The sequence below is a fragment of the Leptodactylus fuscus genome, chromosome 9 (genome assembly GCF_031893055.1).
Source record: "Leptodactylus fuscus isolate aLepFus1 chromosome 9, aLepFus1.hap2, whole genome shotgun sequence".
Lineage (NCBI taxonomy): Eukaryota > Metazoa > Chordata > Amphibia > Anura > Leptodactylidae > Leptodactylus > Leptodactylus fuscus.
In genome coordinates, this window is record NC_134273.1 from 21,897,861 (window position 1) to 22,474,576 (window position 576,716).

The following is a 576,716-nucleotide window of genomic DNA, read 5'->3' on the forward strand; positions in this document are numbered from 1 at the left end:
GGTTCCTAGGAGCCCCGACAGTGTTCTACACTATGTTTTATAGATAGGTTCCTAGGAGCCCTGACAGTGTCCTACACTATGTTTTATAGATAGGTTCCTAGGAGCCCTGACCGTGTTCTACACTATGTTTTATAGATAGGTTCCTAGGAGCCCTGACAGTGTTCTACACTATGTTTTATAGATGGGTTCCTAGGAGCCCTGACAGTGTTCTACACTATGGTTTATAGATAGGTTCCTAGGAGCCCTGACCGTGTTCTACACTATGTTTTATAGATAGGTTCCTAGGAGCCCTGACAGTTTTCTACACTATGTTTTATAGATGGGTTCCTAGGAGCTCTGACAGTGTTCTACACTATGTTTTATAGATAGGTTCCTAGGAGCCCTGACAGTGTTCTACACTATGTTTTATAGATAGATTCCTAGGAGCCCTGACCGTGTTCTACACTATGTCTTATAGATAGGTTCCTAGGAGTCCTTATAGTGTTCTACACTATGTTTTATTGATAGGTTCCTACAAGCACTGACAGTGTTCTATGCTGTTTTATAGATAGGTTCCTACAAGCACTGATAGTCTTCTACACTATGTTTTATAGATAGTTTCCTAGGAGCCCTGACAGTGTTCTACACTATGTTTTATAGATAGGTTCCTAGGAGCCCTGACAGTGTTATATACTATGTTTTATAGATAGGTTCCTAGGAGCCCTGACAGTGTTATACACTATGTTTTATAGATAGGTTCCTAGGAGCCCTGACAGTGTTCTACACTATGTTTTATAGATAGGTTCCTAGGAGCCCTGACAGTGTTCTACACTATGTTTTATAGATAGGTTCCTAGGAGTCCTGACACTGTTGTACACTATGTTTTATAGATAGGTTCCTAGGAGCCCTGACAGTGTTCTACACTATGTTTTATAGATAGTTTCCTAGGAGCCCTGACAGTGCTCTACACTATGTTTTATAGATAGGTTCCTAGGAGTCCTGACACTGTTGTACACTATGTTTTATAGATAGGTTCCTAGGAGTCCTGACAGTGTTTTACACTATGTTTTATAGATAGGTTCCTAGGAGTCCTGACACTGTTGTACACTATGTTTTATAGATAGGTTCCTAGGAGTCCTGACAGTGTTTTACACTATGTTTTATAGATAGGTTCCTAGGAGCCCTGACAGTGTTCTACACTATTTTTTATAGATAGTTTCCTAGGAGCCCTGACAGTGCTCTACACTATGTTTTATAGATAGGTTCCTAGGAGTCCTGACACTGTTGTACACTATGTTTTATAGATAGGTTCCTAGGAGCCCTGACAGTGTTCTACACTATTTTTTATAGATAGGCACCAGGAAACCTGACAGTGTTTTACACTATGTTGTATAAATAGGTTCCATGAAGCCCCAAGAGTATTCTATGCTATATTTTATAGATAGGTTCCTAGGAGCCGTGACAGTGTTCTACACTATGTTTCTAGATGGGTTCCTAGGAGCCTTGTATTTAGCTAATTAATGGTGTCGGTCATACTGAACTTGCTCAATCTGAAACACATCCTGGACCTGAGCCATCCAATCCGGAATGATTCTTTAGTGGTTTGCCTATCTCTAATCCAGACATGTGTAGCACAAGATGACCAGGCCTGAAAAAACATGATTTTGAGAAATTCTGTTGTAGAGATGTTTATGCAATATTTGTCTTTCTGTGTTCTTCCAGTGGTTGAAGATTTGAATACCATCCTGTTATGTGTATAGCTAGAAAGTCTCGGTAACGTATTGAGTATGTACAGTGACAAATTAAAGTCCTTAATAAAATTAAGGAATATTAAGGACAAGCACATCCATAGCTTGGGTAAAATATTCTCTAGGTCTCTAGATCAAAGCCAAAATCATTATCGGATTGACAAATATGTTGAAGCTACAGATGGGTGGGTGTGATAATTCTTTTCAATATTTTATGCATTACTTCAAGTTTTTTACTTGGTGTTCTCTCTTCCTTTCCTATAGGAATTTGGAGAATCATAGGCTCATGAAGATATTGAGATTGGAGAAAAGTGTGAGACAACACAACTTTCTGCCAAGCAGCCACCCTATGGTCAACACTACTGGTGTCTTTCGTTTAGTACTACACAATAAGACCACACATCTGTCAAACATTCATATGCAAGATCCCTATGCAAAATCTATCTGTACTCTATGTTAGCCGCCATCTTTCTTACATCGATCTTTTGCATTGATACTTTAATGCTATTGGCTATGTGTACCATGCAACATACCTGCTAGTGGTTACATTGTCCACTTTATGTTATATAACAATTTTAGGTAAAGATTTTATCGACTATTTCCCACTAGTATTTATTGCAACATTATAATATTCCTCACCTTTATTGCTACTGTGAATTGTGTCCTAGCTGCTTACATTGCTCCAGATGTTGCTTGCTTCACGTTCCCCTTAGGCCAATAGCGTTCGCTTCTCTTTTTTGCCACACACACTGAAGAGAGGAACACAACAATTTTTGAAATACATGGATGCGAAGTAGCGGAAGGCAAATTTTGCTAGAGATCTTCATGTGAAGTTTGAAAGGTGGAAAAATATGGATGTGGACAGCATGTGTTAAACATATGCTACACATGTGTCCGCTCAACATCTGGCCCAGGAACACATGTTAGGAATCCACCGGGGGTTGTAACATCACATCTACATCAGGCAAAAATTTTCATCCCATAGCTTCTGCACTACGCGAAAAAGCTACTGGAGCTGGAAAATGAACAGAAAAGGGAGCAAGTAGCATGAAATGAAGGATGACCATTGACAGTCACCAACAAATTTAGAATGAAACCAAGGCATGAATGTCCAGTAGAACAGGGTAACCAAGAGCAGATCCTGCAACATGGAGAACAGTCATACTTTTATTGATACAGACAAAGAAAAGCACCACAAGATATTGAAACATCCAGACAGTGTATAAAGATATATGTTTAGATTTACTTATTGAAGTTCCTGTGGTCATTGTGTGTTACTCCATTGTACTAGCGGTGTTTGGGTGGTGAGGACCAAGATGCGATGCTTGCAGATACCTTTCTTGACCTTTTTTGTCATGACTTGCTGGGGAAGACCCCATAGAGAAGACTCCATTCTTCAATACAAGCAAGAACTGGTTTTGAGAGCAGAACGATTGAAGTTACTATCAATGAAAGACTCTTGTAGACTTGGTCAAGAAAGAAGAACCTTGGTGAATTTCCAGCTCCACCCTCGTGAAATCTACCCAAAACAAGTGACTTGGTTCAGGACAGTAGACAAGAGTGTCGAGTGCCTATCCAAGGATGGAGCAGAGGACTGTAGTTTAAAAATGCAAAACCAAGCTAAGGGCACAGATACAATCGAAGACACATTAGAGGCTCCCAATGACTGGAACGTGATCCACAAACATAGACAGTCCCTCAGGAGAAGCACTAAAACAGAGCAGGAACATTTTGCTCCACTGAAAAGAAACAAAAGACACCCCAGAGATGCAGAGTTAAGTAATATGCAAAGGATATTATCAAATTACTTTGTACCCTTTTCAGTACAAAGGAACAGTTCTGTTGAAGGCTCCATTTACTTCTCTGGAGCACACAGCCGATTGGTGTTAAATCCGGAAGCCGAGCAGCAAATACCTCGAGAAACTTTCACTGTAGAACTATGGGTGAAGCCAGAAGGAGGCCAAAATGGTCCAGCGGTCATAGCAAGTAAGACTTAACCCTTTCATCTGTATTTTGTCTTTACATATTGCATATGTTGATCATCCAGAAATATTTGATTAAAGTCAGATATATAAGCATGACTTCCTATATCAACTTACATATAGAGATGGCTACTAGGAAATACATGATGAATGTGGTAACATGTGGGAATATTTCCTCCATAGTAGTTTACACCTCATTCACATCTGCGTTTGATAATCTGTACAGCGAGTCCGCATGGGGACCCCCCAACGGACTAACGAACGCATTTGCAAGCGGTGTGCAGTGAAAGTACACGGACCCCATAGACTATAATGGGGTCCGTGTGCTTGCCGCGAAATCTCCGCACAAGTCACGCGGACAGAAAAGTAGATTGTGAAGTACTTTCCTGTCCGCATGTTTCCTGCGGAGATCTCGTGGAAAGCACACGGACTCCCCCGAACGGATTACCGACGCAGATGTGAACGAGGCCTTAGTGAGAAATCAGTAACTGATATTATTACTAACTAATTTTGAGCTAAACTGCAATACCAGATTTGACCAAGTGTAGTTCTGTTTCTATTCTATATGCCTGTAATAGCTATTGGGAAGGGGGGGGGGAGTAACTATAAACAGCCAGAGTTCCATTTAGCCTGAGACTGCACGTTGCAGAAACACAGCTTTTTTTTGTTGCAAATTTTGCTGCAGATGTTTGAGCCAAAGCCAAGAAGGGCTACAATAAGAGTAGGAAATATATTGGAAGTTCTTATGCTTCTTTCTTCTGCTCAATCCATTCCTGACTTTGGCTCAAAAAACCGAAGCAAAATCTGCAACAAAAAAGCTACATTTCTGCAACGTGGGGCCTTAGCCCTAACGGAAATGTACCATCACATGAAATATAGGTTCTTGAGTGGGTGGGATGGGGACTTGGGGTATTAGTGAACATATTTTTTGTGTGAAATACAAAATTGCTGCTCAGAAAATGAAATTTAAGGTAGATGCACATTAGCTGTTTGGCGCACTTGGAGCGTGACTGTGCCATCTACTGCACCAATTTTTGTTTTGGTCACCATTCAGCACCTCCTCTTAGCACAAAAATTGATAGGTAAACAGCCAGAGGTCAAACCATGGGCCATCAGAGTAATAGAAGAAAAACACATCTTTACAGGAACTAGAAAGCTAGGAACCTTATTGCTCATGCACCTTCCAGTGGGTGAATGATCCTAGTCTACATGTGCAGAAGATTTAACAACATAATAGATTTAACAACTTCTTAAAGGGACGGACTGTTACAGTGTGAGTAAAGTGCTTTGGTTGTGATAGACAGTTTCTATTCAGTTCCAGCATCAGTCAAAGTCCAGGTTTTCTTATGTGCTGCATTATCTGCTCATTCTTCCATCCCACTCTCCCACTCTCAGTAGACTTCTATAGACATGGGCCATTTGAGTCATATGACCTGTAAACACTCTCCAGATTGATAAATAAGTTATTCTCCGTGTTAAGGCTAAGGCTCCACGGGCCGTAATCGCAGCGCTGAAGCGCTGCGGAAAGAACCGCGGCGTGAACGCATTGCGGTTCTTTCTGCAGCGCTTTTAAGAGAAAGTTCATAGAGTTTTCCTCTGCGGACTTTCTCTTAACATTATATATATGGGAAAGCCGCCGGTGTTTCCATAGATATAATTGACATGCTGCAAATCGCAGCGTGTCTGCTCTGCGATCTTTTCCGCAAAGTGGGCATGGGATTCTCTGCTGCGAGCAAATCGCGACATTTACATCCCGTGGCCTAAAGCTGTTTAACAGAGTAAGGACGGACTTCATACAAAGTTCTTTACAATGGCAGTGCCTACATTTATGTCAGTCTGATAAAAATGACCTATAATTTAACTGTTGTCTGTTGTGCAATAGAGCAGTTTCATCTGTATGCAAAGTGTTTAAGCATAATTTTAACCGACAGTCACTACTGCTATTGAAACATTTTTTGTTAAGGATTTTGTGGGGCAAGAGTTTAATTTTTTTGTTAAATACATATAAACTGCTGTTCTAACACCAAAGTGCTGATTCTGCCTTTACTGTCTGTTATGTAAGAGTTTTTGTTCTGGTTCACCTAATACACAGTCAAACAGTCTGCAATAATTAGAAAGGAAACCCTGTTATTTATTGAGTGTTGGTGGAGGTAGTAGTGTAAGGGGCTATGTTACTGATAGTTATACCAGTAGGGGAAATCTGTTAAGAATTGTGAGATCTTTTTTTTTTTTTTTAATGTAGATTGTGAGCTCCACATAGAGCTCACAATGTAGATTTTTTTCCCTATCAGTATGTCTTTGGAATATGGGAGGAAATCCATGCAAACATGGGGAAATCCTACAAACTCCTTGCAGATGTTTTATCCTTCGCAGGATTCAAACCCAGGACTCCAGCGCTGCAAGGCTACAGTGTTAACCACTGAGCCACCATGTTGCCCCAAGAATTGTGAGATCTTTGAGGGATCCTGCAGCCCCAACAAAAGACCTAGCTCAAGTGGTGGTGGCATTGGCAGACACTCTGACTGCAGGGCAAGCACAGTCTTAATACCAGATGGGACCCCTCTGTCTCCTCTAGTTCCTCTACACTAGACCATTTCCTACCCCCAACTTCACCAGGGCAAGCCATTGCCTCCCTCATTTCATGGTTGTAATATAAAGTGCACATCGAATGGCACTGTTGAATACTGCCTGACGCAAACCACAAACCACATACACAATGGAGTGGATAACATCACAAGTTCTGTTCTCATGGTCAAAGAATCCGTATCAGAGTATATTCCATCTTTTTCGGGCCAGGCACGCTACTAGTGTGTCACATTGTTTTTTCAAATTTTACAATTGTCACTAATTGTTGCTTGATCTAAAGGGATCCGTTTTGGTGGCTTTTTATGAAGTTATTCCTCTTCACTTTTCAAGTGACAAGCATTTTTTTGACCTGTGACAACTACCAAATGTCCATTTACAGAGTAGTGGTTACAGTTTTTCCTCTATCACTATAATCACTCCATACGGACATGACATTATCTTCAATATAGTTATTTATAAATGTTAATAGATATAAATAGGAATATATTTATAAAAATGAATTTGTAAGAAATGACCTCCTGTGATTCACATTATTTCTTTTACACAGTAAGTAATAAAACTCTATCTGCCAGCACTAGGGGGAGCTCACTGCGTATAAATGTATACAGATACTATAGAGCTCAATTAGAGCAATACAATCTCTATATGGTGAGTTCTCCTAAGGTGGCTACAGAAAAAGCCTTTGAGTGTCCGGAACCATCTGAATTAGTTTACAGTCAGGCCCCCTTCACTGTGGGTCCCATAAAAGTCATGTGGTCAGCCTCTATGGAGAGTACATCACTGACGTCAGATAAGTGTTGGATAATCTATCGGCTGTTTGTACGATATGAGGTCTTCCAACTAGATTTTACAATGTTTTCAAGGGAGAGGTCCTGCGGTTATGAAGGTGTCCGGCGCTGATGTACTACCCTTTTCCTTTCTACTTTTTTTGAGCGGGGGAGCAGGACTCACAGGCTTCCTCTATATGTGGGTAAGTGGGGCAGAACTCATAGGCTTCCTCTATATGTGGGTAAGTGGGGCAACTCATAGGCTTCCTCTATATGTGGGTAAGGGGGCAGAACTCATAGGCTTCCTCTATATGTGGGTAAGGGGGGCAGAACTCATAGGCTTCCTCTATATGTGGGTAAGGGGGGCAGAACTCATAGGCTTCCTCTATATGTGGGTAAGGGGGCAGAACTCATAGGCTTCCTCTATATGTGGGTAAGGGGGGCAGAACTCATAGGCTTCCTCTATATGTGGGTAAGGGGGGCAGAACTCATAGGCTTCCTCTATATGTGGGTAAGAGGGGCAGGACTCATAGTCGTTATGTATGTGTTGGTAAGGGGGCAGAACTCATAGGCTTCCTCTATATGTGGGTAAGGGGGGCAGAACTCATAGGCTTCCTCTATATGTGGGTAAGGGGGGCAGGACTCACAGGCTTCCTCTATATGTGGGTAAGGGGGGCAGAACTCATAGGCTTCCTCTATATGTGGGTAAGGGGGGCAGAACTCATAGGCTTCCTCTATATGTGGGTAAGGGGGGAAGAACTCATAGGCTTCCTCTATATGTGGGTAAGGGGGGCAGAACTCATAGGCTTCCTCTATATGTGGGTAAGGGGGGCAGAACTCATAGGCTTCCTCTATATGTGGGTAAGGGGGGCAGAACTCATAGGCTTCCTTTATATGTGGGTAAGGGGAGCAGGACTCACAGGCTTCCTCTATATGTGGGTAAGGGGAGCAGGACTCACAGGCTTCCTCTATATGTGGGTAAGGGGGGCAACTCATAGGCTTCCTCTTTATGTGGGTAAGGGGGGCAGAACTCATAGGCTTCCTCTATATGTGGGTAAGGGGGGCAACTCATAGGCTTCCTCTTTATGTGGGTAAGGGGGGCAGAACTCATAGGCTTCCTCTATATGTGGGTAAGGGGGGCAACTCATAGGCTTCCTCTATATGTGGGTAAGGGGAGCAGGACTCACAGGCTTCCTCTATATGTGGGTAAGGGGGGCAACTCATAGGCTTCCTCTTTATGTGGGTAAGGGGGGCAGAACTCATAGGCTTCCTCTATATGTGGGTAAGAGGGGCAGGACTCATAGTCGTTATGTATGTGTTGGTAAGGGGGCAGAACTCATAGGCTTCCTCTATATGTGGGTAAGGGGGGCAGAACTCATAGGCTTCCTCTATATGTGGGTAAGTGGGGCAACTCATAGGCTTCCTCTATATGTGGGTAAGGGGGCAGAACTCATAGGCTTCCTCTATATGTGGGTAAGGGGGGCAGAACTCATAGGCTTCCTCTATATGTGGGTAAGGGGGGCAGAACTCATAGGCTTCCTCTATATGTGGGTAAGGGGGCAGAACTCATAGGCTTCCTCTATATGTGGGTAAGGGGGACAGAACTCATAGGCTTCCTCTATATGTGGGTAAGGGGGGCAGAACTCATAGGCTTCCTCTATATGTGGGTAAGAGGGGCAGGACTCATAGTCGTTATGTATGTGTTGGTAAGGGGGCAGAACTCATAGGCTTCCTCTATATGTGGGTAAGGGGGGCAGAACTCATTGGCTTCCTCTATATGTGGGTAAGGGGGGCAGAACTCATAGGCTTCCTCTATATGTGGGTAAGGGGGGCAGGACTCATAGGCTTCCTCTATATGTGGGTAAGGGGAGCAGGACTCACAGGCTTCCTCTATATGTGGGTAAGGGGGGCAGAACTCATAGGCTTCCTCTATATGTGGGTAAGGGGGGCAGAACTCATAGGCTTCCTCTATATGTGGGTAAGGGGGGCAGAACTCATAGGCTTCCTCTATATGTGGGTAAGGGGGGCAGAACTCATAGGCTTCCTCTATATGTGGGTAAGGGGGGCAGAACTCATAGGCTTCCTCTATATGTGGGTAAGGGGGGCAGAACTCATAGGCTTCCTCTATATGTGGGTAAGAGGGGCAGGACTCATAGTCGTTATGTATGTGTTGGTAAGGGGGCAGAACTCATAGGCTTCCTCTATATGTGGGTAAGGGGGGCAGAACTCATAGGCTTCCTCTATATGTGGGTAAGGGGAGCAGGACTCACAGGCTTCCTCTATATGTGGGTAAGGGGGGCAACTCATAGGCTTCCTCTTTATGTGGGTAAGGGGGGCAGAACTCATAGGCTTTCTCTATATGTGGGTAAGGGGGGCAACTCATAGGCTTCCTCTTTATGTGGGTAAGGGGGGCAGAACTCATAGGCTTCCTCTATATGTGGGTAAGGGGGGCAACTCATAGGCTTCCTCTATATGTGGGTAAGGGGAGCAGGACTCACAGGCTTCCTCTATATGTGGGTAAGGGGGGCAACTCATAGGCTTCCTCTTTATGTGGGTAAGGGGGGCAGAACTCATAGGCTTCCTCTATATGTGGGTAAAGGGGCAGAACTCATAGTCGTTATCTATGTGTTGGTAAGGGGGTCAGGACTCTCAGGCTTCCTCTATGTGTGGGTAAGGGGGTCAGGGTTCACAGACGTCCTTTATGTTTGTGTGTGGGGGGGGGGGGTAGAGCTCATAGACTTACTCCATGTGTGGGTAAGTGGAATAGGACTCACTGGCTCCCTCTATGTGTAGGTAAGTGAAGAATGGCACAAAGGATTCCTCTATGTGTGGGTAACTGGAGCAGGACTCACTGGCTTCCTTTACATGTGGGTAAGGGGAGCAGGATGCCCAGGGTTTCTCATAGTAGTAAAACAGATTTTTAATAATTTCACATAGTATAAGGCAAATACTGCAAGTCTGTGACATAAATAATATGTCTATCAGGGACACCTCAGCATTGTGCATTTTCACAGATTAGCTCAATTTACTTGAAATTTAATGTTTCACATGTTCTTGATGGTTGCAAAATCAAGTCCAGTTGGACCCATAGGCTTTAAATATACAAAATCATATTGGGAAATCTTAGCCATGCGCTTTAATAGGTCATCCCATGAATACGTTTTATACCGCAGGTCTTCACAGACTGTTTTACAGTAATTTGCAGTGTTTCTAACATAAGATATCCTTTTCAGCACTTTTTTGTTTCAAAGTGTGCTGTTCTCCGAAAAAGGAGCCTTCTCAGCAATAATGCCATGAACCTGCAGAGAAGGGCCGGGACAAGATGATATCCTAGGTAGGTAAGGAAGATTGAGTACAGAGCCCTGAATAAATACAAAAGAGATGAATAGATCTCCAAATAACTTTCACTCTCTAACCCCTTTAATGAAAATAGATCTCAGATGCCCTAAATACTAATAAATACTAATAAATACCAATAAATACCGATAAACATCAGATACCTAAATCGCTAAACAAATGCAGAGCCCTTAAATAAATAAAGCCACCCCGAAGAAAAACAGATCCATTAAAGACGCGTTCTATGTGCCAATCTTCATTAATAAGCCCCATTGACTTGAGAACCTGCCAAAATGTGGACAATAGTAACAGGTCCTGCACACATTTTGGTAAGTTGCACATGACAGTGTTACATTGTGCATTAAATCCCTAATACTTGTGGTGGTGCCATAGCTGGTCACCCGGTCTAGTTCACCTCTTGTCCTGTCCTTTGTATGGACTGCTTGGTAGTGAACAGAGGATAACTATGCAGATACCTGGCTGCTCGAAGAGTGATTGAGCATATGTATCTACCAATACTCAGCTCATTAGATGGACATGCACCTCCCGGTACACCTTGCAAACCAGGTGGCGCTATTCTATCTAAGTAAGTATCAGAAACTTCCAACATTTTTAACAACATGCACAGTAAGAAGGAAATATTGTAAACTTTTATTTGTGGATAAATACAGAATCATCTAAACAAGGGGATAGGAACAGTAAAGTGTTTGTCTGCTTGGGCAATTGCTAGAAGGTTCTCTTGATAATAAAAAGGTCACAATGTCCCTATACTTACCAGGATCCCCATCAATAACTGTGGAGAAACCTGGCAATTTTCTCATATCGCCACCACTGGGGGAAACTAAGCATTGCACAATGTCCATATAAATTTGTGGGTTTGATTATGTTATAGAGGACAGGACAAGTCCTACAGAGTGAGGGATACTCTTTGGCAAAGAGATATGGATCTTAAACATTGGACCACTAGTGATGCTTAAACCTCTTGAGATTCATTTCACAACTATTCGCCATGTGTGCCAACCTGTTCCGTTTTTGGTATGAACAAGAAGTGCTTTTATTATATTCTGCTGCATATATTATGCTCTCTTCAGACACAACGTGGAGGGCCAAGTGGAGGCCAAGTGGGGGGTCAAGTGAAGGGCCAAGTGGAGGCCAAGTGGAGGGTCAAGTGGAGGCCAAGTGGAGGGTCAAGTGGAGGCCAAGTGGAAGGCCAAGTGGAGGCCAAGTGGAGGGCCAAGTGGAGGTCAAGTGGAGGCCAAGTGGAGGGTCAAGTGGAGGCCAAGTGGAGGGTCAAGTGGAGGGTCAAGTGGAGGCCAAGTGGAGGGCCAAGTGGAGGCCAAGAGGAGGGTCAAGTGGAGGGCCAAGTGGAGGCCAAGTGGAGGGTCAAGTGGAGGGCCAAGTGGAGGCCAAGTGGAAGGCCAAGTGGAGGGCCAAGTGGAGGCCAAGTGGAGGGCCAAGTGGAGGGTCAAGTGGAGGGCCAAGTGGAGGTCAAGTGGAGGGTCAAATGGAGGCCAAGTGGAGGGTCAAGTGGAGGCCAAGTGGAGGGTCAAGTGGAGGCCAAGTGGAGGGTCAAGTGGAGGCCAAGAGGAGGGTCAAGTGGAGGTCAAGGGGAGGGCCGAGTGGAGGCTAAGTGGAGGCCAAGTGGAGGGCGAAGTGGAGGCAAAGTGGAGGGCCAAGTGTAGGGCCAAGTGGAGGCATGCCACACCTGAGATGTTTGGTTGATTCGTAACGACTTTGCTTTGTTATGGACTGGTCTGCTCATCTCTATGGACCGCCCTCTATTAACTCATAATTTCCTCTTAAGGTGTATGGAAATGGGTTTTCTATACTGGATGACCCCATCAAATCTAGGATTAGTTTACATACATGGACATACATGGGAGGTTCCTTTACTTCAATGCTATATTAGTAGTGAATACTGATGGCGCCCTTGTATAATATATGCATTGTATGGCCACGGCTCCAGCATTGTTAAGCAGAGATGGATGATTCATGTAAATGACCTGTTTCTCTCTATTATGGAAATTGTTGATTGGTAAAATACAAGTTAAATGTGTAAGGAATGGATTCTTGATTTTCAGATGCGACGTGTTAAAAGGTGAGGCCGCCATGGCTATCATCAGTCTCATCTGAGATCACACAAATGAGTTCCTTGGTACATCATTTTAATTCCAATTAGCTCTTTTACCTATTCTATGCATCATGTGGGCTTATAATTTATTTTTTAGGACTTCTGCTGATTAAAACAAGGACATATCCATTGCTCCACCATGAATAATTCAGCGGCTATTGATCAAACTGCAAATGTTTCTGAGAAATTTAATTCATAGGCTGATGGACCTTCCTGCATAAAAGATCCAGAGCAACAGAATACAGCGCGTCACATAGACTGGACCATGGTACTGCATACATGCAATATTTATTCATCCCTTTATTTAAAGGTACAGACATACGGGCGTACATAGTAAAGGAGGAAAGTGCATCTCTGTATAGGGAATTTATGAGCAAATTGCTGCCGTCGATGCTTTGCCTGCTCCGGCATTTTGACAGCTCTCAAGCTGTCCTGCTGCTGAACTTGTTCCTCGTGCCGTGCCTGTGATTGTTCCGGCATCTCAGCAGCTCACTGGGACGCCATATAATGAGCCTGTTGTCGTCAACAATGATCCGACTGCTGTGGCATTTTGGCAGCTCTCAAGCTGGTCTGGTGCTGAACTTGTTCTTCGCACTGTGCCTGTGATGGTTCCGGCATATATGTCACGTGCTATCCAGAATTATATCTAAAGCTGATATAGCTGCATGAATCAAAATGGTCCAGTTATACTATATGTCTATTTATATCTGCGGTAGTATAGGGGATAGGTTGCTTATCGGTGGAGTTCTTACTGCTGGACATCCCACCACCACTCTTAAGAATATGGAATTTTACTCCCGGTTCTAAAGGGATCTGTGGCTGGACAAGTATGCTCTAGCTCCACTTCTTTCAATGGGATGCCAGAGATAGCCGACGTTCCACCACTCTATTCAGTACAGAGAGTAACATTGCCCTGATTTTTGATCACTGGAGCCCTAGTGTTTGGATCTCCACCTACCTTCAACCGATTTTCCATCCTGTCGATAAGGGACAAGTTCCTAATATGAGAAAACCCTTTCAATGCCCTAGGTGCTGAGTAGAGATGAGCGAGTAGTACTCGATAGAGTAGGTATTCAATCAAATACTACGGTATTCAAAATACTCGTACTCGATCGAGTACCACTCGCTATTCGAATGGAAAAGTTTGATGCAGAACCAGCATTGATTGGCCGAATGCTATACAGTCGGCCAATCAACGCTGGTTCTTCTCCTACCTTTAGAAGTCTTCTCCGTGCAGCTTCCCCGCGGCGTCTTCCGGTTCTGAATTCACTCTGCCAGGCATCGGGCCTGGGCAGAGCCGACTGCGCATGCCCGCTTGTAGTGCATCATTGCATTCTCTCTCCATCTTGGCCTCCACTCTAAGCTCCTCATGTTTGACACCTGATTTCTACTCAGTTGGTTTCCTCCCCAACATGGGTACTCTGTGAGTCTTAATTCCCTGTGTGCCAACTGAACTGTGCACACCAACAACCAAGATTTCAGTCTTAGCGCTCCACCCACCTCACGTTCTTGCACTTGACAGTCCACATCAATAAGATAAGAGCTCCCTGGCACTCCAGAGGTTGGTTATGCTCCACTGGTCTTGAAGAAATTGACAAGTTGGTCCAGATTTTCTCTTATGTGTATGGGGGCCTTTAGAAACCACCAAACATCTCTGGATGATATACAGCAAAATGGGTGACCTGGCGCCCGTCTCCATTATCCTGGACTCCATAGGATTCCACCAGTTCCGGTTGCAGCTCTTACCCGGACGCCATCTCACAAAGTGGGTGGTGGCGCAAAATGTAAAGACAGTAGGGAAAAAACGGGAAATGGTAGAGCGCTACTGGTAAAATGTACTCCAATTATAAATGGTCGTAGGAGACGATGTGATAAAGTAAATTATACAATTTATATGTGTCTTCATCAGGCCACCATATAAATATACTAATACACACAGACAACGAGGATTGTCTCTTATGTGTATGGAGCCCTTTAGAAACCATCAAACATCTCTGGATAATGTTACGTTCCGAAAATTGGGACGGCTTGCCGTGCAAATTGGTGCTCGACACTCTTTGTTTTTCCGAACATTTGGTTTAGCTAAGGACAGCTTATGCTTGGCAGTAAATATCAATGCTATAGTTTCCCGGTAACTTGGTTATGATTACAATCTGCAATTTGGAAGCAGGCTCTTTATTTGTATGCACTTTCTGCAAATTCCAAACCATAAAATAAGGACCACATAGCGCTAAATGATACTTGTGTTTTTCGTAACACAGAACATTCCACTGCGTTCCGCATACTTACGAAAATATGTTAAAAACAAGGTTATACTATACCATTGTTATTAGGCTGATTATCTGCTCGGTCCTGGCAATTTCCAGGCCAGGCTGCTGAGTAATAGGGGCTGTGGGCTGCGGTAAACACATCGCTGTTGTGTTAAGTTGTGGAACTCGCAAACATTAAAAACCCACATCCCATGGCCCGGAGGCAGGTGCTAATTGACTTCGGAGATTGGTCAAACTGATCAGACGGCGAAATTGTACAAGTTCAGCTATTTGTTTTCGGCTTCAGTCATTTGTATTCAGACGGATCGGGTTGTATCCTAATGATTTTTAATCTGTGTCTGTGCACAAAGACGTTCTAATATATAAGCCAGGGTTGGCAGGTCACAGGTTTTTAATGTTAAACTCACATAAAATGTGTGATATTGTGATAATGTCATTCGCCTCCATGTATAACCACTATAGAGAAATGACATGGGGTTATATGACATATATTATAAGAAATATTTGTGTAGCTAGAAAAATCAGATTCTGGTGATCAGAGCACATCAGTATAGGGATGAAATCCAGTTCAATAGCACTAGGTGGGGGTTACTTTAGGTGACCCTTATGTGTAATGGTATATGCAGAGAAGCTGAGCTGTGTGATATATAGGGTTATAGGTTAGAGAAGAGAAGCTGAGCTCTGTGATATATAGGTTATATGATAGAGAAGAGAAGCTGAGCTCTGTGATATATAGGGTTATATGATAGAGGAGAGAAGCTGAGCTCTGTGATATATAGGGTTATATGATAGAGGAGAGAAGCTGAGCTCTGTGATATATAGGGTTATATGATAGAGGAGAGAAGCTGAGCTCTGTGATATATAGGGTTATATGATAGAGGAGAGAAGCTGAGCTCTGTGATATATAGGGTTATATGATAGAGGAGAGAAGCTGTGCTCTGTGATGTATAGGGTTATATGATAGAGGAGAGAAGCTGAGCTCTGTGATATATAGGGTTATATGATAGAGGAGAGAAGCTGAGCTCTGTGATATATATAGGATTATATGATAGAGGAGAGAAGCTGAGCTCTGTGATATATAGGGTTATGTGATAGAGGAGAGAAGCTGAGCTGTGTGATATATAGGGTTATATGATAGAGGAGAGAAGCTGAGCTCTGTGATATATAGGGTTATATGCTAGAGGAGAGAAGCTGAGCTCTGTGATATATAGGGTTATATGATAGAGGAGAGAAGCTGAGCACTGTGATATATAGGGTTATATGATAGAGGAGAGAAGCTGAGCTCTGTGATATATAGGGTTATATGCTAGAGGAGAGAAGCTGAGCTCTGTGATATATAGGTTATATGATAGAGGAGAGAAGCTGAGGATATTTTATTTACATGCAATCCAGACAAAATCATGTGACGTTTCGGTCTTATATGAATCCTCATCAGACCATCGGATAGTCAGAAGTTAAGTACAGTCCTATGAAAAAGTTTGGGCACCCCTATTAATCTTAATCATTTTTAGTTCTAAATATTTTGGTGTTTATAACAGCCATTTCAGTTTGATATATCTAATAACTGATGGACACAGTAATATTTCAGGATTGAAATGAGGTTTATTGTAATAACAGAAAATGTGCAATATGCATTAAACCAAAATTTGACCGGTGCAAAAGTATGGGCACCTCAACAGAAAAGTGACATTAATATTTAGTAGATCCTCCTTTTGCAAAGATAACAGCCTCTAGTCGCTTCCTGTAGCTTTTAATCAGTTCCTGGATCCTGGATAAAGGTATTTTGGACAAACAATTCAAGTTCAGTTAAGTTAGATGGTCGCCGAGCATGGACAGCCCGCTTCAAATCATCCCACAGATGTTCAATGATATTCAGGTCTGGGGACTGGGATGGCCATTCCAGAACATTGTAATTGTTCCTCTTCATGAATGCCTGAGGATTTGGAGCAGTGTTTTGGATCATTGTCTTACTGAAATATCCATCCCCGGCGTAACTTCAACTTCGTCACTGATTCTTGAACATTATTCTCAAGAATCTGCTGATACTGAGTGGAATCCATGCGACTCTCAACTTTAACAAGATTCCCGGTGCCGGCATTGGCCACACAGCCCCAAAGCATGATGGAACCTCCACCAAATTTTACAGTGGGTAGCATGTGTTTTTCTTGGAATGCTGTTTCTTTTTGGACGCCATGCATAACGCCTTTTTTTATAACCAAACAACTCAATTTTTGTTTCCAAAATGAAGCTGCCTTGTCCAAATGTGCTTTTTCATACCTCAGGCAACTCTATTTGTGGCGTACGTGCAGAAACGGCTTCTTTCTCATCACTCTCCCATACAGCTTCTCCTTGTGCAAAGTGCGCTGTATAGTTGACCGATGCACAGTGACACCATCTGCAGCAAGATGATGCTGCAGCTCTTTGGAGGTGGTCTGTGGATTGTCCTTGACTGTTCTCTCCATTCTTCTTCTCTGCCTTTCTGATATTTTTCTTGGCCTGCCACTTCTGGGCTTAACAAGAATTGTCCCTGTGGTCTTCCATTTCCTTACTATGTTCCTCACAGTGGAAACTGACAGGTTAAATCTCTGAGACAACATTTTGTATCCTTCCCCTGAACAACTATGTTGAACAATCTTTGTTTTCAGATCATTTGAGAGCGGGCTGTCCATGTTCGGCGACCATCAAACTTAACTGAACTTGAATTGTTTTGTAGAAAGAAATGGTCCAAAATCCCTTCATCCAGGATCCAGGAACTGATTAAAAGCTACAGGAAGCGACTAGAGGCTGTTATCTTTGCAAAAGGAGGATCTACTAAATATTAATGTCACTTTTCTGTTGAGGTGCCCATATTTTTGCACCGGTCAAATTTTGGTTTAATGCATATTGCGCATTTTCTGTTAGTACAATAAACCTCATTTCAATCCTGAAATATTACTGTGTCCATCAGTTATTAGATATATCAAACTGAAATGGCTGTTGCAAACACCAAAATATTTAGAACTAAAAATGATTAAGATTAATAGGGGTGCCCAAACTTTTTCATAGGACTGTAACTAGTGTAGGAACAATGGCCGTCCTGCCACCCAACGGAAGCTGCTCACAGGACAGCCATTCATCCTACGTGAGTTACATAACTTCTGAATATCCGATTGACGAAGATCTATATAGAATCGAAACGTTATCTGTTTTTGTCCGGATTGCATGCTAATAAAACATCCTAAGGACAAATCCTATTTATCGACACGAGGAATCTTCCCGCATTATAAAGGGGATCGTAAACGTTATCATACACATTTCATTATTACTTTTGTTTCTATGGACGTGTTATTAAACATTGTAAGGAAGCCGTTCTTCGCTTTTTGCAGCTCGTGTGAACTGCAGATTTATTTGTTTGCTTTTTTTTCATCTCAGGAAAGCCTTTGGCTGGCTCCGTATCTCCAGTCAGCACAAACAGTCTCAGTACAGCTCTAAATATATAAAAGGCTTTTCTGCTCAATAGCACATAACACGCTAATAGCAGCTGAGCAGTCTCCAGTTAGCGGTATCAAGTGTTCGTGTGTCACAAAGTGGCTGCAGTTTGTCATTAACTCATTGAGCTATGAGGAAACCGCTTATCCCAATTCCCACTATCACACAGTGACGTCTATGGAGACGGCAAAACACACATTTCATCAATTATTACTTATTATTTTAGAATTAGGAAGCCTGAGCGGTGATCAAGGGACAACTTTTATGCAGGATGGTTTCTTGTTCTCTGTCCATATTTGCCCTGATTGCTTCCGACATGTATCATATTCTTTAAGGGTCGGTTAAAGTTTTCAAACCGTGTGCGATTTCTTCTAAACAGCGCCACCCCTGTCCAAGGTGATTTTGTGTATTGCAACTTGGTTCCGTTGAAAACAAATATGACTTGCTTATTGTGGTTGACCATTTTTATTTGGATCGTAGAATAGGGAGGACGTCCTTAGAATGAGTAAATGAATATCAAGCATAGGTCTACACATATCATAGGAGCTGTGCTCGGCATTGCAGCTCAGCCCCATTCTCTTGAATGGGACTGAGTTGCTGCTGTACCATGTGACCATTGAACATGATGTCATTAGCACAGGGAAGAGGCTGCAACACTTGTGAGCAACACAACCCATTCAGACTGCTTAGTGGTGAGGTCCAGAAAACCCCTTTAAATAGCAACTAGCTTTTCAGGCAACTTAGTCTCATTTAATAGAGCATGTGATTCTGGACCAATAATGCCTTTAATTTTTAAAAAAATTGTTGCTGTTTTCTTCTTTTAAAGCCTCTCTAAATTTCCTGCCACTAGGTGCCTCCCTTCTATCCCTGCTGTTCTTGTCCTGTCACTAGGGAAGTCCCGTACTTAGTAACTGCAAACTGAGACAGATTCACAGTGAGTAAAAGGCAGAGGGACTGGTCTCTTCATTTAGTGAATGGAGAGGGGAGGGTCTGTTTTCCTTAAAGCCGCCACACATCTGCTTTCTCTGCACACTGGACTGAGAGCATTCTGCAATATTTGACAACATACAATGTTGGCTCTCCAAGAAAAGCCGATCAAAAATGAAGGGGTATACTTCTCATGTGAGTGCTTCTTTCCCTTCTTTTAGTGATTGTTTGAGGTCTTGGATGATCACTGCACCACTCTCATCTTGGAAAGTTGTATATGGATCTATTGGTCGAGAGTTGATCAAGACTGAAGAGGCATAGTGCTGGGATAAATGACTCTACATAAGCATTGTGCCCCTTTGGTTTGTTATTGTTATGTATGACCCCTATACTTTATATGGATTTATACATTACATACTCTGGGAGGAGACTTTGCACCTATGAATAGGCAACTGGCACCCTTTATCTTAGGATTCCCATTGGTTGAACTTCCACCACCATGTATGGCATATCCATTTGCATCAATTACGATGGGACCAACTAAGCATTGAACGTCTATGGTGGTATCCAACCTTCCTCCAATGGCAAATGGAGTATAGAGAAATTGGTTTGATCACTTTCAATATGCCCAAAGGAGAACAGACCCTCTCTGTCCAACCCCATCATGTGTAGGACTAAAGTTCTGCAATGTGTATGGCCAGCCCAACTAGGGTTAGTGAGAGACCATCTTCTGCTAGACTTGTCTCCATTGCAAGTAACCAAGTCAAACTACAAAGTTCTCTACGTAATGTGTATGGCAGTAAGAATTTACACAATTGACATGAACACTAAAAAATTCCACTGTTTTTGGATATCTCTGCTAGACCTCTACTCTCCCCAGAAGGTTGTCCTAACTTGACCTAGCCGAGCTTGCATTACAAAATCCTGCAGGCCATGGATCTATTGCCAAGTGGTCCATAAGACACCTTAGCACTGACTAATATGAGTATACCCAAGATTTGCCAATTTCTAGAACTAGGCCAGCCAAGAGAACTAAAAATGGCAACAAGTTTAGATTTTATGAGCCCATATGCCCTAAACCTAAAAACATTCTGTTGGCTCTGACATTTGAGTGGCACCTGAATGTTGTGTTTTTTTTTCGTGTGTGTACCCAATCTGTAGCATCAATTCTCATAAATGAGGCGTGCTGTGGGTTGGCAACGAGTGAACGTCGACTGAACTGATCTGTGACTTTTACACAAAATTCTAATTTTACTTTACAACAGAAACTTTTGGAGCAGAAGCACAATATTTGTCTAGTAATATTGCACGTCTGTTGACTCGGCTGGATTTTGCCAAAATTACATGAAGAAGTTGGATGACTTTTCAGTATTCTTGGACAGATGAATATGGAAACAGAGAATGTTGACAGCAGTGGTGATCCTATAATAAGACGGAGCGAGGTGCTTGTCTCAGGTAGCAGTAAATTGTAGGAAATTAACTTTAAAAAGGAGTTTTTCTTGTTTCTATTGTTTGGGTTAGTGTGCTCTTCTTGGGAAATGAGTAACCGATGGGGCGAGGAGAAAATGGTTTCCTAGAATGTAATAGCGAGAAGCGATACTCGGACGAGGAACCGCTATGGTTTATAAACACAAGCCTACCCATTTATAGAGCTAGAGAGGAAAACTTAAAGGGGTTTTCCAGGACAAATGTTTTCCTTTTAAACAGTCACCTAAGGCAACGCTTTCATTACTGTGGTGTTGCTATATCCAGCCACCTCACCCCGCGTTCCGTACGTTTGACCTGGTCGGAATCTAACCTTTAATATATTTGCCATCACTAATGATGGGATAGACATAGCTCGGCAGGGGGGCTGCGTCTCCACAGTGCACTCATGGCTTATAGAGGAAGGGAATGCCCAAAATGATACTATATAGGATGTAGGGCACGGGGTCATAACAACATTGCCTGGGTCTGGGCACAAATATTTGTGGGCGTTGTAGTTTAGAGTCCAGAAAATGGACGTGCCAGAAGAAATGAAGGGTCTAGTAGTGAGTAGAAGAGGTGGATCATAATATAAAGAACTATGATGGGTCCCTGTTGCGTAAATGATACGATTTGGCCACTATGGAAATGCCATGGCAAAAATCGCAACATTTTACAGTACCTGCAAAGTGGATGGAAGTGGTTAAAGAAACATTAGAGATGTAACATATCCGATACTGAGCTCCACTTCCTCTTCTCAGGAAGTGACATCACGTTACCATACTGAAGCTCAGTCCTGTTCAAGTGAATACAGCAATGCCATGGCCATAGGAAGTTCAGCTCAGTATAATGCGAAGTTCACCCGGGGAGCGTAAGCGAGGATTTTGACACAGATAGTGACGTGGGGAGCCGCGTCACTCTCCGGTCAAAACCTGCCTGCCACGACTGTTGCGGCTTCCGACAGTCGCGTCTTCCGACATTCGCGGCTTCCCCCTCCGGAGTCGGCTCAAATGAATGGGCCGAGTCAGGAGGTTGCTGCCACCAGGCGGACGCTGCGGCTCAATGAGCCGTGGAATCCGCCTGAAGAAAGGGCAGCCGCTTCTTTTTTCCATCAGTGGCGACACGCCGCTCACGGAAAAAAGTAGCCTAGCCTCTCCATAGACCACCATTGTGAGGGGGCGGATTATGACGTGGATTACGCGCCATAATCTGCCCCCTCTATGCCCATGTGAACAGGCCCTAAGAGATAAGGGATAATCCCTTTAACTACATTTTTGTGTAGTTAGATACAATCTGGTTCCCTGATATCATCCATTATACACTAAGGAGAGGGTGACTGTCCACAAACCCCCCCAAATCCCAGCTCCCGACTTTATCTCACCGATCTCCAGTCCCGAGAACCTCCAGGAACATTTACATCCAGTTTATTTTTTCTAAGCTTTGCATCTCAGTTTTACTATTTAACCCTTCCTTTTATAGCAATACCCAACTTTAACCACTAGAGGGAATTATTGCTTTACACATTTCAGTCTGTGATATTAATATTTGCAGAAATGAGATTTTTTTTTTTAATGAAAGGCGTCTCGTATAGGCAGTAATGAAGCACGGCCACTATTCTGGGACACTCATATCTATTGCTTTGCAATGACCTTTTCACCACTTCTAATTATGCATGAAAATTGACACAAGTCCCCGGCTTGTTAAGACATCACATTAGTGCAAGTGCCAGCCGGGTCCTGTGGGTTTCCTGCATTGTGGAAGTGGACATTTGGGGGAAGCTCTTGCGGATTCTGACATATTGCGACTTTCATTGTGCAGGCAATAATATTTGTCATTGTCTAAGCTGTTCCAAGCTCATCAATAGGTGATGCTGCTATTTACAGGATGACCTCCAGGGGGCAGTAGGACTATTCTCTTATTTTTCTGTATTCCTTATATTCAGGGTTTCTACTATTGCACATTCGTTTTAGAGAAATGGTGACTTATGTCTAATAGGTATTAGGGCTCACGATTTTCAATCAGGTCTGTAAGATATACAATTTGTATTGTGGCCATATGTGGTGCGGCCGATGGACACGAAAAGGGATTTCCAAAGTAAATCAGCAGTTTGGGCCATATTAATGGAAAGTGCAATGTACAAACTCCATGCAGATGTTGTCTTTGGCAGGATTTGAACCCAGGACGCCTGGGACATCTATCTATCTATCTATCTATCTATCTATCTATCTATCTATCTATCTATCTATTTATCATCTATCTACCTCATGTCTATCCATCTATCTTATATATATACCTATTATTATCTGTCTATCACCTATTGATTTACATATGTAACAAAAAATAAAATGTATCTATAGAACAGCTCTATGTAAATGAATAGTATAGGAGAATATAAGAAACTTTGTAATACATCTTATTAAAGAATTCAGTCTCCTTATGCACTTATTAGGCTGCTCTCCTCCTCCTTATCTTCCATAGCACTCCATCTCCATATTCACCTCACACACAGACATCTATGGGGAGGCCGGTAATTAATTTATAGATAGATTGTAGATATTTATGCAGTGGTAGAGTCTTATCTTGAAACACGGCATTAAAAGAGCCCCCTCCTCCCCCTCCCCTCTCTATAGACTTATATGGAGGAAGTAAACCAGCCTTATAAATGGAGAGGGAAATAGATTTATTTACTAAGATAAATTACAAAATTTCTTATTACATCATGGAAGATAGACTTGCACATTCTCAGTCAGAGCCCTCTATTGATGTGCATACTTGAGGCAATGACATCCTAATTACATCATGGAAGTCAGATTTGCATATTCTTCCCATGTTCCCTTGCACAGTGGAGCGCTCATGGCTTAATAAGACTCCACACACCTATATGGTGGTTCTCTCCTTATGGAGTGACAATATCCCCTCAAAATTTCTTATAGTCACATATACTATTCTTTTACAAAAAGTAGTTTTTTTTTTTTTTTTTTTATTGGAGGTATGATCTAAAGTGAGTGTCGGTGGCTTTGTTTTAAGTTATAGCAATACAGCAAATTATATCATCAAGACTTCTTTCTTTTTCTATCTATTGCCTATTTAATTAATTCTATCTATGTATCTATCATCTATCTATCTATCTATCTATCTGTCTGTCTGTCTGTCTGTCTGTCTGTCTATCTTTCTATCTATCTATCAATCAATCAATCAATCATCTATCTATTATCTATCTATCTATCTATCTATCTATTATCTATCTATCTATCTATCTATCTATCTATCTATCTATCTATCAATCATCTATCTATCTATCTATCTATCTATCTATCATCTATCTATCTATCTATCTATCTATTATCTATCTATCTATCTATCTATCTATCTATCAATCAATCAATCATCTATCTATCTATCTATCTATCTATCTATCTATTTCTTTTGCTTTCTCAGATATCGTATACAGTAAAACTTCTTTGAGACAAGCATCCAAAATTACATTGAAGTAATCTTCTGGGGGGTGTGGGGTCTTCTCTAAGAGATCTATCTATCTATCTATCTATCTATCTATCTATTATCTATCTATCTATCTATCTATCTATCTATCTATCTATCTATCATCTATCTATCTATCTATCTATCTATCTATCTATCATCTATCTATCTATCTATCTATCTATCTCTCATATACAATATAAGTTATCTTTTTATCTATCTACAGTACATTCAAAATCCTTCCATCCACTTGTTTCTGTCACTGTAGGATGACAACCAATATGAGTGCCCAGTCCGGCTCCCATGAGTTGTCAGCCAGCTTTCCCAGACTCCTAAATGGCAAATCTACATTGATGTGTCCTCTGTTGTTCCGAGTGTATTGTGCTACATTGAATTGAGAATTGCACATTGTTTCACCTCAAGCATTTTACATAGTGTAAATATCATCCATAATAGATTAATAGGTTGGCTGGGATGAGGAATTTATTGGGCAGCTGACACAGAATAAATTCTAAGACCCAAATATTTAATTTATATTTCTAAGCTGATGGCATTTGCAGTTGCCAGAGGTGGTTTTTTTTCCGCATGGCAGATACATTTTTTATCTTCAACTAGGAGGATAAATAGCCTGCATCCCATTACTGCAACCCTCATAGGATAGCTGTTATTTACTGGGATATCTGATCCCCATGTTCTAGTTATTTTGTCCACCTCTCTTTGGTCACCCAGTGGTTTTGTTGAGCATTACAGCCTTGCAAGTGAATGGAGAGATCCTGGTCCTTTATTTCTACCTTGCTGTGGTCACATAAAGTGAACTTTTCACCATATTCACCTATTGTGGTTCTTAGTATCTAGTAATAGTCGCTGATTCCAGCACAGTTAGAATTTTCTCTCTAGCCCCGACTGTTACTGAGCAACTAGTGCAGTTAGTTTTGGAGCCTGATGTGCTGTTTAGGCTCTGTAATGTCAGAAGGCGGTGTCAGGCAGGGAGGCGTGGCTCAAAGCACCAATCAGAAGCAGCCAGTGTCAGAGCTCAGAGTCACACCCCTTGTCTTCTCCCTCCTGACAGTACAGAGCCTAAACAGCATATCAGGCACCAAAACTAACAGCATTGATTGCTCAGGAATAGTGGGGGCTAGAGAAAAAATTAAACTGTGCTGGAATCAGTGGAGCAGTGACTATTAAAGTGTAAAGAGCTGGACTTGTTGGAAGCCTTCTTTAACCAGGCAATATGAGGATTGCAAAACACCTCATTTTGACTTACATATAGAATTTCAGACCACTATCTCATTAGCACTGATACAATACCAAGGAGCAGCAACAATCGGCAATCTTCCCTGCTACCTCCACAATGGGCTAGCCACGTTATTCCTGTGTAGGCATCAGGGACGATTACCAATTCCTGACAATGTTACATATCAGTGCTAAAGGGACAGCAATCGCTGTCATGATGCACAAGACAAAGAGTCAGGGGTCCGGAGAGCTGACAGCCATGGTCTGGGTCCAGACAGCTGGCAGCCACGATGTGGGTGCAAAGAGCTGGCAGCAATGGTATGTGTTCGGAGAGCTGGCAGCCACGGCCTGGGTCCAGAGAGTTGGACGCCACGGTCTTGGTCTGGAGAGCTGGCAGCCATGGTCTGGGTTTGGAGAGCTGGCAGCAACGGTCTGGGTCCGGAGAGCTGGAAGCCATGGTCTGGGTCCGGAGAGCTGGTAGCCACGGTCTAGGTCCGGAGAACTAGCAGCCACGGTCTGGGTCTGGAACGCTGGCAGCCACGATCTGGTTCCAGAGAGCTGGCAGCCAAGGTCTGGGTCCGGAGAGTTGGCAGCCATGGTCTGGGTCCGGAGAGCTGGCAGCCACAGTCTGCGTTCGGATAGCTGGCAGCTACAGTCTGGGTCCGGAGAGTTGGCAGCCATGGTCTGCGTTCGGATAGCTGGCAGCCATGGTCTAGGTCCAGAGAGCTGGCAGCCACGGTCTGGGTCCGGAGAGCTGGCAGCCATGGTCTAGGTCTGGAGAGCTGGCAGCCACAGTCTGGGTCCGGAGAGCTGGCAGCCACGGTCTGGGTCCGGAGAGCTGGCAGCCATGGTCTAGGTCCAGAGAGCTGGCAGCCACGGTCTGGGTCCGGAGAGCTGGCAGCCACAGTCTGGGTCCGGACTGCGGTCTGCCAGTTGCGTTCTCTTGCTATACTTATTATCCAGACAAGTTTAATGTTATACCTAATTGGTTTACCATGTCAGCCCCATGCCCCTTAGACTGGCAGTAGGTTGTGTGCATTGCCAATCGTCTTCCCATTTGCAGCACCTTGCACATTAAAGAGTCAGCGGGAATAGCTTGTACTGTACTTAAGGGAAAAAAACAAGTAATTAATGGAAAGGTGATGTTCTTTTACTCAGCTACAAAATGTATCATCCTCAAATTAGCTTTATTAGTTTTAATAATTTCTCTGCCTTGATAGGGTTTTAGCCGTTCATGTCTTTAAAGATTAGTAGAAAACCCTGCCGCTTTCCATGAACGTCTGTAAAAAATGCAAATATTCTCCTATAATTACAGAGGACTTAGAGCCGGGGTAGAACAGATTGTTTTGTAACCCACAGAAGACACATTTACATTCATTCATTAATCCCATATTCTACTGCAGGAATTTAATGTAGAAATATGACATCATGTTCACTAATCACATGATCTTGCTACGGCTCAGTCCCATTCAATTGAGCTACAATACCAAGCATAGCCACTATACAATGGATGGCGATGTTCTTGGTAAGTTGCCTTTTGCAAACACTGGAGACTCTTAAAACAGGTGATCAGCGGAGGATCCAGAATAAGGTTCTCAGTAACATAGTTTAAGAAAGCCCCTTTAAGTAAGAGGAACTTATTTAGCTTTATTTACTTTCAGGCAGGGTGATCAACAATAAATAATGGGGTCATTCACTAATAGTCTGTTTTCAAGAATATTCGCAATTAGGGTATGTAGAAAATTTCCTAGCTGAAAAATTCAACTATCTCTCTATCTATCTATCTATCTATCTATCTATCTATCTATCTATCTATCTATCATCTATCAATCATCTATCTATTATCTATCTATCTGCAGTATCTATCTATCTATCTATCTATCTATCTATCTATCTATCTATCCATCCATCCATCCATCTATAGTCAACCTGTCTGTTGTCTTTGTCACTGTCTATCTATCTATCTATCTATCTATCTATCTATCTATCTATCTATCTATCTATCTCCTATCTATCTATCTATCTATCTATCTATCTATCTATCTATCCATCCATCCATCCATCCATCTATCTATAGTCAACCTGTCTGTTGTCTTTGTCACTGTCTATCTATCTATCTCCTATCTATCTATCTATCTATCTATCTATCTATCTATCTATCTGTCTGTCTGTCTGTCTGTCTGTCTGTCTGTCTGTCTGTCTATCTCCTATCTATCTATCTATCTATCTATCTATCTATCTATCTCCTATCTATTATCTATCTATCTATCTATCTATCTATCTATCTCTTTATTATCTATCTATCTATCTATCTATCTCTTTATTATCTATCTATCTATCTATCTATCTATCTATCTATCTATCTATAGACTACCTGTCTATTGTCTATAAAACTGTCTATCTATCTATCTATCTATCTATCTATCTATCTATCTATCTATCTATCTATCTATCTATCTATCCATCCATCCATCCATCCATCCATCCATCCATCCATCCATCTATCTATTGTCTATGTCCCTGTATCTCTAGCTGTCTTACATTGGTCGAAAAGGAGTTTTATTAGACATCATAAGCACGTAAGTGGATATTAAAATATGCAATAGTCTTTAAGGTAGCAAGCAGCGGTGTTAGAATCGCTAATCTTATAATACATCATCCTCTACAAGCAGATAAATATTTCAGATAACGCTTAAGGATCTTCCCTTATAACAGGCCATCTCTGTTTATCTGATATTTTCTTTTTTTTTCCCACTTAATTTGTGACTTGCACTTGTCTGTCTATCCCGAGGTCGTGAAATCTCGTGCCTTCATTATAACGGAGAGGTGGTGGAGAATTGTAATTCCGCTTTTAGGGAGTCGATTGTCATGCTGTTTTGACTTGCTAGAAAATGTTTATCAAAAATCAGCAGATTGAAAAAGCTTTTTTTTTCTTACCTGTTAATCGGGAAATGCACTTTTTACAATGTGTTGATTGGGTCCTTGAGAAACTAATGATAGCGCGAATTCTGGAGACTACCTGCAAGTCTGCGATAATTGCAATTCCCAGGATGGAGAGATCTTGTTCTGCAGTCATTGGGACAAAATCATATTGTCTTTATTACCCTGCCATCTGTGACCGGCTCTCACTGGTTATAGGTCAAGGTGATTTTATTTCATCATGGCCAGTAATGGTTCTAAAGCTTAAAGGAAATGGACTGAAAGAAAATAACCTATCATATATACAGTATATATATATATATATATATATATATATATATATATATATATGTATGTTTTTTTGCAATTTTCTATTTAACTGGCCTCTGAGCCTCGCAATAGTTGTATACTTCCTGCTCTGTGGAGATCACTTCTTAGCAATCATCTTGGATTTCAATGACATGTATCACCTCTTTATAGGTAATGTATGGGGTTGAGCCGATCTTGAGATTTCAGGATCGATTTTAAAATCTGATTTCCGATCATTTTTCAGCCGATCCCGATTGCGATCATGAAATTTGCTCGATCGCAGATCGGAATCTGATCTTTCCAATCCTGATCGTTCAACCCTAGTAATATATCATCCAGCTTTTACTATAGGTGATGGACATAACTAACCTCATCTCCTTCATGCATAGCAACTAGAGATGAGCGAACACTATTCGAAACAACCGTTTCGAATAGCACGCTCCCATAGAAATGAATGGAAGTGGCCGGCACGCAGACTTTGCCGCTTAACCCCCCCCCCCCCCCCCCCCGCGTGCTGGCTGCGTCCATTCATTTGAATTGGAGTGTGCTATTCAAAACGGCTGTTTCAAATAGTGTTCGCTCATCTCTAATAGTAACCTCTGTACAGGTCAAAGTTCATGTCCACAAAACTACAGGCTTGTATGTTAACATGGTTGCTGTAAATCCATACTTACCAACATTTTGGGTTTGGTTTCTGGGGGGCCGGCACATTTAGGCCACGCTATTCCCCGTTTGGTATGGCCACAACCACCATTTGGAGATGACGTCCTGATTTTTGCACATGCAACATTTCTGACGTGGGCCTATGCCTCTTCTTCAGGACAGGATCGGCACAGTAAATGGCCACACGACAGATAGAATAACACAGAGTCTGATGGATGTGAGAGCATTCTACTGGGCTCAGGAGGTTTGTCCACTTTTTTGGGACTTTGCGAGGTCACCCCTCTTTTCTGAAGCCTTCGGGACATTCTTAGAGAGTTGGCATGTATGTGTCAAGCAAATCTAAGAACAAAATAGAGACACAGCACAGACAAGATGGCCGATCTTATGATTATGTACCAAACAGAAAAAGAAAACAGAGTAGGAGAAAAGAATATCCGTCCCTCTTACTAAAAACTATGGGTGAAACATTCTCTGTAACATATTTTGTAAGCACCAAATTTCTCTTTGTTTTCCTCTTCCAGGCATGTTCGATAATTGTTCGCACGTGGCCAGTGACCGTGGCTGGTCTATTGGGATTCGCCCAGCTGTCGCCGATGCAAAGAGAGATGCACGTATCTACTTCTCACTCCGAACTGACCGCTCTCAGACCGCCACGGTCTTGATGTCTCCACATCGCTACAAGCCTGGTATCTGGACTCATCTTGCTGCCATTTACGATGGACAACAAATTTTGCTCTACATTGATGGAGCTCAGGTTGCAAGGGCCAAAGGTCAATTGGGTCCCCTCCACAGTTCCTTTATTTCCTTATGTAGATCCCTTATGCTTGGAGGGGATAACTCAGAAACTGGTAACTACTATCGGGGTCATCTTTTCTCCTTACGCCTGTGGTCAGAAGTTAGGACTCAACACCAATTAAGATCAGAAACCTTTAGAAGAACCTCTCAAACTTTACCACTAATGCCAAGTCACTCAATTCTTTCCAATGATATATGGAGTCTATACAAAGATGGAGTTTATCCAGATGTTATACCAGGACTTACGCCAGCCAAAGAGATCATCTCCACTATTACACTCCCTCCTTGTGGTAGAACACTTTGTGATTTCCCTGATGTGGCTAGCGGGTATAGCAGGACAGAAGTAAAATGGGAAAAAGTGGTCCATTACCGGGTGGTAAATGTGTGTGAAGATGATGGATCCAGACCATTGGTAAGCACTGAACAGATTGAGAGACAGCATGAGGCCTTGTCCAATGCTTACAGTCCACATGGCATCCATTGGCAACTTAATGTAGTAGAGATTCGTAATTCCAGCTTACGGAATCGAGTAGTATTGCCTGGATGTGAACCAGGCAGAGTTGGCAATGATCGGTGTGACCCTGAATGTAAACACCCCCTTACTGGCTATGACGGTGGAGACTGTGGTTTCTTCAGGCCTTGTAGTTCCAGTAAGAAGGGTGATGGGGTGTGCCATCTTGAATGCAACACAGCAAGGGATGACTATGATGACGGAGACTGTTGCCCAAGCAAAGAATCTGGAAATAGTACAAAGACATGCTTTGATCCTGATGCAAAGGGAAGGTAAGGAATAATTATGAGCTGTTACTTGATCGGTAGGTTTATGTTCACATAATATTCCAAAAATGTTGAGAATATAAAAATCTGATTCTTCAATCAAGGTAAGACAATGAAGATCACCACCTTTTCACCAGATTGTTACTTAAGGGGTTCTTCAAGACCAACTGGATTTCCCATGGGCTAAAATAAAAGAAGTGATACTCACCTATTCCTGGTTCTCTGTTTCTGCGTCTCGTTCCATGTTCTTTTCTTTGCCGCCACTGCCTGGACTAGAAGTTAAGCAGCTCCGATCACGTATTAGCAGTGATGTCACTGATCCAACATGTGACCCAGGCAGTGACGGCACAAAATGGCACAGGGGACCAGGGGTAGGTGACATTGCTTCTTATTTATGTTAACCAATCCCCGACCCCCTTGAGATTTCTAGTTTGCCTGGGAACCCCTTAAAACATAATGTTTGTTGGATTTCTATAGATATTTCAATGTTAGTCATTTATGGACTATGCAGGATATGCCATTAGTATCTGATAGATGAGGGTCCCACTTCAGGGTTGCACAGCTATCTCCAACATGTGGGTCTCCCAATCTCCATTGAACTTGATGAGGTGGCCGCCCACCCGCCATTATATTCAGGATAGGATTGAATGGAGAGTTGTCTTCAGATGTGTGTATAGTCAAGGTGGCAAGTAGACCCCATAGAAGTTAATGCCGAGAGTCTCACACTTGCCATCTACTTTGCCTTGGTGCAATGGCCAGCCGCAACTATACCAGGTTGAGTGGAATTCTGCGGTCCCATTTTCTGGAAATAGATGGAGGTCCCAGAGTTGGTAGCCATATCTATCAGTCATTTATATCCTGCAGATATGCCGTCAATGTGTAAGTTGTAAAAACCTCTTTACGTCTTCAGGGTTGTAATCGATATAATTATAATTTGTTGTGCTAGTGTTCTATATTTTTCATTAGTGTTTCTGATGACAATCATTGGAATTCTATTATTGCATGAAAAATACTGTTACCCTCATGGAAACCTAATGGTCCCCCTAAAAGTCAATGGAAGAAGTCAGGATTTCCATTTGAGAACAGACATACTGTACATGACTCCATTAACAATGAACGCCAGGATGAAAGTGATATATAGCTCCTATACATCAAGTTACTTGTATTTAAAGATGTTTCTACTTTGGAGGAATGGTCAATAGTGTACTAATAGTCATATAACTACTCATAAAGCCAACTAATCACATACTATATGATTCACTAACTGTATATGTAACAGGGCGTGTTTAAGGTGTTGAGGCTCTTTCACGCCTTTACGGCTTTTCTGGCCCATACTATATGTCAATGGGATCCACCAACCCCCCCTCCTCCCGTCAGAGGTCGAGAGATTGTCCTTTTAGCTTCCACCTGGCCGGTATACGCTGAGTCTTCTATTTTTGCTGTTTGTAATAATGCAAGAAACTAGGAAGCTATTTTATACTCAGGACAAAAAGATATATATACTGTGTGATAAACAAATATATATACAGTATATAAAAATGCATGCACCCAACAGCTTCAGAGAGGTCACTCTGAGACATTGTCTTGTAGATCATTTCTTAAGAAAATGTTTATTTTAACATTCCCTCGAGGTATAAAGTCTGAAAAGTAGAAGTTCTATTTCGATGGACAAAAGGAGCAATATAAAATACAGCCTTAACTTCAGGCAAAAACCCTGCTCGTCTGAGCACTAACTACACAATAAGTACTAACTGTACAGGTGGCTTACTACCAGCCACACAAATCAACAAAAAAGGTCAATACAATCTCAGCAGTCTCACAGTGTCGGGACAGACCCAGACGCCTCCCCTCCTCCCAGGATTTGCCCTGACGTGCAGGCTCTGCAGCCTTTTATGCCCCAGGAACCGAGACCAGGACCCACACCTGGGGCTGAGGCCTATTCAACACCTGCCCTGGACCACACATATTTAAGAAATTTGGCACTGATATAGCGGGACTCCAGCACCCTGCCTGTTACCTTCAAACCATATATGTATATATGTTACTTAATTGGTTGATTTCTTGGTTAACCATTTTTGTACCCTGGAATGTTACAATTGTTTGTAAGACTAAACAGTGATTAGTAGGCAAACCTAGAACATTCATTGCTGCAATGTACGCAACATTTATCACCATAGAACACAAGTATCAAAGTCTCCACTGAGAATAGGTTTGTTCTCGAGATTTATGGGCAGACCATCAAGACCATCAAGACCATCAAGTCAGGATGAGGTTCCATTGACTTTTATAATGGGGTACTGTCGTATAAATTAAAACATTCACTTATTTTTGCAGTTATAGAGGTTGGTGAGAATTTTTGCCCATTTCTAGATGACATATGCGTAAACTTCAAGCAACCAATGGGAATACTGAACCCATAAATACACTATAAGCTGAGTATAATAGTAATGTACAACCATACCATAACAATATTACACAGTAGGATTTGAGCGGATTAAAAGCTCTACTCACTTGCCCCCTCTACAGTCCAGATAACAAATCTCCGCATGTCTTCCCATATCAGATACCGAGTGTAACTTCCGCGTCTCGATACGTTGCATTAGTAACACCGTCCGTTCATTGTTCCTGCCATACAAATAAAGATAAACATATATACATAAAAAAGAGATCTAAACCAACACTCTGAATTGTTAATTTACACGGATTTTAACCGAATCTCAATCTTGCATGAAATGAATATACACTATATGACAAATCTGCTGACGGTTTGTTTTTTTCTCTTTGCCGGATGCTATTTCACTGACTTTTCCCATTTATTAAATTTAAGGCATTTATTAATTCAGCTGAACCAAGAAATAAATTAATCAAGTCAGCGATAGATTTCTAGCCAATCGCAGAGAATTCAACAAGTTTGGAATAACAATGAGCCCACCGGCTAGGGATGCGTTTAGGCAACCTAGTGACTGGCAAGTCATCGATTTCTATAATAGCAGATACGTAGATCAACGCTTCCGGAATTTAATCCTAATGGGGCTTACTAGGAAGAAATACATATTTTCGGAAAATTATAAAAAGTCGAATAACAGTCTCATATAATCGTTGCGTTTCTTTTTCATATAAACAAGGGGTAATTAGATCCCTATGGACAAAGTAGAGTAATCCCTTCACCTACACCACAACCAGTTCAGATCTTGGCATCCCTATTTGTTGACCACACATCCTACCTACAAATATGTCAACCTTTGACATGGCTTGAACTTTTTTGAAGACCCCCCACTTCACTGAATGCAAAATTGATATGTTCTTGCACCACCCAATAAGAAAATGTATACAATAAATGGTTATTTTATCATGGGAGCCTAGGGGCAATGAATGGCAATGAATAATTCCATGTTAGAGCCCTCAACACAGTATCATGCTCCTTATTGCCCCCACACAGTATAATGCCATGTTAATACTCCACTCACAATATAATGCTCCTTACTGTCCTTACACACAGTGGCGTAACTAGGAATAGCGGGGCCACGTGGCGAACTTTTGACATGGCCCCTCTCCCCGACCGACACCAACGATCTCGACCGACCCCCTCCTACGCATTCCTGTGCGTTTTATTATCCCTCATAGTGGCCCCTGCACACAGTATTATGTCCCAAAGTGGCCCCTGCACACAGTATTATGTCCCATAGTGGCCCCTGCACACAGTATTATGCCCCATAGTGGCCTCTGAACACAGTATTATGTCCCATAGTGGCCCCTGCACACAGTATTATGTCCCCATAGTGGCCCCTGCACACAGTATTATCCCCCATAGTGGCCCCTGCACACAGTATTATGTCCCCATAGTGGCCCCTACACACAGTATTATCCCCCATAGTGGCCCCTGCACACAGTATTATGCCCTATAGTGGTCCCTGCACACAGTATCATGCCCCATGGTGTCCCCTGGACAAAGTATTATCCCCCATAGTGGCCCCTGCACACAGTATTATGCCCCATAGTGGCCCCTGCACCCAGTATTATGTCCCATGGACACCCATAAACAATTATTATACTCTGGGGTCTTTTCAGACCCCAGAGTATAATAATCGGAAACCTGGCAGAATAAAAACGTAAAAAACTGTTGTTTCTTACCTGTCCCCCGTCTCCTACACTGTCGGCCTCCGCTGCCGTCCTTCTGCAATGACGTCGGACGTCACATGACCCGGGAAGCAGGCTGGGTTCATGTGATGTCAGAGACGTCAGACAACAAGGAAGGAGGGCTGGCAGGATCATGGAGAGGTAAGTAACAGAGTTTTTTATGTTTTTTACCTCTCCCGGTCCGCCAATCATTATACTCGGGGGTCCGAAAATACCCCCAAGTATAATGATAGCAGCGTTAGTGGCTGTCGCCGGGCCCCTAATGTCCCGGGCCCTGTGGCAGCTGCCTCCGCTGCTATGGCCCGGGACAGTTACACCACTGCTTACACAGTATAATGCTATGTTAGTATACCACACACAGTATAATGTCCTTAGTGTCCCACACAGTATAATGCCACACTGGTGCCCCACACAGAATACTATAATGCTCCACATAGAATAATTCTGCTTCATATTCTGTGAAGGTTTCAATGGGACACTATACCATGTGTAGGACATTAGTGGGGCTCTGTAGTACCCCCATCATCTTCCCTCCCATACCTTCTAGTGACATTTACCTCTCTATTCTACTTGATCACCAAGGAAGGTCGAATTAATACAAAATATTTTTTCCTAATTTTTATTGCCTAAACCTTATAGTCAGATACATCCCATTGTCCAAAGAAAATCTGGTACTTGGTATCTACCTTAAGATGGTACTAGAGAGACAGTAGTTTTCTTCCTTTTGGAGGAGAGCCAATTTGCATCCATTGAAATCATTAAAAGTCATTGGAAATGACATGAATCTATGCAGCGACTATCACTGAACGGTTAAACTCAGATCTTCCTCTTTTACATTTATACAATCTGCTGAAAAAGAACTTCCAATATTTTATGGATATAATTAAAAATAAGACTCTTTCCTACAGACATGAATTAATAATATTCTAGCGATAGAGCAGAGGCGGAATCCATGTAACTAAAGTACTCCGAGCTGAATTGATTTAAAGAACAGCTATGCTAATCTGAAATGTTTCTTTTGTTTGAAATCTCATCGACGTCTTAGAATTCTTGTCCAAAATCCCGGTAACGTCACAACTATGCATCTGGTACTCCGTTCGCCAGGCTGGCAAAGGTGGCTCCGAGAAGTCTGCTCTATGGTCCACAGGGTTGCGGTAGGATTAGGGTTTGGGTTGGGGCCCAGTGATCTTTCTTACAATTCCCTGGAAGGAGCAAAAACCAGCATCTGAAGGAATTTTGTAAAATAAAAAGAGTAATGAAAATCTGACCAAATTCTAATACCACTATCGTTCTCGTGACCCTCAAATCCACAGCAGACCTCCTGGAGCCACCTCACCTGGCATAAGTCTTCACATACAACCAAGTACTACAAAATCTTAGGCTTTAAAAGAAATTAGGTGCCCCCAACCCAACATTAAGAGAAAATCCATTGTAATGTGTAATATATTATTATTTTCTAACAAAAATATGGAGAAATATTTGGAATGGGCTACAATAAAATCCTACAAACTGAATTCCGTCCACAAGAAGAAGAAGAAAAAAAATCCCATCTGTAAAACTATTGCTGACGAATCAAATCCGGAATTTCTAGGTCTAAAATTCTGGAAGGAAAAATTATTTTCAAGAAATGAAAAATTGGAAATTGGAACAATTTTCTAAAGATATTTTCAGTGGAAATTTCCCACATTGGACATCTCGCCTATTCTTTGCTACAGTAGAATTTTGATAACGTGGGGCCAAAAAAACCATCGCCATGTTTAGAGTGTGAATGTCAAAGATTTTATGGGTTGTATTTGATAAAAAAGGGGTGAGGAAATTAAAGAATTGTCTCAGAAAATTGAAGGTTTGAACAAATACAGTGACAAAATTTGAACCTAGCGGTTTGAGTTACGTTCTATATTCTACCCCAGAGCTGCATTCACAATTCTGCAACCTAAAATCTCACAGTATTCCTTGAGGATGATCATTCAATGATGTTTCTTTTCCACATTTGGCACATAGTACAGTACAGACAAGCCTACAGTGATGTGCAAAAGTTTTAGGCAAGTGTGGACAAAATACTTCTGCAGACCGGTTAGCGTAGGAAGTCTACTGCTCCAGCCAGTTGTCTTACAACCAGGCACCACAGGAGTAGAGGGCCATAACTAGCTGAGCTCCTAGCACAAACATAGAAAAAATTTTATATCTATGTCCCAGTTTTAATTGTAATGTGAGGCAAACTAAGAAAGAAGAAGAATATTAAGAGAATATGGTAAGTTATTGGATTGGCTTTGTTTAGTGTCTCTTTAAAGGGAGTCTGTCACCAGAACCCAGAATATCATCCTAGCCCTGGAGATAGGTTAGGGTCATGTACATAAAACAGTGTTTTCCCATCGTGTACCTCCATTGCTGAGACTACTCTATTGTTGTCAATATGCAAATCAGTATTTGGAGCAATGGCAACACCTTTGCTCCAAAGAGCTCATTTGCATAACTACAAAAACCTCTATGTCTTGGCAATGAAGGCTTTACAAGGGTAAAACACGGTTTGATTCAGTTATCCTTAACTATCAATCTGCTGGGCTGGGGTGATATACTGGGTCTGGTGACAGTAACCTATCTATCTGCAGGGCTGGGGTGATATACTGGGTCTGGTGACAGTAACCTATCTATCTGCAGGGCTGGGGTGATATGCTGGGTTTGGTGACACTAACCTATCTATCTGCAGGGCTGGGGTGATATGCTGGGTCTGATGACACTAACCTATCTATCTGCAGGGCTGGGTGATATACTGGGGTCTGGTGACACTAACCTATCTATCTTCAGGGCTGGGTTGATATGCTGGTTCTGGTGACTGTAACCTATCTATCTGTAGGGCTGGGGTGATATGCTGGGTCTGGTGACCCTAACCTTTCTATCTGCAGGGCTGGGGTGATATACTGGGGTCTGGTGACACTAACCTATCTATCTGCAGGGCTGGGTGATATACTGGGGTCTGGTGACACTAACCTATCTATCTTCAGGGCTGGGTTGATATGCTGGTTCTGGTGACTGTAACCTATCTATCTGCAGGGCTGGGGTGATATGCTGGGTCTGGTGACCCTAACCTTTCTATCTGCAGGGCTGGGTTGATGTGCTGGTTCTGGTAGCTCTAACCTATCTATCTGCAAGGATTTGTTGATATTCTTAGTCCTGGTGACTGATTCTCTTTAAGGACATGAGAGAAGAGTTTTCTCACAAGAAAACTGTACATCATACTTATGTTCATCATCATACTTATGACTGTATGCACTTGATAAAGGGAGTTTGATCCCGAAACGCGTAGTGCTCCTTGTTTTCGATTGTCTCCATACGTACGAAGTGAGATTTTATTGTCTACCGAAGTGCGTGGCCTTCCCTGTCACAGTTGTGAGTGATCCACCCAATTCTGCTCCCACTGTTTGACGTTCCCACGCAACGTAAGAACAGGAACGCCTCCACCCAAAATTGGGTCTCACTTGTGCTTATTGGTTGTTGTGACTACTTACAACTATTGAAGATAAGAGGCCATTTTGACTCTCCTACTTTACACTTCCGAAACTGTGTCACAATATTGTGCCGCTCGGCGTTTCTTTGTGTTTGTGAGCATCCCTTTAAGGACATCCCAACATATTGATGACTATTTCCAATGACAACCAGCAGAATTATGAATGCAGCTCTAGACTGTAACTCAATCTCATTATAAAATCACTTTAAATAAGAAAAAGCAATGTCCACTAGTAACCATGTTGTATAATTTGTATGTATAGTATATGTATATTGTAACATTCTGTCGGTTTATTAGCCGTTGATTTATTAACCCTTCCTAAGAACATGTTTATAGTTCTCAGTAATAACTGTTGATTGGTTTCTGCCATAAAACTGTCCGTGTCCATTGTGGTCTGCAGGACAAAAGGAGGTCTTTAGGATTTTATGGGCATGCACTTGAGTGATTTCCAATAACCTTATATTAGAAAATTCCTGTCCAATCTGCTCAGTAGCTCCAAAGGTGGACCCTCACATTAACCGAGCCACCGATGCGGAAATTCTAAACCTAACGACAAATGGCTTCATTCCGTTTTTTCGGGTTCTGCCCCTCGACGGGTGCTAAAATTTGGAACATGGGATGTAAATGAGCTTTTTGATTAAATAAGCCTTTTTCCAATGCGTGCTCAGTGGTGAACAGATCTTCATTCCGGCACTCAGCCTCCCGTTCCCTGGGTGGTTGTATATGTCCTAATTGCATTGCTTTTTGCATCACTTCACTGCATTCCTTTTGCTCTAATGCTTCCTTTTTAGCATATTTATTATTGAAAAATGACACCATATTGACTGTTCTGCTAGCTGACGTTGTTATCGCAATGACTTGATTTCTTATGAGAGATTGTCACTGGATCCGGTGATACTAATAAACCAGTTTCTTAATTGCAGACTAAATAAAAGTGTTCTATAGAGACAAGTTTTGTTTAATGATAATTTGCTTCATCTTCTCTTTTGCATCCTAATAGGGCATATATGAGTGTAAAGGAACTGAGAGATGCCTTGCAGTTGAACAGCACTTTGTTCCTGAATATTTTCTTTGCTGGTTCTGCAGGGGAGGAGTTAGCTGGAGCTGCAACTTGGCCATGGGACAAGGACGCCCTTGGTGTTCAAGGTAAGTGGTAGATATAATATATAGTTACATAGTAGATGAGGTTGGATGAAGACATCAGTCCATCAAGTCCAACCTATAACCCTACAATCCCTACAGTGTTGATCCAGGGGAAGGTAAAAAAAACCCCATGAGGCTCATGCCAATTGCCTCATTTCAGGGTCAAAATATTCCTTCCCGACTCCAATCTGGCAATCAGTATAAAAACCCTGGATCAATGTGTCCTTAAAATCTAGAATTGATAGTGCGTAATATTGTTCTCTTCAAGAAAGGCATCCAGTCCCTCTTTGATCTTGTTCAATGAATCCACTTTGACTTGCATTGTTCCACACGAGTGTATTTCCACTTTTGTTGCACGCAATGTACATATTATCTACAATGTCACTTAGATTATTTGTGAATAACCCTATAAGAAATAGACCCCAGGGGGAAAGGGATTTTCATTGCTAGTGTAACACCACCAATGTTCCTTGTCGTAGGAGCACCCATTGGTGCACCAATAGGAAGTCCTACCAGGAGGAACAAGACTCTGGTGGCATTACACTAGCAAAGAAAATCCCTTCCCCCTAGGGTCTACTTCTTATAGGGTAATACTCTGCTGTGCTCTTGTGGTCTGGCTCCCCTCCACTCTCCTCTGGCATCCTCCTCTTCCTCCAACTCTGCCAGTGTTGCCCATAGAGCGTGATGCCAATACTGTTGACTTCTTAAGGGGCCAGTGAGTGCACCCGTCATTTGGTACCCAGCCAAAACCAGACAAAGGATGGGGACCCCAGTTGGCAGAAAAATCACAGCAAAACTCTTCTGTTTTACAGCCCTGGCAAAGTGAATCCCATCCACACATTGCGTAAAAATACACGCAGCGGACACACTGCCATTTCCAAAATCCTTTCGGTTTTGGAAATCGCAGCATGTTAGTTACACCTATGGAAATGCGGGTGGTTTCTCTATAGGTATAATGGAAGCAGTAAGTCTCTAAAGCCATCCGTATCTATTTGGTAGGGATTTTGTACCCTGACCCCGCACTGATCTGCTGATCCCGGTGCCATCAAACAAAGCTATCATTGCGGATGGGCACCAGAAGAAGCACTGCTGCTATTCAAGTCATACTGCAGTACTGCTATAGGGTGAACATTAGAGATGAGCGAGTAGTACTCAATCAAGTAGGTATTCGATCGAATACTACGGTATTCAAAATACTCGTACTCGATTGAGTACCACTCGCTATTCGAATGGAAAAGTTCGATGTAGAACCAGCATTGATTGGCCGAATGCTATACAGTCAGCCAATCAACACTGGTTCTTCTCCTACCTTTAGAAGTCTTCTCCATGCAGCTTCCCCATGGCGTGTTCCGGCTCTGAATTCACTCTGCCAGGCATCGGGCCTGGGCAGAGCCGACGGCACATGTCCGCTTGTAGTGTGGGCATGTGCAGTCGGCTCTGCCCAGGCCCGATGCCTTGCAGAGTGAATTCAGAGCCGGAAGATGCCACAGGGACGCTGCATGGAGAAGACTTCTCAGAGGATCCAGCCCGACCCTCACTCGTGGACTTGGTAAGTATAATTTGATCGAACGTTGCCTACCCCTGAAACGAGCATTTTCCCCCCATAGACTATAATTGGGTTCGATATTCGATTAGAGTAGTCGAATATTGAGGGGCTACTCGAAACGAATATCGAACCTCGAACATTTTACTGTTCGCTCATCTCTAGTGAACATCTTTTAGCCTATTACTTGCTCCGGGCTTCATCCACCGCAATAGTTTGTGGCGCCAGGAGGCAGCTGGATCAGCCGATCGTTGTAGGATCTGGGTGACGGACCCCCACTAATAGCTTATTTTATGGATAGGTCACCAGTTACAAAAGTGTTTGGGGCTGGAACATGCCTTTAATTTACAAAGTCACATGGGCTTGTTTTCCTGTTGTATATTCCGATCCACTCCCCGGCTGGGCTCTCACAGCATGGTTTTTAATATTAAATAAAATGACAATTTAATCATAGTGTACAAAGGCTATTTTGGTCTATTTTCGTTTGCACAAACAGAGCATCCATTGTCCATAGTTACCAGTTATATATATTTGTTTGCTTTAAATCATGGTTTCGCCGGCTCCATCTCGGTGTATATATCAGTTTGCTAGTCTGGTGTGCATTACCAAGCCTTTCATCAGATGTTCATTTCGCCGGGCTCCTTCTTGGAAGTGCCAGACATATTAATTACATAGCAATCGCTTGATGCAACTTTGTTCCCTCTTATTTTAAATAAAAAGTAACAGAAACTTCTTGGCAGGCGAGATAACAGCCAAAACAAAACACTGTTGCTTTAAGTAATGGGTAAATTTCATCCTATAATAAGTAATGGTTTTCTAAGTGGCGGCTGATTTATTTCTTTGTATTATTCAGTCTTCTTTTGGAAATGTCCCTATTTAAATTATAGACACGCTATTTAATTTCACACTTCTAAAAAAACACTGACTCTTCTGTAATTACAGCTGGAAGGGAAGTTACTGGAATATGACCAGATCAGTGGACAATGTAGAGCCAATTTAATTACATCAAGAGGGATGGATGCTCGAGACATTAAGCATTTCATTGTGGTTAAAAGTCGCTTTGTATTGCACTAAATGACCATCAGGATGCTTCAGGTTTAAAGCACATGAAGCTTCAATGTCATATGTAGTGTCCCTATCTATATTTATTAGAAGACCGGCCAGATCTGGCTGGCTCGGCAATTTGTGCCCGTACTGTCAATGGGAAGACGTTTCATGCTGATTTTATTGCAGAACTTTGCTCCGTTCTTTTCCTTTTCCTTATTTCTAGTCTTCAGGGCTTCAAAAGTCTTTAGCAAGCTGTTTGACTATAAACACAGACGGTTATTTGGGTGGTTGATAGAATCTACTAGAGATGGGCAAATCTCAAGAGGTTCATCTGCCTGTCTTGGTTCTGGTAAGAAGTGCTGTTATTATACTCTGGGGTCTGTTCAGAACCTAAAGTATAATAAGAAGAGGCCCAGGAGAGGTGTAGAGAGATAATAAACACGTATACTCACCTTGCTTCACCTCTCCTGTGCTTCCTCGTGGTGTTCAATGGTCCCTTGGTGCCTTCTTCTGACCTCTTGCCTCCCAGGGTTATCTGAGGTGCACAATTGGGTCCTACCAGTCACCTCAAGGTCTGTGATGTGGACGCAAAATGATCACTGAATGCAACAAGGTAACCCAGGAGAGTTGAGACAAGGTGAATTTGTTATGTTTCCACATCTCACTTGGGTCTCCATAAGCCAGTAGAGACCCTAGAGTAATATAGTGGTTCTAGGGTTGACAACCTCTGACATTTCAGACAACTTTTGGAAAATTCGAGACAAATCTGGTTTGTTCCAAAATGGTCTAGAATCTACTCATGTTCAGTTTTAGAAGATCAGTACTGATATGGATCATTGGTCCACCAAAGCACTAGAGCTCGGGCTCTGATATAGCAATGGTCCACCAAAGTCTAGCGTAAGAGAACAACATTTAGAAGTGACTTTGGAGCCAATTGCTTTCCACTAAGGTGTTTCTTATGTTATGGATTATGAGTTATACATGTTATTAAGACTGCCGTGTGTAATATCAAGGCTAAGATACAATGTATTTATAAGTGGATGGGTAGAGGCTCTTCATATTTGTGGTAGGCTTGTGGTTCAGGCTAGAGGTGAGGCGTGAGAGTAGATCCACACTACCATTGTGGATGGCTGATGCTCTCATAGGTCAAATGGACATTAAAAGACAGATCCAGACAGAGCCCCCTCCATCTGGTGTCTGTCTGCCTTTACCCCAGTGTTATATTCACCATCATTTAGATAAAATGTATTATTAGCGGGTGACAAAATTTGCCTTCAAAATTTCTTACTGGCATGCACCAATTTTATGGAGTAAAATCTGGTGTGCTTTATACCAACCAAGGGGTGTCCTAAGGAAGAAATTTTTTTTACATGCACCAAAGGAAGTGCACTATGGTGATGGACTTTGTACTATTAAAGGATTATTTTATCTCATCTTATCTTCTGACCTCTTCATGATGTGCAGGAACAAGACTAATCCCTTTCAATCATTCTCTTTCTACGAAATTAGATATTAAGAGCTCTACCACCATGATGGAGATGGCCTATAGTGGACATCCATCGACATCAACCCCCGGAAACCCATTTTGTAGCATTTTATTTTATTTATACAGGTTCCAAGTGCTAAATATCTTATTGCACATCTATTAATGTCCTTGTGTTCGTCCATATATCAGGAACTTGAAGTCATATTATTCTTTTTTTTCCAGGGGGCATAGTCTTAAACCCATCATATTACGGAATGCCAGGCCACACCAACACAATGATTCACGAGGTGGGTCATGCCCTAGGACTTTATCATGTCTTTAAAGGAGTCAGTGAACGGGAATCTTGTGACGACCCCTGCAGTGAAACCGAACCTTCCATGGAAACTGGAGACCTATGTGCAGACACCGCACCCACACCCAAAAACAAGCTTTGCCGAGATCCTGACCCAACAAATGACACCTGCGGACCCATGTTTTACACTGGAACTCCTTATAACAACTACATGAGCTACACGGGTGAGGCTACAAGCAACATTTTCTAGTTCTTTTTGGATATTTTGTGTTACGCATGAACTTTAGATGGATAAATTACACATTTTTTTTTAACAATTTTCACAAAACCAACATTTAGTGGTTTTTCTAAATCTCATAGGAAATAACAAAAATCTCATGTGCGAGTCCAGCGATTGGGGCGGCTACACATTAGTTACATGGAGACAGTTTTTATCTGATCCCTTGTGACTCTGATAATGAGCTGCAGTTTTATGGCAGCCTGTAGAATATGGATAACCTATTGTACAGCACCAGCCTATGTTCTGTTGACAGATGTGCTTAAAACTTATGGGGGATTTGAGAAATCCTGAGGGTACAATTTAAGTAATAATGTTATATAAAGAAATAAAAAAGTGTCTCCAATGTGGAGTTTTATTTTAATAAGCATTGATGCAATTGACGATAACGTCTGTTCATATGCCATACTGAGGTTTATGAATATTATATCTACAGATGTGTCCTTTCTTACTCGTCCTTGTCTATCCAGTCCAGATATGTGATGATCAGCTTTTCAATATTGTTTTTTGATATTCTGTCACAAAGAGATAAGCTACTGTATATATGTCTGTGTTGCCACCCAGTGGTTGTGTTCGGTATTTTATACTATCACAGACTGAGAGTATGTTGTTTTATTGGATTTAATAGGTTTAATGAGAAATCGGAGTCCTTAAAGAAGTTGTTCCATTATGGACACTTATTTCCTATCCACAGGACTGGAGCTAAGTGTCTGATCTCCCAATGATCAGGAGGTCGGGAGAACAAAAGTCCTCCTAAGGCCTTTGTTATATATTTCACTTTTGTAGATTTGGAGAAAAGATGTGTTATCAAATGAGGTAGTTTGTGCACTAGGGGCGGACCTTCAGCCCTGGGAGCACTACTCTTACCAGATCATCTCCAGCTTGCTCGACCCTGTACAGTGTGATCGATCCTATCACTGTATGCCATCACCTATCCTAGTGCAGTGCTCTCAGGACTTTTGGCCGCCCCCAGTGCACAAACTGCCTCATTTACATAGCACTGCAAAGTATTTTTGTTCCAAATCTACAAAAGTGATCTACATAACAGAGGTAGGTTGTTTATGACTGTAATGTGGTGGTGGCCAGTGAATATGTTTGGGTTGGTGGTAGACTCCATTTAAAGGGATCCTATCATTAAAACTTAATTTTTTTCTTACTACCATGTAGGAACAGCCTTAAGAAAGGCTATTTTTCCCCTACCTTTAGATGTCTTCTCCGCACCACCGTTTGGTATATAATCCAGTTTTTGTCGGTATGTAAATGAGTTCTGACTCAGCACTAAGGGCGGGCCCCGGTGCTCAAACAGCACTGGAGGCATCCCCAATGCTGCCAGAGAACTCTCCAGCGCTGCCTCCATCTTCTTCAGGAACGGATCTTCATCACGTCTTCTTCTGGCCATGGCTTTAAACTTCTAGGCAGCCGACTGCGCATACCTGCCGGCCACTAGAAAATGGCCGCTTACGATACTGTGTAAGCGGCCATCTTCTTGTGGCCAGCAGTCATGCGCGGTCGGCTTTACCCTAGGCCTGAGGCCTAGAAGTTTGAAGCCACTGCAGGAAGAATACACAAAGACTGGTTCCTGAAGAAGATGGAGGAAGAGCTGGAAAGTTCTCTCGTAGCATTGGGGATGCTCCAGTGCTGTTTGAGCGCTAGGGGCCACTCCCAGTGCTGCGAGAGAACTCATTTACATACCAACGAAAACTGGATTATATACCGAACGGTGGCGCGGAGAAGACATCTAAAGGTAGGAGACGAATAGCCTTTCTTAAGGCTATTCCTACGTGAGAGTGAGAAAAAAAAAAAAAAAAAGTTTTAATGATAGAATCCCTTTAACCAAATGTGAGCAAAGTTAAAGGTAGACATACTTGTACTTATTAGACACCTATTAAAAATATACAAAACAACTTTGTAAAGAGGTAGAGGCATAACTCCAATGCTACATTTGGGGCCCCACCTATTATATGCCATTAATAAAACTGGTATCTTCTTATGTATCATTGGATTTTATGGCACTGCCTGGAATGCAAATGTTACCACAACCACAGCCCTTATAGCCACACCTCTGGTATTCCATGGCCACTTATTCACAGACCTTACAGACATTGGTTAACCCTTTAATGCTTCCTTAAAACATGAAACGCTCAACTTTTTCCAAGGTCACAGCTTCAGTATATTTACCGTTAAACCAAATCCATAGGCGAAAACATCCAAAGATGAATCCAACGGTTAAAGGGAATAAAGCTGACACTTTTATATACTATATCATTGAACTATATGACACTTTCATAGATTCGGTGACACATTATGCAATAAAAATGCTTTCATTACAGATTCCCATTAGTGATACACAACAAGCAATAATAGTTTTCATTACCTCGCTGCGCTATTTTAATTTGCCATGCTGTGTTATTTGGATATTACTGAATCCAGGCTTTCTGCCACCCTAGTTTCTCTGCCCCTTAGTCTTATTTTTTGGGACAGAAGAGAGGCCCCGCTGGGTTTTAGAATTGTATTTTGTGTAGATGTATTAAATCAGGGCTGTCGCTATATGATGGAGGCCTTATACATGAAATATGTTAACGTTATGGTCGTGGGGTGAGGGCTATAAAAAATGAAGCCATGAAATATAGATTTGGGTGAGTTGCACAGAAAAAAGCCTTGGGTTCCACATATGGCGTGCAGACCACCAACCGTTCCTCCATGTCATATCATAATTCTTATCATCTACCTGCATGGTTGGTGGAAATGAGCGCAGCACATGGAAATATTTCATGTGTAGTCTGACCTAGTTATTGTGACTAAATATGCTATAGGACTTTATGTCTTTCACATGCTCGAGGTCTTCCATTATTTAAAGAGTTCTTAGACTTGGTAATACGCTTCTCATGCCAATTCGACTTCTTGAGCCAAGAGTCTTCTCTGTATGTGTGCTTGCTTAGACATACATCTCTATACTGTGAAGTCATGGAGCCAAGATCCTGGCGCCAGAAGTGAATTGACTACAAAGTTAAGGCCAAGGTTGGCCAAAACAACTTAGCCCACCAGTTGACTATCTTCATGTGTCCCGACTCTTCACTGACAGGTGATATCAGGGGAAGGACCGGACATATTGAATTTCCATGTCTAAGCCTTTTGTTCTCAAGAGGGATAGGTTGCAGTCCTACGTATCTGACAGCAGTTTAATCCCTTCTTCCCATTGACAACACATGCATACTTACTTGAGGTCTAGCTTGATCCACCAAATGTTTGGCTTATACAGGTTTGTCTACCCTTGACCTTTGTGCAAGTGACTTCAATTGCTTATCAATCTGATTTAATACAATATTTTGAAATAAGAGCACTACCCTTAAAGGCTATAACCCATAGTATAGATATCTTGTGACAGAATATGGCAACAGCATATTATTTTGAAAAGATGATCATCTTATGCTCAACCAAGAACACATCTAAGGAAGGACATTTCTGCACATACTGTATTGATAACAGATAAAACTGAATTCTACAATGTACGGTTTCTTGAATTTGGACTTAATACTGACTGTCTAACCTTATTATCGCTTCCATTTTCATTGTCAGATGATGACTGTGCCAACAGCTTCACTCCAAACCAGGTTGCTCGGATGCACTGTTACCTTGATCTCAAGTATCAAGGATGGACTAGGTCACCCAAGCCTTCACCTGTTCCTTTGGCCCCGATCGTGATTAAACAGAGTCCAGACTTTCTCACAATTCAATGGATGCCTCCTATCAGTGGAGAATTGTATGAAAGGTAATAGAAATTCTTTGTAAGCCACCATTATGTTTTGTGGAACGGACTTCATTGTTCTGTAATGAGGCTTGTGACCTACAAGTTGGAATCTGGTTGGGCCTATTTCAGAGATGGTTTGGGGCTCTTCCTTTCCCCAGTTCTGTGATACGGCTGCATTTTTAACAATTGGATCACCAAAACTGAGTAGAACTGGATGCCCCCACCCCTGCCTGAAGGCCATAGATGACAGTCTGAGGGGCCTCATTTGGTCTGCAGGACCTGGTCTGGTCTTTCTTCTTTCACTCGGGTCCTTTCATAAGCCTTAAATTATACTTTGCTTCTTTTGTTATAGGGATTCAGGATATAGTTGCGAGTCTTGCACCGATGATGGCTCTTTCTTACAATACGCACATCAGGCCTCCTCACCCCGTGCCTGTGACAATTCTGGCTACTGGGCTCCAGAAGAAGCAGTGGGTAAGTATTTCACACTCCAACACCAGTTATTGAAGTTGGGGTTTAACAACCACAAAAAACATTGGTCTGCTTCATTTATTTGGTCATCCAAATATCTTGTTTGATTGTTGCGTCTATTAATTTTTAAAGGTGTTTTTCCGAGTGTTCAACATTGATGACCTCTCCTTGGGTACTTGATACTTTGGCTCATACCCGTTCACTTCAATAGGACTAAGCTGAGTAAAGACCATGTGACAAAGGAACATAACATCACTGGCCCGTGAATTGGAAGTGGGGCTGATCTGTGGGAGTCCTGTGTAGCCAAAGAAGAGATCAACAATATTTAACTCTCGGCAAACCATTTCGATATCATGCATTGGTCAGGTCCAAACAATATATAATAGCAAAAGGGCCTTCTCAGTTTTTGCTTGGACTTGGTTTTCCTTTATTAAAGACGCTATAATGTTTTTAATGTCTTATCCCAAGAAACTAGCACTAGAGGATCCGGCGTACTTAGAAATTTTACGTATCTACTTATATATCTTTGCGGTATCGTATAAAAGCCATTGGATTATAGCTCCAGGTCGCCAACTGGAACCGTGTCTGTGAGGCCTAAAAGCTTGCAGCGTCCAGCACTATAATAAAAGTAATTACAAGTGCTAAGGGAAAGTTATTGAGATTAATTTAACAAGTTCGATTTCCAGGAAACCTGACTCATTGGGTGGAATGCAGACCAGTGTACTTGCTTTCCAATAAAATTTCCATGAAATGTCATATTTGTAATTGTTCTGGCATTTCGTGCTGTTTTGCTTCTCTGGTGATCCACTATTGTGGTTCATTTACAAGATGATTGTTTTGCTTAGTTTAATGGTAGTGAGACGGGGTCAAAATAGGGAAAGCGGCTGACCGAACGCCAATATGATAGACACAAAGGGGTAAGAAGAACCAGGCGACGTAGGGCCCCTGGGCAAAAATAGCGTGTGGGTCCCCTTCCACCAAAATACTCACTTGCATCTCTTGTGCTGACTGTAAAAAATATGATGGTATCTGGAAAATGGCCAGTAAAGGAATTAATGAGAACATCCCCGGTGGGCTAAACGTGGCCATGTGCATCAGATAACTACTAGGCTAATGTTTGGGGTCCCGCATACAAATGTGGTCTTGGCTTGATCGGGAATGTTTGCTGAATGGGGTTAGGATAGTTAGCCTCTACCAAGCTGGTGTCCAACACCATGGTGATGACTTATCTATGTAAGAACAAAAGGATTGAACATGTTGAAATCCAGCAGCCCCATCATTCATCCCCAAACAAATGTTGGGCGAAAACTGGAATGCTGCCATAAACATTCATCTAATATAGGTTAATAGCATAGAGATTAATAACATCCCTGGTGGTCTAGGGCAATGAAGAAGTTGACGATTATATACCTGGTTGTCTAAGGAAGCCTAGTGAAGGACTCTACCTCCTATATACTATCCAGGGGTGAACCGACCTTTTCTGCCACCCGAGGCAGACGACAGAAAGCGGAGCGGCGCGAAGGGGGCGGGGCAGAGCAAAGGGGGCGTGGTGGAGCGGCGTTAGCAGGCAGAGAGCAGGCAGGGAGAGGACCTGCTCTCTGCCTGAGCGTGAGGGGAGGCCGCTGGAGCAGCGCTGCATCCATGGGGCCTCCCCAATCCACCTCTCGGTGACGGTGACGCTAAGCCAGTCCAGGACAGCTTGTCCTGGACTGGCTTAGGTAAGCAAAAAATGCCCGGGGCCCTGGCATAGCACCACCTGAAGCGGTCGCTTCAGGTCGCCTCATGGGAGGTGCGGCGCTGATACTATCTGATAGCCTATGGAAAACAAGAAGTTACTGATAGCACCCTTGGTGGTCTAGGGTGGTATAGTACCCCCCTAGCCTGTAGATTGTAGGACTCTTCACTCTTGCTATTCCATTGGTAACTCTACATTTCTTTGATACATTGATACTGAATCATTAGTTATCAATCTATCAGAAAGAAACTTAGACAATTCTAGAGATTCTCTGATTGATTTACTGACTGGGATGATGCAATGTGTGACCAATGTTGATCTTGGATGGAGGGAGGGGATGAGAAACGCATGTGGCTTATATGTTCACTTTCCTCTATATCTTCAACCCTAATAGGAAGAACATGCCTATGTCTTTTAGCAGCTTAGTTACAGCTTTGACAATTTTCTCTCCGTGTCGTGCAAAGTTAGTCATTCGCTAAGATTTCCGGTGTTATGTTGACCCTTTTCAGCGCTTACCTTCATCGATAAAACCATAAAAGACAATTAACGATTTTCACTCTTCACACTCTTCCACGCGCTTTCCGCTCAGGTAACATACCACAGCCTTGTTTGCATTTTTGAGCTGTCTCCAAGTGACACCCGACCAAACCAGATAATTGGTTGGGAGAGAAATAAATGTGAAATAAATCCTATTATCCTAGTGTATTGGGTTTAGTAGACATATGTGTCCCAGGTTTCAAGTAATTCCAAATATCAGCTTGGATCAGCTAAAAATTTCCAATGTTCATACTGTCTGTATAAGTGAGAGTCTACGATGTGTAAAGAGGGGGCTTGTGTTCACAGACTTCTGTATTTTTATCCAGGCCCTCCTGATGTGGACCAGCCTTGCCAGACAAGCTTACAGGCATGGAGTCCCGAGATTCACTTGCTTACCAATATGTCTGTCCCCTGTACTGAGCCTCATGGATGTATGCTGGAGCTCCATTTCTTAAAACCTGTTCGACCTCAGGCCCTCACCATATGGATAACATACCTGTCCCCTAACGTAACTAACCCGCTCTCAGATATCGAGTTAGTTACAGAACATAATGAATCTTTACACCTGGGAAGTATGGAAGCCTTTTGTGATATTCCATTGACCATTAGACTCACCACTGAACACAAAGTATCGAGAGTCCGTGTATATACGTTTGATGCGAGCATGGAGATAGATGCCGTCCTCCTTGTGTCCGTGCCTCATGATCCTCTTTGCTCATCCTGCAGACCTGTGAAATACAAAATAGTCAGGAACCCTCCATTCCTAAGAGATTCCCAAGTCCCAAAGACCCAAACCCAGCGCACTTTCACCGACACGTGAGTAGAACCTGCCTCTAAAACATGGATGTAAGAAAGAATATTTTAGGTGCTTATATACTAAGAAGAAGAGTCTATTGGCTTCAGTCATGTCCGTATGGAATAAAGCAACTACAGTTAATAATATTATTTATGATGCTCGTTTTTTACCTACAGCGTACAGATGGAGCAGAGCTAAGGGCACATTGCCATAGACTTAGAATCAACACATGCAACATAATGTATTTGTCAGGAACAGATGCCAAATGTAGCCATAGGTCCGCTTTATTGGCCAGAAGACAAAAGAGAAGCCTCTTGGCCTTCGCAAGGATGACGCCGTCGTTGTATTTTTTACTATCTCGGAGAGTTCAGAAGACTGGTGTTTCCTATACAATGGGCCACCTCAAAAACATACAGCATGTGTGTATTCATTAGTTCACATTCTACCACAAATGTATCCCCCTTGGTCCTAGTGCTAATCTATGCTGTTAGCAGAGAGCTCTGGGCTAAATCAGTCTCCTTCCCCTTCTGGCAGCAGACAATATCACTCCTTTTTAGGTCTGGTTCACATCTGCGTTTGGTATTCGTTCGGGAAGTCCACTTGGGAACCTTCCGAACGAAATAACGAATTCATTAAAAACCAGTGAGCAGTGAAAACACATGGACCCCATAGACTATAATGGGGTCCGTGTGTTTTCCGTGCAGTGTCCGCACGAGTCATGCAGAGAGAAAAGTACTTCAAGAACTACTTTCCTCTTCGCATGACTTGTGCGGACACCGCGCAGAAAACACATGGACCCCATTATAGTCTATAGGGTCCGTGTGCTTTTATCACTCACCAGATTTTAATGCATTAGATATTTCATTGAGGGGGTCCCCAAGCAGACTCCCTGAATGGAATACCGAATGCAGATGTGAACCAGGCCTAAAAAGGAGTGATATTGTCTGCTGACAGAAGGGGAAGGAGACTGATTTAGCCCAGAGCTCTTGGCCAACAGCATAGATTAGCAATTGGACTAAGGGGAGTATCTTTGGGGTAATGCGTTTGGTATTCCATTTGGGGGTGTCCCCAAGTGGAATCACCGAACGCAGATGTGAACCAGGCCTTACTGCCCCTGCATCATAGCAGGGCAAAACATAGATCCTGCCTGTGGGGGTAGTGATTGAGCATGTGCGTCCACCAGAATACAGCTCAGTAGGTGGACACGCATTGTGAACAGCAGGTGGTGCTATACCAGATAAGTAAATGTCATTACCCTTGAATAGATCATTTTTTAATAGGACATAAAGGGCAAACATTGACGTTGAATATGAAATTTAAAGGTGGGATAACCCCTTTAATGCACAGATAGGTAAGGGTTATCTGGTGGTTTAGATAAAATAATCTGTACTGTTCCTTTTTCTGCTCTAGCTTTCTAATATCCAGTACATCCAGATGTGAACAGGTACAAAGGATGGATACGTAAGGGGTCTGACCATAGTCATTCCAGGCACAGAGGGTTAGCACATCAGACTTGTACGAAATGTAGAACATACGACAGAGATGAATGCCAGCCCATTATTAGACTGATGTGAATGACTAATGCGTCTGTGTGTGAGGAATAGTGTAGGACACAGTGGGTGGGGATCTGTGATGAAGATAATAAGTCATTATCCTTGAAACTAATGAACCATACTGAATGTGGGTGGTATATTTTTTATAATAAATTCTGAGATTAATTTCACTTTAAACGAGTAATTGCATTTTTCCTAAATAATGTGCTCGGAACTGCAGACTGACAATTGTATCTGCTGAAACGTGAGCTCCATCAGATACCTTTTAGCAGGTAATGAGAATATACCTTGGTGGGAAGACATTTCACCGAGCTGAAAGTTAAAGTTCACTTGAGGTGAACCTAAAGGAATACATTAAGGAGTTGGATAAAAACCAAGTCCCTAATGTAACATTAAAGGGGTTATATTCTTAGAATAGGTCATGAATAGGAGATCAATGGAGGTCTGACCAGTGGAGTGACTGAAGTCTTGTGGTCCCGGGGGCAAACTTTTGTCCGGAGCCCCCTACACCCTTCCTAGAGCGAATTCTTGATAGTGGCAGCTGCGGGTTCTGAAGGGATATCTCAGATACTTGAAAGGGATAAAGCTTTAGCACCCACAACTGCAGTTATCAGGAATATGGTGAGTGAGCAGCGCAACGTCCAGCATGTAAACAATACTGGGACAGATTATATGCTCCGCAGTGGACCCCACACAGTATTATGTGCTCCATAGCAGCCTCCAAACAGTATTATGTGCTCCATAGTAGTCTCAAACATTATTACATGGGCCACAGTGTCCCTCTAACAGTATTACATGCTTCACTGTGGCCCCCACACAGTATTATGTGCTCACCAAAGGCCCCCACACAGTATTATATGCTTCACAGTGAACCCCACACAGTATTATGTGCTCACCAAAGGCCCCCACACAGTATTATATGCTCCACAGTGAACCCCACACAGTATTATGTGTTCACCAAAGGCCCCACACAGTATTATATGCTCCACAGTGAACCTCACACAGTATTATCTGCTCACCAAAGGCCCCCACACAGTATTATATGCTCACAGTGGCCCCGACACAGACTACGGTCAGTCTAAATGTGCAATGGGGGAAAAGGACCCTCCATTCTTGGGATCATGGGGGTCTTTGCAGTCAGACCTCACTGATCAGGTATTTATCCTCTATCTTATGGATAGAGGATAAATACTTTTTGTGGCCTAAACCATTTAAGAGAAATTTCCTTTGGTGCCTTTCTAGTGGTAACCTATGGGTGACATATTCCATTGTATGACTATATAGTAGACCACACCCGAGGCATCAGGATATACCTCCAATGTATACCTCTAAAGGTTGCATTATTAGATTAATGACATTTAATCACGGTTTTAGCTTTAACCTGTGCGTTCTTTCCATCTACAGGGAAGTAAAACTGGGTCATAAATATCAATACCAGGTCCATGTGGTTGGTGGGACTTCAATTGGAGAACTTTCTCCTGCACTGATTCACGTCCACGGGGCTCCATTCTGTGGAGATGGAGAAGTCAATGAGTAAGTCATTATATTTAAAGGGTTAAAATAACCTCACTTTCTTTTACGTTTCACCAGAGATAAGGAGAACCATAGGCCAAATATTGGGAATGCAGAGGTTGTGAACTTATTGGGGCCCAACTCATGATAGTAATAGGCTGGTAGTAAGACTGTCTTTCTTGCCACATCAACGAATCACAGCTCAGCTTTTTTTTTTCCAAAACATTTTAAGGTTGACTGGTTGTTTCCCAATGGATTCCCAATTACATGGTTACTGGTTAGCATAATTTGGTAATAGATTTTAGGAATGGGGAACAGTGGGTGTGGCTCCTGAAAATTGTAAGATAGGACCAGACAAGGTGGTGCACCTTGAGCTCTGAAACTGACTGTCTCTCATTGGACAGGTTCAGATAGCTTACACTTACACCTACCAGTCACTCTGGGTTGAAACCCCCTTCTTGACAATAGAGACCCCAATTATCACATCAGTCTCCAAAACTACCTACACTGATTCCTCGGGAATGGTGAGAATTGGAGAAAAAATTACAGTTGCATTAGAATTCCCCACTGATTTCACCTCAGTTGGAATTTATTCTCTGGATATGTCTGATATTCTAATTAGGCTCTCAAGTGGATGGCGTTAGGTATGTGTTGAACAGACAAGGGGGTGTGGTTCTGAGCCCTTAAACTGTCACCTCTGATTGGACAGTATCAGATAGCTTAAATTCGTGACCCCTAGTCTACTCTGGGCCAAGACTTCTCACTTGGCAATAGAGACCCCAATTATCATATCAGGCTACAAAACTATTCACACTGATTGCTCAGGAATGGTGGGAATTAGAGGAAAAATGCAGGCGGAGATGGTAAAAGATCCTCTTTAATTTATGGCATGGCCGTCCAAAATGACGACCATGGACTTTTTGATCTTGGAAACTTTTTTTAACCCTTTCACCCAGTTCTTAGTGTAACGGAGAGATCCTACCCGCAGCCACTGGTGTTCTTAGTCTTCGTACAATGACTACATTCATCATGTACGTTTCACGGTATAAAATATACTGAGTGTTTTTGCATGGTCTTATATCATATCTACATTAGTATTTGAAGCGAGCAATTAATAAAAAGGTTTTTAGCAGATTCATTGCAGCAGGGCTTCACACCTATCCATAGTTGTCAAATTCTCCTGCAAAACATTTACCTCTTGGTGTTGAAGAGCGGCCAAAAATTCCAAGTCCCTTCGACTATCAGGCCGCACTAAAACGTAGCCTTCCGATACAGGACAGAACCTGATTTCATTGCGGTTTTTGCTGCCTTGCTGGTTCTTTGCATTGATTTTTATGCTCCTAAATTGTTCAATAAACATATAGATCATAAGTCATATACGCAGTGGAAGATACATGACGCTACATTTATGGGGTCTCTATGGGGCTAGCACAGTTGTCTAATAGATCTATTCCTGTCCATATTATGACTTCAGGGAGCTCGGAGAAGAATGCGATGATGGCGCTCTGCAAAATGGCGATGGCTGTTCTCAAAAGTGTCAGCTGGAAGAAAATTATATTTGCCGAGGTGAGCACTGTGCGCGGTACTTACAGACAAATATGTCATAAGATCTTCTGGAGACTGCTCAAGCTCCTTTTTTATATCATATTTTGTATTGACAGGAAAGCCAAGTTTTTGTTATATTCCCAGTGAAGACAGTGATTTTCTTGATGATGGCGTAGAAATGTCCGCTGACAGTGATGAGGTCACATCCCAGGGATACAAAGATCAGTGGGCTACTCATGCGGCTACTTCACATGAAGACCTACAGAACTGTCCAGTTTCTGCAGTGATTGGAGAACCCATCCAAAAGGTGATACATAAAATGAACATAATCAATGATCTAATAGTCAAGAGTCCCCAATTCTCTAAAATAGTCCTAGAATCACTTTAACGCCACATGTGCCCGGCCCAAGTTATAGATCTTGCTTTTACGACTCTATAAGTTTGTTCTGTACAGTACTAGTGCAGACTAATTGTAGGGATTACTGAATACATGAGTCAATAAAATATGGCACATTTTACTGCATGCAATATCATAGGGGAACCAAACTGTAGCACATGGTGCCTATGGAATAATAATAATAATAATAATTAATAATGTGAAAGAGTGGTAACTGCAGGGAAGGGGGATTGGGGAGGGGTTCAGACACCATACTATCCCAGGCACAATTAAGGACATGAAGGGGAGCTCTAGATGTGAATTTTTAGATATTCTCGTGTCTATACTACAGTAAGTTACAACAGCCAGATCTTCTTGCCAGCTGTTGTAACTAGATCTAAGCAGCTCTAATAGGTGTTGTTGTGGTACTATCTATAGTATGTGTGTGGTTTAACAGTATGTATGTTACATTACAATTTATAGGGACACATCTAGTCACATTCTAGGTGTTTAATTGTTTGCCCCAGTTAAAGAAATGCCTTGCTAAAGTTCTGACATGTCAAAGTAATGTTGATGGGCTATTAAAGGGATTCTATCATTAGAATCCCTTTTCTCAGTACTATAACTACTCAGTACTACTTCCCCTAACTTTAGAATTGTTCTCCATGCCGCCAACTCAGAGATATTCCCATTTTTTTTGTATACAAATAAGTCTCCAGACAGCACAGGGGGCGGTCCCCCTATGCTCGAACAGAACAGGGGCATCCCATGTGCTGCCTGAAGACTCTCCAGCGACGCCCTTCCACAGCTACGTGCATCCTCCTGCATCTTTTTCTGTGTAAGTGATGCCAGTACAGAGCTACTGAGCATGCATGCGCAGTACGTTCATGTAGCTGCCACAGAAAAATGGCCGACAAGACATGCGCAGATAGCAGAGCCAACTGCGCATGTATTGTTGGCCATTTTTCTGTGGCCGCTACACGAGTGAACAAAGTCTCGCCGGAAGAACTCACATGACTGTAGAAGAAGAAGGGCATCACTGGAAAGACTTCAGGCAGCCCAAAAATAAAGATATCCATTGGCCTTCATTGACTTTGGTTACCTAACCAATGAATCCGTGGAATCTGTTTGAATGTTAAAAATTCTGAGAATTTGCAAAATGGACAAATTAGTGCAACACCTAATATACAGTAAATGTAACATGCAATGAATAATAAAAGAAGATGACAAATATCACATCAGTCCCGCCAAACACGCAAAACAAACAATGTAACGGCTGAAGAGACGAATTGAGAAGTAAAATCAGCATATCAGTGTGTAGGATTTATTTTATTATAATATTTATCTATAAAGTTATACAACTTCCACGGAAAATATTTTCAAGCTGTCGCAGATGTAAAATCTTTCATCTTGTCACAAAACTTGAGGTATTGGAATTGAACGCGTTTCAACATTCTGGTTCATTTGTGTAGGTTACCCACGGTGATGTTACTACTGCGATCTATAACATCTTTCATCAAATTACAGTTAAGACATTGGCGCCCAGCTGGGAACTTCGAATACTTTCATGTGTCCGCCAAACTTACTTCATAGTCTGTATTTTGTGACACAATTGATTTAATAGAACCATATTTGCTGCATACGGTATAGTGACCTCCAGGAGAAATTCTCGACAGCCGTGGGTGAATGCGGCAATAATACCACTGATCATGGAAACCTAAAGTGAAATAAATGAGTAGCACTGTGTAGATGCTGATTCTTAAAATCTAGACGTGCGGGTTTGTTCTTTATTAGTTTGACTGGTTTACTTTCCAGCTGTGTGTATGCTAACAATTTATTTAGTGGCGAAACAGCGTTTTTGTCACTTGTATGTTTCAAGGACAAACAAAGTAATTATATTTTTCTTTCTACTGTAAATAATATTACATGTCGTAGCGATTGATGAAGCGGGGACTTAGCCATAGGGGATGCAGAAATTGTAGTTGTGTCCAGTGCCTGGTGCCTAAGGGGGTCCAAAGGCCTCTCTGCCACATACCAGTATATTAATATGGAACGTGATAGATAGGGGATCTTGATTCTTGATTTCACTTGATTTTTGGTTAAAAAAGTTAGATGAGATAGAGCTACAGTACCATTCACAGTCACTCCACAACATATGGAGCTGTACCTGTTCTACAACAACACATCTAGAGATGGGTATACCTCTCAGTGACTTGGACCTAAGGGTCCATTCACACGGAGTAACGCCAGGCGTTTTTTGTGTGTAATTTGTGTGTATTTTTACAGATGTAAAAAGCAGTCTCCATTGAGTTCTATAGTAAAATACGCCTGTATTTTTACGTCCGTAATTTTATGGATGTAAAATTACGGATGTAAAATTACGGACGTAAAAAAACGCCAGCATTTTACTATAGAACTCAATGAAGACTGCTTTTTACAGCTGTAAAAATACACACAAATTACACAAAAAAAACGCCTGGCGTTACTCCGTGTGAATGGACCCTAAGACTTGTTTTGGCTTAAATAAGGTTGTTACAAACCACATCTTAAATTAGCTTAAAGTATAGAAACCTCCTAGAAACCTGTCTATAAAACATAGTGTAGAACACTGTCAGGGCTCCTAGGAACCTATCTATAAAACATAGTGTATGGCACTGTCAGGGCTCCTAGGAACCTATCTATAAAACATAGTGTATAACACTGTCATGGCTCCTAGGACTCTATCTATAAAACATAGTGTATGGCACTGTCAGGGCTCCTAGGAACCTATCTATAAAACATAGTGTAGAACACTGTCAGGGCTCCTAGGATCCTATCTATAAAACATAGTGTAGAACACTGTCAGGGCTCCTAGGAACCTATCTATAAAACATAGTGTATAACACTGTCAGGGCTCCTAGGAACCTATTTATAAAACATAGTGTAGAATACTGTCAAGGCTCCTAGGAACCTATCTATAAAACATAGTGTAGAACACTGTCAGGGCTCCTAGGAACCTATCTATGAAACATAGTGTAGAACACTATAAGGGCTCCTAGGAACCAATCTATAAAACATAGTGTAGAATACTGTCAGGGCTCCTAGGAACCTATGTATAAAACATAGTGTATGGCACTGTCAGGGCTCCTAGGAACCTATCTATAAAACATAGTGTAGAATACTGTCAGGGCTCCTAGAACCTATCTATAAAACATAGTGTAGAACACTGTCAGGGCTCCTAGGAACCTATCTATGAAACATAGTGTAGAACACTATAAGGGCTCCTAGGAACCTATCTATAAAACATAGTGTAGAATACTGTCAGGGCTCCTAGGAACCTATCTATAAAACATAGTGTAGAACACTGTCAGGGCTCCTAGGAACCTATCTATGAAACATAGTGTAGAACACTATAAGGGCTCCTAGGAACCTATCTATAAAACATAGTGTAGAATACTGTCAGGACTCCTAGGAACCTATGTATAAAACATAGTGTATGGCACTGTCAGGGCTCCTAGGAACCTATCTATAAAACATAGTGTAGAATACTGTCAGGGCTCCTAGAACCTATCTATAAAACATAGTGTAGAACACTGTCAGGGCTCCTAGAACCTATCTATAAAACATAGTGTAGAACACTGTCAGGGCTCCTAGGAACCTATGTATAAAACATAGTGTATGGCACTGTCAGGGCTCCTAGGAACCTATCTATAAAACATAGTGTAGAATACTGTCAGGGCTCCTAGAACCTATCCATAAAACATAGTGTAGAACACTGTCAGGACTCCTAGGAACCTATCTATAAAACATAGTGTATGGCACTGTCAGGGCTCCTAGGAAACTATCTATAAAACATAGTGTATAACACTGTCAGGGCTCCTAGGAACCTATCTATAAAACATAGTGTAGAACACTGTCAGGACTCCTAGGAATCTATCTATAAAACATAGTGTATGGCACTGTCAGGGCTCCTAGGAACCTATCTATAAAACATAGTGTAGAATACTGTCAGGGCTCCTAGGAACCTATCTATAAAACATAGTGTAGAACACTGTCAGGGCTCCTAGGAACCTATCTATAAAACATAGTGTATAACACTGTCAGGGCTCCTAGGAACCTATCTATGAAACACAGTGTAGAACACTATAAGGGCTCCTAGGAACCTATCTATAAAAATACTGTCAGGGCTCCTAGGAACCTATCTATAAAATATAGTGTAGGAAACTGTCAGGGCTCCTAGGAATCTATCTATAAAACATAGTGTATAACACTGTCAGGGCTCCTAGGAACCTATCTATAAAACATAGTATATAACACTGTCAGGGCTCCTAGGAACCTATCTATAAAACATAGTGTAGAACACTGTCAGGGCTCCTAGGAACCTATCTATGAAACATAGTGTAGAACACTGTCATGGCTCCTAGGAACCTATCTATAAAACATAGTGTAGAATACTGTCAGGGCTCCTAGGAACCTATCTATAAAACATAGTGTAGAATACTGTCAGGACACCTAGGAACCTATCTATAAAACATAGTGTAGAACACTGTCAGGGCTCCTAGGAACTTATCTATAAAACATAGTGTAGAACACTGTCAGGGCTTCTAGGAACCTGTCTATAAAATATAGTGTAGAACACTGTCAGGGCTCCTAGAACCTATCTATAAAACATAGTGTATGGCACTGTCAGGACTCCTAGGAACCTATCTATAAAACATAGTGTATAACACTGTCAGGGCTCCTAGGAACCTATCTATAAAACATAGTGTAGAACACTGTCAGGGCTCCTAGGAACCTATCTATAAAGCATAGTGTATGGCACTGTCAGGGCTCCTAGGAACCTATCTATAAAACATAGTGTAGAATACTGTCAGGGCTCCTAGAACCTATCTATAAAACATAGTGTAGAACACTGTCAGGACTCCTAGGAACCTATCTATAAAACATAGTGTATGGCACTGTCAGGGCTCCTAGGAACCTATGTATAAAACATAGTGTAGAACACTGTCAGGGCTCCTAGGAACCTATCTATAAAGCATAGTGTATGGCACTGTCAGGGCTCCTAGGAACCTATCTATAAAACATAGTGTAGAATACTGTCAGGGCTCCTAGAACCTATCTATAAAACATAGTGTAGAACACTGTCAGGACTCCTAGGAACCTATCTATAAAACATAGTGTATGGCACTGTCAGGGCTCCTAGGAACCTATGTATAAAACATAGTGTATGGCACTGTCAGGGCTCCTAGGAACCTATCTATAAAACATAGTGTAGAATACTGTCAGGGCTCCTAGAACCTATCCATAAAACATAGTGTAGAACACTGTCAGGACTCCTAGGAACCTATCTATAAAACATAGTGTATGGCACTGTCAGGGCTCCTAGGAAACTATCTATAAAACATAGTGTATAACACTGTCAGGGCTCCTAGGAACCTATCTATAAAACATAGTGTAGAACACTGTCAGGACTCCTAGGAATCTATCTATAAAACATAGTGTATGGCACTGTCAGGGCTCCTAGGAACCTATCTATAAAACATAGTGTAGAATACTGTCAGGGCTCCTAGGAACCTATCTATAAAACATAGTGTAGAACACTGTCAGGGCTCCTAGGAACCTATCTATGAAACATAGTGTAGAACACTGTCATGGCTCCTAGGAACCTATCTATAAAACATAGTGTAGAATACTGTCAGGGCTCCTAGGAACCTATCTATAAAACATAGTGTAGAATACTGTCAGGACACCTAGGAACCTATCTATAAAACATAGTGTAGAACACTGTCAGGGCTCCTAGGAACTTATCTATAAAACATAGTGTAGAACACTGTCAGGGCTTCTAGGAACCTGTCTATAAAATATAGTGTAGAACACTGTCAGGGCTCCTAGAACCTATCTATAAAACATAGTGTAGAACACTGTCAGGACTCCTAGGAACCTATCTATAAAACATAGTGTATGGCACTGTCAGGACTCCTAGGAACCTATCTATAAAACATAGTGTATAACACTGTCAGGGCTCCTAGGAACCTATCTATAAAACATAGTGTAGAACACTGTCAGGGCTCCTAGGAACCTATCTATAAAGCATAGTGTATGGCACTGTCAGGGCTCCTAGGAACCTATCTATAAAACATAGTGTAGAATACTGTCAGGGCTCCTAGAACCTATCTATAAAACATAGTGTAGAACACTGTCAGGACTCCTAGGAACCTATCTATAAAACATAGTGTATGGCACTGTCAGGGCTCCTAGGAACCTATCTATAAAACATAGTGTAGAATACTGTCAGGGCTCCTAGGAACCTATCTATAAAACATAGTGTAGAACACTGTCAGGGCTCCTAGGAACCTATCTATAAAACATAGTGTAGAATACTGTCAGGGCTCCTAGGAACCTATCTATGAAACATAGTGTAGAACACTATAAGGGCTCCTAGAAACCTATCTATAAAAATACTGTCAGGGCTCCTAGGAACCTATCTATAAAACATAGTGTATGACACTGTCAGGACACCTAGGAACCTATCTATAAAACATAGTGTAGAACACTGTCAGGGCTCCTAGGAACCTATCTATAAAATATAGTGTAGGAAACTGTCAGGGCTCCTAGGAATCTATCTATAAAACATAGTGTATAACACTGTCAGGGCTCCTAGGAACCTATCTATAAAACATAGTGTAGAACACTGTCAGGACTCCTAGGAATCTATGTATAATACATAGTGTATAACACTGTCAGGGTTCCTAGGAACTTATCTATAAAACATAGTGTATGGCACTGTCAGGGCTCCTAGGAACCTATCTATAAAACATAGTGTAGAATACTGTCAGGGCTCCTAGGAACCTATCTATAAAACATAGTGTAGAACACTGTCAGGGCTCCTAGGAACCTATCTATAAAACATAGTGTAGAATACTGTCAGGGCTCCTAGGAACCTATCTATGAAACATAGTGTAGAACACTATAAGGGCTCCTAGGAACCTATCTATAAAAATACTGTCAGGGCTCCTAGGAACCTATCTATAAAACATAGTGTATGACACTGTCAGGACACCTAGGAACCTATCTATAAAACATAGTGTAGAACACTGTCAGGGCTCCTAGGAACCTATCTATAAAATATAGTGTAGAACACTGTCAGGGCTCCTAGGAACCTATCTATAAAATATAGTGTAGGAAACTGTCAGGGCTCCTAGGAATCTATCTATAAAACATAGTGTATAACACTGTCAGGGCTCCTAGGAACCTATCTATAAAACATAGTGTAGAACACTGTCAGGACTCCTAGGAATCTATGTATAATACATAGTGTATAACACTGTCAGGGTTCCTAGGAACCTATCTATAAAACATAGTGTAGAATACTGTCAGGGCTCCTAGGAACCTATCTATAAAACATAGTGTAGAACACTGTCAGGGCTCCTAGGAAACTATCTATAAAACATAGCGTATAACACTGTCAGGGCTCATAGGAACCTATCTATAAAACATAGTGTAGAACACTGTCAGGGCTCCTAGGAACCTATCTATAAAACATAGTGTAGAACACTGTCAGGACTCCTAGGAACCTGTCTATAAAACATAGTGTAGAACACTGTCAGGACTCCTAGGAACCTATCTATAAAACATAGTGTATGGCACTGTCAGGACTCCTAGGAACCTATCTATAAAACATAGTGTATAACACTGTCAGGGCTCCTAGGAACCTATCTATAAAACATAGTGTAGAACACTGTCAGGACTCCTAGGAACCTATCTATAAAACATAGTGTAGAACACTGTCAGGACTCCTAGGAACCTATCTATAAAACATAGTGTATGACACTGTCAGGACACCTAGGAACCTATCTATAAAACATAGTGTAGAACACTGTCAGGACTCCTAGGAATCTATGTATAATACATAGTGTATAACACTGTCAGGGTTCCTAGGAACCTATCTATAAAACATAGTGTATGGCACTGTCAGGGCTCCTAGGAACCTATCTATAAAACATAGTGTAGAATACTGTCAGGGCTCCTAGGAACCTATCTATAAAACATAGTGTAGAACACTGTCAGGGCTCCTAGGAACCTATCTATAAAACATAGTGTAGAATACTGTCAGGGCTCCTAGGAACCTATCTATGAAACATAGTGTAGAACACTATAAGGGCTCCTAGGAACCTATCTATAAAAATACTGTCAGGGCTCCTAGGAACCTATCTATAAAACATAGTGTATGACACTGTCAGGACACCTAGGAACCTATCTATAAAACATAGTGTAGAACACTGTCAGGGCTCCTAGGAACCTATCTATAAAACATAGTGTAGAACACTGTCAGGACTCCTAGGAACCTATCTATAAAACATAGTGTATGGCACTGTCAGGACTCCTAGGAACCTATCTATAAAACATAGTGTATAACACTGTCAGGGCTCCTAGGAACCTATCTATAAAACATAGTGTAGAACACTGTCAGGACTCCTAGGAACCTATCTATAAAACATAGTGTAGAACACTGTCAGGACTCCTAGGAACCTATCTATAAAACATAGTGTATGACACTGTCAGGACACCTAGGAACCTATCTATAAAACATAGTGTAGAACACTGTCAGGGCTCCTAGGAACCTATCTATAAAATATAGTGTAGGAAACTGTCAGGGCTCCTAGAAATCTATCTATAAAACATAGTGTATAACACTGTCAGGGCTCCTAGGAACCTATCTATAAAACATAGTGTAGAACACTGTCAGGACTCCTAGGAATCTATGTATAATACATAGTGTATAACACTGTCAGGGTTCCTAGGAACCTATCTATAAAACATAGTGTATGGCACTGTCAGGGCTCCTAGGAACCTATCTATAAAACATAGTGTAGAATACTGTCAGGGCTCCTAGGAACCTATCTATAAAATATAGTGTAGAACACTGTCAGGGCTCCTAGGAACCTATCTATAAAACATAGTGTAGAATACTGTCAGGGCTCCTAGGAACCTATCTATGAAACATAGTGTAGAACACTATAAGGGCTCCTAGGAACCTATCTATAAAAATACTGTCAGGGCTCCTAGGAACCTATCTATGAAACATAGTGTATGACACTGTCAGGACACCTAGGAACCTATCTATAAAACATAGTGTAGAACACTGTCACGGCTCCTAGGAACCTATCTATAAAATATAGTGTAGAACACTGTCAGGGCTCCTAGGAATCTATGTATAATACATAGTGTATAACACTGTCAGGGTTCCTAGGAACCTATCTATAAAACATAGTGTAGAATACTGTCAGGGCTCCTAGGAACCTATCTATAAAACATAGTGTAGAACACTGTCAGGGCTCCTAGGAAACTATCTATAAAACATAGCGTATAACACTGTCAGGGCTCATAGGAACCTATCTATAAAACATAGTGTAGAACACTGTCAGGGCTCCTAGGAACCTATCTATAAAACATAGTGTAGAACACTGTCAGGACTCCTAGGAACCTGTCTATAAAACATAGTGTAGAACACTGTCAGGACTCCTAGGAACCTATCTATAAAACATAGTGTATGGCACTGTCAGGACTCCTAGGAACCTATCTATAAAACATAGTGTATAACACTGTCAGGGCTCCTAGGAACCTATCTATAAAACATAGTGTAGAACACTGTCAGGACTCCTAGGAACCTATCTATAAAACATAGTGTAGAACACTGTCAGGACTCCTAGGAACCTATCTATAAAACATAGTGTATGACACTGTCAGGACACCTAGGAACCTATCTATAAAACATAGTGTAGAACACTGTCAGGGCTCCTAGGAACCTATCTATAAAATATAGTGTAGGAAACTGTCAGGGCTCCTAGGAATCTATCTATAAAACATAGTGTATAACACTGTCAGGGCTCCTAGGAACCTATCTATAAAACATAGTGTAGAACACTGTCAGGACTCCTAGGAATCTATGTATAATACATAGTGTATAACACTGTCAGGGTTCCTAGGAACCTATCTATAAAACATAGTGTATGGCACTGTCAGGGCTCCTAGGAACCTATCTATAAAACATAGTGTAGAATACTGTCAGGGCTCCTAGGAACCTATCTATAAAACATAGTGTAGAACACTGTCAGGGCTTCTAGGAACCTATCTATAAAACATAGTGTAGAATACTGTCAGGGCTCCTAGGAACCTATCTATGAAACATAGTGTAGAACACTATAAGGGCTCCTAGGAACCTATCTATAAAAATACTGTCAGGGCTCCTAGGAACCTATCTATAAAACATAGTGTATGACACTGTCAGGACACCTAGGAACCTATCTATAAAACATAGTGTAGAACACTGTCAGGGCTCCTAGGAACCTATCTATAAAACATAGTGTAGAACACTGTCAGGACTCCTAGGAACCTATCTATAAAACATAGTGTATGGCACTGTCAGGACTCCTAGGAACCTATCTATAAAACATAGTGTATAACACTGTCAGGGCTCCTAGGAACCTATCTATAAAACATAGTGTAGAACACTTTCAGGACTCCTAGGAACCTATCTATAAAACATAGTGTAGAACACTGTCAGGACTCCTAGGAACCTATCTATAAAACATAGTGTATGACACTGTCAGGACACCTAGGAACCTATCTATAAAACATAGTGTAGAACACTGTCAGGGCTCCTAGGAACCTATCTATGAAATATAGTGTAGGAAACTGTCAGGGCTCCTAGAAATCTATCTATAAAACATAGTGTATAACACTGTCAGGGCTCCTAGGAACCTATCTATAAAACATAGTGTAGAACACTGTCAGGACTCCTAGGAATCTATGTATAATACATAGTGTATAACACTGTCAGGGTTCCTAGGAACCTATCTATAAAACATAGTGTATGGCACTGTCAGGGCTCCTAGGAACCTATCTATAAAACATAGTGTAGAATACTGTCAGGGCTCCTAGGAACCTATCTATAAAATATAGTGTAGAACACTGTCAGGGCTCCTAGGAACCTATCTATAAAACATAGTGTAGAATACTGTCAGGGCTCCTAGGAACCTATCTATAAAGCATAGTGTATGGCACTGTCAGGGCTCCTAGGAACCTATCTATAAAACATAGTGTAGAATACTGTCAGGGCTCCTAGAACCTATCTATAAAACATAGTGTAGAACACTGTCAGGACTCCTAGGAACCTATCTATAAAACATAGTGTATGGCACTGTCAGGGCTCCTAGGAACCTATGTATAAAACATAGTGTATGGCACTGTCAGGGCTCCTAGGAACCTATCTATAAAACATAGTGTAGAATACTGTCAGGGCTCCTAGAACCTATCCATAAAACATAGTGTAGAACACTGTCAGGACTCCTAGGAACCTATCTATAAAACATAGTGTATGGCACTGTCAGGGCTCCTAGGAAACTATCTATAAAACATAGTGTATAACACTGTCAGGGCTCCTAGGAACCTATCTATAAAACATAGTGTAGAACACTGTCAGGACTCCTAGGAATCTATCTATAAAACATAGTGTATGGCACTGTCAGGGCTCCTAGGAACCTATCTATAAAACATAGTGTAGAATACTGTCAGGGCTCCTAGGAACCTATCTATAAAACATAGTGTAGAACACTGTCAGGGCTCCTAGGAACCTATCTATAAAACATAGTGTATAACACTGTCAGGGCTCCTAGGAACCTATCTATGAAACACAGTGTAGAACACTATAAGGGCTCCTAGGAACCTATCTATAAAAATACTGTCAGGGCTCCTAGGAACCTATCTATAAAATATAGTGTAGGAAACTGTCAGGGCTCCTAGGAATCTATCTATAAAACATAGTGTATAACTCTGTCAGGGCTCCTAGGAACCTATCTATAAAACATAGTATATAACACTGTCAGGGCTCCTAGGAACCTATCTATAAAACATAGTGTAGAACACTGTCAGGGCTCCTAGGAACCTATCTATGAAACATAGTGTAGAACACTGTCATGGCTCCTAGGAACCTATCTATAAAACATAGTGTAGAATACTGTCAGGGCTCCTAGGAACCTATCTATAAAACATAGTGTAGAATACTGTCAGGACACCTAGGAACCTATCTATAAAACATAGTGTAGAACACTGTCAGGGCTCCTAGGAACTTATCTATAAAACTTAGTGTAGAACACTGTCAGGGCTTCTAGGAACCTGTCTATAAAATATAGTGTAGAACACTGTCAGGGCTCCTAGAACCTATCTATAAAACATAGTGTAGAACACTGTCAGGACTCCTAGGAACCTATCTATAAAACATAGTGTATGGCACTGTCAGGACTCCTAGGAACCTATCTATAAAACATAGTGTATAACACTGTCAGGGCTCCTAGGAACCTATCTATAAAACATAGTGTAGAACACTGTCAGGGCTCCTAGGAACCTATCTATAAAGCATAGTGTATGGCACTGTCAGGGCTCCTAGGAACCTATCTATAAAACATAGTGTAGAATACTGTCAGGGCTCCTAGAACCTATCTATAAAACATAGTGTAGAACACTGTCAGGACTCCTAGGAACCTATCTATAAAACATAGTGTATGGCACTGTCAGGGCTCCTAGGAACCTATCTATAAAACATAGTGTAGAATACTGTCAGGGCTCCTAGGAACCTATCTATAAAACATAGTGTAGAACACTGTCAGGGCTCCTAGGAACCTATCTATAAAACATAGTGTAGAATACTGTCAGGGCTCCTAGGAACCTATCTATGAAACATAGTGTAGAACACTATAAGGGCTCCTAGAAACCTATCTATAAAAATACTGTCAGGGCTCCTAGGAACCTATCTATAAAACATAGTGTATGACACTGTCAGGACACCTAGGAACCTATCTATAAAACATAGTGTAGAACACTGTCAGGGCTCCTAGGAACCTATCTATAAAATATAGTGTAGGAAACTGTCAGGGCTCCTAGGAATCTATCTATAAAACATAGTGTATAACACTGTCAGGGCTCCTAGGAACCTATCTATAAAACATAGTGTAGAACACTGTCAGGACTCCTAGGAATCTATGTATAATACATAGTGTATAACACTGTCAGGGTTCCTAGGAACTTATCTATAAAACATAGTGTATGGCACTGTCAGGGCTCCTAGGAACCTATCTATAAAACATAGTGTAGAATACTGTCAGGGCTCCTAGGAACCTATCTATAAAACATAGTGTAGAACACTGTCAGGGCTCCTAGGAACCTATCTATAAAACATAGTGTAGAATACTGTCAGGGCTCCTAGGAACCTATCTATGAAACATAGTGTAGAACACTATAAGGGCTCCTAGGAACCTATCTATAAAAATACTGTCAGGGCTCCTAGGAACCTATCTATAAAACATAGTGTATGACACTGTCAGGACACCTAGGAACCTATCTATAAAACATAGTGTAGAACACTGTCAGGGCTCCTAGGAACCTATCTATAAAATATAGTGTAGAACACTGTCAGGGCTCCTAGGAACCTATCTATAAAATATAGTGTAGGAAACTGTCAGGGCTCCTAGGAATCTATCTATAAAACATAGTGTATAACACTGTCAGGGCTCCTAGGAACCTATCTATAAAACATAGTGTAGAACACTGTCAGGACTCCTAGGAATCTATGTATAATACATAGTGTATAACACTGTCAGGGTTCCTAGGAACCTATCTATAAAACATAGTGTAGAATACTGTCAGGGCTCCTAGGAACCTATCTATAAAACATAGTGTAGAACACTGTCAGGGCTCCTAGGAAACTATCTATAAAACATAGCGTATAACACTGTCAGGGCTCATAGGAACCTATCTATAAAACATAGTGTAGAACACTGTCAGGGCTCCTAGGAACCTATCTATAAAACATAGTGTAGAACACTGTCAGGACTCCTAGGAACCTGTCTATAAAACATAGTGTAGAACACTGTCAGGACTCCTAGGAACCTATCTATAAAACATAGTGTATGGCACTGTCAGGACTCCTAGGAACCTATCTATAAAACATAGTGTATAACACTGTCAGGGCTCCTAGGAACCTATCTATAAAACATAGTGTAGAACACTGTCAGGACTCCTAGGAACCTATCTATAAAACATAGTGTAGAACACTGTCAGGACTCCTAGGAACCTATCTATAAAACATAGTGTATGACACTGTCAGGACACCTAGGAACCTATCTATAAAACATAGTGTAGAACACTGTCAGGACTCCTAGGAATCTATGTATAATACATAGTGTATAACACTGTCAGGGTTCCTAGGAACCTATCTATAAAACATAGTGTATGGCACTGTCAGGGCTCCTAGGAACCTATCTATAAAACATAGTGTAGAATACTGTCAGGGCTCCTAGGAACCTATCTATAAAACATAGTGTAGAACACTGTCAGGGCTCCTAGGAACCTATCTATAAAACATAGTGTAGAATACTGTCAGGGCTCCTAGGAACCTATCTATGAAACATAGTGTAGAACACTATAAGGGCTCCTAGGAACCTATCTATAAAAATACTGTCAGGGCTCCTAGGAACCTATCTATAAAACATAGTGTATGACACTGTCAGGACACCTAGGAACCTATCTATAAAACATAGTGTAGAACACTGTCAGGGCTCCTAGGAACCTATCTATAAAACATAGTGTAGAACACTGTCAGGACTCCTAGGAACCTATCTATAAAACATAGTGTATGGCACTGTCAGGACTCCTAGGAACCTATCTATAAAACATAGTGTATAACACTGTCAGGGCTCCTAGGAACCTATCTATAAAACATAGTGTAGAACACTGTCAGGACTCCTAGGAACCTATCTATAAAACATAGTGTAGAACACTGTCAGGACTCCTAGGAACCTATCTATAAAACATAGTGTATGACACTGTCAGGACACCTAGGAACCTATCTATAAAACATAGTGTAGAACACTGTCAGGGCTCCTAGGAACCTATCTATAAAATATAGTGTAGGAAACTGTCAGGGCTCCTAGAAATCTATCTATAAAACATAGTGTATAACACTGTCAGGGCTCCTAGGAACCTATCTATAAAACATAGTGTAGAACACTGTCAGGACTCCTAGGAATCTATGTATAATACATAGTGTATAACACTGTCAGGGTTCCTAGGAACCTATCTATAAAACATAGTGTATGGCACTGTCAGGGCTCCTAGGAACCTATCTATAAAACATAGTGTAGAATACTGTCAGGGCTCCTAGGAACCTATCTATAAAATATAGTGTAGAACACTGTCAGGGCTCCTAGGAACCTATCTATAAAACATAGTGTAGAATACTGTCAGGGCTCCTAGGAACCTATCTATGAAACATAGTGTAGAACACTATAAGGGCTCCTAGGAACCTATCTATAAAAATACTGTCAGGGCTCCTAGGAACCTATCTATGAAACATAGTGTATGACACTGTCAGGACACCTAGGAACCTATCTATAAAACATAGTGTAGAACACTGTCACGGCTCCTAGGAACCTATCTATAAAATATAGTGTAGAACACTGTCAGGGCTCCTAGGAATCTATGTATAATACATAGTGTATAACACTGTCAGGGTTCCTAGGAACCTATCTATAAAACATAGTGTAGAATACTGTCAGGGCTCCTAGGAACCTATCTATAAAACATAGTGTAGAACACTGTCAGGGCTCCTAGGAAACTATCTATAAAACATAGCGTATAACACTGTCAGGGCTCATAGGAACCTATCTATAAAACATAGTGTAGAACACTGTCAGGGCTCCTAGGAACCTATCTATAAAACATAGTGTAGAACACTGTCAGGACTCCTAGGAACCTGTCTATAAAACATAGTGTAGAACACTGTCAGGACTCCTAGGAACCTATCTATAAAACATAGTGTATGGCACTGTCAGGACTCCTAGGAACCTATCTATAAAACATAGTGTATAACACTGTCAGGGCTCCTAGGAACCTATCTATAAAACATAGTGTAGAACACTGTCAGGACTCCTAGGAACCTATCTATAAAACATAGTGTAGAACACTGTCAGGACTCCTAGGAACCTATCTATAAAACATAGTGTATGACACTGTCAGGACACCTAGGAACCTATCTATAAAACATAGTGTAGAACACTGTCAGGGCTCCTAGGAACCTATCTATAAAATATAGTGTAGGAAACTGTCAGGGCTCCTAGGAATCTATCTATAAAACATAGTGTATAACACTGTCAGGGCTCCTAGGAACCTATCTATAAAACATAGTGTAGAACACTGTCAGGACTCCTAGGAATCTATGTATAATACATAGTGTATAACACTGTCAGGGTTCCTAGGAACCTATCTATAAAACATAGTGTATGGCACTGTCAGGGCTCCTAGGAACCTATCTATAAAACATAGTGTAGAATACTGTCAGGGCTCCTAGGAACCTATCTATAAAACATAGTGTAGAACACTGTCAGGGCTTCTAGGAACCTATCTATAAAACATAGTGTAGAATACTGTCAGGGCTCCTAGGAACCTATCTATGAAACATAGTGTAGAACACTATAAGGGCTCCTAGGAACCTATCTATAAAAATACTGTCAGGGCTCCTAGGAACCTATCTATAAAACATAGTGTATGACACTGTCAGGACACCTAGGAACCTATCTATAAAACATAGTGTAGAACACTGTCAGGGCTCCTAGGAACCTATCTATAAAACATAGTGTAGAACACTGTCAGGACTCCTAGGAACCTATCTATAAAACATAGTGTATGGCACTGTCAGGACTCCTAGGAACCTATCTATAAAACATAGTGTATAACACTGTCAGGGCTCCTAGGAACCTATCTATAAAACATAGTGTAGAACACTTTCAGGACTCCTAGGAACCTATCTATAAAACATAGTGTAGAACACTGTCAGGACTCCTAGGAACCTATCTATAAAACATAGTGTATGACACTGTCAGGACACCTAGGAACCTATCTATAAAACATAGTGTAGAACACTGTCAGGGCTCCTAGGAACCTATCTATAAAATATAGTGTAGGAAACTGTCAGGGCTCCTAGAAATCTATCTATAAAACATAGTGTATAACACTGTCAGGGCTCCTAGGAACCTATCTATAAAACATAGTGTAGAACACTGTCAGGACTCCTAGGAATCTATGTATAATACATAGTGTATAACACTGTCAGGGTTCCTAGGAACCTATCTATAAAACATAGTGTATGGCACTGTCAGGGCTCCTAGGAACCTATCTATAAAACATAGTGTAGAATACTGTCAGGGCTCCTAGGAACCTATCTATAAAATATAGTGTAGAACACTGTCAGGGCTCCTAGGAACCTATCTATAAAACATAGTGTAGAATACTGTCAGGGCTCCTAGGAACCTATCTATAAAACATAGTGTATGACACTGTCAGGACACCTAGGAACCTATCTATAAAACATAGTGTAGAACACTGTCAGGGCTCCTAGGAACCTATCTATAAAATATAGTGTAGAACACTGTCAGGGCTCCTAGGAACCTATCTATAAAATATAGTGTAGGAAACTGTCAGGGCTCCTAGGAATCTATCTATAAAACATAGTGTATAACACTGTCAGGGCTCCTAGGAACCTATCTATAAAACATAGTGTAGAACACTGTCAGGACTCCTAGGAATCTATGTATAATACATAGTGTATAACACTGTCAGGGTTCCTAGGAACCTATCTATAAAACATAGTGTAGAATACTGTCAGGGCTCCTAGGAACCTATCTATAAAACATAGTGTAGAACACTGTCAGGGCTCCTAGGAAACTATCTATAAAACATAGCGTATAACACTGTCAGGGCTCATAGGAACCTATCTATAAAACATAGTGTAGAACACTGTCAGGGCTCCTAGGAACCTATCTATAAAACATAGTGTAGAACACTGTCAGGACTCCTAGGAACCTGTCTATAAAACATAGTGTAGAACACTGTCAGGACTCCTAGGAACCTATCTATAAAACATAGTGTATGGCACTGTCAGGACTCCTAGGAACCTATCTATAAAACATAGTGTATAACACTGTCAGGGCTCCTAGGAACCTATCTATAAAACATAGTGTAGAACACTGTCAGGACTCCTAGGAACCTATCTATAAAACATAGTGTAGAACACTGTCAGGACTCCTAGGAACCTATCTATAAAACATAGTGTATGACACTGTCAGGACACCTAGGAACCTATCTATAAAACATAGTGTAGAACACTGTCAGGACTCCTAGGAATCTATGTATAAAACATAGTGTATGGCACTGTCAGGGCTCCTAGGAACCTATCTATAAAACATAGTGTAGAATACTGTCAGGGCTCCTAGGAACCTATCTATAAAACATAGTGTAGAACACTGTCAGGGCTCCTAGGAACCTATCTATAAAACATAGTGTAGAATACTGTCAGGGCTCCTAGGAACCTATCTATGAAACATAGTGTAGAACACTATAAGGGCTCCTAGGAACCTATCTATAAAAATACTGTCAGGGCTCCTAGGAACCTATCTATAAAACATAGTGTATGACACTGTCAGGACACCTAGGAACCTATCTATAAAACATAGTGTAGAACACTGTCAGGGCTCCTAGGAACCTATCTATAAAACATAGTGTAGAACACTGTCAGGACTCCTAGGAACCTATCTATAAAACATAGTGTATGACACTGTCAGGACACCTAGGAACCTATCTATAAAACATAGTGTAGAACACTGTCAGGGCTCCTAGGAACCTATCTATAAAATATAGTGTAGGAAACTGTCAGGGCTCCTAGAAATCTATCTATAAAACATAGTGTATAACACTGTCAGGGCTCCTAGGAACCTATCTATAAAACATAGTGTAGAACACTGTCAGGACTCCTAGGAATCTATGTATAATACATAGTGTATAACACTGTCAGGGTTCCTAGGAACCTATCTATAAAACATAGTGTATGGCACTGTCAGGGCTCCTAGGAACCTATCTATAAAACATAGTGTAGAATACTGTCAGGGCTCCTAGGAACCTATCTATAAAATATAGTGTAGAACACTGTCAGGGCTCCTAGGAACCTATCTATAAAACATAGTGTAGAATACTGTCAGGGCTCCTAGGAACCTATCTATAAAACATAGTGTATGACACTGTCAGGACACCTAGGAACCTATCTATAAAACATAGTGTAGAACACTGTCAGGGCTCCTAGGAACCTATCTATAAAATATAGTGTAGAACACTGTCAGGGCTCCTAGGAACCTATCTATAAAATATAGTGTAGGAAACTGTCAGGGCTCCTAGGAATCTATCTATAAAACATAGTGTATAACACTGTCAGGGCTCCTAGGAACCTATCTATAAAACATAGTGTAGAACACTGTCAGGACTCCTAGGAATCTATGTATAATACATAGTGTATAACACTGTCAGGGTTCCTAGGAACCTATCTATAAAACATAGTGTAGAATACTGTCAGGGCTCCTAGGAACCTATCTATAAAACATAGTGTAGAACACTGTCAGGGCTCCTAGGAAACTATCTATAAAACATAGCGTATAACACTGTCAGGGCTCATAGGAACCTATCTATAAAACATAGTGTAGAACACTGTCAGGGCTCCTAGGAACCTATCTATAAAACATAGTGTAGAACACTGTCAGGACTCCTAGGAACCTGTCTATAAAACATAGTGTAGAACACTGTCAGGACTCCTAGGAACCTATCTATAAAACATAGTGTATGGCACTGTCAGGACTCCTAGGAACCTATCTATAAAACATAGTGTATAACACTGTCAGGGCTCCTAGGAACCTATCTATAAAACATAGTGTAGAACACTGTCAGGACTCCTAGGAACCTATCTATAAAACATAGTGTAGAACACTGTCAGGACTCCTAGGAACCTATCTATAAAACATAGTGTATGACACTGTCAGGACACCTAGGAACCTATCTATAAAACATAGTGTAGAACACTGTCAGGACTCCTAGGAATCTATGTATAAAACATAGTGTATGGCACTGTCAGGGCTCCTAGGAACCTATCTATAAAACATAGTGTAGAATACTGTCAGGGCTCCTAGGAACCTATCTATAAAACATAGTGTAGAACACTGTCAGGGCTCCTAGGAACCTATCTATAAAACATAGTGTAGAATACTGTCAGGGCTCCTAGGAACCTATCTATGAAACATAGTGTAGAACACTATAAGGGCTCCTAGGAACCTATCTATAAAAATACTGTCAGGGCTCCTAGGAACCTATCTATAAAACATAGTGTATGACACTGTCAGGACACCTAGGAACCTATCTATAAAACATAGTGTAGAACACTGTCAGGGCTCCTAGGAACCTATCTATAAAACATAGTGTAGAACACTGTCAGGACTCCTAGGAACCTATCTATAAAACATAGTGTATGGCACTGTCAGGACTCCTAGGAACCTATCTATAAAACATAGTGTATAACACTGTCAGGGCTCCTAGGAACCTATCTATAAAACATAGTGTAGAACACTGTCAGGACTCCTAGGAACCTATCTATAAAACATAGTGTAGAACACTGTCAGGACTCCTAGGAACCTATCTATAAAACATAGTGTATGACACTGTCAGGACACCTAGGAACCTATCTATAAAACATAGTGTAGAACACTGTCAGGGCTCCTAGGAACCTATCTATAAAATATAGTGTAGGAAACTGTCAGGGCTCCTAGAAATCTATCTATAAAACATAGTGTATAACACTGTCAGGGCTCCTAGGAACCTATCTATAAAACATAGTGTAGAACACTGTCAGGACTCCTAGGAATCTATGTATAATACATAGTGTATAACACTGTCAGGGTTCCTAGGAACCTATCTATAAAACATAGTGTATGGCACTGTCAGGGCTCCTAGGAACCTATCTATAAAACATAGTGTAGAATACTGTCAGGGCTCCTAGGAACCTATCTATAAAATATAGTGTAGAACACTGTCAGGGCTCCTAGGAACCTATCTATAAAACATAGTGTAGAATACTGTCAGGGCTCCTAGGAACCTATCTATGAAACATAGTGTAGAACACTATAAGGGCTCCTAGGAACCTATCTATAAAAATACTGTCAGGGCTCCTAGGAACCTATCTATGAAACATAGTGTATGACACTGTCAGGACACCTAGGAACCTATCTATAAAACATAGTGTAGAACACTGTCACGGCTCCTAGGAACCTATCTATAAAATATAGTGTAGAACACTGTCAGGGCTCCTAGGAATCTATGTATAATACATAGTGTATAACACTGTCAGGGTTCCTAGGAACCTATCTATAAAACATAGTGTAGAATACTGTCAGGGCTCCTAGGAACCTATCTATAAAACATAGTGTAGAACACTGTCAGGGCTCCTAGGAAACTATCTATAAAACATAGCGTATAACACTGTCAGGGCTCATAGGAACCTATCTATAAAACATAGTGTAGAACACTGTCAGGGCTCCTAGGAACCTATCTATAAAACATAGTGTAGAACACTGTCAGGACTCCTAGGAACCTGTCTATAAAACATAGTGTAGAACACTGTCAGGACTCCTAGGAACCTATCTATAAAACATAGTGTATGGCACTGTCAGGACTCCTAGGAACCTATCTATAAAACATAGTGTATAACACTGTCAGGGCTCCTAGGAACCTATCTATAAAACATAGTGTAGAACACTGTCAGGACTCCTAGGAACCTATCTATAAAACATAGTGTAGAACACTGTCAGGACTCCTAGGAACCTATCTATAAAACATAGTGTATGACACTGTCAGGACACCTAGGAACCTATCTATAAAACATAGTGTAGAACACTGTCAGGGCTCCTAGGAACCTATCTATAAAATATAGTGTAGGAAACTGTCAGGGCTCCTAGGAATCTATCTATAAAACATAGTGTATAACACTGTCAGGGCTCCTAGGAACCTATCTATAAAACATAGTGTAGAACACTGTCAGGACTCCTAGGAATCTATGTATAATACATAGTGTATAACACTGTCAGGGTTCCTAGGAACCTATCTATAAAACATAGTGTATGGCACTGTCAGGGCTCCTAGGAACCTATCTATAAAACATAGTGTAGAATACTGTCAGGGCTCCTAGGAACCTATCTATAAAACATAGTGTAGAACACTGTCAGGGCTTCTAGGAACCTATCTATAAAACATAGTGTAGAATACTGTCAGGGCTCCTAGGAACCTATCTATGAAACATAGTGTAGAACACTATAAGGGCTCCTAGGAACCTATCTATAAAAATACTGTCAGGGCTCCTAGGAACCTATCTATAAAACATAGTGTATGACACTGTCAGGACACCTAGGAACCTATCTATAAAACATAGTGTAGAACACTGTCAGGGCTCCTAGGAACCTATCTATAAAACATAGTGTAGAACACTGTCAGGACTCCTAGGAACCTATCTATAAAACATAGTGTATGGCACTGTCAGGACTCCTAGGAACCTATCTATAAAACATAGTGTATAACACTGTCAGGGCTCCTAGGAACCTATCTATAAAACATAGTGTAGAACACTTTCAGGACTCCTAGGAACCTATCTATAAAACATAGTGTAGAACACTGTCAGGACTCCTAGGAACCTATCTATAAAACATAGTGTATGACACTGTCAGGACACCTAGGAACCTATCTATAAAACATAGTGTAGAACACTGTCAGGGCTCCTAGGAACCTATCTATAAAATATAGTGTAGGAAACTGTCAGGGCTCCTAGAAATCTATCTATAAAACATAGTGTATAACACTGTCAGGGCTCCTAGGAACCTATCTATAAAACATAGTGTAGAACACTGTCAGGACTCCTAGGAATCTATGTATAATACATAGTGTATAACACTGTCAGGGTTCCTAGGAACCTATCTATAAAACATAGTGTATGGCACTGTCAGGGCTCCTAGGAACCTATCTATAAAACATAGTGTAGAATACTGTCAGGGCTCCTAGGAACCTATCTATAAAATATAGTGTAGAACACTGTCAGGGCTCCTAGGAACCTATCTATAAAACATAGTGTAGAATACTGTCAGGGCTCCTAGGAACCTATCTATGAAACTTAGTGTAGAACACTATAAGGGCTCCTAGGAACCTATCTATAAAAATACTGTCAGGGCTCCTAGGAACCTATCTATAAAACATAGTGTATGACACTTTCAGGACACCTAGGAACCTATCTATAAAACATAGTGTAGAACACTGTCAGGGCTCCTAGGAACCTATCTATAAAATATAGTGTAGAACACTGTCAGGGCTCCTAGGAACCTATCTATAAAATATAGTGTAGGAAACTGTCAGGGCTCCTAGGAATCTATCTATAAAACATAGTGTATAACACTGTCAGGGCTCCTAGGAACCTATCTATAAAACATAGTGTAGAACACTGTCAGGACTCCTAGGAATCTATGTATAATACATAGTGTATAACACTGTCAGGGTTCCTAGGAACCTATCTATAAAACATAGTGTAGAATACTGTCAGGGCTCCTAGGAACCTATCTATAAAACATAGTGTAGAACACTGTCAGGACTCCTAGGAATCTATGTATAATACATAGTGTATAACACTGTCAGGGTTCCTAGGAACCTATCTATAAAACATAGTGTAGAACACTGTCAGGACTCCTAGGAACCTGTCTATAAAACATAGTGTAGAACACTGTCAGGACTCCTAGGAACCTATCTATAAAACATAGTGTATGGCACTGTCAGGACTCCTAGGAACCTATCTATAAAACATAGTGTATAACACTGTCAGGGCTCCTAGGAACCTATCTATAAAACATAGTGTAGAACACTGTCAGGACTCCTAGGAACCTATCTATAAAACATAGTGTAGAACACTGTCAGGACTCCTAGGAACCTATCTATAAAACATAGTGTATGACACTGTCAGGACACCTAGGAACCTATCTATAAAACATAGTGTAGAACACTGTCAGGGCTCCTAGGAACCTATCTATAAAACATAGTGTATGGCACTGTCAGGGCTCCTAGGAACCTATCTATAAAACATAGTGTAGAATACTGTCAGGGCTCCTAGGAACCTATCTATAAAATATAGTGTAGAACACTGTCAGGGCTCCTAGGAACCTATCTATAAAACATAGTGTAGAATACTGTCAGGGCTCCTAGGAACCTATCTATGAAACATAGTGTAGAACACTATAAGGGCTCCTAGGAACCTATCTATAAAAATACTGTCAGGGCTCCTAGGAACCTATCTATAAAACATAGTGTATGACACTGTCAGGACACCTAGGAACCTATCTATAAAACATAGTGTAGAACACTGTCAGGGCTCCTAGGAACCTATCTATAAAATATAGTGTAGAACACTGTCAGGGCTCCTAGGAACCTATCTATAAAATATAGTGTAGGAAACTGTCAGGGCTCCTAGGAATCTATCTATAAAACATAGTGTATAACACTGTCAGGGCTCCTAGAAACCTATCTATAAAACATAGTGTAGAACACTGTCAGGACTCCTAGGAATCTATGTATAATACATAGTGTATAACACTGTCAGGGTTCCTAGGAACCTATCTATAAAACATAGTGTAGAATACTGTCAGGGCTCCTAGGAACCTATCTATAAAACATAGTGTAGAACACTGTCAGGACTCCTAGGAATCTATGTATAATACATAGTGTATAACACTGTCAGGGTTCCTAGGAACCTATCTATAAAACATAGTGTAGAACACTGTCAGGACTCCTAGGAACCTGTCTATAAAACATAGTGTAGAACACTGTCAGGACTCCTAGGAACCTATCTATAAAACATAGTGTATGGCACTGTCAGGACTCCTAGGAACCTATCTATAAAACATAGTGTATAACACTGTCAGGGCTCCTAGGAACCTATCTATAAAACATAGTGTAGAACACTGTCAGGACTCCTAGGAACCTATCTATAAAACATAGTGTAGAACACTGTCAGGACTCCTAGGAACCTATCTATAAAACATAGTGTATGACACTGTCAGGACACCTAGGAACCTATCTATAAAACATAGTGTAGAACACTGTCAGGGCTCCTAGGAACCTATCTATAAAATATAGTGTAGGAAACTGTCAGGGCTCCTAGGAATCTATCTATAAAACATAGTGTATAACACTGTCAGGGCTCCTAGGAACCTATCTATAAAACATAGTGTAGAACACTGTCAGGACTCCTAGGAATCTATGTATAATACATAGTGTATAACACTGTCAGGGTTCCTAGGAACCTATCTATAAAACATAGTGTATGGCACTGTCAGGGCTCCTAGGAACCTATCTATAAAACATAGTGTAGAATACTGTCAGGGCTCCTAGGAACCTATCTATAAAACATAGTTTAGAACACTGTCAGGGCTCCTAGGAACCTATCTATAAAACATAGTGTAGAATACTGTCAGGGCTCCTAGGAACCTATCTATGAAACATAGTGTAGAACACTATAAGGGCTCCTAGGAACCTATCTATAAAAATACTGTCAGGGCTCCTAGGAACCTATCTATAAAACATAGTGTATGACACTGTCAGGACACCTAGGAACCTATCTATAAAACATAGTGTATGACACTGTCAGGACTCCTAGGAACCTATCTATAAAACATAGTGTATGGCACTGTCAGGACTCCTAGGAACCTATCTATAAAACATAGTGTATAACACTGTCAGGGCTCCTAGGAACCTATCTATAAAACATAGTGTAGAACACTGTCAGGACTCCTAGGAACCTATCTATAAAACATAGTGTAGAACACTGTCAGGACTCCTAGGAACCTATCTATAAAACATAGTGTATGACACTGTCAGGACACCTAGGAACCTATCTATAAAACATAGTGTAGAACACTGTCAGGGCTCCTAGGAACCTATCTATAAAATATAGTGTAGGAAACTGTCAGGGCTCCTAGGAATCTATCTATAAAACATAGTGTATAACACTGTCAGGGCTCCTAGGAACCTATCTATAAAACATAGTGTAGAACACTGTCAGGACTCCTAGGAATCTATGTATAATACATAGTGTATAACACTGTCAGGGTTCCTAGGAACCTATCTATAAAACATAGTGTATGGCACTGTCAGGGCTCCTAGGAACCTATCTATAAAACATAGTGTAGAATACTGTCAGGGCTCCTAGGAACCTATCTATAAAACATAGTGTAGAACACTGTCAGGGCTCCTAGGAACCTATCTATAAAACATAGTGTAGAATACTGTCAGGGCTCCTAGGAACCTATCTATAAAATATAGTGTAGGAAACTGTCAGGGCTCCTAGGAATCTATCTATAAAACATAGTGTATAACACTGTCAGGGCTCCTAGGAACCTATCTATAAAACATAGTGTATGGCACTGTCAGGACTCCTAGGAATCTATGTATAATACATAGTGTATAACACTGTCAGGGTTCCTAGGAACCTATCTATAAAACATAGTGTAGAATACTGTCAGGGCTCCTAGGAACCTATCTATAAAACATAGTGTAGAACACTGTCAGGGCTCCTAGGAAACTATCTATAAAACATAGCGTATAACACTGTCAGGGCTCATAGGAACCTATCTATAAAACATAGTGTAGAACACTGTCAGGGCTCCTAGGAACCTATCTATAAAACATAGTGTAGAACACTGTCAGGACTCCTAGGAACCTATCTATATAACATAGTGTATAACACTGTCAGGGCTCCTAGGAACCTATCTATAAAACATAGTGTAGAACACTGTCAGGGCTCCCAGGGGAAGTGTAAACAAAATAACAAAAACATTCAGACCAACCTTCCCTTCCTTATTTTGGGCCTCCTAGTGGCATCTGGCCCTCTCCCCGTCTCCTTGGTGAAATCATGTGGCCAGGGTCACCGTCAAGGCCTGTTGTTGGACCTCACTGGTCACGTGGCCATGATGACATGATGCTCAGAGTGGCCATGTGACCACAGGTGACTCTATCATAGGCTTTAGTAGTAACCCCTGACATGAAGTCTCCAGGAGAGCATGATCACTGCGAAAAGGAGGTAAGGAAAGGTACATATGATTTATTTTTTTTTTTTTTTTTTACACCTCCTGAAGGTAACCGCTATTTAATGCATATAGGTTTCCGCATGGGGGGGGGTGTCCCCAAGTGGACTCCCTGAATGGAAACCTGAACGCGGATGTGAACTGGGCCTAAGCTGTGTTAGTAAATGGAGCTAATGAGGACAGGAGAATCTTGGACACAGAGATCCCTTATCCATTATGTATTACTTGGAGGGACTCCAAGGGATTGGAAGGAGTCTGGGAATAGGAACAGGTTGCAAACTGCAGGGGTTTGAAAATGAATGAAAGTGGAAAGATTGCAGCTTGAAATCTGTTGCAATTTTTTAACCCTTTCTTCACATGTTTAAAAAACATTTCACCCCTGGACAAGCCTTAAAATCAATTTTTACACTCTTGTGATACGTTTGTTTCGTTGGAATCCACATGTAAGTCATTTAGAAACCCAACTTAAAACTACAAATAAAACCCCCTCCCCAGATAAAGTGTAACAAGCGCTTATCACCCGCTTCTTGTATATGTGACAGCTCATAGTTTCTGTCACAAGTTTTTCTATGTTTGTATCACTTCTCCACGCTACATTTTAATGGGATTTCACAGTACATTGATTGAGTTCTTCCCAGGCAATCCACAGCTCACAACATTCTGTACGCCACCTTAGACTCCTAGGGTGACTTCTGACTTCTTAGGTCATTAATTGCTATATTTTCACAGACTTCCAGGACCCCTGCGGAGAAATAATGTTGTGGTCCCTATATTATGCATTTTTACTTCCCTAATTATTTTAATTGCATGCATATAGTTCTTGTTTAAGTACTAATTCAGACTCATTGTAACTTGGAAACAAAGCCCAACTGTGCAATTTATGATTAAAACTTTATGAACACTGCGGTGGGTCAGTGAATAATAGGTAATTATACTCAATGCCGAATCTTACCCAAAACAATGTACTCTCACATATGTAATATACATAATTAACAATAAGAAGGGAGCGTGATATGTTAAGTTGTATCGAACCTGCTTTCCAGATAATGGACAGGGTAGAGGATGCATCATAGGGTTGGTCCACTGTATAACGGTAATGACTAAATCAGTCTTCATCCAACTTTTTGGAAAATACAAAGTTTAGGCTAAAGTCAAAAAAATGCTTTCAGAAATAGAAGGGTTAATAGTTTATTTTTGTCCATTAACAAAATGTAGCGAATGAACAAAAGAGAAATCTAAATCCTATTCATTTTTGGTGTGGCCGCTCTTTGGAGGAGGAGCCTTGGAAGCGATGATCCGGCCCCTGCAGAGCCCTGATCTCAACATCATCCAGTCTGTCTGGGATGATATGAAGAGGCAGATGGATTGGAGCAAGCCTACATCCATAGAAGATCTGTGCTTAGTTCTCCATGCCAATATGGTATTGATGAACTATCTTTAGGATAGGCCATCACTATTTTTACCATGGAATAGTCCTTTAAGTCAATCTATGAACATAGACATAGAGGGAAAGAGGTTTTTGCCCTGGTGTCATTCCTCTTGCAATGAGGTGGTGCCAACCTCACTGAGAAGAACTGCATTGTAAGCAAGCATGGGATTGAGGAATTAGCCCAACTAGAAGTCTGTACTGGTAGTAAATGGGGTCACCAATCTGTTATGAGCCCCCTCTATTTTATGTTCACCTTTGACTTCAGCACCCCCTTGTTCAAGTGCATGAAAAGGACTATGTTAATACTTCCATGGCTGATCACCATTTGCGGACTGTGGTTTATCAGAGATCAGGGTGCACCAGTAATAGATTTACTACACAAATACATTTTGAGGATAAGTCCCTTATTCTTGACATTGGGGCAAATGCAGGGATTCTCCGGCCATGATTCTGCATACAAAAATCCTAACCCTCCTGATTTTCAGCATGAACATCCCCAGGTTGTCCAGACTCCGTTCTAGAAGTGTTGCAGAATCTAATTTTTCGAATACACGCTGATGGCATTTCTATTATTCTAATAATTTGGGTTTCGGAAATGAATATTTATTCAACGGGATAATTTAAAATGCAAAGTGAGTCTGGTTGGTAAACATGTTTTGATGGATAGTTTAGCACACCATGGTCCATCACTAGATAATACAACTCATTATGTGCTTGGATGCTTTTGTACAGTATTGAAGTGTCCCTGGAAAAAAAATCTAAACTATTGGCAATTGAGGTGGAAACAAGAAAGATTATTTTCCTAGACGTGTCTTGTATTTTGTTTGTAGAGTTGCCTGCCGTTCAATGCGGTACCTGAAAATAAGATGCTTTCCTGGATTCCCTGCAACATGCCCCCTGGACAGTCTGTATGGTTAAAGGTAATATAAGTCTTCTAAACTGTGGTCAGACTTATGAAACTTTTTAAAAAGTATCTGAGACCAGAACCCTGCATGTCAAACCAACCCTGAAGATAGATAGGTTAGGATCACCAGAACCCTGCATGTCAAACCAACCCTGCAGATAGATAAGTTAGGGTCACCAGAACCCTGCATGTCAAACCAACCCTGCAGATAGATAAGTTAGGGTCACCAGAACCCTGAATGTCAAACCAACCCTGAAGACAGATAGGATAGGGTCACCAGAACCCTGCATATCAAACCAACCCTGCAGATAGATAGGTTAGGGTCACCAGAACCCTACATAGCAAACCAACCCTGCAGATAGATAGGTTAGGGTCACCAGAACCCTGCATGTCAAACCAAAGCTGAAGATAGATAGGTTAGGGTCACCAGAACCCTGCATGTCAAACCAACCCTGCAGATAGATAGGATAGGGTCACCAGAACCCTGCATGTCAAACCAAAGCTGAAGATAGATAGGTTAGGGTCACCAGAACCCTGCATGTCAAACCAACCCTGAAGATAGATAGGTTAGGGTCACCAGAATCCTGCATGTCAAACAAACCCCGCAGATAGATAGGTTAGGCTTACCAGAACCCTGCATATCAAACCAACCCTGCAGATAGGTTAGGGTCACCTGAATCAAATGATGGTTACCCTTGTTACCCCGGGGCTTCTCTTGCTGTGATCCTGTCATTTTTTGTCAATAGGTAACCGATCTCTTTGGAGCAGTAAGGGCATTGCTACCACTTACCTCTCTGGAGCAATGACAAAGTACATGGAATGGAGGGATCTATTCACAATAGGAATAGGGTGTGCGCTTAACCTATCTATCTGCAGGGCTGGATTGAGTTTTGGTGGCAGACTACCTTTAAAAATGGACTTGATGTAGTCCAGTAGGAAGTGCTTATGCCGTATTAGCAGGAAATTTCTCTCCCTATGTTTGGGAGTGCAGTAGGAGGTCTCATTCAACAAATAAAGGTTATCTCTATATACACACTGATACGATCATTCAGCAGGACAAGGTGGATGGGTTGAGCTTTTAATGTCTATTGTTTAATATTTATTATTTATTTTTAAAACATTCTTAAAACACTTTTTAATAAATAACTTTACAGGTCCACTGAGTGACTTGATCATGCGATCAATATACAATATATTGCAATACTTCTGTATTGCAGTATATTGCACATGCCGGCAGATTCCTATTAGACCTTGATAGCCTGCAGGCCGAGATGCCATGACAACTCCTCTGAACCCTACTATTTGGTTGCGGAAGATGATCCCCCCCCCACTCTAAGCACTTAAAGGGAGTCTGTCACCAGAACCCACCTGCAGATAGATAGGTTAAGTCCAATTGAATCGACTGTTGTTTTCCTCTTGGGTAAAACACTGTTGGGTTTAGGGAACCCTAACCTATTTGTCTGCAGGCCTAGGTTGATATGCTGGGTTTTGGAGACAGACTCCCTTTAAATGGTACCGCGTCTAAGGGGTAAAATTGCCGGTATCTTTGTTATCTCAAACTTTGGCAGTGAGAGCTGGGTGCAAGCTATGAAACACCATAGGCACCTGGCAGGGATGTAGCGGGGTCCTGTGCCATATTATAAAGGTATGGTCCTATGAAGGTGCTAAGAAATGAATCAGTACAGAATAATGGACCTAAAATCTGGAGATTCAGTTAATGGTGACCTCTAGCACTGTGCAGAGGAATAAGTAATGATCCTTCCACTTTAATACATGTGTTATACAGTAAGGCTTTCATTCCCTTGTAGATTAACAATTCCCCTCGCTGTATGACAGACGCCTCTTTGCATTGTCAGCCTAGTATATGAGCAGATTGTGATTTTACATGTGTTAACTATTACCTTCTCACTGTTAATCCGTCCTCGCTCAGGTTAGCTTTGATAACCCCGGTCTTGCAGATTCATTCCTCGTTTACCTGTCTTCTGATGGCAACCTTCCTAAGAGCGCCCTGAAGGCCACAGTCACTGCTCATCTGACGGATGTGACAGGACAGAACCGTTCGCTTGGTAAGTAAAGTGGATAGAAGGAATGATTTTTTTTACGCCATGGCAATGTGAAGGAGAAAGATAGACTGTAAAGTGCAGTAATCTAAGGATGGGATTAAAGGCGCACCTCCTATAGAGGATGCCTGTACAGCTTCTATGGGGTGAATGGAGATGGATAGACCCAACCTGGCTGACCCCTTCCCTTTGGTACTGTGTGACTACCCTTATCCAGAGGAACTACCATAAAAAGGGAAAAATTCTGGCCCAGGGGTCATGGAGGAGGGAACAAACAATACTCCCTTCTGTCCTAGGTGGCAAAATCCAGCAATGGAGGACCCAGTTGGACCTTGCTAAGGGGTTCCCTTTCTTTTATGTACGCCAATAGAGTAAATCATTAAAGAGGCTGGTTGTTTAGGCAATAATGAAATGTGATGTGAACTACACGTCAGCTTATGTACATGGAGTTGGTCACCAGAACCCAGCATATCCACCCAGAGAGATAGGTTAGGGTCAACTGAATGAAACAGTGTTTCCACCTTGTGAATCGCCGCCTCCATTTCTGAGATATTATAGTTTTGCCATTATGAAAATAAGCTCTTTGGAGCAGTGAGGGTGTTGCCATTTAACTTGTTGGACCAATGGCAATGACCCTTGTTGTTCCAAAGAGCTAATTTGCATATTGACGACAAAAACAACGATTTCTGAGCAATGGAGGCAGTGATTCACAAGGGGAAAACACTGTTTCATTCTGGTGACACTAACCTATCTATCTGCGGGGCTGGGTTGATATTCTGAGTCTGGTGACAGTAACCTATCTATTAAGCAGGGCTGGATTGATATCCTGGGTCTGGTGACAGTAACCTATCTAAGTGCAGGGCTGGGTGATATGCTGGGTCTGGTGACCCTAACCTATCTATCTGCAGGGCTGGGGTGATATGCTGGGTCTGGTGACAGTAACCTATCTATTAAGCAGGGCTGGATTGATATCCTGGGTCTGGTGACAGTAACCTATCTAAGTGCAGGGCTGGGTGATATGCTGGGTCTGGTGACACTAACCTATCTATCTGCAGGGCTGGATTGATATCCTGGGTCTGGTGACAGTAACATATCTATCTGCAGGGCTGGATTGATATCCTGGGTCTGGCGACAGTAACCTATCTAAGTGCAGGGCTGGGTGATATGCTGAGTCTGGTGACAGTAACCTATCTAAGTGCAGGGCTGAGTGATATGCTGAGTCTGGTGACAGTAACCTATCTATCTGCAGGGTTGGGGTGATATGCTGGGTCTGGTGACAGTAACCTATCTATCTGCAGGGCTGGATTGATATCCTGGGTCTGGTGACAGTAACCTATCTAAGTGCAGGGCTGGGGTGATATGCTGGGTCTGGTGACCCTAACCTATCTAAGTGCAGGGCTGGGGTGATATGCTGGGTCTGGTGACAGTAACCTATCTATCTGCAGGGCTGGGGTGATATGCTGGGTCTGGTGACACTAACCTATCTATCTGCAGGGCTGGGTTGATATACTGGGTCTGCTGACACTAACCTATATATCTGCAGGGCTGGATTGATATCCTGGGTCTGGTGACACTAACCTATCTATCTGCAGGGCTGGATTGATATCCTGGGTCTGGTGACACTAACCTATCTATCTGCAGGGCTGGATTGATATCCTGGGTCTGGTGACAGTAACATATCTATCTGCAGGGCTGGATTGATATCCTGGGTCTGGCGACAGTAACCTATCTAAGTGCAGGGCTGGGTGATATGCTGAGTCTGGTGACAGTAACCTATCTAAGTGCAGGGCTGAGTGATATGCTGAGTCTGGTGACAGTAACCTATCTATCTGCAGGGCTGGGGTGATATGCTGGGTCTGGTGACAGTAACCTATCTATCTGCAGGGCTGGATTGATATCCTGGGTCTGGTGACAGTAACCTATCTAAGTGCAGGGCTGGGGTGATATGCTGGGTCTGGTGACCCTAACCTATCTAAGTGCAGGGCTGGGGTGATATGCTGGGTCTGGTGACAGTAACCTATCTATCTGCAGGGCTGGGGTGATATGCTGGGTCTGGTGACACTAACCTATCTATCTGCAGGGCTGGGTTGATATACTGGGTCTGCTGACACTAACCTATATATCTGCAGGGCTGGATTGATATCCTGGGTCTGGTGACACTAACCTATCTATCTGCAGGGCTGGATTGATATCCTGGGTCTGGTGACACTAACCTAACTATCTGCAGGGCCGGGGTGATATCCTGGGTCTGGTGACAGACTCCCTTTAATAATATGCTGTTATTAGCTGGCACATACTAGGCTCTGAGATATTCACCCCTTTTTTGCCGGAGCCTTCATTTCCGAGATGTTGGCTCTTATGATATGATTACTCCCTATGAACTCCTGGCTGCTTCCTCTGTGTATACAACTTCCGTTTTGCTCCTTATTATAAACTGGACTCCATATGTTGTTATGTGCTGTAAAAAATGGTCCCTTTGCAACACAGCGCCTCCTCTGACCCTGTCCTGACTACACTTGACTACTATAAGCCTCTCCGCTCTTTCATATAGCCCATCGTGTATGAGCGCAGAGGGAATGGCAGGCATAGAGCATTGCAACGATGAGAGAAGCGAGGGCCTAAGTTAAAGACAGAAGCCATTTAGTATGGACCCCTGGCCAGAAACAGTCTGGGACAAGGGCTAGGATTAAAAGATGTGTATCAATGCAGTATTAAAAGGGTTGTCCAGGTCTATGATATTGAGTGCTTTGGTCTCTTGCCAAGTAGAGTGCCATGCATTTAATAGTGGTTGTGCTTGGTATTGCAGTGACACCCCATTCATTTGAATGGGACTGAGCATCATGAGCATATGACCAAACGATGTGAAACTCCATATCACTGTCCTTTAACAATTGCAAGTAGCAGAACTAAGTTGACTGTCTAGTCCGACATCGCTTCGATAAATTAGTTCCTATACATATATGTTATGCTAAGTTCACACTAGTGTTTGGTGACTTTGTCCCCCATTCTGCTTAAAATAGAGGGAGAGCAAAGCTTTCTCCCCACTGATTTCAGTATAACATCATCGGAAACCATGCGGAAACCCGGAAGACCCCATTAAAGTCTATGGAGTCTGCTAGTTTCTGAAGTTAACCACTTTTTAAGTGGATAGGGTTTCCCAAGCGAACCCGAAGGACAGAAACACGAAGTTTAGTGTGAACCAAGTGCAAACTCCTTTCATTTAATCTGAGACAGGCAAGAAAAGTACAAGTCGTTCCTTTATAATTCCTTAAAAAAAAATCTGTAACAAAATTGCAACTTTTCCACGATGTGTGATCTGAGGCTATAATGGAATTCATGTCATATTGTATCATTTTACAAACAGCAGATGCAACAAGCAAATCTACATTTCCCCATAGAACATATAAAAACGGTCCCAATTCTAGGTTTGTAAATGGGGCATCAGGTGATATCTTCAGACTTAGCACCCAGAAGTAGACATTGCTGTGTAGCGACCTCCCAGGCTCTGCACGTTTGGCATGTCATAGGTGCTATCATCCCATCTCGGCGGTATTTTTAATGATTCAGTCATGCCATCTGCTGGAGTGATTTTGGCTTCATTAGTGTCACGTTAGTTATTACTTAACAACTCGTGAAGGTGTTTATAGATATAAAAGCAATAACAAGGCATCGTGTCATTGTCACTGAATCGCTAACATGGGGACATCTGTTCCTTGGATCCAGCCTCCAGTCCAGCAACTTGTTTACAATCACATTGAGAACATTTGGGCAAACTTTTTTTTTATGTCATTGCCCTATTAAGCTTTATAGGCACATATGGAGAAGTAAATGCCTTACCATTTATACTAGTGAGACCCCGGTATAAGGAAAGTGTCATAGATCTGACACTCTGCAAACACGCTTAATATAAAATGATATCCCGACTGGTTGGTATGAACAAAACCTCTGCTTCATGTTTGTATGGTACATAGCTACTAGGTTACAGGATAAAGGGAATTAAAGGGAGTCTGTCAACAGACCCCAGCGTATCACCCAGCCCTGCAGATAGATAGGTTAGGGTAACCAGAACCCAATATATCAACCCAGCCCTGCAGATAGATAGGTTAGGGTCACCAGAACCCAATATATCAACCCAGCCCTGCAGATAGATAGGTTAGGGTCACCAGAACCGAATATATCACCCCAGCCCCGCAGATAGATAAGTTAGTGTCACCAGAACCCAATATATCACCCCAGCCCTACAGATAGATAGGTGAGGGTCACCAGATTCCAGCATATCACCCCAGCCCCGCAGATAGATAGGTTAGGTGTCAGCAGAACCCAATATATCACCCCAGCCCTACAGATAGATAGGTTAGTGTCACCAGAACCGAATATATCACCCCAGCCCCGCAGATAGATAAGTTAGTGTCACCAGAACCCAATATATCACCCCAGCCCTACAGATAGATAGGTGAGGGTCACCAGATTCCAGCATATCATTCCAGCCTTGAAGATAGATAGGTTAGGGTCACCAGAACCCAATATATCATCCCAACCTTGCAGATAGATAGGTGAGGGTCACCAGATTTCAGCATATCATTCCAGTCTTGAAGATAGATAGATTAGGGTCACCGGAACCCAATATATCACCCCAACCTTGCAGATAGATAGGTTAGGCTCCCCTAAATTAAACTGGGGTCTCCTCTTGCCAAAATATCTCCGTTTGTGTCAGATGACCCTAACCCATGTACCTGAGTGGCTGAGATGCTATTCTGGGTTCTGGTGACTCCACTTATAGTGGAGATTCGGAGAATCTTCTCTCTGCATTGTGCCATTCCTCTGCTATTCCCCCTATCAATTTTTAAATAAATTGACAACTGCGTGTCATCATCATGGTTGCAAGTGGTAAGACCACGACTGGGCAAACCCAAGGAGTGAGACCCACCGCTCCGGCATCTAAGCTATCATCTAATTTCCAACAACATGCACAGAACTATGGTGGGCTGCAGTACAGCACCATGCATGCTATATAGGGAAGCAAGCCCATATGGAGGAGGGGTATGTGAACCATCAGACTCAGTATTGGGTGCTGATACAAGTTACAGGTTTATTACAGAATCAGCAATACACTTAAAACTTGCATTGGGGTCAGGGCATGGTGATGCACTATATTATTAAACATCCATGCCTATTCTATACCCTAGAATCTTCATTCGGGTACCTTATAATAGACTGGCACTTGCCAATTCTTTGCAGCAGTTACTTTATTTACATCACAGCCAAGATTGCAATAGAAGATCACACCTCCATATAATAACACCACTGAGCCATCATTGCGTCCAGTCCTGACAATAGATGATGTCATGTCCATAATGCACAAAGTAAGTCTAGAAAACCTTCCAGTAGACCTCAATGAGTCGGCTCCATACGATTGCTGCCTATAGCCATGACTGTGTTGTAAAGCATATTACTAAATGCTGTTAACAGAGGGAAGAGAAGCTCGGGCAAGATGGCCACCCCCCTTTTAAACAGCGCTATTGCTGGAGTTCCCCTTTAAGTAATTCCCGGTATATAGTATACGGTCAGAGTTACCCTAAACTGTAATTCAAAACAGGACAATGAACTCATTTTCTCATTCCTTTCCAAAGTGATCTGTATATTGGCTTGGAGATGGAAATGTCCAAGTGCAGCGAAATTCTTGACCTTACATGGGATGGCTAGTATCGTGGTATGTTACAATACAAAGCATTCTCCTTGCTGAGATAAATCATTCACGTTCTTCCACTGGCAGCGGCCTGTTCTTAATGTATTCTGAAGATGGTTATATAACACACAGGGAAGATTGCAGAATTTTCCGAAATGGTTGATTTGTGAGTATGAAGATAATGTGGAAGCTGAAAGCGCGTTGTAGCGACTACTGCCAATATAATAAAGGGATGATTTGTGTCATAAGAGGTTCGCGTGTGTGCCAATAAAGATAGAGAAGTGGTCACAGAAAGCCCTCAGTGTTGTAAAAGTTGAGGAAAAGGTGCTTAAAGGGGACATGTCACATGGAAAATGCAACCCAATCTATTGACAGGATGTTATAGAGCAGGAGGAGCTGAACAGATTAATGTATAGATATGTAGGAAAAGATTCAGTATAACCTGTCACTTATCCGCAGAAATCTCTGCTCATTCTATACTGAGACATCAAGGAGGCGGAGCTATCAGTGATTTGCAGATCTCTGTGATAGAGGGCAGGCTGACATCACTGATAGCTCCGCCTCCTAGACTTCTGAACATAGAAAGAGCAGAGATTTCCGTGGCTAAATGACAGCTTATACTGGATCTTTCCCTACACACCTGTATATCAATCTACTCAGCTCCTCCTGCTCTATAATATATGCATATTATATAATATACTGCCTGCATATTGTTGAATTTTTCACGGAACAGGTTCCCTTTAAATTGCTAGTTTATAGAGTGGTTGCAGATCCGATCAAAGGGTTTGTCCCAGGAAAGACACTCATTCCTTAGTCTCAGCATACTGGGCAAGTATCAGATAATTGGGGGTCCTAGCAGTCAGCCCCCCACCAAGCAGACGTATTGGGTCAGATAAACAAATAAATATGTGCCAGATGCATAATTTGCACCAAAAAATTGGTGCACATGCTCAATACCTCATTTCTATGTGTTGTAGACATTTTCTAAAATTCCTTAAGTCCCAATAATTTTTCTTTAGTGAGAATGACTGCAAATACAGTGGTACAGAGAGGACCTCAAAGAAGACCTTTCCTGTCCTCTGTAGGGTTGAGCGATTGGGATTGGAAAAGATCGGAGCAAATTTCACGATCGCGATCGGCTGGAAAATGATCGGAAATCGGATTTTGAAATCTCAAGATCGTCTCAACCCTAAAAGTGACTTTTCCCATAGAGAAGCTTTGACTAGGGTTGTGCAATCGGGATCGGAAAAGATCGGATTCCGATCTGCAATTCAGCAAATTTCACGATCGGGATCGGCTGGAAAATGATTGGAAATCGGATTTTAAAATCTATCCTGAAATCTCAAGATCGGCTCAACCCTAGTCCTCTGACATTGGCGGTCTTATTTTCTGTCATCTTTGCTGGTATGAGCCCCGATCGCAGATATATTGGTGATGTTGGTGTAGACATTACAAGTCTATGTAACAGTACCATTGGGGTAGGAGTATTCCTTACAGTCCTGGGATGACACTGTGTTGTAAGGCCAGCTCTTCTGACAGTGGAGGGATATCGGTGCTGAAATTAATGGCACCAATATCTCCACAATGGGGCATATACTGGTAAGCCTGACAGCTTTTTAGTGGTATATAACATCACCAATATCAGAGGGACATGAACGGTCCTCTTTAAAGGGCTTTTGCCACCAAAGCAAGCTATGGCCTATCCACATGATAGGTTGGTAACCGATCATGAATCGACCACTGGGATCACCACAAACCAAAGAACAGGATCCCCTATGAATTGAGAGTGAATTCCGCTCTATTCATTGTCTATGTGACTGCCAGATATCACCGAGTACATAACACATCCCCATTCTGTGTTTTCCAAGCTTGTCTTCAAGGAAACCCAACAGGCAATGTTTTGAGGATTTCCTTAATGTTGCACAGGAGATTTAATTAATTGGACTTAATTACTAATTAGCACATGTGCTTTCTCTATAGGAAATCCTGAAGCTATGGCCTGTCGGGGGTTCCCTGAGGACAGGGTTGGAAAACACTATCCTAAACAGATAGTTGTACTGAATGTTATTATAGCTGGTGATGCGACTTACTTATGAGACATGACGTATCTACCATAGATCTTGCAGAGGCATAACTTTAAGTGCAAAATCTGTATTGGAGCCCCTACCTGTGCTATTTGCAGTAGTAGATGGACAATTGGGGCCCCCTCTAGGTCAAGGGTCCTCTAGCTACCTCTGCACCCCCATAGCTATACCCCTGAAATCCTACTACACCCTTGGAGTACTTGTATTACTCCGTCCTGGGTACGACTCCTACAGCTTCCCTTGACAGTATATCTTTATATATGTATACCCCTGCCATACAACGAAGTGGCTCCTTTCGCACTGGTGACGCAGTGCTAAATATGACATTGTTCTTTACATAAGGATGTTCTATACAGCGCGCCTTGGTAACAAGAGGTTATTGGCTCCAGTGCAGTTGAATGGCTTTCCTGATAACATTTCTAGATGATCAGAGTCCCTCCATCCTGTTATTCTCGTACCTGTCACATACAGTCCTCGCTGACTGCTGCATGTGAGTCATTATTTATCATTTTTGCCTCTTGATGTCGCACTGTCTTACATTACGGAAATGAAATCAATATCATGAGATAATACAATAAATCATTCCGTATCAGCATTCACTGAGCGGATGACATAACTTTATCGTGCACGTGATTTACCAAAATACTCAGATCTGCGCTCCAAAAGATCATTGCTGGAAAGGCAGGACAAAGTGAATTGTAGATGAGGGTGGAGGAGGGGGATTGTGAGGTGCTGTGGCATAAACAAGTTATTTAACTCCTTGTGGGGGATGCTTAAGACTAAGACTCCACGTACGGGGCCGCAGTAAGAAAGCACGTCGCGGAAACGCATTGCAGCGCATAAAGTAAGCAGGGTTTTCCAATGTGGATATTCTGCTTCAGTTATACCGCCAGCACTTCCGTAAGTGTAATTGACATGCTGCAATTTCCAAAAACGCAACGGCAACATTTCTGCTGCGCGTATTGTTCTGCAATGTGTGAATGGGATTTGCTAGAATCCCGTCCGATTTGCAGGGACTGTAAAACATGGCGGCCAAATTGTGGCGTGTACACTACATGGAGCCTTGGCCTTACAGATGGGCTGTATTCACACATCAGTAATTTATGTACACGGACATTATACGTATCCATTTGTGTCAATGTATTTATTCAGACATCCATTTTTTTTGCAGACTATGGGTATGAGAAAAAAAAAAGGAAGCGTGTAGTTTTTTTTTTTGTACTGATACTAATTCATCACATTACTGCAAGTCTATAAGGTCTGTGAAAAACAAATGGATGGCTTCCATGTCATCCGTTTTTCACAGACTTAGGCCGGGTTCAGACAGAGTTTTTTGGACTGGATTTTGATGTGGAATACGCATCAGAATCCTGCTCAAAAAAAACGTCTCCCATTGAAATCAATGGGTTCCTTTTAATGCGTTTGTTCCCGCTCGCAGAAAAAAGAAGCGACATGGCTAATTCAGCAGCGGACGTCCACCTCGCGACACTCCCTCCTGACTAGGCCCATTCATTTGGGCCTAATCTGGAGCAGAATCCCGCGACTGGATGCCATGTATGCACTGCATCGACATCCAGTCATGGATAGTAGAGATGAGCGAGTAGTATTCGATTGAGTAGGTATTCGATCGAATACTACTGTATTTGAAATGCTTGTACTCAATCGAGTACCACTCACTATTCGAATGGAAAAATTCGATGCAGAACCAGCATTGATTGGCCGAATGCTATACAGTTGGCCAATCAACGCTGGTTCTTCTCCTACTTTTAGAAGTCTTCTCCGTGCAGCGTCCCCGTGGCGTCTTCCGACTCTGAATTCGCTCTGTCAGGCATCGGGCCTGGGCAGAGCCAACTGCGCATACCCGTGCTACAAGAAAATGGCCGCTTTGACTGTAAGCAGCCATTTTCTTGTAGTGCGGGCATGCGCAGTCGGCTCTGCCCAGGCCCGATGCCTGGCAGAGTGAATTCAGAGCCGGAAGATGCTGCGGGGAAGCTGCACGGAGAAGACTTCTCAGAGAATCCAGCCCGACCCTCACTCATGGACTTGGTAAGTGTAATTTGATCGAATGTTGCCTATCCCTGAAACGAGCATTTTCCCCCCATAGACTATAATAGGGTTCGATATTCGATTCGAGTAGTCGAATATTGAGGGGATACTCGAAACAAATATCGAATATCGAATATTTCACTGTTCGCTCATCTCTAATGGATAGCCATTTTTTGGAACAGATTCCGAGGCAGCCTCCGCCCCAAAATCCGGTCCAAAAAACTCAGAATGAAGTTACCCTTAGAGACATTGAACAGTGTAAGAAATATTCCAAAAATTAAGGGTGGTCTGCTTTTCATAGATGTGACAAATGGATCACCGTAGACAGCACACCTCTCAAAAATAAGCAGAGCGGAGCCGCTTCCGTGATGATCACATGTCAGTGCGGCCTAAACTTAAGGTTTTCCACAGGGATTTGATGAGGGTTGTGGGGAGGGGGATCGTTCTGATAAGCAGATTATCACGAGGATCAAATATCCTATAAAGCTGGTTCTGACATCTGTAGCCCTATTGTACTGGATTGAAGATCAAACGAGGGGAAAACAGGTAAAAATGTGACCGATCAAAAGGTGTTTCTGAAGCCACAGCAGCGAGGTATTATCTTCATTATATATATTAAAAATGATCACTCAAAGCATTTGCAAAACACTTCCCAAAGGTGGAGAATGGGAGGGAACGCACGGCAGGTATGGAAAAGTGCTCGTCTGGCGTCATCAGAACAAAGGCGTACGCTCTGCGTGGTGGCCTTATTTCTGCTGCGCTAAAATGACCCTTCAGATTTAGGTCACCTGCAAAAGAAAATAACAGACGCCTGCCACAAAATTTGCTTTCTACATCAAAAATAATAACTTGCAAGGCGACGCTTCAATTATATGTCACCTGTTTTTGAAGCTTTTTATGGTTTCCCACTGGTGAAAACATTAATCTCAACACTATAGATCCCAAACCTTCCTCTATTCAGATGGAGACCCCAGCATGTATATTCCGACACTTTGGTATAGAACAACCAGCTAACGCCATTGTTATGTCTGTTTTCCTAGGTATTCACCGACTTTCATGTAAGAATAACCCTGTGGTCTTGAGAGGTCCAAAATACCCCATGTACACAGCGGCGTCACTCACATTGAAGTTCTCCTCCCCATTCATTGGGGTTCATGGAGTGGCCCTTAGATCCCCAGCTAGTAGCAGCGACTCACCGGTGGGGAAAAATCACCAACCTAATGGAGAGAATTTCAGGTAATTCATGGAACGGTATCACATGGATATAGGGCTGTGTTCACATTAGCATCATGGCTTCTTAGAGGAGTCTATTGACTCTGGAAGTAATAGATTTCATGTTGTGTCATGTCATGGTGTCCTTTTCATTCCCCAGCTTATGCCCTGCTCTGCATGTGTCACATGGGACTACCCAATGTTCCACAGATCTGAATGGAGAGACCATGTGTTCAGTGACATGTGACGAGGGCTACGTCCTCCATACAGTCAGCAAGACCGGACATAAAATCGTACAGGTAAGAGAGATGCTTCAGTATGAATAATGCCCAAAAGATCTCCGAGCATCTGTCCCCATAATAACACTTCCGTTCCATGTGTTATGGCAGCTCAGTGTTATCATAGCAGCCAATTGAAGAGGACCTTTCACCACCTCCAACAACTCCAGCTCATTCCATCATTCAATAGGCACTGCTCCACTGATTCTAGCACAGTTGGAATTTTTCCTCTAGCCCCCACCATTCCTGAGCAGTCTCTTCTGTTACTTTGACCACATTTGTACTCTCTACTATCAGGGGGGCAGTCCTTGACTGGAGCAGAGCATCTGTGCCCGCCCACCTGATAGCAGAGTTCACAATTGTGCTAAAATCTACTGAAATGATTGCTCTGGAATGGTGAGGGTTAGAGAAAAAATTCCAACTGTGCCAGAATCTGTGGAAAGACACCTATGGAAGGATATAAAGAGATGGAATTGGTGGAGGCGTTGAGAGGTCCCCTTTAAGACTGAAATTGATCAGAAACCAAATCCAATGTCCCTAATGTGGTCTATTCTTCAAGATATTCTTTATTCTTGCTTATTGGATGACTATGTAATAGCTGACCTCTAGAGTGGGAGAGGCTATCTCTTGTGAGTATCTTCTCTGGCTAATGGGATTTTGAGCAAAGGATCCCATTGTCTACGAGATTTATAACACGGCATACGAAAGGGGCTGTGGAGGCGAGAGAACACATATATAGAATATCTTCAATCATAAAAATGATAGGGGAGATTTACTAGTACACTACTACTACTACTACTAAGGCCTGGTTGACATCTGCGTTCGGTATTCCTTTTGGGGAGTCCGCTTGGGAATGCAGTTAAAAAGCGGTTAGCTAGGAAACCACACGGACCCCATAGACTATAATGGGGTCCGTGTGTCGTCCACATGGTGAAACATGCGGAGAGAGAAGAGTGTGTTATATACACTGCCCTGGTTTATTAACCAGTATACGGTACACTCCTAGGATCCACGTAGTCTCCGCTTCAGGGAAGGAATGTGGAGGTCGGAAACATGAAAATTAATCTTTGACCACTATAACGATACATTTAGAAATGAATAAAGGTATAAAGTGGAAGTTTATTGGGTGGATATTTTATGGCAACTCAGTGGTATCTATCACATTTCCTGTTCTGGAGGAGGATTCTCTATTCCATATATTCCACCAATAGAAAACCATAAAAAAAACCATGTAGGGGCTTTGTTCTCCTATTACGTGTTCCATTGTATAATTGCATCCACTGCAGTAAAATAGAGATAACCATTAACACAGTATATAGTATCAAGTGTACCATGTTTCGGTCAGTTATACCTGCCCAAAACATCGTATACTGCTGTGTTAATGGTTACTTCTATTTTACTGCATTGGATGCAACATACCATGGAACATGTAATATGAGAATAAAGCCGCTATATACAGCACCTTCCCTGATATGACATCTGAACTCAATTGTTACACCGCTATACCGCGCACCTTCTGTGATGTGACATATGAACCCAACTGCTATGCTTTGTGTCTTCTGATACACCGGCAATTTCTTCTGTCCAAGAGTATATCTATGATGAATGAAGCACCTTCATGTAGTGTGTGTCATGGTGTTCTAAAAGGCGGACATTGACTTCAGAATACAATATTTAGACTTCGAATACTGGGTTGTGTGACTACTCGTGTGTCCTCTATCGAATGTTATATTTTACTTAAAGGGGTTGTCCATGAATTACAGAAAACATAGGAATGGCAAGAGTGAGTGTAAAACAATAAAGAGGTATACTCACCTATCCCGATCCGCTTCCTCTCATGTGCCGGGGCTAATCAGTGACCTCGGCAGTCTCTGTGTGTATGTGAGTGACCTCACCGGTCCCTTTCCAGCGACCACTGAGGCCACTGATTGGTGTCAGAAGTCGTGTCTACCTCCCCGATTCAAGCTCAATGGCCATCTCACCGACCAGGAGGACTATCTCAGACGACCTCAGGTGCCCTGTATACACTAGGGAATGTTACTATAGTGTGTACACCAGAAAACTGGTTGGTGAGTTGTAGCTGAAATCTACATGAAACACTTAACTTATGTGCTGTCTTATTTCAATCCCCTATATCAGGACGCTTCCTTAAAGTGTATGGGTGGAAACTGGAACCTAAGTGTCACATGCAACTTTTTGGATTGTGGACCTCCTCCATCATCACTGGTATTCCATGCTAGTTTCTTCTGTCCAGATGGAACAGGTCTAGGAAGCCGATGCTTCTTCACGTGCCTTCCTCCTGCCAAATTCCAAGGTACATACATATCTACTGCTTCCATGACATTTTTGTCCTAATGAGTTGGTCTACCCAGATAATTTTTTCCTTATATTAAATAATACTTTGCTTTTTCCCTTGATGTCATTTAAGTTAAATATGCAAAAATATTCCTGATACAAGTGGAAAAAAAAAATCAGTTAAGTATTAAAATGATGGATTTAGTTATAGATATAGTTAAAGGGTTGTTCTTTTTTATTGAATAGGCAACATTTTAATGAAATATTACTGGCCCTTTAAATAAAATTGCGCCCCTTGCGCAGAATCTGCTGCTGTGGCTTCTATGCAGTGATCTATGTAAGAGCAGGGACTACAGCTTCCTGCTCTGCCATAGATGTCCACATTTGTAACTTGGGATCCCTTGATCCGGATCATCAGTCCACCTCTCCTGGGCCTCATGTTATTATACTCTGGGGTCTGTAGGGAGTGTAATAATAGAACCTCTGGTTTAGATGGAATAGAAACTTGCAGTGGAAGGTTTTGAACATTCGTGAAGAAGGTTTGCCCATTGCTGTTAATGATCATAGTATCATCAATTTGTCAATGATAGCTACAGCTCACGTATAACGATGCATTACAACTATGTTACATTTATTGTTTCACTTTGGAGTCACTCTTAAGAGAACATGGAGCTTGGCTTCTAAGCGTCTTGTTGGGCTTGTACATCTTCTTTGGCTCCTCCAGGCCGGTGTGCAGAATAATGTTCCTATAAGCTATGGTACAGGGCCCATGGGATGTCATTTGGAGCGCAGGTTGCAGCACCATTTTGCAGCCTGTAGATGGTACTTTTGCTATTAGTGTGTACAAATATCTGATTGCTTTTGGAAGAATCTCTCCAGTGACAGTAATGGAATTCGGCGGCTCCTATATGTTATGACAGGGCGCTGCATTTAATCAGTGACATTTCTGCAAAACAATGGCAATTTATTTTACGACTTTCAAAACAAGCATTTTCAGCCCCGGAGTTCTTGCCTTGTAATGATCACAAAGATCACCTTAACACAAGTGACATTATCTTTAAGAATAATTTCCAGTAGCCTCCAGGATCACTAAATGTTGTTATACTTATTTTAATGCAACTCACACATAAAATATAATTATGAGCTTCTTCTTCTAGAATTGTGCAGGATGTTTTAGAAAAGAGGTATCCAAGACACTGATGCTGCTACCTGGTGCATATTAAGATAATCCTTTAGTAGTTCCACTGTGGGGAAATTTCAGAAGTTTTAAGGCTATTCCACACTTTGGTGACCCTTCCTTCCCCCATCTGTAGTTCCATCTTACGCCTGTAGTTGACTTTCCCCTCTCTGATCAGCCGTCTCATCTGTTTTTGCACCTCCTCAGGCCATTTTTGTCACCAGGTCTCTCTTTTTTCTCCTTGAGATTAGGGAGGGGACAAAGTCTTCTGTAGACCTTCAATGCTGGATACAGCACTACAGCTCCTAATACTTACTAACCTCAGGGGCTGCCTGGCAATAATTTTTGTCTCCTAGTCTGCTTGTTAATGACCATCACTAAAAAAGTTCCATTGCAGGGGAAACTCAGTGGTTAGCACTTCAGCTTTGCAGCACTGAAGTCCTGGGTTGGAATCCCGCCAGGACTACCAGAGGGTCCTCCATTGGGCAAGGAGTTTGCACGGATTTTCTCCCATTCTACATAGACATAATGGTAGGAAAAAAAGTACATTGTGATCCCTATATGGGGGCTCACAATCTACAAAAAAAAAAGTTCCATTGTCAACTCCTTGCCCTGGTGAGGCTTCTTTTGCCATGGTCTCCAACTATATTATATTTATCTAGGAGAGCATCCCTTGGAGACCTACTTTGCACAAAGTCCTAGGAATCCAGCAGAATTCCTGGACCCAACCCATAACAGTTGGGGCAGGGAGTCCTGTAAGCAAATTGTGTGGTCTTGTAGGTAGAGATGAGCGAGTAGTACTCAATCGAGTAGGTATTCGATCGAATACTACGGTATTCGAAATACTCGTACTCGATCGAGTACCACTCGCTGCTCGAATGTAAAAGTTCGACGCAGAACCAGCATTGATTGGCCGAATGCTATACAGTCGGCCAATCAACGCTGGTTCTTCTCCTACCTTTAGGAGTCTTCTCCATGCAGCTTCCCCGCGGCGTCTTCCGGCTCTTCATTCACTCTGCCAGGCATCGGGCTTGTAGTGCGGGCATGTGCAGTCGGCTCTGCCCAGGCCCGATGCCTGGCAGAGTGAATGAAGAGTCAGAAGACGCCGCAGGGACGCTGCACGGAGAAGACTTCTCGGAGGATCCAGCCCGACCTTCACTCGTGGACTTGGTAAGTATAATTTGATCGAACGTTGCCTACCCCTGAGACGAGCATTTTCCCCCCATAGAGTATAATAGGATTCGATATTCAATTCGAGTAGTCGAATATTGAGGGACTACTCGAAACGAATATCGAACCTCGAACATTTTACTGTTCGCTCATCTCTACTTGTAGGCTTCTTTTTTTGAACAACATCAGTACTAATCATAGCATAGACTAAAGGCCCTTGTTTGCAGTTTCTTCACCCTTAGGTCAGATAGGACATGGAGATACCCTTAGGGTATGTTCACACGACAGACAATGAAAAGGAAATTTCTCTTCATTTTCTGCCGTCAGCATCAGCATTCTGTCGCGGCATCCTGATTAGGCCTGGATGAATGGGTCTAATCAGGAGGGTGTCTCAAGCTGTGGACCCCGCGGTTGAATAAGCCGCGGAATGCGAGGCAAGATCGAACAGGACACTTCTTTTTTCTGCATCCTGGTGCGATCTCTGCCTCCCATTGAATACAATAGGAGATGGATTCCAGGAGGAATCTGCTCCAGATTTAGGGGCGGAATCTTCCCCCAAATTCGCAGCAAATTCCTCTGTGTGAACTGACCCTTATATTGCTGGAAAAATAGTAGGGTGCACTGTCAGACTGGACCACCAGAGTCCATTGGGCACTGACTCTAGCACAATAACGGTGCAAAGGAAGACTCCCAAATTTAAATGGTGCTATACTCTATTATCTATGGGTTGTTGGAGGGTGGGCCTCCAGAATCATTTTATTTGGTGGGCCCAAGGAACCTGAGTCTGACACTGGACAGGTGCACAATGTAATGCCAATAAACAGAGTATCAATGAATGGATGTATCTATAGTCTACGATAAGGAGGATACAGTCACAAAGTTTGAGAAAATAATCCAGTTGGTCTTACCATAGCAATGAAGGACTCCTGATCTTTTTGGGGTGTTTAGGGTCTTTTTGCAGATTTTCCTTGAGCCTTCGGTTGACCGGCGAAGTTTTCGTTTCATGATTACATAGTTTTATGGTCTAACGGGTATCCATAAATAAAGAAATATCTGAAGAAATTGAAAATAAACTGTTATACGATGATGAATGTTGAAAAGGTCAGCGAAACGCGTGAATTGAGACTTGCATAATTAAAACTTAATGATATTTCTATTTTTACCTGTTATATAATCCCTACAATATTTATACCTTTACCTGCGATTATGAAATCTGAGTTCTTAAACATACTGGAGATAATATTACAGATATAAACAGATATATCTGCATTTATAAAGACTAATTGCCAAACATGTTGTTTTGTTGCTTTCTACTACTGAAAAAAAACATAACGTATTCTCATTATTACCTTCATTAGATGTTGGCATGGTGGCCAACAGCTTAGTATTTTGGGTACTCAAGTAACATCTGCCAAGGCAACATTTTCACACAGTCTAAATATACTTGTATATACTTGTATACTTGTATATTTGTATGTTGTTCCTGCTTAGTCCAGAATTTTGGTGTTTTGTTTATGACATACATCATTGGACAGGTACTGTCACCCTGAGCATTTTGGTGTTTTGTTCATGACCTGTATCATCTGATCGGCGCTGTCACCCTGAGCATTTTGGTGTTTTGTTTATCCAAATCTGTTCAGCCATTCCAAAGATATAAGCCTTGTTAATGCTGATTATGGGCGATACAACCAGGGTAGCCATAGCAGCGGCTGACGCAGTGCCCGGGACACAGCGGATTTTTTTAATAGTCCATTACCTGTTGGAGTAATGGCCCTATTTACGTACCATTCCTGGTTCCTGCTCACGGCTGCTGGTGCTTTCCCTTCTGCGGAGGCGGCCATGAGCAGGAGCCGTGAGGCCGTGGGCCATGAACCTCACAAATATTAGCATTATACTCAGAGATTTTTTTCAGACCCCCCGTGTTATAATGATTGGAGGGCTAGGAGAGGTGAGGGAACATACAAAACACTGTATACTTACCTCTCCTGGCTCCAGAAGGCTTTAGGGCCTACTTGGTGACGTCACAGATATCATATGGGCCAGGGCCTTCCTCCTTATGTGTCGCGACACAAGCCCTGGCACAAGTGACATCTCTTTCATAATTGAAGATTGTTGACATCAGCACCAGAGTCCAGGAGAGGTAAGTAACAGTGTTTTTTATGTTTGTATCTCCTCCTGGGTCTCCAATTATTATACTCTGCGGTCTAAAAAGACCCCAGAGTATAATAATTGTTCATGGGTGGTCCACTATGGGGCATAATACTGTGTGTAGGGGACATTATGGGGCATCATACTGTGTGCAGGGGATACTATGGGGCATGATACTGTGCAGGGGACACTATGGGGCATCACACTCTTTGCAGGGACACTATGGGGCATCATACTGTGTGCAGGGGTCACTTTGGGGCATAATACTGTGTGCAGGGGACACTATGGGGCATCATACTCTTTGCAGGGACACTATGGGGCATCATACTGTGTGCAGGGGTCACTATGGGCCATCATACTGTGCGCAGGGGCCACTATGGGGCATGATACTGTGTGCAGGGGACACTATGGGGCATCATACTGTGTGCAGGGGACACTATGGGGCATCATACTGTTTGCAGTGGACACTATGGGGCATCATACTGTGTGCAGGGGCCACTATAGGGTATAATACTGAATGCAGGGGACACTATGGGGCATAATACTGTGTGCAGGGGACACTATGGGGCATAATACTGTGTGCAGGGGCCAATATGGGGCATCATACTGTGTGCAGGGGACACTATGTGGTATAATACTGTGTGCAGGGGACACTATGGGGTATAATACTGTGTGCAGGAGACACTATGGGGTATAATACTGTGTGCAGGGGACACTATGGGGTATAATATTGTGTGCAGAGGACACTATGGGGCATCATACTGTGTGCATGGGACACTATGGGGCATAATACTATGTGCAGGGGACACTATGGGCCATCATACTGTGTGCAAAAATATGCCACAGGGCCCCACCATTCCTAGTCATGCCACTGGTGTTGATGTAAATTAGAATGGTCACACTGTGGTTTCTCTGGGGGCGGGATCTCTGTGTCCTCTATGTCATGCTGTTACCGCCCACTTGGCTATTAGAATCTAATTTGAATAATTACTAACAGGACTTATATCTTTGGAATGGCTGAATGGATTTGGATAAACAAAACACCAAAATGCTCAGATCTGAGGTCATTGGACTTTTCTGACTTATTGTCGAATCCTCTTTAAAGGATCTATACAGGAGTCACATACTAAATATCAGCACAGGATAACACTCTGCACTTAGAACGGGTTTGACACAATGAACCAGCTATAGGATATATGGGACAGCAACTCCATGCAACCTTGGTCGGTTACATCACCACTATATAAAATATACTCTTGTACAGTACGTTTTACAACACATATGACAAAGAGTTAATCGCAAATCTCTGCATTGTAGGCATGAGCCAATGGGTGACATGTATGTCGGATGGCCATTGGTCTCTTCCTGAAGGCTACTGCAAGATTGAATGTGACTCTCCGCCAGCCATAGCCAATGCCAGACTCCTCACACCACGCTGCCACCAGGGTAACCATGATGTGGGCTCGACGTGTAGGTATCGATGTAAGCTGGGCTTCCACGTAGCAGAAGTTTCAGAGAGACGGCCTCGGAGGTGGGTGATGAAACCTGTCATTTCTATCCTATGTAATTCTTGATATCTGTTATATTAGAAAATATAATATGCCTATTACTGTAACAATTAGAAAATCATATTATTATGCTAAACGCTTCTCACCTTCCGCTATCGCGTCTTCACTCGTCATAAAAGTAACAGTTCCCAGTTTCTTCTTTCCTTATCGCCAACTGTTAGAACTCACGTCTGAGAACACATTAACACGTACAGGATGAATATTTCTAAATCAGAAAGTTTTTACCCACTCCCCTCCATATACTGATGCAAATAATTCATCGCACCACCCACCTCTCAAACCTACGTAAGATAAGAATATATCATAAGAATATAACTTTCTGCTAACAGATAAAGGATGGAACTTAAAGGGATTGTCCAAGGTAATTAATTTTACTTACCTCCTGTAAGGGAATTGCTAAGACAGCAATTCCCAGAACTGTTAAACCCTGGGAGGGGCACAAGAGACAGTGAGCCCTAAGCTGAAGCCCCCCACTTGCCCTTCCTATTGCCAGGCCCTATCCTAGGTAATAGGCGACAACCACGAGGACAGTCCCTCCCTGAATATGTGAAACACAAAACGCAGACAAGACGAACAACAACAAAGGGAGGTCAGCTAGCCAGGGTTCGGTAACAGGAGAGTGATGCAGTGCCAAATCGGAGTCAAGAGAATAGTCAATGAGGAAAGCCAAAGGTCAAGTATAATAGAATAAGCAAACAGGGACAGTAAGAGCAGGTATGCACACGGCAATAACAAGCACTGGTGTGAATGGGAACCAAGGCTAAATAGGGAGGAAGAACCCGCCCATGGAGTTCACAGAAAGGCAGCTGTCAATCACAGGGCAAGGCCAGATTAACCACTTAATGGACAGAGGCAACCTAGGCAGAAGACGGGTGTGGTTCAAATGCAATCACAGAACTAGAGCTGAGTTCACACAGTGCGACCAAAAACTTTAAGCAGATTATCAAACTGCACCCGCCTCCTGCGCCGCAGCACACGAGCAGAGGGTGGCGCAGAGGCCCGAACAGGCAGAGATGTTACACCTCCTCTGTGGATTTATTCAAGATGGGCCAGGCTGGTTGTGACCCCGAGTCAAGTGATCGGAACCAGTACCCACACCATGGGTTGCTTCATCTACTCCTTGCTCTCCCGTTGTCATACGTAGTTATCTGTGCTATAGGGTCTGGTTTTATTATAGTCTGACACCCCCCATAGAGGAAGGATGAGGCAGAGCAACCTGGGGGTTAGGTGGTGGTTCCGATCTTGTAATTTTACATAGACTGAACCTTTAAGAGGTAGAGCCAGCAAGCACACATGTCCAAAAAACAGAGTGGCACATCACTGGAGCAGATTGGAGAAGGATGTCACCAGGGTGAAGACCAGGAAGAGGAGGAAGGTAGGACTAGGAGGAACAGAAAGATAACCAAGAGCAGCAGCGGCTCTAGTTATAGTATTTGCTGATTCTCAACTAGGTTGGTAAGACCAACACAGACAATAAGTATATAAAATTTGTGCTTTACTACTGCTTTAGTCATTACTACAGATGAGCGAGTAGTACTCGATCGAGTAGGTATTCGATCGAATACTACGGTATTCGAAATACTCGTACTCGATTGAGTACCACTCGCTATTTGAATGTAAAAGTTCGATGCAGAACCAGCATTGATTGGCCGAATGCTATACAGTCGGCCAATCAACGCTGGTTCTTCTCCTACCTTTAGAAGTCTTCTCCATGCAGCTTCCCCGCGGCGTTTTCCGGCTCTTCATTCACTCTGCCAGGCATCGGGCCTGGGCAGAGCCAACTGTAGTGCTTGTAGTGCGGACATGCGCAGTCAGCTCTGCCCAGGCCCGATGCCTGGCAGAGTGAGTGAAGAGCCGGAAGATGCCACGGGGACGCTGCATGGAGAAGACTGCACGGAGGATCCAGCCCGACCCTCACTCGTGGACTTGGTAAGTATAATTTGATCGAACGTTGCCTATCCCTGAAACGAGCATTTTCCCCCCATAGACTATAATAGGGTTCAATATTCGATTCGAGTAGTCGAATATTGAGGGGCTACTCGAAACGAATATCGAACTTCGAACATTTTACTGTTCGCTCATCTCTAGTCATTACCTCTGTATACATATGTGAGGTTCTTGGCACTTTATATGATCAATTTACAACCCATTTGCCCTGTCAAAGCCACCAGTACAGTATACAGAACTACTTTTTTTGGTTCTGTATTTGGACCTACAAAGGAAACTCAGGGGCATAGCTATAGGGGTGCAGAGGTAGCAATTGTTGCCAGATCCTGGAGCCTATGGGGGCCCAAAGGTCTACAAAGTAAGAAGACACCAGTATTATAGATAGCACATGATAAATGGGGGCCCCATAAGAAATGTTGCATTGGGACCCAGTAACTTGAAGATACTCTATTGCAATGCAAACAGTCTTAGGCAGCTGTACGGAATAGTGAATAGTTAGAAGTATATGCCCCCCTTACATTTTCAGAACAGGATACAGCTGTTGCCCCCCCCCCCCATTATGTAGTGTACTACGTACATCTACTTATTATCTAGGTAACCAAGTCCTTCTTGCAGTAAAGCTTCCCTTGCCACCTTCCATATATAAACACCCTTTGTATTATAAGAACCACAATCCTTCCACTAATGAATATAATAAAACATGTTATTCGTCCAACCACAATATAAAAGGTAAAAATCCATAGTGAGTAGAGTCTTGGGAGCGACTTTCCACATTTTGGATCTTTAAGTGTTGTATTGTGGCCGGATGAAGCATATCTGTATTTATTATTGGACAGTGTGTGATGCCGATCCTTACATTGTATTTTATGATGTTAGTATTAGCACACTGACTGCCTTATTGTAGATTTGGCTCGGTAACTTGACTTGGAGACAGTTTCCTGCGATAAACTTCAAAGTCAAGTCTTGGTGAGAAATATACAAATAAGATTTTATCGGTGAAAAAGAGTAATTTGTTCCTAGCGCCACCTTTTGGAAGGTAGATCCTTATAGATTAATACTTGGCTAAGGGCATAGTCTGGGTGTAATGGCCAAGCCAGAATAACTGCAAGAGGTTCCCATCCAGTCCCATGTCAAGACCTCTCACACAGCCAACCAGTATCACAATACAGTTGTCTGGGGATGGGAACCTCTTCTTTTTGAAAGATTTATTCTGGTTTGGCTATTTTTGGAAGCCGGATAATCCCTTTAACATCTTACATACCTGATGTACATAGAAATCTGCTTTGAAGTCTACATGGTGGCAACACTGTATTGAGTTGTCATCTAGACACCTATTCATTAGGAATGTCTTGCTACAGAATGACATATTGCTTAATTCATTTTTTTATGATTTTATGATTGTTTAAAATTTTTCATATTATAACTAGAGATGAGCGAGTACTATTCGAAACTCCAGTTTGGAATAGCACGCACCCATAGGAATCAATGGACATAGCCAGCACGCAGGGGGTTAAGTCGCCGCTTAAGGGCCAGCCACTTCCATTCATTCCTATGGATGCGTGCTATTCCAAACGGCCGTTTCGAATAGTACTCGCTCATCCCTAATTATAACCTACATTTTAAAGAAATTCCAACTCTTGTCACTAAGCCTAAAATACGCTGCCACTCCCTTTCTACTGAAGATGGACCATGGGCTATAAACACAATGACTTGGACCAGACCTTATTGACTACTATGGGAAAGTATTCTTGGCATTACTTTGTAACTGGTGGAGAGGTCATTGTGCAGAGCGGGGAGTAGACAGGCTGTGGCATCACCTATAGTGACTGGTGGACTTTTACGTCTTACCTACATATACACAATAGCTATGATCATCAGTGTCATAATAAGAGAGGCGGCTTCTGCAAAAAAATGTTCTACAGAAAATTGGAAGTCTCAGCCTATTATTTGGCTTAGTGATCAGAGTCCGAATTGCAGGATTTTTAGAATTTTTTACTATAGATAAAATGGAAAACGTTTAAAAACAACTCACTAAAATTTCTTAAAAATAAGTTTAACACAAAATTTGTTTTAAAAAATGGGTCATTTTCTGATGATCTATCCCCTTTAACTAGAGATATCTATATACATGTGGACAGGAACAGAAAATTGGGCAGGAACAGTCAGCTAGCTATCTTATGTATGGCAGTATGCTGACTGTGAAGGCAGATGTTGAGGAGAGGTGTAATTGGGCATGTTGAATTTTGACATGTCTGATCCTTCCTAACGTTGACTTCCGATATATGATGTTACATCACGACACAGTTTAACTACTTTAATATCTGTTTTGCAGAAAGTTCCTGAAAATCCACTGTCTGCAGACAGGACTGTGGGCGACGGGCCGATGTATTCCTATCACATGTGAACCATTGCCCCTCATCCTCCGGGGAATGTATAACTGCACCCGTGGCGTGGAGGTGGACAGCAAGTGCACCCTATACTGCAGATCTTACACAGTACGAGTCTCTTCTTATCACTACACAATGTGTTCCTCCTTTAGGTGCCAGCGATGCAAATGTTCTGTTGTAGTGCATTAACATTTCAGCAAAATGAATGATTTGCATATGATAACTAATAATTCATTTAGCATGGTACTGATTTAATAAGCTTCTATCATTTGCAAGTTGCATATGCTAATATTGTATGATTATATTCACAGCCTCTGTGCCACCGATCTAAGCAGAACATAGATACACCCACATGGCAGCTCATTGGCATAAAGATACACTCACAACAAAGTGGCTGAAAATTCAGGTTCAAGCCTGAATACACATATAATACCATCAGGGAGCGAAACTGTAACCATGCATATACTCGAGTACCTGTCATCTGCAATAGGTGGCACTAGAGAGTCAGTGGGGCATATTCATCATCATCATTATTATTACACACTGTACGGTATATTACATGGGCAGTATGTGGCAGCATAATGTTGTATTTCAGTCCTTTATTAGGGATTGCTGTCTGTACTTACTTTGGTGCATTCTGTGATATTTGTTACTTCTGCACCATTCACACATCAAAAGTAAGTGTAAAATTTAGCAATTTCTACCTTAGAATTAGTTTTTCTGCACTCTGTCGGAACTGTACTCTATAGGCGACCGAACAGCCTTGTTCTGACTGCGCAAAAATCCTTTGCTGAGCAAAATAAGAACCTAAAATGTTGCAAATTAGTTTATACATTCAGAATCACTGACCCGACGTGATCCACGTGTCGCACAGTCATCTATTATTGGGCAGCAACCACACATGCCGTTTTTGATACGATTCTTGATGCAGTTTTTCAAAATCCAAAGTTAGAAGTTGATCCAAATAGAAGGAAAAACATAATAAAAGACTTCTAGTTCTCTGTTTCGTATCTATTGCTGTATTTGCCTCGTAAAACAACATTAAAAACTGCATCAAAAACTTTATGTGTGACTGCAGCTATGAAAGGAATCTGAGGCCCGGTTTGTTTGTATTTTCCGCTTGGGGACCCCCCTCGGAGTGGAAACCTGTACGCATTAAAAAGCGGTTACCTAAAGAAACCACATGGACCCATAGACTGAAATGGGGTCCGTGTGGTTTCCACACGAAACATGCGGAGAGAAAAGTGCTGCTTGCAATTGTTACCAACTAGAGATGAGTGAACCGTAAAATGTTCGAGGTTCGATATTCGTTTCGAGTAGCCCCTCAATATTCGACTATACAAATCGAATATCGAACCCTATTATACTCTATGGGGGGAAAATGCTCGTTTCAGGGGTAGGCAACATTCGATCAAATTATACTTACCAAGTCCACGAGTGAGGGTCGGGCTGGATCCTCCGAGAAGTCTTCTCCGTGCAGCGTCCCCGCGGCGTCTTCCGGCTCTGAATTCACTCTGCCATGCATCGGGGCTGGGCAGAGCCGACTGCGCATGCCCACACTACAAGCAGACATGCGCAGTCGGCTCTGCCCAGGCCCGATGCCTGGCAGAGTGAATTCAGAGCTGGAAGACGCCGCGGGGAAGCTGCACGGAGAAGACTTCTAAAGGTAGGAGAAGAACCAGCGTTGATTGGGCGACTGTATAGCATTCGGCCAATTAATGCTGGTTCTGCATCGAACGTTTACATTCGAATACCGTAGTATTCGATCGAATACCTACTCGATCGAGTACTACTCGCTCATCTCTATTACCAACGCCTTGGTTAGCTGACCTCCCTTTTGTTGTTGTTTGTCTTGTCTGCGTTCTGTGTCATCACCTATATCTAGGTAGGGTTTGCCGCCCAGTTGTCGTCTGTCGCCTAGGACAGTTCAGGCAAGTAGGAATACCGAATGCAACTGCAAGCTGTATGCCAGTGAAAGCACACGGACCCCGCCTATAATGGGGTCCATGTGCTTGCCGCCAGATCTCCGCAGAAATTATGCGGACAGAAAAGTAGTTCACAACCTGGTGATTTGTGCGGGCAGCGCGCGTCAAGCACACGGACCCCATTATAGTCTATGGGGTCTGTGTGCTTTCACTGCACAGCGCTTGCAGTTCCGTTCGGGTGAACCAAGCATCACCTTGAAGCTCAGTGTCAGGTGTGTTCAGTCCAGCTCATCTATAATGTTATCCTTTTGCTGAGAAAACAGCTTAGGTCTAATACATTGACACTATAACCCCGACCACGCGGCTAACTTAATATTCCCTGCTCTCTCTTGAGCGCTTTACCTTAAATAGGGATGAGTTCTATGGCCCCTGGGTTTTGCAATTCTGCAGGTGCGGAAAACAGAATAATACAAAACGTGTTATTTTCCCAAATTGCTCATCCAGCACAAAATTTGAGCTTTTTTTTCCTTACTTGGAGAAGGCGACTTAGACGGAGTCTTCTACGTACAGCATAATTTAAAAATAGCGGTGGCAAAAATGCAAGAGCGATATTTTGGCGCGGGGGGTAATAGAAGTAATTTTGATTGTGTGCAGATATAGTCACATTTCATTTTAACAGTGAAACATAATTAACACCTAATTAAGTTGATTATCTGTGACAGTGATGAGAGCGCCGGAATAAATTTGTTTTTCACACCTTTGCTAGAAGTGCTTAGTTCACAATGTGCCGAACGAGATTTTTAATTGAACTTTGTGTCCCTTGTCTGTTTTAAAGCGATCAGTCATTTAACTCTCTTAAATTGGATTACAAGAGGTACAGACTCACAAAGGGAAGTCTAGCACACCATTCAGCAGATGGACCCTGATTTTTTTTTTTTTTTTACTATTAAACTTGCAAAAGCGCTTTGACTTCAGATCTTCTTCCCTTTATTCTGCCATCAAAGTACAGACCACCTTGCAATGACCTTCATATATTGGCTACACCAGCACAACTTCAGCTAAATACATTATATTGCTGTTTTCCTTCACTGTTTGATCAGACCTGTCAACAATCTTGGCATCTCTGACAGCTCGTATGTCCTATGATATAAAGATATGTCCTCTCTTAGGTCCAGTTCACATCTGCATTAGCAATCCGTTTGGGTAGTCCGCATGGGGAAAGGACTACCGAACGTATTGGCAAGCGCTGTGCAATGAAAGCGCACGGACACCATAGACTATAATGGGGTCCGTGTGCTTTCCGCACGGTGTCCGCACACGTAATGCGGACAGGAAAGTAGATCGTGAAGTACTTTTCTGTTTGCATGTTCCTTGTGGAGACCGTGTGGAAAACAGAAGGACCCCATTATAGTCTAAGGGGTCCTTGTGCTTTCACTGCACACCGCATTTCAATGCGTTCGATAGTCCGTTTGCAGCGCCGCACCTCCCATGAGGCGACCTGAAGTGACCGCCTCAGGCGGCGCTATGCGGGCCCCGGGGGTGGCGGCATTTTTGCTGACCTAAGCCAGTCCAGGACAAGCTGTCCTGGACTGGCTTAGCATCACCGTCTCGGCAGCCCGGCACGGGAAGCGAGTGGTGGATTGGGGAGGCCCAGTGGACGCAGTGCTGCTCCACCGGCCTTCCCTGATGCTCAGGCAGAGAGAAGGTCCTCTCCCTACCTGCTCTCTGCCTGCTAACGCCGCCCCATCTGCTCCGCCCCCTCGCTCTGCCCCGTCCCTGCTATGCCCCACCCCCTCCGCTCCGCCCCCTCCTCCCGTCGTCCACCTCAGGCGGCATAAAAGCTAGGTTCACCCCTGTCCGTTTGGAAGAGTCCCCATGCGGAGTCCTCTGAACAGATTACCGACGCAGATGTGAACCAAGCCTATTGACTGGACATGTCCAGATACGTAGACTATAAGTTAAACAACTTTTCTAAAAACATCATCATTTTGTGGTATGTTGTCACAAAGTGATATGCTAACTATACTATGTGTAGATACCCAGTGGGAAAGGGTTACATTGAAGATAGTAAAGGGCTTTGCTAGAGTATCTATAGTACAGTAGTTTTCACAGATATAAATCACAATCTTCTGCACCAAAATTTGCTACATTAACGGGATTCTATCATTAGAATCTCTCTGTGACTTACCACCACGTCGGAATAACCTTAAGAAAGGCCATTCTTCGCCTACCTTTAGAATTCTTCTCCACGACGCAGTTTCATTGATATTCACAGTTTCTGACGTAGGTACATGAGTCTCCAGACAGTATAAGAGGCGTCCCCTGTGCAGTCTGAAGACTCTTCAGCGACACCCTCCATCTTCTTCTCGAGACCACCCCTTCGCCGCGTCTTCAGCCTAAAGCGCTGACTGTGCTTGTCCGTCGGCCATTTTCTTGTGGCTTCTTATATGATTGTCTGTTCGGCCACAGGAAAATGGTCGACGAACCAATGCAGTCGGCGCTTTCAGATGAATACGTGGCGATTTGGCGGTCTCAAGAAGTAGATGGAGGGCATCGCTGGAGAGTCTTAAGCAGCACAAGGGACACCTCAATTGCATATGTCGGAAAACGGGAATATCAATGGAATGGCGGCATGGAGAAGAATTCTAAAGGTAGAGGAAGAATAGCCTTTCTTAAGGCCTTTCTTAAGGCTATTCCGACATGGTGGTGAGTCAAAAAGAGATTCTCATGATAGAATCCCTTTAAGGGTTTCCCCTTATACTCCACATCCTATAAAGTAGGCACCCTAATATATTAGCCTCATCTCCATTCTAGTATTCCTAAATTTATTGGTTACCCTAAATATGTATTACATGTGTATTTGGGGGTAATTGGTACAGAACTAGTAATATGCCAATGACTTATGGAGAAGTCTTACACTTTCCTGAAAAACGGGCACCCTAATAAATTAGCTGTATTACATCCCTTAGGCCTGGTTCACATCTGTGTTCGGTATTCCGTTTGGGGAGTCCGCTTGGAGACCCCCGAATGGAATACCGAACGCATTGACAAACGGTGAGCTTATGATAGCACATGGACCCCATAGACTATAATGGGGTCCTTGTGTTTTCCAGATAGTGTCCGCACGAGTCATGTAGAGAGGAAAGTAATTATTGAAGTACGGTTCTGACAAGTGTATGGGTCCTTACTGCTGTTTTTTATAGTATGACCCCAAAAAGCCCTAAATTATTAATATACAACCGGTCTAGTAATTTTTTTTTTATACTATTTCTTTGGTTTTTATTATCGCTTCCTTCTAACAAGCGGTGTCTTTATTCTTACCTTACTTTTCTTTCACCCTCTGCCCTGAAACTAATTAGATTTATTACATTATTTTAGCCAAACTTGACAATGCGAAGTGCTCTCTACATTAGGTGCGATCCTGGCTATTACACTAACATAATTACATCCAGGCTCCTGACACTGACTACAAGCTCTAGGTATAATATTCTAAGCTACTAGAAAGTAGATTCCTGTAATGGTTTAAACTATTAATTCATTAAAGTATTGGCCTAATAGTCGCCCTCGCTCGTATTTACCAAGACTGCTCTGTTATACACTTGGCACAGTCTTGGTATCTCTAGGTCATGTCCTATGACTCCTAATACCTCTAGTATTACTGCAGATTCTGTACTTTATCAATCTATACGTGCACTTGAACAAGTTGTACATGGATTAGGCAATGAGGACAAGCACACCTATCTTAAAGGGAATGTGCCTTCAGAAACTGGCCTTCTGTTTAAAGGGAGTCTGTCTGTAGACCCGAGCATATCAACTCAGCCTCACAGATAGGTTAGTGCCACCAAAACCAGAGTATCACCCCAGCCCTGCAGATAGATAGGTTAGTGTCACCAGACCCAGCATATCACCCCAGCCCTGCAGATAGATAGGTTAGTGTCACCAGACCCAGCATATCACCCCAGCCCTGCAGATAGATAGGTTAGGATCACCAAAACCAGAGTATCACCCCAGCCCTGCAGATAGATAGGTTAGTGTCACCAGACCCAGCATATCACCCCAGCCCTGCAGATAGATAGGTTAGTGTCACCAGTACCCATTGTTGGGGACATTAAAGTGTCCTCATAAGAGTATGTTGCAGAGTTCCAAATTAGATAATTAATTAACAGGCCTAGATGGACTGCAGCCATTTTCTTTAAGCCTGGAGAACTGATTAAAGACACAAGATGGTAGTGTATCAAAAGAGTTCTGATTTTATTATAAAAAAAGGTAGTTTAAATACATTACAGACAAAGAGCTGGCTTGGCTATTCTAATTAGTATACCATGATTGGTCATAGAGATATAAGATAAGCCTGGCACATGACTATTGGCTGAGGCCTGATATGATCTGCATCTCATTACAACTTTCCACACTGGGATGGACTTTCCCATGAAACAAAGAAGGATTCAAAATACTTATGTGAGCTAACATCCCAGACTATGTCTATATGTATATATCATGGCAAAAGAGATAAGATGATATGTTCCATAGACCCTGTGTCTATACACTCTAAGTGACCTTCATATACCATAAAATATGACAGAGTGCCCAGATACCATAAGATTAATACTTTTGTTGGTTATTTGTCCATACATCATGTAAAGGAGATAAGAGATATACAAAGTCAGCTGCATCTTCTCAAAATGAGGCCCTTGAGAGATAATGATTAGCAACCTATGTATTAACGTTCATTATCACATTCCTTAAAGTCTAACAAAGGGCCTCCTTGACTTAAGCAGAAAAATACATACTTATACAGTTTATATGTGAAAGATTACAAGATGGCTGCCAAAATACAAAGATGGAGGACTTAACTCTAACACCAGCATATCACCCCAGCCCTGCAGATAGATAGGTTAGGGTCACCAGTACCAGCATATCACTCCAGCCCTGCAAATAGATAGGTTAGGGTCACCTGAATTAGGTGCTTTCCTCTCTTGAATTGCTGCCACCGTTCCTGAGATATCATTGTTTTTGTCAATATGCAGATGAGCTCTATGGAGCAATGAAGGCATTGCCATTGCTCCAGAGAGGTAAACAGCAACATTGTCATTGCTCCAAAGAGATCATTTGCATATTGATGAAAATGGTAATATCTTACCAAATGAGGTAGTGATCCACCAGGGGAAACCACTATTTGATTCAGGTGACCCTAACCTATCAGGGATAGGTTGATATGCTGGGTTCTGCTGTGTGGGGGTTGATATGCTGGTTCTGGTGACACTAACCTATCTATCTGTAGAGCTGGGGTGATATATTGGGTTCTGGTGACACTAACCTATCAATCTGTAGGGCTGGGGTAATATGCTGGTTCTAGTGACCATAACCTATCTATCTGCAGGGCTGGGGTGATATGCTGGTTCTGGTGACACTAACCTATCTATCTGCAGGGCTGGGGTGATATGCTGGTTCTGGTGACACTAACCTATCTATCTGCAGGGCTGGGGTGATATGCTGGTTCTGGTGATACTAACCTATCTATCTGTAGAGCTGGGGTGATATACTGGGTTCTGGTGACATTAACCTATCTATCTGCAGGGCTGGTTGATGTATTGGGTTCTGGTGACACTAACCTATCTACGGTGAAATAACTAGTAATGGTGGAGCCTCGTGACGAACTTTTACATTCAGAATACAGAGTCTTATAGTTCTTGTGGCTGTTTCTAAATGCTGCTAATGGCACCTTGGGAAAAAGGTTGCCCCATAATCATATTTAAAATAGAAGAAAATAAACATCTAATAAGATAATAAAACATATTTAATAGTATCTGGGTTTAATCACTGGATTGGTAAAAAAAAATAATAATAATAATTAGGCAATGCATCCCCTTTAAGGTAGGACCCTGGAAGGGCTTCCATTCATTTCCATTAAGGCAGCTTCCAGCTATGATAATAAGATAAAAAGTGGAATTTTAACTACAATGCCTATATTGTTGTAATGGAGCACCCCCAGGCACAATGCTATGAAAAGTTTAGGAAATAAATGGAGATTTGCTTTAAGTACTCCATGATGTAAAGATGTCCTTGGGTACGGCGAGTACCTCCAGAATGTTAACTACTCGTAACCCCAGAATCCGCCGAAACCACTGTTGTCTCTGCGCAAATAGGCAGCTAATACAAGAAATTATAATGGGACCAATTAAAGACGAGACACAAGCGAACAGATTTCATCTCTCAGTCTGTGTATCCCTCTGGCAGGGTATTGATTCCCGGCTACGTGTTTGGAATCCAATAGGGATGCATTTAACGGCGTTCTCTCTTATGTATTTACATCTCCATTCGGAGGTGGAAGAAAATAACGCTGCGCTGGGTAAGCCATTAGATCATCCCAGCTATGCCGGTAAAATCCATAGAATATTGATGAGCGACAGATCGTGGAGGAGTCGTGTGGACTTTACACATCGCTATGTGCAGGAAGTGAAATTGCTTCCTGTTGTGAAAGTGTTTTTAATAAAACTTTCAAGCTGCCGGGAAGCGTGTCTCCCTCGTATGGCTTATCATGCCATATTGATATTTGGCAGCTGCGTTGTGGATTATACTGAACGCCGCTGCTAGGCTCAGTCATCTCACTAAACGCTCCGCTCTGCCAGTTCTTGTAAGGCCTATAGGTGATTAATACCCTCAGTACATGCGCTTGACTTTGTGGACCTGGGGCTTTAATATGGGATTTAAAGGGAGTCTATCTCCTCGAAAATCTCTCCTGGCGTAGGATCTGATAGTGATATAATGCACATACCTTGTTGTGTCAACGCACCATCCACTTTTAACTTGTGTGTAATGAATGTGTTTGGTGCACCAAGAGCATAATGTTATATTCCCCAGTGCCCATTTTTGGTTTTGGTCTTCCTACATTGGGATCTGTCAATCTTTATGTTAAGAGACAGCACAGGTGCAACTATAGTTATGTCCACCATATCACTATTCGTCCCGACAGCAGTATTGAAAGAGGTTAGTCCAAAATTAGTCTAACGTGGTCCAAGATATACAGTTTTGAGCAAGGGGACTAGGGAAGGTATAACCCCCCCATACTCACCTGAGCTATCGGAATCGGGAAAGATCGGATCCCAATCGGCGATCAAGGAAATCTCACAATTGGGATCGGCTGGAAAATTATCAAAAATCAGATTTTAAGAGCGGTCCTGAAATCTCAAGATCGGATAAACCCTACACCATAAACCTAACTAGGGTTGAGTGATCGGGATCGGGAACGAACGGATAGTGATCGGCGATCGAGCAAATTTCACGATCATGATTGGGATTGACTGGAAAATGATCAAAAATCGGATTTTAAAAACGGTCCTGAAATCTCAAGATCGGCTCAACCCTACTGTCCCTGGTGCTCCGATGTCTTCCACTCCACTTCTTCAACTGGAACTCCTTGCATCCTGCAACCACTGACGTCAATCAGAGGCCTAAGGAGAGGACATGGTGATGTATATGAATGATGTCCCAGTTCCTTTTCTTAGGTCGCTGATTGGTTTCTGTGGTCATATGAAGCGAAGACTTCCATCGGAGGAAGCAACGGGGCGCCAAGGCAATTCCCATAACACTTGTGTTTTTCATTGCTTTTCCTATGCCTTTTGCATTTTAGCTTCTCCAAAGACATTGCGTTTCTGCAACATGGGTCCTCAGCCCAAACACTGGACTCAGCCTAATGCTGGACACCAACTATCTTGTGTATAGCAGAGTGCTTACTCTCCCCTGACATATTATGATGACACAGGGAAGATGGCTGCCATGTTGGATTTCAATATGTTTGATCATTTGCTCTTCCCGGAGAAAAGCCACCACTTTGTTGTTGTCCAAATTGAACTTCCATGTGTAAGTGCGGTTAAGAGGAATGGCTGTCAAGCAAATGAGAGTTCGACCTTGAGCTACTGAAGATGTTTTCCCACCTTAAATGGGTTTTACGGGAAAATGATATTGATAACCTTTACTTTGGACTGGTCATCAATATCATATAAGTGGGAGTTTGACATCTGCAATCAGCTGTTCTCTGTATCCACTGTATGCCAAAGAGAGGCTGAAGCAGCAGATAGCGCTGTTCTCCATGTAGTGGCTGTGCGGAGTTACTGCAGCTCAACTTTTCAACTTGTATAGACACTAGCCTGCAGTTACTCCACTTAGCCACTATATGGAGGACGGAGCTATGTGCTTCCAGCTCTGAAAATAGCCAATCAGTGGTCACTCTGTCAGACTGTCACTGATTTGAGGTTGATGACCTAAGCTAAGGAGAGGTCATCAATATGACTTAGATGGAAATCTCCTTAAAGGGGGCATCCCAGTATCATGCTCTGCCCCCTGCCACTAGGTATAACACAATGGGGTCAATTTATCATGCCTTAGAGGCCAGTTTTATGTCATGAGAGACATGAAGGATCATTATTTTTGTCTCATATGTCTCATGTGTTTTTGGGTACTTTTCCTATTTAATATCCACTCACTACTTAAAAAATTAGGCCAAATGGGGTGGGAATCTTGTTAGACCAGCGCAGAGACACTCGGCCCTTCAGATTTATCATACCACCGACTATGCCTGACTGGTAGAGATTTAATTTCTCTCTGTGGTGCGTCAACATTATTAAAAGCCTATAAAATAATTCTACGCCATCTTGCGCCAATGCACAAATAGACTGTGACACCAAACCCCAGACATGATACATTGGCCACATTGTATGTATTTTGCACAGAGTGTTGCAACATTTACATTTGCTCATGCACTAGATACCCCAAAACACAACCTATAGACAACCTACCTACAATTGCAAATAGACTGTGATACCGAGCACCAATCATAATACAGCGTATCCTTTTTGCCCATGCACTAGCGACCCCAATACACGATCTATAGACAACCTACCTACAAGTACAAATAGATTGTGACACCGAGCCCCGGACATGATATATTGGCCACATTGTATGCATTTTGCACAGAGTGTTGCAACAGTTCACATTTGCTCATGCACTAGCTACTAGAGATGAGCGAACAGTAAAAAGTTCGAGGTTCGATATTCGTTTCGAGTAGCCCCTCAATATTCGACTACTCGAATCGAATATCGAACCCTATTATAGTCTATGGGGGGAAAATGCTCGTTTCAGGGGTAGGCAACGTTCGATCAAATTATACTTACCAAGTCCACAAGTGAGGGTCGGGCTGGATCCTCCGAGCAGAAGACTTTTAAAGGTAGGAGAAGAACCAGCGTTGATTGGCCGACTGTATAGCATTCGGCCAATCAATGCTGGTTCTGCATCGAACTTTTACATTCGAACAGCGAGTGGTACTCGATCGGGTACGAGTATTTCGAATACCGTAGTATTCGATCGAATACCTACTCGATCGAGTACTACTCGCTCATCTCTAGTAGCTACCCCTAAATACAACCTATAGACAACCTACCTACAATTGCAAATAGACTGAGATACCGCGCACCAGTCATAATACATTGGCTACAGTGTATCCATTTTGCCCATGCACTAGCGACCCCCAATACACGATCTATAGGCAACCTACCTACAATTGCAAATAGACTGTCACGCCAAGAACTATTCATAATAAATTGGCCGCAGTGTATCCGTTTTGTCCATGCACTAGTGATCCCCAATACACAATCTATAGACAACCTACCTACAATTACAAATAGACTGTCATGCCAAGCCCTGGTCATAAACCATTGGCTACAGTGTATGTATTTTGCACAGAATGTTGCAGTTCACATTTGCCCATGCACTAGTGACCCCCCAATACCCGATCTATAGACAACCTACCTACAAGTACAAATCGACTGTGACACCGAGCCCTTGTCATAAACCATTGGCCACAGTGTATCCATTTTGCCCATGCACTAGCGACCCCCAATACCCGATCTATAGACAACCTACTTACAGTTGCAATGTACAGAAAACAATTATCAACTTATGGGCATGTTAGAAACTATTCGCTCGGAAGCCAAAAAGATATCCAATTTAGGTATATTTTGCTGAAATAACAATGACACACTTCCTAAATGAGGACGACCTGCTAATTGGAAGCTAATTTTTCTGAAGATTGCTTTTGATCTTCTCATGACAGGAAAGCAGTGGGTGGTTTCTGCAAGTGTAATAGCTTCAGATCACACTTCATTCAAGGAGCCATTAGAAAAAACCTTCACCGTGGCAGTTTTAATCTTAAGATACAAATTATAAATACACATTATTGATATAAAATGTTTCTAATGGAAATATAAACAGACATATTGGCCGAGCAATGAAGGTCAGCAGGAGACTGGTGTATGCAGCGGAGCACAGAGATCTGCATCTCTCCGCTGTCTGACTGTCACATCAAGTGATGGCGCGTCTCTGACATGGACCACTTAATAACAGCGGGAGGGAGGTGTTCTAAAGGATATGATTTTAATATAACAGTTTTAGCACTCAAGTGTCACCACTGCTTGACATATCTGAACTGTGGGATAATTTAGTGCTGTTTTATCATCCTGTCAACAAAAGGAAGAGGAGAGTTATATGAAACGATATTGATGTGTATACAGTTCAGGGTCTGGCTTTCTGCTTCATAAATGATATTATGGAATAGACAACATGGCAGCGGCGTGGTTTACTGCTATTTGTAATCATTTTTTCGGAGAAATATGAGCCAAATGTATAATTAAATGTTGAGATTGAGTTAAGATGGAAGGAACGATAAATAATGCTGCCACGTAGTGACTAAATAGTATCGCAACATACAAAGCGAACCAAACACGGTCATACAGTGCTGAAATTAAATAGTGACCCAAAGAATAGGGCATGGAGTACCCGTGTCAATAGTGGCTACAGTATGACAAATAAATAGTGCTACAACTAATAGTACCAAAATAAATAGTAGTGGTGGTGGTGGTGGGGAGTTTATGGTACAGTTTCCTTGAGTAGATACATGTAATTGTAGCACATCTTTGGCACATGGCCCTTTTTTGTCCATCCCATTGCTCCTATTTTCGTTTTTGTAAAAGTGGGTGGAGCAAGGAGGAGAGGAAGGGGACAATAATGTATTATAACCCAAGCCAGAAAACTGGAGTGACTTATATACAGGGCCGGCCATAAGTATGGATACACCCAGGTGGGCCATAAATATGGATACACCCAGATACGGATACACCCAAGGTCTCCGGATCTCACTCCCTTAAATTTCTATCTGGTGCCATTTGTGGGCTATGGTGTAATCCTTGAAGATCCAGAATTTGGGGCACATGAAACAACAGATACAGGATACAACAATAATGAATTATTTTTCTTGTGCAATTCTCCATGTGCTTGATGTAACACATGACCCCCTTCCCATTGAAAAAAGTAAAGTTGAATCCAAAATGGAAGCTTTGCAGATGGCCACCATGGGCATCACCCGGCCTCAAATGTTTCCTCCCTCCCATTTACTAAAATGCCACAAACGGTAAGGTGATATCAGCAACCACTTCCATTTTATCATACGCATGGCCCACCCTGTATATCAAGTGTTCCCCAGTTCTTGGCTGGCATAAGTTCCTCCAGTATCTACAATATGCAAATAGTGCCATGTAGTCCCACCCATGCTGACTTGGCTTCTTATCTTGGCCCCTGATATAACCTACAACGGAGGACCCGAAGATCAATGGTGGACAACAACGAAGGTCATGGAGGACCCAATTTTTGGGCATAGTGGAGAGCAATTACAAATTATGTGTCTCACTCTGGAGAACCTGTCTCATCCTTTACAGCCCATTGATTTAAAGGGACCCTTTGCAATACTTGATTCCTCCATTTACATCACTGCGGTGAAATAGAACACTTTACTGTCACGTTTTCCCATAGATTACAGCTGATCATTTGGGATCTCACATTTTGTGTTCAGCCTATTGTCAAGGGTCCCTTTCTAACAAGTAGAAAACAGAAAAAAATACTGCAAATGAGTGTACCATATGTATTAAAAAATGCCTCTGATAAAAATTCTACCCACTCAACCCCAAGATACAATGGCACATGTCCATCCCTTGGCTTACTGCTCGCACCAATGCATGGCTAATCACCCTTCTAAATCTGGAGGAAATTGACCTTCTCGTATTTTGGTCACCATGTATGTACTGCTGTTTTTAGGTTCCAATGACTTGCCTTGACTTGGTTTGCACACTTTTTCTTGCAATAATTTTTTTACATTTTTAAAAAAAATATTCTTTAGGTATCTACAGTGTGCAGTAAAGATGGCACCTGGACAGAAAAACTGAGCCTCTGCAAGGATCTAACAGGGACGTGTCCCCCACCACCAGAAGTCAATGGTATCCAATACATATGTGACCATGGACATGCAATAGGTGAGGACGTCCATACTGGAGACACAAGAGATTTACAGAATCTCTTCATAACAAGCTTGTGTTGACACATCATTTTTAAAAAGTTGACTCATCTGTAGTATCTGACTCTTACATCTTTCTTGTAACGCGGTGAATGTGCGTCAGACTGACTTCTGTTGCCAGACCTTAAAGCAAAGAACAACACGCCTTTGCAGACATGAATCACTGCTTGCTTCTTCCCTGTCCTTTTCATTATCAGCTTTATTTAATACAAATTAAAAAAAAATAAATTGTTTTCATCTTCCTACAGGAGCGAACTGCACGGCCTATTGTAACTATCCACCAAATGACCCAGTAATTCTACCCAAGACCATGACAGCAGATTCTGTAGAACACTGGATGAACCCTACCAAGGTGCAGGTACGATGTGGATGGATGTCTGCAACGTCTTTCTAAGGTTTGGCCATTGGTAGTCCAGAAGTTCCTTACCCAAATGATAAGACACCAGTATTATAAATGTTGCATAAGAGATGAGAGGCTCTTCCAAGGATTCCACCTCTGAAACACCGTCTACATGGTTTATTTTAACTATTAAAGAGGAAAGTCATGGGGCAGACTTCTTTTAAAGGGTTGTCCATGATTATAAATGGCTTCCTTCTCTTTCACGGCGAGATCACGGGAGCTGTTCTCTTTCCTTGACATTCGGAAGCCTTATGAATACGCCCAGATCAGTCATAGTGATATACAATGTCTATCAATAAGTATTTGGACACCTGTGGTCCAAGCGGCACGAGCAGCAATTACAGCCTCAACCCTCTGGGGCTTTCCACAAGTCCGTGTAAGATGGCTAGTGGTATTTTATTCCATTCAGCTTGGAGAAGACAGGTAAGTCCTTTCACCGATTTTGGACAGCTGCTGCACCCCTTAGTTTGGCAATCCAACTCGTCCCAGAGGTGCTCGATAGGGTTCAAGTCTGGGCTCTGGGCAGGCCAGTCCGGTCGGTTACACTGATTGTCACTGTACCAAGCCATGGTAGACCTCACTACATGACAGCTGGCGTTGTCATCCTGGAAGTAACATTGGTCCGACCCATAGAACCGCCATAATGTAGGAAGCACACTGTCATCTAACATAGTGCAATAGGTGTCAGCATTGAGTTTACCATGGACTGGGAACAAGGGTCCCTGTCCATACCAGGATAAACACCCCCAGACCATAACTCCACCTCCGCAGAACTTTACTGGGTGTCCAAATACTTATTGGTAGACAATATAGTCATAGATCAACCTCAATAGTTATGCTATGTCGTGAATTTACCAAATTGCTATTTTTTTTACTGTTTTGCTTCCCATAAAAATTTGAATAAAAAATGAGCAAAACATCAGACATTCCCCAAAATGATATAACGAAAAAGTACATCTAGCACCACAAAAAAAAGACACCTTATACATCCCCATACACAGAAATATATAAAACGTACGTACGTCACAATATAACAACTCCAAGAAAAAAAATTTCTTTCAAAATTTGTATTTTTTTAAGGTGGTTAATATGCAAAAATAACACTATAAAAACTTGGTAACCCCAGAATCATACCGACCCGTAGAATACAGATGACATGTCATTTTGACTGCACCGTGAACAGCGTAAAAACAAGAGGGGGCCACACGGTGGCTCAGTGGTTAGCACTGCAGCCTTGCAGCGCTGAGCTCTGGTGTTCAAATCCCACCAAGGGCAAAAAACCATCTGCAAGGAGTTTGTATGTTCTCCCCATGTTTGCATGGATTTCCATCCCATATTCCAAAAAAAAAAGACATACTGATAGGGAAAAATGTACATTGTGAGCTCTATGTGGGGCTCACAATCTACATTTAAAAAAAAAAAAACAAAAAAAAAAAAAACAAAGCCTATAAGAAAGTCACATTGATGCCCCTTTTCTCCAATTCTATACCATTCTGAATTTTTTTTCCAGGTTCCCATTACGTTGTATGGAATATTAAATGATACCATTACAAAATAGAATTTGTCCCACAAACATTAAGTCCTCATATGGCTCTGTGAACAGAAAAAAGTTATGGAGTTTGGAGGGTGGGGGTCAAAATCGAAAATCGGGAAAGAGTTAACAAAATGAAGTGAATGAAGAAACGAGAAATCTAAATGCCAACAATATTTGGTGTGATCAGTCCTCGCGTTTCATCACTTCTACTCGGTACATTTGAAGGAACTCGGCAGGGAGGTTGTTCCCTCCATCTTGGAGAGCTATGCAAAGATCTTCTATGGATGTAGATTGCTCCAATCCAATCTGTCTCTTCATGTCATCCCAGACAGACTGGATGATGTTGAGTTCAGGGCTCAATGGGGATTATGTGACAACTTCCAGGACTTCTCTACAGGGGCATTTACAATGTAATAGATAGGGTTTAGTGTCCCAAATCGAGCTGACAGGTTGCCTTTAAGAATAATTCGTTTTAGTGTTTCGATATAAAATTTAACTCTAAATATAACTATTTATCTTTTTTGTCAGAATATTATGTGTACAGGAACTCTTCAGTGGTACCCAGACCCTTCTACTTTGCACTGTATTCCATCCTGTGAGGTAAGACAGCCATGGATGCAACGCCGCACCGCTATTGTGTTAAATCCAATGTTCCTCTTTTATTGTCAATGCATAACCTTACCTTTTTTAACCAGATCATTGCTACTACATATGCTAATAGAGTACTTAGGGCAGGTTCACATCTGCGCCCGGACTCCTCTTTAGCCAATCCGGACGGGTTCTGTCTTCTGCCCCACGAAACTGAACAGGAGACGGAAACCCGGTGGTCAGCTTTCAAACCCATTCACTTGAATGGACACAAAGTCCTTGTCCGGCTAAAAAATGGTTTCCCCGCAAACAGGCAGAAGATGCACACGGCGGTCTCCTCTGCAAACCCATTTAAGTGAATGGGTTTGAAAGCTGACCGCCGGGGTTTCTGTCTCCTGTCCAGTTTCGTGGGGTAGTAGATGGAAACTGGCCGGATTGGCTAAAGCAGAGACTGGGTGCAGATGTGAACCTGCCCTAAGTAGAAGTTTTGATGTCACTGTTAGGCTTGGTTGAAATGGTGGAATATAAGGGATTCTCCTTAAAGGTCTCCTGGCCATGAGGAAGATATGTCCAACTGAGGTGGTCCTTTAATACTAAATGTTCCATATTTCTGGCCATGAGGGGGGTATGTCCAGCTGAGGTGGTCCTTTAATATTAACTGTTCCATATTTCTGGGCATCTATAAGTAGCTCATAGACATATAACGTGTAATCTTCACATATGATATGTAGGCAATGGATGAGTCTGGAGTAAATTAAGTTATGATTTAAGGTGGAAAAACACAATGGATATTCAGTAGGGAGTCTGACAATATGCTTTAATATATTCCATTACTATTCATATATTCCATTGCTGATAGTAATGGTATATTGTAATAAATCACATGTATCACAACTGTGTGACAAGTACACTTCAAGGAGCTTCGAGCTACCTACACCATTACAAGAGATGTATCATCAGAAAACGATACATTATTTAAATGATGTTTTATTCTAAACATATTTCACAGTTTTGGTGGTGTTTTTCAGTTTACTATATGAGTATGTAAAATACAGAAATATTGCAGTTTTCATAATGTTCAACAGAGCACACAAAATAGACTCATAGGTTATGCTTTGCTGTGTAGATTGGGACAAGGGTCAGCAGAGCCATTTCATCATTAGAAGTCAGGCTTAGCAGAGCCATATCATCATTAGAAGACAGGCTTAGCAGAGTCTTCTCATTAGGGGACAGGGTTATAATCACAGATAATAGCTTTCTTGTACTAATGGAGGATTAGGTAAGGCAGAATATTAAGACTTAACATACAAATAAGACATCTACCCTACTCTGCCATTCCCTGATCTCTGTGGTCAAGGCATGACAGATTCCCTTTCTATAAGGCCCTATTCACAACTGCATTCGGTTTTCTGTTTGGGGAATCCACTTGGGGACCCCCTGAATGGAAACCTATACGCATTAAAAAGCGGTTACCTAAGGAAACCCACAGACCTCATAGACTATGATGGGGTCCATTGTGGTTTCCTCACAAAACAGGTGGAGATACTTTTCTTTCTGCATGATTTGTGTGGAAACCAAGTGGAAACCACATGGACCCTATTCAGTCTATGGGGTCCAAGGGTTTCCTAGGTAAGAGCTTTTTAATGCATATAGGTTTCCGTTCAGGGGGCTGAATTGCACTAAAGCCGTAGACACTTTTCTGTTGTTACCTTCCATACATTGCAGCTATCATAAAGCATAAACACTCTGCTATACTGTCTATAATGATAATACAAGATGGAGCTGTGCACCTTAAAGAGGATCTCATCACCAACTTCTACTCTTTGCATTCCTCAACAAGTTTCAACCCATTGATTCAGGTGCAAAATGAATTTTTTCTTTAACCCCAGCCACTCCTGAGCAATTGGTGGTTAGTTTAAGAACTTAATATGCTAATTAGGCTTTCTCCTGTCATAGTAACATAATAGATAAGATTGGATAAAGACAGAAGTCTTACAGGTCCAACCCATAAACTTACCAAGTTGATCAAGGCGAAGGCAAAAAAAACCCACAAGACCAATTTTCCCATCTGACGATTCCTTCCCAGCTCCAAATATGGCAAATATGGTCAACATCCAATCTAAAAAATTTCTAGTTCCTATAACTTATGATGCTGTTACTCTCAAGAAAGAAATCCAGGCCCATTTCAGGTGGGAAGCCCTAGAAAAGGCCAGGCTACTTGGGACCACCCATTTACAATATAGAGTTTAGTTAGCATATTGGGCGTTGAAGTTAACATAAATTATTTTTGAGGAACAGTAGGGGTTACAGAAAAAATTCCAATTGTGGATGAGTTGAGTTGAGACTATTGGAAGTAGTAAAAGGTCCTTTTTAAAGATGGCCGCCACCATTTTATAAATATAAAAATCGGCTAATATATTTCAAATATGTTTTTTAAAAAATTCACAATTTTTCTTCTACATCCACGAATCTAATTAATGAGACAAATGTTAAGACAGAAGACATCACCTTGAACAAATAATTAGAGGAAGAACCAATTTTCAAAATTTTTATTCTCATTTTTAGATCTATGTGTTTACACAAAACGATAACAGTCCTGGCTGAGATAAGCTGCTGCCAAGAGCTGTTTAATATAGTATGTGAACATAAATTCATAACAGTCGTGAAGCCATGTCATTTACCAGGATAAAAAGTAGCTGCCAAGAGCTGTTTAATATAGTATGTGAACATAAATTCATAACAGTCGTGAAGACATGTCATTTACCGGGATAAAAAGTAGCTGCCTAGAGCTGTTTAATATAGTATGTGAACATAAATTCATAACAGTCGTGAAGCCATGTCATTTACTATGATAAAAAGTAGACTATGTTTTAATTGAGGTTACAATCTATCTATGTGCTAAATTTCATTCAAATCCATTCAGACATTTTGGCGTGAAAGAGTAACAAACATCCAAACTTTCACATTTCTAATAGTAGGATAGGATGTCTTCCCTAAAAGACATTCGCGCCCAGATACAATGGAATTATCTTCATCTCTGCCAAAAATAATCTACTGCGCTGTGGACTATTTACTGGCAGCATAGAGAAAAATTACTTTTTTTTTTTCCAAAAATCATCTGCAGTTTTCTCTCGAACAATCCCCTCTAAGCCGACACATGCTCCGTCTGGTTCATTTGCATTAAATTTCTTTTTAATATTTTCGTGTAGGATTTATGTTGAGTTAATTCGGGCAAAATGAGATCACCACAAAGTCTTTTGTTTTTGTGCTCTTGAAGCTGCTGAACTCCAAAAAAAAAAAAAAAAAATCCTCTGTGCTGACAAAGATGAGACTTTCTGGCAGTAATACAGCTTTGAAAGTACGGAGCCATATGTCAGCAGAACTGACGGGTTTATAAGCACATGTTCTGGGATTTACTAAGTGTCAATGACTTCAGTGGCAATTTATTTCCAAATCAGGGTGTGATATCTCTCATTAGTGCCTGGTGAATCTGCTCCGCCGAGAGTGATTTACTCCTGCAAAGAGATCGAATGATCTTTGAAAAGGAAATTAAACACGACCATCTTTTTTAAGTAAAATCTTCCAACATTTCCCGAGAATATAAATTCCTGGGTAATAGAGAACATTAGGTAGGATTTTGATTTGGGGATCATTTGATTTTGACTCGAGCCATATATAATGTTTTTATATTGAATTTTATGCAAGAGTAGGGGATAGATTAAAATGTCTCAAATCATAATTTGGAATTTTATGGCGGGCTCATCGGTAACTTATTTCTTTTCTAAATGTCAGTCAGCCATCATCCTGGACGAGGTTGTCAAGTGGGACGTGAGTTGCAGACGCCTGTCTAGGTCATATTGTTATTGATGTTGAATGGTCAGATGGCCAGGAATGAAATAAGCAATAGCATTTATATAAGGTGCAAACGCGAAGGGAGATGGTCGGCAAGTCAGTGATAATATCAGGGCTAGTGACTAAGGCCTGGTTCACATCTGCACCCCAGGAATGGAAACCTAATCCGAAAAAAAAGCAGTTACCTAAGGAAACCCATGGGCCCCATAGACTATAATGGGGTCCATGTGGATTTATGCATGGTTTCCGCACAAAAAATGTGGAGAGAAAGCACTGCTTGCAGGACTTTTCTCTCTACCCCTTTCAAGGGGAACAAAATGGCCCGAGTGTAGATGTGAACTGGGCCTGAGACCACAATGTGACTACTAGGTAAGACTACATTCACAAGTCAAAGTCTACATTTGGAGCCTCCAACACAGAGGTCATCTACAATCACAGATGAAAAAGTTCCCTAATTACAAGTTTTAATTCCTGGACAGAGCAGTTCAGTACAAATTTCCAAAAATTTCAAGCTCAGCAGAACCCAGAATTTTTGTGGTTGTCAACCCATGAATCACTATTACTTTTTAAAACTTAACAGTCATTCTCAACCTCTTCTGGGCTTCAATATCAGTGTGGGTCACCATCCTTCTTGGCCTCTTCTGGCCTCTTGTGTGATGTCAGTAGTTCCTGGGGGCTGCTAAGATTTCAGATTGGTCCTTAGTGGTCATTGGGTTGAGCTTATGTCATGATACTTGCATTTAACACCTGGAACTCCGCTTATTATACACTAGGGTCTCAAACAATCCCAGAGTATAATAATAGCGGATCTGGTTTGGACTAAACAAGATCGGTCTGAAACTAAACTGGCTGGAAAAACTCAGGAATCTCATGACGTTTGCCCAACACAAGTATGAAAAGTACTCAAAGGTAGCCATTGCCTTATTGTTAAAAATAATAATCTATTAGCCCATTGGGCTTCTTTGGCAATTCATCATGGCATAACATAGATTCCTCTTGGTCTAGAAGTCCTCTTAGGGCCCCTTCACACGGCGTAAGCACTCGGCTCATTCCGAGCCGTACACGCGAGCGCTTCTAAACACTTCCCATTCACTTCAATGGGAGCACTCGTAAAGCCGAATGAGCTGAGCGCTTACGCCATGTGAAGGGGCCCTTAAAGAAATTTTCATCCATGTGACAATATAGCTTCAAGCTGTTGCGACCAGTTAGAACTAGGTACTGATGCACTCTGAGGTAGTATGGTATTTTCAGCAATTTTGTTGTTCTTCAGACTGATTCTTGACATCTTTTGTAGTTATTTACTTTCACATGTTCCCCTTTCACTGGATGTCCTTCCTCGCTTACACCATTCTTGATATGCTATTGACACTATTGTATAAAAAAAAACACTCCACAAGGTTGGCAATTTCTGAAACAATGGTCCACCAGCCATGATACCAATTCGAATTGTTCATAACTTTATCAGACCTGATTTACCAGCATTATCCATATAGGTTGTGGGGAATCGCTCAGGTAGATACTTGTAGCAATGCAGGAAAAAGGGACACAGACACTGGATTGCACACAAGTTCAGGCTTTATTCACTTGTAGTGCATTAACTGCCTTTGCAAAGCTACAAATAACCAAAACAAAACCCTTCTCGGCTGAGAACTAACTTAAACATAAGGAAACTTTTCCCTGACTATACAGGAGACTGGCTACCAGTCTCCCACCTTGGCAACAACATTGGGTGGCACAGTACCTGCTTTGGAGGATCGGTCTGGACAGGTCAGCTCTGTCAGTGTGGTGCCACACTGCTAGTCCTACACACAGACTGTTATCAGGCCTTGATTAGTCAGCTGACCTCCCTGGTGTGGGCCTTTACCAAACATCCTTTAGCTGCCTGGCTGGGACATACCTGTCTTCCCAGACCACACCCTTCACAAGGTAGAGCCCTTACTCAGAAATTTACAGCATTTCCCATGGGTATACTATGTGTCTAAAGAAGGAAACCTCCTTTAAAGAGGACCTTTCACCACCAACCCCAGCTCCAACTCTTAGCATAGTTCAACAGATGCCTCTGCATTGATTCTGAGATAGATGGAATTTCTCTCTAGCCCCCACCATTCCTGAGCAATTGATGGTATTATTTTCTGCACACTATTATTCCTTTTACTGTCAGGTGGGTGATCCCAAACTCTACAAGACAGTCCGTGACCACCTATTGTATGGTATAACGGTATAATGGAGATCAAAACTGACAGCACCAATTGCTCAGGAATGGTGGGGGCTAGACAAAAAATTCCAACTGTGTCGGAATCGGCCGATCTGCATTTATTGAAGTTGGTTACGGTGGTGAAAGGTCGTCTTTAATGTGGGTCTATAGTTATTGTCGTATAGTAGCCAACCATCATTTCATTTTCCATATTGTGTAAGTTTTAGTTCTTTTTAAACCGCTGAAAGTTCTAGATGTTCTCGCGGAATATTTTATGCATGAGCCACCGGTGTGCGAGCCATAACTCTCCTTTACTATTCCACTAATCCCAGTAAACAAGTTTAATTGTAGACCTGGTGATAAAAGAATTTTTGTTTGGGAACCACTGGTGTTCTTGCTGGTACAACCATATTTTTTTTGCATCTGTAGCCTGAAGCAGAATCAACTTGTTCCATTGCAAATGATCTTGTGTGAGCTGCATACAGATGTGAAATATTTACTTCATTAATGTGTTTTCTATTCAGATCAGTCCCTTCTAGTTTCGCATCTTTAATATCGGGATCTTTTGTGTGTTGAACGCTATCTCTCAGTATTGTACATTTATAGATATTTACTGTATCTGCCGTTCAATAAACAACTGAACTACATGGCCGTGTTAATAGTTTATGAAGCTTTTATTGGCATTATTATTTTATGACGGTATATGTGCACTTTTCAAGTACTTTGGCTGAAATATCAGGAAATTACACAATGTAAATCTTTCAGATATATTATAATTAGCCCAATCCCTCCTGCTACAAACACAATGACCCTAACAGTGAGCCAGGCGGAGAATTCTAATGGTTTATATGCAGTCAGTCGACTGGCTTTAGGCTGTGATGTGGTAGTCTATAGCCAAAAGGCAAATTACAGAGGAGGTGTATAGTTTGTTTCAGGGGCGCTCATGGCTTCCTGGCAGAAGCAATTCAGCTAATAGAGAAGTGCACCAAAAGGGGTTGTATAACGGGAGGAAAAGGTGCCCCCCATAAACAGTGGCAATTTTATTTATAGACTGTGTCTGGTATTGCAGCTCAACTCTTAGATTATTAAAAATAAGCTCTGTGATATATAGGGTTATATGATAGAGGAGAGAAGCTGAGCTCTGTGATATATAGGGTTATATGATAGAGGAGAGAAGCTGAGCTCTGTGGTATATAGGGTTATATGATAGAGGAGAGAAGCCGAGCTCTGTTATATATAGGGTTATATGATAGAGGAGAGAAGCTGAGCTCTGTGATATATAGGTTATATGATAGAGGAGAGAAGCTGAGCTCTGTGATATATAGGGTTATATGATAGAGGAGAGAAGCTGAGCTCTGTGATATATAGGGTTATATGATAGAGGAGAGAAGCTGAGCTCTGTGGTATATAGGTTATAGGATAGAGGAGAGAAGCTAAGCTCTGTGATATATAGGGTTATATGATAGAGGAGAGAAGCTGAGCTCTTTGATATATAAGGTTATATGATAGAGGAGAGAAGCTGAGCTCTGTGATATATAGGGTTATATGATAGAGCAGCAGTGGCGTAACTAGGAATGGCGGGGCCCCGTGGCGAACTTTTGACATGGGGCCCCCCCCCATCCCAACTGACGCCGAAGACCTCGACCGACCCCCTCCTCCGCACTCTATTATGTCCCTTACTTGCCCCTGCACACAGTATTAACCCCAATAGTGTCCCCTGCACACACAGTATTAACCCCAATAGTGTCCCCTGCACACAGTATTAACCCCAATAGTGTCCCCTGTACACACAGTATTAACCCCAATAGTGTCCCTTGCACACAGTATTAACCCCAATAGTGTCCCCTGTACACAGTATTATGTTCCTCTGTGGACACCCATAAACAATTATTATACTCTGGGGTCTTTTCAGACCCCAGAGTATAATAATCGGAGACCCGGGAAATAAAAACATAAAAAAAAAAACACTGTTACTTCTTACCTGTTCCCCGGCTCCTGTGCTGTGCTGTCCTCCTCTCGCGTCCTTCGTTAATGACGTCGGACGTCACATGACCCGGGAAGCATGCCGGGTTCATGTGACGTCAGAGACGTCAGACAGCAGTAGGACGGAGGCCTGGCAGGATCGCGGAGAGGTAAGTAACAGTTTTTTATGTTCCCTTACCTCTCCGGTCCGCCGGTCATTATACTCGGGGGTCTGCAAAGACCCCCGAGTATAATGATAGCCCTTGTGGGGCCCGCGGTGTCACTTGCCGATCCCGGCCCAGCCAGGATCGGCAAGTGAATAGGGCCCGTAACTGCCTATTGAAAAAAAAAAAAGCAGCGGTAGCGGCTGTCACCGGGCCCCGTAATGGCCCGGGCCCTGTGGCAGCTGCTACTGCTGCTACCACGGTAGTTACGCCACTGTAGAGGAGAGAAGCTGAGCTCTGTGGTATATAGGTTATAGGATAGAGGAGAGAAGCTAAGCTCTGTGATATATAGGGTTATATGATAGAGGAGAGAAGCTGAGCTCTGTGATATATAGGGTTATATGATAGAGGAGAGAAGCTGAGCTCTTTGATATATAAGGTTATATGATAGAGGAGAGAAGCTGCACTCTGTGATATATAGGGTTATATGATAGAGGAGAGAAGCTGAGCTCTGTGGTATATAGGTTATAGGATAGAGGAGAGAAGCTGAGCTGTGTGATATATAGGGTTATATGATAGAGGAGAGAAGCTGCACTCTGTGATATATAGGGTTATATGATAGAGGAGAGAAGCTGAGCTCTTTGATATATAAGGTTATATGATAGAGGAGAGAAGCTGCACTCTGTGATATATAGGGTTATATGATAGAGGAGAGAAGCTGAGCTCTGTGATATATAGGTTATATGATAGAGGGAGAGAAGCTGAGCTCTGTGATATATAGGATTATATGATAGAGGAGAGAAGCTGAGCTCTGTGATATATAGGTTATATGATAGAGGAGAGAAGCTGAGCTCTGTGATATATAGGGTTATATGATAGAGGAGAGAAGCTGAGCACTGTGATATATAAGGTTATATGATAGAGGAGAGAAGCTGAGCTCTGTGATATATAGGATTATATGATAGAGGAGAGAAGCTGAGCTGTGTGATATACAGGATTATATGATAGAGGAGAGAAGCTGAGCTGTGTGATATACAGGATTATATGATAGAGGAGAGAAGCTGAGCGCTGTGATATATAGGGTTATATGATAGAGGGAGAGAAGCTGAGCGCTGTGATATATAGGGTTATATAATAGAGAAGAGAAGATGAGCTCTGTTATATATTGGTTAATATATTAGTGGGAGGTGACATATATTCATATATAAATAACAAAAAGAATGACAATACATTCCCTTTAAGGGTATGTTCACGTGGCAGAAACCTTTCCTGCTGTGTGACTTTTCTGCGTGACTAGCCACAACGTGATGCTTACGCAGTGCCTTGGCATCCCATCGTGGCGTCTTGCTTCTGATTAGACCTCAATGAATGGGCCTAATCAAGAGTGAGTCTCGAGCTACGGTATCCGCAGGAAGATAGGACATGTTGCTTCTTTTTCCCGCTACCTGAAAAAAATCACTAGCAGGAGAAAAAAAATGAGGGACTCCCGTTGAAATGAATGCGAGCGGATTTTGAGGTGGATTCTGCGTCAAAATCCGCCTGCAAACAGCTCTGTGTAAACATACTCTAACACATCAAAACATTATGTGGACCTCAAAATGATTCCATATAAAACCCCAACTCATCCCGTACATAATAAGCCCTCGCATAGTTATTTGAATAGAAAAATAAAAAAGTTATGACTATTGGAAGACGGGAAAGGAACACATAATAAAAGTCGCCGAGCATTAACGTCCAAACTACCCTGCGTCCTTAAGGGGTTAAGAAAACCAGTACAATGTGGGTTTTATTGGTAAAGCACTGTCTCTTCTTGGGACCAAGGACCTTTGTGAAGTCTCTGGAATACAATGCATCGCCCGCTTCTTGTGTAGACCAATGTTTTCCTGCTGCAAAGTCTCCTGTTATCTCTATAAAAACAGATTGCGCTTTGCAGAGCGTTGGGTCTCACCACATCCAGCATTTTACCTTCCCTTTGACAAGCAATTTGGATTTTCCTATTGTTTGCGCGCTATGTAAATGGCTGCGTTCGGTTCAGCATTTTCTTCTCTTATAGAAGGCGACATAACAGAGGCGGCAGCTCTTAGTCTGCTAACAGTATCCCCCGTTTATCCACCTACACATCAGGAATGTATCTAACAGACAAAGCATTTCATCTCGACAATTTTCTGCCAGCGATGAAAAAAAAAAAAAAAATATTGTTCTCTCTCTAGCCTCGGAGTCAAAGCTGTAAAGGTTACGTACTTGCTATTGATTTCCTTGGTGTATTGTGGTGACTGACTCTGTGTTCCTGTGTAGCCCTTTCAAGCAGATGGCTGGTGTGACACAATTAATAACCGAGCGTATTGTCAGTATGACGGAGGGGACTGCTGTGCCTCTACTTTGTCCTCGCACAAGGTAAGGAAACAATTCAACTAGCAGGTCATATCCCATTCCACAATATATCCTTTCTGTATGCACACAATTGCATCATTGTGGCGCAACCGCCATTCGCCGGTGGAAAATGAGAATCACTTTTTTTTTGTGTTGGAGATATGTGGAAGTGGGATTTCTGCCTCTCGTATTCTCCATATCAACAGTGTTAGAGTCACCGTTGTATAGAGTGATTCTACCGTTTTTTTGGGGGGTTGGGATGGTATTTCGTGATATGGGGATTGAATGAGGCATTGACACGCCCTTTATAATGCTAATAAAGTTTTCAGTGTATAAATAAGTCATCCGGACGTTATTTTGTGCAGCGAATTAACTGGAGAGGGAATTTTCGCAGCTGTTCTGTGATGTGCCGGCCTCATTGCACAAATAATATTAAAGGCAAATAGGCACATATAGTAGCATATTAGCCGCAATCAGGGATAAGGTAGTAAATAGCCAGGGAAGGGGTTAATATCTGCATCCCTGGTGGCCTAGGGTGGTAGACTTGGTACTGTAGGGCAGTGAGATGTTTAATTCCAGCATACTTGATGTTTAAGGCAATAAAAGAGTATAACTGTGAGGATGCACAGGACAGTGATTATTCCCCTCTCCAGGCTTCAGTGTGGTCCTTTATCCAATGGTAGGAGAAACGTTGATGGTTCAGGCTCCTATTTCTCCCTATACTGATTACATAGATGAGTTCAGAAAGGAGATACAAAGAACTATGTAGCAGTAACTGATGACTGCACAGTTCTCTTTAAGATCAGACAGAATACATAAAGAGAAGGATACATAAAAAGTCTGCAAATGTTCCCTGAGTGGGGATGAGTTCTAAGTTGCATGGTATTACTGATTTAGGAACAGAGGTTGTGGTCAAAGAGGTTGCCACATACGTACAACAAAGACACCTAGTAATCAGCTATTTGTCCGGCCATTCTAGACCCCAAAGATCAGTTGTTACTGTCAGTGGAAGGCTGTGCACAGGGGCATAGCAATAGGAGGTGGAGGTATAGCCGTCACTACTGGGCCCTGGACACTCAGGGGACCCCAAAGATCCCTCTGCCACATTAAGCATACCTCTATTCAATATACCACAATGTAACTTATGCCTCTGACCATGCACTCACTCTTCTGCAGCCTTTAAAGGGAATTGCCTGTAGCGTCTTGTGCAATGGTATAGCTGTAATAGCAGTTCAGGGCTTGCACTTTGTGCGGCTGGTGTATGGTGTGCCAACCTCATCTCACAAATAGTATTAAAGGAAAATAGGCAAGTAGTATTTTAGCAGCACCAAGGGCTATAACAAAGGGGTAGTGAAGGTGTTAATGTCGTCATCTCTAGAGTTCTAGGACAGTAAAAACATTAATGTAATACATTACTACATAACATTACATAGGGATATATGGAAATGAGGGATTTGTTTCCAGTACCCTTTTGGTCTGGGGTAATGAAGGAGCCACTCTGAGGATCCTTCATGGTCAAGGGCAGTAGTGGGGTTCAGTGATTCACCCTCAAGTTATCAGTGTTGTCCTGGCTGTAACAGAAGTAGTAACATTGATAGTTCAGATGCCTTTTCCTCCTTGCACTGATCATAATGATGAGTACAGGGAGGAGATAGAGAGGACTATGTTGCTGCAATGATATCGCTGCATAGTTCTCCTTTGATCAGGCAGAGTGATTCAGAAGTGCCTTGTCCAATCAGTAAGGGGAGAACACAGGGAATCTGCACAATAACAAACATTTCTAAACCATGAATAGCTTCTCAGCTGTAGGGACACTGTTTTACATCATACAGGGGACAGGAGCTGTGGTCAAAGAGGTTGTTGCATTTGGGTTCGGCCTCTCTAGACCCTGAATATCAACTCTTATTGTCAGTGGTAGGACTGTACAGTGACCTTTACAAGGAAAAAAGTAGTATTAGTAGTAGTAGTAGTAGTAGTAGTAGTAGTAGTAGTTATTTTTGACTGTGGGAAACTATAATAATATCGACATACAATAACAGTAGTGATGCCGTAGTACAGTACGTATAACGGTATCTTTACTATTATGCTGTATTAATATGTACTGTATTCAGTCCTATTGTTTTATTGTTCCATACTGCAGGGTCAAGTTATTCCATTCGGGGCTGAGTGCGAGAAGGATGAGTGTACATGTCGCGACCCAGAAGCCGAGGAGAACCGGTCTCAAAGATCTAACTGGCCGGCGCTCCCTCTACCAGATACCGGGGAGACAGTGCGTGCCCCGCCAACATGAGAGACCTCCATAAAAAGAACGGTCAACAGAAGGATCAGTTTCATCCATGATTCCTAGCAACACACAGGATCTTCGCTACTGAATTTTTCAAGCAGATTATGAATCCAGATGACCTGGATAGGATATGGAAGTGGAAGTTTAGAACATGTATTTTCAGCATTATGGTTGAGACGTACGCACAGAAACTTTATGTTATCCTTACCTCCATCTGTTATTTACCAAATGTAGACTGATATTCCAGAGCACTTTTATTCATTGCATTCCGTCATCTGCCCACACAGTATAGACTAAGACGTAGTAACCAATGGCAGATATACCGTACATGTCTCCGTGTTTTGTCCCATCATTTGCATGACCACAGTATGTTGTGTATATTGGATTTGTATTGGATTAGCAATCGTCAGTATTCCTGCAGTCCAAGGTATTTTATAAGATTATAATATATGAATAAATACAAGGGTATTAACATAGATTTCATGTTGGTTATTTTTGATGATTTATCTGCTCATACTTGGTTATTGGAAATTCCCTGTGGTCGGTTCCTAAGCTATGATCACATGTTCTTTTAACCACTTAATCTCCGGTCAATTTTCCCTGGTCCGCGGCGCAAGACTCCTTCCCAATTAGTTCCATTCATTGGAGAATGCTGCAACGGGATGCTGGTGATCTGCATCGGCATTCCCTCACGACTAGCCACGCGGTATAGTGACATGTGGAACCCATTTTCCGCCGTGTGAACATACCCTAAGAGATCTAGAAAATTGTTTAGAATAAATATACTAAATATATTGTAACATTGTATAACTTTTCATTATACAAACAATGGCACTTCTTTGCCTAAACTGGACAACCCCTTTAAGGCTGTACCAGCAACCTTATGTCAAATAACAGGGGCAGTACTAAGGATGCTGACAATCAGGGGCATAACTAAAGTCTTGTGGGCCCTGGTGCGATCTTTTGTCCGGGCCAACTACCTCATCACTACTGTGAATTCTTGATAGTGATGGTTACGGGTGCTAAGGAGTTTATCCACCTAAGGCACCGTTCCCACGGAGTAACGCGCCGCTCATTCTGACACGTAAACATGTCAGAGTGAGGCACTTCAAAACAGATCCCATTGACTTCAATGGGTGCCGGCTTACGCGTGCTACACATTGAAATCAATGGGTTAAAAAGCCTTCCATTGATTTCAATGTGTAGCGTGCATAAGCTGGAACCCATTGAAGTCAATGGGATCTGTTTTGAAGTGCCTCACTCTGACACATGTTTACGTGTCAGAATGAGCGGCGCGTTACTCCGTGGGAACGGGGCCTTAGTGTGGTTAGGTAAATCTGTGGGTCTCCTTGGCTTATGGCCAGATGAAAGCTGCAACCTCAATACTGATGCCAGTGCTTATGGGCCCCCTAAGACTCCTGGGCCCTGCTGACAATACTATACATCACAGGTTTGAACAGTTACCTTCGTTAATGAAACCTAATGAAGGCACAGAATCGGTGCGTTAGGCTCTGTTCACATTAGGAGACTCGATCATAGAGGTTGTCTAAAATCGTGGATGTAGAACATTTTAATCCGGTGTAATGACAGAGAACATAACAGATACTTAGCAGACACTATTATAGTCAATGGGGGGGGTCTTATGATTTGTTGGCGTCCATTGTTAGATGGTAATTTTTGTTACTATAAAGGAAACAAAGAATGGACTGATCCAACACGTAGGATATTTCCAACAAAGTTTTTTCTTGTCATGATCCTGCTGTCTAATGCTTACCTGCTGCACATTGGCCTAATCCTTCTAGCAACAGTATGATACCCATTCAGCACAAAAAAATCAGAAGAGCGGCCTTCCTATCCTCACCATGTTTTCATCTAATCTATATAGGAGTACCTAGTTATTGTTATTTTATTTTTATTGTTCTACCTTTGTGCGGGCAATCTGTTCGATGCCAAAAACAGAAGAAATATTACGACTGGATATCACTTTGTTTTCTTTGCTATCTTTTAAGCGGATCACGTCTGTGCTTCTATTTTGACATGTTACGATGGAAAGCGCATCTTCGGTTGTATCTTATCGTACTTCCAATAATAAACATACATTATAAATATCTTCAGAAATGAATAGTATATGTCAATATAAGAAACTTTGTAATATATCTTATTAACAAAATCCATTCCCTTCTCCACTTATTAGGCTGCTCTCCTCCTCCTTAGTTTCACTCCGTCTGTTTGTTTATATGGAGTCTGCATCCTTATCCAGCTCACACACAGAACTCTTGGAGAGGGGAGGGGGAGGAAGAAGATGATCATTGCTTTATAGTGTCATGCTATGCAGTGGTAGGCCTTTATTTCGAAACATATATGTCTCTCATTCTGTATAGTAGAGTGTAGCAGCTGTAGTTATTAGTATGGTTTTGCCAGCATCCTCTTCCCCTTTCCCCTTTTGATAGAATAATATCCACAGGTAACTCAGTCTGATGCAACTGGAAAAGGAAACATGTTTTGTAAATAAGATGTATTACAAAGTTTTATATATTCACTGGTACTATTCATTCATTCATGAAGTTGTTTTGTTATTAGAGGTGCACTTTAAAGAGACTGGTCTAATAGAATCAATCCATCATCTGTCCACAGGATAGGTAATATGTAGAGATGAGCGAGCAGTGAAATATTCCAGATTCAATATTCGTTTCGAGTAGAGCCTCAATATTCGACTACTCGATCGAATATCGAATCCCATTATAGTCTATGGGAAAAAATGCTCGTTTCAGGCGAAACCACTATTCGACTAAAGGAGAGTCACCAAGTCCACGAATAGCAGGAGGAGAGTGTTTAGGAGGAGCGCTGTGCAGTTAAAGCGCACAGACCCCATTATAGTCTATAATTCTTACTAAAACAAATTTCAGAAGATTCTCTCATCTCTATGCAAGACCATAGAAAGTTCCTACAATCATGGCCATATCGATTAGCAACCTATCAAGATAAAAGATGGTCACCACTGATGGTTAGGAAAAAATCTTCAAAAATTGAATGACTTATATTTCCAAAAAAGAGGACCTTTCATGTCTTTGGATAGGGGCGGTTTTATATACCGCTAGAAAGCTGACAATGCGTTGCGTTCAGTTCACTGCCCCCAGGGCTGGAGATATCGGTGCCGTTATTTTCCGCACCAATTTCCCTTCAACATCAGAAGGACAGACCTTACAGCCTAGCGTCACTGCTGGGCTATGGTGAATGACCCCCAACAGTGCAAAGCTATGGAAGGTTATGCCCATCTCCGAGGACATGACAGGTCCTCAAATTTTACTTTTCTATAAATTTATGTTCATGGGATATCCCTTAAATATAGGACAGTAGGTGCTCTCTGAAATGACCCTATTAAGGTAAGTAAAGCTTTAGGGTTCTATGTTACCGGATAATAGCTGAGCTTTCATATCTGCCCAATAAAAGTTTACTTTATTGAATTTCTTATACAGCTCTTGTTCTATATAGCGATTTTTCTCTTTGGCTTACTTGTGTTATTTTTTGTGCCTCATAATTATATCATCAAAGAAAGTTACTTATTTTAGCCCTTGAAGACGAGACCTCGACTTCTGTAAGTTTTACACTTTGCTGTAAGCGCTTTTTTATAAATCCAGTTTTCATTGATTCTCATGATATACAATAAGGGTGATAAATAATAGCATACAAGTTACAACACACATTGGTGATAGATTGGGACAGATTTGCTAATCCTGTCCAATTTTGAGACAGTGAAAACTTAGACTAGGCAGTCTGATGATGTGGCCCATTTATCACAAGTGGTAATGCTGGATGATACATGCGATATAGCTTCAGGTTGTCTCGTCTACGGTTACACCAGTCCAGAAAATTGTGCCAGAATTGTAACGTTACATCTTAAACCCCAATCCTTTTCAAGTAAGCCCCACCATTAATTCTAAGTCTTACCGTTGTTGGAGGAGGCAAAAAAGTTTTTAAGAATATTTATACAAATTCAAGAATTTTCATACAAGTTAAGCTGGAATTCTGTCTCTTCTGTGCCATTTTGCTCACACTCCCTTCGAGAGTCTCCGCCATATTTGTAAGGAAGAATGGAGAAAACTACAACACCGTTCTTCATATCTAAAAGGAATTGTCAGTGTTGTCCATTGCCCATTAGAGATGAGCGAGTAGTATTTGATCGAGTAGGTATTCGATCGAATACTACCATATTCGAAATACTCGTACTCGATCAAGTACCACTCGCTGTTCGAATGTAAAAGTTCGATGCAGAACCAGCATTGATTGGCCGAATGCTATACAGTCGGCCAATCAACGCTGGTTCTTCTCTTACCTTTAGAAGTCTTCTCCGTGCAGCTTCCCCGCGGCGTCTTCCGGCTCTTCATTCACTCTGCCAGGCATCGGGCCTGGGCAGAGCCGACTGCGCATGTCCGCTTATAGTTCAGGCATGTGCAGTTGGCTCTGCCCAGGCCCAATGCCTGGCAGAGTGAATGAAGAGCCGGAAGATGCCGCGGGGACGCTGCAAGGAGAAGACTTCTCGGAGGATCCAGCCCGACCCTCACTCATGGACTTGGTAAGTATAATTTGATTGAATGTTGCCTACCCCTGAAATGAGCATCCCCCCCCCCCCATAGACTATAATAGGGTTCGATATTCGATTTGAGTAGTCGAATATTGAGGGGCTACTAGAAACAAATATCAAACCTCAAACATTTTACTGTTCGCTCATCTCTATTGCCCATGGCTGATGTTCTTTATATTTCGGCAACCCAGTGAAGGAGTGTAATAAGGATGGAAATAGTAGTGGGTCATGGTTAGGCTCACAGTGGCTATACTCAGATTTACTAAAACGCTGGTACTTCTAAAGAGCTCGAGCAATGGTGATGAAGCAGTATGGTTGTCGGTGGTAATAGTTTCCTGCAGGGCACAGCCTGACTGATGGTGGTTGAGATGCTCTTGAGGGTAATGCAGGATTCAGAAGACAATGGAGGATGGTGCAAACATCTCAACAAGGCAGTTGAACAGTCGATACAATAATCTTCAACAAAAATGAAGGCATAGCCAAGACACCACTGGGCTAGAGCAGAGGATTTAAGATGGATCAACTTGTTTCTAGGTCTGAAGGTCATGGGTTCTAGTTGTAGCTATGAATCCAATTAGAAATTACTCGGACGGTGTTTGTCATGCATCTCATCTATATTTTGCTTTCGAAATAACACTAACTCTCATTTGTAACCAACAGGTTTAGGTCAATCTAACATACACACTCCATCTAAAAGTCTCCTTTCCCTAAGAGGGAGAAAATTAAACTCTCCTCTACCTCACTAGAATGATCTGAAGTTGTACAAATGCGCCATCTACCTTTCTTCAGGTCTAGTCCACGTAAAGTCATATCAAGCTCAATACAGTAACCAGCCAATACCTTACGAAAAAGTACAAAAATACACTTGGACACTGGTTAAGTTTTTTAGCAATGGTCCCACTGGGACACTACAATATGATGGATTCAACATGTGGGTATTTTTTTTTCTACTTCTACAACAGAATGGAAAAATTGAAGCTTATTTGACATGGTTATATCTTTTCGACCCGTTGCAAAATGTATATAAGACCCTCCACCTACCATTGGAACTCATTGCCCCTGGAAGTGGTGATGGTGGATTCATTGATCCAGCCCAGGATGCTTTCTCGAACAGAACAATATGACGGGTTCTAGATTTTTTTTAAGGACACGTTGATCCAGGGTTTATACTGATTGCTAGATTGGAGTCGGGAAGGAATATTTTCCCCTGAAATGGGGCAATTGGCATCATGTTTTAAGGTTTTTGTTTTTGCCTTTCCCTGGATCAACACTGTAGGGTTATAGGTTGCACTAGATGGACTGGTGTCTTCATCCAACCTCATCTACTATGTAACTATGTAAAAGTATATTGCACCATTTAGAATATTGGTGGCTTTTAGAGGTGGGTAATCCTTGTGAATTTCATTTTTGCAAATATTTGCAAGGTTTGGCTGCCAGTTTAATTTCAAACCAAGCTGATTTGAGCCTGGAAATGCCATCATTATATTCTGGAATCACTTTAGTTATCTATTTGGATATATAAGTTCCAGAAGAGGTGCGGCGAAACATTAAAAACTCATAACTACTAGAGATGAGCAAACACTAAAATGTCCGAGGTTCGAAATCCGATTCGAACAGCCGCACACTGTTCGACTGTTCAAACGGATTTTGAACCCCATTATAGTCTAAGGGGGAAGTGCTCGTTTCAGGGGTACGCAAAATTCGATAAAATTATACTTACCAAGTCCACGAGTGACGGTCGGGCTGGATTCTCCTTGAAGTCTTCTCCCGGCGCAGCGTCCCCGCATCTTCTTCCGGCTGGAATTCACTCTGCCTAGGCATCAGGGCCTAGGCAGAGCCGACTGTGCATGCGCGGACATGCGAAGTCAGCTCTGCCCGGCCCGACGTCTGAGCAGAGCCGACTGCCCATGCGAGGGCATGCCTGCGCATGCGCAGTCGGCTCTGCCTAGGCCAGATGCCTAAGCAGAGTGAATTCCAGCCGGAAGACGCCACGGGGACGCTGCACGGAGAAGACTTCTAAAGGTAAGAGAAGAACCAGTGTTGATTGGCAGAATGTATAGCATTCTGCCAATCAACGCTGCTTCTGCATCGAACCTTAAACTTTGAACAGCAAGTAGTGTTCGATCGAGTACGAGTATTTCGAATACCGTAGTATTCGATCAAACACCTACTCGATCGAACACTACTCGCTCATCTCTAATAACTACTCACCTCTCCTGGGTCCCCTCACAGTGATCGTTCCTAGGCATCTCATGGCCTCGTGGGTGACGTCATAATTTTTTTTCACCTCCTCTGGACCTCTACCTATTATTATCTTGGGTCTGAAAACACCACGGAGTATAATAATTTAATAATTTATAAATAATAATTTACAATAATTTATTTCATCTGACACATATGTCAATTTTTTTCGGACCAATTTGGCATATTCCAATCAAACCCGGCTGGTGCCATAGCTGTTCATCCATCTCTAAGTATAATCATATTAAAACAATAAAACCAGCACAAAGATAAAGTATTCACATTAAGTAAACCGGTGAAATAAAGTCTCCAAGACATAACTTCAGATCCTCTAATTATACGGAAAATCCTTGCAAAGAAATTGAAGAACTCACAACACTGATGAAACTGGACATTTTTATTCCATGGGCCTATCGTAAAGAACATGTTAATAAGATTTTGCATCTTTTCCACCAAAATCTGACATTATAGTTCATCATTTCACATAGTTGATCTACATCAAAGCAAAGCAGCCATCAGCCTTATCAATTAAAGATGAAAAATGCGTGCGCTCAATATCTCGCTCGGCTAATGGAGCCGCCATGTTTTCTGATGGATCAGCATTATGTCCGATAATTATCACTTTATGAGAAATACAAGCCCAAGTCACAGGTAAAGCTATCTCAGATAGAAAGCATAATCATTACCTGAATGGTGCCGAATGGGAGCCGAAGGAAGACATTAAAAGAAGCGGAACACGTCTAGCATATAAATCGCTACTTACATTCTATGAAGCGTCTGTTTCCAAAATACTCACTTTCTATGTTTTTTTTTACAATTTCTGTTTGAACATTATAAATATATTCTGTGTATCTTTTATAATGGCCATCCATAAATATTCATTATCAGTTCCTCCCTTTAGAGTATTTAATATCTGTACAAGATGGCAGCTGATTGGCCAACCATGGGACTTCCAAGGCACGTCTGTTCAACAATGGACATGATTGGTCAAATCCTAGGGATTCTACCATTAAAAGCTTTTTTTTTCTAGTTGACATGACGGACTTAAGGCATACCGCCTTAAGAAAGGCTATTCTTCTCCTAACTTTAGATGTCTTCTTCGCCCCACCGTTCGGTTAAAATTCAGTTTTCCGTCGGTATGCAAATGAGTTCTCTCCAGCGCCGCATCCATCTTCTTCAGGAACGTCGTCTTCATGCGTCTTCTTCCGGTGCAGGCGGGGAAACTTGTAGGCCTCGGGCAGAGCCGACTGCGCATGCCCATGCACAGTAAGTAAGTGGACATTTTCTTGTGGCCTGTGGGCTTGCGCAGTTGGCTCTGCCCGAGGCCCTAGGCCTACAAGTTTCACCGCCTGCGCCAGAAGAAGACGCATGAAAACGACGTTCCTGAAGAAGATGGAGGTGGCGCTGGAAAGTTCTCTCGCTGCATTGGGGACACCCCTAGTGCTGTTTGAGTGCTGGGGACCACCCCCAGTGCTGCAAGAGTACTCATTTGCATACCGACAGAAAACTGAATTTTAACTGAGGAAGACAACTAAAGGTAGGAGAAGAATAGCCTTTCTTAAGGCTATTCCTTCGTGTCAACTAGAAAAAACAAACAAAACGTTTTTAATGGTAGAATCCTTTTAAGTTGTAGCTTACACCTTCAATAGTTATTGTCCAAACTGTCATTTGGATTTTAGCTTTCCCCTCGACTTCCCCAGAGAAATGACTGTTTGCTTGGCCAAGTGTGCATGTGTTTTCAATAGGAAGAAAAGAGTATGCCAGTGTAAAAATTAAAAAAATCTGGCATATAAAATTCAGCATGCTTAATCTTTCCTTCCTTCATCGATTGGTCTATGGAGAGTCAGGTAGCCTCTATAAACATAAGACACCCTATAAGAGACCTCTGTATTGTCCATCAAGTTGGTCTCCTGCACCGATCATTTCAGGATATGTTAAGCCAAGAGGAAAGCTAGGGGAAGGCATGTCTGTATTCAGTTGAGAATAACCCTAGCTGAATCTACCAATGGATTCTCAGTGAAGAATAACCCTTTCTGAACCTACCAATGGACCATGGTGATTTCCAGTCATTTGGGCCAATGATGATATGGCCTTGGGCTGGCAAGACCCTCAATGCTTAGAAAGAAAAAGTATTACAACCATAAGTGAAGAAGATTTTTTTCTATGAAAATCTCTGCTATTAGATAGTTATAATCCCTGGCAGAATCTCCAGACTGTGCAGTATAATGGATCTACAGCCTTTATGCTATGTAGCTGACAGCAGCCTTGGATGTAATAGTCAAACAATGACAACTCACTAGAAGAACATGCCATTTTTTTTTCCTGCTCCAGCTACAGTTTAAGATTTCAGAATACTGGGTTTGACAGGCTGCCATGGAAAGCATCAAGCCCTCGCAAAGATCCATGCCACGTGACGGGACATAAAAGCTTCCTCTCCGTGGGTATGACGATCATGGGGGATAGCACAATAAACTTTGACAAGCTTTCCAATTTCCTTCTTTGTATTATGATCAGGTAACTAGGAGATGGTGGATAATCCTATATATACTGATGGGTTTTAAAGTCATTTTGCAGAATTAGAATAAGGTCTATTTTTTTCTTTTTAGAAATATCGTCACTCTCGTTCCTGTCTGTGCCTGGTACTGGAGCACAGTCCTAGTCCAATGAATGATGGACAAATGTGGCGTTGTTTGGACAATCCTGGACAATCCTTTTAAGGTCCCGACTAAAAATGTGTTGAGACTTTGCTGCGTTTCTTTTCCCCTATTAAATCTATAAGATTCTGCAGCTAAGCACCTAGGCTAAGGACCCACGATGCGGAAACACAGCTTTTTTGTTGCAAATTTTGCTGCAATTTTTTGAGCCAAATCCAGGATTGGATTGAACAGAAGGGAGAAGTATAAGAACTTCTCTTATATTTTCCATTCTGTTTGTAGCCATTTTTGGCTTTGGCTCAAAAAACGCAGCAAAATCTGCAACAAAAAAAGCTGCGTTTCTGCCAAGTTGGGCCTTAGCCTCAAGGAGTTTTCCAGGCTTAATAGTTGGTGACTAGTGTTGAGCGAATAGTATTTGAATCCTAGATACGAATACCTCGCTCCATAGGAATGAATGGGAGCGGCCGATCGTGAAGGGGTTAAGCGCCGGCCGCTCCCATTCATTCCTATGTAGCGAGGTATTCGCAACCTATCTTTGGGATCTATATGTGATTGTGAGGTCTGAGCGCTGCGGCCTCTTCACTACTTCATGCAGTACGATTCTATAGCATCTGTGCTCAGCTCTTCACTTGAACAGGACTGAGCAGCGAACAGGCCATGTGGTCTATAGAAATGGACAAGTCAGTCTGTAACAAACCAGATTTCACCCAAATATTCCATTTAGTTTGCTTTTTGGGGTTTTGGATTTGTCTTGGATGAACTAAAATGGCCACCAGGGGAGGTGACAAAAATATACATATATATTTTTATAATGTAGATTGTATAGGGCTCACAACATACATTTTTCCTTATCAGTATTTCTTTGGATTATGGGAGGAAATCCACACAAATACAAGGAGAACATACAAACTCCTTGCAAATGTTGCCCTTGACAGGATTCGAACCCAAGACTCTGCAAGACTGCAGTGCTAATCACTGAGCCACTGTGTTGCCTAAAGTTAAAAAACATGTATACTTACCTTTCATTACCTCTTTTGTCTGGCGCACTGTGTCTGCCTCCTCAAAATGTCCAATTCTCTTCTGTGACGCCCTGGGTTACCGCTGAGTGAGGACATGTCATGATATCATGAGTAGAATTTTTTAAAAATTTTATTATATCCCCTGGGCCTCCCCCTATTATACCCCAAAGTATAATAATTTCACTTCCGGTCCTATCCATACAAGTTCGGACTGAAACAAACCGGAGGATTGCTTTGCCCCGACAGGCAACGAAACAAATCCTTAGAGGTTTGTTCATCTTTAGTGGTTGATGAACATGATGCAGTGGTGTAACTGGGGTAATGGCTGCCACAGGGCCCGGGACAATAGGAGTCAGGTGTCCTGGGTCATGTGACATCCCAGGAAGATGGCCGACACCACCGAGGACTGCAGCGGAACGGCAGATAGGTAAGTTACAGTGTTTTTATGTTTGGACCCCCTGCAATCTCCGATTATTATACTCTGGGGTCTGAAAAGACCCCAGAGTATAATATTTGTTCATAGGTGTCCACAGTGGTACATAATAGTGTGTATATGTGCCACTATGGGGATAATACTGTGTGCAGGGGCCACTATGGGGCATAATACTGTGTGCAGGGGCCACTATGGGGCATAATACTGTGTGCAGGGGCCACTATGGGGCATAATACTGTGTGCAGGGGCCACTATGGGGATAATACTGTGTGCAGGGGCCACTATGGGGCATAATAGTGTGTGTATGTGCCACTATGTGGCATAATACTGTGTTCAGGAGCCACTATGGGGCATAATACTGTGTGCAGGGGCCACTATGGGGATAATACTGTGTGCAGGGGCCACTATGGGGCATAATGGTGTGTGTATGTGCCACTATGTGGCATAATACTGTGTTCAGGAGCCACTATGGGGCATAATACTGTGTGCAGGGGCCACTGAGGGACATAATACTGTGTGCAGGGGCCACTATGTGGCATAATACTGTGTTCAGGAGCCATTATGGGGCATAATACTGTGTGCAGGGGCCACTATGGGGTATAATACTGTGTGTAGAGGCCACTATGGGTGATAATAGTGTGTGCAGGGGCCACTATGGGGAATAATAGTGTGTGCAGGGGCCACTATGGGGCATAATACTGTGTGCAGGGGCCACTATGTGGCATAATAGAGAGAGCAGGAATACGAGGGGGGGGTCAGTTGGGGTCTTCGGGGGGCGTCGGTCGGGGAGAGGCCCATGTCAAAAGTTCGCCAGGGGGCCCCGCTGTTCCTAGTTATGCCACTGACATGATGTCACATAATTTGCTAAGTGGTGCTTAGGGAGCTGATCAGTGGGGGTGCCAGGTTTCCGTCCGATCTCCAATTGATGATCTCTCCTAAGGATAGGTTGTCCATGATTAAGTCCTAGATTGCCCCATTATTTGACGCCGGGGTGAGGCTTTAATGAATTTCCCAGGCCGTTTACCATTCGATATTGTTTCCAATGTGTATTGTCGGCGTTTTCTATCCTTCCCACCACCTGATTGTTTTATGTCTATGCTATAAATGTGTAGGATACTCGCTGTATATTTCTTAAACTGTAAATAAATATCAGAACACTTCCTGCTCTTTTGGATATTTAAAATGATGAAGTAGTGAAATCTCTGGTGGATTTTCATGTTCGGAAGCAATAAGCGGCATCTCTCTTTATGACTGTTTACTGAAAATTTAAGACGTCGGGGCCCTGGAGTCGGATAATGAAACAAAGGAGGAAATATCTTAATGAAGGCTGTATGACAGAATGGCCAATTGTGGGTTGTTATGTACTAACTCACGTCCTAAAAAGATTACAAGACACATTAAAATATACTCATACTCTCATTACTCCTCCCACTCTCTTCATCCCCAGTTACATTCGCCATCTTGGCGGTTTATAGATTAAATTTAATTTTCTTTGTCACGTGGCTCATTTGAAGATTTTCAGTTGTGGCCAATTACGCCCAATGTGTACAAACTGGTCCCCAACGTGGAAGCGTTGCTAAAATCACTACAAAGAAATCTATGGAAATTCAGGCCAGGACGATGGAAGAGGAACAAGAATTACCCCGTTAAAAAATTTGAATGAGCCTTTTTGTTTTTCAAAAACAGCGACCCTCGTTTCCAGTGGCTTTCCTTGGTATTGCACTCAGCTCAAGGAGATGATACCAAGATGCGATACCAAGTTCAGACCATAGAATGGAGGGAATTTTCTGGAAGGAATACAGACAGATTTCTGTTTCTACTGTCTAATAGAGATGAGCAAGTAGTGTTCAATCGAGTAGGTGTTCGATCGAATACTATGGTATTCGAAATACTCGTACTCGATCGAACACTACTAGCTGTTCGAAGTTTAAGGTTCGATGCAGAACTAGCGTTGATTGGCAGAATGCTATATATTCTGCCAATCAACGCTGGTTCTTCTCTTACCTTTAGAAGTCTTCTCTGTGCAGCGTCCCCGCGGCGTTTTCCAGCTTGTAATTCACTCTGCCAGGCATCCGGCCTAGGCAGAGCCGACTGCGCATGCGCGGGCATGCCCCCACATGCGCAGTCAGCTCTGCTCAGGCGTCGGGCCGGGCAGAGCCAACCGCGCATGCGCAGTCAGCTCTGCCTAGGCCCCGATGCCTAGGCAAAGTGAATTCCAGTCAGAGCTCTGGGAGAAGACTTCAAGGAGAATCCAGCCCGACCGTCACTCATGGACTTGGTAAGTATAATTTTATTGAATTTTGCGTACCCCTGAAACGAGCATTTCCCACCATAGACTATAATGGGGTTCGAAATCCGTTCGAACAGTGTGCGGCTGTTCAAATCGGATTTCGAACCTCGGACATTTTAATGTTTGCTCATCTCTACTGTCTAACAATCCACTTAAAGGGATCGTGTCACACTGAAAACGCAAACTGGGCTGACGGACACCAACAGATATCAAAAAATCCCATTATCCATAATAATACAGTGTAGGTAAAAAGGAGGCAGAAAGCGCGCAGGTCCAACCATAGATTCTTTTATTAACAAAACACGTTTCGAGACAAGTCCCTATGCACACTTATCCCGAAACGTGTTGTGCTAATAAATTAATCTACCATTTGAACTACGATTCCAGCATACAACATTTTACCTGGTTGAAAAAGTCCTGCATGCAGGACCTTTCCATCAGTAATTTCGTCAACCTATTCTGTGGACATCTAATGAACTCGTCCTTGATCTAAACCTCCACTCATTCTGTACTAAGGAGTCCAGTGGGCGGTCCTACTCAGTCAACCGACAGTCTTTCCTGTATGAGTGCACATGCAAAAATAAATGTTAATCGGTGATTAGGATGAGTAACTCCGCCCCCTGGACTCCTAACCCCAGAAGATTTAGATCAAGAAATGAAAAGTCATACTGAAGCCTTTCCTACAACACCATAGATCATTCTTCTCAGCTCCTCCTGATCTACAACATGCCACTTACACATTAGACTGCATGTTTCATAGTCCAAGGCTCCCTTTAAGGAGGAGAATGCCTTATAAGTAACTACATAAACCATACGCATATGGTCCCATGGTGGGAAAGGTTTACTGTACGAAAGGAAGTCAAAGTGTCATCACTGACCCATGTATGAACCAGAAGATCAAAATACATGAACATTTTTCAGATGGATGACAGCCCATGAAGACCCGATATAACACGTTTGGTGTGTCATTCATCAAAAATGACAACAGAGTTAATGATATTTATTCTGTCTCGCCATGCATTGGTGATTTCGTAAAGCTTCTTGTGGACGGAGGTTTCCAATTTAACATATGCAAACATGTAATGGGTTAAATTAGGTGAAGATATTCTGAGAGTCAACTATGTAGGTGTATGGCAATAGTAAAGGCCATTACATTGTAGGTAGGTCAGAAGATGAGGATGTGTATTGGTCTACGATAATTCTCTTCTGCCATTATATCCACCTGCATGGTGAATACAGTAGGTATGGCTGACTTCCTAGGGCTACATATGAGGACTAGGGTTGAGCCGATCTTGAGATTTCAGGATCAATTTTAAAATCCGATTTCCAATCATTTTCCAGCCGATTGCGATTGTGAAATTTGCTCAATCGCCAATCGGGATCTGATCTTTCCCGATCCCTATCGCTTAACCCAAATTGTATATTATATATACAGTGGGGTTGAGCCGATCTTGAGATTTCAAAATCCGATTTTCAATCATTTTCCGGCCGAGCCCGATCCTGAAATTTGCTCAATCGCCTATCGGGATCTGATCTTTCCCGATCCAGATCCCTCAACCCTAATGAGGACATTAACATAACAAAAGGGTACCCACCTCACCGGGATCTCCCACTGCTCCAGATGCTGCCTGGGTCCCCACCATGTCTCCCTACACACAGGAAATACATGAATATGCTCTCTTTAGTCAGTCATTGGCCGGAACGTTGTCCAATCGCAACCAATGATTGGATTTCCCAATATTCCCTATGTGTCTGTTAACGGGGTGCAGCAAGGATCTGGTCAACTGCTGGAATGGAGCAGATTTTCTGATTCCAGATCAAATTCTCAGCTGCCGTTTCATGATCTGATGGGTAGAGACCGTGTGCTATGATGTCTACCATAACCAACACATGGATAAAATAAGAGACTTTGTTCCTCTATCTACAAAATGAAAGATCAGCTGCTCCATATCGCCAATTACAGAGAAGTACTGACCAGTATAGATGTGAATCCAGAAGCTATGTTATCGTTTGCATCTGTAGGACATCTGTTACCTTGTCTTTGCTTTTCACTCTTAGCTCCTTCTTAAAGAAAACCTTTCATATCCTCGGGCACATGTGGTTTTATATATCACTAGAAAGCCATCAGTGTGCCGAATTCTGTGCACTGTCGGCTTTCCCGTGTGCCCCAGGGCAAGAGCTATTGGTGTCATTACTGATATCCCTTCACTGTCAGAAGGGTGTTCCTGACAGGCTGGCTGGGCTGTGAGACACACCCCTCATGACAGTACTCGTCCATAGTCCTGTACTGTCAGAGGGGATGTTCCTTAGCACCCAGCTAGACGAGGAGGAACGTGAGGAACGCTTTCCCCCCTCCTTACAGTACTCATCTATAGACGAGGTGCACCCATGGCTGGGCAGTAAAGAACAACCCCTCTGACAGTACAGTGCTACGGATATTACTGCCAGGAGGGGCGTTCCTCACAGCCCAGCTAGACTGTCAGGAATGCCCTTCTGACAGTGAAGAGATACTGGTAACGACACCGATATCTCTTGCCCGGGGGCACATAAAGAGAAAGCCAACAGTGTGCTGAATGCTATGCACTGTTGGCTTTCTAAAACCACATGCGCCCAAGGACATAAAAGGTCCTATTTAAAGGAAAGCTGTAATCAGACAAGAAAGGCTTCAGCAGAGATTTTAGAGTGAATGTCAGTATAGAAGGGAACACAAAATAGCATGATAAGTGGAAAGAAGCATTTTTCTCTGATATATTACAAAGTTTATAGTCTTGGTCTGAATTATTGAATTATACAAAGTTTGATAACTTGTAAGTAAACCCTCCCACTCTTCAAAAATGGTAATATGGGAGAAAATTTTGAAACAATTCAGAAGTGTGTAAGGAGTCAAATGCCTAGTCTGTGAGCGTGGCAGGGAACGGTGCCTGTGTAAGCAGGAGGGATATCCCATAAGAGCTGATATTTTCTCCATAAACCTTAGACTTGTAATATATACTGTGTATACAGTAAAGTTACTTCTGCAATATCACGACCTATGAAATTGCTTGCTCTCTTTAGAAGACATCAGCTACACACGGGTTTTACTAAACAGTTTTGCTAAGTCAGATGAATAATTCTCTGTTATCACGAAAATATTCCCCTTTGCACAAGTTGTACATGGATAACTTTGCATTTCATCAAAATGAATTGTTAATTTGCAGAAAAAGTCATTGACTTAAATACCTGTAGAGCGAGAGGTCTGCAGTGCAGCGTTACTTATAACCTCCAGGGACCGCCATTCATCCACCATGATTCACGCAAGTCTGGTTTTACCGTACCCTCCACCTTGCCGTGTTTAGGTTCCAGTGCTAAAAAAATCATACCTAATAAACCTTACACCATAGGTGCATGTACCCAGTTATGGTCACTGGTGTAATATCTTGTAGCTTGCGGTATTCATATCACACTTGAAGAAAGTTAAGGATCATTTGTCAGCATATCGATCAATATTATATTACAATATATTCTCATTGGAACGTTCAATCAAGTGATGTTACTCAATAGCCCTTTTTAGCTTCCTGTTGCGTTCCTAAGGAAATTTTACCTAAATACAAATGAGGATTTCATGTATCTGGAGGAGAAAGTCGGAGGGGGAGTTAGTGTAAGTCATAGTGAAGAGCAATGTATCATGGTAGTTGTAGGATAAAAGAACAGGAAGCCACACCATGTAAACAAATGCAGAGGATACCTGTAACATCTCTGCCTGTTCGGGTCTCTGTGCCACCCTCTGCTCACACACTGTGGTGCAGGAGGCAAGTTCAGTGAACACTGTTCTATCTCTGTAATTGAATTTCCACCACACCCATCTCCTGCACCTTGTGTCCTCTGTTCATCAAATGGTTAATTCTAGTCTGGCCTGTGTGACTAACAGCCTGTCTTCCAATCAAGCCTAGGGTGGGTCTTGGGCTTCCTATATACTGGAGATCAGCCTTCGTAGACTTAATGGCTATTGGGACTTTGTCCCTGCTAAGCTCCTCTTCTGCTACTATTTTATTGCTGACCTCTGGCTCACTCTTGTAACTACTCTCTTGGATTTTGATTCTGTACCATTTTGCTCGACTGTTACGGAATCCTTTGCTAACTGACCTCCCTTTGTTGTTGTTTTGTCTTTTTACTGTGTTGTCACTTATATAGGAAGTGCCCGCCAACCATTTGCCATCTATTGCTTAGGATAGGACAGTGGGGGGGATTCAGCTTAGGGCTCACTGTTTATTGTGCTCTCCCCTTAGGATTCACCAGCAGCTACTGTGGAGTTGCTCCTATTGCAATTCCCTTACAATACCAGAAGCTCCCAGAAAAACCCAGAAATCACTCAAAACACAGCTAAAGTATTTGGTTGCACTTATTAACCTATTAATAGCACTAAAAGACCTTTTTTAAAAGAAGATTTTTTTGCTGGAAACCCCCTTGTTAATGTCTACCTGCACTTGTTAATAGTGTAGGGTTCCCCCCTCTGCTAGTTTTATATTCCCTTCATGACTCACCTGTGGTGGCACCCAGTATCCTACTCCCAGTATCCGCTTTGCACATTGGCTGCGGGTTGCACACATCCACCAGCTTAAGTTTGATTGAGCGACCTCTATGTACCAATTGTACCTGATTTCAACCAGTGCCCAAGTGGGCACACCCTGGTTTAACCCATGCTACAACTGTTAGTGACTGAGAAGGTTTTCATCTTCACTTGGCCTTGTTACAACTTGAGGTCATTAGTAGGGTTTAGATGATCTTGAGATTTCAGGATCGTTTTTAAAATCCGATTTTCGATCATTTTCCAGCCGATCCTGATCGTGAAATTTGCTCGAACGCCGATTGGGATCTGATCTTTCCCAACCCTAGTCCTTAGACAACCACTTTTAACGTTTATGTTGCGAAAAGATCTGGAGTCTTTTTAAGATATCACTTGTGGTAGAAAGCAAATTGGGCAGTGGAAGGATGTCTTTGGGAGAGTGAGGTATCAAAAGCAATCCAACTCAAACTAGACAGTCATTTCATTTGTCAAAATCCCATTGAATGCCTTGCTAGAAATTCCAGTCCGCTATTTTCAGCCGTTTATGGTTCAGCTCTTCTTATCAGCTATGATTACTGTGATAACTTTCCTGCATCCATTCACTTCTAAGTCTTCCATCTAAGCGCCCGCACTCGTTCGCGGCCAGTATTGTAATTGCTATCATTCTGCTACATGGAATCTAATTGGCCGTTATTCCATTTTAATTTAGGGGATGAAATGTTTACGGCAAATTTTTCAAAACAAATTTCTGCTCGTTTTTTTTTTCCATTTGTTTTTTTCCAAAAAAGTTTGGACTTTGTTCAAGATTCTGAAAATGTTTGTTTCTGCTGAAGGACTGAAGTGAATATTTAATGGCATCTACATAGAGGAAAAATAGGATTGCAAAGGAATAATCTTGCAAATTTCAGGCTTCTCCTAGCATGGACAAATGACTAAACACTGCCTGCTTTATTTTCTGCCAACATATGAAAGCTTTGTAATCTTTACAAATGCTCCTGAAAGCGTCTTTTATGACGAATGAGCTGCCATTGCATGGTATATGGCGCAATTTACACCTTGCTAATGTGTATAATCAGAGGTATACATCGAATTTGATTAGTGGTACTGAAATGTTCCATTAGAGATACATGAATAGATGCTTTATACTCTTCAGGCATTATTTAGGATATCTATGGTCCTTTCCATGCCCATCTTCCCTTATTTACCGTTAGTCCTATAGACTTTGTCTATACCCAGTTAAACTGCACTGGCAGTCATGTGGCACAGTACTCAATGTGAACAAGCTGCAACAACACCCTGCTAGTTAACCTCACTGGACAGGTGCACAGTACAGCTGAAACAGCAAGGCTGCCAAGGGTTAACCATCACCCCTGGTCAGCGACAAAACATGCTCCTGCAACAGCTAGGAGTACAAAGGAAGTTTGACAGTTTAAAGAGGCTAACTCAGAGACCACACCTGCTGTCTACGCCTCAGGCTGGAACAGAGCCCACTGATATTTGAGGGGTTGTGGTCCTCAAGAGCTTTACTGACTATAACTCTTTGCCCCAACTAGTAGAGGAGAATTACCACCAGTAACTTACCAGGACATAAGACTACATTATAAAAGATAAGCAACTTGGTCGTTGTCTCATTATACCAGCGTGATACACATGTATGTGAGAGCCAAAAGAACATGTTAACATAAGTATTTATTGCACATGCAATTTTCTTTTTTTTTTCATCTAGTAAATAATTACAAGTCAAATAAATTCAGGTCATTTAAAAATACACATTATTATTATACATCGTGATTGATCGAAAATGGTGATCAAAGATTTATTTGTAGTGAAAGTCAAAAACATCAAGATCTTTTTTATTCTACTGATAACTATAATGCAAATTAGAGGTTTTCGAGAAAAGAATAGTTGCAAAAAAATTAAAATCCCCCAATTTTTTATATACTTACTTCAGAGGTCCATTGAAGAACAATTGTCAATTGGGGATCCCTCCTGCGTGTTGTGATATGGTTTATGTATGATATGGATGGCAAATAACCACTGTGGATAGGTGAGGTGCGGTGTAGGCAAAACTTTATCCCGTACAAAGTGCATTCAGGTTAGTGGAGGTGCTAAAACAGAGACAAACCTCTGGAGTAGGTATATTGAAAATTTGGGGAATTTTTTTTTTCATTTAATGCCTATAGATATTCATTTTTATTCTCCATTGAACAAGTAGTTGTCTACTTTCTAAGGAAATTTTCAGAAATAAAATACCCCGATGTGGTAAGACATGAAATACTCACACTGTGTGCCTATAGATAACACTTGCAAATAAACAGCAACATCCATTGGTTCCCAAGATGGGGTTGGCCATATCATCTTCCGTGAAGGTGCCAAAGGCCGGGGCAGATACAACATGTGGTGGTAACTAAGAATCTTAATTCATGTAGTCTTACTCATGGGCACTATTGGGACTCTACAGTGTGAGCTAAGGTAGGCCCCGAAGCATTTAACCATATAGCATGCCATTACATGACGGCGTATACCATTTATAAAATTTCTCGGCAAAGTGGCCAACCTTTTATAAATTATCATGTGACTTTCCCTGACCATGTGACCACTAATAGGCAGTTCCTTTATCACAGTGTAGTTCTCCTATGTAAGAACAGAACTTCCAATAAGAAACACTCCTTTGGATCGCCAACACAAAACAGTGGATATAAAACAAGAAATATAAAAATGACCTTTGTAAAACAATTGGCAAATTAAAATTTGGGGTTCTTAACCTGGCAGTTCTTAGCAAAATTTTGTCTCAAAAAAGTAACTGAGACATTGGGGATAGGCTAGAATTGTAAAATTTACAAGTAACAAATATCTGTAATTTGGATAAATCTTCAGAAAGATAGTCTTGTCGTTACTGTTGAGTGAAGTCCTTCAAGTCTTCTATTTTAGATGCTACTGAAGACAAGGGATTCCTTCACAGGGCATCACATCCCCAATTAGGACCCTTTACCAATTTGGATGGACTATTAATAAGAATAATCTTCATTATCACGTAAACTATCAAATCGAGATTACAATATTTATGACCGGGTTTCAAAGATGGATGGTCTAACCGAAAATCGGCTATTTTCTACACACTGTTTCATTGGTAGATTTCCATAAGGAGTGTTATAGACAGCAACCAATCACAATACAAAGTTTGTACAGTTTATACAATAACTAACATCTAATTGGTTGCTTTTGACAAACAGCTATCACATTTTCTCCGAAATGTCTATCACCATGCTATAGTTTAACCGAATATTATGCAAAATAATGTGTTCACAAACAGAAGTATTTGAGGAAGAAGCTATGATGGTTGGTTGTTTAGTTAGCTGGTTGACTGCTGGTTACTTTTTGAGTATGACCTTCATAAGCTGAACTGTGCTAAACAATATGTCCCCATCATGGCTTCCTTTACTGATGAAACCATGACAGTTATAACTGTTTTATTGGTGCCCAAGGCAGGCATTTGAGATTCATTTTCCACCGAGATCATAATCCTACGCTCATTAGCGATCATGAATTCTGTGGATAGTAGATTAATGTCAATTTTGGGGCAACTGCTTTAATAGAATAGGGTGTCAGTTTATGCTTTCCTAGTCATGTAAAAGCAATGGATACCCTACAGAACAGACTATGATGGTAGGATAAACAAAGCCAAATGATAGTATAGTTAAAGGAGTTTTCCAGGCTAAAAATCATTTTACAAGAAAGGTCTGTTAGCGCTATTAATGGGTTAATAAATGTTACCACATAGCTTTATTAGTGTTTTGAGTGATTTCTGGGGTTCTCAGTAAGCTCATTGCATCCTCTGCATTTGTTTACATCCATAACTTCCTCTTATGTGTTTCCTACAAGTTCCTGGATGCCTCACTTCTCCTTCTCTTACTGACTGACCCCTCCCTTTCTTCCACATTCCCCCCTCACTGTTTCCTTAGCTAGCCCACCCACTACACCCTCAGCAGCCATCAGCAGGAAGGAAAGGTAAGTATGCCCGGTCGGATGTAGTGAGGGGAGGGGACAGGAAGAGAAAGGATGGGAGGGGAGGGTTGAGGATGGGAGGAGTGCAGCGAGGGGAGGGGAAGTGAAGTGAAATGAAGGGACAGGAGGGGAGGGCTGGGGACGGGAGAAGTGTAGTGAAGGGAAGGGATTGGATGGGAAATGAAGAGATGGGAGGGGAGGGCTTGGGATGGGAGGAGTGTAGTGAAGAGAGGAGATTGGATGGGCAGTGAAGAGATGGGAGGGGAGGGCTTGGGATGGGAGGAGTGCAGTGAAAAGAGGAGATTGGATGGAAAGTGAAGAGACGGGAGGGGAGTGCTTGGGACAGGAGGAGTGTATTGAGAGGAGGGGATGAGAAGTAAGAGGGTGAAGGCTGGGGATGGTAGGAAAGAAAGGGGAGATCTGGTATATGACCCCCATCTCCAGAAGCAGTGAGACGGAGAGTCACGGGATACTATGAAGATAGTCAAAATTCACTTTTTCTAACAAAATTAATTTATAAAGGAGATGGGGGGGGGGTTAGTTTAATCTAGAAATGTTTTTTTTTTTCCTGGACAACCCCCTTAATAGTCGGAAACCAAATTTTCTAATTTAGGGGTCTTAGTCACTTGCAGATTGCATCATTTCTTACATTGCAGGTAGTGACCTGTCTTCAGAGTTAGTAACTCAATCTTCTAATACATTCAAAAACAAAACAAAAATCTTCGTGTAAATAAGTCAGTGAAAAGCAAAAAAAAAAAAGATATCATTTGTTCATCCCAATTGATAGACCAAAACATTGATTGTCAACTCTGCTGCGAAGGTGACATGTGTCATTGAGAACAGGGGATCTTCCTAACACAGGACAATATACAATATTTTTCACTGAGGTTCCTTTTTCATTTGCTATTAACAGTCATGCATTGTATTTGCAAAGGGTTAAACAATTTACAAATTTATAATAAAACGTGATTTATGAACCAAGGTGTAAATAAGTGTTACAGCAGATGAGAATAAAGGATGTTGCACCCCTCACCTCCTTACCAATTAATTCAAGGCTACGAAATCTGTGTTTCCTGGGAACAATACTCCGAGACTCGGCACTGCTCTTATTTGCTACAAAATAGTACAAAATAAAATGACTACTTTTAGATGTTTTTGGCAACATGACCCAGTCTCCAAACAACTTCATCTTCTGATAAATTGTATTTCTTACTTGACATCTATCGACAAGCAAAGGCTGATCCCGCGTTTGGTTCAGCTTATGATAACTCAGCTCTTCACATTAATGGCCCCAGGAAAGGGCTCTTCACATTTTATGGGCTATACAGCTGTAGATTTTCTCTATAAAACCGATATACAACCTGATGTTTGAACCCAAAAGACCAGGAGTTAAAGTGAATGTCTACATCACAAACATACCATACAGGAAAAGAGCGTAACATGTAAAGGACTAGTCCAATGGGAAAATTTCAAAATTTTAGAAAAGTGTCAGAATGGGTTAAAAAATAATCACTTGTAATCTCACAAATCCCTCACTGCTTCCTTTCCAATCCCTTCAGGGTCCTTACTGCTTTCTAGGTGTTGGCCCCCCTCATCGTGCAGAAAATGACCACACGGCCCATCACTGGCCACAATGGTGACTTGCCTCAAACAGTGGTTGTTTGATTGGTATTTGTTATGTACTAGAGAGCAGTAGGGATGAGAAAATTACCAGAACCACATTGACGGGTATTGATGAAGTGAATACTGCTTTTATTTTTTTTCTGAAGGTGTAATCCCGACAGACCTTTAACTTTTGATTTCTAAAAAAAATTCTAAAAAAAACCCCTCTCCATGACCGAAATGTCAATTTTAAAAATTTAGGAAATAAAAATTATTTACCTTAATTTTCAAAAAATTATCCTTACTGAATTAAAAGAAATAAAATATTACTTTATACATATGCTAAATATTTGTTCTGTTTTGTTAAAGGAATCCTATCATAAAAACCCTTTTTTTTATGAGCAACACGTCAGAATAGCCTTAAGAAAAGCTATTCTTCTCCTACCTTTCGTTGTCTTCTCCAGGCTGCCGTTCTGTCGGAATCCCGATTCTTGTCGGTATGCAAATGAGTTATCTCGCAGCACTGGGGGCGGTCCCCAGTGCTCAAACAGCACTGGGGGCGTCCACAATGCTACGAGAGAACTCTCTCCAGCGCCACCCCCATCTTCGTCAGCAGCGTCTTCTTCATCCTCTTCTTCTGGTGCAGATTTCTGACTTATAGGCCTTGGGCAGAGCAGACTGCGCATACCCACAGGCCACGAGAAAATGGACGCTTGCACAGTATTGTAAGCGGCTATTATCTCATGAACTGTAGGCATATGCAGTCTGCTCTGCCCAAGGCCCGAGGCCTAGAAGTTGGAAACCTGCACCGAAAGAAGAGAATGAAGAAGACGATGCTGATAAAGATGGAGGCGGTGCTGGAGAGAGCTCTCTGGCAGTATTGGGGACGCCCCCAGTGCTGTTTGAGCGCTGGGGCCCGCCCCCAGTGCTACACGATAACTCATTTGCATACCGACAAGAACCTGGATTGCTCCGGAACGGCGGCGCAGAGAAGACAATGAAAGGTAGGAGATCAATAGCCTTGCTTAAGGCTATTTCGACGTGTTACTCATAAAAAAAGGGTTTCTATGATAGGATCCCTTTAAAGGTGTCTTATAGAAGCTATACATGTTCTAAATTCTTTGTATAGTAAATTCTGTTTCCTTCTGCATTTTTTTGCATTGTGTATGTAAATGATATAAAGACATTGGTAAAATCAACGAAATGAAGAGGAAAAACTAACAATCAATTTTTGGACTTGTTTCTGGAATGCACTGACATGCCAAAGAATCTTTCATCTTGATGTGAACGCTTTTGGAAAAATTGTTTGATGTCGGCTTATTCTTTGAAGAAAACGATTAGTAATCTTCATTGTTTCTTACATGTCTATAAATGGGTAATACTGTAAGGGGATGGATTTCTTTGAGGTTAAGGACTGTCAGGTTTTGTTGGTACGGTTTTTGGATTTCTAAAAATGAAGAAGTATCATCTCCCCTTTGTATTCGCCAACCATTTATGATCCATACTTGGTTTTGGCTTGAAAACTTCATAAACAAAACCTGAATGTGCGTTTTTTTTCCTAAAACTTAAAAAAGTTGAAATCTCAAGACCATTACAGTCAAACATTTGGAGCCATGGAACAAATGGACATGAGTACACGACGACTGGTGAGGAGGAAGAGAAGTATAGACATTGAGTTGCTCTATTTTGTAATGGACTGATACATGGAAATGTATTCACATTAATGTTGAAGGAAACCTTGGTTTGAAATGATGGTAAATGTTAAAAAAATTTTGGGGGTTGAAGGCATCTGACATTGTCTTGCCTGAATATGGATTTGATAGAAGACCCAGTACAAAGGCAATGACGGAGTCCTTCATAGTTGGGACAATCCATTTTGGATATTTTTGAGAGGACTTATTCATTAAGATAAAACAAGATGTATCCATCCTTACCGTTTCATAAATTTTGTAAGGAATCCAACAAATTTGATGCAGACATATAATGGATAAATAACGCCTTGTAGAGTAACACAATACCTGGGCATCTCATGAGTCGAAAGGAAAGGTAAGGAAGGACACATCTATGGTAGAAAGGTGTTGAGATGGAGATCTACTGACGTGGGATCATGTTCCTCTAACACTCTGACTCAGCTTGAGCGTACTTCACATCGGCCAAGCATACATAGACTACTTAATAACGTAACTCATCTTGGCTTTAAGGTCCTGGTCTATTAAGGTCAATAAAAATAGCTATCAACTTATTTTGATAGAAAAAATAGTAAACGGTAAAAAAAGGCCTTTCTGGCTCATGTCAAATTGTTAAATGGAAAAGGGACCTGGATCTTCTTCCTGGGGAAAGCTGCTACTGAACCAGTTGTACAGCTGGAAGACACCGATCAATAGACCAAACCTGGCGAGAATCAGGCACTGTGTGATCCGCTCTGTGGCCTCTCGACTCTTTATGACCAAGAGTAGAAAGAAATCAGAGCTCTGACGGTTACTGTGAACTCTCTACGTGGAATTATCTTTTGTTATCACTTGTAGGTTTAGAAAAAAAGGGTCTTTTTATATTTCTTAGATGGACATTCTTAACCAAGGCAGAACACTGACTCGTACTACCGATAGACCATAGAAAAAACATTGTATAATTTCCATTATTACATTGCACAGACCTCATGGCATAATGGGGTAAACATCTTCATGACATAGAGCCTGAGTTACATCATCGTTGCAACCATTTAAGTATTTATGTCCATAATAGTGGATGCAATACTGTAGGATATTACATGATATACATCTGGGGGTTCGGGGCTCCGGTATTACCTTGGTTTATGTTTAGTGCACCATGACTGAGGAGGTCACGACATCTCTTGCCATGCTCATACATCCAGAAACTAACAAGTGGCAGTCATATATGTTGTCCAGTTTAATTTCTGTTGTAAGATCAGAACTCGACACAGGGCTAGTTCATCGACAAGTCTTTTTGTACAGTTACAAATTCAGCTTGCTTTTATATGAAGCACAATCTCTTCCTGAGTCCTGGTACTGGGCGAGGCACCAGTGACTTTCAGTTGTCTTTGCTGTCTCCATAATCATTGCTCAGGACTATAAGTATTTGTTCCTCACAGTTCTTCCTCAGATCTCTACTGAGTTCAGTCCAGTTCATTGCGCTGGGTTTGGGTTCACTGTAGCGGCAGGCAAGGTAGCGCAGGGAAGAGCGCCGTAGACTGATTCTTGGCTCGCCCAGGAGATAGCTGCATCGTGGACTCAAGGTTTCTAGCTGAGATAATACCAAGCCAGCTTTCCTGTAAAAGGGGGCATGAAATTAGATATTTATTTCTTTGTACAGTATGTACCGGTTATAACTCTAGGCCAGTGGTTCTTAACCAGGGTTAGATCGAACCCTAGGCCATATGCACGGTTCATTTTGTGTACCAGTAAAAAAAAAAAACATACCTATGTCTTGAATTTGGAAAAAAAATCATATTTGATTTATCACTAAAGAAGGGTTCGGTGAATGTACATATGAGACTGGTGGGTTCGGTACCTCAAACAAGGTTAAGAACCACTGCTCTAGAGTATGTCATATATTACAATCACTTGGGATTCCGCCATTGGGTGCATTAACAGTTGGACTTCTGGATAATGCATAAAACATGACTACATGTTTTTACATTGATCTCCCCACTGCTTGTATAGCTTCCGAGGGGTCAAAACTCATGAACTGCGATGACTAGAAATGTGCTGTTTGCAGAGTCCCTATTCCGCCAATAGGTGAAATTATTATTATTTTTTTTTCTATCAAAGACAACCTACTGGAGTTGTCCAGGGTAAAAAATTTTTACAAGGAGGTCAGGGAAGGTGAAAAAAAAAAAGGTCAGGTGCTGCCACCAAAATAAGACCAGGAACAGACCATGGTGGGAGACACCGGAGCACCCAGGACAGGTGAGTATGGATTTTTTTTTAACCTTCCCAGCCTCCTTGCAAGTAGTTAAGACTACTGAAAGATTTGTTTCACAAAGATTAGTCAGGTCTGTGAAGAAGTCTGGACTCACTCCACGCTTCAGAGTATCACAAATGCATGAAAGAAACAAAAACTATTGGCTCTTCTATCGGGTCTTCTTTCATGAGTATCTTCTGTCATGACACTTTGCAGATACTGCATACGTCAAAGAATCATGATGTCAGTGCCCCTTTGCATGGGACCACTTAGGCCCGATGACAGGACTCAGTGGTAATATGGAGCCAATGATGTCAGGGAGACAACTGGAAGACATCTATGGCTAGATGACATATTGGAGCCCAGGTAAGGTAAGTAGAAGTGTTTTTTTAATTATACAAATCTTCTTTTACCCAAAAAGACCCAAAAACATAATAATCAATCTTCGTAGATTCATGGGTGGTGAAATGTTTTGGAAAATTTATCTCAGCACTTTACAAACTGGCTCCCTCCATTGTCTATTTAAGACAGTAAAGGTTAAACTAGGAATCTGGACTTCTTTGGCATACTAGGAAGTTTAACATACTAAGACTATTATATCTTCCAGCCCATACTATACACATAGACTCACCACGAAAGTCCATATCATACTAGGAAATAGATACTAACCAACAAAATGAACCCCCCCCCCCCGACGTCATTTCCTGCTCTGATGCTATTGGTTGAAGATGCAATAAGCAAACTTCCTGCCTTGCGTAGCCAATAATTGATCTCTGTACATAATAACGCTAATAGTGGGAACTGTCTGCTTCCTGATAGAGTAGGGCACTAGAGATGAGCGAACACTGTTCGGATCAGCCGTTCCCATAGAAATGAATGGAAGCACCTGGCACGTACACTTTGCCGTGCCAGGTGCTTCCATTCATTTCTATGGGAGCGTGCTGTTCGGAACGGCTGATCCGAACAGTGTTCGCTCATCTCTATAGGGCACGCTAACAATTAAGAGAATACCTGGGTCCCAGTTCATCCTCACAACGCCAGGTGAACTCCCCAAAACTCTGGAAGTGCTGGTTGTAGTGGAATCGTACACGGTGTAGACTAGGGGACCCCAGTTCCAGCAAGGTGTTGTATGCCGTCTGCTGCTCCTTTCCGCTGGTGTAACCATTAAAGAGGTTGTAGATTTTATCAGCCACCTCTGCGTTGGAGTAAACAATGAGCAATAAAAGAAAAAGTCAGTAAAATTTACCCAACTTCATTTAACGTTGCGTTTTTGAGAAGCCATCGTCACTGTAATGACCACGCAGCAGACTACATTGAATCAGATTAGCCTTTAATTCTCACATTTTTTTCCCCAAACTCATTATTTCCTTAATGGCAGAACTTGAAAATACAAGACAGAATATTCAGGAGAAGCGCTGAGACAAAACAATAACCCATTTTAACTGTTCTCTGTCATCTTTAACAGTTTATTAACTTCAGTCTTAATTATATTTAATTGGTTTTCCGAGGAAGCTAAACTGCAGGAACCGCCGTAGCAAATATCACTGAATATACAAAATATAACAGCTGAGGTCATGGATCTCAACAAAGAACTTTCTGGCAATTTATTACATTTAATTAATTACAATTGCCAAGAAATTTGATCTCGGTTTCTGAAATGTTTTTTTTTAGCACTTGGAGATTTTATGACCCAGAACTAGTTCTGGTTTAGATATTCTGTATTTCAAGCTTGCTTCTTACTTTTAATGCCAATGTTGTGATATCGGAGATCTGAAAGCAACAGAATTACTCAAGAGCTTGATGGAATTTCAGCGTTAGCGGAGCCAATTGTTGTACGTGTTAAAGAGCTCAAGACAAAAACAAGATTGCTTTCCTTCCACAACTAGAGATGGGAGAAACAATTCCGTGCCGGGTTTGGCCCAAATATTCCAAATTGTTCGGTTTTCTAAGAAACCAAACAATTGAGGATTTGTCCTAGACAAATTAAAATGGCCAGTGGCATTGGGTAAGTTATTATACTTTGGGGTGCCTTTAGACCTCAGAGTATAATAGGTGGAGGCCAAATGGAGGTGTATAGAGATGAGCGAGTAGTATTCGATTGAGTAGGTATTCGATCGAATACTACGGTATTCAAAATACTTGTACTCGATCGAGTACCACTCGCTATTCGAATGGAAAAATTTGATGCAGAACTAGCGTTGATTGGCCAAATGCTATACAGTCGGCCAATCAACGCTGGTTCTTCTCCTACCTTTAGAAGTCTTCTTCATGCAGCGTCCCTGCGGCGTCTTCCGGCTCTGAATTCACTCTGCCAGGCATCGGGCCTGGGCAAAGCCGACTGCGCATGCCCGCGCTACAAAAAAATGGCCGCTTTGACTGTAAGCGGCCATTTTCTTGTAGTGCGGGCATGCGCAATCGGCTCTGCCCAGGCCCGATGCCTGGCAGAGTGAATTCAGAGCCGGAAGATGCAGCGGGGATGCTGCATGGAGAAGACTTCTCGGAGAATCCAGCCCGATTCGATATTTGATTCGAGTTGTCGAATATTGAGGGGCTACTCGAAACGAATATCGAATATTTAACTACTCGCTCATCTCTAGAGGTGTAAAAAAAAAAAATACATACTCATCTTCTGTTACCTCTTTTGGACATCTTTGTGGCAACTGGTGCCCTCCTAGTGAGGTCATGCACCTAGGTCACGCCTGAGGCCTGTGATTGGGTCACAGCCGTTATAAGGGCATTATGATGGCATGATGATTGGTGCACCCATGTGACCAAAGAACCCCAAACACACACCTCAGTAGTGACCAGGGCGCATGAGATCACTGAGAAGGCCAAAAGAGTGAAGGACGTCATAAGACGGCCCAAAATATGTGAGGGAATGTGAGTATAAAAATTTTTTACACCTCCCCTATTATTCTCTGGGATCTGAAAAAAGTCCAGTGTATAATAATTTCACTTCAAGTTCGTACTAAACTTGTTTGACCAAAAACTAATCTGGGACTTGTGCCACTTGAGACCAAAATGAATCTTGAGAGGTTCACCCATCTCTATCCAAAACAGTGCCACTATTGTTCTCAGGTCAGTTGTGGTATTTCAGCTCAGCCCCATCCACGCCTGCAGATTGAACAGCATTTTCCATGTGATAAGGTCCAAGATGACAAAATAAGCTATTCTGACCCTGGGAGATTTATCTGGTCTTCTTAGAGCTCGCGGACCCGCGGCCTTACTTACCCATCCTGGCTCCTGCTCACGGCTGCCTCTGCAGAAGGGAAAGCCCAGCGGCCATGAGCAGGAGCCGGTCTCGGTAAGTAAATCGGAACCATTATCGGCTGGAGTAATGGCTTACTAATAAAAATCCACAGTAGTAGTGGCTGTCACCGGGCCCCCTAATATACCAGGCCCTGTGGGGCCCGGTGGCAGCCGATACCGCTGCTACCCCGGTAGTTATGCCCCTGATCACACCATCAATCTGTTTCATGGTCAACTAGAGTAAGAAAGTACTTATAAACTAACAAAAAGAGTCAGACAAGGTTACAGTTACTTGCATGGTGATCGCTAAATCCTACCCGCAATTTGATAATTCCATGAAGAAAACAGGAATATGCACTTCCCAAAATCCATAGGGACAGAGCACAATTGAATAAGTTAATACTTAAAAGTCTCGGAGAGAATATTCCATACCAATTCTAAAAAGCCTTGCGTGGACCATAAAAAAACATTCTACTTGGTGTTACATGAATATTTGACTACTTTATGTAATTCTGATCTCCCTGTTACCGAGACAGAACAGAGGGGGGAGGTATGGACTATAAAATGACTCCTGGATACCAAAGTTAATCTCAGTACAACACATCAAACAGCTTTTTACTTCTCGGGATCATCTTTTATTTTGCGATTGTGATGCATTTTATATGTTTTTTATCTTTTAACATTGTCTATCTATTAATTTATTTACAGCGCAGAACATCTCGCAATGAAATATGCACAAGATGGTCGGAAGCTTCTAATACTTCTAAGAAAGTATCTTCATGTCTGCTCTATCTTAGTACAAGGAAGACAAACATAAAAAAAGTGTTAAGCTTAGCGTAATCCAATGCATAAGTATACTGAGATCGGAGCCAATCCTCTAGGTGTCAATCTGGCTTTATATCTTACAAGAAATCACACTGTATCATAATATACAGGCAGAAAAGTACGTAAACAATGCCTTTAAGGGGTTCCGAATGAACATAACCATGATTAGATTTGTAGACAATTAATAATTAAACATTGTTGCAATTGGAGAATTTTGGAGAATTTTAAAGATTATCTCTAACCATTAGAGATGAGCGAACACTGTTAGGATCAGCTGATCCGAACAGCATGCTCCCATAGAAATGAATGGAAGCACCTGTGATGCCGGCCGGCCGCCAGCAAAGTCATCGTCACAGGTGCTTCCATTCATTTCTATGGGAGCGTGCTGTCCGGATCGGCTGATCCAAACAGTGTTCTACTCATCTCTTAGCAGTGAGAGTCTATGGTCCTGATCAGTTGCCAACGGATATGAGTGTAAATTAAAGGGTTTCTCCAGTGACGCCTCCATCTTCTTCGACCAATGCCTCTCCGCCATGCCATCCTCATCGTCATCTTCCGGTGAGTCTGCATTTGGGATTGAAACCCTAGCCTGCCAGTTGGCTCTACCATCGGGCTTTGGGCAGAGCATGTCTGTTCAGCCATTTTACTGTGGCCACTTACACAAAGCCAACTGAACATGCACTTCGATATTGAGCAAAGACTTGCCGGAAGGTGACAACGAGGATGACGCAGTGGAGAGGCATTGGCCGAATTAGATGGAGGAGTCACTGGAGAGTCTTCAGGGAGTACAGGGGATGCCCCCTGTGCTTTCTGACTGCAGGGGAAATGGCCCCCCATGCTTTCTGAAGACTCATTTGCATACAGACGAAAAATGAGATTACACCGAAACGGAGGCATGGATCAGAATAATAAAGGTAGGAGAAGAATAGCCTTTCTAAAGGCTATTCTGATGTGGTATTTGTTCAAAAAGGGATTCTAATGGCAGAATCCCTTTAAGGACCTTTCTGCATTTGGCCCAATAGCCAAATGAGTCGTGGATTGTTCAAGGTGAATAAAAACAGACTGTGCTCAATGGCCATCACTGGTTGGGGGATTTAATATAATATTTTTTTTATTATATTTGTTAGAGCATCTTCTACATCTATTTTAATTTCTTAAAGGAGATGTTGAGCCAATGTAGAGGAAAATTTTAAAAAAATACTTTAAAATAATAATATTAGAGATAATACTTACTGATCCCTCATGGTAAGTTATCTGGGTTCCTTGCCAGTCTCTGTTCTTCCAACTTGAGTGACAACATGATGACATGGACAAGTCTCTTTGCAGCCAATCGCTGGCTATAGCAGGGAGGTATCAACACCCCTGAGGTTACCACTATAGGCAGTGATTGGTTGCAGGGGGTCACATGTCAATGTCAACAGGTCATCATAGGAGCAGAACAGAAGAGACCAATAGGGAGCTTAGGAAACGTAAGAATTTACAACTCCCTTTAATACCCCCTTTACCTTGTGACTTCACGTCATCCACCTCTGGACAGGGCATTCTCACAGTCACGTGACTCGGCTCCGAACGTCTGCCTGTGTTATCAACTCCCCATAACGTAAACCTAAATCCAGGAGACAACACCATTTTATTTAGATCGATGTACAAGTCGTGCAGCAAGATGTCTTAAGTCCAGGACTAATAGGGGTTAAGCTACAAACCCTGTCTATGATGAAGACAGCAAATTATTATTACCGATTTCAAGAGCGGAACCCTGCGGCGCGGTGCAAAGCTTATCATACCTTGGCCAAAGTAAGACCTCAACTTCAATAGATATTACCAAAGATGATTAAACGGGAGTAATATGAAAAGATTAATTTACCAAACCGGGGTTATTAACAGGCCCAGAAGTCCTAAGGCAACAGCATGTCACCTGTTAAATAATACGGGGACTATTAATAGCAAAATCTATTAACCTTTTTTTCCCACAATGCTCCATAATAATTCACTTGACTGATTCACTTTACTAATGTTAAAGATGGTCAATTTAAATGAAAATAGAAGCCGAGCACTTTATCCGGCAGAGTCTGACTCCGTTATATCCCTGATAATCAAATAACAGTATGGAGCGGCGGAGGATAGCGCTCACGTGTACGAAGTGTCAGACTCCAGGCAGCGCACCACGATCGATATAGCCGAGGAATGTTTGTCAGGTACTTGGGCCGGCATCACACAGGGAGATTTGGCTCCGGAGATTATATCCTCCACGAAGCTTAGCACCGTCTCTGATAAATCAAAATAATAGGGGCGAGATAAAAGAAATGGGAAATGGTTGGAACAGTAATAAAGTAGCGTAGACATGATGTATATACATTGTATACTATGCACTAATATAAAATAATAATAATATTTCAAATGATTGTATCCCACATAGGACTCACAATCTATATTCCCTATCAGTATGTCTTTGGAGTGTGCAGGAAACTCACACCAACACTGGGAGAACATACAATCTCCTTGTAGATGTTGTCATGGCCGGATTCGAACCCAGGACTCCAGCGATGCAAGGTCACGGTACTAACCACTGAGATACCTTAAAATGTCACATTATGATCAAAGGGGTTTTCCAGAATTGGAACAGGTGCAGATCTGACACGACGCTCTCAGTGATAACCCCTCGTTCACATCTGCGTTGGTATTCCACATGAGGACCCCCCTGAACGGAATACCAAACGCAATTGCAAACACTGTGCTGTAAAAGCACATGGACCCTATAGACTATACTGGGGTCGATGTGCTTGCCGAGCGCTGCCCGCATGAATCATGCGGACAGGAAAGTAGATTGTGAACTACTTTCCTATCCGCATGGACCCTGCGGAGATCTGGCGGCAAGCACACGGACCCCATTATAGTCTATAGCTTTCACTGCACACCCCTTGCAATTGCGTTTGATATTCCTTTCTGTCTGCGGACTCCCCCAGACAGAATTCTAACGCAGATGTGAACCAACCCTTAGGTGTTTTAGGGGCTGCACCCCTTTTTATAATTTACACAGGATTATACATCTGTACGCCATCTACAGTATTGTGCACAAATTTTAGGAAATTGCTGCCAAGTAAGAACACTTTCAGAAATAAAATAAAATTTTAAATTAATTTCATTTAATAATAATCAAATTGAAGCGAATAAAGAAAAGAGAATTCTAAATCCTGTCTATATGTGGTGTGACCTTTGCCCTTTTCGTTCCATAAATTCTTCTTGATACATATGCAGAGTATTTGAAGGAACTCAGCAGGGAGGTTGTTCCCGCCATCTTGGAGAACTAAGCACACATCTTGGCTTGTCCAATCCGTCTGTCTCTTCATGTCATCCCACACAGACTGGATGATGTTGAGATCACAATACGATTTACAAAATTTGACCTCAAAAACTGATCACACTGCTAGAAAATATTATTTTGTAAAAAAAAAAAAAAAATAAAAAAATAAAAAATCTCTTCTCACCATCATTGTTACCTGCTTCCACTTTGGAATGGTCCAGCTTGTCAGTAACCTTCTCCTGGCTGATGAGATAGTCAACTATTCGTGCTCCGATGGGGGATTCATAATGCATCCATTCGAGCACCAGGAGGGAACTGCTCGGCTCCTGCAGCATAGACAGATGCAACCTGTGAGGACATGAAAGAGGGTCTTGAAAGCTGATAATGGAAAAAAAGTAAATTGAGAACTAATGAAAACATTAAATGGTTATTTCAATGCTATAAAGTGAAGGCATATTAGCAGGGTACTCATTTATGTTTGGGGTATTCATTTATGGGTATTCATTTACTGTATGTTTGGGGTATTCATTTATAGGTATTCATTTATGTTTGGGGTATTCATTTATAGGTATTCATTTATGTTTGGCAGGGCTCCAACTATGAGGATCTCACCAATCCTGAAAATGAAGTGGTTCCACAACTTATTTTGGGTTTCCTTTACAGTTTCTCTCTATACAGTTTCTGCTTTGGACACCTACTATGTAGGTCACCCTTTAAGTGCTATATGGGGTGTCATGCCCATACACACATTCATTACATTGCTTGTATTTGGATGAACTTCCCTGACATAACATTTGCAGAAAACAGATTGCTTCGTCCCCGTTCACATATCGAAGAGTCCTTGAAGTTCCATATTTTATTGACTTACCATATCTTTAATGATGTGATCTTATGAATCAGTGACACAACCCTATAGATCAGATTAAAGAGCTTTATAGCACATGAAACATACAGAGGGTAGAGGCGCTGCACACGGCTTACAAAATTGGTTTAGCAAGCCGCGATCCATAACTTAATAAAAAGAAAATTATTACTCGTATCCCACAAAGCTCAGAGATGTGTGAAACAGAACATGAGACTGGGAACTGTGGAAACATAATTATCAATAAAATATGTTTTATTGCATCATATAAAAGATGAGACAGCTACAAACAATATCCTGTTAGGGAGACGAGAGCTGAGACTCGCCAACACCGAATGCAGGTACTGAGGATGACAGTGATCTGTGAAAGGTGATGGTGGAGGATAAATAGGGAAGAGTTCACTTTCCAGATTTAAAGGGTATCCCTGTCATGGTAAACCTGGTATCTGATGGGCAGGCGTCATGTTATAGAGCAGGAGGAGCAGAGAAGAATGGTGTATAATTTTATGGGAATAACTAGTATTGGAGTCTATATACTGTCTATGCATAGGAGTCTACACAATGATGGACAACCCTTACATTTACTAAGAAGGACCGCCCACTGGACTCCTAAGCATACGAAGGGGGTCAGAGGTTGAAATCTCATCTTCACTTTGGAGCCTTAGGCCTATGCACATAACTGAGTGTGCAACCAATGGGGCTGAGTGGAGTGCACATCTGAGTATTGTATACATGCTGCACTCACATGTCTAAGAGCTTCTGATCTATTCTGTTTAAGTGAAGAAGGAAAGAGACAATAGACATGTATGAAAAAATCACATGCAGATTAATGTCTGTAATCTTGAACCTTACACAGGTTGTGGCAGAGGGGCGCATGTCGGGAGTCCATCTACACCGAATGCTGTGGAGTCACATCGACACCAGTCTTCAATCACGTCCCCACGACCTGAGCACCAAAGAGAGCTGAGCACGGCTTCCTGCAGCAACTGAGAGACAGAAAGACAGACAGCTGAGCACTGAATCCTATAGTAACCGAGAGACAGACAGACAGCTGAGCACTGAATCCTGTAATAACTGAGAGACAGACAGACAGCTGAGCACTGAATCCTATAGTAACTGAGAGACAGACAGACAGCTGAGCACTGAATCCTATAGTAACTGAGAGACAGACAGCTGAGCACTGAATCCTATAGTAACTGAGAGACAGACAGACAGCTGAGCACTGAATCCTATAGTAAGTGAGAGACAGACAGACAGCTGAGCACTGAATCCTATAGTAACTGAGAGACAGACAGACAGCTGAGCACTGAATCCTATAGTAACTGAGAGACAGACAGACAGCTGAGCACTGAATCCTATAGTAACTGAGAGACAGACAGACAGCTGAGCACTGAATCCTATAGTAACTGAGAGACAGACAGCTGAGCACTGAATCCTATAGTAACTGAGAGACAGACAGACAGCTGAGCACTGAATCCTATAGTAAGTGAGAGACAGACAGACAGCTGAGCACTGAATCCTATAGTAAGTGAGAGACAGACAGACAGCTGAGCACTGAATCCTATAGTAACTGAGAGACAGACAGACAGCTGAGCACTGAATTGTGCATTAACTGAGAGACAGACAGATAGACATACAACTGAGCTCTGAGGCTTGCACTAAGGGAGAGACAGACAGCTGAGCACTGAATCCTATAGTAAGTGAGAGACAGACAGACAGCTGAGCACTGAATCCTATAGTAACTGAGAGACAGACAGCTGAGCACTGAATCCTATAGTAACTGAGAGACAGACAGACAGCTGAGCACTGAATCCTATAGTAACTGAGAGACAGACAGACAGCTGAACACTGAATCCTATAGTAACTGAGAGACAGACAGACAGCTGAACACTGAATCCTATAGTAACTGAGAGACAGACAGACAGCTGAGCACTGAATCCTATAGTAACTGAGAGACAGACAGACAGCTGAACACTGAATCCTATAGTAACTGAGAGACAGACAGCTGAGCACTGAATCCTATAGTAACTGAGAGACAGACAGACAGCTGAGCACTGAATCCTATAGTAAGTGAGAGACAGACAGACAGCTGAGCACTGAATCCTATAGTAACTGAGAGACAGACAGACAGCTGAGCACTGAATCCTATAGTAACTGAGAGACAGACAGACAGCTGAGCACTGAATCCTATAGTAACTGAGAGACAGACAGACAGCTGAGCACTGAATCCTATAGTAACTGAGAGACAGACAGCTGAGCACTGAATCCTATAGTAACTGAGAGACAGACAGACAGCTGAGCACTGAATCCTATAGTAAGTGAGAGACAGACAGACAGCTGAGCACTGAATCCTATAGTAACTGAGAGACAGACAGACAGCTGAGCACTGAATCCTATAGTAACTGAGAGACAGACAGACAGCTGAGCACTGAATCCTATAGTAACTGAGAGACAGACAGACAGCTGAGCACTGAATCCTATAGTAACTGAGAGACAGACAGACAGCTGAGCACTGAATTGTGCATTAACTGAGAGACAGACAGATAGACATACAACTGAGCTCTGAGGCTTGCACTAAGGGAGAGACAGACAGCTGAGCACTGAATCCTATAGTAACTGAGAGACAGACAGACAGCTGAGCACTGAATCCTATAGTAACTGAGAGACAGACAGCTGAGCACTGAATCCTATAGTAACTGAGAGACAGACAGACAGCTGAGCACTGAATCCTATAGTAACTGAGAGACAGACAGACAGCTGAACACTGAATCCTATAGTAACTGAGAGACAGACAGACAGCTGAACACTGAATCCTATAGTAACTGAGAGACAGACAGACAGCTGAGCACTGAATCCTATAGTAACTGAGAGACAGACAGACAGCTGAACACTGAATCCTATAGTAACTGAGAGACAGACAGCTGAGCACTGAATCCTATAGTAACTGAGAGACAGACAGACAGCTGAGCACTGAATCCTATAGTAAGTGAGAGACAGACAGACAGCTGAGCACTGAATCCTATAGTAACTGAGAGACAGACAGACAGCTGAGCACTGAATCCTATAGTAACTGAGAGACAGACAGACAGCTGAGCACTGAATCCTATAGTAACTGAGAGACAGACAGACAGCTGAGCACTGAATCCTATAGTAACTGAGAGACAGACAGCTGAGCACTGAATCCTATAGTAACTGAGAGACAGACAGACAGCTGAGCACTGAATCCTATAGTAAGTGAGAGACAGACAGACAGCTGAGCACTGAATCCTATAGTAACTGAGAGACAGACAGACAGCTGAGCACTGAATCCTATAGTAACTGAGAGACAGACAGACAGCTGAGCGCTGAATCCTATAATAACTGAGAGACAGACAGACAGCTGAGCACTGAATTGTGCATTAACTGAGAGACAGACAGATAGACATACAACTGAGCTCTGAGGCTTGCACTAAGGGAGAGACAGACAGCTGAGCACTGAATCCTATAGTAAGTGAGAGACAGACAGACAGCTGAGCACTGAATCCTATAGTAACTGAGAGACAGACAGACAGCTGAGCACTGAATCCTATAGTAACTGAGAGACAGACAGCTGAGCACTGAATCCTATAGTAACTGAGAGACAGACAGACAGCTGAGCACTGAATCCTATAGTAACTGAGAGACAGACAGACAGCTGAACACTGAATCCTATAGTAACTGAGAGACAGACAGACAGCTGAACACTGAATCCTATAGTAACTGAGAGACAGACAGACAGCTGAGCACTGAATCCTATAGTAACTGAGAGACAGACAGACAGCTGAACACTGAATCCTATAGTAACTGAGAGACAGACAGACAGCTGAGCACTGAATCCTATAGTAACTGAGAGACAGACAGACAGCTGAGCACTGAATCCTATAGTAACTGAGAGACAGACAGACAGCTGAGCACTGAATCCTATAGTAAGTGAGAGACAGACAGACAGCTGAGCACTGAATCCTATAGTAACTGAGAGACAGTCAGACAGCTGAGCACTGAATCCTATAGTAAGTGAGAGACAGACAGACAGCTGAGCACTGAATCCTATAGTAACTGAGAGACAGACAGCTGAGCGCTGAATCCTATAGTAAGTGAGAGACAGACAGCTGAGCGCTGAATCCTATAGTAACTGAGAGACAGACAGACAGCTGAGCACTGAATCCTATAGTAACTGAGAGACAGACAGACAGCTGAGCACTGAATCCTGTAATAACTGAGAGACAGACAGACAGCTGAGCACTGAATCCTATAGTAAGTGAGAGACAGACAGACAGCTGAGCGCTGAATCCTATAGTAAGTGAGAGACAGACAGCTGAGCACTGAATCCTATAGTAACTGAGAGACAGCCAGACAGCTGAGCGCTGAATCCTATAGTAACTGAGAGACAGACAGACAGCTGAGCCCTGATCCTGGACACACAACAATAGGCTTATAGTTTTTACTGCTGCACAGCTCCATAAATCCTGCATAGACATAAATCTGAATTATACCCCTCTGGTTACCAGCAGCCCCCGCTAGTGGGGACTTAGGGGGTCATGTCCACTGGGGTCACAGTGTGGTGTCCCGATCCATGCCATCTTGTAAGGCGCATGGACATGACTTGCTAGTACAACCTCTTTCATAACTAAAGAAAAATTATAATGTGAAACCTTATTCACAGTTTGCCTTTAAGGTTCCTACAGGTCGTCCTATACTTGTCAGACATGTCTTGTGTGACTTAATAACCCTATTATTTGATTTGCTCGGTACATAATAATTTATTACTGTTGCGTGCAGGAATATGAGTTAATATGCCATAATATATGTTCTTTGAGTGACATCTGTCACATTATTGGAGTATTTTTCTTAGTTTTCGCACATTACCTGTTCTTACCAGTTCATTAAATGATATACATTAAAGAATAGCGACCCTACTGTGCAGAGTAAGCAGACCAAGATGTCTAGTGCTTGCATAAAAGCACCAAGCTGAACTCCGGGTACATGGGGCGTAAATTATTCTTTATTATAAATAAGAAGTTGGTTTCGAGAAATTAAACATTCAGTATATTCCAGGTTGTAATAAGGTCAGGAATAAGACGCAGCCAAGAACATTACTAAAACAAGACTGGCTGGTTTTTCTTACTTTTCCATATACAAATTCTTGGTCTCTAGATTTTTTTGGATTAAATTAGCATTAAAATATTTATTAAGGGGAAATATCTTGGCACGACATGAAAGTCTTCCTAAGTCTAGTGATAAATACACCTCGCAGAAGATAAGACCGGACCTCGTCACTGTGATGGACAAGAGGGGGAAGCACTAAACATATAGGAACATATAAGGTAACTATATACATTGCATTTCCAGAAAGGGGTTTTCTAGGATTTATAAATTCATGAATTATGTATAGACCATCATCAATATCTGAGTGGTGGGGGTCCGACAACCGGCACACCCACAGTCAGATGTTGAAAGGACCTTGGTGTTTGGATGGGCACTGTGGCCTCTTCACTGAATATTAAGCAGAGTGCAGTACGTTTCATAGGGCAGTACTTGAAACTATAGCTCTGCCCCATTCACTTTAATGGGTCTAACATGCATCAAAGCCACATGATGAATGAATGTGACATCACTGTCCTATGAAGCAATAGCAGGTATCAGATCTCCACCCATTAGATAATGATGATTAGAGATGAGCGAGTAGTATTCGATCGAGTAGGTATTCAATCAAATACTACGGTATTCTAAATACTCGTACTCGATCGAGTACTACTCGCTATTTGAATGGAAAAGTTTGATGCAGAACCAGCATTGATTGGCTGAATGCTGTACAGTCGACCAATCAACGCTGGTTCTTCTCTTACCTTTAGAAGTCTTCTCCATGCAACTTCCCCGCGGCATCTTCCAGCTCTGAATTCACTCTGCCAGACATCGGGCCTGAGCAGAGCCAACTGCACATGGCCGCTTGTAGTGTGGGCATGCGCAGTCGGCTCTGCCCAAGTGAATTCAGAGCTGGAAGACGCCGTGGGGGCGCTGCATGGAGAAGACTTCTCGGAGGATCCAGCCCGACCCTCACTCGTGGACTTGGTAAGTATAATTTGATCGAATGTTGCCTACCCCTGAAACAAGCATTTCCCCCCCATAGAGTATAATAGGGTTCGATATTCGATTTGAGAAGTCGAATATTGAGGGGCTACTCGAAACGACTATCGAATCTCGAACATTTTACTGTTTGCTCATCTCTAATGATGATCTATTCTGAGGATCAGTCAACAATAGGTGAACGTTGGACAAACTCCTTACAAGGGTTAACCCACTATCAAAACTAAAGCCTAATGCACGTGACTGAGTATTTAGGTTAACATTCTTCCGAGGAGGAGTCTAATGGTCCGTCCCATTCCAATGAACATAGAGCTGGTCCTATCTTTCTCTATATCATCGGAACAAAACCATTGGAAGCCTCCATAAAAGCAAGTACATCATGGAAAGAACTCAGACATTACGCCAACTGCTTTCCATTGAAAACTTGGTCCCTCATGGGACAGAACACTCAGTTGTGTGCATGGGGCCTTAATCTCTATCTAAAGGATATCAGATAAGTGTCTGATTATTGGGGTAAGACCATTGGGTGAATGCTTGACCGCTGCTTCATTCCTTTTGACTAACGGCAATAGCCATGCACAGCACCCTGTCAATTGCACAAAAATGGAAGCAGTGGACATGCTTCCATACTATTTCTCCATTTACACAAAGGGCTCGAGCATCCCGGTTGTTGTGATTGCTGGGGACCAAACAGATAAGGTGTTTATCTCCTATCCTGTTGTTAGTTGGAAAGCCACTTAAAGATGATGCTTCTGTAAGGGGTGCACTGCCTTGATAAAATGCTATGACCTGCAGGGTCAGAAGAACCCTAAAATTCCCTTTGCATTAAGAACACCTCCTTTCCTATGGGCCACCATATATAATGTTCCCATTAAAGGTCCTTACCTGCTGAGTCACATTGTTGTTTGTGACCAGCTCATATATCGGAACTGCCTTTGTGACTTCTAGAAGAACAGGTTCAGGTGGAGCATCTGGGCTAGAAGTAACATGGCACAGCTGGCAATAAGAAGAGCATCGTCCACGGCTTTGACACTCCATGCGCAAACCTTGTATCAGTCTCCTGGTGCCGGTATCTAGAAGACTGTTGATGTACTCAGGGAAGGTCAGCACTTTTGGTTCTCTCTCTCTTTCCTCAGACTCATCCGATGGTGTATTTCCTTTGAAAGGAGAGCAAAACATTTGAATGAAGAACAAGTCAAGTCTCAGAGACCCAAATCTCCTTTCTTGGAATTTGCAAGCGTTAGAAACCAACTCATATGACCTTTATGGTATAGCTGATTTTTATTTCATGAAGTCAGGTCATACACAATGGGATCTTGTGTCAGCCTCTCCTTAAAGGGGTTTTCCCGCAAAAATAACCATATTTAAATTTGTAGACAACTAAAAGTTAAATATTTTTGCAAATATAAATCATTAAAAATTGGGTAGAGTTTTCTCTATTTATTTAACCCTATGTTCACATCTGCACTTAAATCTTTGTTGGAGACCATCACAGTGTCCACTTGAAAATTAGCACAGGAAAAAGTCCTGAATGGAGGACTCTTTCCTCCACTGGTTTCAGTTTTCAAATGATGGACATCTGGTGGACCTCAATATGGTCAATGGGGGTCTATCGGACTCTGTATGTTGATGCTATTTTAATGTTTTGCCTCTCCATTATTTTGGTCCTCCAATGGACCTGAACAGTGGAGAGGCAACACAAGTGTGAACCCAGCGTTAGTGGTGACTTTTTTTCCCTTAGCTGGTTACCAACAAATACGACCATGAACGCTGGAATTTTCTATGCTCTGTGACTTTTCAGAAAACCTGCCATGAATTCCTTATGGTGGACAGGAGATCATGCAGGAGAAGATAACCTGCCCATGGTAAAGAAATCATGGCTGAGTTTGTGACATGACCTAGACCATAGAAAGTTCCTGCATTCGTGGTCCTATTCATTGACAACCGGTCAAGACAAAATCCTGATAGTTAACGAAAACTCATAAAACTGCAACATTTTTAATGAGTTATATTTGCAAAATTGTTTAACTACCAATCAAAATGGTTTTGTTTATGGGAAATCTCCTTTAAGAAACCATACAAATTCCTTACTGGGTCACTCAACGGTGGCCTAATAAATGTCTCGAGACTAATATAATCATCTTCTTTAGGTATACAAGAAACATAATATAACACAGTACAACTCAAGCCAAATTCTAATGGGGTGAACAGCAGAACATCATTAAAATCTGAAGGCACATTGTTTGTGGTGCTCATAACACATCTAAGGAGAGACTAGTCACACATGCAAATAATCTGCTGATGCTATAGTCACAAATGAGCCCGAGACAGATGCACAATATGGGAGCTTGTATTTTAAGCTCTGTCTGTGTTGGAAACTGTAAGACGTGAGAGCTCTCACGGTTGGATGCTAGGATTGAGGCAGATATTACACCTTAGCAGTGCTGAGGCTAAATAACCACAAGCCTTTAGAAAGCAACACTTCCCATCTTGTTAAAGATTACACAGCTTGCGCTGTACTTTGTTGTTTTTCTGTCTTTTTATGTCTGGAGATGTAAAGTGTGAAGAGTAGATATTCTGGAATTCGATCTGAAGAGAGTCTGTAAAGGAATTGTGTGATAACCGTATTGTATGCTGTATATTGATCATCTAAGTGTTGCTAATATGCATTTATATACAGTAGGTCACTTGGTTGGAGATCATTCTGGTTATGGATCTCAACGTCTTTCCTCGACGTAAGTGCACAAAGGCCGCAAGGGTTAAAGGTGCCCGTAGACCTTCAATAGATGTTGGCCAAAAGTTTGTTCAGCTGACAGTTCTTCTCCTGATTCTCACATACACATACGGGGTTGGCTCAGTCAAAGTTATCTTTTCAGATACAATAAAAAATTCAAGACGGCCATGCTCCTTAGAATTGAACTGGTAGATGTTCGGTTGGAGAGCAACCTATACAAGAGTAGATTGCAGGCTTCTTGTAGCGAAGACGCTTAAAGGTCCAAGTGTGGAAAATTCAAGACAGCTGCGCTCCTTAGAACTGAACCAAAAGATGTTCAGTGGGAAAACAACCAATCCGAGAGTAGGTAGCAGGCTTCTTGTGGAGAAGACACTTAAAGGTCCAAGTATGGACCACTGGCTAACATCTACCAGAATAATCTGGAGTCATGCGGAATTAAAGAGGATAGGAAAATAGTTCCTAAAATTGCCAGCATGCATCCTCTCTCTCAGCAAAGTAGAACACAAAACGCTTCTGGTACAACGTAGAACTTTATTGGAAAAGATCCATACGAATAAAGTTCTACGTTGTAGCATGAACGTTTCATGTTCTACTTTCCTGAGAGAGAGCGTGCATGCTGAAAGTTATGTTTGCAATGCCGTAAGTCACTTTCCAGTACCTTTGGTAGTGACATATCTCTATGCAGAACAAATGGATCGGGCGCTGAAATTCAGCAGGTCTGATCCTTCTCGCGCTCAACATCATCTGTTGGGTGGCAGTCGGTGAGTTCTTCTATATATTAATCATTGACTCAACAAACTCGGCAGGTTTGGCTGACTTTTTTTGAGTTTTTCTTAGAATAACACTAGATGTCAGTGCATGCAGGCATAGGGAAAGCCTACAGAGGATAGCTTTGGGGAAGTACGGTGTAGGGTTGTCAACCATTCAGCAAATACTAGACAGTCTATTGAATTGAAGAGGTTTTTTCTTGTGTTTGTCAAAGTAGAAATTGATTTATCCATTACATTTTTCAGGTTGTTGGTACTTCAGTAGATCATTGTACTTTTATTTTTAGATTGTCAACATCTTGACAAAATCTATGGGTCCAGGTAACTCTTCTCATACGTCTATAGGGTTTTTTTTTAAATTAAGAATCAAGATAGGTATGAGTGCATGTAGGCAAGGTGAAAGACCTGCAGAAGATAGATTTATGGAGGTCCAGTAGTAGGGTTGTCTTCTCCCCTACTGGAATCCCCAATGGTTCTCTCAAAGGGGTTGGTAAAGAATTTTTTTTAAAGGTGGCACTTATTTGGGACTATTTTCAACACCCGTACTATACACTGCACAGAGATGGAAGCAGACAGCTCTATAGTGTTCTATTACATTACATACAGCAGAGCATATTTGGTACTTCTCAGTCAATTTATTTGAAGTTATTTTTGCCTTCAAATTTGCGTAAATTTTAACAGAACCCCCAATTTACCCCAATTGACCCCGGTTCTGTCCGTCCCTGTTTAGATCGTTCAATACCTTGGCATCCTTATGAAGGAAAACCTGAGCACACGTGTGATCAGAGCCCTACAGAGAAGGCATCAAGAAGTTGTTTAATATTGATAAGTAGCTGCCGTTTGGGCCAAAATTTCTAAGCGTAGATTGATGGTTTTTGGCAGTATACTGAAGAATTTGGGCGCAATGCTCCACCTCCACAACGACTACCCTGGAGGGTATGCAGATTCCATATTTCATTTTTTTTTTTCAGCGCAATTTAGAAAGTAAAAGCTGAACCCAGATTAGTTGCTTTGGGCAATGAGGTCTCCTTGTCTACGATGGTTTGATAAATGAGATCCAGTATTTGCAAATCACCACCTAGAATCTATAATTGAGTCTTGCGCTGCAGACTGTATTTTACTATCATGTCATTTGCTTCGTCATATTTCTCAGCCATCTATTCTGCTTATGGGAAAGTTCCTGCAATAAATGTGTGTAGTTGACTTTGTCAGTATCGCTAAATCAGATCAGTTACATATTTGGAGAGAATTTACTGCCAAAGCTAATAAGGAGCAGATCCATCTCTTAGACATCTCTTTAGTATGCACGAGGAGCTGTCTTCTACTCATACGTATAATAAGAATAGCATTGTACACATTGTACCCATAGAGCTTTATCCATAGGACTGTTTACAATAGTCACAGACAGAGCTTTGTCAATGGTGCCACATCATCTGATATCAGGATTAATGAGACAGGACATCTTAGATACAGCTAAGTACAGACAATCCCAGAGTGACAGTGCATTCAGAATTACTGGCTCTTATACCGAAGCTCTGAGATTTATCAAGGGCGCCACTCCGCAGCTTCACATATTCCAAGGTGGAACATGTCCTTAAAATTAGATGAACATAGAAGATGCAATGCTAAAACACACATAGTCTGTACTTATACAAAAGCTGAAATGAGACACAATGGGACTCCTTAGCCCTTATAAGACCAAACCAACGTCTCAGGATTTTTGTATTGATGGCTTACCAATGTCCCTCTCCTATTCATTTTAATAGGCAGCAGCTGCAGTACCGATTTAGGCCACTGCACAGTGTTATTTATGACTCACCCCTTTAAGGAGTCTTCCCACGAAGATAACAATGTTTAAGTTTGTAGAGAATTAAAAGATAAACATTTTTACAAATATAAGTAATTAATAGGGTTGAGCCGATCTTGACTTTTCAGGATCGATTTTGAAATCCGATTTCCGATCATTTTTCATTCGAACCCGATCTCAATCCCAATTCCGATCCCAATGCAAGTCAATGGGATTTTTTTTACTAATCGGAGATCGGATTTTAAAAGCAATCCTATTCACTATACAGCATGAAATCTAACAATTGAATGCTTTAATTGTTAGAATCCACGCTGTGTAGTGAATTTATTTAATCACTAAGTAGCCAGAGGATTTTTTTTTAATCCTCTGGCTACTTAGTCCCCCCTAGTGTCCACTTACCTGAAGAGATGGCTTGTCCGGTGCTCGGTGTTCTCGGTCTTCTTTGCCTCGCTGCCCCCGCCTCCCAGGTTAGTGTTTAAAGAGCTAGGAAGGCGGGGCTTGTGGCTTAGGAGAGTGTGGGCGGGAACAGGATGGGGAGCCGTGACATCTCCCCTCCCAGTACCCGCCCACACTCTCCTAACCCGCCCACACTCGCCTAACCTGGGAGGCAGACCGGGCACCGGACCAGCCATCTCTTCAGGTAAGTAGCTACTAGAGATGTTAGCTAGTCTCCCATTAGAATGAATCGGAGACTAGCTAGCAAAGCATTGTGGGAAATGATCACCGATCACCTAAAAAGATCGTGTTCGGGATTCCGATCGCGATCATGAATTTTTCTCGATCGCCGATCAGAATCCGATTTTTTCCGAACATGATCGCTCAACCCTAGTAATTAAACATTCTTTAGCATTTTAAAGATTTCCTCTAGATATCTTGTGATCACAAGCTATTCAAGACAACATATTATTGCCACTAAGATAATTGGAGAAAAACTTTAAAACGCTGCAGAATTTTTAATTACTTACATTTGCAAAAATGTTTAACTTTTAATTATCTACAAATATAGATATGATTATGTTCATGGGAATACCCCTTTAAGTCAGTGGATTAATCAGATCCATAGGTCATCAACACAAAAAACGTGGGAAAGTCCTTTAAAGACCACATTAATTTTTTTATGTTATTGCTATAACATATTATATTTGTATGTCTACACCGCAGATAAGGATCTCAAACAAAATTTAGATTTTTGATAACTATCTTGGAGAACATGTAAGTGGAAGTTGCAAGTAAATACAACTAGCGTGTGGCACAATGCTTTGTCACGAGCTGGCTTCGACCCGAATATCCCTGAAACAAATTAGAGACCCAAGCCACCCAAATCCAAAAACGAAACGATTTTTGGGATTTTTGTCCTTTACTCGTTACTAATTGTTTTTATATCATAGACTGCAACAGGAGTCGAAAGTGAATGTAACTACCGTCTGACATGTTTGGGACGTCACTGATCTATATCACATCTCTAAAACATTGCAGGACAGAAATTTGCAAACAATTTGCACCTTTTTGTAATGTGATACCTGTAGCCTTAGCCTAGTTGCAGGCGTATTCGTCAGGGTGTATCCTTAGCCTGGTTGCAGGCGTTTTCTTCAGGATGCAGCTTTAGTGTAGTTGCAGGCGTCGTTCTCTTCAGGGTGTAGCCTTAGCCTAGTTGCAGGCATTCTCTTCAGGGTGTAGCCTTAGCCTAGTTGCAGGCGTTTTAATCAGGATGAAGCCTTAGTCTAGTTACAGGCGCTTTATTCAGGATGAAGCCTTAGCCTAGATGCAGGCATATTCTTCAAGGTGTAGCCTTAGCCTAGTTTCAGGTGTTTTATTCAGGGTGTAGCCTTGGCCTAGATGCAGGCATTCTCTTCAGGCTGTAGCCTTAGCCTAGTTGCAGGTGTATTCTTCAGGATGAAGCCTTAGCCTAGTGGCAGGCGTTTTCTTCAGGGTGTAACCTTAGCCTAGTGGCAGGCATATTCTTCAGGGTGTAGCCTTAGCCTAGTGGCAGGCATATTCTTCAGGGTGTAGCCTTAGCCTAGTGGCAGGCATATTCTTCAGGATGAAGCCTTAGCCTAGTGGCAGGCGTTTTCTTCAGGGTGTAACCTTAGCCTAGTGGCAGGCATATTCTTCAGGGTGTAGCCTTAGCTTAGTGGCAGGCATATTCTTCAGGGTGTAGCCTTAGCCTGGTGGCAGGCATATTCTTCATAGTGTAGCCTTAGCCTAGTTGCAGGTATATTCTTCAGGATGAAGCCTTAGCCTAGTGGCAGGCGTTTTCTTCAGGGTGTAACCTTAGCCTAGTGGCAGGCATATTCTTCAGGGTGTAGCCTTAGCCTAGTGGCAGGCATATTCTTCAGGGTGTAGCCTTAGCCTGGTGGCAGGCATATTCTTCATAGTGTAGCCTTAGCCTAGTTGCAGGTATATTCTTCAGGGTGTAGGCTAGTTGCAGGTGTATTCTTCAGGGTGTAGCCTTAGCCTAGTTGCAGGTATATTCTTCAGGGTGTAGGCTTAGCCTAGTTGCAGGTATATTCTTCAGGGTGTAGGCTTAGCCTAGTTGCAGGTGTATTCTTCAGGGTGTAGCCTTAGCCTAGTTGCAGGTGTATTCTTCAGGGTGTAGCCTTAGCCTAGTGGCAGGCATATTCTTCAGGGTGAAGCCTTAGCCTAGTGGCAGGCATATTCTTCAGGGTGTAGCCTTAGCCTAGTTGAAGGTGTTTTCTTCAGGGTGTAGCCTTAGCCTAGTTGAAGGTGTTTTCTTCAGGGTGTAGCCTTAGCCTAGTTGCAGGTGTTTTCTTCAGGGTGTAGCCTTAGCCTAGTGGCAGGCATATTCTTCAGGGTGTAGCATTATCCTAGTTGAAGGTGTTTTCTTCAGGGTGTAGCCTTAGCCTAGTTGAAGGTGTTTTCTTCAGGGTGTAGCCTTAGCCTAGTTGCAGGTGTTTTCTTCAGGGTGTAGCCTTAGCCTAGTGGCAGGCATATTCTTCAGGGTGTAGCATTATCCTAGATGCAGGCATTCTCTTCAGGGTGTAGCCTTAGCCTAGTGGCAGGCATTTTCTTCAGGGTGCATACACTTCTGACTATACACTATGTTCCTGTTCCCTCTCTAAATGTTCCATGACTGTGTGACTATACCCCCTCGCTCCATACTGGCACTGTTCAATCAGATATAGACTGTAATATTAATGTAACCTTTTAGTATTCAGCGCCAGCGTTATTAGGCCACATTGTATTCGCTCACATCTCAGTTGAAGCTTTCAATTCAATTTCCCTACAAGCACCTGCTACTAAGGCCAAGTTTCTGGGAAGTCAATTAACCTACCAGTGTAAAGCGCAGTTATGTGGCAAATATAATGTGTACTGCAAATCACTTGGGTTTTGTACATGGAGCCTCAATGGTCTGTCCAGTGCGTGACAATCAGCATGTAAAACTCATCTATGGTACTCAGAAATGCCTCCTTAAAGGTGAAGTATGTGCAGAACAAAAAATAGATTTTATTGGTTTGATAACATTTTGGTCTAAGCCATTGCCTGGCAGTCCGGTGACAAAACTTTCCTGTTCCTCCCACCTGTCTCTGGTTACCTCTGACAATGACTAGTTGCTGCTTTTGACTTCCCTACCGATTGCATAAGATTTACTGCTGAAATCTTATGCACACAGCTGCTATGGGTCCCTAGGGGAAGGGGGCCTGTGCTGATCTTCTTATCCTGGTATTGGACCCATTCACTGCATTTTCCTGCAGCCACCACTAGGGGGAGCACTTAGTAAGGAGATTTTACAGTGTTCATTGAGTTCAGTGGTAACTGTATTCTTATACTCTGAGCTCCCCCTAGTGGTGGCGCAAGGCAGCAAGTTTTATCAGCTACTGCAGTAAAAGGGAGATTTATCAATATATTTATATCAGTTGACTGATGGAAGTGCATTGAAAAATATGATGGCTGATTCATACAAGCATGTCAGAAGGAACAATTGTTAGCACGTCACTATACATTTGTAACTTCCTCCTTTTTGCATCATGCTTATCACTTTTCTTAAAAGTAGGCTGAAATCAACCATCAAAAATCATCAGTACATGTTCATGTGGGCGGCCGTCTTGCCTGATCTTATTCTTTGCCCCGTTAACAGCATTTAGTGATATGCTTTACGGCACGGTCATGGCCATAAACAGCAATAGGCTGCAGGTGATTCATTGATGTCTATGTGAGAGTTTTCTAGGCATACCCTGTGCAGGGAGAGGAGTAGATAAGCCGCGACATCATCTATTGTTAGCAGTGGATACAATTATGGCTCACAATAGGTGTTATCTGCGGAGGTGTGAAGTTCTATTGTGATCCTGTCAGTCTTGTTCCTGATGTAAATGGGGTCACTGCTGAAATGAAAACTCTCACGGATTAGCAAGTTTAAGGCTGGGATCAGGCTTTAGTGGACTGAGTGAAAATGTAAAATTGTATCTTTTTTATTATTAAATCCTAGCAGAGGACCCGGCTTCGCACGGGTATATTTCATATTTTGTTTGTGTAGTGACCCCATAACAATTGTCCAGTTTTGAATTGGTGTATTTTGTATATTGTATGTGTGTGTGTCCATAAGCATCATGTGATCATGTGTATCTCATTTCGGATATTAGTGACAAAGCAGGGTTCGGATGTTATAGAGATCTGGAGTGAAGCTATACTGCACGTATCTAATTGTTTGGCATGTGGAACTGTGTGCAGACATGCATGTTTAATCCTGTGGCATGTGGAATTGTGTGTAGATGCATGTATCTAATCCTGCAGCGTGTGTAACTGTGTGCATTAGCATGTATCCAATCCTCCGGCGTGTGGTATTGTGTGCAGTGGCGCGTATGTAATCCTGCGGCGTGTGGAACTGTGTGCAGATGTGCGTTCCTAATCCTCTGGCGTGTGGTATTGTGTTAAGACATGTGTATGTAATCCTCCGGCTTGTGGTACTATGTGCAGACATGCATATGTAATTCTCCGGCGTGTGGTACTGTGTGATGACGTGTGTATCTAATCCTCTGGCGTGTGGTACTTTGCGCAAATGCGCGTATCTAATCCTCTGGCATGTGGAACGGTGTGCAGATGTGCGTATCTAATCCTTTGGCATGTGGAACTGTGTGTAGATGCATGTATTTAATCCTCTGGCGATCCTATTCACTACATAGTGTGGAGTCCAAAAATTGAAGCCTTCAATTTTTGGACTCCACACTGTGTAGTGAATAGGATCGTTTTTAAAATCCGATTTTCGATCATTAAAAAAAATCCCATTGACTTGCATTAGGATCGGAATTGGGATCAGGATCGGGTTTGGATGGAAAACGATCGGAAATTGAATTTTAAAAATGATCCTGAAATCTCAAGATCGGCTCAACCCTAAATTTGAGGTTTCATCAATCTTTTACCAGGTCGAAGCTGGTATACTCTATACACGTGCACCAAATCTGCCCCAATCTCTGTATGTTATTTGCAGCTCAGGAGGTGAACACGAGAAGGTTTCGCATCCTTGGCCTCATAGGTCTCTTTTCCCCTGGTTGATCTTGACTAATATCTTCAGAGTCCAACCACTGTCAAAATTGCAATTACTACTGTCCCCCTTGCTGTTTTTCATTATAGATAAGGAATCCGCAGAACAAATAGATTTGTATCTTCAGAAGGCGTCAAGAACAAAAGAAACAATTAATCCTTCAGTAAAACCCAAAATTTGATATCTCTGTTAAATAAATCAGTTCACACAGCAAGGACAAAGATGATATTATATGGTTGGAAATAGAGTTGTGTTTTATTCATAATCCTGTAACATGGACAACCTACATTGTTTCAGCCGATGCGTCTTGCAAGTTTTGGCTCTTCTGCCATAAATAATTGCTCTTCGCATAATATAACAATTCATTGTGGGTCACTTACATTTATATTGAAGACATGAAAAGTATGAAAGAATACACAAGGAATTCAACAGTAAACGCTAAAGGGTTAAACAAACCATAATATGTTTTAGATCTGAACCTTGTTTTCTTTGATGCCACACTTTCACAATTCCCTCAGCTTCATGAGGTAGTCACCTGGAATGGTTCTCTAACAGTCTTGAAGGAGTTCCCTGAGGTGAGTAATTGTTGGCTGCTTTTCTTTCACTCCACAGTCCAACTCATCTCAAACTATCTCAATTGGGTTTAGATCAGATGATTGTGGAGGCCATATCATCCGATGCAGCACCCCTCCGCTCTCTGTCTCTGTCAAATAGCACTTACATAGCCTGGAGGTTTGTTTGGGGGTCTCTGTCCTGTTAAAAAACAAATGATGGCCCCACTAGGCATAAACCAGATGGGATAGCACATCTCTGCCGAATGCTGGTCAAATGTGCCTTGAATTTTGTATAAATCACCAAAGAACTGTCACTCTTCCACCTTGGTGGGATCCACACGGGTAGAAACCATGCACTCAACTTAAAAAGATGTGGCAGATGGAAATAAAATGTCATATATTGATTCATCCGGCCAAAGTACAGTTTTTCACTGGTCTCATGTCCATTCCTTGTGTGTCTTGGCCTAAACAATTCTCTTTTTCTTCTTGTTCCTCACAAGACTTCTTTGAAACAATTCTACCATAAAAGCCTGGTGCTTGAAGTCTTCTCTGAATAGTTGATGTTGAGATGTATCTGGTATTGGATCTCTTTGAAGCATTTATGTGGGCTCTGATCTGAGGCATTGTTAAATCTATGAACTCAACCTCTACAGCAGCGGTAACATTTGGCCTTCCTTTCCCGTGGCGGTCCTCATGAAAGCCAGTTTCACCATAGGGTTGGATGGTTTTTATGACTGCACTTGAGGATATTTTTCAAATTCTTGAAATTTTCTGGACTGACTGATCTTCATATCTTAAAGTAATGATGGACTGTCATTTCTCCATATCCCGTGCAATGGGTCTTGTCATCATTACAACAATATGTGAATGTAACAATCTTATTTCTACATAACACAACTGATGGTCTCAAACAGATTACGAAGGCACGAACTCCTGACAAGGCAAACCTGCTAATTGTAAATCATTCCAGGTGACTACCTCAGTAAGCTGAGTAAGAAAATGCCAAAACTGTGTGAAGCTGTGAATAAAGCAAAAGAATCTAAAATATAAAACATGTTCAAGTTTTTCAATACTTTTTTGTTCAATACTTTTTTTGTTTCTACTTAATTCCCCTTGTGTTGCATGTCTTCAAAATGAATCTACATGGTAAAGAACAGTGATTGCAGCATCTAAGGGAGAGGGCTCTTAACTGGGGGAACCGGCACCCGTAATTGAGATTGCTTGGGTCCGAAGCCTTTACATAGAAAGGAAAGCCCCCAGGGCTGTCTAGGCATAATCCTATAGGCATGGTGTAATAGAATCCTTGCCAGTAAATGGCAGGTAATATAAGATAAGATGAGATAATCCTTTAATAGTTCCACATTGGGGAAATTTCAGATAATGCATTGCATGACATAGGTAGTGCAATGTATTATAAAAGTGATCAAAAAATCCAAATTAAAGTTCCCTAAGTGGATGAAAAAGAGTATGAAAAAACTAACGTACAAAAAAAATCTAAAAATTATTCCAAAATTGCAGGTTTTTTTGTCTGTCGCCACCAAAAAAGCATTATAAAAAGTGATCAAAAAAACAATATGTTCCTAAATACGGAATCAATAAAAAAGTGAGGTCTTATCGCAAAAAATAAACTGTCCAACAATTTCGTTAACTAAAAACAAATTAAGTTAAGAGTCTTGGAAAGCGGTATATCGACCCCAAAATAGTGTCATTACATACTACCACTTTTCCTGCAAAAAATAAACCCCTTATACAGTCAAATGGAAGGGAATATAAAAAAAAAGCTATAGGGCTTGGAATGTGATAACAGAAAAACATAAAAAATGGTTTGGTCATCGAAGCCTAAAACAGTCCGGTCAATAAAGGGTGTCGCCAAGTCTTTTGTATGGCGGTCGTCCTATGTAATGCATAAATAAAGCGTATTGATGATGTGTCCTGCGGGATAGTTTACTATGCTATTAAAATGTGCTTGCCCATGATCTGCATACATTGACATTGCACCCAATGAATAATTTCCTTAGATGGGCCCAAGGGACCCCAGTACCCTACTAGAAGTACCCAATAAATAAACATATAACATGTCAGCCATACTTATATAGGAGCCTTTACCTAAGTGTAATAAACGATCCAATATATTTTGGACCATATAAAAATAACCAAGTGTTCAATAGACAATCTAATTAACAACTGGAGCAATATCCCGCACCCCGGACTGTGCATTGAAAATCCATAACCAGTGTATTAACTGGACCGTCAATCCATTCCTATATGAACGGTCAGATGGCTATAACACAAGGCAAGGTTACACAATTACAATCAATGACCAACAACTCATTTCCGGCAAATCCAATAAAATTGCAGCCAGTCCTTGCTTTGGGATTCATTGTATCCAAATGTTTGGGAGACGAAATAGAACAATTCTCAGTATGTGGGCTAATGATTGATGGTAATGACTCCTGCCAGTTATGGCAAGACTTTTTCCATGCCATCTTGTTTGCCCTGCAGTCAAATCCTGGTATTATGCAGCAATGTGAAGTGGTGCCAAGATTCGGAAGAAAACATATACTGTCTTCCTGTGTTCCAAAAATAAGAATATGCACTCAGCGTAAACTTGTGCAGATTACATTGTATCTACGGGCTTGGGGTGAATACTATTTTTTAAAAGGGAAGGATAACTATGGGCAGCATGCTAAAGGCCAGGAGAAGCTGAACAAAATGATATATATATATATATATATATATATATATATATATATATATATGCACAGTAACTAGCAATGTATTCTCGTAAGCCTCTGCTGAATCTAGGATTGGGGGTCTACCAGGTGGTCCTATTGAAGTTTTCCTTAAAAGAGCCACTGCAAGAGGACTGTACAGTTACATGTATGCAATGTATTTGCACTGTTATATATTGTTTGTGATTGGCTATCTGCACTTGCCAGCTTTATACTGGACACTAAAGTGTTAATCTAAATAGTAATGCTGAGTGTTATGACCTCATGGGTCACCACCAATTATACTCTGGTGTCTAAAGAGACTCCTGAGTATAATAATGTCACTTTCACATTGACATAACTTTGGCTGTGTTTGCCTTAGAGAACTAGAAATGAGATAAGTTCCTAGGAGCCCTGACAGTATCATACACTAAGTTTTATAGATAGGTTCCTAGGAACCCTAACAACATGTGTTGTTTTAAGCAAACTTAACTTGTTTGACCCAAACCAAATCAGGGATCTGAGCCACCATACCTGAACACTAAATAAATTTTGGGAGGTTTGTCCATCTTTAGGTGGGAGGTGTTTAGTGGAGCCCTCTGCCCTACGCCAGTGAATTACTTCTTGTTGAGCTCTAACCTAAGCTAGCCATTAGGGTTGAGTGATCGGGATCGGAAAAGATCGGATTCCGATCAGTGATCGAGTAAATTTCACGATCGCGATCGGAATTCCGACTAGATCTTTTCCAGCGGGATCGAGATTGGAGGTTATCTCAAGATCAGCTCAACCCTAAAAGTGACTTTTCCTATAGAAAAGCATTGACTAGCGTTGAGAATCTAGATCGGAAAAGATTGGATTCCTATCGGTGATCGAGCAAATTTCATGATAGAGATCAGGATCGAGATCGGCTGGAAATGATCGGAAATCGGATTTTAAAATCGATCTTGAAATCCCAAGATCGGCTCAACCCTACTAGCCATAGATCAAGGAGATAGGTTACTGCACATCAGCTTCAGCTCTTCAAGCTAGTTAGTGACTTATAAGGTTAATAGGTAGTCTTAAGTCACCAGATCTTGTGCTTGAGAACTAAGACCTTCTGAACCTGTTGATTACTGAACATTTACACTGGTAAATCAGTGCAGAAATGTAGGTGTCCATGGCTCAAACACATTCTGCATTTTCCCAAGAGTGGTGAGAAAGGAGGGCTTGGTCCGAGGGGTCGGACCAGAATGCAACCGTAAAAGGGGTCACAGAAAGTGCGGAAGAGCAATAAACACTCCTGGTTATGTGTGTACAGTAACATAAAAGTGAAATCTGCTACTGTAAGTGAATTCTGTCTCCATGTATAATACTGTGAAAAAATAAACTGAACTACGTGCTATGCCTATTTCAACTGCTAACCTGTCTCCTGTGTCTTATGATAAGCATCCATTTTGTGGAGCACCATGACTAGAAATGGCTAAAACTCTCAGTATTCGGATCACTTTAGGTTCAGGTAGCTCAGGTCCCACATTTGTTTCGGGTTGAACAAGTTCGGATAGAACTGAAAGTGAAATGCTCTAGAACTGAACACCACAAGGAGAGCAAAAAGAGGTGATGGAAAGGGAGTATAAATCCCTTTTTTCACCTCCCCTGGACCTCCATCTATTATACTATGAGGTCTGAAGAGACCACAGAGTAGAGTAATTTACCACAATATATGTCGCAGCCATTATGCAATTATGCTGCTTTCTTAAAAATCGAACAATTTGGAATATTTGGGTTGAACAAATCGTTTCGACCACCTTGACTCATGACATGACTTGATATACTGGATTTAAAAAATATATATATATATATATATATATATATATATATATATATATATATTATTAAAGGTTCTATTTAGACCTTTAAATTTTTTTTTACCAAAATCTTACAACACTATAAAACAACAAACTCATTACCAATTAGCAGCCATTCCTGTGCTGCTACTTCCCACCAGTCTCTGCCCACCAGACTCTAATGGTCACTGGCAGTAGACACCACTAAGGTCACTGATGACTGCATCAGAGGCTACATGTTAGTGTAAAAATGTCATTGCTGGAGGCCGCAATATAGAGTTGCACGGCACTAGGGAATGGGCACGGGGTATGGTGGCGTGGGGTATGGTGGAGGATTTTTAAGATGAGCATGACTCAGTTTGTTATTTTACAGCATTATACGATTTTTAGGTTGATTTTGAAAGATCAGAAGGTGGGAGAGTGTTGGAGTACTGATAATGGTGGGATGCATGGAAGGTACAATGTGAGGAGCAGATAAGTGGAGCATAGAGAAGTCCTCACGAGGACCAGAGATTACATGTGACCTTGGAAAATCAGGGTAGAGGAACTGGTTATGAAAAGCTTTGTTAGACAGTTGCAAAAGGGTTAAACAGAAGGCTACAACCTCTTACCTTTGCTTATATCCTCAAATTCAAGCCACAGTTGTCTCTGAACTTGTCGGTTGGGATACCAAATAGAACAAGTTTCCTCAAATCCATACACGGCTTCCTGAATGTAATGGTTTCCAAACTGTTCTAAAAATGGCATAAATTCGAGTCTGGAGGTAGCTCCATCAAGAGCATGAAGGGCATGGGTGAAGGCTGGGGGAAAAAGAACAAAGTTTAAAAGCATTAAAATAAAAATCATAAAAGGTATAATAAAGTACAGGAAAAGATCACTTAAAATGTATGTAAGTGGCACGAAATGTCTCCATGTTGCAGAACCTCTCCACCATATTATTACAACTACTTTGCCAATAGTCGCTAACATCTTTCTGAGTGTTTGGCATTTGGAAATCCAGCGCAGTTGGTAATAAATTGCTATACTTAGGGCTAGCATAATCTCAGAGTACTAGATTTGTCCTAGTCAGACCTTTTCAATGTCTGCTCACAATGCAGAAAAATAAGTCACTTGGGAGGTCTAATGTACATAGGTCAGCCGGTCTCTGACTAATTCCAATCTTAGAGTCATTCATAACGCAAGAGCGGACCATAGAACATGTTGTATTGACCTGAGTAATAAGATAGTCCGACTTCGAAAAGTGGAGTCTGTTTTGTTACAAAATAAAATCCTGCCAGATTTAAGATTTTTTTTTTTCAAGTGGTTGATGTCTCTTATTTTTTAGGAGGGCCAAATGGCAATAAATAAGTTACAAAGTATCCCCCTGTTGGTTCCTGACTAATCGGCTGTTATCGGCTGAAACCTGGCATCAAGCATTGAATTTCCCTATGGTGCCCCTGCAGAGGGAATTATGCATTAAACCCATCAAAAATAATGGGTTGCCCATGTCCTGCTGGATAGGACAGGCCCTCTAGAGTATGAGACACTCTTTGCATCCACTCTCTACTTTGACCAAGATGTAAAGATCCTGAGCAGAACTTTGAAGAAGGTGGAACTTTTCAGTCCTTCTCGGTCATCTGACTCCTAACATTGATCCATCGAGATTGATTCTACGCACACCAGATGGCACTAGAGCAGCAGCCAACTGGTTTTGGTACTCTATATAGAGACTTATTAAGTCCTGTACACCAGATTTGCCATCAGAAAGTTAGAAAATAGGGTTTTGTAAATTATTGGACTTTTTCACGCAAAATTCTTACAAAATTAAGCATTTGAAAAGTGGGTGGTTTGGAAAATGTGACTCAAAAATTAACAAAGTCTCAGTCCAGTATGGTAGTGGCATGCAAAGGTGGAATAACATCTCAGGAAAGAAGTCTTAAATCTAAGGACATATTCATTTTATAAAGATGTGCAAATTTGGTGCAAGACTTCACCAAAATTGACTTTAAAAATCAGCTTCATTATAAATTTCCCAAAAGTACAATATCTGCAAGATAGATAGATAGATAGATAGATAGATAGATAGATAGATAGATAAGATTCACTGCTACATATATGCTTTGGTTACCAGGTTTACCTTATGGTAGCCATTACACATTTCAGAACTCAAGATTTTACCAAAATTTGTTCTCTAAAAATAGCAGAATTGTAATGAGATTGGAAATGTTCTGGAAACCTGAGGGACCTATGAGATTTCCTTTCTGGTTTCCAGAAGCTTTGCAGTACATCTCATTTTCTATCTTTTCTGCCCATGGGATCTGCCAGTCCTTAATGATGCCGATCAGATGGTTCGGATGGAATTTGTATTACTTGCTCTGCACATTTGCAGTATGTAAAGATGATACAAGTGACCTTTTCCAACAACATTTTGACACTTTGAAAAAAAGGCAAACAAGGAACGGTTTGACATCAAGTAAAATTCTACTGTCTAATCTGATATGTAAGTTATTTCTGGAGCTGAATCCAATAACTCGGAGATCTAAATGTGATGTGTAATCTGTGTGCCTGGAGATCAGATGTTCACAATAGACGGCAGATAAAGCCCAGAACAGATAAATACTCTAACATGAAATTCTGATCTTTTTTCAAAAATTTACTATAATTTAACAAAAAACTTGATAGTCTTTAGTAGTTGATACCTTTTTAATGGCTAACTAATAATGATGACAGATTACAACGTTTCGGAACTCCAGGCTCCTTTCTCAAGTAAAGAAGCCCAGAGTTCCGAAACGTTGTAATCTGTCATCATTATTAGTTAGCCATTAAAAAGGTATTAACTACTGAAGACTATCAAGTTTTTTGGAGGGTTTTTAGACTTCCTACCCACTGGCTAATAAAGTAACAAAGCAGGAAGTGTCAGAGTCACCTATATATAGGCAGTCCAATCAGGGTTAACTCAGGGCAGGTTCTAAAGAGTAGAAACAGATGATGATCCTCAGGAGTAGGTTCAACACAATAGTCCAGCAGACAACTATTCAACCAGCTGAATAGCTTACCAAGCAAGGATACAGACTCCGGGACACAGGTTCAGATCTTGACAACGGTATATTGTACCCAGGTCCCACACTGTATAATGTCACCAACTCCCTCATAGTATAATGCCCCCTTAGTGTCCCAAAAACAGTATATCATCCACAGGTCCCACACTGTATAATGTCGCCAACTCCCCTTAGCATCGCCAAAACAGTATATTGTACCCAGGTCCCGAATTGTAAAATGTCGCCAACTTCCATATAGTATAATGCCCCCTTAGTGTCGCCAACACAGTATATTGTCCCCGGGTCCCACACTATATAATGTCACCAACTCCCACATAGTACAGTGTCCCCAACACAGTATATTGTCCCCCGGTCCCAAACTGTATAATGTCACCAACTCCCATATAGTATAATGCCCGCTTAGTGTCTCCAACACAGTATATTGTCCCCGGGTCCCACACTATATAATGTCACCAACTCCCACATAGTACAGTGTCCCCAACACAGTATATTGTCCCCAGGTCTCACACTGTATAATGTCACCAACTCCCACATAGTATAATGCCTCCTTAGTGTCCCCAACACAGTATATTGTCCCCAGGTCTCACACTGTATAATGTCACCAACTTCCACATAGTATAATGCACCCTTAGTGTCCCCAACATAATATATTGTTCCAAGGTCCCTGACTGTATAATGTCGCCAACTTCACATAGTATAATGCCCCTTTAGTGTTCCCAACACAGTATATTGTACGGGGTCCCTGACTGTATAATGTCACCAACTTCACATAGTATAATGCTCCTTTAGTGTCCTCAACACAGTATATTGTATTCAGGTCCCACACTGTATAATGTCACCAACTCCCACATAGTATAATGCCCCCTTAGTGTCCCGAACACAGTATATTGTATCCAGGTCCCTGACTGTATAATGTCGCCAACTTCACATAGTATAATGCCCCTTTAGTGTCCCCAACACAGTATATTGTACCCAGGTCCCACATTGTATAATGTCACCAACTCCCACATAATATGATGCCCAAATTCCACATAATATGGGGTCCATGGAGTGAGCAGTGAATATAATCTCCATGCTCACTGCTTTTTGGACTCCCCACTCCTAGCACCCCACTTTGAGCCTAGCACCTATGCCTACAGAGAGTTTGTGCGCTGAGACCCCCAGCTCACATCTGTTCACCTCTACATTCAATACATTGCTTGTTCCACTTGCCAACAAGAGGCAATTAGAGCCGTATCCAAAATTCAAAGAAGCACAGTGTGCAGCTGAATGTTTTTGTTCCTTAGTTATAGGAAACGTTGGGGGTCCACTCAAGGACCCCCATTATTCACTGTCACTTTTTAAAGCGATAGGTACCCTATTATACTAAAGTATTCCTTTATATGAAAGTGTATACAATATAATTACATCTATTCTATACCATTAAACATATTGTTTTCTGAAAACTTCTTTGGCACAAAAAAGGCAACACAGAATTCTTTTAAGAATTGACACGTATTTCTCTTTATTTTGGTACAAACAACTCATTAAGCTTCCCGGGAAAGTTGTATCCGTATAAAAATAAAGATAACATGTTTTTGCCTCTTATAAATATGTTACAATTGATCGGCCCTTTTCTTAGTGATATTTTTCTTTTCCCGCATCCAAGAACACAAGGTCAATTTTAATGAGTGGGATTATTGCATCAAATAACTCACGTCCTCATCAAGAAGCCTTAGCGGGCCAGGTTACATGACATCCGCAGGCAGGGCTGAACCAATTAGCGGCTTTGACATTTTCACTCACTGATTGTGGTTTTCGGATTACTCTATAAAGAATGCATTATTTTTATATCTCCTAAAATAATATTCACATCGGTCAAGGTATGGTGAACCTGCACCACTCTCCGAGGCTCGGCTCTGGCAGGTCAGCTGCGGTCACAGCAGAGGTATCATTAAAGTCCGAGCAATCACTCTGTTCTTATGGACTTATTGACAATGACTCAGAACAGTGCCGAGTAAGCTCCGCACCTTATCGTAAAGATCCTATGCTAATGTCCCACTGTAGGAGAACGGGCTTATTGTCGTAAGGACACTCGTGAGACAGCGGTACTCTATCAGTCTCTCAATATAGGTGGAGGCTGCTGCTTTGACGGATGTGTCCACACTTAACTGATCTCCAGTTGGTTAACCAATTGGTTAACCTCGAAAGGCTGGAATGCAAAAAACCTATCTACACAAAATAGCCACATATAGACACAAATGGAATAGTTAGCCAACTCCTTAGTGTTAACGTATCACAAGACCATATTACTTTGGGAAAAGTTGCTTAGCTTGTGACACACATATCTGGTGTGATGTCCAGTCAAGAGGCCAAGTAAGGGAGGTTACATGTATATCTGATGGACAACAACAATGAGGCAAATTGTAGATTGATGGGAAACAACCAATGGATGGATGATTTTCTCCAATGAACATAACCATATTTACATTTGTACACATAAATTAACATTTTTGTATATTTCAATAATTAAAATTTAGCAATTCTAAAGATTTTCTCCAACCATCTTAATGGTGACATCTTTTGTCTTGATCAATTGCCAAGGGGTACGACCATGAAGGCAGGAACTTTTTATGGTCTGTGACTTGTCAAAAATCTAACCATGATTTCCTTATTGTGGACAGGTTGTCAGAAAGGGAAACTACTGGGGACATAACTTGAGGGGGTGCAGAGGGGCCCAAGAGCCTTAGGGGGCCGATAAGCACTGGCATCAGTATTGAGATTGCAGCTTCCATCTGGCCCATAATCCAAGGAGATCCACAGATTACCCTAACCACACTAAGGCGGATTAAACTCCTTACCACCCATAACCATCACTATCAAGAATTAACTATAGGGATGAGGTAGGGGGCCACAGAGAAAAGATTGCACAGGGGCCCGCAAGACTTTAGTTACACCATTGGACACAACATGGAGGAAAACTTAACCACAATAAGGAAATTGCTGCTGTGACAAGTGTCAGATCATAGAAAGTTCCTCCGTTCATGGTTGTAACTATTTGCAACCTATCAAGACAAAATACTATCACCACTAAGATGTTTAGAGAAAATCTTGAAAACATTACAAAATTTGGTGGTTATGTGATGGGAAAACCCATTTAAGGATTGTTTCTCAACCCCAACCTTACACTTTTTAACCCATGTTTTCCATTAGAATTTAGAATAACCATAGAGATGTACAGGAAGGAAACATGAGCGCCCCTGGTGGACAGGCCCAATAGCAACAACAACAGAAAGAAAAACCCTTGCACAGAATCTTTACCTATTTTGTATTCTCAGTCAAAATCTGGTTAGAACATTCAGTATCATTTATTAAACGGACACTGAAATGTGCAGACTTGAACATATTGTTGTATAGATAGAATGAATACACAGAGTTATGTGATGATGGGAGATGGCGGCCATGAGGAAGGCTTTACCTTGGGAAACAGTTGGTTGGTTGAGCCGAACATGGTACATAACAGATCGAACAGTCCAGTGCTGAACTAGAGGATAACCAGTGACCTCACTGAAGTTGACCATGCCTGAAAGGAAGAAAAACTTTTTATTATTTTTTAAATATGGAAGTTTTTGTTTTCTTACAGTACCATATGGGGGGACTACTTTAATATTACACATATTGTTGGTTGATCACAGTATCCACTCAAATCACAAGCCTATATTTTTCATCTATCTATCTATCTATCTATCTATCTATCTATCTATCATCTACTCTATCTATCTATCTATCTATCTATCTATCTATCTATCTATCATCTATCTATCTATCATCTATCATCTACTCTATCTATCTATCTATCTATCTATCTATCTATCTATCTATCTATCTCCTATCTATCTATCTATCTATCTATCTATCTATCTATCTATCTATCTCCTATCTATCTATCTATCTATCTATCCTATCGCTGTCAAAACTTTTTCCTAAGTAAATGAAATGAATTCTAACACTTCCCATCTTATACATGTTCTATGTTTCCCCGTGTATAAGATATGCTTATATAAGAATTCCAAATCCCTGCATTCTTGCTTTCTTTACATTTTACATATCATCCTAAGTTTTTGGATGTGGGATTGTTTCTTATAGTTACCTATCTAAACAAAAAATAAGGTCAGCACTTTAAACGAATGCTGACCTATTTTTTTTATTTTTTTTATCTGAGTGCACCACGCTATTTATTGACCAGTGCTACTCCTTATACTTACTAGGGAGCAAAGCCTTAAGAAAAAAGTCTAATTTAAAGAATAAAAAGCTGCTTGTGTTTTAATCAGATAACTTTTATAAATGAAGTACTGAATTAACACAGTTTCTAGAAAATAGATAGATAGATAGATAGATAGATAGATAGATAGATAGATAGACAATGAGATGGATAGATAGATAGATAGATAGATATGGATGGATAGATAGATAGATAGATGATATATAGATAGATAGATAGATAGATAGATAGATAGATAGATAGATAGATAGATAGATAAATAATTTTTTGGAATTGTGTGATTTGAGTGACAGAAATGGAATCAGAAAGACAGAATGATCGGCTGCCGGAGATACATTTGGAGGAACAGTATCTGTCTGTAGAACACTTTATGCATGACAATGGATGTGTGCCAGTCTACTGTCAGCCCCTGGATCATGGAAATAAGCAAATAAATCAGAGACCTTGACGTGAAGACTTGGATAATGTTCACTATCAAATAACAGGAGAAGAAACAATGTTTAATTTAGAAATTGCAAGTCACTGTACATAAAATTGACTGCAACAAAATGAACTGTCTAAAATCCAGAGAGGTGATGGATGAAGGCTCCGATAATATTTATATACCTGCTCCGAAAAGTTGTGGATTTCATAGACCTTAATCTGTATTTATCATCATCACATGTGTAAAGATTGACAGGCTGATGCAGCAAGAATAACAAGTGCTGAATATAAAGAAGAAGACTTCTATGAAGTGTCCTCACCGGCAGTCTATCCATGGAAGGTGTGTATATAGAGCAGCCCCAAATACACTTTGAGGAAAGCAACAAACATTAAGTACTTTGATGCATCTTCAAATGAGGATCTTGTGAGTCTAAAGGTCAATTCACACAAGCCATATTCACTGTGGATTATTTCTGCAATGTACCTTGTCCTGCAATGAACTGTGAATATATTTTTAGGAATTTTGCTGCAGATTTGGTGGTATGCCTTCTGCATTGCTGGGCAATGTTCTCGAGGAACACTTTGGCTGAAAATGGACAAGACTTTTCTTTTAAACAAAAATCATCCACTTGCCAAGTATTGTAAATTACTATAAATGTTACTTAAACAAATCTGCTGTAATTCTGTTCCACAGCATCCGCCTCGCGACACCACCCTGTGAACTAGGCCAATTCATTTGGACTTAATCCGGAGTGGAAAGCCGCAATGCAATGTGTTCACACAGAGCCCCATGTGAACTAGGCTTTACACCTAGGTGAACGGAACAGTCCTGTTGAAATTGGAGAATTTGGTGGTTTTTGATCCTAAAAATTCATATTGTACTACACTTCATCACAATATTTTTTACTGTACTCAAAATTATTCAGCTTCCACAAATTTCCACCTAAATTCTACAAGATTCGCCCATCACTACTGAATAGAGATGAGCGAACAGTAAAATGTTCGAGGTATGATATTCGTTTCCAGTAGCCCCTCAATATTTAACTACTCAAATCGAATATCGAACCCTATTATAGCCTATGGGGGGAAAATGCTCGTTTCAGGGGTAGGCAACATTCGATCAAATTATACTTACCAAGTCCACGAGTGAGGGTCGGGCTGGATCCTCCGAGAAGTCTTCTCCTTGCAGCGTCCCCGCGGCATCTTCCGGCTCTTCATTCACTCTGCCAGGCATCGGGCCTGGGCAGAGCCGACTGCGCATGTCCACACTACAAGCGGACAGGCTCTGCCCAGGCCCGATGCCTGGCAGAGTGAATGAAGAGCTGGAAGACGCCGCGGGGAAGCTGCATGGAGAAGACTTCTAAAGGTAGGAGAAGAACCAGCGTTGATTGGCCGACTGTATAGCATTCGGCCAATCAATGCTGGTTTTGCATCAAACTTTTACATTCGAATAGTGAGTGGTACTCAATCGAGTACGAGTATTTCGAATACCGTAGTATTCAATCGAATACCTACTCGATCGAGTACTACTCGCTCATCTCTACTAGTGAACCTTTGCCCAGGGTGAAGAAAAGTCTTCTCTTCTAAACCTACTCACAGTGATTCAGAAAACCAAGATGTAAGAAGATGTTTGGTGGTGTCGGCTATCGCTGTCCCTTGCAGTGACACAGATAGAACAATTTGGTCTTTTAGGACTTCCTCTTCCTGACAGATAAGGACTTTAAGGTTCAATTAATTTATATTTAATTTAATAATTTTTTAAAAAAGTACATTTTTATGATGAACTTGTGTTTTTCAACGAAAAGAACCAACCAAACAACCCAACCAAACCTCAGCTTCCTAAACCCTTGAGAGTGTGCCAGAAGGAAGGGAGATATTGCTGGTGAAGGGTTTATATAGAACTGGACGTTCTTCCATAAAAAACACCAGTCTTGTCTTATGGCTGTGTCTGGTATTGCAATTCATCTCCATTCAAGCCAATAACAGATACGAATTACAAGAGTTGTAAATTAAGATTATTAATAATAAAAGCCTAATTTTAATGTTTACATTTCTGTTGAGGAGCTTTTCGAGTTCATGAACTTGCCTGAATTCCCTTCCCATCTGTTCGGAGGTTATCATGAAACATCCCGGATTCCTCTGGTGGAAACTGATGATTTCACTTAAATGTTTTTTTAATGGCAGCAGCGACGTTGCTTCGGGCACAGCCGGGCCCTGGAACCTGAGGGGGCCCCACTGCCACACAAGAGCCTACCAGTATTATAAATAGCACATAGTAGGTAAGCAGGGAGTCTTGTGATTTTGCCCAAGAGCTTCTACTCGGCAACAAGAAATTTTATCTACTCTAACTTTTTATGTAAAGAAGAAATGTTGTGTAAGGAAGGAATTTGCTTTCCATGATGGAAATATCCATTTGCTTTAATGGATCAAAGGATATATAGAAGCATTAACTGATCTAGCTAAGGCGCCATAAAGAAGACCCTTCACCATCACGACCTACGGCTCTTTGCATCCACTGATCCACTAATTCTGGTGCAGTTTTCCTCTAGCCCCTATTATTTTCTTATGGCCCCATACACAGGTTCATGTAAGGTGCCGTGAGCCCTGGGGCAAAACTCTGGACAGGTCCTATCCCTATCCATTTTGCCATTTTGCACCCTGGAATCACTAATGAAAAGAATGGGTTCGTGGTGGGCTGTCTTCTCGTGGACCTGTACATAGTCCCGTACGTGTAGCCTAAGGTGTGTTTTTGAGGCATCCAACCTCAACAACAAAAACTCTTTCTACTCCCTTCCTTCTTTATTTGTCCTTACCTTGCCGCATACATTGCCAGCTATAAGCTACACCGAAACATAAAACGATAATAAATTATATATGATTTATAGTCCGCCCTGACAAACAGACATAAGATTTATTCGCTACGTGATAACTGGTGTCAGACACAAAGACCAGTAGGAGATGATTGTCAACTTTATGATAATCATTGTGAGGATAAATGCAAAGAGCTGTGAAATTACCCCTTGGAGCACAAATAAGATTAGGAACTTCTATCCATTAATTTAGGTCTTAATTGATCAAAATCATCAAATGAGCCACTCTGCAAAGTTGCGATATCACATAATCCATCTGAAAACCGGTATGTGTCAAATGGCACTAGAATTATGATTAGCACAGTACATAATCCGATTTAGGTAATGCTGTCCCAGATCGCATCAATATAATATCATATTCCTCTTGAAACAATGTATTATTTAGAGGTAAGGGAACGAATATAATAACCACCCAAAAAAAGAACCTTCATTTATCTACACCCCCCACAAACACACAGGAGATTATTGATACATAAATCATATTGGAAGTTCTAGCTATATATAGGAGAAAGGGAAGAGAAAAATGTAACATCTACCAATATGTAAGAAAGATTGCCTAAAAATAAGCTTATCATTGGGGGTCTCCATTATGGCGATTCCCACTGATCAGATCTCATCTCTGGAAAGCGAATAGTCAATCCACATGCATTGCTGCCAAAGGGGAAATATGGTGCTGGTTGACATCCATGCATGGATGTTTTGGGCTGTCCTGAAAAAGGTTTTTTAATAGAGGTCCCAAACGAGGGTCTCCCTCGTTTTCCAAGCCGATCAACCCATTTAAACTAAAACATGCCCAAACGCCCCCATATTTATCAGAGAAAATATAGCAGAGCCTCTTGATTTCGACAGGGCAGGAAGAGTTTGAGAACACCCAAACCTTAGGAAAGATAAATCACTGCCGAAGTGTCTGACAACACTCATCTGATTGGTCTTGATCTTGGAGGAACTGATCATGCATATTTATGGGGGACTTTGAAGAAAAAGGGGACAACAGAAGCAATTGAGGTGCCTACAGAAATTGTCCTCTACTGGAAAATAAGCTTAAAGATAGGAACAACCAGTTTGACCAAAGGATATGGTTGGATGAACTACGTAGATCTACAAGGTCTATACTTTCCAATAATGATTGTGTGAGACAAAAGGAGAAAGACACCAAGCCCACTAAGTGTAATACTTAACCATATAGGTATAGAATATTGTGGATGATGATCTCAGACCAGTTGAGATACCTAAGCAGAAGGGGGATACAGCAGGAGAAGGACCTATAGGAGAGTTGGAAGGACCAGGAGTGAGGAAGGTCACTCTTTGGCAATCCCTCTTGGACAAGAAGGATGTCAGGGAAGGAGGGTCCTTGTCAGTCAGTGAGGAGCAGATAGGGATGTGGAGGAGGTGAGTCCAGGAAAAACAGGGGTCTGGAAGAGTAGAGGAACCCAAACTAGGAAGGAGGCTGAAAGACATTTTTGGTGAAGGAGAAGTGCCTGGAGATATTGTAGTGGGAAAAGCTTGACATGTATAAATGGTACCCCTGGTGAGATTTCTAAGAACTGGGGAAGTATTACCGGTATAATGAGAAGACCAGAGGAACCATTGGTAGGGAATGGGTAATAAGTACCATTCCAGGGAAATATGGATGAGGAGAGCATCAGTGGAGACTAATTCAAGCCATCTTGCAAGGTGGACAACTTTTTTGTAGGATTATATGTCAGGAAGTGCAAAGCCACCTTGCATTTTGTCCCGGGTTAGAAGAGAATAGACTAGGCATGGGTGAGAGTTCTTTCAGAGGAATGAGATGAAGAGACTACGGAGAGTCTTGAAGAAAGAATTAGGGACTAGGATGGGGGCTGTTTGCAATACGTAAAGTATCTTAGGGAGGATATACACCTTGAGAATGTTTTTCCTGCCCGTCATGATGGATTATTGAAGAGTGGATCTTAAAGAACAACTGATAGGATCAGAGCTTTTTCGAACACATTGGGATGTGGTAAGGTTTGGAAAGGGCATGGCATCCACTATGTATAAGGCACAGTCAGCAAACCTTGCAGAGCCAAAACATCCCTGCTATCCTTTTATCATATTAATAGAAGGTCAACCTCATCTGTTTAAGTCATGTTACCAATTTACATAAAAGGAAGATAATGTATGTGTGCATAAGGTTACAGCGCGAGCTAAAGAGAAGAATGCAGACAGCTCTAGTAATAGGTGAGTGGAGAGTAATGACAGATCCCGTTTATCTATGAAAGCTGCTAATTAGACAGGGTTCATACAATATCGGAGCGCAGGCTACGCGGCATATGTTAGAGTGGGATAAGAAGGTGTCTAAGAAAAGCGTAATGGTTCGATAATGTCACCGTGCTGATTAGTAATGACTTCAACTGGAATCGTCTGCCTGTGAAATTCTGAGACTCAACATTTTGACTTTAACTGTTTGTTACCAAAACTTTGCAGCTGTCACGAGGAAATAATGGTGTAAATACTGTAAACGGGAGCGTAAAAGAGTGGATACTAATAAAGTCTAAGGCTTTGGGTGTAGCGACACATGGGTCAAGATTTTAAATGCCTCAGAATTAAAGTATTATAGTATTGTGTACCTTGAGCTATAGTCACCTGTCTGAACTGACGTAAGAGATGAAACTGTAGGATACAGTTGATGAGGCGACCATATGGCATCCATTTGGCTAGTATTGTGCACAGGTTCTTTTAGTAGGAATTGGAACAATGCAAAATATGGGAGCTTGATCAGACTACCGAAGGTGAGTTTGTTGTCTGGAAACACAGATATTTGCATAAGAGTAGCATAGTGGCTCAATGGGTAGCACTGTTGCCTTGCAGAACTTGACTCCTAGGTTCGAATCCAACTGAGGACAACATCTGCAGAGAGTTTGTATGTTCGTCCCATGTTGTGTGGGTTTTCTGCTATACTCTGAAAACATACTGATTGTGAGCAGGGGTGTAACTTGAGGGGGTGCAGTCACACCAGGGTCTAGGAGCCTTGGGGGACCCATAAGCACTGGCATCAGTATTGAGATTGCAGCTTCCATCTGGCCCATAAGACAAGCAGACCCACAGATTCCCCTACCCACTCTAAGGTGGATTAAACTCCTTAGCATCTGTAACCATCACTATCAAGAATTCACTGTAGGGATGAGGTAGGGGGCCCCGGAAAAAAGATTGCCTGCAACCCTGTGAACCCTATATGGGACAGTGTTGACAATATCTGTAAAGTGTTGTGGAATACAATGGTGCTACATAAATACGCAACATAAACAAATCAGAGCAAAAGACACAAATTACAAGTCTAGAGATGTCTTTATATCAACAAAATAAAAGGGTGAAAACATTGATATACAGATGTAGCATTGTATAACATTCTGTACCGTGAGATCTTATCACTGAAAACCAAGAAGTCATTGAAACCCACTGAAAGAGTCAAGTTATTGCTCTTCATACTGAATCACATGATCTTTGCCAGCCCATATTGCGTTTATGATTTCCCATTTGCAAGTTCGGATGGTCAGGTGAATGGGAGAAATGCATTAGTTAATCCCACAATGATAACTTATCACCTATGCACAAGATGGGTCCGATAGCTGGGACTCCACTGATCATAGGAATGGGAGTCCTTGCCAGTTCTATAGACCATGACCTTCGGCACTCCAGCACCTGTGAAAACGCAACTCCCAACATGCTCCATTCACTTCCATAGAAGTTCCAAGCATGAGCAAATATGCATGATGGGAGTTGTAGTTTTACAACAACTGGAGTGCCGAAGGTTGCCTACCTCTTCCATAGACTATAGGCATTGTGAACAAGCATGCGCATCGCTCCCCCATTTAAGCAGCAGATATAGGGTCTTCATTTTTTCTCATCTGATATAAATATTTCCCTACATTTGCAAATATGTCAAGATTAGATTTCCTTCTGTATAACTCACAACACCCCGGTGTCAGATGCATCACAATATAAAAAACAGGTAATATCTTGTCACCAAATTGTCTACAGCATGAATACCTGGTGGTGAGACTTCATCGATCTCTACGGGATGTGTTATCATCTGATATTATCACCTTTTCATGGCTTTCTATGCACAAATAGCATTAATGGGTGAGAGTGCCATGTGATAACACATTACGGGGTGATAATATAGCTTTAACACAGCCTATAAACAATGTTCTTCCTTGTGTCAGCTAATAACGCTAAAATAAGCATAAAATACACTTCGCCACAGCAAGTGGCGACAACCTGACATTCGAAGCACCTGGAAATCTATTAGATATCTCTTCATCTATTATTCTACAAAGAGGAGGAGGAAAATCAATGGGATTACTGACCTGTCAGAAAATCAGGGTCAGGAACCGGCTCGGAAATCTCTTCATGGCATTGGGTTTCTGAGGGTATGGTGGATACAATGAGACCATCCGGTAGCTGATGCTCCAGTCCACGGGCAAAATTATTCTGTCTACAATAGAGACATGAATATATTCTTATATCATTTTTCAGCATCTACATCCAATTTATCCATAGGCTGTAGGACCTGTGAAGAGCTCCCTCAGTCTATAAATGCTTCCACCTTCTCTTCCACAAGGACCACCACCAATTACACAGTACTTGGCATTGCAGTTTTCACTTGAATGGGACTTAGCTGCAAGCCAATGACACATGACGGATCAATGTGACATCACTGACGCGGAAAAAGTGGAAAAGGTGCTCACCCAAGAGCCACTACACTTTTGAGCAGTTGATGTGTTGGGGTCCCAGGTGTCGTGATGGCAAAACTTGCAACATTCATTTAACTAATATTTGTAAAATTTGCCCACAATTTTGGTTTGGTAATCAATTCTCCTTTCTCACCTCTCCTGATCATCCAGCTTTCTTTCCTGGATACTGGTCTTCCAGTATTTTCTCTGATGCCATATGTCTGGTGACACCCCTAAGACCAGATATTGGACACTCTGACATCATGATACTTGGGTTGGAGAAGATGCCACATGAGCAGATGCCCATAGAGGTGAGAAACGCTAAGTATCAGTGTTTCTTTTAATTTTGTCTGCACCTCCATTGGGCCTCCATTTAGTATACCTTGGGGAAACCCAGAGCATTATAATGGTACATGGGTGGTGAATCCCAAAAATTTGGCCAAACCTCAAATTTTTGGAAAATTTGTAGCTAACCCATCTGGTTATGAATTGCTTCAGTCATCTCTAGCCAGTTATTAGATCTCTGCTGATCATCTTTTCATGTTGATCTATCCTAATGATACGTCATCCATATTTAACTCTTGGTAATATATTTTATTATTCTACAGGGATGTTAAATTTGCATCTTGCAAAATTTGCATACCAATTATTAAGGAACTTTCCGGGGTGGCATCCCTTTTGGGAATGTGTGTAATTGTATTGTCCTAGGAACTGACAAGACTGATGTCGTACAATTATCTTAGTGTGACCCATCATCATACAATAGATATGCACATGAGTGTACAATACTGAATTATACAGATTAATAAACTCATTATTATTCACCTAAATGATCCCTTTAGGAGCTGGCCTGGTGAAATTTCCTTGGTCTGGTTGTTGTAACCATAAAAGATCTCCCCAAACAGTGTCTGGTTCATCGGCACCTCTGGACTTTCCCCACAGTGAGCTCCACCGGGACATGATTCTGTGACCAGATGACATGACAACCCATCTGGACCTAGTTTATAATCTTCAATACAGCTGTAGGAAAACCACAAAATTGGTCAAATCAATAATAAATCCCATACTCCGAACTGGAGACTAAGTCATGTCTTGCGTCAGCAGATCTGTCTCCTCTTTGTTTCATTAGGATTAGTGACCTGCAATGCAGTAAAGCAACTCTATAATTGCTGGGCGCCTTCCATAAGGCGGTGCAGGAGCACAGGCCTGACCCTAATGCCAATTAAAACAGAATACAGTCAAATATAATCCATAACCTAAATAAAAGCAAATGGCATTCACATATAATAAGGTGCAAACACTGTTACTGTAACATCAGTGAAGGCAACTGTTTACTGACTAATGAGGATATAGTTCTGCTAGTTATATTCTACTTTCATGTCTCTATTAGGAAATTGATCTTTTCTTAACTTTTTCAAGGAAGATCTCTTGAAGACATTTCGTAAGTAACTTAAATTAACATCTTATATAAGCCTTTAGACCAGGTGACATGCCCCAGGAGGTACGCTCTGCAGCTGAGAACTTCACTATCCTTGGTGGATGCCCATGCACATCCAGGGACGGCATCCTTAATTTAGAAGTGCGATGAGTGAATCCGTCAGTACGAGGAGCTCAATGGAGGAGCTCATTGCTGTTACGGGCACCCTAGGGAGTAAGTGCTGAACTGCATTTATTGCTCACCCCTCGGCTCCCCATTGTCTCTTTGCTCCGGGAACCAATTGCTAATCTCACATCAAGCTCAGGAGCAGAGAAGAAACATAGAACAGGTCTCCACTAGGTGCTTAGACATTACTAGTTGCCCACCCCATTTCAGTTCTTGCTGGTGGGGTAAGGGACCTTTCGTGCTTTTATTATTTTATGGCAACTGGCATGGAGTGGATACTGGAATGTGGTTATTATATGGGAGTTTTGAGCTCATTGGAGGTATGACAACTTTAGGGTTATTCTATGGTCAGTGGTGTCCCCAATTGTTGTCTGCCCAGGAGTCAATGCAAAAGACAATGGGGAGGGTAATACTTTCAATAGATTTGTCCCTTTACAAATAAGACCAGTGCGACTGGGGACAAGTCTAATACAGCCTCAAATGTTGCCTTATGTACCCTAACAATGTTATATTTTGTATATCTTTATACAAAAGTCTGGCCATACTTTTCATTGTCAAGCTCCAGGGCCCCAATGCAAACCCTATAATGGTGCTCCTCAGGGGCGTAACTTGAGGGGGTGCAGAGGGTGCAGGGGCCCAACAGCCTTAGGGAGCCCATAAGCACTGGCATCAGTATTGAGATTGCAGCTTCCATCTTTAACATAAGCCAAGGAGACCCACGGATTACCCTAACCACACTACGGTGGATTAAACTCCTTAGCACCCGCAACCATCACTATCAAGAATTCACTGTAGGGTGAGGTAGGGGGCCTGGACAAAAGATTCCACCGGGGCCCACAAGAATTCTCCCTAACTTGTGCCATTTAGAAAAATGGTATATACCTTCGGGGCCCCCAGAAGGTCCAGAGCCTGGAAGCAACTGCTACCTCTGCCCCCTCCCTATAATTACACCCTTGGCATTGGTGGGGAACATGTCTAGGACATAGTCTGTTAGGTATTCCAAAACCGACCTTTCCTATATCCTAGTCTAGTATTTGCATGATTCCAAATTTAGCTCCTATTTATTCTGCAGTGTATGCTTCAAAGCAAAAAAAATAAAAAATCTGCGTTCTCATCTGAATCTCTCCATACCGGTACAATATAGACAAAGGTGAATTTTCATCAGCCGAAATGCCTTTGGTTTACAAGACAATTAAAAGTGCCACTCAACAGATAATTTTTGCTGTGATAGAAAAACACAGAGGATTTGGCACAGCAGAAATTATTAAAGGTTACTGATATTAATAGCATTACCCAATTATCTAATTTCAGTAATTATGTTACATTGATACTTGCTGTGTACACAATAGCCGTATTTACCGCAACTAGAGCAGAGGACAAACACAGCAACCACTTATTTTCTGAACTGCAGTTGGAAACAGAACGCGATATGAATGGCGACAAAGCCGTATTATAGTCATATAATTGCTTTATTTTTAGTTGTTTTCTGACATATTCCTGTGATATATGATTGCAATGAGCACCATGTAGTTCTCCTTTTCACCTGCAGGGGCACTGCAGGGAAATGAAACACTTGCTGACCAGTTTATCCATAGAGATCGGCTTTTTGTTGTGATCAAGTTATTGCCTTTAGCTTTTTCTGCCATAAAGGTATTGTCTATATTAGAAAAATCCTTTAAAACCTCACTGAGGCCAAGTATATTACATCTGTAGTACAGGACATGCTAATGTAAAATGAATTATACACGCAGTTTTTTCAGTCTCCAATCAGTTTCCCTGACTGGTCATGTGATTGGTAGACTGTAGAGATGAGCGAGTAGTATTCGATCGAGTAGGTATTCGATCGAATATTACGGTATTCGAAATACTCGTACTCGATCGAGTACCACTCGCTATTTGAATGGAAAAGTGCGATGCAGAACCAGCATTGATTGGCTGAATGCTATACAGTCGGCCAATCAACGCTGGTTCTTCTCCTAACTTTATAAGTCTTCTCCGCGCAGCTTCCCCGCGGCGTCTTCCGGCTCTGTATTCACTCTGCCAGGCATCGGGCCTGGGCAGAGCTGACTGCGCATGCCCGCACTACATTTTCTTGTAGTGAGGGCATGCGCAGTCGGCTCTGCCGAGTCCCGATGCCTGGCAGAGTGAATTCAGAGCCGGAAGATGCCGCGGGGGCTCGTCTGGAGGCTGGATGACATGAATGATGCACTTAGGGAGTGAATGTAGCATTCACTTTACATTAGTAGCTCTGTACTACAGATCTAAGAGTAATACATACAGTGGGGCAAAAAAGTATTTAGTCAGTCACCAATAGTGCAAGTTCCACCACTTAAAAAGATGAGAGGCGTCTGTAATTTACATCATAGGTAGTCCTCAACTATGAGAGACAAAATGAGAAAACAAATCCAGAAAATTACATTGTCTGATTTTGTAAGAATTTTTTTTGCAAATTATGGTGGAAAATAAGTATTTGGTCACCTACAAGCAATCAAGATTTCTGGCTCTCACAGACCTGTAACTTCTTCTTTACGAGTCTCCTCTTTCCTCCACTCATTACCTGTAGTAATGGCACCTGTTTAAACTTGTTATCAGTATAAAAAGACACCTGTGCACACCCTCAAACAGTCAGACTCCAAACTCCACTATGGTGAAGACCAAAGAGCTGTCAAAGGACAACAGAAACAAAATTGAACACCATCAAACACCATACCTACTGTAAAGCGTGGGGGTGGAAACATCATGCTTTGGGGCTGTTTCTCTGCAAAGGGGCCAGGACGACTGATCCGGGTACATGAAAGAATGAATGGGGCCATGTATCATGAGATTTTGAGTGCAAACCTCCTTCCATCAGCAAGGGCATTGAAGATGAAACGTGGCTGGGTCTTTCAACATGACAATGATCCAAAGCACACCGCCAGGGCAACGAAGGAGTGGCTTTGTAAGAAGCATTTCAAGGTCCTGGAGTGGCCTAGCCAGTCTCCAGATCTCAACCCTATAGAAAACCTTTGGAGGGAGTTGAAAGTCCGTGTTGCCAAGCGACATCCCCAAAACATCACTGCTCTAGAGGAGATCTGCATGGAGGAATGGGCCAACATACCAACAACAGTGTGTGCCAACCTTGTGAAGACTTACAGAAAACGTTTGACCTCTGTCATTGCCAACAAAGGATATATAGCAAAGTATTGAGATGAAATTTTGTTACTGACCAAATACTTATTTTCCACCATAATTTGCAAATAAATTCTTACAAAATCAGACAATGTGATTTTCTGGATTTGTTTTCTCATTTTGTCTCTCATAGTTGAGGTCTACCTATGATGTAAATTACAAACGTCTCTCATCTTTTTAAGTGGTGGAACTTGCACTATTGGTGACTGACTAAATACTTTTTTGCCCCACTGTATGGAAATAGTTGGACTTTATATGGCTTATGCCATGAAGCGTATTTATCTTCTAACTAAGGAGAATTGCTGGAGGTCTGAATGCTGAGACCCCCACAGATCCAGGTAACAGGGGGTGCCCCCCATTGTGTATTCAGCCTGACCACAGCCAGGCTGAAGGTAGACATCCCCATGTTGGACAGGATGTTTCAGCTCTCTCGTTCACTTCAATGAGATTGCCAAAGATAGACGAAGTACATCACTCAGCTACCGCCAGAGCTTCCCCTGAAGAATAGGAGTTCTCTAGCAAGAGCTGCCATGCCTTGAGGGCGATAGTTCACTCCCTAAATTGATTGAAAAGATATGCATTTGCTCAAGAAATAGCGTTATACTGGGGGTGTTGGGAGAAATAGCTATTGGCTGAAGTCTCCAATGGAGGTTCCAAACACTGGTGTGAATACAACTTATAGGGGTTGTCCAGGAGTTGCAGCTTTTTGCCAGGAGGGGAAGGTGAAAAATAAAAAAAATAAAGCATATTCACCTATCCTTGGCTTTCTGGTGTCCCTTGCCAATGTCAGATCCAGCAGCACCCAGAGGCTTGTTCTGGTGGAAGTCCTCACCACACATGACTGATTGGCGTCAGCGGCCTACATAAAGGAACCAGGTCATCACAGGTAACATATGTGATTGACACCCTGGGTTCTTTCCTTAGGCCGCTAACTGGCCACAGTGGTCATGTGTGGAAAGGGCTTCCAGTGGCGGGTAACGCACTAGAGAGCCGGAACAAATGAGTATTTTTTTTACTCATTTTTCATGGCCTCCTACCAAAAAATTATAGTTCCTGGACATCCCCTTTGTTAAATCCCTAGAGAATAGCCAGTATGGAGGTCGCTGTGTCTTTGGTCGGACACTGGTCTACATTGGTTGAGGTCTGTCTGTTGCATCATTTACGGGAATTTCAGGCGAACTTGGATTTTTCTTATACATTACGGAAGGCTAGACAACAACTGAAACTTTTGCAATACAATAGCATAAACAGTCAAGGAAAAAAATCCATATGACTCTTACCCACAAACCATTAAAATGTTATACATCTCTGGGTCATCTGGAAAGGGGACTTCTTTCTGTAGACACAGTTGTTCACAGCCTCCATTAAATCCATCCGAGCAGTCAACTCCGACCTGCCGATTGTAACACCCAGACATGTCTTTCATAGGACTTAGTCCTGGCGGGCACTGTAGAGACAAAAGATTAATGCGTCAGACCTTCATTGTCATAACCACCATTTTATACTTGTCCTTGAATCTGATTTATCCTGCATATGATGTTCTACATCCATTTATTCCAAAGCTTTTCGATTCCTTTCTACATTTTCGAGAGTGCATTATAAAAAATGAAGTGTTTATTATTTATTTGCGTGTCGCTCTGCCAAATCTAAAACATTTTAATCAAGTGTCTGACAATTGATCTGCCTTGCTGGAGAACTTCGCATCTTTTCTCTTCATTCTTAAGGGTTCAGTTTACGGAATACAAACCACTTTTTAGTAGAAGCGGTGACACCGCGGCTCGGGAAGATGAGGTTGCTAAGCAATAACCGAGAGAGTGAACATAACTTCAAAAACAAGTTTGGCTACTTGCAATCTAAAATACTCAGATCTTGCAGTAAACACGCTGAACCCGAGCCAACGATCAAATAGGAAAAAAATCTAAAACAAAACCAAAAAAACTCAGGTCTGACAGATCGGTGTCATCGTTTGTTTGAACTAGGTGGGTGATAAATCATAAGAGCTTGGTGGGAGCCATTAGGATCGCTGGAATGAATATAAAATAATGGGTTAGCACCGAGGGAAAGGTTCTGGATGCCTAAAAGCTTCTGTTCATGTTGTATAATGTATCATCGGATATTATGGGGAATGGGTTTATTGCATTCATCTATATTCTAGCTGGGCTAGGGAAGCCTACATGCCTGGCGTAAAACCAAGATGATAAAACACTGCAAGTATGAGTTTTGCACCATGTAAGGAATAATACATTGGATACCGACCCCATTATATTAAACTGAGTCCCTTGGGATCCATTGTTGTCCATCATAGAACAGATCCATATTTATTGTTTAATCCATTTTTCTGTTCCCATGATGGAACGCTAGTGTGAAAGTATATTAATAATAATATAAATTATTCATAGTAATATTTTTGGCATCAACCCTGTAGGGGATTGTAGGGTTATAGGTTGGACTTGATGTAGGGGACTGTAGGGTTATAGGTTGGACTTGATGTAGGGCTTAACTGGCAAGGTTTAGTTTCAGCTTGTTCACATTGAGTACCGCGCCACATAACTGCCAGTGCAGTTTAACTGGTAGCACGCTGTTCAGACTTACAGCCGTCCATCTGGGCCTGTGGACCTCGCTGCAGTGTCTTGCAGACTAGAGGTTCTGTTGTTTAAAAAATATTATTTATATATATACACAGAACCGTAACAGTGCATCATCGCAAAGAGTCCTTATGGGTCCTATTGATGGACCTGCAGGCACGCTGCATGACTTTGTTGGAAGGCATGGCTTCCAGGGAAAAGGTTATCCCCCAATTGTGGGAAATTATGGTACAAAAGGTGCCAGGTGATGTAAAGCTGGACAAAGATGTCTAAGGCTGAGGTCCCACGATGCAGAAACCTAACTTTTTTGTTGCAGATTTTGTTGCATTTTTGTTGAGCCAAAGCCAAGAATGGCTACAAAATGAATCGGAAATACATGAAAATTCTTACACTTCTGCCTTCGGCTCAATCCACTCCTGGGTTTGGCTCAAAAAGTGCAACCAAAAAAAGCTGCATTTCCACAACATGGGGATTTAGCCTAAATATTTTCTAAATTTACCATCTGGGATCAGTCATATTGATAAAATTCACACATCTTTAGACCATCTGGATTAAATATTAGACAGGATTAGTAAATCAGCCCCAAGGTTTACTACCAAAGACCGTCCCTTCTGGAGTTGTACTTCATCTTGGTTACTGAATAGGAATATTGTGTTGGCTATGAATGAGCCCAATGCTTGTATGGTCGGCCTCAGAAATAAGGACAGGTCAATTCACCAAGTTACATTGATTTTGTGAATGTCTCCTAATACCAAGGGGATTGTAAACTAAGATAGAAATTGCCAAAATTTTATATTGGATGATGCATCTCTATCAAGGACATCGCTGATAAATAAGGAATATTAATACCTTCAGTGATTTCCAATCTGAATTTTGGTTTAGAAGCATGGACACAATGGCCCAGATTTACTATTGTGGTGACGACTAGAACTGACTTAAAAATGGTATATCAATGGGGAACATCTTGGCGCATAGAGTTTTTGCAAATTTTTTTTGACTTACTGGACGTGTGGGTGTGGCATCTCTGCAAAAAAACAGGACTGGCTTAAAACGTGCCAAAATAAAAGTTATCCGGCTCAACGTAAGAAAACTAGAAGGTGGTATAAACGTAGACTAGACGGTGTAAGAATACACCAGATTTATCATCCAACATCTGCCCCAGACTGTCTATCTAACAGTTTGCACCAACTATGAGTAAATCCAGGACAAAAGTGCATTTTAGACCAAATAATTGAAGATTTGGGCCAATTCTTCTGTCGTAGAAGTAAAACAGATACAAAGCACAGTCTATAGCTTTCCATGTGATGTGCTACCATGTATATGAGCCAAGTGAGCAGAAACTAGCACAATGCTTTCACAGATTGTTATCACATATCATGGTTTACCCAGGTTATATCACTGCATACATAATGTATACGCTCCTTCTATAGCTCTCTTCGGGGTAAACCAAGCATTAAATGACCATTTAGTAATATCTAATGACCAGTGAACACAATTTGCTGATGTTGCCATAGAACAGCATTAAGCTCCGGCACTTTCACATCCAGTTCTCACCTCCATTTCATTATTTATATCAGCCTTGTGTCTTGAAGATCTCTACCTCTTATCTTGGCCTATATAGTCATACAATGGTATGTTAAAGGAATGCTAAACATAGAAAATGCACAAAAAAATCCCAGTTTTTCTTCCCCTAATCTCCTGCTGTCCTTCGATCCTATTTTATTGGATTGCACAGTTAGAGTTCACGGAACAAACTGGATCCATCCAAAATTTTCCCAAATTTTTAGGTTTGGCCGAAGCCAAAATGTAAGGGGTGTGTCAACTATGACCCATTATTATGCTCTGGGGTCTCTTTAGAGGAGGCCCAGGGGAAGCGAGGAAGCATAGCAAACACTGATACTCATCTTACCTGGGCTCCTCTTGGTGTCTGGTGGACTATCTATGTCTTCTTCTAGACTCTTATGGCCTCCTAGATGACATCACAACCCACGAGGAACCACTGAGACATGGAACTGGGCTTGTGTTAAAGCATGGTCCATGCAACGAGGCCAAGGACCGATTAGATGTTGCAAGGGATCCCAAGAGAGGTGAGTCATGGTGAGTATAAGTATACAGTCCTATGAAAAAGTTTGGGCACCCCTAATATTCTTAATCATTTTTAGTTCTAAACATTTTGGTGTTTGCAACAGCCATTTCAGTTTGATATATCTAATAACTGATGGACACAGTAATATTTCAGGATTGAAATGAGGTTTATTGTACTAACAGAAAATGTGCAATATGCATTAAACCAAAATTTGACCAGTGCAAAAGTATGGGCACCTCAACAGAAAAGTGACATTAATATTTATTAGATCCTCCTTTTGCAAAGATAACAGCCTCTAGTCGCTTCCTGTAGCTTTTAATCAGTTCCTGGATCTTGGATGAAGGTATTTTGGACCATTACTCTTTATAAAACAATTCAAGTTCAGTTAAGTTAGATGGTCGCCAAGCATGGACAGCCCGCTTCAAATCATCCCACAGATATTCAATGATATTCAGGTCTGTGGACTGGGATGGCCATTCCAGAACATTGTATTTGTTCCTCTGCATGAATGCCTGAGTCGATTTGGAGCAGTGTTTTGGATCATTGTCTTGCTGAAATATCCATCCCCGGCGTAACTTCAACTTCTTCACTGATTCTTGAACATTATTCTCAAGAATCTGCTGATACTGAGTGGAATCCATGCGACTCTCAACTTTAACAAGATTCCCGGTGCCGGCATTGGCCACACAGCCCCAAAGCATGATGGAACCTCCACCAAATTTTACAGTGGGTAGCAAGTGTTTTTCTTGGAATGCTGTTTTTTTGGACGCCATGCATAACGCCTTTTTGTATAACCAAACAACTCAATCTTTGTTTCATCAGTCCACAGGACCTTCTTCCAAAATGAAGCTGGCTTGTCCAAATGTGCTTTTGCATACCTCAGGCAACTCTATTTGTGGCGTACGTGCAGAAACGGCTTCTTTCTCATCACTCTCCCATACAGCTTCTATTTGTGCAAAGTGCGCTGTATTGTTGACCGATGCACAGTGACACCATCTGCAGCAAGATGATGCTGCAGCTCTTTGGAGGTGATCTGTGGATTGTCCTTGACTGTTCTCACCATTCTTCTTCTCTGCCTTTCTGATATTTTTCTTGGCCTGCCACTTCTGGGCTTAACAAGAACTGTCCCTGTGGTCTTCCATTTCCTTACTATGTTCCTCACAGTGGAAACTGACAGGTTCAATCTCTGAGACAACTTTTTGTATCCTTCCCCATAACAACTATGTTGAACAATTTTTGTTTTCAGATAATTTGAGAGCGGGCTGTCCATGTTCGGCGACCATCAAACTTAACTGAACTTGAATTGTTTTGTAAAGAGGAATGGTCCAAAATACCTTTATCCAGGATCCAGGAACTGATTAAAAGCTACAGGAAGCGACTAGAGGCTGTTATCTTTGCAAAAGGAGGATCTTCTAAATATTAATGTCACTTTTCTGTTGAGGTGCCCATACTTTTGCACTGGTCAAATTTTGGTTTAATGCATATTGCACATTTTCTGTTAGTACAATAAACCTCATTTCAATCCTGAAATATTACTGTGTCCATCAGTTATTAGATATATCAAACTGAAATGGCTGTTGCAAACACCAAAATATTTAGAACTAAAAATGATTAAGATTAATAGGGGTGCCCAAACTTTTTCATAGGACTGTATATTATGTTTCTGTCAGTATTATCAATTCTAGTTTGGACCTACCTGGAACAAAACAGGCAACCTTCTGCATGAGTCTCATGAGCCTACTCCTACTCCAGCCCCGTCTTGCATGTGATTATAAGACAACGTCCACAGCAGCAACTTCCGATGCCTGGACACGACCAGAACAGCTGATCTGTATGAGGTCTGGGCATTAGATCCCCACTGATCAGATACAATGACCTATGTTATGGATAGGTCACCAGTATTAAACATACATTAGGGACTGAAAACCCCTTTAAATAACTATGAAGCAGAGCCGTCATTATTCTCTTACCCTTTACAAACAATTCTTCGACAGGCTATTACTCACAACCTTTCCTTACTGTTCGGCGCTGCTAACCTGGGCATGCCAACAATGGCCGCAGTATAGCACCATGCTGTAAATAGGGACGCTTTGGCGCTTTGACCACTTTGTTTCAGCATGGTTTTGTGATCCTTATTATGTTAAATTGTTAGCTAGGTGAGATCTAGGTAAAAGAGAAAAAAAGCAGAACACATACTTCCTATGACGCCAAGTCTACAATGCCTATTGATTGATATGTCCCGGCTATATAAAAGCTGAATACATATGTTTCATAGCTCTAAACGTGTGAATGTTGCTTTTCTTTCTCTCTGCACCTGACTTTTATTTCGCTTGCATTTTTTTTTTTTTGCCATCATTTGAGAGTTGCACGCTGAGCTCTTTTCTATTTGCCTGCCACGCAATCCTCCATTTCTAAATATACTCTTCTCCGCTCTCCTGGCATCTTTCTTACAATACTCATTCTCACCTCCCTTCCCCTGTTATCCTGTTCTCTGTTTCACAATCACAGTCTGCTTGTGATTCAATTTCTCTTGTTAACAGATCTGGTCCCCTCAGAGGGGAACAAAATACCACTGACACTTTCTCTTTCTGCATTTGCCTGTCTTTGATGGAGCAGGTGCACAGAGGTGTTACATGCTAAATAAGGGGATGTGTGATCACGAGTCCTCCCTCCCCCCCACTCGCCAGGGTTAACAGAGAACGCCAGGTGCAACATGATACCTGGTGCAAGATGATACCGCGTGTCCTTACTTCTGGAGACAAGCATATGTCGCACCCATCATTTGTACCAAAAGGTTATTAGGAATTGGATGTAAAGTTTGCTTTGGTGTTTCTGTTACTTTGTTTCTGTAAGACACAATTTTGCAAATAGGAGTTTGCAGTACAAGGCTTGGTTCACATCTGCGTTCAGTATTTGATATTAAAAAGTGGTGAGCAATGAAAGCACAAGGACCCCACAGACTATAATGGGGTCCGTGTGTTTTCCGCACGGTTTCCGCACGAATCATACAGAGAGAAGTGTTGTTTGAAGTACTTTCCTCTCTGCATGATTTGTGCAGACATTGCTCGGAAAACACATGGACCTCATTACAATTTATGGGGTCCGTGTGCTTTCATTGCTCACCATTTGTTAATGCATTTGTCCCCGAATAGCATACCGAACGCAGATATGAACCAGGCCTAAGGCCAGGGCCCCACAATGCGTAAACACGATGGCGTTTTACAATCCCTGCAAAATGGATAGGATTCGCTAGCCACACAATGCAAAAAAAAAAAAAAAATTAATGGCGGAAATTCTACGATTCCCAAAGCCATTGTGTCAATTGTGCCCACAGAAATACCGGTAGATTCCCTATGAGTATGAAGGAAGCAGAAGGTCCGCAGAGGAAACCTCTGAAGACTTTCTGTGAAAACTGCGATGCGCTTCTGCCACGATTTTTCCCGCAGCGCTTTTTGGCTGCACCACGTAACATGGGAATTGGCCTAAGAGTATGTTCACATGTAAGAATTGCAGCAGTTTTGGGGGCAGATTCCTCCAGAATCTGCCTCCCATTGATTTCAATTGCAGCAGGATGCTAAAAAAAATATACGGGTTCCACGGCTCAAGATTCCTTCCTGTGTCCCTAGTGCCACCTATTGGAAGGTAGGTAGTGGCCTACATCCAAGAAGCCTTATGACATGACTTTGGATATAAGCCAAGTCGTAAGTCATGCTACTAAGTCATCAGATTAGAATGGATCCAAAGTCCCCACAGATGTTGAGTGTCATTCGACTGCATTCTGGTGCAAACTCACATCTGCTGCCCTACATCATGCATGGTCGTGTATATGGGGACTTCATCATTACTAAGAATTTTGGACACATTTTAATAACAAAAAATGTATTAAACATGTGTTGCCTTTCATGGCAGGACTTCTATCTGTCGTTTTCAGCAGTATAGTGCTCGCCCACATATAGCAATGGTTTCCCAGTTCTGTCTCCACTAGATTGCAATACTTCCTTGGCATGCCAGATCACCAGCAATTGGGGGTTCATGGAACCAACTAGGACACCAACCTACATGTATGCAAGATCTCCAGGCCCAGTTACAACATCTGTGAGCAAATATGCTGCAGGATACCATAAGGAACTTGTATATAAGAGCCTCCTTTCAATTGTATACCTTCTCCTTTTCTTCTACATGAATATAGGAACTTTCTATAATCTGGGACTTGTCAGAAACCTAACCTTATGGTGGACAGGTTATCATATAGGGATACTACATATATAAGAGGAAATTATGGTTGGGTTTCTGACAAGTCCCAGACCATAAAAAGTTCATGGTCAGATCCATTGGCAATTGATCAAGACAACAGACGTCACCACTAAGATGGTTAGAGAAAATTTTTAAAAATCTTCAAAATTGGTAAATTTTTAAATTTGCAAAAATATTTAGCTTTTAATTGTCTACAAGATTAAACATGGTTAAGTTAATGGGAAAAAATAAGATCGTAAATAATAGAGAAATATTGATAGAATATTTTGGGCCTTTATCATTACTGGTATATAATTTTCTCCAGCTGACATTTTCTTTTCACAATTTTCTCACATACTACTTAAGACATAAAGCTTTAAGCAAAGTAAAGTGTCACTTTTAATTAAGATATATTCTCTCATGGTTAGGTAAAAAAAATTAATTTAATACAAGAAGTACCTCAGAAAATGAAAACACCCAATTAAATAGTTGAAATATGAAATTTCTGTTTAAGGTAAGGCATCAACTGAAAATGAAATATTTTTAGAGATGAGCTAATCGATTCCAATGAATTCTGAATTTTTAGGATTCGTTTCTGGCTAAAGTAGTTATATGGCCGCCCACCATTTAACTCTATGTCATTGACCTAGTTTCGATGACTGAATGTAAACCAGCCAATGAACAAAGTAGGGCAATGACCATGAGTAATCCTACTGAGCAGACATGTAGCTTGCAGTTCCTGGGCCCCAATGTTACTATATGCTATCTATAGTACCAAGTGCCTTCTTATGTTGTAGGGAGGTCTTTGGGCGGGGACGTGACTTGAGGGGGTGCAGAGGGTGCACCGAGGCCCTGGAGCCTTAGGGAGCCTATAAGAACTGGCATCAGTATTGAGATTGTAGCTTCCATCTGGCCCATAAGCCAAGGAGACCCACAGATTATCCCTAACCACACTAAGGTGGATTAAACTTCTTAGCACCCATAACCATCACTATCCAGAATTTGCTGTAGGGATGAGGTAGGAGCCCCGGATGAAAGATTGTAACGGGGCCCACAAGTGTTTAGTTACACCAATGTTTGTATGAAAACGAATTGGCGGATTGATTTGTCTGAACCTGACATGAAACAAATTTAGAAAGTTTCGCCCATCTCTATTGTCTACACTTTGTTTCTAGACCAGTAAAAGTGGCAAGTTTTATTTCCTATCTTAGGCCCGGTTCACATCTACGTTCGGTGTACAGTTCAGGGAGTCCACTTGGGGACCCCCCGAATGATATATGGAATGCATTGACAAGCAGTGAGCAATGAAAACACATGGACCCCATAGGCTATAATGAGGTCCTTGTGTTTTCCGTGTGGTCTTCGCACATGTCATGCGGAGAGGAAAGTAGTTCATAAAGTACTTTTCTCTCCACATGACTTGTGCAGACACCACATGGCAAACACATGGACCCCATTATGGTCTATGGGGTCCGTGTGCTTTGAGTGCCCACTGCTTGTCAATGCATTTGATATTCCCCATGTGGACTCCCCGAACCGAATACCAAACGCAGATGTGAACCAAGCTCTAAACTTTTATGATAAATCCAAAGGATAGGCATTGGTTCCATCTCTGGGATGCTCACCTCTTGGGAGAATGAGGGTCAATAGCAGCTACCTCTCTATTGAAGTATTTGGAAATTGTGTAATTTTGCAATTGCCATTGAAATTTTGTGCAATTATGCAATTGACAAACCAGGGTCACGGTTATCTGGTTTACGTGACAATGGTGACCTATCAATTGAATTTTCCATAAATGTCAAGAGTTAATAACTCATATTTTTGTGCAATAACAAAAACTACACATTTTTTGGAGTTCGGTCAAAAACATTTCAAACAAAAAGTTGTGCTTTTCTATGGACAAAAGAAAGAAAACAAACAAGTAGAGGAACATATTTTAGAAGGAAGAGGAATGTGAGCTATTTCATATAATCCATTAGGCAATTCTAAAATGGTCTGACATTTCAGCCCTTGAAGAGGCCACTTACATAGTCAGACAGATTTATCGGGGACATGAGGTTATCTCAGTTCACCTTCAGTCATGAAAAAAAGTTGCGTTTTTTTTTCCCCACTCCAGCAGTTGGAGAGATCTGGTGATTATGATTCATCTAGGAACCACTACAGAGGTGGTCTGGATGTTTAATGTCTATTAAATCGTGTAATATCTACCATTGTACCCGATTACTCCCGGTGCATGCCTTATGACCCAGTTAACTGAACCAGATGACTGTGATGTATTAAAGCCATTAGAAACCACATATTGTGAAAGAGTTTGCAAATCTCCGAGTTCCTCGCCCCTCCAATGTCACACGGACGGCAGGAAATTGCTCAGACGTGGATTCCATGACCTCCTCCTGCGGAAACGAAGGGGTTAAAATGGCGACTTCTTAGGGCCGGAGCGAGGTCTATTATATTCCGACTGACTGGACCAATTCCCAGGATGCTTAGAGACAAGACTTTTAAATGTTATCATGACACATTTTTTTTCCGACTTCATTCAATTCAGAAGTACAGAAATGATTGTATACTGCCCTGCAATTACATTTGTGCTGTCCTTTTGCGCACTTTTATGCCTGCTACATGGCTCGAAACGTTACAGTTAACCGATCACTGCTAGCGAGAAGAAAGGAAATTATTTTGTAGCCGCTGTAGCTTGTAAAAAATACATTTCATTACATTGTTAAATTTTTTTGGCTGGAACATGCAGTGGCATGGTTCACTTATTTATACTGTTTTTCATCTTCATCCTGATCCCCATAGCTCAGAGCTCTTGCGGCAGTGGGGTCCTGGTTCCAAGTCAACCATGGGTAAAAAAGTGCAGGGTGCTTATAGGTTCTTCTTGTGTTTGCGTGACTTTATCCGATGCTACAAAATTGATGGTTAATTGATGGGCTGTGAAATCGGCCATAGTGTAGGTCTAAGGTAGGGACATAGATAGTGAGCCTGTGGGGAATGGGACTGATGGAAATGTGGTAATATAAGCAATAGAAAAAATATATATTCCTAAACTTTCTGGAAGGCACCTCCATCAAAATCCAAGTAGAAGATGAAGTTTTTGTTGTTTTCCCACCAGTCTCTGTTTCCGTTCAGGGATTCTGTCCCCCATTCTACTTGCAACCAGAATTTTTGTCTCCGCAAAACACCCATGCACCCATGGACCCCCATGCAAATGAAGATATCTGCAATCATGATGTATGTCCCGCCTTCCGCCGTTAAACAGGAAACAGCATTGGCATTAGTCGGATGTAAGATGCCACGAAGTGCAGAGTTGTTTCTAGAAAGGGGTAATTGTGGGGTACCACAGAAATGATCCATCCTTAAGGAACATGGAAAGCGAACTGAATTACCCAAAATTGACAGTGGCCTTTGTGATTACGAAGTGGAAGGTGATCGGTGATTGTCGGAATGTGCCCCGAGTCGGCAGACCCCCGAAGCTGGAAGATAGAGACCAACAAGTGCTGGCCAGAGAGACCGCACCCAACCAATGGCTCACATACACCAGGAATGTCACCAGGCATCCGGGAGTATTGTGTCCATCAATACCATCCGTAAGGAAGCATCTGATGGAGTCTACCAACTATTGAATAGGAATAAATGTAGTTTTTCTATTCTACCGCACGTGTCCAAATACATATTGGTAGACAGTGTATTACAAGGATAGGCAAGTTTTCGATCTTGGTACTCTATTTATCACAGAGAAGTCAATAGTCTGAATATGGATCTCTAGTTCAGATTTTTTTATACAAGAAAAAATGTAATCTGTAATAAACCCACTTGTTAAAAAGACGTCCATGAAGCGAGCTTTCTCTGATCTCTATTGAGCCGTTTGTTAAGACCTAAGGCAAGGACGTCAATCCACTCATGTTTTCAGCACTTCAGATGTATTAACTCACAACTGATATCTATATTCCAAACCCATATATACTACTCTCTGATGGCTGCGCCTCCGCCTTTGGACACCCTTTTATTGCTGGCTTACTAACATTAACCCACGTGAAAAGATAATCTACTCTCTAAATCAGAGCTTTGTGCCACCCGAATTTGCCATTACTCATTGGTTGGTGAGGCGTAGGTCCCTGTCTCTGACGGGCATCGGCAGAGACTGCAGTGATGCTGCAAACCCTGTAACATGTAGGTGTTATGCATATGTTTGATTGCTGGTGTGCCCCAAGCATTGCTAGGGATTGACAGCTAAGGCCTCAGTAGGAAAATTCGAGAAGCCCTTATTTAGGGTTGTCATCACCACCCGATGCAACGATTGGGTTTGCTCACCGAGCATCCAACATTCACATCCATCAATACAGAGGCCTTAACAAGAGCCCGGGGAGCAAGCGATGAGTACAATGTTCTTTATTACTGTTATTATACCTCTGGGCTCCTTTCTTTGCTCCAGTGCTGGCTGATCCTGGAGCAGAGAGAAGGAGCAAAATTTGGGGAGTTAAGAGAAGTGAATGAAGTCCAAACCTGCTGCCTTCTCCAACATTATAAAGCGGACCATTATATTGCAATGGGAGATTTTTCTTTCTTTCATGTTACTCAGTCCACAAAGAAACTATTTTATTTAGTTACCCTTAAAATGCAAGTACCCTTTCCAAATATAGCACCTATATAGTAACTGGTTTTCACCAATGATGAGATCTGAAGACATTGCAGGGCTGCAACATACTTCCTATCTCAACAATATGGTTGTTGATTCACAATTCTGGTCTATCCACATGCTCCTTGCAGGGAATGGGAATCCTGCAGACTCCTATTACCCTTTAAGTTTACCTATGGATTGAGAAGTGCGAGAACACGAAAACAACATCCATATGGGTATTAAAGTAGAAGTCCAAGATTAAAAGCAATGTTCAGTTATTCTTTTTCAGAGACAGTGGTCCAAAGGGTCAAGCAAAGAAGGAGGCAGGAGGTGCACTGGTCCAAGTCAATTTCTTTTATTCAACACACAACGTGTTTCTGGTTAACGACACCCTTTATCAAGTGTGTACAAGTGTGGTGTTTAACACGAAATGCGTTGTGTGTTGAATAAAAGAAATTGACTTGGACCAGCGCGTCTCCTGCCTCCTTCTTTGCTTGCCCTTTGGATGTTCCAGATGTCAGTACTGGTTATTTGGCGTTACAGAGGTTTGGATGCTGCTACTGGGGTCCATCCCCTCTGATAGGTCCCTCACTCACTTTGAAGGTCCTCCACTACATGTTTACATAGTGGTTGTGAGCTATTGTCACAACCACAGAAGGTGAGCCTTTAATTTACTCCAGCACTCATATGTTTTTATCCATCACAGTATCACATTATTAGTAGAGATGAGTGAGTAGTATTCGATCGAGTAGGTATCCGATCGAATACTACGGTATTCGAAATACTCGTACTCAATCGAGTACCACTCGCTATTCGAATGGAAACGTTCGATGCAGAATCAGCATTGATTGGCCGAATGCTATACAGTCGGCCAATCAATGCTGGTTCTTCTCCTACCTTTAGAAGTCTTCTCCACGCAGCTTCCCCGCGGCGTCTTCCGGCTCTGAATTCACTCTGCCAGGCATCGGGCCTGGGCAGAGCCGACTGCGCATGTCTGCTTGTAGTGTGGACATGTGCAGTCAGCTCTGCCCAGGCCCGATGCCTGGCAGAGTGAATTCAGAGCTGGAAGATGCAGCAAGGGATGCTGCACGTAGAAGACTTCTCGGAGGATCCAGCCCGACCCTCACTCGTGGACTTGGTAAGTATAATTTGATCGAACGTTGCCTACCCCTGAAACAAGCATTTTCCCCCCATAGACTATAATAGGGTTTGATATTCGATTCGAGTAGTCGAATATTGAGGGGCTACTCGAAACGAATATCGAATCTCAAACATTTTACTGTTCGTTCATCTCTAATTATTAGCACTTGGCGCTGTGCACTATTTTCTCTTCTTGGTATATACTAAAGGTAGTGTCCTATAACCATGACTTATTACCTATCTATAGTGTCTGGAACCACACCACCGATCATTAGAATTGGAGGATATGTCCCCATTTGAATGGAGTGTAGAATATGCATAATATCCATCCATTTAAGATCTAAGGGACAGACAAAGAATCTTAACTTCATTCACTCTGTTCTCATCATCGGTGGGGGTCACAGACAATTCAGAAAGGTGAAGAAGGTAATTGCTGAACAAACACTTCAAAAACTACAGAAACTTTTGGGGCTACTTTCAACAAAAGTCTACTTTATGAGTGTACTTATAGTTCTCTGCTGGCTTTTACAATGAAGACGTTTGAGCAGCCTGCAATGTAGGAGAATTAATAAAAGCTGAAGAATCCCTTCTTCTTAAAGGTGTCCATTACTTTCAAGCGAACAACATGTTACTTGCCCAGAACATTAAAATTCAATAGACTTTAGGTTAATGCATCCTAAAAGCAACCAAACTCACCACACAGCCACTGGAATCCAACTTGCGGTCAGAAACACATCGGAAGTTCTTGCTACAGCCTCCATTCCCTTTGGAGCAATCCCGAACTGGTCCAAAGGAGTCTAGCAGAATCTCAAGGTTATCAAATGAGGAGGAGGTCATAAGCTCCTCTCTGTGGGCAAAGCAAACAATAGGAAAGGAGGCAGGGAGTAGGATGATAGATAGGAAGAGACAGGGAGGAAATCCATCAAATCAAGGAAAGCTAGAAAAAAAGGCTGCATATCAGTGCAAAGGGGCAAGAGGGAGGTCAGGGCAAGGGGGAAATAGATTAAGAAAAAAAGGGAAGGATTGAGACAGAGGCAAAAAAGTGAGAGATGTGTTGGTGAGAACATACAAATCATCGGGCACATAGGCTGCCGCTGTAAGATTGTAACTGTTCATGAGAGCGAGCTGTAAGGCATGCATTCATATATCTAATCATTACTTCCCAGCACAGCATGTCCCTGATACAAGCGGGCACATTAATCAGAGCGCAGGGCGAGGGGCTGCGCAGTGACACTACCGCTCCCCTGTGTACCCCCGCGCACTCACCTGACCTCAACAGCATCCTCCATAACACTCATGTCTGTTTTACACTTGGCTGATGGATTAATGGCCAGTTCAGCAGGGGGTATGACAAAGCTCTTGCTGAGCGGAAGCCACATACCTTCTCCCAGGGTATAAGTAAATCTGGGTTAAGAAAAACGTGAATCTGGGTTAAAAATGCATACCGGTAGAGCAGACTTTATGGTAGCATGTGACACCATTAACTATTTCGCAACAGTTTATATAGAAATAACCATTGAACTATTAATATGTGATTGGTGAGGATCAGCAGCAGCGACACTCGGGCGAGCAGCACCTCCACCTCATAGGTCAGCGACATCATTTGTCCAAGAGCATTCACTTTATCTGCAATATTCACCTATAAAAGCAGCAATGATTCTTTCCACATAGGAATCGGTGAGACAAAAGCCTCTATAAAATTCACGGTATATAGAGGTATAGTATGAGCCTATCATTTTATGGATACCTATAATACAGACTTGTACTATGGCGGTGTAGATTATTTAGTACCTACATAAAAAGATGCATCTTAAAAGAACCTTTCGCGTCCTCTACAATGTTGTGACATATTATATACTGCTGCAAAGCTGACGGTGAACGGAAGTCAGAGCACTATTGGTTTTGCAAGTGTGTGCCCGGTGCCAGAGATATTGAAATGGTTATGGCTACCATGTTTGGGGATATAAGGTATTGCCAGAGCTGTCTGTCTCTCCATGTTCAGTATGCAGACTTTGCTTGGCTGAGAGTGCATGTGTATGAGGGTGTCAGGCAAAATACAATGATTTGGCTAAAGCGTATGGTTTGGGGATAGGCCAAAATTATCATAATGGTGGGGGGCTGACAGCTGACCCCTGTATAGATCAGCTGTTCAGGGCCACTTCCAATGAATTAATCACACCAGCAGTTGACTCCATGCCCTGTGTAGTGGCCAGGTGCCATCATTGCAGCTGAGCTCCCATTGACTTCATTGAGAACAGAGCTGTAATATGGCACCCAGCCATTATACATAGACTGGCCATACAACTATACAACTGCTTCAGGCTTCGGGCTGTGCATAGTCCAAGTGTATCAGAAGTGGCCCCGAACAACTGTCTAGCTATTGCCCCCCACTAATCATATCTATGTAGCCTGTCCTAAGAATAGACCATAAGTAAATAAAAAAACTCTTTAGGCCAAGGCCCCATGGGACATCCACAGCTAAAAACCGCTTTAAACAGAAAGTACGCACAGTTTTCCTCCACTGACTTTCTGTTACAATTATATCTATGGGGAAACTGCCGGCATTTCCGTAGATATAATGATGCAATTTCCAAAACTGCGCTAATTTTGGAAACCGCGATGTGCCCGTACCGCGGTTTTTATACCAAAGTGGGCATGGGATTCGTTAGAATCCCATTCACTTTGCTCTTACTGTAAAACGCCACAATTTTTCCACCGTGGGCAAATCGCAGCGTTTCCGTCCCGTGGGGCCCCGGCCTTAAGTAGCAAAATGAAAAAGCAAACATTCAGAGAACGAAACGTGAAATACACATTGCCGTTCTTCACATACTGTATAGGATTTTATAAAACTGTATGAAAAATTGACCGCAAATCAATCTCAGAAAAAAATCCCCTAGAACAAGCACAAACAATAGAGTATAATCCTCAGAAATTGTGCAATATGTTGTGACATGATAAGATTTATTGAGGAGAACCCTGGACCTTGAGGTCACGACTGTTATGCTAGTCCTTGGTGTCTGTCAGACTGTGAGACATTACAAATGAAGATGATGGAGGATATGACGGTGAGAGACGCTCCTCAGTCACTTGATAGAAGATGCTGGAAGCTGTCAAGGTCATAGGCTGAGTCTACAACGATAACGCCAACTGGTGTAACATCGGCAGATACCGTATATAGGATATGTATATGCATACGTATATGCACGATACAGTAAAGGAGAGGCGCTGCCCCTAGCCCCTATTAATAATTCAGTAATCTTCTACACAAAATCCAGAATATAAGAAGTGATTGGACCCCAAGGGCCATAATACCTATGGCTGTTTACTTTTGCATTATTTTTCATAGATATCCTGGCAAATGATCTTTAGTTTACTTAAAGGGAATTTTCACATTGACATAGTGTATGATCTGTAGGCAGTGTGTTATAGATCAGAAGCAAATGAGCAGATCGGGATACAATGTAACATATTTTATTCTCAAAAATCTCTGCTCTTGCTATTCTTAGGAGTCCAGTGGGCAGTGGTCCTTGTAGGACCGCCCACTGGACTCCAAACTATAGAAAGTGCAGATATTTAAGGAATTAAAATACATATTATACTTAATTTTTCCCCTCTAAAGTATATATCAATCTGCTCCGCTCCTCCCACTGTAGCGTACTGCCTACAGATAGGGCTGCATGTACAAAATGACAGGATACCACTAAATATCTTACATACCTGAATATCTTGTCTGCTGGCTGCTCCCCTAAAACCAGATCGAAACCTCTTTGGAACATGGTGTAGGGCCAAGGGCTGCATGAAAAGTCAATGAAAATACACTTTAAGCAAAAATAACAGTCAAATGATTGTATGGGAGTTGGAAAACATGGCCGCTTTCGTTAAAATTGTTGTCCATTGGCTGGTATTCTATGTCCATTCTATGTATATCCAGACTCTTTCCTAGCACTGTCCTAGTTCATACAGACATAGAAATACCCCAATCAGATTAATATCACAATCTCATCAGAAAATAGAACAGAGGAAACACATCAAAGAAATTTAAAAATGGCAGGAATTTTGGATTTTGGTACGTACCCTTGGTTAGTTCCCCACTCATTCCGTATACACAGGTGCTTGTGTACTGGATCCCTCATATAACCTTCATGACACAAACACTCCCCTAGAAGCAGAAACAAGAAGCTTGGTCTCATATACTCATCATGATCTCTAATGTGCTAAGTTTCTTGAGACTATGGGAAGAATATGCAAATCTGTCTTCCATGATGTAATTAGGAAGTCAGGTGCCTCAGTGTTGTAAACCAATAGAGGGCGCTCACTGGAATGTGCAAGCCTGTCTTCCGTTATGTAATTAGGAAGTCAGAATCTCAGTGAAAATAGCCCAATAAAGGCTGCTCCCTTTAACATCATGCCTAATCATTCCTAATTACATCAGGGAAGACAGGCTCGCACATTCCAGTGAGCGCGCTCTATTGGTTTGCAACACTGAGGCACCTGACTTCCTAATTATATCATGGAAGACAGATTTGCATATTCTTCCCATAGTCCCTTGCAAAGTGGAGTGCTAAAGGCTTAATAAGTCTCCACACACCTATATGGTGGTCTCTCCCAAGGAGTGACGATACCCCCCTTACTAAGTTTCAAGAATGATTACAAAAATTGTAGGTCACTAAAATTTTTTCTAAAATTTTACAACAATCCCTACAAATGGCAAGCCAAAGATATATTACCTGTCTCTGGGTCACATAAATGCTCACAAGGGTCCAAAATTCTTTTCGCACAAAGGTCTAGGGCCCAGGGACCACTGGAGTTCATTTGGGAGAAAAGGACGACCTGTGCTGGGTTCAGCCAATCGCTGGCGTCTAACTGGCTGCCCTCCAGGAGGATGAAGCGGCTTCCTAGATGTAAGGGAATAGCATATCAGTATATTGTATTACACAAGACTCACAATTATCATATATAACCATAGTGGGGGAGATTTAGGAAGATTGGCATTGTTGGTGTCCTTGTTGGTGTCATTGGTGTCCTTGCTGGTGTCATTGTTGGTGTCCTCGCCATATTCCTTTTTAGGAAAGTAGTGAGGATAGTCTAAAAGGTATGATACATCTTCTCCTATGCGTATACAGTATGTCATGTAACTTAATTTACATCAACAATTTCCCAACCAAAGGGACTCACACAACAGCTTGGAAATGTACCGTATGTATGGGAGGAAACCAAAGTAACCTAAGGGAAACCCATGCAATCATAGGGCGAGCACACAAACTATATGCACATGTGGTCCTCAGTCAGATTCAACACCAGGAACCTAGAACTTCAAGGAAATAGGCACTATTGGCACAACCACTGGACCGCCATTTTGTTCCTATACGAATGATGGGTATAGATCTCACAGCTAGTATTATAATTATGGCTAGGATCAATTATCCAAGAATCCTTTAGACATTTGAAATTGCGAAAAATGTCAACAATTTTACAAAATTTCTCTAATAGTGCATTATAAATGTAATACGATTTACAAGACACATTATCAGTATGTTCTATAAAGGGGTTTTCCAGCTCAAAATTGAACTTTGCAAGAATAGCTTTTCCTTGGTGCATATCCTTACCATCAGCAATAAGGTGCTCTGGTACATGGAGCGTGATCCTCACTATCAAAGGGCAGCTGATATGGGATGAACATACCAAGCCGACAATACAGCTGGTGATACCTAGAAGGGTCAGAGTCATCTTGTTGACTGGACTGCGGGGTGATCCAACTGCTGAAATAAGAGGAAATATAATGTTAATATGGACAACGACCCAACAGCTCAAAGAAGGTGGACTATGTATATGTATATACAGTGCACTCTAGATATACAAGATGATTCCACCAGGATGAGTTCCCATATGGGATCTACTTTTTACAATGTATGAAATAGGTGATCACTAGATGAATAAGAGCTACATGGGGCTCAAAGAAGTTTTTTTCATGACAGTTTATTAAATTCTCTGCTTCCACCATAACAATGGACCCTCACCCAGTTACAACTTAGACCCCAAGACTCTTAAATAGGCACTTAAAGGGAGTCTGTCATCAGACCCAACATATCAACCCAGCCCTGGATATAGATAGGTGAAGGTCACCTGAGCCCACCCATCTTTACAACCAATCATTGGGGTAGATGAATTACACCAGACACGATGCAGAAATGCAGCTAAAACACTCGTGGGAGGAAAACACATTTGTAAATGCATTTTTTCCAATACAATTTTTCTATTTTTCACAGCACTTCTGCAGTAAAATCTCATTTACTTTGCTAGAACAGTAAAACATCACTTTTTTTCTCGTGCTGCAATGCTGCGAAGAGCAGAAACACTGAGTTTCCGCAACGGGTGGTCCTAGCCTAGTTTTCCATATAACATGAACATCATGGAGGAGACCTACAGCTCCAACAACAGATGAAAAACAATTCTGACTTTATTATTGAAAAAATGCAAATAACACAGAGAGCATAAAAGCACCGAACCTGGCAATTCACCAGTAAATATGTGTCTATTATTTTTCTTGGTAAATTGCTGTATTTGCTGTTTTTAATTGTTTTTATGTTCTCTGTATTATTGTATTTGCAGCGTCCCCGCGGCATCTTCTGGCTCTGAATTCACTCTGCCAGGCATCGGGCCTGGGCAGAGCCGACTGCGCATGCCCGCACTACAAGCGGACATGCGCAGTCGGCTCGGCTCTGCCCAGCCAGATGCCTGGCAGAGTGAATGAAGAGCCAGAAGACGCCGCGGGGAAGCTGCACGGAGAAGACTTCTAAAAGTAGGAGAAGAACCAGCGTTGATTGGCCGACTGTATAGCATTCAGCCAATCAATGCTGGTTCTGCATCGAACTTTTACATTCGAACAGCGAGTGGTAATCGATCGAGTACGAGTATTTCGAATACCGTAGTATTCGAACGAATACCTACTCGATCGAGTACTACTCACTCATCTGTACTCTCTATTATGCAGATATATTTCTGCTTTCAGGAACTCTTCTCTATCTCCATCTCTCCTCTCCATTGACTTCTCCATTGACAGTACTGATCAAAGGTACTGATCAAAGGCAGGAGAAGGCAAATGAATGAAGAAACGGGCACAGCATACTACAAAGTTTATCTTACTTATACTTTAAATTTTAAGGTTTTACTAAAAGTATCAAGATTGAGATGGAACAGACGATAACCATGCACAGCTGTGTGTCTATATATAAGATCTCAGGTCTTCCAGGGATCAATACTTATGTGACGGTATAATTATAGAGGATGCAGAGGATACTGTTCCACTTAGTCCGTAGTGTCTAAAAGGGTCCAAAAGATCATTGCATAGAATCCATAGCGTAATGTCACTGACCTCGGCTCCGTCTCCGGCTGCGAGAAGGGTCTGTATAGAAGGTTAGCTGCGTTTCACTATCCATCTCCCCTCCACAGTCTCCTTCGGGGTTCAGAAAGGCTGAGCCTGCTGTAAGATATAAGTCAGCGTCTTTTGATAAGTAAAATTAAAATAGGACAGCACAGGGAGGGAGAGCGTAGGATCAATGAAATAATCTGATGAAATATAAATAAACTCTCACAAACATATTCCACCGCTCGAGGGGCCAGCAACAAATTGCAAAACGACATACTTCCAAAGCCGCTGGCAGTCAAGAGATTAAAAGGAGCACAAAAGAATATGTCAAGAAATCTTAAGGAGCCGGTAGCATTTGTCTCTTCATTTCCTGTCCGGTACTGCATCTGATTTACCGTTTGGGGTCACTCTCGGATGGTGACCCGCAGGCGATTGGACAATAGCCATTGGCTACCTGTTGAAATGTTACGGTAGAAATCGCTTTTATTAACACTTCCAGATTTTCCATCTTAATTATTCACAACTCAAGGGCACCAGAAGGACAACGCACCGCCGCCGTCGCAATCACTGGACTCAATTGCTGTTGCCTTGAAACTACAAAGAACCTCTTAATCTAGGATAAATTGCCGAGTAATTTAGCTAAACATGTATTGTTCCAGCAGAAAGGAACATATCGCTAATTTCAGAGAGTGGCAAATTATAGTCATAATAACAAACAGATCAAGGAGCCATTTACAGTATTTTCTAGCCCAGGGTAATACAGAGAGTCAACATTGACAGTCGTGAACGGAGGCGAGATTTGAACTCATAGGCCTGGTGAAAGCTACTGTAGGGTCTGTCCGATTGTATTGGCTTGCAATAACAATGTATACTTATCTAAATATTTTAAAATTAAGACAACCCTTTAAAAATAGCCGTCATTATGTCTGGCTTTACAAACCCGAAACAAACCCGATTTGTCATTATTATACTCCTTACAGTGAGTGTGGTGAGGCAACAATATAAAATATTCACAATTTTCAATTCATTTGCCATAAAAAGGTCATATGTCCCAGGATCGTCCCAATGGGACCAACCCATTTAGAAAGACTAATATTCAGTCTTTCTTAACATAGCCCCGTTAACGGGGTTGTCTAATGTTAGATATTGTTTGTATGATGGAAAGGTCTACATTTTCCAATACAATACTGAAGGTATATTGTAGAAATTTTCATTATACAAACATCCTCGCATCCCACATGGAGCTTTCAAACCAAATCCATGGAACATAGAAAACTGTAGGACTGGAACCTCAAGAGTTTCGTGGTACTACCAATAAATTTACTGTATTGAAAAGCCATAAAGTGGAGATCAAATATTCATGGAAACTCAGACTTCGCGTTTGTGGTATCTTAAGTGTTTCAAGTCTGAACGACCCTTGGGGTATGTTCACATGGAGTTTTTTGGAGTAGAATTAAGGCGGAATCCGGTTCAAAATCTGCTGCCAAAAACATCTCCCATTGACTTTAATGGAAGCCACTCACTTCTTTTTTTTCACTAGCTAGTAGCAGAAAAAAGAAGCGAGCTTCCCTATCTTGCCACAGATTCTGCAGCTGACTCAGCTATGGTGTCCATGGTGCAACGTTCCCTCCCGATTCATTCGGGCCTAATTCGGAGCCGAATGCCGTGACGGGATGCCTATGCATTGCAAATTCCACCATGTGAACATACCCTTAGATGTAGATGGAATTCAGACCCGCTTAAGATACCATGAACGCCCAATCTCAGGACTAGGGTTGAGTGATCGGGTCGGGAAAGACTGGATCCCGATCGAGCAAATTTCACGATCACGATCGGGATCGGCTGGAAAATTATTGAAAATCTGGTTTTAAAAACGATCCTGAAATCTCAAGATCGGCTCAACCCTACTCCATAAACATTAAGCAACTAGGGTTGAGCGATCGAAATCGGGAAAGATTGGGTTCAGCTGGAAATTGATTGAAATTAGATTTAAAAAACAATCTTGAAATCTCAAGATCGGCTCAACCCCACTCAGGACTTGTTTGGGGATTCCGTCCATAAATCCGCTTGAAAAATGCAGAGAGAAAAGTCATTCTGGAAACCCTGGAGACCCCATTATAGCCTATGGGGTCTGCAGATTTCCGCGGGTTACCGTTTTTTAAGCAGATTGTGTTTCCATTTTTTAGAATGAATATTTGGTCCAATTTTATGGGTTTTTCTATTTGCATCCACTAAAGAAGATTTATTTACAGTGCCACTTAATTCTTGAGTGCCAGTCCATCAGCTTTTCCTATGTACCATGGATCTTTTCCGGAACAGATCCCAAGCAAATCCTGATGGATCCTATTGACTTGTCATGGGCTCTGTCAAGGCTCCATTGTGATGACAGCAAACTATATAACTCTGAACTAAGTATAAAAAGTACCAGAACGGGACATAAATACCACTAATCTGAACAGAGCCTTAAATGACCAATTACTGTCCAGGGGACTCAGATGATTGATTGAAAAGAAAAGGTTAAGTAAAAGTAAAGCCGAGAATATTGCATTAATGTAAGCACAAAATTATGCGCGGGATATAGGGGCGAAGTGATTTAGTAATGGTACAGGTTGAGCAGGGTTTTTTTCAGCAGGACATGAGAAGATTTAATTAGATTTTTAATATGTCCACTAATATGCCAGAACATCGGCATTGAACAGTGGGGGGATGGAGACATTGTGGTGTGGTCAATGGCTATAGAAAATCTGCAAAGGAAGATGGCGGGAAAATGATTAATTCAGTTTGGGCGAGATTTAATTTGAGATAATTGGAAGACTTCCAGGAAGAGATGGATTTAAGGCAATTTGCAATAAAATAAGAAGATATGATGCAAGTGGAAATATACATTAATGTATCATCAGCATATAGATGGTGATTTAAACGGTAGGACTTGATTAGTTTGCCTAGGGAGTATATAGAGAGCAGGAGGGGGCCAAGGACATAACTTAGATATCATCTGAATGATAGATGGAGGAGGCAGAGACATTTTATACTCCATACAAAAAAAGTAAAGGCAATATAGGAAGTAGTGTAATGTCAAAGAGACTAGAAAAAGTCAAAAAAAGTCAACATACTAGTGAGCAAAAGTTCAGCTTAGCTTTGGTTCACATCTGCGTCGGTAATCTGTTCAGGGGGAATCCACATGGGGAACGCATTGGCAAGCGGTTAGCAGTGAAAGCACACGGACCCCTTAGACTATAATGATGAATATGAAGCATTAATACTGTATATTGAGCAATCCTATGGGACACTATATATCTATAGGAAATAACTGAAGCCTGTCCTGACCTTTGCAACCTGAAAACTGAGCAATGACGGCATGAGCCATACCTGTACCAGGCAACACAGGTAGTATTTTAATGACCACCTGCCATGATTTTGGCTTATGCCAGCAGTGCCCATGAACAGCTTTTCAGATTGATAGCATTCAAAAAATTTGAGGGAATATTGAATTTTTCAGTGTTTGCATGGAGTGACACCTGAAATATCCACAGCGATGACTGTAATAGAACCGATCTATAGATAAAATCTAATTATTTATGAGGTTCTTCACCTCTGATCATCCTTAAAGGAATTGGCCCACAAATAACATCATGATAAATTCATGATCTCTGGAGTTCTGACCACTGGGACCTTCACTGATCACAAGAATAGGAGTCTCGTTCAAAGAAGACCTCTCACCACCTCCACCAACTCCAGCTCTTTTCAGCCTTCAATAATCCACTAATTCTGGCATTGTTTTTCTAGACTGTAACACTTCTGGGAAATAATTTAGTTAGTTTTAATATCCAAAACAGTAATTAGGGTCTTTACTGTCCTGTGGGTGGTCCTAAACTGGAGACGATGCCTCAGGACCGCCCACCTGACAGTATAGAGCCTAATTAGCATATTGGGTGCTGAACTTAATAGCAGCAATTGCTCAGGAATGGTAAGGGCTGGAGAAAATATTCCAACGATGCTAGAATCAGTGCAAAGAGTTGGAGTTAGTGAAAGTGGAGAAAGGTTCTTGTTAAATGGAGTCGTTGTCACACATGGGCACTGCCACCCCATTCAAAGTCTATGGGAATCCCAGACATAATCGAGTGCAATACTCAGCATGCAATTGTGACAGTGCCCCTATTTAACCAGGACAGGAACCCCTATGGGAACCCCTATGGGAACCCCAATGTTTATCCATTTATTACCTACTTTATGCCTCGTTGCCAAATGTTGTTCATGACCAAACTCTTTAATGTTTTGTTAATAATAATCAATCCAATAATCTCTTTCTACCTTGGACTTCTGGAGTAACTGATCCAATTTACTACTTCTTTGTTAAGAACAGTACTAGTCTACCAATAAACATAAAAGCGAACAAAACACAAAGTCCTAGATTCAAAGTCCAGACTACAAAGACTTGTATATAGATTCCACCCAAGGTTCATAGCAAATCCGTACGGACGCAACCATTTGATCAACACGCGAAGAACTTCAAATAAAGGTTTTAAAAAAACATATATTGGATAGACTGAGTGTATTACCCCGTAGGGCTCATGTGCATGGCCATACTAAGGATTCATGTTATATGGATCGGTAAGATGGCGCCGAATGACTGGGGGCTCATACAATGGATTTTCACATGAAATACATGATAATGATACGTTCTATGTTCCAATTACTTTACGGTGTAGCGGCATAAAGAGATATAACTCTATATACCTACCGAGAACAGCTGATTGCTAGTGATACCAAGTGTTAGAGCCAGTGGTGTAAGTAAAGTCTTGTGGGCCCCAGTGCAATATTTTGTCTGGGGTCCACCACATCATCTTGATAGTGAAGGTTACAGGTGCTAAGGAGTTTAATCCACCTTAGTGTGGTTAGGGTAATCTGTGGGTCTCCTTGGCTTATGGGTCACATGGAAGCTGCAATCTCAATACTGATGCCAGTGCTTATGGGCCCCATTGCGGCTACACCTTCTGCACCCTCTCAAGTTACTCCTCTGGTTGGACCCCCACCAATTTGATATTGATGACCTATGTTTAGAGAAGCTCCACGACTTAGGACTATTACTTTGGACCCTGGCATGGATTTTACGTTGGGACCCTTGACTACACTTTATACTTCTGAAGAAGTTGGTTTGCCGAAATACCACACCATTGATCCCACAAAAATGCCCAACTTAAACTCCCTATGAGGAACACAATATTGTAGCAATCCCACACTAAGTAACATGTAACGGCAGAAACCTTGCATGTATTAATCCACATTGCAGTGATTGGAACAAGCAAGTTATACAGCAAGATCACCTAAGAGCGCCAGCTTCACCTATGCAATGACCGTCTTTATGAGTCATAAACTTGGAGACCACTTTGGACAACGTGCATATGATTCTCGCCCTTATTAGTATCTGGATCAGAGGCTGTACGAATTACGGTAGGTGTTATCTATGTTTCAGAGAGACTGATAACATAATAATGTGATAATGATATAATGGTGTAAAGAATAGTTCCTGCAATTATTACACTCCTAATTTAACTCAAGGTGCCAAAACTTCACTACGGAACATCTCAAAGCTATTACAACTAATAAGAAAAAAATTATTCCCTTATCCTCTAATAGCGTTTTACTGTACCTACTTATTCTTTTATTACCTTTGCATTTTCTACATTTAAGAAGCGGATTATCTTTGTGGATAGTTTTGTACGACCCCCCTACGACTTTTACTTACTCCTTTTAATCCTTTTCATTGTTTTTATCATTTTTTTATTTCTTTATAGAGTAATGTACAGTCATGCAGAAAAATTTGGAGCAGAATATTTGGCAGAAATCAGATTTCTGACCTAAATGTAGTTTGACCTGCCACTAGGGTTGAGCCGATCTCGAGATTTCAGGATCGTTTTTAAAATACAATTTTCGATCATTTTCCAGCCAATCCTGATCATGAAATTTGCTCGATCGCCAATCGGAATCCGATCTTTTCAGATCCTGATCGCTCAACCCTATTGGCCAGTAGCCAAGCATTGTGGGAAATAACGTGAGACCTCAATCCCACCAAAAAAGGAATTCCGATCGCGATCGTGAAATTTACTCGATCGCCGATCGGAATCCGATCTTTTCCGATCCCGATTGCTCAACCCTACCTGCCACAAATTTTATAGACTGTTACAATCTGTTTGTGGCCACCGACTACAATTTTTACGTAAATTTTATTTTGCACAGTTTTTATACAAATTTTGCACAAATATTGGTGGAGAATAGGATAGAGAATCTTATGAAATTTGCACAGAGTAAGCATTAATGGCAAATTTGATCTTTAAAGGGGTTGTTCACAATTTTATGATGAGCTATCCTTAAAATTGGCCATTAATATCAGATCTCCAGGGGTCCAACTTTTGCCACCTACTGCCGACCAGGGCCACATTGTAACAAAATTATACAGCTTTGTACATTGGGTAGTAAGGCGCTGAAAGCTCAGTCCTATTCTCTTGACAATGTATCAGTAGATACAATACTGGAGTCTAACCATTTTAGCTCAGGAAAAAGTTGCCTATATTGGACGCAATTGTGGGAATCTTTATGATTGAAAGGTATTAAAGTGGAGTCCAGTCTTGAGCTCCAAACAAGATGGAAGCCCTTACCTATAGGTGATGTTTACCTATTTATTTTTTAGGATTTGATTTTAGATTGCTCTGTGATCTGTGACTTCATCATAGCTACACTGCCAGTGGTAGTCTGGGGTAGTCTAAGACCCCCCCCCCTTTCTTATCATTGGTGCACTGTCCCTTCCTTTATATCTCCGCCTTCTCAGTTTGCCTACGATGCATATACATGAGTCTCAAAAGCTCACTAGAAAGACAATGTAGGGAGAACGGCTTGCCGCCCAGACGAGTGGGACATCACCCAAAATGTGGGACTGTCCCCTCAATCTGAGGGGGCCTTGTAACCATAGGGCTTGGTACCGTTGCACCTATGGTTAAAGTGGCCCTGTGAGTGAGCTTAAGTAAGAGGAAACCTGACAAGTCCCTTGGAGTATATGCCGATATTGCAGTTCAATTTTTTAATGGAATTTTTGCAAAATGCAGCGAATGAAGACCAATCAACATCGCAACTCGGGTTACTTTCAGTAACTATGATTGTCTCGTATATACATTTGTCCCAATGCCATTGCCCAGCGATTAGATTCCAATTGCCGTCCATAGATAGAAAATGCACAATTGAAACTCCTTAAGTAGAATTTTCATTTGCTGTAAAACTACGTGAAATGTGAGGACTAGTTCCAAAATCGCCCGGGCCCAATGCTGAGAACAGCAATGTTTAACTCATCAATTACAGCACTTAGATATAAGTGTTTGGTGACAGAAGGTTAATAACCCTTTTATAATAAGATATAGCTGTGGCATCGGGATAATTCTACCCCTCCACAATTCGTTCATTTACATTTAGAAAGCTAATGATGCTGCTTATTGCCAATTGATAGATGAGGCATGTAAAGGGGCAAGCAAACTATATACTACTAAAAGTATCAGGACACTAATAATGGAGACTCTCAGCACTCGCAGGTCAGTGACCTTCATGGGAAGTCAGTGGTAGAGGCCATGACTAGGGTCAAGGACTTGGTACTTGGATCCAATGACCTTTATCTTAACTTTCCAAAACATGAAGCATGACTATTTAAGGCTTAAAGGGGAACTCCATAGTTCCCCGCCTGCAATCTAGGTTCCTGATATCAGTACTGAGAATTCCTAGGCTCTTGCCTTAGGAGGTTTGCAAACCCCAACGGGGCTTTTTATACTAATAACCCATCCACAAGATCAATATCTGATCAGACATCCGTAAACCACACCGATCAGCTGTTTTGGCTGCCTTTGGGCACTGAACACTATTGCTTTGGATAGGTCCGGCTCTTATTCTAGTAATAGATTCATAGCTACCGTACCCTAATGCCACCACTTTAGGGTTAAAAGGGCTCTGCGCCTACTTAAATATAAGCAGATCTGCTTCCAGCCCCATTCACCACAGTAGATCCTAGTACCTAGAGGCAACCGGATGTGCTGATCAGTGCAGGGTCCAGGCGTCAGAACCCCACAGATCTAATACTGATAACCTAAAAAGAGATCAGTCCTCTACACAAATCTCCTTAGGCACTTCATATACCACCAAGAGCATCTCCTTAACTGTGTAATACTTCATTTTGTATAAGAAGGAATTGATCACTTGCTGCTGGATTACATTACAGATTACAGCTGATCAGTTGAGGATCCTGTTTACCCTTCCAACAACAACAAAATGTCCAAAACCTAGATGTGTTCCTCTCTTACTCAAATTTTGGTAAAGACTCAAATTTCCCATGATACAAATTTAACAGTATGTTGCAACATGCTAGCAAAACTCTGGGCTGCAATTCATGTGACAACCACTGGGTGGCCACAGAGAGACAAATATAGTATCGACATCTCCAGACAGAGTATCACAAAATATATATTTTTTAGAGCCACCACCACACATCTCAGGATATGTTGAACCAAGGGAACAGATAAGGAAGGACAGATCTGTTCTCATTAAAGTATTGCAGGTATGGATTGTATACCACTAGTGCCTTTAATATGTTAAAGAAGTTCTCCAATCTATCATGTTTACCACCTATGGAGTACATAGATATTCAGTTCTAAATTGGTGGGAGGCCCACGACTGGGATCTACAGAATGGGGGGCCCAAATCCCTTGTTCCCCAATGGAAGGTGATAAATGCTTCAGTCTGAAATATTACTTAAATCGAAGTATTAATATCCAGCCTTAAAAAACTTCAAGCCGCAAAACCCATTTACAGTATGTATACAATCTATACGATCTAGTAAATAGCAAATCTCTAGGCAGAATATTTACTCTACGTTCCAAAAAAATTGGTGCTATTCTTCTGATTTTAATCTCGGTGAAGAAAAAGATAGTGACATCTGCACTCCCTCTAAATTCAATAAAAGAAAGTTAAAAACATGGAGACCGCCCAGTGCATAGATACTCCCTGCTGAGACCAGACAGACAAAAGCAAAGTCCTCAGGCTCGACTTGTAGAATTCATAGTAAATTGAGCCTTAGGATTCTGCTCTAGTTTCCAGCTCTGTCTCAAATGGTATGTTACTATTCAGAGGAATACATCCCGCTAACTCTAGCCTGTTTTGTTAGGATTTCCATGCGCTGTTTTCTAATGTCCAAATAAAATATTTAAGTACATTGGACTCAAGTCAAAGCTGGCATTTATTACCTGTGCTGACCTCCCTGCTTGCCTGTGGATACTGGATTACAATACATATAGAGCTAGAAGCTGCTGGAATCTTTACAGTATGGCAGGAGATCGCTTCTCTGGCTTTGGAGGAGGTGGTGACCGCTCTACTGGTGGAATTATTTCATTATGGCCAAGCAAAGCTTTAGCGAAGACAATAGTATAGAATGGGACCCTCCCTCATCCACCACCACTTATAACAGAACCAGACATCTTAGGCTTCATCGGGCTCTCTGTAGAAGGACTTTACTCTATGTTGGTTTTAATATAAAGATGACGCAAACCTGGTGGACGCCATTCTAGTCTAAGGGGTCCACGGGTGACCTCATCTAACTGCTGTTTTAGTTGACAGATTCTCTGTCGTTTGGGTCGCCCACGGACCCAAACGATGAAGAACACTAGCCTTAACCAGTTTGGGACTGAAATATCGATGACCTATCCTTATATTACGTCATTGGGGTCCGACAAAAAGGATACCCACAGATGATATGATTGAATGAGTTTCCAAGAACATGCACTCTGGTGGCCTATCCTTAGGATAGACTGTTAAAAGTTGATTGGTTGGGGTCTAACGTGCAAGACACCCAGAACCTGCATTGCTCAGTTAGTCAAGGAGTGCTGTGATCTCTTCATTGAATGCCAAGCTTTACGCCGTACATACAGCACTGTACTTACAGCTCATCCCCATACACTTGAATGGGACCGAGGCGCTATCTTCCCATTTGACTGATGAATGTCTTGTCTTTGATACAGGGATGAAACTCGTAAGTGCCGTAGTGAGTGCTGGGGTCGGGCTCCTTGATCACACATAGATCATCAATATGTTTTCCAGAAAACCCCTTTAACACAATTTATAAGGTGTCTATTAGCAGACTAGTATCATCCATGGGCTGTGAGGAACGTCCCCCTGACAGTACAAGGCTATGGAATAGTGGACGTTCCTCCCAGCCCAACCCAGTGATGACGCTGAGCCTGACTTTCTGACAGTGGAGGGATGTCAGTGCCGAAATCAGCTTTCAAGTGCTATATAATACCGCCAATCTCCAAAGACATGATAGGTCCTCTTTAAGTTCATCCAAAAGGACAACTTTTGTGCCATGAGGGCTGATTCTTATGGGAGTGGCAATAGGCTCCAGACTACAGGTCCAACAAGTCCAGTTACATACTGGAGAAAGTCTTAAAGGGTGTTCACAATATTGATGTCCTATTGTTAGACTATTAATATCAGATTGGTAGGCTCCTTACTGTGGACACCTCAGCCATTCATATAAGGGACCCCAAACATACCTTATATTAGTCCATGAGCCTGCACATATCTACTTATTAGCAAACCCCAGAGCACCGCTTGCTCTACAATATAGGAGAGTTAATATCTATTGCTAGAATCATTTAATGTAGATTATCACTATATAGCAGAACAACTACGAGAGAATCCAGAAACATTGCAATATTTGTTTCTATAAATGTACGTAGAGCTGAGATATTGCTGTGGGAGACGGAAGACTATATCAACACTAAAGTAATTAAATAGCAAGAGATGTAAAAAGTTACTTCAAGCAATAGAATAGAAGAGATTGTATTGTAGAAAACTTTAATTTAACCTCCAGCTATGAGCAGACTTTGGGGTGCGGGCGGGGAGTCTATTCCAGATATTTTATATTATTTATATTTTATTTATTTATATTATCAGCTTCTCTCCTCTATCATATAACCCTATATATCACAGAGCTCAGCTTCTCTCCTCTATCATATAACCCTATATATCACAGAGCTCAGCTTCTCTCCTCTATCATATAACCTATATATCACAGAGCTCAGCTTCTCTCCTCTATCATATAACCCTATATATCACAGAGCTAAGCTTCTCTCCTCTATCATATAACCTATATATCACAGAGCTCAGCTTCTCTCCTCTATCATATAACCCTATATATCACAGAGCTAAGCTTCTCTCCTCTATCATATAATCCTATATATCACAGAGCTCAGCTTCTCTTCTCTGTCATATAACCCTATATATCACACAGCTCAGCTTCTCTCCTCCATCATATAACCTTATATATCACAGAGCTCAGCTTCTCTCCTCTATCACATAACCCTATATATCACAGAGCTCAGCTTCTCTCCTCTATCATATAACCTATATATCACAGAGCTCAGCTTCTCTCCTCTATCATATAACCCTATATATCACAGAGCTCAGCTTCTCTCCTCTATCATATAACCTATATATCAGAGAGCTCAGCTTCTCTCCTGTATCATATAACCCTATATATCACAGAGCTCAGCTTCCCTCCTCTATCATATAACCCTATATATCACAGAGCTCAGCTTCTCTCCTCTATCATATAACCCTATATATCACAGAGCTCAGCTTCTCTCCTCTATCATATAACCCTATATATCACAGAGCTCAGCTTCTCTCCTCTATCATATAACCCTATATATCACACAGCTCCGGTTCTCTCCTCTATCCTATAACCCTATATATCACAGAGCTCAGCTTCTCTCCTCTATCATATAACCCTATATATCACAGAGCTCAGCTTCTCTCCTCTATCATATAACCCTATATATCACAGAGCTCAGCTTCTCTCCTCTATCACATAACCCTATATATCACACAGCTCCGGTTCTCTCCTCTATCCTATAACCCTATATATCACAGAGCTCAGCTTCTCTCCTCTATCATATAACCCTATATATCACAGAGCTCAGCTTCTCTCCTCTATAATATAACCTATATATCACAGAGCTCAGCTTCTCTCCTCTATCATATAACCTATATATCACAGAGCTCAGCTTCTCTCCTGTATCATATAACCCTATATATCACAGAGCTCAGCTTCCCTCCTCTATCATATAACCTATATATCACAGAGCTCAGCTTCTCTCCCTCTATCATATAACCCTATATATCACAGAGCTCAGCTTCTCTCCTCTATCATATAACCCTATATATCACAGAGCTCAGCTTCTCTCCTCTATCATATAACCCTATATATCACACAGCTCCGGTTCTCTCCTCTATCCTATAACCCTATATATCACAGAGCTCAGCTTCTCTCCTCTATCATATAACCCTATATATCACAGAGCTAAGCTTCTCTCCTCTATCATATAACCTATATATCACAGAGCCAAGCTTCTCTCCTCTATCATATAACCCTATATATCACAGAGCTAAGCTTCTCTCCTCTATCATATAATCCTATATATCACAGAGCTCAGCTTCTCTTCTCTGTCATATAACCCTATATATCACACAGCTCAGCTTCTCTCCTCCATCATATAACCTTATATATCACAGAGCTCAGCTTCTCTCCTCTATCACATAACCCTATATATCACAGAGCTCAGCTTCTCTCCTCTATCATATAACCCTATATATCACAGAGCTCAGCTTCTCTCCTCTATCATATAACCTATATATCACAGAGCTCAGCTTCTCTCCTCTATCATATAACCTATATATCACAGAGCTCAGCTTCTCTCCTCTATCATATAACCTATATATCAGAGAGCTCAGCTTCTCTCCTCTATCATATAACCCTATATATCACAGAGCTCAGCTTCCCTCCTCTATCATATAACCCTATATATCACAGAGCTCAGCCTCTCTCCTCTATCATATAACCCTATATATCACAGAGCTCAGCTTCTCTCCTCTATCATATAACCCTATATATCACACAGCTCCGGTTCTCTCCTTTATCCTATAACCCTATATATCACAGAGCTCAGCTTCTCTCCTCTATCATATAACCCTATATATCACAGAGCTAAGCTTCTCTCCTCTATCATATAACCTATATATCACAGAGCTCAGCTTCTCTCCTCTATCATATAACCCTATATATCACAGAGCTAAGCTTCTCTCCTCTATCATATAATCCTATATATCACAGAGCTCAGCTTCTCTTCTCTGTCATATAACCCTATATATCACACAGCTCAGCTTCTCTCCTCCATCATATAACCTTATATATCACAGAGCTCAGCTTCTCTCCTCTATCACATAACCCTATATATCACAGAGCTCAGCTTCTCTCCTCTATCATATAACCTATATATCACAGAGCTCAGCTTCTCTCCTCTATCATATAACCCTATATATCACAGAGCTCAGCTTCTCTCCTCTATCATATAACCTATATATCAGAGAGCTCAGCTTCTCTCCTGTATCATATAACCCTATATATCACAGAGCTCAGCTTCCCTCCTCTATCATATAACCCTATATATCACAGAGCTCAGCTTCTCTCCTCTATCATATAACCCTATATATCACAGAGCTCAGCTTCTCTCCTCTATCATATAACCCTATATATCACAGAGCTCAGCTTCTCTCCTCTATCATATAACCCTATATATCACGCAGCTCCGGTTCTCTCCTCTATCCTATAACCCTATATATCACAGAGCTCAGCTTCTCTCCTCTATCATATAACCCTATATACCACAGAGCTCAGCTTCTCTCCTCTATCATATAACCCTATATATCACAGAGCTCAGCTTCTCTCCTCTATCACATAACCCTATATATCACACAGCTCCGGTTCTCTCCTCTATCCTATAACCCTATATATCACAGAGCTCAGCTTCTCTCCTCTATCATATAACCTATATATCACAGAGCTCAGCTTCTCTCCTCTATCATATAACCTATATATCACAGAGCTCAGCTTCTCTCCTGTATCATATAACCCTATATATCACAGAGCTCAGCTTCCCTCCTCTATCATATAACCTATATATCACAGAGCTCAGCTTCTCTCCCTCTGTCATATAACCCTATATATCACAGAGCTCAGCTTCTCTCCTCTATCATATAACCCTATATATCACAGAGCTCAGCTTCTCTCCTCTATCATATAACCCTATATATCACACAGCTCCGGTTCTCTCCTCTATCCTATAACCCTATATATCACAGAGCTCAGCTTCTCTCCTCTATCATATAACCCTATATATCACAGAGCTAAGCTTCTCTCCTCTATCATATAACCTATATATCACAGAGCCAAGCTTCTCTCCTCTATCATATAACCCTATATATCACAGAACTAAGCTTCTCTCCTCTATCATATAATCCTATATATCACAGAGCTCAGCTTCTCTTCTCTGTCATATAACCCTATATATCACACAGCTCATCTTCTCTCCTCCATCATATAACCTTATATATCACAGAGCTCAGCTTCTCTCCTCTATCACATAACCCTATATATCACAGAGCTCAGCTTCTCTCCTCTATCATATAACCCTATATATCACAGAGCTCAGCTTCTCTCCTCTATCATATAACCTATATATCACAGAGCTCAGCTTCTCTCCTCTATCATATAACCTATATATCACAGAGCTCAGCTTCTCTCCTCTATCATATAACCTATATATCAGAGAGCTCAGCTTCTCTCCTCTATCATATAACCCTATATATCACAGAGCTCAGCTTCCCTCCTCTATCATATAACCCTATATATCACAGAGCTCAGCTTCTCTCCTCTATCATATAACCCTATATATCACAGAGCTCAGCTTCTCTCCTCTATCATATAACCCTATATATCACAGAGCTCAGCTTCTCTCCTCTATCATATAACCCTATATATCACACAGCTCCGGTTCTCTCCTTTATCCTATAACCCTATATATCACAGAGCTCAGCTTCTCTCCTCTATCATATAACCCTATATATCACAGAGCTCAGCTTCTCTCCTCTATCATATAACCCTATATATCACAGAGCTCAGCTTCTCTCCTCTATCACATAACCCTATATATCACACAGCTCCGGTTCTCTCCTCTATCCTATAACCCTATATATCACAGAGCTCAGCTTCTCTCCTCTATCATATAACCCTATATATCACAGAGCTCAGCTTCTCTCCTCTATCATATAACCTATATATCACAGAGCTCAGCTTCTCTCCTCTATCATATAACCTATATATCAGAGAGCTCAGCTTCTCTCCTCTATCATATAACCCTATATATCACAGAGCTCAGCTTCTCTCCTCTATCATATAACCCTATATATCACACAGCTCCGGTTCTCTCCTCTATCCTATAACCCTATATATCACAGAGCTCAGCTTCTCTCCTCTATCATATAACCCTATATATCACAAAGCTCAGCTTCTCTCCTTTATCACCTTACATAGATTTTATAAGATTCAGATTTTCTTTCCCTGTTTTATTACATAAACCTATAACTGTATGGTATTTGCTCTTACTCTATTCAGTATGTATAAATCATATATTTAGGTTATGTTTGTTCTGAGTCCCAATACAACAATACACTCTCTTTATTTCCAACAGGCTTTTCCTTTTTGTTTTTATTTTTACTTGTAACAGGCAAACCAATTACAGGGCGCCAAGCTGGGATAATACCGGCCTCGCTCCCACCACCCTACTCAAGATATTCATTTAGTAGATTAACATTTATAAGGAGCTTTAAAAATAGAAAAAATACATCTCCCTCTCTACATATCAGATCAGACCGCCATTAATTATTTATTACAAGGGTACACCAGCTCATGTCATTGGTATCAGTAATACTGACAGGTGGGGAGAAGCCGCACTTACATATCACACTGGGACTTTGTTATGCTATTGTGTATATTATTTATCTATACTCATAGATTTGTAAGTGTTAGTGCTAAATAAGTCATCACCTTACTAGGTCTTGTGTAAAGATGAATATTTACCTAGTATTAGTGTGTGCTATTTATATAGGTAGTGTATGGCACAATTTATCTGGGCTCTATATACTATGTATCTGGATTATCTATGAGACAATAATGGAGTATAATGGAGTATGTTGGAGTATATTGGAGTATAATGGAGTATATTGGAGTATAATGGGGTATATTGGAGTATATTGGAGAATAATGGAGTACTTTGGAACATATTGCAGTATAATGGAGAGTATATTGGTGTATGTTGGTGAATATTGGAGTATAATGGAGTATATTGGAGTATAATGCAGTATATTGGAGTATATTGGAGTATAATGGAGTAGTATATTGCAGTATAATGGAAAGTATATTGGTGTATGTTGGTGAATATTGGAGTATAGTGGAGTATGATGCAGTATTTTGGAGTATATTGGAGTATAATGGAGTATATTGGAGTATAATGAAGTATATTGGAGTATAATGGAGTATATTGGAGTATAATGGAGTATATTGGGATATAATGGCGTATAATGGAGTATATCAGAGTATAATGTAGTACATTAGAGTGGTATGGAGTATATTGGAGTATAATGGAGTGTCATGCAGTATATTGGTGTATGTTGGTGTATATTGGTGTACATTAGAGCATAATGGAGTATATTGGAGTATATTGGAGTATATTGAAGTATATTAGAGTATACTGGAGTATATTGAAATATAATGGAGTATATTGGATTATAATGGAGTGTCATGGAGTATATTGGTGTATATTAGAGCATAATGGAGTATATTGGAGTATACTGGAGTATATTGAAGTATATTGGAGTATAATGGCGTATATTGGAGTATATTGAAGTATAACAGAGTCTAACAGTCTAACAGAGCTCTGACGGTCTAGGTTTGGACACGCTGGACTGCAATCCATTGTATGGCTCTAGCTTATTCCCATCTCCATATTGAAATAATAATATACATTCCTCCATTTCTGAGAAATCTCAAAATACTCTTATACAAGGACAAGTACAACTAAAGTTCTGTGTCTGTTTTCAACTGAAAGGAAACTCTACAGCCTTTTAACACTATACATCACATACAGCTCCTATATACATTAACATTATTATACATCTATATATTATAGGCATATAATCTGATGGAAGATTTTCTCCTTGGAATTCTTCCCAATGACATGTGCAATAGATTCTCTTGGATACAGACTCTCTTATGAATAGGATACATAGGGATATCATTATGCGGGCGCTCATAAGGTAATGGACACTTCTGTTTCTACTGTAAAAGACGTAATAGGGTAAAGGTCTCCTTCTAAAATTTCGTATTAATGTATATACATATATATGGTATAAACAAGAATATTGTGCTGTGAGTCACAGAAGGACTGACGCAAATACCGGATACAAAACACAAGAGACTCATCACAAACAAGTTAATGTATGCATGACATACATAGCCCTCCATTAGTCAGAGGAAGTAACCTTGTAGCCTATAGTCACGAGAAGAGAGGGATTATCAGCAAGGCCGGGTTACTTTGAGACATCATTGATAGACGTGGACCATTATTCTTTTCTGCATTTTAAAGATGGCTCCTTAGACTTCCTGCACATGGCTGAGACATGTGCTCACATTCTTAATGGAGGCATGCAAAGTCCCTGCAGCGCCTTACTATGTACTATAGTACTATATGTACTATAGTATGGCATATGCTTCACTATTGTGCCTTGTATGGTGCCATGATGTGGCATTATTCTTCCTTAATGCATCATCTGATAGAATGTGGCACAATTTGTATTGTTGGATTCCAAAGAAATGTAGAATGGTATTATAGAAGTCTATGGAGACAATATGGAAGTCAATGGAGATTGTATGGAGCAGTCAGGCTTCATGTGAATGACTGAGTGAAAGTTTTAAGTTGTGACTCTGGTCGCCATTTTAAAAATTGCATTAAAGAAGATCAGTTTGACCTTTCTTGACTTATCTATTTCAGTAAATACTTGAATTCCATGGGAATAATAATTCTGGAGCATCTTCTACCGAAATGTTACTTTGTGATGTTCCTCTGTTATTCCTCATGAAAATATTTGAAACTGACAACTGGATGTTATCAGTTGTATCCATGTCTCTACAGTTGATGCAGAAACACAGCACTTGAATAAGGGGATTGGTAACACCAAGTTGTCAATATATTTTTAAAGGGGTTATCCAGTATATAATACTGACATGCTATCCTTGGTGCTGCTCACGTCCTGTACAATTTGAAGGCATGCCCCATAGACGTTTGCTTGTTGGACACCTGCACAATCTAAAGATAGGCCATCAATATTATAAACTGGAGAACCCCTTTAAATAATCAAGAGGAATATCAGAGAAAGATGCAGAAAGATGCTCCAGAATTGTCATTTTATGGGCGATATAAGTACAATAGACATGTCAGGAGTAGAGAGAAGTCTACTTTGTGGGGTGTATGGGGTTGAGCCAATCTTGAGATTTCAGGATCGATTTTAAAAGCCGATTTCTGATCATTTTCCAGCCGATCCCGATCGTGAAATTTGCTTGATTGCCAGTCGGGATCTGATCTTTCCCGATCCCAATCGCTCAACCCTAACTGTATATTATATATACAGTAGGGTTGAGCCGATCTTGAGATTTCAGGATCGATTTTAAAATCCGATTTTTGATCATTTTCCAGCCGATCCCGATCGTGAAATTTGTTTTATTGATCAAATCTTACCCGATCCCGATCACTCAACCCTAGTGGTGTAGTAATGGTACAGTTTTGTACCACTTCACTAATGCTAGAAGTACATGAAATCTGCCCATATACAATATATATATACGGCTTAGCAATCACATGATAATGACTCAATCTATTTATCCATCAATGGCCCAGAGGTCTACAGAATAAAATCCCATAGGGATCAATGATCCCTATCTAGTTCAACACAGATGTGTCCCTCCTTACCTTTATCTCTTGGCTGGAGATGTGTGTGACGAGATGATCAGCTTTTCAAGACAACATAATTCTTTTTTTTTTTTTTTTAATGTAGATTGTGAGCCCCATATAGGGATCACAACGTACTTTTTTTTTTTTCCTATCAGTATGTCTTTGTAGAATAGGAGGAAATCCAAGCAACATACAAACTCCTTGCAGATGTTGTTCCTGGCGGGATTTGAAGCCAGTACTCTAGTGCTGCAAGGCTGCAGTGCTAACCACTGAGCCACCGCGTTGCCCCCTTCAAGGCAACATAATTCTGTGATATTGTGTCACAAAGTGATAAGCTATGCATCTATGCATTGCAACAGGTCAATAGTGGATTGAAGTTGCTTCATGAAAAATTGGAGCTAAGGGAGGACACATCTGTATTCGGAGGGATGGATTTCGCTTCTCTAGGTGGAAATGAAGTGAACAATTTTCGGCTCTCTAGGTGGAAATGAATCGTACACTTATACTTTGGCTCAGACAGTTATACTCATGATAGTACTAACAAAGGGACACAAAATAGGTTGAAATAAACGCTGTTTATTAATGCAACCTGATGCACAAGAACAGGTAGGCGGCCACTTAGAAAATGGCGTATACTCTTATCGCGTATACTGTGAAGACATCTACACATACAAAGCACTATATATATATATATGAATCATATGGAAATACACACAGTAAGGACTGTAACAAATATGTCTTACACTCACACAGATTTTCTCCTGCGCTAACGCAACATATGTGGTGAAATTAATTAGCAAAAACAGGCATTTACGCAATGCGAGAAATACACCCACGCAGACTCTCTCACACGCGGGCACCTCGCGACTTGCTGTTGATTCGTTTATGGCTGGAAGCACCATGTGACAGCAGGGTAGTGGGCTGGTTGTTGGGGTCCCCTGGATTGTTCGAGATCATGCTTTCCTTATACTTGCTCATCAGAGACATCTTGGCGTTATCACCCCCCGAAGACGCAGAATTCAAAGCAAAGACTGAAAGAGAAGGACAAAGAGAAATAAAGAAATTAGCATATTACAAGTTCAGACTAAGAGGCTCACACAGGTGTGTACACCGACTCAAGGACATCCGAAATACGACATAATATATGGCTACGGCACCGCAACGCATGCAGGTAAATTCAATTGTGTTCCAAGAGACTGTCAGCCCAGCAGGTAGTAATTGTAGCGACCTAACAGGAATGTCTAATCAGATATGCAAAAGTAACGCTAATGAAAGAAGGTGTGGAAGGCGTCAGGAACCCGAGACGTGAGTGCACAACCAAAATTTGTTAGGGGAATCTCACGTTTCAGAAAATGAGTTTATTACAAATTGTATCAAGGCTATGAATAAAGGAACGGTAAAAATGTAGAGCCCATCCCGGAAATAAAATCAGCAAATACCTAAGACCTTCACTTGTCCTCTCCTGTCAAGTCACTATGTGCAGGATCCTTAGAGGTCCTCGGGGGAGTTACCCTCGAGAAGCCCTATAAGATGATTTGCCTAGTTATAGTATAATGGCATCCTTGTCTCTTCCGCCTTTCAGGACTCTGGGAAAGGTGAATAACAGATTATCCATATGGGAGACTGTCACCCAGAATTGCAGAAGTGCGTATAACTAAATTGTATTTTAATAGGAGGATGTAGCCGAGATATATTTTTTTCTTTTAGGGGAGTATACTATGTAAATACTATGGGAACTATTTAATGAGGAGCTGACACAACCCCTGACTACTCTGTTTTGGTAAATATTTGACAACTAGTAATTTCCAGTAGGGGGTGTCCCTGCACACTGTCCATTGGTGCTGCCAGTACAGAGACATACAGTAATCCTGGAACAAAGGGAATGGAAGCAAATGACCATTTAGATCTACTATTCTACGAGGAATAATAGAAGAATAGAACAACAGCAACACAGATGTTCCAGAATTTCCATTTCATGGGGGATACAAGTACTGTGTTTAATAAAAAAAAGACATGAAGTGATGAAAGTGTTAACTTCGGGCGGGCGTCGGCTCACACTATTTAAAGGGAAGTCCCTGCCCAATAGGGACGTGGCCATGACCTCACCGCTCATGCTCAATAGGGAAGAAATGGCACTTAGCTTGTGAGCGGCTCCAAAAAGTCTGAGCATGCTCAAACTGGACTTACACTCCAGACACCTCACTACCCGAGGCCAAGGGCAAGAGTTAGATTGACCCGCAGGTGGCGCTGTGCGCTGAGAGAGAACCCTGCAGGACCCAATCCTAAAACACGTTCTCTTTAAAAAGATAGATGATAGAGAATAACTAGATAGCTAGCTAGCTAGCTAGATAGCTAGATAGATAGATAAATGATAGAAAGATAGATAAATGATAGATAGATAGATAGATAGATATATGATTGATAGATAGATAGATAGATAGATAGATATGGATGGATAGATAGATAGATAGATAGATAGATAGATAGATAGATAGATAGATAGATAGATAGATAGGAAGATAGATAGATTATAGATAGAAAGATAATCGATAAATAGATAGATATGAATAGATAGATAGATGATAGATAGATAGATAGATAGATATGAATAGATAGATAGATATGAGATAGATATATGGATAGATAGATAGATAGATAGATAGATAGATAGATAGATAGATAGATAGATAATAGATAGATAACTAGATATACATATAAGATTATTATTACCATCACTGCCCCAGTTACCAGCCAGAAATGCTACTTTGTAAGAATATAATACAGGAGACTTCAGATTATGTATCCTGCAATTTGTCTACTATTCTGCAAATATCCTATGGACATTATAGCAAACAATGGCTGCCATACTACAGATGGTACTGAGTTCTTTGTTGCCTGGCACATTATTATGGGAATACACGGAGTGGTGATGATACCAATAATGATACTAATTCTACCAATAACACTTAATAATGGCGTCTTTGCAGGGATTCTTATATTTGATGGAAGATCCTTCACGTGGACGGCTATTGGTAATGGCTTGTTATGTCATAAATACTTGATATCTCTAGTCTAGCCCGATGCAGCGAGGCCTCATTTGTAAATTGGCGGAATGGATGTATGAAAATTGTATTAGATCGAAAGAAAACAGGTAAAGATGTTAAAAAAAAGTTAGCGAGTCTTTTGTGAGAGTTGTGAGTTGTGCGCTGTGATAAATGGCCATGGAGACAATGGAGCGGCTGCTCAAGGTTACATTGCTGTTGTGGAAAGTAATTCCCTTTGCACTGTCTTGTCATTTAGATCTTGACAGAAGTGAAGAATCTAGAAGACGCGGAATGCAAAAGAGAAGGTGAGCAGCATCTGTCCTCTCGTCTGCGCCTAATGACTACAATAACGCCAGGCTTTATCAGTCTGATATCACAGAGGGGGCGGCCTAATGGTGTAGTTTACCTGACAATGAGCGCCGTATACACTCATTTCTATGTGTGCACGGAAATGAAGACGATTCCAGACAGCATAAAATACATCATACTGGAAATCAAGTACAAAGACGACTTTATCACTGAGTATTAAGACTGACGTAGAGTCATTTACTAAGACTTCAGAGAGCGGCTCAGTCAGTAATAAAAAATACACAAAGATATAAGCCCTTGGGTTGTCCTTAAACCCTTGGTGACCAGGCTTGGAAAGGTCTTCAAGTGGTTTTCCTGACCTCAAATCTTGACCTACAGGATAGGATATGGCTATGGGATTTGTGGGGGCTCGATAACTTGCGGTTGCATTGCCACTGCAAATACTCACCAACCACTGGACCCATTTCTGACGCCTGGAGGATACCAGAACAGCTGATCTATGAGGGTTACGTCTATCGGACCACCACAGATCAACTCTTTAGTAGAGATGAGCGAGTAGTACTCGATCGAGTAGGTATTCGAAATACTCATACTCGATCGAGTACCACTCGCTATTCGAATGGAAAAGTTCGATGCAGAACCAGCATTGATTGGCCGAATGCTATACAGTCGGCCAATCAACGCTGGTTCTTCTCCTACCTTTAGAAGTCTTCTCCGTGCAGCTTCCCCGCGGCGTCTTCCGGCTCTGAATTCACTCTGCCAGGCATTGGGCCTGGGCAGAGCCAACTGCGCATGTCCGCTTGTAGTGCAGGCATGCGCAGTCGGCTCTGCCCAGGCCCGATGCCTGGCAGAGTGAATGAAGAGCCGGAAGACTCCGCGGAGACGCTGCAAGGAGAAGACTTCTCGGAGGATGCAGCCCTCACTTGTGGACTTGGTAAGTATAATTTGATCGAATGTTGCCTACCCCTGAAACGAGCATTTTCCCCCCATAGACTATAATAGGGTTCGATATTCGATTCGAGTAGTCGAATATTGCAGGGCTACTCGAAACGAATATCGAACCTCGAACATTTTACTGTTCGCTCATCTCTACTCTTTAGGCATCCTCCATGCACCCAGAAACCACACCTGGAAAGGTCTTCACACAGTTTTCCAGCCCCAAATGGATTTTTCATGCTAATGACTTATCCACAGGCTACGACATCCCTATGGGGTCTATGGGGGTCTGAAAGCCATTGCAGTTGTAGTTCCTTTCTTATTACTTGAAAAGGAACAGACTACAAGAACTCACCATCCACTTCACCCATTTCTGGCGCATGGAGGATACCAGAACAGCAGATCTATGCCAGTTACATTTATCGGACCCCACAGATCAGCTTTTTTGTCATCCTCCATGCGCCAGAAATGGGTGCAGTGGATGGCAAGTGCATACGGTCTGATCCTTTTCAAGTAATGAGAGTGGCATTGCAATCCTGCCCTATATAGCGAGGACTCCTGGGTATTGCAGGGCTACTCCTATTACATGGATAGGAACAACCTACACATCCACTGCAGCAGCTTTTGGTGCCTAGAGCCTGCCAGAACAACTGATCTGTGTGGGGTCCAGGATGTCGGAACCCCACAAATCCCATAGTGACGACTGATCCAGTGGGTGATTTGCCCAGGGAACTTATATAATATACTAGGCTAGTACGTAAATCCACCCTGGTTGAAGGAAGCCCATTGGGTAGTCAGTGGCTGAAATTGGACCTATTGTTAAAACTTATATGAGAAAACATAGAAAATATTTCAGACTGACGTAAGTTTTCATATAACATAAAAATACACAATTACTATACCATTAGACTCCCTGCAAGCTTCTATAATACGGTATATACCAGTGAAAGACTCAGCAAACTCCATTTAGAAAACAATACAAAATAAATGGAATGATGCTGCGTCTTTGTACTGCAGAATTACACTAGATACTGCACGTCCGCAACGTACCGCAACACAATACATTGTAGTAATGTGACCATTCCATTGTCAGCCTTGTGATTGTCCAAAGAATAACTTCTATAATTACTTTACATCTCCTCATCATTACTTCTGCTTATCTTTTCTGTATATACATCTAGTGTCTACTTAAAGGGAGTCTGTCACCAGAACCCAACATATCACCCCAGCCCTGCAGATAGATAGGTTAGGGTCATCAGAATCCAACATATCAATACAGCCCCGCAGATAGATAGGTTAGGGTCATCAGAATCCAACATATCACCCCAGCCCTGCAGATAGATAGTTTAAGGTCACCAGAACCCAGCATATCAGCATAGCCCTGCAGATAGATAGGTGAGGGTCACCAGATTCCAGCATATCAGCACAGCCCTGCAGATAGATAGGTGAGGGTCACCAGATTCCAGCATATCAGCACAGCCCTGCAGATGGATAGGTTAGGGTCACTAGAATCAAACAGTGTTTTCCCCTTGTAAGCACTATGTACAGCTGTTCCTTAGCAGCAGACTACTCTTTCCAGCAAAAAGCAGCATTGTGTTGTCTCGGCCATCTCTGGGAATATTAAATGCTCTTTTGCAGAACTTTGTGAAGTTAAAGAAGTTCCCTTTAGTCTCTAATAACACACCACACATTTCACTGAAGCACACATTACATTGTTGCTCTAGTGTCTCCATACAGAGTAATATTATTGTGGTGCTGTTATATAAGGAGGCAAAACTGTTATTCACTAATCAGACCTTCATTCACACCAAATTACAGATCATTCTGGCAGCTGTGGCAGCCTGCAGTCCGTAAACCTAGCAATGTACATTAAGTGCTGTAGGTGGTGAAAGTAGGAGGAATTGGTACAATGTAATATTTCATAGAAATCATTTTTTCCATTACTAGATTAACAGTTTTCTTTGCCATCCTGAGAAATGCAACTTAATTGTAGTAAAAAACGATCAACATACAATACATGAAAGTGGTTTATGAGTTCAGGCACCCACACATCCAATGCCAAGGGAACTCTAGACTGGCTCATGAGCTTTCCATTGCTGAGTTGACTAGTTATGTGCTGTAATTTGGGTTGAGCCGATCTTGAGATTTCAGGATCGTTTTTAAAATCCGATTTTCGATCATTTTCCAGCCAATCCCGATCGTGAAATTTGTTCGAGCCCCAATCGGTATCCGATCTTTCCCGATCCCGATCGTTCAATCCTAGTTACTTTATGTTTATGGAGTAGGGTTGAGCCAATCTTGAGATTTCAGGATCGTTTTTAAAATCTGATTTTCGATCATTTTCCAGCTGATCCTGATCACGATCATGAAATTTGCTCGATAGCCGATCGGGATCCAATCTTTCCTGATCGCTCAACCCTAACACCAAACACAAACTATCAAAGAGAATGGCATTGGTTCTGGATGAACAAAACAGACCTCGTTTATTTGCTGCATCAATTCCTCAATTGGGGGAGAGGAGAAACATGTTTCCAGACTCCTATGGAGGAAACTTTTCTCTCCAAGACCAAAAATATTGCACGCACTTGACCATTCCCTTCACTGGAAGAGGGTAGTGGAAACCCATATATATTAGTCGGTCACTTCTGCCAAAATTGTTAGTTTCGGCCAACATACACCTAATGTGTATGGTCAGCTCAACTCCCACTCACCGTTCTCTACTTAAATTTTATCTTACGCCTAAGATATATCAGGTTCTGTTCATACGGTGGAAAATGAAGAGGAAATTCCTCTTTATTTTCCACCCCTGGCATTTTTGCACAGGCTATCCGTGACAAGATGCCAATGCCGTTGTAGCATCCAATGCCTGATTAGACCTGGATGAATGGAGGGAGTCTCGAGCTGCAGATTGAGCTAGGGGGCTTATTTTTTCTGTGTCCTGCTCCCATCTCTGCCTCCTATTGAAAACAATGGAAGGCGGATTCAGGAGAAATCTGCTTTAGATTTGGGGGTGAATCTGTGGCAAATTCTTCCATGTAAACTGATTCTTATGTAGGGTTGAACGATCGGGTTCGGAAAAGATTGGATTCCGATTGGCGATTGAGTAAATTTCCTGATCACATTTGGAATTCCGATCCTGATCTTTTCCAGCGGGATCAAGGTCGGAGGTTATCTCAAGATCAGCTCAACCCTAAAAGTGACTTTTCCCACAGAGAAGCATTGACTAGGGTTGAGCGATCGGGATTGGAAAAGATCGGAATCGGCAATCGAGCAAATTTCACGATCGAGATCGGCTGGAAAATGATCGGAAATCGATCTTGAAATCTCAAGATGGGCTCAACCCTACTCTTATGGTTCCATTTAAGCTGCAAGTTGCATAAAGACATAATATGACACCATTGTAAGACTATTTCACCCTGCTACCGTATACAACTGATTTTATACAGAAGTATATATATATTTATAATCTGAATTATACAGAATTCGAAAGAAAAAAAAGTTGCACTAGTTGCCATATTATAGAGAGTTGCAATACACTTATGGGACAATACAAGCATACCATGGCACCATAGGGCAGTACACATTATACTTTTGGCTTCGTAGATTGGAGCGGTATAGATTCTGTGTGTGGTCATACCTACTATGGCTCTACTCAACTACTCGGCATTGCCATGGACATTGCAATCGTGAAATTTGCTCGATCGCGGATCAGGATCCGATCTTTCCTGATCCCAATCGCTCAACCCTATTTATGATATATATGAATAGGGTTGAGCAGGTCTTGAGATAACCTCTGACCTCGATCCTGCTGGAAAAGATCAGGATCGGAATTCCAATCGCGATCATGAAATTTACTCAATCGCCGACTGGAATCCGATCTTTTCCGATCCCGATCGCTCAACCCTAGCCTGTATTCTCAATAGGTTAAGGAAATAATCTGCTGTCAGCTCCTCCTTTGGTGCACTGAAGGATCGGTGGAGAGCCCAGCAGCCCCATCCCATTGGGGAAGAGTTGACACTAACATACACATATGGTCCCATTGACATTGACTGACTGTACTCTCATGTATATTTCTACCTATACACAAGGTGATTTATTTAAAAAAAATTTCACATTTTTATAATTTGCCCCTTAAAAATTGTATTCTAAAACAAAGCCAAATTTTGACAAAATCTTCAATTCATTTTCCTTCCTTCCAAACATTTCTTTGGCTGCTCTTCATGACAGGCCTTATATATTATTAATGTATCATAAAATCAATAATTACTTGTTAAGAACACAATACCTCGTCATTTGTGACCTAATTATACTCTGGGGGGTAATTATTTTTTCCAGTCTATTCTTCTCCGGAGCACAGATATGTGTACACTGCACAAATACCTGAGATATTAAAACTACCGGAAAAAAAAACTACCGATGTGCACAATTACAAGTGTGATGCTATTTTCTGGCATTAACACCTGTATATGTCAGAGGAAGGGGTACGCTTAGGACTCATTATCACATCATTTGCATCTCATCAAGACTAACATCTGGTATTTCGAAGACTCAGCTTTCACCTCCTGTACATGGCAGTTGCAATAATTGGGACACTATACTTATATATACCCACTGTAATGCAGTATCCACAGAAAACTGATATTGTATGCAGATAAATAATACGATAGGTATAATGGATATACTTGTAGTGTAGCAATCTGACTATTCATATGCAAGTAGATGTCTGACCTTGAATACAATTAAAGGGGCTTGTGTTGATTTTTTATTATTGATGAATCATCGGATTCAGATGAGTTGGGGTCCAACACCCAACGCATCCGAAAAACAGCTGTTCTTGGCAGTCACTGTGTCTTGGAAGAAGTAGAAGGCTCCTTCCACTGTGTAATGCCCATAGTTACATAGTAGATGAGGTTGGATGAAGACATCAATCCATTAGGTCCAACCCATGGTGGATTATTGCAGCTCAGGTCCTGTTCAAGTGGGCACATCCACTATACAATGTGTGGAGCCTTCTGGTTTCATCTCCATAAGCTATAAAGTTCTGATGCCCTGGGTCATATCCCCACCAAACTTATATTCACGGCCTTTCCTATTCCTAAGAAATGCTGGAGGTTGGGTTGTAAGGTTATACAGGGCCTGTGGATGAAGGGGGCCTGCAGGTTTCTCTCTAAACAATTTGGCCTTTGTTTATGTGGGGCAGTCCAAGTATCATGATGCTTGGTGCACCCCTAGGTCCAATCATAGGCCTCATCAGTTTTTTTTATGTAGATTGTGTGCCCCCTATAGGGTTCACAATGTACATTTTTTTCCTATTAGTATGTCTTTGTAGTATGGGAGGAAATCCACGCAAACATGGGGAGAACATACAAACTCCTTGCAGATGTTGTTGCTGGTGGGATTCGAACCCAGGGCAGCAGTGCTGCAAGGCTACAGTGCTAATCACTGAGCCACCATGTTGCCCCCACAGGCCTCATCAGAGTAGGTGCATGACATCACCCAGAGGACCTAAAAGGAACTATGCACCCCGCGAGGAGGTCCAAAAGAGGTGAGGGAAGGTGAGTATTATGATTCATTATCTTTTTACACCTCCCTGAGTGAGAGTCCCCAGAGCATAATAAGTTCATTTTCGGCTTCATGGTGACAAACCTACCCCCTATGTTGTGAGATCATTAACCCTTTATTTAAAAAAAAATAGCAGAATATCCAAATATATTCAGAGAATCATTCTTGTAATTGTAATAGAGGTTGAGGTTTTGTTTTACATTTTTCTTTTACATTCTTCGAAAGCAAAAAATTGGGAAAGGGGGAATCATTATTCCCATGTCACTAGTTTTCCGGTATAGAGGGATGATATTGAGGCACAAATTTGGTGCAAAGCCCTGATCTGCACCTCACCCACCACCTTGCACAAATGTGGATGGTGCAGGGACTGGCCAATGTGGGGTTGTGTCTACTGGACTGATTTTACTCATGCTAGTTTTCTGGAGTGAGCATGAAACGCTATTCTAGTTCCTACGTGCCATATATTTGCAAGCCTATGCATACATCTCTAGTTTGGGCTTTTATTAAGACTGGCATACAATATGCCAGTCTTTATAAATTTTCCCCCTTTATTTCAGCAACCTGTCTTCTTTACTCCACTTTTTGCCAATTCTGACTTTTGCTATGAGGATCATGATGTCTATGTCTAAGTTTTCAGGTATACAATGCATGAAAAGTAGAGATGAGCGAACAGTGTTCTATCGAACACATGTTCGATCGGATATCAGGGTGTTCGCCATGTTCGAATCGAATCGAACACCACGTGGTAAAGTGCGCCAAAATTCGATTCCCCTCCCACCTTCCCTGGCGCCTTTTTTGCACCAATAACAGCGCAGGGGAGGTGGGACAGGAACTACGACACTGGGGGCATTGAAAAAAATTGGAAAAAGTCATTGGCTGCCGAAATCAGGTGACCTCCATTTTAGACGAATAGTGGATTTCAAATCCGGGTCATATGAGAATGTGAACTTTGTGACTATGAGACAGGGATAGCTGTACAGGCAGGGATAGCTAGGGATAACCTTTATTTAGGGGGGAATGTTATTAAAAATAACTTTTTGGGGCTCTATCGGGTGTGTAATTGTGATTTTTGTGAGATAAACTTTTTCCCATAGGGATGCATTGGCCAGCGCTGATTGGCCGAATTCCGTACTCTGGCCAATCAGTGCTGGCCAATGCATTCTATTAGCTTGATGAAGCAGAGTGTGCACAAGGGTTCAAGCGCACCCTCGGCTCTGATGTAGCAGAGCCGAGGCTGCACAAGGGTTCAAGCGCACCCTCGGCTCAGATGTAGGAGAGCCGAGGGTGCACTTGAACCCTTGTGCACCCTCAGCTCTGCTACATCAGAGCCGAGGGTGCGCTTGAACCCTTGTGCACACTCTGCTTCATCAAGCTAATAGAATGCATTGGCCAGCGCTGATTGGCCAATGTATTCTATTAGCCTGATGAAGTAGAGCTGAATGTGTGTGCTAAGCACACACATTCAGCTCTACTTCATCGGGCTAATAGAATGCATTGGCCAATCAGCGCTGGCCAATGCATTCTATTAGCGTGAACTGAGTTTGCACAGGGGTTCTAGTGCACCCTCGGCTCTGCTACATCAGATTGCTACATCTGATGTAGCAGTGCCGAGTGTGCATCAGATGTGTAGTTGAGCAAAACTGACTCAGCACTGCTAAGCCTGCATTCGCATAGGAATGCATTGGCCAGCCTTCGGCCAATCAGTGCTGGCTCTGCCGGAGGAGGCGGAGTCTAAGGTCGGACCTGAATGGAGACTGGTGTGGAGCGATCTTAGACTCCGCCTCCTCCAGCAGAGCCAGCGCTGATTGGCCGAATTCCGTACTCTGGCCAATCAGCACTGGCTAATGCATTGTATTGGCGTGATGAAGCAGTGCTGAATGTGTGTGCTTAGCACACACATTCAGCTCTACTTCATCGGGCTAATAGAATGCATTGGCCAATCAGCGCTGGCCAATGCATTCTATTAGCGTGAACTGAGTTTGCACAGGGGTTCTAGTGCACCCTCGGCTCTGCTACATCAGATTGCTACATCTGATGTAGCAGTGCCGAGTGTGCATCAGATGTGTAGTTGAGCAAAACTGACTCAGCACTGCTAAGTCTGCATTCGCATAGGAATGCATTGGCCAGCCTTCGGCCAATCAGCGCTGGCTCTGCCGGAGGAGGCGGAGTCTAAGGTCGGACCTGAATGGAGACTGGTGTGGAGCGATCTTAGACTCCGCCTCCTCCAGCAGAGCCAGCGCTGATTGGTCGAGTTCCGTACTCTGGCCAATCAGCACTGGCCAATGCATTTCTATGGGGAAAAGTTAGCTTGCGAAAATCGCAAACTGACAGGGATTTCCATGAAATAAAGTGACTTTTATGCCCCCAGACACGCTTCCCCTGCTGTCCCAGTGTCATTCCAGGGTGTTGGTATCATTTCCTGGGGTGTCATAGTGGACTTGGTGACCCTCCAGACACGAATTTGGGTTTCCCCCTTAACGAGTTTATGTTCCCCATAGACTATAATGGGGTTCGAAACCCATTCGAACACTCGAACAGTGAGCGGCTGTTCGAATCGAATTTCGAACCTCGAACATTTTAGTGTTCGCTCATCTCTAATGAAAAGTCATCAATTTTATGTGCAAATTGGGTTTTTGTGCAAACATTGTGACTTTTTCTTTGAGTCACCCTCACCACTCAATGCTAAGTATAATATAAAAAAAAAATTGGAAAACCTGAAGGTGCACGAATCTCTATGACTGTCTGAATTCCCATCTTTGCTCTTATCTCAAGACATTCAGAGATGAACGGCGCAAAATTAGCTTTGCAAAAATCAAAAAATTGCATCCTGCTAGTTTTTGCTATATGTGCATTGTAATACATTGGGATCCTTCACAACATTCATGCACACATCTCCCTGACCTCCTTCACTTTAAAAGGAGGTTGGTGTCATTCCCTTTAAGAGGGCTTTAAGACAAGGCTTCTGCAGTTATGGGATGAAGAATTGTACGGTTTTCTCTCCTTCTTCGCATAAACCCCGTAGATGGATTTTACTTTTAAGAAATCAACTCTACATTTTCTCTCTTGTATCGCATTTATAACGCTGTGATATGAGGATTGTCAATAACATTGACATAACCTTCTGCAGTCAAACAATCTAAATGAAATGTAATAATTTTTTTTTTTATACTTTTCCCTTTTTTGGCATTTTTTTCAAGTATTGATGGAACTGCAGGCTGAAAAATCACACATATAATGATGCCTCTGGGGCACGCATTATAAGTAGAACGCAGAGCACTTTTCCGGCAGAAGCGCTACTCTAGATATAGAAAAAAAAAAATCTGCTGTTTTTATAGGAGCGGTAAAAGCACACACCAAAAAAAAGCAGCACACACTTATCTCTCCAAAAGTGTTGGGGAAAACAGCAGAGCTCCATCTATTCCAAGTGTCACTGAGTATTACAGGAGAGCGGCAGTCCCCGCACGGACAGGTACTAAACTGCAAAGCGTCCCTTCACTGTCTTACAAGAGCAAGACTAAAAACCAAAAATAATCATTCCTGCGGCATAACCTGAAGTCGTTGCCTAGCCGTGCAATAAAAAAGACAAAAGGAAATAATACTCCTCTTATCAAACCACCAATACTCCTATCCTGATACTTCTCAGATCCCTGCCGTGTCCGTTAACGAGCTTCTAGCAATGATTTCATTTGACAAGGACACGTGACTGCTGTAACCATGACCAAGGGTCTGGTGTGACCCACCAATTGTTCTGGGGTCCTACTATACATCTCATGCAAATATTATTTACAAATTTGTAAAACAGCATGGACACACATTATTTTTTCCATAGTAGCATGCTGCCTAAGCTTTGCCTTGGACAGTTTTGGTCCCGGAAGTCCTGCAAACAGTCTGCTGACAGGGCCCCCTTAAAGAGGCCCTTTCATCACCTCCACCACTTGCAACTCATTGAATCATTTAGATAATTCTTTCTTCCACTGGCATAGTTGGAATTTTTTCTCGTGTCCACCCTTCCTGGGCAATCATTTTTATTAGTTTAAACACCCAATATACTAGACTCTCTACAGTCAAGTGGGTGGCCCCTGTCTGTCTACACCAGTCCAGGACTGCCCACCTGGCTGAAGAGAGCTTACTTAAAGGGGCTCTATCAGCAAAATCATGCTGATAGAGCCCCATATATGCGTGAATAGCCTTTAAAAAGGCTATTCAGGCACCGTAAAATGTTATATTAAACTACCCCCCAGTTTTAAAATAATATCCTAAAAAAGAATGTGATCTACTTACGCATCGTGCACGATGGGCGGGCATTCAGGGTGCGCCGTCTTCTTCATCCACGCCTCCTCTTACTCCGATGTCCTCGGGTCCCGTCTTCCTCCGGCACTCGCGAACTGACACTGATAAAAAAAATGGCCTGGGCGCATGCGCAGTAGCATGCGGCTTCTACTACGGCTACTGCGCATGCGCCCAGGCCATTTTTTTTTATCAATGTCAGTTCACGAGTGCCGGAGGAGGACGGGACCCGAGGACATCAGAGGAAGAGGAGGCGTGGATGAAGAAGACGGCGCACCCTGAATGCCCGCCCATCGTGCACGATGCGTAAGTAGATCACATTCTTTTTTAGGGTATTATTTTAAAACTGGGGGGTAGTTTAATATAACATTTACGGTGCCTAAATAGCCTTTTTAAAGGCTATTCGCGCATATGTGGGGCTCTATCAGCATGATTTTGCTGATAGAGCCCCTTTAACACATTGCATTCTATGGTGTAGATTGCTCAGGAACGGTGGGGGACTAGAGAAAACTTACAAGTGCTCTGGAATCAGTGGAACAGTACCTATTGAATGATACAAAATGTTAGAGTTGATGGAATGTCCTATTTAATCTAATGAAAATGGATGATAGAGGTGCGGACTGGCGCTTTCCAAGTTCAATCTTTTATTTGGCTCAAGACACAACGCGTTTTGGAGACATACAATCCCATTTTAAGGGCAAATGAGACAGAGTCCTATTTAAAGCTATTAAATCTAGGGCGCTCTTAGTATTGTGGGCTGGGGATACATGCTGATATAGCAGCAGGTTGTAGCGGGCACAAGGCGCTAAAAATGAATGGGGTTCCTACAGCCAAGAGGGAATATTAGTGCACCTAGATGTCCTCTCAGAGAGCCATTGCATCTATACTGTATAATACTGATAAGGAGTTGTTGGCCCTAGCTTACAAACCTACTAGCCCCCATATGGGCTAGTCTAAACATGGCTGTATCTGTGTTGGCATGTCATCACTGGAGGGAAACCAAGAAGCATGTAAACATCAATAAGAGATTGGTAAAGTGACTTTTACTTCCTTACTACCCACATAACACGAGCAGAAGGTAAGTAATGAAAGAACCTCCAGAAAAATTCCATTGTGATATTTCAGTTTCTCGCCACTGCCGTCGAATCAATCAGACGTACCGTAGGTTGTAAAACAGCGTGCGCCTACCAAAAATCTGAGCATCTGAATCATCTGCAACATCTATTATCAGATCTCTTCTGCTCGTAAACAGAGCAATCCAGAGAATAATTATATAGTACATCGGGATGCAACTGAAAAGTTCACCTATAAATGCAGATATGAAGGCATCTAAAGGGCTTGATATTAAAAAGACAGAAACAACTGCTCATCTGAGTGTTTTCTACGGAGATGGGGAATGTTTATGCTCATTAATTCTCTACCGTAGACTGCGGGGAAATGGTTTCAATGGCGGTCGCGACACTTAAAGATCATTCATCATGATAAACACGTGGTCGTGGCATTTGGTGACCACCGGCCACTGCTTTGCATTGTCATTGCACATTGTCCATGTCCACGGTAGTCAACTGTTGACCCATGTTGTGACACTTGTCCCTGTATGGATGTGCTGTGACAACAACAGGAACCCAAAGGGGTTTCTAGGACTCTTGAGGATCTATCCATACGACAAGTCATACATATCATATAAGTAGGTATCCCATCTGTGTGAATGGTTGTAGTGCTCTGAAACAGGCACAGCGCCATACATTGTACAGTGGCTATGAGTGGTATTGCAGATCTATTCCTTTACAGTGAGTTCATATGAATGGGAAAGCACTGCAATACCATTCATGGCCACCATACAATGTAAGGTACTGTCCTTATTCCAGTGGTTACAGCCCCTTTAATCATTTTACTAGTAGGGTTGCTAAGTCCCAAGAGTAGGACATTAAGATCTCATGTATGGGCCATCCACAAATACTTTCGTATAGTATATCACTTTAAAGTGTCTGCCCCCGGGGTATCTATAACAAGTACCAATAGTACTACCTGCTGTCCGATTGATCTTGGTACAGACCCTCTCGAATTCCTAACAAACAATGGACAGTATTTAGCAAAGCAAACAGTCAATTTAAAGCTGGTCATACACATAAGATAAAAGTCAACTTAATGACAGAGTTTTACTTAAATTTGAGATGAAAATACTGGAATTTTCATTCTTTGTTGGCTTAAAGGATTTTCTGGACTGGGATACATTGTTGATACTGATGATCTCTCCTTAGTATACGTCATCAGTATCTGATAGGAGATACGATACCCGGACCCTCACCCTTGTTTCAGGCATTCTCTAGTGCCAGAACCTATACAAAAGCAGAAGGCTCCATCTACTCTATAGTTCAATTATTAGGAAACTCCGGGACCTGATCTATGAGGGGTCCGGGTGCAGCCCCCATGATCTGATACTAATGATATTTCCAAAGGATAGATTATTACTATCAAAAATGTCCCCCAGCCTGGAAAACCCTTCCATATTGACATCACAATTGGTTAGTTAGTATTGACCGTTGACCACTTTGCACCAGTGTTGGGGGGGATTTACTAACCATCTACATGAGCTTTCTGGCGTAGAATAGATAAGTGTAAACGTGGCGCGCTTATGCCAATGATGTTCCGTATTGTTCCATCTCCATTCTCACATGACACTTTTTATGAAAATGGGTGGAGAAGGATGGAGAACAAAGAGAGCCCAGGCAGGGACAAATTTACTCACTTCAGACACCAGAATTATTAAAAGGCCAGAACCATTAATAATTCAGGTGCCAAACAGAGGACTGAACTAAGACTGGTGTACAGGATGCCAGTCTTCTTTGCCTAACATTGTAAGCTACTTTAGTCTTGAACGCTGGTGGTCAGATCATTCATATAAAAGATCCAATGGACTATCGATTGTCTACATTCTGGCCAATTATAGACTTACGTGTATGACCAGGTTAAAGCTACCCTTTGCCTTATCACAATTCCCCATGACGACATGACTACAACCAAAGACACTGCCTTGCCCTCAGAGAATACAACTATTTGCTAAATCGTAACCCATTAACAGACACAAAACCAGAAACAAGCCATCAAATCTCATAAGATTTGATGACTTGTGTTTTCACGTTATGGTTCCTGCCATTGAAAACACACCAGGAGTGAGGTCCATGGTGTTCTTATCATTGCATCCCTGGAGGGAGTCCAGAGTACGGGACACCTGGCTGCCAAAATCTTCCCCACCATTCATGCACTCCCGCTGGAGATGATGACGCAGCTCAGTGACATCATATTCATAACCGTCAAGGATAGGCGTTTCCCGAATTCCAAGGGTTCCACCGGGATGAGTGGACTGTCCGCGTGCGTTACGGAGACTCTCTCGTCCATGGCCACCTCCAATGAGCACCGAAGGGATGTAGTGGATCTCGTTGGCGGCTTCTGCGCTTGCACTCTTCTGCGGCTGGGGTGCGCGTCTCCTCTTGCACCAGCGTCGTCTAGTATATAAAATAAGAAGAAGGCACAGGATACACAGCAGGAGGGCGATCATTCCACCCTAATGCAATGCAGAGAAAAAGGGGGGAAAAAAAGATGAAAAAGAATTACATTAAGAGAAATAAATCCAATGCAAACAACCAAGGTAGAGACAAAAAGGGCAAACAAAATAACCGAATGCTTAGAATCATGTTCTGCATAATATGGGCATATGGAAATCTTTTGATATCCGGATAGAATGAAACGGAATAATAGAAGATCAAGTAAAGTCTGCTTGTACGAGAAATATTATCATATCATTTTATTTGTGTATTAGATGTTAAATTAGTTCTCTGGAATCGCCAAACAATCCCGGATCCGCTATCTGGTGGGTGTTTACATTAAATTAACAATGGGAAGGCTTTACGGCACATCTGCAGGGAGAGGAGACGCTTACATTATAGCAGCACATTTCATATTCCGCCGCCGTACATCATATTTCATTCCCTTCCCTTTAAAATGAAAATGCAAGTTTGGGCATGCACACCTAAAAATCAATTTTGGAAAAAGTATATCTTTCTAGAGTGCGGCTAACATGACAAAAGCGGCTGTGCGCACCAAAAACAAGATATTAGCTTCTGTTTATGTACCCACGGAGGAAAAAAATATCCAATTTGGATAACTTCTTCATGTGAGTACTGGGGGAAATCGAATACAAATAATTTAACCCTGCGATGAATGCAAGCATTCAGATCTGGTAGCAGGATAGGGGAGAGGGGACAATAGGTCCAATGTGAGGATATAGGGGCTATCAATGCTATATATATGTACTGTGACATCACTGTGTGCTGTATCATCTGTATCCATTATCCCAGTACTGTGACATCTCTCTGTACAATATACATGTGCTTTAAGTTCAGTGTGCTTTATTTAACTACTGTGACATCACTGTGCGCATACTTGGTTGGGGGGATATCGTCACTCCATAGGGAGAGACCACCATTTAGGTGTGTGGAGTCTTATTAAGCTCAGTGAGCGCCCTCTATTGGAGTGCATGACTGAGGCACTGGCTTCCCAATTACATCATGAAAGTCAGATTTGCATATGCAGATTTCCCATGTGCGCATACTGTGACATTGGCATATACTGGGTCAAGACTCAGCAGTTCACTGTCATGGTACTGTGACCTCTGTATCCATTATACCCGCACCCTGACATCTTTGTCCATTATCCTTATAGTGTGACATTCCTCTATACATTGTATCTGTGCTGTAACTTTACTGTGTATATTATCCTACTACTGTGTGCATTCTCTCCGTCCTATGACATCACTCCTAGTACAATGACATCACTGTATGCCTATTCCTAATACTATGACATCACTGTATGCATATTTCTAGTACTATGACATCACTGTATGCATATTCCTAGTACTATGGCATCACTGTATGCATATTTCTAGTATATGACATCACTGTATGCATACTCCTAGTACAATGACATCACTGTATGCATATTCCTAGTACTATGACATCACTGTATGCATATTCCTAGTACTATGACATCACTGTATGCATACTTCTAGTACTATGACATCACTGTATTCATACTCCTAGTACTATGACATCACTGTATGCATATTTCTAGTACTATGACATCACTGTATGCATATTCCTCGTACTATGACATCACTGTATGCATATTCCTAGTACAATGACATCACAGTATGCATATTCCTAGTACAATGACATCACTGTATGCATATTCCTAGTACAATGACATCACAGTATGCATATTCCTAGTACAATGACATCACTGTATGCATACTTCTAGTACTATGACATCACTGTATGCATACTTCTAGTACAATGACACCACTGTATGCATATTCCTAGTACAATGTCATCACTGTATGCATATTCCTAGTACTATGGCATCACTGTATGCATATTTCTAGTATATGACATCACTGTATGCATACTTCTAGTACTATGACATCACTGTATGCATACTTCTAGGACTATGACATCACTGTATGCATACTTCTAGTACTATGACATCACTGTATTCATACTCCTAGTACTATGACATCACTGTATGCATATTTCTAGTACATGACATCACTGTATGCATATTCCTAGTACTATGACATCACTGTATGCATATTCCTAGTACTATGACATCACTGTATTCATACTCCTAGTACTATGACATCACTGTATGCATATTTCTAGTACATGACATCACTGTATGCATATTCCTAGTACTATGACATCACTGTATGCATATTCCTAGTACTATGACATCACTGTATGCATATTCCTAGTACTATGACATCACTGTATGCATATTCCTAGTACTATGACATCACTGTATGCATATTTCTAGTATATGACATCACTGTATGCATATTTCTAGTACTATGACATCACTGTATGCATACTTCTAGTACTATGACATCACTGTGTTGTTTATCCATGTGCATAAAGGAAAACCAGAATGATCACAATCAAAAATTTCTGCAGAAGTTGGGTCCTGCGGTTACTTATTACGCCCTTGGATGCTCAGTCATTGGGGAGGAAGGTGGGAAGGGGGGGTCTGTTACTGATTTTGCATTTTAACTCCATTATGTGCCTATGGGTATAGTTAGGAGCTAAGCACAATGAGGGAACATCATCGCGGCTGGTTTTCTTTGTTGCCTTTTAATGCATGGTGCTATAAACACTGCCGAATAACAATCTGGATCAGATTTAAGATTTGTTATTAAAAAAGTTCACATCTGACCCTGCAGCGAGCAACGATCTGATAGGGCTTGGCGTGGTTTATGTTCAGACAAAGCTATTTTTAGTGCATTAAGCTCCAAATCCAAAGTCATTTTGCGAGTTTAATTAAAAATAAGATATCATTTAATTGCGTAGAAGAAATAGTAAAAGATCGCTGTTAAACGGGATTGTGAGCGTCGGCGCTGTCCACCGAGAGCGGTGCTGAAAACCGTTCTCGCTCTATGATAAGTGGAGATTTAAAAATTGTTTACACCAATATAATGTCTCCATAATTATATTCTTCCTACAAATAGGTTTCTGTGCTGTCAGCAGTAATGGCTGGATAGTCTGGGATGAAATGGGCTGCTTTCATTTCCAAAGAAAATTATAGCTAAAATAGAGGTTGTTCCTGTATAATAATATATCAGGGAGAGAGAGGGGGATACGGCATGCAAGGATAGAGAGGAGGACGACATACCTTGTCTGGTGGGAAATGAAATGAGGAAGATGGTAATAAGGACAATATGCCAGAGAGCTGAATACTTGGAGAATGATGGCATTGATGGAGTTAATGAGAAGTGACAATGATGGCTGTTCAATTGCCTATGTGCCCTTGGTGCTCTGTAGTCAAGGCACTGCTTTCCCTTTACTCATACAAGTGAACGAGAGTGAAGAAAATTGATCCATTTGCTGCACATTATAATTTAGTGTCCTCTACAGCACTCAAGAAAGACAACATCAAGAGCAGGCAACCCACAAAGCACTTTAAGCCCCCTCTCATTCCAAACTCTGCCTCGCCTCACCCCCTTGTATATCTTCCCAAAGTACTTCTGTAGCCTAGCCAGGATACAAAGTCGCGGCTCTTACTGGAAGCTTTGATACATACGTTGAAAGCTAATGATAGCCAACAAGATAAGAGGGTAAAGTGACGCCATGCTGAGTTCCTGGTGGTTTGGTAGGACCTAGGACATCAATAGCTTAAGTGCTCCTCTGCCACCGTGTGTTAGCGCTCATCAGATCACAGATTACTGCACAGGAGGAGGTCAATGAGCAATGCACTAGGCATGGTGTCCCCGGACGGTTCACATCCACTAAGAGAAAGGTTGTAACGGGCTTGTCGAGCTGCCGTGGCTTTTAACATAACATGTGTGCAATGCAAAGACACTGTAATGGTTGAGTTTGTGAGAGAAGCCTCAAGTCCCCCGGGTCTTCTCCTGGCTGGCATTTAGTGATAGTGTACTTGTAGCAGACACCGAAAGATGACAGGCAGATACAAAATAACATGTCTGGATGTGACGAGGAATTTTGGAGTGGTGTCGGAGGGTGACACAAGGATAGATGAGTTACTTAACAGATAATGGAGGATCAATCATCAAAGTAATTCACTAACTTAAAGGGAAAAAAATGAAGCACTTCTTAAAACAAGATACTCCCCCCCCCCCCCCCAACACTCATACCCCTCTTTCTTTGCCACTTTTGGGGCTCCTCATGGCATCTGGCATTCTCCTGGTGACATCATGCATGTGGGGTCACCATTGAGGCCTGTGATTGGGGGAACACCAACCATCATGATGTCATGACGCTCGGCAAGCCCTTGTGACCACTGATGGTCCATTCTCAGGCCTCAGCAGTTACTCCGGACACATGACACCACTGAGGCAGAGACAGTGCTGGATGTCACAATAGCCCCAAGGCCGGGTTCACACGTAGTATTTTGGTTCGTAATGTGGAACGTAGACGCTGCGGGAGCTTTTGCGGGCCGTAAACGCTCCCATTGTTTTCAATGGGAGCCGGTACCGTATACGCGGCGCTATTTTGCGGTCGTGATTTTGCGGCGGCTGCAAAATAGCGCAGCGTATACGGTACCGGCTCCTGTTGAAAACAATGGGAGCGTATACAGCCCACAAAAGCTCCCATGGTGTCTACGTTCCACATTACGAACCAAAATACTCCGTGTGAACCCGGCCTAAGGCTGAGGTCCCACGTTGCTAAAAAGCTACTTTTTTGATGTTGTTGCTGATTTTGCTGTGTTTTTTTGAGTTTTTTGTCGCATCTTATCTTCTCTCCATCCCTGCACAGAGCATATCTAGAAAACTCTCCATAGACCAGAATGAGTTGTCAGTCTATTGATGTTTATGGCCATGACAGTTCTTTGTTAAAAGAGCAGAGGAGAAGCTCAGACAAGATGGCCGTCTCCAAAATTTAGATGGGGTTCATTATGGTGACAAGTGCCCTTTAAGTGTAGATTGTGAATAGTTTTGATGCGTTGCACGTTAGCGTTTTGTGCTCATGATCTGGTTACTGAACATGTTTCAGATTTTCACAAGGAAAACACAAATTCAAAGGGTCACAAAGAGTCACCAATCGGCCCTTCCAGGCGGCCACAAATTGATGCACGTTGGCTGTTGAGGCATGTCTCTGCATCTCACATGAGCATTTCCTAGATTTTTGGAATTAAGAATCTGCACAGTAAAGATCTCATTAAGAAAATTAAAGAAATCCCTGCTCATTATAATTATTTGGCCCTATAATGACAGAATTATTATAAGCCGAAAATGGAGCTAAAATGAGACATCAAGTAGCATCACCCATTAAAGTGCACAAGCTTTATTCTCCAAAGGATTTCGGACTCAAAATGGAAAATCTCAAAATTGCATTTCGGACTGAATTAAGTAGCATTTTTGCATTGACCTAAATTCTACATATTATTCACCAAATTTACCTGACCTTACAATAGGAGTGAGCACAATTGTCCACCAAAACCTACTCTATGCTCCCTGTATGGTATGGGCAGAGTGATAGCTACTGATGCAGCAATGTTCAAGTTGACGACCCCCAATGGCAGCCCAATAGCAGAGACTGAAATGCCAGTTACTGCCACTACATTCAGTTGGAGGATAAAGGGGGGAATTTAGTCCTCCATACTCCTGAACAGTGGGGGGCCCAATGGTTTGACCACCAATGGTGTAAACCTTATCCTGCGTCCTCAGGATAGGGAATAAGTGTTTGTAATTGGACAACCTCAAACAGAACAAAGACCCTATCGAAGGGAAGCAAATGCCCCTCTGTGTTAGGCTGGGACCAAGTGTCTACTACCAAGCATGGGCTTCTGGTGGTGCCAGTGCATAGAGTCTGGTGGGTTCCTGGGAAGTGAGACCCATGCCACCCATGCAAGGCACAGTGCTTTCATTTGGAATTTTGTTGGGCTCGTGGTAGGGAAATGTCTGTCTTTCTAGTGACGATAGAGGATTAGAACAATATTCTGGGTTCTGGACTCTAGATTTTAAGGACAAGTTGATCCAGGGTTGTTATACTGTCTGCCGGATTGGAGTCGGGAAGGAATTTTTTCCCCTGAATGGGGCAATTGATATAAGACTGTGGATCAACACTGTAAAGGACTATAGAGTTATAGGTTGGACTTGATGGACTGATGCCTTCATCCAACCTCATCTACTATGTAACTATTGTTACAGTAATGCTTAAAAGAGAGTCAAGCCCATTCCAAGATTTTTTTTTGGGAGGGGTTGGCTTAATACAGTCAGACATAAAATTGTGGCATGTCCCATGAAATGTCATGTTGTCCAATTGCTCTTCACTAGAAGCATTGCTTTGGGGTAAGAATACATTGTTACATTGTGGTGCTACATGGTAGCCCACAGATTGTCTACTGGTCCATATTACGGAACTGCATTTTCTACACAACTGCCGTGTGTTTGAGACCTTAAAGGGGTTATCCAGGACTAGAAAACTTGTGTGCTTTCTTCTTCGCAGGAAGTGACATCACTTCTATTTCTCACATGACCACCCTGTAGCTCGGTTCCATTAATTTGAATAGAGCAAAATTGCATCATGGTCATGTAACCATTGGATGTGATATCAATCCCTGACATGAAATCAGCCATGTTTTTTAATTCTGGATAATCTCTGGAGTATCTCCAATCTCTAATCCATCTTTCTTTGAATTTTCTTAGGATCTTGTTTACTGTGTAGTTGAAGTTACTCAAATGTTCCTGCCAAAAATGTGATGTAAATACGAGGGCCTCATGTGAGCAAGTGCGGAGTGGTCACATTCCCCCTCTTAACAACTGTCTGACCCTGTCACTTGTTGGCTCGGCCTCAAATCCTCGGCCCATCAACACATTTCTAGCATTTGCCTTTATTTTGACATTTGGCGGAAACAGAGTAGTTGATGGACTATGAAACATTAAGACCTCTCAAGACAGCCAGTATGTCAAAGGAGCAGAAAGTCAGTGTATTAAGAATTCAGAGAGTTTGCTTATACTTTTCTTCTAGACGATTCTGGAAAAAAATATATATTTTAAAAGTCGAAAAATAAACATTTGATTCCTTAAAGTAAAATAGAGCAAAGTCTGAATGAAGATCGTAGCCGGAGGCTTCGCGAAATGTCAGCACAACAGGTGATGGTGTAAATTTTTGGCACTTTATGATGCAGAGACAATGTATGATTTGCATTGATAAATGTCAGCTGGAGGAATCCAGTCTTTTTAGTGTATGTGATGCTTTTGATCCATATGTATGCCAAACAACGTACCAAAAATAAGATTGGATTCACTCTTTTTCTATTTTTTTTAGGTATGCATATTAGGGTACCAGCCTACAGAGACGTACACTTATGTTTCTGCAAATTTTGTTATATAGAGTTGCCTACTGACAGCTGCAAGCTGGAATTGACATCCATTGTCTCTTCTTCAGCTGTGATTGACAATGTCACTCTCTGCCAATGCCATGGCTAACTGCAGCCAAATCTGGCACAGACATTTAAATATGTGGCACTACTATTGCTTTGAAAGATATTTTGAGCCTGATAGAACCCCTTTAAAGAGGACATTTCACTAATTCAGGCACAGTTGGAGTTTATTCTCTAGCCCCCACCATTCCTGAGCAATTGGTGCAGTCAGTTTTAGCTCCAATGCACTAATTAGGTTCTCTACGGTCAGGGTGGTCCTGGGACTAATTTGGAAGTCCTGGGATGAAGAATAGCAGAGATTACTCAGGAACAGTATAAACTAGAGAAAAAATTCCAATAACACCATAAATAGTGGAACAGTGCCTATTGAAGGATGCAAAGATTTGGAACGGATGGAGGTCCTCTTTAAAAGGAGTCTATCTCCAGAATAGTGGAGTATAGTATTTAGAGCTTTAAACGCGGCGTTAACGCGGCGTAATCGCGCACTGTAAAAAAACGCGGCGTAAACGCGCCACAATGCGCGGCGCTTTTACTCCGTGTGAACTCTGCCTTAAGTACAATGAACGGAATGGCAACACTCTCATAGTACCGATCAGATCATTAGCATATCTGGAAAATGGCTACTATCTCAGTAATGGAGGCACCGATCTGGAAGTAGAAGAATTTCATTTCTGTAAACTCCTTGACTGTGCTTATAGTTCAATATGGACTGTTATAGTGAGCCCCTTTGCCTCCACCCTTATCGGGATTTGAGCAAAGTGCATTACTGTTTACCTCGAGCAAGACACATACAGTCCTTTTAAACAGGTCTAACATCTGAACCACATGGGTTACAGCCACCATCTTGGTCTTGCCCATCTAGATTTTGACATATGACTGGTTAAAGCAAGGGTGCATATACTCGCACTCTCACTTTAACCAGTGTGCCGGAGAACACGAGAAGCTGACAGTGAAGAGATGAGAACATGATTGTATTATCATCCTGTCCCTGTCACTTCAGATGACCCCGGGGTGGGGAAACCAAGGACACGAACCCCCTATTATCAATCAAAAAGCATGGTTGCCATTTAACCTCTTATACGCTGTGGTCAATGTCGACCACACCATCTAAGTCATTTTACAGAAAAAAAGTAAAAATAGACTTTTTTTCTCCCGTAGTTAATGGAAAAAAACCAAAACAGACAAATGGTATCACCACATCCATAACAACCCTAAAATAAAATTAGAACATTCGTTATTCTACAAAATAAACGCTATAAACCGTAAAACTCAGAATTGATGTTTTCTGTTCATCAACAACAAAATAATTTAAAAAAAAGTCTTACGTCCTCAGAAAATACAAGGTCTGCTAAAGCTACATTGAAATCAACTAAAAGGCATTATTACAGCAGGAATGTACAAAGGGTTGAAAGGTTACTGGTGTAATGGTCAATAGTATAAGATCTCTAAGGGGTTAAGGTTTTAAGGTGAGTCATAAAACCAAAATCTGCCAAAGCAAAGTGACATTTTTGGGAGGGTTTTTACAATCTTACGCTAAGTTCACACCTGCCTTAGGGTTTCCATTCCTCCGGTCCACTTGGGGACGCAATAATTAAAACCCAATGTGCTTAAAAAGCGGTTACCCGTGGAATCCCATGGACCCCATAGACTATAATGAGATCTGCCAGGTTTCTCCCCAAAAAATGAGAACCCAATTTTCTCATGTACAAATTAAAGGGGTGATCCAGTTTCTAACATTGATGGCCTATCCTTATCAGCATGGTTCGTAATGTGTGAACCATACCATAAACCGTGCCGTCTCTGTACTGGTGATGTAGTTGTCCTGGGTGTTGGACCTTCACAGATCTAATATTGATGACTTATCCTATCAATGTTAGAAACTGGATAAACCCGTTTAATACAATAATGCAGTAAGTAAGCGGCCATTTTCTTGTGGCCTGCTGGCCCAAGACCTAGAAGTTTGACCGCCAGCGCCGGAAGAAGACGCGTGAAGAGGGCATTCCAGAAAAAGATGGAGGCGGTGCATGAGAGTTCTCTGGCAGCATTGGGGATGCCCTCAGTGCTGTTTGAGTGCTGGGGCCCACCCCCAGTGCTGTGAGAGAACTCATTTGCATACAGTTGAAAACCGAGATTTATACCGAACGGTGGCGCGGAGAAGACATCTAAAGGTAGGAGAAGAATAGCCTTTCTTAGGGCTATTCCTATGTGTCACGAGAAAAAAAAAATGTTTTTAATGGTAGAATCCCTTTAACTGTGTTCCAATGTGTTTATGGTAAGCAAAAATGCCCATATGGAGGCATATCGAAATTTAAGAAAGTAAAAAGGTCTGCATTGTAAAGGAACACAAAAGTGTGATATCGGACACACAGCTTCCTTGTCACATCGAGTCTTACAAGTGGTATTGTTGGTTTTTGAAAAAGTGGATAATTGGTTTTGTGTTCTTATTTTATTTCATGTCATTTTTTTCCGTCTCTCTCGCCTTTGACAGTGTCTCCAGTATTGTACACATCTGCTATGATCCAGGTATTATTGGAACATTGTGTAGACTACAAAAGGAAAGGCATTGCAGAGACAGATCCTGCGCCCCCAAGAATAATGCTATGGAATATCTTTGTATTTTTACTTTATGTCTGACCGTATATTTAGTTCTGTGTCACACATCTTAGTGCTCTGAGATCTCCATCTAACGTAAACCTTTGTATTAGTGCTCTCTACAACGTAAGGTCCATTAAATGGGTTTTCTAGGACTCGAAAAAATGGGGTTGTCAGACTCAAAAGAAAAATGGAACGGCTGCAAATAGATCCATTTACAGGTCCTCTATTCCAGGAGTGATAGTCCAGTCAACCCTGTGGCTGGTCCATGATGATGCTTTCTTGTGTACACGGATGACACGTGACTGCTGGAGCTAGTCAGTTGCTCACCAGTCTTTGGTGTAGAGGTTAGCCATGAGGTCAGTGACTGGCATAAGTGGTGACCTAGACAGACACAGAAGACGTCATCAAGGGCCGTCAACATCACTGACTGGTCTACTGCCTCTGGGACTGGGGTCCTGTTAAGGTCCCTTGCTGACGACCATAGTATGGTTCAATAGAGAATACACCATGGCCACCTACCTGGAGAAAATACCCCACCCCAAACACAGACAGACCCTGAGCCGGTATAGACTGAGCACCCACAACCTGGAGATGGAGATGGGGCGACACAGGCAGAAGTACTAGCCACGGGAGAACAGACTATGCCAGCACTGTGACCAGGGGGCCCTAGAAGATGAGAACCACTTCCTGCTACACTGCACCAAATACTCAGCTGTGAGGGCCGTCTACTTCCAAAGACTCTCTGCCCATATCCCAGGCTTCATATCTGCAGACGAGAAGAGGAAACTACATCCTACTGGGACTGGGAGAAGAAGAGGCCACTGTGGAGATCGCTGCCCAATACGTGTCCAGCTGTCACCAAACAAGAGGAAGATGAGACCCCACGGACTGTTATACCCCAAATCACCCACCCCACCTCCCATATAGCGGCCACCAACTAAGAGGAAGATGAGACTTCACGGACTGTTATACCCCAAACCACCCACCCCACCTCCCCATATAGTGGCCACTAACTAAGAGGAAGATGAGACTCCACGGACTGTTATACCCCAAACCACCCACCCCACCCACCCCACCTCCCCATATAGTGGCCACTAAGAGGAAGATGAGACTCCATGGACTGTTATACCCCAAATCAACCACCCCACCCCCCCATACCCAACTCCCCCACCACACACACACTTTACTAGCTTTGGCAATGCCAAATATCTATTCGGATGTGCCAATAAAGCCTGTTTGATTTGATTTGATATCCGGCTTTTTCCAGTATTGCACACTGATCCATTCATCTCTGTCGGCTCAATGAATTAACCAGTCCTGTGTTTGGGCTGATAGTCCGGCTCACAAAACTCAGGACAGGTCCTATTCCAGTCTGGTTTTGTAGCCGTGCTTCCATGGCTCCTGTTCTTTGACTGAAATGGGTCGTGGATGCACGGCCATTGGCCGGACGGCACACAGATGACAGAAGAAGACCCAGATACCTTCTCATTTGGGGTCCCATGCTCAAAACAGCTTTCCATCTTGAGAGTACACAGCTCAAGAACCTTCTGTATTCTTAATAAATGGGGATCTAGACTTTCCCACCTATTATATATTTATGGCCTGAACTGAATGTCACTTCCAATAATAGGGTTTATTTCCGTCTGATTATTTTATGGAAATGTAGGATTTTGCCCTTTTCTAGTTAATATTTGTCTTACAAGATTAATTAATGGCAACTTTAATAGTCATTTCATGATAGGGAAAGTAGTAATCTATGAGATGTTATCAGCAAATGCTTTTAAGGTTTTGGCAGCTACTGTGTATAAATTTTGGTTCTCGGTCATATTTTACAGGTTTTATAGAATATCAGTACACAGCTAACAAACAGAATATAGACATCCTTGGCGCAGGCTTAATGATGACTCTTGGCCAAATTTCTAAGTCAGAACTCAATACCAAACAACCTGAAACTGAATTTTAAAGGCATCTGCACCTATATATTAAATCTCAAAGGTCATTTCCTCTTAACCGACAAAGCTTTACTCTTGTTAGAGCTGCACTTTGTGTTACACAGCTGTTCTCCTACTCTAAACTGAGGCAGGAAGTAGCTTCCATAGACAGGAAGTAGCTGCCATAGACAGGAAGTAGCTGCCATAGACAGGAAGTAGCTGCCATAGACAGGAAGTAGCTGCCATAGACAGGAAGTAGCTGTTAAAGTCTTACATGCACACTAGCAGCAAAAGACCCTCAAAAGGACAGATTTGGTTGCGGTAACAACAGTAGGTTTGTAAGTCTGTCTGATACACCATTAGAGGAGTGGCAGACGCCCATTAAATTACACAAATATCCATATCTACCTGTATATTCCTATATATTCCTGTCCTTTATCATATAATCCTATATATCACAGAGCTCAGCTTCTCTCCTCTATCCTATAAACTTATATATCACACAGCTCAGCTTCTCTCCTCTATCATATAACCCTATATATCACACAGCTCAGCTTCTCTCCTCTATCATATAACCCTATATATCACACAGCTCCGGTTCTCTCCTCTATCCTATAACCCTATATATCACAGAGCTCAGCTTCTCTCCTCTATCATATAACCCTATATATCACAGAGCTCAGCTTCTCTCCTCTATCACATAACCCTATATATCACACAGCTCCGGTTCTCTCCTCTATCCTATAACCCTATATATCACAGAGCTCAGCTTCTCTCCTCTATCATATAGCCCTATATATCACAGAGCTCAGCTTCTCTCCTCTATCCTATAACCCTATATATCACAGAGCTCAGCTTCTCTCCTCTATCATATAATCATATATATCACAGAGCTCAGCTTCTCTCCTCTATCATATAACCCTATATATCACACAGCTCAGTTTCTCTCCTCTATCATATTACCCTATATATCACAGAGCTCAGCTTCTCTCCTCTATCATATAACCCTATATATCACAGAGCTCAGCTTCTCTCCTCTATCATATAACCTTATATATCACAGAGCTCAGCTTCTCTCCTCTATCATATAACCTATATATCACAGAGCTCAGCTTCTCTCCTCTATCATATAACCCTATATATCACAGAGCTCAGCTTCTCTCCTCTATCATATAACCCTATATATCACAGAGCTCAGCTTCTCTCCTCTATCATACACTCCTATATATCACAGAGCTCAGCTTCTCTCCTCCGTCATATATATCATCTTCTCCCTCTATCACATCCAGCTATTGACTGGTTGGCTATAATGAATTTTGCCCATGCCAAGTACACAAACATCCAACACCTTGAAAATTCCGTGAAGGATGTTGATATGAGAAAATCAGTTCCAAATTCTTCCTATACAGCAATTGTTTTATAAAACACTAACTTTTACTGATGCCAGAGTGTGAAGAAGACTTAATTTTCTCCATTAAGATACATTAATATTCTACAAGAAGGTAATGGGACACAATGACATAATATTATTCTAAGCAAACAAAGACTTAGTCCCAAAGACAGTGGGGTTGAGAGAGACAAAGTGAGCGGCGTTCACTAATATAAGGACCTGGAGACGTGTTGACAGCTCATTGCTTTTGTTCTAATTATTCACATAATATATTAAGATGTGAGCTGGGAGTGTGATGGATGGTGGGGGAAAGAGAATGTGGAGAGGGGAATTCAGACAGCTTGTTATCAAAATTAATTATCCAGGAAATAAATATCCACTGAGATCGCCTAGAAGAGAGTGACGGGGGGGATCTTCTAGTTTCAGAAGGAATAAGAAAAGTCACTTGGAGGCCCCCAGGCTCTGACCTATTCTGTAAATGACAATACTCAATGTCCCAATTTATTATATGCAAGAGAGTCTACAGGGCATGCATCCATCATACACTTCACTGTTAGAAGATTATTGAAGATTATTAATGTCATTAGTGCCTTCACCCACTCCGAGAGACTGCTGCAATGACTTCAGACATCTGAAGAAGTAGCAAGACTGGTACTGACTATAGAGACACACAAAAAGTTATAAACTATAAACAGTATGATATATGTATATACATTATATAGTGTATACAATATATATCTTCAATAATATTTATTCGGAGCCGATCAGTTGATATTTTTTTACGCCCTGACATGGGGTGGTCACCTCTGGTCATCCATTCATGGAAATTCCTTCTTTGACTTCCATATTTCCAATCCTTTGATCCTTCTTTTGCAAATTCCAGGACAAAAAATCGGAGATAGCTCTATGACTGATATCAAGATCGGCCATATTTCATCTCAAGGCTTTAATCCCACCGTCACTCCAAATTCGTGCTCCATTGTTTTCTATCCAACGCCACCCAGGCGATCCTCCTAGTCTATCCTTTCCTAATTTTTATGGCAGTGACCCTTCAACCCTATTACTGTGTAATGGTTTGCCTATCTTTATTTTCAAGCCGTACCCTTAAGCTAAAACCCCACATAGCGAATCCCGGCTAAAAACCAAAGCGGGTTGTTTTCTTCCCCTATTAACTTTCTAAGGAAAACGTTTGTGATTGAGGAGCAAAAATTACCATGTTGTGTCTTCCCAAAACGCACTAGTTTTTGAAAAAGCAGATTTTTCGCAGTTGTGGAGGACATTTTTTTATTTTTTCCGAAAAAGGGCATATTCAGAGTAACTAGGTAAGAAACAGTTAATGTCTCCTCATTTTCAAGTGTGAATAAAAATCAATACAGATTCCAGAAAAGAACAAAACTGCTTGAAAATAATGTAACAGTTTTGGAATTATGCAGTTCAAGAATTATTAGAAAAATTTATTTTATCAAATTTTTCTAATAAACAGATGAGTCATATTTTTTTTAACCTTTCCTCCTTCAATACATCATGAGATAAGCGGCACAAGATGGCCAGCTTTGTAAAGACAACATGGTTTTGCAGTAAGTTGGTCAGTAGTTATACTATATGTGTCTATCTGTGGACACCCAGATAGACATAGGCTGACTTCCTCACTTCTGGGCAGGATCTGAGGGCTACCAACAGCCCAGGGTCACTGACCAGACCTGGTCTGAAGAAGATGCATATCGGCACCCCTGATCTCGAAGTGGGGGACATATAGCATGGCGGAACCATTTAGAAGCTGCAGTCATGTTAAGAGGTTCCTCCTACTGGGAGTTATGGAGCAGGGTGTTAGCTGTCAAACACCCGCTCCCGATGCCGTGGGCGGTCACGAAGGGGTTTAAGGCCTGTGAAATCACAGGGCTGGCTACTGATTGGCTGCACGCATGGCATTGTGGGTGATACTGCATTCCCAGAGTTCCTTGCCCCATGTCCTAACATGGGCAGCAGCCATTCTAGGAACAAATGTGATTCGTTACCACGAAGTGTAAGGAAATCCAGATTCAACGCGAAATGAATAGTTCCTGAAATTTAGATCGAATTCCACTTCTTCAGCCTTGATTGGCTCATCTCTAATCATGATCATGTTCTGAATTTCTTAATAAACTGGAGTCTTTAAGGAGAGTCCCCCCGCCCAAGAATTTAACCGCAACCAACATATTTTAATATTATTATATCTGTAATGTGTCCTATAATGCGGTGGTAGCAGTTGAATATGCTTGAGGTTGATGGTAGACTCCCTTTATTTATATTCCCAAAAGGTAAGGGTCACATCTATACCTTTATTGGTGGAAATACCCAATATGGAGACACCAAGAGTTCTGGGTCTCTTTATACTCAGCCTAATAATTCTGAGCGCATTTGTTTGTTCTTTCCTATGAACGTCTTCCAATAACCGTTTCCCGGCTAGGTCAACAACCCTTCCGCAATTCTATACAAGGTTGTCCAGCTTATCACACCCCCATTCAGTGAACAGGATTGCGATATTAACTCTTTATGTCATAAGCCAATGCTCCTCTTCCAAGTGTCAGGTCGACCCCGTAGAAGATGACTGCTATTATACAATGAGCTGTTTTTAATTCATTAGTTACAATGTATCCTGCTGCAGACATGTGTCAGGATACAGACTGCCAGGCACCCAATTAAAGTGGCAAATCTGGATAATTGCTATTGTTTGAATATCCTCTCTTCAAAGATGAAGACGGGCCTCAACAATGCGTTCTGTCGAATGTACATTTCAGGTGGGATAAAAGAGAAGCAGATTATAATTGTCTTCTTCTCACAGTTCCGACTGTTAACTGGGGCTAACTCAGCGTCTCATTAGGCAAAATCTAACAGGTACACCTAAAAGGACGCTGTGCGCATGAAGTATGACTGGCATAACTTGTTCTGAAATGGCTCATGGAGAAGAGTGGGAAGCGGCTCTATCTTTCATCTCGAGTCAGCCGAAATGTTTGCTATCTATAAATACAACAAAGCGCAGAGAGAGGCTGGCAGGATAGGTTCAAAGGGAAGCGGGTAATGACTGACTGCTAAGGAGATGTTCTCCAGCTTGTTTATTTTATTGTTAGAAGATTTCTTGACAATCTTGCATTTAAAAAATATGATTTTATTACTTTGGTTTACCAGTTTGGTTTTTCTATTGTTTGCATGTTTGCAAATTCTGAAAAAAAAAGTAACGTAATTTAAAATGATAATGGTTGTCCAATGGTAGAATCTAGAAAAAAAGGGAGCTGATTAGAGATGAGTGAACAGTGAAATATTCAATATTCGATATTCGTTTCGAGTAGCCCCTCAATATTCGACTATTCGAATGAATATCGAACCCCATTATAGTCTATGGGGAAAAAAGCTTTGTTTCAGGGGAAACCACTCTTCAACTCAGGAGAGTCCCCAAGTCCACTATGACACCTCAGCAAATGAGGACAACACCTCTGGAATGTAACTGGGACAGCAGAGGAAGCATGTCTGGGAGCATCTAACATGCCCAAGTCACTGTATTATGTCGCTAATAGAGATGAGCGAACACTGTTCGGATCAGCCGATCCGAACAGCACGCTTCCATAGAAATGAATGGAAGCACCTGTGACGCCAGTCGGCGTCACAGTCACAACACACAGCCAGCTCTGCTGCATCTCAGATGTAGCAGGGTTCAGCACACAGTCAGCTCTGCTGTATCTCAAATGTAGCAGGGTTCAGTGCACAGTCAGCTCTGCTGCATCTCAGATGTAGCAGGGTTCAGCGCACAGTCAGCTCTGCTGCATCTCAGATGTAGCAGGGTTCAGCGCACGGCCAGCTCTGCTGCATCTCAGATGTAGCAGGGTTCAGTGCACAGTCAGCTCTGCTGCATCTCAGGTGTAGCATAGATCAGCGCACGGCTAGCTTTGCTGCATCTCTGGTGTAGCAAAGCACAGCGCACGACCCGCTCTGCTGCATCTCAGGTGTAGCAAAGCTGTGTCAACTCTGCTATACCTGAGATCTGACCACAATGGTGACTGCTGTGGACCAATCTTAGACTCTGCCTCCTCTGGCAGAACCAGCGTTGATTGGCTGAATGCTGTACTCTGTATGGCATTCGGCCAATCAATGCTGGTCAATGCATTCCTATGAGAAAAAGTCAGCTTCCGCATAACACAAGCTGACAGGGACCCTGACGAGATAGAGCCCCAAAGAGCTGTTTGAGTAACATTTCTACTGAAATAAAACTAATCATGAAACATGACATAAAAGCTAAAAGTGTTCGGGAGCCTTCCACAGCACTCGCGTGTACGGCTGTGAATGGTAGCCGGCGTTACTCCGTGTGAAGGCAGCCTTAGATTGGAATTGAATATCTCGAACAGCCTGATATCCGATCGAATATCAATTCGATCGAACGCCGTTCGCTCATCTCTTGAGCTGATTTATCAAGACTTATGCGCCAGAAAAATGGCATACAAGTAAAAAAAAGGTCACATTTTTTAAGCAAGTAGGAATTTTTGGATGGAATTTTTGGAATAGTGGATGGAATGACAGTAGACAGAAAGGAAGTAATAATGTATAATCCTAATCTGGATTCAGCCCAGTAAACAGCCATAGACGAGAAACAAGCACAGAAACAAACAGAACCTAGTAAAAGTACAGATCTCATAATATACAGAAAAGACACTAGAAAAGAACAAGATCAGAAAAATCTGGAAACAAAAATAGTGGTGTAAAAGCAGCCTTAAAGGGGTTGGCCATAGATAACTGACATGCAGCCCCAACATGGCTCAACTGTTCAGGGCCACATCTGATGCAAGTACTATACACAACATGGATCTAGAAGCAGCTGGCTCTGTGACAAGTTCAGGTACTGCCACTCAGCTCTCATTTACTGTAATGGGAGCTTTAATGGGAACTATACCGGGAATGGAGCCAAATGTCTATGTGTATAGTATAGGCATTGAAACTGGCCCTGAACCGCTGATTTGTGCATTGGCAATCATTTGGCCACCTCAAATCAGATATTCTTGGCCTAGCCTAAGGATAGTCTATAAATAAAAAATCCTGGCCAACCCCTTTAAAGAGGTTTCCCAGGGTCTGTACAGTTTGGATACTGGAGAGTGAAGAAGAACCATTCACAGGATAAGTTATTATTATCAGATTGTGGGGCCGACACAAAGACCCCTGCACCCATCAGATACACTAGTCAATCTCCAGGGCTGGAAGATACACATTGGATGGAGATACGCTTTGTCCATTGTAGACAGTAGGCTCAGGCTATAATTGGTACAGCTGATCGAGGTAGGGTCCAAGTATAGGACCATCACTAGGACCTATACTGTCTATATGATTCACTATATGTATACATTTTGGTCTTCTATATAAAAACTCCCATCACGTTGGTATAAAGGTACCAGCTCTGCCGCAGGTCTGACCGATCCTACACATCCCCACATTTGTGCTAGAAATGGAAATGTGACATCATCCCCTATAACGCTTTGGCTATTGTGTATATAGCCAGCTTTAAGATTGACAGGTCCTCTCCTCTTCATCTATAAAGTCTTTGTGGTTCATATTTCCCCCATAGAACCCCCAGTTGCATTGAAAATATAAACCAGTCAAAAACCAGTAATCATTTTGGATATAAGGCCTCTCCGGTGGAAAAAAAAATAACTCCTTGGGCCTCCATTTATTTTACAGTACACACTGGACATCAGAGCGTGCCGTATGATAAATAATGTATAAGCAGCAAAAACAAGAAGCACTTTACATTCTTCCTAACAGTTCGAGCCAGAAGCAGAATACTAAAGCCAAACCAGAGAACCGGAGTAAATAATAGACACAAGTGCTTTAAAAAAACAAGCGCTGAGATGTAAGGTCAGCTCTGAACTGTCAGAAAGTTATAAATGGCCCAAAAGTGAAGGCGTCATAGGTATTTATCCATTATATCTGTAAGGTCGGTTTGACATGGCCATAAAACAGCCGTATTTAAGGCTTTATATAACAGCCCTTGCACTTGGACTAGCCGCGGTTCTACTGAATCAAACTTATTTCTCCATAGAGGGCTCTGAATAGGGTAATACTAACATTTAGGGACATACATATTAAATTTGGGTCAGCGTAACTTCAAAATTTGGTCAGGACTGGTTGTTCAGCTCATGTTCGGCCTATTTTAGCAAAAAAAAAAAAAAAAAAACAACATCAACATGCCCATTCCTTTCTCAAGAGATATCTGACTGCTACTTACTTATTTTCCCCATTCAGAACACAATGCATGGTTGGCCATACTGGGAATCAGGATTCAAAGAGGAATGACTATTAAATGTATATGGCCACCTTTACATGATAACATAGTGGATGAGGTTGAGTGAAGACACATGTCCATGATGTTCCACCTATTACCCAACTATTGAATGTGTATGGTCACCTTTACTTAATAACGTAGTGGATGAGGTTGGGTGAAGATACAGGTCCATGAAGTCCCACCTATTACCCAAGTATTGAACGTGTATGGCCACCATTACATAATAACACAGTGGATGAGGTTGAGTGAAGACACAGGACCTTGAAGTCCCACCTATTATTGAATGTGTATGGCCACCTTTACATAACATAGTGGATGAGGTTTAGTGAAGACACATGTCCATTAAGTCCCACCTATTACCCAACTATTGAATGTGTATGGTTGCCACTACATAATAACACAATGGATGAGGTATGGTGAAGACACAGGTCCCTGAAGTCCCACCTATTACCCAACTATTGAATGTGTATGGCCACCTTTACTTAATAAGATAGTGGATGAGGTTGAATGAAGACACAGGTCCATGATGTCCCATCTAGTACCCAACTATTAAATGTATATGGCTACCATTACATAATAATAGTGGATGAGGTAGAGTGAAGACACATGTCCATGAAGTTCCACGTATTACCCAACTATTGAATGTGTATGGTCACCTTTACTTAATAACATAGTGGATGAGGTTGGGTGAAGATACAGGTCCATGAAGTCCCACCTATTACCCAAGTATTGAATGCGTATGGTCACCTTTACTTAATAAAGGTAGAGGCCCATGAAGTCCCACCTATTACCCAAGTATTGAATGTGTATGGCCACCTTTACTTAATAACATAGTGGATGAGGTTGGGTGAAGACATATGTCCATAAAGTCCCACCTATTACCCAAGTATTGAACGTGTATGGTCACCTTTACTTAATAACATAGTGGATGAGGTTGGGTGAAGATACAGGTCCAGGAAGTCCCACCTATTACCCAAGTATTGAACATGTATGGCCACCATTACATAATAACACAATGGATGAGGTTGGGTGAAGACACAGGTTCTGGAGGTCCTGGAAGTCTTCATTCAACTATTGAATGTGTATAGCTGCCTTTACATAACATAGTGGATGAGGTTTAGTGAAGACACATGTCCATGAAGTCCAACCTAGTACCCAACTATTGAATGTGTATGGTTGCCATTACATAATAACACAATGGATGAGGTATGGTGAAGACACAGGTCCGTGCAGTCCCACCTATTACCATAAAGTGTTGATAGAGAAGAAGGCAAAAAAAAATAAAAAATGAGGCTGATGGCAACTGCTCCATGTAAAGGGAAAAATTCCTTCCTGAATCATACCCAGGAATAAGTATAAAACCCTAGATCAACTTGTCGTCACCAAAAAATCTAAAACCCATAACCTGTTCACAGTCATTTAAAAACAGTCTACGTAAATGACAAGTATACTAAAAGGGAGTCTGTCATCAGAAGCCAGCATATCAGCCCAGCTCACAGATAGATAGGTGAGGGTCACCTGAACCATATGGTGTTTTCCCATTATGAATTGCTGTAAAGGAACTCTTTGGAGCAACAAGGGTGTTGCCATTGCTGCAAAGATGTATGTCCTCATTGCTCCAAACTGCTCATTTGCATATTGACAAAAAATACATTCTAGAGGCAACTGAGGTATCCAATCACAAGGGGAAAGCAACATTTTATTCAGGTGAGCCTTACTTATAATATGTTGAGTTCTGATGACAGACTCCCTTTACATACATACATACATACATACATATATACATACAGTCCTATGAAAAAGTTTGGGCACCCCTATTAATCTTAATCATTTTTAGTTCTAAATATTTTGGTGTTTGCAACAGCCATTTCAGTTTGATATATCTAATAACTGATGGACACAGTAATATTTCAGGATTGAAATGAGGTTTATTGTACTAACAGAAAATGCGCAATATGCATTAAACCAAAATTTGACCGGTGCAAAAGTATGGGCACCTCAACAGAAAAGTGACATTAATATTTAGTAGATCCTCCTTTTGCAAAGATAACAGCCTCTAGTCGCTTCCTGTAGCTTTTAATCAGTTCCTGGATCCTGGATAAAGGTATTTTGGACAAACAATTCAAGTTCAGTTAAGTTAGATGGTCGCCGAGCATGGACAGCCCACTTCAAATCATCCCACAGATGTTCAATGATATTCAGGTCTGGGGACTGGGATGGCCATTCCAGAACATTGTAATTGTTCCTCTGCATGAATGCCTGAGGATTTGGAGCGGTGTTTTGGATCATTGTCTTGCTGAAATATCCATCCCCGGCGTAACTTCAACTTCGTCACTGATTCTTGAACATTCTCAAGAATCTGCTGATACTGAGTGGAATCCATGCGACTCTCAACTTTAACAAGATTCCCGGTGCCGGCATTGGCCACACAGCCCCAAAGCATGATGGAACCTCCACCAAATTTTACAGTGGGTAGCATGTGTTTTTCTTGGAATGCTGTTTCTTTTTGGACGCCATGCATAACGCCTTTTTTTTTATAACCAAACAACTCAATTTTTGTTTCCAAAATGAAGCTGCCTTGTCCAAATGTGCTTTTTCATACCTCAGGCAACTCTATTTGTGGCGTACGTGCAGAAACGGCTTCTTTCTCATCACTCTCCCATACAGCTTCTATTTGTGCAAAGTGCGCTGTATAGTTGACCGATGCACAGTGACACCATCTGCAGCAAGATGATGCTGCAGCTCTTTGGAGGTGGTCTGTGGATTGTCCTTGACTGTTCTCACCATTCTTCTTCTCTGCCTTTCTGATATTTTTCTTGGCCTGCCACTTCTGGACTTAACAAGAACTGTCCCTGTGGTCTTCCATTTCCTTACTATGTTCCTCACAGTGGAAACTGACAGGTTAAATCTCTGAGACAACGTTTTGTATCCTTCCCCTGAACAACTATGTTGAACAATCTTTGTTTTCAGATCATTTGAGAGCGGGCTGTCCATGTTCGGCGACCATCAAACTTAACTGAACTTGAATTGTTTTGTAGAAAGAAATGGTCCAAAATACCTTCATCCAGGATCCAGGAACTGATTAAAAGCTACAGGAAGCGACTAGAGGCTGTTATCTTTGCAAAAGGAGGATCTACTAAATATTAATGTCACTTTTCTGTTGAGGTGCCCATATTTTTGCACCGGTCAAATTTTGGTTTAATGCATATTGCGCATTTTCTGTTAGTACAATAAACCTCATTTCAATCCTGAAATATTACTGTGTCCATCAGTTATTAGATATATCAAACTGAAATGGCTGTTGCAAACACCAAAATATTTAGAACTAAAAATGATTAAGATTAATAGGGGTGCCCAAACTTTTTCATAGGACTGTACATACATGCTATTCAAAACATGAGGCAGTACTGAAAACCAACTTACCATGACTGAAATATGTAATATCCTTAATTCTTCTTCCGCCGCCTCGCCTGGAGGTTCTTCTGTCGGTTCTTGACCTGGCAAATTTGATGATCCATCCTGGTGGTGAATATGGAAGAGGAGCGTCCCATTTTCAAGCCATTGTTGTCTCCAGCGAACTAGAGGGATGTCATCTGTATTTCCGGCAATTTCTGGAAGAATCCAATAAAAAAAATTTAATTGTCTGACCAAACATTAAAGTGACCAAGGTTGGAACTTTATATGGAAGGCAAAGAATTTATCACGATGGGGATTTATTGCAGGTGTCTGTGTTGGGATTATTTGGGTCCCATTTACTAAGTGTCCCACAATATTTGATACATTTGGCTTATCTGTAAGTCTAATATTTTTCTCTTGAAATTTTATTCCACTATCTATTCCACCCTCTTACTGGGATAAGATGGTGTCATACAAGCTGCTAAACAGACCAGCCATGTTCCCTCCAAAATAGTTGTCTGTTTATTTAATGGATGTCACATGGCAGTATTGATTTCATTGTCCGTTAATTGGGGCTATACTCATGACTGTAAATATATAGGTCATCTCCTACTTTTGGTTGTTTTACGGATCCCTCCATACACTGAAATGTATGGGGATCCATGAAAACGGGTGGGTGCCCCTTGGGGCAAGACAGCCATGAAAAGTGGATGTTGTTGGTTGTGTATGTATAGCCTTAGACTTTATAGGAAAAAAACACAGAAAATTAGCATTTTTTAAGGAAAAAAATGCCCAAACCCACAAATTTTTGCAAAATTAGCTAACCATCTAATGTGTATGAAGGTGTCTCGGCTTTCCTCAAATGGGAGATGTTAAGGTAAAGAATTACTGAACGCTCAAGGTGGCCGTACATAAGTGGTAAATTCAACTTATGCCTCGGAAAACAAGGATCTATTTTTCTTGGGTATATTGACTGACTAAGTATAAGGCTGAGGCCACACGTTGCGGAAATGCACAGACAATATGTTTCATTATACAGTCTTAGATCCAATTAAACAGTGGTAACCTGCAGAAACCCACGGACCCTATAGACTATGAAGGGATCCGCCATGTTTCTGTCTGGTTTCCTCCTTGCAGAACTCTCCACTGGATTCTGCACCGTAGTCTCCAACGCTGGTGTGAATCCAGCCTTAATGAGATTTTGTTCACTCATTGTGGAAAAGTTGCATTTCAAAAAAGTTGCCCAAACCCACAAATTTTGGCAGATGGAGCTTATCTAATGGATATGAAGGTGGTCCAACTTTCCTCAAATGGAAAATATCGAGATAAAGAAGCACGGAACACTATAGGTGGTTGTCGGTATGTACTAAATTCGCCTACATCTGGGAAAACATGGATGGGGCTCTTGGACTATTTTCCGTGGGGCGGTAGACTGTCTATAATTAGATGGTATTTAACTTCCACTAACTTTTTCCATCTGTGCCATGGATAGAAGCATTTTACCTCGATAAATAATTCATCTTATTTTGTTGTACAGAATTCTCAGAATTCTATTGTTTTTGTATCTGTGCCATAGACAGAGCTAACTACTCCACCGAACGCGACGTCTATAACTGGTACAATTTCCCATAAAAGAAAGACAAAAACAAACAAACAAACATATTCTATGCAATATTGAATACTATAAATATTTCTCCTTTGGATTTCACCTCCTGCTGTTCAACCCATGCTTGATAAATCGTGAATATTCCTCTTACAATATCCCACGCCAAGTGACACAATGAATATAAAAATGAGCGTTCTCGCTCTGGGTAAATTCAGGGCCGAGTGTATAAGAAACACTATTCATGCATTTGTAACATGTCGAAAAGTTTGCGTTTCCAAACATCTGGCACGTTGGCGCGGAGCCTAATTGATCATCTGCATTATTAACTTATGGAGAAAAACTACTTCTACTCTATTAATGTTTCAGAGTGAAATATCGAAATTGTGGACCATTGTAAAACAGGAGTCATAAAAGTAAGATAAAATAATAATAGCCATTAATTTATCGCCCCGAGCTTGCTCCGGGAGAGGAGAGCACAATGTGTGAAGCCCCCTGGTGACTTATATGTATTGATCAATGTGTCCAGTAGACAAGGTTAAAGAGCAAATGTTTTTCTCAAATGACAAGGTCCCGAGGGACCCATTATGTTACTGTTACGGCCGGTTCTCACACCAATGTGAGTCTTCTGTAGGGATACAACCAAAACACAATGGAAACTAATTTCCACTTCTTCACTGTTTATTTTAAGGCTGACAATATGGGTAGCCAGTATGGAGAGTTATATTACTAGTAATGGGGTAAGCTCATTATTAAATGGGTTATCCACTTTCTTATACTGATAGCCTATCCTTAGGATAGGCCATCACCCTGCAGATCAACTGCTCTAGGGCAGTGGGGTTCCTGCTACTGATTTGTCATAGACTTCAATGGGGCATGTAGTAAAGCTCACCAGATACAGCACTGCCCTGGAGCAGTCTATCGTTAGGTTCATACCTGCATTCGGCTTTCTGTTCCTCAGGTCTGCTTGGAGACCAGAGAAAGGGAAACCTAACCCACTTAAAAATTGGTTACCCTCGCCAGGTTTCCATCTGATTTCCGCTTGAAAATGAGGAAATCATTGCACCTCCAGCCCCACTAACTTATGCTTTGACTCCACCCATTCCCATCAATGTCTCTTTGTGCCCCTGCACAGTATAATGCCCCTATAGTGGCCCTGACAGTATGCCCCCACATTATAATGTCTCCCTCCGGTTTCCTCCAAAATTTAATGTTCAGAGGACACAGATGAGCTGAAGTTGGAACATACCTCCTGCCAACCAGGACACTGATCCCTTTATGGTCTACTGTACCATTGGGAGGGATTCAAAAAGGTTATTTGGCATTAAAAAGCATTGCTGCTTTCTTTAAGAAGGAGCTCCAATACTCCTTCTTGTAAAGTGACATCACATACTTTGGTCAGATGGCCATGCTCCAGCTTAGTCCTATTAAAATAAAGACTACATGACCATGTGACCAACAGACGTGATATCATTTTGTTATGTCTGCACTCATTCAAACTCGCTACTTGCTATTGCCTTGTGCGTGATGGCTGCTACTCTTACTGTTTTGTTACCTGCATTCTTATTCCTGACCTCTGGTTTTACCTTTGGCTTTTCTCTTGGATTACGATTTTGTACTGCATTGCTTGACTATTACCGAACCCTTGGCTAGCTGAGCTCCCTTTCTTGTTGTTTGTCTTATCTGCGTTCTGTGTCATCACCTATATCTAGGAAGGGCTTGTCGACCAATTGTCGCCTGTCGCTTAGGACAGGACAGGCAAATAGGAAGGGATAGGGAAGGGTTCAGCTTAGGGCTCAAAGTCTTGTCTTGTCCCACCCCCAAGGGTTCACCAGCAGGTATTGGGTAATTACTCATTTAGCAATTCCATTACACATTTCCAAAGAAGAGGAAGTGAAGCTCTTTCTAAAAGAAGGCAGCCATTTCTTCTCATCATGGATAGCCCCTTGAAACGATTGAGGGTTTCGGTTGCGGAGGGGGAAAAGTATGCTTCGGTTATTCCAAATGACAGAATGACAGGTTTAACTCCGCTCCATCTTCTACTTAGAATTAAGTAAACAGTTACAGGTGAACACTTTCAGCAAGATAATATCACCATTCAATGATATAAGTAGCTGAGCCCCGGACTGTGACAATGTCTCATTCATTTTCATAAAAACCAGGATGATTGCTGCCATTACACAAATGAATAGCTCTCACATCAAGGTGTGTAAGGATCTCCTGAACGTCTGATCAAAAAAAATTTAAGCAGATGCATAGATAAACCAAGCCTAAAATAACGGAGACGGAGAAGTTCTACATTATAGATTTACTTCTTAAATTTAATTTTGATTTATTAGATTTTTTTTTTTTTTTATTCTCTACGGGTGCAATTTGATTAAAGATTTTGAGTCTTTCGATGCTAAGATGAAATAATTTTTCATGAACACAACAGGCTTCCTATGAGGATATTAAGAAAATACAAAGACAAATAATTTCGCTAAATAGAAAAAAAATAGAAAGCGGAGTGAGGGAGAGGCGGAGAGGAGTGTTTTTGACATTTGATTTTTTTTTCCGAAAGGTAATTTGAAATCTTTGAGCAGGAGTTACGATGATGACTTTACTTTGATGCACACCTCAATTATCGGAAGCAGCCGCGTATAATTACATTCAAGTAGTCTTCAGCATGTGCCTGATGCCGTAATGTTTTGCCTTTTTTTAGCATACACCTACTGCTGAAATTTAGGTCAAATTTCCAAACCCAGTTACAAGAACGACGAAGAGTTGTTGTATCGAAGTGGTTAATATTGAACCATGAAACTAAGATATTATTTATGCCACGGGGCGAACTCCCATCTCCCAAACCAAGACTGTGATTAATGACTCCTGCTTATCCTGAAGATTATTGGGCCCAAAGGGCACAATCACAATGGCCTAGAACGAATAGCCCCAGTTGCTAAATTTTCCAGTTCCGGTACACAAGTAAAAGAAACATACCAGATATCACCACGACTCCGATAAGTGCTCCCAGTGGGTGGTACTGAAAATGTGGGATTGTTGGAGGGAATACTAAAAACAGAAAGTACAATCCAAAGAGACCGAACAATAGAGAAGATTCGCTAAAGAATTTAATGAAGTGTTGTCTCCAATTTTCTAGGGGGAATCTTAGTTATTATAGATGATGTGTCACATGTTAAAGATGCCTTAATCAGTCTTTTGCCGTCGCCCACTAGAAAAGCTCAGTAGACTCCATTAGCTTCATGGGATTTTTATTTGTTATTATGTAAAACTTTGCACTTAGTTCTATGCGGTAGAAGTTCCACGATTAAGACCTATGGGATAATACTAAAAAAAACTTAAAGGGGTTGTCCAAGACCCAAGGATATTGGACACTGATGACCAGTCTACAGGAGAGGTGGGGGTAACCTCACCAACATGTCAGCAAGGAATTGGTGAGGTTGTAATTAATTTTTCTATTTTACATCATTTTGAGTTAGAACTAGACCATTCCTTTAAAGTGTAAGTAATAGTACCGGTAAAGGGAACAACCTTTGCAATATACTTCACAATAGAAAAGTGCCTGTGTCTATAACTATTATGTCTATCTTTGCTTCTTAGGCCTGGATCACTTCTGTGTTCGGTATTCCACATGGAACCCCCCCCCCCCCAAACAGAATACCGAACGCATTGACAAGCAGTGAGCAGTGAAAGCACATGGACCCATAGACTATAATGGGGTTCATGTTTTTTCCACGTGGTGTTCGCACAAAATATGTGGACAGAAAGGTACGTCATGAACTATTTCCCTGTCCGCATGACTCGTGCGGAGACTGTGCGGAAAGAACATGGATCCCATTATAGTCTATGGGGTCCGTGTGGTTTCACTGCTCACTGCTTGTCAATGCGCTCGGTAATCCCCATGCGGACTCCCCGAACGGAATACCAAACACAGATGTGAACTAGGCCTTATCTCAGTAATTTTGATCTGTGTGCCATACACAAGCAGTGTCAGTTGACAATAAAGTCTACGGAGAGGGGAGGGGAGAGAGGAAAGAATGGAGACAGATATGAGGCCGTCTACAGCATTAAATGAATGATTTATGTCAGGAGAAGAAACTGTAATTCCTAATTGTTTCTCTACAATGTAAATGTCTCTCTGCTTTAAGGTCCTATCATATTGCTCCTCTCCCCTCTCCGTAGACTTCTATTGTTCAGATTTGATCAGTGGCAAAAGGAGGCAAATAAGTAAGAAAAATCACTTTTTTTCTGAATAAAGTATATCACAAAGTCTGTAATCTTCACCTGCACTAAGGATTTATGGAAACAAAATAAAAGATTAGTTATTCTTTAATGATAGAAAAAGGATTGTCTACTAATACGGGGATCTAAATCAATCCAGATAATTTGTGCACAAAATAATTGGTTACTTTCCCAGATACACTCGCTATAGTCCACCTTAAAATCACTCATTTCTGTATTCTGCCTTAAAAAAAGATGTCACACTTTGCAGAGTAACAGGTGCTGATTTATATATAACGCTCACCTCGTCCCCCCTGTCCGCGCACCGTCTGCCCTGAGCAGGGTCAAAGTGTCTCTCTTACCAGCTGCATGCCACAATTAATTATTTTGCTACCCAAGGCCCTGATCTTTTTGACCCTTCCAGAAATGCAGCTTTCCCGAGCTCACCACTGTAAATTAAGCTCAGCAAGTTTATTTTTTGCTTTACTACATATTCCTATTCTGTAATTAATACCTTGTTACTCCTGGACCTCTGGAAATACGGACTGAGAAGGAAGTTCTTGGAGATTGTATATCAAAATAATAAAACTTATTCATGTTTCCAGGTAAAGAAGAAGCGAGTTAGTTCACCAATTCCGAATAAAATCTGCATTTTTTTTCATAATATATTGGACAAGTTGAATATTGCAACATGGTTACCCCTTATGTGTGGATTATTCTTTCACTGCTCAATGACTTTTTGAATTGTTTCGGTGCTGTGACATCATTCCCTAATTCCTGAGCTGTGACATCATGTGTGTCCTATACCTGGGTGTGACATCATTATGTTTTTTCCTTGCCTATGATATCACAATGTATGTAGTTAGCAACTAGAGATGAGCGAGTAGTACTCGATCGAGTAAGTGTTCGATTGAATACTACGGTATTCGAAATATTCGTACTCGATTGAGTACTACTAGCTGTTCGAAGTTAAGATTCGATGCAGAACCAGCATTGATTGGCCGAATGCTATGTATTGCCAATCAACGCTGGTTCTTCTCTTACCTTTAGAAGTCTTCTCCCTGCGCAGTGTCCCCGCGTCCTCTTCCGACTCTGCATTCACTCTGCTTAGGCATCGGGCCTGGGCAGAGCCCACTGCGCATGTCCGCGGGGGCACGGGCATGCGCAGTCGGCTCTGCCTAGGCCCGATGCCTAGCAGAGTGAATTCAAGGCCGGAAGAGGACGCAGGGACGCTGCGCAGGGAGAAGAATCCAGCCCGACCCTCACTCATGGACTTGGTAAGTAGAATTTGATCGAATGTTGCCTACCCCTGAAACGAGCATTTCCCCCCAGAAACTATAATGGGGTTCGAAACCCGTTCGAACAGTTGAACAGTGTGCGGCTGTTCGAATCGGATTTCGAACCTCGAACATTTTAGTGTTCGCTCATCTCTATTAGCAACCATTATCCACAATAAACTGTGTTTCAACTTCATTGTGTCCATTATCCAATGATTGTGACATCCCTGTGTTTATTATCCCTATTCCTATTATCTCTATCCCTATATATGACATCACGTCGAGTGTTCTAGTTGTGCATACGGCAAACAAAAATAATCATATTTTTTTCAAGTTATGACCTTAAGGTGGTCATGGGCGAGTAGAGTCAATACAAGTTTTGCTATGGTGCCATTGGTTACTTGTTATGTCCTTGAGTCATTCTGATGGCCAGGGTAGGGTCTTATCTACCAGGGTAGCAGCAGTAGTGGCTGCCACAGATCCCAGGACATTAGGGGGACTAACTTCACAGGTAACGGGCCCTATTTACTTACCGATCCTGGCTCCTGCTCATGGCCGCCGGCGCTTCCCCTTCTGCAGAGACTGTGATCAGGATCCGGGCTCGGTAAGTGAGTCCACAAGCCCCTAAACACTCATCATTATACTCAAGGGGTCTTTTCGCCATGGGGCCATTCCTAGTTACACCACTGACCTAGTCTAATATAGAACAAGCTCTTTTAGCCCACTTTTAGTATCATTCTAAACTTTGATATTATCACTTTACGCATCGGAAATATCATTAGTCAAAGAACCATGATTAATGTACAAAAAAATCCCATCAATTCAAGTAATCCATTATCTTACGCGTTTCAGCACATGGTTCCTTACTCATAGCTAATATGTCTGAAACGTGTAAACTAATCTGATGGATTATTTGAATTGATGGATTATTTCTTTGTACACTAATCCTTTACTTACATGGAACGAATAAAAGCTAAGTTTTTAAAAAAAAAAAAAATTTTTGGATCTCCTCTTGAACTTGTTTTTTGTTTTTGGAAGAACCAAGTTTGACTCCAATGGCAGCTCCTACAGTAGTCGTCTGCTGGTCCATTATTATTAGGTCCACCGGGGGTCCTCTGGTCAGTGGACCCCCGATTCTAAAAATTCTAGAACAATATAGATCCCCTTTAAAAATTACAAAAAAATCGGAATAGAGAAGTTTTAATAGATTCCAAAATGAAGTATCAAAAACTCAGCCAAATATGTTAATACAGATCTGTCATTGCGTACTCGAAACCAGGCAATGTTCTGCGAATTATTAAGACAGGGAGTAAAGGGTACGTTGTGCAGAATGGGGACTGGGAGTTTTTGAATGATACAAGATTAGATTGATTATGTTCAGTTCCTGTAAGGCAAAAAAAAGTGTTGTTGGACCCCTGGCTGACCTGCTGCTTCTCGAGATCTGCGGGAGGATTTATATACACAAATGACATTGTCATTTCATGTCCTCACCTCTCATGTCTGAGAACCGATTCTTTAAGAATTGCGCTGGAGGCAGAGAAGGGTTTTGGGTGGCTGCAGTGTGATTGCGGTGGAATATGTAAAGAGGATAGTAATTGTCTGTTCGCTAAACCTTGTTTATGTCACACAGTTACAATTCCGGTATTGTGCGTCTCATCTCCGTCAGCCCTTTGCACATACACCGAGATACAATGTAATTATTCGGCACATTCCTGCGGTACATGCTCTCCTCACTCCAGTGTGAAATGCTTCTTTATTTAAATTGATGATAATGGGAAATAAAGAGTTTCTTCCAGCATTCACCAGTCAAGAGCAATCACACTCCGGACATAATCCTACCGGGGTTTATTCAGTACTGACGAAATGAAATGAGACAGCCAATGGTATCTAGGCGCACCATTCAACCCCATTATAATAATTAAGAGGAAAGCAATAAAAACTAATGTAAACAGGTTTTAAGTTATTTATCACAAAGGAGAAAACAACATTCTAAGAAAGGAGCGAGTATGTTTTCTTAAAGGATAACTTTACCCCAACCCGGGAGGGTGGAGTTAGTGTTGAGCGAATAGTATTTGTCGAATACCTCTCTCCCATAGGAATGTGGCAAATATTCACTGCGCTTAACGCCTTGGTGTTCGGCCGCTTACACGCATTCCTATGGGAGCGAGGTATTCGACGAATAGTTTTGAATACTATTCGGTCAACTCTAGTGGAGACACCTCTGCAAAACATGGGGTGACCATCACCCTTCTTTTGTCTTGGAAGAAGAGTATGAATGAGCTCTCCTCCAGAAGTAAGAAAACATTCTTATATTTTATTCCTTCTGGAGGACGGTTAATTTGCATATACTTCCAATGATACATGCCAGAGAGTAAGAGCCAGGAAATCCCAGTTGCAATTTTTTTCTACCAAGATTGCTCTTGCAAGACGAGAAACAGAGTTGTGACACTGACTGCTTGTCATGACAAAAGAACTTTTTGGAGGTGACAGACATTCATTCGGCATGCTGAAAATCGGTAAACAAATTGCATAACATGTAAGCTCAAGTACAAAGTATATGTACAGTTGCGCAGGTCAAGGTATCACCTGCTACATTATTATAACAGCACAATTCTGTGCCTACATTATACTATTGGATTCCCAAATAATGTCAGTTAAGTTATGCAAACTGTGAATTGGAGTAAGGAATAGTCTGGAAGAGTCGCTATTTTTCCCCCAGAGTACTGCAGTGTGCACTTTTAGATCCCGGACTGGAGTAGGAGTTCGGGCCAGTCCTGCAGGGTTGTCCACTCCAGGCTTGGAAACAGACCAGCAGGGTTTTGTAAGTAGCACAGTAGAGATGAGCGAACACTAAACACTAAATGTTCAGGGTTCGAAATCCGATTCGAACAGCCGCACACTGTTCGACTGTTCGGATGGGTTTCGAACCCCATTATAGTCTATGGGGGGAAATGCTCGTTTTAGGAGTACGCAACATTCGATCAAATTCTACTTACCAAGTCCATGAGTGAGGGTTGGGTTGGATTCTTCTCCCTGCGCAGCATCCCCGTGTCCTCTTCCAGCCTTGAATTCACTCTGCTAGGCATCGGGCCTGGGCAGAGCCGACTGTGCATGCCTGCACTACAAGCGGACATGCGCAGTCGGCTCTGCCCAGGCCCGATGCCTGGCAGAGTGAATTCAGAGCCGGAAGAGGACGCGGGGACGCTGCACGGAGAAGACTTCTAAAGGTAAGAGAAGAACCAGCGTTGATTGGCAATGGATAGCATTCTGCCAATCAACGCTGGTTCTGCATCGAACTTTTACATTCGAACAGCCAGCGCCTCCCATGAGGCGACCTGAAGCAGCCCGACACGGGAAGCGAGCGGTATATTGGGGCGGCCCTGCTGGATGCAGCGCTGCTCCCGCGGCCGCCCCTCACACTCAGGCAGAGAGCAGGTCCTCTCCCTGCCTGCTCTCTGCCTGCAAACACCGCTCGCTCCACTCGGCCACGCCCCCTTTCTGATCGACCCGCATCTTCTGCTCAGCCCCACCCCTTTCTTGTGACCCCGCCCCTCAGCTCTGCCCCTCCTGGGGGGGGGGCGGATTTCTGACGCCGCTTCAAGCGGCAGAAAGCCCAGGTTCACCCTTGCAAACAGTGCTCAATCGAGTACGAGTATTTCGAATACCGTTGTATTCGATCGAACACCTACTCGATAGAGTACTACTCGCTCATCTCTATAGCACAGGTGTGCTGTTTAGTTGGAGAGAGACTGAAACACTGACACAGTCAACCAGTCTGTGAGAAAGCTCTGCTAAAGAGGACGCTGCTACAGTGCCGAGTATGTGTACTCCTTGTGTATTTGGAAACCCTGTTTATTAGGAGGCCAGCAGTAGGCTGACCCCTGGTTAGTAAGGGAATATTTGCTGGGAATAAACAAAATACCCAAGCGTCGGTCATAATGTGCTCTGGGTTTATATAGGCCTAAAACAGGAAGCAAGATGGCCAAGAAATGAAACAATACTCACCATCTTGATCGTGGGCAAGAGCCAGGGAACAGCAGCCTCCAGTGGTGGGAGTTAAAATGACACTTGAGAACAGCGGCCACTAGTGGAGATCCATGGAACAGTATCTTCGCATGATGATAAAACACACAACTTCTGACACTATAATTAATTCAGGACAAAACAAAAGGACCACAAAGTCTGTTCTGTATTCATGTCAGGCTACGTTAAGAGCAGCCATAATACATCGCAGATTACAACGCTATATATTGTATATGACCATTGCATTGCTATGCTCCTTGATGTCATTTTATAAAATCTATTGTTAACATAAAATCTGCTTGGTCTGCGATGGTGTAAATTTCCCCGGGATACAACACACGCAGCAAATAGAAGAAACTCGATTAAAGAGACGCTTGCACTCAATGCAGATGTAAGCAGGAAAGTCGGAGGGTTTTTGTTGCTACGCAATAGGATACAGTCGTGCAGGATTTAATAAATAGATAAACCATCGAAAATCATGAAATTATTTTTTTCCCCTCTGCAGGCCCGTGAATAATCTTCATTTTAGGTGGAGGCCTAGTGATAATGTATCATACAGATAAATGAAATTGTGTTTGAGAAACCATGAAGAAAACAGTCTTTTATATATGTAGCAGACATTATAAGCGACAAGAGTGTCAAATGAAGCTAAAAAATGACTGTCTTAGGGGGAAAGAGAGATGTTTAGGAGATTTTCAGATTTAATATTTCAATACAGTGTGCTTGAATTACCAGAGGGCAAGTTGACCCTCAGTGCTCTCAGTGTTATATGGTGTGCTTGCCGATGTGTGGTGGATTCATAAGAAGGGTTGGAAAATACGTTGCATAGTAATAAAATTTGTAGTGCCGTTGCTTGGGATGGGGGCGTTTTATGAGATGTCAATGGATGGCGCTTAAAGTGTCCCTTACATTTTACCCATGTGGTCCATGCAGAATGAAGGATACCCCAGCAGCAATGTTCTTGCATGTGCATTATTGCAATATGGCTCAGTGTACATAACCTGCCCCGACTGACTCAATGGGACAATTCACGATTTCCTCTATGCCCAAAAATATTGGTATAAATTGTAATAATAAATTTCGTGCACTGCACTTTTTTTACCCCAATGATGTGCCACTTTTTGAGAAAGTGGGCAGATTAGGGCAGAGACCAAGGTGGGAATGCCTCAACCTATCAAATTTACTATAACTCATGCCAGAAAACGGGTGTAAGGTATACAAGAGATTTACTCTTGACTGGCGTAGATATCAATATTGGCATATAGGAGGGGACCTGAATTATTAGGAGGTTGGAGTCTCTTAATACTTCAGATGCAGTTTGGGTCATCAGGGAATGGATTAAGAATGGCGTACAGATTGTGAGTCTTAATAATTTCCCTCCACTATGCCTCAATAAACATAGTTACGGGGATATCGTCACTCCTTAGGGAGAGACCACCATTTAGCTGTGTGGAGTCTTATTAAGCCATTTGCGCTCCACTGTGAAGAGTATCATGGGAAGAATATGCAAATCTGTCTTCCATGATGTAAATAGGAAGACAGTGCCTCAGTCATGCAGCCCAATGGAGGGCGCTCCCTTTAACATCGTGCGCCGGGCTGAAGAGAACCAATCAGATCGGAACAGCTGTCCTCGGCTGAGGAGACTGGCATGGTAAAATCCCACATCATTTGCAGCAAAGGCCTCTGGGAAGGTCGGCATGATGTAAAGGGAGCGCAATCTATTGGGCTTCATGACTAAGCCACTGTCTTCCTATTTACATCATGGAAGACAGATTTGCATATTCTTTCAATAAACATATTACATTTAGGTCAATTTTGTTGCCATTTTTAGGGCCTATTTGGATATTTCCAAACCAAGAACTAAGCCCTAGGCAGGTCAGTCCAGTCAGTTAACCTGATTGTCACTGTACCAAGCCATGGTAGACCTCGCTACATGACAGCTGGCATTGTCATCCTGGAAGTAACACTGGTCCGACCCATAGAACCGCCATAAGGTAGGAAGCACACATCTAAAACAGTGCAATAGGCATTGGCGTTGAGTTTACCATGCACTGGGACCAAGGTTCCCTGTCCATACCAGGAGAAACACCCCCAGACCATAACTCCACCTCTGCAGAACATTACTGGGTGTCCAAATACTTATTGTAGACAGTGTACTTTTCACATCATTTTTCATGTGCCATATGCATTAGGCTAAAGTTGGCTGAACCTGCCTATTTTGTCCATATAACATATAGTAGATATTTGTGAGATGTTCATTGGGAAGATGTTGGAATAGAAGTATCTGGGAGCACCTTGTTCCTTTCCATTCAATGAGAACACATGCATGCTTGGCCAAATGAGCGTGCTTAATACATGCCTATAAGGAGGATGGGAGAAAAAACCGCCACTAGCTACTGTAGTTGTTCGGCCACCTTTAATGGCATCAGAAGGAATATCAAAGAAAAGGCTTCACAGATATAAATGTATTATTGCTATATTATGCTGTAAAAATAGAAGAGTTAATCGATATCTGTGCCGGCAAAACTTTTATCTGGTGTCAACAATAAATCAATAAGCAAGTATCTTTTCTCCCAAAAAGGATGGCAACCCTACCACGAAGAGAACCTTTCTGCAGGACAATTTCTCAGTAGGAGACATGAAACATGTCTTATGTTTTACTTTGAAAAACACACTCCCTGCCGATCACCCGTGTTGTGAATCCCTTTATCTCTTGTTCAGTTCCTCAAAATTACCCTTCAGGAATTGTGTGAATGCAAATCTACAGAAAGAGCCGAGCTCTGTGTTTGAGGAATGTAGGCCACGATATTTCCTAGCACGTCGTTCCTGGAATTAAGTCTAAATTCACATTTCAAACATGACTGGTGAATGCTGGGAAAGAAAGGAAACTTTTGATCATTTTTTCATTAGATGGCTATAATAAGCGGCATGGCTGCACTGTAATATGTCAATCAGATCTAACCTTGTTTTATAATACACCAGATGGAAGGGATGGCATGATCAAATGGCCATATTGCCGCAGAATAGCTCTGCCCTTGTAACTATGATCCATGCTTAAAGAAAATCTGTCATCACCTAGTGCAGTATAGTGACTGAGAACCTGATTCCAGCTTTGGTTCCTTTTACCTTTATCTTGTATTATTTTTCAGAAAAACACTTTTTATAAGTCACAGGTGGGTGCACTGGTGTCCTAAGCTTCAGATATGTGCAGCCAAGTCCTCAGTATTCAGACTTCCTATCTCCATCCACTTGCTGATTGACAGGTTTCTCCCTATGCACAATGTAGTGACAAAGCTGTCAATCAGCAGTAGCATAGTGGGAGGAGCTTACCGTTTATGCATGGTAGGACTCAGGATTTGGACGGAATACATTCTGTTCTCTCTTTTCATCGGAACAAACGGACCATCAAACGCCACTTTGGATGGCATACTCGCACATGTGAGCCTTTTGAGGCCATTGCCCTTGCATGGCTTCCACTATGTTGTGTACATTCTTATCCTTAAAGTGACATATCAACCATTTTGATCAAAGGGGCTAAAGGAGCTGAGTAGGGTTGAGCGATCATGTTCGGAAACGATCGGATTCCGATCGGCGATCGAGAAAATTTCACGATCGCGATCGGAATTCTGAACACAATCTTTTTAGGTGGGATCGAGATCGGTAGTATTTCCCACAATGCTTTGCTTAGCCTTCACACTGAGTATATAGTGTATACTCAGTGTGAAGGCTCTGCTGTGGTTCCATAGGAATGAATGCAAGCAGCTGGCACAGAGCCTTAACCCCCTGTGCGCCGGCTGCCTCCATTCATTCTAATGGGAGACTAAAGTAACATCTCTAGTAGCTACTTACCTCCAGAGATGGCTGCTCTGCTGCTCCGGTGTTCTTCTTCGCCTCGCTGCCGCTCCACGCTGCTCTTCTCGCATCACTGCCCCGCCTCCCAGGTTAGTGTTTAAAGAGCTAGGAAGGTGGGGCTTGTGGCTTAGGAGAGTGTGGGCGGGTACAGGGCGGGGAGACGTGACGTCTCCCCTCCCAGTACCCGCCCACACTCTCCTAACCCGCCCACACTCTCCTAACCTGGGAGGCGGGGGGCAGCGAGGCAAGAAGAGCAGCGTGGAGCGGCAGCGAGGCGAAGAAGAACACCGGGCACCGGAGCAGCCATCTCTGGAGGTAAGTGGACACCAGGGGGGACTAAGTAGCCAGAGGATTAAAAAAAATAAATCCTCTGGCTACTTAGTGATTCACTACACAGCATGGATTCTAACAATTAAAGCGTTCAATTGTTAGATTCCATGCTGTATAGTGAATAGGATTGCTTTTAAAATCCGATCTCCGATTAATAAAAAAAAATCCCATTGACTTGCATTGGGATCGGAATTGGGATCGAGATCGGGTTCGAATGAAAAATGATCAGAAATCGGATTTTAAAATCGATCCTGAAAAGTCAAGATCGGCTCAACCCTAGTGCTGAGATACCTACTGAACGTAGAAAGCAAGGCAAATTTTGCTGTAAAAGCAATTATGGAAATCAATGATGGGGAATTGATACCAGGCAAATCTTTGGCACATGGACGCTAAAGATCTACTACTTTGTTGGTTTTCTACCATGCTTGGGCGGTAGGGTGGGAACGCCACAGCCTGTTAGAACTCTAGTATGAGAAATAACTGAAATATAAACCAGTTTCTTGCCTAGATTTCAGTTTGGGTATATGGGACCACCCAATGTAGTACGGTAGTAGTAAGTGGTGGTGGCACATGGGTCCACCACTCTCAAGAACCAAGAAGAACCAATCATAGTCATAGCGGCATATACTTTTGCACTTTAGTTTTTGATTACGGAGATATCTTCACCAGCCAGGAGACAACATATCCCAATGTCTTGTAATGGAATTATTGCTTATATGACATGTCCCATTCTTATATCATTTCTTCGTGCTTTATGGATACGTTGACTATTATAAGCAGGTTGTAATTTTACCAGTAAAGTAGTTTGTCTGAGACTTGGATTATATTCCAATGTTTATCAGATTGAAGCTACCCATGCTGACCTTGCTTCTGGGTCTTGCAATCCCTGTACAATCTTATCTCGGTGATTTTCACGGTTAAATTTCTATTGATGCAGGTCAGGACAGTAGGAAAACAGAATTATGATTGAAAAGATAAAGTGTTGGCTCCACTGCAATTAGAGCGAAGAGATGGACAGTAATGCGGAATAAGATACTGCACAGGGTATGAGGTGCTGGAGATGTAGACAGCGTACATGTCTCTCATTCCCTTCCCTCGCCATAGATGTGATGTTATCAATGCCTATTTAAATGAATAGAGGATAGACGCTGATAATAGCAAGACGTCCGCGCAAAAGCTACATTATGATAACGAAAAAGCGAAACAAAATAACAAATCTAAGTAGTTCATCAACCGCCTCGTCCGGGACCTTCAGAATTGAATCAATTTTAATGCTGAGCAAATAACATTAAATATTTGTGACAGGGCAACAAAAGTCCTTCAAGTATCAGCTCACTCAAAAGTTATCACAGTGAAGTTTTGGCTACCTAAAGATGTGGGAAAAACATAAATTGACGTATATTGTTTTTTCTAGACATGAACTATGTTGTACTATTATGTATCGCCTGCCATTAGGGTTGAGCAGATCTTGAGATTTCAGGATCGTTTTTAAAATCTGATTTTGGATCATTTTCCAGCCAATCCTGATGGTGAAATTTGCTTGATCGCCGATCAGAATCCGATCTATCCCCATCCCAATCGCTCAACCCTAGTAAAGATATATACATGAGTAGGGTTGAGCCGATCTTCAGATTTCATGATTGTTTTTAAAATCCAATTTTCGATCATTTACTGTTTGCATTATTCCTCTACTGTGACATCACTGCATGATTTTTGTACTATGACATCATGTGTGCATCATGCCCACATGTGACATCACTGTCTGTATAACCCCTGTGTTCGAACATCATGAAGTACGATGTCTTTGTACAGAGAGAATAATCATAGTGATGTCACAGTAGAGTGATAAGGTATACAGGGATATCACAGTACAGGAATAATAGACAATAGTTGGATAATGCACACAGTGATGTCACATTGTTGAGACAATGCACAGTGATCACTGTGTGCATTATCTCACTATTATTATATCACTGTCTATTATTCCTGTGCTGTGATATCTCTCTGTGTATTATCCCTGTAGTGAGACATCATTGTTTTTATTATCCCTATCCTGTGACATCACTGTGTTTATTATCTCTGTACTGTGACATCACTGTGTGTATTATCCCTGTACTGTGACATCACTGTGTGTATTATCCTGTACTGTGACATCACTGTGTGTATTATCTCTGTACTGTGACATTACTGTGTGTATTATCTTGTACTGTGACATCACTGTGTGTATTATCTCTGTACTGTGACATCACTGTGTGTATTATCCCTGTACTGTGACATCACTGAGTGTATTATCCTGTACTGTGACATCACTGTGTGTATTATCCCTGTACTGTGACATCACTGTGTATATTATCTCTGTACTGTGACATCACTGTGTATTATCCCTGTACTGTGACATCACTGTGTGTATTATCCTGTACTGTGACATCACTGTGTGTATTATCTCTGTACTGTGACATCACTGTGTGTATTATCTTGTACTGTGACATCACTGTGTGTATTATCCCTGTACTGTGACATCACTGTGTGTATTATCCTGTACTGTGACATCACTGTGTATATTATCTCTGTACTGTGACATCACTGTGTATTATCCTGTACTGTGACATCACTGTGTGTATTATCTCTGTACTGTGACATCACTGTGTGTATTATCCCTGTACTGTGACATCACTGTGTGTATTATCCTGTACTGTGACATCACTGTGTGTATTATCCTGTACTGTGACATCACTGTGTGTAGTATCCTGTACTGTGACATCACTGTGTATATTATCTCTGTACTGTGACATCACTGTGTATTATCCTGTACTGTGACATCACTGTGTGTATTATCTCTGTACTGTGACATCACTGTGTGTATTATCCCTGTACTGTGACATCACTGTGTGTATTATCCTGTACTGTGACATCACTGTGTGTATTATCCTGTACTGTGACATCACTGTGTGTATTATCCTGTACTGTGACATCACTGTGTATATTATCTCTGTACTGTGACATCACTGTGTATTATCCTGTACTGTGACATCACTGTGTGTATTATCTCTGTACTGTGACATCACTGTGTGTATTATCCCTGTACTGTGACATCACTGTGTGTATTATCCGCGCTCTGTGACATCACTGTGTGTATTATCCCTGTACTGTGACATCACTGTGTGTATTATCCCTGCACTGTGACATCACTGTGTGTATTATCCCTGTACTGTGACATCACTGTGTGTATTATCCCTGTACTGTGACATCAATGTGTGTATTATCTGCGCTCTGTGACATCACTGTGTGTATTATCTCTGTACTGTGACATCACTGTGTGTATTATCCCTGTACTGTGACATCACTGTGTGTATTATCTCTGTACTGTGACATCACTGTGTGTATTATCTCTGTACTGTGACATCACTGTGTGTATTATCTCTGTACTGTGACATCACTGTGTGTATTATCTCTGTACTGTGACATCACTGTGTGTATTATCCCTGTACTGTGACATCACTGTGTGTATTATCCCTGTACTGTGACATCACTGTGTGTATTATCCCTGTACTGTGACATCACTGTGTGTATTATCCCTGTACTGTGACATCACTGTGTATATTATCTCTGTACTGTGACATCACTGTGTATTATCCCTGTACTGTGACATCACTGTGTGTATTATCCCTGTACTGTGACATCACTGTGTGTATTATCCTGTACTGTGACATCACTGTGTGTATTATCTCTGTACTGTGACATCACTGTGTGTATTATCTTGTACTGTGACATCACTGTGTGTATTATCCCTGTACTGTGACATCACTGTGTGTATTATCCTGTACTGTGACATCACTGTGTGTATTATCTCTGTACTGTGACATCACTGTGTGTATTATCTTGTACTGTGACATCACTGTGTGTATTATCCCTGTACTGTGACATCAATGTGTATATTATCTCTGTACTGTGACATCACTGTGTATTATCCCTGTACTGTGACATCACTGTGTGTATTATCTCTGTACTGTGACATCACTGTGTGTATTATCCCTGTACTGTGACATCACTGTGTGTATTATCCCTGTACTGTGACATCACTGTGTGTATTATCCCTGTACTGTGACATCAATGTGTGTATTATCCGCGCTCTGTGACATCACTGTGTGTATTATCCCTGTACTGTGACATCACTGTGTGTATTATCTCTGTACTGTGACATCACTATGTGTATTATCCCTGTAGTGTGACATCACTGTGTGTATAATCCCTACTCTATGACATCACTGTGTGCATTATCCTGTACTGTGACAACGTTCAGCTTTTTAAATACTTTTTTAGCAGGTTGTCGAAATATATAGTATGAACATTTCCATAGGTGGCCAATTCTTGACAGATGAGAGAGCAAATTCTAAACCCTGGTTGGATTATTATATGGTGTGTCTATAGTATTGTAATCCTGTCCGGCTCAGTGTCCCATATACAGGTTCCCTGCCTTACAAGTAGAGGTCCTAGCTTGCAATATATTATAGGACTATATTTCAGCTGGAACATGATGAACTCTCTTTAAAAATTTTATTTAAACTGCATCTAAAAAGTGGACTGGTGTAAATGGTTTCCTGGAGCCGCGTTTCATAGCTATTAATGTATTTTTCAATGTTCTGTAGCACAATTGTGTTGAATTCAGGTAAGTCATTACAAATTTCTTTGCTAGAAGGTGATAGCAGCCATTATAGAACAGAAGCCGATTTCAGAGGTGACTCACAAAGCAAGGGAAAGGGATCGGCCATGAAAGGTGTTATTATTTTACTACACTTTTTATTTTTTTAATTATTTTACAGGAGATTTAGTTCTAATTATAAAAAGCTATTTTAGGTTACAATGACGCATGGCAAGAGAATCAAAGGATAGATGTGAAAGTTGTTCTGATACAGTATATAGTGTACGCTTATTTAAAGGAATACAAAACCTAAGATTGGATTTCCGTTCGCTATTCAATTTATTTTTTTTCTGCAGGAAGTCGATTCAAGATAGAGAAAGTTTGGCTGCTATGGACTTCAATGGATGAACGGAAAGGCCAAAACTTGGAGGACATTTATTAGTATTCTTATAAAATATATGTAAATGTAAAAGGTGGAGACACACATACATGCTTCTGCAGCTAATAATAAGTTTTCTATCTCACCCCAAGTGCTTTATTCACATCATTACTGCTCTGCACTTCAATCAATGAACAGAAAGACCAAAACTTGGAGAACTTTTATCAGTATGGCTATAAAATATATGTAAATGTGCATTGTGGCAGACTTGGGGCAACAGGGACACATACACACATGCTTCTGCAGCTAATAATAAGTTCTCTATCTCACCCCAAGTGCTTTATTCACATCATTACTGCTCTGCACTTCAATCGATGAACAGAAAGGCCAAAACGTGGAGGACATTTATTAGTATTCATATAAAATATATGTAAATGTATCCTGTGGCAGTCTTGGGGCAACAGGGACACACAAACTTGCTTCTGCAGCTAATAATAAGTTTTCCGTCTCACCCCAAGTGCTTTATTCACATCATTACTGCTCTGCACTTCAATCGATGAACAGAAATGCCAAAACGTGGAGGACATTTATTAGTATTCACATAAAATATATGTAAATGTATCCTGTGGCAGTCTTGGGGCAACAGGGACACACACACTTGCTTCTGCAGCTAATAATAAGTTTTCCGTCTCACCCCAAGTGCTTTATTCACATCATTACTGCTCTGCACTTCATTTGATGAACAGAAAGACCAAAACTTGGATAACTTTTATCAGTATGGCTATAAAATATATGTAAATGTGTGAAATAGCAAACGTGGTGCAAGAGGGACACACACACAAACCAAAATGCTTCTGCAGCTAATAAGTTTTTTTTTTTTATCTTACTCCAAGTGCTTTATTCACATCATTACTGCTCTGCACTTTTCTATAGTATGCTGCTGCTTCTTGTGAATAAGTAAGATATTTTGACGTGTTTTACACTGTTTTATGATATTTCTGTAGGTATCTTATCCTGTGACCATATTTTATATATGTATGTAGGACCCTATTTTATGCATGTGTGTATGTATGTATGTATGTATGCAGAAGTCTATAGGCTCTATTTTTATGTATGTATGTAGAAGTCTATGGGCACTAATTTACATATGTATGTAGAAGTCTATGGGCACTAATTTATGTATGTAGAAGTCTATGGGCACTAATTTATGTATGTAGAAGTCAATGGGCACTAATTTATGTATGCATGTAGAAGTCTATGGGCACTAATTTATGTATGTATGTAGAAGTCTATGGGCACTAATTTATATATGTATGACTTTGATTTCATACAAAGGTATATCATTTGTTTGTTTTTTTTCTGGTATGAATTTGCTCCTATGAATCTGAAAAAAATGGTTTAAAGGGAACCTATCTCTCTATTTGGTTTGGTTTAGATATAGGACATATTGCCCTCAAAGCAGAGGACAGGATCTGTCAAACATGTTGCTCTTTTCTGGCCGGCAGCCACTTCAGCTGAAAAGATATGCATGGAAGCAGCTGTCCAGGATGCGTTACTGTATGCTTAATGAGTAAGTGCTCGTATTGTCAGAATTTATTGTGAGAGGCAGAACGTGCCTAAATATCATCACTGCCAGAGACATCTAGACATCGTCTGAAACATGAAATATTTAGGATGGAACTTAAAGTATGCCTCCAATTCTAAAACAACTTTGTTACAAATGAATAGTACATATAAGAAAGTTTGTAATATATTGTATTAAAAAAATATGTTTTCTCAACCCTTTATTAGGTTAAGTTAGTATTTACATAGACGTCTATGGAAAAGGGAAGGGGAAAAGGAGCTTGCTAGAAAAGACTCATTCTTCTACCTTATGAGTGAAAGAGCTCTTCTGACAGTGCTATCTTCTGTACTACTGAACAAAATGTGGTAATAAACCAATTAATAGCCTCTCCCCCCCCCCTTCTCCTGTTTCCATAGACTTCTACAGCCTAATAAGTGGAGAAGGAAACACATTTTTTTAATAAGAAAAAAATTAATACAAGTGAATGTCCATGATCTTTCATTCTATGCTATATTTAGGTCCAGCATTTTGCCGTTCACCTTAGTCCCTCCGAAACAGATCAGAAATTGACAGAAAAAAAGTGTGGCAAGCTCAAGTTTTATTTTTTTGGTGACTTCAAGGGGCCCAATGGAGCCCATAATAGTCAATTAGTTTCCTCGGGATACAGTTTATGTCTATCATTTCACTAATCTGTTGCTGTTCTTCTGGTTTTGTAACAGCCCAGAGTAGATCTAGAACAGAACAAATGTGAATGGATGAACAGATCCAGGACACATGAGGATATCCAGGACACATGAGGATATCCAGGACACATGAAGAGATCCAGGATGGATGAACACATCTAGAACAGAACAAATATGAATGTAGTGTAAACTATAAATGTCCCTTTTCATCAGTCCAAAACATTGGGAGGTCGGCATGTGGAAAAAGAAGAAGTGGTTGAGATATGTTGCAAGGATAACCTAGTTGAGATACATTGCAAGGACAAGCTGGTTGAGATCCGTTTGCAAAGGACCTGCTCAAGATGCATTGCAAGGACGACCTGGTTGAGATATAATACAAGGACAACCTGGTTGATATACATTGCAAGGACGACCTGGTTGTGATACTTTGCAAGGACAACCTGGTTGAGATACATTGCAAGAATGGCCTGGTTGAGATGTGTTGCAAGTCTGATCTTGTTGAGATATGTTGCTAGGACGACCTGGTTGAGATACATTACAAGGATGACCTAGTTGAGATACTTTGCAAGGACAACCTGGTTGAGATATGTTGCAAGGACGACCCGATTGAGATACGTTACAAGGACTACCTGGTTGAGATACGTTACAAGGATGATCTGGTTGAGATATATTACAAGGACGACCTGGTTGAGATACGTTGCAAGGACAACCTGGTTGAGATACATTATAAAGACGACCTGGTTGAGATATGCTACAGATGACCCCCATTTCCTCCTTTTCCAAGAAGGAAAATCTCCCTAATTTAGTGACCCTTACTTTTCCAAGTACTACACCCCAGCAGAGCTCGTGCCCCTGCCCACCAGAGAATGGAAAAGCCTAACTTTATCAATCCCTTTTTTGTCTATTTGGTTTACTTGTCAAGAGATTCTGCAGCATCCAGATAAACAGCCTGCAAACAATTGGGTTTTCTATCTCTGTCTATTTATACAGTCCTGGTTACTGATGTCTTGATATCTGGGCCATTGAGATGAATTTGCTCTCTCTGAAAGAGAATACAAGGCTACAAGCCCCCGGTTCCTGCTCTCCATTACTAATTGAAATTATTCTGGAATACAATGCTTCATACAACGCTGGAGACAAATAGTTGTTATGACCGGATAACAAAGGATTGGCGATGCAGCGTGTATGGCATTGGGGGCAAGAGAGGATTGAAACAAGAACTGGAGAGGAAAGGAGATAAGGTTAACAAGAAGAGCTGAGGGAAAGTACAGGCAGAGGCAGGGAGAGGAGATTAAGAGCACTGGGATAGAGAGATGTAATCAGAGGTGAAGAGCTCGCATACTGAGACACATACCACTAAAAACCAATAGGATGTGGCGGAAGGAAAACAGCTTTATGTAAAAGGAGGCAGCAAGGAAAGAACAGTGAAATGAGCCTGAATGGGGGAATTTAATGGAATTTCAGACTTTAGAGACAGTGCGGGAATCCATTTGTGCAGGGTTTATGTTGTGTTTTATGAACATACTTCTATCTTTGTTTCATTTTTGTAGTCTTCCCGCTTTTGTCTTTTTTCTTTCATTTCATATTTTATGGATCTGCCTTTTCTCTTTGTTTTCCTCTGCAAGGAAATCGAGGCATTATTTGCTAAATGAAGGTATTATAGCCAAGGTTAAAGGTCATTGGTGGAGCATTAAAGGGGCTCTGTCGTGTCTGCATGTTACAGTGAGGCTCATTGGCCTTGGTATATACAAAAGTCAGTTATAAGAGTAAACCACCTGTTTAAAGGGGTTGTTGAAGAATTTAAGTAGATGGGGGCTGAGCTGCAGTAAAAGGGACCTACCACATCTGCTTCTGACTCCATGCACTGTATAGTATAGTGTATAGTGCATGGACTGGGCATAACCCAAACAGATGACCGCGCAGCTTTTGGCACCCAAAGTATGTTATCGTAGAGGATCAACAGCTGAACCCTGCACAGTTGTCAAGTTTATGTGCTATATGGTGTACAGAGCCAGAAAGCACTGGAAGGAGGGAAAGTACAGGCACCTACTTAAAGCGGTGGTCCTAGAATTTAAGTAGATAGGAGCTGAGCTGCAGTAAAAGGACCGTGCCACTATACTATGCCTTCTCCTTCTGACTCCATGCACTGTATAGTATAGTATATAGTGCATGGACTGGGTATAACCCAAACAGTTGACCTGTGCAGCGGCAGTCAAAGTATGTTGTCATAGGGGATCAACAACTGAACCCTGCACAGTTCTCCAGTTTATGTGCTATACAGTGCACAGAGCCAGAAAGCGCTAGAAGGAGGGAAAGTACACGCACCTACTTAAAGGCTTGGTGGTGGAATTTAGGCAGATAGTAGCTGAGCTTCAGTAATGAGTCCCTGACACTATACAGAGTATGGGGATGTTTGCTTCCAGCTCCATGCACTGTATAGTACATAGACCGGGTATACTCCCGAACAGTTGCTCTTTACGTCGGTCGGTTTTTGGAACCCTACAGTATCTTATTGTAGCAGAACAACAGCTGACCCCTGCAGAGATCAACTTTTTAGGGGTATATCTGGTCCAGGTACAGTGCACAGAGTCTGATGGATCCAGAGTAAACTATCCTAGGGATAGGCCATCAATACAAAATCTCCAGACAACCCCTTTAATATTGTATATTAGGCAAGTAGGCAGTCCTATACACATCAAGCTTTGATGCCTCCCCCCAGTGGTTGCTACAGTGAGAACAAATATTATCAATTATTCAGGGCAGAATTTTGAGGCTATTTGGGCTGAATATTGACTTTATTCTACATGTTCTGTCTTTCAGTAAAATTGGAGCTAGGCTTGTACTTATACAATATAGAAAGTTGTCAATTAATTGGAGCAAAGCTACAGTTTAAAGCAAGGAAAAGATTGGAGGTGGATTTCAGAATTCAGAGCCCTATTAGACAATGAAGCTGAGCTGTTGAGCAATGGAGATGACATAAAAAAAAATCAATGAAGCTTTTCATGAAGGTGATGTCTGAATAAGGGACTAGCCAGGAATACACATTAAGTGGTCAGAGATGTCTAGTCAAGTATATAGACTGTAAGATAGAAGGCAAGGTGGAAAATGTGTGTGTGTGTGTGTGTATATATATATATATATATATATATATATATATATATATATATATATATAAATAAATACATTTTTATTTATTTTTTATTTACATGTATTATTTATGATTTTTGTTACTGATAATATAATAATATAAATAAAATACAAAAATAATATAAAAAAATAATAATATATATATATATATATATATAATTAAATGTATTTATTTACATTTATTATTTTTATTTTTGTTACTAATAATATAAATAAAACATTAAAATAATAATAATAATAATAATAATAATAATAATAATAATAATAATAATATAAAGTTTGCAGTGAATGTATATGCTGTCCATGTAATGCCATTTAACCCTTTGCTATGTGGCTGTTGACAAGCCCCTTCCCCCCTGTCAGCAGGCAGCGGCACTCTAAATAAGGCGATATCTCCATAAAGGGCTCTTTAGACTTGTAGAATGATTGAAGGAGAGACACTTATCTCAGGAAGTTCTTACATGTCCTTTTCAGACCTCCCTGTTATTTTAACCCTTTATAGACATCTTATTTTATGCAATGACACATTTCGGATGCAAGGCGCCAGCTCGGCTCTGCTGTACTGATAAAATCCCGCCCGCCTCCATCTGTACACGCTGGGCTAACTTTAAATATAGGGTTTTTTTTCTTTGCTATTTATGCTCATTAAAATTCGTATAGGTCATTCTGCGCATAGAGATCACTAATTTCTGTACTTACTTACATTTATTAATTGGATTGAGAGCAGTTACACTGTGACTCCCACAGAGCTAAAATTAAAGTCAATTATAGACTTCAAGGGGACAGTGAATTATCATGAAAAATGACTTTATAAAGCTGTTACTTTACAAAAAAACAGAGTCTGAAACATGCAAGCGGCTGCAATCTAGAAGGCCAATGCACTAAACACATACCGCTACCAGATCCATCTTCCATTAATTGAAATGGGCTTTGATTAAGACATACTGTAACCTCATAAAATTACCATTTATAAAACTGGCAGCCAGAGAGTAAGATCATATTGTCCTTCAAGGAATCTTGTACTCTGTCTTAAAGGAAGTCTATCGCCTCCCCAAGCAAGATGACTTGTCACTTCTCTTGACATATCTGTTTTAATAAATACATATATTCCATATGAAATAACATTTAATTCTGCATGAAGACGACCCTCTGTTACTCTTCCTGAACATACAGCAGTCATTGACAGTAGGGGTTATCCTTTCACTTTTCAAAAAGCAGTAGATGCCCGCAGTCACTGATTGGACGATGTGAGACAGGCTAGGGACACGCCCCTGATTGACAACACCCACTTGACAATTCATTCATAGATTTCTAGGAGGAATAACAGAGGAATGAAGCAATGCAGAGTTCAAAGGAATTGTCATTTAAAGGGAACGTAGAAAGGCCACTGACATACTCTTCTGATAGTTTCTGTCACCTGAGCATTGTTTTTTTTTTTTTTTTTTTTTTTTTTTTTTTTTAATTTTTGCTTTATTTTATTAAATTTTCCAATTTTTTACAGCAAATATAGATGTCACAGACTGACAATAGGGCACAATGAAAACAACTGAGCAAAGAACACATGACAGGGTATATAAACAACCTATAACTAGGATTGAGCCGATCTTGAGATTTCAGGATCCGATTTCCGATCATTTTCTAGCCGATCCTGATCCCGATCGCGATCGTGAAATTTGCTCAATCGCCGATCGGGATCCAATCTTTCCCGATCCCGATCGCTCAACCCTAGTTGTATATTATGTATACAGTAGGGTTGAGCCGATCTTGAGATTTCAGGATCAATTTTAAAATCGGATTTCTGATCATTTTCCAGCCGATCCCGATCGTGAAATTTGCTCGATCGCTGATCGGGATCCGATCTCTCCCAATCCCAATCGCTCAACCCTACCTATAACTAATGAAGTAGGAAATACAGACCAGGAGAAGATCATGCGGGGACTTTTGGTGTTTTGATTATCCAGACCAGCTATTCCAAAGATATAAACCCTCTTAGTGTTGATGTAAATTAGGGTCTAGTAGCCAAGTGGTAACATTACATGACATACAGCACACGGACTCCCCGCCCCCCAGAGGATCCACATTGTTACCACCCACTTGGCTAATATACCCTAATTCGCATCCACACTTAAAGGGCTTATATCTCTGGAATGGCTGAATGGATTTAGATAAAGAAAACACCAAATAGACTGGCCCTTAAAAGTTACTTTAATTATCCATCAATCTGATCTTCTTAGAGAAAATTTTAGGAAGACAACAGAGGATATAGCTATATACAGTACGGACCAATAATGGCCCATGTACATAGTACCAAATGTTACTGATATATGTTGCAAAACAGCAATGACCCTTCGATGTATATCACAATGGAATATAGCGCTATAGGGAGGCATTATTGAACAGTATATATAGGCACTCCATAGTGACTTGCACAATGCCATAGCTTCATGATATGGGTCCAAGTGTCTATACGTGCTCTCTTACTCATCCTATTGGCTGTATACTGCGTGTCCATGTGTATATCACAATGCTTCCGACATAACCTGATTTAGTAACGAGAGATCTCACCATCCTATTTGTGTCTGCGTGTCTCCCTATAGCGGAGGGGAATTGCAGCTTTTCAGGGCTTTTGTTAGCATGTGTTAAATTGCCTTCAAGACACATTGGGATCTTAAGCCAAATTGGAGATGAGTTGAGTGTGGACACACTCGTAGGCTCTGGGAACATGACTAGTCCATGTGCATGAGGAATTAAGATTAGCCCGTATACACAGAGATCAATGGACACAAATTGTTCTAATTACTCTCCATCCAGATGCAGCAAACTATGTGCATGCAAACTAACAAGCGGGCCAGCGGACCATGAACACTTCTCGGGGTGACAAGCTGATAAATGTGTCGGCAAGCATGTAACACTTCAGGTGTATTGTTTCAAATCTAAAGGGTTAAAACCGAAATCCCTTTAAATAAAAGGTATTTTTGTGTTGTCTTTCTTGGTGATGATGGAGTCTGCATGTAAAGGACTGATAATACCCATGGACTATTAAGTTACCAGCAACATGGCAAAGGTGTATTATCAATGACATATGCGGGAATGATGGGCAGTGGCACAGCACCGTCAATGAGCTATGGTAGAGTTGACAAGATGGCTGCTGCCTATAAGGGACTAGAGATGAGCGAACACTAAAATGTCCGAGGTTCGAAATCCGATTCGAACAGCCGTACACTGTTCGAACGGATTTCGAACCCCATTATAGTCTATGGGTGGAAATGCTCGTTTCAGGGGTACGCAAAATTCGATAAAATTATACTTACCAAGTCCACGAGTGACGGTCGGGCTGGATTCTCCTTGAAGTCTTCTCCCGGCACAGCGTCCCCGCGTCTTCTTCCAGCTGGAATTCACTCTGCCTAGGCATCGGGGCCTAGGCAGAGCCGACTGCGCATGCACGGTCAGCTCTACCCGGCCCGACGCCTGAGCAGAGCCGACTGCGCATGCGAGGGCATGCCCGCACATGCGCAGTCGGCTCTGCCTAGGCCCCGATGCCTAGGCAGAGTGAATACCAGCCGAAAGACGCCGCGGGGACGCTGCACGGAGAAGACTTCTAAAGGTGAGAGAAGAACATGTGCGGGCATCAATGCTGGTTCTGCATCGGACCTTAAACTTCGAACAGCTAGTAGTGTTCGATCAAGTACGAGTATATCGAATACCGTAGTATTCGCTCGAACACCTACTCGTTCGAACACTACTCGCTCATCTCTATAAGGGACCTTTAGGACCTTTATCACCTCCACCAGCATTACAGCTTCTCATCTTGACACTGACTCACTGATTCCAGTGCAGTTGGATATTTTTCTCTAGCCCCCACCATTCCTGAGCATTCAGTGCATAGAATTTTTTTGCCTGATATGGTGCCCAGTTTTGTAATCTGGTCCTCCATGAGACCACCCATTTGACAGTACTGAGCCTATTTATCATAATGGGAAACAAAACTAACAGCACTGATTGTTTGGGAATGGTGGGGGCTAGAGAAAAAAGGCCAACGGTGCCGGAATCAGTGCAAAGGGCTAGAGTCAGAGGCGTTTAGTTTATAGATCCTTTGTAATATCCATTTATGCATCTTTTTGTCTTTTTAGCATTCTCATTCCAAACTTAAGCAAGTATGTGAGATCTGGATAACATAGTACATTTCCTAAACCAACTGTAGCTCCATTGATCCAATCCATATCGTAGGGATCTTTGAAACTCACAGTATCATAGATCACTATGGCGCTTTCAGCTCAATTCATCCAAGCTGTAGTCCGTACGGAAAATGCAGCCGTCACATGCACCATGTTACCCAGACCACATGCGGCCATCAATATTCACCCTTCACTTGTACCATGGCTGACGTCATTCTAACATTACATGACCATATCTATGGCTACATCAATGAGCTGATAAGACTCACACTTTCCTACTGCCGGGCGAGTAGTTAATGCTTCTGCAGCACTATAAGACATTATTGACAGATTCCAAGGAAACAGAGATTAAGTCTTGTAACTATAAATTCATGGTAACAAGTTGCAGTCCTAGGATAGGAGCATAACATTGGCAGGGCAATTCGCTGACCCATATATTTGATGGCATACTCCAGCTTTGCAGATCTCCATTGACAGGACTGCTATATGATATACAGTGATGACTGGTGCATCATAGCTATGTGGTTTAGAAGCTACAGAGGAAATCTGGTTGCTCTCCATACTGCAGTGCTGAATGCTAAATTTATCCAAGATTTGATAGTGAAGGCTTATCCCTATAATAGGTCATCAATATAAGACCAGAGGGGGCCCCCACCAAACAGATCCTGCGGCCGTCAATGTACATCACATACGCCATGGTACTGCCATTGAAGTGAATGGGAGCCGAGCTGCAATAAACCAATATGGCCACTTTACAGGGTTAGAGCCATCTGTATCCTACCCCATGCACTATATAAATCCAGCAGCCTTAAGGGGGAAATCGAATTAGGCTTACATACAAGTTCCTAGATACAATATACCATCCCCAACATAAAATGTATACAGTTAACCCACATAACCCAGATAAAAGTCTGTCCTAGTCTATGCTATTTACAGGGAAGTTTGTTTATTGATCCCGGCCGCTAATCCGGTTTGTAGCATGGAATGTAATACAAATATGGAAGTGACCTCTAAGATATTGAGCAGCCTCGAAATGATTGTCTGATTAACTGGAGATGTTCTGACATTGAAGCAAAGGCAAGACTATTCTGTTCACCTCCTCGTGCAATATGTCTAAAAATATAAGTATTTTCAATCCAGCTCCACTTATAGATTGTCAGTGACGAGAGAAATCCATAGAAGAACACAGGCTTAATCCACATGGAGCCTGGAATACTTCATTACGAAGAACAATAGCTAGCAATTAGCTAGATAACAAGGGTGTACAGGTTCCAGACCTCTTATCTAGGAGCTTGTTATGGAGAGCATCCCAAAAAAGAAATAATTCACACTGTTCAGATAAGTATATACAGCAGACTCGTCAACGTGTGATGCCGTAATAAATAACATTACCTGATGCCAATTATTCCTATTTTTATGCGATTTAGAATATGGATGTGGCCTCTCTTATCTTTGCTCTATACGTGTATCGACTGATGATCAGCCATTCAAAACAACATGATTTTGTAATACTCTGCTTATACTTATGCAAATAAGTAGGAAACCAAAGCTCTAGTGCCAACTTTCTGTAAGTTAGCTGCCTATAGATCAATGCCTGGATTTCAAGAAGCAAATGCCATGAACTGGGATTAAAGTATATCCAGAATATATCCTCCAAAAGGAAGAGAAACCCATCTGCAGACAGATGTTTTGGGGCTAAATTCTCTGTAAACCAGTCAGAAAGAGAGAACCTTCCCACGACAACTTGTGCAGTCATATATAAATGTCCCCACCCTTACTTTTTCATGATCTTTGTCTATATCTCACAACAAATGGAGTACACAATTTCGATACTACAGGCTATCAATATTACACCATGTAGGTCCTATACCAGGAACCCCCTAGCATCAGTTGCTCAGAGTTGTGGTGGCTCTTGGGTGACCACTAGAGATGAGCGAGTAGTACTCGATCGAGTAGGTATTCGATCGAATACTACGGTATTCGAAATACTCGTACTCGATCGAGTACCACTCGCTGTTCGAATGTAAAAGTTTGATGCAGAACCAGCATTGATTGGCCAAATGCTATACAGTCGGCCAATCAATGCTGGTTCTTCTCCTACCTTTAGAAGTCTTCTCCGTGCAGCTTCCCCGCGGCGTCTTCCGGCTCTTCATTCACTCTGCCAGGTATCGGGCCTGGGCAGAGCCGACTGCGCATGCCCGCACTAGAAGTGGACATGCGCAGTCGGCTCTGCCCAGGCCCGATGCCTGGCAGAGTGAATGAACAGCCAGAAGACGCCGCGGGGACGCTGCAAGGAGAAGACTTCTCGGAGGATCCAGCCCGACCCTCACTCGTGGACTTGGTAAGTATAATTTGATTGAACGTTGCCTACCCCTGAAACGAGCATTTTCACCCCATAGACTATAATAGGGTTCGATATTCGATTTGAGTACTCGAATATTTAGGGGCTACTCGAAACGAATATCGAACTTCGGACATTTTACTGTTCGCTCATCTCTAGTGACCACTGCTTCTCCGTCACAGGCCTTTGACACCATGGCCTTCCTGTAGCCCAGTCCCATTCAAATGATTGGGGCTGAGTTGCAATATCAAGCACATACCCTAGGTAGTATACAGCACTGTGCTAGGTATTTAGAGGTGCTAACCCGAAAGCTACAGTTTCTTCAAAGAGCTGATCAATGGGAACCCAAAGCAACTTGAGGAATCCCTATAGAAGTCTACATCCCTGTATAGGTGACGTTAAAGCAAGAATATTAGGCTGCTCCCGGGTCTATGTGTTACACACCTGCTTCATGTGAGGCTTATTTCTAGGGTTGAGCAATCGGGTTCAGAAAAGATCAGATCCTGATTGGCAATCAAGCAAATTTCACGATCGGGATCGGCTGGAAAATGATTGGAACTCAGATTTTGAAATCTCAAGATCGCCTCAACCCAAAAAGTGAATTTTCCCATAGAGAAGCATTGACTAAGGTTGAGTGATCGGGTTCAGAAAAGATCAGATCCCAATAGGTGATGGAAAATGATCGGAAATCGGATTTTAAAATCGATCCTGAAATCTCAAAATCGTCTCAACCCTACTTATTAGACTTGGATTACTACTACATAGATCATGTCTTTCCATTGTAGACTATAATGTCTTTTATATAATATATTTTGATGCATATTTGCTTTCAAGACTCGGTCCCAAGGGGATGGCATCCATCTAAAAATACTAAAGCATGCTCCCATTTCACATAATGGCATCGCTCCTCATGAATTGAGATGATGATTACAGATTACAAAGTGGCTCACCGATACATCATGTAGGCTTTACCTTTAGTAGATAAAATCCATATTCCAACCTCATCAACCACCTACAGGCAGACATAGTCATCTTCATCTAGAATATTCTAATTACCCTCCCGCTATCCCATATTTAATGACTACAGATTATCCATCTCAACCATTTTTTTATAGTTACCCAGCGTTATGAATTAATCTACTTTTACTAGTCCATAAATCAAATCAAGTGAATCGAGATAAAGAGAATTTCATCCAGCTTTGCGGGGTTAACTCTTGAGACATTTATCAGAAGCCGGATGAAATTTATGGCTGTGGATCCATATAGTAGAGGATTCGTCACTGGTGGATGAATTAGGCTCTTAGAAAAACACTGCTCGGATAGATGTTTATCTCATGTGCGATAAATATCCCATATTGTTCTATGTGCCACTAAATCTTTCTGGATTATAGATATACGGCGCTCTTCTTACTAAAACAACACCCCTGCCAGCAGTTTCCACTGAAATGTAAAACATCATTTTATGGGAAAATAATTTAAAGTAACACCAGGATTGTGAACGAGACAAATCTTGAAATATGGAAGAAGAACCCATAAAATATGTCTTATCTGAATATAAGTGATTTTATGGAAAACTATTTATTTTGGCTTTCGTGGATGTAAAATTATTGAAGTTATGCAAATCTTTTCTGAGAACTTTTAGTGCCATTGACATCTGAATAGTCCTTGTAATTGGCGAGTAGGACAAAGTACCCGGCTGTCTACCGCTATAAAGTATAGGAGGAATGAGGATAGAAGAGAACGGGATGAAGGTAACATTGCATAATATTTCATAAATAGTTAATAAATTTCAAAAATAATAATTAGAAAAAAATTAAAAAAGTAAAAAAAAATATAAGTAAATATGAGTCATTTAAATATTATTAAATAAAAAGTCAACTTTTAGTTTAGGGGTAAACTTAGATCCCATTAAGGTCCTCCATGTCATGTGTACAGATGTATCCTCCCTTATCTGTCCTCTCTGGTGGACATGTCCACATTGGTATATTACAAGTTTCCAAAAGCATCATGGTCTCCCGATATAGGGATATGCTAACTATTCCATTTGTGACTATCTATGGCTGCTTTGTGGGGTGCAAGGTGTGAATTGTTCAAGGTTCTTTGTTAGCACGTTGTGGTGGTGTCTTGAATTGGTTTCTTGAGAAATGGCTATAGTTAACCAAAGTGGAGATCACTTAGATCTGGTTACAACTTCATGCTAGGAAAAGCTCCTGATATACTAGCCAAGTATCTCTATAGTGTTCTATTAGCACATTATAAAACATGGCATAAAACAGAGCATAGAACACAGCATAGAACATAGAACACAACATAGAACATAGAACACAACATAAAATATAGCATAACATAGAGCATGGCGTAGAATATAGAACACAACATAAAACAGCACAACATAGAACACAACATAGAACACAAAATAGAACACAACATAGAACATAAGAGCATCTACAGTATTTGGCTCCTTTGGTCCTAGTATATTTAATATGGGATACAGAATAATGTCGAAGAGTCTGTTATTTCATTCCCATACTAGAATATGTTGTAGGTCTTTGTTGGAGGTATAGGTCAAAACTTTTTCTGACTAATGGGTGAAATGGATGCCATTATCATGATATGGACTGGATGTTTAGGCTTTGTCTGAAGTTAGAATAAATTATATCCCTTTTCTCAGAAACAGCGCCACTTTTGTCCATGGGCTATGTTTAGCATTAAACGAAGATCACTTGGCACAGAGAACTAAATGATCCTGAAGTCTTTCTGTAACATCTCTGCCTGTTCGGGTCTCTGCGTCACCCTCTGCTCGCATGCTGCGGCGCCGGAGGCGTGTGCAGTTTGACAATCTGCTTAAGGTTTTTAGTTGCACTGTGTGAACACGGCTCTAGTCCTTAATTGGATTTGCACCACACCCGTCTTCTGCCAAGGTTGCCTCTGTTCATTAAGTGGTTAATCTGTCTTGCCTGTGATTGACAGCTTTTTCTTCCTGTCAGGTTCTGGGCGGGTTCTTCCTTCCCTATTTAGTCTTGGCTCACAGTCACACTGGTGCCGGTTATTGCCCTTGCTTTCTGGTATCTCTTGCTGTTATTTACTTGTATGCTAATCCTTGACCTCTGGCTTTCCTACTGACTATTCTCTTGACTCTGATTTGGCACTGCATCGCTCTCTTGTTACCGAACCCTGGCTACCTGACCTCCCTTTGTTGTTGTACGTCTTGTCTGCGTTTTGTGTTTCACGTATTCAGGGAGGGATTGTCGTCGTGGTTGTCGCCTATTACCTAGGATAGGGTCTGACAATAGGAAGGGTCAGTTGGGGGCTTCAGCTTAGGGCTCACTGTCTCTTGTGCCCCTCCCTCCAGGGTTCACCAGCAGCTTCTGGGGAATTATCATCTGGCTATTCCCTAACACTTTCTTTTTCTTCTTAGTTGCTATGACTTTTAGTATCTTTTCTATCTGCTATGAGCTTGTATGTGTTATATCTTGTAATATATTACTGTATTATCCATGCTGCTGTAACACACTGAATTACCCCATAGCGGGACTATTAAAGGATTATCTTATCTTATTACAGCCAAGCCACGTAGTGAATACAATAGCTTTGTTTCTTCCAACTTATGTTATAATAAGATGTTATTTCTAGAAATCACTTCCTTAGAGCTGATTTGGGTGGTCTGCATTTTCCGGACCAATTGAGAGACTCACAGATTGACTGAACTCACAGGATCATAGTGATTTAAGATGCTGTGATTTTTCAAGCTACTGCAGGTCTACTGCCCCATATTGGCATCATCATCATATGGGATTGGAGACTCGTGGCGTACCGTGAATTCACAACATCATAAAGTACTATGAGTTCAGTGCAGACAAGTCATGGTTGGATCTTTGGTTTTCCAAGGGTGTCTAGGACTAATGAAATCAAAGTGAATTAGCATTACAATGAATATGAAATTGAAATATATTTTACCTAATACCTTTTTTTTGTACAATTGTCGCATTTAAAGGTTTTTTCTGGGACTAGGATATTGAGTTTCCCTTCCTTTTCTTAACCAGTGACTTCACGTCCATTGGTCAGTTGGCCATGCTGCAGATCAGTAACTTTCAAATGAATGGAGCTGAACTGCAGTACCAAGTACGGCCACTATACCATGTACGGCACTGTTCTTGGTAAGTATTGAGGAGGCCACAGCAATAAAAACCACAGTCCGTGATAACCCCTTTAACTACTGTTACCCATTTATTTTAAGATGTTCCTGGAGTTTCTATTTTATGAGAACTACAAGTATTTAGCTAAACTTACTTAATAGCTGACAGGTCAAAGACAAACACTCCATAATTAGAATGCTTGTGTGAATGTGGACCAATCTTTTTGCTTATAGCCACTTTAACAGAAATGAGTTTCTTAGGAACCTGGGGCAGTCTCAAGGCAATTTCCAAAAGACAAGCAAAGTGTGTATACAAGAGTAAAAATAAAACCATTTACATCTAATATTATAAGAAATAGCAGAACACCACGTCATCGTCTTATTTTGTCCTGTAAAATCAAAATATTCTCTCCAGCAATTTTTTGAGTTATATAAAGATGCTGAATTTTCACATACTTAGACCCATTAATTTCCATTTGCTGAGACTTTTCACCACTTCCACCAACTGAGCAACCAGTGCTGTTAGTTTCAGAACCCAGTATGCTAATTAGGCTCATTACTGTTAGGGGGCGGTCCTTATTTAGAGCAGAGAGTCTGAGACCACTCCACCCACCTGACAGCAGAGTCTAATTGGTCTATGGGTTGCCAAAACTCAAAGCACCAATTGCTCAGGAATGGTGAGGACTTCAAAGGCTTTGGAATCAGTCCAATGGCACATAATGAAGGAGTTATAGTTGTTGAAAGGGGGTCTTCTTTAAAGTCTACAGACTTAGCAAAGGATATCTGTACAAGTGATATGCCACTCTATTTGTATAGATGTGTTCCAATGGTAAGCTATGGCTGTGGTCCAGTCCTCCAGGGTAGGACACCATATAATTCAATGTTGCTTCTGACGTCTATAGAATAACACTAGCCTGCCCCAAGACTCGAGGCTATATGCTATTTATATATGCTATTGCTATATGCTATATTGCTATATGCTATTTTATTAAGGTACTCCAGGAAAAAACAACATTTTGACATCCTTAAAGGGATTCTAATATTAAAATTGTATTTTTTCTGCCTACCACATCGGAATAGCCTTAAGAAACGCTATTCATGTCCTACCTTTAGATGTCTTCTCCGGGCCGCCGTTCATTAGAAATACCGGTTTTCATATGCAAATTTGTCCTCTTGCAGCACTGGGGGTGGGCCCCAGCACTCAAACAGGACTTGGGCGTCCGCAATGCTGCTAGAGAAATCTCCAGCGCCGCCTTCATCTTCATCTGGAACAGCCGCTCTTTGTGTCTTCTTCTAGAGCTGGGTTCAAACTTATAGGCCTTGAGCATAGGCAAAGCGCATGCCCGCGGGCAAAAAGATACAGCCACTTAGTGGCTTAGTGTGTAAGCAGCCATTTTCTTGTGACCGTCGGGCATGCGCAGTTTGAACCCAGCGCCGGAAGAAGACATGAAGCGAGGCCGTTCCAGACGAAGATGGAGGCAGTACTGGAGAGTTCCCTTACAGCATTGGGGACGCCCCCAGTGCTGCTTGAGCACTAGGGCCTGCCCCCAGTGCTGCAAGACAACTCATTTGCATACCGGCGAAAACCGGGATTTCCACTGAACGGCGGCCTGGAAAAGACATCTAAAAGTAGGAGACGAGTAGCCTTTCTTAAGGCCATTCCGACATTGTACGCAGAAAAAATACTATTTTAATGATAGAATCCATTTAAGAAATTGAGAATGACTTCAAAATAGAACAGTGGGCCATAAATAAGGTAGCCTTGATGTGTGCATTGGTTGCCATATAATACCCCACTTCTGTGACCACCAAATCTACTGTATATAGGAAGTTCATTGATTGACAGATGCAGACAGGGTGCTATTATTTGTAGCATCTCTCTATTCCATGTACATTCCATGTTGCATCTGGTACAAAACTTGTTTCGTTGTTGAACTCAGGCTTTGAGAAAATTTTCCAATTTTTCCATCTCCGTTGAGGACTAGGCTGCAGCAGATGTAAATTCAAAACATGGGATTTTTTTTTAACAATAAGTGCATTGTTGACCACAGCAACAAATACAATTTCATAGATGGAAGTTCTAAGGAACATCTTCGAGTAGGATACAGCTGCAAAGACAAAAGCGAGAGACTGGAGAAGAGAACGCCTTCGGCAGACTAAGGGACCAGACAGGGTGCAGCAAGAGATTAAAGATAAAATGCAGCCGGTCGTTGAGGACACGAGATCTTTGAAGGACAGGAACCAGACTTTGCTGGAAATGAAGAATTTTATGGGGTATACTGCTTCAAAAACAGAGCTAAAGGAGAGTCCGATAAGCCTCGCTGATGCCTTCTGAATGGCTTGAAGAGTTTCGAGTTCAGTGGCAGGAAGGCCAGAGAAGGATTTATTTGTGAAGGAGCAGATGAAAGTGCAGATTTCAAAATTGAAGAATAAGCAGGACAATTCTTCAAGAGCAGCAATGTAAGAAGATTGAGGAATGAAATATTACACACAGCCAATGTGCTTCACTGACTGGGATGACTGTTATTTGAAATGGCACAAGAGATCTAGGGACATCTGATGATAAATTCATTTTTGACATGTTATTTTTGAGAAAGTATTGGATCTTCGAGCTCGAAATGTCACCGAGAGAATTTGTAGCCTTTTATCAGATGAGAGTTGTTAACGGGGCTCTGCATTGGATTGTTCAACATATTCACCTGAAGGGTTAATTGAAAATATAGCTCTTGAATGGAGCTTTTGGATCATTTGACCAGGAGAAATATTACTTATTAATTTTTAGCTTTGAAGCCTTTACTTTTTGTTAAAGGAGAATTCCCATTTTAGACATTCATGGCTTATCTACAGAATATACCATACATGTCTCATAGAGGCAGTTTCACCTCTGGGACCTGCACCTGTCCCAAAAAATGGGTTCGTGGACCCTTGTTCTGGCTGGTGGTGTGTCTGCTGTGAATGGTGACCATGCAGGCAATGGTGACATACACATTTAACTCTAGACTTGGGAACTCAACTGATCACAAGACGAAGGAACTTGTGTCTAATGTCCCATTCACATCTGCGTTTGGGGAGTCCGTTGGGACCCCCGTATGGAAGACTATATGTATTAAAAAGCGGTTACCTAAGGAAACTAACGGACCCCATAGACTATAATGTATAGTCTCCACACGAAACAGGTGGAGAGAATAGTCCTACAAGCAGCACTTATTATAGTCTATGGGGTCCTTGGCTTTTCCTTAGTTAACTGCTTTCTAACGCGTATAGGTTTCCGTTTTTCCAAGCGGACTCCCCGAATTGAAACCCGAACACAAATGTTAATGGGGCCTCAGCGAACTACATATATGTTTCCATCCTTAACCTAGCTCTGAGATGATCACAGACTTCAAGATACCAATTCAATGCAATATCGCAGCATGGTAACAATCTCCTTGAAATACTGCAATTCACAACAAGGCCACCGGGTGACTGAAGACAAATGAAGGCACACGACATATCACTTTATGATATCATGTTGCAAAAGACTGCTCATCACATGACACACAAAAATCAGGGTATATCCTGTAAAGAGGAAAGGTAAGGAAGGACATATCAATGATGGTCATGCCAGTATGCTACAATTACACAAGAAGTCTATGGAGATAATGGAGGTGGCTAAGTTCTGTACAGTGCTATCTTTTTCAGTCTCATACAAGAAGACTAGAGGTGCAGATCCCCATTCTGAACATCCAGTTCCAGTGATGGAAGCCCCAGGGATCAGACATCTTTTAGTAGCAAAAATTCACCTAAAATGTTACACAGTATTACCATAAAAAGGTTAACGGTATTGAAAAATATGTACGAGTTGGATACAGATGTGTCCTCCCTTAACTTTCCTCTATTTTGGTTAAAGATAGAGATGAGAGTAAAATGTTCGATATTCGATATTCGTTTCGAGTAGCCCCGCAATATTCGACTACTCGAATCGAATATCGAATCCTATTATACTCTGTGGGGGAAAAATGCTCGTTTCAGGGGTAGGCAACATTCGATCAAATAGAACTTAACAAGTCCACAAGTGAGGGTCGGGCTGGATCCTCCGAGAAGTCTTCTCCGTGCAGCGTCCCCGCGGCGTCTTCCGGCTCTGAATTCACTCTGTCAGGCATCGGGCCTGGGAAGAGCTGACTGCTCATGTCTGCACTACAAGAAAGTGGCCGCTTACAGTCAAAGCGGCCATTTTCTTGTAGCGCGGGCATGCGCAGTCGGCTTTGCCCAGGCCCGATGCCTGGCAGAGTGAATTCAGAGCCGGAAGACGCCGCGTGGAAGCTGCACGGAGAAGACTTCTAAAGGTAGGAGAGGAACCAGCGTTGATTGGCTGACTGTATAGCATTCGGTCAATCAACGCTGGTTCTGCATTGAATTTTTCCATTCGAATAGCGAGTAGTATTCGATCGAGTACGAGTATTTCGAATACCGTAGTATTCGATTGAATACCTATTCGATCGAATACTACTCGCTCATCTCTAGTTAAAGATTCCAATTCCTTAAGAAACCATCTCAATATTGTGACTTCCTAGTGACACCTCTGGGTTGCCACCTATCGATTTGTGATATCATATTTCCAAAAGCTGCTCATCTCTTTCCAAAAGGAAAGGTAAAAACCTACATATCTATGGATAGATAGATAAAATATCTGGTTTTATGCATCGCATTACTAGTCTTCCATATAACACAATATCATAATGTGATTGCATAATAAATAAATGATAACACATAACTAAAGGCCCATAGATTACCATGAAATTTAAAGCCCATTACCCTTATTCATCTCGGTTATATATTTTAGTCTGCAATTTTGGTGCCAGGGCTAAAAGATATACAGTGATCTTGTGAACCGCAGTTAAAAAATTCAAGTGGGTGCTAAGTGAACGCTGGGCATTGCACCAATATCCAAGAGGCGGCCATCATCAGTCTAAAGCCAAGCATTGGGGACCGACAAAGCTTCAATATTCCCTTAGGCAAACCTATATATATAACACCCGTCAGGCAATCTAATGTGCAAAGCTTCCCGAGAAGGGTTAACCAATTACCAGCCAAACATTTCCTCGACCGTTCTTTCATCACGTAGAATGACTCAGAGGATGTGGGAAGACGGAGTCGACATTAATAGGTCTTAGAAACTTAATTGAAAAGAATAGGACACAACCGAGTGCGAGACAAATGTATTACAGTCTTATTTATCCATCAGCATTTTTCTCTCTAGGGGGCCGGTGTAATAAGGCAAAAAAATTGGTTTTTATTTTTTAAATGGTTGTTAAGAGATGCAATTTCATCTTTGCGGGCTGCTAGTCACGGTCTCTGGTTATAAAATTATCTGCAATTGAGCGCATTAGTTCATTAGACGGCGGGCCGCCCGTAATACCGCGCTCCGCCACCTAATTATTCTTACTTAACACAATCACCTATAGAGGGGAGCAACGATCTTCGGCGGACTTCACCTTAACCCCCGAGTTTCCGGAGAGAAGCCGATATCTGGAGTCGACCGCGACCTTCTGATTAGGTTCCCGCTGAGCACATCTAATGAAAGGAGATTCTGTGAAATCTTTCTTGCTCCATTCTATTATCCGCACTCCTATAAGAACTCATCGGGTGTTAGCCTTGCCTACAGCATAAAAATACCATCAAGCCTGTTTTTTCCCATCCAAGTCCACCTTTTTTTTATTTCTTTATTACATGGTGGCGAGCCGGAGAATCCATCCACCTACAATGTTGTTAGCGCCACAGAAGCGGTGAAGGGTAATCCATAGATCAGGGTTTAGAAATATCTATAATGTTTATAGCGCTAGGAAGCTTCTGGGAGGATAAGCCTATATGTCAGAGTGGAGCAATATGGGAAGTATTTATAATGCACCGCGTGGCGAAGACAAGTCTACGTCTACGAGCGCAGCACTGTGTACAGTGTTTATGATGCTGTTGGGAGGCGAGGAATATAAATTTGGATCTCGGTGTTAAGCGATATGCCTGGTGTTTTGTAACATAGATAGCAGCACTGAGGATTAAACCGTACATCATATCTGGGGTGAACATTTAATACAACGTAGCTCCCACCGTCAGTGTGGTGGGACAGGTGCTCCGTGACAGACCTCTATTGAAAAAGACAGGCACAGTGAGATGGAAGCCTGAAGTGGACATGTGTCAGCTCGGCTAGAGTGATGCGGTAAAAGAAGTGCCCTATGGAGTGCTAAGTCCAGTCACAACTGTCACGTACATTACTAGAAAAGCAGCTGACGAGTCCAACCCTGACAACTCCCACACACCCTTCTTACCCTCGAAAGAGCCTGCAGGGCATGGGAATATTTTGTTCCTCCATTTTCTGTTTTCTTGTTTCTACATGACATGTCACTACGGCACAAAGCGATGTGCATTGCAATGTCTTCTAGTTATTTGTGTGCTATTTTGTATCCATAAAAACAATGTCATCTCCCAAGGGCGGGACCCTACAAGGAGATGACCTTGGACTGCTCCCTAACCTTGCCGCACTCGACAGTGGGATTGTATTTTTTGTGTGAAATGGCAAAATGTTCTATCATTGTTGAAATGGCTACAGATTGTGAATATATATATATATATGTATATATATATATATATATATATATATATATATATATATATATATATATATATATATAACGCCCTTGAGTATATGTTATGTACTCAAGCTGGGCGTTTAGATGTGTTGTGAAGAATTTTGGTAAAGAAGACCTTTCACTGCCTACACCAGTTGTTTGCCTGCTTTAATAGGCGTTGCTTCACGGATTCTGGAGCAGTTGGAATTATTTCTATAGCCCACACCATTCCTGAGCAATCCGAGTAGTTAGTTTTGGTGCCTGATATGATACTGTCAAATGCGTCATGTCAGGCAGGGACATATAAAAGGGGAGTCATCTTCCAGCCTCCTATTGCACCAGGGTGACATCACAAGTGTAACTGATGGGACCTTCCAAAGGGCATGGGGATTAAGACGCAACACTGGGTGCACTATTGCATGTGGGTGCAAATTTATGGTGTAAGGTGTAAACTTAACCTAGGAAAGGGCGGGTTCACACCTGTGCCCGGTCTCTTCTTTGCAGGTTTCCGTCTTCTGCGCAAAAAAATGGACAGGAGACGGAAACCCGTAGTCAGTGTCCGCCCGTGAACACCTTCTAATCAATTTTTTTTAAAACCGGACACAAAGTCCTGCATGTCCGACTTTGTGTCCGGTGAAAAAAGCCAGTTTTGCCGCGGAGAGGCAGAAGACGCTCCTGGGCGCTCACGAGCAGTCACTTTGCAAACCCATTCAAATGAATGGTTTTGAAAACTGACTGCCGGTTTCTATCTCCTGTTCAGTTACTTGGGCAGAAGACAAAGCGGAGACCCGGGGCGCAGGTGTGAACCCGCCCTAATCTAAACATGCACCAGATTTATTGTCTGACATTGTAATATAAAACAAGTAAACACGATTGTACTCTATTTTTTTAATCAATATCTTTGTATGTCGAGTACAATGGCTATTTTATGGATATTGCCTGTATATAGTGGATCCTATATGACCTATAAACAGATTGCACAATTATAATTAGGATACAGGGTAAGTAAACATGTCATGTATAGGAGAAAAGATACATTAATGAGCATGGAAGAGTTATCAATCTTCAGAATGAGAATACGACGATACAAGAACAATTCTGCCTGGTTTAATTGTATCTAAGTTTACTGTCATGGCCTGGGGAATGTCAGAGAGTGGTTCACACTTTAGCAGATGGTTTTCAAGTACCTGTTTAGGTAGAAATGTTGAAAAAAACAAGTTTTACGTGCAAAATGTTGCAGATGGAAGGAACAAGTCTGTGCATTAAAAATATATCTAGAAAATAAGGAATTTAGGAAAACGCTTACTTTGCTCTTTGATCTGTAGTGGATATGTTGTGGTGTTGCCTTCAGTAGATGGGAACTGGTTTGTATGATTTATGGTTATCATAAAGATGTGTAACACTGGTTTCCATGGATTGTGTCTGTTCCTGTAGTTCCTGTAACTCCCATTTAAAGGGGTTGACCATCCAATAGAAGGAGACAAAACAAGTTACCCGCTATCCATATTGCGAGAATTAGGGTGTGCCCGGACAATTATGAACCATTCATTTCATTGGGGACTGCCAGAGACAGCCTAGTGCTGTACTTTGGCCATCTCTTGTGACCCCTGTTGAAATAAACAAAGTGACAGTGCGCATTTTCAACCATCTGTTCCATTCCAACTGAGGTGCTAAACACACTGGTTCTCGCAGTTAGTGGGAATCCCAATGGTGGGAACCCAACTGATCAGCAATTTATCTCCCTATCTTTTGGATAGGGATAGCTTGTTGGAAATCAGACAATCCCTTTAAGTGAATATAATGTTGTCTATTATCGGAGTAGATTAAATATATAAAATATACTTCCATGATCCAATCAGCATGCGTTTTAGAATCCTGAGTTACGACGATCAACTGATCACTAGGGGGAATGATTGTCATGAGATGGTTCCTTTAATTGTGCTCTGATTTAGCAAGATGGATAAGAGCATTTCCTCCCTCCCTTCCTATCTATCTATCTATCATCTATCTATCTATCTATCTATCTATCTATCTATCTATCTATCATCTATCTATCTATCTATCTATCTATCTATCTATCTATCTATCTCCTATCTCTCTCTCTCTCTCTCTCTCTCTCTCTCTCTCTATCTATGAGAATATATAAAACTTTGCAAAATGTCTTATTAGGAGAAAACAACATCTTCCTCAACCTCCAGCATTCTGAAATAATGTCTAAAGATAGAACTTCAATATTTTTAGCCTGGAAGATTCTTTCTCGTGCTGTTTGAAAATATCGCAGTAGTGTTTACTACATAATAATCAGTAAGTCTGTGCATCACAATCTGAAATCTATGCCAGCTAGTACACCGATATGGGTCGATTCAGTTCATTGATCGCATGGCCAATGCTGCAGCTCCATTATTAAATGGGAGACATCAGTGGCATAACAAGGTATGGTGGGGCCCCAAGGCAAACATTTGACATGTCCCCCTGGAACGACCCCCCCCCCTCCAAATAAACTGACTGACCAACAGACCTACCTGCACACAGTATTATGCCCCATAGTGGCCCCTATACATAGAATTACGCCCCATTGTGAACCACCCAAGAACAATTATTATACCATGGGGTCTTTTCAGACCCCAGAGTATAATGATTGGAGATCCAGGGGAGGATACAAACTTAAAAAAAACACTGTTTCTTAACTCTCCCTGGCTACGGTGCACTCCCCGCTGATGTCAGCAATCTTCATTGGACATCATCTGACCCAGGATGGTGTTGCGACACATAATGACATTGGCCAAGGTCACCTGACATCGCCAGGTAGGCCTGAATCCTTCCAGAGCCCAGGAGAGGTAAGTACTTTTTGTGTTCTCTCACCTCTCCTGGGCCTCCGATCATTATACTCGGGGTTTTTGACACGTGTTTACGTGTCAGAATGAGCACCGCGTTACATTGTGGACACGGGCCCTAAAGATACCGAGGAGCATAATGGTGGTTCATGGTTGCAAATCCAAGCAATCTTTTGCTCAGCTGAATCTGAGATTTCCGGAAAATTCATAATGAACCCGCTTGCTACGACCCATTCGCTCATCTCCAGTCATCAGAATCGGTCCTATAAATCCCTAACCTCTAAAATCTCTTCTCGATCCCTCTTAAAAAACATATTCTTTACTAAAACTTACATCTATTCCCTCTCATAGCTCCCAGCAGCTGCACCTGAAATGGTCCCTGTACGTCCCTATATACGTCCGTCCTAACTCATACCTTATAAATTATTAGCATACTTAGTAAGAGTATATTATAGTCATGTTCTAAACGGAACGTTGCTATTGATACTTGTTATAACTCATTCCTGCCTGGACATTTTAATGTATTTTAATTACCATAGGTTAGCTAGGTATTCTATTAGGCGCAATATCTCGCCTGCGGATGGGTTTTATCAGTCCTTCGCCCTAAACCACCAAGCAAGAGAACAAAGCTCGGTGAATTATTTCCAAAACCGAAATTGTAAACATGTAGCATAAAGCACAATTACTAATACATTAGCAGACGGCCATAAAGCATAGCTGACTGGTGTTATACAGCATGTGAATGACTACAGCCTGAAATACGTTTTGTTTAGTTTGGCTGTAACACTTTGATTGCTTTATCTATACCGTAATGGAAAAACGCATTATTTAGATTAGCATGAATACCGTATTTTCCTGTTTTTAAAAGGAATCCATCATACAATTGTTTCATACATCATAGAAGCGTCGTCTAATGCAAGGTTATTGCAATTACGTGTCAGTTTTATGTTCCTTTTATGTTTTACTATCTACCTGGAAATACTAATTATAGAGATGCATTATGTCTTTAAAAAAACCAACATTTTCTTTGCTCATTAAATTTGCATCACCGGAATTTAGTTTTATGGTAAGATTCCTGGTATTGTGAATAGCGACTTGTTGTTAGGTTTAATTTTATTGAGGAAGCTTAATTACATTCCGACTAATTAGCTTTGGCGCTATTGAAGTTACAAAACCTCCTTAATCATGTTGTGTTATATACAAACATCTATGCATTACATTGACTTTGCTTTAATAATAATGCTGGGGTGTACAGATGTGTCAACTCGTGGCGTTCCCAAAATGTTGTCACGTTCTCATAATAAATTTAGCACATTACAATAGCAAAAACCTTCACTGGTTGCAATTCACATCCCAAACACTAGGTGTCATATTTAGCATAAGAATATTCCAATAGATTATTGCAAAACTATGTTTTTTTCAAAGCTGGTCATCTCAATAGATCTCAGAGTATGTGTTAGGAGTAGAATCGGAGGTTGTTGGACCTCTCCTTTCTGCACTCTAGAGTCCTCTGCTTCCAGGTCTCAGGAGACAGGCAGGAACCTCCACAGCCATGTGCGGGTGTTGCTGGGCTCCTCCTGAGCCGAACAGGGGACTTCCAGTTTTTGTCCTAGCATTGGACTGGAGCTTATTTCAGGATGGCTGGCTCCCCGCCACCGCTGGCTATTCATTGTTTCCTCCTGTGTTACTGATAGTAAGCATTTTCTCATGTTCTGATCACTTGCCCTCTGACCCTGCCTTTTGCCTCCTGATTTATGTTCTGTGCCCGCTCTTGTTTATGATCCCAGCTTTCCTTTAGAACTCTGCTTCCTGGATTCCGATTTCGTACTGCTCTACCGCTTCTGTTACCGACTTGGCCTACGTGACCTTCCCTTTGGATTTCCCACTGTACTGTGCTGCCTTCTTGTTGATGACCTGGACTGTGTGACTATGCTTGACTCTCTGCTGCCACCTGCAGAGCACCCGCCACTGCCTCCTAGTTCATTGGACCTGCGCTGCTACCCGAAACATCTGCTGGTAAGAGTTCTCAGTGCCTGGTTGTACTGTGATTTGTGGTGCGCTGTGTGTACCTGTACCGCTCTGCCCAGCAATGACGTCAAGTCCATCCCCACCATATGAGGCTCTGGTGAACACCACTGTGTGGTTGGAGTTGTTGCGACCCAGGGGGTGTTGGACACACATTTTGATCAGTGTATCTAGTACTGGTTCTCACTATTGACTCAGAAAAGTGGTGTGTGGTTTTTTTTTCATTCCATTGGGGCACTAGAATTTTTTTTGATGGAAAGAATTTGATAGTCTTTACAGTTATTATTGTGTCAAAAATACTGGAATGTCAATGGAAACTTGTTAGACCTTCTTTTTAAGTCAATGGGATCCATCAGGTAGTCTGAACTAAGCCTAAGGTGAGGTCTTCACAAGAATCACCAACAAATCTGCTGTAAAATCACTACATTAATGAGACTAATGTATCATTATAATATTTTCTTGTCGGTGAAAAGTTGCACAAGAGTTTTGACATAATAGATTGTCTCAATTTTCCGTTATCCATTGTCTCTCATATGATTCGGTGACCTAAGGCATCTATTCACATTGCGCTGCACCGCAGTTGGTTTTCCTCTATTCTACTAATTTCCCTACTGCAACATTTCCACAAATCTTGGTTGACCATGAACATGAAAAGAACAAAAGATGACAAAGCTATAGAAGGAAAAGACAATGAAAATGAAGAAACGTATGTAGATGAAAAAGACAAAGAAGCTGAAGATGATGAAGCTGAAGAATACGGACAATGATGAGAAGGACACAATAGAAGGAAACAAGGACAGGAAGATTTGCGTGATATGTACCAGATTATTAACACACATCGGTAACCCCCCAAAAAAACGTAGGGTCCATTCACATTAAGCATTACATTTAATGGATGCCGTCTCTCTCTATCCATTTTTCGAATCAGTTAAACCAATCTATTCAACAGATTGGAAATAAAACGTGATGTACAAGGACCTCATATGGTTAATTTATTTGTATCATCCCAAAAAGTTTTGGAAATTGTTTTATGATGGGGTGAATGAATAAGAGAGATCTTAAAGTACAACATATAAATTAAAGGGGTTGTACAATTTTGTAGAGTTTCTGATTCTTCCAAAATGTCTGAAAAAAGAGATGCCTGCCCCCTAGCTCCCGAAAAGAGCAGGTAAATCCCCTAGTCCCAGTGCAATATTCCCACATCTGTTGCTTTCTATGTAAAGTGGGACTGCATATCCAGGTCATGTCCCAAAAAATAGGCTTTGACCAGTACATTTTGTGCCCATATCCCATACAGGGCCATGGCCTGTCGAGAAAATTTTTGCTGCATTCTAAGAATACTGTTTTCTCGCTACATCTACTCAAAATGTTGACAAGTGATGATTCTGTATACTCTACTATGAAGATGTTGCGAGCATTCAGCACAGGCACATGTAGAAGACGCCCATGGCTTCCTTGCATCTCCTCTATCTTTTCCTGCACTGAATGTATTAAATGCCTTTGTAGTAGAGGACAATGACATCATCTTGGAGATGCTATGGATAAGCAGTTTATTTACATTAGCATCTACGGCACCTTGGTGTATGGGGGGACTACACTGGTTTATTGTCTTCTTATGCCATTACATGGCAGTGTTTGTCATTTCCAAAAAGGTGTCTAAACCCCTTTAACAAGGGTCGCCTATGTTTGCCACAAATCATAGATGTCTATTTTGTCCATCGTGGGAAGGCAAAAAAATTGCCAAAAATTTGGCAAATGTTCACCCAATGTGACATTTGTGCCTAAAAAATTATTGCAATTACATCGTCACCATCCCATAGAAACATAACACGTCAATCTTATATCACACATTACATATAACAATATTATCCTAATATACATATATCAGATTATGATAGAGTAGAACCTGGTATGGGGAGTGCAACTTATCCAAATTTAGTCTCTTTTGCCAATGATGCTTAGATAGGGGGAACGGTGTAAGAACAAGTCTTGGATATCTCATCCATGCGATGCTTTCCTAGCTCAATTCTAACTTATGACACCATATTTTTATAAAGGATGATAAAGGGTTAATTCTGTTGGATACACAATGAGTCCTCCATACTTCTATGGAGCTTTCGGATGTGTTATTCCTATCACCCGCACCTGTGTCTAGCTCAGGGGCCCCCTGCTAGGCACTTTAACACATTCCAAGAAGGTGGCACTCTACCGCATGCTGTGTTATCTTCCTTGGTGGGCGTTTCGAGCCCTTGCTATTACAGCTGACTAGCACAGATAAAGAACTGTAACTCTTGGGAGATTTTACGTCTTACTTTCTTCATTGTGTGACGCGCTCGAGTAACGATCTTGTATTATAAAGTGTGAGGCCACCAATGGCTGTAGTGGTCACAGTATACCAATAAATAATACCGCAGTTGAGTGATATGTGGTTAGGATTGTTACTAAGCTGTAAAGGAGCCACTCAACTGATGGATAAGGACATTTTTCTACAATGTTATTCTTATTTCCATGCTAATAGTTGCATTGTTATATTGATAGGATGTTCCATCAGTGAGTGATCAATATGCTATTAGATGCCCACAATGAGTATCCGGCCGCACACTCAAGAAACACCATCACTGGGTGCAGTCCCTCGGGATACAAATAGGCAGAAAAATGGAGCAGCCCTCCAAAATAAGTCTTATCAGCCGTGCCACATTTATTATAGTGAGCCACATGAGTCTTATTGAGAAATACACTTAATTTCTCGCTTAGCCTGTAGATATTACACACACTCATTTATAGCCATGTTACGCTTCCCCTTTAAAAATTCATAATAAATGCATAATACATGAATAAGATACCCAATGCCCTTCATTTTAATCTTTCTGAAGCTGCTCCTTCAAAGGAATTTTCCCATGGACATAACCAGAATGAAACGTGTAGACAATGAAACAATTTTTGCAAATATTAAGAATTAATTTTGCAATTTGAAAGATCTTCTTTAACCATCTTAGTGATGACAGTGTTTTGTCTTGACCAGTTCTAAATGGATACGACCACGAGTTCAGGAACTTTCTATGGTCTGGGACATGTCAGAAACCTGACCATGATGTCCTTATTGTGGACAGGTTATCAGACAGGGACACTACATGTATTAGAAGATAATCTGACCACAATAAGGACATCAAGGCTGGTTATCAGGAGGACACTACATGTATGAGAAGATAACCTGACCACAATAAGGACATCATGGCTGGTTATTAGGAGGACACTACATGTATGAGAAGATAACCTGACCACAATAAGGACATCATGGCTGGTTATCAGGAGGACACTACATGTATGAGAAGATAACCCGACCACAATAAGGACATCATGGCTGGTTATTAGGAGGACACTACATGTATGAGAAGATAACCTGACCACAATAAGGACATCATGGCTGGTTATCAGGAGGGGACACTACATGTATGAGAAAATAACCTGGCCATAATAAGGACATCATGGCTGGTTATCAGGAGGACACTACATGTATGAGAAGATAACCTGACCACAATAAGGACATCATGGCTGCTTATCAGGAGGACACTACATGTATGAGAAGATAACCTGACCACAATAAGGACATCATGGCTGGTTATCAGGAGGGGACACTACATGTATGAGAAAATAACCTGGCCATAATAAGGACATCATGGCTGGTTATCAGGAGGACACTACATGTATGAGAAGATAACCTGACCACAATAAGGACATCATGGCTGGTTATCAGGAGGACACTACATGTATGAGAAGGTAACCTGACCACAATAAGGACGCCATGGCTAGTTAGTTATCAGGAGAGGACACTACATGTATGAGAAGATAACCTGACCACAATAAGGGCATCATGGCTGGTTATCAGGAGGACACTACATGTATGAGAAGATAACCTGGCCTCAATAAAGATATCATGGTTGGGGATCTCATAAGTTCTAGACCATAGAAAGTTCTTGCATTCATGGTCATCTCCATTGGCAAAAGATCAAAACAAAAGATGTCACTGCTAAGATGGTTAGAGAAAATCCTCAACATTTTTAGTTCTATTTGCAAAAATGTCTAAATTTTTAATTGTCTATAACTTGAAATATGGTTAGGCCAATTGGAAAAACCTCTTTTATTCCCAGTTAGAGATGAGCGAACACTAAAATGTTCGAGGTTCGAAATTCGATTCGAACAGCCGCTCACTGTTCGAGTGTTCGAATGGGTTTCGAACCCCATTATAGTCTATGGGGAACATAAACTCGTTAAGGGGGAAACCCAAATTCGTGTCTGGAGGGTCACCAAGTCCACTATGACACCCCAGGAAATGATACCAACACCCTGGAATGACACTGGGACAGCAGGGGAAGCATGTCTGGGGGCATAAAAGTCACTTTATTTCATGGAAATCCCTGTCAGTTTGCGATTTTCGCAAGCTAACTTTTCCCCATAGAAATGCATTGGCCAGTGCTGATTGGCCAGAGTACGGAACTCGACCAATCTGCTGGCTCTGCTGGAGGAGGCGGAGTCTAAGATCGCTCCACACCAGTCTCCATTCAGGTCCGACCTTAGACTCCGCCTCCTCCGGCAGAGCCAGCGCTGATTGGCCGAAGGCTGGCCAATGCATTCCTATGCGAATGCAGACTTAGCAGTGCTGAGTCAGTTTTGCTCAACTACACATCTGATGCACACTCGGCACTGCTACATCAGATGTAGCAATCTGATGTAGCAGAGCCGAGGGTGCACTAGAACCCCTGTGCAAACTCAGTTCACGCTAATAGAATGCATTGGCCAGCGCTGATTGGCCAATGCATTCTATTAGCCCGATGAAGTAGAGCTGAATGTGTGTGCTAAGCACACACATTCAGCACTGCTTCATCACGCCAATACAATGCATTAGCCAGTGCTGATTGGCCAGAGTACGGAATTCGGCCAATCAGCGCTGGCCAATGCATTCTATTAGCCCGATGAAGTAGAGCTGAATGTGTGTGCTAAGCACACACATTCAGCACTGCTTCATCACGCCAATACAATGCATTAGCCAGTGCTGATTGGCCAGAGTACGGAATTCGGCCAATCAGCGCTGGCTCTGCTGGAGGAGGCGGAGTCTAAGGTCGGACCTGAATGGAGACTGGTGTGGAGCAATCTTAGACTCCGCCTCCTCCAGCAGAGCCAGCGCTGATTGGCCGAATTCCGTACTCTGGCCAATCAGCGCTGGCCAATGCATTCTATTAGCCCGATGAAGTAGAGCTGAATGTGTGTGCTAAGCACACTCATTCAGCACTGCTTCATCACGCCAATACAATGCATTGGCCAGCGCTGATTGGCCAGAGTTCACGCTAATAGAATGCATTGGCCAGCGCTGATTGGCCAATGCATTCTATTAGCCCGATGAAGTAGAGCTGAATGTGTGTGCTAAGCACACTCATTCAGCACTGCTTCATCACGCCAATACAATGCATTAGCCAGTGCTGATTGGCCAGAGTACGGAATTCGGCCAATCAGCGCTGGCTCTGCTGGAGGAGGCGGAGTCTAAGGTCGGACCTGAATGGAGACTGGTGTGGAGCGATCTTAGACTCCGCCTCCTCCAGCAGAGCCAGCGCTGATTGGCCGAATTCCGTACTCTGGCCAATCAGCACTGGCTAATGCATTGTATTGGCATGATGAAGCAGTGCTGAATGTGTGTGCTTAGCACACACATTCAGCTCTACTTCATCGGGCTAATAGAATGCATTGGCCAGCGCTGATTGGCCGAATTCCGTACTCTGGCCAATCAGTGCTGGCCAATGCATTCTATTAGCTTGATGAAGCAGAGTGTGCACAAGGGTTCAAGCGCACCCTCGGCTCTGATGTAGCAGAGCCGAGGCTGCACAAGGGTTCAAGCGCACCCTCGGCTCTGATGTAGGAGAGCCGAGGGTGCACTTGAACCCTTGTGCACCCTCAGCTCTGCTACATCAGAGCCGAGGGTGCGCTTGAACCCTTGTGCACACTCTGCTTCATCAAGCTAATAGAATGCATTGGCCAGCGCTGATTGGCCAATGTATTCTATTAGCCTGATGAAGTAGAGCTGAATGTGTGTGCTAAGCACACACATTCAGCTCTACTTCATCGGGCTAATAGAATGCATTGGCCAGTGCTGATTGGCCAGAGTACGGAACTCGACCAATCAGCGCTGGCTCTGCTGGAGGAGGCGGAGTCTAAGATCGCTCCACACCAGTCTCCATTCAGGTCCGACCTTAGACTCCGCCTCCTCCAGCAGAGCCAGCGCTGATTGGCCGAATTCCGTACTCTGGCCAATCAGCACTGGCTAATGCATTGTATTGGCGTGATGAAGCAGTGCTGAATGTGTGTGCTTAGCACACACATTCAGCTCTACTTCATCGGGCTAATAGAATGCATTGGCCAATCAGCGCTGGCCAATGCATTCTATTAGCGTGAACTGAGTTTGCACAGGGGTTCTAGTGCACCCTCGGCTCTGCTACATCAGATTGCTACATCTGATGTAGCAGTGCCGAGTGTGCATCAGATGTGTAGTTGAGCAAAACTGACTCAGCACTGCTAAGTCTCTGCATTCGCATAGGAATGCATTGGCCAGCCTTCGGCCAATCAGCGCTGGCTCTGCCGGAGGAGGCGGAGTCTAAGGTCGGACCTGAATGGAGACTGGTGTGGAGCGATCTTAGACTCCGCCTCCTCCAGCAGAGCCAGCGCTGATTGGTCGAGTTCCGTACTCTGGCCAATCAGCGCTGGCCAATGCATTCTATTAGCCCGATGAAGTAGAGCTGAATGTGTGTGCTTAGCACACACATTCAGCTCTACTTCATCAGGCTAATAGAATACATTGGCCAATCAGCGCTGGCCAATGCATTCTATTAGCTTGATGAAGCAGAGTGTGCACAAGGGTTCAAGCGCACCCTCGGCTCTGATGTAGCAGAGCCGAGGCTGCACAAGGGTTCAAGCGCACCCTCGGCTCTGATGTAGGAGAGCCGAGGGTGCACTTGAACCCTTGTGCACCCTCAGCTCTGCTACATCAGAGCCGAGGGTGCGCTTGAACCCTTGTGCACACTCTGCTTCATCAAGCTAATAGAATGCATTGGCCAGCGCTGATTGGCCAATGTATTCTATTAGCCTGATGAAGTAGAGCTGAATGTGTGTGCTAAGCACACACATTCAGCTCTACTTCATCGGGCTAATAGAATGCATTGGCCAGTGCTGATTGGCCAGAGTACGGAACTCGACCAATCAGCGCTGGCTCTGCTGGAGGAGGCGGAGTCTAAGATCGCTCCACACCAGTCTCCATTCAGGTCCGACCTTAGACTCCGCCTCCTCCAGCAGAGCCAGCGCTGATTGGCCGAATTCCGTACTCTGGCCAATCAGCACTGGCTAATGCATTGTATTGGCGTGATGAAGCAGTGCTGAATGTGTGTGCTTAGCACACACATTCAGCTCTACTTCATCGGGCTAATAGAATGCATTGGCCAATCAGCGCTGGCCAATGCATTCTATTAGCGTGAACTGAGTTTGCACAGGGGTTCTAGTGCACCCTCGGCTCTGCTACATCAGATTGCTACATCTGATGTAGCAGTGCCGAGTGTGCATCAGATGTGTAGTTGAGCAAAACTGACTCAGCACTGCTAAGTCTCTGCATTCGCATAGGAATGCATTGGCCAGCCTTCGGCCAATCAGCGCTGGCTCTGCCGGAGGAGGCGGAGTCTAAGGTCGGACCTGAATGGAGACTGGTGTGGAGCGATCTTAGACTCCGCCTCCTCCAGCAGAGCCAGCGCTGATTGGTCGAGTTCCGTACTCTGGCCAATCAGCGCTGGCCAATGCATTCTATTAGCCCGATGAAGTAGAGCTGAATGTGTGTGCTTAGCACACACATTCAGCTCTACTTCATCAGGCTAATAGAATACATTGGCCAATCAGCGCTGGCCAATGCATTCTATTAGCTTGATGAAGCAGAGTGTGCACAAGGGTTCAAGCGCACCCTCGGCTCTGATGTAGCAGAGCTGAGGGTGCACAAGGGTTCAAGTGCACCCTCGGCTCTCCTACATCAGAGCCGAGGGTGCGCTTGAACCCTTGTGCAGCCTCGGCTCTGCTACATCAGAGCCGAGGGTGCGCTTGAACCCTTGTGCACACTCTGCTTCATCAAGCTAATAGAATGCATTGGCCAGCACTGATTGGCCAGAGTACGGAATTCGGCCAATCAGCGCTGGCCAATGCATCCCTATGGGAAAAAGTTTATTTCACAAAAATCACAATTACACACCCGATAGAGCCCCAAAAAGTTATTTTTAATAACATTCCCCCCTAAATAAAGGTTATCCCTAGCTATCCCTGCCTGTACAGCTATCCCTGTCTCATAGTCACAAAGTTCACATTCTCATATGACCCGGATTTGAAATCCACTATTCGTCTAAAATGGAGGTCACCTGATTTCGGCAGCCAATGACTTTTTCCAATTTTTTTCAATGCCCCCAGTGTCGTAGTTCCTGTCCCACCTCCCCTGCGCTGTTATTGGTGCAAAAAAGGCGCCAGGGAAGGTGGGAGGGGAATCGAATTTTGGCGCACTTTACCACGTGGTGTTCGATTCGATTCGAACATGGCGAACACCCTGATATCCGATCGAACATGTGTTCGATAGAACACTGTTCGCTCATCTCTATTCCCAGTCCCATCTTCTTTCTTATTTCTTTTTTCTATGATAGGGATATCAAAGAAGCTCCTTATAATATCCGAGACATTATAGAGACAATGACAGAGTTCTTACATTATAAGGATCTTCAGGGGCACAAGTCTTTTTAATCAATTGCCAGATCACCGAAAGATCAGCTATGTCGCCAGCAGCCATATTCCTTCACCTCCTTGTCTATTTCTTTACGTACGGCTCTAGTATGGGCTCATTGTATAGTAAAGCAGCTTTCAAAGTGATATAAGAAATCTTCGAAATATCAAATTATTAATCGCTGATTGATTCCTCTAATGATCTAATAAATATTTGAGCTGCAGAAGAAATCTTATTCTATTAACCGCACTTCTATCATAGATTGCAAGTAAATCAATGGGGGTTGAGCCAAGTAGAGTCCTTATATTACATCATTCTATACTCTCTCTCTCTCTGATGGGTATTCTTTAGGCTCCCTGTCAATTGCATTATTCGATCATAATATTAAACAATCTTATATTTTGAGAAATAATGTTGTTAATTTGTCAGATTTAGAGCAATTAGATTGATATACGGTATGTATATAGTGAGAGGTGATCAATACTGATGGATAGAGATGCTTAGAAATAGCCTTGGTCACTAGTTGTTACCATTGAGATCAATCATAACTTTTAACAAAAAATTTAAAAAGCTGAAGTTTTTTAGAATATATTTTAAAAAATAGTATTAAATACGTAAACACGGCCTATTTAATCTATAAGAAATAAACATAATTGGTATCGCTGCTACATATAACAAGAACTATAACATAATTTTGGCATCACCATAATCCCTCAAAATAAGGCAGAATTATTTTTGTCTTCATTTCTTCTCAATTTTTTTTTAACAGTTTCTACATGCAAAAAATGTCCCACAAAAAACAAGCCCCACAATGTCTAAGTCATTAGAAACAATAATTATATTATAATTTATAATAATACAATATGACTCTTGGAAGGTAGGATAAAAGATTAGTCCGATCACGGTCTGTTGGGTATATATAGTATATGTATTACACCGTTTTATTCTGATGTAAGGAAAAAAGGTCCAGGAGGAATCCAAAAAATTGTAAAACTTAATTTTTTATGTTGATACATGAAAAAACAAGGTTATGTGGAAACAACCATGAGCAAAAAACAGTTCATGGGTTAGTCGACGCGTTTTGGAACCTTTCCATCGGCTTTCGCGATCTGTGTCCTGGGTGAAGAGCTATCGATGCCTGTACTGTAGCTCTTCACCGTCAGAAGGGCGCTTCTGACAGTCAGTCAGGAACGCCCTTCCTCACAGCAGCGCCTATTGCGCTGTACTTTGAGAGGGGTGAGAAACACCCTGATAGTACTCGTCCATAGACTATTACTGGGGAGGGGGCGGTAAGCAACACCCCCTCTCACTGTACAACGCTATAGACGTTGCTGTGAGGAAGGCCATTCCTGACTGACTGTCAGAAACGCCCTTCTGACAGTGGAGAGCTACAAAACCGGCACAATAGCTCTTCACCAGGGGCACAGAAAGGGAAATGTGCTGAGTTCACATGTGCCCCAGATAATAATAATAATAATAATAATAATAATAATAATAATAATAATAATAATAATAATAATACATTTTATTTATATAGCGCCAACATATTCCGCAGCACTGTACAATTTATAGGGATGGTGAAAGGTCCTCTTTAACTTTTAATTTTTATTGGATTCCTCCTTCATTGCTGGACTCCGTTTCTGCTTCTTTTTACCTTATAATATTGCCCTAAGCCGAGTTGTTTAAGATCCGTGCACAGGATTGTGTCCGGGACCGATTGGAGATCGTTCTCTATATATGTGAATTGGGCTTTGCTCACATTTGGCTTATTTTTATTGTATTTTGAAGTTTATTCTCATTCAGCCTCATAAATATGTTTTTTGTGCACTTTTTCAATTCATATATGGAATAATAAATGGTGCCAATGAAAAATACAATGCTGTCCACAAAAAAAAAAAAAGTCCCATAAAAATGGCTGTAAAATTAAAACATTATGGCTCTTGGAAGGTGGGATGATGGAACAAAAATTAAAGAGTTGATAATATTTGGGGTTAAAGCAAAAATTTTTTTAAAAATTTAGATAACTTTTTATTGCTGAATATTATTGAAATGCGAGTTGTGTATGTGTCTTCATGACAACATATGTTGAGCTCCTACAACTGTGTATTATACTGTGTATTTTTTAGCTTTCCACATACGCCACGTCCACGTTATACATATATTACTATATTCTTAGAGACAGCCATCTGTCATGTTCAATCTTTGTGAACGCTATCCCATAGACTTATCTACTCCGCTTAATGCTTCACCACTGTTCTAGACTTGTTCGGCTTTCCTTACTCTGTTACCTCCATAGAATTCCTATGCCAAGCACTTACCATGTGTAGTGGGCCAATAAGTCCTTCTCTCAGGCGTCATGCTCTTTTAGAACTTACAGCTTCTTTTCTCAGGGCTGATTATTACCTTCATGAGCTACGACAGCTAAATCTATCTTCCTTCTTTCGCCTTTTACTTTTTCATTTGTCTCCTCTTATCAGCTGTCTTTGCTTCCCCTCCATTTTATTGCATTGTTAATTCTTTATCACTTATATGTAGGAACAATTGAAGCTGATCACTGGATCTTATTGACTAGCTCTTTCAACTCCAAGCCTTATATTGGCTGTTGCAAGCTCAAGCGGACCACGTACTTTAGATAACTGTCGAGTGAATGTTTTTTCTGTTGACAGCTATTCCTCCCAAACTCCCATAGACATGGACATTTGGGTTAGCCCAGTGTGCAAGTGGGTAATGTGTATGGCCATCTTAAAAACCTATCAACACCTTCTACAACACTTACTTTAATAAGTGCCGCTTCACTGATTCCAGTAGAGTTCGAATTTTCTTCTCTAGTCCTCACCTTTCCTAAGGTCGGTTCACATGGCCATTCCGTTCCCCTCTCTGCATGAAAAATGCAGAGAGAAAAGTCTCCACATTCTTCATGCGAAAACCACACGAACCATTAAAGTCTAGGGGTCCACCGGATTCCTAAGGTAACCGCTTTTTTATGTGGATTAGGTTTCCATTCACAGGGTCCCCAAGTGGACTCCTCAAACGGAAACCCATACACAGATGCGAACCAGGCCTAAGCAAACAGTGCAGTTAGTTTAGACACCTTATATGCTGATTAGACTGTCTACTAGGCTGGAGCTGATGGTCTCCGACCACCCACCTGACAGTAGAAATAGTATAAAGTCTTAACAGTATATTGAGTGCAGAGACTAACTTTACATTTGTTTAGGAACTGTGGGGGCTAGAGCAAAAATTCTAACTGTGCTGGAATTAGTGCACCTATGGAAGGAAGCAAAGTATTGGCGATGGCTTGGACCATTCTCTTTAAGTAGTCCCAAAACAAGAAATACACTTTTTGCAAGATTAGTTTCCTCCTGAAATGCAATGAGAGATGCTTTTTTTCAGTACTACAATGAAACAGACCTGAAGCGACCACTTCAGGCGGACCTATGCCAGGGCCACGGGGAGGGCGGCATTTTTTCTGACCTAAGCCAGTCCAGGACAAGCTGTCCTGGACTAGCTTAGGGTCACCGTCACTGAGCGGTAGATTAGGGAGGCCGCTGGAGCAGCGCTGCTCACCCCCTTACCGCTCAGGCAGAGAGCAGGTCCTCTCCGTGCCTGCTCTCTGCCTGCTAAAGACACTGGCTCTGCTCGGCCCCGCCCTCTCCCCTCGGCCCGTCCCCTCCGCTCTGCCCCCTCCTCGGGAAGGGGGGCGGGGCGGCTTTCTGACGTCCACTTCAGACGGCAGAAAGCCATGGTTCACCCCTGAGTAGAGATATATCCACCCTTATTTTAGCTTGAATTTGGATAAATACTCCAATTTTTCATTAAAATGAGTACCATATGGTGGCTGCTAATAACGACAAATCAAATGTAAAATCATGTTGTTTTGAACAGCTGATCATCGTGTGATTCACATATCTGGACACGTCTAGCCAAAAAGAAAGGGATCGAAGGATTCTTGTATCTAGTCCAAGAGAATGAATGAAACACAAAGTGCAGATCTTCCAATTTAAGGAAATTTTGATGCTGGTGACCTTGATTAAACCAAGTTAAAGATGACCATATATATTATATAGCTATCGGTGAAGCATTCATCAGATACAGATGTGCCTTTCCGTGCCATTACTTTTTTTCAGACATGACCAAATTATTTGTTTCGAGTGATGTACAACTTCTTGAGATATGATATCGAAAGTGATATGTTGCCCATCAAATTTAACTATCTAGTGTAGTCCTTCCTCCATCCATAGCAGTGCAGGTTCATGTGTCCTTTATGAGAAAAGGAGAAACTTGGTGGCAACTTGTTTGTAATATCAAAATCCAATTACCCTATTCTTTACCCCAAAATCTGATGCCCAAGGAAACTTGGGGCACTCTTGTACGCATTAGATAGTTGGTAAATTGAGATTCCAAGCCCCTATGGCAAGGGTGCCCTTTGGGCCCCCAGACACACCAGTACCCAGTTGTGACTGCCATCTCTACACCCCTTAGAATGATTGTCCCTGTCATGATTGAGTTCCATGGCAAATACGAACCAAAAATGTTAATATTTCAGACTACACATATAAAATACATTGAGCTAGAGAATTTGGTCAAAGACTACTGGAACAATATTGAAGAAAATAACAGAAAAAAGTTGAAGTGTAAATAAAGCGGCGAGTACAACACAAAGGACAATCAAAAACAGATTTGCTTTCCTCTCGTACCTGATGGACAGCTGGGTTTGACAGACTAAAACTGATTGAGTTCCCCTGGGGATAGTTCCCTATCACCGCCGAGCTGTTTGCTGGGAAGTTAAGCAAGACTCTGATTTAATTAGAAGTCACATTGACGGACAGCATGAAAAGGAAAAAAGGCAAGTAGAAAAAAAAAACACTCCATTATTTTACAGATCCTTTACCCCATCTGTGTACAGCATTTCTGACATAAAGGTATTGAAATGAAATTTTAATATACAAAAAAGTATATTCATATACAGACTATATGGACATTGGCTGAGATATGACATAGGTGAGAAGGGGAACTACGTCCTCTTTAGGCCACCTTGTGGTGTACAGGAACTTATTAGGTCATCCTAAGTAATCTGGGAAAAGAATAGGCAAACATGTCCACCTTAGTGGAACTGGAGAAACTTACTCTAGCACCACCCTTTAGAAGATAGCTCCTATAGATTAATGCCTGGTTTTTCAGAAACCTAGTGACATGATCTGGGAGTAAAGCCAAGCCAGAATATCTCCTCTAAAAGGAAGAGAGATTGATTTTTTTTACAACAAGAAGTCCCAGTCACCGCGTCTATTAAGTTGCAATGTGACTCCATTCACTTACATTAGTGATGGAGTCATAGACAACACAGAGATCTGGCTCATCTTTTACATCTTCCCAAGTGAACAAAATGTAAATTGTATGGGGGCCAAGTCAAGATTTTTGCCCGATTTGCTTGTAAATGTAAATGGTATTAGTTCAGCTGTAAATATAGGCTCCTTGCACATGTCTGAGTGTGGCATCCAAGGGGACTTCCGATGGTCAGTTTCGATGAAAGTAGAACAGCTCCGATTCTGCTCCATGTTATGGGAACAAAAAGGATTGGAAGCTTCCATAGAGGCAAGTACATCGTAGAATGCACTCGCATGATACTTGGATGTCACTCCCAGTGTAATCCGAGTGCATTTTGCCGCAAAATTGTCTCCAACTCGGATGCACATTCGGCCATGTGCGTGGAGTCTTACTGGAAATCCATGCACATTTGGCCATAGAAGGTATACTTGTGTACTGGGGAGGCTGGACAAAATAGCTGTCAGCAGAATGAGTTTTCCATTAATGGTGTATGGCCAGGCTTCCTAAACTTGTGTCTAGACGTTGTAGCCATGTTAAGGTCCCTTGGATACTGTATGTTGTATAACCTTGACAGGTGTTTTAGTATGGTTATTGGTCGTATTTTAGCAATGCTTAACCACAGCCTGTAAAGACAATTAGGGTAACTAGGCTAAATTATTGCCATGTTGCCATTTTACTCCCTTACCATGACACATAGGGTACTGCAAGTTCTTCTAGTTGTAAAAGGATTGAGCACTTCTGGATTTGGGTGGGATTAGAAGTCCCCTCTAGACCACAATGCAACTCCATTCACTTCCATTAGAGAAGAAAGCATTGGACGACACAACCATCTACAATTGAGCGACCATACTCTCGATCAAAGTCACCATGTAGACTTAGCCTTACAAATGCATACTGCAGTCATGACCTTATTAAATACTTATTAGGAACTATTAAAGAAATGTCTTGTACTATGAATAAAGATGTTCTGGGTGTAAAAGCTCCAAAAAGATGAGTATTTTTGTGTAGAAGACGTCTCTCTCCTTGCATAAACCAATCCAGAAGTTCCCAATGTTTTCCAGCTGCATACTAGATATATAATTAGTCCGGGAATAGTTATAGTAGGTTGACTATTGTTGTCAGAATTGCCGCTTCTCCACCAGGCTTAAGAACTATCAGGCAGCACTGACGCTACGCGAAATATGAAAGAAGCTTCGCCCGGTTGACAGTAAACATTTTTATCTTTAAGATAAACTCCGTCGCACACAAAGGGACATAATTACTATAATTCCTAAGATGGTGGAGAAACTCTGCCTGCACAGGAACACCGTGTGGGAATTATAATTCTACGGCACGAATGCAGATACACCCCTCTGTCACAAACATGGTGGATTTTGCTAAAGGGGTAAGAGTACAAGTATGCAGCATCAGGAAATGAACGCCGCCGCAGTACAACATCTCATTTGTGTATGTCACCAAGACACGCTGTCAACACGGAAGTTTGCTGAGTAGTCAACACTAGAGATGAGCGAACAGTGAAATGATCGAGGTTCGATATTCGTTTCGAGTAGCCCCTCAATATTCGACTACTCGAATCGAATATCGAACCCTATTATAGTCTATGGGGGGAAAATGCTCGTTTCAGGGGTAGGCAACGTTCGATCAAATTGAACTTACCAAGTCCACGAGTGAGGGTTGGGCTGGATCCTCCGAGCAGTCTTCTCCGTGCCGCGTCCCTGCGGCGTCTTCCGGCTCTGAATTCACTCTGCCAGGCATCGGACCTGGGCAGAGCCGACTGTGCATGTCTGCACTACAAGCGGGCATGCGCAGTCGGCTCTGGCCAGGCCCGATGCCTGGCAGAGTGAATTTAGAACCGGAAGACACCGCGGGGAAGTTGCACGGAGAAGACTTCTAAAGGTAGGAGAAGAACCAGCGTTGATTGGCTGACTGTATAGCATTCGGACAATCAATGCTGGTTCTGCATCAAACTTTTACATTCGAACAGCGAGTGGTACTCAATCGAGTACGAGTATTTTGAATACCGTAGTATTCGATCGAATACCTACTCGATCAAGTACTACTCGCTTATCTCTAGTCAACACCACTAACACTCATTGTTCAGCTGTATGTAGAACTAGTACAGGCGTAAATGAAGGGAGTGGCGATTGTGTGGTCATATCTCTATTCAAAGATGTACATACATACATACATACATGCAAACAATGAATATGTTGTGATGGTGGTTTGTTGGACATGTTGAAATCCGATAGTCCAATACTTCCACTCATCATATCGTCTATCAGGGCAAAGTTGGGACCCAATGATCAGCTGGTGCTGCTGGTATTAATCTATGGGTGGGTTCGGGGGATTTTACTCTAACGTGTATGGCCACCATAAGGTTTTTTTTGTTTGTTTTTTTTTTAAATGTAGATTGTGAGCCCCACATAGAGCTCACAATGTACATTTTTTCTTTCCCTATCAGTATGTCTTTGGAATATGGGTTGGAAATCCATGCAAACACGGGGAGAACATAAAAACTCCTTGCAGATGGTTTTATGCCCTTGGTGGGATTTGAACACCAGGACTCCAGCGTTGCAAGGCTGCAGTGCTAACCACTGAGCCACCGTGTGGCCCCTCCATCATAAGGTTTTTAATATATATCATGACAATAGAGTATCATTTGGAAGGACCACTTGCATTATTTGGCATTAAGCTCTTAATCATGAGGAGCATCAACACGCTCGGAGTAATTACAAGCTCCAGATGTAATGTAACTTGAGTTATTGTAAAGACGATGAGGCTAATTGTTCCGCCTTTGCCACTCATCAAAACGTTCCATTCGGAGGCAGCCACTCATTTCCGACAGTGGTTTGCAATAATGAAGTGCGACAAACTGGCGCTTGCGGCGTGTAAATACTATACAATAAATCAAGCTCAGTGTGTACTGCCACATAGAGCACTCAATGAGACAACATAGACAATGCGTAGAGTGTTTCTACCTGATCTTTATTTCCTGTCATTGAAAATGAAGGTCTTGTAAGACATTATCTACTCTTCAGCGAAAATGATAAATCGCCGGCTGATTAAATCCGTTTTAATCTTGCTATAATGTAACATTATTGGAGTGCCAGATTCCGTAGCTAAGCAGTAGGGAAGCAGAACAGATGTCTTTGACATGATCGAGTATAGAAGGGGTGAACCTAGTAATAGCGATGGTTTTTAACACTATTTTCTCCGGAACTGACACACAATTAAGTCGTCTATATAAGTCGCAATAATCAAATACTTAATTATAGTTAGAAGCTCGGTGACAACCCTTCCCCCGTAATACAACTGCACCTGTTCGGCACAGAATATTCCAGACATCTACGACAACGTACACAAAGCTAACCAACACAAACACTTAAAGAAACATTATCTTGGTAGATTTTTTGGCCGTAACATTATTCTTTATACATCTGTGTAGGGTTAAGGGATTGCCTTGAAAAGCCCAATGACATACCACATCTGATGTCACCCTGAGAATTTCGGTGTTCTGTTTGTACAGACCCGTTCAACTATTCCAAATATATAAGCCCTGTTACTGCTTATGCCAATAGGTTCTATTACCCAAATGGGCAGTAAGGGTCAGTTCACATGGCGGAAAGTGAAGAAGAAATTTCTCTTCACTTTCCATCGCTGGGTTTTTGGTGCGGCTAGCCACGATGGAATGCCGATGCAGTGCGTTCCATCACAGCATCCCGCTCCTGATTAGGCCGGGATGAATGGGCCTAATCAGGTGGGAGTCGAAGACACCAGAATCAGCTGGAAGATAGGTCATGACTAGAGATAAGCGAGTAGTATTCGATCGAGTAGGTATTCGATCGAACACTATGGTATTCGAAATACTCGTACTCAATCGAGTACCACTCGCTATTCGAGTGTAAAAGTTCGGCAGTCGGCTCTGCCCAGGCCGTATGCCTGGCAGAGTGAAATCAGAGCCGGAAGATGCCGCGGGGACACTGCACGGAGAAGACTTCTCGGAGGATCCAGCCCGACCCTCACTCATGGACTTGGTAAGTGTAATTTGATCGAATGTTGCCTACCCCTGAAATGAGCATTTTCCCCCCATAGACTATAATAGGGTTTGATATTCTATTCGAGTAGTCGAATATTGAGGGGCTACTCAAAACGAATATCGAACCTCAAACATTTTACTGTTCGCTCATCTCTAGTCATGACACTTTTTTTCCCGCTAGCTGAAAAGAATCGCTAGTGGGGGAAAAAACTGCAAGAGACTCCCATTGATATGAATGGGAGGCGTTTTTTCAGGCAGATTCCACCTGAATATCCGCCTGCAAAAAATTCTATGCGAACTGACGCGAACACTGTATAACATACAACACACAGAGACTAAAAATTTACTAAAAGCAAGGAATTTGGTAAATTAAAAACAAAGAGCATAAACTGTACCTAAGCTCCATTGTCCCAGTGGTCCCATTTGGTCTTGATGACTTATCCATCAGTGGACAGTGTTTGGGCTTATTGGTCATGTACATGATACCACTGCAGGACATGTCAACAAAACTGGCAGGAATAACCAGGTCAGTAGAGGATATACCAGGTTAGGAATTTTTTTTTTTTTTTTTCACACCTTCCTTGCTTTTAGGATTTTTAAAAATCTAGGACAACCCCTTTAACTTATATTTTAATTTATGATTTTTATATTTTTTTGTAATCTAGAAAAACCCATACATTTTTTGGCACATTCCTATGCTTTGTGGATTTTTTAAAATCTAGGACAACCCCTTTAACTCCCATCTAAAACACTAAAGTAATTTATGCAATTGCATGAACATCTGTGAAGGTGTAAACAATGGTTCAGAAAAGTCTCCACACGCTTCCTGTAAATGAATGCCTGAATAATTAGAAGACAAGTTGGAAGAACATATGTTTGTTAGATGATCATCTCATATTTTACTTGGCAAAAGTTTAGCTGTAATTGTGACAAAATATCTACGAGGGAGAGTATGAGAAATGCTACATAGTACACATTGGCGCTGGCACCACAATAAGGCCAAATGAAAGTTATTATCCCGGTTTTCAAAATTGATTCTGCAATTTTTTCATTGAATTTGTTAACGATGTCAGAACCAGAACACCCGTCAATGAAAGAATCCTTTGGATTAATTTATACATTATAGAATCTAGAACACTCGTACAAGTACTGCCCCTTTAAATTGCCAGACACAAACCAATCGAATATTGATGGCGTATTCTAAGGGTAGGCCATCATTTCTAACTACCTGGATAACCCACGTAATTCAAGGATGTAACTAAAGGGATCTGGTGAGACTTGTGTTAAGTGCTGGATGGGATAGAAACAACAAGTACTGTAAGGCTAAGTTCACATGGATGAATTTGGAGCTGATTTTGAGGATGATTCCATCTAATTAAATTGGCCATAATCTGTTTTTCCAATGGGAGCCATAGCAGAGAGTTCTGTTCCATCCTGGTCGATCTTGCTATGGTTTCCAAAGCTGAATCCGCCATGGAGACCACAGTGTGAGACTCAGACTGATTCTAATCACAGTACAAACATGGCTGCCTCAAATTCCTCTCCAATCTCCACCTTGTAAACCTACTCTATTTCTACAAATATACAAATACATCCTGTGTTACCTTTCCTCATGACTAGACATGGCCAAATGTGTGTGTCATTAGATGACCAGCTTTTCAAGACAATATTCTTTCACAACATGATGTCATAAAGTGACATCATAGATCGTAAATACTCGAGTATAAGCTGAATTTTTCAGCCCAGTTTTTGATATGAAAAAGCTCCCTCGGCTTATACTCAAGTCAGCAAAAAAAAAAAAATATATATATATTTTTTTATTTTTTACTTTTTTTTAGGAGGGGGTGTCTATGACCAGCCACAATGTTAATGTATAGAATCTCCCATAAAATAGTGCAAAAAAAAAAAAGATTAAAAAAATAAATAAAAAATAAAAGTTGTAGATCCCTCCTTTCCTTAGAATACATACAAAAGTAGAAAATTACTGCAAAACACATACACATTAGGTATCCCTGTGTCTGAAAGTGGATGGTCTACTGAATATAGGGGATCTGCAGTGCTCCTGTTCTGTCGGGAAGGGGTTAATAGGAGCACTGCAGATCCCCTATATTCAGCCAGACTCAATTCCAAGTGGGGGAAGAAAAAACCCAGTCCTCAAGCTCAGGGAAGGGGCAGACAGACAACCAAAACACCCCCTCCCCTTTCCCAGCTCCCAGCAACTACTGCACCCAAAAACTCAGACCATTTAAATTTTTTAAATTTTCCAGTAGCTGCTGCATTTCCCCCTAGGCTTATACTCGAGTCAATAAGTTTTCCCAGTTTTTTGTGGTTAAATTAGGGGCCTCGGCTTATATTCGGGTCGGCTTATACTCAAGTATATACGGTATGTGTCTTTTGCGATTTCACCTATTGTTTGTTCTTTTAGCTGCAGACATTGATGGGTTAAGTGAGTATGCTGTCTTATTGTAGTAAAGAAAAAATTGGAATGATAAAATAAGAAATTAGAGAATCCTTAAACAAACTTATAGCAGACACATCTTGGAAGAACCCACAGAATGAAGTGTAGCCTCTTATAGAAGCATGACAGTATACTGTTTATGCAATCCCTAATTGAAAAGAAGCCTATTTGTAATGTAATATTAGTGGATAACTTACTGGGAGTTTTATTTTGTAGTTATGTGTTCCCCTCTGAAGCACAGGCCTCCTCTCTGCTACATTATGTACACAATGTTAGGAGGTAGGCTGAGGCTTTCACAGACTTGTCTTGTGAGTTTGACCTTCTGCTCATTACGGGAAACACTGTGTGATACAATCAAAGACCAGGCCAGTGCTCCAGAAGAGAGCATATAACTTCCATGCAAACTCATTGTGACATTGCTGATCTTTCTTATTGCCACAATTGGGACTAGATAGATTGTACTGCAACTTTCCTTTATTAAAAAAAGAAAAGCTAGTTAACTTTCTTTGACAGCCTTATAGACATGTGTGCTGAGATGCTGAATCTAGCAAAGCACCTCAAGAAAGTATTGCAATTCCAGCACAAGATTATAGCTTCCACACCTTGCTGCATCTCATCCATATTTCTACCTGACAACCCTGTCACTTGTCACATGTCAAGGAACTGTGATATATTTACAACTAAATGAGTATCTGCTTTAGCTTAGAGCTGCCAAGAGGACCTTGGGGGAAAGCCACCAAGAAACTGCGTAACTGTGTTATCGGGTTTATAAGGATCACTATCAAGGACTGTATATACTGTACAGTCTTAGGTTACACAATATTTTTTTACATTTTCTGGCCTGTTAGAAAGATACTTGATGTAAATTTTAGATAAGGTGATCGTCTAACCTGCATTTGTGAGTTATCCATTTCATTCAGATCCTCAGCGGTGTCACATGACCAGCAATAAGACTCTCCAATTGCCACATATTCTTATGTGTGACAGTAAATCATTTCCTCTAATTATTCATATGAGAGATCAATATAAGTTTTCTAAGAATGAATATAGAAAGTTACATCCTGTCTAGAGATGAGCGAGTAGTACTCGATCGAGTAGGTATTCGATCGAATACTACGGTATTCAAAATACTCGTACTCGATCGAGTACCACTCGCTATTCTAATGGAAAAGTTCGATGCAGAACCAGCATTGATTGGCCGAATGCTATACAGTCGGTCAATCAACGCTGGTTCTTCTCCTACCTTTAGAAGTCTTCTCTGTGCAGCTTCCCTGCGGCGTCTTCCGGCTCTGAATTCACTCTGCCAGGCATCAGCCCTGGGCAGAGCCGACTGCGCATGTCCGCTTGTAGTGTGGACATGCGCAGTCGGCTCTGGCCAGGCCCGATGCCTGGCAGAGTGAATGAAGAGCCGGAAGATGCCGTGGGGACGCTGCACAGAGAAGACTTCTTGGAGGATCCAGCCCGACCCTCACTTGTGGACTTGGTAAGTATAATTTGATCGAACGTTGCCTACCCCTGAAATGAGCATTCCTCCCCCCCCCCCCATAGACTATAATTGGGTTCGATATTCGATTTGAGTAGTCGAATATTGAGGGGCTACTCAAAACGAATATCGAACCTCGAACATTTCACTGTTCGCTCATCTCTAATCCTGTCCACAAATGAGATGCTATGCCAGTTGTACAGTCTTATTGCTGGTCACATGACACAGCTGAGGACCTGAAGGGAGTGAATAATTCACAATACAACTCAGTTTTGGACAACACTGATAATCTTATGTCAAGGTATGCTCAATTTCAAGGTTCTCAAGGAACATAAGCCGCTATCAGGGGTGCCTGGTGGTCACTTATTTTTCATTGGAAGCACGTAATTGTTTAACAAATTCAAGCAAGCATGTGTACGGGGAGATCATTAGGAATATCTAAGAATAGAATGAGCTATTGAAACCTAGCTGGTAAGTAATTCACCAATTGTCACATGATTATGTAATCCCACAATTAATACTTATCTAGATCAATAATATATGTATACAGTAGACTGAGCATTTTTTTGGACAGATGGCAGAGATTCTCATGAGTCATGAATGATTGATCATCAGTGGAGTCATTAAATATCTATGACTATGTTATACTGAATCGGTGTCCTACTTATTGCAGAAAATACAGTAGCTCTCTTCCAGGAAGAATAAAGTTGGTGGATACCCTTGCAAGTCATTTAACTAATGATGGGGGAACCTTGCAAAAGTTGTATTGCAAATATTCACATGTTTTGGTTTGGTCAGTATTATTATACTGTGGGGTCTCTTTGGACTATAATAATGGAAGTCCCAAGGGAAGTATGGAACAATAAAAAAGCACTCACATTCACCTTTAATCACTTCTCTATGGGCTCACATAACTATTGAGCTCCAATCACAAGTCTCAGCAATTTTCATGTGCCACTGATGTCACCCAAGAGACCAGAAGAAGTTGGAAGACCAGAAGTCAGCGGAGTCCCGGAGAAGTGAGAAAACATGAATGTGAGTTATTTTTTTATACCTCCCATGGACCTCCAATTATTAGAAGAGACTCCAGAGTATAAAATGATTTGTGGGTAGCGAGTCCCAAGAATTTAATGGTTTGGAGAAACCCTAAATTTGGGGAAAATTGGGAAAAATTCAGCTTGCTCATCTCTATATTTGACCCTCTAAAGATCCTGTCAACATGACTTGGATGGACCAGAGATGCCCATCTGTAGACAGACAGCACTGCTTCAAAGTTAGTACTAATATTCTGTTGGTATTCTTCTGTTGGTACTCCTATTCTGTTGGTAATTCTCTTCTCTTGGTATTCCTCTTCTCTCGGTACTCTTCTTCTGTTGGTACTCCTCTTCTGTTGATACTCCTCTCCTGTTGGTACTTCTCTTCTGTTCGTACTCTTCTTCTGTTGGTACTCTTCTTCTGTTGGTACTCTTCTTATGTTGGTACTCCTCTTCTGTTGGTGCTGCTCTTCTTTTGGTATTCCTCTTCTGTTGGTACTCCTTTTCTATTGGTGCTCCTCTTTTGTTGGTACTCTTCTTCTGTTGGTATTACTCTTCTCTCAGTACTCTTCTTCTGTTGATACTCCTCTTCTGTTGGTACTCCACTTCTGTCGGTACTCTTCTTCTGTTGGTACTGCTCTTCTGTTGGTATTCCTCTTCTGTTGGTATTACTCTTCTCTCAGTACTCTTCTTCTGTTGGTACTCCTCTTCTGTTGGTACTCCTCTTCTGTTGGTACTGCTCTTCTGTTGGTACTCCTCTTCTGTTGGTACTCCTTTTCTATTGGGGCTCCTCTTCTGTTGGTACTATTCTTCTGTTGGTATTACTCTTCTCTCAGTACTCTTCTTCTGTTGGTACTCCTCTTCTGTTGGTACTCCTCTTCTGTTGGTGCTCCTCTTCTGTTGGTACTCCTCTTCTGTTGGTGCTCCTCTTCTGTCGGTACTCTTCTTCTTGGTACTCCTCTTCTGTTGGTACTCCTCTTCTAATGGTGTTCCTCTTCTGTTGGTACCCCTCTTTTGTTGGCACCTGTTTTCTGTTGGTACTCATTTTCTGTTGGTACTCCTTGTCTATTGGTACTCCTCTTATGTTGGTACTCTTCTTCTGTTGGTACTCCTCTTTTATTGGTGCTCCTCTTCTGTTGGTACCCCTCTTTGGTTGGTACCTATTTTCTGTTGGTACTACTCATTTTCTGTTGGTACTCCTTGTCTATTGGTACTCCTCTTATGTTGGTACTCTTCTTCTGTTGGTACTCCTCTTCAGTAAAGAGTAGGGCTCCGGTGGATTGCTTTTAATGCAATGCATTCTCTCTCTCAGTAATTACAGATTCTACATGGGGATATCTACAAGTTTTTTAGGACAATCTTCCCAAAGAAAAAAGTATGACTAATGTTATATGGTGGCCAGCTGTGGGAGCACCAGGGTGCCATCTTACATTCTACATTACGAACTATTGCTATTGTTGTCGGATTCAGTGCAATTTTCATGTGTTGGAAAGCTAAAAGCAAAGATTAATGAGCCAATTGTTTCTCATCTGCTGCCAACGTCTACATGGCTCTGTATGATGCTAACAACATATTTCCAATAACATTAAAAAGTTCGTAAAAATTTGTGACCCAAACTTTCACAGTTACAGAATTTCTTTTATAGAATCATAACTTTGATAAATTCCGAACAATATATTTCTGAGCAGAAAGCGATGTATTCATTGGTAGGAGGTTTAGAGTAATAATGCTGCTTATAAGAGTTGTCTAATCTTTTGGTATTGATGACCTATGCTTAGGTTATATGGGACCCATAGCAGAACAGCGGAGGTCCAACATCTGGTCCGACATTGATCAGCTGTTCAAGGGAGTCAAAGTCTCTTGTCATGTTCACTCCAGCAAAATATAACATACAAGGGGGTTGTCATATTCTCCGAAAAACACACATTTCTTATTATATTATCTAATGTAGAGGAAACAATAACTAATGCAGAAAATAAGTCTATCAGGATGAATGCAAATCCACAACTGAGGCGGATATTGTCGCCTCGCAACTATTTGCCTTCGCTATTAGAAAATAATCTTATACAAATTGATCTTCAAATTGTTTTATGATCATGAAGTGCATTGTCAACATGAAATTATGTATGTAGATGGACAATGGAGCCGATCTCGCCATACGCAGATTAGAAGAGAGGCCATATCAATTATTCACATCTCAGCCATGGCTCTTGCAGCAAGCTCCATATTTATGAAGGTCTTAGCACATTTCTCAAGCGTTGTGCAAGGATTAGGCCATCTTTATTTGTCTTTGCAAATAAGGGGCATGGAGACATAGGCAAGGCAGCATCTTTATGAAAATAAGGGCTCATGCACATTGCCGTATTATCAGGTTTATGTACGGTAATTGACAATCCAGTTGTTTTTGGAAAGTGAAGAATGCGTTAGAGACGTTCTGCTATTCTTGGTCTGTCAAGTTTTCCAAAATTTTGTGCATTTTTGCAGAATAAGTAGAAGAAATGGAGTAGTATTTTAAAACATGTTAAATTTTACAAGGAGGCACAGGGGTATTACAGGTAGTCCTCGACTTACGACGTTGATCCGTTCTTACGCAGTGTCGTAAACCGAATTTTGACGTAAGTCGGAAACATGTACCATACGACAACGCGTAGGAACGGATCAATGGGATTTAGTGTGCAGCGGTTCGGAATTGAGGAAGACTGTACTGTATATGGTTCCGAGCCGTTGCACACTAAATCACGTCCTTGCAGCTGCCAGCTCTCCCAACTAGCAAAGACGAGCCTGCGGCAAATCAACGCTGGTTCTGCAGCAGGCTCGTCCTTGCTAATCGGAAGAGAGCAGGCAGCTTGCTGTTATGAGAAGCTGACTTTTTCTCATAGGAATGAATTGAATAATGTTGATTGGCCAGTGTACAGCAGGTTCTGCCGGAGGCTCGTCTGTGAGGAAACAGAATCTAAGATCGGACCACAGCAGTCTCCATTGTAGTCCGATTTTAGACTCCACCTCCTCACAGACGAGCCTCCGGCAGAACCAACGTTGATTGGCCGAATGCTGTACACTGGCCAATCAATGCTGGTCAATGCATTCCTCCTGCATAAATGCAAGCTGCCAGCACTCCCGACTAGCAAAAACTTACTCACTAGTACCCCATTAAAGGGGTTACACATTACTTGTATGCCATCTTAAAGAGTAGACTAGAGTTGGTCATGTGACAGAGTCGGAGTACGAGAAGGAGATACAGAGGAACAAAACTTCTATGTTTCCCAGCTCCTGTCAACATAAGTAATAAACAGGGCTTTAGAGACCAGGGTAGATTTTAGTAATAAAGCTTAACTAGTTGAGGTAATGTACTAGTAAGCTTTATTATTCCCTGGATAACCCTTGTAAATACGACCTCCTACCGACTTTTAAATTGCATGCAAGTGACTGAGCTAATGAGTTTCATCCTTACAACTACTTGTGGATTAATATAGAGACATAATGGGTTCTCAGAAACCAATGGTGCCCCATGTGTAGTTCTTGCACAGAATACATCCACTGTCTGTGGACTTTCCTGCTTTGTAGTGACTGTCCAGCTAGTTAGTCAGTACTTATACTAGATGGTTACCTGCTATAACCTATGATTGCCGATCTTGCTTGCTTTGCCTGTTTTAGGGAAGATCTGTGATCTCTGACTACAATTGATTTCCAGTGTCTTCAGGTAATCTAAAGTAGTCTAAGACACACGTCTTATCTCATCATTGTTGCCACCTGTGCCTGGATTCCATTCAGCTTTTCTATCCGCATTTTTTGGGCAGAAACCCAGATGACCCCGTTATAGTCTATAGTAGGGTTGAGCCAATCTTGAGAATTCAGGATTGACTTTAAAATCCGATTTTCGATCATTTTCCAGCCGATCCCGATCATGAAATTTGCTAGATCGCCGATCAGGATCCGATCTTTTCCGACCCTAGTCTATGGGCTTCTGCAGATAACCACTTTTTAAGTCGATTGGGTTACCATTTTTTGAGTCCCCAAGCAGAACTAAAGAACAGAAACCTGAACACAGGTGTGAACCTAGCATGATTGCTTTCCTCCTCCTCCCTGCTGCTTTGCGTCTTCAGGTTGGGTTCTCAGTATAACACAAGCCCAGGACAAGATCCCCAAGAAATAGTGCATGGAGAATTGATGTCCATGGATAAATAAAGTATACATATTGTGTAGGATGTCAGCTTGTGCAATCTCCATTTTGATTTCCAGAGCCATGTGGTTACATAGTAGATGAGGTTGGATGAAGACATCAGTCCATCAAATCCAACCTATGTGGTGCCATGTCTACTATCCTCTTTGCTTATAGAGCTCACATCCCCCCTCAGTCTTAATGGGATGCAACGTCTCTCCAGTTTCTTATCCAATAGCCATGTGCCAGAACTATTTTACAACTTTGCCACCAATCATGTTATGCTAGTTATACTAGTCCAACCTGTTCTTTGTCTATACAATGTATTAAAGCTACCTCTTTCCCTCCATTAAAGCAGAACCCACTATATACATCATAGCTGGGTGTATGTGAGTTTCTCTAAGCTAGCTTATACATCAATTTTATTCATTCGGACTTTAATACGGTGGTAGTTAGAGCGGATTGTGCTCACAATACTAAGTAAGTTTATAAGTAAGTACAGATACTAAAGAACCAGTGACAAAAAGCTGATAATAAAGTACTTGGGGCACTTACTATACACTGCGACAAATGTGTTTTAGGAAGGGAGGGCTGCGTGGCCACTTTAATCTGTCTCCAAAGAAAACCATTCCAAATTTTAAAGAAATCTATAATTCTCTAAATGGAATGTTCTTTATAAAACTTTAAATGTGGAAAAATAAAATACTTTTGGCCGACTGTGATTTGCAATAACTATTATGTTTATGTTCAAAAAGGGAAAGTATCTCAGTGCTTCGCGTCTCAAGATATCCCTATGACCCACCAGTTCCTTGAGAAAGTATTTCATCACGGGTCTTTTGATTTCATAGTGACCACATGTTCTCTTCTCTGCTAAATTGCTGCAGAAATCTCCCTATAACGTGGTAATCTCCGAATTGCAGTTGCTATGGACACTATTTGATGTAAGAATAAGCTGTTTACACCTCCACTTCATGCAAACAAAACTGTTCCACTGGATTTACGATAATGGCGACACGAAGAACGCTGATAAACAATTTATTTTGTCCGACCATTCTGCACTTCAACATATTGCAATTTACCATTTATAATGATAACAAAAATGAATTTATTTTCCCATAATGTAATGTTCCATGGCCGCCCAACTGTTAGTGTTATTGGCAACAGATGATATAGACATTCACTGAGCGCACCTCCAGCCTGTGGGGAGAGAACCTCTAATATATCACAGTTACAGACCCATCAGGGTAAAATATGTGCGACAAAGTTTATCAAGTCGTGACATGTTCAAAGCTCAGAAATAATAAATATGGGACAGATAAATATGGACCATAAATAGATAGATAGATAGATAGATAGATAGATAGATAGATAGATAGATAGATAGATACAAATAAGAAAGAAAGAAAGAAAGAAAGAAAGAAAGAAAGAAAGAAAGAAAGAAAGAAAGAAAGAAAGAAAGAAAGAAAGAAAGAAAGAAAATCAGATTCATATATAGATCGATACAAATCAGATAGATAGATAGATAGATAGATAGATAGATAGATAGATAGATAGATAGATAGATACTGTAGTCGGATAGATAGATAGATAAATAAATAGATAGATAGATAGATAGATAGATAGATAGATAGATAGATAGATAGATAGATAGATAGATAGATAGATAGGAGATAGATAGATAGGAGATAGATAGATAGATAGATAGATAGATAGATAGATAGATAGATAGATAGATAGATACTGTAGTCGGATAGATAGATAGATAGATAGATAGATAGATAGATAGATAGATAGATAGATAGGAGATAGATAGATAGATAGATAGATAGATAGAAGAAAGAAAGAAAGAAAGAAAGAAAGAAAGAAAGAAAGAAAGAAAGAAAGAAAGAAAGAAAATCAGATTCATATATAGATAGATACAAATCAGATAGATAGATAGATAGATAGATAGATAGATAGATAGATAGATAGATAGATAGATAGATAGATACTGTATTCGGATAGATAGATATATAGATAGATAGATGATAGATAGATAGATAGATAGATAGATAGATAGATAGATAGATAGATAGGAGATAGATAGATAGATAGATAGATAGATAGATAGATAGATAGATAGATACTGTAGTCGGATAGATAGATAGATAGATAGATAGATAGATAGATAGATAGATAGGAGATAGATAGATAGATAGATAGATAGATAGATAGATAGGAGATAGATAGATAGATAGATAGATAGATAGATAGATAGATAGAGACATTTCTTTTTGGCGATAACTATATTATGCTAGTCCAAAGTGCCTGTGTTTCCCACTGTGTTTGTTATGAGCGGGTCTGAGCCTTCATGTTGATTATTTGGCAAGCACTCCCATAATGTAGATTTCCTTTCACATATGATGGGATATGCGGCACTTTAAAAGATCATGTATTAAAAGCAAATCTTGCTAATTATTATACCAGGGAATTACATTCTGTGAGGTGCCTTTTATAATGCTATTATAGGAAATGACTTTGATAATAAGATTATGTCAGGTCTTTGGCAAGGCGTCTTTTCTATAATCTAATTGTAAAGAAATACCTCGCCACCGCTGCTGTACTCCCCACCTTCTGTATGTACTGATCTCTTCTTCTCAACCGCCGTGATTGGTTTTTAGTTGGAGAAATTTTTGCATTTTCACAAGTGGATGGCATTTGGCAGCCCTGCTTGGTTATAATATTGTCATCCTATATATGATACCAGCTGTATTTGTATAACAGTATTTCTTGGCAGCTCGGTGTCATATTGGATAACAATGTACTTTTTTGGTGTTGAGGACTTGCATATGACCCAAGATACCATCTGCATTGGGTCTGTGTGTTCTCCTCATGCTTATGGACACCTTCTACACCCAAAAATGACACCAATTTCCTTTAACAACTGTCTCACTGTATGGTTCTGAAATATTTGACTTTGACAGAGTATTCCAGCCTTGGAATCTTGAGGAAAGACTAAGAAGATTGGATCCTATCTTTGTGGCTTATGGTAAGCTTTGCCTGAAGTGTCCATACGTGAGCACCACAGATAAGTTCTGACCTTTGTTGTAGTCTTTTCTTCTGGATGTTATGTGTAGACTTGGAAACTGTCGGTCAGGGCTGAGGATCCCAGCAGCAGTTAAGATCACCAACATAACCTTTACCATACCACTGTCCCTTGTAAAACCACTCACTAGGGTCACTGACCACCCACCATACCAACATTTAGTAAGATCCTGCTAACTAAGCACCTTCTGACTTTTTTCTTCCTTGTATATTAAATCTTAGAGTCTTATGGCATATTCTTAGGGTATGGTATTACATTCTGAGCAGTGGAGTATGAGTGAGTCCATGAAGGGGCCACAGTACTCAACAGAATAGAAATGGCCACTTGGATGGATCAATTATTGCTGATATACATGGATTTACAATAGACACAGAAATAGTGGAAATGAAATAGATGATAGATAGATAGATAGATAGATAGATAGATAGATAGATAGATGATTGATAGATTGATAGATAGATAGATAGATAGATAGATAGATAGATAGATAGATAGTGTAAGCTGATGGCTGGTCAGGTAATGGAGGGGGTGCACATCTCACCCAGATTACTGAGGTGGGTAAGATGAGAAAACTCCAGGAATGTTTGTTCTCAGCAGACAACTTTCGTCTGCTGAGCATTTTGGTAAAAGCTCGGTACTGGGCTGGGTTTTTAGGAATGGCAGGTAGGATTGGTAGTGGGACCTGTCATTCCACCCCCCTCCAGTCCACACTTTGGGGATGTTCTGGCAGCGACTCAGCTGCAGAGAGTCTCCTTGTCAAGGAGGCTTAAGAAGCCAGCTCCAGCAGCAACACTTTGGCCGATTTTGGCTGGAGAGCTGACAGAGAGGTAATATTTTTGGAGCTGTGTCCTGAATGATTCTACTGGCTTTTGGATTTCTGTTATCCTAGGTGAGGTAACCTATTCTATGTTTAGTTAGAGCCTAGCCGGGCAGGGATTTATTTTTGTATTGTCTCCTTTTGTTGCTGCACTACCTTTTTGAGTGAAAATAAACTCTACCTTTGTTTTGTACTAAAGAAACTGGACTTGTGTGTCTATGCCACCCCACCTAGCAACCCCAGACCCTGATGATAGATAGATAGATAGATAGATAGATAGATAGATAGATAGACCACTAGGAAACCCTTATTTTTACATTGTCAAGTTTGCCATCATTGGTAACCCCTTTTTTCTAGTCATGTAACTTATGTCACTGTTGATAAACTTTATAACTTCTGCTAAAAAGGTTTTATTTATTTTAGGAGTATGATATGTTACAGTAGACAGAGCTTCAAAAGGGGACTTATTGTTGGTGCGCGCCTGTTTGGGCTGACTGTGACCCAAGATGCGGAGTCAAGATTTACTGGTTCTGTGAACACATCTTGGAGTGCAAATTCCAGCAAAACATTTACAAACAGAAACAGCTGGGGTCTAAAGTCAAAGCTTGACGCTAGGGACAGAAAGCCAAAAAAATAAAACTACGGCCCCTCAAATAACTGCAGAGTTGAATTCAAGTTTAAGGGCACCAGTGTCACCAAAAACCATCAGCCCTTTAAGAAAATAAAAGTGTGTTGGATAATATTATTGCTGCTTAACAGAATGGGGATGGAATATAGTGATCAAGTATTCCAGAATATGCTACATCAGAGCGATAAATTATACAGAGAACGGAATGTTGTAAAAGTAATGAATTCAGTAGAAACAAGCAAACCATTCTTTATACAGTGCCAGATGTAGTAACAATGTAACCTTATGGGAGATAAACAGTATTAAAGTCTATTAATAATTGTCAATTGGATATACTGTAGGTCTTCAAATTGTACATTTTTGTGGAAAAACTACATTTGGGCCCTATCTCTAAACAAATCTGCCTGGCTATTATAATATGAATGCGCAGGACAAGATAACATGAATGACTGTGCAGGCAGCTTTAAAAAAGGACAACGCCATGTGTACGGTTTTGAGCACAGAGTGTGGTCCGGAGGCTGCTGTGTTCTACATACCCTTGAATTAAAGTGCACAGCGGCTGTCAGACAGCTCTGTACTCTTACTGTGACCTGAAATGAAAGGATTCAGTTACCTGCCCCTATCTAATACTTAGCTCAAACTGTGCACTGTCTAAATAATCACCGTGGCAGATATAGCTATTATGACCAATGACGCTTAGAGGAGGCAGAAAAACGAAATCCCATTCATTATATTAACATCTCAAGAATAAATGATTGAAGTCTTCTCTACTGAATTTTTTCCGGTGAGGTGTGTAGTCGTGAAAAATGGTGGCTTCTTGGAAATTTACTATGGGGTCTCCACAATTTCAAACCTAAGTAAAGTCATTTGTCGGTCATTTGCCTAGAACAGGGGTGCTCACACCTTTTCAGCATGCGAGCTACTTCTAAAATGACCAGGTCAAAAGATCTACTACCCACTTCTTGTGGGTAGTGGGTGGGGCCTGTGGGTGGGACCTGGGATGCAACATTGTCAGATTGACATCGGATCCCGGAGAGGTAAGTAACATTGTTTATTATGTTCTCTCACCTCCCCCAGGGCTCCGATTATTATACTTAGGGGCAGGGGTGAACCTACCTTTTTCGCCGCCCAAGGCGGGCGACAGAATGCCGCCCCCCCCCCCAGGAGGAGGAGCGGAGCAAAGGAGGTGGGGCGGAGTGAAGGAGGCGTGGCAGAGCGGTGTTAGCAGGCAGAGAGCAGGCAGGGAGAGGACCTGCTCTCTGCTTGAGCATGAGGGGAGGCCGCTGGAGCAGCGCTGCCTCCACAGGGCCTCCTCAATCCACCGCTTGGTGACGGTGACGCTAAGACAGCTTGTCCTGGACTGGCTTAGGTAAGCAAAAATGCCGCCCTCCCTGGGGCCCTGGCATAGCGCTGCCTGAAGCGGTCGCTTCAGGTCGCCTCATGGGAGGTGCGGCGCTGCTTAGGGGTCTGAAAAGACCCCCGAATATAATAATAGCGGTAGTGGGATCGCAGCCTGGCACGGGCCTTATCACTACCGCCCTCCGCGGCATATAGTACAAGGGGAAGCGGGGGCGGCAGTGAACAGGTCCGGGGAGGTTGGTAAATAGCCCGCTACCTGCTGGGAATGCTCCAGCAGGTAGCAGCCTATTATAAAACAAACATAAAGTTCTCATACTTACCAACATTGATGATGCTGCTGCTCCCGCTGCCGCCGCATCCTTTTTCTCCTTTTCATCCTTTTCATCCTTTTGATGACGCCGCCTATGCTGAAACGTAGACGTTTGAACCAGTCAAAAAAAAAAAAAAAGATACAAAATATCACGCGATCGGCCCATACTTCCTTTAGATCGCGATCGAGGTATTGGGCACCACTGGCCTAGAACATCCTTCAGCCAGTCATTTGCTTAGAACATCCTCTAACTGGTCATTTGCCAAGAAAAGATTTTAGGCATCATTTACACCAGATAATAGCTATAGCGTAAATGTTCATAAAATGAATGGGGCCCCTGTCCTCACCCACAACATGCACTCTCTAGGGCTCCTTTTTGGCAAGGTCAGGAACAACCTAAAACACCATTTGTGACAATTATTGTCACAAGAGACCTTTAAAAGCTTGCAAATCTTAGGTCTGGGTCTTGTTTCTGCCACATAAGAGATTAATAAATCACCTTATGTTAACAATAGCAACCAATTAGGGATCTGCTTTCACTTTTGCACAGTAGTCTAAGAAATTAAAGTGTAGTTTAGATTGGCTGCTATGGGACATTTTTTGTGCAAATTGGTGATTTGCGAGGATGTGATCATGAGGACGTGTGTGTGTGGTGTGTGTGTGGTGTGTGTGTGTGTGTGGTGTGTGTGTGTGTGGTGTGTGTGTGTGTGGTGTGTGTGTGTGGTGTGTGTGTGTGGTATGTGTGTGGTGTGTGTGTGGTGTGTGTGTGGTGTGTGTGTGTGTGTGTGGTGTGTGTGTGTGGTGTGTGTGTGTGTGGTGTGTGTGTGTGTGGTGTGTGTGTGGTGTGTGTGTGGTGTGTGTGTGTGTGTGTGTGTGTGTGGTGGGTGTGTGTATGTGTGTGTGGTGTGTGTGGTGTGTGTATGGGGGGGGGGCATTGGCCCACCAAATTTACCATAAATCTGGGTAAATGCTGGGGAAAGTCTAGTTTAAGCTGGAGTAGGCTGGCAGACGGTTCACCTCATTTATAAGGAGGCGTGCCCCTCGTGATAAATTGGGTTCACCCTGTACCTTCACCGGGGCTATGAAGACTGGCGTGCGTAATGCCAGTCTTCATAAATCTGCCCCAGTTCTTATATTATATTCCGTTTCCATGGGCCAGATTTATCGGCCTCAAATCAAACCTATCCCAGTTGCCCATACCAACCAATCACAGCTCAGCTTTCAATTTTCAGAAGCAGAATACAAAATGAAAGCTGCACTGTGATTGGTTGATATGGACAACTGAGACAGTTTCGCTTTAAGGCCCCTGTGCGTACGTTATTCCTCGTCTCTATGAGGATCCAACACGCAACTCCCTTTACTCGTCGTGTTTGTTGTCGCTCGCATCAAAAGCATTATTTTAGTAAAAGGCCTTAACTAAGCACCGTAGTCGTCTGTTTACAGAGTTGTAAATGCGCGGCTGTCACAGGACCACTGACTCATTACAATTGTGTCGCTGCAAAGAGGTTAATCAGAAAAGCTGTAGAAAAAAAACCCTCTCTCTGTCTATTTCTATCCTGCTTTCCCAATTTAGCTTGAGCTGACAGGCTAAGCCACACTGGAGCACAAGAATGAGATGCAATATGCAGTAACCATGGTTACCCAAAAAGTAGTTAAGGAGACCTGCGTGGATCAGCAGAAATCCCAGCGAGACACACGGCTGGTTCGGCCTCTTTTCCCTGAAAGCTGGGAGAAGCATGTTGGAAAATGTAATTATTTCCTTCCAATTTCATCCCGTGTCACCTAACGCTTATTTACCGAATTAACCATTCCCGCATCTGCATCTTCACATCTGTTTGGCGCCCGTGCCAAAAAAATGTTCTCTCTCCGTTCTCCTTATTAAATCACGTGAAGGTGACACATTGCGGCGTTAAGATACGGTCCATAGGACGGCTTCAAGAAACCCCCCCAATTTTTAAGTGGCATCCGGTTCCGAGCCGGCAAATATTTACATATTTCATATGAATCCAGGTCAACGGCGCGATAATGAGCGAGTCAATACGCGGCGCGGCTCCATGCCAGTTTGTCAACAAGTTTGATGTATCAGTGTGAAAGCTGGAAGAAGCCGAAAATCTTTACCGTAATGCTGACTGGTTTTTGAATAGGAAATAAAGGCTGGTTGTGGAGGCCGTGCTCGCGTCTCAATGAACTGGCACAGGATGCTAGGCCGGGCACGGTCAATCTCCCGGTATACGCACTGAACTGCTGTATACAGGCTGCAAATGAGAATATAGGGGGATTATAGAACAGGGAATGAATTGCATTCAGGGCTAGGAAAATTTGTGTATGTTTTTTGCTCTGATGCAGAAGTCAAACAACAGCTTTGCTTCACTCGCCGGGTTTTATCGGTATAAATATAGAATTGAGACAAATGCATTTTCTATGGAATACATTTTCTATGCTCAGAAAATCAGGTTTATTGGATGGAGATACCGGGTGTAACCAGATAACATATTTAATAAAATAGGACACTGAGGTTGATGGTGTGCCAGTGCAAATGATGCTCATAGACTACACAATCCAGTATGTATACTGTGCATAGGTGCTGTAGATGGAGGCATTCCTGTATATTGGGATACTTGAAAAGTTTAAAGGGAGTCTGCAACTGGAATCCATTATATCAACACCACTCCACTGGTTGTGGTAGGGTCATCTGATTGTGAATAGGTGTCTCTGTTGCTGAAATATCACAGTTTTTGTCACCTACCTCTTTGGACAAGGGTAACGCTCTAATTGCTCTAAAGAAATCATTTGCATATTGATAAAAACAGGGAACAAAGAACAAAGAAATAACACTGAATGATTCAGGTGACCGTAACCTATCTAACTGCAGGGCATAGTGGGTTTCAGAGACAAAACACCTTGAAGCCTATGGAATTAAAAATATCCTATCATTTTGAGAATGCGGCTCGGATAGAAATATATTCTGTCATTCCTGGTCAATGAAGGCAGTGATTCACAAGGAGAAAGGACTGTTTGATTTAGGTGACCCTAACCTATCTATCTTAGGGTCTGGGTTGATATACTGGGTTCTGATGACCCTTAACCTATCTATCTGAAGGGCTAGGTTGATATACTGGGTTCTGGTGACCCTTAACCTATGTATCTGAAGGGCTAGGTTGATATACTGGGTTCTGGTGACCCTAACCTATGTATCTGAAGGGCTAGGTTGATATACTGGGTTCTGGTGACCCTTAACCTATCTATCTGAAGGGCTAGGTTTATATACTGGGTTCTGGTGACCCTTAACCTATCTATCTGAAGGGCTAGGTTGATATACTGGGTTCTGGTGACCCTTAACCTATCTATCTGAAGGGCTAGGTTGATATACTGGGTTCTGATGACCCTTAACCTATCTATCTGCAGGGCTGGGTTGATATACTGGGTTCTGGTGACCCTAACCTATCTATTGGAGGGGCTGGGTTGATATAATGGGTTCTGGTGACCCCAACCTATCTATCTTAGGGGATAGGTTGATATATTGGGCTCTGCTGGTCCTGACCTATCTATCTTAGGGGCTGGGTTGATATACTGGGTTCTGGGGACAGACTCCCTTTAAGTGGGAATGTTTCAACACTACACAGTCACTCACACTTTTGGATAGGTACCATTCCCTTCTTGCTCAGAGTTTAGCAGGCCATGCCTGAATTGCCACAATTGCTTCTTATAATTGTGGGGAAGGTAGCTGGATAGAAGCAGTGGTGCGGACCCAACCAGTCAGACAGGGGCACAAATCTTGCAGCAAAGCAGTTTATTTAGGAAAAACAGCTAAATAAATAAACCTTTACATCAAGCACAAAAATAAGCAAAATGAGTACAGCCTTAACTTCAGGCAAAATAACATGCTCGTCTGAGTGCTAACTAAACATGAAATACTAACTATACACGTGGCTTACTACCAGACACACGAGTCAACCAAAAAACACTGTACCGTAACACAAGGCTCTCAGTGTCAGGACAGACCCAGATACTTCCTCTCCTCCCAGGATCTGCCCTGAAGTGCACGCTCAGTAACAAGCCCAGAACCCACACCTGGGCTGAAGCCTACTCCAGACCTGCCCTGGACCACACATATGTCAGGAATCTAGTGCTGATATAAGGCGATTCCAACACTTTGCCTTTCACCTTCTCACACAATTCAGAACAGTTCTTGCAAATTCAGGACAAATTGCAAGTGTGGGGTCCCTGTGGTCAATCACATGATTATTATAGTGATACGCTGTACTAACAATTTTTATTATACAGAAACCATTCAGGAAATATTAAGCCACCGAGCAAGGTGACGTCTAACCTGGGGTCATCTCAGTCCCTTCTTTGTCATACAAGCAGAACAAATCCTTCCTATTCTTAAGAACTTACTGTCTTGTACATTGGAGCTCCCATTGTACATGTGGCTCAGAACAGGAGAATTCGTGTAGAAGATCAGATCAGTGAAGACATTACGACCACTTGTAAACATCTATATCATTCTGTATTGCTAAACGCTCAGCTTAGAATACACTTCATGCAAAGCAAAGGCAAAACATACTCAAGTATAAGCCGAATTTTTCAGCACAGTGTTTGTGCTGAAAAAGCCCCCCTCGACTTATACTCCAGTCAAGCAAAAAAAAAAAAAAAAAAAAAAATATATATATATATATATATATATATATATATATATATATATATATATAGTCCTATGAAAAAGTTTGGGCACCCCTATTAATCTTAATCATTTTTAGTTCTAAATATTTTGGTATTTGCAACAGCCATTTCAGTTTGATATATCTAATAACTGATGGACACAGTAATATTTCAGGATTGAAATGAGGTTTATTGTACTAACAGAAAATGTGCAATATGCATTAAACCAAAATTTGACCGGTGCAAAAGTATGGGCACCTCAACAGAAAAGTGACATTAATATTTAGTAGATCCTCCTTTTGCAAAGATAACAGCCTCTAGTCGCTTCCTGTAGCTTTTAATCAGTTCCTGGATCCTGGATAAAGGTATTTTGGACAAACAATTCAAGTTCAGTTAAGTTAGATGGTCGCCGAGCATGGACAGCCCGCTTCAAATCATCCCACAGATGTTCAATGATATTCAGGTCTGGGGACTGGGATGGCCATTCCAGAACATTGTAATTGTTCCTCTGCATGAATGCCTGAGTCGATTTGGAGCGGTGTTTTGGATCATTGTCTTGCTGAAATATCCATCCCCGGCGTAACTTCAACTTCGTCACTGATTCTTGAACATTATTCTCAAGAATCTGCTGATACTGAGTGGAATCCATGCGACCCTCAACTTTAACAAGATTCCCGATGCCGGCATTGACCACACAGCCCCAAAGCATGATGGAACCTCCACCAAATTTTACAGTGGGTAGCATGTGTTTTTCTTGGAATGCTGTTTCTTTTTGGACGCCATGCATAACGCCTTTTTTTATAACCAAACAACTCAATTTTTGTTTCCAAAATGAAGCTGCCTTGTCCAAATGTGCTTTTTCATACCTCAGGCAACTCTGTTTGTGGTGTGCTTGCAGAAACGGCTTCTTTCTCATCACTCTCCCATACAGCTTCTATTTGTGCAAAGTGCGCTGTATTGCTGACTGATGCACAGTGACACCATCTGCAGCAAGATGATGCTGCAGCTCTTTGGAGGTGGTCTGTGGATTGTCCTTGACTGTTCTCACCATTCTTCTTCTCTGCCTTTCTGATATTTTTCTTGGCCTGCCACTTCTGGGCTTAACAAGAATTGTCCCTGTGGTCTTCCATTTCCTTACTATGTTCCTCACAGTGGAAACTGACAGGTTAAATCTCTGAGACAACGTTTTGTATCCTTCCCCTGAACAACTATGTTGAACAATCTTTGTTTTCAGATCATTTGAGAGCGGGCTGTCCATGTTCGGCGACCATCAAACTTAACTGAACTTGAATTGTTTGTCCAAAATCCCTTCATCCAGGATCCAGGAACTGATTAAAAGCTACAGGAAGCGACTAGAGGCTGTTATCTTTGCAAAAGGAGGATGTACTAAATATTAATGTCACTTTTCTGTTGAGGTGCCCATATTTTTGCACCGGTCAAATTTTGGTTTAATGCATATTGCACATTTTCTGTTAGTACAATAAACCTCATTTCAATCCTGAAATATTACTGTGTCCATCAGTTATTAGATATATCAAACTGAAATGGCTGTTGTAAACACCAAAATATTTAGAACTAAAAATGATTAAGATTAATAGGGGTGCCCAAACTTTTTCATAGGACTGTATATATATATATATATATATATATATATATATATATATATATATATATATAAAATTTTGGGAGGGGGGGTCTATGACCAGCCACAATAGTAATGTATAGAATCTCCCATAAAATAGTGAAAAAAAAGAAGCTTAAAAAAAAAATATAATAAGAAAAATAATAAAAGTTGTAAATCCCTCCTTTCCCTAGAATACATATAAAAGTAGAAAATGACTGTGAAACACATACACATTAGGTCTCCCTGTGTCTGAAAGTGCCCGGTCTACTGAATATAGGGAATCTGCAGTGCTCCTGTTCCGTCAGGAAGGAGTTAATAGGAGCACTGCAGATACCCTATATTCATTCAGGCTGAATTCCAAGTGGGGAAAAAAACCCAGTCCTCAAGCTCAGGGAAGGGGCAGACAGACAACCAAAACACCCCCTCCCCTTCCCCAGCACCCAGCAACTACTGCACCCAAACACCATTTTAATTTTTGAAATTTTCCAGTAGCTGCTGCATTTCCCCCTAGGCTTATACTCGAGTCAATAAGTTTTCCCAGTTTTTTTGTGGTAAAATTAGGGGCCTCGGCTCATATTCGGGTCAGCTTATACTCGAGTATATACGGATTTAGTCATATGAAATTCGATTAGACTTGGACTATAGTATACGGCCATCTTCATCTGACATCAATGTTTTCCTATGAGGAATGAAGCCATAGGTGACCTTGTGACATGGATTCTTTCTGCCAGTCACTCGGTCATCCGTACTCTTTAGGTTGTTATAAAATTATCCTGCACAATGTTGACAATGTCCTTAATAAGTAGCTAAAAATCTCCGCTTTACGGGGTGGAATAGACATAAAAATCGAATTCTGGGAACAAAAAGACTATCCAGGAGTACAAATATGTAAGAAACAGAAGCACATTTTGGATGAGTCTTGGTGGATGGTTCATATGGATGGTGTTTTTTTACCGTCTCTTGTGAAAATTGGCAGGGTTGTGGTAGACATGGAAATCGTGGTCATATACTGTATGTTACTTGGGATGTATATATATATTTGCTTTTTATTAACTTTCTTGCATTGTTGAAATTCTATAAAAATGAATTGCTGTTAAAATTGCAGATGTATCATCATGTGACCTCAATGTTTCTCTTTGAGAAATGAAGTCACGGGTGACCTCGCGACACAGGCGGATTCTTTGTGACAGTCACTAGGTCATCCGTGACCTTGAGGTTGTGCTAAAACAATCTTGCAAAATGTTGTCAGGTAGCTCTTGTCTCAAGTAAGCGTCCTTATAACCTCTCTTATACATATAACCAATAGGGGGTGCAGTGGATGGGGAACAAAGGCTCTGAAAAGAAAACAAAAATGCAAATATTTGCAAGAAAAATATATTAGAAATTTATCAATTTGGGAGGAAATACAAATTTTTTGATATTGTTTTTTCTCTCCTGTACACATTGGTAGGGTGGTAGTGGGCAGAGAAATGGTGGCTATATAGTGGGTGTTACTCAACATTTTTTTGATATTTTATGCTTTCTTGTAAATTTTCTTGTATTGTTGAAATTCAATTAATTTAATTTACAAAAATTTGCAATATAAATTCAGGTTTATCTTCATCTGACCTCAATGTTTCTCTATGGGGAGCAGATTGGCAGATTTTGGCCCTGAGTGTGACGCAGGCACAATAGGGCCAAAATGCGCCTGCCACGACTGTCGTGGATTCCGACAGTCGCGGCTTCCCACTCCGGAGTAGGCTCAAATGAATGGGCCTAGTCTGGAGGGTGCCATCGCGAGGCGGACACCGGAGCTGAATCAGCTGCGAAGTCCGCCTAAAGAAAAGGCAGCTCGCTTCTTTCTTCCGTGAAAACGGAAAAAAGCAAGCTAGCGGACTACATAGACCTCCATTGTGAGGGGGCAGATTATGACGTGGATTCAGAGCAAAAATCCACCCATTCTTTCCCTGATTGAACTGGGCCTTAGAGAAATGAAGTCACAAGTGACCTAGTGATAGGCGGATATTTTGTAACAGTCACTAGGTCACCCGCCACCTTGAGATTGTGTTCTAAATAGGCCTACAAGATGTCAACACGTAGCCCTTGTCTCAAGTGAACGTCCTGACTATATATATCACCAATAGGGGGTGTAGTGGTTGGAACTGCATCTTGGATTAGACAGGCCAGAGGCTCCTCAGCAAAAATATTGCAAAGACATCTTACATCTGGGGACCTGGTACGGATTTTCTAAATGGGTCCAGGAGCTTCACACTAGCTCTATGAATAACACCATCTATTAGGGTCTATTTTAGGCATTTGTAATTTGCATTAAAAAGATCTTTTCCTACACAAAAACTGTGCAATTCCATCATTTATTTTCTCTTCTCAATTCATATTGGTTTTCAAGATGCAAATTCATTTCAACAACCTTTCTTAAGACATGAATGTGCCCAATTCTGAAAAATTTCACAGCAACTAGCTCAGTCACTTGATGTAGCAAATTTGATCAAATTAATTTGCAAAATTCAATTTGCCTAGTTCACCCTAGCGAGACTGAGCGACTAGATGTGAATTCGCCACAATGGAATCAAACGTGCTTTATTTATTAGATGTTTGATGGATTTTCTACCTGAGCGCTTAGTTGTCTGTTTAAAGGGATAGTATAAACTCATGACATCAGGCTGGGAAAACTGCGCTTGTAAGAAGCTGAAGAGGCTAAGCGGATTAACATAAAAGTCAATACTTGGCAGTAATGTGTAGGTTCACCTCTGATGATCCTACCGGCCAGTAATATACCGTATGTGTGTTGCATGGCCAATTGTACTCTGTGCGAGAATACTGTAAATGATCTAATAATAAGCTCGCGGAGGGATGAAGACTTGCAATCCCCCATTGATACTATTAAATCTGTTACGGAATACAGGCTGCCATTGGCAGCAGTCTGTTCTGGAACAGAAAAGCTTTTTTATAGCTGCTTAGTTGTGTACCATATATATGCTATATTACATTAATTCCTCATGGGCTGTACTATATATATATATATATATATATATATATATATATATATATATATATATACAGTCCTATGAAAAAGTTTGGGCACCCCTATTAATCTTAATCATTTTTAGTTCTAAATATTTTGGTGTTTATAACAGCCATTTCAGTTTGATATATCTAATAACTGATGGACACAGTAATATTTCAGGATTGAAATGAGGTTTATTGTACTAACAGAAAATGTGCAATATGCATTAAACCAAAATTTGACCGGTGCAAAAGTATGGGCACCTCAACAGAAAAGTGACATTAATATTTAGTAGATCCTCCTTTTGCAAAGATAACAGCCTCTAGTCGCTTCCTGTAGCTTTTAATCAGTTCCTGGATCCTGGATAAAGGTATTTTGGACAAACAATTCAAGTTCAGTTAAGTTAGATGGTCGCCGAGCATGGACAGCCCGCTTCAAATCATCCCACAGATGTTCAATGATATTCAGGTCTGGGGACTGGGATGGCCATTCCAGAACATTGTAATTGTTCCTCTGCATGAATGCCTGAGGATTTGGAGCGGTGTTTTGGATCATTGTCTTGCTGAAATATCCATCCCCGGCGTAACTTCAACTTCGTCACTGATTCTTGAACATTATTCTCAAGAATCTGCTGATACTGAGTGGAATCCATGCGACTCTCAACTTTAACAAGATTCCCGATGCTGGCATTGGCCACACAGCCCCAAAGCATGATGGAACCTCCACCAAATTTTACAGTGGGTAGCATGTGTTTTTCTTGGAATGCTGTTTCTTTTTGGACGCCATGCATAACGCCTTTTTTTTATAACCAAACAACTCAATTTTTGTTTCCAAAATGAAGCTGCCTTGTCCAAATGTGCTTTTTCATACCTCAGGCAACTCTATTTGTGGCGTACGTGCAGAAACGGCTTCTTTCTCATCACTCTCCCATACAGCTTCTATTTGTGCAAAGTGCGCTGTATAGTTGACCGATGCACAGTGACACCATCTGCAGCAAGATGATGCTGCAGCTCTTTGGAGGTGGTCTGTGGATTGTCCTTGACTGTTCTCACCATTCTTCTTCTCTGCCTTTCTGATATTTTTCTTGGCCTGCCACTTCTGGGCTTAACAAGAACTGTCCCTGTGGTCTTCCATTTCCTTACTATGTTCCTCACAGTGGAAACTGACAGGTTAAATCTCTGAGACAACGTTTTGTATCCTTCCCCTGAACAACTATGTTGAACAATCTTTGTTTTCAGATCATTTGAGAGTTGTTTTGAGTAGCCCATGATGCCACTCTTCAGAGGAGATTCAAATAGGAGATCAACTTGCAATTGGCCACCTTAAATACCTTTTCTTATGATTGGATACATCTGGCTATGAAGTTCAAAGCTCACTGAGGTTACAAAACCAATTTTGTGCTTCAGTAAGTCAGTAAAAAGTAGTTAGGGGAATTCAAATCAATAAAATGATAAGGGTGCCCATACTTTTGCACCGGTCAAATTTTGGTTTAATGCATATTGCACATTTTCTGTTAGTACAATAAACCTCATTTCAATCCTGAAATATTACTGTGTCCATCAGTTATTAGATATATCAAACTGAAATGGCTGTTGCAAACACCAAAATATTTAGAACAAAAAATGATTAAGATTAATAGGGGTGCCCAAACTTTTTCATAGGACTGTATATATATATATATATATATATATATATATATATATATATATATATATATGCTGTATTAAATGCGTTCCTCGTGGGCAGGGCTCTTGCAGAATTTAGGAGGGGAGGAGCTGACCACTCCTGAAAATAATGTACAAATAAGGAAAATATTGTAATGTCACAGAGACATCACTTTTACCGTAATTTTTACGATATGAATATATTACATGCGTACCTCGGGGGCGGAACTTATGTAGATTTTCACGAAAGGGGTGGTTCTATGTTGTTTGGAGGCACTTAACAGGGGAGGAGCTGACTATTCAAGATACAAATAGTAGGAGGTATGATATGTTTAGAAAGAAAATACAGATTACTGTATAAATAGAAAAATATACAGTCATAAAAGACATGTATGTTCCTGGATGTAGCCATGGCAACTAGAACAAAAATCTAATGTTTACATGTATAGACTACATGGAACTTGTTTGTCTATAATTCCTGAATTTAAAGAAACATGACAGAATTATAGGGCCAGATGATCTTGAAGTAAAACTACATGGCGTCTTCTCTTCCAAGACTAATTTCCTCAGCTTTATTAGCCTGACACATAGAGAGTCTCTAGCTCTGGAGGATTTGGCCCGGTTGTGTTTCATAGCCCTCCGGATCTCTGTAATGCTTTTTTTGCCCTATGATGGCGCTGCCGGGGTATTGGTCAATAGCTGCTGCATTTCATGCAAAATATTACAGGCCAATGAGATTCCCAGGACTTTGTTTTGAGACCTTTGTAACTTCTTGGCATAATCAAATGTCTATCTATCTATCTATCTATCTATCTATCTATCTATCTATCTATCATCTATCTGCCTATCTATCTATTATCTATCTATCTATCTATCTATCTATCTATCTATCTATCGCATATCTATCTATCTATCTATCTATCTATTATCTATCTATCTATCTATCTATCTATCTATCTATCTATTATCTATCTATCTATCACATATCTATCTATCTATCTATCTATCTATCTATCTATCTATCTATCGCATATCTATCTATCTATCTATCTATCTATTTATCTATCATCTATCTGCCTATCTATCTATTATCTATCTATCTATCTATCTATCGCATATCTATCTATCTATTATCTATCTATTATCTATCTATCTATCTATCTATCTATCTATCTATTATCTATCTATCTATCACATATCTATCTATCTATCTATCTATCTATCGCATATCTATCTATCTATCTATCTATCTATCTATCTATCTATCTATCATCTATCTGCCTATCTATCTATTATCTATCTATCTATCTATCTATCTATCTATCGCATATCTATCTATCTATCTATTATCTATCTATCTATCTATCTATCTATCTATCTATCTATTATCTATCTATCTATCACATATCTATCTATCTATCTATCTATCTATCTATCTATCGCATATCTATCTATCTATCTATCTATCTATCTATCTATCTATCTATCTATCATCTATCTGCCTATCTATCTATCTACTGTATCTATCTATCTATCTCATATCTATCTATCTATCTATCTATCTATCTCCTATCTATCTATCTATCTATCTATCTATCTATCTATTGCATATCTATCTATCTATCTATCTATCTATCTATCGCATATCTATCTATCTATCTATCTATCTATCTATTTATCTATCATCTATCTATCTATCTATCTATCTATTATCTATCTATCTATCTATCTATCTATCTATCTATCGCATATCTATCTATCTATCTATCTATTGCATATCTATCTATCTATCTATCTATCTATCTATCTATCTATTTATCTATCATCTATCTGCCTATCTATCTATCTATCTATCTATCTATCTATCTATCTATCATCTATCTGCCTATCTATCTATCTACTGTATCTATCTATCTATCTATCTATCGCATATCTATCCATCTATCTATCTATCTCCTATCTATCTATCTATCTATCTATCTATCTATCTATCTATTATCTATCTATCTATCTATCTATCTATCTATCTATCTATCTATCTATCTATGGCATATCTATCTATCTATCTCCTATCTATCTATCTATCTATCTATCTATCTATCTATCTATCTATCTATCTCCTATCTATCTATCTATCTATCTATCTATCTATCTATCTATCTATCATCTATCTATCTATCTATCTATCTATCTATCTATCTCATATCTATCTATGTCATATCTATCTATCTATCTATCTATCTCATTCTTTTTTATAGCTAAAATAATGGACCATTTCTTTACATCAAATTTTATTCAGATTCAGGGACTCCTGGGGAAAGACGCAAAGTGTATTCTAGGAGACAACAGTATGTCAGTGAACATAGATCAGCCATCTGCATAGCTTTGGAAACGAGTCTCTTCAATAGAGAACATAAGGAGTCTCCAAGTGCGAGACACTTAGCTTAATGTCAGCCTCGTCTAAAGACATGTGAATTTTGACTACATAGCATGTGTCAAAGAAAACCGTAAAAAAGTGACAGCGAAAAGTGCCTCAAGCACAAGATGTGCTGGATATACAAAAACTCCAAATGTTGGCTCTGATATCTTGGTATCATCTAGACTATGTTGGACAGCTTCCCATACTTCCCGTTGTGGTTTGTAAACCTGTTGCGTTACTAAATCGTTTTGATAGCTTTATTTTTGTCTTTGTTTAAGCCTATTATAAGGGATTTGATGATTATTAGACGGTACAGACCATTAACTTGTCAACCAGACAGATCAGTTTCTTTTTGGCGCCGGCTATTGTCTGACCCCATCGTTCCGGAAACTATTCATATATATGATAAGAGACTATTATAGAATCTTTGTCCTTGTTCAACATTGTTAGGGACTAAAAGTGAATTTAGAGAAACACGGCATCATAAAAGTTGCAATGAATTCTTCATATATTGCGCGCCAGGTTCCCCATCCTCTTTCTATCTCCCAAATGTTTAAATAATAATGCAAAGATGTCTTGGTTTTTTATTGCGGCAAACCTTACTGGAGACCCATAAATTTATTCTAGTCGCCTGTTTCCCATCCAAGCTCCAGAGTTAATATACAAGAGAAATTCTATTCTTTAGCATAGCAAAATGAAATTTTTATTCTTCGTGAGAGCGTTTACCTCCTCCCTTCCCAAAAAGTAAAATAAAAATAAGAATTTGGCAGACATTTTAGGTATTCTTATACTTTCAATAACTGATAGCTGAGAGCTATCCCTAATGGGTCCTGGATTAGGCTAATATGTCTATTCCTTTGTTAACCCAATGTCTGCTGTTGTTGGAGCAGGTCAATGGGTAAAATTGACTTTTAGGCAGAATTAAGAAATACAATTTAAGTAGCCCTAGTATAAAATGAGACAAATAGCAAAGACTATCCCAAATGGATACCAATTGTTCAATGCAGCCCGGCATGGGAAGGGAGCGGTAGATTGGGGAGGCCCTGTGGATGCAGCGCTGCTCCAGTGGCCTCCCCTCACGCTCAGGCAAAGAGCAACTCCTCTCCCTGCCTTCTCTCTGCCTGCTAACGCCACCCCGCCCCGCACCCTCTGCCCCTCCCCCTCCTCCCGGGGGGGGGGGGGGGGAGGTGGCTTTCTGTCATCCTGGATAGACCTTAAAGTGGTTGTACAAGACCCCATATGTATTGGATACTAATGGACAAGTCACGGAATAGGTTATCAGTATATGATCTATAGGGGTCTCACCACCAGATCCCTCACCAATTAAGGGAGTTGTAAGCAGTTGTGTATAGGAAATGGATACCAATTGTTCAATGAATTTTTGTTTTCTAAACCATATGCCCACTCATTAAGAAACTTTTCCCCCCGACCTTCTGGAATGCACCCATGCTAGCAAGGACTTTCAAAGATCAGGGGCCAAAGTAAGGGCTCATGGGCTCTAGTGCAAAAGCTCAGCTTTGGCCCCTTGTGTGCTTTTATTACCACCAGCCCTGTCCTATAAAACATGCATTTTAGCAGTACTTACATTTCCCTTTCCTTCACTCTCTGGACCCAGACCACCATGAAGACTTAGTCACAATATATCTGTGCATACAAGCTTCCCATCATTCCCATCCCATGTCAGTGGCCCCAAATAGTAATATTGCCCCCTTTTGTGAACCTGCTTTCCCAACACAATGCCTCATTGACTATATTCCATTGACCAACTACTATTTTTGCCATAAATAGGGTACACTTTTTACCTTCTCAGGATGGAAGGCTTTGTATCACAAATCCTCCTACTCTAATCCATCAGGGCCAACCTTCAAAGACAATCAAAAAGTAGATCAAAGATGTTTATCTAACCCTAGTGTTTTGAGGGTGACCCATGGGCCATTTTGGCTTCAGGCGCCATTGCAGGAACAACCACTGCAACTCTTAAGGTTATACAAGCGTCAATAGGGATAGAAGAATAAATCTTATCTACAATGGGAACATTGTAAAATCCAACATTCCCTATGCTTACTGTTGGAGGAAAGTAACAAAATAGTTAATTCAGCCATACTTGCTTCCCATGTGTACGGGCACCTTAAGGGCCATCTGGTAAAGCTCTTTAAGCCAGTATAGTCTTCCTGCTAACATTTTAAGAGAGGCAAACAAGATTTGCTAATGTCTATTTTCCATCAGTGCAGTGCCTAACCTTTACTGCTTGCCACTGTCTCCATCTCCTAGTCCATCATGTTGACGCTAGGATTCATGTTTTTCATTAGGCAATAACATCTGAGTGCATACACGGTCTTCCTCTGCATCTGTTACTCTCCTTATCCGCTAAAACTATGGCTTAACTGGAGATGATTTAATAAAAGTAGCATTTAATTTCATAGACAGAGCCAGCTTGGTTCCAAGTTTCCTCGCCATCTCTCATCTGCCTTGATAAACAGGTCCCACAATATGTTCTTGAAGGAATAAAAAAAAAAAAAAAAAAGCACAAAAACTTAAAATGCCATTAAAGTATGAAGAGACTCGATGAAATTCTAAAAGCAGAATGACCTCTAATAAGGGCAGCCAGTGCTTACATTAACCTTTGCCTGTTGGATCCATTTGGACTGCATCTATGGAATTAAACAAAGGGTTGTTCTTGACCATGTTTATATTGTGTAACTTCACATTGTACAGATGCGGACACCCTTACCTGAACTCTAAATTGGTAAAGGGCTCCAATTTCTAACAAACCAACCAAAGCAATATGACATTGTGCTAACATGGCTCTTGACAGGCTGCAATTTACAGCAAAAACATTGGATGGCTGCAGGTATACACATACAATGTAGAGTATCACAAAATCATGTGGTTTTGATAAGATAGTCATCTCATGACACAGATATCTGGACAAGCAAGAGGACAGTGAGGAAAGACGTGTTCTTATACTGCTTAAATTCACATTATGCAGATATATTCACCTTTACCTGGGCTTGAAATTGGTTAAGGACTCCAATTTCCAATGAACCAATACAATACAATATCTCAAGATGCTAGCATAACTCTTGACACCCTGCAATTCACAAATGGTTGCACATAGACACATAGAGGACATATTTTGTAATACAGTATCATAAGACCTTGGGACACAGATATCAAGTGGAAAGGTAAGGAAGATTGCTACATTCTTAACCTTGTATATCTTATGTAAATTCAAATTGTAGAGTTACCTGAACCCCACGATTAGTTATAGACTACAATTTCTAATGAACTAATTCAATACAATACCACAGCATGCTAACATAACTCTTGAAATGCTGCAGTTCACAACATGACCATTGGAGGGCTACATAGAGACATGTACAGAATAGACAACCCATGATACAATATCACAAAATCTTGCTGTTTTGTGGTCATCTCATGTCACAACTATCTGGACATGTCTATCCAGGAGAAAGGTAAGGAAGAACAGCTGCACTTTCTACTGTAAAATAAAACAATATCAATAGGTTTACAGTACATTATTAATATCATAGTCATTGTGAACCAATGAGCCCATCAAAAGTGAGAGTGATGTTCAATATCTGGAAATAAATGTTATTTTATCAAAACCCCCAAAACAGCTGTGGATAGTAATCTCTTCCTTCTGGAGAAGTAATACTAGCTTGCCTAGTCCCAGACTTTCAAAACCAGGTATTACTCTATAGGGATCTACCTTCCAATAGGTGGCGCTAGGAGCAGAAACCTCTTTTTCACCAATGAGTTCTTATTTGTATTCCTTGCGCAGAATTCTTAGTAGGGCATACATGGTCTAATAAGCCCCTGTACCAGTATCTCCCTAATGACAGACATTACCTCTTGTGATATAAAATATACGGATATAGCGGCATTATTTTTCATATCTGTTGCGTCATTTTTCATTATGCAGCATTACGACATAGCTATTGCCGTACGAAGTGAATGAATGAAAGTTCACTAGCACACAATATTAGGGCACATGTACAGGGACATTTATCACACAGTTATACTTTGGCAGGGCCAGTTAGGTTAGGTTCATCCCCTGTGTTAGATCTCCATTCGGGGATTCGGTCTCCGAATCTGCTTTAAAAATGCAGAGAGAAAAGTTCTACAAACAAGAAATCAGGCCAAAACTCAACAAAACCCATAATAGCCTATTGGGTCTACAGGTTTCCATGGGTAACTACTTTTTAAGAGGATTGGATTTCTGTTTTTCGGGTCCCCAAGAAGACGCAAAGAACGGAAACTAGAACACGGGTGTGAACCTAGCATTAGTATGTTACGTGCCACTTAGGGCACATTTACAAGAACATCCACACCGTTAGACTACTTGCAGTACCAGTTACTATGTTACATACAGGTCTACCAATAAGTATTTGGACACCCATGCAAATGAAGATATCTGCGCTCGTGATGTACATCACGCCTTCCGCCGTTAAATAGGAAACAGCATTGGCATTAGTCACATTCAAGATGCCATAAAGTGCAGAGTTGTATGATTTCTAGAAAGGGGTAATTGTCGGGTACCACAGAAATGGTTGATCCTTAAGGGACATAGCAAGCGAACTGAATTACCTAAAATTGACAGTGGCCTTTGAGATTACGAAGTGGAAGGTGAACATTGATTGTTGGAATGTGCCCCGAGTCAGCAGACCCCGAAACTGGGAGATACTAGAGACCGACGAGTGCTGACCAGAGAAATCGCACCCAACCGATGGCTCACATACACCAGGAGTGTCACCAGGCATCCGGGAGTATTGTGTCCATCAATCCCATCCGTAAGGAAGCATCTGCTGGGGTCTACCAACTATTGGATAGGAAGAAATGGTGTTTTTCTATTCTACCACAGGGGTCCAAATACTTATTGGTAGACAGTGTATTACTTAGGGTAGGTTCACTAACATAATACAAAATCTCATGTAATGGCTGCTACCACTGTACTTTTTGTATCAGTTCCTCATGGTTTTCGAGATCTATATTCCTTAGGCCCGCTTCACATCTGCATTTGGGAATTCCATTTGGGGACCCCTCGAATGGAAACCTATACACCCATAAAAAAGCGGTTACTTGGGAAACCCACGGACTCCATAGACTATAATGGGGTTCATGTGGTTTCCGCACTGAACATGCAGAAAGAAAAGTTCTGCTTGCAGGATTTCTCTCTCCGCAGGATTCGTGCGGAAACAGAACGGAAACCACATATACTCCATTATAGTCTATGGAGTCCGCCTGCTTTCCCAGGTAACCTCTTTTCTATGCATATAGGTTTCCATTTGGGGGATCCCCAAGCGGACTCCCCGAACAGAATCCCAGACGCAGATGTGTCCCGAGCCTTACATACATTAGAGTCTTTCATTGGAAAAAACAATCTGTCACAGTCATGTGATGGACACACAGGTCCATGGCTTGTTACACTCCAACGTTTTACATATATTTTGACCCAGAGAGCCAGTACATAATTGCATTTCTATATTCCTTGGTATATTAACAAATATATAACATCACATTAGGAAACAGTGCAACTATAATAAAATCTTGAGAGATAAGTTAACAAAAAAAATAAAAACTAAATAATAAGATGGCGCTACTATAGCAGGGATAAGGACGGACTCAAAGTTATGCACAGTTGTAAATTTTTCATAGAGTGTTGTACCCTATCACTACCTGCAGATGTCGCTGTTGCTCTTGCCATATTGCTCTGTAACTTATGGTCCATTATAACTGTCTCATATTTCACATGGTATACTTACTCACATTAATAATGAAATTGTGTTTTCATAAGAACTGCCCTTTATATTAACAGCACAGTTCAATGGGAAAAAAAATCTATACAAGATATTTATTAAATTCTATTAAATTGTAAGTATTTTGTAGCAGAAATAGGAGCCCTATTCAGAAACCTATACCTGCGGCTGTACAAAGACTTGTTTATACAATTATACTAAGTATAGTCAGGGAATGTCCAAAGAGGTTGACCCTGAGATGTTTTACAATCCAGCTACAGCAATATCATGTCTATCTTAAGGAAAGATCAATAATACCTTGGCTATAAAAGCATCTGAATTGATAGTATGCGTGGCATGCACATATAACACTGGCAAGGTAAAGTTTAGAATGAAAAGAATAAACCTCAAGATCCTAATTCTAAGAGTTGACAACCATTGTGCGGTTTATAGCGAAAATGATCTACAGTGGCGGCAAGTACCTGTAAACCATGGATGGAGTAATGTACCTGGAGAACAATGAAAGGATCAGAATCGGACATGAAATACTAACAAGGCTGCTCTTGCCATAGGTCTAATATCTATTGTGAGTAGGGGTATAGCAAGTAATTGTGGGGTCCCAATCCTAAACATGGAATGGAGTCTACTAAACCATGACCATGCTAGGATTATCTGGTCTCCTTTATGCACAAGGATAATACACACAGTGATGTCACAGTACAGGATAATACACACAGTGATGTCACAGTACAGGATAATACACACAGTGATGTCACAGTACAGGGATAATACACACAGTGATGTCACAGTACAGGATAATACACACAGTGATGTCACAGTACAGGGATAATACACACAGTGATGTCACAGTACAGGGATAATACACACAGTGATGTCACAGTACAGGGATAATACACAGTGATGTCACAGTACAGGGATAATACACACAGTGATGTCACAGTACAGGGATAATACACACAGTGATGTCACAGTACAGGATAATACACACAGTGATGTCACAGTACAAGGATAATACACACAGTGATGTCACAGTACAAGGATAATACACACAGTGATGTCACAGTACAGAGATAATACACACGGTGATGTCACAGTACAGGATAATACACACAGTGATGTCACAGTACAGGGATAATACACACAGTGATGTCACAGTACAGGGATAATACACACAGTGATGTCACAGTACAGGGATAATACACAGTGATGTCACAGTACAGGGATAATACACGCAGTGATGTCACAGTACAGGGATAATACACACAGTGATGTCACAGTACAGGATAATACACACAGTGATGTCACAGTAAAGGGATAATACACACAGTGATGTCACAGTACACAGATAATACACAGTGATGTCACAGTACAGGGATAATACACACAGTGATGTCACAGTACAGGATAATACCCACAGTGATGTCACAGTACAGGGATAATACACACAGTGATGTCACAGTACAGGGATAATACACACAGTGATGTCACAGTACAGGGATAATACACACAGTGATGTCACAGTACAGGATAATACACACAGTGATGTCACAGTACAGGGATAATACACACAGTGATGTCACAGTACAGGGATAATACACACAGTGATGTCACAGTACAGAGATAATACACACAGTGATGTCACAGTACAGGGATAATACACACAGTGATGTCACAGTACAGGGATAATACACACAGTGATGTCACAGTACAGGATAATACACACAGTGATGTCACAGTACAGGGATAATACACACAGTGATGTCACAGTACAGGGATAATACACAGTGATGTCACAGTACAGGGATAATACACACAGTGATGTCACAGTACAGGGATAATACACACAGTGATGTCACAGTACAGGATAATACACACAGTGATGTCACAGTAAAGGGATAATACACACAGTGATGTCACAGTACACAGATAATACACAGTGATGTCACAGTACAGGGATAATACACACAGTGATGTCACAGTACAGGATAATACCCACAGTGATGTCACAGTACAGGGATAATACACACAGTGATGTCACAGTACAGGGATAATACACACAGTGATGTCACAGTACAGGATAATACACACAGTGATGTCACAGTACAGGGATAATACACACAGTGATGTCACAGTACAGGATAATACACACAGTGATGTCACAGTACAGGGATAATACACACAGTGATGTCACAGTACAGAGATAATACACAGTGATGTCACAGTACAGGGATAATACACACAGTGATGTCACAGTACAGGGATAATACACACAGTGATGTCACAGTACAGAAATAATACACACAGTGATGTCACAGTACAAGATTAATACACACAGTGATGTCACAGTACAGGGATAATACACACAGTGATGTCACAGTACAGGATAATACACACAGTGATGTCACAGTACAGGGATAATACACACAGTGATGTCACAGTACACAGATAATACACAGTGATGTCACAGTACAGGGATAATACACACAGTGATGTCACAGTACAGGATAATACCCACAGTGATGTCACAGTACAGGGATAATACACACAGTGATGTCACAGTACAGGGATAATACACACAGTGATGTCACAGTACAGGATAATACACACAGTGATGTCACAGTACAGGGATAATACACACAGTGATGTCACAGTACAGGATAATACACACAGTGATGTCACAGTACAGGGATAATACACACAGTGATGTCACAGTACAGAGATAATACACAGTGATGTCACAGTACAGGGATAATACACACAGTGATGTCACAGTACAGGATAATACCCACAGTGATGTCACAGTACAGAGATAATACACACAGTGATGTCACAGTACAGAAATAATACACACAGTGATGTCACAGTACAAGGATAATACACACAGTGATGTCACAGTACAGGGATAATACACACAGTGATGTCACAGTACAGGGATAATACACACAGTGATGTCACAGTACAGAGATAATACACAGTGATGTCACAGTACAGGGATAATACACACAGTGATGTCACAGTACAGGATAATACCCACAGTGATGTCACAGTACAGGGATAATACACACAGTGATGTCACAGTACAGGGATAATACACACAGTGATGTCACAGTACAGGATAATACACACAGTGATGTCACAGTACAGGGATAATACACACAGTGATGTCACAGTACAGGATAATACACACAGTGATGTCACAGTACAGGGATAATACACACAGTGATGTCACAGTACAGAGATAATACACAGTGATGTCACAGTACAGGGATAATACACACAGTGATGTCACAGTACAGGGATAATACACACAGTGATGTCACAGTACAGAAATAATACACACAGTGATGTCACAGTACAAGATTAATACACACAGTGATGTCACAGTACAGGGATAATACACACAGTGATGTCACAGTACAGGATAATACACACAGTGATGTCACAGTACAGGGATAATACACACAGTGATGTCACAGTACACAGATAATACACAGTGATGTCACAGTACAGGGATAATACACACAGTGATGTCACAGTACAGGATAATACCCACAGTGATGTCACAGTACAGGGATAATACACACAGTGATGTCACAGTACAGGGATAATACACACAGTGATGTCACAGTACAGGATAATACACACAGTGATGTCACAGTACAGGGATAATACACACAGTGATGTCACAGTACAGGATAATACACACAGTGATGTCACAGTACAGGGATAATACACACAGTGATGTCACAGTACAGAGATAATACACAGTGATGTCACAGTACAGGGATAATACACACAGTGATGTCACAGTACAGGATAATACCCACAGTGATGTCACAGTACAGAGATAATACACACAGTGATGTCACAGTACAGAAATAATACACACAGTGATGTCACAGTACAAGGATAATACACACAGTGATGTCACAGTACAGGGATAATACACACAGTGATGTCACAGTACAGGGATAATACACACAGTGATGTCACAGTACAGAGATAATACACAGTGATGTCACAGTACAGGGATAATACACACAGTGATGTCACAGTACAGGATAATACCCACAGTGATGTCACAGTACAGAGATAATACACACAGTGATGTCACAGTACAGGGATAATACACAGTGATGTCACAGTACAGGGATAATACACACAGTGATGTCACAGTACAGGATAATACCCACAGTGATGTCACAGTACAGGGATAATACACACAGTGATGTCACAGTACAGGATAATACACACAGTGATGTCACAGTACAGGGATAATACACACAGTGATGTCACAGTACAGGGATAATACACACAGTGATGTCACAACACAGATGCTCAGACAGATTTACTATTGAATAATTAGAATGGATTACAATGAGCACGGTGTCTCACATTGGCTGATTTTGGATGATAAATATGGAACGTCTTTAGACTGATTCATTTAACTTTATATCCCCTATTTATTGGCTTATTTTATGCCAAAAAATGCACCAATCTGATTGTGAAGGGAACTGCAGCAATTCCCCATTCACTTAGCTGAGGCCGTGCTGCAGTTTCCTGCGCAATGCTGCTGTCTCAAAGGACAAGTCCCCACCGATCCTAAAGTGATAGAATATCAAGACTTGCCATTATGTTATCCGATGGGATTAACCCCTTAATTCCATTCTTTTAAGAAGAGACTTCTACCTGCTCTTCTGACCCCCAAGAGAAAGTCCTAATTTACTGTCACGTCTCCTACCAGGTACGTGTATAAATGGTAAATGTAAGGAGGACGGAAAAAAATTCTGAGCCAACAACTGTCATACATCTATTGTAATAAAGCAAATCTAATGACTTTTTAATGAACCATGTCTTGCTCTATGTACTCTTCAAATTGAGCTATGACTCCCACCTCTCAGCTCTACTTAGAGGTTCTTCTGTCCAGGATCTCTCCATTCTCTGCCTCTTTGATATCTGTATTATATTCCAATCTCCCACATGTTCTGATGTTGGAATAATTCTACTGTAAATTACCATATACACAATTAACTGATCTGAGATACAAAAACCTCCAAGGACCAAAATCAGTAAGACTCAATTGAAGTCTAAGGGACTGTGACCAGAATGAATACATTAACAATAATAATTTTGTCCCCATGGCAACAAGCTATTAATGAGAAAAAAAATAATTAGTGATATCTTAACTAGTAAAGTTTAGAAAGGTTTTCAAAGTCAGAGGTACAAACAGCTGTTCGTGTGTAGAGATGAGCGAACAGTGTTCTATCGAACACATGTTCGATCGGATATCAGGGTGTTCGCCATGTTCGAATCGAATCGAACACCACGTGGTAAAGTGCGCCAAAATTCGATTCCCCTCCCACCTTCCCTGGCGCCTTTTTTGCACCAATAACAGCGCAGGGGAGGTGGGACAGGAACTACGACACTGGGGGCATTGAAAAAAATTGGAAAAAGTCATTGGCTGCCGAAATCAGGTGACCTCCATTTTAGACGAATAGTGGATTTCAAATCCGGGTCATATGAGAATGTGAACTTTGTGACTATGAGACAGGGATAGCTGTACAGGCAGGGATAGCTAGGGATAACCTTTATTTAGGGGGGAATGTTATTAAAAATAACTTTTTGGGGCTCTATCGGGTGTGTAATTGTGATTTTTGTGAGATAAACTTTTTCCCATAGGGATGCATTGGCCAGCGCTGATTGGCCGAATTCCGTACTCTGGCCAATCAGTGCTGGCCAATGCATTCTATTAGCTTGATGAAGCAGAGTGTGCACAAGGGTTCAAGCGCACCCTCGGCTCTGATGTAGCAGAGCCGAGGCTGCACAAGGGTTCAAGCGCACCCTCGGCTCTGATGTAGGAGAGCCGAGGGTGCACTTGAACCCTTGTGCACCCTCAGCTCTGCTACATCAGAGCCGAGGGTGCGCTTGAACCCTTGTGCACACTCTGCTTCATCAAGCTAATAGAATGCATTGGCCAGCGCTGATTGGCCAATGTATTCTATTAGCCTGATGAAGTAGAGCTGAATGTGTGTGCTAAGCACACACATTCAGCTCTACTTCATCGGGCTAATAGAATGCATTGGCCAGCGCTGATTGGCCAGAGTACGGAACTCGACCAATCAGCGCTGGCTCTGCTGGAGGAGGCGGAGTCTAAGATCGCTCCACACCAGTCTCCATTCAGGTCCGACCTTAGACTCCGCCTCCTCCAGCAGAGCCAGCGCTGATTGGCCGAATTCCGTACTCTGGCCAATCAGCACTGGCTAATGCATTGTATTGGCTTGATGAAGCAGTGCTGAATGTGTGTGCTTAGCACACACATTCAGCTCTACTTCATCGGGCTAATAGAATGCATTGGCCAATCAGCGCTGGCCAATGCATTCTATTAGCGTGAACTGAGTTTGCACAGGGGTTCTAGTGCACCCTCGGCTCTGCTACATCAGATTGCTACATCTGATGTAGCAGTGCCGAGTGTGCATCAGATGTGTAGTTGAGCAAAACTGACTCAGCACTGCTAAGTCTGCATTCGCATAGGAATGCATTGGCCAGCCTTCGGCCAATCAGCGCTGGCTCTGCCGGAGGAGGCGGAGTCTAAGGTCGGACCTGAATGGAGACTGGTGTGGAGCGACCTTAGACTCCGCCTCCTCCAGCAGAGCCAGCGCTGATTGGCCGAATTCCGTACTCTGGCCAATCAGCACTGGCTAATGCATTGTATTGGCTTGATGAAGCAGTGCTGAATGTGTGTGCTTAGCACACACATTCAGCTCTACTTCATCGGGCTAATAGAATGCATTGGCCAATCAGCGCTGGCCAATGCATTCTATTAGCGTGAACTGAGTTTGCACAGGGGTTCTAGTGCACCCTCGGCTCTGCTACATCAGATTGCTACATCTGATGTAGCAGTGCCGAGTGTGCATCAGATGTGTAGTTGAGCAAAACTGACTCAGCACTGCTAAGTCTGCATTCGCATAGGAATGCATTGGCCAGCCTTCGGCCAATCAGCGCTGGCTCTGCCGGAGGAGGCGGAGTCTAAGGTCGGACCTGAATGGAGACTGGTGTGGAGCGACCTTAGACTCCGCCTCCTCCAGCAGAGCCAGCGCTGATTGGCCGAATTCCGTACTCTGGCCAATCAGCACTGGCTAATGCATTGTATTGGCTTGATGAAGCAGTGCTGAATGTGTGTGCTTAGCACACACATTCAGCTCTACTTCATCGGGCTAATAGAATGCATTGGCCAATCAGCGCTGGCCAATGCATTCTATTAGCGTGAACTGAGTTTGCACAGGGGTTCTAGTGCACCCTCGGCTCTGCTACATCAGATTGCTACATCTGATGTAGCAGTGCCGAGTGTGCATCAGATGTGTAGTTGAGCAAAACTGACTCAGCACTGCTAAGTCTGCATTCGCATAGGAATGCATTGGCCAGCCTTCGGCCAATCAGCGCTGGCTCTGCCGGAGGAGGCGGAGTCTAAGGTCGGACCTGAATGGAGACTGGTGTGGAGCTATCTTAGACTCCGCCTCCTCCAGCAGAGCCAGCGCTGATTGGTCGAGTTCCGTACTCTGGCCAATCAGCACTGGCCAATGCATTTCTATGGGGAAAAGTTAGCTTGCGAAAATCGCAAACTGACAGGGATTTCCATGAAATAAAGTGACTTTTATGCCCCCAGACATGCTTCCCCTGCTGTCCCAGTGTCATTCCAGGGTGTTGGTATCATTTCCTGGGGTGTCATAGTGGACTTGGTGACCCTCCAGACACGAATTTGGGTTTCCCCCTTAACGAGTTTATGTTCCCCATAGACTATAATGGGGTTCGAAACCCATTCGAACACTCGAACAGTGAGCGGCTGTTCGAATCGAATTTCGAACCTCGAACATTTTAGTGTTCGCTCATCTCTATTCGTGTGTCTTCACGCTGGGAAGACGGAGGGGGATTATGTGCGTGGATAAAAATATCAACTAATATTCTTGCAATCTGAACCTATCTGTATCATTTTATATAAGGATCCAACATCATCCCATAAATGCATCATATAATAATGTAAAATGAATATAAAGATACTTAAAGGGGGACTTCCATGTTGAAAATGCAATCCAATCTGTGAGCACCATGTTATAGAGCTCGAGGAGCTGAGAAGATTGATATATAATGTTGTAAGAAAATTTCCAATATAAGCTGTCAATCATTCAGATAAATATCGACTCATTCTGGGCTTAGGAGTCCAGTGGGCGGTCCTAATCAGCAATCCAAAGCATTTCCCTTCTAAGTGGGCGTATAGCAATAACTACTGACTGCCAATTACAAAGAAGAATCCCATACACTTTAATGTGACAGGTTCCTTTAATTAGAATGGAATAGAATGAGTCAAAAAATAACTTAAAATAAGTTCCTTGGCATCGAGTAGTCAGAATTTGGTTTATCTTATGTACAGTTGGAAACAGGATATCAGGTTCATTTGCACTTGTACATCATTCATCGGGAGAGACAGGGAGTTAGTCATATCTGTGCCTGCACATACGTCCTCCCTTACCTATCCACATACTGTCTGTGTAGGCCAAGTTGAGCACTTTCTCTAAAAACAACATGATCCATATGCCAAGTATCCTATTTGTGTCTATGTGTGGCCATTCTATGGGAAGTGAAGGGTGGAGGAGATGTGAATGGCAGTCTTTTAAGACTTTTGTTAGTACGATTTTATATTACTGTATATCGAATTGGTTGAGAAATTGCCTTGACTAACCAAATTGGAGATAGGTTAAGCGTGGGCACATCACTTATGTGCCAAGACAGGGTGACAGGTATCAAAATTGTTCATAGGGAGAGATTGAAAGGCAATACCATGAGGGGCCACATGGTGGCTCAGTGGTTAGCACTGCAGCCTTGCAGCGCTGGGTCCTGGTGTTCAAATCCCACCAAGGGCAAAAAACCATCTGCAAGGAGTTTGTATGTTCTCCCCGTGTTTGCATGGATTTCCATCTCTTATTCCAAAAAAGACATACAGATAGGGAAAAATGTACATTGTGAGCTCTATGTGGGGCTCACAATCTAAAAAGAAAGAAAGGCAATACCATCTGTATCTATGTTTTTCAGAAGGAGTGAAAAGAAGGCAGTACTATCTGTGCCTACATAATTCAAAAGTAAAGAAAGAAGGCAGTACTGTGTGTGCCTATATAATTCAATGGTAAACACAAGAAAGCAGTACTGTCTGTGCCTACATGATTCAATGGTAAAGACTAGAAGACAGTACCATCTGTAGCTACATGATTTATAGGAAAAAAGGAAGGCAGTAATATCTGTGCCTAAATCATTTATCAGGAAATTTAGGAATACATTTGCGGCCGCAAAATTACGGGCTCAAAATTACGCGCCGTATTCAATCATAACCCCCATTGAAATTACTGGGATCTTTTTTGAGCGCACAAATTCTGACATTCGTATATGTGCCAGATTGCGTGCCAGTTTACTCTGTGTGAATTCAGCCTAAGGGATAAATGTCTGATTTCCAGAGTTCCCATCACTGTGACCTCCAGTAGTCACAGGTATGGGGGGCCTACGCTTATTCTTGAGTGCCGTGGGTGAATGGAGCAACCAAACACATGTTTGGCCACCACTCTTTTCACTTCTTTGAGACTTCAAGATGGCTGTCACAGTAATCTCATATAAATAAATGAAGCAGTTGTGAGCATACACATTATGGGGCACTTGGAGGTCCCTAGTTCTCCTGATCACTGGGGGTCATAACAGTTGGTCCCAAAGTGACTGGGCATTTATTCATTTATTCACTATGAAAACCTCTTTAAACTTCCATATTAGAGCGGGTCCACCTTACTAACCCCTAAAATTCATCTTCTAATGTATTCCAATTCTATATACAAAGATACAAGGATTTTCTCCTTGGTTGTCAATCAGTTATCTCTAATCTGGAGGGTCCCTGCGACTCATCTCCAGTATACAGTATCTTGGTCCCTGCTCCTCCCGATGCAGCAGAATTCCAATACTTTCTACATAATTCTGATGCATCTTCTACATTTCAGAAAATAATTATTAGCTATGAACCTGTGTTTGTTAGAAGTTTTATGGAGTGTGACACATTTGTCAGTGAAGTAGAGATTGACAATTCTGTTTTCCGAGGTCCCTCCTGGTTTTTAACACTGGAAGTATTAAAATGGAAATTTTCTCAGAGTGTAATTTCGGAGAATTCACTCTTGACATGCTTGAATTAGCAAGACTAGATGGATTAGAGATTTATAAGTGCTTTGTTGCATATTTTTTATCCAGAGGACATTGAGTATTTTTATGTACTGAGGAAATGTTATGTCAGAGCTGTATCAAGATGCCCAGATTTTTATATATTTTTTTTTTTATTAAGAAAAAATGTATTTTATTAGAGGAACGGAAAACATGTTTCCAGAGAAAGTGAGCCAAAAGTAGGTCACTCCAATCATTTAAAGTAGAAATTCACCTTTGTGGAAATGTGAAGGAAATCCGTAAATCAGGATGTATTTTATTCATCGATTATACTCTCTGTGTCCTGTGTGGTTCTCAAATATATCATATACCAGAACTGCACAAAAAAAAATCAGTTCTTCATTGCCCCTTACTAAGGCCAGGTTCACATAGGGGTTTTTGGTCTGGATTTTGACACGGAATCCAACTTGGCTCATTCATTTGGGCCTAATCCAAAGCAGAGTGCCACAACTGGATGCCGATGCACTATATGTACTGCACCGGCATCCAGTTGCGGTTAGCCGTTTTTGAACCGGATTCTGAGGCAACCTCCATGTCAAAATCTGGTCCAAAACCCACCCCATCTGAATCCAGCCCAAGGTGATCATTTAGGTTTCGGGTGGTTTAAAGTTTACGTTCACCTTAAGCAAGGTCCTACATAGTATAGAGCAGGGGTGCCCAATACGTCGATCGCGATCTACTGGTCGATCACAAAGGACGCAGGCTGTCTCCTGCTCTCACGATCCGCCTGGCCCCACCCCACCCAACCCATAGGCCCGCCCCATCCCCAGGCCCGTCCCAGCCCCGCCCTAGTAGATCTTTTGCCTTGGTCAGCTAATAAAGTAACTCACACGCTGAAAAAGTGTGAGCACCTCTGGTATAGAGAGTCCGTTCCAGTTTGACCACATCATCAATGCCCACTTCCACCACATGTAATCCATATCCGTTTTTTTTGGCATTTACCAAAATTGTTTTAGAAAATTTTTGCAAAATTGGCTTCTATCCACCATGACTTCACTGTGCAGCAAGTTCAGGACCATAGAAATTTAGAACACGGTAATGTAACCTCTCACCCATTCTGGTTTCGGAAGGACAATCCAGGGTCTTGCCCCAGACAGAAGATGGTATTTCCTGGTTTCAATTCCAGATGCAGATAGAGTTGGGTATAATGGTAAAGCAGCGAGTTGTTAGCTTCCTGCATCACTATTCATCCTATCACTGTTACTGGTGTCTTAGATGTTACGACATCATGCCTGTTGCTCCAAGCCAGGAGTAATTTTTTTTTTTTTTAAGTTTATTGTGTGGGGGCTACAAGGGGACGTTATAATGTTTGGTAGCCACAATGAGGAGGCATTAGAATGTGCGGTGACCACAAGGAAGAGGAATTATAATGTACAGTGGCCACAAGGAGAACCTTGTACTGTGTTGGGGCCACAAGAGGACATTATTAAGTGTGAGGGCCACAAGAGGTACTTTATACTGAGTGGGGTCACAAGTGGACAATATCCTGTGTTGGGATCACAAGAGGAGCCATTAAGAGGGCAATCTGTTATGTTTGTGGGTGACAAAGGGGATAGTATACTGTGTGGGCAGCGAAGGGGGATTTATACTGTATGAGAGCCACCTTGGGAACACTATACTGTTTGGGGTCCATAAGGGCTACAAGAGAGCATTATATTGTGAAGGGGTCACAAGGAGACATTCTAATGTGTGGGAACCACAAGGAGGGGACATTACCGTAATTGGGAATTATATTGAATGTGGACTACAAGGGGACATTATATTAAGTGGGGATCACAAGGGGAATATACTGTGTGTGGTCACTTGGTTAACATTATGCCGTATAGGGGTGATTGTTATACTGTGTGGGAACCACTGGGAGAATTCTACACTGTGTGGGGGCCACCAAGGTGATGTTATAATGTTTGGACCACACAGGAGCATGATACAGTGCGGGTACCATAAATAGGACTTTATACTATGGGGAGCCCCAAGGGGGGTCCTATACAGTTACAACCTAACCTAACCTCCTACATAAGATCAAGATCTAAGATCCAAGATCTACTACAACTGTAAATATGGAAACAAAACCGACATGCCTAAGATGCCCCTGATGTAGGCAGCCTCCATGTTTACTGCCCCTTCTCTGCTATGTAATGGCGGCAGCGTTCTGAATAGAGAGGTTTTATAAGTTGTTCACACATTAAACTTCCAATATCAGTAAGAAAAAATATAAAAACTGTTTTTACAGACAAAGTAAGGGTAATATTCTCTAGGATGAGATGGGACACAGAAGGGGATGTGAGTTACAAACGTGAAGTGAATTAGAACGACACAATTTGTTGCATTCTCTGCAGTACCCCCCATTTCTCCCCGCTTTATGCGCGTATATTCTTATTTATACAGAGCCAACAATGCTTCACAATCTCAGACATAACGAAGAAAAGGAAGTACAATAAGTGACTATACAGACAGTGGGAGCGTGTGTCTCCGCAGTAAAGAAAAATTAAATTGTCTGGATGGGCTGCGAGAGGTGGGCAGAATACAAAGGATGAGATAATAAACTTCCTAATCCATAGTGGGAGGAGAGTGTCAGCTTGTAGACGAGAACATATAAAAATGCCATTGGTAATTTATTTTTATACTTCCGGAGTGGATCTAACATATCTGTGCCGCTAATCTGATGACCCATGTGGCCTCCAAGATCTTCTGCACTATCTACAATACAATATTTGGTTCTCAAACACCATTACGGTAACCTTCTTCCTCTAAATAACTGGCGGAACGGTATTATCTCCTCTGTAGGACAGTCATTGCATCCATTCCTGGCATCCAAGCTAGAACATATGTAAAGGAATGTCACCAAGTGGTAATAAAAGGTGACAAACGTAAAGGGCCAAATTGGACGGATCATTATAGGACCGAGATGAAGCACCAGGTGACTTGGCTGCCAGTGGTTTTATACAAGGACGGATGTTCTCCGCCATCCACTTCTATTTTTTTGGAATTCCTTTCTCGGAAAGATTGCTTGGCTGGAGATAATGAGAGCATATAAAGCAGAAATGGCCACAAATAAGATGGACTTTTATAGGCTTTGCTTTTAGGTGAAGATAGTAAAACTGACTTTGCATAGCTGGCACCTCTGCTTAATATCCAGGAATAGATCCAAGTTGCAAACCATTTCTGGAGACCTTGTTATATATTTGGACCCTAAGAATTCTGAACCGGAGAGGATCGGAGAGGATACGATTCAACATTGTAATAACTTTTACAAGGTCCAAAGATCGATCAAGAATAGTCGGATTTCAGCTGATAGAAACTCTTATATAAAACATTAATTTACACTAAATATAGTTTACACTGGAATGATTGTAGGGTTGACGCAGATCTTCCTATGAGAACAGAGGATATGACCTTCACCACCCCCAATAACTTGTGCTCTTTGACCTTTAATTCCATCTGGTTTGGATTTTTTTTTTTTAATCTAGCCCCCACTGTTCCTGAACAACGGGTGCAGTTACTTTTGGCATTTCGTATGCTAACTAGGCTCTCTAATGTCAAGTGGGTGGTGTCAAACAGGATCAGGCAAGGGGGTGTGACTTAGAACCATACCCCTTTGTATGCTAGCATCTGTCACCACCCACATTATGGAGTCTAGTTAGCATATCAGACACTGGAACTAACTGTACTGATAGACCCAGAAATGATATGCACCACTGATATCAGGAGAATGATGGATGTTGTAGAGTGGCATGACTTCCATTAAAGATGGAGGCCACAACACAAATGTCAAGAGAGATCTATTCTATACAGGTCCTATTTGCATTTTGAACTTTCTACTGCCACTATACCAAACCTATAAGCCCAAGAGGATCTTTTATGTCCTTGGGCACATGCTGTTTTATATACTGCTCTCCTGTTGTGTGCCCCGGGGGAAGAGATATCAGTGCCATTACCAATAGCTCTTCACTGTCAGTAGTGTCCTGACAGTAGTGTCCGTAGTGCTGTATTGTCAGAGGGGGAGTGCCTTACCTCCTAGCCATGACGCTAAGTGGTGAGGAACTCCCTCCCCCCTCCTGACATAGACTAGTACCCGGATGGTGTTCCTCACTGCTCAGAGTCATTATAATGGCACCAATGTCTCTTGCACTGGGGCACATAACGGGAGAGCCGACAGTGTTCTGCATTCAGCGCACTGTCGGCTTTCTGGCGTTACATAAAACTGCATGTGCCCAAGGACATGAAAGAATGGAAGAATGGACCAGCCTTATGGAAGACAGGCAGTAAACCAGCGCTCACCCACAATAGGATTCAGAAGACAACTTTATTTGGCACGACGCTTTGCGGGCATTGAAGCCCTTTCTCAGGTGCAATATCAATCCATCAGAAAATCAACGTGAGAAAAAATTATAGGGCATTAAGTGGACACGTTGGCTCTCGCCCGACACGCCCATTTCGGCACGCCTACCTTCGTCTGGGGATAAGGCTGGTCCATTCTTCCATTTGTTCTGACATCCCTGTGACGGCCAATAGCAGCTGCTCTCCACTACCAAATTGGTCTCTTGGTTGTTACGTCCACTGGTTGTTGTGTCACACACAACCAAATCAGGTGACCAGTCACCTGTACTGTCTTCCTATCATTACCCTATGTATTGAGGCTGTTGCACAAGGAACGGCTCGGTGCCGTGTTTTTTCCTTTTTTGTCATTTCAAGGACATGAAAGGTCCTCTTTAAGAACTCGGTGCTTTGCAACCTCTACCTTTCCCATCTCCATAAGGATAGGAAGGAGCTGGTTTTGGTAGAGAAGCTTCTATTCAGTAGAGATTGTCAAAAGTGGAGAACCCCTTTAAATCTCTCCACAGTTTTACTTTCCCTGGGGTGACTTTATGAAAAATCTCAGTAAATTTCTTATAAGAATCCATTATTTACTATCAGTCTTGGAAACAATAACTCCCAGTAAAAACAAATAAAGAAAATCTAATATTCAGTAAATAATAGAAGGATTATTTCATGCAGTCAAGGCTAAGACTGTACTTTCCAAATGTTCAAAACCTGAGAGAGTCTGTCCCTGGGGTATTGGACTGAAAGCTACAAAGTGACCACTTGGACAGTAATATACTTCTTTCTCTGCTTTCAGTTTTAAATACTTGAACTATTTTGCATTTAAGGTTCCCTTAAAGGAGCATTCCCATAACAATATTTCTGACAAGGCGCAGTACTGTACATGATATAAATTGTAGCAAAGGTTATTTACTCTCTTCTGGACTTCAGCTGTGTCATGTGACCAATCCAATGACTCTCCAATAGACAGAGGTAAGGGCTTAATTAAAGGAACTGTCCTGAATTCTATCATCGAGAGTTCCACTTCCTCTTCTTAGGCAGTGACATCAAGTGCATTGGTTACATTGCCAGCTACCAGCTGTTTGCTAATCCTACACAACAGTTTTAACCCCTTTCAGTGTACATGGCAAAAAACATTTGTGGCAAAATTTACAGGTGGACTTGTAGCCAATTTTCCACCAAGTCTGACCCTACCCATAACTTTTTTTTAATACTAAACCTAAGTTTTCTGTAGGACCCTACTGTATGTACATACAACCATGCTAGAGTTGGTTGAATATGCATATTTTGTTAAATGGACTCTCTCTTGGACTCCACCAATTCTAGTTCTTAACATCTATTAATAGTCACTGCTGCACTGATTAGAGCACAGTTGGAATTTTTTCTCTAGCCCCCACCATTCCTGATCAATCAAGGTTGTTAGTTTTGGTGCCTGATACAGTATTTTGGCTCTGTACTGTCAGGAAGGCGGTGTCAGGCAGAGGGCGTAATTCAGAGATCCAATCAGAGGCAGTCAGTGTCAGAGCTTAGAATAACACCCCTTGTCTGCTCCTGCCTGACACCACCCTCCTGACAGTACAGAGCCAAAATACTATATCAGGGACCAAAACTAACAACCTTGATTGCTCAGGAATGGTGGGGGCTAGAGAAAAAATTCCAACTGTGCCAGAATCAGTGGAGCAGAAGCTATTAATTGGTGTAATGAGATGGGCTTGTCAAATTTGGTGAAAGGTTCTCTTTAAATTAAAAATTTCACATAGCCACAGAAGTGGAAGCATGACATGCAAACTTTCCCCAGCGCTATCGGTTACTCATCACAACTTCTACTTTCCTATTAATTTGTTTCAATGTTGATGATTTGTGCTAGAGCATCAGGCAATTTCCACAAACTACCTGGAAATTCATTTGCCTTGACACAGTTTCCTGAGCACTGCAGATTTTAGCAAAACATCTGCATTGGAATGAAATGAGAATCAATTTGCAAATGTTCCTAATGATTTAATGACTTTGGTAAAAAGAACGATGGGTGATTTATTTTCTGACTGATATAAAAGCATTCAGCCTACATTAGGTAAATGCTGATGAACACAAAGGTCGTCTGGTTTATTAGAGGAGGAAATGGTTAGTGTAACTCCACCTACTATAGGTGATGCTATAGGGTAGGTATACGTATAGAAACATTGCAAAATTGAAAAATTTATTTGTATTTTCATGGCATGAAACTGGCATGAGTTATACCTGAAATCTATGCGTCCCTGAGTGGCATAGGTTTGGGTTCTAGTGCACTGGAGCTCCCTTGTGTTCCAGAATTATTAGGAGGTCTGAGCCTCGTACTAGAGAAGGAATGAATTAAGACTGGCGGTGGGAATGTCAGTCTTGATAAATTCCCTCTGTGTGTGTTCATTACAGGTGACCTCAGGGGCAATGGCAGGATGCAGTTTCCATGCAGTACCACCCAAATACAGTATTGTGCAAAGGTTTTAGGCAGGTGTGTAAAAAGGCTTCAAAAGTAAAAAAAAAATCAGATAGAAGTGTCAATTAACTACAGATGGGAGAACCACTTTGGCACAACCCAAACATCCCAAATTGTTTGGTTTAACAAAGCTGAACAATATGGGATTTGTGCCAAATATTGCCCATTATATACCAAATATTGATGGAATTTACATTTCCCCTTTCTTCCTTTCCCTCCTTCTGTTATTGTCCGCACTATCAGTGACTGTATGTTTATTCCGTTATAGGAATTTTCTAACTAAGGAAACCCAATTCTTTTTTACTTATTATAACACTTGGACATAATAAAAGACATGTCTCAAATGAGCCAGGGCAGAAGGAAAAAACAAAGTACATATCCCATATTACGTGTATGAATGTGTATATCTCATATGACCTTGAGTGTCACTACACAACAGGAGAGGTCTAAAATACATCTCATAATAGTCTCTCCGCCATTATACCAAGCCATGCAGAGAAGCCATCGATAATGTCATTCTGATTCCTATTGACAAGGTAAGCTACTGTGTTCACTATTGTGCCAAACTGCCTTGAAATGTGACATAAGTGCTCAGATTTTCTATAATAATTTGATCATAGGTGGCAGTGTTCATTGATTTCTAAAATGTCATCAGTCAGTTATTAAAATTTCCAATTTTTAATTTCCTTCTTCGTATGACTTCAGCTTTTTATATATTTTTTTTCCAGTAAAAACCACATGTACTGCAAATGATTCTTAGACTTTGAAAAAGAGGCCAATTTGAGCTTGGGCCTTCTTATAGATGTCATAGTAGCGAGTGTGTACAGTCCATAGGGTACTTTGCCATAGACGTAGACCATACAGCTACTATTGTTGGAGAGAAGCTAGCCCTTGTTGGGCGCCAAGAACTTGGCAGCACTTTGCTTTACAGAAGAATTGTGGTTTTTGCACACAACTGGTTTGGGAATTGTTTTAAGACTATAGTATTTTCACATTTGCAAGGGAGTCTTTATCAGGTAGAACTCTACAGACACCATTGTAAGTCAGTAGGGTTCATTGGTTACTACTGGTACCTGTTGTGAAATAAATCCAACACTGAGTCAATCACGCTATGTGGTTTCCATAGGGTCATGGAAAGAACATTGAGGGGTTACTAAAGACTATACCCAATGGTGTAGTAACAAAAAAACAATAAGGATCCACCTTGTTGCCATGGACTTGCCTGAGTCCTATGTACTCCATCAGAGCAACCTTTACAATTAGAGATGGGCATCTCGGTTTGTACCAAGCCGATTCAACCCGAATATTCCATATTGTTTTTTTATGAAATTGAACAAATGGAGATTTGTCTCAGGTGAACTAAAAATGGCCACCGCATTATACTCTGGGGTCTCTTCATAATGGGGGGTGGAGGAGGAGAAAGACAGAGATATTAGACAATCAACAGCATTAAATGAGACATTTGTGTTAGGGGAAGACTGGGTAGTAATGCCTGAGAACCCAGTCTCTCTATAGTGCTGATGTCTCTCTGCTTTGAGTAACTCTCCTCTAGAGATGGGCAAATTGGTTCATAATGAACCAAATACAACCCGAATATTCCTAATATTTCTGCTTCATCCAAAACCTAAAACTTTTGGAGGTTTGTCACCTGTGGACTGTATGCGAATGTATGATAGGTGGGGGCCCAGTGAGGTTCCTTCCTTGCGTTATCTTTTCAGGGCCTCCTGTGTTGGGTGGGCGAACATGGGAGCAAGTGTGAATGCCCCCTCACAGTGTTTGCAGTTCTCTTCTGGTGCTATTTTGGGCTTCTGGGTGGTCACCACTGAGGCCTGAGCTTGGGACGTAGTGCTCACATGGGGTCCACCGAGCGTCATAACATAAGGACACTGCAAGTATGCTGCAAGGAGTGATGCGGGGAGGTGAGTAATATTGTTTGGGGTTTTTTGCACCTCCCCTGGGCCTCCACCTATAAGACTTTGTAATCTCAAGAGACCCCAAAGTATAATAAATTCACTTTGGTTCTTTCCAAACTTGTTTGCAGCGCTGCACCTCCAATGAGGCGACCTAAAGCGACTGCTTCAGGCAGCGCTATGCCAGGGCCTCAGGGAGGGCGGCATTTTTGCTTACCTAAGCCAGTCCAGGACAAGATGTCCTGGACTGGCTTAGCACTGAGCGGTGGTTTGGGGAGGCCACTGGAGCAGCGCTGCTCCAGCAGCCTCCCCTCACACTCAGGCAGAGAGCAGGTCACTTCGCTCCACCACGCCCCCCTCCGCCCCGCCCCCTTCCCCGGGGGGGGGGGCGGCTTTCTGTAGTTCGCCTCGGGCGGCGAAAGGGGTAGGTTCACCCCTGCTTGTTTGACCCGCAATGAATCTTTGGTCCGATCATTCTGACCCTCCTCTCCTTCCATAGAATTCGATTGTACAGATTTGATCGGTGCCAGAAAAAAGCAAAAAAATTAAGACACAGAAGCTTGTTACCTTCACCAGAACTATGGATTTATGAAAAAATAAAAAGTTTACTAATTTATTTTTTTTTTGCATTCTTTCCACTTTCAGTGTCACACTAGCCGAGCTGGGGGCTCCTTCACAAGGCAGCCAGGGTCTGCAGCTATATTGCTATACGTATGTTCTACCATAATAAGTATCCTAAAAAAAAAATCTTGCAATATAATTTCCTTTTGTACAGAAAGACATCTCACACGTTGTGGCGAGGCTCCTTACTGTGTCACAAAGCAGCAAATAAATGATATCACCCAGTGTTAGATGACAATTTGATGCATGCTACATCTGTACAGTCGCCAGACAGTACTCATTCTTATGATAATCTGCTATGCACCACCTTAGGGCTTGAGACTCATAGAGCTGGAAAAATGGGTTAGAGGTAAAAAAAGAGAGAATATTACCCAATTTCTATTGAAGCTCCCCAGGGCAAGACCCAACTAGCTCCTAAAAATACAATCAGAGCTATCAAACAAGATCACCGCGAGCAAGGCCTGCCAGAACGCCGGCAAATGTGCACCGTAGACCTGCACAACCGGCCCTATTGTAAAATATACATCTCTTTAAGACGTTGCATTTTTTTTTCCTTCCAGTGGAAAATTCCCTTGAAGTCTTACTTATTGATGCTGCATAATTAGCTTTTAACAGCAAACGCTTTACCTAGCACCCGGCATCGAGAGGACGCTCGGAACGGAGCGGAGAGAATGCAGCAGATTATGCAATACATTTAAATATGCAAATGAAATGGGAACATAAAGTGAAATGAGAGGGGTGAATGACATGAACGGATCCAGCTGGTTTGGCGCTCTACGAAAATATGAGCAGTATCCAGTGAGTGTTTTACAGAGCGGCTGTACAGTTTTATGGCGGTATACTGTATGGGCTTCGGGTTTTTTTAGTTTTAGTTTTTTGGAAACTATATCACAGTAGGAATATAAAGTCGAGCATATGGGAATTGGTCAGTAAACAATGTAATGGCCACCTAATAGAAGCATGCAAGGTATTCTAACTGTGGCGCCATATGAGCCGTCGCTGGCTTTGGGCGCACACGTGTCTTGGTGCTGAGCCATAATTTGGGCAGCTGGTATTAAAATGCATTACATCTCATAGGCTCCCTTTATAGAGTCATACTTAGCATTGTCATCTTATAGCTATGGAGGTAAGGCTGGGTTTTTGGAACTGACTCTGAATCAGTTTTGGCTTCAAAATCTATTCCAAAAACATCCCAATCTACTGAACCCCCCATTGTTTTTAATGGGAAGCATTGACCAATGGATATTTTTTTCAGTGCACTAAAAGAGATGAGTCCTGTCCTATCTCGCCGCAGCGTCAGAATTGGAATCTCTGCTGACGCCGAAGCGCGAGGCCTCCTGCTGATCAGCCCCATGTGAAGAGGCTGTTCTGTGCATATAAACCAGACAGAAGCTACAGAAGAAAGCGTCTCGGGGTTTCAGCCGCTGTTTCCACAAGCAAAATTCTCATCAGCTTTTTCTGACAAATGCTTTGCAAAAAATCCAATGTGAACCCAGCCTTAGAATCCAACCAGGGATACAATCTGCATGGAGTTTGTGTTTGTGTGGGTTTCCTTTGGTACTCTGATTCCCGTCCACACTTTAAAAGAATTGGCAGGGGTGAACCTAGGGTTTCTGCCCCCTGAGGCGGACGTCAGAAAGCCCCCCCCCCCCCCCCCGGAGGAGGAGGCGGGGCGGTGGGGGCGGGGTCGAGTGGAGGGAGCGGGGCGGAGCGAGCGTCATTAGCAGGCAGAGAGCAGGCAGGGAGAGGACCTGATCTCTGCCTGAGCATGAGGGGCGGCCGCTGGAGCAGTGCTGCGTCCACAGGTCCGTCCCCAATCCACCGCTCGGTGACGGTGACCAGCGCCGCACCTCCCATGAGGCGACCTGAAGCGAGCGCTTCAGGCGGCGCTATGTCAGGACCTCAGGGAGGGCGGCATTTTTGATTACCTAAGCCAGTCCAGGACAAGCTGTCCTGGACTGGCTTAGCACTGAGCGGTGGTTTGGGGAGGCCACTGGAGCAGCGATGCTCCAGCAGCCTCCCCTCACGCTCAGGCAGAGAGCAGGTCTTATCCGTGCCTGCTCTCTGCCTGCGAACGTCGCTAAGCCCTACCCCCTTTGCTCCGCCACGCCCCTTTGCTCCGCCCCCTCCTCCCGGGGGGGGCTTTCTGTAGTTCGCCTCGGGCGGCGAAAGGGGTAGGTTCACCCCTGACGGTGACGCTAAGCCAGTCCGGAACAGCTTGTCCTGGACTGGCTTAGGTCAGCAAAAATACCGCCCTCCCCCGGGGCCCCGACATAGCGCTGCCTGAATCGGTTGCTCATGGGAGGTGCGGTGCTGAGAATTGGTGTTTCTATAATAAGCTCTAGAGGACTAGGACCAATGTGGGCGATGACATACAGCGCTACAGAATATGTTGGCATGATACAGTATAACTAAAAAGAGCAAATGATTGTATAACAGTACAATAAGTCATGGAATAAATGTCTGTTCTCTAGTGGGCTGAATGGTGGAACCAATCACTAGTCCAAAGAACTGGAACCAGCTACCCCTATCTTGGAATTGATGGGTTTCTTTGGCCTTGCAATGGTATTTCAATACACGGTCCCTGTAGTTAGAAAACCAGTGAAATACGTCATGGCCCCTGAGGAATGGTCTGTACGTACTGAAGGCAGAATTGTTTGTTTGCACAAGTCTTGTCCAAATGGATTGGATCTATACAGTAACCAGATCTCTATGGAAGTGTCTGATCTCTATGTAAACAAATAAGATCATTTTTCCGATCAATACTGCACGCTTTAACATGGAGTATAACACTATGAATAGCGGAGATTTTATGTAGCCCTGGTATTGTAAGCATGATACTCTTCTTAAAGGGAAAGTGACCCATTTAGAATGGAATCTGATCAGCTGGTAGCATGTTATAGAGTAGGAGGAGCTGAGCAGATTCATATAGATTAAGAACATAAATAAATATATATATAGAGAGAGAGAAAGTGAGAGGCAGAGTATTGGAGTCCCAGTATATCAGCCCCAGGTTTCTGACACATGGGTGGTCCAGGGCAGGTCTTGCATAGGTCTCAGTCCCAGGTGTGGGTCCGGGGATCATTACTGGGCCATAAAAGGCTGCAGAGCCTACAGGGCAGATCCTCAGAGTGAGAGGAGGCACTTGGGTCTGTCCTGTAACACTGAGAGTCTGATGAGACTGTACTGTGCTACTTTGATTTGTTTATGTGGTTGGTAGTAAGCCCCGCGTATAGTTAGTTTTTTACTGTTTAGTTAGAGCTCGGACAAGCAGGGATTTGTTTGCCATTTTGCCTGAGGTTAAGGCTGTATTTTATTTTGCTTTTTCTTTGCCTGACATGAAGGTTTATTTATGTTTTTGCTGTTTTTCCAAATAAACCTGTTTGCACCAAACATATACTATATATATATATATATATACATATATATATATATATATATATATATATATATATATATATATATCTTTTCTATACAAGGCGGGCTGTCCATCAATAATATTCCCACCTACTGAACTCAAGCTCAGAGTATTCAATAATTTAAGGGATTTTCTGGGATAATTCAAAATCTAAGAAGGAGCCAGGGATAAAATACAAAAGAAATGATACTCACCTACTTCTGGTCCTCACACATCCCATTCCCTCCAGTCAATAAGCTACTCGGGCAAGAAGTACAAGGGCTCAGATGACCACTACTGCCAGTCACCGGTCTCAGCAGTCACATATTGTATACCGGTAATGTATCAGCAGTGATGTCACACATGTGACTGCAGAGGCCAGTCATTGGCCATAGTGATCATCTGCACTACTAGTAGTTGGAGAACCAGAGGGAACAGGGGATGTGCCACCAACATGGCGTACTGGGAGTAGGTTAGTATTATTATTTTTTCTTTACCCTTCAATTAGTCTCAAGAAAACCCTTCAATAACACACACTCTGAGCTTAAGAGTCCAGTGGGCGGGCTTATTCATGATTGACTGATGAATAGCATTTTTTTTTTATACCCTCCCCCATCTTCTCTGCTAGTTTTTTTTTTTTAAATGATCCCATAAACCCCTTGAAGATAATGGTGTTAGACCTATGTCCCACTATACATCAGTCTGCTCAGTTCTCCATGTCTATGAGATTACTCTGTATGGGCCACATTATCTTTGATCATCTGACATGTATATAGCTTCATGCCATCCCCTGGTGTATATACTTGGTGAGAACCTGAGCGGAAAGATGTGATTTTCCTGACATAAGCAACTTCATAGCTGTCTGGCAGCAAGCAACCTCCCCATAGGGATGACTATACATGTAGTCTGAGCTGAATGTGTATGCTAATAGATGATCACGTGAGCTCATGGCTGTGTGCAAAGTCGCTCGGCCAAGGTTTAGGGCTTTCTTTAATGTGCGGATTTGCAGCAATGTCCCATTATTACCCGTATAGATCCTTAGTAAAAGAAATCATTCATGCCAAGGTGTAGCTGTATTTGTAAGACAGGACCAAATACTGTAACATTAAGCACATAGATGACATAAAATATATTGTAATGTATCCTGATCCACAAATCTGGATGGCAGAAGATACATGATAGACATGCTGCTAGTGAGGAATAACAATCTAGCTGAGGCAACATGGCACAGTCCCAATATAGTGCAATGTATTCAGCGTGTTGACAGCAGAAAGGGAAATCCGGATATGAGAGATTAATTCCCACAATGATGCAACATCACCATACATGTGTGTAATTGTTTCCTTCCTACAGGCCCTGCTTATATTATCAGCTAACAATAGAGAAGAGATCCTATTAGAAACCACATGCACTGTATATGTGCATAGGTATATGGTACATAGGTACAGCACTCGGTAATATGACTACTGACCCCTGTACTGTTTATAGAAAAGGTTTTCCAGGACTTACATAGTGATAACCTATCAGGATAGGCAGGTCTATTATGGTGCCTGCTCCAATCTGATCGGTCACCAATATCTGAATGGTGTAGGTCTGTGACCTCTTCACTGAATAGTGTACGCTGTGTAGCGTCTGTGATTGGTATTGCAGCTCATCCTCATTCACTTGAATGGGACTGATGAACATGGAGTCACTGACACAGGGAAGAGGTTGCGGCTCTTGCTGCAAAGTAGCAAAAAAAGATCAACCAGATATCATAGTAAGGAGTAAATGAGAGTCATGCCATGAATGAATCCATATAAGAGATCAGTGGTGATTGACGGTACTATGTAATACATTCAGTATTTATAGGGTTTTCAATGGGGTTTTCCACTCTACATAGCGATCCAACTGTGTAATCCATTGCATGCTGATGCTTGGGTAGAATTGGTGCAGATTTCCACAGTGGATGTCACCCATAGGGTGTAATCTATGGAAATCCACAACATAATCCGTATGTAAAGGCTAGTTTGCATGGTAAATTATAGGGCAAATTATCAAGGACTCCTTAGTTCCTGGGAATGGCCATCCCTAATACCCAACTTAGGTAACAGTGCGATCGATCAAGCAACAGCCCAGCAAATGCTTGCTAGATGGTCAACTCTTTGATGTGGCATCTAAAAGCATTGTTTATCCTAGGGAAACGGGATATTGGACTTCTGATAATGGGAACTGTATGGGGATGAATACTGCATGTATATGAAGCCAGCCTCCAGTACACTAAGAGGTAACGGCTGTAGAGCTGGAGGTGGAGAAGAGGGTATTGGAGGTCACTGGAGATGTAGTAGGCGGCCATGGTAGTTGGCGTACAGATAGCATGGAAGATTCCCATATGGCCAGTTGGCTTTGGGAGTCCTGACAAAGATGGAGAACTGGAGAGGGCCACTGTACAGATTGCAGCAAGTTCTTGGAGCTCTTGTGTTCATTTCCCTATCCTTTGTATCTTGGGTTTTACCAGTAAACATGGTTAAGCATACATGGTGGTTGTCCATGTCTGTGTTCATTGGTTCTTTCATGTTACATACCTGCGGCCAACAAGCTACTAAGGATCAGAAACCAACATTGCTATGAACCTGCACACCCTACTTGCCGATTGGTGTAAATGGGCATCAATAGATTTGGATTTTTCCATTGGATTCCGTTCAGATTTGCCATACTTGGTAAATGCACAGTGGCGAATCTGAGTTTTCTATTTCCAGGTAATATTTTGACTTTACAATGAAAAGTCTTCTAAAGGGTTGAACATTTCTCAGGATTGAAGGCATACATTATGCAGAATTGCACCAGGGAAATTGTACTTAGTAATCATTCACAAATAGTCTGTTCATTTTTTTCTGCAATGGATAATTTATTTAGAAGATTTTATTTGATCACTGTATAAGAGAAAAGCAAGGAGATGGAAAGTTTCCACTTATCTGTAATAGCAATGACTGTGCCATCTAATGATTACATTGAGCAACTTATTGGAGAGTCTCGCGCGAATCCTAATGCGAGTTGTCTTCGTCTGTGTAAAGTGTGCTTGACCATAGACTAGAATATATTCATTAAAAAAATATGATTTTCTTTTTTACGTAGAGATTGTTTTATGGTAATAGAGTGACCTATACGAGAACAATCCAACGTAATCATAGGAACCATGCTAAACCCACTCAATGTAAATGCTGTTGAGTTGTTCTGTAGAGCATTCATATTGACTAATATTGAGCCCATGGAGAAGGGTCCGATTCAGGTTACCCCTACCCCTCACTCATTATATTCAACACCGGTTCATAGCTTCTTATCCCCCACTCTTGAACAACAAAGATAGAGAAAAACCTGACTGATGGAAGATCAGTAGCCATGCAGGATGGCACTTGTATCGGACTTGTGGCCATCCTTCCAACCAAAACTTAAGGCGCATTTTTGTTATAGGGATGTTTGGCCATGATTTGGATTGTGCTACTTTGGCTTCTGTATGTATCATATTGACCTAACTAGAGATGGGCAAACCGATTCATTCCAACCCGGAAATTCCAAATTGGCCAGTTTGTAACAAAACCAAACCATTGGTGAATCTTCAGAGGATCACCCATCTCTAGACCTAACCTGTTCTTCTCCACCTTGCTCGACTACTCTTTGGATTTCCATAGTACTTCATAACCATCCGAGTTAAACCTACTCTCTTGACCTATAACCTCTTTGACTATGTTCCTGGATACTTTTAGTGGAGGTAGTAGGATTGTTATAATAATATATGTGTGAGTATGCAAAAAGAAGTAGGAGTGGTCTTCAATCAAAGATCATCATCATACCTCTTGGCTGTTTGAAGGGACCACATTGTTTGGATGAGTGTCGCAGCCACTTTACTGAAAACCAAGCACTGAGCTATACATTGTATATCAGCTGTGCTTGGTATTGAAGATCAGCCATGCTCACTTGAACGGGACTGAGCTGCACACAGTCTATGTGGGAAGAATGAATGTGATGTCACACAGGCCCCAAAGTGGGCGCCAAAGGATCATCGGTCATCAGACAAACCCAGAAAAACTCCTTTAACAAACTGGAAACCCCTTTAATGATTGTTGGGTGTAAAGGGGCCCTTATTGCATAGGCATCACGACAAGAAGTCCCTGCCTCTAAATTATGGATTGTTTTTAAAGGGATTCTACCATTAAACTACTTTTTTTTCTAATTACCACATCGGAATAGCCTTAAGAAAGGCTATTCGTCTCCTACCTTTAGACGTGGTCTCCGCCGCGCTGTACCGTAGAAATACCGGTTTTTAACCGGTATGCAAATGAGCTCTCCGCAGCAATGAGGGCGGGCCCCAGAACTGAAAGGCCCATGAGAGCATCCCCATTGCTGCCCGAGAGCTCTTTCCTGCGCCGCCTCCTTCTTCTGCAGCAACTCCGCGTCTTCTAGCTTCTCTTGCTCTTGTAATTCGATACAGGAGCATAGACAGGCCACCCCAAAATGGCCACGGGCTCCTGTATTGAACTACAAGAGCGGCATTTTGGGGTAGCCGCTCTTGCAGTTCAATACAGGAGCTGGCTGGCGGCCATTTTGGAGTAGCCTCTCTATGCTCCTGTATTGAACTACAAGAGCAAGAGAAGCCAGAAGAGACGGAGTTGCTGCAGAAGAAGGAGGCGGCGCAGGAAAGAGCTCTGGGCAGCAATGGGGACGCGCTCATCGGCCATTCAGCGCTGGGGCCCGCCCTCATTGCTGCGGAGAGCTCATTTGCATACTGGTTAAAACTGGTATTTCTACGAAACGGCGCGGCGGAGACCACGTCTAAAGGTAGGAGACGAATAGCCTTTCTTAAGGCTATTCCGACGTGTTCATTAGAAAAAAAGGTAGTTTAATGGTAGAATCCCTTTAAAGCTGAAGATGATCATTTGATCACAAAGTGCGATTAGTACCAGAACACTTACATATTGCTTAGGGTGAAGTCACTTTTACCGTCCAATTACAGCAGCGGCAGAAACTTCGTTCTTATCACTCAATTTCTCCGCTGGATTCACAGAGTTCTCAGAGTTAGCGTAGCAGACTTTAATAGTTATAATAGGATTTTGAGATCCCTGTTGTCCACCATCTGTGCCCGGTTCCTGTTGTCTGGTAGAGCCTGATACTGAACATTGCTATTATACTTCATTCCATACCAGTAAATCACTAACCCATGGAAGAGCAGAAGAAATACTGAAACCGAGCTCTACATGTAAAAGGATGAAGCTGTCAGTATGGCCATCCTATGATCTGCAGAATCTCTGTCACAATAGTCAAAAAATTCTGAAAATATCAGAATCGTTTTCTAAGGGTGGAATATCGCAACGCGGAATATGTGGAGAGGAAAGTGAAAAGATAGAAATACAGATGGGATACGGTTGAGATATTAGGGTTGATTCGAGATTTCTTGGCGAAATGGTGACTGGCCAAAGCAGCTGCCAGGGAGTCAAATAATGATGTCCACATGTTACGGGATTATCCCCTTCCCATTGCCGATCATAAAATTATTACAGTGGTTGAAACTAAGTTCACATCTGCACCAGAGACTCCTCCGCAGAAGGCGTCAAGAATCGGTGGAGGGAAAAGTCCTGTACAGAGGACTTTTCCCTCTACCACTTTTACGCTAGGTTCACACCTGCATTTGGGCCGGACCCCACGAACGGAAACCTAATCTACTTAAAAAAGGGGTTACCCGCAGAAACCATAATAAGGTCTACCAGGTTTCCGACTGGTATCTGCCTGAAAAGGGCAGAAAAATGCGGTGAGAAAAGCGCTGCTTGCCGGACTTGGAACAAAATCCCCCAGCGGAGACCCAGTGCAAGTGTGCACCTAGCCTTAATATGAAAATGGTGGATTATAATCAATGTGGTCCATTGGTGTCCATGTGTAACCGCGGTTTTAGTAGTCAAGCTCTCTGCCATTCAGGCTGATCTGATGGCAGCAAATCCAGTGGCGTAACGATCATGGTCACAGGGAATACAACCGTGACCAGGTCCGGAGGGGTACGTAACCCGGGGCCTGCTTGAAATAGGTGGGGCTCCGGATGATAGAGGTCAGGGAAAGCCTTGTTCCCGATTACTATACATATTGTTAATGGAAAGGGGCCTAACAGGGGCCATTAGCTGCCAGCTCAGGGGAGGTTTATATATAGAATTATATAGAATTATACTCACCTGTCCTGGGCTGCGCATCCACAGGCTGTATATGAACAAGACGAGGATATGCTGTTGCAGGTTGTGTGTGAGCAAGAGGGTGGAATGGGGGGGTTCAGGCTCAGGGGGTGCTAAGGATCATATAATACTGTGTGGGGGCCACAGTGGAGCATGTAATATTGTTTGGGGGCCACTATAAATCACGTAATACTTTTTGGGTCCACTGTGGAGCACATAATACTGTGTGGAGTCCACAATATTGTGTGGGATCCACTGCGGAGCACATAATACTGTGTGGAGTCCACTGTGGAGCACATAATACTGTGTGGGGTCCACTGTGGAGCACATAATACTGTGTGGGGTCCACTGCGGAGCACATAATGCTGTTTGTGGGCCTCTTCGGAATACACATACTGTCCCGGTATTGTTTACATGCCGGGCACTGCGCTACTCACTCACCGTATTCTTGATTACTGCAGTTGTGGGTACTAAAGCTGTATCTCTTTCAAGTATCTGAGATATCGCTTCAGCACCCATAACCACCACTATCAAGAATTTGCTCTATGAAGGGGGTAGGGGGCCCCGGACAAAAGTCTGCACCCGAGCCCACAAGACTTCAGTTCCTCTACTGAGCTGATCAGTGGGGGTGCTGGCTGTTGGACCCCACTAATCGTATAATGATGACCTACCCTACAGAGAGATTGTCAGTATCTAAGTCTCGGCCACCCACATTAATGTGAAAAGATGAAAACAGAGCAAAAATTCCACCATGACATGGATTGAGCAACATAACAGAATACAGAATATATTTTGTATACTCGGCTGGCTGGTATCTTGTTATTGTATAAATGAAGGATAAAGTGCGCAACGTTTTCATCTTGGAGTTCCCGATAATACTTGAGATTTAGTTTTTCACTCTGGTGGCGATATTTAAAAGGCTTATCTATAAGAGCCAGATTTTACAAATAAGTCCCATCCCGCAGCCCTTAATGGCCGAATATCCCAAGGTCCTGCTGTCTGTTGGACACCATGTCGCTGACAAGTGAAATCCCATACACATGTATGAAGGATCGTACGAATCCTCGAAGCGTGGCAAATCCAGTACTAAGGGTAGCGATAGCGGGCTTGTTGCCGGCGGTAATTGGCTGCTTATTACAGGTATATTATGTGTTAATCTTATTGTTGGTAATAAAACAGAGCCGCGGATTAGTCCAGAAGTGTTTACATCGGCAGCGTTTTTCATGCCAGAACGTCTGCCGCTTTAAGGATAAATTGGCATAACGCGTCCAAGATTTGTGTCGTAATTACATCTCCGAGATGCAAAGTGTGTCACCAATATAATCTCCAGGGAATTTTTTTTTATTTTCTTTTTTCCGCAAATAAAGAAATATGCTGAGAATCAAACGCGGGAGAGTCAGCGACTGAAAGAGGACAGCAAGGTGGGGAAGAAGAAGGGCTTATGATATTCATGGGTGGGAAGCTCGTAACACCTTATTATAGATTGCTGGTTGCGATAGCAACACTAAGTCAAAGAGAATGGTGCATAAAATCACCTGCGTTCCCACTGGGGAAGTTCTTGAAGTAGCTTGTCCGTCACGTCATTTATACTTCGGGCCTAATGTACTTCGCTGATCCTGCAGACTCGTAGGGTTTACTTCAGAGGAACTCAACCTATTGTCCCAGGATGTGATCAATGTCCTGGTACAGGGTAGAGATTTAAGGGTTGCCAAGCCTGCGTGCCCATTCTCTGCCAGCAGTTATAGGGCTTTCTGTACCAAATACTGTATATTTATTTATGCTACCGAATGCACGACAAAATGGAGCAGGATCCAACATCCCGCATCAATAGCTACCTCTCATTGAAATCAGAGTGGAATATGGAACTGGTTTTGTGGTGGAATTCACCTCTCAATCAGAGACAAAAACTGCCACATGAGCATACCCTTAAAGGGATTCTACCATTAACGCAACTTTTTTTCTAATTACCACGTCAAAATAGCCTTAAGAAACGATATTCATCTCCTACCTTTAGATGTGATCTCCGTCGCGCCGTTCCTTAGAAATACCGGTACTTACGGGTATACTAATGAGGTCTCAAAAGCAATGGGTACGTCCTTCTTCTTCATCTGCCTCCTCCCCTTGTCTGTCGTCTTCTTTCTTCGTCATGTCTGACGCCTGCGCAGTCGGCTCTGACAGTGAGACCCTGTTAGAGCCGACTCCGCATGTTCAGTAAGGTCCGTACAGCCCTCCGACGCCTGGATGAGTTCACTCACGCGTCGGAGGGCTGTATGGACCTTACTGAGCATGCGCAGTCAGCTCTAACAGGGTCTCGCTGTCAGAGCCGACTGCGCAGGTGTCAGACATGACGAAGAAAGAAGACGACAGACAAGGGGAGGAGGCAGATGAAGAAGAAGGACGCCCCCATTGCTGCCGAGACTTCATTAGCATACCGGTAAGTACCAGAATTTCTAAGGAATGGCGCGACGGAGACCACATCTAAAGGTAGGAGACGAATAGCCTTTCTTAAGGCTATTCCGACGTGGTAATTAGAAAAAAAGTTGTTTTAATGGTAGAATCCCTTTAAAGTGATCTGTGAGTGTTTTTTGAGATTACAGACACTTATCCCCTACACCAGGGGTAGGGAACCTTCGGCACTCCAGCTGCTGTGAAACTACAACTCCCAACATGCTCCTTTCACTTCCATGGAAGATCCAAGAACAGCAGAGCAAGTATGCATGCTGGGAATTGTAGTTTTGCAACAGCTGGAGAGCCGTACGTTCCCTAACCCTGCCCTACACACAGGACAGGGGATAAGTGTCCAATCACCACGGACCTGAACGCCATGTCCCCCAGTGATCAGGAAGCTAGTGGACCAAAAGTACGCCTAAAATCTTCTTGTGAATTGAGTACCAGTGCACTTGGGTGAACTGGTGTTCCATTCATTTCCATGGGGTTTTTGGGACTCTAATCTCCAGCAGTGCCCACAGCCTCATAGAAGTGAATGGGGCACAGGCCACATAAACCCATTCATGCCCCATTCATAAGGAGGCTTTAGGGGGACTTTTGGCCAAAGACAAGAATGGCTACAATAGGAATGGGAAAAATCTAGGAGGCTCTTATACTTGTCCCTTCCACTCCTGGCTTTGGCTCAAAAAACCTGCAGCAAAATCTGCAACAAAAAGAAGCTGAGTTTCCGCAATGTGGTGCCTTAGCCTTAAGCTCCGTTATTGCAGTTCTTTAGAATATTGCTATTTTCTACTTTAATGGCCTTCCTTAAGACTCAAAAAAGTTACTAAAATTTACTAATACTGATGAAACCTTCTTATCTGCATTGTATCAGATGGCAGCTGTTAAAAGAGTTGGGGGAAACATTCCCGAATCTTCTTGCCCGCCAACTTACTTCATCCTACATCCTAGAAGCTTTGCTTGGCTTGTTAAAAATTGTATTTTAATTGTGATCTCCCGCTTCACCAAAAATGTGGAAAAGGCTAATTATAACCCAGATGGGTGTACGGTATTCATGAGCCACCAGAACTCTATGTAGATAATGATTTCGAGCTGATACCCTCTCTTCTCTTTAATTCAGATGCTCAGATTAGTGGAAGAAAAGGTCTTCAAGATTCTTGTAATCAGTCTTTGCCAGCCAGGAAACTTTGCTAGTACAAAAGGATGGCGAAACTGATTTAAGAATCTAAAACCCTGCTGTGAATTTCATCTCTTGTGTCGTTTTCATTTTTATTTGTGCCCATACTCACATTCCGTATAGGTTTGTATTTTTCTTGGAAATTATTTTCGGAAATATTCCTGCCTGCGTAAAAGGACCAGAATTTTTCCTGGAAACTAAAATGGCCTCTGTGACATGCATCATGGTAAATTATTATATTCTGGGGTGTCCTCAGACCCAAGAGTATAATAGGTGGAGGCCCAGGGAAGGTAATGAGTACCGGTAGGTCCTTCATCTGTATTGGACCTACTGGAGGTGCCCAAGACTCTCCTGATGATGTATTGCTCCCGGGGTCACCACTGAGGCCAGCGGTCACATGGTCACATCAAGCATCATGATATACCATGCCCATGCCATCACTGATACCCAATCACAGGCCTCAGTGGTGAACCCAAGCACATGACATCACTGAGGTGACCAAGAGAGAGCTCTGGACACTGCGAGGAGGCCCAAAAAAGTTGAGGGTAGGTGAGTATAAATGTTTATGCAATATTTCACTTCTGATTCATACCAAATTTATTTGACCCGAAACAAGTCAGTCACCCGAACCTGAAACTAAATGAATCTTGGGAGATTTGCCCATCTCTAGAATTTACACTGTGTCTGGTATTGTATCTCATCCCATTCACACCCATGCCATGCCATAATAGTATGGCACAGAACGGGTAGGGGTTAAATATGTGATTTTCTAGGGATGCAGTTTTATTATCCTACCCCTGGATATAAAATCGGACCCCTCTGAACCAATTGTATTGAGCCCTACACACTGCATTGCTGTAGTATATTTGACGTTCCCGGTGATTTTTGACATTATGCCACCACGCCATCATTTATATTTTTGGTCAACCTCTTTTTCAGATAGCAAGTCCCCCGTGGCCAGTTAATTGTGTTAGGTGGCTCTGTTTTGTAATAATTCATTTTCATTGCAAAACTGATTTTCCAGATGCGAGGAAAGTGCTGGACATGTCTCTTGTCTTTATCTCGCTAATAGAGATTGAGGTCCCGAGTGTGAAACCACTTCTTTCTTCTAAGTCTGGTTTAAAAGGGAACATGGGAAGTGGATGTCTAGACAGACGACTCCTAATGGGAGAAAAGTAAATCCACAAAAACTATAACATGACCATAATGGGTACAACCTATTAAAATAGGGAGTTCATGCCTCTAGCTAATAGGTAGGAGAGTATAATCTACAAAACATGGAGGCTTTACCAATGAGCAAAAGACTGGTCACTATGACAGTAGAGAAAGCTGTTCTTACCCTGCTGACCATCAATGAAGACAAAATCTTAAATTGTTGAAATGCAAACCAAATTTCTCTCTGACCCAACCAGATATCAAAGGAGTTTTGACCCACACCTTGAATCTTTACCTGTTTCCTTTTCAACAACTGATCCTTTTGTTTTCTCTGGAGATAGTCTACTGCCATAGATGTCTGGTAGTAACTTACTCACTCTCTCCATGAGAAACACATACACAGTCTCCAAGCCAAGCATGTGTAGTTGGGACTTGGGCGACATGAGAAATGGTACGGGCACCTAAATAAACGTGACAGAATAAGTCACCCAGTTATCTACTTTCCCCATATATATTAGATCATTGGTGGAAACCATAAACTGGATTTGTCCACTCCAACCTAAGATGGTGGCAAGTAAACCAGTAAGAACAATTATAATAGTATTATAAAAAGCATATAGTAATTTGGGGGTCTTGCGAGGGTGTTTGTATATTTCAGACTCGGAAGTTGGAGGAAATGGTTATGAACAGCTAAACAACAGTGCTAGTGTTAGTTACCGAGCCCAAAAAGTTACCTCCTCTTCCCATACATATTAGATCATTGGTGGTTCCAACCAATACTTGGGCTTGCCCCTTCCGTAAGTATAGAATTACAGCAGTATTATAAAATGCACATGATAGTTTGTTTATGATAGCTTCGTGAGGGTGAATATACACGTTCAATGTCAGGGAATTGCTTGTTGTGCAATTCCCCAGTGTTGCTGCTGTAACAATGGAAGAAGGGGAAGACAGACAGTGAGTCCTAAACTTGACCCAGCCCCTGTCCCTACCTAATTTTCACAACTGTCTTAATGACAGGAGTAACTGGGCAGCGATCCCTACTCTGAAATAAGTGTCACATAGAACAAGACAGGATAAAACAACACAGAAGTGAAGTCAGCAAGCCAAGGTTCAAAGCCAGAGAGACAAAGCAGTACAAAATCAAAATCCAAAAGAGTAGTCACAAGCGAAGCCAAAGGCCAGAAGTCAGTAATACAATAGTAAGAGAAGGTAGGAAGCTAGCAAGGACAAAGTCATAGGACAGAGTCAAAATAGCCAGCAAACCTGTGTGGGCTGATGACCTGTATATAGGAAGTTCAGGACCTGCCCTAGACTTGAGTGGTAGACAGGCTGTCAATCACACAGGCAAGGCTAAGCTTAACTATTTGATGAACTGACAGAAACAAGGTGCAGGAGATGGGTGTGGTGGAAATTCAATTACAGAGGAAAGGTAATAGAGCAGTATTCAGACAAAGCAACAAGAAACTCTAAGCAAAGAATCACACTGAACACATCTCCTGCACCACAGCGTGCAAGCGAAGGGTGGTGCGGAGACCCGATCAGGCAGAGATGTTACATTCAGTTTCTTTTGCATGCAATGTTTGTAGCCAAAACCAGATGTGGATCATAACTGGAAGGAAAGTATCAAGGGCAGATGGTCCTACAGCTCATTTTTTCTAATCCACTTCTGGCTTCAAAAACTATATGCAAAAATCTAAATGTGTAACCATACCCCTAACAGATTTTGTCCTCCTATACCATCAATAGCTGCTGACTGACAGCTATTCCTCTCGACTCGTCTATATACATGGACAATTGAATCTCTGGCAGTGGCTTACCCTGCCAATGCCCACAGAGTCAGGAAGCCACCATACACATGAATTAGTTGGCGGGTCCTGCCGACTATTGGCCGACTTTTACATTAGGTAGGTTTCTTTTGTCTCGGAGCTGAAATACGGCTCTTGGGTATTTCAAAGCGAAACAAACATGAACACTGAACTTTTTTTTCTCTCTAAAAGCAAATTTGCCTGATATGAAAAAAGTCGACTCTTCAATAAAGCAGAAGCGGTTCTATCTGAAGTGTTGCAGCACAAATCTGAAAGGACACAATTTACAAAGTGCCTAAGGTTAATCAAGAATAAATTTGTTTTGTTTTCAGTCAAATCAATTACTACAGATGGGATCTCGACTGATATATGTAGAAATGGAACAAGAATAGTAATGAGATAAATAATAGGGTTTTTCTCTCTACATGGCCAGATCTGCTTCTTAGGTGACAAGTTTGTAACTAGTCGGCAAAATGCGAATCGGAGGAACAGGTTGGAACGGTAGATGTTAAGTATTAAGTCTTCGGTGGGCCGCATACTGCAATTTTTCTGCCATCAAGACTGATTTTTTTCCCCTTCGCCCTGACGGATATAAAATGCCTATACATTCACTTCTATAAGATTTTTGTTTGTGTCAGCTAAATGCAAAAGACGGTGCCAAACTTAAAAGGAGAGCCGTCTGCCAGAAGTATGAGCCGCAAATCATAATATGTACTTAGTTGTTCAAATGATGTAGGATTCGATAGGTCAGAACCGGGAGACAATGCTTTTCACATATAACCGCCTATCGAGAAAACAAACTCCAAAAGTCAGACTTTTATTTATGTCTTTAATGACTAAAACCGTTTCGAGTGTCTCTCGTGAGACTGGGTTGACCTGAGGTTCTTGATTAAAATGCACAACTCACCGGCACACAGTGGAGGCATCTGCTTTATAGTCTGAACCGATAGTCAAGGAAATGCAGCTGGCTATTTCAGGGAGAAGCAGATACATCACTGAGAGAACACAATGCCTGGGAAAGGTTCTGCTTCCTAGTGGGTTAATAGGTGTGGTTGGATCGTTGAGTTGGCGCACAGATTGGCAGCGCCTCACACAATCCCTCAGCTTGGTATATTAAAAGGCTGAGTATTTTGTAGTGTGGATAATGCAAATGAAGCCAGTGGTCATTCATTTTTAATAGCCTCGTAGGGTGCGTAATAAGTGAAAAGAATAGTTAAAGGGGTTTTCCAGTCTCCTTTAGGATAGATCATCAACATCTGTTAGTAAGAGTCCAACACCCAGGCCATATAATGATTACCTGATCAAGCCGCCTTCAGGCTCCAAAAGCTATGGGGATATATGGAGATGGGGCTGTAATTATGCACCTATTTCTTTTTTTAGGTGCACTGTCCACTTTATAATGGAAGTACCAGGGTACTGGAGCTCTGTGCCTATTACTTGAATAGCAGCAGTGCTGCTTCCAGCTCTACCCATCGCTATAGCTTCCAGCTCCTTGAGGTGGCTGAAGCAGCTCCATTATGGCTCATAAAAGGGATTCCAAGAAGGGGACCACCTCTATGGCCCTACTCACATCTGCGTTCAGGTCCACTTTGGGATCCCCCGAACAAAAACCTATATGCATTAAAAAATGGCTACCTGGGAAATCCGCGGACCCCATAGACTATAATGTGGTTTCCGCACGAAACATGTGGAGAAAAAAGTCCTGCAAGCAGCACTTTTATTTCTGCATGTTTCGTTCGGAAACCGAGTGGAAACCACACAGACCCCATTATAGTCTATGAGATCTACGGTTTTCCTAAAGGTAACTGCTATTTAATGCATATAGGTTTCCATTTGGGGGGTCTCCAACTGGATTCTCGGAATGGAAACCCAAACACAGATGTTAACTGGTCCTATGATGTCCACTGGGTAAATGAACGGGGGTTGTCTTGATGTGACAATCCTTATAACTAGAGATGAGCGAACGGTAAAATGTTCGAGATTCGATATTCGTTTCGAGTAGCCCCTCAATATTCGACTACTCGTATCAAATATCAAACCCTATTATAGTCTATGGGGGGAAAATGCTTGTTTCAGGGGTCTGACTCTAAACCATATGACGTCTTGTTCCTCGGTCGCATGGCTTGTTGAAGTACATAGGGCTGAGCTGCCATACTATTTACAGTCCCTATGCAATGTATAGCCCTGTTCTTGGTTTAGTCTGAAGAGGCTACAGCACTTTTCCAAAGACTGTCTCTTGAAATCGGTGGGGTCCACGTGCTCAATCCTTGCTGATCTTCAATTGATGACCTGTCGTAAGGAAAGGTTATCTACTGATAAGCATAGAAGACCCCTTTAACATGGTTTACTTCCCAAATATCAGTATAACAATCCAAAAACATATTGGTTGGCCACTCAGCTTCCATTAAAGCTCGACCGTGTGGATGGACGTCTGACCCACATTAATGAGAAATGAGTCATTGTTACTGGGTCAGGATCGGGTCTTGTGTAGGTAAATGCATTCTTTTTAGGAAATGACAACACAGTGATGACAAGTCAACCATTCTTTTAACTGAGAAAATGGAAAGCAGCTTTTCACAGTTTCTTCTTATTATCGGTGTCACTGGGTAATGATCTGTATACACCAAATTTTCACGTCTCTCAACATGCACAATTAAACCTTCCAATCTTTAACTTCATCCCAATTTTCTTCACTTTTTCTTTGCCCTTTATTTCCTTTTTTCTACAGCTACAAACTTGTTAACAGTTTCCAATGGCAACAGGCAGAATCGTGAACGTCGCGGAGCTATAGTACAGGCTGTACTGTTACTCAGGATTAGGAGAATAGAAGTAATGAACTGTAATACATATCCAAGTTACTGAAATTTTTAAATTTCAATTTATGTAGAATTTATGTATATTTTGGGACCTTAATATTGTTGACGTAAATGGTTTATCCCGGTAAGCCGGAAAAGCAATTGGGATGTAAACAATAAGTAATACTCAGCTATTGTTAATTCCCGGTTTCGACATCAAGTTCCCTGTTCCATTCTGAGCCCTCACTGGTCACTGGTAATTAGGGTTGAGCGATTGGGATCGGAAAAGATCGGATTCCGATCGGCGATCGAGTAAATTTCACGAATTCCGATCCCGATCGTTTTAGGCAGGATCGAGGTCGGAGGTTATTTCCCACAATGCTTGCAAAGCGAACAATGTTAAGAATGAATGGATGCCGTCGGCACACAGCCTTAACCCCCTGCGCGCCGGCTGCGTCCATTCATTCCTACGGCATAGCAGGGAGGAAACAGAAGAGTAGATGCCGGCGGCATCCATTCATTCCTATACTCATCAGCTCTGCTACATCTGAGATCTACATCTCAGATGTAGCAGAGCTGAGTAAACAATAAAGAGTCGATAGACAAGTCGACTTACTGCTGCCACTCCCCGTCTATTCTCTTCTTGCCTCTTCTCGGTCCGAGCACGCCCCTAGCTCCCAGGTTACTGATACAGACCTAGGAAGAAGGCGGGGCTTGTGGCTTGGGAGAGTGTGGGCGGGCACTGTATCTGCCCACACTCTCCTAAGCCACAACAAGCCCCGCCTACTCCCAGCATCAGTAACACTAGCCTGGGAGGCGGGGGTATATATGGTGCTCTGAAGACATGCACAGTAGAAAGAAGAGGAGCGAGAACAGCGCGGATCTGTAGCGGCAGCTGGTAAGTAGACAACAGGGAGGACTTAGGTAGCCGTGGGATTTTTTAATCACTACACAGCATGGATTCTAACAATTAAAGCTTTCAATTGTTAGATTCCATGCTGTATAGTGAATAGGACCGTTTTTAAAATCTGATCTCCGATTAGTAAAAAAATCCCATTGACTTGCATTGGGATCGGAATTGGGATCGAGATCGGGTTTGAATGAAAAATGATCGGAAATCGGATTTCAAAATCGATCCTGAAAAGTCAAGATCGGCTCAACCCTACTGGTAATACATCACCAGCACCCAACATATAACTATAGGTCAGTGATCAGCCATAGCAGTCATGTGAGCCACTTCACTTCCAACCCGACCAGTGCAGGCACATAATGTAAAGGGGGACCTGACACTGGATTGGAAGACATAGGGCAGGTGAGTATCAGTACTTTTTTTGTTTTAGTTCACCCCATCTCCCATTGATTTTCCAGCTTTCCATTAAGTAGGCCATGATCAGTTTGGCCTGGATACGACTCCTGGCACCATAGACTGAATGGGGAATAAAGCAATTTACATTTTGGGGTTGCTGTGGCTCCAGTTCACTTCATTTGGTATGAACAGCAGCGACTGGTACAATAACAATTGTGATATTTGGTGCTATGTTTTGGGACATGGCATTCACTGGAATACTGCAACCTACCCTGTCAGCTGATCATCAGGGTCTGGAGTCAGACCGCCATTGATTTGTCATTGGTGGCCGATAGAGATGAGCGAACACTAAAATGTTCGAGGTTCGAAATTCGATTCGAACAGCCGCTCACTGTTCGAGTGTTCGAATGGGTTTCGAACCCCATTATAGTCTATGGGGAACATAAACTCGTTAAGGGGGAAACCCAAATTCGTGTCTGGAGGGTCACCAAGTCCACTATGACACCCCAGGAAATGATACCAACACCCTGGAATGACACTGGGACAGCAGGGGAAGCATGTCTGGGGGCATAAAAGTCACTTTATTTCATGGAAATCCCTGTCAGTTTGCGATTTTCGCAAGCTAACTTTTCCCCATAGAAATGCATTGGCCAGTGCTGATTGGCCAGAGTACGGAACTCGACCAATCAGCGCTGGCTCTGCTGGAGGAGGCGGAGTCTAAGATAGCTCCACACCAGTCTCCATTCAGGTCCGACCTTAGACTCCGCCTCCTCCGGCAGAGCCAGCGCTGATTGGCCGAAGGCTGGCCAATGCATTCCTATGCGAATGCAGACTTAGCAGTGCTGAGTCAGTTTTGCTCAACTACACATCTGATGCACACTCGGCACTGCTACATCAGATGTAGCAATCTGATGTAGCAGAGCCGAGGGTGCACTAGAACCCCTGTGCAAACTCAGTTCACGCTAATAGAATGCATTGGCCAGCGCTGATTGGCCAATGCATTCTATTAGCCCGATGAAGTAGAGCTGAATGTGTGTGCTAAGCACACACATTCAGCACTGCTTCATCAAGCCAATACAATGCATTAGCCAGTGCTGATTGGCCAGAGTACGGAATTCGGCCAATCAGCGCTGGCTCTGCTGGAGGAGGCGGAGTCTAAGGTCGGACCTGAATGGAGACTGGTGTGGAGCGATCTTAGACTCCGCCTCCTCCAGCAGAGCCAGCGCTGATTGGCCGAATTCCGTACTCTGGCCAATCAGCACTGGCTAATGCATTGTATTGGCGTGATGAAGCAGTGCTGAATGTGTGTGCTTAGCACACACATTCAGCTCTACTTCATCGGGCTAATAGAATGCATTGGCCAGCGCTGATTGGCCGAATTCCGTACTCTGGCCAATCAGTGCTGGCCAATGCATTCTATTAGCTTGATGAAGCAGAGTGTGCACAAGGGTTCAAGCGCACCCTCGGCTCTGATGTAGCAGAGCCGAGGCTGCACAAGGGTTCAAGCGCACCCTCGGCTCTGATGTAGGAGAGCCGAGGGTGCACTTGAACCCTTGTGCAGCCTCGGCTCTGCTACATCAGAGCCGAGGGTGCGCTTGAACCCTTGTGCACACTCTGCTTCATCAAGCTAATAGAATGCATTGGCCAGCGCTGATTGGCCAATGTATTCTATTAGCCTGATGAAGTAGAGCTGAATGTGTGTGCTAAGCACACACATTCAGCTCTACTTCATCGGGCTAATAGAATGCATTGGCCAGCGCTGATTGGCCAGAGTACGGAACTCGACCAATCAGCGCTGGCTCTGCTGGAGGAGGCGGAGTCTAAGATCGCTCCACACCAGTCTCCATTCAGGTCCGACCTTAGACTCCGCCTCCTCCAGCAGAGCCAGCGCTGATTGGCCGAATTCCGTACTCTGGCCAATCAGCACTGGCTAATGCATTGTATTGGCGTGATGAAGCAGTGCTGAATGTGTGTGCTTAGCACACACATTCAGCTCTACTTCATCGGGCTAATAGAATGCATTGGCCAATCAACGCTGGCCAATGCATTCTATTAGCGTGAACTGAGTTTGCACAGGGGTTCTAGTGCACCCTCGGCTCTGCTACATCAGATTGCTACATCTGATGTAGCAGTGCCGAGTGTGCATCAGATGTGTAGTTGAGCAAAACTGACTCAGCACTGCTAAGTCTCTGAATTCGCATAGGAATGCATTGGCCAGCCTTCGGCCAATCAGCGCTGGCTCTGCCGGAGGAGGCGGAGTCTAAGGTCGGACCTGAATGGAGACTGGTGTGGAGCGATCTTAGACTCCGCCTCCTCCAGCAGAGCCAGCGCTGATTGGTCGAGTTCCGTACTCTGGCCAATCAGCGCTGGCCAATGCATTCTATTAGCCCGATGAAGTAGAGCTGAATGTGTGTGCTTAGCACACACATTCAGCTCTACTTCATCAGGCTAATAGAATACATTGGCCAATCAGCGCTGGCCAATGCATTCTATTAGCTTGATGAAGCAGAGTGTGCACAAGGGTTCAAGCGCACCCTCGGCTCTGATGTAGCAGAGCTGAGGGTGCACAAGGGTTCAAGTGCACCCTCGGCTCTCCTACATCAGAGCCGAGGGTGCGCTTGAACCCTTGTGCAGCCTCGGCTCTGCTACATCAGAGCCGAGGGTGCGCTTGAACCCTTGTGCACACTCTGCTTCATCAAGCTACTAGAATGCATTGGCCAGCACTGATTGGCCAGAGTACGGAATTCGGCCAATCAGCGCTGGCCAATGCATCCCTATGGGAAAAAGTTTATCTCACAAAAATCACAATTACACACCCGATAGAGCCCCAAAAAGTTATTTTTAATAACATTCCCCCCTAAATAAAGGTTATCCCTAGCTATCCCTGCCTGTACAGCTATCCCTGTCTCATAGTCACAAAGTTCACATTCTCATATGACCCGGATTTGAAATCCACTATTCGTCTAAAATGGAGGTCACCTGATTTCGGCAGCCAATGACTTTTTCCAATTTTTTTCAATGCCCCCAGTGTCGTAGTTCCTGTCCCACCTCCCCTGCGCTGTTATTGGTGCAAAAAAGGCGCCAGGGAAGGTGGGAGGGGAATCGAATTTTGGCGCACTTTACCACGTGGTGTTCGATTCGATTCGAACATGGCGAACACCCTGATATCCGATCGAACATGTGTTCGATAGAACACTGTTCGCTCATCTCTAGTGGCCGATCATAAGTATAGACCACCAATATGAATCTGATGTAATATCTAGTCTATAATATCCACAGTGCCAGCACATTACGTAGGTAGATCCAAATGTACTGTATGTGTATGTATGTGCATGTGTATGGGCCATATACACTCAGCGGCCACTTTATTAGGTACACCATGCTAGTAACGGGTTGGACCCCCTTTTGCCTTCAGAACTGCCTCAATTCTTCGTGGCATAGATACAACAAGGTGCTGGAAGCATTCCTCAGAGATTTTGGTCCATATTGACATGATGGCATCACACAGTTGCAGTCGCAGATTTGTCGGCTGCACATCCATGATGCGAATCTCCCGTTCCACCACATCCCAAAGATGCTCCTCTATTGGATTGAGATCTGGTGACTGTGGAGGCCATTGGAGTACAGTGAACTCATTGTCATGTTCAAGAAACCAGTCTGAGATGATTCCAGCTTTATGACATGGCATTGCATTATCCTGCTGAAAGTAGCCATCAGATGTTGGGTACATTGTGGTCATAAAGGGATGGACATGGTCAGCAACAATACTCAGGTAGGCTTTGGCGTTGCAACGATGCTCAATTGGTACCAAGGGGCCCAAAGAGTGCCAAGAAAATATTCCCCACACCATGACACCACCACCACCAGCCTGAACCGTTACCGATACAAGGCAGGATGGATCCATGCTTTCATGTTGTTGACGCCAAATTCTGACCCTACCATCCGAATGTCGCAGCAGAAATCGAGACTCATCAGACCAGGCAACGTTTTTCCAATCTTCAATTGTCCAATTTCGATGAGCTTGTGCAAATTGTAGCCTCAGTTTCCTGTTCTTAGCTGAAAGGAGTGGCACCCGGTGTGGTCTTCTGCTGCTGTAGCCCATCTGTAGCCTCAAAGTTGGACGTACTGTGCGGCGTTCAGAGATGCTCTTCTGGCTACCTTGGTTGTAACGGGTGGCTATTTGAGTCACTGTTGCCTTTCTATCAGCTCGAACCAGTCTGGCCATTCTCCTCTGACCTCTGGCATCAACAACGCATTTCCGCCCACAGAACTGCCGCTCACTGGATGTTTTTTCTTTTTCGGACCATTCTCTGTAAACCCTAGAGATGGTTGTGCGTGAAAATCCCAGTAGATCAGCAGTTTCTGAAATACTCAGACCAGCCCTTCTGGCACCAACAACCATGCCACGTTCAAAGGCACTCAAATCACCTTTCTTCCCCATACTGATGCTCGGTTTGAACTGCAGGAGATTGTCTTGACCATGTCTACATGCCTAAATGCACTGAGTTGCCGCCATGTGATTGGCTGATTAGAAATTAAGTGTTAACGAGCAGTTGGACAGGTGTACCTAATAAAGTGGCCGGTGAGTGTATGTGTGCTTGTGTATGAGTCAATACTGTATAAACCAAGACAGCAACAGTTTCTAGTCGACCTTTCCTATAGGTATACACCACAATATGGTTTAGTTCTGCGTCCATTGCAGAAATTCTCATCACGGAGTTACAGTATCCTCAATTCTAAGGATAGAGTATAAAGTGCCAATCAGTGGGGGTCTGACTGCAGAGACCCCCACCAATTCTCAAACTGGAGGAGTGATTTATGCCTGTTGTGACTGTAGCCAGGGTGAATATAGGCGTGCTCATACTGGAAGGGACTCACCTATGATCTCATTCATGTCAATGGGAGTGCCAGAGATTATCAGAGACAACAGTGCTGTACTTTGCCTATCTCCTGCGCTCCTATTGGGGATTCATCCCATAAAGCAGGGGTATATTTATAGTCAGCTTGGCTACAAATCCCCATCCCCTTATTCTCAGGACTAGTGCTGCACCTCCCATGAGGCGACCCGGGCTTCAGACGGCGCTATGCCAGGGCTACGGGGAGGGCGGCATTTTTGCTGACCTAAGCCAGTCCAGGACAAGCTGTGCTGGACTGGCTTAGGCTCACCATCACTGAGCGGTGGATTGGGGAGGTCGCTGGAGCAGCGCTGCTCCAGCGGCCACCCCTAACGCTCAGGCAGAGAGCAGGTCCTCTCCCTGCCTGCTCTCTGCCTGCTAAAGACGATCGCTCCGCTCGGACCCGCCCCCTCCGCTTGGCCCACCCCGCCCCCTTCTGATTGGCTCCACCCCCTACTCGGGGGGGGGGGGGAGGGCTGCTTTCTGACATCCGCTTCAGGCGGCAGAAAGCCATGGTTCACCCCTGCTCAGGACTGGTGGAGATCTAAGCCTTCAGACCCCCACCAACAAACAATTTATCCTCTATACTATGGACAGAGGATACGCTTTGTGGCATAACCCCTTTAAACTACGAAGTTTGGTTTTTCTCCCCATCATAATAATAATCCTGACAGTTATTACGGTGGATGTCGGTCAGGGGTTATAGAATATTATTTTTGTATGCATCAGAGTTTTCTTCAAGTATGTATGCAAAGGATGTGTTTGCTTTTCCAACAGACAAAAGTTATTGTTGGTTTTGATGCCCGGCTCGCTCTGCCCTACCCTCGGCTGCCATTACTGATCATCTTCACTTGACATTTTTGTTGTGAATTATTTGTTGCCCGCGCCCTTCCTCCAGTAGGCTCTCTAGCCCTCAGCTATAGGGGCTGGAACGTCTCAAAGAAATATTTTTTTTTTTCCTGGAGAATATATTTAATATGGTCATGAATTAAACCATGACATCCACTGTGTCCTATGTTCTAAAACGCATGCATAAATGAATAAAACATGCAGCTCTTTCCCTTCATCTCCTATCTGTTCCTGATGGCAATTTCTACTCTCATTTTATCCATGTTCCTCCTCCACTCCCTCAGCCTGTTTTCCTCCATGCTGTATGTCACTCTTCCTTGACATAGCAGCGTCACTTTCCATTCGCCTGATCATTTTCTTCTCCCCCTCCACCCTTTCCTTTCATCACGGCTGTCATTCTCTGTCCTACAGCTACATCTCCCCTCTGCCACCTCCTGTCACCTCATACTTGTTTGTCCACACGGCGTTATGAAAGGTTCTTAATACAAGGTTTACAGCTAAAAATCCACTTTTTGTTTGAATTATGGGATGTGAGTCCCTTCAGCCTTCCATAGGATTGAGTTCTTATCTGTAGATCTATCGAGATGCAACATTTCAGATATGAACTCGGAGGTGAAACAAGAAAAGATGGGTAAAGGCTTTGATACGTTGGAAGTGTTCTCTCCGGAACGTATGCCACTAGTAAATAAAATATAATGACTGACCCCTTGCACATGTACTCTGCTGCTCTGCTTCTGTGAGAGTTCCTACCTTCAATCACATCTTGGCAATGTTGTAAGGAACAATGTAGGTGTTGGGTTCCTGGTTGGTATTGGTAACATAAGGGTCAAGCACAATAGGCGCATACTGAGACCTCTGCTACTGAATCCTTGCAGACATCTTGACTGATGTTGTATTTTTTAATACCTCTGCAGTAGATCAGGATTTGACATACAGTATACACAAGACTCCATGAAGGCAAGTTTTCATGCCATCATCGACACATCTATGTGTCTTCCCTCACCTTGGAGATGTCTTAACTATAGGTCTCACGCAGTGGCGTAACTAGGAATGGCGGGGCCCCGTGGCGAACTTTTGACATGGGCCCTCCCCAACCGACACCGAAGACCTCGACAGACCCCCTCCTCCGCACTCTATTATGTCCCTTAGTAAGCCCTGCACACACTATTATGTCCATTAGTGGCCCCTGCACACAGTATTATGTCCATTAGTGGCCCCTGCACACAGTATTATGTCCCTTAGTGGCCACTGCACCGCAGCGGTAGTGGCTGTCTCCGGGCCCCCTAATGCCCTGGGCCCTGTGGCAGCCGCCTCCACTGCCTCTATGGTAGTTATGCCCCTGGTCTCACGAGTTAAGGGGTTGTCCAATTATAGACACTTATTCTGTATACACAGTATAGGGGATAAGTGTCATGTTGATAGTTTCGACCACTAGGTCCCCATTTGATCAGGAGAACAGGGTTCTGAGATACAGTCACTTCCAATATCTTGGGAACGGAGGATATCCCCAAGATTATGGACAAAAAATAGAATTGCAATATATACAATCAGGAAATGAAAACTGATTAGAAGAAAAAAATATAGTGTCAGGTCTTTAAGGGTTATTCCCATCTCAGGAAATCACTGCCGAGCCCCTAGGGTGCGACTTATGGGAATATTGTAGAGCAACATGCTCGGCTATTCCCATAACTCCTGTACCATGCTCTTTGCCTTCCTTCTTTTCTCCACTTTGAGATTTATGGGAACGACATAGAGCAACAGTTTGTTTGTTCCTGTAAGTCCCTACCATAGAGTTTGGGACGGGGAGCAGTAATTCCCATACCGGTAGACAAAACCTTTAGCTTGAATTTGGTTAGGAGACTCCAATTTCTTATCAAACCAGTTTAATATTATAATACGATATACTATTGTGATATGCTAACAAAACCATTGAAGAACTGCAATTCACAATACAACCATTAGACACCGGCAGATCTTTGAAGACTGACATGACACATGCCAGTCTTCACTGCCCCGGAGCCAAAAAAGTTACACCTTACGTATGAGGATGTGCACACCTCAAATATGAAGCGCACCCTCTTCCGGGGTATGTGCCTTGGAGAATTTTTTTTCAGAGATTTCTGGCATAACCAATTTTAAATCTGGTGGGGCCAGCCCCCTGTATGCCTTTACTATGTCCCATTTTCGGGAAAGTGGCCAGGATTCAGCAAAAAATGAAAAGTTGCCATTTTTCTGCACATTAAATTCTGTTAATGTAACTTCTTATTAGAGATGAGTGAACAGTAAAATGTTCGAAGTTCGATATTCGTTTCGAGTAGCCCCTCAATATTCGACTACTCGAATCGAATATCGAACCCTATTATAGTCTATGGGGGGAAAAATGCTTGTTTCAGGGGTAGGCAACGTTCGATCAAATTATACTTACCAAGTCCACGAGTGAGGGTCGGACTGGATCCTCTGAGCAGTCTTTTCCTTGCAGCGTCCCCGCGGCGTCTTCCGGCTCTTCATTCAGACGCCGCGGGGAAGCTGCACGGAGAAGACTTCTAAAGGTAGGAGAAGAACCAGCGTTGATTGGCCGACTGTATAGCATTTGGCCAATCAATGTTGGTTCTGCATGGAATTTTTTATTCGAATAGCGAGTGGTACTCGATCGAGTACGAGTATTTCGAATACCGTAGTATTCGATCAAATACCTACTCGCTCATCTCTACTTCTTATGCTTTGTATGCCATAAAACGGTGTACAAGGCATAACAATTTTTCCCTATATAGCATATCACTTTGTGTACAATATTACAATGTCATGTTGCCTTGAAAAGCTAGTTATCTTACGACACACATACTATAACTGGACATATCCAGCCAAGACAAAAGGACATATCTGGATACACTAAATAAATCCATATAGCAGGGATGTAGATGTGCATTTCTGTTTCTATATACAGATCTCTTTCTATAAGATGTATTCGAACATATGTAAGTAACACGGGCTGACTATAGCTGCAGCCTTATTTATACCTCTACCCTATTTACACCTCTATACAGATAGAAACACTTTCTTGTAGCAACACTATCCTTGCTTTTTTAGCTAGATACCAGCCAACAATTTCATCAAGTCACTTCTATGTGATATGTTGTAGCCCTGAATATAGACATTAGCCTTGTTTGCTCCTAATAGAAAGGTGAGAAATGGAGCCATCTTCACATCTGCAGATGCTCCGCCAGGGGCAAGCGATACAAAATGAACCTGCTAACAGATAGCAGCAGTCTTCTGATTTTAGGTATAAGCTCTATTACCTATTAGTAATAATTAATGGGTTCCCCTTAACTAAGCCATTACCTAACATTTCTCATTCGTGCAGATTAACTAATAGATTATACCCCGCTTCATGGCAATGACAAGTCCTCTAAATTGCGGCCGATTAGGACATCCCTCCCCCGAACGTCTGTCTTACAAAACACCCACCGCAAACTTCTGTTGTCCGTTTTGCATATTGAGAAGCTGTTAGACTTCCGCTCACTACTCCATTCACAATATTGCAATGCTGTTTAACCATGTCCTCCCTAAATAATCTTACAATTATACCTGAGAAAAGGGTTAGAAAAACTAAGTAACAAGCCGTGCCAGATACGCAATAGTGAAAATCCAAATGAGGGCATAGACTACAGAGGTCTTCCAGGCAAAAATTGTATATGAACCCCTTTCTCTCCTGTAGTTTACCATGAGATATTTATTCAAGTCTATATTATCCAAATAAGATTTCTTCAAGGAGAAAAAAATATTCCTTTAGCGCCACCAATTTGAGGTAGCTACTTGGTGAGTCAATGTCCGACCCACAGAAGAGCCTTAAAACATAATAAGAGATTTTAACCAATTCAAAAAGGATGTTCATTCCCTTTAGATGAGGCTAGGTTAAAATCCACACTTAAAGGTCTTCTTCAGATCAGGCATTGATTCACCAGGTAGCTACTGCTAACAGGCTCGCACTAGAGAGACAGTTTTTTTCCTCTGGCAAAAGAACTCATTTCCATACTCATTTTCCCTGTAGCATTGCCTATAAGACCTCACCTGGGTCTTTTCAATTAGGACCCCCAACTGGTCCTAATGATGGCACATATACACTAATGGATCTCTGTCCTTTACTTTCTCGAGTTCACTTCATTTTAAACTCAAATGTTATAGGCGAAGGTCATAAGGAGGACTTATGACTCCTTAGACCACCTTGTGGTGTGTAGAGTCTAGCCAACCCTGCTCAACTAGGTATTCTAAGAAAGGGATATCCAAATTAGTTCTCTTTGAGTGAAAAAGGAAAACTGACTCTAGCACCACCTTTTTGGAAGGTAGCTCCTTATAGATTAATACCTGGTTTTATGATTCCTAGGGACATTGGATTAAAACTAAACCAGAACATCTTTTTTGAAAGGAAAAGAGACCCATCAACAGGCAATTGGTTTTGGGTTATTGCTCCTCCTTGGTATGAAGCAAGGTATTGGTTTGACTAGGTGAGATTGGTGAGTCCGAAGGGGTACTATGTCTCCTCTCAAGTATTTGTATTATTTGTATACTACTTTCCGATATTTCCTAGTAGAACATGCCTGCTGTGTTAGACTCTACGTGTAACAAGGTGGCCTTCAAAAAAATTTGATGTTGTTGTTACTCCTAGTAAAAATGTGAGCTTTCCACCATTAGTAATCGTCTCTAAAGTCATGAATCGTGCACTACTAGAGATGAGCGAGTAGTATTCGATCGGGTAGGTATTCAATTGAATACTATGGTACTCGAAATACTCGTACTCGATCGAGTACCACTCGCTATTCGAATGGAAAAATTTGATGCAGAACCAGCATTGATTGGCCGAATGCTATACAGTCGGCCAATCAATGCTGGTTCTTCTCCTATCTTTAGAAGTCTTCTCCTCGCTGCGTCCTCATGGCATCTTCCGGCTCTGAATTAACTCTGTCAGGCATCAGTCGACTATGCATGCCCGTGCTACAAGAAAATGGCCGAGTTGACTGTAAGCAGCCACTTTCTTGTAGTGCGGGCATGCGCAGTCGGCTCTGACCAGGCCCGATGCCTGGTAGAGTTAATTCAGAGCCGGAAGACGCCGCAGAGACGCTGCACGGAGAAGACTTCTCGGAGGATCCAGCCCGACCCTCACTCGTGGACTTGGTAAGTTCAATTTGATCGAATGTTGCCTACCCCTGAAATAGCATTTTTCCGCCATAGAGTATAATAGGATTCGATTTTCGATTTGAGTAGTCGAATATTGAGGGGCTACTCGAAACGAATATCGAGTATCAAGTATTTAACTACTCGCTCATCTCTATGCACTACCATTAAGGTAGTAGACTTTCGTTCACCCATGGCAAAGGCTCAGTTCAATAATCTTCCTCTAGATCCTCCTTCCCCCAGTTATGGCCCTGTACTAAGAGCACCCCAACCAGCATCAGACTCTAGGAGGCTTACTAAGGGATGAGCCCCAGGGAATACAAGCAGCAACACCATACACATTGCAGGCTGCCTTGTCATTAGTTACTCCTGGGGTGAACTTGGAGTCTAGGGAAGTTGACTTCTACCACATGAGCCCAACTGTGATTGACCACTACTCCAGTCCTTCCTGCCTTTCTCCACTGGGTTGCTGCACTAGCTACCAAGTATTTTTTGTATCCTTCTATAAATACTTGCTTGCCATCTATCGTTCAAGGCTCCTGCTCTCGTAGGAGACATCAAGGCTTTAACTTTCATAATAAGCTAAATCTTCACTAAATACATGCGTGCAACATGGAAAGAGCGCTGAGCAGATTATATAAGGGACTATGTACCCCCTACTGTACGTTATTACATCCATCCCTGTGGATGTTGAAGCACTGCTGGGACTAAATATACCATGACCAGATCTCTCCATGCATTTTCAGTTGTATCCAGTGACCTTCACTTGCACGTTTCAGCAGGACAGACTCTGAATATCACCAATTACTTTATGATTGTGCAATGCAATCTACAAAATAAGACAAACTAACAACATAAAAGGCAAACATAATCTGCAGATAAAAATACAGAGATGTTCAGTCACAGCCAATTTATTCCCAGACTCATCTACCTGTGGAGGCAGATTTACATGAATGGAGCATGTAGCCGCCTGGAGTCAGTATTCACATTGCACTAGTTGTAATAAATGAGGCATAGCATCTTGATAATATGCCGTGTTTCGGAGTCGGGGGGGGGGGGATAACTATGGACTATATAAAAGCACAAGGTCATCATGGGAAATTCAATTAAGAGCTTCTAAGCCCCTGAATGTCGATAAAGTCACAAAAACTAAACAGCAACCCTAATAACACCCACTTAAAATATAGAACGTGTCCAATTCATTACTATTGTTGGCAAGATTTTTCGAAAAGAATTTCTCATTAAGTACAGTATTGAATCTTTGTAAGGAAATTATGTGCAGACGATTATAATTGTTCTCCAGCTCATTTACATATGGTAATTAATTTAGATCTGGATTCAAGTGTCTATTGTACATGAAGTATCAAGACAAAATCTCATCTGTGTGGACAGTCTGTCCCTACATAGTCCAAATTCTATCAAACATATAATCACCCAGAACTGGAGCACGTGGTCAATGGTTGCCATACATCTCGAGGGAAAGAAAAAGTCATTACTAACCATGTACTGTATCAATTCATGTATCTGCTGATACCATGACAGACAAGCATGGCCATAAATAATACATACACATACCAAACTAGTAATGAGGTCGGAAAACTGGAAGTAAATTAACATGTCACCTGCAATGTAATAGGGGAATTGGGTTAAATACATACATATGCCCCAATGAGTACTTACAACAACATGATTGAAAATGGGAAAAAATAATTTACTAATGCTAAATTTCTCCAGAGCATTCTGCAGTCTGTCTACAGTAGTCCTATAAAGGCTACCGTGAATTCATAGATCATGCATGACCAGTTGAACGTGTACAACCAAATATAATAAGTATTTGTGCAGATAATCTAATCTCTGGGTCTAAGTAAATTATGGAAAAGTTTTCTTGGATGGTTGTGGTATGTAGGTTCCTAGGAGCCCTGACAGTGTTCTACACTATGTATTATAGATAGGTTCCTAGGAGCCCTGACAGTGTTCTACACTATGTTTTATAGATAGGTTCCTAGGAGCCCTGACAGTGTTCTACGCTATGTTTTATAGATAGGTTCCTAGGAGTCCTGACAGTGTTCTACACTATGTTTTATAGATAGGTTCCTAGGAGCCCTGATAGTGTTCTACACTATGTTTTATAGATAGGTTCCTAGGAGCCCTGATAGTGTTCTACACTATGTTTTATAGATAGGTTCCTAGGAGCCCTGACAGTGTTATACACTATGTTTTATAGATAGGTTCCTAGGAGCCCTGACAGTGTTCTACACTATGTTTTATAGATAGGTTCCTAGGAGCCCTGATAGTGTTCTACACTATGTTTTATAGATAGGTTCCTAGGAGCCCTGACAGTGTTATACACTATGTTTTATAGATAGGTTCCTAGGAGCCCTGACAGTGTTATACACTATGTTTTATAGATAGGTTCCTAGGAGCCCTGATAGTGTTCTACACTATGTTTTATAGATAGGTTCCTAGGAGCCCTGATAGTGTTCTACACTATGTTTTATAGATAGGTTCCTAGGAGCCCTGACAGTGTTATACACTATGTTTTATAGATAGGTTCCTAGGAGCCCTGACAGTGTTATACACTATGTTTTATAGATAGGTTCCTAGGAGCCCTGATAGTGTTCTACACTATGTTTTATAGATAGGTTCCTAGGAGCCCTGACAGTATTCTACACTATGTTTTATAGATAGGTTCCTAGGAGTCTTGACAGTGTTATACACTATGTTTTATGGATAGGTTCGTAGGAGCCCTGACAGTGTTCTACGCTATGTTTTATAGATAGGTTCCTAGGAGCCCTGACAGTGTTCTACACTATGTTTTATAGATAGGTTCCTAGGAGCCCTGACAGTGTTTTACACTATGTTTTATAGATAGGTTCCTAGGAGCCCTGACAGTGTTCTACACTATGTTTTATAGATAGGTTCCTAGGAGCCCTGACAGTGTTCTACACTATGTTTTATAGATAGGTTCCTAGGAGCCCTGACAGTGTTATACACTATGTTTTATAGATAGGTTCCTAGGAGCCCTGACAGTGTTCTACACTATGTTATATAGATAGGTTCCTAGGAGCCCTGACAGTGTTCTACACTATGTTTTATAGATAGGTTCATAGGAGCCCTGACAGTATTCTACACTATGTTTTTTAGATAGGTTCCTAGGAGCCCTGACAGTGTTCTACACTATATTTTAAGCCATTTTAAGGTGTGCTTCAAACCAAACTTGTTCAATGTGAAAGAAATCTTGGAACCAAGCCACCCAAACCCTAAGAGAAACAAATTCTGAGAAGTTTGCCCATAATCATTTCACTTCCTGTTCTATTTGAACTGGTTCAACACAAACAAATCAGGGCCTGGTACTTGAAATGTAAATCTTGGGAGATTGGGCCATCTCTATTCATTCACAAAAAAGGCTATTAGGTTCATGTGATGAGAAAAATATGAAGAAGGTGGAAGATATTGTATCAAGGGTATTTTCGGCTGTGGTCATCTTTGGTTGGATTGCTATTACCATTACACAACGCAACTAATCTGGGCCACTGATCATAGCTGAGGTAGCCCGAAGTTCAACTCTTGTCTCATCATTGTCTGGAGAATTGTTCTCAAGGATAATACATTGCTGCCAGTGGGTTATTAGCCATTACACCATTGGCTGAATTGAGCATGCATGTGTGTTGGGAGCTTGATAGGAATAGCTAAACAGATTTCAGCCAATAGTTATTGATAGTGTATGGACATCTTTATAGCATTCTGGCAGTATCTGAAGTCTGGTTTCCACTAATGAAGTGAATTTCCTGAGTTGTTAATAGTCATAGTCTGACTTACTTATGTACTGGATGAAATGATGAAAGGTAAGTAGGCAATATTATCTAGACGCCCAGGTTCAAAGGCATTAAAAAGCATTTACTAGGCAGCGGATTAAAAGGAATTTCACAGGAAAACTACAACTTGAGTGAGCAGCTTCCGTTCTTGAATGTCGCTAACAGCCCAAATGGAAGAGATGGATCAATCAAAGTGACTGCACCCGTGACGGATTTACTTGTACACAAACTAAAATCTCCCCAAAGTGATCTGGACTATGGTCCCCTGTTAAAGGGCAGCAATTTAATGTCATCAGAAAAACATAAAAGTAGTAAAAAAAAATACATCCCATAAATGTACAATAAAATTGCCCTTTAACAACATCGACTGTTGCATTATGGTGGATGGTGGGTCTTAGGAGCTGAGAAGACGCCATGCTGGATGTCTGCAATATTACACAGTAGAGACCTGGCTTGTGAACAAAGTCCTCTCAGATTGTAGGCAGCAATAGTTTTTAGGACTGGTTCACATCTGTGTTTGGTATTCCATTTGGGAAGTCTGCTTGGAGACCCCTCGAACGGAATACCGAATGCATTGACAAGCGGCGTGCTTATGAAAGCACATGGACCCCATAGACTTCATGAACTACTTTTCTCTACGCATAACTCGTGCAGACACCGTGCGGAAAACACATGGATTCCATTATAATCTATGGGGTCCCTGTGCTTTCATTGATCACCCATGCGGACTCCCCAAATGGAATACCAAACGCTGATGTGAACCAGGCCTTATAGGCCTTACATAACTATATAGATGAAAACATTGTTAGAAAATGGTTAGTAAAGTAATATTTTGAAGTTTTCAAAGTTTAGCATTTATTAAAGGTACTTCAATATTGCAAAAAGCTATAATTTTGATATTGTATCAACCCTCAGAAGATAGATAACAGAATTTTTACTGCATAATAAATTACTGTAAAAATGAATCTGGTCGGAATAGGGCACAAACATTTTTCTCCATTTCCACCCCATTTTAATTTGTTTCCAGATTCCCAGGATTATTAGGAAATAGAATTCCTCCCACAAAAAATAAGCCCTGGGGAAAAAGGTGGCTCAGTGGTTAGCACTGCTGCCTTGCAGCGCTGGAGTCCTGGGTTCGAATCCCACCAGGAACAACATCTGCAAGGAGTTTGTATGTTCTCCCCGTGTTTGCGTGGATTTCCTCCCAATCCACAAAGACATACTTAATGTAAAAAAAAAAAAGTACATTCTGATCCCTATGAGGGGCTCACAATCTGCATAAAAAAAGCCCTACAGGTCTGTTAATGCATAAATAAAATATCAAGGGTTTTGGAAGGCAAGGAGAGAAAAATGAAAATAGAAAGATCAAAAATGGTCCCGGCTAGAAGAGGATATACTGTAGCTTATCACAATATAACATCAGTGGTGTTATGTGGAACAGCAGATATCCTACCGTAAATCAGAATCACAAGATCAAATAATTACATTCTCTATAGACATTGTAGTAAAGGCTTAGCGCAGGTATAAAAAAATAGGAATGATCTTATAGCTCCCTGTATCTTTCATGGATAGCGTCTACCCAAGAGAGGTGGACATGTCTGCAGGACACTCTCATTTAGGATATTGATGAGTATCCCAGTTCCCAGTCATCACCAATGTGACTTCTTTGACATATCTAATTAACATGTTACAAGATAACAAATTCAGTCTGACACATGATTATACCGTGTATACATAAGGATTAGCCTTCCATACAGGCGGCTTCAGACCCATAAATAGTAGAGGCTTCAACATGTACAGTGTTTCCATGTTACTACTCATGTAGGTAGATCTTAATTGAAAAAAAAAAATTCTTAACAGGGCCACACGGTGGCTCAGTGGTTAGCACTGCAGCCTTGCAGCACTGGAGTCCTGGTGTTCAAATCCCGCCAAGGGCATAAAACCATCTGCAAGGAGTTTGTATGTTCTCCCCGTGTTTGCATGGATTTCCATCCCATATTCCAAAAGACATACTGATAGGGAAAAATGTACATTGTGAGCTCCATGTGGGGCTCACAATCTACATTAAAAAAAAAAAAAAATTCTTAGTGCCTGTTTGGGTCTCTGCACCACCCTTCACTTGCCGGCTGTGACGCAGGAGGCGCGTTCAGTTTGATTCCTTGCTTAGAGTTTTTGTTGCTCTATGTGAACACTGCTCTATTACCTCTCCTCTGTAATTAAATTTCCACCACACCCATCTCTTACACCTTGTTTCCCTCTGTCCATCAAATAGTTAATCTTAGCCTAGCCTGTCTGATTGACAGCCATCTACAAATCATGTCTGGTGCGGGTCCTGGACTTCCTATATACAGGTCATCAGCCCGCACAGGTTTTCTGGCTATGTTGACTCTGTCCTGTGACTTTGTCCTCGCTGGCTTCCTACTTTCTCTTACTATTGTATTACTGACCTTTGGCTTCCCTTGTGACTACTCTTTTGGATTAAAATTCTGTACTGCTTTGTCTCTCTGGATTTAACCCTTGGCTTGCTGACTCCTCTTCCATGTTGTTTGTCTTGTTTGTGTTTCGTGTTGTCACTTATTCAGAGAAGGGATTGCCACCAAGTTGTCATCTGTTGCCTAGGACAATTCAGGCAAGTAGGCAGGGACAGGGGTTGGATCAAATTTAGGATTCACTGTTTCTGTAATTTCCTTCCTCCCAGGTATAGCAGCAGCACTGGGGAATTGTTCAACTGACAATTCAAGAACAGTCATAGTGATTGAAGACAGTATGAATACAGCTAAGGCCATGAAAGTCTTGTTACACCATGCCTACAACCACTAGTAAAGCATGAGGGTCTTGGTGTAACCAAAGGATTTGCAGTGGTTGCGGCTGCAACAGTGCACAGAAGCCAGGGGGTCCACAGGTCACCCTCAATAATCTAGGGACAGATAAACTTTCATGTCCTCTCTGAATTTGCCTGTCCATGTCAGGTATGTGTATTACCTGTGCCCTCTTGTGCACTGGAGTGAGAAAGTTTATGATATACAGCCTTCCACTGTCAGAAAGGAGAAGGTTAACCCTTTATTAGAAAAAGTCGCCAAGTGAAGGGAATGATGGAAACTTACATACACATGTCATGGTGATCTTGGCTCAGCTAGAGAAGAAAAGAGGAATGCAAATGCTGTTGATACTTGTGAGAAGAATTTGGGCATGGGGGGTTCGAGCTGCACTTTTATACTAGGGTTAATGAAACTTGAGTCTTGTTCCTACATGTTGGAAGACCAGTGAAAGACTGGGAATTGGTTTTAAGGCTGCTACTAAAAGCTGAATACACCCATTGGAAATCTTAAGTAGCACATTCTGCTTTACCCTGGTTCTATGTCCTTCCTGTTCGAACTTCTCCGACCACAATAAAAGGGAATTTTAATGCCATAGTTAAGTATAGTCATTTATTATCCAATACTATAAAATGGAAGTCATGGACGAAGAAAGTTATAGACAGGTTGGCGTTGTAATCTAGTGCAGGTCAGTCAGTCTCCTATAAAGCCATTCACTTACGAGACCAAATAAATCATAAAAGAAGAAGAAAATTTTAGCCATAATAATAGAGAGAAACTTAAGTCGAAACTGCTGAAGCTTGTCTATGGCAATTAGGTGGCAAGCACTAGAATGCTTTTATTATACAGTAAACTTGATAAATCCCACAAGTGTCTGCCCTAAGCACATTACCATAAAACACTACTTATTTCTATGTGTCCAGCCCATTGTAATGTTAAAAGGATGAGCAGAAGCTTTCTCCCTTCAGTAAGCAGGATGGATTATTCATGTCAACTACAGATAGTTCAAAATCCCAATGTAATCACCTGGATTATAAAGGCCTGATGGGAGAATACGCAGCTTACAAATAAAAAACACCACCGCCTCTCAGCTCCATTTCCACTTTAGCAATTTTATGTAGTGGCAGCAAAGACATTAATATAATAAAGAGACCGCAAACAAGGCTTATAAAACGTCAGCCATGTCCCAGCTGTCATAAACCACCTATCAAGGCTTCTCCGAAATATCCCTGCTTCTTAGATACCTTGGGCGGTGGTCAGGAATGAGTTAATGCGTAGAGATGGGACAAGAGTCGTCCATGATGGGACATGATGGGGTTTTTTTGCCTTCCCCTGGATCAACACTGTAGGGGGTTGTAGGGTTATAGGTTGGACTTGATGGACTGATGTCTTCATCCAACCTCATCTACTATGTATATGTAACTATGAGATTCAGCCGTCTGATTTATTTTGGGAGAAGCTTGATTGCGATTGAGACTTAGCAGTCACAGTGGGCACTCTTACCAGAGTGACCCCAGTGTGAATAACATCAGCCAAATCCCGGGAAAGGACACTGCCATATGCCACGAGTATGCCCACGAGAGATGAGGCAAGGTGAGTATAACTTATGTTTATGTACACCCCTTATGCCTCCACTTATTACACACTGGAGTCTGAAGAGACCCAAGAATAGAAAAGTGTTCCGTGGATAACAAACCTCAGAATTTTGGGTTTTGGATCTACCCTGAAATATATGGAAAATTTGGGCCGAATACAGTTTAGTCGTGGAACATTTGCTCATCCCTATTAGTTTCAGAGTGGTCAGACCACATATGGAGTACTGTGTACTATTTGGGGTACCTATATATAAGGAAAACATAGCCGAATTAGACCAGGTTCCTCTTTCAGGTAAACTGTCCGATGATCTGAAACCATGCTCAGTAACTCCCCCTGCCCCTTCACCTGTGTGGATTCCCAGATATTGGACAACTATGGATCTTCAATTGATGACCTACCTTAAGTGGAACTTCAGTTTGACACTTTTTCTAGCTACTTCTAGCTTCTATGGACCTCAAAACTCAATAACCATTTCTCGTAAAGCTTTGCTCCGAGTCTAATATAATTCTCACTTTTACAGAACAGTAATGGTATTTGTAATAGCACTGCATGGGCTTATGTGCAATAAAGTTTAAAAAAAACAGACACTTCATGGCTAATATATACCATCTATACTAACATACAGTATACTGTAGATATAGTAAAGGCATAATCAGGATTTATTTGTATTTATCTAAGTGCTCTTTTTGGGTTTATCCTGTAAAAACAGCAGTAGTCCTTTTCAGCTTCTTCTCTAGAGCACTACCAGTCAGTTCAGCCACATATAGGCCTGTCCAGCTTCTTCTTTAGAGCACTACCAGTCAGTGCAACCACATATAGTTCTTTCCAGCTTCTTCTCTAGAGCACTACCAGTCAATACAGCCACATATAGTCTTTTCCAGCTTCTTCTCTAGAGCACTACCAGTCAGTGCAACCACATATAGTTCTTTCCAGCTTCTTCTCTAGAGCACTACCAGTCAGTGCAGCCACATATAGTTCTTTCCAGCTTCTTCTCTAGAGCACTACCAGTCAGGGCAGCACAAATAGCCCTTTCCAGCTTCTTCTCTAGAGCACTACCAGTCAGTGCAGCCACATATATAAAGTAAGAAATGTTAAACTTAAACCCTTATGAGACTCTTTATCTTCCCCAGACACATTTAGTTAAAAAAAATGTACCTGTTTCATCCAACTATCTGCCATTAGATAGTCTCTTTATTTTGCAAAAACAACTGCTTGACAAATAATGTGCTGAAATTTTGATTTTTCATTATGGGAAGACTGTCCTATTTCTATTCATTATAGTAATAGAGTTTTACTTCTTAAAGAAGAAGCTCTCAGTTGCATCTGTAATACTGGTGATACAATCTTCTTGCAGTACAGATGGACAATCGATTGCTCATCTCTCTTATCTAAGGTCTATATCCAGGATTTGCTGGATGGGGAATTGCTATCTTCGACATTCTTGAACTGTGTCCAAAAGTAGAGAACTAACAGGTGCTCCTCTATTTAGACGCCAAGGGCTTGTACTATATCTCCCAGACTACCATCCTCAATCCGTCTCCACAACAAGTGACTGATTTAGAACATGGCACGTGTAAGAGCTGACTTGTGATATTAAATCACGCTCCTTCTGCTATAACTCAGAAAGCTTAGTTTGTGACATGGCGGGTCGTAATGACATGATTTGCTCCATCAAGCTGCACAGGTTATTACAACACACATATATAGTAATTATTGCCACCAGATGTTCACTGAAATGATATAAAGATTTCAGCATATTTCACTCAATCTAACAAATCGCTCCCCAGAACAAATCAAGAGCAATCAGCTGAGCCCTAAACACGGGATCGCGCTGCGCTTATGCGGAACATTTAGGGATGGGAAAGTCTCGCACAAATATACAACATGCATATCCATAAGCCTGAGCAATGTTCTGTTAATCATTGGTTCTGCTCCTCTAATCTGGTATTTGTTGGCAAAATCTGATGTAAAGCTGCAAGAAGCTTTCATATTGTTTTTCTTAAAGCCGAGTAAGCCATTCCGATGGATTAGCAACGCTTTATTTGTGCAGTTTGTGTAGCACAAAAATACCCAATTCACCAATGGACTCTTAAAGGCAAATTCTTATGTAGTACAAATAATTCGCTTTAAGTAACTGGATATTAGAGGCACTATTATGAAATCATTGGGGAGATTCCTTATCCCATCTATGACAGGTTTCTGGAGTTGATGCGTGAAAGTATGGAGCGTGTTTGGTGCAAAGGTCTCTCTTGTGCCCAAGATTCGACAAGATTCCTTGAGTACGGAATGTCCTGACAGATACCTGAAGATTTTTACAATACTGTGTCCTAATGCCATAACGAAGTGGACATTAGAGATGAGCGAGTAGTACTCGATCGAGTAGGTATTCGATCGAATACTACGGTATTCAAAATACTCGTACTCGACTGAGTACCACTCGCTGTTCGAATGTAAAAGTTCGATGCAGAACCAGCATTGATTGGCCGAATGCTATACAGTCGGCCAATCAACGCTGGTTCTTCTCCTACCGTTAGAAGTCTTCTCTGTGCAGCTTCCCCGCGGCGTCTTCTGGCTCTTAATTCACTCTGCCTAGGCATCGGGCCTGGGCAGAGCCGACTGTAGTGCGGGCATGTGCAGTCGGCTCTGCCCAGGCCCGATGCCTGGCAAAGTGAATTCAGAGCCGGAAGACGCCGTGGGGAAGCTGCACGGAGAAGACTGCGCAGAGGATCCAGCCCGACCCTCACTCGTGGACTTGGTAAGTATAATTTGACCGAATGTTGCCTACCCCTGAAACAAGCATTTTCCCCCCATAGACTATAATAGGGTTCGATATTTGATTCGAGTAGTCGAATATTGAGGGGCTACTCGAAACGAATATTGAACCTCGAACATTTTACTGTTCGCTCATCTCTAATAGGAAGTTACATTAACAGAATTTAATGTGCAGAAAAATTGCAACTTTTCAATTTTTGCTGAATCCTGGCCACTTTACTTACTGTTCGCTCATCTCTAGTGGACATGTCACTTCAGTTAATGCAAAAATTTTCAATAACAAAATGGAAATGGTATCAAATTTGATATGATATGAAATTTCCCCACTGTGGGACTATTAAAGGATTATCTTATCTTATCTTAGATAACAAAACAACCTACTGTCTACTCACTGGTTAAACCCCCAACCACTTCACTGCTCCCTACGGTCTTGGTTCACTTGGCTGCACCAATAATGTCCTCATCTATCGCACCCCCATAAATACTACAGCAATTATTTACAGAGGCCACATGGGTAGTCAAAGACTTTATCGCTGCAACAAGATAAACAAGGGTGATGGAGACCACTGCTCTAAAAATGAATGTAGGGTTCTTCCCAAATTTATTAGAAGAACCTTTCAGGCCAAGGGACCCATATAGTGTAAGTGCCCTCATTTTGCCATGGCTTTTTACAGTACCTGCAAAGTGAATGGGATCCTAATCCATTTCCAGAAAAATTGCAGAAATTTTTTTGTAAATTGTAGCATGTTATCTATATCTACAGAAACACTGGCATTATCTGTATAGGTATAAGTGAATCAGAAAGTCAGGAAAATTCTGCAGACTTTCTGTGATCTAAGTGTTTTCATACTGTCAGATTAGAGTTGGGATTTTTTTGCCCCTGAAATGGGGCAATTAGCATGAGCCTCATGAGATTTTTTTGCCTTCCTTCTAGATCAACCCTGTAGGGGACTGTAGGGTTATAGGATGGACTTGATGGACTGGTGTCTTCATCCAACCTCATCTACTATGTAACCATGCAATTATGATTCCAACGCTTTTCGGCTGTGTCTCGCAATGTGGGGCCTTAGCCCTTTTTAAAAAAAAAAAAAACTGATGATCTACTTTCAGGATCATCAAGAAAGATTATAGTCCCGCACCCAAGACCCCAAATAGTGAGCCAGGGTACTCGAGTCATCGATGCAACACGAACAATGTTTACATTACGCACCATATGTTTCATAGCATCCGTGAGATGCAAATATGGTATATATTGTAAACAGCAAAGAGGTCACAGCACTCCCAGGAGAGTGCACGACCCCTTCAAACAGCTCATCAGTATGTAAAGTACATAGTCTTGGAGAGCTGCCAAGTTTGGTCGCCCTCAGCAGATGGACGTCACTTCATTCGGATTCACAATTTATGAAATGTATCAAATATTCCGGATTCCTGAGCAATCAAAGCAAAATATATAAGGCCGAGAACCCATGTTACAGCAAAGTGGTGGTGTGTTTTTTTTTTCTCTGCTGCATTTTTTAGCTATGTTTCTACACATAAGTCCAGACTTGGCTGTATTTCATATTTTGACTTCAGGTTTCTTAAATTGTTCTGAGAATACCAAGAAAAAGTGCGTACGTGCTGAGATCTATAACATATGATCCGAAACCCTTTTTATATTATTGGGGGAGGTGCTAGGAGGCCATGAAGATAATAGAGCACATTAGTAGAGTAAGTGCCTCATTAAAGAACACTCAGGATCTAATGTACCTGCATAAATGTCAGGAGTAAGGAAGGACGTCTGAAGACGAGGAAGGAACTTGTACAAATAGAACATCATTTTTTATACTCGAGTAACAAACCAATAAAAGTTAAGACGCCGTGCATTAAAAAACAAAAATAGTGATTGCAAGCAAAAAGGAAACTGGCTACGAGCGATAAAAACGGAAGCGCTGGCTGCTAAAAGTCACTACTGATATAGCCAGCCGTATAGTAAGACTGCTCGAGCTTCCCTGAAGGATTCCTTCAAATGCCTTCTGTAGGAAACAAGCCAAATGTGAACTAGTGATGTGACCGGGTATTTGATAAATTGCAATAACAGCCTTGGATCGCCATTATATTAGATGGGCTAAATGAGGACCTACGGCTACATATGTCAATGAAGCTAATCTGTTTGATACTCGGGGTAGGTCGTCCGTGATAAATGGCTACTTTGGATTGAAACAAATGTGGGAGAGACTAGTCGTGTCAGCTAAGAGTAAATTGAAATACACTTATCAGGCTATAGTCACACAGCTACTCTATAATGGCCCTGTACGGTATGGATCATATGCCAGGCGCAAATCCCATTCCGATAGCAACTCTAATGACCCAGGCTTACAGCGCCATAGGTCATTAGACCTGTGACCAGGATGGGATTTGTGACTATGATATGTCCGTATAGACCTAGTGTATATAGCCTTGTGAAACTGGTCTGATCAATCACATGGATAAATACTCCATGTACAACAGGAAGCCATAGATTAAAGTGGTGTCTATGTGAACTATCACTAGGATAAGACTCAGTGTCCGACTGTGATCTCTGCTGATTGCTAGAACAAAGTGGTTTACTGTTGACTCCACTTCAGCCATGAGTAGGGTTGAGCGATCTTGATATTTTAGGATCGATTTTAAAATCCAATTTCCGATCATTTTCCAGCCGATCCCAATCGTGATTGTGAAATTTACTCGATCGCCGATCAGAATCCAATCTTTTCCCATTCCGACAGCTCAACCCTAGTCAATGCTTCTCTATGGTAAAAGTCACTTTTAGGGTTGAGCCGATCTTGAGATAACCTCTGACCTCAATGCTTCTGGAAAAGATTGGGATTGGAATTCCGATCGCGATCGTGAAATTTGCTCAATTGCCGATCGGAATCCAATCTTTTCTGATCCCGATTGCTCAACCCTAGTCAATGCTTCTCTATGGGAAAAGTCACTTTTAGGGTTGCGCCGATCTTGAGATAACCTCCGACCTCAATCCTGCTGGAAAAGATCGGGATTGGAATTCCAATCGCGATCATGAAATTTACTCGATCGCTGATCGGAATCCGATCTTTTCCAATCCCTATCGCTCAACCCTAGCCATGAGCCAAGCAAGAAAGCTGAAGAGATTCTATGAAATACAACGTAACACATCCCTCATCTAACACGGATGTTACTTCATCACACAGAGGAACATAGGCTCTGCCATTGATGTTTACCCTGAACCATGCCTTTAAATTAAAGGAACACTAAATACAGAATGCACAATAAAAGTAAATAAAGTATCTAAAATGTCCTGGAACCGAAATCCTGTGATCTGTTCTGTTTGCAAGAAGTGAACATATGAAGAAGTGGAGTATAATAAAGGAGTGTGCTTAAAGGGGTTGTCCAGAACCTTTCTATTGATAATATCCTTAGGACAGGTCATCCATATCAGATTGGTAGGGGTCCAACACTCTGGAATCCCCATTGATCAGATTTTTGCCGGAGATGCAGATTTATATCCTATACAATAGCGGGGAGAGATAACACAAGCTCAGTCCCATTCACTTGACTAGAGTTACCTTCGCTGATCTGATATTGATATTCTATAGGATATCAATCATATATAGTATAGATCATTAATAGTAAAGTCTAAAGTAAACATTATGTCATACTGCAGATAGGGTAGAAAGGGGGGAGGCTCCTGCTGCAGCCATGTATGCTTGTAAATGTTCTTATACTGGGAGTGAATGGGAATGATTCAGCTGTTGTAAGCTGCAGAGAAATGGCTTTTATGTCACATTTGACAAGAGAATGTCAGCACACAATACACATAGAACACCGAACCTATAAATCCATGACAACGGTAGACACATTACTTGTTTCTCATAGAAGTGATTTCTCTGAGACTATAACAAAGACCGTACACGCTTATACACTTCCTGATACAGACCTGGATTTCACTTTAGAAAGAAGGTCCAATAGATTCCTCGTCATGTTAGATGTTGACAACAAATAGGGCTGATACAGATCTTGGAGAGTCTATAACTATGGGATTGCTCAGACTATCTCACTCAATATCAGGGCTGTGGAGTCAGAGTCACAGAGTTGTCATTGGGATCAGTTTTGGGTGGAATTGGAAAAAAAGAATCCAACTTTATTTTATATATGAATTATTAATATTTCAAAATATTGCATAACTTGTAGCATATTTTCTTAGGAGTTTTTACCGATAGAGGAGATTCCTGGCCCCAAATAAATTTTTCACACTGATGACCTATACACAGGATAGATTATAAGTATGTGATCTGTTGTGGTCCGACACCCAGACCCTGCACAGATCATGCTGTCGGCTAGTGGACAAGCGGCATGCCTTGCAACTGGGACCACTGCTATGCAGTAAATCGGGGCTGCTGCATTGATCTAGTAGCTTCCGACACCCGAAGGCTGCTATAACAGGTGATCTGTGCAGAGTTCGAGTGTCAGACCCAAAGAAATTACATACTGATGACCTATCCTGTGGAAGGTAACCAGTATGACATTTTGATTTGGGTCCGCACAACCCCTTTATGGAGCTGGAGTTGGAGTTTGATAGTATAGAGGATAAATAGAGGAGTCGGAATTGGCGCTTTGGTCTAACAACACCACAGTCATGCTCATTACATGTCAGTTTATAAAATGGAGATCCAATAAAATAGATATAAGAATGCATAAAACAGTAAGATAAGATACTCAATGTTCAACTCTATAGATTCAGTATTTGCTTTCATTCTACCTGAAATTTTGAAAGTCATGGAAGAAGATAAATAGTCTGGCACATATATGAAATGTATCTTGCCGGGATCATAAGTGACCAAATATCTGTCTGGTCTAATATTTTACTGTATTTTGATCAATAAGTGCAAAAAACTAACTATGACGGTACAAATGGTGGGATATATACTGTAGATCAGTGGTTCGTAATCGGGGTTCGATCGAACCCTAGGCCCTATGTATGGTTCATTTTGTGTACCAGTAAATAAACATATACCTATGTCTTGAATTTGGAAAAAAAATCATATTTGATTTATCACTAAAGAAGGGTTCTAGGGAATGTGCATATGAAACTGGTGGGTTCGGTACCTGAAACAAGGTTAAGAACTAGAGATGAGCGAACACTAAAATGTCCGAGGTTCGAAATCCGATTCGAACAGCCGCACACTGTTCAACTGTTCAAACAGATTTCTAAACCCAATATAGTCTAAGGGGGGAAATGCTCGTTTCAGGGGTACGCAAAATTCGATAAAATTATACTTACCAAGTCCACGAGTGACGGTCGGGCTGGATTCTCCTTGAAGTCTTCTCCCGGCGCAGCGCCCCCGCGTCTTCTTCCGGCTGGAATTCACTCTGCCTAGGCATCGGGGCCTAGGCAGAGCCGACTGTGCATGCGAGGGTATGCCCGCACATGCGCAGTCGGCTCTGCCTAGGCTGGATGCCTAGGCACAGTGAACTCCAGCCGGAAGAAGACGCCGCGGGGACGCTGCGCCGGGAGAAGACTTCTAAAGGCAAGAGAAGAACCAGCGTTGATTGGCAGAATGTATAGCATTCTGCCAATCAACGCTGGTTCTGCATCGAACCTTAAACTTCGAACAGCTAGTAGTGTTCGATTGGGTACGAGTATTTCGAATACCGTAGTATTCGATCGAACACCTACTCGATTGAACACTACTTGCTCATCTCTATTAAGAACCACTGCTGTAGATGCTGATGTAAAACATGACAGGGTCTATACAGCGCTGTGTGTTGGCCCTATATATGAGCAGCAATATGAAATTGAGAATTTACACAATTTGGCTTTAACATGATGCTCCATAATACCCTTGCAGAGTCTATGGATTGATACGTACTTCTATGTACCCCTGATTCTATATCGATCTGCTCAGATCCTCCTGCTCTATAATATGTTGCATACTATTGCATTTTTAGTCCCAGGTTCACGTTAACAAGGACGAATGGCTTCTATGTGCTGCTCAGGTACCATACATACTGAGTTATTTCCCTTCGAAGCATTGTTTCTGCAGCAGAATACCTCCGTACATAGCCAGTGCCATACAATACAGCACGCCACAAGATATTCCCTGTTGCTTTTGTGTCAAATCCAACAGAAAAATCCTCTCTTCGCCTCTACGAGAAATCGGCTTCGATTTCTATATAGATGCCATAAAGATAATTCTTAGAATGTGAAACCTACCATTATTGGAAACTGCCTGGCATTGGTATGTTTTGTGTACGGGGCGTAAAGACCTTCCAAGTAAATAAGTGAACAATGAGTAAGTGAATTGGGTAAAAGGCTTAGATTTTTTTTTTTTCGTAATTGTGGATGATCCGCGTGTAACACCAGACCATACCAACGCTGATAAAGAGCAATGCTTAGAAAACAAGCCATTGTCTACACGGAGGCTGAAAATAGGATCGGAGAACTTAGAATTAGCAGCACTAGCAGGATGTCTTGTCCCAACAAGATAAGTACACAGAGCAGAATTACTATAAGAAATATGGTAGTCGAGATCTGCTCAAAAAATCCCCCCCCCCAAAAAAAAAAAAAAAAACACTTGGAAGAACAGTTATTAAACTTGTGGAGAAGAAAAAGAGATTGTGTTGCTCTTAGAAATGAATTAGATGTGACTTATTGCTTTCTAAACTACTGAAACAGGAAAAAGTGAGACAGAATTTAAAGGGGTCGTCCGGGAGAAAGTGATGCTACTACTCTAAGCTACCCCTGCCTACCTTCTAACGTACTTAGTTTACAAAAAATCTATATATACCTAGTTTAACGGGTGCTCACATGGCACGTTTTCAGACCCAGCATGGAACGTCGCTAATACTAACTCCCCCCCCCCCCCCCCTCACCCCATCACCCCATCATACTTACCTGTCCTACTGTCTGGATTTTCTGGGCATGGGACATCACTTCCTTCGGGATACAGCTGTTTTACACAGTCGCCAGCAGACATCAAGGAGAGATGTACGCTTAGAAGGAAGTGATGTCCCATGCCCAGATGATCGAGACAGAAAGACTGGTAAGTGTGATGGGGTGGGGATAGGTTAATTAGTTGGGAAGGGCTAGTAGTGGGTGAGCTAGTTAGAAAGACAGAGGGGGTGTGAAGGAGTAAGAGAGGGAGCTGATATGAGTCAGCTCTGAGTGAAGTGCAATGCATCATGGTAGTTGTAGGAAAACAGATCAGGAAGATAGACATGTAAACAAATACAGAAGATGCCAGGAGCTCACAGAGAAACCAGAAATCAATTAAAGGGTCTTTGGGTGCACTTATTAACCTATTAATAGCACTATCTGACCTTTTTTGCATTTTTTTTTTTGCCAAGAAACACCTTTAATTAGCATCTGTAGTTTCCATAAATTATAGGTCAAAATTGAGCAAATTCTGGGTTTCGATAACTCTTGGATGAGCCTGGATGAATTGCCTGAGCCCCCTGACTCCCGCTCACATTTGTTTACTCTCTGTATTATATTAGGTTCCCACTCCATTAGGTAAATATTCAGGTCTTTAACCCTAAGGTCTGAAAATTAAGTCAACTTGAAAGGGCGAGACCACACCATGCATCACAATGGGTAAGCTGCGAATCCCAGTTCCAGCATGACAGATGATACTTAAACAAACCTCACCCACATGCTGCAACCAAAACCTATACATCAATCTTCTCAGCGCCGCTTGCTCTATAACATAATGCCTTCAGAATGCATAGTATTTCCCATGTGACAGGTTTTCTCCATTAATGTCTATGGGGCCCTACTATATCTTCAATGATATCTTACAAAGACATACAAGGGTTTTTTCTATCACATTCACCACGAATACCATTTAACAAAATTGAGCCCTGTTCCATAGGATGACACATATAAGACGTGCTAGGTCTAGAGAGAATATGTCTATTATACGGCCCTATATGAGCCCCTTGCTGTGTCATGTGATAGTAATCCGCATTTACCAAAATAGTCCTATCGACAAACCAGCAGGACATCACCTTATGGCTTAGTATTTTCAGGGTTCAACACAGATGCATAAAATGATGGCGAGGTGGAAAAAATTCCAAAAAATAAAATGTCCCCCCTCCCCTATTATTTTCATGACGATGTATTGGCCCAGAAGATTGGAAACACAAAACCCCGGGGAGATAGCAATTTATATAATATGCCTCATGTATCCAAATATAGCGCTGAGATCTGCCGGACTCGTGGAGTGGAAAATCTAGAAATATAAGAAACCGAGTATAATAATGTTGTTTTTCTGACTTTATTGGGAACCAGATTGTAGGTGGCAAAAAGAGAGGGCAAGCTAAGTCCTAGACTGAATGGCAGTGCGAGAGAATTGTTCTACTTCAAGGAGCGGTATGATGTGTCTATGGGTGATGTATATAAGCCATGACAGGGCCTGAAGTGGCTCTGTCTACAAACTGCGCTCTTCATTAGCAGGAATACCGATATAGATAAAGGCTAAGAATTTCACTCTGGCTGTTTAGCCGAAGCCCTGTGGAAATAATTGTGCTGCCAGGAGATCCTGTCTGACTCCCATTTAAGTGCTATTTCTATTTTTTTTCCGTCTATTTTTGTGCAAGCGCTATAAGACAACTCATACATAAGGAGATATAATGTGTCAGCTCTGCAAATGAATATAAAGCTAAGATATATATTACTCAAAGTCTGGGGTGTTGCTATAGGGGGTGCAGAGATAGTCATTACGATGCCCTGGAGCCTAAGGGGGCCTGAAGACCCTCCCTATAACATAAGGACACCAGTATTATAGATAGAATATGGTATGTGGAACAGAATGTGCATTGGTTACACCACTGGTCAACGTACAATGTTACCCGTATGGCAATATCTACCACCATGGAATTGGCTTAGGGTTCTCAACTCATGGTATGTGGACCAGAAAATGCATTGGGATCCATAAACTTCAGGTTACACCTCTGGTCAACGTACAATGTTACCCATATGGCAATGTCTACCACCATGGAATTGACTCAGGGTACTCAGCTTATGGTATGTGGACCAGAAAATGCATTGGGATCCATAAACTTCAGGTTACACCTCTGGCCAACATACAATGTTACCCATATGGCAGTGTCTGCCACCATGGAATTGACTCCGGGTTCTCATCTCAGGTTGACTTTCTTTGAACTTGACTTTCCAAGGTTAGTCATTAGGAGTCACATTATATTTGGGCTATACAGTATGTTTGACTCATACCATGCTGCCGAGCATACGCTCAAGAAATAATACATTGACCATCGACTTTTGTTGTAAAAGAACATATAGCATGTAATACACATTCAATGTATCCTCCATTTGTGTTGAAAAGTGGTGCCAACTATGCTTTCCAATATAGTAAAAAATACAGATGTATGCCAGGCATGTGTGTGCTAGAAATATAGATTTCTGGTATTCAATGAGTCAATAGCACTTATGGGCAGGTTAGAGGGGTTAGTATGGGGTCTTTTATGTCAGCTGATTTTTGGCTGAGAATCGTGGTAAGCACCCCATGAGTTAACAATAAGGCAAGTTGGTTGCCACTGGTTTACCCGACCCTATGGAAGCCTATAATCCATCGTTGAAACCATCCGTCATCCCCGTACAGCTTCAATTGTTATTGGCAACCTATCCACTGTTTACATGGAGGCGGTGTTGGCAAAAATAATGATTTTTTGGCTAGCAAAAAAGATGACATCAGCCAACAAATGAATGTTTGCTTGTTTGTTGGCGAATTGCATGGCCTCTTAAATGGACCAAATGATCGGTAAAAAGTATTCCTACAAACACTCACTCTTCCAATTGTCTGAGCTCTCCAAGGAACATGCAGTGTGAACAAAGTCTAAGAGAGGGGAAAATTAGATTGAAGGCTAAATCACAAATATATTGTGAAATGAGGTGGGATGTCATCGTGTATCAGGTCCTCTGGTTACAGGGACAGCAGTGAATCGGTACTAGTAAAAACCTCTCGTTTTGTTTTAGTACTGTATCTCTCCTCCATCACTCTGTATCTCCCGTTGCATTCATGCGTTTCGATGCAGTATCATACTTTGTAAATAAACAGTAAAGCAGACCATATATACTAGATTAATGGTGGCCGAACCCACCTATTTCAGCAGACCCACTGACCATCTAATGCGTAGGGTGCCCTGAATTTCTGCTGATAGTAGATGTTGAGGGAAACAAGGATTATTTGGGATGTTGGACTTTATTATGCCCGACCCATTCATTCTCCATTATGAGAACTGAGTTTGACCCTGTATGTGACATTGGGTCAACTAAATGAGACTTCAGTAGCAGCTATCTAAACCATGTGTCCTTACTTTAAGGTTTAAATAAAATAAGAAGACACTTACCTCTATCAGTACCTATCTCTGTTGAAGGGACTGTACTCGGGCCATATATGCCCAATAGCATATCTGATGTACAATCACTCTATGAAATTTTGGGACCTATTTGTAGAACGTAACTAGCCTCTACCTGAACACTTTGGGAACATCTAAACTTTTCCTATACTTCCTTACCTATAATAGTCTTAATGATACTTGAGGGATCAGTAAGTGGTTTGATGACTATGCCAGGGGAGATCAGGGGAGATCTGCCTTGATGATGGACCCAATGGTTGCAACCTGGTTCCAATCATGTGGCCTAGGGGTCGGAACCAGGCTGCACCCATTGGGACCATCATCAAGGCAGATCAGGTAAGTTAATCTAAACTAGACAACCCCTTTAACTTAAGGGGGTGTGAAGGCAGTTGCAGCCAGTCCCAGGAGTCCATAAAGTGTCTCTTTCCAATAAGAGAAGACCCGTACTATAAACAATACACTATAGTTAGGGGGCCCAGTAGAGATTTAGCTTTGGGGCTCAGGATCACCTCTGCAGATGCCATGTGATCCTAAAATAATTATTAAAGAAGGGCGAAGAAGAGCCATATTTGACTCACAAGACAAAATATGCAAAGATATAGATCCGTTCCTTCATTTTAGTCTCTAGCGACTTATATGCAGCAAATTCAGCTCTATTATAGAAAATTCACCAGTGGACTTACAGTAATGCAGACACAGCAAATTTACCAAGGCTCATCTCCAGAGACAATGCATCGAAGGCTATAGCATACTAAAGAAGGTGAAATGCGCCAGTACTAATCGGGCCGACCATCTCCTTTACATAGTATCCTAAATAGAATCCATTCCTAAGAGTAGGACACATCTATTCCGGCATTGACTATTATCTTCGTCAGCATTGACTATTATCTCTGTTACTTATTTATAAGAACTTGGTCATTTTAATTATTCCGGTTATTTTTTTCATGACGAGGCTCTTACGTGTTTATTCTTAGTTACATAATGCTATGTAAATGTCACATAGGAAAAAAAAAATGGGAAAAAATGAAGCGGCTATATATAGAACGAGACACATCATTTTGAATAATTTATGAAGGAAGTGAATTATAATGTCATTTCATAACTTAATATTCCGAGCAGAAGCTATTTCTGCCCTCCAAGTCTGTCTCATAGAAGTTGCCTTAACATACTGTTCCATGCTTCTTTCAACTACTGCTTTTATCTTCTTTTAGTAGAAAAAGCTAATTTGCATAGACATTCAATGATTTACCATGCTTAAAAATGTAGGCCAAGCATACCTGTAGGCTGCGGCCACGTATGAACGCCGAGCTTCTGTTTCATAAGTGTCTGCTAAATGCAAAGCATCAGGCTAGACTTGATACGCATCGCCTTTGACCTGTAAGGAGCGCGCTTTGCTTCTGCCTAAGGTACTAGTCAAACCTACTCTACGTTTCTGGATGCAACGGGCCAATTATAGAACAGGGGTAGGTAACCTTCGGCACTCCAACTGTTGTCAAACTAAAACTCCCAGAATACATAGTAGCGCTGCTGTTCTTGGAACTCCCACGGAAGTGAATGGAGTATGTTGGGCGTTGTAGTTTCACCGCAACTGGAGTGCCGAAGGTTGCTGACCCCTGTTATAGAATCTGTAGTGTTACTTGACCCTAAATATTTTCCTTCTTCCCAAAAGTGAAAATCCAGTTTAGCTGATGGGGTCCAAAGACCCCTGTTTTTACCCAACACAGGTGATGGGGTCCCAGTAAAGGGTATCTATTATTTTACCCCATTAGTAGAATGGATTAGGTATGACTCCATTGACTGTTCTGACATCTCTTAACCTTGCCTTGGGGCCATAAATGTTCATTAGTCCATTCCGAGTAGGTTTGTATCATTATTAGCAAGTACATTTATCAGATTTGTCCATATATTAAGCGGCCTAGCAACAATTACATGCAAATATTCTCCCAGTACCAATTTAAGAGTACCTTTCACCACCACCACTCTTTCTCTCTAGACTCTAAGGCTTAGTTGACACGGGGGGGCGGTAGGGTGGATTTTGGCACCGAGAGTGACGCGGAGACAGTGGCAGGTGGGGAGTTTGACTGGGGTGGTATACATGTCAAACCATAACGCAGGTGTCCTAAGGCAAGCTCAAGGAGGACAGAAACCTCCCGTGGAGCAGAAGGGCAAGGCTCAAATGAATGGGGCGATTCCGGAGGTTGCTGACGCCAGGCAGATGCCGGGACTCAACGAGCCGTGGAAGCTGCCTGAAGAAAGGCAGTCTACATAGACCACCATTGTGAGGGGGCAGATTATGACGTGGATTATGCACCATAATCCACCCACTTAGTGCCCGTGTGAACGAGTTCTAAGAGTCTTGAACAATAGGTGAGGTTGAGAAGCTGGAACATCGGAACTCCATACATATTAGGCCCGGTTCACATCTACATTCGGGTTTCCTTTTGGAGAGTCCGCTTGGAGAAACCTATCCGCATAAACAATCGGTTACCTAAGGAACCCTAAGGACCTCATAGACTATAATGGGGTCCGTGTGGTTTCTGCACGAAAAATGCAGAGAGAAAAGTGCTGCTTGGAGGACTTTTCTGACCACATATTTCATACGAATAGGCAAACAGAATGGTCCAAACGCAAATGTGAATCGGCCCTTAGATGTTTGTCCAGTCCTGCTAAAATCAGTAGGCTTGATGAACATTTATCCAATATTTATCACCACCTTTCTGCCCAAAATAATCAACATTTGTGACAAAAGAAACTCAGAACCTTCAAACAATTCCAAGTCTTCCGTACCTACCAATGCGTACTGTTCGTTTATGGCTACACTCCAAAGTGGATAATTTTCTTTCATCTTGCATATTTTTATTCATGCATGGCTGTGATTAATAGGAATCATAGATATAATTGGATATTTCGTGGTGGAGAACAAAAACATCAAGATAGTTAAAATGACGCAATTCTCATGGGTGGAAATAACTCAATTAAAATGAAAAACAAGGGAAACTATTTCATAATAAACCGATCAAATGTTCATTAAACTTCTCATGGACATTTCTATCTGACTGATCCTTATTTATGATGAGGATGAAGACTTTCCATACTTGTCATTATATAAATCAAGGCAATTTTTCACTTTCCTTAATTATATCGTCTCACTAAATGAAATCCTAAGACGACCTCTGAAGATGACCTTTTCCACCAAGAGACATATCTACTGTAGGTTACCTCCCCAATGCCCTTGAACAAGGCAATGTGGCCTTTGATCCACCTGGTCCTCAACACCTCGAGCTTATGTCTTAACAGCCCCTTTCCTCCAAGATATGTCACTGAAGAGATAAAAGACCAATGGAGAGAAATGGAGGTAGAGTAGAGTAGACCATTGGCTGGGTGGAGTCTAAAGAATCCTATGCTATAGACTAGTGGGTTGGGGAATTGGTAGCCCAAAACACTTACTCCTCTAGGTTCCACAGCCCAACTCCAACACCAACTCCAATTCCTTCGACAGACATGGACAAAGTCATAAAAAAATTTAGTGATTGAGTTCCTATGAAAGTAAATATGTAACAATCTATTGATCCAACAAATTTTACAACATCAATTATTGGCTATGATAATTAAAAATAATCAATCATTTTATGTTCAACCCGTATTCGGGGTCATTAATCCTATTCCTACTATGACTTCCCAAAATTGGCCTTGACCCCACAGTTCCAACATCACAGCCTAGATGGTATATGTACATTCTGAAATGTTGTCATCCTTCATGAGTATATAGCTGTTAGCTAAAAAACAGATATAGTAGAGCAAAGGGCCTGGTGCGGAGGGGGGACCTAAGATTCCTCCACCACACAATAAGACATCAGCAGTATAATTTGCAGAAATAGGTGGAAGACCCTGTTGGAGATTTTGCTCTGGGGCCCAAGAGCTTCACGTTATCTCCTACTACAGGCTAGTAATAACCAGTCCACGTATGGTCACATCAACCTCAGATAAGACATACTCATTCCGTATATGGAGGAAGCGATGTCAGACAGTTATACCATTGTTACCCTTGATAACTCCATACGATTATTACCACTGATAACTCTGTAATGTAACGTTGACCTACATTCTCGAAAGCAAAGATATCGGAACCCTCCAAGCTGATAACACTTCCAATATGTGACACATTTCATTTTATAGAAATTGTACAATAGAATAAACTTCACCTTCAAACTATGAAACGATCTTTAACTCCTAAAGTATCTACAGAAGGGCCTGAAATAAGAAAAATTCTATAAAAGGGATAGATCACTTATTATTCGATATACCCTTCCTTAGTCCAAAAATGTCCTCTCCAAACACTACGCCATGACTACTTAGAAGATGCGTAGTTCCAATCTTACTTGTCGTTCATTGCTCAATTACATGACAAGTAAGGTTGCTTGAAGACTTCTGCTTGTCAGGCGATAGGCTAATATGCAGAGTATGATGGGCAACCGCGTGACAAGGAGGAGTAAGACTCTTCTGATCTAGAATCTTTGGCTTACATGGAGCTTTTTTGAACTGACACTATGAAGAATGAGAGAAGAATAAAGTGGTAACCGTCTTCTTTTCAAGTGCTGCGCGCTGTCAAAGGGTCACAGTCACTTCCAATTTTTTATTACTGATAGTGATATATAAAATATAATATCATTTCCTATTATATATATGCAAATATGCTTAATAGAAACCTATCAGGTGATTTCTGCTGCTCTCTCTGGGGCGTGATGTAATAGAGATAGGTAGGACAGCTGAGTTCTGTTCCTAGGAGAGACAGTGAGAGTACTGGTAACACCACTCACACAGGACAGAGCTCCCTGTATCAGTGTGTGTAGACACAAGGCTGCCAATCACTGTGTGTAGGTGGGGTAATCAGGACTCCTGTCTCTCCTAGGAGTCCTGTCTAGATTTACCTTGCCATTTTATCAGAAATCTTGCTCTAAAACACATAAAACTATATATCAAAGAGTTTAGCTTCTCTCCCCTATCATATAACCCTATATATCACACAGCTCAGCTTCTCTCCCCTATCATATAACCCTATATATCACAGTGCTCAGCTTATCTCCTCTATCATATAACCCTGTATATCACAGAGCTCAGCTTCTCTCCTCTATCATATAACCCTATATATCACAGAGCTCAGCTTCTCTCCTCTATCATATAACCCTATATATCACACAGCTCCGGTTCTCTCCTCTATCCTATAACCCTATATATCACATAGCTCAGCTTCTCTCCTCTATCATATAACCCTATATATCACAGAGCTCAGCTTCTCTCCTCTATCATATAACCCTATATATCACAGAGCTCAGCTTCTCTCCTCTATCATATAACCCTATATATCACAGAGCTCAGCTTATCTCCTCTATCATATAACTCTGTATATCACAGAGCTCAGCTTCTCTCCTCTATCATATAACCCTATATATCACAGAGCTCAGCTTCTCTCCTCTATCATATAACCCTATATATCACACAACTCTGCTTCTCTCCTCTATCCTATAACCCTATATATCATGGAGCTCAGCTTCTCTCCTCTATCATATAATCCTATATATCACAGAGCTCAGCTTCTCTCCTCTATCATATAACCCTATATATCACAGAGCTCAGCTTCTCTCCTCTATCATATAACCTATATATCACAGAGCTCAGCTTCTCTCCTCTATCATATAACCCTATATATCACAGAGCTCAGCTTCTCTCCTCTATCATATAACCTATATATCACAGAGCTCAGCTTCTCTCCTCTATCATATATCCCTATATATCACAGAGCTCAGCTTCTCTCCTCTATTATATAACCCTATATATCACAGAGCTCAGCTTCTCTCCTCTATCCTATAACCCTATATATCACAGAGCTCAGCTTCTCTCCTCTATCCTATAACCCTATATATCACAGAGCTCAGCTTCTCTCCTCTATCATATAACCCTATATATCACAGTGCTCAGCTTCTCTCCTCTATCATATAACCTATATATCACACAGCTCAGCTTCTCTCCTCTATCATATAACCCTATATATCACAGAGCTCAGCTTCTCTCCTCTATTATATAACCCTATATATCACAGAGCTCAGCTTCTCTCCTCTATCATATAACCCTGTATATCATAGTGCTCAGCTTCTCTCCTCTATCATATAACCCTATATATCACACATCTCAGCTTCTCTCCCTCTATCATATAACCCTATATATTACAGAGCTCAGCTTCTCTCCTCTATCATATAACCCTATACCTCAAAGAGTTCAGCTTCTCTCCCCTATCATATAACCTTATATATCACAGAGCTCAGCTTCTCTCCTCTATCATATAATCCTATATATCACAGAGCTCAGCTTCTCTCCTCTATCATATAACCCTATATATCACAGAACTCAGCTTCTCTCCATCATATAACCCTATATATCGCAGAGCTCAGCTTCTCTCTTACTATCATATTCTTCTTTCAGATAGAGTAGCAGAAATCACCTGACGGGTTTACTTTATAGCATATGTCCACCTTTTAGCTCTATTTGTATTATACACAATAATTTAGATGAACTATGTAGTAACTTAAATATATAATTTACCTTGTATTTATCTTGAGTTACAGCCTGTGTTATAGTCCAGAGCTGCATTCACAACTGCTTCAGAGCAGAAATCTCCCAGCATTATTGTGTGACTAAACATCTTTTTGTAATGTGTCTAAGGACAAGCTTGTCTGTTTCCAGTAACAACGAGTAAAAAGTAAGCATGCCCTTAAAGGGAGTTTGTCACCAGAGTCCATTCTATCAATGTAGCACCACAGATAGAAAGGGTGTGGCCTACTGAATCCAATGGTAATTTTCCCTTATATATTGATGCCTCTGTTGCTGAAATATCTGTGTTTAGGTCCATATGCAAATTAGCTCTTTGGAGCAATGAGGGCATGGCCACTAAACTTATTGGAGTAACAACCTCATCAACTTTTTGACATAAACAGCAATAGCTCAGCAAAAGAGGCGCCGATTCACAAGGGGAAACAAATGTTTGCTTTAGGTGACCTGCTGAGATATAGTGACAGACTTCCTTTAAACTATAGCGATAGGGCTCATTATGATGACCATCTAAGGGTTAGTTCACACAGGGGGCGGTAGAGCAGATTTTGGCACTGAGAGGGAACCGCATCACTCTCGGGTCAAAACCTAGCCTGCCTCAATTGTCGCGGTTTCCGACAGTCGCTGCTTCTCCCTCCGGAGTAAGCTCAAATGAATGGGCTGACTCCGGAGGTTGCTGCCACCCATGAAAAAAAGTGGCCTGGCGGTGTACATAGACCACCATTGTGAGGGGGCAGATTATGACATGGATTACGTGCCATAATCCGCCCCTCTATGCCCGTGTGAACAAGCCCTAAGGGTCATGTATCAGTTCCAAAAGTTCATCACAATGCAAGATAGGAGAAATCTGATCCAAAGAGTCACCAAGTGAATTTTTGTTTGTATTTAGTAGGTCAGGCTGGTCAATGAAGGAATCGGGGTTGGTTGACAATATACATTTAATCATGGGGACACCATACTTGTCCTTAGTTCTCTATATCACTCCCTCTTCCATCCAATAAACCATATAACATGGATCCATGACATGTTTAGAAGAATCGGGCTAAACTTTGGACAACGTTTGCATGAACGCATGGACATCTAAGCCTCAACTTATTTTATTGAGATTCAGTAGAGCCAAGTATCAATGGCTTTTCAATTCATTGGTTATCATGAAGCTTTCCAAAACACAAAATGGCAAAGTTGTCCGCTACTGTAGTGATAGATACCTTGATCACGTATTATTCATTTATAGGTCCATTCAGGACTACAGGAAACATGGCAATGGGAACCTAAGGCCTCATGTCCCGAGACATGGCACAATGGTCCATGGAGACATATGCTTCTACAAAAGTATAGGTCTATAATAGGGTGTCCAATATAGATTGTCACAATAGTTGGACAGAATGATGCCCCGATCCTCTATCACTCATCTCTATATCGATTTGCCATTTAGAGCTAAAGGAAAAATGATGGTGGAAGTCTTAGGCCTTGTGTTTACAAAGGTATGTACGTAGAGTCATTACCATGGCCCATCGAGTCCTATACTTCTAGTGGAGTATACCTCTATAATATGGTGCCCAATACATAATACAAAAATAATTCAGATAAATCAGCTACATATGAAGTCTGATGGAAAAAGACTCTAAATTGGAGGATATAGGGGAACAGTAGTGTCCCATAGATGTCTGTGGGTGTCATGTTATGACTCGGAGGTTGGACAGACTTACACGAGGCCTTGTTGGCAGCCAATATTTAGCTTTCCCAGAAACATATTACCCCAAGACACCCGAGTAGACTCTTAAGACGCATTATACCTTCGCACAACTTGATTGAGAATGGGTTGACGTCTATTTTATAGCCAGAAACCTTCTTGAGAAGTTAAGGCAATAAAGTTCTAAGTAGTTTTCACTCTCTGGTAATGATCTCACAACTTTATGACCCTTTTAGAAGTCACCTACCTGCATCACTCAGGACGTAAGGAGAACACGTCTCTAACAAATGCATCCCTGTCCAAAAAGTTACGTTCTGAGTGATAGCAAGTGCACTTCTGAGCCATCTCCTGGTGAGTGAGTGAGATATTTGGCCCATGTTCAAAGCGACCTAAGTCACTAATTGATCCTTACAGATGAAAAGAAATGCATTAGTGGCGGTATAAGACACATATCATTTAGCCAGCCTTCACTTCATCAATGGGGAGATCTGCCATCTAACCTCCATGCTACCATCAGTTGTGCCCATCGAGGACAGATATAGGGATAAAAAGATGTGTGATGATCTTACATGGACATATTCCTTCTCTCTCGCTCTCTCTCCCTCTGACCGCTGGACCAAGTTCTTACATCAATAGTCCCAATTTAACAAGCATGCCTGTGGCCAAATCTGATAGAGCTCATGACTTTGGGAGAGATGAGGCTTTCATCTCTGAAGTACCAGACTGCTCCTGTAAAAAAACATCAGTATAGGGTATTTGCCTGCTATTTCTCATCTGTTTTAGGACAGTCAAAGCAGGGAGCAGGCTCACGGCGGAGGTGTCATAGACATTGCATTATTCTATTGCAAAAAAAAACAGCGATCTGCAATGAGGAAGACTTTTACAGTGTAACATGCCTGGTTATTACTTGCATCCTGCAGGCCCTTATGGAGCCGGCACCTGCAGTGTATGTTTATGATGAATGACCCTCTGCAATAGACAACACAGGTTGGTGTGAGTTGTACAGAGTGTATCATGTGCTAGGATGCAGGTTGCACTCACCCAACACAAAGTAAGGCAGTTCTGTGTTCTCCAAATCGTCAGCTACTGCGATCTCCCCAGGGAAGTCATTCCGGACAGAGAAGAGAAGCTTGGGCTCGGAGGCAGAGGGGCTGTGCATGATGCTGAGGTCGTTCTCTCGGAGGAAGGGGAGAGCTGAGACCGTGATGCTCTTCATTTTACACTCAAGCTCCCTGGACGAATCCTCCTCTCCGACACTTCTTGATACGAACAGGAAACCGGCCAGCAGCACCCAGAAAGCACCGGCAGGAGCCATCTTTAGTCTTCCAACACTTCCTATGTCTCCTAGCTGCAGGCACAGAGAATCTACAGTATCTTCACACAAGCACGGTAACTATCAATGACCTCACATACAGTATCTACGGAAGAGCCAACCGACAACGAGCAAGGGTTAAAAGAGTGTGGAAAGAGCCGCCAACTGCCCATGTACACACGCGTGCCTCACTACTTTGCAGATGTGCAGTCAATCCTCTTCCCACCATCAATCATCTGGATGACACTCAACGCACAAAAACCATACTTGGCATTTGCTTTTGTGTCGGCAGGTGTAAAGCCCCCTGATTATTCATCATTCCCTGGAAGTACACAACCATACGCTATACTCCCATAGAGCGCTCGTAAAACACAATGCTACAATCCTTCACTGCAGGCACAACACACCGACACACGTATCCCTCCTACCTGACAGCTGGTGTAACCCTTCACTGCAGAAATTCCCTCAGTACCTGTGCATGTCCACAATCTCCCCCTTTAACTCCTCGCTGCACCTACAAGCACAGCATCAAGATGCACAGTTACACACACTAAGCCACATCTGCCTATCACCTCTGCCCATCTGTCTTCCTTTATATTTCTTCCCTCCTCTCCCTTGTTCTTCCCCTCCCTCCCTGTGCCTTTCTTCCTTGCTTCCCGTCTCTCTCCCTTGCTAGGGTGAAGGAAGAAAGCCCTTTTTTTTTTTTCCCAGGGCACAGCAACAAGAAGCTGCTCAGTGCAATGAAGACCCTGAGCCCGGCTGTGATTTCTTTTGTCTGTAGGCAGTGGGGATTGGAGGGAGATGAAAGAAGGATGAGATAGAAGAGAGGTAGAAGGAGGGGATGGATGGGAGAGGGAGGGATGGATGGAGCGTGCTTCTACTGACTATATGCAGCATAATCCTGCCTTTTACAAGGACTGCTGAATTCCAAGTGCTAAAGGTGCAATTCATTCTGCTCTCAGACGCCTTGTTTTTATTAACAAGGGCGAATGTTATTACAGCACTTCAACTTCAATGTCCTTTCCCCAGACAACTTCTATCATAATCGAGTTCACTGTAATTCTAATACTACTTGTCATTGGTTGCTATAGTTCTAATGGCTCTGCGCAGCGGAATACAAAATCACAAAGCGTCGCCATAACTTTTCCTAGGTGACCGGTATAATGTAATACAATAGAATATAACACGGGATAATGCGCTGTAATAACGTAGCAAATTATAAACTAATACAATGTAACCTAATGTTTATTATAATATATTGTAACCTTATAGCATAATATTAACTGTAATATTACATAATACAATGTAGCAGCATAACAAGTAATAAAGTAACACAAGATGACCTACAATGTAACCTCATAATATATTGTAACATTATAGCATAATATTTATTATGTTATATAATACAATGTAGCAGCATAACAAGTAATAAAGTAACACAACATGACCTACAATGTAACCTTATAGTATATTACAACATTATATCACAATATTTATTATGTTATATAATACAATGTAGCAGCATAACAAGTAATAAAGTAACACAAGATGACCTACAATGTAACCTCATAATATATTGTAACATTATAGCATAATATTTATTATGTTATATAATACAATGTAGCAGCATAACAAGTAATAAAGTAACACAACATGACCTACAACATAACCTTATAATATATTGCAACATTATATCATAATATTTATTATGTTATAGAATACGATGCGGCAGCATAACAAATAATAAAGTAACACAACATAACCTAATATTTAGTATAATATTTACTATGATGTCATATATGACAATCTAACAGCAGAACATTGTAACGTAACACAATGTGAACTACAATATAATGTAATATTTATTGGATTTTTCACATTTTAGGCCCAATGGACATGACTGTATATTTTGTCCCATGTGCACATTCCCCATTCATTTCTATGGTTGATCATGATGTTCACCGATCCATATGGGGGCCCTGTGGCTGGGCCACAAATACTCATTGCATGTCGCATCATGATCCATTTTGCAGTCCATGGATCCAATGGATGCTTTAGTATACATTGCAGTCCATTATTATACTCAGGGGTCTCTTCAGACCCCAGAGTATAATCGGTGGGGGCACAACGGAGGTGAGAAAAATAAAAACATTCACACTCACCTTCTGTTATCTCTTTTGGGACTCCTTGTGGCATCTGGTCCTCTTTCTCTGTCTCCTCGGTGACGTCTGGCATTCTCCTGTGACATCAAGCGCCTGTGATTGAGCCTCAGCAGGTAGATGGGAATATTTATAAGGCTCCATTCACATCAGCGTTCAGGTTTCCATTCGGGGAGTCCACTTGGGGACCCCCTGGACGGAAACCAATGCGCATTAGAAAGCAGTTACCTGGGAAACCCGCGGACCCCATAGACTATAATGGGGTCCGTGTGGTTTCCGCATGAAACATGTGGAGATAAATGTACTGCAAGCAACACTTTTATTGCAGTCTATTGGATCCGCAGGTTTCCCATGTAACCAGTTTTTAATGCGCCTAGGTTTCTGTTCGGGGAGTCTGCATGGGGAAATCTGAACACGGATGTGAATGGGGCCTAAGGCCATTTCCAAACAATTTTTTGTCATTTATTGGAGTGAGGAAGATTACTCGCAAGTGGAGAGCATTCAAGATGGTAGACAATCTTCCCAGAAAATTCACCACAAGGTCAGACCATGTAATACTCTAAAGAAATTGCAAAAAACTCAATATTTATATATGAGGCTTCATGCGCCCAACCTAGTGTGCAGACCACAGGTTTTCTGATGCACTGGTCCGTTCCAGTATTTTATAGGACTTGCTCCATAAATATTGAAATGGAGCAATGGAAAAGAAGCATCAGAACACACAGAGCACAACTAGAAAAAGACTGAACAAGTATGGCTTGTTTGGAAGGGATGCCAGGAAAAAGCTTCTTTATTTCAACAAAAAAATCCCGGCTCTGCTGGTAATAAACAATAAGGCTACGTTCACACTAGCGCTCACTCTACGTTCGGGGATTCCATTCCCCAATTCATGCATTTTTCGGGTGGAAACTGGGCGGAAACCTGGCAGACCCCATTATAGACTATGGAGTCTGTGGGTTTCTGTGGGTAACCATTTTATAAGCGGACTGGATTTATCTTTTTAAGAACCCTAAGCGGACCCCAAGAATGGAAACCCAAACGCTAGTGTGAACCTAGCATAGTCCAAAAGACTTTTGCGACAATGTCCTTTGGAGAGACGAGACCAAAAATGAGGTATTTGACTATAATGCACAGCACCGTGTTTGGTAAAAAGCAAACACAACCTACTAGCACAAACCTCTCATACTGTCAGGCATGGTGGTGGAGGGGCAATGATTGGGGCTTGTTGTATAGCCATAGGACCTGGTCACCTTGATGGAATGTACCAAAGTATTCTATATAAAATGTGAAGCCATCTATCCAACAGCCAAAGAAACTGGGTCATGTAACAGGACAATGATCCCAAGCACACCAACAAATCTATGGCCAAATGGGTGAAAAATAGAACCATCGAGGTGTTGCAATGGTCCGGTCAAAGTCCAGACCTCACCCCAATTGAGAGCGTGCCTAAATAAGAGCCCACCAACCATAAACTGAAACAACGCTGTAAAAAGAGTAGGCCAAAATTCCTCCAGAACGATGTAGGAGACTGATAAAGCCATACAGAAATCCATTACTGTAAATCATTGCCGCTAAGGATGGCCCTACAATCTGCGGATTTATGGGCGTTTTCGGGACAACTTTTCCACTTTAATAAATGCTGATACCGCGACATCTGTTGTGTGTTCTCGTCCATCTGAGGTTGTATTTGCCTAATTTTAAGACTTTCTAAGGACTAAATATTTTTTATTATGTCCAATTATGTAAAATCCAGAAAAGTCAAAGTGGTGGACTGCGTTCTTATGACTGCGATAGGTGTAGCCCTCTCTTACATCGGGGCCCAGGAGCTTGAAGCTAAATCTTTAATTTGCAGCTTGTAAAACAGATTTCATACTATTTGCTCATCTTTATGTATAGGGAGAATTGATTTGCCAAATTTAAGATTCATGGAAAATTGGGCAGATCTGCTCTTGGAGGTATCTATGAAACTTCTAAGAGATAATTTTGATCAGTTCTAGGGACAGAAATTATAATAATAAAGCCAAATAATTGGAGCTCCAGCAGTTACTATATTGAGTTTTAGATAAACTGATAACCTAGAACATGAATGGTCACACGAGCAATGGAAGCAACTGACACCCAATAGAATTTTACTCTTTCACCCCCCGCCATGGTTTGCCTCATTATAATTGTAAGATTAGTACTTTAGGAAGTTACTACTGTAAGGACCCCCTTACTGAATAGAAGAGGGGCACTTGGGCCTAGGAAGGACACTCCAACACATCACATACTATTTGTCGTGTTTCTCCTTTTTGGTATTTGGTTTCATCCTTTGTTTGGGGTTCGCCACCCATGATCCACTGTTACAGTCCTATGAAAAAGTTTGGGCACCCCTATTAATCTTAATCATTTTTAGTTCTAAATATTTTGGTATTTGCAACAGCCATTTCAGTTTGATATATCTAATAACTGATGGACACAGTAATATTTCAGGATTGAAATGAGGTTTATTGTACTAACAGAAAATGTGCAATATGCATTAAACCAAAATTTGACCGGTGCAAAAGTATGGGCACCTCAACAGAAAAGTGACATTAATATTTAGTAGATCCTCCTTTTGCAAAGATAACAGCCTCTAGTCGCTTCCTGTAGCTTTTAATCAGTTCCTGGATAAAGGTATTTTGGACAAACAATTCAAGTTCAGTTAAGTTAGATGGTCGCCGAGCATGGACAGCCCGCTTCAAATCATCCCACAGATGTTCAATGATATTCAGGTCTGGGGACTGGGATGGCCATTCCAGAACATTGTAATTGTTCCTCTGCATGAATGCCTGAGGATTTGGAGCGGTGTTTTGGATCATTGTCTTGCTGAAATATCCATCCCCGGCGTAACTTCAACTTCGTCACTGATTCTTGAACATTCTCAAGAATCTGCTGATACTGAGTGGAATCCATGCGACTCTCAACTTTATCAAGATTCCCGGTGCCGGCATTGGCCACACAGCCCCAAAGCATGATGGAACCTCCACCAAATTTTACAGTGGGTAGCATGTGTTTTTCTTGGAATGCTGTTTCTTTTTGGACGCCATGCATAACGCCTTTTTTTTATAACCAAACAACTCAATTTTTGCTTCCAAAATGAAGCTGCCTTGTCCAAATGTGCTTTTTCATACCTCAGGCAACTCTATTTGTGGCGTACGTGCAGAAACGGCTTCTTTCTCATCACTCTCCCATACAGCTTCTATTTGTGCAAAGTGCGCTGTATAGTTGACCGATGCACAGTGACACCATCTGCAGCAAGATGATGCTGCAGCTCTTTGGAGGTGGTCTGTGGATTGTCCTTGACTGTTCTCACCATTCTTCTTCTCTGCCTTTCTGATATTTTTCTTGGCCTGCCACTTCTGGGCTTAACAAGAACTGTCCCTGTGGTCTTCCATTTCCTTACTATGTTCCTCACAGTGGAAACTGACAGGTTAAATCTCTGAGACAACGTTTTGTATCCTTCCCCTGAACAACTATGTTGAACAATCTTTGTTTTCAGATCATTTGAGAGCGGGCTGTCCATGTTCGGCGACCATCAAACTTAACTGAACTTGAATTGTTTTGTAGAAAGAAATGGTCCAAAATACCTTCATCCAGGATCCAGGAACTGATTAAAAGCTACAGGAAGCGACTAGAGGCCGTTATCTTTGCAAAAGGAGGATGTACTAAATATTAATGTCACTTTTCTGTTGAGGTGCCCATATTTTTGCACCGGTCAAATTTTGGTTTAATGCATATTGCGCATTTTCTGTTAGTACAATAAACCTCATTTCAATCCTGAAATATTACTGTGTCCATCAGTTATTAGATATATCAAACTGAAATGGCTGTTGCAAACACCAAAATATTTAGAACTAAAAATGATTAAGATTAATAGGGGTGCCCAAACTTTTTCATAGGACTGTATAATCTGGGGTCTCTTCATAACCAGGCCAGAAAAGGGGATGGAAACATAATAAACACTTATACTCTCCTTTCTTCACCTCTCCTGGGCTTCCTCTTTGGTTGTCTTCCAGACTCCTGGGTGATGCCTCAGTAGCTGAGTGGGGTAAGCTGATGTTAGCATGCCTTAAGTGACCATTGAAACCCAATCACAGTCCTCAGAGGTCCCCTGGGCCCATGATATCACCTAGGCTACTGGAAGAAGACTCTGAGGAAGAGACAGATGCTGTGTGGATGCCCAGGAGAGGTAAGTATAAGTATTCATTACATTACATTTTCACGTCTGCCCTGGGCTTCCACTCAGACTCCAGGGTATGGAAATAGCACTGCCAGTTTGGACTGAACTTGTTGAAAGTGCAATTTTGATGCTGAGATATTCAACTTTTATTCCATATGCAAATGGACTGTTTTGGTGCACTCTGGGACCAAACATGTCGGCGTATCATTATCTTTTGTGGTGGCTGCAAATCCTTGGAATTTGCTGGTTTTTCCATCTTAGTCACAGCACTGGGTATCAGCCACAAAAGAAAAGATGTAGCCCCTCTCATAGTGCACCAAACAAGTTATTTGCATATTGAATTGAAAGTTGATTTTCTCGCTGGCAAGAGTGCACTTTGACATGAAAAAGGTAAGTTTGCTATAGCACTAAGTAACCTTACAGCAACATACAGGTGGTTTAGAAGTGATTTTGGCGGTGATAGACCCATGGATGGCAGTTGTTCACCTGACCGAAAATAATGGCCATACAACAATGTGTCAGAAAAACAGACATGTGAATATAGACATTGAATTCAATGGACGACAGTAGAATGGCAGGCTGGAAGCTTGAATCTAAAAGGAGGAAGAGTAAAAAGAGATCCCACCTTATCCCATCTTATAACTTTCCCCAAGGAACCCACCACTCAACCAATCTAGTAAGCCCCAGCCCCCTTGCCGCAATCCAGTAAGGCCCAGCCTCAGTGCCCGCTTGACCTCTTCTCTCCCTTGCGTGCCATACCATTCCTCTATTTTATGACTCCAGGCCATTTCTAATCTATTACTATATCTTTTACAGCTTTTTTTCCATCCTCTTTGCAACAAACAATATCTAAGATTTGCAAGCGATACATTTGCAGCCAATGGATACGAAGCCGCCATGTGAGAGGTTGCACTTGTTGCTGTGTGTTTTCATATGGTGTTGCCCGATCCTTCAAATGACATTTTATTGTTGTGGGATTTCACGCTCCTGAAGATAATTCGCCTTTTATTTTTGTTCAAAGCATGTGTCGAGAGTGACAGAGTCCTAAAAATTGAATGATTTTCTTCATGTGGATAGAAGGATGTCCCCTGGTACATTTTGAAATATAATGTCATTTCTTCGGTGGCCAATATCAGCCAATGTTTATTGTACCTCAAAGTAAAACAATTTCACTTTGTCCATTTAAGCGCACAATTCGCAGGTGTGCAACGAGAATTCGGCCAAACTGCACCACAGAGGAAAACACTTTGGAATTACTTACTAAGCAGCTTGGGCTCAATGCGGAGGATTTGCATCCGTGGCGTTCTTTTCTCTAGAATTGAAAATTTGGGTTGGAAAATTTATCTTGGTACGCTGAAACTTAAGGTAATGCCCAAGGGTGTATTATAGCTTTGTTTGTAGCCAAAATAGGATTGCCATAGAAGTTTATGAGGTCTCTATTGGAACTCTGAAAGCCTCTAGTTTCATGCAAAGATATACAAGGTTTACAAAGAATCCAACATGTTCTATCAGACTTTGTATCTATGAAGTCACTGAGTCCAGCTCCTTGTACTGTACCATTGTGATACCTGTCTAGTAGGAGTCACATCTACTGTACAAGTGGTGAACGCAACAGAACTCAGGGTCGGACAAGGTTAGGTATATACTGTCTGGCCCTGGAAATTAGAAAAAGCATGGAGCAAAGACGGCTGTCACTGATCAGTGGGAGGCTTATGTCTCTGGTGCAGTGGCAATGGCCATATGGTTCCAAAGAGCTCATTTACTTGTTGACAAAAATGGCAATTTTGGGCGATGGAGATGCCCAGTTACATAGGGGAATTCAATTTAATTCAGATAAACCTAACCTATCTACCTGCAGAGAAGACAAAGAGGGGACACTGAGCGCACTAAGTGCAGTATTGGGGAGTAATAACAGAGATCAAATGCATACAAATATTGGAATAGACCAGGCGGCCTCTCACCTTATGGGGATGTGAAAGATGACAACACTTTGGGAACCGTGTATAGGTGAGAGTGGCAGCAGTTCAATCTGTCACCGGAGGACTGGAGAAACAGAGGACAAGAAGATGGGACCAGAGGTCCATCATAGGAGAACCACGCTCCTTGGTGTACAGAAGAGGATGGTAGACAAAGATCCAAATTCAAAATATTTATTGAAATATATACAGCACAGTACGACACGTTTTGGGTCTTACAATGGCCCTTTTTCAAGTGCAAAGAGATCACTCATCTCTGCCCATATGCATGCTCTGTATGGCCCGGAGTTGGTGTTTGAGGTGGTCCCGCAGGTGGCGCGTTTTCTGGAGATGCTACAGTGTTTTGCGGCAACCTGGAGGGAACACGGCCCACCGGAGCATGAACTGCTGATCCGGCCCGTACAGAGCATGCACATGGGCAGAGACGAGCGACCGACACCGCTGTCTCTTTGCACTTGAAAAAGGGCCATTGTAAGGCCCGAAACGCACTGTGCTGTGCTGTATATATTTCAATAAATATTTTGAATTTGGATCCTTGTCTACCATCCTCTTCTGTACACCAGGGAGTGCGATTCTCCTATGATGGATCTCTGGTCCCATCTTCTTTCATCTGTTCATGTTCCAAGTGTCTGGAATAGTCGAACGCTTAGGATACAGTTGCCAATACAGCCAACCACAACTCGTTTCAGTCGAGCGAGGACAATGTAAAATCTAATGTATATGGCCAACCATAGGCAACCACTTCCCTTTTCCTTTACTAATGTTATGATAAACAAAAAACTAGGAGTGAAGTCAAGATCTATTGTCCACATTATAACATATTCTGAAAAATTTACCCATCATTCCTTTCTGTCAGAGTAAATAAAAGGGGTCCATTAAGAATATATATAAGACAGCCCCGGCAAAGCCCACACCATCATTGCTGATGAAAGTCGTGTCGATGTGTCATTTGAAATACCACTAGCAGAGACTTTCTACCCCATGTTTGTTCCGTGTAAGAAAGTTCATCTATAATATTATAAATGATATTTTGCCATGGGCGAGATTCCAATCACAGAGACATTCCTCCAGTCTGGTGGTAGGAAATTCTTGGTCAGATGTTGTTAACCATTCACATTCCTCAATAAGATCAGCAGAATCTTCTAGTATTCTACCATCTATCTTAAAGACAACTTATCTTCTGGTCAGAAGGAGAGATGAGCAAACCAGAATCGACATGATTTTCCAAAATAGCAATCTATGACCACAGTCGGTAAAACATTGTAAGCCATGAGATATTGCAACACATCCGGAATATCCACAGAACAAGCAGTTTACAGATGTGTGTGGAGATTGTGAGGAGAATCAACCCCTCCCTTCTCCATTTGCTGTAGGCAAACTGAACAGAATCGACCCCTCCACTCACGGTGAAGAAGTTGTGTTTTAATGTATCTATGGATGCGAGTAAGGCCCCATTCACATCAAAGTTCGGGTTTCCGTTTGGGTAATCCACCCCGCAGATGTGAATCGGGCCTAAGAGAGAGTGAACTGTAAAATAGCTAGAAGGGAGACACCTAGTGGCAGGAACTTTAGAGAGGTTTTTCAGGCAGTAAACAGCAACATTTTTTAACTAAAGTGCATTACATTTTGGTCCAGAATCACAGGCTTTATGAAATTAGACTCTAAAAAGTTAGTTTAAGCTAAATGAAATTTTGGAAAATCTTGGTAAAAGAAAAAAAAATTGAGTGCTCTGTAACTTCTAGACTAATCAGTTTTATATGACAGCTAAAAGGTGTGCGAGATTAACTTCTGAAATGTCAGAAATGATGTTTTTTCTGATACATTAGACGTGGGGGATTTTAACTGAGGAATTTAAAAAAAATGGTGGAAAAGTTTTATCTAAGTTTTAAGTTTTGACTTGTTTTAAAATTTCCATTTTTGGCTCTCAACATGTTCTTACAAGATTGGGGTTTCGTAAGGTTATCCCCTTGACTTATAGTTTCTATACTTAGGCTGGAGCCACACATTGCATAATTTTGATGGTCTACCAGCCAAAATCTGCTGTGATGAAAACAAACCCCTCCCACATGACCTACAAAACAAGGTGAATGGTGATTCGAGAAAAAAAAAAGCAATTTAATTTTTTTTTTACCGTACCATGGTGTCTTACAGAAGAACATTCGGCAGACTTTACCTTCTCCAATACCGCACTGTGTTTGTACCTTATAGAGTATCTATTCACTATTGTTAAGGTCACCGACGCCATTGATCTCTCAAGTTCCTGATGTTTCATAGATTGCGTTCCCATATTGAATATTGAGTAGCTGAGTTTGCGTAATGGATTTACCATGACTGATTTATCTACCTAGGCTTGTATGGATTTGTACACTTCTCTGCTGCCGTTTTTCTTGTAGGTGGTCAGAGTTGTATGGTGATCTACTGACTGTTGGTATTGAGTTTCATTTCATTTGGGGCATAGAAGCATTTGCTATGTTATAAAGTGGTTTGTCAGATTGCAAAGGACCATTTAAAGGGAACCTATCAGGGCTATTTGGGACTAAAGATGGGTGAACCTTAGAAGATTTGTTCCATACTGTGTTCAGGTGAAGCGATCCCCTGGGTCTCTTCAGACATCATGATGCTAGGTGTGCCCATATCACCGCTGAGGCCCAATCATAGGCCACAACGGTGAACTGGGGCTAATGACAGAAGAGCACCGGACGCCACAAGGAAGCAGAAGTGGAGAGTTGGGACCCGCAATGAAGCCCAAAAGAGGTAACTGAAGGTCAGTATATTCGGGTCAAATTCAGTTTGTCCTGAACCGGTTTGCCCATCTCTATTTATGGCACTAAAACACCTACAGGTCTTTATGGATTTGTGGTTTGGAGCTGTATATAGCCCTATGTGAATGCTTCTGTACTCCCATAACCTGTATAGCCCCTCACTCAAGCCTGACTAGTACACCTCAGCTTCAGTGCGCATGTGCTGGACCTATGTCGCATACACAGTGAAGTCATAGTGTACTTTCCCGATCCCAGTGAAGAGCTGAGTATACGCTGTAAATCTGAGAGTCAGGAGTTTCAATTCAGCCGCTGTACCTTTAAAGTTACCATGTCCACCTGGGAAGCTTCTGTAGTTTCTGAGCTTTCCTGTCCAGTCGGCACCTGAGGAGGCATATTATATAAGGGTCAGGTTGCCGACTAATTGTTCAGTTCATTATCTTGGCTCAAGACTTGACCATGCATGTATTTTAGATTACTAACTCTAGGAATATTTTCTGTTTATTCTATTACTCACTGATTCTAACTTTGACATACCAGTTTGGATTTGATCTTTGGCCTTCCTCCAGATATCACTTTTGTCCCCTGATTCTGCCTCCAACGTCCTATCCTGGTTTTGACCCGTGCCTCTATGACAAATGTCCTGTTCCAGTTCCACCCAATAAGTCGTTTGTTGGGTTCTGGTTTTGGTTTCAGTTTGCAGTGTATTTATGATTTGTACAGTTTTCTGTCTGGTGACATTTCATGCTATCAGATTCTGCAAAAGTCCATCTTGCCTCGTGGGTGGCACTGGTTAAGGAAACTGTGGCTCTGTCTTGGCTCGCAATGCTGTGCTGATTTTAACTCTTAAGTACAATCATGGCATCTATCATACACCTCTACCATAGTCATATTATTATGATAGAAAGCATGATAGTACATAAGGGTTAAATAGCTGGTTCTACTGCTCCCTGTTATCTGCCAGCTCCTGCTTCTCCTTTTGTTTTGCCTTGCATCTCAGTCCTAACACTGAGCTTCTGGAGTCTGTCTTGAATTGATACATATCTCAATTTGCTCTAAAATTTTTCCCATTCTACCCAGTTGTTCTTTGATGACTACTGCTTTCTACTATATGTAATATAGGTAAAATTATCAACAAATGTACAAAATCTCAATATTCCAAATTCCATAAAATGATTATCTTTATTCACACAGACATTTGCTTTCGACTACCAAAAGTCCTTTCTCATACCTAAAAATGTTGTTATTTCACTATCATATCTGGTATTATCATTTCTTACCTGATGAAGACCCCAATGTACGGGTTGAAACACATAATTTTGTGTTTCACTTATCCATCAGAAAAGGAATATGTTACTTGACATAGTAATGTCGCCCAACCACTATACAGTGTACAGAGCCATCTGTATCCTACGCCATATACTGTATAACAGCAGAACCATGTAAGGGCTAGCTGTTGGCCCCTACCGATCCGATTTATGGCATGTTCTACAGATAAGTCATAAAAAATAATTCCAGAGGACCCCTTTAAGTATTCTTTTTTGCATTTCCTGTTATATTTTATTTTTCCCCCATTTTGAAAGCCTAGTATCCTTATATCCATATACCCTGAGTTAATCAAAATCAAATCAAACAGGCTTTATTGGCACGCCCGAATAGATATTTGGCATTGCCATAGCTAGTAAAGTGTGTGTGGGGGGGGGAGTGGTTTGGGATATAACAGTCCATGGGGTCTCGCTTTCCTCTTAGTTGGTGTATGGGGGGTGGGGTGGGGTGGGGGGTGGTTTGGAGTGTAACAGTCCTTTGGGTCTTGTCTTCCTCTTAGTTGGTGACAGCTGTATGGGGGAGGTGGGGGGTGATTTGGGGTATAACGGTCCATGGGGTCTCATCTTCCTCTTGTTTGGTGACAGCTGGACAGGTATTGGGCAGCGATCTCCACAGTGGCCTCTTCTTCTCCCAGTAGGATGTAGAGTTTCCTCTTCTCGTCTGCAGATTGAAGTCTGGGATGTGGGCAGAGAGTCTTTGGTAGTAGACGGCCCTCACAGCTGAGTATTTGGTGCAGTGTAGCAGGAAGTGGGTCTCGTCTTCTAGGGCCCCCTGGTCACAGTGCTGGCACAGTCTGTTCTCTCGTGGCTTGTACGTCTGCCTGTGTCACCCCGTCTCCATCTCCAGGTTGTGGGCGCTCAGTCTATACCAGCTCAGGGTCTGTCTGTGTTTGGGGTGGCGTACTCTCTCCAGGTAGGTGGCCATGGTGTAGTCTCTTTGCAATTAGTAGTATACGGTGAGTTTCTTGGAGTTTTTTATTGCCCTTCTCCATTCCTCGATGTACCGCTCTTTGACTCTCTCAATGGCTCCTTTTATTTGAGCCTTGTTCAGGGCATGTTGGGGGTTTTGGCTTGGCAGATGGCTGATGCTTGATTGGGGGGTAACGGGTTTGCTCAGGGCTCTGTGGCTCATCCAGGCTTGGTGGTGGTAAGAGCCAGGGCTGCTGCCGTGTATGTGAGTCCAGAATGATAGCGCCCTCTTCTGCGTGGTGAGCCATAGGCGGAGTCTGCCTAGCTCTGCCCGGCATCCCATGTTGGAGGTGCTGTGGTGGACATGGAGAAGGTACTTGCAGAACTCCAGGTGGAAGGTCTCTGTTGGGCTGGAATCCCACTTTGACTGGCCTGGGTAGGTGGCTGGGCCCCAAACCTCACTGCCATAGAGAAGGATCAGAGCGATGACTGCGTCAAATATCTTCAGCTAGACCTTCACCGGTGGTTTGAGGTGGTACAGCCGTCTTATAAACTCTCTACATGTATACTGGCTCTAGTACTCGTCATCTCTTACATATGTCCATATATTCTATCATACTTGTATTCTTGATACGTTGTATTCTTGATCGTTGCAATGCCCTTCCCCATCCCCACTTCTCTCCCTTTCACCCTCCTGGATTTTTTTCTCTTATTTTTTATTATTTTATTTCTCCGGTATATGTTTAGTCATTTCATATAATGGACATTTCTACGACTGCCTGTAAACTCCATATTTCTTTCTCTGCTAATTTCCTCTAAATCTAATAAAGAAAAAAATTAAAAATCCTGATCAAATCAAGACTTCCTGTAGCAAAATCAATCTACAAAATATTTCCAACATTGTGATTGATTGAGAAACCATTGAACTCGTATTAACAATCCACTAGACTGTCACAAGCAGCCGATTCTATTTTGCTAAGTGCAGATTTTTTTTTTTTAGGTATCAAAACTTAACTTGACATTTAACACATCCTATCCCATTTATTTTAATGCTACGTCATGCTTAAATTTGTGGTATTCACAGTGGTACATTGGGGCCTATTGCAACTACAACGTGGCTCTGTGGAACCATATTACAGTATAGACATATGTTTGATGCCTTAGTCTTTCATTTTTGTCTTTCAAACGCAGTAAGAATGACCAAGATAAAATAGTTATAATATTCTCAGCAGCTGATGTACAGAGAATGGAGAAGGAAGCAGACAGCGCTGTTTTCTGTTTAGTGGCTGAGCTGAGTCACTGCAGCTTAGTTCCCATGTAAGTGAATGGAAACTCATCTGCAATAACCTATCCTGGCCACTACACAGAGAACAGCGCTGTCTGCTTCCTTCTCTATTATCTGTTTTTTCAGATACACAGTTGCCAGACACTCACTGATCTGAGATCGAAGACTTATCCTTAAACTATCTCATCAATATTTTTAGCGCGGGAACCCCTTGAAATCTTATCTTTTCTGGGCTTTTGGTGTATTTGGTTAGTCCTTCATCTAAGTCATCGATATTATATTGATGGGGCTAAACCCTCACCAGTCAGCTGTTCTCAGGAGTCACCAGAGTTGGAGATACACAGTGAATGGAGCCAGAAGCAAATGGCTCCATCTACTATATAGTTCTTGTGTTGGGTTACTGGGTTACTGTATATCAATTCCCATTCATTTGTTTTCCAGTAAGGACTTGGGCTCAGGACCATATTCTAGTGATGTTGGACTCCTGGTGGGGCTTCCAAAAATTCTGTGGATAACCGATGAGGTAGGTAAAGATCATTGGGTCAAAGAGTAGACCCCAAGAATAGAAGTTCTCCGCAATTCCTGTAGCACAACTTTGTACTCCATATCTCACTTAAAAAATGCAAATATTCTATACAATTGCTACTATTTAGTATTGAACAGCGTTATCCTTGAATATTGTGTTGGGTTCTGTTTTGAAGTGGAATCTTATTGACCTTTTAATGATTTAATGATCATCTTGCCTTTTGTCCTTTGCTCTAGCTTTATGCTTGTCCACCCCCTATTCCATAGCTTTCCATCTCTCCGCTTCCTATATCGTTCCAGTTGTATGCTACTATTGTATCTTTCTATTGTCATTATCTTTTATCTGTTTAGGCGTAATTGCTTGCTTCAAGGACAATCGCTCTGTGTTCTGTTATCCATTTCGAAACTATACGGCAATGATCATGTCAATGTTATTGAAGACATTTTTTTCTAATATTTATTTATTTTTCCTATACAGGATTGTCCAAGCTGCAACCCAACCACATTGCCAAGAGAAGTTTTACAATGGAGACCCATGGTTTCTTTTCCTGTGTATATCATCCTTCCTCCACACCATTACTTTTTGCATTATCCCTGTGTTATAGCAACATTACCCTACTATTGGCAAACCGTAATGTCTCCATGTGATTTTATTATAAGTTTATTCTATACTCTAAAGTCACAAGGGACATGGTATCCTTTATTTGTGGTTTTTTTTTTTTTTTTGCTATATCTTAATATACCTAACCTCTGTATTGTGATGTCACTGTTGTATACCTTCTGTACCATCATCTTATTGCGTAGATTATCCCTTTATTATGACATCGCTGTTGATCTCTGGGCTGTTTTGCACCTTAAGCCTTGTTTTGTAATGGCACTAAGGTATAGCCTTCCCCGGCTATACTGTGACATCACTGTGTGTATTATCCTGTACTGTGACATCACTGTGTGTGTTATCCCTGTACTGTGACATCACTGTGTGTATTATCTCTGTACTGTGACATCACTGTGTGTATTATCCCTGTACGGTGACATCACTGTGTGTATTATCTCTGTACTGTGACATCACTATGTGTATTATCCCTGTACTGTGACATCACTGTGTGTATTATCCTGTACTGTGACATCACTGTGTGTATTATCTCTGTACTGTGACATCGCTGTGTGTATTATCTCTGTACTGTGACATCGCTGTGTGTATTATCCCTGCACTGTGACATCACTGTGTGTATTATCTCTGTGTATTATCCCTGTACTGTGACATCACTGTGTATTATCTCTGTACTGTGACATCATTGTGTATTATCTCTGTACTGTGACATCACTGTGTCTATAATATCCCTGTACTGTGACATCACTGTGTGTATTATCCCTGTACTGTGACATCACTGTGTATTATCTGTATTATCTCTGTACTGTGACATCACTGTGTGTATTATCCCTATACTGTGACATCACTGTGTGTATTTACCCTGTACTGTGACATCACTGTGTGTATTATCCCTGTACTGTGACATCACTGTGTGTATTATCCCTGTACTGTGACATCACTGTGTGTATTATCCCTGTACTGTGACATCACTGTGTATATTATCTCTGTACTGTGACATCACTGTGTGTATTATCCTGTACTGTGACATCACTGTGTGTATTATCCTGTACTGTGACATCACTGTGTGTATTATCCCTGTACTGTGACATCACTGTGTGTATTATCCCTGTACTGTGACATCACTGTGTGTATTATCCCTGTACTGTGACATCACTTTGTATTATCTCTGTACTGTGACATCACTGTGTGTATTATCTCTGTACTGTGACATCACTGTGTGTATTATCCTGTACTGTGACATCACTGTGTGTATTATCCCTGTACTGTGACATCACTTTGTATTATCTCTGTACTGTGACATCACTGTGTGTATTATCCGTGTACTGTGACATCACTGTGTGTATTATCCCTGTACTATGACATCACTTTGTATTATCTCTGTACTGTAACATCACTGTGTGTATTATCCCTGTACTGTGACATCACTGTGTGTATTATCCCTGTACTGTGACATCACTGTGTGTATTATCCCTGTACTGTGACATCACTGTGTGTATTATCCCTGTACTGTGACATCACTGTGTGTATTATCCCTGTACTGTGACATCACTGTGTGTATTATCCCTGTACTGTGACATCACTGTGTGTATTATCTCTGTGTATTATCCCTGTACTGTGACATCACTGTGTATTATCTCTGTACTGTGACATCACTGTGTATTATCTCTGTACTGTGACATCACTGTGTGTATTATCTCTGTGTATTATCCCTGTACTGTGACATCACTGTGTGTATTATCTCTGTACTGTGACATCACTGTGTGTATTATCCTTGTACTGTGACATCACTGTGTGTATTATCTCTGTACTGTGACATCACTGTGTGTATTATCCCTGTACTGTGACATCACTGTGTGTATTATCTCTGTACTGTGACATCACTGTGTGTATTATCCCTGTACTGTGACATCACTGTGTGTATTATCCTGTACTGTGACATCACTGTGTGTATTATTCTGTACTGTGACATCACTGTGTGTATTATCCTGTACTGTGACATCACTGTGTGTATTATCCCTGTACTGTGACATCACTGTGTGTATTATCTCTGTACTGTGACATCACTGTGTGTATTATCTCTGTACTGTGACATCACTGTGTGTATTATCTCTGTACTGTGACATCACTGTGTGTATTATCCCTGTACTGTGACATCACTGTGTGTATTATCCTGTACTGTGACATCACTGTGTGTATTATCTCTGTACTGTGACATTACTGTGTGTATTATTCTGTACTGTGACATTACTGTGTATTATCTCTGTACTGTGACATCACTGTGTATTATTCCTGTACTGTGACATCACTGTGTGTATTATTCCTGTACTGTGACATCACTGTGTTTATTATCTCTGTACTGTGACATCACTGTGTGTATTATCTCTGTACTGTGACATCACTGTGTGTATTATCCCTGTACTGTGACATCACTGTGTGTATTATCTCTGTACTGTGACATCACTGTGTATATTATCTCTGTACTGTGACATCACTGTGTGTATTATCCTGTACTGTGACATCACTGTGTGTATTATCTCTGTACTGTGACATCACTGTGTGTATTATCCCTGTACTGTGACATCACTGTGTGTATTATCTCTGTACTGTGACATCACTGTGTGTATTATCCCTGTACTGTGACATCACTGTGTGTATTATCTCTGTACTGTGACATCACTGTGTGTATTATCTTTGTACTGTGACATCACTGTGTGTATTATCTCTGTACTATGACGTCACTGTATTTATTATCTTTACACTATGATATCACTTTTTGTATTATCTGTATTCTGTATTTATGTTCAGTTTGATTCTTTGCTTAGATTTTTTGTTGTTGTTGTTGCTCTATCACATCACTGCTCTATTACCTCTCCTCTGTAATTGAATTTCCACTACACCCATCTGCTGCACCTTGTTTCCCTCTGTCCATCAAATAGTTAGTCTTAGCCTTGCCTGTGTGATTGACAGCCTGTCTACCAATCCAGTCTGTGGCAGGTCCTGGACTTCCTATATACAGGTCATCAGTCCAAACAGGTTTGCTGCTTTTTTGGGCTTTTTTTTTTTTTTTTAACTCTGTCTCTGTCCCTCCTTCTTCCTGGTTTTAGCAGCAGCTTTAGGGGATTGCACAACTAGAAATTCCCTTACAACTTTAGGTCTCAGCTTCTTGGACTTTGGTGAGTTTGTGAGATATAGGATGTGATGTGTTTATCACATGACTCATACCTCCCAAATTTCAAAGGATAGAAAGAGGGATAAAATGTTTGGCTGCTGCAAATTTAGCCCCACCCACATCTACATTGACTTCGCCCATCCTCATCCATTTTTCGATGTTCCCCCACACAGTATAATCCTCCTACAGTCACCCGTACATTATATGCCCTCACATTATAATGTTCCCCCACAATTGCCCCATAGTATTAAGTCCCTCTCTTCATCCCCCTGTTTAAATTGGCGGAAACTAGAAGTGGATATTAAAGTTGGGGCAACTAGAGGGGGACATTAAACTCAGGCAGCTGGAAGGTGAGATTAAACAGTTTGAGGAGGACATTAAACTGGGGGCAACTAGAGGCAGACATGTCCCCCCACCAGCTATCCCCCCATGGTTTAATTTCCTCCTACAGTTGCTTTCAGTTTAATGTCACCCTTCATCTGCCCCCCCAGTTTAATGTGCAGTCCTTGATCTGTCCCTACTATAATGTCTCCCCACCATCTTTTCCCATTTTAATGTCCCCCTCCATCTGCCCCCAGTTTAATGTTCCCCTTTATCTGCCATTAGTTTAATGCCCCCCTTCATCTGCCTTCAGTTTAATTGACCCCTACATCTGCCTCTAGCTCCCCCTCTTGCTCACAAATGATGTCTCTTCTCTCCTCCTTACCTTCCATCGGTCTCCATACCCAGCAGCTTCCTCTTTCGGGGTAATGCCACACTGTCCTGTACTATCCAGATAGCTCTGCCCGCACAAGATCTGATCACATGATCTCATCAAAGGTCCTTTAGCCCACTAGGATTTAGTATCTACCATTTAGCCTTTACCCTATCATAACAAAGTTTGTTAACAGCAAAACACTTCAGGGGCATAGTGGGACAAACCATAACCTTTCTAGGATGGCGGGACAGCAATGTAAGATTGGGACTGTCCCATCGGAGACGGGACAGTTGGGAGCTATGCATGATCATGGACCGTACATCACATGGCCGTAGACTGATTTTTATTCACTGGGAGTAATCAGAACAAATGTCATCAAGCAGCGATCTAGAAATCTGTGAAGAATTGATACAGAAAGTATTTTGGAAAATTGTACATTTTATTATACAAACAATAACATTTATCTCTCAATATTGGTCGTAAAATGGACAAACCCTTTAAATATAACTTTTCAAGCTTAGAGAAGTATTAAGCTGTAAGAATTATTGACAAGTCTGCATTGATTCCTTAGCACAAAGCTCAGGAGATTTACTGTAACGAATAAAGCACAAGTCTTATGTTTGACCCTTAATACAAAGTCATAGGTAGGGTTTTATTTACCAGTGGTAATTTCCTTCTCTATATCTCTAAATACTCTGCCCAAGGCTCTCAGTATGACCAGAATGATTTTTTAATACAGTCATGTATGTAGGCACCCAATGGTCATACACCAATAAAATATAGGCCAATAAATAGTCCACAGACACGGGAGGCAGAGGTCAAGTAGAGGAGAATGAGAAATGGTCATCAAATCTGATACTGTAAGTAGTGAATTCCAGGTGGATGTGAGATAGGACTAATTTTAATATTAGGCCACCGAGCAGTAACCTGGCACTACCCCTTCAGAGTGGATGGAGCTGTCGGCTTTCTGCTCTGTCTACTGTATAGTTCAGCTAGTCAGTGGGGATGTTAAGTGTGGAACCTCCACTATCCCATTACTGATGGAGTACACGTCATCAATACCAAAACCCCAGAAAACTACTTCAAGTTGGCCATACTCTTCAGACAGCTGTTTGTCGAATGTTTTTTGAGCCAACGGGTATGCCTTCAGACCCCGCATACATATACACGCTTCGCTAAGCAGGAATGTTGTGTATTGGGAGACAAGTTATCTCCCATGAGAAAAAAAGGATCAAGCATGTTGAATACCATGTCTCCCCAGACATCTTCTGTTGGGTGAAAACCACTTGTATGGAACGTTAAAGAGGACCTTTCATGTCCTCATGCCTATGTGGTTTTATATGCCGCTAAAAAGTCAACAGTGCGTTGAATTCACTGGCAGTCTATGAATGAGTACTGCTGTGGAGGAGGGGGGGACATTCCTTATAGCCTATCGATGACACTAGGCTATAAGGAAAGCCCTTCTGACAGTGGAGAGATATCAATACTGAAATTAATGGCACCCATATCTCCAGCCTTGGGGTACATAACGGGGAAGGAGACAGTGTACTGAATTCACTGGCAGTCTATGGACTGGGGAAGGGGGGTGTTCTTTATAGCCTAGCGATGACACTAGACTATGAATAAAATCCTTCTGACAGTGGAGAGATGTCAGTGCCAAAATTAATTGCACCCATATCTCCAGCCTTGGGGCACATAATGGGAAAGGAGACAGTGTGCTGAATTCACTGGCAGTCTATGGACTGGGGAAGGGGGCTGTTCCTTATAGCCTAGCGATGACACTAGGCTATGAATAAAGCCCTTCTGACAGTGGGGAGCTATCAGTGCTGAATTTACTGGCAGTCTATGGACAAGAACTGGGGGGGGGGGGAGGGAGGTGCTCCTTATAGCCTAGCAATGACGCTAGGCTATGAGTAAAGCCCTTCTGACAGTGGGGAGATATCAGTGCCGAAATTAACAGCACACAATGGGAAAGGAGACAGTTTACTGAATTCAGCTTACGATCGACCATCTAGTGGTATAAAAAACACCGCATATGCATGAGGGCATGAAAGGTCCGGACCATGTAGTAAAGTTGACCCACAGCTGCACCAGTTTCCTGCCATAGTCAATTCCCCTCCCTATGTATGAAAGATATACAAACTATAACTAATGGAGAACCAACCCTACTTAAAATGGTTTGTTGGAAAAGAACCTTCAATTTTGGGTACTAAAATTTCTTAACAAAAAAAAAAGTTTCTACAACTATGTTGGGAGTATTAGTAACTTTTCCCTCTCTTCTTATGTATGTGAGTCATATTATATCTCAATCACTGCTGACATTTTTCCTCTACTTTTATTCGCGAGCTGTCAAAAAGACCGGTCTTGCCTGGTATCTTCTGCCTTATAACTATCTATACTTTTGTGCAACATCTTTAGTAAGCCTTATGTCATTTTCCTCCACTACTGCAATTCGTGGGATCTTTGAGGGTTTTGAAGTCTGGTTTCAGCAGAGCAAACTCTATATTGTAGCCCAGTAATCTTCAGATGGCAAAGTGCATTCTTGTCTGTGCACCGAACACTGTTATTACTTGGGTCCTCAACTTTGATGTGTTCTGAATAGAGATGAGCGAACAGTGTTCTATCGAACACATGTTCGATCGGATATCAGGGTGTTCGCCATGTTCGAATCGAATCGAACACCACGTGGTAAAGTGCGCCAAAATTCGATTCCCCTCCCACCTTCCCTGGCGCCTTTTTTGCACCAATAACAGCGCAGGGGAGGTGGGACAGGAACTACGACACTGGGGGCATTGAAAAAAATTGGAAAAAGTCATTGGCTGCCGAAATCAGGTGACCTCCATTTTAGACGAATAGTGGATTTCAAATCCGGGTCATATGAGAATGTGAACTTTGTGACTATGAGACAGGGATAGCTGTACAGGCAGGGATAGCTAGGGATAACCTTTATTTAGGGGGGAATGTTATTAAAAATAACTTTTTGGGGCTCTATCGGGTGTGTAATTGTGATTTTTGTGAGATAAACTTTTTCCCATAGGGATGCATTGGCCAGCGCTGATTGGCCGAATTCCGTACTCTGGCCAATCAGTGCTGGCCAATGCATTCTATTAGCTTGATGAAGCAGAGTGTGCACAAGGGTTCAAGCGCACCCTCGGCTCTGATGTAGCAGAGCCGAGGCTGCACAAGGGTTCAAGCGCACCCTCGGCTCTGATGTAGGAGAGCCGAGGGTGCACTTGAACCCTTGTGCACCCTCAGCTCTGCTACATCAGAGCCGAGGGTGCGCTTGAACCCTTGTGCACACTCTGCTTCATCAAGCTAATAGAATGCATTGGCCAGCGCTGATTGGCCAATGTATTCTATTAGCCTGATGAAGTAGAGCTGAATGTGTGTGCTAAGCACACACATTCAGCTCTACTTCATCGGGCTAATAGAATGCATTGGCCAGCGCTGATTGGCCAGAGTACGGAACTCGACCAATCAGCGCTGGCTCTGCTGGAGGAGGCGGAGTCTAAGATCGCTCCACACCAGTCTCCATTCAGGTCCGACCTTAGACTCCGCCTCCTCCGGCAGAGCCAGCGCTGATTGGCCGAAGGCTGGCCAATGCATTCCTATGCGAATGCAGAGACTTAGCAGTGCTGAGTCAGTTTTGCTCAACTACACATCTGATGCACACTCGGCACTGCTACATCAGATGTAGCAATCTGATGTAGCAGAGCCGAGGGTGCACTAGAACCCCTGTGCAAACTCAGTTCACGCTAATAGAATGCATTGGCCAGCGCTGATTGGCCAATGCATTCTATTAGCCCGATGAAGTAGAGCTGAATGTGTGTGCTAAGCACACACATTCAGCACTGCTTCATCACGCCAATACAATGCATTAGCCAGTGCTGATTGGCCAGAGTACGGAATTCGGCCAATCAGCGCTGGCTCTGCTGGAGGAGGCGGAGTCTAAGGTCGGACCTGAATGGAGACTGGTGTGGAGCGATCTTAGACTCCGCCTCCTCCAGCAGAGCCAGCGCTGATTGGTCGAGTTCCGTACTCTGGCCAATCAGCGCTGGCCAATGCATTCTATTAGCCCGATGAAGTAGAGCTGAATGTGTGTGCTTAGCACACACATTCAGCTCTACTTCATCAGGCTAATAGAATACATTGGCCAATCAGCGCTGGCCAATGCATTCTATTAGCTTGATGAAGCAGAGTGTGCACAAGGGTTCAAGCGCACCCTCGGCTCTGATGTAGCAGAGCCGAGGCTGCACAAGGGTTCAAGTGCACCCTCGGCTCTCCTACATCAGAGCCGAGGGTGCGCTTGAACCCTTGTGCAGCCTCGGCTCTGCTACATCAGAGCCGAGGGTGCGCTTGAACCCTTGTGCACACTCTGCTTCATCAAGCTAATAGAATGCATTGGCCAGCACTGATTGGCCAGAGTACGGAATTCGGCCAATCAGCGTTGGCCAATGCATTCTATTAGCCCGATGAAGTAGAGCTGAATGTGTGTGCTAAGCACACACATTCAGCACTGCTTCATCACGCCAATACAATGCATTAGCCAGTGCTGATTGGCCAGAGTACGGAATTCGGCCAATCAGCGCTGGCTCTGCTGGAGGAGGCGGAGTCTAAGATCGCTCCACACCAGTCTCCATTCAGGTCCGACCTTAGACTCCGCCTCCTCCAGCAGAGCCAGCGCTGATTGGCCGAATTCCGTACTCTGGCCAATCAGCACTGGCTAATGCATTGTATTGGCTTGATGAAGCAGTGCTGAATGTGTGTGCTTAGCACACACATTCAGCTCTACTTCATCGGGCTAATAGAATGCATTGGCCAGCGCTGATTGGCCGAATTCCGTACTCTGGCCAATCAGCACTGGCTAATGCATTGTATTGGCTTGATGAAGCAGTGCTGAATGTGTGTGCTTAGCACACACATTCAGCTCTACTTCATCGGGCTAATAGAATGCATTGGCCAATCAGCGCTGGCCAATGCATTCTATTAGCGTGAACTGAGTTTGCACAGGGGTTCTAGTGCACCCTCGGCTCTGCTACATCAGATTGCTACATCTGATGTAGCAGTGCCGAGTGTGCATCAGATGTGTAGTTGAGCAAAACTGACTCAGCACTGCTAAGTCTGCATTCGCATAGGAATGCATTGGCCAGCCTTCGGCCAATCAGCGCTGGCTCTGCCGGAGGAGGCGGAGTCTAAGGTCGGACCTGAATGGAGACTGGTGTGGAGCTATCTTAGACTCCGCCTCCTCCAGCAGAGCCAGCGCTGATTGGTCGAGTTCCGTACTCTGGCCAATCAGCACTGGCCAATGCATTTCTATGGGGAAAAGTTAGCTTGCGAAAATCGCAAACTGACAGGGATTTCCATGAAATAAAGTGACTTTTATGCCCCCAGACATGCTTCCCCTGCTGTCCCAGTGTCATTCCAGGGTGTTGGTATCATTTCCTGGGGTGTCATAGTGGACTTGGTGACCCTCCAGACACGAATTTGGGTTTCCCCCTTAACGAGTTTATGTTCCCCATAGACTATAATGGGGTTCGAAACCCATTCGAACACTCGAACAGTGAGCGGCTGTTCGAATCGAATTTCGAACCTCGAACATTTTAGTGTTCGCTCATCTCTAGTTCTGAATAAACTTCAAGCTTCTTATAGTGCAGGTATGAGGTTTTTGATTCTACACAAAGACATTGGAAGATGATAACTGGTTCGTGAGGAGGTGAAATCTATATTTTGGACTGGAGAATATGCATCAATATATGTGACAACATTATATTACAGTATATCTGGCTAGTTTACACCAACCGTCAAAAACATCTGTTCCTGTTCCTAATTTTTAGATCTAAGTATGTGTCAAAGCGCTTGTGGACTTCCAATTTAATGCCTAGGGGAAAAATGACATTTATAGAAGACTGGGCACCACTATATATAAACCTCATCTCATGTATCTTAAGAAAAAGATATGCAAACAGCACAAAAAAGGAGCAAATCAAAATAAAAAAATAAAAAATAAAATCTAATAAAATTAATAAAAATAAAAAAAAAGGTAAAAAAGATTAAAAAAATAGTACATTAAAGAGGACCTTTTATGTCCTCATGAAAGAGGGGTTTTATATACCACTAGAAAGCCAAATTCAGCGCACTGTTGGCTTTCCCTCCCTGTGGTGGAGATATCGGTCCCGTTAGTTTTGGCACCAATATCTCCCCACTGTCAGAAGGGCATTCCTCATAGCTCAGCATCATTCCTGAGCTGTAAGGAACGTCTCCTCTGACAGTACAAGGCTATATTAGAGTACAGTCAGGGGACTTACAGCCCAGCAATGACTCTGAGCTATCGGGAACACCCTTCTGACAGTGGGGAAATGACGGTACCAAAACTATCAGCACCAATATCTTCACTATCAGGAAATGAGAGGTCCTCTTTAAAAGAGTTATATACAAACAACAAAAACACAAATGCACCAGAATATACTGACATAAAGATGAATCCAAAGTGCACAAAGTGATGAAAAAATTACCAAAAGTATGTAATCCCTGAAGGGGTGTGTTCACACGGAGGACTTTGCTGCTAATTTGAAGGCGCATTTCACCCCTGAATCAGGAGCAGATTCCTCCCCGAATCTGCCTCCCTTTGTTTTAAAGGGGAGGCAGAGATCATGGAAAAAAAGAAGCATCCCAATTGATGTTGCTGCGGGGTCCACAGCTCAAGACTCCCTCTTGATTTACGCTCATTCATCTGGGCCTAATCAGGAGTAGGATGCCACGACGGAATACTGAAGTACTGCATCGGCATCCCATCGTGGCTAGACCATGGCGAAAGTGCCAGCAGCGGAAAATGAAGAGAATTCCTCTTCATTTTCCGCCACGTGAAAACATCCTTAATAGAGATGAGCGAGTACTGTTTGGATCAGCCGATCCGAACAGCACGCTCCATAGAAATGAATGGATGCACCTGGCACTTCCGCTTTGACGTCAGCCGGCCGCTTAACCCCCCGCGTGCCGGCTACGTCCATTCATTTCTATGCGAGCATGCTGTTCGCATTGGCTGATCCGAACAGTTCTCGCTCATCTCTAATCCTTAATAAGGTCCCATACCCAAATCCACACACATATCGTCCGCTAAAATGTTTCGGCAGTGGTCAGGATTCCATGATGGAGCCCAGAAGAAGACATACTCTGGGACTCCACTTATTATACTATGGGATCTGGAGGCACCCCAGACTATAATAGTGATTTCCAAAAAATTTTGGAAAATTCGAACCTGAAATGTTTGGAAAATTTTGTAAAGAACCTGGTTTCTTATAAACCAATTCATTCATGCTGTGTCCGAATCTTCCTGCCAATCTTGACTACCAACAAGCGTTCCCTTTCGTCTACCAATTTGGAGCACTCAAGGTACACAAAATCTGTAGTACTGTAGCCAGGCCCTTTAGTATGCTCCCTATGCTAGAATTGAGAGGGGTACAAAAGCTGTTGGCCAAATCACCATTACTTATGTTATCCACTATGTATGTCCAGCTTCATCATTGGTATTTTGGTCATTTAGTAGTTACTAGAGATGAGCGAACAGTGTTCTATCGAACACATGTTCGATCGGATATCAGGGTGTTCGCCATGTTCGAATCGAATCGAACACCGCGTGGTAAAGTGCGCCAAAATTCGATTCCCCTCCCACCTTCCCTGGCGCCTTTTTTGCACCAATAACAGCGCAGGGGAGGTGGGACAGGAACTACGACACTGGGGGCATTGAAAAAAATTGGAAAAAGTCATTGGCTGCCGAAATCAGGTGACCTCCATTTTAGACGAATAGTGGATTTCAAATCCGGGTCATATGAGAATGTGAACTTTGTGACTATGAGACAGGGATAGCTGTACAAGCAGGGGTAGCTAGGGATAACCTTTATTTAGGGGGGAATGTTATTAAAAATAACTTTTTGGGGCTCTATCGGGTGTGTAATTGTGATTTTTGTGAGATAAACTTTTTCCCATAGGGATGCATTGGCCAGCGCTGATTGGTCGAATTCCGTACTCTGGCCAATCAGTGCTGGCCAATGCATTCTATTAGCTTGATGAAGCAGAGTGTGCACAAGGGTTCAAGCGCACCCTCGGCTCTGATGTAGCAGAGCTGAGGCTGCACAAGGGTTCAAGCGCACCCTCGGCTCTGATGTAGGAGAGCCGAGGGTGCGCTTGAACCCTTGTGCACCCTCGGCTCTACTACATCAGAGCCGAGGGTGCGCTTGAACCCTTGTGCACACTCTGCTTCATCAAGCTAATAGAATGCATTGGCCAGCGCTGATTGGCCAGAGTACGGAATTCGGCCAATCAGCGCTGGCTCTGCTGGAGGAGGCGGAGTCTAAGATCGCTCCACACCAGTCTCCATTCAGGTCCGACCTTAGACTCCGCCTCCTCCAGCAGAGCCAGCGCTGATTGGCCGAATTCCGTACTCTGGCCAATCAGCACTGGCTAATGCATTGTATTGACGTGATGAAGCAGTGCTGAATGTGTGTGCTTAACACACACATTCAGCTCTACTTCATCGGGCTAATAGAATGCATTGGCCAATCAGCGCTGGCCAATGCATTCTATTAGCGTGAACTGAGTTTGCACAGGGGTTCTAGTGCACCCTCGGCTCTGCTACATCAGATTGCTACATCTGATGCAGCAGTGCCGAGTGTGCATCAGATGTGTAGTTGAGCAAAACTGACTCAGCACTGCTAAGTCTCTGCATTCGCATAGGAATGCATTGGCCAGCCTTCGGCCAATCAGCGCTGGCTCTGCCGGAGGAGGCGGAGTCTAAGGTCGGACCTGAATGGAGACTGGTGTGGAGCGATCTTAGACTCCGCCTCCTCCAGCAGAGCCAGCGCTGATTGGTCGAGTTCCGTACTCTGGCCAATCAGCACTGGCCAATGCATTTCTATGGGGAAAAGTTAGCTTGCGAAAATCGCAAACTGACAGGGATTTCCATGAAATAAAGTGACTTTTATGCCCCCAGACATGCTTCCCCTGCTGTCCCAGTGTCATTCCAGGGTGTTGGTATCATTTCCTGGGGTGTCATAGTGGACTTGGTGACCCTCCAGACACGAATTTGGGTTTCCCCCTTAACGAGTTTATGTTCCCCATAGACTATAATGGGGTTCGAAACCCATTCGAACACTCGAACAGTGAGCGGCTGTTCGAATCGAATTTCGAACCTCGAACATTTTAGTGTTCGCTCATCTCTAGTAGTTACTTTTGAGCATCATTTTGGAACTTATAAAAAACCTATTTTGTACTGATCCTGAGTTGCCGCCTGTATAAAAAAAAAAAAAATTCTGAAATTTACACTAAATTGAGTGTTTTTGGATGGCTCACCCACCTTTGGACAGCTATAGAAAGTTTACTATGTAAGTTTCTGTCCGTTTTGTACATATAAGTGTACAAAAGGTAGTAAATTTATTGTGACCAGAGCCTTAACTAAAGTATACAAAGATCAGCCCGCACATGTGGATATATTCTTTAAAAAACAACAGGTCCCCGTGAAACCAAAAAAGATCCTGCTGCCTGAGGATGTTAGTATCCAGATTGCATCTAATTTACTGTGTGTGACTTAATTGGATATTAATTGGGAACCCTGATGAGAGGATAATCTGTATTTATTAGGATGAAACAGCCCAACAAATTGGTGTAAAATTCTGGGTGTTGAGAAAGAGATGTCTCACGTGATGGCAGGAATCCATGGATTTTAGTCCTATGATACCTACAGGTATGTACAATCTGCTATATATATATATATATATATATATATATATATATATATATATATATATATATATATATACAGTCCTATGAAAAAGTTTGGGCACCCCTATTAATCTTAATCATTTTTTGTTCTAAATATTTTGGTGTTTATAACAGCCATTTCAGTTTGATATATCTAATAACTGATGGACACAGTAATATTTCAGGATTGAAATGAGGTTTATTGTACTAACAGAAAATGTGCAATATGCATTAAACCAAAATTTGACCGGTGCAAAAGTATGGGCACCCTTATCATTTTATTGATTTGAATTCCCCTAACTACTTTTTACTGACTTACTGAAGCACAAAATTGGTTTTGTAACCTCAGTGAGCTTTGAACTTCATAGCCAGATGTATCCAATCATAAGAAAAGGTATTTAAGGTGGCCAATTGCAAGTTGATCTCCTATTTGAATCTCCTCTGAAGAGTGGCATCATGGGCTACTCAAAACAACTCTCAAATGATCTGAAAACAAAGATTGTTCAACATAGTTGTTCAGGGGAAGGATACAAAAAGTTGTCTCAGAGATTTAACCTGTCAGTTTCCACTGTGAGGAACATAGTAAGGAAATGGAAGACCACAGGGACAGTTCTTGTTAAGCCCAGAAGTGGCAGGCCAAGAAAAATATCAGAAAGGCAGAGAAGAAGAATGGTGAGAACAGTCAAGGACAATCCACAGACCACCTCCAAAGAGCTGCAGCATCATCTTGCTGCAGATGGTGTCACTGTGCATCGGTCAACTATACAGCGCACTTTGCACAAATAGAAGCTGTATGGGAGAGTGATGAGAAAGAAGCCGTTTCTGCACGTACGCCACAAATAGAGTTGCCTGAGGTATGAAAAAGCACATTTGGACAAGGCAGCTTCATTTTGGAAACAAAAATTGAGTTGTTTGGTTATAAAAAAAGGCGTTATGCATGGCGTCCAAAAAGAAACAGCATTCCAAGATAAACACATGCTGCCCACTGTAAAATTTGGTGGAGGTTCCATCATGCTTTGGGGCTGTGTGGCCAATGCCGGCATCGGGAATCTTGTTAAATTTGAGAGTCGCATGGATTCCACTCAGTATCAGCAGATTCTTGAGAATAATGTTCAAGAATCAGTGACGAAGTTGAAGTTACGCCGGGGATGGATATTTCAGCAAGACAATGATCCAAAACACCGCTCCAAATCCTCAGGCATTCATGCAGAGGAACAATTACAATGTTCTGGAATGGCCATCCCAGTCCCCAGACCTGAATATCATTGAACATCTGTGGGATGATTTGAAGCGGGCTGTCCATGCTCGGCGACCATCTAACTTAACTGAACTTGAATTGTTTGTCCAAAATACCTTTATCCAGGATCCAGAAACTGATTAAAATCTACAGGAAGCGACTAGAGGCTGTTATCTTTGCAAAAGGAGGATCTACTAAATATTAATGTCACTTTTCTGTTGAGGTGCCCATACTTTTGCACCGGTCAAATTTTGGTTTAATGCATATTGCGCATTTTCTGTTAGTACAATAAACCTCATTTCAATCCTGAAATATTACTGTGTCCATCAGTTATTAGATATATCAAACTGAAATGGCTGTTGCAAATACCAAAATATTTAGAACTAAAAATGATTAAGATTAATAGGGGTGCCCAAACTTTTTCATAGGACTGTATATATATATATATAGTATATATATACACACACACACAGGTATATATCATACCAGATTATATACTACTCACTAAGAATAAAAGGCACTGGAGGAATAGACCTAAAATGTAAATTTAACCATAAATTATCAGTCATCACAATCAGAAATAGAAACTGCAGTGAAAGTTTAAAGAGGACCTCTCATGTCCTCGGGCATATGCAGTTTTATATACCCGTTATATACCCGTTATACCCATTATGTGCACCAGGGTAAGAGATATCGGTCCCGTTACCGATATCTCTACACTGTCAGAAGGGGCGTTCCTGACAGTATAGCTGGACTGTGAGGAAACCCCTCCTGACAATACTGTTCGTAGCCCTGTACTGTCAGAGGTGGCATTCCTTACTGTCCAGCAAAGATGGTGACCGCTGAGGAACGTCCCCCAGTACTAGTCTATGGATGAGTACTGTCAGGAAAGGATGGGGGCGTTCCTTACCGCTCAGCGTCATGGCTGGGTAATGAACGGCCCCCTCATAGTTCAGGGATACGAATAGTATTGTCAGGAGGGGTTTCCTCACAGCCCAGATAGACTATCAGGAACGCCCTTTTGATAGTGAAGAGATATCGGTAATGGCACCAATATCTCTTACCCCAATGCACATAACGGGAAAGCCAACGGTGTACTGAATTAAGCACACTGTCGGCTTTCCAACGGTATATAAAACCGCATGTGCCCGAGGACATGAAGGGTCCTTTTTATAGGAGTTTCCCCATGAAATACATTCATGATATACCCACTTTGGCTCCCTTACCCCAAAAAAGTACGGTATGTTCCCTATGTCACTACCAGCACATAAGTAGTTTGAAAGATATTTTGGAGGAGGTAAAAGGTTTTAATTGAGAATGAAGTCAGAAGGACATCGACAGAATCATTATGATAGGGACTGGGGGCTGAATCAGATAATGTCCACCCAGTTAAAGGGATTGTTCAGGACTGTTGCAGCACAGTCTGTATGCTATGGATGATACTGTGTCTGGCATACAGGGATGAGGCCAGAGTGTCCAGCCAAGTGTTGCACCTTCTTCAATCACCTGATCGGTGGGTGTTCTGGGTACTGGACCCCAACCGATCTGATGTTGATAACCAACTATGACATGTTTACTTTTGATACCCTTATCATTGTGGAGGGGATGCCATGTTAATTGACTTTGCCATTATAATGTGCCATCCTGTAACTATTACACATACCGTACTTAATAATACACATGCACGATCTGGCTAATGTTTAGTCATTCTCATTGCATGGACAGATTGCACATACAGAGTGGATGGAACGTCTCACCCACCATCGGTTTAATACCTTTAGCTCATCACCTGGGTTCCTTTATTCTACTTTTGACCTTCCCACTTTCCAAATGTCATCACTATCTGTAAATCATTGGACTGAAGGAATCTATTGTTTTCCTGAAATATTTTCTTCCAGCCATTTATAATTGCTTCCAAATCATTACAACCAATTGTATAGCAGATCTCTGTATAAATGCCAGTAAATACTAGGATGTCTCATTGAATCCCATTACTCACATTATGTATGCATTAGGGCATTGTATTGTATGGATTCCTAATACAATGTCTACCAATAAGTATTTGGACACCTGTGTTCTGAGCCGCAATTACAGCCTCAACCCTCCGGGGCTTTCCACAAGTCCTCATATGATGGCTAGTGGTATTTTATTCCATTCGGCTTGGAGAAGACAGGTAAGTTCTTTCACCGATTTTAGTCAGTTGCTGCACCCCTTAGTTCGGCGATCCAACTTGTCCCAGAAGTGCCCGATAGGATTCAAGTCTGGGCTCTGGTCAGGCCAGTCCGGTCGGTTACACTGATTGTCACTGTACCAAGCCATGGTAGACCTCACTACATAACAGTTGGCGTTGTCATCCTGGAAGTAACATTGGTCCGAACCATAGAATCGACATATTGTAGGAAGCACACTGTTATCTAACATAGTGCAATAGGCGTGAATTTACCATGCACTGGGACCAAGGGTACCTGTCCATACCAGGAGAAACTCCCCCAGACCATATCTCCACTTCTGTTAAACTTTACTAGGTATTTGGAAGACAGTTATTGGTAGACAGTGTATAACACCTATACATATCTTGATCCCTTACTGAGCCTCTGTAGAGAGAATCACATGGGCAGAGCAGCACTATTGTATGGAGGTTACCAGGGGGCACAGTCTAGGCAGGTATGCTACACTATCACTTACAAAAAACAAGCAAATGAACTACATGAATTTTATTATTAGACCATCTGGACATGTGCACCGGATGGGCAGCCTAGTTATGGATGATTATATTAACATAGTCATATATTGAGTTTTTGAGCCTAAGGGCCCCTTCACACGGCTGATATGCTGGCTGCTTTAGAACGTGAAAACGTTCCGTAGCAGCCGCGTCTAAAGCAGTTCCCATTGTTATCTATGGGAGCCGGCATACCGTGTTTCTCCGAAAATAAGACAGTGTCTTATATTAAATTGTCACTCTAAATATAGGACCTGTCTTATTTTCGGGGGGTGCCTTATTACAACCAGCAGTCATGCCGGCAATTCCTTAGTGGAGCGTCAGCATGACTGCCGGTTGTAGGTAGTGTAGTGTAGGGGAGGGGGGAAGTTATCATACTTACCTTTCCCTTCTTCCTAGCAGCGCTGGTGCTGCTGTTCGTCCCGGCAGTGGTGGGCGGGGCTTAGCTAGGCTTCGGGGCGGGGCTTAGCGAGGATTCGGGGCGGGGCTTAGCGGAGCTTTGCAAGCTCCACTTCACTGACACAGCAGCCGTGCTCTGTGCTCCGTGTGCACAGGAAAGCCGGCTGCTGCCTCTTCTGTATGGCAGCTGATGTCTCTGCCTCTGGGATGAGCTGGGAGAGCTCATCCTAAAACAGCAGAGGCAGCAGCCGGCTTTGCTGTGCACACGGAGCACAGAGCATGGCTGCTGTGTCAGTGAAGTGGAGCTCGCTAAGCCCCGCCCCCCCGAAACCTCTGCTAAGCCCCGCCCCCCGAAACCCCGCACACCACTGCCCGGCATGCCTTATTTTCGAGGGATGCCTTATATTAGGCAATTCAACAGAAACCCCCGCATGCCTTACTTTCAGGGGGCGTCATACTTTCGGGGAAACACGGTACGTGCGCTCCCCATAGAAATGAATGGAAAAAGCAGCCCATTCATTTCTATGGCGAACGCGTGTCTGCCGGCTCCCATAGAAAACAATGCGATCTGCTTTAGACGCCGCTGCTACGGAACGTTTACACGTTCTAAAGCAGCCAGCGTATCAGCCGTGTGAAGGGGCCCTTAGGATGACTGCACTAGAGATGTTTTGGAAGGTTCTAAACTTTAAGAATAGTCTATTTGAGGACATGTTTTCAAGGCAGAAGGTAATGGCCAAGTCATTATATGGATTTATAAATTGATTGGATTGCTTGCTCATACAAAGCTTTATTAGAGGACACTAATGAGTGGTTGATCCAAAGAATCAATCTCTTTCCATTGATGGGGTCAAGTAGAAGGTATTTACTTATTTTTACCGCACTAATTGGCAGTCAGCACTTTGGGATTTGTCTGCCTCTCCTGGATCATCACCGCTCGCTCCTATATGTACGAAATGATATCAGTAATGGGCACGTGTCGTCAAGAGCCAAGCAATGTGACTTGGTGTACTCAATGCTGAACATCCTCGCCTCTCATTTAGGCTGGGATCACACTTGTGATCTTTGCAGGCTGCTTGTTGCTTTGATGCAGATTGAGATTAATTAGCATCACTTTCTCTTAGCTTTTCCAAATTGTCACCTATTCACCTCAAAGATTAAAAAGAAAAAAAAAACTAAAAGAAAACTCATCTAGTTATTTAGTAAGAATACTGAATAATGTTCTTGATAGAATGGAAATGAATGAAAGATCCAACATCTGGTCCAGAGGGGTGAAGGACCATAGGAGGGTGACCTTAGATCGCCATGTACAGCATCCCTACCCAAGATAGGTTAGCATTAGAGATCAGTGAACAGCGAACAGTGAAATATTCGAGATTCGTTTCGAGTAGAGCCTCAATATTCGACTACTCGATCGAATCCCATTGTAGTCTATGGGAAAAATGCTCACCAAGTAAACGAGTAGCAGGAGGAGAGTGTTTAGGAGGAGTGCTGTGCTGTTATAGCACACAGACCCCATTATAGTCTATGAGGTCCGTGCGCTTTAACTGCACAGCGCTTGCAGTTGCGCTGATAAAAAGTAAGCTCCCTCATAACAGCAAGCTGCCAGATCTCCTGACTAGCAAGGACGAGCCTGCTGCAGAACCAGCGTTCAACGCTGGTTCTGAATCAAATATTTACTGCAAATAGCTAGTAGTATTCGATCGAGTACGAATATTTCGAATACCGTAGTATTCGATCAAATACCTACTCGATTGAATACTACTCGCTCATCTATAGTTAATATATATATATATATATATATATATATATATATATATATATATATATATATATATATAATCTTTCTATGTATCTTTAGTCAAGCAGACTACATTGTACCACCACCTGCTGTATATAGAGAGTTGTGGCTTGACATAGGTTCCCATCCTTGGTAAACACTGCCTACTAATAAGTACTTGGACATCCAGTAAAGTTCAGCGGAGGTGGAGTTGTGGTCTGGGGTGTTTCTCCTGGTATGGTCTGGGACCCTTGATAACAGTGTGCTTCCTACATTATGGCGGTTCTATAGGTTGGACCAATGTTACTTCCAGGATGACAACGCCAGCTGTTATGTAGCGAGGTCTACCATGGCTTGATACAGTGACAATCAGGTTAACCGACTGGACTGGCCTGCCCAGAGCCCAGACTTGAACCCTATCGAGCACCTCTGGGATGAGTTGGATCGCTGAACTAAGGGGTGCAGAAGCTGTCCAAAATCAGTGAAAGAACTTACCTGTCTTTTCCAAGCCATATGGAATAAAATACCACTAGCCGTCATACAACGACTTGTGGAAAGCCCCAGAGGGTTGAGGCTGTATTTGCGGCTCGTGCCACTCGGAGCACAGGTGTCCAAATACTTATTTGTAGACAGTATAGTTGGGCGCCGCAAGTACCATTGTGACTTTAGGCTATTTTAGGTTGAAAAGTACTTTTCCAATAGGGTTTTAATTTCTTTAAAAAAAAAGTGCCCCCATTTGCGTTATACAAGGAGTCCTTGGTTGGGAATCACTGCACTAAGAAATATGCGCAAAAAGTCATAACATGAATATGTACTGTAAAAACAATAATGAATTTTTTTTTCTTTAAAAATAAATTTGCAAGTTGTCTCTACTTTAAAAATATTAATATGTTTTTGAGACTCTTCATGTCACAGTCTCTAAGTTGATTCTCAGATCTATCCAGTCCTCTTTTCTGGACTTCTTATGGATGTCTAAGAGCCACTATATTCCTAAATCAGTGTTGACAGCCGATGCTTTGCAAGGTGGTCAGGCTCTTCCTGATATTGCCCTCAATTACTGTGCCGCCCACCTGTGACACATAGTATCTTGGACTACTCTACTGCCTTACAGTATGGAAAATAGACAGAATTGAAAAGCTTTGCCTGTTTTCTACCCATTGCAGCTGACTTATTTAGGGACCAGTTATCCCTTCAGGCTCCTTTTTGGGTCTTATATTAGAGCAGTATAGCATCATTGTCATGTCCCATTCCATATAGCTACCTTTTCATCTCCAAATAAATTAGAAGTGCAGTCAGGCAGCAGGGAAAGCAGTCGGATGCTTGGATGTATAGCTAGAGGTATAACCAGTAGGATGCTCGACTGTCTAGCTATAGATATAACCAGTAGGATGCTCAGATGTATGGCTAGAGATATAACCCTAGGATGCTCAGCTGTCTAGGTAGATATATAACCAGTAGGATGCTCGGCTGTCTAGATAGAGGTATAACCAGTAGGATGCTCGACTGTCTAGCTATAGATATAACCAGTAGGATTCTCGAATATATAGCTAGATGTATAACCAGTAGAATGCTCGACTGTCTAGCTAGAGATATAACCAGTAGGATGATCGGTTATATAGCTAGATGTATAACCAGTAGGATGCTCGGATGTCTAGCTAGAGATATAACCAGTAGAATGTGTGGATGTATAGCTAGAGATATAACTGGTAGGATGCTTGGCTATATAGCTAGACTTATAACCAGTAGGCTACTCAGCTGTATAGCTAGAGGTACAACCGGTACGATGCTCAGCTGTCTAGGTAGAGATTTAATCAGTAGGATGCTTGGCTGTCCAGGTAGAGATATAACCAGTAGGATGCTCAGCTGTATAGCTAAAGGTATAACCAGTAGCATGCTCGGCTGTCTAGGTAGAGATATAACCAGTAGGATGCTCGACTGTTTAGGTAGAGTTATAATTCGTAGGATGCTGGTATGTCTAGCTAGAGGTATAACCAGTAAGATTCTCAGCTGTATAGCTACAGATTTAACCAATAGAATGCTCGACTGTCTAGGTAGAGTTATAACCAGTAGGATGCTCATCTATATAGCTAGTAATATAACCAGTAGGATGAGAGAGAGTTTGATCTTGATGTATTGAGCACTGGTGAGACATCTGGAATACCGAGTCCCGTTCTATAGACCCCACCTATAAAAAGATATAGATAAAATGAAACAGTTACAAAGGTAGACTATGAAATGATGAAGGGTCTGGAGAATAAAGCATGTAGCTTAAAACATATCAAGAGAGGCTTAAAAAGAAATTGTGTGTTGTTGAGGAAAGAAGGGAAGGGGGGGGCATGGTCGAAACATTTAACTATGTTAAAGATATAAATAAGATTCATTAGAGAAGAAAAAACACAAGAACAAGGGGAGACGATCTGAAATTAATTTGGGCAAGGATCAGAGCCACTGTCAGGAGGTATTATTTCACTGCGAGCGTAATTGAGTAGTAGATGTGGTTGGGGAATCTACAGTAAGTGAATTTATACATGATTGGGGCACATGTCTATCCTAAGATATAAAGGAAATGATATAAGGGCAGACTAGAAGGACCAGGAATCTTTCTGCTCAATATTCTGCATTTCCATGCTTTTCCATGCATGTGAGGTTCTCTTCCTTTCTGTGCTATTCTCTCCCCCCCCCCCACCATGTACAATATTTGTTGTTTTTTAATACATTTGTTCTTTTATTATTGTATTTATTTTATGTTCTACACTAAATTAAAAAAAAACTAATAAAATTTAGATCATGTAACAAAATCCAATCTCTGACATGTATCCATAGGAGATACCACTTACATGCATTTGAATAACAATATTAAACCCATATTATTAAAAAAAAAATCTTAAGAATATTCTGCGAGCGTCTCTTCTCCTTTAAACAAACATGCGTCTTAAGACAGTGTATACAGCCGGCAATGCTTGCTATCATTCATATTGATTACACATTCTTAAAGAATATTTTTTTACGTAAGTCATGGCTCCAGCAGGATGGAGCATTGCAAATCAATGGCACAATCTTATTTTAGACCATTGCAAATTGGTAGATGATAGATTGGATCAGGTCATGTCATGTGAAAGACTGACAGCTATTGTAAATGACAGATTATAGCAATTTCACCCAACCTGAGAACTCTGCCTCTCATGTAAAGTAACCCTTCAGTACCTCTTTACCTAGATCCGAGTCCGTGAAATTCTCATATCTCGTGATCTGGCGCTAAGGGCAATATCTAACTCTGCAAGGTCACTTGTATCTACTGTAAGGGCACTCTTTCCAAAATTATCTTCTGCACTTGCAGACCTTCTACTGAAACAATCCCATTGTAAAGTGTCTTATTCTTAGAGAAGTGCTGTACTTTGTCTTTTAAAATGAGATTTTAAAGTGGATGTTCCCTCTTGGACAAGATATATATATATATATAAAATCAATTTTATATGGAGCATCAAATCCTCTGCATATTGATATTTACCTAAAACCTCCACTAGAGGGAGTTGTAATTGACTCTTCCTGTCTTCCTGTTAGGTAGATATCACTTTTCAGGTTTCACACTGAGGGCAGGTTCACAGTTATCGCTAGACAATGACATATGCACATTGTACAGAGCATGCCCACAACACTCTCTTATAGAGCCCTAGTTCTCTTATATCCAGGTACCTACAGGGAAGTAATGGATGGGGGGGGGAGCAGGTCAGTCATGTGTACCAACAAGAAATCACTTTTCATAGATTCCCAATTTTCTTCCTATTTATTGGGACTTTCATTTAGGTTTTATTTCTGGTGATTGACAGACATGAAGGTTCTAAGAAAAATCTTCCCACATTTGACTCCCTATTTGTGGGACATTGTAAAATCTCATCCCAATTGTGATGCAAATGTTTCCTATTTCCACCCCCATCACACACACTTTCAAGTATAAGCTCACCTGCCTCTCTGTAGTCCTTGTCCTGGGAACAGCCCAACAAAGTATTTGGGGCCCCACATTCAGTTGTCAATAGTCGTGTGCTGCCTAGCCATTGACTCTGATTGTTTCTGTCCTGGGGTCCTGTCAGTAGCTGAGCCTGGGCTCTTGCCTTGAACTAGGGGCCCCATAGCTCTGGGAGTCAGGGATATGTGCCCACACAGCACCAGGGAGCAGAAAGACACTGCAATGTGATTGGTGATTGGGGCCCCTGCAGTGTGATTGAGAAGATGGACCAAAGAGGAAGGATATCAGATAGTCTGAGTCTACATCTTGATGTCATCTTAGCCACCCAATTTGTCTACAGTATATAAAGATAAAGTCTTACCAGTATATTATATTGATATCTAGCCTGGTTGAGATGCTGTACAGTAAGTATCTATATAAAGTGCAATGTATGTACTGTGCCATGCCAGGAAACAGTGCTGGCGTCTGCAGCCAGCTTACCCAGCCTAGGTCCGGGGACCCAAACTCCTGAGGGGGAACACTTGGCATTAGCAAAACATTGTGCTAATGGAAAGTGGCATAGTGATCACCGAGCCCCTTTCCAATAGATGCCAGCCCAGGGGAGGTAATTAAAAATAAACAAAATACTTATACTCACCTATCCGGGGCTCAGCATCCACTTTGGAGCTCTGCTGGCCAGTGACTGAGGTCCTGCACCGCAGCCCTCACTGCTGGGGTCTGTAATTGGGCCCCAGTGGTCACATGGAGTGCGCCAGCGAAATGATGCCATTGCACCCCATGTGACTGCTGAGGCCCAATCACAGATCCCAACAGTAATGACTGGAGCACGAGACCTTAGTCACAAAGCAGAAGAGGATCGAGTATACCCAGGAAAAGTGAGGTAAGGTAAGTATAAGTGTTTTTTAATTTCAATCACTTCCCCTGGGCCTCTGATTATTATACTCTGGGGTCTGAGATGACCCCAGAGTATAATATTAACACCAGCTCTGGAGAAGGGGGCTCGGGAGCATATAATACTGTGTGGGGGCCACTGTGGAGTATATAATACTGTGTGGGGGCCATTGTGTAGCCTATAATACTGTGTGGGGGCCACTACAGAGCCTATAGTACTGTGTCAGAGTCACTACGGAGCCTATAATACTGTGTGGGAGCCGCTGTGGAGCCTATAATACTATGTGGGGGCCACTACAGAACCTATAGTACTGTGTCGGAGTCACTACGCAGCCTATAATACTGTGTGGGGGCCACTGTGGAGCCTATAATGCTATGTGAAGGCCACTGCGGAGCCTATAATACTGTGTTGGGGCCACTATGGAGCCTATAATACTGTGTGGGTGCCACTGTGGAGTATATAATACTGTGTGGGGGATATTGTGTAGCCTATAATACTGTGTGGGGGCCACTGTGGAGCCTATAATACTATGTGGAGGCTGCTGCAGAGCATATAATACTGTGTGGGTGCCACTGCGATTAGACTTTGGCCTAATCAGTAGTAGAAAACCACAACAGAATGATGATGTTCGCACCATGAGAAAATAAAGAATCCAGGGCAGATGTCAGCCTCAAATTCCTCTTTACTTTTTGATGTCTGAACAGGTTGGAGCTACTTGTATGGAGTGGCCTGTATTACACTCCACTCCAGTAGGACTCCCAAAACACAATCGAAATTGGGTGTTTTTTTGCTGCGTTGTGCATGAGTTACCCCAAAAGGTACCCCCTGAGTCTCTCTGACCCAAGAGCCCACACGTACCTGGAGCCGGAACTGTTTCCTGTTTTTCACCTGGCATTACCCATCCAGGAAACAGGATGAACCTTGAAATATTTGCAAAATGAATCTCGTGAGGGTTGCCATATCTGATAAAATATCAGCGGAGTACTATTTTCATGAGGATTTAGCTGCCCCTGGGAGATTTTTCCTTTTAGTGGGAGCTTCCTGGAAATTCGTTAAGTGTGCAGTAAGCAAGCAAAGGTTTCCGAAAACATGTCCCGCACCATTAGCAACGGCTGCTGCAAAGGTCACTGTGATATAAAAGGCAGTGACAATCAGCACAACATTAATACTCACAGCTCAGATCTTTATTGTAAATTGGGAAACGCACGAAGCAAGGAGCAAATTCATCCGCAGCTCATCAATACGGTGACGCGGCGAACAATTTGTGCTGCACATTATGTGTTTTATTCACTCCTCCAGAAAGAGCTAAAAAGCTACTTCTCTGCTAAAGAATTTTGTGAATTGTGAAATGTCTCCTTTCACCGGCAGTCTAATACAATTTTATCATGATATCCATTTCATCTCCCGGCACTCGTAATAAATTGAGAAAGGGATAATCACAGTGTTACACCCATTTTTCTCTTTTCACAGCAAGACAGTAAAATTACTCTTTTTTTTCTATGCAAAGACTATGTGATAAAATTAAGCGGCGCATACACATACAGACAAGGAGCAAGTCAGCCGACGCCGACACCTGCTGTGACACAGAATGGTAGAACGGAAGCCAGAGCCACGGGGCTAGTAACGCGCTACCTTGGACAAGACGTTCCACCGCAGGCAACAATAAGGAATGTTTATAGGCTGCCAGTGAAATGAAGTGTACAGAGAATATTGTGACTAACATCATAATCCGGGTAATGGGAGCTGTGTCTCTCTGTGTCGCTACCGAGGTAGCAAACTATCTGACTGCTTTAATACATATTTGACTTCCGCCATAAAATCATACTTTTTTGATGTCCCTCTGTTACTCCTCCTGGAAAAATAAAGATAAACAATATAACAGTAGGGTGCCGTTAGCCCGGATTGATTTTGTCACAGTTTGCATTCACAAAGGGAAACATAAGAACCAGTGGCCAATTTACGTAGACCTTTCCAGTAAGAATAACATATGGATTAGAGATGAGCGTAGAGATGAACAGTAAAATATTCGAGGTTCGATATTCGTTTCGAGTAGCCCCTCAATATTCAACTACTCGAATCGAATATCGAACCCTATTATAGTCTATGGGGGGAAAATGCTCGTTTCAGGGGTAGGCAACGTTCGATCAAATTATACTTACCAAGTCCACAAGTGAGGGTCGGGCTGGATCCTCCGAGAAGTCTTCTCCTTGCAGCGTCCCCGCGGCGTCTTCCAGCTCTGAATTCACTCTGCCAGGCATCGGGTCTGGGCAGAGCCGACTGCGCATGTCCGCACTACAAGCGGACATGCGCAGTCGGCTCTGCCCAGGCCCGATGCCTGGCAGAGTGAATTGAGAGCCAGAAGACGCCGCGGGGAAGCTGCACGGAGAAGACTTCTAAAGGTAGGAGAAGAACCAGCGTTGATTGGCCGACTGTATAGCATTCGGCCAATCAATGCTGGTTCTGCATCGAACGTTTCCATTTGAATAGCGAGTGGTACTCGATCAAGTACGAGTATTTCGGATACCGTAGTATTCGATCAAATACCTACTCGATCGAATACTACTCGCTCATCTCTAATAGGGATGGCACAAAGCTACCGGCTAATTGTTATATCATGGGGAAATATATACTAAATGGGATATCGGTTGGTGTGTTACTACTGTGCCACCAACCAGTTTGGCTTTGGGCTGCCCCTGGATTTTACATTATCCCCTATACAGGAATCTAGACTTCACAGAGGGGATCACCAGGTCACTAACTGGATTTAAGCTACTTTTATGGCAACATGTTCTTTACAAACAGATGATGTTTGTTTGCCAAGACGACTTTTCCAAACCTCCCTCACCCAGTATACGGTGGAATGTAAAGGAGTCCAAATACACCAGCAGGTGTTACTGACCGCTCTACCGTTGGAATATGTTCACATTGAGCAGAAAAAAATGTCCCGGCTGCACGGAATCCTCCCGGACTGCTACTCGGGATGAGGAAGATAATTGCAAAAAGAAAAGAGTTCCAGCATGCCGTATATATAATAAAATTTAACTTTTACTGAAACATGATTAAAAACCTATAACAATAGGTATGGATCCATGTAAAAAAAACACAATATGCAAAGCTTACGTGTTTCGGGTGTTCACAATAAACGATCCCTTAGTCATAGCATAGCTATGACTAAGGGATCGTAAGCTTTGCATATTGTGTTTTTTTTACATGGATCCATACCTATTGTTATAGGTTTTTAATCATGTTTCAGTAAAAGTTAAATTTTATTATATATACGGCATGCTGGAACTCTTTTCTTTTTGGAATGTAAAGGAGTCCAATGATAGGGGCACTGTACCAGGTGATGATATCGTAGAGGTGCCAGGTTCTTCCAAGGAGACGTCGCTTTTGTAAGACTTTTCATGGCAGCTACTGCTCTGAGATTTTGTAGATCTGCGGAGCGCCTCAGGTGTTTTTAGGGTAATAAAGCTGAACTCTTTCACAAATCCACCATTTCCCATCTACCAGTTTCCGTTGATCCTCCAGACATTCAGACCCATCCTTCAACATCTGTAGGAAATAGACCCTAGTGCCCTTCATTTTTGGGTGTCTTCTACTGGACCATTATTGTGTCAAAGCCTGGGCCCACCAAAGGATCCTCTGGTATATGGGTGGGCCAGTCTGATAGTGACAAGAGATATATATATATATCAAACCACAAAGGCAGAAGAGGTAATGATGTTCTGTAAGAGATGTTGTCATCCTTGCAATACTCAGTACAGGGACTTGTTAAGTGATGTGAAACCTATGGCAGATATTTCTAGAGAATGTCAGTCTGAAGGAGGAGGCTCGAATGCAAATTCATTGTTCTTCACTGCACGTTTTTCTAGGAGGTCACACAGAGTATTCCTGCAGCCGCCATTATCTCATCCATTGATAAACTGTGTAGATGTCATTACCAGAGCTAATAGTAACAATAAATTACCTCCAGCTTTATTCAGCATCTGATCATAGATGATGTCATAGCCATGGTCAGTGTGTACTGGCTGCAGCGAATGTACCAGGGATCATAGGGGTCATTGGACTACTTATGGGTTTAATAGACAACTTTCATACGGCACCGGGCCTGTAACGCTGAATAACCTACATCATCTGATTGTCACCTAGGCAATTTGTCTAACCAATTCTATTCAGCCATTCCAAAGATATAAGTCCTTTTATGTTGATGCAAATTAGGGGCTACTAGCCACGTGGGCGATAGCAGTTGGGGTTTCTGTATGCTTTATGTCATGCCCATTACTTGTCTAGTATACTCTAATCTGCATTAGAGATGAGCGAACACTGTTCGGATCAGCTGATCCGAACAGCACGCTGCCATAGAAATGAATGGAAGCACCTGTGACGCTGACTTTGCCGGCGGCCGGCCGGCGTCACAGGTGCTTCCATTCATTTCTATGGGAGCGTGCTGTTCGGATCGGCTGATCCGAACAGTGTTCGCTCATCTCTAATCTGCATCAAACATCAGTAGGGCTTATATCTTTGGAATGGCTGATCGGATTTCTATAAACAAAACAATGAGATGGTCAGGATGACATTAACTAACAGATTATGTCATTCAGACCTGGTTACAAGCCGTCTTTAAATGTTTATTTCTATTTCACTGTTCTACAGTATTTCTGTAACTTTTGTAGACGTGAATAGGAATTATGGAAACAGTGTGTCACATTTAGCCACATTGGTTCTGTGACTTTGAAACAATGAAACAGTGTAGCCAAGCCAAGATACTTGGTTTCCAACGCTCCTATTCAATTCTATGAAAGTTACAGAAACAATGCAAAGCAGCCTTACTTTCCTGACGGTGGCGGGACTACCACCATAGTAGCTATACCAGCTTCAACCTTATGGGGTCCAGTGGGTCCCCTGCTGCTTTTTTCGTAGACTGTTAATAGGATCAATAAGTAAATAGGGACAGTTACTTACTTATTGATGCCGTCTCATACCCATGGCCGCCTCTGTTCCTACTTCATCCCTCCAGATCACGGTAATTGGGCCTCAGCGGTCACGTTAGTAATGAGAGCGGCATTATGCTTTATGAGAGCCCAATTACAGGCCTATGTGGTCCGTGACTTCATTGAAGAGATCCAAAGACCCACACTGGAGTCCCATAGAAATTAAAACCACAGTTTGTTTGTTTTTTAAAGTTTTCTCATTTCCCCTGGCCCTCCGCTCATTACACTCTGAAGAGATATAATAATAGTTTGTGGGTGGTGAACCTCAAAAAATTGGGGGTTCAGTGACCATAGAGGCCATTGTATTGAGCGGAGGGGCCAGTGTAGAACATTATTCTATGTGAAGGGACCACTATGGAACATTATACGGTGTGGATGGGTCACTATCAGACATTATACTGTATGGAGGGGTCACTATCAAACATTATACTGTGTGAAGGGGTCACTATGGGACATTATACTGTGTAGAGGGGCCACTATCAGATATTATACTGCGTGAAGGGGCCATTATGGGACATGATACTGTGTGAAGGGGTCACTATTAGACATTATACTGTATGGAGGTGTCACTATCAAACATTATACTGTGTGAAGGGGTCACTATGGAACATCATACTGCATGAAGGGGTCACTATCAGACATTATACTGCATGAAGGGGCCACTATCAGACATTATACCATGTAGGGATCAGTAAAGGGAGCGTTTTGCCACATGGGAGCCGGTAAAGGGGACAGTATGCTGTGTGCATGCGTGTGCATGGGGGGAACTTTCTTAGTTACTCCTTTGGGAAAGTCCATTCCTGTTGTTTGGAACATGTGGCAACTTATTCCTGTCTTGGCAATGATTTGTGGAGATGGGAGTAAACCTTTAAGCTAGCCAAACACTTCTAACAGAGGATAGAAAACTTCTGCTAGTTCTTTTACAAAGATGAATGTGTTTAGATTTATGTCTCATATCTAAGGTAGACGTCCACGTATGGTAACGGACATCGGCCAGGATGTAGGTTGTATCATCTGTAGGTGACTCCAGACATTACTATTGATGGTGATGTGTGATACAGTACTGTAGTTCCTCTGCCGGTGTTGGAACATCATTACAGCCATCTGTGTTTATCTACGACGGTGGAGCTTTATCAGTTTTGTGTTGCCATGACACCAAATTTATGATGTTACTTGACTTTCTACATCATTCCCTATTGGAATGCGATTGTGACAATATTTGTGACTTTTATCACATTTGACATATCTGATTCACAAAACTGGAAAGTAGAACACACCAAGTTTCCCACCCGTTTTCAACAATGAAATGAGAGATATAAAATTGCAAAATGAGTGTGCAAGGAAGGAAGGATGCTACTACGGAGAACAGCCATCAGAGCTATGAAAGGAAATGTATCCGGGAGTGACATGTTATTTAAATAAGACTTTATTATGAATATATAATGACACTTGTGCAGGATTGGTTATGGCGGGAGACATATTTCTCCCTAATTCCTCTCCTATGTGAAGTAGCTGGAAGAGGCCCTCCCCTGTTTAGTTAATCCAGAGATGCTAGAAGGGCAACTCTCTCTTCCAGGGGGACACAGAAAGCAAGTCTGTATGAGACACATGTGGAAAAAGAATTGGTTTAAACTGTTTTGGTTTGTGAGCTGGCAGGAAGAAGCTCTCCAGCTGCTAGCTAGGGGATATCCCTATTTATTATATTTCTGCAATAAGCACAAATAAATATAGAGCAGAAATGTGTATTTTTGCCCCCATTTGTGTATATACATATTTTTTTTAAGAAGCATATTAACTAAAATGCAAGTAACACTGATATAACTATAGGCGTCAACGTCCTGAACAAAGAAAGATCTTCAGCCACGGGTAAAACATGAATGTGGACTTGAATAAATCACAAGAAATCTAGAAATGTAATAACACCAGCAGAGGTCGGAGTGGTTGTAGCTGCAACCTGCCCAAAAGCCATTGAGGCCCACAGTTTATCGTCACTACACTAATGATGATTAAAGGAGTTGTACTGGAATTACATCAAATTCAAGGGTGGCCTATCCACCCATCGACTTATCACCTATCCATGGTGCTCCGTTGTACAGCCCCAGTCATCTGTCTCTCCCATGCCAGAACATGACCCCTGAAACCAATCACTGGCCTCAACAGTTGAGGAATAGGGACCAGTGACTTCATGTGAGCTCTCTGCTTTGGACCCGGAAAGTCCTGGCATGGGATGGAAAGGGGGCTGGAACTGTACAACAGAGTGTCAAGGATAGGTAAGTATGACTTTTTGTGTGTTCTACACCCTGGCTGCCCTTGCGTTAAATATAATTCTAGGACAAGTGCTCTAACATTAATTACAAAGTGGGGGAACCGACAAGGGATGAGCATGATGGGAAGCTTTTGTGTATAGGTATGTTGTGAACAAGTCTTCATGGTGGTCTGGGTCCACAAGAAGAAGGAAAAAGAAATCTAAATGTTACTAAAATGTATTGATGTGTCACAGCTGATAGTTGTGAAGAGAAGATGCACACTCTTTAGTTATGCCCCTGGCAAGTAAGGTTACCCTACACTGGGCCTCATAAGTCTTATTTGTTCAGGGCTTTATTACGGTACCAGGAAGGTGTTTTGGTCTACTGGTTATCTAATCTGATGGTGCATCTGACCACAGTAAGAAGGGAAGCCCTGGAGCACACCCTACTGCAAACTACAGTACAGGTTATGAAATATAGCACTGAAGAGCAAGTCCTAGCACAGCTTCTCTGGATAAACTACATTTCAAAGAAGATCTTTCCTACAGACAAGATCAAAGAATGAGTGGGAACAATGGAGGGAATAACATTGGCACTAGTAGAACTCTATAATGCTATGATTTTAGTTTTGCCTAGTTTGCGGTTTTTTAGGATACTGAACGATGAGGTGGTTCGTAAGAGGATGTGCAGCTGAGGAAATGTGGGCCCTTCATTTATCAAGTCTCATCTGTCCCACTTTGGCCACCTGCAATGTCGCAACTAGGATATATGAGCTGGGCCATGAGAGGAACCATTTTAGCATATCCCAATAAAGATTTTGTCCATATTCTTGTTATTTTTAGTTATTACTTGGTGGATGCAGCATGAAGAACAGGAAACGGAACACTAAGCACCTGATGAAGGCATGTGTACAACTCTGAAATGGATATAGTACTTCTTATCTGAACATAGGATTTTCCTTATTGATTTGCCTAATACAGAATCCATGTAATATATGAGTTGTCTGGTTGCAAAATAGTTGAAAAGAATGACTGAAGGGATATTGTTGTTGGGAGAGGTTATCAATGTTGAGAGAGGTCATATGGTGTTTATACCTCCGCTACACCTTGGCCATATTATTTCCATGTTCTCTACGGATTGCACACAGTCTCATGGATTCCACAAGGTTCTGTTAGGATAGTGTCTCTGGGGCAAATATCAGAAATTGCAGGAAGTGGCTGACAACAGAGAGCTGTAAAACTCTAGATTCAGCTATGACAAGCGCATTTCCAGTAACAAGTTAAAGGTCAGTCCGAGAGGTAATGTCATAACTAAAATCAGAAGACATATGGATTTTCAGTAACAAGCCAAAGGTCAATACAGAGTAGTCAAGCACAAATGACCAGGATATGGAAGCCATACCAGGTACAATTAAATAGCAGGCACCTGGGTGAGAAGAAAAGGGGTTTAAATATCCATCCTCAGCTGCCAATTGGAGTATAGGAGAGGCCTGAAAATTGCAGAAGCCTCATAGGTTGGCACGGCAGCTAAACTGAGAATCCTGACAGGTGCATGCAGATGTACAGACAATTGGTCTACAGAAAAGAATGGAGATATGCACTATTTTGTCCATTTTGTGGACCTAACACACTCATTGAAGTCAATGGGTCTGTGAAAATCATGAAGAGTACATGGATGTCATCTGCTTGTTGTCTGTTTTTCATATACAATACACTGTTCATGGACATCAACAACAGATCAATCATGAACAAAACACTAAGAAAGACCTGGAAACTTTTTTTTTTCCAAAACGGCTATAGAAAAACAGCTACAGAGTGTAAATAAGGCCTTATATAGATTTTATGTGGAATTTTGTGGATAGATGGGCAAGAATTTATTTACCTTTCAAAATGGGCTTTTGCTTTGAGAATGATGTGTGTGCACCCGAGTATCATACACATTATCACCTGCAAACTGTCTGTTTTTATGTTTGCTTTTGCACATGTTTATAACTCTCACCCACTCATGTCCTGTGTATGTGATACAGCTTGTTCTTAAGAATTAATTGAAGCAATCGGTGGATATCAGCGCACCAACAATTCTTCCTTCATGTACTATGCAATAGTGAAATCAACACCACTAAAAATAATACCGCAGGATCAAATGCAACACTTGGAGGTAGCGTATCATCTCAAACAACAATTTTTTTTTTAACCCTTGAAGGATCTGATTATTTTTGACGACCACTTATTATGATGCCGTTACGCCTATGACATTATTGTATGGGAAGGGGTTAAACACAATTTCATCCATTTTTTTGTTACAATATATTTACTTTTTTTTTTCAAGACTCTATTTTGTGTATACAACCCCAGCGTTGACCTATATATCTCCGTGGTTACATACCACAAACAAACCATGTTTAGTCTGGTCCTCCAAACATACTCCAAGCCATCTGTTTCCGATTTCTTTCTCACCTACCAAATGTACATTAGCAAGAAGTAAGGGACAGATGGAGCATTATAATTTGGTTAGCCCTGCTTAATCTTCTGCTTCTGTTCATGTGAGTTTTTAGATTATCTTTAATGGTGTGTACATATATTAGTAATGTGAATCAAGCTGATTCACCTGCGGAAAATGGATTGAAATTAGAATTTTAATAGATTTGTTCTTTTTTTTTTTTAGTTATTTTTGAATCTTGTTTGATGATTATTTTGACAACCCTAAATTAAAAAAAATTATCAAAAAAAATAAAAATGGTACTTTCCTCCCTGACTATAAGATGGTCTTCTTCTGACGGGTCCTGGGTCTTCCATCAATTTCTGCTTCTGGTTCCTTACTTGAGTCAAATCACTACGACGTCAATGAGCTTGCTTACGTCAGTGAGGAGGGTGCAAGACACCGAGAACACTCGACACCATGAGAGAGCCCAAGAGGGGCGAGGGAAGGTGAATATGAGTGTCTAATATCTTTCAGCACATCTCTTGGGACTTTGATTATTATACACTGAGGTCTGAAGACAATCCGAAATATAATAATGATTTGTATGTGGCAAATTCCAAACATTTTGGGTGAACCTGAAATTTTGAGAAATTTGTAACGAACTGGCTCATTGAGTACTGGTTCTCGTATCTGTAATGAAGTATACATGATAGGTGTGTGTGTGGGGGGGGGGGGGGGAGTCCCCTCTGTAGGATAACATGGCTCCAAAATCCCTAATCCGTTCATTTTGGTTTGAATACTGTATGTTTAAGATTAAAGTTCAATTAAAATTAACTCTATGTATTACATGTATTTTTTTTTCTCCAAAAAACTTAATTTAGTAGGGGAGATTTAATAAGACTCGGCCATCATGAGCGGTGTTGTGTTTGCACAGTGGTGTAATTAGGAATAGCTGGGCCCCAAGGTGAAAATTTGACATGCCTCCCCCCCAAAAAAAAAACCAAAAAAAAAACAAAACTGCATTCTTGTAACACACTATTATGGCCCATAGTGGCCCCTACACACACTATTATGTCCCATAGTGGCCCTTGAACACACTATTATGCCCCATAGTGGCCCCTGAACACACAAATATGCCCCATAGTGACCCCTACTCACACTATTATGCCCCATAGTGGTCCCTGCGTGCAATATTATACCCAAGAGTGGACCCTGCTCTTGCTATTGTGCCCTATAGAGGACCCTGTGGACAGTACCATGCCCATAGATGTCCCTGCACACAGTATTATGTCACATAGTGACCCCTGTACACAGTATTATGCCCCATTTTGGAAAACCCATTAACAATTATTATACTCTAGACTCTTTTCAGACCTCACAGTATAATAATCAGAGACCCAGAGGAGCATACAAACATAAAATACATTGCTACTTACCTCTCCCTGACTCTGGCACACTACCTATTACTTTCAACCATCTTCAATGTTGGACCAGACGTCACCTGAGCCAGCGTTGCATCGCAATACATAATAACACCGGCCTGGCCCAAGTGATCACTGAACCAAACAGGCCCTCAGACTGCCGGAGCACAGGGAGAGGTAAGTGACAGTGTTTTGTATGTTCCCTCACCTCCTCTGACCCCCTGATCATTATACTCTGGGGTCTGAAAAGACCCCAGAGTATAATGATAGCAGTATTTGTTGGGCTTGCAGGCCCGTGGCCTCACTTACCGATCCCCACTCCTGCTCACAGCTGTCTCCGCTTTTGTAGAAGCGAAAGTGCATGCGGCAGTGTGCAGGAGCAAGGATCGGTAAGTAAATAGGGCCTGTTACCTGTTGGGGTTACTCCAAAACAAAAAAAAAATCAAAGGCTCGCCGGGCCCAACAAATATCTTGGGCTCTGTGGCAACCACTATCAGTGCTACCCTGGTATTTGCCGCAATGTGTGTGCCTGTATTTTGCAGGAACCAGTGTAGTTTTTATTTCAACTTTCTGACGTAAGGTTTAATACATATGTCTAGGCAAAGCGTTCTGGACCATTTCCAACCCTGCTCCACTCCATCCGTGGCAAGAATAGGCGCAAAAGTAAAAAAAAAACTAAAAAAACACCCACATACTTTGGACATGTAGTAGTTATTCCTGTTGCACTCAGTGTCCTAATCATATTGTACAACTCCCCAGATCACAAATAGAGATGTAAGCCGATGTGACGGTTGCCATTTGCTATCATCTGTTGTGCACTGTGTTGCGGTATACATAAGAGCACCACAACACAATGCACAGTGACAGGTAATGAAATATACTGTTATGATCATCTGGTGGGTGAAGAATCCAGCACCTGCCATGTCAGTAAATGGGTTGGAGACAATTTAATACATGTCTTCTTTTCCAACCAGAAGGCAGAAGATAATTGAATAACTAGAAGACGTGAAGGAAAGGATCTGACAATGCTTCCCTTTCCTTTCAATGGGATTTTACTGTGTACAAAAATTTCTTAAAAACAAATGTTTGAAGACGCTGAATGTAACAGCGAATGAAGGAAGAAAGTGGGGCGATGGAACGCATGACAAGCGATGTCTCCGATTCTCATCAGTCGCCATTCATTTTTCTTCATTGTTTGGGTCATTCAATTCGTCGTATTGTGAAGTGACCAGAAAGCTGATAACTGTCATTGTCACGGGATCTATAAAAACTGATGACAACTGACATTTTCTGCAACAGATGTAAAAGAACTGATTAAAAAACTGGTGACAACCATTGCTTGTTATTTCAGACACACACAGAAGCTGAGTAGGATGGGACTGAAGGCTACAGATCTTTCTTTATCTTCCCTTTTGCCTGGATGTATCCAGATATGTGTCAGAAGATCACTAGCTTTTCGAGACATGTTGATGTTTTGAGATATTGTATTACAAAGCGATATGCTATAGGTGTCTGCGCGGCCAGCTGGAAGTTGTGATCTGCTGCCTGCCAAGGATATCGTTCTCATCTCGGTACCTCTGGTGAGCACATGGAGAAAGAAATGCCACCCGCAAGCGCATAGAGAAATGCCACCCAACACCATTACTGACTCACGGCCAAACCGGGCATGCTGAAGGATGTTGCAGGCAGCAGATCACTCTCCGCTGCGTCTCCAGACTCTGTCACGTCTGTCACATGTGCTCAGTGTGAACCTGAGAGGAGCCCAGGGTGCCAATGGCAAAGTTGCCAATCCTGGTGTTCTGTGGCAAATGCCAATCGTCCTGCACGGTGTTGGGCTATGAGCATAACCCCCATCTGTGGACGTCGGGCCCTCATACCATCCTCATGGAGTTGGTTTCTAACCGGTTGTGCAGACTCTGTGCACATTTGTGGCCTGCTGGAGGTCATTTTGCAGGGCTCTGGTCATTTTGCAGGGCTCTGGAAGTCCTCCTCCTGTTTCTCCTTGTACAAAGGCAGAGGTAGAGGTCCCCCTCACATCTCCTGTTGTATTGGCTTGTCTCCTGGTAGCGCCTCCTGAGTGTCACATTGCACCACAGACTGTCCAGGAGTTGGCAGATGCTTTAGTCCAGGTCTGGGAGGAGATCCCTCAGGAGACCATCCACAACCTCTTTAGGAGCATGTCCAGGCGTTGTAGGGAGGTTGTAGGGAGGCCACACACACTACTGAGCCTCATTTTGTCATGATTTAAGGACATTGCATCAAAGTTGGATCAGCCTGTAGTGTGTTTTTCCACTTTAATTATGAGTGTGACTCCAAATCCAGGCCTCCATTGGTTAATAAATTTGCTTTCCATTGATGATTTTTATGTGATTTTGTTGTCACCACATTCATCTTTGTACAGAACAAAGTATTCAATGAGAAGATTTCATTCATTCAGATCTAGGAGGTGTTATTTCAGTGTTCCCTTTATTTTTTTTGCAAAAATGTTGAACAGAAATTTCCTTCGTTCTGTTTACTTGTCTGGAGGAACATAGTAGACCCCATGTTTTTGTCACCCATGGACACATCTTGAAGACACCATTGAAATCTTGAGCCTCAAAATGAGCATTAACTTGTCACGGATTTCTGTTGTACAAGCATTGTAACCATAGTCAGTTTCCAACCAGCAAAAATCTCCTCTCATCTCTTCATCTCATTCTTAAAGGGAATCAAACATGAAATATTAAAGCGCCAGCTGACTTTTGCACACAGGCTTGGGCTGCGCGGCGCTGATAGAAAATTCAGCAGGGCCCTGGCTCAGCTGTAAAAGATGCAAGTTTGCATCTTTTCTGCGATTGAAAATCTCCATATTGGCTTCTTTCCTTTTCTTGGCTCCCTTCCTCTCCTTCTTTAAGTTGGGTCGGAGACACCTTTCCGTTCGGCAGGTCAGCAGTCTGAGAATGTGCTCGCTAATTTTTATGCAGCCGATTTCTAAAGCATCACTCCAATCAGGGAGAGGGCAAGGAGGGGACAATATGACAATTTGCAATCACTGAAGAGTTACTGTGTCTTACAGCCAAAGCAGGACCTCTTGGAATTAGTTATCTGTGCTGCATGGTAGATCTCCATATGAAAGGTAACAGGTCATCTTTATTCTTGGAACAGAATCCCTGCAGCCGTCTCTCCATTCCATCACCCCTCCCCCGTCCTCTATCTTTCATGCCGCTTCTAACCCCTGCAGCATTCCTATATGCGATACAGCTTTGTATATGATCTCCTATGATATATCTCTATTCCACCCGGCTCATCTGACTTACATTTTTAATTAAGTCATTTTTCTCTTTTATATGAAGTGTGATGTTAATTCTTCCTTAATATCGATCGACTGGTTACATTACTTACTGTATTCAGCGGATTGCAAGACGTCGCTTTGCTGAACAAGCAGCAGGGAAAGTGTCCAAAGGTGGCGAGAGCGGAGACATCTCTTGGAGAACTGCTGGAACCGAGCTTGGGACGCAACTTTGTTTCCAGAATTTCAGAATTTTAATATGGCAGATTCTTAAAGTGAAGAGTGTCAAGAACTGTATGGAGAACCGCCATTGAAAAGAACAAAGGGTTAAAGTATTTTTAGGCCACCAATGTTTGGTCTTCGAGATCCCACTGGTCAGCATCTAATACATAATATATGACCATGCTTGCCACTTTCTAAAAAGAGGATAGGACCGTCAGCCCCGCCAAATCTATTATCTATTATCTCACCATAAATGGGTACGTTTAGCTTGGGTCAAACAGCCTGGCAGAGGGGGCACCCCATTTTTGAGGAGGCGTGTGTCTTGTGATATATGAGGCCCACCCTCTGCCTGCAATGGGGCTATGAAAATTGGCGTTGATAAAGCCAGTCTTCGTAAATCCGCCCCAATGTGTCTGGAGTTAGGCTTAGTGGGAGGTTCAGGGGTCTCTTCATTCTGGCGTCTGGGGGATCAAGAGTGATGTGTGAACCGCACCCCAACAACAGTCTGGATACATCTCCCCATAGTCTTTAATGTTACAGTATTAATAGTGGATAGGAGGTGGTATAGCCAATATTGGTGGTGGTGGTATCCCAAGCAGTTCCCCACCAGTCATGGTGTTTGGGTATAGACTTCTCAAGTGCTATGTTAGTCAAGCATGGCCATTGTGCTTATCCTCTACACAAATAATCTGAATAGCAAAGCACACCATTCCTACTGTCTTGAGGACCTGCACAGGAGAGCCATGTGACCAATGGTCCTGACTCCTGATGTATACAACACAACAGTCAGTAAGACATGTTAGCCACTAGGTGATGCCATAAGAACAGTCTCAACATTTTGGGCCATGATTGTCTACAGAGGAACTGATGCTCAAGTATAGGGGCAGATCCTTTAGCCTATGGGATCTATTTGAATGGGTAAATTGCAGAACCAGTCCGAGACGCCAATACAGGCAAGCTGTTATAGGGGTTCAGCATTTACACATACACCTATCTTATAGGGGTTTGATGGCTGGGATTGGAAGAACATAAAAACATATAAGACCTGCAGCACAAAAAGACCACATGGTCCGTCTAGTCTGCCCTTATATTATGTCTTTTTATTTAAGGATAGATGTGTTATTCCTAGGTATGTATAAATTTCCCAACCTCCAGCACCCCATGGATGCACACTGGCGCTTTATTCACAGGGGAATTTAAGGGGGACTTTCCCAAATTTCCTGATTGTTGGGGTCCTAGTGGTCGGCAATTATCCTCTGGAATAAGGGATAAGTGTATTTAGTTGCACAACCCCTTTAAGAGGACACCATGCTCTTCTTCATTGTGGTGGTCTATAGGGGGTCTCAAAAGTCAGACACCCATTGAATAAAACAGCCTAACCTATCTTAAAGTCCCTTTAAAAACACATAAAATCACAATATCTACTTCTTTTTGGCTAAGAATTTAACTGAATCTACAAAGTAAGAAAACCGCTAACATGAATTGTCAGTGGGAATTGGATTTCTGTAGAAAAATACCCAGTATATAGCAAAAAAACTGCAATAGTCTATCGAAAAGAGAAATCTTATTACTGGGGAATGCAGAAATTCAGCAAATATTTTCTAACTTTTAGGTGTTTTTGCTGAATTACGGTAACTCGTAAAAACAATGAAATTTATGAGGCTCGGCTTCTTGGTTACCCAAAGAGCAGACGTAATGTATAAAGCGAAGGGGATGACAAGTGTATAAGGCGGACATTGTAGAATCTGCAGAAAGGAAGAAGGAACATGAGAAAATTAATGAGAGTCTAAGGGAGAGGGCAAAGGGGAAAGGGGCGATGGGGAATCTACGATGAGATAGGAGCGGATGGGTTACAATGAAGAAAAGAAGATAATGGGATTTTACATGCTTGAACCACTGTCACCTTCCTATACAACTCACAAGCACACGGCATGGTTCTATGTCTTACATGTAAAGTTCTATTATCAAGTACTAAATCATTTTTAGTGCGCTGTACCCTATACACTGTAACAATACGCTAGGAGTTGACTAATGGTGACAAATTCCAGAATCTTTGTTATTTTTGTTTTCTTTTTGATGTTGTCCATATAGCAAAGCTACAAGCATAGCACTATAGATAGGTTATCCCACGAAACAAGGTATCCTCTACCATCGAAAATAACTAAAGTACAATGTAGTCGCTATCCGACCTCCAATCCATTCAGAACGGGGGACAAAAAAATCAGTGGGGGTCTGAACAGTCAGCCTCACTAATCTGCAAGTTATCCCCTACCACCGAAGATAGCCAAAGTACAATGTAGGTGCCGTCCGATCACCGATTCATTCAGAATGGGGGACAAAAGTCAGTGGGAGTATGAACAGTCAACCCCACTAATCTGCAAGTTATCCCCTACCACTGAAGATAGCCGAAGTACAACGTAGGCGCCGTCCGACCACTGATCCATTCAGAACGGGGGACAAAGAAATCAGTGGGGGTCTGAACAGTCAACCCCACTAATCTGCAACCCTACCACAGAAGACAGCCGAAGTACAATGTAGGCGCCGTCCGACCACCGATCCATTCAGAACGGGGGACAAAAATCAGTGGGCGTCTGAACAGTCAACCCCACTAATCTGCAAGTTATCCCCTACCACCGAAGATAGCCGAAGTAAAATGTAGGTGCCATCCGCCCACTGATCCGTTCAGAACGGGGGACAAAAGTCAGTGGGGCTCTGAACAGTCAACCCTACTAATCTGCAAGTTATTCCCTACCACCGAAGACAGCCGAAGTACAATGTAGGCGCCGTCCGATCACCGATCCATTCAGTGGGGGACTGAACAGTCAACCCCACTGATCTGCAACTTATCCCCTATCCCACTTGTCCTTTGCCAAAGCCAAAGGAGTGGGTTGAGTAGTAGGTATTAGTAGCCGCCTGTCATAAGGTTTGTTAAAAAATGGCCGTCTTTCATTAGTCCCTTTTATCGTCCCCAACCACTGAACTCATGGGGGGGGGGGGGACTTATGAGGACTGGTGCATTCCCTGCATTGGTGGAGGTTGCGGCACACTTATCAGGAAGTGCACCCTATTCATGACTCAAGTGCACCCTACACAAGGCCATACGTCTACAATAAAGTCTATACCACCTTGCAGCTGGCGCAGATTTCATTCATTGCTTTTTGCAATGATGATTAAACTGGTGTTAATGATGATAAATGTAGTGCGCCGCCAATACCAAACCCAGTCTATGAAATTTGCTCAATCGCCGATCGGGATCCAATCTTTTCCGAATCCGATTGCTCAATCCTAGTCAATGCTTCTCTATGGGAAAAGTCACTTTTCGGGTTGAGCTGATCTTGAGATTTCAAAATCCGATTTCCGATCATTTTCCAGCCGATCCCGATGGTGAAATTTGCTCGATCGCCGATCGGGATCTGATCTTTTCCGAACCCGATCGCTCAAGCCTATTAATGATGCTAAAATTTCCTAATCACAGAAAAGTATGGCGCCCAGGCTTAGCTTTATATGATGTGGCACTGCTGGACTGGTAACGTATGCAAACACAAACCCTAAAAAATCCACAGACTTTATCTGCCACATTTCGATATCTTGCCTGCACATCCAGTATTTTTTCTCACTTCTCCTGTTTATGATACAAAGTTTTAAGGTAACTTTTTAATTAAGCCAATTGTGTATAAATTTTAATTATGGTCCTGAAAATACACAGTCTGTGCACAAAGTGAGGCTTTGCTAACATTAGGGTATCTGGATAGGGACTTCCCGCTCAGCGGTGGATCTTTCAATTATGCAACAAACGTGCGCGGCATTAACTTACACAACATTCTGCACTTCATTATTACATCTGAAGACAGGAAATCAGAAGAACTCCGGGGATATATGTGAAAGAGACACCATTAAATATTCACATGTAATAGTAGCCCTATAGATGTAGCAGATGCCAATGTCCGTATACCAGTATACAGAACTCCACAATCCGCTATAGCAGATTTTGAGGCCTACCTTCCAAATAGAGAGAATGGAAGGAATTCTTATGTCAGTCTCCCCAATGGGTGTGAAGGGCGCCAGAGTGAATATCTACATGCTACAGTTTTGCACGAAACAACGTCCATTTTCCGGCTTGTTCCGGCGTTTGAAAAAAGTGAGAGGGGATCAAGGCAAGCCGGGGATAGGGACACATTGACCTGACAAATTTACTATAGCTTCCACCAGAATAAGTTATACCAACGCCTGGCTAGTCTAAAGATCAGTGTCGGCACGTGGGATCTCTACGTGACATTAACCCCTTCCTGCTCTTTGACAAATAGATTGGTCATGAGCATGAGTCGGTCTATGTTTCATGAAGGATATATTTATCATGGTTATCACGTGGGCACTGCCAGTGTCATCATAGGCCCAGCTGACCCTGGCAGCCATTACTGCCCAAGATAGATAACTCCAATCCCCAGCAGTTTAACCCTATACATGCCACAGTCAATGGTGACTGTAAAGTGTTTAGATAGGGGCAAGGGGTTCACTTTGCCAACCCGTCGGCAATCACAGGCTGCTATGGCAGACAGAGGCCTAGCAATGACCTCCTACAATGCCATGGATGGAAGCCTATTAGGTTCAGGTCTTATACATTAAAGGTCAGTGTTAGGCCCCTTGCAGTTGACCGTAGTGTGGGCCAGTGTGATATTTGTGTATTACTGACCCATTCTTCTCTATGGGCGTGTACACACAACCGTGAAAATCATGTGTGGGCTGACAGTCCGGGCCGCATCAGGTAGGACAGGTCCCATTCCTCACTTATTTTGCAGTGAGTTCTTCCATGGCTCCTATTCATTTAATGAAAGGCCGTGCACGGGCGGCGTATGGGGACATACCTGTGTCTGCCATGTTTTTAATTCATGACATACCAGTGGCAGCATGGTCATTTGCATCTGGCCTTCGGGTCCATTCACACAGAGGAAAATGGTGAGGAATTTGGTGTGGAATTTCAGCGCTGAAAAAGCCTCCCATTGACTTTCTGCTAGCGGAAAAAAAAGATAGCAGAATCCATTGAAGTCAATGAGAGGCTTTTTTTTCAGTGCTAAAATTCCGCACCAAATTCCTCACCATTTTCTTCCGTGTGAATGGACCCTTACCCCTGGTTCACTTTAGCATTTGGATTCCGTACGGGGTGGGGGGGTCCACATTAGGACCCACCGAACGGAATACCAATGCAACTGCAAGCGCTGTGTAGTTAAAGCACACAGACCCCATAAACTATAATGGGGTCCGTGTGCTTGCCGCACACTGCCCACACGAATGATTCGCAAAAACTGGGCTTTTCCACAGCGGAAGACGTAAGCGCTTCTGCAGGTGAAATGAACATGCTGCATTTTTCTAAAACGTATGCTTTTGTAGAAAACTCAGCTTTTCTGCAGTGTTCTTTCGCAATGCCTGGATAGGATTAGCCAGAATCTCATTAAATATGCTGGTAATGTAAAACGTTGCGTTCTATTTATTTATTTATTTTTTAACTCTTTTACTACTTTATGACACTGTATAAAGTTGAAAGCCAAAGTCACACTCAACATATACCATATGTGGAAAGATCTAACAAAGGAGACGTTCATGGTGAGGACGCTCCTTATGTGCCAGGGAACGCTGCGTTGCGGCATTGTGCGGCATGCTGGCTATATTAGTGAATGCAGCATCTGTATAATGCTAAATGATGCAGGCGATCAGGTGTGAATAAAGCCAAATCCACAGTGATCGCATATAAATAATATCGTATCCGTACAATATTTATTACCCTGCATGCCTAACACGGATCACGTTTACATTCTTTCATTGTTCATCCTAGATGTCACACGAACACATCAGAACCAATTTACTCGCCACTCTAAGATAATATGCGCATACATTAGCGCCAAATACAACGTTTACACCATTTTCAATACATTTGAACCATTATGTTAAAGTTTGCCACCTAGTGGCAAAACTACGAAAAGCAGTTGGAGCGCCCGGGAAAGTTATTGCTTGATTTTCTGCAATCCTTTATGCCGAACCGTTGCAAAACATGAAAGCGATGTCATTGTCAGGTGCAAGGCTGCGGCTAGCTGGGCTATTGTCCTTCATGTCTATATGTGAACAGGATCCTACGGCATATACATCCATATAATAGATACCCTGGAGCTAAAATCCGTGCGGTCCCGACCTGACGTATTGCATTATAAAATGTATCAATAAGGGATTCTTTCTTTTCCTTTGCGTTTTTAGCCAATGTGTACGAAGATATAAAGGGAGAGGTTGTCTCGTCACGACGCATTTGGACAACACCAGAGGACAAGGAAAAAGTTGAGACGAATTTCATGGCGTACAAGGGAAGAGATAAAAGATTTATATTGCCCTATATGCTGGAGGCATATTGCCTAATAAACATTTTTATCACCCAAACAGCATGTTATGAAATTTTCTCTTTTTTTGCCTTTTGTTTATGCCTTTTGCGTTTTTTTTTTCCCCGCTTTTTATTATTTATGCCTGGTGTTCTGCCACTTGAATGTGAAATGGTGACATTAAAGGGGAGCAAACGGCAAGACATATTTTTGCTTTAAATTTACGGTCCCATATTTTTGCAGCCGCTTATTGCCTTTCTAGGCGATGTTAAGCATCTGGCTGGAGGGGAGGTTTTCGCTAGGCCCTGTATCCAAATGGAGGTGGTTATTCCAGTTCTATCACAGTTACTATCTGGAACTTGGCCCAACTTTGCAGAGGGCTCGGTGCAAAAGATAACTTCAATTCGCAATAATGATCTTTGAGAAATTGTTATTCAGCATAATGTTAGAGATGAGCGAACAGTAAAATGTTCGATATTCGATATTCGTTTTGAGTAGCCCTGCAATATTCGACTGCTCGAATCGAATATCGAACCCTATTATAGTCTATGGGGGAAAAAATGCTCGTTTCAGGGGTAGGCTACATTCGATCAAATTGAACTTACCAAGTCCACGAGTGAGGGTCGGGCTGGATCCTCCGAGAAGTCTTCTCCTTGCAGCGTCCCCGCGGCGTCTTCTGGCTCTGAATTCTCTCTGCCAGGCATCGGGCCTGGGTAGAGCCAACTGCGCATGCCCGCACTACCAGAAAATGGCCGCTTACAGTCAAAGTGGCCATTTTCTTGTAGCGCGAGCATGCGCAGTCAGCTCTGCCGAGGCCCGATGCCTGGCAGAGTGAATTCAGAGCCGGAAGACGCCGCGGGGAAGCTGCGCGGAGAAGACTTCTAAAGGTAGGAGAAGAACCAGCGTTGACTGGCCGACTGTATATTCGGCCAATCAACGCTGGTTCTGCATAGAATTTTTCCATTCAAATAGCGAGTGGTATTTGATCGAGTACAAGTATTTTGAATACCGTAGTATTCAATCAAATACCCACTCGATCAAATACTACTCGCTCATCTCTACATAATGTAGCTCAAAGATGTCTGCAGTCTGCTTGTCTCATACCTACATTTTTTTTTTTTTTTTTTTTGGGGGGGGTACCTATTTTTTTCATACCTATTTTTTTTTTTTTTTTTTTACCTATTTTTTGTTGCTTTATTTATGAATTAAAACACAATTAAAATAATAATAAAAAAAATTGGAAGAAAAATAATAGGAGCATAGATGGACACATTGTGTGTAATTGGAAATAATATTCATGTCCTAATCTAAAAAATATTATAAATATTCGTATTGGTACAGTCACAGTCAAACCAATTTAATGATATAGTGAGGTATGCGTATCGGGCGTCTAAACAGCGCTACTGCGCATGTCTGCAGAAGTTCCTGCGCGCGTGGCTAACTGTTAGAGCCGCGCATTGGGATGTTGTTAGGCTTTGCATGCGCAGGACGACAGAAGCGAATGGCTATAGATCTAAACTGGCCGTGATGTTGCGCATGCGCAATGAGACCACAGCCGGCAATAGAGACCAGAGCGTCTTCACATAAAAGAAAAGACACCGCTCTAACTAGTGATAGAACGCTAGGCTGGGAGCAGTGGTTAGAGCTCTAACAGTTGGCCATGCGCGCGCGAACATCTGTAAGCATGCGCAATAGCGCTGTTTAGACGCCTGATACGCATACCTCACTATATCATTCAATTAGAAGTGTTTTACTGTGTGTGACTGTACCAATACTAATATTTATGATATTTTATAGGTGAGGACATGGATATTATTTCCAATTACACACAGTGAGTCAATCTATATATGAACAGGTTGGACCCTCCCACTTGGGTGTCAGATGGGAGTGTCCTACTGGGGTGTGATGTCTATATGTAGTCCTACAATGTATATGTCTGTTAGTGCCAGTCCATGTGCACTTGACAAAGGGGTCCATAACCTGAAAAATATGAAACATATGACTGGTGGGAAACCGGGAAGACATGATAGAGCATTGTCTGGCACAGTTGGAATTTTTGACCATTCCTGAGCAATCATTTCCTATAGTTTCAGCACCATTATGCTCTCTGCTGTCAGGTAGGCGGTCCCTGTCTGTCTGCTCCAACCCTGGGACTGCTCGCTTGATAGCAGAGAACATCATTGTGCTGAAACTAAAGACAATGATTGCTCAGGAATGGTGGGGTTATGCTGTAATTGGTGGAGCGACACCTTTGATATAATGAGTTAGAGATGGAGATGGTGATAGGTCCTCTTTAAGTATGACTTTTTTACAGTACATTATTCTGAGACAAGTTTGCCATCATTTTTCCTGTTTGGACATCCCCTTTAAGGGCATTTACACTAATTTAATTCCTGTTCCAAAATATCTTGGTTTACAAAGTTTACAGTTTACAAAGAGGTAAATTGTAGTATGATTGTTTCTCGGCATAATCACTGACTTCTTTTCCAATCATCTCAGGCACAGTCCTCATCTGCGTTCGGGTCCCCCCCCCCCCCCAAAAAAAAAAAAAAAAAAGCGGTCACCTAAGGCAACCCGCAGACCCCATAGACTATAATGAGGTCTGTGTGGTTTCCACAGAGTTTCCATATGACAAAGGCAGGGCTTCTCTCCAAATATTTCAAGAGGATAGGGGAAAGGAATTGCCGGAATGCAGATGTGCACTGGGCCTTAGAGTAGGATCATCCATCCACCCTGTAGAAGCGACAGACGTTCCTGGTGATGTCTTCTGTGGAACCCTTAGGTTCCAGCGTACTCTGACTAAGAAGAATTAGTTTATGGACTAGTTTAATGTCGGACTAGTATATACAACAATCAAACACAAATTTAGAATATATTGTATTATTTTTCCCTGCAGACTTTGTCCTCATGAACCATCCCTCACCATAAATCTCGAATGTCCTATCACTAACCAAGGAACCTCTCTCTCATTAAACGTCTTGGACGTATAAATGGCGCATCCTACTGTTTGCAAAGACAACATCCTAGGGATAAGTCTCTAATTTACCATGCGTGGAATTTACGGGAGGTGCATCATCGCTCATCGTCGGCGACTCTTAATAACCGTTTTCGAGACTGAAACATTCTATTAATTTTTCCGCGAAAATAATTGCAAATGGAATCGGCGGCAAACTTTTTCCTTGTTTGTCAAAGAAACGAAATCCACAGCAAACCATTCGGATATTTGCTTTGATCAATCCAGCACATATCAAGCTAATTAAAAGAAAGATCCCTACTGGTTACTTTGTGTATTCTTGTAATTGACAAACAAGCAACTAATTGTCCTGATTTTTCTCCATTTCATACTTTACATCATGGTAATATGAAGTCCTCGGGGTATTAAGTGAGAAAACATACTTCCAGACAGATTTTTTGACCTCACCGGATCTTGTCAGTATAAGATTTCGAGCTACTAATGAGTCTTCAGACCAAGCACATGTCCTCACCCCTACTCTCTAGATGCAATGCAGTATAATCACTCTTCTCCCCGTGGGACTGCAGGCTCTGAACATGCCTGGTCTCCTGATACTATTGCTAGGATTTGTATTTTCTTAGCAATATGCGGTGAAGGATTTTCAGCCGTCTGAGAACACTTACAGTACAAAATAAAGCAAGGCTTTATCAAACAAGGCTAGTAAGTAAACAAAATGCCACAAATGTCTTGCTGGCAGAGGGCAAGTTTGGAGGTCACAGGGCTTCTGGGGTCACCGAGATACGATTTTGGAACTTTCTATGTTCTGTGTACATTAGGAAAACAAACACAGATCACATAAGAAAAGTAAGCAGAAAAAAGTTACACTTTGGATGTTGTTAGTCGACATACTCATGAACATGGGGAAATGGTACATATGGCCAGAGGTACGGTAGGGGGTTTGGTGACCACCCTGGCTCCACTGAGAAGCTCAGCGCCCACCTTGAATATTTGCAACAGTATTGATATTGCAATGTGATCAGTGCTAAATATCTTGGGATGGTTCCTCCCTTGGTTGCTACACTGGAATGGCTGATGTACAGTACGGTATGTCCAAATTCAAGCTCGCTGTCTCTCTCGCCGAGACCACGTCTTATATGGTCACTGAGACTGCCATTGTTGTGGAAAAGGCAACAGGTCCGTCAAGTGCACATTTGCTCCAGTTGTCCTCCAATCCGAGCCCCGGACTAGGATTTATATTCCAGTAGATCCACCCCCGGTTAGCAGTTATTTTGTGACCCGGTCCCTTTGCAACACACAGTTAAAAAAGGGGGTTGTATGCTAAATAAATTATTTACACAAGGGAATAGGGAATAGGTTCAGGTGTGATAGGGTCTGACTGTGGGGACCCCAGTGATCAGGAGAATGGGGAACAGAAAGTTTCCCTGTGAATAAAGCACCGTTGTGCTTGCAGGCTGGCGCTCCATTCCCATCTATGGGTCTGTCAGAGATTGCAGTCCTTGCAGTGCCATAGAAGTGAATGGAGTATCAGTCAGGCAAGTTGCAAACAGCACATGAATGACATCTATGTGCTGTCCATTCCCTCTATGCACCCATTAATTTGCTGCAGTGATCACAGACCACAAAACAGATCCTGGATAATACAATGGGCATGTGTATGGGGCTATAGAAAATAATGGAACGGTGCTAGCTGTTAAAAGCACACGGACAAAGCACACGTATATTTTGATATATATCTATATAATATATGCGAAAGTAGGCTTTGCGGCCATAATATCGCCTCAGACATGACCCAGACATTAGTACATTCACCACTTTAAATAAATCATCCTCCATTATAGATCATGATTTTTGGGCATATACTGGAAGAAGAATGGTCGTTTTAACAAATTGTCCATCATTTAGGCCATTCTGACCTACGTGTTAGGAGGTGATGAGGGCATTGGTTACATGATGGCCTAAAGAGCAGAATGGGGCACTCCGCGGAACTCACGGACTTCAAACGTGGTCAGGTGATTGGGTGCCACACATCACACAGGTCAATGCCAAACGACGCCTCGCTTGGTGTAAGGAGCGTAAACATTGGACGATTGAACAGGGGAAAAACGTTGTGTGGAGTGATGAATCACGGTACATAATGTGGCGATCCGATGGCAGGGTGTGGGTATGGTGAATGCCCGGTGAACGTCATCTGCCAGCGTGTGTAGTGCCAACAGTAAAATTCGGAGGCGGTGGTGTTATGGTGTGGTCGTGTTATTCATGGAGGGGGCTTGCACCCCTTGTTGTTTTGCGTTGCACTATCACAGCACAGGCCTACATTGATGTTTTAAACACCTTCTTGCTTCCCACTGTTGAAGAGCAATTCGGGGATGGCGATTGCATCTTTTAACACGATTGAGCACCTGTTCATACTGCACGGCCTGTGGCGGAGTGGTTACACCACAAGAACATCTCTGTAATGGACTGGCCTGCACAGAGTCCTGACTTGAATCCTATAGAACGCCTTTGGGATGTTTTGGAACGATGTCTTCGTGCCAGGCCTCACCGACCTACATCGATACCTCTCCTCAGTGCAGCACTCCGTGAAGAATGGGCTGCCATTCCCCAAGAAACCTTCCAGCACCTGATTGAACGTATGCCTGCGAGAGTGGAAGCTGTCATCAAGGCTAAGGGGGGGCCAACACCATATTGAACTCCAGCATTACCGATGGAGGGCGCCACCAAATTGTAAGTCATTTTCAGCCAGGTGTCCGGATACTTTTGATCACATAGTGTATGTGTTGCAGGATGCCATACCGAACCTGTATACCTCCATACCCATCCTGTATCCAGACCAGAGGCAGCCCATAGGGTGGTAGATCCTCCATTCGGTTGTACAATTTTCCCCAATAAACTTCTCTTTGTGTTCTAATATTGTAATCGATTACATATATTATCATTACATTCACACTCACAATGTTTCAACTCCATCTTGGTGCGGTATTGTTTGGTCATTGAGTATATTAATGATTGCGTGTGTTTTTTTCTGTAGTTTGCTGGGTCATACATGTAGTACAACACGCCATGTACATCACATTAGACAGTGGACTCCAGCTAATTTATGTGAACAGTCTTTACAACCAGTATTGATCGTCTACGAAGAGTAATTTTTCAGATATTGAATATTTTCTATATACACTGTAAGTGATTTACCTGATAGGCTTGAAGATTGATGAACATTGAGCACTAATGTATTTTCAAGGCACTATCATAGAGAAGGGTTTTCGGCCTCTGACTGCTGTGCATGTGAATACATGCCAATAAAAGGAGACAAGTGTGATTGAGCTGAAGGTGAGTACTTGTGTATGGACAGATCAAAGCCAAGCTATAAGTAGGAGCCGACTATTGATTAGTCCTGAACGTGAGAAGATCATATACGTCAACAGGGACTAAAAGGGAACAAGAGGGAAGTCATCGCTTTGGCTGCTTTTAGGACGGATGGCGGAGGAGAAAATCATTAGTCATGAGGCTTCGCTATTTAAATCAGCTCAGGCCATAAATGTTTCAAGGGAATAATAAGCAACTCCTTAAGGTATTGGATAAAACCCTATTGAGAAATGAGAATCTCTGCTCCAAAATGATGGACGAATCCCCTCGCCATGATAAGCTGGGAGATCGACTAAGATTGACCAGAGTTAAAAAGACTCAATGAGGTCCATGTAAAACGAGTGAGAAACTTTAATTACAATTGTTATTAACATTACTGATAACTAGAGATGAGCGAGTAGTACTCAATCGAGTAGGTGTTCGATCGAATACTACGGTATTCAAAATACTCGTACTCGATCGAGTACCACTCGCTATTCGAATGGAAAAGTTCGATGCAGAACCAGCATTGATTGGCCGAATGCTATACAGTCGGCCAATCAACGCTGGTTCTTCTCCTACCTTTAGAAGTCTTCTCCGTGCAGCTTCCCCGCGGCGTCTTCCGGCTCTTCATTCACTCTGCCAGGCATCGGGCCTGGACAGAGCCGACTGCGCATGTCCGCTTGTAGTGCGGACATGCGCAGTCGGCTCTGCCCAGGCCCGTTGCCTGGCAGAGTGAATTCAGAGCCGGAAGACTCCGCGGAGACGCTGCAAGGAGAAGACTTCTCGGAGGATCCAGCCCGACCCTCACTCGTGGACTTGGTAAGTATAATTTGATCGAACGTTGCCTACCCCTGAAACGAGCATTTTCCCCCCATAGACTATAATAGGGTTCGATATTCGATTTGAGTAGTCGAACATTGAGGAGCTACTCGAAACGAATATCGAACCTCGAACATTTTACTGTTCGCTCATCTCTACTGATAACGTAAATCGCCCTAAGTTATATGGAGGCATTGATTCTTCTAAATACCTATGTTAGTTTTTTAGCTGTCATGGATGGTACAAGGAAAAGTCTCTTTTTGGTGGGTAGAAACAAAAAAGAAGAAAGAACAGCACCGAGCCGTATCTAGTGTAGTATTACGGGTGAGAGATGACAAATTGGTAGTACATAAGACTCTCACCTGGAGAAGTTGTGAGAAATTCACAACTACTTATAGCGCCTAGGAACCCATCACAGGGGCTTCCCTCCCTGGGCGGAAAGTAGCAGCAGATATTTCCGTCACCGATGGTGAGAACAATAAATAGAAGGACCAAAAGAAGGATCTGCGCTCCACTCGTCCAATAGATTTCAATCGTTTATTAGTTCGGACACGCAACGTGTTTCGGGCAGACGATGGCACTTTCTCAAGTGCAATGAACTGGAGTTGTGGACTCAGGGTTGCAGGACAGACCCAGCGATGTCCTCACTTCCTGGATGTGCGGATGTGGCTGGGTCTGTCCTGCAACCCTGAGTCCGCAACTCTAGTTCATTGCACTTGAGAAAGGGCAATTGTGCACCCGAAACGCATTGTGTGGCCGAACTATTAAACAATTGAAATCTATTGGACCAGTGGAGCGCAGATCCTTCTTTTTGGTGGGTGGTTTTAAATTATGGCTCACCCTCAAGATTGTATGCAAACCAAACTAGCTTGGCTGAACCTGACGTGCTATTATCAAGGGACTTGGGTATGTTCAGGGTACAGAGTATAAAATTAGAGGCCAGGGAGGTGCAGAAAAGTTAAAAAAAACTTCACACCTGCATTGCGATCGGGATCGCTAAAGATCTTAGGTTGATCTTAGGTCACCCAGCTTGCAAACCTGGAAATTCCCTGCAATAACGGAGAAAATTATACTGGAAACCAATTTAGAAGACCGAAGAAAGGCAAAAAAAAGCGAACAAGAAGAACCGCCAAGTCTGTGCTGGGCTTAAGGGGCCAATTCATCATTCATCCATTGTATTGCATTGTGCAGGTCGGTATGATTGACAGGCTACGCTGATAAAACTCACAGCACACCATAAATAAGACTGGCATCAAGAAATCTCATTGATCTGAATGGTTCCTGTGCATTGTGCCTGCTGCCTGACTATACCCCAACCACATTGCGCATCCGCATCCAGATGAAAGGGAGCCTTTAAAAATCACTGCTCAATAAGTACACACATAAATTCTTATATCACTGCTTATGTGCCAGAGACACCATGTAAATCATAGTGAGTGACAATAAAATATTCAAAAGAAAAAAAACTCCAATTCACAACGCGGAGAGATTGTGTGTTTTTCTGCTATAATAATTCTACACGTTTGCAGACTCCATAAATAATTAACAATGTCACTTACTTACAACATACAAGTAACGCCACCCGAGGCAGAAAATGCAGCCGTATATATCAGCGAGCAGGAAGATTTTGATATCCACTGAGCTGTATCAGATGCTAATCGAGTCTTACATCTCAAGCCGTTAAGAGGTAAAAGGGTGCTTGCAGAAGTGATAATAGCTTTTGGATACTTGTATCGTATAAATTGAAGACAGTAAAATAATAAGTATTAACTAAGGTGTTCACAGGCCTGGGATAACGTCTGGGATTGTTTCACGGTTGCCCAAAGCCGCTGGCTTACTTACCATAGAGAGGGGGCCAACCCAGGATGGACTGACCTTTGGGAAGTAACGTGATATCTGGTGGTCTATGGCCAAAGGGTTCTTCCATTAACATAACCATATGTAAATGAGTAGACAATTAAAATAGAAACAATTTTTCAAATACTCAGTCCAGTCATATTAATGTGACCACCGCCTACTTTTGACGTCAACGTGAATAACCAACCGCAGAAGGCGCGTGTCATCAGCCATCTGGGTGCACTCATCATTGTGGAAGGCACAATGGATCAGCATAAGCATGCATCTATCCTTGCGGACCATGCTCACCCCTACATGCCAAATGTTTTTCATCTACCAGCTGGACAATGTGACGTGTCATAAAGCTTGCAGTGTACGTACGAGGTTCAAGGAGCACCAGGATGAGTTTACCGCACTCCCTTGGCCAACAAATTCCACAAACCCAATGGAGAATCTGTGGGACCACCTCGATCGGGTTGTTCGCGCCATGGATGCTCAATCACATAACCTAGCGCAGCTGGCCACGGCACTGGAGTCGGCATGGCTCCACATCCCAGTGACCATCATCACAACATCCCCTCTCTTCCTGCACGTCTCGCAGCGGTCCGCTCTGCCAAAGGAGGTTATTCTGGATTTGGACAGGTGGTCACATTAATGTGACTGGACTGTGTAAAAGTAACAAAATCTTGCAGAAGTTTTCTCTAGCCATCAGTATTTCTATTCCCTGGTCCATTGGTCAAGAAAAACAGAAAAATGGATCTGTCTATGATGGATACAAACAGAGCTAAAGGGACCCTATTGAATATAATGGGGTACATCGGTGTTGAAGGTTTGCCAATGAAAGCAACTAGAGATGAGTAAACCAGTTTGAAATAAAGCGGATCCATCCTGGGGCTGGGACTCACAGTGTCTTATATCCCTTATGTAAAGGAGTCCCATCTCCTGACTAGATTCGGACTACGTCCATCCCATGTACAGACTGGACTTTCCCATCTGGATTTCACTCTATGCATAGGGCATAAAGTCTAGGTCTACTTTCCCAAACTTTCTTTTTATTACCCACTTGTAGCTAAAATCAAAATTCAATTTTGCAAAAAATTCTTACTGTTCCCTGCCCACAGCTATTATTCTTATCTATGCAACTCCATGGTAACAGACAACAAACTAAACTCTATGTAGTCATGCATTCATTCCTGCCTTTATCTGCCCCCCGATCTCTCGTGTATCCTATTGTGCAGAATACTTTTTATTTTTCAATTTTTTTATACAATGGAAGTCAATGGCATTTGTTCGGCCTGTACGTTCGGCAACGCCGAGCTCAGAGTCAAAGAAAACTCATCTGTAATAACATAGCGGTTGTATGTGTGTGTAAAACCACAGGGGAAATTCTCAACCAATTTTTGCTAAGATGCAAGATTGTATCGATAATAACTGATGACAGTTTCCAATGAGCGTATGGAGAGACGGAATAGTCTTCTATTGGTCTGAAGCAGCGGGATAGATGGAGGATGTTACCACTACATCCTCTACCAGCACATTTTATCTTCATATCTCCGGACAGCAGTTAATAAGTCGCATCAATATAAATAGTGTATAATAGATATTCTATACGGTATACGTCGTGCGCGCTGTATGTCAGCATGCAGAGTCTGTCGGTATATTTATATATGTATATATAGTAGCGTGCCTATAAATTAATGACGAGGCCAGGGTATGGAGATTAGGGAGAGCGTAGGTTTATTAATCATTCAGCATCGGAGGCCCACTTGGGCGCTGACCTTTTCATTTTTCTATGCTACATCCCATGGTTTAAGCACTGGGGCATCTCTAAATGCTGCAATTCGCCGAACATACGTATGAATATGCATGACACTCACCTATTTCTCTTCAGGGGATCTCTGCAATGATTTGGAGAGGGACAAGCACTGCTGGCTGTAGCGAGAACTCTGAGCGTGGGTGAATATGTAGCAGGAGAAATATTAAAGTATTATACTCACAAAGGTACATAGCTTTAATAATGTAGATCCTTGGCTCTACAGGATGTCCATTTCACCGGCGCCGCCTGTATTCATTTTCTATTTTCATACAGTATATAGAGCAAGGTGCAAAATGCTGGTTGTGTTCATTATGTACAGAATAACAGCAGTATAGAAATTATACCAATGCACAAGGAGGAAGTGACTTATAGAAATTGGAAATTTATTCAGGGCCACGGTGCAAAATCGGTAGCAGGACCTTAAACCTCACAATTATATCTGGCACAAAGACTCTGATGTTACCCCAGCTTCTATTGGTGGGTAAACCTTGCAAGATCCAAAAACACTTGGGGTTTGGGGTTCTGCCGAGCACCTGGACAGCCCAGTATCATTACTTGGTGTCCCCACCATGTGACAACCTCTGTGATGTCAGTAACCCCAGGTCATCACTTAGGTTTTTGATTGGGTCTCAGTGGTCATGTGTGGACATCAATGTCATGGCACTATGGGTTGCTAACCCTGTAAATCTGAAGTTTGGCCAAACCCAAAATGTTTGTAAAATTTATAATGAAGACAATTGTGTGGCCATAAGGAACTGATATGCTGAGAATCGGCATGCAATTCTGCAGCTTATCCACAGTGTATCTGATAACCAGCATGCAATTGTTCGGCATATCCACCGTGAATCTTATAATTCAGCATGCAATTCTGCAGCATATCCACAGTGTATCTGATAATTGGAATGCAATTCTGCAGCTTATCCACAGTGTATCTGATATTCGGCATACAATTGTGCAGCATATCCACAGTGTATCTGATAACCGGCATGCAATTCTGCAGCATATCCACAGTGTATCTGATAACCAGCATGCAATTGTGCAGCACATCCACAGTGGATCTGATAACGACACGCAATTCTGCAGCATATCCACAGTGTATCTGATATTCGGCATACAATTGTGCAGCATATCCACGGTGTATCTGATAACCGGCATGCAATTCTGCAGCATATCCACAGTGTATCTGATAACCAGCATGCAATTGTGCAGCATATCCACAGTATATCTGATAACGACACGCAATTGTGCAGCATATCCACAGTATATCTGATAATTGTCATACAATTCTGCAGCCTACCCACAGTGTATCTGATAATCGTCATGCAATTGTGCAGCACATCCACAGTGTATCTGATAACGACACGCAACTCTGCAACGTATCCACAGTGTATCCAATACCCTAAATATTCATTTCAGGAGAGTACATGGAATATACAGGTCATAAATGAATTGTCTTTGACATGAAGCTTTCCGACTGCTGCAAAACTACAACTCCCAGCATACGCTCATAGTCTGGGTTTAGACGCCCCTGTTGTATATGATCTAATGTGTCTACTTTTATGTAAACAACTTATTCTTAACACTTTATTATGACTTTGTCCAGATTTGCACTATGCACCTGTAGATGTATATGGGACCATACTGCACCCCTGTAAGCTTGCTAAGAGTATAAATCAGGGCATGCTTCACTACATACTGAATAATGGAGTCTTTCCACATGCAGTGCTCCTATGGGAAATATACATGGCTCTGCTGTGTGAAGAAGGCCTTAAAGGAGTTATCCAAGGGAAAATAAAGTGTACCAGTGCATTCCCTGCACTAGTTAAGCTTTATTACTAGTATGTAAGCCTGTCCCCCAGAGCCCCAATAATTGCCTTGCAAGCCTCATTCCTCCGTCACACCGGCTCATGCTCCAACTCTTGGCCACTTGACTGACTCCTCTCTACTCTATAGACCTGCAGCCAAATAGTGCAGAAGTGGGGATGTGAAATATAGTCGCAACAAGGGAAGCAGTGCGCACAGAGCCTGGTATCCTACTATGGTCTACAATGGTAAAAATCAGGGCTCCGGGGTCTGCCTATATCTTAGAGATCAAGCTTATCCGGCTGCTTAGTTTTATTCTCCTCTGCACAAGCCATTTAACTAGAACCCATCTCCTCTCCTAACAGGTTTATTTTAGCAAATTCCTTAAAGGGAGTCTGTTAGTAGTAAACTGGTTATAAACCTAATCCCAGTTCCTTGTAGAGATGATTCTACAGTTTCCACCTATGTCTCTGCTATTCAGTTTTGCAGCCCTATTTTCATGTAAATCGTTATTTGATTCATATGTAAATTAGAAGAAAAGTGATTTGCCCTGGAATCTATAGAGCGGAGACTGGGGGCATCCACAAACTTTTAGCCCCCCATTTCCATATATAATATATTGATATACATGAAATGGGGCTCTAAAGATGAAGAACGAGACATAATTGGAAACTGTAGGATCATCTTTACGAGGTACGGGATTAAGTTTATAATCAGTTTACGACTGTTCAGACCCCAGAGTATAATAAGTGTAAGCAGTGGTGAATCTAGCCTCTCTGCTGCCTGAGGCGGACAATCAAGAGATGTCTGCATCAAAAGATGTCTGCGTGTTGGTGCAGGAGGCGTGTTGACACCACCTGCGCTGAGACGTAGAGGTCTAAACCAGCGCTAAACCTCTCCTGCGCTAATTTATAAAAATAAAAAAATTAAATTGCCGCAGCACCTCCCCCTCCAGAGTGCTGCCTGAGGCCGCCACCTCACCTCGCCTCATTAGAGGTGTCGCCCTGAGTGTAAGCCCAGGAGAGGTGCGGCAACATAAAAAACTGTTATACTCACCTGTCATACTCACCTGGGCATCTTCCCATCTACCTGCTTTCCATCTGTCCCTGGGAATCCTCTTCTGGTTTCTGGGCTGGCATCGCATGCCCTGGGGTTACCACTGAGACCTGTTATTGATCCCCTCCCCTGGGCCTCCTCTTATTATACTATGGCATCTGTACAGACAAGCCCAGCTTCAAACAAACCAGAGGGCTAAACCTCACGAATATTTCTCAAAAAGAATCTTGAGAGCTTCGTCCATCTCTACTGCTGACAGACTCCCTTTAAAACTATATGTTGTAAAATTCCTGTTTTTCTTCCTGGAAATAAGTCCTCATTGATACTACAAAGTGTCATCGAGTTAAATATCCATAGTACAGACCTGTGGTCAATCTCAGTGGATGTATCCAAAAGCTGAGAAGCTGAGATACCTTGTAGCCAGCAATGGACTTTAGACATGACTTCTTCCTTTGGTGTTCTTTGAGTCCCTGATTGGTATACTGCCCCCTTTGGCCCAGCACTAAACATAACACAATGTGTTCCTTTAAAGGGATGTTTCAGTACTGTACTACAGCAGTGCTTTGTGGCACTTCTATGACCACTATGGTCTCTTCTAGGAGATGATCGGACTCAGCTGTAGGACCGCCACCAATCAGATATTGTCACCCTATCATAAGGATAGGTTATTGATAGTTCAGTTTAAGGGCCTGTTCCCACTACGGAATCTGCTACTCATTTTAGGATCGATACCGGTCCAAAATTTGCTGCATCTTCCATGATTTTACCTTTCATTGTTTTCCGATTGTTGCAGATTTTGCAGTGTGGAGGGGATTAAAGGAGAAGTACAAGTACCACCTTTATATTTTCCAATCCTCTTGGCTTTGGCTGCAAAATCTGAAACAAAAATCTTTCTCTGCAAAGTGTGGCCTCAGCCTAAACAATCTGGACAACAGGACTATACGTTATACTAAGAATGGGTTCACATCTGGTTTGGAAACACTAAATATGTTCGTAGGGTTAAATTAACCAGATGGAGGCCATAGGAGAATCTTTGTGATCTCCAGTATATATCAGTGTAATACAAAAAATAGATATAGCTTAGTATACGTGTCTCACAATCAGGCCTTATGGTGACGGATGCCACTCTATGGCATATCGGTTAAGCAGAGGCCATAAATGTGACGTATCAGAGTCTGATACATTGTAACAGACCATTAAAACAGAAGAGGGATGTGCGCTATTAATGGATTGAGCTCATAGAGGATATCCCGGGCTAGATACAATTGTATCCATCTCTTAGATGAGAGCAGGACTAGGTTACAAGGAATTTCAGACTCTAAACACAATGTCACATTAATTAATTAATTAATAATATTATGAAGTATTAAAAGAGAAATGTATTGAAACATCGTACGACTTGTGCAATCGCTAAGTTAAATTCCCATAACACATGACAATAAGTAAAATACATCACAGAATTTTTTGCCTAATACCACATTTACTATTGCTTCCATATGTTGTTCTATAAGGGATTCTTTACATTGTGTTTCTTATTGATACATCTAAAGGGCCGGGGTCTCATACAGAAGTTTCTCCTGGATCCTTATATGAAGATCCAATTCTTTAGTCTCCATTGGCTTCTATAGAAGTGACATGCAATGAAGCATGCTAATAAAAAATACATTACACAAAGCTGCAGAAACCTCTATAGCCGTGATGGCGAACCTATGGCAGAGGTGGCACTCAGAGTCCTCTCTTTGGGCACCCATCCGTGGAACAGATTATACTATGTGGAGGCCACTGTGGAGCAGATTGTACTGTGTGGAGGCTACTGTGGAGCAGATTGTACTATGTTGGGGCCTCTGTGGACAGATTGTACTATGTTGGGGCCTCTGTGGAGCAGATTGTACTATGTGGGGACCACTGTGGAGCAAAATGAACTGTGTGAGGGTCACAGTGGAGCAGATTGTACTTTGTGGCGACTACTGTGGAGCTGATTGTACTGTGTGGGGACCACTGTGCAGCAGATTATACTGTGTGGGGACTACTGTGGAGCTTATTGTACTGTGTGGGGACCACTGTGCAGCAGATTATACTGTGTGGGGACCACTGTGCAGCAGATTATACTGTGTGAGGACTACTGTGGAGCTTATTGTACTGTGTGGAGACCACTGTGGAGCAGATTATACTGTGTGGAGGCCACTGTGGAGCTTATTGTACTGTGTGGGGACCACTGTGGAGCAGATTATACTGTGTGGGGACCACTGTGCAGCAGATTATACTGTGTGGGGGCCACTGCGGAGCAGATTGTACTGTGTGAGGACCAATGTGGAGCAGATTGTACTGTGTGAGGACCAATGTGGAGCAGATTATACTGTGTGGGGGCCACTGTGGAGCAAAATGGACTGTGTAAGGGTCACAGTGGAGCAGAAAACTCTATAAAACCCCGTTTGTATGACCATATTTTGCAGGTCTGTAATTGTGTGCTATTGTGGATCCGCACATTATTAAGGTTTAATTGCCATGTTGGCACTCTGTGATAAATTAGTGGGTTTTGGGTTGCAGTTTGGGCACTCAGACTCTGAAAGGTTCGCCATCACTGCTCTATAGGATAATATTAGCTCTGTTATGGATTCAACCACTTGATACTTGATCATAAGGGAAATCCCATATCACTTACAATATGTCACAGTATTAAGATTTCATCCGGTTACCTCTGGTAATAAAAATGCAAAAAAAAACAAAAACCCATCACCGCAGCTGCTGATTTTTGGATACATCGGACAGAGAATTTGTGTCTATGACCAACTTTAAGTTTACTTAACTCGGTTTTATTTGGCGGTATTGATTCCGCAGTTCTCGCCTTTATTTTGCAGTATATAAGATGGACTTTATTAACCCCTAGACTGTCCCTTTAACAGCGCCCTGACGTGATATCTGATTTTTATTACAGAAATAACTACAGTTCAATAACGGGGTAAATGAACATATAGACGTCGATCTTATCACGCAAAATCTGGCATTATATATGGCATGCAATAATGCGCTGAAGAGCAGAGTCCTAGTAATGAGGTGTTATGCAGGCAATGAAGTCCCCGGAGCACATTTACAGAATGGCAAAACGGCAATACGTCTAGATTAGTGTAATATAGTAGAACGGCTCAAATTTAGCATTTACATGCAGCAGGTCAAGTCAGAGAGAACGGGCAGGAATTAAGAAATTATAACGTCTGTAAGCAATGGAAATCAGTCCACAGCAGATGATATTCGGGAATATCCAGCAGAAATCAATGCAGTTGTCGAGGCCTTCGTGTTAGCTTCTTCAGCTGTCAGACACAAAATACAGGACATTAGGTGGACGATAAAGATGTTAAAGGGGTTGTGTAGGATTTTCTATTTTATGGCGTTTAATATTTAATTCGTTGGGGGACAAGAGGCAGCCCCGCATCAATCAGATATATGGGGCCACTGCTGACGCCTATAAAACTCACAACCTAGAGTCGGAAGTAGTTTGTTCCGTGTCCCATGTAGTGTCCCATTCAAGTCAATCGGAGGTAAACTACAGTGTCAAGGCCTTTTCGCAACATAAGGACTGGAACTAACTGCTTGTGACCCTGTATTGTGTGTAGCACGCTCCCCCTTCCCTCTCTCCTGTGATCTGATATCCCTCGAATATCCTACAACAAGATATTGGACAACCCCTTAAAATTTTTCCATGAGATAGATGAAAAGTGTATGATCAGTGAAAATCCAACTGCTTGGACACCCACTATCACTAGAATGGGGGCCTGAGCCTCCTGTAATACAGACATTTTGTCAGGACACGGAGTCGCCGCGGTCTCCTTGCTGCACGGCGCCTCCCCGGGAGACGTGTTAAGAGTTCTGTTGGTTGCACTTAGGTGTTTAAGGGTTAAATCCTTTCCCTACTCTCAGTACTCTATGCCATTAACCATCATTGGTTTTGGGTGTGTTGTTCTCTGCTGTTATTTAAACCCCACCCTGGCTTGTATCATTGCCAGCCATTCACTTTGTGTTTCCTGGTCTCCTGCTCGGTCAGATATCCTGTCTGTATCTCTTCCAGTCTGTGTATTAGTTGCTGTGTACCCGGCTCGTATTTGACTATTCTTTTGTCTTCTGATTTGGTACTTCATTCTGATATCCTGGTTTAACCCTCTGCTTGTCCGACCTCGCCTTCTCTATTGTGTTCTCGCTGGGACTTGTTGTCCTCCCTGGTTCCATGCTATTTTGTCTTTTGTTTTGCATTGCATTTTACAGTGTGCTTTCTGCATAGGTGTGACCCTCGTTACTCCAGCCCCTAGCACTTTCAGGGCTTCCTCTTCCTCCACCCTAGCCACCTGGACAGTAGCACGGCAGGCGCACTACAAGTAGGGAGTGCATTGGTCTGCCTCACCTCAGATATAACAGCATAGTTCTAGCCGCAGGGCCTACGTCCCCTTTTGTCATTAGTTGCACAGTTTTGCATCCCAGCGGTGTCATCTCGCACCGCCTGACCCTGACCCCAATCCTTACACATTTGAATGGAGAAGTGGGTTTGCCATTCCGAAGGTTTGTCTCTCCACTCCTTGTTTACATTAATGAAGATAACCAAATCGTTATCCCTATCCTTTATGATTGATGAGGATACATTGTTTCAGACCAGGAGTCCAATGACTAGAATGGATCCCTAAGGTTCTTATTCCATTATTATTAGCTCCTTATTCCCTCTTATTGTCCATAAATAGAGCAGTGTTCACACAGGTGCTTTGCACCTCCACTCATTGTCCATTGCACTAACAATTACTGAACACAGTACTCCATTACCTTTGTCAGGCTCTCTGCAACAATTGGCAAACCACGTGTGAGATCAAGGCTCTATTCAAATTCCTACAATGTGGGAACTCCCATTTTGGTATCCATTGGAGGGTTTTTCACTCTTGATTCTTCCACCTTAAAGTGTATCTCTGATTATAAAACAACGTTTCATAAATCAATAAAACAGGTGATAATAATATGAGAAACGTTGTAACCTATTCTATTAAAGAAAATGGTGTCCTCCCCTACTTATTAGACTGAGTTACTTTTTTACATAGAAGTCTATGGAGAGGGGAAGAGGAACAAGGAGGAGGAGGCTTTTAGAAAAGACTTTCTAGAAGAAACCCTGTCAATGACATTTTCTAGATCTGTATCTTGATGATAAGGTTATAGTATTGTACAGAATGAGGAAATAAATTAATAGACCCCCCTCTCTCCATAGACTTCTATATCTATACAGATAAGGAGAGCAACTGCAAACATGGTGAAGGAAACAGATTCCTTTAATAAGATACATGATAAGGTTTCTTAGATTTACATGTACGGTTCATTTATTTATTTATAATTGGGGTACGTTTTAGTCGTTGATGGGGATTATGGCCAGCATCTGACTACACACTGCCACTTTGTCATCATGTGTTGCTTTGTGTTGTCAGATATCGAGCACCAAGTGCCAGAACTGTCAATGTCAAAACTGAACCAAGGTGAACTTGCACTTTAAATAGTCCAGAAAATATTACCTAGCATGTAAGAAGACACGCTCATTTTATTTCATTGAAGCAGTGTTAAAGGGTGATTATGTACTTGTCTATAGCATAATGTTAATCTGGAGATATAGCTAATTGCTGCTTGTGGAGTAGCGATGAGTCCCTGCCCTTCCCCCTCTCATGCCTTCCTTGGATCAACAATGAGTTCATTAAGGAGAAATTTGGTTTGATTAAGCCGTGTCTTTTTACAGTCTTAATAAGAGTGAGTCATATACATCTGGTCAGAAGTGTCTCTGCTTCTTATATACTCTAATGTCCCAATCGAAACGGCTTAAGGAACCTTCACATACATCACACAGACTATATAAATAATAGTCATATTAATAAATGGATCCCTACAATAATTGTCCTTACCAGATGCAGATACAACCTGGACTATATAGTCTTGTTATTTTATGGGTGCTATGGCTGTGTAGCATCGACTGCCGGCAAGAGCAGTTTTTTGTTGCTACTCAACCTCCCTGGAGGTCCAGTGATGAGAAAAGATGAAGCAATCATAGGTTATAAGGTTGTGAAGCAAGGCTATCATTTACACTGCTAGAACTAAAATTCCCCCCACTAAGAGACACTTACTTTACAGCCTAATCCGCAATGGACTGCAATTACCTCTCCATTGAATTGGTTGTCTGAGATTTTCAATTGATGGTTAAAGCTGGCCGTATACTTTAGGTAGCTGTCATCTACTTCACCCCATTCCCCTATACACGCGTGTGCTCAGGTTAGGTGAATGACAATAGGGGAGTAAGAAGCTACCAGGGAACAAAAGGATTGGCCATGATGAAATCATTGAGACCAAACCTTATTCCCGCCAACATCTATCGGAGGAAACCCCTTGCACATTTGATGATCATCCGTTTCATAAAATCGCCAAATTCCATCAATGTTAATGTGTATGGGAACCTTTATCCCTAGAAAGTCTTGAGCAAATACTTATCCCCTACCTCTGATCTTTGTTGGGTTCCAGAGAGGTGAATGGAGCAATGGCCAAGCATGTGCACAATCCCATTCACACAAGACACTTGGGAACCCTAAAGGCCCGTTCACAAAATTTTTGTGTTTTTTGGGCGCGGCTAGCCCCAACGTCGTGGCATCCCGCTCCTGATTGGGCCCAAATGAATGGGACTAAACAGGAGCGTGTCTTGAGCCGTGGAATCCGTGGCAAGATAGGCCATGTTGGTTCTTTTTTCCGCTACTAACTAGCGGGAACAAAAAGCAAGCGGCTCCCATTGAAATCAATGGAAGCCATTTTTGCAGGTGGATTTTGAGGTGGATTCTCCTTGTGAACATACACTGATTCTCCCAAACCCTAGTTCTTTAAGGTGTTTAACCCCTTAGATTCCGCAGTCAATAGCGACTGCAGCATCTAAGGAGTTTTGGAAGAAGAGTGCTCCTTCCTGTAGTCATTGGCACCCCTGTTAAAGAAACAAAGACCCACATGCCTGCCTCAGTATCATCATCTTAGATGTAATAACTACATAGGTAGTGCAATATATTATAAGTGATCAGAAGATTCGGGGTCTCTGTTTCAATCTAACAAGGGCAACATCTGCATGAAGTTTATATGTCATAGCTTTGTTTCTTGGGTTTCCTCTGGGTACTCCAAAGACATACAGATAGGAAAGTGACATCATGAGTCCTGGTTGGGACAATGAGTAACGGCAATACCTGTAAAGTGCTGTGGAATATGTTGGAGCTATTTAAGCAGCAGAAATCCATAAATTGGCGAGATGGGCATAAACTTTTTGTAGACTATATTAACTAGTGTTATAAAATAAATATTTTTTCCTGCCTGGACAAGCAACAATTTATTAATATATTCCATGACTGATTTCTCAATGTAATAGTTGTCTAAACTGAAAACAGGAAAATATGAAGAACACAAGCGCTAGGACGATTTTTGCAATTTCTGTGCAACATGCAGATTGGATCTTGCGATGTGTATACAAATATGGTGAAATAAATGGATGGATAAAGAAACATTCTAGTTTGAGGATTCCACCAAACAACTATGTTTAGGGGTATGACTTGTTGGACAGGGATAGTGGACATCAGAAGGACTGGTCTGAGGATTCTACCAAACAACTATGTTTAAGGGTATGACTTGGTGGACAGGGATAGTGGACATCAGAAGGACTGGTCTGAGGATTCCACCAAACAACTATGTTTAGGGGTATGACTTGTTGGACAGGGATAGTGGACATCAGAAGGACTGGTCTGAGGATTCCACCAAACAACTATGTTTAAGGGTATGACTTGGTGGACAGGGATAGTGGACATCAGAAGGACTGGTCTGAGGATTCCACCAAACAACTATGTTTAAGGGTATGACTTAGTGGACAGGGATAGTGGACATCAGAAAGACTGGTCTGAGGATTCCACCAAACAACTATGTTTAAGGGTATGACTTGGTGGACAGGGATAGTGGACATCAGAAGGACTGGTCTGAGGATTCCACCAAACAACTATGTTTAAGGGTATGACTTGGTGGACAGGGATAGTGGACATCAGAAGGACTGGTCTGAGGATTCCACCAAACAACTATGTTTAAGGGTATGACTTGGTGGACAGGGATAGTGGACATCAGAAAGACTGGTCTGAGGATTCCACCAAACAACTATGTTTAACGGTATGACTTGGTGGACAGAGATAGTGGACATCAGAAAGACTGGTCTGAGGATTCCACCAAACAACTATGTTTAACGGTATGACTTGGTGGACAGAGATAGTGGACATCAGAAAGACTGGTCGTGCCTCTAAATCCAAAAATGTTCTAAAAATATTTTGAAAAAAATACCATTCCTGGTCTCCACTATGAAATTCACTGGCTTTATTTTTTATTCCTGGGCTGTCCGCCATCTTGTTCAGCCCTGTGGTCTCTACTAAGGCCTGAGTTTGGGCCTTAGCATTGATGTTAGGGGGGTGTTGTTGCTGCTGCATCATCACATGCCCTGTATTGTCAATGCTTAAGTATACCAACTTCCCATGTGAACCCTGAGACCCAATCACAGACCTCAGCAGTAACTGAGAGACCAGAAAAAATAGGAATGGACGACAAGAAGATCAGAATGCCAGAGGAGGCCGGAAAAGGTGAGTATTTTTTACAAGCATTCCCTGGTCTCTGGCTATTATATTCTGGAAACTGAAGAGACTCCAGAGTGCAACAATCAACCTTACCCTGTTACAGACAGTAGCAACATTTTGCAGCCAACCTCACAAATATTCAGGAGTACAATGCACTCCTAATGTTGCCTTCAAAAACTACATGCAAAAACTTGAATATGTAAATGCCCCCTTATGGCAATGAAGTGAACATGATTTTCCATTTTCTTATGTGAATCTCGGGATGACGTCTCCGTAACTGATTATCTGGACATCAAGCCATTATCTCTCCATGTTGACCCGGCCGTAGAGATCATCAGAGCTTGTACATCTGTATATTGAAGAACTGTCGGAGAACATGGAATCGCATGATAAAGTGGGTCATCCACACATTGAACTTTGCCCTTTTGCCCTCAAGCATAATTCAAGTAATATATTCCTGACAGGTATACATTGTTGTTTTTGACAATAACATTTTTTAAAAGAAGACTAATGCACCTTTGTTATAGTATTGTTTTCTGGATCATGAACTTCTCAATATTCCCAAAGAGTAAACTGGCTGAGAATACTCTATATTCAGGTGTAAAAGGATCGTATATTTTTTATTCTGCTGTTATTCATCTTTACAGTGAGGCCTTTTTAGCCTCACGGATGGAATTGTGAGCACCGGGTGCTATGGAAGGATATGTTGCACTGTTTATAGAGCTATACAACTTTTTGAGTTTCTTGGTTTAATCTTAAAGGGGCTCTATCATTGGGAAAAGTCATATTTAGCTGGGGTTGATCTTGAGATTTCAGAATCGTTTTTAAAATCTGATTTTCGATCATTTTCCAGCCGATCAAGATCATGAAATTTGCTCGATTTCCGATCGAGATACGATCTTTCCCCATCTCGATTGCTCAACCCTAGTTACTTTATGTTTATGGAGTAGGGTTCAGCCAATCTTGAGATTTCAGGATCATTTTCCAGCGCGATCGTGAAATTTGCTCGATCGTCCTCGCGGCACTACAAGCGGACATGCGCAGTCGGCTCTGCCCAGGCCCGATGCCTGGCAGAGTGAATTCAGAGCTGGAAGACGCCGCGGGGAAGCTGCACGGAGAAGACTTCTAAAGGTAGGAGAAGAACCAGCGTTGATTGGCCGACTGTATAGCATTCGGCCAATCAATGCTGGTTCTGCATCGAACTTTTCCATTCGAACAGCGACTGGTACTTGATCGAGTACGAGTATTTCGAATACCGTAGTATTTGATCGAATACCTACTCGATGGAGTACTACTCGCTCATCTCTAATGAAAAACATATCATATGAATTTTTTAAAAAAACGTAAAAATTTATAAAATTATTATTTTTTCCTTAATTTTCTTCAAAATGAACTTTCTCCCTTTAGCTACTAATAAGACTGTTTTCAACTTTTAGCCTCTTCCCTTCTGCATATTTTGTGTATTGTCATGTATGATTTATTGTTCTCGAAGATCTTTCTCGGTGGCATTTCTATGCCCCAAGGGGAAACCCTTTCCTCTTGTATGTATGTGTAGGGAACATGGTCTAAATGAAGATGACTAGGGACCTGAAGACTGAAATAAATCTGCATGTTCACAGGGGCAGATGTGAATTGAACTAGTTTTTTTATGAACTGTGTTTAACAGTCGATGTTCTAGTTTAAGCTCGGAAACCTCTGGCTGAATCCCTGGGCTTATATCACCTCCTTGTGCCTCTTAGCATCCTCACAAACATAAAGCACGCTGGAGCTTCCTACACCTGGCTGTCAAACATGACAGATGGCAACGCTTTGCTACGAGTACAATTCTTACAGGAAAAACAACCTTATCGCCCAATGGCATCAGTGTGCCTCCGAAGGTAATAATTGTTGTAACAACCTCCTTTTCGAAACATAAATATAAAGTCTCGGCACAACACAGATTCTAATAAGGACACCAATGCCGATACTCGTTCTTCGGTGTGAAGTCTTATCATTTTTTATAGAGAATTGATAGAAGACTCCGCAGCCGGTTTCCAACATGGTTTTATGAAACATTATCCCAACATTCTAAATAAATCATGAGAGAGAAAAACATACAATTGGAAAAAATACAAACCTGACATCCGGAGTATTTGATGTTCAATCCCATTGGAATAAATTATTTATAAAGCTTCAAAAAATTTCCAACCTGCTTAGATCAGGTAGCAGCCATTGTCTTAAGGCTACGGAATAATAGTAATAATCAATGCTTGCAACGATAATGACTCTAGGATGATGACGTTGACTTGCCTGGTCGAGCATACAATCTTCCCATGTCGAAATGACAGTCTAATTTTTTTGGTGCCTTGGGCCTATGGAGATAAATGACTTGCTCGAGATTTGAAGGAGCCGAAAGAAGGAAATCAAAACATGTAGAGCATATACTACGGTGCACCAATCTGTATGACCTTTAGTTAGCCACTAGGTTGAGGCTTACACCCTACTGAGTTATAAATATAATGCACTGTATACAGTCCGTGAGAACCTGGAGGAGGTGGCGGGGATGAAAGTCTCGAGATCCTTGCTCGAGACTCGAAGGAGCCGAAAGAAGGAAATCAAAACATGTAGAGCATATACTACGGTGCACCAATCTGTATGACCTTTAGTTAGCCACTAGGTTGAGGCTTACACCCTACTGAGTTATAAATATAATGCACTGTATACAGTCCGTGAGAACCTGGAGGAGATGGCGGGGATGAAAGTCTCGAGATCCTTGCTCGAGACTCGAAGGAGCCGAAAGAAGTAAATCAAAACATGTAGAGCCTATACTACGGTGCACCAATCTGTATGACCTTTAGTTAGCTACTAGGTTTAGGCTTATACCCTACTGAGTTATAAATATAATGTACTGTATACAACCCGTGAGAACCTTGAGGAGGTGGAGGGGAAGAACACGTAGCGCTTATACTACGGTGCACCAATCTGTATGACCTTTAGTTAGCCACTATTTTGAGGCTTATAACCTACTGATTTATAAATGTAATGTACTGTATACAGTCCGCGAGAACCTGGAAGAGGTGGGGGGATGAAAGTCTCGAGATCGAGACTCGAAGCAGCCGAAAGAAGGAAATCTGCACCAATCTGTATGACCTTTAGTTAGCCACTAGGTTGAGGCTTATACCCTACTGAGTTATAAATATAATGTACTGTATACAACTTGCGAAAATCTGGAGGAGGCGGGGGGGAACGAAAGAAAAGGTTTCTGCGGCAAGTGCACAGCTTTAAGGGAAGGAAATCATTTGAACTGTTTCGAGGTGAAGTTATTAAATTAGTTATAAAGATGAAATAGAAAAATTGTTGACCAAATGGGGTTGAACCTTGAAAGAACTATGCTATTATCCAGCAGAGGGAAAAAAATTATTACAATTAGAGGAAATCTGTCTGCATGAGAACGAATCCTCGCAGCTCTAATGCGCTTTCACCTAAGGAATAATTACAGTTATTAAAATGCTTACTTTCCTAGAGTGTCTCCTCATAGCCACAATGCTCCATCTTCTACCAAATATCATTGCATTAATAATCCGTCTTATAAGGAAGCAAAAAAAAGAAATCCTGTAGCTGCAATGTTCCCTAAAGAAATAATTCTTGTTATTTGAGAACTTCCCTCATGAGCCAAAAAATCTCCAAGCCTCAATGATAGTCTTAGCTGTAGAAATAATAACTGGGATACAAGTTATATGGGAATGTCTCCCTATGGTGGAAATGTTCTCTCTTCCCCACTTATAACAACATTTCCTCAAGGCCCTGATGTTCTTAAAACAAAAAAAAAATTCTTTTCTAATATATAACAACTGAACTCCTAATAAAACCTCTGGTATAATAGGATCCTTTCTTAAAAAATGATCTAAAGATACTGAGTCGGGTTAAAGCGGCTCGGTGGAGCTCCAGTGTGCTTTTGTCTAACAAGGTCTTGCTAATAAGAGCATGACCTTGGAGATCAAACATCCTTGGGCTAGAGGGTGAGGCCATTTGTATAGGGCAAAACAGACATGTTTTCTAGTCTCGGGAAATACGGTCTCTCCGGGATGTAATTGAAGCAACAATGAAGATGTGTTTATGGTGCTGAATATGGCCATTTGTAGCTCGGTTTCCGAAATATACAACATTAATTATGTGCCGTAAAGAGAAGGTTGATGAGTTGTGACTGTATCAGTCTGGAAACAAGGCACAAGCGGCAAATGTCCACCGGCAACAGCATAAATATATATTGTAAGATAATAGACATTGTAATATGTAGACAGGGCTTGGTTTGCTAGACGTTTTTAGAGTTTCTACCCTGGGAACTGGGAATATTGGGGGAATTTATTAAGATTGACATTCCATACTGCAGTCTTAAGAAAGTCCCCCAATGGCACTAGGCTCACCAGAATGGTTAACAGTCTCCGAACTCTTAATAAATTAGGTGCCAGACCATGTTCTAGAATGGAACTAATGTAGATTTCCTATATCTAACCCCAGTTTTCTAAAAAGTGGCACAGAATGGGGATGTGGAACATATTTGGTGCAAGAAAGAGCCTCGTACCAAAAGGTGCGGATATTCTTAAGACTGTATATAATGGGGGTACGATAAGTATCATAGTGACACAACTTCAGTTTTTCATCAATTCAAAATGGTAGCCATCTTCCAAAATCAGTTCCACACAGTGGCGTAACTAAAGTCTTGTGGGCCCCAGGGCAAAGTTTTGTCCAGGGTCCCTACCTCATCCGTACAGTGAATTCTTGATAGTGATGGTTACAGGTGCTTAGTGAGGTTAGGGGAATCTGTGGGTCTCCTTGGCTTTAGGGGTCAGATGGATGCTGCAATCTCAATTCTGATGCCAGTGCTTATGGGCCCCATAAGGCTCCTTGGCCCAGATGTGACTGTACCCTCTGCACCCTCTCAAGTTAAGTCAAGTCCTGATTCCACATCTATCTACAGTTAGAGTCTTGTAGCCTTGCCCAATTCTCTTTTACGGAGTTGAAATGTAATACTGGACATATCCAATGAACAACCATGGCAGTGCTTCTAGAAGAAGGCAGATATATATTTCTAATAATGGTAAATTGATGGTGTAAAATGGTTTGGTCTTTCATAGTAAATTTAGAAATATTCAAAATCGTCCAGAACTTCTCTTCCTACCACAACACCCAAGTAACGCAGACTTGGAAGATGGGACTAGACTGACAACGTATTATGGGCCGTGGATTTTCTAGCCAATCTGCCACTCCAAACTTTCCTCTTTTAGTCCTTTGTAGAAACAAGACTAAAATGATCACTTGTATAAAAATAAACCTCACAGAAACCAACATAGAGTAGATTAATTGTGTAACTTCTCCGGCCCTCGATTCATCACCCTGTACCTTCTGGCAAAGCAATTAGCTCATGTCAAGGTTCAGTAAATGCGTTGACAGTAGAGTCGGTGGTAAGGTTCTTACAGAAGGACTGGATGGTATTATTAGAAAAAGTGTGACTTCTATTTAATAGCAAATTATGGGTGGTGAGCATCAAGTGTGACCCAATGGGATGTGTTATCATGTCTCTATGAACTAGTACCCTTATAGTATTTTATTTACTAGTCCATTCTACAGAAAACAGGCATGGAGGTCACCTTCACTTATACTATGGGCTGTATAATTTGGCAATGATAAAAGAACACATAAGCCAAACTATACAATAAACAACTATTATTTGGTTGATAAAGATTAGAGATGAGCGAGTAGTACTCGATCGAGTACCACTCGCTATTTGAATGTAAAAGTTCGATGCAGAACCAGCATTGATTGGCCGAATGCTATACAGTCAGCCAAATCAACACTGGTTCTTCTCCTACCTTTAGAAGTCTTCTCCGTGCAGCTTCCCCGTGGCGTCTTCTGGCTCTGAATTCACTCTGCCAGGCATCGGGCCTGGGCAGAGCCGACTGCGCATGTCCGCTTGTAGTCCGGTGCCTGGCAGAGTGAATTCAGAGCCGGAAGACGCCGCGGGGACGCTGCAAGGAGAAGACTACTCGGAGGATCCAGCCCGACCCTCACTCGTGGACTTGGTAAGTATAATTTGATCAAACGTTGCCTACCCCTGAAACGAGCATTTTCCCCCCATAGACTATAATAGGGTTCGATATTCGATTCGAGTAGTCGAACATTGAGGGGCTACTCAAAACGAATATAGATATAGAACCTCGAACATTTTACTGTTCGCTCATCTCTAATAAAGATCTTTTTCTAGCATTTTATTGACTATGAGCTCAAAGAGATCCTTGTTTTAAACCCACCGTCCCCCTAAAACAACCTACCCATCTGAGTACTACCGCACATGCCCGAGCACCATTTTCTTGTGCACAATGGAAGAAAGCACACAAGAGAATGGCACTTGGGCATGTGCAGTAACACTCAGAATGGAAAGATTACTGCGCATGCCCGAGATTTCAAAGGGCAGGATCGAGGCTACAGAGAATGGAGACGGTTACACCTATGGAGGAGGAGGGCAAAACAGGAGCACAAGCAAAGGAGGGGGTGTTACAAAGGTATGATGCAGGGGGGTGCACGATAGCTTGGTGAATGCCCAGGGTACACAGAGAGGTTAATTTGCATATCGTTTTTACCGATATGTAAAAAATATAGGGGAGGGTCTTTTCAAAATCTAGTAGTAGCACCTGAATAGCCTTTTTAAAGGTTATTCAGTAGGGTTGAGCCGATCTTGAGATATCAGGATCGATTTTAAAATCCAATTTCTGATCATTTTCCAGCCAATCCTAATCGTGAAATTTGCTCGATCGCCGATCAGAATCCCATCATTTCCGAGCCCGATCGCTCAATCCTAGTCAATACTTCTCTATGGGAAAAGTCACTTTTAGGGTTGAACCGATCTTGCGATTTCAAAATCCGATTTCTGATCATTTTCTAGCCGATCGTGATCGTGAAATTTGCTCGCTCGCCGATCGGGATCCGATCTTTTCCATTCCCGATCACTGAACCCTACTATTCAGCCATATCACTATCTAAAATGACGATTTCCAAATGATAGAGCTCCTTTAATTGCACAAAGCTGATTGTCAGCCTTCTCCCTATGCACAGGGCAGGGAGAATGCAGTCAATCAGTCATGGGAGCAGAAGATCATGCATAGGAGTTTTACAAGGCTTGGATTGGGAACTCCTGATAAAATGTGATTTTACAACAACTATTACCAGAATTAAAGTAAGTGACTCAATACTGGAAACACTTTAGATAGAAGAGTATAAACCTAGTGACAGTTTCCCTGAACATTGTGAAGTTGTGCTCTTACAGCGCAGATCACAGACATGGCTTTGCTTCCTCGGGGTGCTCCCAGAGAACCAATCTCAGCAGTCAAATTTTGACAGAAATCACATTACAAAAGTCAACATTTGCTAACAGTATTAAAAAGGTGTCTGTCACCAGACTGATACTTTATCGGTTTAGTATGTAAATGAAGAAGCATAAAATGTAAGTAGTGGAAGGTGTCGCTACACAGAGGTACCAAGAGGACCTCCGGGTCCTCAATAACATTAAAAGGTCTCTCAGTTTGTAACAAACCTTACATGAATCATTAGTACAAAGGAATATAACAAAGCTTGTAAAATATCATTAGAGAAAAATGCTTTTTTCTCCACTTATCAGACTTTCTTATCCCCTCTCCCCTAAACTAACATTTTGGTCTCATGCACACAACTATAGTTTTTATCTGCAAATACAATGACGTATAATAAAAGTCCCATTCATTTTTATGAGGTCAGACACTCAGACAAAAAATTTTTGCGCATACACTTACCGCAGACCTATGTAGGGAATCATACAGGATCCGTGATTGTGGGCGACAAACTGATGACATGTTTTTGTGTGGATTGAGAATCAGAATTTGCATACTTTAAATTAACTATAGTCGAGTGCTGAGGCCTTACAATTAAGTCTAATGAATCTGTCTTCATAGTACAAGATGGATTGCAAAATATTACTATGTATGGGGAGAAATGAATAGAAGTTAAAGGGGTTGTCCTATTATAGTTACTAGAGATGAGCGAGTAGTTAAATACTTGATATTCGTTTCGAGTAGCCCCTCAATATTCGACTACTCGAATCGAATATCGAATCCTATTATACTCTATGGGGGGGAAATGCTCGTTTCAGGGGTAGGCAACATTCGATCAAATTGAACTTACCAAGTCCACGAGTGAGGGTCGGGCTGGATCCTCTGAGAAGTCTTCTCCATGCAGCGTCCCCGCGGCGTCTTCCGGCTGTGAATTCACTCTGCTAGACGTCAGGCCTGTGCAGAGCTGACTGCGCATGCCCGCACTACAAGAAAATGGCCGCTTTGACTGCCCCATAGAAGTGTATGGAAACCATCATAGCAGTTAGTCTCCACCCAGAAGCTCAGGAAGAACTGAACTTTAGAGGGGAAATTTCTAACAAATGAATAATATACAGAAAATGTAAAAATAATGAAAATTTATAAAATCTAAAAAATTGAAAAAATATAGAATATAAAAAATAGATAGAAAATGTAAAAATACAGAACATATATAAAATATAAAAAAAATTAAAAATATAGAATATAAAAAATATATAGAAAAATAGAAAATGTAGAAATACAGAAAATTTATAAAATCTAAAAAATTGAGAAATATAGAATATAAAAAATATATAGAAAAATAGAAAATGTAAAAATACAGAAAATGTATAAAATATAAAAAAAATTGAAAAATATAGAATATAAAAAATATATAGGAAAATTCTTTTAAAAATATAAACACTCAGTGTATAAGGTAGGTAATTTTCTCGTGACGCCCTTCTGCTTTGGAATAACAATAGTACCATTCATGATTTATGCCAGAGAAATCAAATAATATTGTAGTTGAATTGTATGGATTTTTTAATAAAGAGAAATAACAAGCTGCCTGTTTTGTCTTTATCGCTGTCAAACTGATTAAACACGAGTCAATCAAACACAAATTCCTCCTAAAATAGTTATTAAATATCACAACTCATACAACACACGCGTATCAAACGGCGGAGATGCTCTTTGAAATTGCCGTCATATTTTTTCATTTTTGATAATGGGAATATATTAATACCAGTATTTTACACGCCTGATGTTCTGAGATGTTCAGGTGATTCTTCAAGTGATGATAAATAGAAGAAATACACAAGATAGTATTCTCCTTCAAGTCATTGTTGTTTGTAAACTAGGAGATTGCTTTATTATGAGAAGTCTGGGTTTATTATCAGAGGAGTTTTTGTGTTTGCTCGGAGATCTGATGACAACGTGCTGGTAATATTGTAGCGGTGTATTCAGCTTCATTCCAGTTGCCATCTATAAGCGTTGAATAGAGATGAGCGAGTAGTATTCGATTGAATACTCGTATCGGTCGAATACCACGCGGGAAAAATCCATTGAATTCAATGCAAAAACCTCCTCGTGCTCCTCATCCTGCTACTTCCGGAACTTGGAGGATCCAAGGTGGCGAACTTTGTTTTCCATGGAAACCGGAACAACATTCCCGTTTTTTTCCCATAGACTATAATAGGATTCGATATTTGAACGAATACTACTCGCTCATCTCTAATGTTGAACCCTTCCTTGACAGGCAGCTGCCCCCAGGGGTGAACCTACCTTTTTTGCTGCCCGAGGCGGACGACAGAAAGCCGCCACCCCCGGGGGAGGGGGTGGGGCTGAGGGGGCGGAGCGAAGGGGCGGGGTGGAGCAAAGGGGGCATGGCGGAGTGGCGTTAGCAGGCAGAGAGCAGGCAGGGAGAGGACCTGCTCTCTGCCTGAGCATCAGGGGAGGCCAGTGCAGCAGCGCTGCGTCCACAGGGCCTTCCCAATCTACCGCTCGCTTCCCATGCCGGGCTGCAAGACGGTGACGCTAAGCCAATCCAGGACAGCTTGTCCTGGACTGGCTTAGGTAAGCAAAAATGCCGACCCTCCCCCCCCGAATGCTGGTCGCTTCTGGTCGCCTCACGGGAGGTGCGGTGCTGGTTGCCCCAGGTTGGTCAGAGCTTGGTCTCCAAGTTTGACTGCAAGTCAGTTTCTCCTGAAAAAATAAGTATTACATCCTATTAAATG

The 576,716-nt window shown here is 41.9% G+C and overlaps 2 protein-coding genes across 5 annotated transcripts; one reads left to right on the forward strand and one right to left on the reverse strand.

Annotated features, from left to right (window-relative positions):
* The first annotated feature begins 2,472 nt into the window (after positions 1–2,472).
* On the forward strand, positions 2,473–142,024 carry PAPPA2 (pappalysin 2). The gene is made up of 22 exons (XM_075287086.1): positions 2,473–3,713; positions 29,784–30,840; positions 39,477–39,622; positions 43,918–44,211; positions 47,841–48,033; positions 48,365–48,486; positions 51,082–51,571; positions 54,509–54,637; positions 56,091–56,182; positions 56,278–56,468; positions 85,808–85,897; positions 87,812–87,947; positions 98,798–98,993; positions 99,130–99,268; positions 101,387–101,561; positions 107,355–107,568; positions 111,885–112,047; positions 126,088–126,220; positions 126,510–126,619; positions 128,724–128,795; positions 139,251–139,349; positions 141,466–142,024. The coding sequence occupies exons 1-22, from the start codon at positions 3,044–3,046 to the stop codon at positions 141,613–141,615; spliced, it is 5,061 nt and encodes a 1,686-aa protein (XP_075143187.1). The 5' UTR covers positions 2,473–3,043; the 3' UTR covers positions 141,616–142,024.
* A 24,956-nt stretch (positions 142,025–166,980) lies between these two features.
* Positions 166,981–483,868, reverse strand: ASTN1 (astrotactin 1). Of its 4 annotated transcripts, none has more exons than XM_075287093.1 (24): positions 483,474–483,868; positions 482,775–483,081; positions 300,880–301,067; positions 277,455–277,851; positions 261,009–261,179; positions 241,223–241,330; positions 239,457–239,606; positions 238,578–238,745; positions 237,925–238,009; positions 237,568–237,642; positions 235,117–235,254; positions 234,547–234,697; positions 220,469–220,635; positions 215,243–215,437; positions 214,052–214,179; positions 205,627–205,731; positions 199,743–199,931; positions 184,124–184,395; positions 177,989–178,122; positions 176,471–176,622; positions 175,105–175,240; positions 174,479–174,579; positions 169,911–170,094; positions 166,981–168,264 (listed from the first exon to the last, which is right to left on the reverse strand). In XM_075287093.1, exons 2-24 carry the CDS (start codon positions 483,046–483,048, stop codon positions 168,027–168,029), a joined length of 3,906 nt encoding a protein of 1,301 aa, XP_075143194.1. In that variant the 5' UTR covers positions 483,049–483,081; positions 483,474–483,868; the 3' UTR covers positions 166,981–168,026. The 4 variants fall into 4 exon arrangements, with proteins under 4 accessions (XP_075143194.1, XP_075143192.1, XP_075143193.1 ...); XM_075287091.1 differs by having other exon boundaries at positions 176,459–176,622; XM_075287092.1 differs by having other exon boundaries at positions 239,457–239,609.
* Between the last annotated feature and the right edge of the window lie 92,848 nt (positions 483,869–576,716).

Bases quoted from the DNA above. Each gene is read 5' to 3' on its own strand.
- PAPPA2 (XM_075287086.1), top strand. From the start codon at position 3,044: ATGCGATGCTTGCAGATACCTTTCTTGACCTTTTTTGTCATGACTTGC. The intron at 85,898-87,811 runs GTAATATAAGTC...GTCCTCGCTCAG, and splicing joins GACAGTCTGTATGGTTAAAG to GTTAGCTTTGATAACCCCGG. The intron at 126,221-126,509 runs GTGAGGACGTCC...ATCTTCCTACAG, and splicing joins TGACCATGGACATGCAATAG to GAGCGAACTGCACGGCCTAT.
- ASTN1 (XM_075287090.1), bottom strand. From the start codon at position 483,048: ATGGCTCCTGCCGGTGCTTTCTGGGTGCTGCTGGCCGGTTTCCTGTTC. The intron at 205,732-214,051 runs GTCAGTAATCCC...TCTTCCTTTCAG, and splicing joins TGACCCTGATTTTCTGACAG to GCATGGTCAACTTCAGTGAG. The intron at 199,932-205,626 runs GTAAAGCCTTCC...TTTTTCCCCCAG, and splicing joins CCAACCAACTGTTTCCCAAG to CCTTCACCCATGCCCTTCAT.